At 36.0% G+C, this 464783-nt stretch overlaps 2 protein-coding genes across 3 annotated transcripts; one reads left to right on the forward strand and one right to left on the reverse strand.

The window, feature by feature from the left end:
- Nucleotides 1–1800: 1800 nt before the first annotated feature.
- Nucleotides 1801–322179, reverse strand: trbd (ubiquitin thioesterase trabid). 2 transcript variants are annotated; one of them, XM_090393330.1, is made up of 11 exons: nucleotides 321652–322179; nucleotides 302180–302388; nucleotides 258457–258825; nucleotides 228132–228356; nucleotides 175052–175244; nucleotides 147722–147793; nucleotides 104037–104235; nucleotides 88380–88624; nucleotides 70499–70728; nucleotides 45524–45764; nucleotides 1801–4713 (listed from the first exon to the last, which is right to left on the reverse strand). In XM_090393330.1, exons 2-10 carry the CDS (start codon nucleotides 302324–302326, stop codon nucleotides 45528–45530), a joined length of 1917 nt encoding a protein of 638 aa, XP_090249456.1. In that variant the 5' UTR covers nucleotides 302327–302388; nucleotides 321652–322179; the 3' UTR covers nucleotides 1801–4713; nucleotides 45524–45527. The 2 variants fall into 2 exon arrangements, with proteins under 2 accessions (XP_090249456.1, XP_090249457.1); XM_090393331.1 differs by lacking the exons at nucleotides 302180–302388; nucleotides 321652–322179 and adding an exon at nucleotides 296186–296309.
- A 36867-nt stretch (nucleotides 322180–359046) lies between these two features.
- LOC150106816 (protein D3-like) lies at nucleotides 359047–427979 on the forward strand. The gene is made up of 6 exons (XM_090392728.1): nucleotides 359047–359292; nucleotides 359478–359561; nucleotides 359670–359766; nucleotides 390455–390578; nucleotides 410217–410354; nucleotides 427482–427979. The coding sequence occupies exons 1-6, from the start codon at nucleotides 359237–359239 to the stop codon at nucleotides 427697–427699; spliced, it is 717 nt and encodes a 238-aa protein (XP_090248854.1). The 5' UTR covers nucleotides 359047–359236; the 3' UTR covers nucleotides 427700–427979.
- The last annotated feature ends 36804 nt before the right edge of the window (nucleotides 427980–464783 follow it).

The raw sequence follows: 464783 nt of genomic DNA on the forward strand, positions 1-464783 counted from the left end.
CCTATGCTAGCCACATTACTAGAGAATTCTATAGTATTTCACTTTGCTGTCCCATGCCACTCTTCTTTCTTACAACCCATACATTTAATGCTGCATAACATCTTTCTCTGCAACTCCTGCACAATTTTATGATCCATCCATATCATTCCACTTTATTTATCCTCTTCACTTTAGGAATAAAATCTGACACTGACATCAGCAATTAATTTTGAACAGTCATGGTGGGCATTAGTAATTTCTCTCCCCTTCAACAGACTATGCAAAGGCAGATCAATCATCAATCTGTTTTGTTGGTTTGTCATAGCCTCCTGTTCTATAATTCCACACACACACACACACACACACACACACCTTTCATTTAGTGTAGCTTGTGCTTGTCTAGCTAATCAGTAATCATGTCAAAATCACATGATCAATTATTAATAAATCTAAGACTTGTGCCTCACATGTTGCTTCCATCATGCATTTTGTAGGGTGTTATCCCTAAGTAGCTCAAGGAATTCCTTCTTATTGTTATATAATTTTTTCCTGCTCAAAATAATCCTGGAGGGAGAACTTGTCACTCACAAGTTTCATCTTCCTGAACATTTCAGAACCATGTCCCACCACATTCTCTGTAGCAATATCCTCAAAAAATATCTATGATTCTTGCTCACACCAAATGACCTATAAGCCATTATTACTGTTTCCTTGAAAGTCCACTTTGGAGGGAACAAAGCTCTGAGATCATCAGTAACAGTTACTCCCCACTCCCCTGCCCTGTCTTCTTCTTCTTCCCAAAAAATACTATATCTACATATTATTCTTTTCCAGTTAGTACATTATTTTGCATAACTTTGTCACTGTCACAAACATCCCCTTTTTATTCTTCATAAGACTCCTTACACTAGTGTATAAAGCATAATACCTGCTCCCCTCCCAAATCTCACCTCATTCCACAATATAGTTGATTTCACTGCTTCCATTGAGTCCATATCTCATTCCACCAATCCTAACAGCTTAGATTCACAGGCCAATCATCTGTCATTTTTCCAGCTAGAACACACACGCGTCTGAAAAGAAATTTACCCAGCTTCATGCTGGTACCCTTAATCAAATGCAAACAACCTCTAGCAAAGAACTATCTCTTACCTTCAAATTTATCTCTCACATGCACACACGCGAGTACATGCAAGCACACACACACACACACACACACACACACACATCATGTTGGATTTAATGCAAACAGAACCAGGAAAGGATTAAAAACTATTTTAATTCTTTTAACATTTCATCTCAGTCAAAGAGACATCTTCAAGGAATACAAACTAGCACTTGTAACACACTCGCAAAGACATAAACAATACTACTAAATAAAACACCTGGATATAAGACTAGAGTCTTATCTAGGTGGGGGCACCCTCCGTGAGTGTGCTTCGGTATTAAATTGATATCTTGAAGGATTATCCCAATAGTTTTTAATCCTTTCCCAGTGCTGTTTATATTCTATTAAACCTCCAATATGATATCCTCTCAGCACTTTAGTCTTAACACACACCCTATCTTTCAATACATCCTAGCTGGCATCCTATTCATGACTGCTATTCTCTTCAACACACAACTCTCCTTTTCTACTTCACTGTCTCCAACAACACTCTCGAACCTTATGCTACAACATTCACACATTTTGTAAAATGTTAAGAAATTTTTATAAGAAAGTATAATTTGTATCTTGCAAAATATATGCATGTAAATACACACAGATAAATTATATTGCATACTTATTAAGAGACAGTGATTAAGAATTAAACTTGAAAATTTCAAGATGAAACTTTTATACAGTATATGAATTTATTGTTCTTCGATTTCTTCTGTGACATATGAATATCTTTAATTTCAGAGTTTAATCAAAAATGTCATAGCATACAGGGTTAATGACTTTTCTATAGTAATTTATGAAAAACCAGAATGTTAGCTACAATCCATATGTACACAGTACTGTACAACACAGTCATCATATGAAGAAATACTGTCATGATTTGAGTTGAATTTACACAAAAATAATTTCTTAATTATAGATTGTGCTTTTTTTTTTTTTTTTTAAAAACTATATGATGGTTCTAGAATCACATAAAACTAGTATTTACAGTTCAGCAATAAATATGTTAGATTGTTTCAACATGCATAGCATAACAACATGAAATCACACTTTCATTTCAAAATGATAATCCCTTGCTCAGGTTCTTTCACAATGGATTTTAGAAACAGAAGGAGGAAATATTCACTATTTCACTAAAAATACAATATTGAGATGTGCTCAATTGTTCAACTGCCCCTGAAAAAGTTTCTAAAATGCCTATCTACAATGAATAAATTACTTTTATGAGAATCAGGATTAAGGAAATTACTAGTGATAACTACCTACCAAAAGCAGGTATGACTTCTCATCTTCCTTTCTGATGATGATTAAAAAAAATAAAAAAATAAATAAATTAAATTAAATTACTAATATTCCTCTCTCTTCTTAGGCCATACAATATACATCATTCTATGAGTGATTCTGGTAATTTTTTAATAAATTTTTGGTAATATGTGCAGGTTTAAAATGATGTAGTGAAGAAAAAAAAATCAATATTCTTCAAATCAAAAGGTAATATAGTTGAGGAGAAGAAAAAAAAAAACATTTTTCAAAGATTGGATTTTAGTTGCAATAAGATCCATTCTTTGGATAATAAAAACACAACTCCCTTTTCTGTTCAAATGACTTAGAAAGTAAAAATTTCCCCACTTCTAAATGATTTATGAAGAAGCTATATATAGAATTTAGGCAAGAATGATGTTTCTATCAATACACAGAGAAAAAAATTACTTTTACAATTATTTATCCAGCTATATTACAAATACTCCTATTATGTTTAGATTGCTCTTTTTATATATTTAAATTCTGTCTGATGCACCTTATAATTTTGTACATCTTCAAGATAATTAGTAAATTTTAAGATTTATAAATATTTATCACAGAATATTGTGTGGCCTAAGAAGCAGATGAGTCATCTTGATTATTTTTACTGCATTACTCATAAGAAAGGAAGTAGAAAACCACATAACTTAGGAAATTCATTCATGCTGGAAGATTATCTTAGAGAGTAAAACACTTTATTCTGCAATATTATATTAAAATGAGAAATTCCTGAGTAATGGCTTGATATATGATATATAATTCATATAGCAATAAGAGAGAACATTAGAAACTGCCACTAAATCCACACAGAATTTTACTCTCTACCTGAAAGGTGATATATAAAAGAGTGTTTTGAAATAAATATAATAATATTTTTAACCTTTATGTTATGTGGTTTTATTTCTACGTACTTACTTTGAGATCTGAAAATAATGAAGAATTACAAAAAATAATTAGAGAGCACAAACGGTTAATTTTCTACTGACATAATTTACAGATGAATGGTTAAAAACCTATAACTTGTGTGTGTGTGTAAAGGTGGAGAAAATGAATGTATAATTTAAGTGAAACAGAAATAAGTTAATGGAACATTTCTCATGAAACTGAAAGCCTTCTTAAAAGCAGTACCTGCAACTCTGAACAAAGAGAATATACAAACTTTCCTATAACAAGATAATGTAATTTTATACATTATGAAATATACTTCATTTGAATGAATAACAAATACAGAAAGCTCTCTAATTTTTTTGAAAAGGTGATATAAATATTTCACACAAAAAAGCATATTTCAAAAATTGTCCACGAATTTAAAACTGCTTTATCAAAACCATGATTATTCTGATTTTAATAACATAATATAATAATGCCACTGACTTTCCGCACAAAATTTTCAAATTTTTTTTTTTTTAAACCTGTACACCACAACCAACAGCATGTTTCAGTAGATCTACTTTCATTTTATACTTCAATAATGTTATAATATTATATCATGCTACATTAAGTCTAACATATATTAAATCAATAACATTATATAACGAAATAAATTATGATTTATTAATTATATTATGGAACTTATCATAATCTGTTTATGTACGATAAATTATTGTAAGGAGAATGTAAGTAGACAACAAAAGGATGTGCTTTTTATAATAATCATTCAAATTTACAGACAAGATCACACTGCTGGAATGTTACACAATTTGCATAGCTTAAGTACAGGTAGGTAATAAGAAATTTATCCCACTATATTTTCACTAGGTGGTTATGATGCTTCTGCAGTTTTTCTATACATGGAAGATCATTTATAAATACAAATTTTATTAGAGAATTATGAATGAATGTAAGTGTTTCAGGATATTATTATGATCTATTGTACCTCTGTACATTGAAATTATGTCTGTGAAGTAGTACAGGTTCGATAGATGGCTAGTATATATTAAAATAAAATTTAAAAAAAGCCTTCCAAAGAAAGAAAGTTTGAGAAGAAACTCTGAGAAAAAATGCACTGAGATATTTAAATAGAAAATGATTGCTATTTCTTCTAAATAACAGTTAATTTTTAAATCTTTGTAGAATGCACCCCATGAGCAGATTAGCTGAATTTTTATCATCTTGACAATGTTCTATACAATATACTCTGTGGGAGGCCAGCACATTTACCTTTTCAGCCACTTTTTCTTAATGCAGCTAGCGGAGTTTATGTTTGGACGGGATGGACTGCCTTTGAGCAGCCTGCCCAGGAATTTAGTCATAAATAATATAGGTATATCCTGAAATGCAAAGTAAATCTAAGTTAAAGAACAGTAAATCTATCATAATATAACACCAACTAATCCATTAATTTCTATGGCAAAATAAAAATATAGAACTTATTCATGTATTCAATTTCTGGTATACAAATTATGAAGATTGCAACTAATACTGTTTTCATTTTAGAAACACAACAAAATGTGAAAAAAGAGATTAATTTTGGTAAGGTACATCTTCAAGCTTGGTTTCTAATAATTTCAAAACACAGGACAGGAGGAGAAGAAAAGAAAGCAAGCTTCAATGAATGCAAATGAGAAGAGAAAACTGTTATGTATTTCAATATTCATTATTAATAAATTAAAAAGTGTGGGGCATAATATTTTTTTTATAGTAACTGAGCATAGTCGAGAGAAAAAAAAAAGACAAACTGATGTACCATATTTGCAAAAAAACACTAAAGACTGATAAAATGTATTAATTTTTAATGAATAGGATTTTCACTCACTATTTCTTAATATTATTATTATTACATCAACTCTCCTGGAGTCAAAAACTCATCTCAGTGGTGTAAACCTCTCTCTCGAAGGAGAAAGAGGTTTACACCACATAATACATACATACACTGTATAAGAAGTATACATTATGTTACATTACAATGTGAAATAAGTATGCATATATTACAAAAGTCCACAGACTTACGGAAATATGACTCAATAATCTGAATGCTTAAACAAATATTTAAGAAACAGAAAACTCTACATTATATTTTTATTAATCACTATATGGATGCTGTTCATCTTATAACATTTTACAGTATTCTCTCAATTATCTGACTATAATTAGCAAAGCAGTTTTTCAGGTTGGATAATTGAAGGATCAAGATAACTACACACCTTGTATAGACATACTAACCAAATTAGGAGGTCAGTTAATTGAGAGATTACTGTATATAATCTAACTTACTAAAGCTTGAAAATTAATTCATACATAAGATTAAAATAATAAATTATACAATGGAAATAACTTGATGTCCTCAGGGGCTCACTTTAGTGAGTATAGGCGGGGCAAACCCGACAGGAGCCAGTTAAGTGAACTGTGTGAAGACTGTATTTCAGATAACTGACCAATGCCCGAGTTTGTATGACTGTATTATCAGAAGAGCTAAAGCATATGTAATATCTTAATGATTTTGAACTTATGAGTATAATTTGTGATTCTAAATTAAATGTTTGTTTTTGTTAATCAAAAATTGTATTTTGCCTGAATCTCTTTTACTGCACCATTCATAAAATATTCGAACCAAAGCGGGTAAATTAAGAAAGTTAAATATACTCGGTCAGTATATCTAATAACATCATATAAGGGAAGGGTAGTTAAGAGTTGGTTTATCTTCAATTTTTGAACTAATTCAGATATAAAGTGGGGCAGTCTTTAAATATAAATTTTCTTTATATTTGAATTAGAAATCAACTTGCAACCTATCACCTAGTTAAGAACATCGTAATAGCTATATGTCGGATCCAAAGTATGTGTTAAGAAGAAGTAGGATCCAACAAAATGGTGCAGTCAACAGGATTTGAATTCACTAATAAAGATTGTAATATTAAGTATTAAATTTTGTAAGAGTATATAAAAAGAAAAAAAAAAGGTGATCCCAAGAATTTTGAAGGTAAATTGAGTGAATCAAGTGAATTGGTTGTAAACTAGAATCAGGCAAACATAGAAGTTATTTTAGAATTCTATTTTTTTTTTTAAGTTATTGTTAATAGATTAATATGGCAGTTTCATCAACTTCTAAAATGGAAGATAGTGAATTTTTTCGTACAGTGAACCCACAACAGGTTTTTCCCCAGTTTTCAAGTGAAGAATCAGATGGTGTACTGTCTTTTTTTACTTATGTTGAAAAACTTAGGGAAATAGCTAACTGGACTGATTTCCAATTACTTATATTATTAAGAAGTAAGTTAATTGGCAAGGCAAAAACTTTTTTGTACTCATCTCCAGTGCTAAAAGAAACATCAGATTATCAAAAATTTAAGGACAATCTTATTTCTCAGTTCTCAAAATTAAGAAGTATTGGCCCAAATTTATGGAAGTTACAGAGAGTCTTACAAAAAGATAAAGAAACTGTCACTGATTTTTACAATCGTTTGTTGACACTAGCCAACAGTTTAAATGTGACTAATGAGGATAAACCACACTTAGATTGGGCTGCATTCCAACAATTTAGACAAGGTGTTAGGCAAGAATTAAGAGGAACAGCCTATAAGAAGAAAATTTCCACCTTAGAAGAGTGTCTCAAAAGTGTCAAGGAAAAAGAACAAATGTTAGGAGACCTTTATCCCTCATCCAGTGTAGGTCTTGTAAATGTTGTAAATAAGACTGGTTGTTCCTTGAACCAATCTGAAGTTGAAAAGAAAAATAAGGATGAAAAAGGAAAGGGAAAGAATATTGGAGAAAGTTCAAGTAGTATTAATTGCATAACTGAAAGTAAAGAACAATTTGACAAAAGGCTGATGACAGAAGTGCAAACCTTAATTCACCAGGAAGTAAATAGATTAAATCAGCCAATAATGGATAGTCTTAATGAGGTTGTGAGACAATTATCAACTATTACTTTGAAGTCTCAAGAAAACCAAAACCCCACAACTGATAAAATTAATGAGATAATTAAACAGGAAGTGGAAAAAACAAAATCAACCCATTTTAACTGGTCTAGATAAGGTAATTCAAGGGCTAGATAATGTTAAACAACAGATGTCTATTATCCCTCAATCTAAGACAGAGACAAAACAAAGAGATCCTCCAAAATGTTATAATTGCAACAAAGTTGGACGTTATGCCAGGAATTGTTTCCATAATAAGGGGAACTACTCTAATAGCAGATGGGACTCAAAATTTGGATACATACCCCACAGAAGAAATAATAGAATTCAGAAACACCAAGCACCTAATGAAAGAATAATGAGAATTAGAGGAGATATCCTGGGCTCTAAATGTGACATCTTATTAGATACAGGATGCAATGCCTCTACCATTAGAATAGATTATTTCTTAACCTTGAAGAACAAATTATGGAAAAGCACTGCCAAGCTGAGAGAACCTGTAAGAATTAATACTCTCTCAAACTCAAGCTTCATTGCATATGAGAAATTTCATGCAAGGATATACCTACCAGAATTTGGACTATGTGTGTGGCAAGATTTACTTGTTGTCCCCACTACATCCAACTTAAGCTCCCACATTATTTTAGAAACAAACTTCTTAGCAAGGTATCAATTCTCCTGTGATTTTTCTAAGAGAGAAGTATCCCTGATGAACAAGAAGAAATGGAAATCATGATTATGATAGGACTAGACACCAGACAAAGCAGTTTAAATTGCCATATGAATTGGGACCATCTACTAAAGAAAAGTCATCTGTAAGTCAATTAACTAAAAAAGATAGTGATGTGAATTCTAATGTGCTATGTCAGACTGAAACACTACAAGATACTAATGAGCCATCACAACAACAAATATCCATGCCTAATTCAGATGTTGGCACTAATAAACAACAAATAGTTAAAGTAAATTTTGTCAAGGTAGTAAAATTAGAAATTTGGAAAATCAGTGGAGATACAAAAGAATGAGTGATCACAAAAGAAGGACTAAAAGAACAGATTACCAAGATGGCAGACAACTGAGGCTAGAAGTTAGTGACAGAGAACAGAACCTCTGCCCTAAAAGGACATTACCACTTTATAAGTGTGGCAATCAAAATTCTCCCTATGATAAAAACAACAAGAACTTAGTGGAGAAGTGCAGAAAGGTAAATACATAGACTGTAATAAAAAATTTAATCATGTTCAAACTAAGTGCTGTTTAAGACTTTGGAAGAGAGATAAGAAGTCAATTTTCTCCACTTGTGAGTCTAGTGTGAGTAAGCCTTTGTTGGATTCTGATTATGTAGAGATTAAAGTAATTATTATTTGCTTCAGAATCCAACATGATCTTCCATCACAAAGGCTAGACTTGTAAATATTATTTAATGTAAACAACTTATTTTACAATTTAATATTCATATAACTACATTTAACTTTATTTAATATTTAATTATTTAATCAAGATATATGTATTAATAATGAAAAGACTGTATTAAATATTATTAAGCTATTTTATTTATTACTATGTTAATATTATAAGAACTTGTATTTGATATTTTAACTGCGCATTAATTGAAATGTAAATATTCTCTATTTATTTCTATTTGTAGAAGTTTAGCGTTATGCAATACCTCAATTTTATTATATTTTGTTTGGTTGTCATGGAAACGTATGTAAGTGAACGAGCACGTTTTTGGAACAGAACGTGAGGAGAAAGCTGAAAGTTTACTAAAAAGGAATTAGTTAAAGAGATCACGAGAAGAATTTAGGCGGGAAAAACGGATATAAAAAGCGAGGACGGTGGAAAAGGGAGAGCATTAGAGATTTATAAGAGAGAGATTGGCATTAGGTTGGAATCGGAGCATTCGAGAATCACAGTGCGATAATAGCGAGTCGGCAAGTTACTCAAGCAGCTAAATAAAGTCTACTAGTCGAGAAGCGGTTAGCTAATAAGTTGTAGAATAACAATTATAGCTACAGAAAACAGCTGAGTGACTACTAAATAGACTAGCAATACTTGAGTTGAGATTTAATTTCAGGGGCGACCTTTCAAGGACAAAATAATTAGAGGCGACAAAGTTGAGTTTAATAATAGCGGTGTTAAGAATTACGGTACCTAGAGGATTAAACTGATGTCGAAGGAGTAGGCAACTGTGCATATTAAACTTCAAGTTAAGGAATTATTGTGTGTTACCTTAGTACAAGAGTTGTTAGTAGAACATTGAATTAGTTAAGTAGAACATTGAATTAGTTAAGATGTCAATTGTAGTGCAAGCGGTTTGATTGTGTGTATTGTGACCGTTAATTAATCCAGTTATTTCTAAGATTTTTTTTAAAATGAGTGCCGTTAATTGATTAAAGTGTTTAAAGTTACAAAAAGTGTTCGCACATAAGTATATGAAGAAGGAAAATTGTCGGTAAGAATATTCCAACCATTAATATTCCTATGCAGAGATATGAGTGTGTTTCTTCCTAGAATATCCCTATGCTAACAGTAATTGTTGCGGAGGTTAGCTGAAGCGTAGATTTAAAAGTGTAAGCTTGTGAAAAAGTATTGCCACCAATAAATTGTATTTGAAATTTAAAAAAACTATGAGATATTAATGTGAATGATCACTAAGGAATTTTATGACATTAAGCGTTATTAAGTGAACTGTGTGAAGACTGTATTTCAGATAACTGACCAATGCCTGAGTTTGTATGACTATTATCAGAAGAGCTAAAGCATATGTAATATCTTAATTAATGATTTTGAACTTATGAGTATAATTTGTGATTCTAAATTAAATGTTTTTTTTGTTAATCAAAAGTTGTATTTTGCCTGAATCTCTTTTACTACACCATTCATAAAATATTCGAACCAAAGCGGGTAAATTAAGAAAGTTAAATATACTCGGCCAGACATCATATAAGGGAAGGATAGTTAAGAGTTGGTTTATCTTCAATTTTTGAACTAATTCAGATATAAAGTGGCGCAGTCTTTAAATATAAATTTTCTTTATATTTGAATTAGAAATCAACTTGCAACCTATCAACTAGTTAAGAACATCGTAATAGCTATATGTCGGATCCAAAGTATGTGTTAAGAAGAAGTAGGATCCAACAATACATCTGCTTTTTATTATCTGTAGACTGGTCCCCTCCTCTTCCTTACTTGTTTCTTTCTTCTCTTGCTCCTTCCGAATGCTATTAGAGTATTTGAGGGCTAGGGGTGACTCTTTCCTATTTTGCTGTGTCATTTCATCTTATGCAAACAGGGCATTACCAAACACTGTAACATGGTCAGGTCATCAAACAATGGTCATACCGCATTGTCCGTAGTGTGGGTTACCAAGGGACGTATTCGGGTTTTAGGCAGAGGAACCCATTCGAAAAATATGTTACCGTCTCCCTTAGACACCACTCTGCTAGAGAAAACTCCATCAATAGGCCTGCTAGCTGTTTGGGGAGGTGTTTAGGCGCAGCACAAAGAAATGGTTCTCCAAAAGGATGGAAATGGCAATGACAACGGCACCAGACTATGGCTTTAGGTAAATGGAACATCTTCTCGCTAACAGGGAAGGAGAAGGAATTGGTCGAGGAAGCCAAGCGCTACCAACTAGATTTAGTCGAGCTTTCTTCGACCAAGAGGAGAGGCTCTGGAACTGTCGACCTGGATGAGGAGTGGAAGCTCTACTACTCTGGTGCGAGCACAACAATGTCTGCTCAGGCAGGTGTGGGGATACTCACAAGCCCCCAGCTGTCAGACTGTGTTGCTGAGTGCATCCCATTGGGGAGACGGGTATGTGTGTTAAGGCTCCAGACAAAAAACCATGACTTGGCTGTGATGCAAGCCTATGCACCTAATCTGAAGTCAGAATACTCTGCCTTTCTAGAAGAAGTGGATGCTGCTTTTGACAGGGTGGCAGACATGTAATCAGTCCTGCTAATGGGTGACTTCAATGCACATGTTGGAACAGATGACCAGATGTGGAGGGGTGTGGTTGGGAGGAACAGAGACTCTGATCTTAATGCGAATGGGTTGAAATTATTGAACTTCTGCTGTACTAACAGCTTGTCCATAATGAATACCTTCTTTCAGCACTGAGAAGTCCAGAAGTATACCTGGTACAGGGATACACTTGGACAAAGGTCTATGATTGACTTCTTTATAGTCTCAGCAGACCTATTTTCCACAGTGCTGGATGTTCGTGTGAGGAGAGGGGCAGAACTGTCAACTGACCATCACCTTGTTGTCTGCACTCTACGGTTTCAGAAACCAGATGCTACCATCAACGGTGGTAGACCCAAGCAACTGTACCGCGTAAAATGGGAGGCACTGGAAAATGAGGCTGTGAGGAAGAATTTTGCAGATGACATTTCCTCCAGGTTTAAAGAGTTTCCCAAGCATACTGCAGATGTTTAGAACTGCTGTCACTACCCATGCACTCTCATGCTGTGGCAAAAAGGGACTCGGCATGGTGACGGGCAGTGAGAAAAGGACACCTTGGTGGAACCAAGAGGTCCAAAAAGCTGTCCGGGAAAAAAAGGAGGCCTACTTAACATGGCTTAGGGTCAGGTCACCTGAGATGCGTTTCCGGTACACTGAGGCACGAAAAGCTGCTGCTGAGGCAGTAAAGATAGCAAAGCAGAAGGCTTGGGAATCCTTTGGAGAAAGATTAGACTCATCCTATGCAAATGCAAACAAAGTATTCTGGCAGACCATCCGCCACCTTTGAGGGAGGAAATTGTGCACAGCAAGGGAAATTAAGGCCTCTGATGGTGCACTTTTAACAACCGAGAAGGATAATACCAGTCTTCAAGAGACCAGAGAGATTGCAGCAACTATCATGGCATCTCTCTGCTCGGTATCCGGAGAGTTCATCGAAAAACAGTTTACCGAAAGACAATTCATCGAAGGCAATTCATCGAACAACAATTCATCGAGAAAGCAATTCACCGAATAAACAATTCATCGAAAATCAATTTATCGAACAACAATTAATCGAAAAAGCAATTCATCGAAAGACAATTCCCCGAAAGACAATTCCCCGAAAAAGCAATTCACCGATGAGCAGTTGATCGAAAAGACAATTCATCGAAGCGCAATTGATCGAAAAACAACAATTCATCGAAAAATCACAATTCATCGAAAATACAGTTCACCGAAAAATGAATTATAAGGCGTGTGGGGGCGAAGATATGTGTGCATTTATTTTATTTTATTTTTTTTTGTTTGTTTTGGATTATTTTGAGAGGTATATATCTTTTTATTATCCTACTATTTATAACTACTATTTATCCTACTTCGTTCGGAAAGCGATTTTTTGGCGGGGCATACTGGTTGCAGGGAATGATATCCACTGAGGCGGGTATAGTTGAGATGTTAAAAGAACATTTCATAAAGGGATTTCATCCTCGTGAAATTTTTTAGCTCATATTCTAACCGTTGATGAAACATGGCTTCGTCACTATGACCCAGAGAACAAACAACAGTCAATGGAGTGGAGACACAAAGGTTCTCCATGGCCAAAGAAGATTCGAACCAGACAGTAATCAGGGAAACTTCTTACCATTGTCTTTTAGGATGTGGATGGTGTAATCCTTACCTTACCTCAAGAAAGGTTCCCCCCCCCACCCCCCCCCCCCCCCACCCCCCCCCCCCCCCACCCCCCCCCCCCCCCACCCCCCCCCCCCCCCACCCCCCCCCCCCCCCACCCCCCCCCCCCCCCACCCCCCCCCCCCCCCACCCCCCCCCCCCCCCACCCCCCCCCCCCCCCACCCCCCCCCCCCCCCACCCCCCCCCCCCCCCACCCCCCCCCCCCCCCACCCCCCCCCCCCCCCACCCCCCCCCCCCCCCACCCCCCCCCCCCCCCACCCCCCCCCCCCCCCACCCCCCCCCCCCCCCACCCCCCCCCCCCCCCACCCCCCCCCCCCCCCACCCCCCCCCCCCCCCACCCCCCCCCCCCCCCACCCCCCCCCCCCCCCACCCCCCCCCCCCCCCACCCCCCCCCCCCCCCACCCCCCCCCCCCCCCACCCCCCCCCCCCCCCACCCCCCCCCCCCCCCACCCCCCCCCCCCCCCACCCCCCCCCCCCCCCACCCCCCCCCCCCCCCACCCCCCCCCAATAATTATTACGTTTCAATGACCGCTTCCATATGTTGTCTGTATCATGAGTAACGTTCCGCATTGTTACTGAACATTTTCTAAACAATAGTTTGCAAGAAAAATGACTTTTCGATGAATTATGAAAGAATTCATCGAAAAATTTTCGGTGAATTGTTTTTTCGATGAATTGCATTTTCGACGAATTGTCGTTCGATGAATTGTCATTCGAGGAATTGGTCATTCGATGAATTGCCTTTTCGACGAATTGCCATTCGTTAAATTGTCGTTCGGCGAATTGTTTATTCGGCGAATTGCTTTTTCGATGAATTGCTGTTCGATGAATTGCATTCGGTGAATTGTCTTTCGATTAACTGTTTTTCGATGAATTTGCCTGTAACCCTCTGCTCAGCCTGCCTGGGAAAGTATATGCTAGGTGCTTGGAAGGATGGTGCAGGAGCATAGTTGAGTCAAAGTTCCAGGAAGAACAATGTGGCTTTCATCCTGGTAGAAGCACAACTGACCAAATCTTCACTTTAAAGCAAGTCTTTGAGAAATCTTGGGAATATGCCAAGACTGTCTACACATGTTTTGTGGCCTTCTCCAAGTCCACAGACTTACGGAAATATGACCATAAGCTTTGGCAAATAGTACAGGAGCACAGAGTGGATGACCAACTATTAGCTGCCATCAAGTCCCTGTATGAATGCCCAGAGTTTTGTGTCAGGGTAAACAGCACAAAGTCTGAACCTTTCACAGTCTCCGTTGGCCTCCGCCAAGGGTATGTTCTGTCACCCCTCCTTTTCATAATATTCATGGACTGGATTGATAGGCACAGCCGAGGCAGTGAGTGTGTCAGAATTGGAAGATGTAGCATTGGACGTCTGCTTTTTGCAGATGACCTACTTCTGCTTAGCTCTTCCACAGATAACCTCCAGCAGACCCTGGATAGGTTTGTAGCTGTTTGTGCAGAAGCCGGAATGAAGATCAGTGTGGCCAAAACTGGAACATTTCTGGTCTCAAGACAATCATCCCAGTGTACTCTACATGTGAGTGGAGTTCAACTGAGGTAGGTGGAGAAGTTTAAATATCTTGGGTCCACATTCACGAGTGATGGAAAGCGGCACGAAGAGCTAGATACCTGGATTGGCTCAGCAAGTGCAACATTGCGGGAGCTTGGCCGTTCGGTAGTATTGAAGCGGGAGTTAAGCCAGAAGGCAAAGCTGGCTGTCTTCAATACAGTCTATGTCCCCATCCTCACCTATGATCATGAGAGTTGGGTAATGACCAAAAGAATGCGGACACGAATCAAAGCGGCTGAAATGAGGTTCCTTCGAGGAGGTTGCAGGGCTGACAAGACTCGACAGAGTCAGAAGCTCTGCAATTCGGGAAACCCTCAATACTCAACCATTGCTTCTCCATGTTGAGAGATCACAGTTACGTTGGTACGGGCACCTGGTCAGAATGATACAAGAGAGGCTCCCCAGCAGGCCCTCTTTGCCAAGCCAGAGGGTGGAAGGCCAAGGACTCACTGGATAGATTATATCCAAAACCTTGGGTGGACACATTTGCGAGTCACACCAGAACACCTGAGCTTAGTGGCAGAGGATCATGACCATTGATCATTGAAAGTTCCTCTTGCAGCTGCTGCCCCCACAACCCAGTTAGGAAAGGTGGGCCTTGAAGATGAATGAATGAATAACTTGACTTTCAACAGCATGGTTTCAGAAGAGAAAGTGCAAGTGCATAAAGAAAAAAAGAAAAGTACAAGAATAAAACTAATGCAATAGTATAACCACAACACTGAGAATCATAGATAGGCTGAAAAATTAAACCAATAAAATAAACTGAGCAATATCAAAGCCAAAGACTATTTAACCCTCTCATACATAAGGGCCTCATATGAGGATACATATTTTCCCTCATAATAATTATTCATTCATAATTTAATGCTACTGTATGCAAGTAGTCTTCATCTGGGGAGACCAAAGTGTTCTTAGAAACCATACCATATAGCAGGAGTTTCAACAGACTTACAAGAATACTAATCTCTCTGCAGTGCATGGTGGCATCAAGGAGGAAGCGAAAAGCTGCTGTTTTGTTGATTTGAATTTGGTGATTTTATGAGTCCTCTGGAAAGGTTAGTATGGTTTTATATATATTCTTATACCTTGGAGATGAAGTGTGAATATTTAACATGAGGACAATATGTTTGTAAGGTAAATGCAGCAAATAGTTTGAGGTTAGAAAGTTCTTGTACAACAATTTTACAATTTTATTTATTTTATTTTTGCAAACATAAATGAATAGTAAGTGTGCTAATTGGCATTATCATCATCTCTTTTACAGATGGATAACCAAAAGCCCAGGTCCATCAGGCATTAAAAAGGCCTATTACCACAAGAGACTTACTGAAGAGGAGATTGAAAAATTGTTGGGGGAATCTGAAGATGGTTTAGAGCTGAGTGATTCTGATGATAATCTTACATACCCGCAGCCACAAAATGATCCTACAGTTCAAGTGAAGGCAGTGATGTTCAGTGTCCTTCCCTTGTTGGTCAGACTCACAACATTCAAAGTCCAGCTAGTGTGCAAAATACAGCTGTTGCTGATCATATGCCACTGCAGAGACAACTAGTGTGGTTTCATGAGAAAGATAATCCCTTTGCTGGTACTGAACCCAGTTTAGAGGAAAACACCAAGTAAATATTACAGAGAGAGCCCTGTAGATTATTTTTCACAGCTGTTTCCAGATGAACTAATGGATGAAATTGTGTAGCAAACTAATCTGTATCCATGCCGTAAAGGCAAAGATAATTTAGCATTTACTGTGACTGAACTCAAAATTTACCTTGTACAAGCACTAAGAAATGCAAAACTCACTCTGTGCCACATGAGAAACGTTTTGATGGCAGTGGACACTTCCCAAAGAAGACAACAGGTGCTAATGCCAATCGTTGCAGGAATAAAACAAGATACATCTGTAGTAGATGTGAGGTTCCAATCTGTCCAGAACGTTTTCAGTCTTTCCATACGAAATGAGGCAAAGAGAATAAGACTGTTCTTCATTTATATAGCTCTTCTGCAAATTCAAATTGTTCTGCTTATAATTCATTTTCTTCTTCATTGGACATGACTGTTTCAGAATAAAATTTTATTTATAATGTCCTTTCTTTTTTCATCAGAATGCGCAATATTATTTTCTCATTATTTTTGCCAACTGAAGATCAAAAAAAATAAAATTTGTGTTTGAGGGAAGATTGGATTTGTATAAGAGGGTCCAGACCTGAATGCGTTTGGTATCAGGAGTCTTGATAACTAATAACTGGTATGAGACCTAACAGAGAGCCAGAGAAACTAAATTAAAATTTGAGAAATGGTGAGAATATTAGTGTAAGAGCGACAATGTTATATAATTGTTCTAATGACAGGAATGAACATTATCATGGTACTGTATCATGCCATTATAATTTTTTTATAAATGAATATAAAAATTCACGCATGAGCAGGTTAATGGTATATATTAAGAACACTATCCATTTTCAAAATAGCAAACCTCAACATATGTATAGAAAGGCAAAGGTGTTGGCTATTATTCATGTTAACTTTTTTATGGTATTAAATCACAATACATAAGCACAAAATAAATAAGATATATGAGGAGGGCACTAGAACATGAAAATAAAGTGGTCAGAAGATTTGAGGTTCTAAAAAAGTATTAGTTTTAAGAGAGAACTGTGCATATATCATTATCAATAAAAGTTTAAGCCGATGTTAGGGAGTTTCTCTTGTTTTTTTTTTGCATAACTTTTTTTTTTAAATAATTATTGTATCTGCTTTATATCTGAACTGTGCTTGTATCCATTGATGAGCTATGGAAATTTTAATAAAGGGCTCACATCGTCGAGAAAAAAGAGCCATATTTCACACCAAAACATTTATTAATATAGCTTGTGTACAAATTCCAATCAAAAAGTATGAGAGGAAAATCAACGTCTAAAAGCTATCATTTTTAAACAAATATTTCATGATCTAAACATGAAATATTTGCATACAATCAACTTATTATCTTACATAAAAAAAATATTTTTTAACTATCAAAATATAATTGAGATATATATAATGAGAAATTGAGAAAATATAATTGAAAAAAACAGAGTTTAACAAAATAGTACCAACCCGGTGCAATCGTAAAGAATGTACGCGAGTCAATTAGAATGCAAAAACAGCAGGTGAAGGAACTGATAGTGGTAGCGGGTACAAATGATTTGAAAGGAAACAAAAAGGCTATGAGTGAGGATGTGAAGAAATTGCTTGAGGTAGCAAAAGAAAAGAGAGAGAGTTAGGATTGTGAGTCTGTTGCCATGGCATGACAGTGAAGAGTATAGAAGGAGGGCCACAATTGCTAATGACTTTATGTGTGAATTATGTTTGATGAATGGTGTGGAATGAGTTCGATGGGCAAAAGGATTTATATAAAATGGATGGATTACATTTGAAGAGATTTGGTGTGCAGAGACTTGAAAAGGTGTTCTCGAATGTGGTGGAAGTGAATGTACAGAACCAGGGAAACTAGAGTTATTAAGGGGGGGGAGTAGATATGCAGATTTCAGGGAGACAGTTGAGTGTGCGAATGTGTGTAATATGCCCAAGCGAGTAGGAAAGACCACAAATCAGAATGGGATAGTTAGTATAAGGCATGGATGGGACAAATCGGCATCTTCAGTTCATGGATACAAATGCCAGAAGTATTAGGAACAAGAAGGAAGAATTTTTGGCCTTCGTTGGCACTTCCAGACCACAGGTTATTGCATTAGTGAAACATGCCTGACAGAAGATGACACAGCTAGTGGAATTGAATGTGAGGGGTATGGTGTGTTCGGGAGAGACAGGGAGAATAAAATGGGAGGAGATGTGTTATTGATGATAGTGGATGAGCTACAGCCAAGTAGAATAGAAGTGGAACCGCAGGATAGAGATAAGAGCACATTTGATGATATTTGGTGTGAGACTGAAACTAGCAGAACTAAATATACAGTTGGGTGCTGCTATAGACCAGGTGATGGAATAGATGATGGAGATAGTATGCATATGCAAATAGAAGAAATGAGTGGAAGGAGGGTAATTATTATGGGAGAATTCAACTATGGTAACATTGATTGGAAGGAGGAGAGGACACATGGGAGGAAGGAATTGGATTTTATGCCGTTATTAAGGGATAACTATCTGCAACAGCATGTAATGGAAAATACTAGGGGTCAGAGTGCGCTCGACCTAGTAATTGTATCTGTGAATTTGGCTGTAATGAATATGACCACGTTGCCACCAGTTGGTGAGAGCGATCATAGGGTCTTGACTTGGGAGGTGGCTAAAGGTGTGGAATTTACAATTAAGACAGGGTACATGTGGAATTATCGGGCTGGTAAGTATGACAAGCTTAGGAGATTGATTGGTACAGTGAAATGGCATGTAAAACTGCAAGGGCTAGAAGTTGACAGCGCATGGGAGGCGGTTAAGAAGTGTTTGCATGAAGCAATGGCTGAGTGTATACCTAGAGGCCAAATAATAAATCAAGTAGGAATTAAATGGATGAATAACACCATTAAGCTTGAGCTGCAAAAAATAAACAACTATGGAGGGAATTTTAGGAGAAAGGTGACCAGCAGGCACATGAACGGTATAAAGTGCAGGCCAGAAGGGTAACGAGTATGGTAAGAAAAGCAAAAAAAGATTACGAAAGAACATTGGCCATGCAGGCTAAAGACAATTCTAAACAGTTTTTTCGATATGTTGCAAGTAGAAGAAAAAATGTATATGGCAGAATGATTTTAAAGAATGCCGATGATAGGGAGGTAACTGAATCAGTTGATATAGTTGAATTAGTGAGCGAAAACTTTGCAAGAGTATATCATCCAGGTGGTGACATTGCAGAAATGAATGAACCAAAAGTTTATATGGGAATTGCGGTAAATGAGGTGGAGGTGACTGAGTAGTCTATTGCAAAACTTCAATGTCAATACATCTGTGGGATTGGATGGTATACCAGCTCGTGTAGTACATGAAGCGGCTAAAGAATTGTCAGTACTCTTGACCATTCTGTTTAATCTGAGTCTTGGGTCTGGGTTAGTCCCGAGGGGGGGGGAGAGGGGGAAAATAGTTCCACTGCATAAAGGAGGTTCCAAGACTGCTGATGTAAATTACCGACCGATTAGCATATCAGGAATCGTTGTCAAAGTCTTGGAGAAACTTGTCAAGAGAAGAATACAGGATTGGATAGATGAAAATGGGATACTGTATGGGGGACAACATGGTTTTGTGAAGGGTAGATTATGCCTCAGTAATTTTCTCACATTTTATAACACAGTAACGACTGAACTGGATAAAGGTAATGGGTTTTCAGTGATTCTACTGGACCTTGCTAAGGCCTTTGATAGGATACCACATGGAACTCTAATCAGTAAACTGGAGCAGATGGGGGATGGATAGGAGGGTGGTTGATGGAGAGATACCAGAGAGTGGTTTATTCAGGAGTGGAGTCCGAAAGACGGCTTGTGACTAGTGGTGTGCTGCAGGTTCTGTTCTTGGACCACTACTTTTCAATTTGTTCATTAACGATATAGGAAAGGATCTGAGAGGAAGTGTTCACTTGTTTGCTGATGATGCAAAGTTGGGTAGAGCAATTCTGAGTGCACAGGATGTCAAAATTTTGCAGGATGATTTGGATAGTTTGGAGGACTGGGCTAAGGAAAATGGATATCAATTTAATGTGGCAAAGTGTAAGGTTATGCATTTTGGAGTGAAAAGATAAGCAGCAGTATATCACGTTGGTGGAACCATACTCCAGGAGATTGATGAGGTCAGGGATTTGGGAGTGTTGGTGGATAGGGAATTGAAGTTTAGGGGGCACATTGCAAAAGTGACTAAAACAGCTCACCAAATCACTTGGCTTCTGAAAAATATTTTAACATGCAGAGACAAACAAGTTATTGTTCCTCTATATTGAGCCCTGATTAGACCCCACCTGGACTACTGTGCCCAGATATGGGCACCAGGGTTTCTTCTTGATGGAGAGGATCCAGAGACGAGGGACCAAGATGGTGGCAGGTCTGTGGAATGAACCTTATGAGAACAGATTGAAGATTTGTGGGTTGCAAAAATTGGTTGATAGGCAGAAAGGGGGTGATATGATTGAGACATTCAAATTACTGAAGGGTTTCCATAAGATTAATCCAGAAGATATTTTTGAGAATAGGGCTGGCGGTGGGAAGACTAGGGGCCATACATGGAAGCTGGGCAAAAATGTGGTTAACAGGGGTGTTAGAACTAGGTTCTTTACTTGGAGAGTAGTAAATGAGTGGAATAAGCTGCCAGAGTTTCTTCTTGATGGGGAGGAGTTGTGGGTGCTATGACCGTGAATGAGTTTAAGGCGAGGTATGATAGATACTGTGTGAAAGACGAATAGTTGTTCTTGACATGATGTTAATCATCCCTCGATGAGTCTGTCGACTCCTTGGAGTTGCCCGTAATAATAATAGTAATATTTCTAAATCACTTAGGGAATTGAAACAACGTAGATCCGAATATAAATTAAATAATACTTTAATAGATATTTCCGATATTTCGGCAATGTCACATTGCCATTTTCTAAAGGAACTTACAAAAAGGCAGGTGCACACAGGCAATAACAATACAGTAACTGAGAATGAAGATATGAAGCTATCGTTCCCCTAGAAGTCCTGATGGTGCCCTCTGGCGGGCTAAGTAGGCGTTCTTGGCCATTGGGCTGAAGGTCTGCTGATATATGCCTCCCAAATTTGGGGCAGTCGCATACAACCAAATTTGTTGAGGTTTGGAGAGTTTCTTAGGGCAGAGGCTGATTCCATAAATAATCTTTCGAATTTATATTTGCTCCGGTGTATTATTGTTGCTTTCTTCCACCGTATTCTGTGGCGAGTATCCAGAGCATGGTCTGCAAGACCAGAATGGCTATACTTGTAAAACCGGATGTAGTCCTTGTGTTCAGAAATTCTGATATTCGCTGTCTCGTGTACATTCGACATCTCGTGTACCGCCACAGACAAAGAGTTTGAAAAGATACGAGGCCGACAGATGAAGAAATTCGATAAATTAAAAAAGAATTCTACCGTTAATCCAAAACTTGCTACCAACACCGTAATCAACCTTTCTTCAGTCACCCTGAAGCCTGAAGCTCTCAACGTGCTTTCACGTGACCACAACTTCGCCATTGCTCCCAAAAAAATACTAAGTGAGGATATTATGATCCAGATTGGAAGAGGAATCCGCCACCTTCCACATCAAATCGCTGGATGGCATTGATTCCCCCACATAGAAATTAGCTAAACATTTGGCCAAAGAGCTCACACACTATACTGGCAACACACCATCACACAATAAAAACTCAGCCCACTTCAAAGCCAGCATAGAAAACCTTACACTCCAACATACTGACATAATGGTCAGCTTCGACGTCTTCTCCTTATCCACAAATGTCCCACTCAAGGAAACTTTAGAGCTAATCCAATCTAAATTTTTCCCCGATATCTCAGCCCTATTTCAGCTCGCAATGAACTCAGGCTATTTCGTATGGCAGGGAAAATTCTACAAACAAATAGAGGGGACAGCCATGGGCTCACCACTCTCCCCACCCTTGGACAATTTCTTTATGGAGACCTTTGAGGAAAAAACCTTAGCCTCTGCCCCACAAAAACCAACCATATGGCTTCGCTACGTTGATGATGTGTTCACTATTTGGCCACATGGCTCTGAAACACTCCTCTCCTTCCTTACACGCTTAAACAACCAACACATCAGAATCAAGTTCACCCTGGAAAAAGAGGAAAACAACTGCCTCCCTTTCCTAGACACACTAGTCACCCGCCAGCCTGATGGAACTTTGGTTTTCTCAGTTTACAGAAAACCCACCCATACAGGCAGATACATCCACCAACAATTCCCCCCCCCCTTCACAACAATATGGAGTGGTAAAAACACTATACAACAGGGCTAAACTAATCTGTTCTAACGACATAGCTCTTAACACTGAACTAAATCACATCTTCAACACTTTCTCAGCCAATGGCTACCCCCCACCCAAAAAAAAAATCCAAAAAATATTAAAACCTACAAACCACAGCCCCCCCTCCTCCTCCCCTCCACAAAAAAGATTACTCTAAATCCATCACCATTCCCTACATCCGAGGCACCTCAGAAAAAATTACCAAAATTCCAAAAAAACATGACCTCACCTCCTGTTACAGGCCTTACAGAAAATTGGCATCCCTTATCCGCTCTACCAAAGACCAACCACTTCCCCTAGACCTACCAGGTGTATACCAGGTCCCTTGCAGTTGTAAACTGTCGTACTTTGGCCAAACAGGCAGGACAGCGAATATCAGAATTTCTGAACACAAGGACTACATCCGGTTTAACAAGTATAGGCATTCTGGTCTTGCAGACCATGCTCTGGATACTCGCCACAGAAACGGTGGAAGAAAGCAACAATAATACACCGGAGCAAATATAAATTCGAAAGATTATTTATGGAATCAGCCTCTGCCCTAAGAAACTCTCCAAACCTCAACAAATTTGGTTGTATGCGCCTGCCCCAAATTTGGGAGGCATACATCAGCAGACTTTCAGCCCAACGGTCAAGAACGCCTACTTAGCCCGCCAGAGGGCACCATCAGGACTTCTAGGAGAACGATAGCTTCATATCTTCATTCTCAGTTACTGTATTGTTATTGCCTGTGTGCACCTGCCTTTTTGTAAGTTCCTTTAGAAAATGGCAATGTGACATTGCCAAAATATCGGAAATATCTATTAAAGGATTATTTAATTTATATTCGGATCTACGTTGTTTCAATTCCCTAAGTGATTTAGAAATGCATAACCAACGTATAAGCCTGTCTACGAGAATAATAGTAATAATAATAATGAAATCTTTTATAAAACAGTTGATTGGCTCCTGGTTTTACCATACGATTGGCTACCAGAAGGGAGAAGGGTAAAAATAGCACGTGCTTATTTTATTTTCAAACTTGGGTGCATTCGTTATAGAGGAGGTGAAATAATAATTCCAAATAATCTATACACTGTCGAATAGACTAATTTTTGTTGAGTTACCATATGAGTTTGTCACTTAATATGTTTGAAAAAAAAAAAAAAAGTAAACAAGAAGAATAAGGGGCTCGCAAATTTGAGAAAAATTTAACAAAGGGCTTGCGCGAGCCCCTTGTAGCTCACACACTGCTTGTATCCATCATGTAGACACTATATATAAATGTTGTTGCTCAGTTTGTTACCATTTAAAGACTAATTATTCATAGTTTTGTTGAAAATTTCACATGCAATGCATGAACATATCTTGTGAGTGAAAAACATAGCAGGTGAGGAACAGGAATGTATATGTATGCATTACACATATAATGTGTAATGCTTAATATTTGCAATAATATTTCTCCACAAAGCTTCTATCTTCCAGAATGTATTCTGTTCTACTCAACTGTTGTTCTCTCTATATATGAAACTTCCTATTCAAAAATGCATAATATTTGCATAAATGCACCTTCTTGGTGCTGCAAAACAACATGATGGCTAAAATAATCTTCCCTCCTTCACACTCATATCTAACATACTGCAGCAAATATTTGATGCAGCATATTAGATATGAAATTTAACAGAAATACTAATTATACTAATTTCTTTAGAAATACTAATTAAAAGGAATTACCTGTACACCCCTTGAGGGTACATAGCAGGAATTTGATGATGATGATGAGGAGTTACATTTTCAGTGAAATGTTTACATGTGAAACCTATTTTTTTTCTTTGTTTTCTTTTAAATTGGATGTCAGTAAATTAAAAGAAAATGTAAAAAAAACCTGATCTCACTAAATAGCAGATATTTTACAAAACAATGTAAATGGATCAGTTAATTGCAAGAATGTGTAAAATTTTCAATTATAACCTAAAGAATAAGACTATAATTCTATCCATATATATCTGTTAAATTTCTTATCTAATATACTGCAGCAAATATTTGCTGCAGTATGTTAGATATGAGTGTGAAAGAGGGAAGATTTAAAATTTTTCTTGTTTTGGTGCATTCTTAAACTTCTGATTATATAATTCGTGAATTAAATAAAATAATTCATAATCTGTATTGTTTGTGTATGCTGTTCTGAGGTTCAAATAATAGAAACAGCATTACTGCAGCTTCCAGTAACGACTTAATGAGGTCTGCAGAAGAAGTCCACTGCTCTAGAGCACAAAAATCTCATTTTAGAAATATTAATGTTAAAGTTATATAGCTATAAAATTTAAAATTTAATTATTAAAACAGCACAATGATAAAATGCACTATTTAAAGTTAAAAATGTATTATATTATACCCTCTCTTTCTCTCTCTCCAAAAAGAAACCGAACTTTTCAAAAATAGAAGAAACTAGTGGCGTCACCTGCTGTATCTTTTTGTTGTCAAAAGCGGTAACCTTCATGAGTGTTGTGTCAATGGTTTATGACATTTGTTTTATTAGAAGCTGAGTTATAGCACCAAGAGTGACAGCGTGTTTTGACCAACAGGCATAAAATGAGTTTCAAACTTCACCGAAATGCATCAAATACTTCCAAAAGCACATGGTGATGAATGCTTATCACGTACTCAAGTTTATGAGTGGTTTGAATGATTTCAAAGTGGTCGTGAGATGCCTTGAGGACGACAGAAAGACAGGCCATCCAAAAACTGGACTGAGCAAAGTTAACATCCAAAAAGTGTGTGATTTCATCAAAATAAACCTGAAATCGTCCATGAGATTGATTGAAAATGAATTGGAGATTCCAAAATCAATTGTGCCCAACATTTTGACCAAGAGTTTGGGCCTTCGTAAATTGAATTCGCAATTTGTTCCCTACAAATTGACCGACGACCAAAAAATGTATCGAATTAAACACTGCAAGGACCTCATTAAAACTGCTCATAAGGACTCAACCTTCCTTGAAATGATTGCTATTGGTGACGAAACATGGTGTTTTGAGTATGAGACTGAAACAAAGCCCCAGAGTGCTGAGTGGAGACCACCAGAAGAGGGACATCGAAAAAAAAGTCGCTTGGAGAAGTCAAAAGTAAAGACAATACTAATTTATTTCTATGATTCCAAGGGCATTATCCACAAAGAATTCGTTCTGCCTGGCCAAACGGTCAATGGCGAGTTTTATCTTGAAGTTTTGAAGCAACTGATAGTGAGAATTCGTCGCGTACAGCATGAATATTGTGATGCAGGCAGCTGATCACTTTTGCACAATAATGCACCATCTCATTCATTGCAAGACAGTTTTTGAGCAAAAACCAAGTTTGTGTGTTGGATCGCTTGCTGTATTCACCTGATTCAGCACCCCATGACTTCTTTCTCTTCCCCAACTTCATTTGCCGATGAATGGAAAGTGATACAATGCCATTGAAAGCATTCAAGTGGCAGTAACCACGACCCTCAACAGTATCCCAAAAACTGATATAAAAAACTCATTTAACGAATTAATTGACCGTGCCAAACGCTGTATCGAAGCTGAGGGAGAGTATACTGATTGAAATAAACGATTTGAATAATTATAATTGGCCTGTGTTTTTTTTTTCTATCAAAACTTCGGTTTCTTTTTGGACAGAGGGTGTACTTGTATTACTAAAAAGTCTTTGATTAAATGTTCCATCAATTCATTCTGTAAAAGAACTTGACAAAAGATGAAAACTTCAATAAAAAAAAACACTTCCGAGATGAATTTTAATGAAATTCATTAAAATTCACATATTTTTATATTGATTGCCATCTTTATTATCAGCAGTAGTATTCTAAAAAGTAAAACAACACTATGGGAATATACATGAAAAAAAAGCACATTCAATAACATTTTTAATACTGCATGAAGACTGGTATCCTTGAATATTTACCCATTCAAAATTCATTGGAACTGATGTAAATCCCTTCTGACAATTCAATGTATTGAGATGCCATTAAACAGCAATGTTGCAATTACCGAAATTTTCATTCATTTTTTTTTTTTTTTCTGATAGAATGCAAACACCAATTATTAGTTTCGAGCAACCAAGCAACTTCTGAACACTGAACTAGGCAATTTGGAATAATCTGTAAATATCACTAAACATATGTAATACTCTTCAAGGGACACCAAACTCAACTATTACAATACCAATTATATGTAGTATGATTTCTGTTATCTGAATAGCTTGAAAAATGGCATTTTCAGATAGCTGATTTTTTTTACACATGAAATGTGCTTGAAATGGCACTTTCTCATGAATAAATGTATGTTCAAAGTGGTGCCATGTGTAGTACAGGTAAATTTCTGAATTTCATTATTAAGATTCTTGGTAATATCATGAATTTCATTAGAAAAATAAATTTACATATTTTTATACTGATTGCCATCTTTATTATCAGCAGTAGTATTCTATAAAGTAAAACAACACTATGGGAATAAATATGAAAAAAAAAAGTGCATTTAATTTGTGCGAATATTAAATTACACAAATAAAGTGAGTTACGAGTGATAACTGTCACTTGTACTATGGGGGGGGGGGGGGACTTTCCATTTCAGAGTGCAAACTTTCATTAACTGTTAATTCACTAAATGCAAAGAAGATGAAGTGATATTTGCATTGATTTGTTGAGGCTTTACTCTCTTAATGCCCCCCCCCCCCATTTTCTTTGTATATTGCATATTTGTTTTTATATGTCAAGTATCCTATATTAAAATTAATATATTAAAATGAACAAAGAATGCTTACAATGTAAAACGAACAGGTACATACAAAAGGAACAGGCAAAAAAATCAATAGCAAATATTGCTTTCATTTTCTCGTTTAGTGAAGTAACAGCAAACCAAAGGATTTAATAGTTTGCATCCCAATCCAAACAAAAGTACAGTTCAGGCATTCCCTCCCTCCACTCCATAATTTTGTTTTTCTGTATGCATTAGTTATTCTTATTAACAGAACCATCCTCACAAAAGTCCAATGGATATTTAAAAAAAAAAAAAAAAAGCAAAAAAGAAATAACATGCATTTATCCCTGAAAATGATTACAGAATTATTCATTCTATGGAAAGTGCAGAAATGAGATATTTCCGATATTATTTGCTTCATATTAAATAATAATTGATATTTGCGATCATTTCTTGAAATAAAGTTCTAAAACCTACATTTTATTTTTCTATGGCTGGTCAAAATTTGAATTTCTACTAACTTGTCCAGTAGCAAGTTACAAAATACTGCAGTCACTATACACTATTAAAAGTATTAAAATAATTGGTCAATTTCAGAAGTATTTTCAAGAGATTACTTTCATTTATCTGCTTAATTACATTAATCATACTGGCATAACATCATCCAAATCAATTATTCCCTTAGGAAAGCAACTTTACAAAAACAGTACACATTAAAATTATATCAATTATTTTCACAATGCATTGATAGATTATTGCTATTTTCCTAATCATTTCTAATCAGTATAAGAAAAATGATAAAATCCACTTCACTTTTGTAATAAAATGTTGCATAACTCATCATTCTTAAAACATATGCACTTAATTGGCAATCAGTACACTTCTCAGCCTAAATATAGTTAATTACTTTATGACATTACACCACTGAGGTCACAATGACACAGTGTAAACTTTACTGTTGTCATATTATAAATATAAAAATCACAAATGTGGGTAAGTATAAAAGCATGTTTAGAGAATACCCAGTTCCATCTACCATGAAGAGGAAGTTAGTGTAAACCTGAATTCCACTCAGCTGGATTTGAGGGAAGAAAAAGTGAAAAGATCAGAAAACTAATAGTTTACACTTATTACAAGGTTCATTAATAAGCTTTCTTTATAGTTCATATTATCAACACAAAACTTTGCAGATTCAAAAAGCTTTGTGGTAGCAAACTAATAAAATGCTCTATTAGTATTATTTCAAAGCATTTTTATTGATTATTAATGAACAACTGCAGATATGCTTATAGGTTATACTCTAAAATGAAGAATTAATTAACAAGAAAAATAACTTTTACTGAATGTATAATTTAAAAAAAAAAGAAGAAGAAAACAGACAAGTTTTTTAAACCCAAGGAGCTATTATAAGCTCATCCAAGGCATGCTTTTACAAATATCCACCACAAGGTGGGATTCACACCCACTTGTTGGTTGAAGAGCAGGTATGCTACCCATTTGGCTAACTAGGTCTGGCTTGTATTTAATTTGTACCAATTATTTGTGCAATGCCAACTGATGCACAAATATGAGAACGTGATCAACTCTTCAATCATATGATAATACAAAGACTTGCAAGATTGCAAAACTACTGAAGAAATTCTATGAAGTCATGATACTCTTGGAAGATCTGCTTTAGCACACCAAATAGCCTATCATACAAATCTTTGAGATTCAATGTCTTCACTCCCACCAATCATCCTCTGAAGCAATACATTCCACATATGCACCACTTTTTGTGCAACTTCCAGAGATTGTCACATTCTATGCTCTGCCCTTAAAAAATTCTCCTTCTGTGTCAGTTTGGTTGTTGTAGCCAAAGCAACTAAGGTTATGAGGCCAGTGTTATGCCTGTAACTTGCATGTGTTCTTCTGGCCAGGTTGTCTGTTTTTCATAATGAAAAATGTGAGTTTCCAGAAGGGGGGGAAAACCCTGACATTCTCAATGTGAGATCATCTGATACCTAATCTCATACTGTCTGTCAAAATACCTGAACACATTATATGTCACAATCACATACCCCCCCCCCATGCTAATACACTATGTAGATTACATTTTCTCAAGTGATTCTTGATAACATTTTTTTAAATTTAATTTTGTAACCTATGAGATCTGAGCAAAGTAGTCCAAGATCTGATCTGACAAAGTCCTTATTCAATGAAACTACCACATCCTTATTTCTGCCAGCCAACATTCATCACGCTACTGCAGCAGTCCTCTAAGTTTTCACCACCTTGAATGCCTCCCCCATACTTAATTCTATCACCATACCACCAGCCTATCACCTCCATCAAAAGAATATGCCTTCCATCTGCAGATCCCACATTTAAAACTTTGCACTAACTAATAAATTGATATACCCAGTAAATACTCTCAACATTTATACATCTAGAAATTAAACCCCCATCCATACATCACATTATTTAAATCTTCCTGAAGAGTCACCATACAGAACCTTCTTGATAATCTTCTCTAACTTCATATCATCTGCCAACAATGATTATCTTGCTGAAACCCATTAACATAATTGCCATAAAAGTTAAATAGTAATATCTCAAAAATGCCCCCCCATATGCAATCCTCATATATATGTCAAACAGGGAATTGCCAATTATTTATCAACTTTTTTACTAAGTAATTTAATTTATCAACTTGTTAACCAAATTCATTTGAAAAACCACTAACAGTATACACAGGCAGTCCCTGACTTAACATAAATTTGGACTTACACAAGTTATTGTGAAAGGGCTAGAACTAATGGTGTTCCACATGGCAGACAGCCTATATGGCAAATTCATGCATTTTCCTCAGTCTTGTTTTCAACATGTATGTACTATATTATTAATGTTTTAATGCTGCATATTTTTAGTGGTGGCATGCCATGTGTTTTTAGTATTTGCATGGATTCTAATATCTGACAGTTCTTAAAACTCCAAAGAGAAATATACGTCCCTTTAGCATGATATTAAGAGATTTATGAAGAGAAGAAACAAGCCACTATTGATAATTCATAAGAAAGATTGAATGGCCAAATTAATTATTTTTTTAATTTTCTATTTTCTCATGCTACTCATATTGTATTATATTACTTTGCATTAATAATTACATACTGAAATCCAATTTGTGTGTGAATTTTATGGAAACTAAAAAATAAGCTTTAAAACCCATTTATGCATTACTGCATACTGTAAACAGAGAAGTAATAGAGTGTGATTAAAGGACAAAGGAATTAAATCTAACTTATGTAAAGTTTGTGGAACATATTTCTTACGTAAGGCAGGGATTACCTGAACTTGAGATGTAATAAAATCAGATAACTCTGTGCTAAATTAATTTACACATTTTCAATTGGTTCCTGATGAGGGGTGCAGAAAATGCATTCCTCATCAAGTAGAGCAGAAATTGAAGATAATGTACTCAAAAAAAAAAAAAAAACAATGCAGTAAGTATTTAGAAAGGATTTCTTTCTCTCTCTGTAAATGTTAAAGATGTGTCTAGTGAAAGATTAGCATCATCATTGTTATAAACATTATAACCCATGAATTCAGATAACTGCAGAGAATAGGACATATGACAAATGACTGACATGTACAGTTTATAATATTATATATTAGGTCTCACACATGAAACCTATACCACATCTATGACAGTAAGAGATGAAGAATAAAGAGAATAAAAACCAATTCATTTCTTTCTTGAACAGTTTGGAGATGCACTAACTGAAAACTGCTGCTGCAGAGGATGGAGGTAAACTGAATGAAATGGAAGAAAACAGTTGGTTAGTTGGCATTAAAGATGGAGACCATGAACAGACTGCTAACCAATAGTTGCTTTGTGTTTTTTTAAATGAAACTGAAGGAATGGTGGATGCTACTTCAATGAAGCAGCATCATGAAAATAAATACAGAAGGGGCAGAAGCAGAATGTGCACAAGAAAGGGATTGGACTAAACCTATAAATTTGCTGGCCACATCGACTAAGTGGATAGCATACCCACTCTTCATCCAACAGGCTATGGGTTTGAATCCTGCTCTTTATACAGAAGATAAATTTCTTGTTCAGTGTGGCCACCACCCTGCTTAGTGACTGTCTGAAGTAGGTTGAGAAATTCCATGTTTAGTCTTTGGAGCAAGGTTTCTAGATTATTTGAAAAAAAAATAAAGTGTGTGTGTGTATATATATATATATTATAATAATAATAATAACATTAAAACTTAGTCTACCCACATTACTAATGTACTATAGGTTTACAAATTTTTTTGTGTGGGGGGGAGGGTCATAAAAAATGATACCACTTTTTTGAATACGAACTGCAATGATGACAAAAATCCATCATTGGTTTTGTCAGAAATCAAACTTGAATGATGCCTGGAGGTTAAAAAGATCCTGTATGACTAAATAAAGGTAAATTGATCAGCTGCTCTATGCTCAGTGTTTCTTTCCCTAGAAGTTAAAACTTTGTGAAATTACACTATTATTTACTCACCATCAAATTCCTAACATGTACCCTCAAGGGGTGTACAGGAGATGATAGTACTATGTGAAAAATTTACATCATTACTGACTTCCTATCTAGAATTTTCCTCAAAATCAATCTGTTATCTGTCAAGACTCCAACATTATCAGATCTTATATTTCTATCTTCTGAGGCACTTTTTACCATATCCACCTATATTTCTCATGATAAGAAAGAACAGGAATTTATTGAATTGTTGCGAGACAACTTTCTCAAGCGGCGTGTAAAAGAAGGAACTCTAGATCAAAGAGTGTTGGATTTGTTCAGAATCAGAAGGGATCTCTGTCAAGAATATGGCTATTTTACCACCAATTGGTGACAGTGATCATGCTGTTCTTTCTTGGGAAGTATCTACTTGTATTGAAGCTCTGGTTAAAACAGGCTACATGCTGAACTACAAAGCTGGAAATTATAATCAACTTAGAAGAATACTATCTTTGGTCCCATGGTATCAGTTATTGAATGGAAAAAATGTCAGCAATGCATCGGAATGTTTGAAAAAGTGATTGAATGAGGCAGTACCTCAATGTATCCTAGTGTTAGAAGAATAAATAGGTCGGGAGTGAAATGGATGTGCAGCCTTATTAAGCAAGAGATCCACAAGAAGAAGAAGGTGATGTGGAAAGAATATCATGAGAATAAGAGTGAAAGGAGTTATGAAATATATAAAATTCAGGCCAGAAAAATAACGGGTATCGTGTGGAAAGCTACGCTGTAATATATAAAGAAATTGGCCATGCAATCTAAAGGCAATTCAAAAGAATTTTATCATTATGCTGCAAGCAAAAGAAAGAATGAATGTAGAAGAATAACTTTATTGAATGCAGATGGTATTCTAGTGTCAGAAGCTAATGAGATTGTTCAGTTAATGAGTGCTCACTTTGCTAAGATATATCAACCAGATGCATGTAGCATGGTGCACTGTGCTAATGTTACGCTGGATGAAGAGTTAGAGGTTCATGAAAATGAGGTTGAAGGACTCTTGTATAGACTGGATAAGAATTTGACAGTAGGAACAGATGGAATATCATCCTATTTCCTAAAGGAATGTTCAGCTGAATTGACTAGGCCTTTCACACATTTGTATAACCTGAGTCTCAGCTCGGGAATGATACCACAGGAATGGAAGGAATGTATGATAGTGCCATTGCACAATAGTGCAAAAACTGATGCGTCTAACTACTGACCTATTAGTATCTCTGGTGTGGTCGTGAAGATTTTAGACAAGTTGGTAAGAACTCACATACAGAAATGGGTAGACAAGGATTCTATACTCTGCAGGGAATAGCATGGGTTTACTAAAGGAAAGTCATGTTTTAGCAATTTGCTCATATTTAATAACAATGTTATGGCCGAGTTGGATAAAGGGAATGGATACTCTATGATAATATTGGATTTTTCCAAAGCATTTGATAGAAAACGACATGATAGGCTGTTGCGTAAACTGGAGAATATGGAATTGGAATATAATCTATTGACTTGGATCAGGGGATGGTTGAAAGACAGACATAAAAAAAAAGAGTGGTATACAGTGGGTGTGAATCTGCCAGATATAAGGTAATCAGTGGTGTACCTCAGGGTTCGGTCCTTGGGCTATTATTGTTCAATCTATACATTAATGACATCAAGCAGTCTATCATCAGATTTGCAATTGCTGATGATGAGAAGATAGGCAGGGCAATCAGGGATGATATTCAACAATTACAAAATTATTTGAATAGATTGGAAATCTGGGCAAACAAAAATGGCTGTCAGCTTAATGTTAGTAAGTGTCCAATTATGCACTTTGGCATGATTAGAGTTCCAGCAGCATATTATATTAGTGGGGTTATGCTACAAGAAACTGAAGAGGCAAGGGATCTTGGTGTATTGGTGGATAAGAATTTAAAGTTCAAAGGTCACAAAGCAAAAGCTGCAAATACAACTCAGAGGATAACTGCTATGTTGAAGCGAACCTTGACATGTAGGGATAAGGAAGTAATTTTGCCTCTTTATAAGGCTTTGATAAGACCACACCTGGATTACTGTGCGCAGATTTGCTCTACCGGATTCCAAGGGGATAAAGAGGTTGCGGAAAGGGTGCAAAGAAGAGTTACAAAGATTATATCCGGATTATGGGATTTAGATTATGAGGACAGATTGCGAGTATGTGGATTGCAGACTCTGGTTAACAGGAAAAAGAGGGATGATATGATAGAGGTCTATAAACTTTTAATGGGTGTTATAGCATTTCAAATGATAAAATTTTTCGTTATATGGAAGGTGAGGGGAGAGAGAACAAATGCATCCATGGAAGTTAAGATTGTTCTCAGTCAAGAAAGGGGTAAGAACTAGGTTTTTCTACCAGAGAGCAGTGAGTGAATGGAATAATTTGCCCTTAGGAGTAGGGAGTGCATCTAGTGTAAATGAATTTAAGGAAAGGTATGATAGCTGGATTGGGTAGTTTACAGCCACCCTCAATGAGTCCTTGACTCCCTTGAAGTCTCAGATAATAATAATAATAATCTTGGTCTTCCTCTGGGTCGTTTTCCTTCCAACTTGGCAGAGAGAACACTTGTTTTGCTAATCTTTCCTCTCTCATTCTGTTTAAGTGAATATACTACCTCAGATTAGCTCTGCTAACACATTCCTGGATGACAGTGGCAAGTTCTTTCCTAATATCCTCGTTTATAATATGATATTGCCATTGATGCCATGTGTTCATGTCCCTAATCTTTCTCAGGACTCTCATATCTGTGGTCTCTAGTCATTGGTCAAGTGTTTTACTTCTAACCCAGCTCTCAGACATAAGTTAAAATTGGTTTGAACACTGTCTTATATACAGCTAATTTAGTGTTTTGACTAATTTCTCTCTTATTCCATATAAATTTATTCATTTGATTTCCTACCATACCAGTTTTGTTGATTCTGTTGTCTATTTCCATATTTAATTTACCATCTTCATTAAAAATTTTGCCTAAGTAGCTGAAATGTTTTACTTGTTCTATAGGTTCTCCATTCACAATGCAGTTAATATTTTCAATGCTTCTGCCTATTTTCATAGTCTTTGTCTTGTTATTGCTGACCTTCATACCATATCTATTACAACAGTTATTCAATTTAGTCAGAGAATCTTGCAGACTTGTAGTGGATTTATTTAAAAGTATAACATGATCTGCATAAAGCAAAAAGCTGACATTAACATCTCCAATTTTGATATCAGGTTTAATACCACTTTCCTTCATAATGCGATCCATATAGATAATGAATAACAGAAGAGCTAATGTACATCCTTGTCTGACATCAGATTTAACATTAAAACATCTTCCAGTACCTCCTTCAATTCTAACTGCTCACTTACAATTCAAATAAAGACTAAGTATTGCTCGATATAATGCCCCATTGATACCTATTAACTGTAGCATCATGAATAGCTTCTCTCTCCTTGGCACCTTGTCATATGCCTTTTACAAATGGCACATGACAAGGTGCCAAAACTTAGATACAGATCTTTGTTATATTCCCATGATTTCTCATCTATTTGTCGTAAAGTGAAAATCTGATCCTGACAGCTTCTATTTAGCCTGAATTCTGCTTGTTCTTCTCCGAGCTTTTCTTCCACAGTTCTTCTCAACCGTTTCTTAAGTATCCTTACATAAATCTTACCAGGAACACTCAGTAGAGAAATATCTCTAATTCTCACATTCAGTTTTATTTCCCTTTTTATATATGGGTACTATGAGAGCTCTACTCCAATCATCTGGAATTCATCCCTCTGTCCAGGCCTTCTGAAGTACATAGGGCAGCCACTGTAATACTTTTATATCTCCATACTTGAGCATTTCTAGTTGAATATTTCGATGCATAGGCTGTGTAGAAGGAATGGATGCGAGTTTTTGGAAGTGTGGAGTGAGTTTCAGGGAAGATTGGATTTGTACAAGAGGGATGGCCTACACCTAAATGCGCTTGGTATCAGGAGTCTGAAAAAACTAATAACTGGTATGTGACCTAACACAGAGAATCAGGGAAACTAAATTATAAAGGGAGGAATGGTGTGAATGTGAGTGTAAGAGCGACAATGGTATATAACTGTGTTAATGACAGGAATGGGCTGTGTCATGGAAATGTTGACGAGGCAAGAATGATTTCGGGGTTTATGTTTGTCCGGTTCAGACACATCATATGTGTGCAAACATGTCTACACGTGTAAGGCATTAGAGAAGAATAGAGATCTGCAAGTTGTCCAACTGTGTCAGGCAGACCTGCAAACAAGAGTATACAAAAGAACATGCAGGTAGATTATTATGTCTGTATACAAATGCTAGGAGTATCAGAAACAAAGGGGTAGAGTTTGTTGTCTTAGTCAATATGTTGTGACCCCAGAGTGTAGGAATTAGTGAGCCCTTGTTATCAGAATTACACCTACTAATTGGTATCGAGTGTCATTGGTACAGTATTTTTAGGAAGGATAGAGTGGATAGTAGAGGTGGGGGCATGCTGCTAATGATATTGGATGACTTAAATCCAGTTAGCAAAACAAGTGTTCTCTGCCAGGTTGGCAGAAAAACGACCTAGAGTAAGACCAAGATATAGGTGGATTGATACGGTACAAAGCGCCTTACATGACAAAAATATAAGATCTGATAATATTGGAGTCTTGACAAGTAACAGACTGATTTGGAGGAAAATTTTAGATAGGAAGTTAGTAATGATGTAAATTTTTCATGTAGTACTATCATATCCTGTACACCCCTTTGACAGGAATTTGACGATGACAAAATCCAGTTAGAGTTGAGACTTATGAATGTAGTAATACTACTAACAATATTTCATGTGGCAATGAGTTTGAAGCCACCTGGTGTGAGGTGGAATCTAACAAGACAAATTACATAGTGAGGTGTTGTTACAGACCTAGTGGATTGATTGCTGGTGATGAAGAAATGCATCACCAAATAGAAAAGAATAATCATAATGGGAGACTTTAATTATCCAAATAAAGATTGGGTAGCAGTAGCATCTCACAAGAAGAATGAAAACCATTTACTGAGCTGTTGTAGGACAACTTCCTCAAGCAGCATGTGACAGAAGGAACTAGAGGTCAAACAGTGTTAATTTGATTATAGTGTCAGAGGGTGTTTTGGTTACAGATGTAACTATTCTGCCTCCAGATGGTGACAGTGATCATGCAGTACTCACTTGGGAAGTGACTAAGTTTATGGTTCCATTCAGAAGAGGTTACATGCTGAACTACAAAGCAGGAAATTATGATCAACTGAGGAGTATACTGAGTTCAGTGGAATGGGATCGGTTGCTGAATAGAAATATCGACAGTGCATGGGAAGCATTTAAACAATACTTAAATGATGGGATATCAGAATGTGTCCCGAGAGTTCGAAGAATAAATAGAGTAGGAGATGAATGGATGTGTAATCTCATTAAGCAAGAGATTCATAAGAAAAGTATGATGTGGAAAGAATACCGTTTGCATAAGGATGACGTCCATTATGAAAGTTATAAGCAGCAGGCTAGAATAGTCACAACTGCTGTACAGAAAGCAAAGTCTGATTATGAAAAAGAAACTAGCTTTGCATGCTAAAGACAACCCACAAGAATTCTATCGATATGCTGCAAGTAAAAGAAAGAATAAATATGAAAGAATAACTCTTTTAAATCGAGATGGCATGAGGGTTACAGATGCAGAAGTGGTTGTTCAGTTAATGAGTGCCCATTTTGTTAAAAGCTATCAACCTGGTGAACGCAACATTGAGCTCACTGTTACCTCTTCATTAGATGAAGAAACACAGGTGTGTTAGGCTGAGGTATTAGAGCTGTTGCACAAACTGAATAAGAATTCAGCAATAGGGACTGATGGAATATCCGCACATGTGCTAAAAGGGTGTTCAGCTGAACTGGCCACTCCTTTGACCAGGATGTTTAATATGAGGCTCAGCACAGCGAAGATTCTGCAGGAATGGAAGGAATCTACGGTAATTCCTTTGCACAAGGATGTGCAAAGACCGATGTATCCAACTATCGACCAATTAGTATCTCAGGAGTGGTGGTGAAGATTTTGGAAAAATTGGTTAGGGCTTGCATTCAGAAATGGGTTGACAGTGAATCTCTACTTTGCAATGAACAACATGGGTTTACTAGGGAAGGTCATGTTTTAGCAACTTGCTCACATTCTATAACAATGTTACCATTGAACTAGACAAGGGGAATGGATACACTATGAAACTTTTGGATTTTGCTAAGGCTTTGAGAGAATACAGAAATGACAGACTGCTGCATAAATTGGAGAAAATGGGTTTGGGTTATACAATATTAGCATGGATAAGAGGATGGCTGACTGACAGATATCAAAAAGTGGTATACGAGGGGTTCTGAGTATGCATGGTTTAATGGTTGATCCTACGGCTGTCAAGAATCGTGAAGTTAGAACTATCTTCTTCCCCTATCTGCAGAGGGGCTTTCTATAGCCCATTAATACAAGAAGATTTTAGGTGGGCTAAAGGCTGGTCCCATTATCACGGTACCTTAATTGAGTCAGCATCCACAGAACACAAGAAGTGGGCATCTTTATTGAACTGTTCTGTAGATGGTGCTCCTTTAAAAGTCATATCTGGTGCCTTCCCAGCATGATTGGGTAAGGGATGGCACCAGACTCCTCCTTGGGTTCAAGTATATTGACTTTATCAGGCTATATGAGACAATGTCTCACTACAGTGAGACATTGTCTCATATAGCCTAGTGTTGCTTCCACACCCATGGGGTCTGCGTGCGGAGGCATGACGCCGTGGTCTACATCCTGAACAACTGCTTTAAGAACAAAGGTTGGGAGATTGTGGTGGAACCACATTATAGGATTTGCGTAAGCCAGACCCCCATGGATTTGCGTAAGCCAGACTTAGTGATCAAAAGAGATGATGACGTTTGGGTAGTTGATGCCCATGTGGTGGGAACAGGGTGCTCACTAGCCTATAGCTATAATAATAAAGTGAACTACTATAAAAATAACCAAGATCTAGTTAGTAAGATATGGGAGGAGCATGGGGCAACTCCGAGGTTTAACAGCGCCACCATCTCTTTACATGGCATATGTAGCACAGATAGTTATAAGGACTTAAAACAGCTTGGACTTATGCAGAAGGATATAAAAGTTCTTTCCTTGATGGCCCTATAGGGCACACTGTTGGCATGGCGTTGCCACCAGAGAATGACTACAATGATAACTAGAACAGGCATAGGGTAAAACGCTTGTAAAGGCTTAGGCCTATATAAAGTCTGAATGAGATGTCTGGACATGATGTAAGGGTAATAATGCCCATAACCAGTATAAAAAAAAAAAAAAGTGGTGTACCACAAGGATCAGTGCTTGGTCCACTGTTATTCAATCAGTACATTAATGATATTGGGAAGGATTTGACAAGCGACATACAGTTATTTGCTATGATGATGCAAAGATAGGTAAGGTAATCAGGAATGCTGCTGATATGCAGTCTTTACAGAATGATTTGAATAGGCTAGAACTGTGGGCATGGGAAAATGGGTGTCAGTTCAATGTCAGTTAAATGTAAAGTCATTCACTTCGGCATGATTAGATATCCAATGTCATATTATATTGGTGGGATTAGGCTAGAAGAAACTGATGAGGCTAGGAATCTTGGAGTGTTAGTAGATAGGAAGTTGAAGTTCAGGGGCCATGTGGCAAAGATTGCAAATACAACTCAAAAGATAATTGCAATGCTGAAATGAACGTTCACATGTAAAGATAAGGATGTTATTTTGCCTCTTTACAAGGCCTTGATAAGACCTCACTTGGACTATTGTATGCAGGTCTGGTCTCCTGGTTTCCATTGTGATTCTGATATTTTGGAGAGAGTACAAAGGAGAGTGTTAAAAATGATATCAGGATTGTGGAATACTGATTATGAAGACAGATTGAGAATTTGTAGGCTGCAGACACTAGCAAACAGGAGAAAGAGGGGATGATATGACTGACACTTACAAGCTTCTGAAAGAGTCATACAGGATTTCAACTGATGGAATTTTTCAATTTATGGAGGGTGGGGAAAGGACATCCTTGGAAGCTGAGAATCAAGGCTGCCAAGAAAGGTGTGAGATGTAGATTTTTCTCTCAGAGAGTGGCACATGATTGGAATGGATTGCCATTGGATGTTGTGAGTGCAAGCAGCGTGAATGAATTCAAGAATAAGCTGGAGTGTGTAGTATGTGGCCTCCCTCGATGAGTCTCTGACTCTATGGAGGTCTCTCTTAATAATAATAATAATATCATCTATTCCAGCTGTGTTTCCACATTTCAGGCTTTTGACGGCTTTTTCTACTTCAAGGATAGATATGTATTCCTGAGTGCATGCCTGGTCAGTGTTTTTTTTACCACTGTGCTGTCATTGATTGTTTAATTTAGCAATTTTTCAGGGTAATTACTACATACTTCAAGGATATCTGTTTATCCAGTTTTCATGTCACCTTTATCATCTCTAATTCCTTTTACAGAACTCTTTCTTCCATTTCTGAGCTTTTTCAACAACCTCCAGAATATCTTGCCACCTTCTTGCTATTTATTTTCTATGTTCTTCCCATGACTTTTGTTTAGCTAGTTTTACAGTGTTTAGCTTTCTTACATTTGTCTCTGTATTCTCTAAGCGCACAAGCTGACTTATTTGCCGGGAACTTTTGATATGCTTTCCTTCACTGCCCCTTTAACTTCCGGTGTCCACCATGGACCAACTTTTTAAGCATCTATAGTGTTTACTTTCCTGTCAATTTCATAATTCATTTTATTGCTTGTTTATTTTATTAATTTATGGATATTATTTCTGGGAAAACTCCCATGATACTCCTCTTAAACTATTATATTTACGGCTATTTTGCCTGCTTCTGTTTAGGAGTGTCCCTGTTTAAATGTCAGTGGCTTTTTAACTCACGGATTCTTAGGGCATTGTAGATGTATATTTACCAATAAATATATGTAGCATAAAGGAAGAGAAATTTACACATACCTTTTTCTGGGTGTTGTGGCTTTTCTTCTTTCTGCGATGTCCGAATTACCGTGTGTGTGGGGAAGGGGGGGTGGTTAGGCAATGTGGAAGAATTAATAATATATATATACATATATGTTATATTATTGGGGATGGGCAGAGTGTTTTTTTATATTTATATAGGGTGGGAAAGGGGTGAAGGGGTTGAAAACAGCAACTGATTTTTAGAGGGGGGAGGCAGGCTTTTTCCATTTCTATTTAATTCTCTAGGGTCTTAAGACAATCATTAATCCAATATCAGGAGCATATATGAAATTTACCAGTGAACAGAAGCTGTTCACCTTGTTCACCTCAAGCCTTCCTGCTATGGAACTTTGAAACACAGACTCTACTCAAACAAGTCTTCCTCAATATAGCACAACACACACACACACACACACACACACACACACACACACACACACACACACACACACAAGCTACTGTAAACCCCCTAGAGACCAGAGAAATAGTTTGTTATAGAAATGCTGGGAAAGACAACAAAAGAAATTGTGAGAAGTCATACATCGACAACAGAATACACTAGAAGGAACCATATATATAGCACAAAATGACATGAAAGATACCTGTAAACAAAATAAAAACAATTGGGAAAGGAATTCATTTTGTGAAAGTGGAATGAATTTAAGAGAGGGAGCTGTATAACAGGGAGAGAGATAATGACTGAAGTGAATGTAAGACCTGAGGAAGAAAGTAGAGCAGAAGTTGTGAATAAAGAGGTGAGCAGCATGCGTGAATGGAATGAGAGAGAAGGAGCACAAGACAGGGAAATGGTGGTGGTGGTGGTGTGTGTGTGGGGGGGGGGGGGGAAGCAGGGTAAACAGGAAGAAGACACTGTATGAGAAGTGAAGATGATGGAGTCAGGAGTGAATGTGTGGATGTACAAGAAAGGATTGGGATGGCAAGGGATGTGGTGACAAAACTTAGATGTAGGTTCAGTGATGATAGAGAGTAACAGTCAGAGGATTAGGGAGTGTGGATGAGTCATAACAAAGAAATGGGGTCAGTGGGACTTGTTATAAAACCAGAAATGAGCTAGCATGTATGTTATGAATCCAGAGGTATTCAAAATAAGGAGAATCAACTTGCAGCATTGATAGAGTTCATTAGCACAAAAATTGTTGGAATAAGTGAGATGTTGAATCAAAATGACATTCTGATAGGAATAGAAACAGAGAGATATGATTTTTTTTTTTTTTTTTTTTTTTTTGTGAACACAGAGTAGAAATGCTGGAGATGCAAGAAGTAAACGGTGGCAGTGGTGTTGAAGCAGTATGGTGTAAGGTAGAAAGGATAAAATATTCAGTGGGGTGTTGTTATAAGCCTGATAATGTGAAGGAAGGTCAGAAGGAAATATATAGGCAAATTGTTGTTCAGGCTAATAAAAAAAAAAAGCAATCTTATGGGTTATTTTAATTCTGGTAATATAGACTGGAATGAAGAGACAGCATCTGGAGGAAAATCTGAATGCATTCCCAAGGTCAGTAGGTCAAATAATGTAGGTGTGAAATCAATGAAAGAAGAGGTTAGGCATGCAATTTGGAAGAAGACATTATGGAGTCAGCACGAGATGAGTGGAAATAGTCAGTTGCATGAGGAGTACAAATAGCAAGCAAGAAAGGTGAAGTCAATTAGCAAGGGAAACAAAAGTGCAGTATGAGCAGCAGTTAGTAATAAGGCCAAAAGAAAATCTAGGAAGTTTTTTCAATGTGACCAGTAGAAGAAAGAATGATATTGAAGGCTGCTACTGGCTAGTGAAAATAGTAGAATGATAACCATTGAGAAGGATACAGTAAAGATCCTGAATAAGTAATTCAGGAATGCATTTCATACACTTGAATGTGATATCATGCAGAACTCGAGAGTAGTATAAAGGGAGGAGGTGAGCAAGCAAGAGGTATATAGTGAATTGAGTAAACTTGATGTCAATAAGGCAACAGCAGCTTTAGATTGGTCCAACTTCCAAATTAGTAGGAAAGAGGGAAAAATTGTTCTGTTTTATAAAAGAGGTGATAAGATTAGGGTTTCAAATTATAGACCAATCTGTTTATTTGGAGTTGTGGTCGAAGTGTTATAGAGGCTAACGAGGACTTGGATTTAAAATTGGGTTGACAACAGAAGCAGCATTCTCTTTGATGGACAGCATGGGTTTGCTAAAGGAAGATAGTGTTTTAGCCATCTACTTACTTATTATAACAAGGCAACAAATGCATTGGACATGAGAGGATTTATATACAGCGTTGTCGTTTGCAAAAATCTTTGATATGCCACATGACAAGCTAATAATTAAATCGGAACAGATGGGGTTGGATAGCAGAACAGCGCACCAGACTGGAGATTGGATGTCTGATAGGAATCAGCAAGTTGTGTATGGAGGAGTGATATCATATAAGAGGAAAGTCTGGTGGTGTGTTCCAGTTGGGGCTGTTGCTGTTTAATTTGTATAAACAATATGGGAGAGGCCTGAATGGATGTTGTAGCCTTGAACAGACTGTATGAATAGGCAAATGAGTGGGGTAATGGCTCTTTGTAGCAATGTGTTAAAATTCATGCAGCAAAGATGTGATTCAGAGTACAAGATTGGTAGGGATATCTAGGCAGGGAGATGAGGGATCAGAATGTGATTGTCGTCAAGGGCCTAAATTTACAAGGACAGAGCAGCCACTTATGGTGGCAATGATGGGAATAGGACCCTGATAAGACAGTTACGATTGCATCACACAAGGCTTTGATCAGACTTCATATGGAAAGCAGGTGACCAAATCTACACACAGATTTGGTCACCTGATATTTTCGAAAAGATGAGAAGGTTGGAAAGGATTCAGAAATGATGAATACAGATTGAGGGAATGCAAACTGCAGAGCCCAGTAGACAGAAGGAGGGGAGGTGGGTGATTGAGATGCATAAGTTGTTGGAATTATTAAGAGATTAATGCAGATGAAATTTTTCATAGAATGGGTGAAGAGAGGGAATAGAACAAGAGGCCATACCTGGAAGCTGTGTAAAAGGATGTGAGCAAGAAGACGAGGAGTAGGCATGGTGTGGCAAGTAATTGGAATGCATAGCACAAAAGTGTGGCAGACCTCCTACAATGAGTCTCCATGGAGGGCTAATGATAATAATAATAATGGGAGAGATACAAGAAAGAAGGGCATGTCATAAATTATAAAAATGAAAATCCAGATTCTAATTAAATTTCAAAATGTTATGTTACCTTAAATTAATGTAACTTTCCTGAAATCTTTATAATTAACTAAAGTGCAACCTGTACTACTGAAATCAAAAATAGCCTGAAAACTTCAGCAGTCAGTCACCTTTATAATTGATCACCTCCAATTACAAACAGAAGAGGGAACACAAGAATGAAACATTAGTCTGCATTAGTCAGCCTACATTATTCAGCTTAACGGTATGAGAAAAGAGGTTTGGCACAGACTTGTGAACATGTCAGCTTTATAACTGGACAAAGGCTCAATGATGAACCTCTGGCATAACACTATTTTCTTAGAACATAGTACAATATACGGTATTTCTTTAATTCAAAAGTGTAATGAAAGTTACGAAGTTTATGTGGGTAACAGTTTATTTTGTGTGTCAAAAATTCTTTATCCATAAGGTAAAAAAATTATTCCAATTTAGAATTTTTGATTACATAAATGTTTTGACATTTACACATATTTAGTTCATTATGAAGATTTCTGCTAAGTAATATTAAGCTAATGTAATGTAAATTTTAATTCGGCATCATTTTCATTTTTATAATTTCATACTCTTCTAGTTCTTCTTAATATGTCCCATTATTGTTTGCAATTGCACTTTTTCATGATGTCATTTTGTGTTCTTTATATTTGGATCCTGCCGATGATTTGTGTCTGTCATCAATGTAGGATTTCATGTAATTTCCTTTACTGTATTTCCCACCATTTCTTTTATTTATGTATGTTTTCTGATATATACATACATAAACATTATTCTATCATCAATGTACAATTGTACTTTATAATGAACTCCCTTCATTATAACACATTATTTCATTATGGTAGTGTTCACTATAGTGTTCATCTAATTTCTTCCATAGTTCAAGCAATAGAGAGGAAAATCACAAAAGAGATTGAAAACCCTCTCTACTGGATGATCAATCAGAAAAGATAATAAAGTAATCTCAGTTAAATTGATATATCAATTAATAGCCTCTTTTCATAAGAAGCTATTAACTGATTATCTAATTCATATTGATTTAAGGACATGATGGAATGGAGGACTCTTACAGCATAAGCGACACTGTTGTCCAAGTCAATCTGTGATGAAAGCAATTCTGTTGACCACTTCAGAATACTGCAAAGAAGTACTGCATGACATATTCATAGATGAAACAAATATTTTACTATTTGTAAATTTTTATACTAATTTTGTATGCCTGTGTGAAGCTTCCTACGAAAAATACAGAGGATGCTTATCTATATGTATCTTCTCAAATTGCTGTCCTCATACAGTAAATTATCCTTCATATTAGGGGTTCATAGAAAATCAATTATCAACACTGCTACAGATACTAAATATATATCTATAGTATAAATTTAGGTGGCATAAATAAATTTACAATTTGTAACTAATTTACAATTCTTTTACTGTGGGATATTTTAATCAGTTTAAAAGTATTAATAAAAATATTTTTAACAGTAAACAAATATATAAGACAACTGACTTCCTACCATCCCATAATGCTTGACAAAATTGAGATATACTTACTTCTTTATTCTTGATCGGAATCACCATCACTGGAATAGGCTTGGGTGTGAGAATCTGATGTAGAAGTTGGAGCATGGTTAATAGGTAAGTGAGTTAAACTACGATAAAAATCTAGCCATTCTTCTACCATTTGGGCAATGAGAATAGGACGTTTTGGAATTTTTTGTTGTGCGACAAGGATTCCACTCTCTGTGACACAGCAGTCCAACCACTGCCTCATGATTTCTTCTTCTCGACCCAACTTAAGTAATAAAAATAAAAAGACTACAGTGAGCATCAGTTTCTCTTGTTATCAATTACTTTATTTATGAATGTTTCATTCCCATAACATGATTTTTTACTCTTCATTATCGCAAATTAGAAATGGCATTTTTCATCTTTCATCTAAGAAATACTTCTCCTCCTCTTTCTTTAAAAAAAAAATAATAAATAAATAAAATTCTAAAGTTTTAAGTTAATAAGCCTTCACTGATAATGGACTGAAAATCTGGGATTAAGCTAACTAAACTGTGTTTCACACTTGCTGAAAACCAAATTTTTCATTACAGTATCAACATAAATGACATAAATAAGAAATTTGTTTCAGCATTTATAAAAGACATTTGTTATTGTCTTTTGTTTGGTTCAGATTCTACCTCTGTCATTTTTCTCCCCAAATTCCATTGTTCAGTAAAAAAATAAATAAAAACCCGATGAAAAACTACCACTATGAATAAAAAAAGTTTGGTTCAGATTCTACCTCTGCCGTTTTTCCTCACCAAATTCCATTGTTCAGTAAAAAAAAATAAATAAATAAAAATCCCTATGAAAGATACCACTATGTTTGAATAAAAAAAAAATTGTACTATAATTAATCCAAATTAACTCTTGTGGGAATGACATTTCATAATAAAAACATTTCTAATAGAATGTTGTAATGAAAACCAATGTGATCCTTAACTGAGTAGTTTGTAAATAATGAATAAAATAGGTTTAAATTAGCAGTAATATGTACGTCAGAAAATTAGAAGGCCAAGGCCTCTACAAACAAACAAACAAAACAAAAAAAAACCCTCTCTTTGAAAATTTTAAGAACGAATTTCTATAAAATAATAATACAACAGTCAGCCAGTACCTTTGGTAACAAATAAGTTTGAGTAATAATACTGACTGAGAATTTGCTTACGAAAAATACATTACTCTGACATTTCAAGTTCCTTAGTACCGAACGAGAGTTTTTGCTCTCTTAAGGTTTTTACCTGATCTCTGAAGAGAACCAACAAATTTTGATAAGGTTTCACTGACCTGACAGCTGTTCAAAACAGCTGTCAGGTCAGTGAAACCTTATCAAAATGGACTAATAAAAAGCGAACATATACAGACACTTGGGCAGTGCCTATGTAGTCAAGTAGTCCACAACACTAAGTCAACTCGTGAATGCCAATGATGCTATATACATATAGCATTATTGGTGAGAGTATACCTGGCACATACAAAGTTCCATGTTCCACCTTGCTATGAACAAACAGGAAGATCTGTAAAGAAACGTATCTCTGAACAAGACCACATCTGTCTTATCAAACCTCACAAATCTGGCCTTACACAACATGGAATTGAAAATGCTAACCACAGGATCCAATGGTAAAACTCTAAGCTGCTACACAGATCCATATATAAACATGAACATTTATATAAAGAAAGTGCTGAAGCTCTACTTCACAGACCTAATCTCAATCGTAACGACTGCCTCACTATTCCAAAAGTTTGGGAAACTGTTATCCTCAATTGTATTAAATAAATTCAGCCCAATAGTTTTAATCCATTGACGTGTGCCTGCATGCCTACAGGGATTCCAATTTACACGTGCTCTACTGTTATCTAATTCGATTCCTATTGTTATTCGATAATTGTATTGATGATGTCTTATGATACATAAGATGAAATATTGCATAATAAAATTAAAAATTTATTTTATTGTGGTATATGTGTTATTCTCTAGTAATAATGAATCCTCCACAGGTGTCATTATACAAGAAAGAAAACAGAGCTGTCCATGACAGTTAAGATAGCCTGCTTTGACAGATGTTGGTGGTCCTAGTTTATTGAAGGATAATAATTCTGATGATAACCAGATGCCCATCCATACGTATCAGGATTCGTCTTATAGCTGTCACTCCTTGGTCCTTCAGTGTAGAGCATATTTCTTCGTCAGGGATATTAAGGAGGTTCCACTCTGATATTACACCTCCAGAAAAGTTTAAAAGTTTGTGTGCATGCATGTGTGTAAGGAATAACTGGTAACTGTAATTGGTATTCCCCTGATAGATGTGGAATGGAGTAGTTTTTCCAATTGTGCTAGAGTAATTGCTTCAATGAAGATATCTCCTGAATGCAGTTTATAGATTTTGGAGATCCTTCCAGTCCTTCTGAATAAAGAAGGATAACATTTTTCTAATTGGATGCTCACCTGTTGAGTGTATGATTAAGAACAGTGGTGTATTTGTTGCAGCTTCTGATGCCTTTGTGTTAGTTACTTTGAATTTCTGTTGGTGACAATATGGAATCTGGCAGGGACTTGTTGATGGCACCTAATACAGTATCCCCCTCGCCCAAGCCTTATCCACAGGTTCGATTTCCACGGTTTCAGTTACCCGCTGTCTGAAAATATTAAATGGAAAATTCCAGAAATAAACAATTCATAAGTTTTAAATTGCATGCTGTGCTGAGTAGCATGATGAAATCTAGCACTATCCCACCCAGGACATGACCCCCCCCCCCTTTTGTCCAGCGTAACTACGCTGTACTGTGTATACCATCCACACATTAGTAACTTAGTAGCTGTCTCAGTTATCAGACCAACTGTCGGAGTATCACAGTGCTTGTGTTCAAGTAACCCTTATTTTACTTATAAGAGTTACTTATAAGTAAACGAGTAGTGATGCTGGAAATTTGGATATGCCAAAGAGAAACCATAAAGTGCTTCCTTTAAGAGAAAAGGTGAAAGCTCTCGACTTCATAAAAACATATTATTATGGGCAACACCAAGGAGTCCTTAGACTCATTGAGGGAGGCCCTAAACATCATGTCAAGAACTATTCAGCATTTGCACAATATCTATCATACTTTGCTTTGAACTCATTCACAGTCATGGCACCCACAACAGAGTCTGCAGCTTATTCCACTCATTCACCAAAGTAAAAAACCTAGTTCTAACACCCGTACTCAGTTTCCATGAATGGCCCCTAGTTCTCCCCCCCACCACACCTGTTCTGAAAAATTTCCTCTGAATTAATCTTGTAAAAACACCTCAGTAATTTGTATGTCTCAATCATATTGCCCCTTTTCCATCTATCAACCAATTTCTGTAACCCACAGATCTTACCTGTTCTAACTCGATAAACCTAACCTGCAACTGTAAATTTTTCTTGAGAAAGCAGAACTGGTGATGAAGCAAAGTAAAGTGCATGATTGTTTTACACAATTTTCAATATATATATATATATATATAACATTATGAAAAATGTCAAAAAACATTTTTGATATCATGATAGCATTCAGTACAGTATATTTTGTTGAAAAAAAGTAATCTAAAAGTTTCAACACCACAGAACTAAAATTTTTTCCCACAAATTGCATTCACTTTTATGAAGTGAAATCTACTCGAACCCTTTTTGTCTTTCAGCTGAAAGGACTCCTCTCAAACTAACCATAGAGTTTTAAATCAAAGAAACCGGAATCTCCTTACTCCTACAAGTCAGTATTCTCAGCATCATTCCCATAATCCATTCTTGTCCTCACAATTTTAGCAAAATGTCCATGAAATAATTTCAAGTCCCTATCCACCATCACCCCCTGATCTTTCATGTCCTCCAACCTGCTCTAAAATATCCCTACCAATCCTATACTCTGCATACCATCTTTGCCTCTCAAATTTTAAAACTTTACACTTTGCAACATTAAATTAACATCCATACACACTTGCCCATTCAGATAGTCTATTAAGTCCTCTTGCAAAGCTACAACATCTGATCTATTTCTCATAATGCCCCCCCCCCAACTTTGCATCATCTGCAAATGTTACTTCCATATGTTTGGGATTTTTAGACCATCATGATGGTTCAGATTGGGGTGGTTGATAAGAATCTCACAGGCTTCCTTAAATTTATGTTCATACCATGTTTTGGTGTGAGGTAAACAACTGATGCTTTTCCAGTCAATTCAAGGAAGCCATGATCAGAAAAGCCAGCTTCACCATAGTTATTATATTTAATGTGTTGTTTATGTTCCTTTTGTCTGATAGGAATTGTGCATCCTGTTTCCCCTATATATGGTAGATTACAGGTACAATAAATACAGCATACTCCAGGGTGGGCCAGAGGAGGGAGTGGGATTTTGGATGAGTTGAGTAAGCTTTTTAATTTTTCAGTAGATTTAAAGGTGGCTTTGAGGTTGTATTTTTGTAATATTCTGTTTATTTTATCTGATGTCCCTTTAATGTAAGGAATGGTTATAGTTTTATTGCAGTCTGGTTTATCTTTGTTTTTTATTGAGGTCTTGTAGAAAATTTTGTTAATAGTATTTTGGCTGTAACCATTTTAAATTCGACTTTCAGCGCTTGTTCATTGGAGCAAATCTTCAAAGCCCTGTTTTTGAGAGTGTTAATGCATCTAGTTTTTGTGTTAGGTGGTGGTAGGAGTTTGAGTATATATTGGCCCGTATGTGTAGGTTTCCAGTAAACAGTGAAGGAAAGACTGCCAGAAGGAAGACGTGTGACAAGTGTATCTAGAAACGGAAGTGTGTTCTGTTTTTCAATCTCAACTGTGAACTATATGCGTTTGTGTTGTCGGTTTAGATGGCTAAGTCAATTGTCTAGTGGCCATGGGGCCAGATTGCGAAAACATTGTCAACGTATCTAAACCAGACGTTGAGTTTTAAAGGAGAGGAATCTAAAGCATGTTGCTCAAAATGTTGCATATAAAAGTTAGCAATGGGGGGGGGGGGAATAAAGCGAGCCCATGACTAGAACGTATTACTTCCTTCAAACTAAAAAAAGAAAATCTCATACCCAAATTTCATAGACTAAAAGATCAACAAAACCAACGGACATATTTGAATTTCTCTGCAGCAAACATTAACAACCACCAGAAGTAAGAAACAACAGGAGCCACCAATCGCCTGCAGGTAACAGTAAAGTAATTAGCCTATCCAACCACGTCTTAAACAAAGATGAATTCTGGCTACTACTTAGCAAAGTTCTAAACTTTGCCGTAGCCCCCAGATCGATGAACAAACTGGATTTTATTTGTAATATTGAAAGAGGCTTAAGATTCATTCCAAATACCATAGCAGATAAAATATGTTTAGAAACCGTCAACATTTTAAATATAAATTATAAGAAAACAATAGCAAGCAACTTAATGAAACACGAATTATGGGTGAAATCACTAAAATCAAATCCGAACATCGTAATAACTAGAGTCGATAAAGGAAGTACCACAGTTATTCTAAACCGAACAACATATATAGAAAAAATGAATCTGCTAGTCTCAGACAATAGTACATACCAACTTGTTAACTACGACTTAACCAATAGAATAAAAAAGAAAACACAGAAACAACTTAAATCAATTACTACATGGCCCAAAGATACAGTCAAAAAATTATTCCGAACTACGCTCGTTCCATGAGAATTTATGGTCTACCAAAAATACACATACAAAACACACTACTCTGGCTGATAGTCAAAGGTATAGACACCCGAATTATCACCTAACCAAGAAATTAGTGGCAACACTCAAGGAATTGGTAGGTCATTCTCCCCTCCTATATCAAAAACACACAACACTTCATAAACATAATCAAAGACATTACATTAGAAAAAGATGATTTATTAGTCAGTTTTGATGTCTCTGCCCTCTTTATGAATTCTAAATCAATGACACAATCCTTCTTTAACAGAACAAATTCCCTCCAGATATCACGGCGCTCTTTGAGCATGTATTACGTTCTGGTTATTTTGTACACAAAACGCTTTCTACCTAAACAATAATGATGGTCTAAAAATCCTAAGCATATTGAAGGCACATTTTCTACCCACGGAACCTTTCTCCCTAAGAGTTAACTATAAACAGGACTGTAGATAATCCAGAATCTTAAATCTAATCTAGCAATTGTCATGTTAAAAATAGGACATCATTGTTACTGTAAGAAAACTATCTATATGAAAGAATACTTCTCTTATGTTGTCTTAAATAGAATTTAGCTTTGATGTAGTTTCTAAATATTTATTTTATTTTTTTTTCACTAGAGGTCATGCCAGTAGAATAACCGTTGATCAAATCATTGTTTCTTTAACATACTGTGTGAAATGTAACTCAGCTTGTCCTTGTGATTTTATAGTTATTTATAACACAGTTGTAAAGTCCATGTTTCTAAAAGGAAGACTGATTTAGCCACTTTTGCTATGTGCCTCTAAACTTCAACTCCCTATCCACCAACATTTCCAAATCTCTGGCTTCGTCAATTTCCTGGAGTACAGTTCCACCAATGTGGTATACTGCTGCTCTTTACACCCCAAAATGCATAACCTTACACTTTGCCACATTGACTGACATCCATTCCCCTTAGTCCAGTCTGGCAATCTATCCAAATCATCCTGCAAAATTCACTATTCACTGGGTAGATTGGGTAGAGCAATAGTGAATACTATGGTTCTACCCAATTTTGCATCATCGGCAAATAAATGAACAGTTACTCTCAGATCCTTTCCTATATCATTAATGAACAATTTAAATAGCAGTGTTCCAAGAAGAGAAACGCTGCAGCACACCAGTAGTCACAGGCCTTCTTTTGGACTCTACTCCTGAATAAACTATTCTCTGATATCTCTCCATCAACCACCCTCCTATCCATCTCACCAACCTTATATCGATCCCCATGTGCTGCAGTTAACTGATTAGAATTCCACGTGGTATCCTGTAAAAGGCCTTAGCAAAGTCCAGCAGTATCACTGTAAACCCATTACCCTTATCCAGCTCAGCCGTCACTGTATTATGAAAGTGAGCAAGTGTATCACTTCTAAACTCACTCTCAATGCAATCTGGCATTACATCACAATTTTCTGTCACATTCTGAGTTTCATCCACTATGTCAATCTCGCGACCTGAGACACGCTTTAGAACCTTGCTTTCATGACTTTCCCACCATTATCGCTCTCAAACCAAAACTCCAGCTGCTCTCTTGGCAAAGCATACATTCTGCAGACCTTACACTGGATGAATTCCCTCCCTTTGGTTAAATTTTTTAAACAATGACAACGATTTGGATGCCATTGGCCTATTTCGCATTGCTACTATGTGCTATGCTACATATCAACTGTATTTTATCAAAATACTAAATTAACACTATTTAAAACAAAACAAAGCTAAACTAATTAACTCCACAATATACTCTAATTCCAGCACAATTTTTAAACTAATAATGCTGTTTTTTTAAAACTAAATATCTTTCAGAGCACTTCAAAACAGTCCTACCATCAAACACGTCACCTGATGGATCAATATGCCGAGGCTGCTAAGATTCCATTCACATTCAGATAACTTTCAGACAACATTCAGATTACAGTATATTGTTATAACTGTTCTATTTTATTATTATTTATTGTTGTTAATCTCTTACTGTGCCTAATTTATAAATTAAACTTTATCATAGGTATGTATGTATAGGAAAAAACATAGCATATATAGGATTGGGTACTATCTGCAGTTTCAAGTATTCACAGGGGATTTTGGAATGTATCCCCCACATGGATAAAGAGGGGACTACTGTATACAAGAGGATGAAGAGGTGTTCATTCTCAGGAATGGGTGCCACACATGGACACGCAATCTCCGGCAAACAGTGATTGTGCTTGGGAGTGAAACAGTAGGGCATCACCAGATGCTATACTGGCACCACAGTACGCCTTGGGTCCTGTTTATGGACCACGGGGAAGGAGTCCCACTGCAAGATCCTTGAAGGGAAACCCAATGGCCAACTGATCCTGGTTTGGCCAGGGTCATTTGGCTTTAGCAGAAGCCAAATTAGTGCAAGACTTGGATGTACATGGATCGCACTGCATGGCAAATCTGGAAGACGTTAGATTCCAGTGAAGGTGCTTTGGAAGATAGTAAAAAAATACTCAGAGGTAGAGAAAAGAATATGGGAAGAAAAGCATAGAAAAAGAATCCCAGTACCATCACTGGGATGTCCCCTCCACCACAAACAGCTGTCTCACATAGAGGGAAGATATCAAGGTTGAATTAATGCAGAAATCATATATTTCTCATATACAAGCAGTAAAAAGGTGTATGCACATCCAAAAGGAAGTGTGCTTTGTATTATGAGATACCAAGAAAACTGATGCGAAGTCATTGGCCTCCATGACAAGCAGCCTAGTCATGAAGATACTTCATACACAAACTTTGTTTGCTTACAATTAGATAAAAGATTAAACAAGAATATAATTTCTTGCAAATATAATGTTATCAACACACACACACACACACACACACACACACACACACACACACACACACACACACACACACACACACACACACACACCTATTCAATGTGAAGAGAGGAGTAATGCAAGACTGCCCACTGTCACTCCAACTTTTTTTTTAAACTTCTTCATAGATGATCTATCTAATAATAATGCAACAGAGGAAAAGAATGGAATGACGATAAATGCAGGTACAACACCTAATCTGTAGTATCATATAACTAGTTTTAAAAATTTAATTCACCGATCATATCAAATTTAAATGATACTAAAACAATCAAACACAGAATCTTAATAAGATTGACAATGATGATTAAATTACAAAAAAAAAAAGAACAAAAAGGAAAATTGATAATTTATACAACTGACTAAAACCAAAGCTCTATGATTTAGCCATTATTCACATATCCTTTATGAAGCTGAGACATGGACAGTTCATAGACCTCAACCACTATGCAAAAAAGCAAAATGAAAACTTATCACTGATCAGTCTTGAGCAGGAGAAAACCTTTGACAGAGTACAGCACGAATATCTTTTTAAATACGAGCATTTGAATATGGTTCTCTCATTATTCAAACAGTCAAACTATTACACAGAAAAGCACTTTTTTGTTTAAAAATAAATAATCAGATCACTTGCCCAGTATGATACTCCTGTGAAATTAAGAAAGGATCCCTTCCTTCCTCTCTCTCTCTCTCTCTCTCTCTCTGGACAGTCATATGCACTAGCAATTGAACCATTCTTAACAAAAATACACAGTGTCAATCTCTCCAAATGAACAAGCATAACAGAATCACACACCTGAAAATCAGTCTATCAGCAGATGCTGATAATGTTAACATTGTAATATGTAATGACAGAAATGAAAGTAATCCAGACATACTGGCTATATGTACAAGCTTCTAGTGCATAATGAACCTCTGAAAAAGCTACTGGCTTGTGGTCAGGTAAATGGAAGTCCAAAACTCTCTAAATGAATGTACCTAGTTGAATGAAGGACAAAAATAGTTAGGCATCGATCCTGATAATATCCAAATATATAACATGCAACTGGACACAAGTACACAGTCACTTTGAACAAATAGTGGAAAAATAGAACAGCATATGAGCAACTTCTTAACTCAGGAAAAGAGTAATAATCATCAACTAGCTGGCTACCAGTGAGTTATGGCAGTATTAATACTGCCTAAAGACTTCCTTCGTCAGATCCAAAGCCAATTAAACTATTACTCTGAAATAAAACAAACTTGACAACCTACTCAGCACTCTGCAAGCCATTCACAACAAAGGAGGCCAAGGCCTAGTCTCTCCCTTGAAAATAAAATCCTATCCTTGAGGATCATCTTTCTCTTCAATACATTTCAGACAAATCAAAACCTATTTAACAATTCCTGAAAATATTCTTAAAGCAACCACTAGAGGAATCAAGAACTCCACAATCCTCAGAATAGAGAGCATTGCATCATTATCTCCCAAAATGTCTTCATTCTACAGAGATGCCTTAGAATGCTGGAAAAGTATAGAACCTCATCATGCAGACATGAACAATAGTCACCTGTCACCTGTGCTTATAGAGCTGACTATTCTCAAACAGAAACATAAGAAGTTCCACAACTGGTCAATACCTTCTTATCCCTACATGGAACTGGAAAGAAATAAGATCATAGGTGACTGACTGAAAGCCTAAAGTAGAAAATATTCCAATGCCTTCTATTGAAAACTACCAAAGCAAAAAAAGCAAATATCAACAGGTGGGTGTGAAGCCATTATAAAAGCCTTTCTAAACGTCATCGCATCTCAGGGAATCCAAATCACTTCTGGAAACTCCCATGAAACTGTTGTGCCCTGAATAATCAAAAATTGGGACAAAAGATTACTTTTATTCAGGAACAACTATCTTTAATTGTAGGCAGAGAATGTTGTGCTTTGGCAAGGAAATAAAAATGTACATTATAACTTTAAGGCAAAACTGAAGAAATGTTTAGCATAAGAAATGTGAGATTTAACCTGTTTGTACAGAGTCAAATAGAGAAATTTATATAAGATTATAATTTAATTAGAGTATCCCATTTTATGTATTGTATGAATGCAAGATGAATGTAAGCCAAAGTCCAAGGGTCACACTCTAGCCGTCTAGAATAGCGTATGGCCTAAGGGAAAGAGAAATTATAAGGAAAACGAAGCGAGAACGCATTCTCAGAAGAGCGCCAGTGCACGTGGGGAAGTGCCGTGCGGTAAAAACGTAGCTAAGCACAAGAATCTCCAAGAAAAAAAGGGAAGAATATAAGGGTCAAGCTCCCCCACACGAGGCTTTTTTGGTTCCTGTTTCCTGCGCTCGTGGACACTGGCCAGCGCTCTCCACCAATGGGAAGATTCCGAGTCGGCCATAGAAGTCGTGTGAGGCCTATTGATGTTTGCGAGGAAAGGTTAGCTATCTCTTCATAACAGAGTAGCTATGCCATATCGAGTGACCGGTAATCCAGATGTGTGACCACGGTACCAGAGAAAGTCCAGAGCGGCACATCGCCTTATCAACTCGGGAAACCAGGCCGTGCTATTATCATAAGTAACCCAGAGAATCGCAGAACAAAGGTGCCTTGATGTCCAGACAAGGCTGATGATAGAACAGAAAGTCATTCCATGGGATGGTAACTTAAAAAATGTTAAAGTATCTGAATTCCTATTAAAGATTTGTGTGAACTCTATAGGCTAATTTGTGTATGGACATGCTGTAGAGAACTTTAGAGATTATCCCAATTTGGCAGTGACCTGTCCCAGTTTTGAAGAATGTCTCCCAGAAGGGATCTGTGTTTGAGATAACTGAGGCATATTGTGAGATATGAGTAGTGATCAGAGAGTGATTGAAGATAATGTAAAATTAAGCCAGAAGTTTGTATGTTTATAGAAAAATTCTGGGGATCTAGTTATTATGCATGTATTCTTGTGTTAGTAATGATATCAGAATTTTACTTGGAAAGATTTTAAGGCCATGTCCCATACTTAGACAAAGCCCTTATGATTATGTTAACCATGTACTTTAATTTTCTCATGTATATCTTTTAAACCTAAATAAATATGTTTTATAGCATTTGCCTGAATCTAGCCTGTCTTATAAATTCAAATAGCCACTCATAAAATTATTATCAAACCTAGCGGGAGAGATATATGAATATAAGTTGATTTTTTAGACCACGACTGTATGCAAAGACAAAGCGAATTGAAATTAGTTGGATTAGTGTTAGAAAGTTTATTACTGTGTATTACTCTAAGAGAGCCACCTTGGATAAAAGTCTCATTTATCCTCTATATTGGCTGGCGCAGCAAAAATATAAATTCATCAATATTCAACAGGCGGACTGTCTCAGAGGGTAGATTTTAAGGCCTTGTCCCATACTTAGACAAAGCCCTTATGAGTGAAAGAATTACACGTGACTAAACTTAAGAGCGGCCTAAATTTTAGTTTGTTTAAGGATAGAAGGGTGATAGCTGATTTGCTAGACTTATTGGAAACTTATTACAAAAGGATAGAAGGGAAATAACTGTGTATGAGTGAGTAGTGGAGCCTACAAATATATATAGATAGTAAAAGGTAATAATAAACAAGAAAAGGGTATGCAAAAAATGGCACAGCCGATAGGATAATGACAGAAGAGATTGAAATAAGAAAGGACATAACTGAATATAGAGCATCGATATAATAGCAATAAACACAACATAACAAAACCACCTTTCAACTTGTGTCATCTGAAGTCTCACTGCTACTTCTTCCTTCCAACTTTGAGAAAATAAACCACTTCCTCATATCGGTGCCTCCAACCCTCACCCTGTGCGTATTCAAACTCATCTTCATCCTTTACAAACCTACACATGCCACCTGGTTTTTGATAGGATCTTCTGTACAAAAACATGTGTACTAGACCAAATACATATATGATGGAGACTGACATAACATCTTGTCTACTCCAAATAAGCTTCACAAATTCCAACTTAGAGAATCAGATCTTTGTCTCTTCTATAATATCCCAGGTACCTTGGAACATACACATATCTGACCTGACTTGCAAATATAGTGATTATCACTTATTCCTTAGACAGCACTTCTAGTACCTGCATCACACTACCTAAATATGACTACTGGAATCTACTCCATGCAGACAAGAAGAGACAAATTTGTAACTTCCACTTTATCTGTGCCAAGGCAGTTATCTATGGCTCTTACCTTAAACACACAAGAGATAACCACTACCCATGAATCACCGAGTCAGAGCAACACCTCACATGGAATTTTTGTAGGCAACTTCAAAGTATGTTCCTTTGAATATCATTACCACTATCATTGTTAGGAAGGAAGAACTCTAGAGGAGTGGACCCCAACTGGTACCCTTTTCTGAATTGGAGATGGTGTACTTAATATAACTGAAAGAGAACCAAGAGTAATCATGAACTGTAATGTTTCCTCTGTTACAAGAAAGACTAATCTTTTCCTCCATTCTCTTATTTTTAGCCTCTGTTAGTCTTGTTTTCATTCATTCAAATGTATATTCTGCAGTTACAAGCTGAATATTATCAAACCTAAATGCAAGAGGCTGAAAAGCCTACAGTAAATAAATATATGCACTATGTGGGCAGGGATTATTCTGAGAGAGCAGAATAATCTATTGATATTCTGTTTTGAAGAGCAGGAAGTTGTAGTTTTTTGAGAATATTTCCCTGTGAAGTATTCTCTTTCGAGATACTTATCTATCTCTAATCATTCATCCATCTATCTCTAACAGAGATAAATAAGGTGAATGAGTGGTGGTCTTCACTGTTAAAATGAGCATTTTCAAAGTTAAGGGAAGAAGTCTTTGTTGTGAGGAAAAAAAGACAAAACTGTGTTTTGAAAACAATTAAGGAGCTGACTAGGTTGTCATTGTCTCACCGAGGAATGGTGTGGAGATCAGTGTTGAGGATGCTTATTGTAGATGATTTTGGAAACTTGCTATGTTTGAGTGATGTCAAGGTTTATTGTATGAGTAGGAGGAATGGAAAGTGCTTCCATCAGCTAAACTGTGGATATGGTTTGAAGTCAGTGAGAGACAGGCATGTATGAGAAGAGGATGGGTGAAATAACAGAGCTCTGAGGAACACCCTCTGCAATCCCACAGAGAGAGTGACCCGAGGTAAAAACTAGGAAAAAAATCCAGTTTAGCAGATGAAAGCACCCTCCATTTTTCCTACTCATACAACAAACTTTGACAGCACTCACACACATCAACCTTCAAGACATCTATAATAAGCATCCTAAAATTACATAGGAGGAAGCAGACCATAACATGATAATTTGCTCAGAAACCCTATCAAATAAACTGGAAATGTCAGATGCCCATAGGCAGATGATTTAGGTAAGATCTGTTGTGGATCTTGACTGGAGAAATCGAGATTTACAGACAGCTGGAAAACTGAAAACACCTTTGACACATAACTAATCAATAACTACCACATTGCTGATTAGATAACAGTTCTCCAGGTATCAAAGAAATTGACTGGTAATGACCTTCTCCATTAGTTTAGACAGTATCCATCTGAGTTCTGCTGATCAGTGCATGCAACTGCCTACAGATTTCTATTTCCTTCCATCTCTTATGAAAATTTGCCCCTGATGTGCAGAATGTTTTCTGGTCTGCATGTAGCCTATAAATCAGAAAATTATTGCAAGAGTAATTAAACTGATAATAAACCACATCCCTGTATTTACTGAATAAGTACCTAAAAGTTGCAATAAGAATTCTGACAGCATTACATTTCAGTACACCTCAATGGCAGGACAAATTCTCTTCTTCAGTCTTAGTCACACGTTCCACCCTTTTTGACATACTTAATACCAGTTTGGCATAGTATGATTTAGGTATTTTGAACCATTCTTCCTACAAAAGGATCATCACTCTATGTGTTGTTAGATGCAATCTAGCATTCCAGTTCTTCTCTCCAAAGGAGTTCAAAAATTTAATGCAGTCCACTCAATATTTTCCAAGCTAGAAAACAATAGCACCAAGAGCATAACAATGTGCAATGAGTTGAAAGAAACATGGATCAGTTAAATTGCCACTATGTAAGGAAGCAGTGCATTTACCTAGAAGTGTTGCATTATTTGTGAGCAGTCATTCTTCTAGATACCACCAAGGTCCAAATACATATCTATAGATAGTCTAATTTGCATTGATGATTTGATTTATATGCAGCACTTTAGGTAAGGTCATGCTATAAATGTGAACCTCTGCACACCCCCCCCCCTTGAACTCTTGGTTGACTGTTTCCACATCAGAATGATGTTGTAATCTTCATACCACCCTTTGGTATCATCTTTCTGGATCTATTCTTCAGCTACTATAAACTTGTACATTTCTTAAGGTAGCACTCTCACACACTTCTATCACCTGAAAATGTTGTTTGCAGACAAAAGAAAAATGTCTGCATTTGAGTGATGAAGTCAAGAATGGATATACCACTGACATTGCAACATAAATAATACCTCTTTTGAAGTCGAGGAATTCTTTTTCCATGCTAATTAGTTGTGTATAGGTAGGTGAGACTAATTTATTGAATGCGCCATTGGGGTAATAAAGCTTTTTAATTTCTATCAAACTGACTTTATAATATCTTCATATAGAGGTAGATTTGAATCTGAAAAAATTTTGTTGTACTTATTCTTTTAGCAACGAACCTGTGCAATAAATTCATGCAGATAATCGACCAGGGCTTCTGACCTAATCTCAATCATCACCTTCACGTGGTGCACCGCGTTGGGTATCTACCTGGATACTGAACTAACAAGAATGGGCTGGCAATTTGGGATTTAGCCGACCAAATTGTATTCTTATTGGCTTAAAACTAAATACAAAATGATGGTATAACACGACAAAATTTCATGCCAGCTGGGGTGTCGCCCCGGTTAAACAAAGACACCGTTTTTTTTTGCCACGGAACCAGGGCAAACAGCAAAAAGTCAGCTACTGGAACAAATCTGAAAACACACCCCCAACTCAACATCACCAGAGATCAGTATCAACATAAGACACCTGAATGGCAAAGAAATGGAGCTAGCTGAGGAATTAGATAAGTACCAGATCGACATAATAGGGGTGACTGAAACAAAAAAGAAAAAAACTGGTGAGATCTTTCTGAGCAATAAATGCAAAATGTTATATTCAGGCAATGACAATCAAGGAAAAGAAGGAGTAGCCATAGTAATCAACACAAAATACGAGACTAATCTTCTTGAATGGCAGTCAGTCTCAAGTAGAGTAATGTGGGCAAATATGAGAATGGGGAATTGGACAATGAGACTTATATGTGTCTATGGTCCCACAGAAGTTTCTACTAAGGTAGAAGTGGAGGAATTTTTTGAGGCTTTAGAAAAGGAAACTGACACAATGAAAAAGGAAAAGTTGGTCCTTGTTGGGGATCTAAATAGCAGAGTAGGAAATGAGTGAGAGACATACAAAAATATTTTGGGAAAATTTGGAGAAAAGAGCAGAGCTATTAATAATGGTAAATATCTGTTGGATTTCTGCTCAGGACATGGACTGGTTATTACCAACACCCTGTTCCAACATAAAAATGTGCACAAATTCACATGGAGAGAAGAGGCAAGGAATATGAAAAGTCTCATTGACTATGTTATTGTTGATAGTGATGTTTTATCCCTGGTGCAGGATACCAGAGCGTACAGCGGATTTGAAATTGGAAGTGATCGCTATTTATTCTTGAGCAGGATAAAACTGAATTTCATATTGAAAAGAAAAACATGTAAAAAAGTTTTAAAGTGAATAAAAGTCGAGCAGCTCTCAGATGTGAACTGTACACTAAAATACACAAAGATTATTGAAGAAAAAATGAAAACGTTTGAGAATAGGAACCAAACTTTAGAGATTCAGTGGCAAGCCTTGAAGAAAACCTTCATTGATTCAGTCAGAGAGGCATGTGGTGAGGTTGTCTGCAAGGATAGAAAAATCAGAACTCCATGGTGGACACAGGAAGTTAAAGAGGCAGTGCAGGAAAAGAAGAAAGTATATCAAAAGTTCCTAGCAAATAAGTCAGCTTGTGCTCTTAGAGAATACAGAGACAAATGTAAGAAATCTAAACACTTTGTAAAACTAGCTAAACAACAGTTATGGGAGGACTTTGGTAACAACATGGAAAATAAATATCAACAAAGTGGCAAAATATTATGGAGGTTGTTGAAGAAACTTAGAAGAAAGAGTGCTGTAAAAGGAGTTAGAGATGATAAAGGGTGACATGAAAATGGGAGAAAAAGATATCCTTGAAGTATGGAGTAATTACTTCGAAAAATTGCTAAATGAAACAAGCAGTGAGAGCACAGTGGTAAAAAACACTCAACAGGCATACAGTCAGGAATACATATCCATACTTGAAGCCATCAAAGGCAGAACCAGAAATGCCTGAAGTATGGTGGTATAAAAGTCTTACAGTGGCTGCACTGCATAGTTTAGAAGGCCTGGACAGAGGGACGAATTCTCGATGATTGGAGTAGAGCTATCATAGTACCCATATATAAAAAGAGATATAAAACTGAATGTGAGAATTACAGAGGTATTTCCCTACTGAGTGTTCCTGGTAAGATTTATGCCAATATACTTGAGAAACGGTTAAGAGGGATTGTGGAAGAAAAGTTTGGTGAAGAAGAAGCTAGATTCAGGCCAAATAGAGGCTGTCAGGATCAGATCTTCAATTTACGACAAATAGCTGAGAAATCAAGGGAACATAACGAAGATCTATATTTAAGTTTTGTCAATTTGGAAAAGGCACATGACAAGGTGTCAAGAGAGAAGCTATTCAATATGCTACAGTTATATGGTGTCAATGTGGCATTATATCAAGCAATACTTAGTATTTATTTCAATTGAAGTCAGCAGTTAGAATTGAAGGAAGTACAGGAAGATGGTGTAATTTTAAATCTGATGTGAGACAAGGATGTACGTTATCCCCTCTGTTATTCATTATGTATATGGATCATCACATTATGAAGGAAAGTGGTATTAAACATGCTAATGGAATTGGAGATGTTAATGTCAGCTCTTTGCTTTATGCGGACGATGTTATACTTCTAAATAAATCTACTACAAGTGTGCAAAATTCCCTGACTAAATTGAATAACTGTTGTAATAGATATGGTATGAAGGTAAGCAATAAAAAGACAAAGACAATGAAAATAGGCAGAATCATTGAAGATGTCAACTACATTGTGAACGGAGAACCTGTGGAACAAGTAAAACGTTTCAGCTACTTAGGCACGATTTTTAGTGAAGATGGCAATTTAAATATGGAAATACACAATAGAATCAACAAAGCTGGTATGGTGGGAAGTCAATTGAATAAATTCATATGGAATAAGAGAGAAATTAGTCGGAACACTAAATTAGCCGTTTACAAGACAGTGTTCAAACAAGTTTTAACTCATGAATCTGAGAGCTGGGTCAGAAGTAAAACACTCGACCAAAGACTAGAGACTGCAGATATGAGAGTCCTGAGAAAGATTAGAGGCACGAACAGATGGCATTAATGGAAATATCATATTAAAAACGAGGATATTAGGAAAGAACTTGACATTGGCAGCATTCAGGAATGGTTAAGTGACCATACCACCTGAGATTAGCTCTGGTAATCTCAGGTGGTATGGTCACTTAAACAGAATGGGCGAGGAAAGATTAGCAAAACAAGTGTTCTCTGCCAGGTTGGCAGAAAAAGACCAAGAGGAAGACCAAGATATAGGCGGGTCGATATGGTACAAAGTGCCTTAGACCAGGGATTCTCAACCTATGGTACACGTACCACTGGTGGTATGTGAGCCACTGCCGGGTGGTATGAAAACAGATTTGCTTACTGGTACATCTAATATCTTGAATTAAATATAGTGGTATGCCACTGGAAAAGGTTGAGAACCCCTGCCTTAGACGATAGAAATATAAGATCTGATAATGTTGGAGTCTTGACAAGTAACAGACTGATTTGGAGGAAAATTGTAGATAGGAAGTTAGTAATGATGTAAATTTTTCATGTAGTAGAACATATCCTGTACACCCCTTGAGGACATATGGCAGGAATTTGATGATGCATACTATTTAGCCATACTATTTATATGTTGGAAGCATGACTGGAAAGGGAAGAGAGGTGGCAGACATGATGAGGAAAAGGAAGTTGGACATTTTATGTGTGCAGGAGACAAGATGGAAAGGGGAAAAGGCAAAGGAACTGGGAGAAGCTGTTCAATCGAGGTGCTTAGTGAGACATCTGGAAAGATTAGAGAGCAGAAGGAGGGTTGGTTGTGGAATAATGATGTACAAGTGGCAGTGACAGCTAAGAGGAAGGCAAAGCAGAAGTGGGATGAATCAAGAGTGGAAGAGGACAGAGCGGTGTACAAAGAGAGAAAGCAAGAAGCCAAGAGAGTTGTGGCACAGGCGAAGGCCATGGCATATCAAGATCTGTATGATCAATTAGAAACAAAGGAAGGACAGAGAAAAATTTACCAACTAGCGAAATGTAGAAATAAAGCAGCTAAGGACATCTTACATGTGAGGCAGATCAAAGATGCTGAAGGAAGAGTATTATGGAGGGATGTGGACATAAGAAACAGATGGAAAATATACTTTGAGGGACTTTTGAATGAGGAAAATGCAAGGACTCACAGAGGAGATGGGCAGCCTTCTGAGGGGATGGTGCAGAACATCAGTAGAATGGAAGTGACGGAGGCCATGAAGAGGATGAGGAATGGAAAAGCGGTGGGCCCCGACAGAATTCCAGTGGAGGCATGGAAGGCACTGGGGGAAGAGGGAATTGACCTGCTGTGGGACCTGTTCATGAAAGTTTGCCAACAGGAAAATATACCCGAGGAATGGAGGGAGAGTACTCTTGTTCCCATCTACAAGGGTAAAGGGGATGCACAAGACTGTAAAAATTACAGAGGAATAAAGTTGATGTCCCACACAATGAAGATCCTGGAAAGGGTTCTTGATGGTAGATTGAGGGAGGAGGTGGAGATTGCAAAGGAACAATTTGGCTTCATGCCTGGTAGATCAACAACAGATGCTATCTTTGGGTTATGACAGATGATGGAAAAATATCGAGAGAAACAAAGGGAGCTACATCTGGTATTTATTGATCTGGAGAAAGCATACTCTATCGTATGCTTTCTCCAGATCAATTGCAAGAAGATTCTCCAGATCAATTGCAACTCCAGAGCCAAGGCAAGAAGCCTGGAGGTGTCTGAGGGAGAAGAAGGCGCCGGAGAAATATGTCAGGTTGGTGCGGGAAATGTACAGAAATGTGAAGACAAGTGTTCGGACCTGTTTGGGACAGACAGAAAGTTTTCAAGTAATAGTTGGCTTGCATCAAGGGTCAGCATTAAGTCCGTTTCTGTTTAATATTGTGATGGACGTCGTAACAGAGGAGGTGAGAGAAGATGCACCTTGGACAATGTTATATGCAGATGACATCTTGTTGTGTGTAGATTCAAGAGAAGAAACGAAAACTAAACTGGAAAGATGGAGAAAAGTACTGGAAGAGAGAGGTATGAGACTGAGCAGAAGTAAGACAGAGTATATGTGTTGCGCAGTGGGCGGTGGCCAGGAGACAGATCTGGAGCTGGAAGGAAATGTCATCAGGAAGGTGAGAGACTTTAGATACTTAGGTTCAACAGTGGAAGAAGATGGAGGAGCTGAGAAGGAAGTGGGATGCAGGATACAAGCAGGTTGGAGGAACTGGAGGGAGATGGCTGGAGTGTTATGTGATAAGAGGGTGCCGATCAATCTGAAAGGCAAAATTTATAGGACAGTAGTGAGGCCAGCTATGACATATGCTATAGAAACTGTGGCCCTAAGGAAAAATAACATCAGCAGGATGGAAGTAGCAGAGATGAGAATGCTTAGGTGGATGTGCGGTGTGACCAGAAAGGATCATCTGAGAAATGACTATGTCAGGGGAACAGTGAAAGTTACGAACTTAGGAGCGAAAATACAGGAGGCAAGGTTGAGATGGTTTGGTCATGTGATGAGGAGGGAGGACGAATATGTGGGAAGAAGGGTCATGCAGATGGATGTGCAAGGAAGGCGGAAGCGTGGGTGGCCAAAGAAGAGATGGAGGGAGCTGGTAGAAGAGGACTTGAAGATGAAGAACTTGGATGTGGTGACAGCCCAAGACAGGAAGGTGTGGAGGAGACTCATAACAAACAGTGACCCCACTTAAGTGGAAGAAGCTGTAGAACAAGAAGAAGATACTGTTTAGCCATACAGGTGAACAATATTCTCTAGCAACTGCCTACAGACTCCCATTTCCCTTCATCTGTTATGAAAATTTGCCCCTGACTTGCAGAATGTTTTCTGGGCTGCATGTAGGCTATAAATCAGAAAATTATTGCAAGAGTAATTAAACTGAAAATAAACCACATCCACACATAAAGGCTTAAAAATGCTGAAAGTCTTTTCTACTTGATTATTAAAGATACCAAGAAATTATATTCTTGGTTTAATCCATACTCCAAGTGTAAGCAAACAAAGATGGCATGTGAAGTAATTTCATGACTCGGCAACTCATATATAGAGGATAATGACTTAACATTATTTGCCTTAGTATCCCAACATGCAAAGCACATATCCTTACACATATTTAATGCTATGCATTATAGGAAGGGTCACTACCCAAACCAGTATCTACCTTTATTGAACTCTCATCTGTGGGAGCAAGACCTAGAAGTTATACCAAGGTTGAAGTAATGCATAAGTCATATTTCCATATACAAGTAGCCAAAAGGTGTCATCCCTTATTACTAAAATACTCTGGATTATAGATAGATGCTGAAAGTTTCTCCACTTGGTTGTACTATAAAAAGATACCAAGGAATTATATTCTTGGTTTAATCCTTTATCCAAGTGCAAGCACCTTAGTAATAAGTTGTGACACCTTTTGGCTATTTGGATGTGGAAATATGACTGGTTTCAATAAAGGTCGAAACTGATCTGGGTAGTGACCCCTTCCTATAATGCATAGCATTATACATGTCTATAAGGATATGTGCTTTGCATTAGGGGTACTAAGGCAAACAACATGAAGTCATTAGACTCTATATACGAGTTTCCCAGTCATTAAGTTACTTCACACACAAACTTTGTTTGCTTACACTTAGTTAAAGAATTAAAGCAAGAATATAATTTCTTGGTATCTTTAATTTATAGTATAACCAAGTGGGAAAAACTTTCAACATCTATCTCTACAGAGAATTTTAGTAAAAAGGTGTGACCCCTTTTGGCTACTTGTATATGGAAATATGACTTCTGTATTGCTTCAACCTTGGTATCACTCCTGAATCTAGCTCCCACTGATGAGATCTCAATAAATTATAAATTTCACTGCAAACTTCCCACAGCTGGGTACTGACGACACTTGGTTCCATAACTTATTGAAGTTCCAAGGATACCCAAACAGGAGGGATCTTGTTTAGAGAATTGCATATGGTCACCTTCCAGTCAATACCATCAAATGGAGGTACTTTAATGCCAGAGATCCAATCTGTGATATGTCACCAATTGAAAACAGTAGAACATGCATTCTACAGCTTCCCTCTTGTCCTGCGTATTTGCAACAGATTATGTAATGTGTTGGGCATTCCATTACTAAAACAGATTTTTTTTTGCAGTACCCACCACCTGTCAGCAATAAGAAGAGAATTTTGATTTTTATAATTAATGAATTAAAAAAATACTATTTATAGAAGGTTAGAAAGAAACATGGATTTGAAAACCAGCAATATGATATCCAGATGCTTTATAATATTGTATAGTGGAAATTTTATTGTTAGTCAGACGATTTTTGTATTTAGAAAGAAGCATTCTAAGGGATATCAAATTTTGGCTAGGTGGTGTAGACAACCCACATGCAATATTCGCAAGAGGGAGATAAAATTATGTCTATTTTTGCTATGAGAGATTTTTTAAATGGTTCTATCCTCTTAATTCAGTGTGCACTTATGGTCAATTCCAGGGATGACTGGAGAGTAATCCCAAACAGAGAAGGCCAACTCAAGGCAGTTAACTCAGATAAGGCTAACCACCTAATCAGTAATTTTTGCACTTTAGTTTCAATTGCTCTTTTGGTTGTTCATCTACATGGGATTGGTGAAAAAGGAAAACTGATAGCTTTGGCCAGATGATGATTTAATAGAACTGAAACCTTTTTTTCTCTCTCTCATACTATCTATCTCTCTTTTCTTTCTCCTAATACTATCGGGCTCTCTTGCACTCCAATACTAACTACTCTAGGCCTAATACTTTTTCACCTCAATAAAGGTGAAACCGGTCTGGGAAGTGATCCTTCCCATAATGCATAGCATTATACATGTCCATAAGGATATGTGCTTTGCATTATGGGACACTAAGGCAAGTGATGCGAAGTCATTAGCCTCTATATACGAGTTAGTAAGTCATTAAGTTACTTCACTTGCAAACTTTGTTTGCTTACACTTGAATAAAGGATTAAACCAAGAATATAATTTCTTGGTATCTTTAATTTAAAGGGTTAAAAAGCCTATGTGTACTCAAATGTTCCTCAAGTTTAAATGAACTTGTGTAATTTGCTAATAATAATCAATAATAATCTCACTACAGTGAACAGGTAGTAAGCTTACAGTTTGTCAGAAAGCATGCTAGATTGAATTTCCTTTAACACAGCACTATTTCTATGGACACTGGCCCAAACTTTTAGGTTGTGTTTTAGAACAAAAAGGCCTTAAGCCTTTGTGTATTCAGCTTGGGGAGATGTTCCCTAAGTTTCAATGAGGTTGTGTATTATAATGTTTCTTGTTGTTATCTGAAACATGGTTGAGCTGTGCCATAAACAAAAGGGATTGATCTAGTCCTAGTACTTGGACTGTAAGTTATAGTGAACTTCTAAACCAGTAAAATTGACCAAGAGTCTTGCATTTCCCATTCTAGGATTCAAGTGGAAACAAAAGACTTATCTTTTTAATAGTATTAGATCAGCAGTTCTCAACCCTATACCCATGGGTGCAAATGTGCCTGCGGTGCTATTTGTACAAGCCCACTGTCAATTATTAAATAAGGAAAAAATAAAATTAAAACTGGAAAATATGTGTTCTCCTAGTAATAGCAATTATTTAAATAATAAAAAATGTTAACATTTATGTTATATTACAAACATTTTGTAATTCCTGTCTTTGAGTGCGAGTGCTGCCAGTGCCAATTTTGTGTGTATGTTTTATGTATTTAGTCTACTGGCAACCATGTGCTTGAGGGATGTGTCACCACTGCACCGGTATTGTTGGCAAGCTTTGACCATACGTTGTTTTCTTGTGTTTAAAACGTTTGCCCAAAACTGTGTAATTCAAATAAAAAACAACAAACATATAAATTCAACAACGATTGGGAAGATTGTTTTATCCAGAGTAAAGAGAAAGGTTTTTGCTTATTGTGGTTTAATTTAGTTATATAATAAATGTTACATGTGTATTTATCCTGCTTTCATAGTTAATTAAATTGTTAATTGTTATCATTTGATATGATAAGCATAAATTTTCATAGAAAAAAAATATTGGTGACCGCCACTCTCTTCCCAATCTCAAATGCATCCATGACAGCAACAACCAAGTTGAGAACCCCTGCATTAGGTTATCATCTTCATTTTCCAAAGTACAGTCAATGTTTTAGAAAGGTGTCTCCCCACTCATGTAAGTTGGGGAGAGACACCTTTCTAAAACATCATTCAGCAAAAATTATGAAAAAAAAAAAAGAGGATAATAACTAGATTAGTAGAGATGACTCTCACTACAGTAAATAACACTAAAACTACCAGAAAAAACCAACAGGCACAATGCCATTTTGGAGAAAATTCAATACAGAAAACTATAGTATTCCTGTTATTCTTATGCATTTGCCATAGTTAGTCTGCTGTTACCATTACCATAAGCATATAAGAAGACATTCATATGCTTAATATTCTTACAAAATAAGGTGCATGTAAATCATAATAACTCAGCAATAAAAATAGTGGATCACTACTCTACTTTCTAGCTTTTTCTATAAGTGTATAATACAATCTAACTTAAAAAGGCAAAAAGAAAAAAAAGTTAATGATAAATAAAAACTGACTTCCAAAACCACACATAACAACATAGCCTATTTTTCAGAAAACAAATATTTTTCTAAGTTCGATATTTTATCTTGGAAAATCACAAGAGAAACTTAAAGTCAAAGATATAATGGTAAAATATGAATCTTACTATAGTGAACATGTAGTGAATTTACATGTTTGTTAGTAAGTCTGTATAGTGAATTTTCTTTAAAATAGTGCTGTTAGATGGACATTGGTCACAGACTTTTAGGTAGTTTGTTTTAGAATGAATTCACTGTAGCAAGAGATGACTGTAAACAACTTAACTACATACCTCACCATGCGTTAAAAAATGAAGTGGCAGCAGCTGATGATCAGCAGTCATCAGTGGTAAAAACACTACTTGTAAATCATCAGACGTTCGAGTATTTGCACCTGCACCAAGAACATCACCCGAATCTGGTTCCATTGGAACAAGAGCAGAAAAATGTCCACGAGTATAACCCAAGGCAATGGGAGATTTCCAACAAAAATTAGGTTCCCATAACAATGGAAGATATATACCTTCAAAAAAATATGAAATATACAATGACAGTTTCTAGGTGTATAAATTCATTAAAAATATATGTAATGCTTTTATATGTAATAACTATTTCTCAACATCAATGACAATCAATTAAACAGTGAGGATTCATAAAAATAGTAAGGATAATGATATATTTAAAGTATTATTTCTAGAAAATAATGATAGTCTGAGAAAATTTACATGATTAAATCAATGATATGCAATATTTTTATTATCTTTATTTTTTTAATGGAGCAAGATATTTTATGGAATGCATTATAATACTAAAAGAAGATTTCACTTTTATAATTTAGGATGTTTCAGTAGCTATTCTTGAGTGGGATCTGAGTTCACGGAATTCATTCTTGACAGGATGTTACATACATTCAGTATGTTACAATGATCATGCATGCCATCAGATAAAGTCACTAACATCCCAGGGTGAATGAGCATTACTTCTCTTTATTTGGTGAATTAAGAACTATTTGAGAATGGTTACTTAAACATATCCGAAATATTGTGCTTTGCAGCATCATGACCTAGAACAAACCAACTACATAACTGAAATCTGTTTCATATTAAATGTTGTTGCCTTATATGTAATAAAAATTTAGATAGTATTTATGTTTATTTGAAGTTCAAGAAAACATCAATTCAAAAGAATTTATGTAAGTGTTGAAATGATACTAAGCTATTATCACAACAAACTGCAGATTTAAACTTAATCAATCTGGAATAATGCATGATTTATTAAGTATCTCTTTGCTTAGGTGAAGCAAGAAAAGCACTTTAGTTTTTTTGGGAAAAAAAAGCATTTACAAGTTTTTGAGTTTATTCCAGAAAACAAAAACACTCCTTTATGTTAACTTTCTTGCGAGGCTTTTAAATGATATCCTTGGAATAGAAGAAAGATAATATAATATTGAAAAAAGTCTATCCTCATGAAAACTGAGTGCAAAATATCACTTAAACTATAGTATATAACTTAAATACAGCAAAAGATACAAAACAAACTAGCCGTTTGTTAATTTCCAGGGCAAGAAAAAAATTAAATACTATTGATAACATATAAGTAATAAAACAAATCACTGAAAGTGTCTAGCATTTGTTGATTTTGAAAATGCATTGGATTCTATCTCAATGTTAACTATTTTAGAGGCCATAAAAATCAAGAAATGGGGAAAAAAAAAAAAAAAAAAAAAAAAAAAAATATATATATATATATATATATATAAATATGATGTATAACATCTATCCCCTTTTCTGTATACACATTTTTCAGGAAAAAAAGATTTTTTAGATCCTCTTCCTGATTCAGTCAAGTTCTTATAATTTTCTCAGTTTGGAGGTGGCCTGAAATGTCTCTCTGCAGCTCTGTTTCCATGTTCTTTAGCATACGCAATCACACGTAGCTTGTATGCAATACTGTAGCAATGCCGATGTTTTTCAGCCATAATTTGCCAAGAAATTTAGAGAAAATTTAAAGGCAGAAATTTATCACCGTTCACAACAACCGCAACTTTTATTGGAAAGTTTAAAAGAACAAGAACACAACTGTGATTGTCGATGACAGTGCATGCACATCCACTGAACTCTACATAATTGGAATGCTCTCACACGCTGCAAGGAAAAAATCGCGTAACTCAGAACAGAGAAAATTTCCAGATGTGAAAGTAATAAAAAACTGAGTATTGGCATAGAAGACAGGTGCACCCTGTTTTTCAGACCTATTTTCAAAGAAAAAAGTGCATCTTATACGCCAGCAAATACGGTATATATATATACAGGCAGCCCTCGGTTTAATACGGTTCAATTTACGGCGATTCACAATAACGGCGTATGCCTGCGCGTGCTTTCTTACTGAGAAACGATGCTACCAGGCACTCTAGTGTTCGAGTGTTTACCGAGCTACTACGATGTATATGTATCAAACCTAGTTTTACTGTTGAATCTACCTAATTGTTCTATTTAATATTTTTTACATACATACGTATTTAAATTGTTCAAGTATGTAATTACATACCATGTCTGATAAAAGAAGTGTAGAAAAATTAGCCGAACTTAGTGTTAAGAAGGCGCAGAAATCAATCACATGTGAAAAGAAGATGGAGGTGATTCGAAGAATGGAAGAAGGGCAGACACATGCTAATGTCTGTAGAAGTATGAACTGTTACTACAAATATGAAAAATGCAGATAGAATAAAATAGTCTGCGCAACAATCTACAGCAGTACTAAATGCAAAATGTGTAAAGTTATAGCAGCGGTAAACTTCATGAAAAAATTATTATCATGGGTGGATTACTTGAATCAGAAAAACATTCCTCTGATGCAGGCTGTTATAACTGAGAAAGCAAAAAAAATTTTTGAGGATCTTAAAAAGACAGATGGAGGCGAAGAAACATTTTTAGGAAGCAAAGGTTGGTTCATGAGATTTAAGTCTCGAAGTAAGTGCCATAGTGTCAAATTATGTAGTGAGGTGGCAAGTGCAGATGTTGCAGCAGCAGCTACTTTTCCTAAAGAATTTCAAGACTGTGAAGAACAAGGAAGTTATCCTCCTGATCTCATTTTTAATGTTGATGAGACTGGGCTCTACTGGAAAAAATTGCCATCACGCACCTTCGTTTCCTGTGAAGATTCTGCTCTAGGTTTTAAAGCTGCAAAAGATAGACTTATGCTTTTGTTGGGTGCAAATGTCTCTGGAACTTTGAAGCTTAAACCAATGTTGGTGTACCATTCACAGACACCACACGCCTTCAAGTGTCTAAAAGCTATGCTGCCAGTCTATTGGAAATGGAACAAGAAAGCTTGGGTTACACAAGATGTTTTTATAGATTGGTACACAAATTATTTTTGTCCTACAGTGCTTTGCTTCTGTAAAGAAAATGATTTGCCAGCTAAGGCATTGCTTCTCTTGGATAATGCCCCTGGACATCCTCAAAACCTTGCTGAAGTAAGAAAACCATTGGATGTCAAGGTTGTTTAAATGTCCCCAAACACAACATCACTTTTGCAACCGATGGATCAGGGATTATATCAATCTTCAAAGCACCTCCATATAACCATTATGGAAAGGGTAAGAGTCTTGGACACTTCAGGAAAAACTATTAAAGACTATTAGCAGTCATTTGATATTCTGAAGGGCATTAACAACATCAAGGCAGTTTGGAACTAAGCATCAGCAAAGTGTTTAAAAGGAGCATGGTCAAAACTTCTTCCAGCATTTATGCAGGACTTCGAGAATTAGAGCAAGAGGAGAATGTTATTGAAGATGTTACCAAGCTTGCGCGAGAGGCGGGATTGGATGATATTACAGCTGAAGAAGTGACAGAAGTCTTAGAGAGCCATGATAAATCACTTTCCAATGAAGACTTAAAAGAATTAGCCAAACAATTAAGTCAACATCCAAAGGAGGAGAAAGAAAACGAAGAAGGTCCTCTGAGAGATATAAAAACGGCCGATTTACAGCATATCCTTGTAAGCATAGAGACAGTGGCTGATGAACTTTGCAAAATGGACCAGGATTGGGAATGGAGTATGAACGTAAAAATGAGTGTAATCGCATCTATTCGACCTTACACTGAACTCCTTAAAGAAAGAAAAAGAAAATCTAGGCAGTTAACACTGGATACTTTTTTCAAAAAAAAAATGCAGGTGATCCGAAAACAGGAACATCACAGAAATATTTAATATCTTTTTGAAGTTTCATATTTTTTGTACATAATTATGTTTTGTTTTCGTTATTAATAATTTTATTTTAACGAATATATATGTATGTTTTATCAAAGCTTTAAATATAATAATGTTACACATACTACTTCATGTGCATATTTTTTGACTGCACGGAACATAACTTTGTACCTCCCATTAAAATTGGGTTTAATTATGGAGAAGGTCATTAAGTAGTGCAGATTCGGTTTACGCCCGTTTTTTCAGGAACGGAAGTGAGGGATAAACTGAGGGCTGCCTGTGTGTGTGTGTGTGTGTGTGTGTGTGTGTGTGTGTGTGTGTGTGTGTGTGTGTGTGTGTGTGTGTGTGTGTGTGTGTGTGTGTGTGTGTGTGTGTGTGTGTGTGTGTGTGTGTGTGTGTATTGATATATTTAGCTATATATATTAAACTTCAACTGTATCTATAAAATCAGGAACAAATTTCCTAAAAAAAAAAAAAAAAAAAGGAGTTAGAGAGGGTGATGCCATTTCACCTAAACTGTTTATAGCAGTCCTAGAAGAAATTTTTAAAAATCTGGATCAGAAAAACAGGAATTATAGTTAACGGGAAAGAACTAAATTACCTGTGATTTGCTGATGACATTGTTCTCTTAGGAAACACTGCAGAAGAACATCAACAAATAATTAATAAATTGAATGCAAAAAGTAAAAAGAAAGGTTTAAATATAAACAAAGACAAAACAAAAATAACATATAATAAATACATCACCAAAAACCCAGTGCATGTGGAACACCAAGAAATTGATATAGTAATTTCCTATGTTTATCGAGAACAAATAATCACAGCAGCAGGCTGGTTGGTTGGTTGGTTATGGTTTATTAGTGCAAGAAAAAAAAAAGGTCATACTGTGCCATTGCAAAGGTTAAAGCAGTAAACAAGGTCACAGCAATACATAAATAATCAAAGACAAACTAGTAAACAATATATATGTACAAAAACCAAGCCAACCAATCTACATATAAATAAAATTACAGCAAAGGTTACAGCAGTACATATACACAAGAGAAATTAGTAAACAATATGCATACACAAAAATCAAGTTCAGCAATGTAGTATCTATATATCAACAAAACTGGGAAGAAGAAATTATATGTAGACTTCAACTTGGTAGGATTTTGACTTTGGAAAACACAGTGAATAACTCAAAGGAAACAGACATATCAAGACTGCTGATTGGTCAATTCATGTCAATTCATTGGACATGTCTCCCATAATCATCTGACAAAAAGAAATCTGAAGAATCCTTAATAACCTAAACACAAAAGAGCATTTGGTCCTGATGATATCCCACTTATTGTGTTAAAAAAAATCGTGCCCCAGAACTAACACTTATCTTGTATCACTGCTATCTATCCAAATCAACTGGCATCTACCCTACAACATGGAAACAGGTCCACATCCAGCCCATCCCAAAGAAAGGTGATAAAAGTCAACAACAAACTACTGCCCAATTTCTCTCACTTCTGTTCTCTCTAAAATTATGCAGAAGGTCATTAACAATCAACTCTTGAACCACATAGAGATATCAATTAATCAGTAACCAGCAGTATGGATTCTGTCGCTCACGATCTACAGCTGATCTTTCTTTCACCACCCATGGCCAAGGAAAAATTTAGAGAAACTCACATGGTTGCTGCCGACATTTCAAAGGCATCTAATCAGGTTTGGCACAGGGACCTACTTAACAAACTGCCATCCTATGGTCTGCCTTTCTCACTCTGCAACTGGATCACCAATTTTCTCACTGGTCGCTCACTACATGTCATGGTGGACAGTTCACTCTCCTCAGATTTCTCCACCAATGCAGGTCCTGATGGTATCCCATGACAGTGCAATCCATTCCTTCTTTTCATTCAACACACCTTGTAGTGCTTAAGTATTAGAATCCTCAAAGTCTACCGCAACAAGGAACCTAAAATGGCTATATCCCACCACCAAACCTCAGTTCTATATGATCTCTAGCAAGAAAGAACTCCCCCTCATTGTAACCTTCAGTAATACTGTGATATCCAAACAGGATCAGCTTTCTCTTCTTGAACTGACCTATATCTCCAATCTTTCCTGGCAAAACCACATTTCACCTATAGCCTCTGGAGCTGCCAAAAAACTTGGTGTACTTTTTTGCACAAGACACTAATTCACACCTTCATAGCTGCTAACTCTATAAAAACTCAAATCTGCCCTGCCATGGAATATTTCTCTCATATATGGGGTGGTGCACCAAAATCCTCTCTAAGAATGCTCAACTCTATTCAGAAGAGGACAATATGGCTAATTAATGATCCCTCTCTCTGAAAGATATTAAGTTTCTGCCTTGTGCCTCTTCTACAGATACTGTTCTATTATTATCTTAATTATGTTAATGAGCGTGAGTTTGTGAGAGTCTTATACAATAATAAGTGTGTTATTCCCCCTTAAATCATCCAAACCAATGATCATACATTCCATATAACAAAAAATTTTATCAGTTGATATCCTACAACACAAATTTAAAAGTTTACAGACCTCTATCAATCACACCTCTTTCTCCTGTTAACCAGAGGCTGCAATCCACATACAATGTGTGCTCATAATCTAAATCCCATAATCCAGATATAATCTTTATAACTCTTCTTTGCACCCTTTCCACAGCATATTTATCCCCTTGGAACCTGGGAGACCAAATCTGTGCACTATAATCCAGGTGTGGTCTCATCAAAGCCTCATAAAGAGGCAAAATGACTTCCTTATCCTTACATGTCAAGGTTCGCTTCAACATCGCAATTATCCTCTGAGTTGTATTTGCAACTTTTGCTATGTGACCTTCGAACTTTAAATAATGGCCCAAGGACTGAACCCTGAGGTACACCACTGGTAACCTTAAATCTGCCAGATTCACACCCACTGTATACCACTTTTTTGATATTTGTCTGTCAACCATCCCCTGATCCAAGTCAAGAGTTTATATTCCAATCCCATATCCACCAACATGCCAAGATCCCTTGCCTCTTCAGTTTCTTGTAGCATAACCCCACTAATATAATATGCTGCTGGAACTCTAATCATGCCACAGTTCATAACTTGACACTTACTAACATTAAACTGACAGCAATTTTCGTTTGCCTAGATTTCCAGTCTATTCAAGTCATTCTGTAATTGCTGAATATCAGTAGCACCCCTGATTGCCCTGCCTATCTTCGCATCATCGGCAAACAATTGCACATCTGATGTTAGTTCCTGCTTGATATCACTAATGTATAGATTGAACAATAATGGCCCAAGGACTGAACCCTGAGGTACACTGGTCACCTTAAATCTGGCAGATTCACACCCACTATATACCACTTTTTGATATTTGTCTGTCAACCATCCTGATCCAAGTCAAGAGTTTATATTCCAATCCCATATTCTCCAGTTTATGCAACAGCCTTTTGTGTGGTATCCTATCAAATGGCTTAGAAAAATCCAACATTATCATATTGTATACATTCCCTTTATCCAACTTGGCAGTAACATTGTTATAAAATATGAACAAATTGCTAAAACATGACTTACCTTTAGTAAACCCACACTGCTCCTTGCAGAGTATAGCATGTTTGTCTACCCATTTCTGTATGTAAGTTCTTACCAACTTTCTAAAATCTTCATTACCACACCAGAGATACTGATAGGTTGGCAGTTAGAAACATCAGTTTTTGCACCACCCTTGTACAATGGAACTATCATACATTCCTGTGGTATCATTCCTGAGCTGAGACTCAAGTTATACAAACATGTGAAAGGCGTAAATTTGGCTAAACATTCCTTTAGCAAACGGGCTGATATGCCATCTGTCCCTATGTCCAATCAACAATTAGAGATAGTCATGGAGTAAATTAACAATTTAAATTTTAACCCTTTGTTGGTTAGATTATTCCAGATCCATATCTGGAATAATCTAACCAACATCTTCATTACCACACCAGATCTTCATTACCACAATCAAAATCTTCATTACCACACCAGAGATACTGATAGGTTGGCAGTTAGACACATCAGTTTTTGCACCACCCTTGTACAATGGAACTATCAAACATTCCTGTGGTCATTCCTGAGCTGAGACTCAAGTTATACAAACATGTGAAAGGCGTAAATTTGGCTAAACATTCCTTTAGCAAACGGGCTGATATGCCATCTGTCCCTATGTCCAATCAACAATTAGAGATAGTCATGGAGTAAATTAACAATTTAAATTTTAACCCTTTGTTGGTTAGATTATTCCATATCCATATCCTGGGATAGTGCATCGACTTCAGCATCACTATGTTGTTGTACAAATTAATGAAGCTCAATAAATTTTCATAATATTTATTTTTTACCATAAATTTAGGTACAAGAGATTATTTATCACTAGAAACATTTATAATCGATTTCGATTAACATTAATGAACTCGAACAAATCTCCCTCATATCCTAATCAATGCTTAGAACATAATACAAATTAATTCTACCAATATGTTTTAACATTCAGTTCAACATGTGTAACCTCACCTACCATATCTGTCTTATCTGAAATATAGAGATATGACTTATTTGAAATAGATACTGAAAAAGTAGGTCTCAAACAATAGGAATATTACAAAACTGGAACATATTACTTGAGTTGTCTAAATGCAATTCCAATTTCCTGAGTTTTCATGATGGATTCCATATTACTTCATAGATACATTTATCACTTCAGCATACATTTGCTGTACAGTTCCTTATCCTTTGAAAGTGATTCAAGAAAATTATCTGACAAGTAATACCTTACAGAGAGCAACATATGACTTATACTCGAACTGGAGATTGATTGATCAATTATATTAGCACAGATTTGAAGGATATAGAGGATGATAGTTCAATCAGGTTTAAAACTACAGATTATATCTGATATTTTGTTTATTATAAAGATATTTTAAATATCTTTACATGATTCTGTTTATAGAAAATTTTACTGTTAGTTAAGATGAATAAAGCTGGAATCATTTATTTCATTTGGGGTTCTCCCCATCCTTTAGGATGGGTTGAGCCCTCCTAATGAGGAATTAAGTATGTCTTTTATGACTGTAAATCTGTGTTCAAGGTCCAGTTTGCCTGTTCTGAAGGACAAAAAACCAGAGTTTCCGGTTGAAAAAAATTCTCTACCACCTTTTGAGACCCGACTAACTCACCTTTAGTTGAAAGAGATCAGACACATCATGGATGGGAATTGAACCCATAACCTTCCAACCAAACCGCTTCGGCTATACCGACTGAGCTCAGGAGGCTCTAAAACTGGAATAAAATAGTGTACAATTATTGTTATGCTGATATTTTTTACAATGATATTCTGTTGTAATAAGAATATAGAAACAGTGCTTGTACTTTTGCTATTGATGACTTGTGAGGCTGTTAATAGCCTAACCAATGGAAATAGTTTTCATTTTTTAGCAGCAATTAAGTATTTTCAAGTTGTAACATACTCTTATAAATTGTTGGAATTAAAATATACCTCTAGACTTTTTTTTTTTTTTTTTTTTGTTGAGTGCATGAACTAGTCATCAATTAAGTGGAAAGGAAATCTCTACTTTATTGCATTAAGAATATACATATCCTGCCAGACATTACTGAGCTGCTGTTTGCAATTCCGCTTGTGGCATTACTCACACAGTTGCGAATTACGGAGAATACTGTATGCATTGCAATATGAAACAAACAGTGGATGGACATGAGAAAAAGAATAGCTAGAGAAAGAGAGAGAGAGCTATTGTAAAAAGGAATGGATATAGAAGAAAGGGAGAGTTGTAAATGATTCCCTTTAAGAAATAAAAAAATAAATATATGGAATAAGTGAACAGTGATTTTGCACAGATTCATTATTATTTAAGTTCGTGTTAAGAAGTTAATGTATCTTCATTGTTATGAATTTTGTTTGAAGAGTGGAAAGAAATCATTCTTTGTGTTAATGGAACTGACAAACTCACAGCTGTCAAGTAGAAACACAGGAACACTTACATGGTTGTATTCTATTCCATGGATGGATAATTGGAAGCGCATGAAATAACCTATTAATGATTTTTGTACCTGCTTTAAATAGAAACTGAATATATATATATATATATGAAAAGGCTTAAAGTATCACTGACTATTCATACTTGCACAGTTTTGAATATACTAATATTTCTCTGGTTTTCTATTCAGCATCTTCAGAAAATGAATTATAACTGACAAGCACACATCACTTAACTAAATAATTGTGGAAACAAATTCAAATTGTAAACAAAACAGAACCAATGTTGTTACCCTGCACTCTCTATGTGCTGGGCAACAAAGTTTTAGTAAAACTAAAACTGTAAAGATATAAAGTTAATCTGGGAAAGTCATGCTTACCACGTCTCAAATAATGACTCTCTTCCAGATTTAAGCAAAATTAATGCCACCATACTTATTGAGGTCGAAGGAATGCTTCAAAGCTTAAACTGATTCTAAAAAATAGTCTCTCAGATCTATAATGATCTCTATGTAATATTGATGATTTCCATCATCTGATTCTAATTGCAGCATCCAGAGAATGGTCTGCCAATCCCAACTTGATATACAGATGATCGTCAATGTAACTTTAGTGTTCTTCAAGGTGACATTAACTGATCTATTAGGCTATTTAGCCTACTTCAGTCCAAAGTAGGCTAAATTGCAGGCACAAGAGAATGAAGTTGATTTTTAGAATGGATAAAGGTAGCTAACTGAATATGAGAGGGTTGAAAGTAGCATAGAGATCATATTTGCAGAGAACTTCAGATTTTTTTTCTGATGTACCCTTAATATGTGAGATGGGAATAGTTTTGCTGTGATTCTGTGTTGATTAAAGGAAGGATTGTGGTGCATGAAATATATTATCTATTTAGACAGGATGTAGTCATTGACTATAAAAAAAAAAAAAAGTGTTGCAAAGGTCCTTGAGCTCAGTTTCGAGGGCTGTATCATTTGAACAAAAAAGAATAGGAGACATGTGGGAGGATGGCTGTTCATTTGAAGCAATCTGGTGTGAGATTAAGACCAGTAAGACAAAATATACAGTTGGTTGTTTCTATAGGCCAAAGAGATCCACACATGATCTGGAAGACATGCATTGCCAAATTAGTACAATGAGTACAGACTGAGTGATTATTATGGGGGACTTCAACCATGGAGATATACACTGGAAGAAAGAAAGATCACATGGCAGGAAGGAAATAAAATTTATACACCTGCTGATGTGATGGAGGAGACTAGAGAAATCGAATTTGTATACCTGCTGACAAATAATTATTTAAGGCTTCATATGATGGAGGGGACTAGGGATGTGAGAGTATTGGACCTGGTCAAAGGATTAGAAGAGCAATCCATAAGCAAGGTGACAACATTGCCTCCAATTGGTGAAAGTGACCATGTGGTCTTGACTTGGGAGACTGTAAAACATGAGGAATATTCTATCAAGAAGGGGTATTTCTGGAACTACAAGGCAGATGATTGATATGCTAAGGAAGAAGCTTAAATCTATATCATGGCATAAAACACTGCATGATAAGGATGTTAGTAATGCATGGGACACAGTTAAGGGGAAGAGGAAGCAGTATTAAATTGTATACCTAGAGTAAGGAGGATTAATCGAGTAGGAATTAAATGGTTACGTAATATCATTAAGCACAGGCTGCAGAAGAAGAAAATGCTGTGGAGGATATATAAAGAGAAATGTAACCAGCATGACAAGGAAGGCAAAATCAGATGAGAGTAATCTAGCCAAGCAGTCCAAAGAGTTCTTTTGTTACGTACCAAGTAAGAGAAAGAATGATCATGGAAGATTAACCTTAACAAGTGATGATGGTCACGAGCAGTCAAAAGCAGATAAAATATTAGAGTTATTGAGTGACCACTTGGCAAGGGTATATCATCCTAGTGTGGTTAATACTTTAACATATGTGACAGACACTGATGTGGGAACAGAGGTGGATGAATTGGAGGTTTTATGGTATTGCAGAACCTCAAAGTAAATACAGCTGTGGGATTAGATGGGATACAAGCTGTGAGAATGTGCAAGGGAACTGGCAATGCCTTTGACTAGTCTGTTTAAGTCTCAACTCTCTGGTAGAGTTCCAAGAGAGCGGAAAGAGGGCAAAATAATTCCCTTGCATAAGGGAGGTTCTAAGACTAGAGAAGCAAATTATAGACCAATCAGTATCTCAGGCGTGATGGTAAAAGTACTAAAGAAATTGATAAAAAAGATAATTCAAGAATGGGTAGATGAAAATATGATAATGTATGAGGGTCAGCATGGCTTTGTGAAGGGTCGGTCATGCCTTAGTAATTTACTAACTTTTTATAATAGAGTAACAGCTCAGTTGGATAGAGGAAATAGCTATAAGATGATTTTGCTGGATTTTGCAAAGTCATTTGACAGAATACCACATGGAACTGTTATGCAAATTAGAACAAATGGGAATGGATATGACACTGGTCAAGTGGATAAGAGGGTGGCTGCTGGACAGATATCAAAAGGTGGTATATGGAGGGTCAGAAATTAGGTAAAAACAGGTGACTGGTGGTGGTGTGCTGCAAGGTTCAGTGCTGGGACCATTGCTGTTTAATTTGTACATAAATGATGTCGGAAATAACCTGAAAGAAAAGATGTGAAATTAGGTAGAGTCAGGGACTTATCAAAGGAGACCACATACTACATACACACACACACACACACCAGCTGCCATACGTCTTCTTGAATTCATTCGCACTGCTTGCACACACACACACAACAACAATCCATTCCAATCATGCACCACTCTATGAGAGAAAAATTTAAATCTCACCCCTTTCTTGGCAGCATTCATTCTCAGTTTCCAAGGATGCATCCTTGCACTACACCACTGTTTACCTTAAATCTTGCAGACTCACAGCCCCTGTATGCCACTTTTTGATATCTGTAGTCAGTCATCCTCTTATCCAAACTATTATTTTATAATTCAATCCCATATTCTATAATTTATGCAACAGTCTTCAATGCTTATTCTGTCAAAAGCCTTAGCAAAATCAAAAAGTATCATGATATATCAATTCCCTTTTGTCTAGCTCAATGGTAACATTATTATAGAATGTGAGCAAGTTGCTAAAACATGACCTTCCCTTAGTAAACCCATGTTCTTCATTGAAACAAAGATTCCCTGTCAACCCTAACCAACTTTTCCAAAATCCTCACTATCACTCCTGAGATACTGACTGGTCGATAGTTGTACACATTGTTCTTTGCAGCACCCTTGTCCCATGAGATTACAATACATTCTTTCTACTCCTGTGGAATCTTCCCGGTTCCGAGACTCAAATTACATAGAGGCGAAAGGAATAGTTAGTTCAGCCGAATACTCTTTTAGCATCCATGCTGATATTCCATCACTCCCTACTGCTGAATTCTTATTCAATTTGTGCAACTACTCTAATACCTCCTCCTCATCATACACCTGAGTTCCTTCATACAGTGAAAAGTATCAGTGAACTCAATATTGTATATACCAGATTGATGGCTTTTAGTAAAATGGCCACTAATTCACTGAACAACCTCTCCTGCATCTGCATTCAGTAGAGTTCTTTCTTTTACTTGCACAGCCAGTTTCTTTTCATACTCAAACTTAGCTTTCCATACAACAGTTGTAACTCTTCTGGCCTATTGCTTATAATTTTCATAGTGGACATCATCCTTATACAGACGGTATTACTTACATATTATTAATTATATATTTAGTTTAATCTTTTATCCAAGTGTAGGCAAACAACGTTTGCACCTGAAGTATCTTCAGGACTAGGGCAACCCATGGCAAAGGTGGACTGAGTTCTCATTACTTTCCTTAGTATTCCATAATGCAAAGCACATCTCCTCACGAACATGTATAATGCTATGCATTATGGGAAGGGATGACTACCCAGACTGGTTTCGACCTTTACTGAGGTCTCTTCAGTGGGGGCCAGACCCAGGGGTTTTACCAAGGTTGAAGCAATGCAGAAGTCATATTTCCATATGCCAGTTGCCAAAAGGTGTCACACTTTACTATTAAATTACTCTGAATTAGAGAAAGATGTTTGAAGTTTTTTTTTCACTTGGTTAGACTATAAATTATATATTTAGTTTAATCCTTTATCCAAGTGTAAGCAAACAGAGTTTGCACCTAAAGTATCTTCAGGACTGGGGCAACTTGTGGCAAAGGTGGACTGAGTTTTCATCACTTTCCTTAGTATCCCACAATGCAAAGCATATCTCCTTGCGGACATGTATAATGCTATGCATTTGTTTGCTTTATTTGCTAACACTTGGATAAAGAATGAAACTAAATATATAATTTATAGTCTAACCATGGGGGGGGGGGGGGGGAACTTCCAACATCTTTCTCTAATCCAGAGTAATTTAATAATAAGGTGCGACACCTTTCGGCAACAGGCATATGGAAATATGACTTCTGCATTGCTTCAACCTTGGTATCACCTCTGAGTCTGACTCCCACTGAAGAGACCTCAATGAAGATCGAGACTGGTCTGGGTAGTGACCCCTTCCCATAATGCATAGCATTATACATGTCTGCAAGGAGATGTGCTTTGCATTATGAGATACTAGGGAAAGTGATGAGAACTCAGTCCACTTTTGCCATGAGTTGCCCCACAACCTTTGTTTGCTTACACTTGGATAAAGGATTAAATTAAATATATAATTTATAGTCTAACCAAGTGAAAAAAACAAACTTCCAACTTAATATATTATCCTTTTTTTTTTTCTTTTTTTTTTTGCAAACCTCTTGCTTGATAAGATTGCACATCCATTTGATCCCCTACACCAGTGCTTCCCAAACTTCTGGATGTCAGGGCCCCCTTTGCAAAAATTAAAATATTTCACAGCCCCCCTCGAAAAAAAATCGTAATAGAGATATATTATTATAATATTTATTGTATTTATATTCAATACAAAACAGACACAGCGAATATTGCAAAAATCAAATGCATATATTACATTTTTTGCCTGTTACCGTTTGGTTCTGAGGACGATGCAGGCTGTTCTGGTAAAATATTAAATACTGTCTTTTTTTTTTTAGTGTTTCTGCTTCTTCTGATTGTTCGTGGGATTTTTTTTCATTTTTTACCAGCCACTTATCCATCTCAGGGTTAAATTTTTTAATGTAGAATAGATCAAATAATATCACCACTTACCGATACTGGTACACCACAGACTGATAACATGAAATTAGTGAATATTACCTGAATAAGGGAATCCCCGAACCAGGAATATTTTTATTTTTTGTGATTTTTCTCCCTTTAGGGTAATTAAGCCTAATGCGAAACAGACAGCAAAGGCAGGTTATTAAAACGTGCATATGATTGGTGCTGTATTAACAAACGATTGCGCAAACGAAAAATAAAAGCATAGCTGACAATTGAGTTGAAATGCTAACTCTCTTCAACCGAATTCCATATGTGAAACTGCCATAGCATTCATTATGTATATATATATTACTTAGTTTTAACACTTTTACGAATTTTAACACGTTCAGTTGAATTTTATTGCTGCCTTGCGAAATCGAACTCACACACATCTAATTAATAACAATAGTTTTTAGTTAGATACTGTGTTTGCCCATGCAACATATGGTTTTGTTTCAGTCTATATATACAGCAGAGTTTCTGTATGAGGGGACATGTGATTCATTAATGAGTGTGTTTTTATCCCAGTTGTCTCTAATTGAACTATTTGTTGAGAAATATATTACACAGACTGCTCATACCTTATTCACTGGCATAATAAAAGTACTTGTTTTTATTGCCTCTGCAGTATAATGGCTGTTAGGGAGGGGTGTTGTTTACCACTGCAAGTGAGTTACTATCTCCCCACATGACCTTGTTTAAGCTTTTTTCATGTGCGAAGTATATGCGAAACTTTTATTGGTAACAGAAAGCTAGCTCGGATGACAGTGATAATATAAAATGAGTTTTGATATGTATATAAAGTCAATATCAATAGTGCCTGATTCCGAACGCGTGATGAAAGGGACAGTAAGATTTGGAGCTTCCCTGGAGAGCATTCGAAGTAAATACAATTAACCACTGCTTTGAAATGAAACATATGAATAAGCAATATTTACTAATATTCATTAAGCGCCGAAATACGCAGAAAGCAAAGTTTGTGAACCAACACCAATGTGTGAATTTTTCCATTAAAATATAAAAAATAACAAAATAGAAATAAATAATAAAAGTTAAATACGTTTCTTTTAAAATAAAAAAAAAATCTACTTAGTCTTAAAACATTTTAAATTTATTTTCATTATTTCACGGCCCCCCTCAACAAAACCTTCGACCCCCAAGGGGGCCGCGGCCCACAGTTTGGGAAGCGCTGCCCTACACCATTTATTCTTCAAACTCTCAAGACACATTCTGATATTGCATCATTTAAATATTTTTTAAATTATTCCCAGGCACTGTCAATATTCTTCCCATCCAGCAACCAATACCATTGCACTGAACTCAATATACTCCTCAGCTGGTCATAATTTCCTGCTTTGTAGTTCAACATGTAACCTTTTCTGAATGGACATTCATAAACTTAGTCACCAATTTTGTCTCCAACCAGAAGCAAAATAGTTACGTCTTTAAATGGAACACCCTCTGACACCATAATCAAACCTAACACTCGTTGATATCGAGTTCCTTCTGTCACATGATGCTTGAGGAAGTTGTCTCGCAACAGCTCAATAAATTCAGTTTTATTCTTCTCATGCGATTTCACAACTACCAAATCAATGTTTGGATAAGTAAAGTCTCCCATTATGATTACTCTTTTTGCCCACATTGTTGTTATTTAGTGATGTAGTTCTTCATCACTAGCAACCGATTCACCAAGTCTATAACAACACCCTGTATGTATTTGATCTTGTAAGACTCCACATCAAACCAGATGATTTCAAACTAGCTGCCGCATGAAAAACTTACTAGTATTACAATCACTGGTCTCAACTAACTGGATTAAAGTCATCTGATATCATTAGCAGCATGCCCTCTCTTCTCCTATCCTGCCTATTCTTTCTAAAAATACTGTACCCTTTGAACTTGATACCAGTTAGTATGTCTGCTTCTGATAGCGTGCTCTCAATAATGCCTACAATTTAGGGTACCAATGCACCGACCAAGGCAACAAACTCTATCCCTTTGTTTCTGATGCTCCTAGCATTCATGTACAGACATAATAAGCTACCTCAATGTTCTCTTGTATACTTTTGTCTGTAGTCTGCAGACACAGTTGGAGAACTTGCAGATCTCTGTTCTTCTCTAGTGCCTTATATATACAGACATCTTTGCACACATTTGATGGATCCAAACAAACACAAAATCTAAATAATTTCCATGATATTGCCCATTCCTGTGATTACAAAGTTATATAATATTGTCACTCTTACACACAGATTCTCATCATTCCTTCCATTATAATTCAGTTTCCCTGACTCTCTGTGTTAGGTCTCGTACCCATTATGGACTGTTGTTCCATTCTGCACATCCTCTGAGTGTAAGCAAAAGGAAAAATCATAATGATGACAAATCTTGGATAATTATTCATGCTTTGTTAATGTAAATCTTAGTTTTTGAAGGGTTTGGTTATGGCTCACTTTTCATGGCATCTGGAGAGTACTTGAATGATACAATTAAAAATGAGTAATACTAAGCAACAGATTCTGTTATACTCTTTTACAGTGATGCCTATAGATTACCTGCTGAAGGTGGAATGAATAGTTAAAGCATGCCATCATTTGTGGATTGCAACTGCCAAATGATGGCAGTTGCAATCCACACCTATGACATAGCTGGCAAAGAAACTGTTATGAGCATTAATTTCAAAATTAACTAATATAACTTACATATATATTACAACAAATATAAACATACCTTCAAAACGTGCATAGCCTAATGCTTCTCCACGGAAACTTTTCACATATTTGACACCATACACAATAATAGGTCTTCGTAATATGTGAGCCAATGTAAATATGTGCATCTGTTCTAATGCAGAACCTGGTTGTGCAGCTAGTGAGAGAAGCATTGCCCAATCTTCCTGCCACTGTGTGTCATCCAAGGAAAACTGAAGTAAATTAGCTTGAAGAGTTTCGGCTTCTTTCCAGCGAGGATATAAACTTTAAAAAATATAATAAAACAAATAAATAAAAATTACATATCAGACAACATGTGATGTTTAAGAGTTAGGCTGTGTGTGTGTATGGGAGGGGGGATTATCTCACATTACAGATATGTTTAAGATATTAAATATACAACACACTTTCAGTACAAATAACAAGATAAGTTTTAATTATCTCTAGCATCTGAATTTCACCACTATACCATGTGTTGTGCATACTGATGATCCAGGTATGGTAGTAATAATATCTACAAGAGTAAGAAAAGATTAGTAAGCAGGGGTATGATGGGTTGGTTGGAATTATTAACAAATCAACTAAGGCTATGAAAACAGTATAACAAGTCATAACTGTGTGTTTTTCTGCCTAGTTAGCCTGCTTGTAGGATGAAATATCAAAGTCCCTGACAATCACATCTTAGATGGAATGCAAACCTGGGTCTTTCTAATGAAAGGAAATAGTGAATAAGCATATCCTCAATGATACTAAAACATCTGAAAGTAATATATCATTATATGAAGAGCTAAAGGCTTCAATTTGGCGACATGAACTTATTTAAGTTAAGGGATATTACATCCCATATTGTTTCTTAGCCGAATAAGAAACTCAAAGAGTTTCATGCCAAATATAGAAACTATATAAATTTCAGCGATTCCAAGCGTAAGCAAATACCTGGATAGTGCAACACCTGACTCATTTGGCAGTGCAAGCTGAAGCAACTCATAGTAAGGGTGGAGCAAGCTTAGATCAAGGGGATATTAGATCCCACATTTTTTTAAAACCAAATTAGAAACTCAAAGATTGGAATCAGAGAGTTTCATGCCAAATATAGCATAAAAAACTATAAAAGTATCGGCGAATACTAGCGTGAGCTAAATGCAAGTAGTCCTAGAACATAGTATAAACACTGGCAACTCATTGCAAAGGTGGGTAAAGTTCTGATCGCTATTCTTGGTATTTTCCATAATGTAAAAACACATTTCCTAGGAAATGTATGCTGTTATTACATTATGGTGGGAGGTCACTACCCAGACCGGTTTCAGCCTTTATTAAGGCTTCATCAGTGAGTAGCTAGAGCAATTAATACCAAAGGGTATAGCGAAAAGAACTTATATACTCTGCTATACGAGTTCTCCAAAAGGTGCACCCATTAAGTTACTTAAATATAAAGAGCCAACAGGCTTCATTTCGGCGATATGAACATTAATTAAATTAAGGGGATATTAGATCCCACATTGTTTTAAAACTGAATAAGAAACTCAAAGATTGGAATCAGAGAGTTTTATGCCGAATATAGTATAAAAACCTATAAAAGTATTGGCGAATACTAGCGTGAGCTAAATGCAAGTAGTCTTAGAACATAGTACAAACACAGGCAATTTAAGTAACTATTCTTGGTATTTACCTATAATGTGAACTTAGCTCCTAGGAGCTGTATTACTGTTCGACATTATGAGAGAAGGTCACTACCCAAACCGGTTTCAACCCTTATTGAGGTCTCATCAGTGAGTAGGTAGACCTAGTTAATACCAAGTTTGTAGCAAACAGAACTTACATTCCTTCTATGAGAATTGCCAAGAAGGTGTCCTAATAAATTACTAAGTATATGAAGAGCCAAAGGCTTCAATTTGGCGACATCAGCTTATTTAAGTTAAGGGATATTACATCCCATATTGTTTCTTAGCTGAATAAGAAACTCAAAGAGTTTCATGACGAATATAGAAACTATATAAAGTTCAGAGATTCCAAGCGTAAGCAAAATACCTGGATAGTGCAACACCTGACCCATCTGGCAGTGCAATATTTGGCATGAAACTCTTTGAGTTTCTTATTCGACTAAGAAACAATATGGGATGTAATATCTATTAACTTAAATAAGTAATATATCATTATTAACAGCGTCTTCTATGTCCTAAACATAGAAGATTTGTCATGGTGGGATAAAAGGACTTCATAGATTCCTATCTTCATGCTTGTAAATTTTGTTCTTCTAACAGAAACAGCAAGTGAATTACAAAGAATTGAAAATACTACATTACAGAATTCTGATCTCACTGAGAACAGTGTTGAAACAGATCATTATTTCATCAGATGAATGCTTAATCCACAGAAGATGTTTTAAACATTATTTAATAAAGAAAGCTGAGGCATTAATGAATCAAGCACTAAATTAAAACAGAATGATTGTCTATCTTTAATAAATGTTTGGGAAATTTTGATTCTCAGTAACTGTACTGTTTCATGTTTCAAGTCAGATGACATATTGCTAGCTTGCTGCTTTTGCCATGAATGTGAGATCTACTGTGACCAGTTCTTTTGAATTTGCCTATTGTATAATGATGATGGACTGTAGATTTAGTTTGAAATATCTGATGTATTTTATGATAATTTCATATTATCAAACTCCTACTTATACGAGACACATGTGTGCATGTGTCTCGTATAATTTCTCGTATCTCGCGTATAATTTACCTATTATATCACAAGTACGTTTGAAGATTTGTACACTCAAATATGTAAATATTATGATGTGTGTGTGTGTGTGTGTGTGTGTGGTGGGGGAGAACAAAAGTGAGGAAAGTTGATGTGAAAAGCAACTGCTTATGACAAACATGAACATTTACATACAAGAACCCACAAGATGTAAATATTTCTTCTTATAGAAAGGCTTATATGCTAGTTAAACATGATAATTAATACTTAAGGAATAGACAGTGTACACTAAAAATATAAATTAAATTAACTTTAATATACACTTTCCAATATTTCAACAACGTCATGTTGCCATCTTCATGGGAACTTAAAGACACGTGCACGCAAGTACTACATAACAGCAAATGAGAAACGAAGCAAGGAAGCTACTGGCTTCCTAAAGTCCTGACGGTGCCCCCTGGCAAGCTATATTAGGTGTTCTTGATCTTTGGGCTGAAGTTCTTCTGATGTATGTTTCCCAAATTTGGGGCAGAACCATTCATCCAAATTTGTCGCAGTTTGGCATGTTCCTAAGGGCTGAGGCTGATTGCATGAATAGTCTTTCATATTTGAACTTGCTGCGGTGTATTACTGTGGCAAGTATCCAGAGCATGGTCTGCAAGCCCAGAGTGGCTGTACTGGTGAAATCGAATGTAGTCCTTGTGTTCTGAGATTCTGATATTGCTGTCCTGCCTGTTTGACAAAAAGTAGGACAATTTACAGCTGCAAGGGACCTAGAATACACCAGGTAGGTCTAGGGGAAGTGGTTGGTCTTTAGTGGAGCAGATAAGGGATGCCAATTTTCTACATGGTTTGTAACAAGAGGTCAGGTCATGTTTTTTAGGATTTTGTTGATTTTTTCTGAGGTGCCTTGGATGTAGGGAATGGTGATGGATTTAGAGTAATCTTTTTTGTGAAGGGGGGGGGTAACCGATTTTAGTATTTTTTTGGATTTTTTTTGTGTGTGTGTGGGGGGGGGGGGGTAGCCATTGGCTGAGAAAGTGTTAAGGATGTGATTTAGTTCAGTGGTTAGGGCTTGGTCATTTGAACAGATTAGTTTAGCCCTGTTGAATAGTGTCTTAATAACTCCATATTGTTGTGGTGGTGGTGAGGGGGGGAATTGTTGTTGAATGTATCTGCCTGTATGGGTGGATTTTCTATAAACTGAGAAAACAAAGGTACCATCAGGTTGGTGGGTGACTAGTGTGTCTAGGAAGGGAAGGCTATTGTTTTCCTCTTTTTACAAGGTGAACTTAATTCTAGGGTGTTGGTTGTTTTAGGGTGTTAAAAAGGAGAAAAGTGTATCCGGGCCATGTGGCCAAATAGCAAGCACATCATCAACGTAGTGAAGCCATATGATAGGTTTTTGTGGGGCAGAGTTTAAGGCTTTCTCTTTAAAAGTCTCCATAAAGAAGTTGGCCAAGGGTGAGGAAAGTGATGAACCCATGGTTGTCCCCTCTATCTGTTTGTAGAATTTTTCCTGCCAAACGAAATAGCCTGAATTCATTGTGAACTGAAATAGAGCTGAGATATCGGGAGGAAATTTAGCTTGGATTAGCTCTAAGATTTCTTTGAGGGGAATATTTGTGAATAAGGAGGAGACATCAAAACTGACCAATGTGTCATTATGTTGGAGTGTAAGGTTTTCTATACTGGCTTTGAAGTGGGCTGAGTTTCTTATGTGTGATGGTATGTTGCCAGTATAGTGTGAGAGTGCTTCGGCTAAATATTTGGCTAGTTTGTAAGTGGGGGAATCAATGCCATCCACTATGGGACATAATGGCACATTTTCTTTATGTATTTTTGGGAGTCCATATATACGGGGGGGGGGAGGTATGGAGTTAAACGGTTTTAATTTGTTAGTGACTTCTATAGGCCAAGAAGTGACCTTCTTAAGGAGCCTATGGAGTTTTCTAATTTGTGAGTTGTTGGGATTGTGTTCAATGGGGAGGTAAGTGGCTCGATCTAATAGTAAAGCCTTAAGCTTACCTATGTAGTCAGTATGATCGAGTACCACAGTGGCGTTGCCCTTATCCACTTTGGTGATAACTATTTCTTTGTTTTTCTTCATTTCTTGTAGAGATTGTATTCACTAATGGATATGTTGGATGTAGCTTGTGAGAACACAAGCTACATCCAATCTAATATCGTTGGCGATGGTTTGAAAGGTGGCAAATCGCGCGTTTAATCTGGATCATTAATTCCTCAGTCTATAATTTCCTAGAAGCAATGGCGAAGTTGTGACCACGTTACAGAGCGTTGAGTGCTTCAGGCTTCAAGATAACTGAAGAAAGGTTAACTACAGTGTTGGTTTGTAGTTTTGGTTTTGACGTCGAGTTCTTTTTTAATTTATCAAACTTGTTGATATCTCGACTCCGTATTCTTTCAAATTCTTTATTTGCCACAGTGCATGAGATGTCATGTAGAAATGACCAAAGTTTGTGATTTAGCGTATTTGAAAGCTCTTTCTCTAGCGCTAAAAGAGCTCTGTTTACGTCGGCTAGGGAACCGCGTGTAGCGTTAATTTGCTCCCATAGCAAAGCCTGGCTCGCCCGGTTATAGATACGGAGAGCTTTCTATGAACAGAAACGGTGCTTAAATTTTACACAATTTGGGATTACTTGACATGGACCACTCATGTGAAAGACCTGAATGGGGCATAACTTGGCAAGTTAATATGGACTCTGCTTGTAGCTATAATTTAGAGCTCTGTAAAAAACAGATGTCAGGTTTGGATGTTTGCAGATTGTGGCGCACATCATTTAAAGTGGTATTTATGACACAAACAATTGTAAAGTAAATGGGGATGAAATTTTTTCCCCTTTCTTTTTATTTATTTATTTTTATTTTTTTTTTGCATTTTTAGTTTTTATTTTATTTATTTACTTTGAAGGAATTTGTTGGACACAAAGCCCAGAGAGCATCATATACAACATTAATTATGTGCAATTTCTAGATAGATATTTATAGAGAAAATGCTCAAAGGAATTAGCCTAGGTAATTTGGCAATTCTTTCACTTATCATCATCAAATTCCTGCCATTTAGCCTAAAAGGTGGTACAGGGTATGATAGTCATCATCATCATTAAGCCTTTCCATGACTACTGGCACATAAAGCTGCAGGGTATGATAGTACTACATGAAAATTTACATCATTACTAACTTCTTATCTACAATTTTCATCCAAATCAATCTGTTACCTGTCAAGACTCCAACATTATCAGATCTTATATTTCTATACTCTAAGGCACTTTTTACAGTATCAATCCACCTACATCTTGGTCTTCCTCTGGGTTTTTTTCCTAACAATCTAGCAGAGAACACTTGTTTTGTTACTTTCCCCCCCCTCCCATTCTGTTCATACTACCCGAGATTAGCTCTGCTAATGCATTCCTGGATGCTGACAATGTCAAGTTTTTTCCTAATATCCTCTTTTTTAATATTCTATTGCCATTGATGCCATCGGTTCATGCCCCTAATCTTTCTCAGGACTCTCATATCAGCAGTCTCTAGTCTTTAGTCAACTGTTTTATTTCTAACCCAGGTCTCAAATCCATAAGTTAAAATTGGTTTGAACACTGTCTTGTATAGAGCTAATTTAGTGTTTTGATTAATTTCTCTCTTATTCCACATAAATTTATTCAGTTGACTTCCTACCATACCAGCTTTGTTGATTCTGTTCTCAATTTCCATATTTAATTTACTATCTTCACTAAAAATAGTGCCTAATTAGCTGAAATGTTTTACTTGTTCTATAGGTACTCCATGCTTAATGCAGTTGATAATTTCAATGCTTCTGCCTATTTTCATTCTCATTGTCTTGTTATTGCTGACCTTCATACCATAATCTATTACAACAATTATTCAATTTAGTCAGGGAAACATGCAGAGTTCTAGCAGATTTATTTAGAAGTATAACATCGTATGTGTAAAACAAAGAGCTGACATTAACATCTCCAATTTTGATATCAGGTTTAACACCACTTTCCTTCATAATGTGATCCATATAGATAATAAATAACAGAGGGGATAATGTACATCCTTGTCCTTATCCAGATCTACAAAACGTATATACAGATCATTGTTATATTCTCATTTCACAACTATTTGTCGTAAAGTGAAAATCTGATCCTGACAGCCCTTATTTGGCCTGAATCCAGCTTGTTCTTCACCAAGATTTTCTTCCACAATCCTTCTCAACCGTTTCTCAAGTATACTTGTGTAAGTCTCATCAGGAACACTCAGTAGAGAAATATTGCTGCAATTTTCTGCAACATTCAGTTTTATTACCCTTTTTATATATGGGTACTATGAGAGCTCTACTCCAATCATCAGGAATTTGTCCCTCTGTCCAGGCCTTCTGAACTATGCAGTGCAGCCACTCTAAGACTTTTATACCTCCATACTTGACCTTTTCTGATCTAATGTCATCTACTTCTGCTGCCTTTCTATATTTCAGGCCTTTGATGGCTTTTTCTACTTCAAGTATGGATATGTATTATTCTTGATTGCATGTCTGTTGAGTGTTTTTTACCACTGTGCTATCACTGCTTGTTTCATTTAGCAGTTTTTCGAAGTAATTACTCCATACATCAAGGATATCTTTTTCTCCAGTTTTCATGTCACCTTTATCATCTCTAATTCCTGTTACAACACTTTTTCCTCCATTTCTGGAGGTTGTTGAATATTTATTTTCAAAAAAGATATTTATTTTCTGTTCTTAGGAAAGTCTTCTTATTGGTTAAGCCAAAATAAAAAATGATGGTACAACATGACAAAATTTCATGCCGGCTGGGGCATCGCCCAGTTAAACAAGGTCCCCCGTTGTTTTCGCCAGGGAACCAGGGCAAACAGCGAAAAGTCAGCTACTGGAACAAATCTAAAAACAAACCCCAACTCAACATCACCAGAGTTAAAGATCGGTACTATCAACGTAAGACGCCTGAATGGCAAAGAAATGGAGCTAGCTGAGGAATTAGATAAGTACCAGATCGACATAATAGGGGTGACTGAAACAAAAAAAGACCAAAACTGGTGAGAGCTTACTGAGCAATAAATACAAAATGTTATATTCAGGCAATGACAATCAAGGAAAAGAAGGAGTAGCCATAGAATTCAACACAAAATACGAGGCTAATCTTCTTGAATGGCAGTCAGTCTCAAGTAGAGTAATGTGGGCAAATATGAGAATGGGGAACTGGACTATGAGACTTATTTGTGCCTATGATCCCACAGAAGGTTCTACTAAGGTAGAAGTGGAGGAATTTTTTGAGGCTTTAGAAAAAGCAACTGACACAATGAAAAAGGAAAAGTTGGTCCTTGTTGGGGATCTAAATAGCAGAGTAGGAAATGAGTGAGAGACATACAAAAATATTTTGGGAAAATTTGGAGAAAAGAGTAAAGCTAATAATAATGGCAAATATCTGTTGGATTTCTTCTCAGGACATGGACTGGTTATTACTAACACCATGTTCCAACATAAAAATGTGCACAAATTCACATGGAGAGAAGAGGCTAGGAATAAGAAAAGTCTCATTGACTATGTTATTGTTGATAGTGATGTTTTCTCCCTGGTGCAGGACACCAGAGTGTACAGAGGATTTGAAATTGGAAGTGATCACTATTTAGTCTTGAGCAGGATAAAATTGAATTTCATATTGAAAAGAATAACATGTAAGAAAGTTTTAAAGCGAATAAAAGTTGAGCAGCTCTCAGATGTGAACTGTAGACTAAAATACACAAATATTATTGAAGAAAAAACGAAAGAGTTTGAGAACAGGAATCAAACCTTGGAGATTCAGTGGCAAACTCTGAAGAAAACATTGATTGATTTTGCCAGAGAGGCATGTGGTGAGGTTGTATGCAAGGATTAAAAAAATCAGAACTGCATGGTGGACACAGGAAGTTAAAGAGGCAGTGAAGGAAAAGAAGAAAGCATATCAAAAGTTCCTGTCAAATAAGTCGGCTTGTGCTCTTAGAGAATATAGAGACAAATGCAAGAATGCTAAACACTGTGTAAAACTAGCTAAACAAAAGTCATGGGAGGACTTTGGCAAGAATATAGAAAATAAATATCAAGAAGGTGGCAAAATATTCTGGAGGTTGTTGAAGAAGCTTAGGAATGGATGAATGGAGGAAAGAGTGCTGTAAAAGGAGTTAGAGATGATAAATGAAAACGGGAAAAAGAGATATCCTTGAGGTACGGAGTAATTACTTTGAAAAACTGCTAAATGAAACAAGCTGTGATGACAGCACAGTGATAAAAAACACTGACCAGGCATGAAGTCAAGAATACATATCCATACTTGAAGTAGAAAAAGTTGTCAAAGGCTTGAAATGTGGAAAGGCAGCAGGAGTAGATGATATTCAACCAGAAATGCTGAAGCATGGTGGTACAAGAGTCTTACAGTGGCTGCACTGCATAGTTCAGAAAGCCTGGATAGAGGGATGAATTCCCGATGATTGGAGTAGAGCTCTAATAGTACCTATATATGAAAAGGGAAATAAAACTGAATGTGGGAATTACAGAGGTATTTCCCTACTGAGTGTTCCTGGCAAGATCTATGCTATGCAAGTATACTTGAGAAACGGTTGAGAAGAATTGTGGAAGGAAAGCTTGGTGAAGAACAAGCTGGATTCAGGCCAAATACAGGCTGTCGGGATCAGATCTTCACTTTATGACAAACAGTCGAGAAAGCATGGGAATATACAAAGATCTGTATTTATGTTTTGTCGATTTGGAAAAGGCATATGACAAGGTGCCAAGAGAGAAGCTATTCAATACGCTACAGTTATATGGTATCAATGGGGCATTATATCAAGCAATACTTAGTCTTTATTTGAGTTGTAAGTCAGCAGTTAGAATTGAAGGAAGTACAGGAAGATGGTTTAATGTTAAAACTGGTGTGAGGCAAGGATGTACATTATCCCCTCTGTTATTCATTATCTATATGGATCACATTATGAAGGAAAGTGGTATTAAACATGATATCAAAATTGGAGATGTTAATGTCAGCTCTTTGCTTTATGCAGATGATGTTATACTTCTAAATAAATCCGCAACAAGTCTGCAAGATTCTCTGACTAAATTGAATAGCTGTTGTAATAGATATGGTATGAAGGTCAGCAATAAAAAGACAAAGACAGTGAAAATAGGCAGAATCATTGAAAATGTCAACTGTGTTGTGAATGGAGAACCTGTGGAACAAGCAAAACATTTCAGCTACTTAGGTACGATTTTTAGTGAAGATGGTAAATTAAATATAGAAATAGACAACAGAATCAGCAAAGCTGGTTGGTATGGTGGGAAGTCAATTGAATAAATTCATATGGAATAAGAGAGAAATTAGTCAAAACACTAAATTAGCTGTATACAAGACAGTGTTCAAACCAGTTTTAACTTATGGATCTGAGGGGTCAGAAATAAAACACTTGACCAAAGACTAGAGACTGCAGATATGAGAGTCCTGAGAAAGATTATAGGTGTGAACAGATGGCATCAATGGCAATATCATATTAAAAACGAGGATATCAGGAAAGAACTTGACATTGTCAGCATCCAGGAATGCGTTAGCAGAGCTAATCTCAGGTGATATGGTCACCGAAACAGAATGGGTGAAGAGAGAGATTAGCAAAACAAGTGTTCTCTGCCAGGTTGGCAGCAAAACGACCCAGAGGTAGACCAAGATATAAGTGGATTGATACGGTACAAAGTGCCTTAGACAATAGAAATATAAGATCTGATAATGTTAGAGTCTTGACAAGTAACAGACTGATTTGGAGGAAAATTGTAGATAGGAAGTTAGTAATGATGTAATTTTTTTCATGTAGTACTATCATATCCTGTACATCCCCCTTGAGGGTACATGGCAGGAATTTGATGATGATGACGACGAAAGTCTTCCCGTTACTTTTGTTTAGCTAGTTTTACACAGTGTTTAGCTTTCTTACATTTGTCTCTGTATTCTTTAAGAGCACAAGGTGACTTATTTCCCAGGAACTTCTGATATGATTTCTTCTTTTTTTTTCACTGCCTCTTTAACTTCCTGTGTCCACCATGGAGTTTTGATTTTTCTATCTTTGCAGACAACATCACCAGATGCCTCTCTGGGTGAATGAATCAGTGTTGCCTTCAAGGCTTGCCACTGAATATCCAAGGTTTGGCTCCTGTTCTCAGTCTTTCATTTTTTCTTGAATAATGTTTGTGTATTTTATCTACACTCACATCTAAAACTGCTCAACTATTATCCACTTTAAAACTTTCTTACATGTTCTTCTTTCAATACGAAATTCAATTTTATTCTGCTCAAGACTAAATGGTGATCACTTCCAATTTCAAATCCTCTGTACACTCTGGTGTCCTTCACCAGGGAAAAAACATCACTATCGACAATAACATAGTCAAAGAGACTTTTTCTTATTTCTTGCCTATTTTCTCCATGTGAATTTGTGCACATTTTTAGTTGGAACATGGTGTTAGTAATAACCAGTCCATGTCCTGAGCAGAAATCCAACAGATGTATACTATTATTATTAGCTTTGCTCTTTTCTCCAAATTTTCCCAAAATATTTTTGTATGTCTGAGAATCATATCCTACTCTGCTATTTAGATCCCCAACAAGGACTAACTTCTCCTTTTTCATTGTGTCAGTTGCTTTCTCCAAAGCCTCAAAAAATTTCTCCACTTCTAGAATCTTCTGTGGGCCATAGGCACAAATAAGTCCCTTTTTCCAGTTACCTAATCTGATATTTGCCTATATCACTCTACTTGAAATTGCCTGCCATTCAAGAAGATTAGCCTCGTATTTTGTGTTGAATACTATAGCTACTCCTTCTTTTCCCTGATTGTTATTGCCTGAATATAACATTTTGTATTTATTGCTCAGAAAGCTCTCACCAGTTTTGGTCTTTTTTTGTTTCAGTCACCCCTATTATGTTGATCTGGTACTTATCCAATTCCTCAGCCAGGTCCATTTTTTTGCCATTCAGACTTCTTATGCTGATAGTCTTGATATTAAACTTTGGTGATGTGGAGTTGGGGTGCATTTTGGGATTTGTTTCAGTAGCTAACTTTTCACTGTTCGCCTTGGTTCTCTAACGAGAACAACAGGGCCTTGTTTAACTGGGTGACACTCCAGTTGGCATGAAATTCTGTCCTGTTGTACCATCATTTTATATTTTGGAGTTCTGCCAATAAGAATACAATTTGGTTTAAGCCAATAAGAATACAATTTAGTTGGCTAAATCCCAAATTGCCAGCCCATGCTTGTTTCATTCAGTATCCAGGTACATCATCCAGGTTCATTCAGTATTCACCTTCTCGTGGTGCACCCTGTTAGTGTGCACCACGAGAAGATTAATAGGTGCACCCTGTTAGTGTGCACCATGAGGAGGTGAGGATTGGACATTAGGTCAGAAGGCCTGGTCGGTTCTCTGCATTCCTTTAAAGGCTATGTGGAGGTCTCCTTTCAGTTATTCAGCTTTGACCTTAAGCACTTCTAAATACATTAAAAAAATGCTATGGTTAGTCGTTACCCTTAAAAGTTTAATTCCAAATTCAAAGAACAGATTTTTCTTCTTTCTCTCCATTTATTCTTTACTTTGTAATCTTTTAGAAGAACATTCTTATATATTCCTTAAAAATGCAATCAGCTAGACTTGAAATCCAATATTAATATGTTTTTTCTTTCTCTTCAACTTACATATACAAGTGTTAAAAAGCTGTTGGCTAACGAAATTTCTTCATCCATCTATTCATTGGACATCATCAGATGCGCAGTGATTGTCACACCAGTCCTCATCAGGTGGCCTGTTGTATGCTTTTCTGGAAGCTTCTACTCTCTGAGGATCGGTCACTCCAAACACACCATCCATCCATCTCATTGATAGTTTACCCCTTCTCTTTTCGCGAGAACTTTACTTTTATTACTGCTTTGAGAAGTCTTTCCTCCATCCTTTCAATGTGTCCAAAAGTATTTCAGCTTTCTTCCGTCAATATCCTTAAAGTTATACCGATCCTTTCTAGCACTCATCGATTCGTCTGCCTTTCAGTATTTAATATGCTCGACAGCCTTCTGTAATACCCCATCTGAAAAGCAGCTATCCTTTTCCTATCGGACTTCTTTAGAATCAAGTCTCATGTGAAATTTCTTATATGCCATTAATGAAATGCCCACTAGGGAAATACATTATTTTCACATCCACTTTTATTACTAAAAAGGTAGACAAGAATTTGGTAAGATGAGAGCTCAACTATGATTACATTAAAATGTAATATTCATGGTATTTAATCAACTGATTAAGTCTTTTAGTTATACAGTGTAGCATGGTGAAATCTTTATTTCTTCATATCTGAGCAATTTAGATCAAATGTGATCTATCGCAACTGCCTTGTCACACTTCGGGTTTCTTAGAGCTTTTCTACTTTCAAATTTATGCATTCCACTTGGATATTCTCTATCAAGATTTTACATTTGGCTACCTCATTTAATGAGCCTCTGTAGCTCAGTCAATATAGACAATGCCCTTTGGTCAGAAAGACCTGGGTTCGATTCCCGTCAGTGGCATGAAGAACCTTCATCTAGTCTCTTTCGATGGAAGGTGAGTTAGCCGGTCTCATACGGAGGTAAGGGGTCATTATGTTTCCCCAGAACAGACAAACCAGCCCCACGAACACACACAGATTACAGACATGAATACCATCCTTAGGGGATGCAAGCAGAGGAGTAATGAACTGGCTGCATTAATTTGTCGTAAGCTTCTCATTAGGGGAGGGATTTCAACCTGTCCGAAAGGATGGATTGGACTTCATTTAATAATTTTTCAAAGCAATTACTATAACATCCGGAATACCCTTACATATCACCATTATGATCTTTGATTTTTTTTCCCCTCTAATTCCAAGCTTTTCTCTTTTACTAGCCTCTATAATAATTTCCCACATTTATGATATTTCTCTTCTATATTCTTCTTTTCTTGGAAAAATGGGTGGAAGGAAATGCATGATGAGGACATTAAAATATAGAAATGGAAAATCACACATTAAGCAATGAACATAAAGATTTAGCAGGAAATTAAAATAGCAATACACAGTGACCATAGCTGACAACATAGAAAACAAGGAACCAATGAAAACAATAATGGAAGAAATAAAATTAAGAGCACTAGAAAGATATGAAAATATAAAACTTAAAACCCACAAGAATTTGTGTTTTAAATTTCAAGACATTACAATAATTTACATTAATGCCACTTACCGAAGTCATTCATAATGAATGACTTTATTCATAATATATATAATTTGTACCGTGAAAAATGGAAGGAAGCAACCTATACAAATTATATTATATGGGAATCATTATTCAGTTTGTGCATTGTATTTTATTTTAGTTGTACATTGTACAACTAAAATAAAAAAAAAAAATGGAAATGGTGGAAGATGCTATTCTGCATGAATCAGTTTCAGAAGATGTGTTTTGCAAACGGTGACCTCAAACATGGTGGAGAGGGACATGAGGGATAGCAGATATGAATAAGTAATTGCCTACCTGTAGCACATACTCGAGCACATTTGGGCAAAAGTGCTGGACAGCCCATGTACATTATGAAGTTTCCTAATTCGTGGCCTTGATCATATAGGGAACAGAGACAAAAAAAAAAAAATGGAGAACTGGCTGGCATAACTGCAAGATGGACAGAATAAAAAAGTGTAAATGAATGAAATAAGTTTGCATGGGTAACTGTAGACACAGAAAAAAAACAGTTGTCTGAAAAGTTAAAACAATTCTTTATCCATAAAATTAAAATTGTGGAACTTTTCTCATATGAAATTGCATAGGCTAATCTTTGCATACGACCAGTCTTTGTCCTAACTATAATGACTTTATTGACCTATTTGACTATTTATTTCTGAAAGTAAATCACATGTAGTCTAAGTACCCTAACAGTGAGATAATCCTCCTTGGTTACTTCAACACTCACAATTCAGACTGGCTTCCTTTCTTTGCAGACAAGCATGAAAGGGAAGTTAAACTGCCAGCAATCAGTAAAGATTTAACACAAATTGTTCACCAACCACCAAAAGTCCAGATAATCCTCATCGCCCCAACGCCCAGGATCTTATCTTAACTACTCCATCCAATTATATTGTTGGTATTAGTTCTCATCTTGTCAAGTGCTTTTCTACAAATTGTCCTTCTCTCACTCAATCTCGATCCAATAGCACTACAACAGTACCAGCCAGGTTGACCTTCAGAACTTATGCCTCATTACCAAGGTCAAATTATCATTTCCACTTATCTGATCCAAGCACATGCTGTGATCTCATAACATAATTATTCTTGCTCAGATGAGTCCTTTTATTCCTCACAACACTCAAAACTCTCAACTGTTATCTAAACCCTCTCCAACTATTCTGCTAAAGCAGTCTAGGCCAAAAATTCAGCATAGGACCAACAGCTGAAGTTAAAAACTCCAGGCTCTCACTTTTTACCTTGCTAAGTAGCCAGTCTGAATCAAGCAACTTGGCTTTTTATAACCTCATTAATTGTCACCATGCTAATCTTTTTGTAAGTCAGCTTTGTGATATATTTTCACACATGAAGAAGCTACATGTAGCAGTTATCTTAATAAATTACTGTTTACCAGTTTCATACGAAGATTTCCAGACACGCATGCACACACATGCACACAGACATGTGTGTCAACCTGTACTTTATTGAACATTCCATTCAAGTAAAACTCACTACATTTTACAGTTATGCTATTAGATTCAGAAACATTGCAGTCCCACTGGTTTTGATAAATGTAATGATAAATGCCTCAACATATAGTATTTTTAATTACTTTTTAAACTGTTTCAAGAAGTACAAGAATTTTTTAAGAATCAAGTATGACAATGATATAATACCGATATTAAAAATTAGCTATCACTTTTGCTTACATCGGGGCACCTTCACAAAGGCTATCACCCAGTGCTCTTCGCAACATATTTTCTCTATCAAATACACCCCAAGTAGCTTGTAAAGCTGAATCTAACAAGCAGTCACCTGCACTACGATTCCAAAGTGCATACAACCTGGAACCCAGGCGTTCTGTAAGTTCTAGACTCCAGTTGATAATTGGAGATTCTTCTTCCAATTCTACAAAAAAGAAAGAAAAAAAATCCCAATTAATAAGTTTCTAACAAATGCTCATTATAAAAGATTATCAGCTATATTGATTCAGTATGTAGATATGTTCATATTATTTACTGACTGAATTCCGAGAATTAGAAAAACAAATTAATTTAATTTAACACACAACATGTTTTGTCGAAATGCAGACTTCTTCAGGCATGAGAACATTAAAAGCAAACATAAAAACCACCGTAAAGAAACATCGTACCACTACAAAAACGGACTATGAACTGGAATTAAGTTTGAACTGAAGCTACAGTCCGGGATAAAGTTCTATTGTTAGGTATCTGCAAGCATGTGACTTCATGGCTGCGCCAATATCTGATAGCAGAGCTATGTAGTTATAGTCTGGCAAACTATAACTAAGGAAGGTTACTGTTTATGTGAGAAGAGTCTAGGATAATTTCTTTGGATTCAACTATGCGGCATACTATTTCATCGTGGCACATACATGAATGTTTGATGTTGGTATTCCAGTCTATTTTGTGTTGGCAGCCTTCATTATTTGTGTTCACTTAGAACAGGACATGGCTTGAGAGGAAGCTTGCTCTGGTTCTACTATAAGCGATGTCTCTCTGATGTTCTTCGAGATGCAGGAGGATGGACTTCTCTCAGTTTGGTCATAATATGGCTTTCCATAGTCGCATATGATTTTATATACACCTGGAAACTGAAGATGGTTGTGAGTTTGTTTTGATTGGCTTAGAATGGATCTGAGTTTAGGAAGAGTGGAAAAGCACGTTTTTATATTAAATTTTTTCAAAAGTCTTCTTAGTCTAGCTGATGTACAGTAAAGAGATATAACCCTTGGATTGCCCTGTGTCTCAGTGTTGTTTTGAGGATGGCGGTATAGTTGTTTATTGATAGTTTTTGAAGAATAGCCATTATTTATGAAGATTATTTTGAGATGTTGTAGTTCATTTTTGGACTCCTACTCATCTGACAATACAGACCTGACACGATGAGCCAAAGTAGAGATGATACCTAACTTTGCTGCTGGATAGTGATGTGAGGACGCATGCAGGTATCTATCTATGTGTGTTGATTTTCTGAAGATCGGGATTTTTAAGGAGTCAGATATCTTAGTAAATTTGAAGTCTAAAAACAGCAGAGATCCATTTTCTGTAATTTCGGTGGTAAACTTGAAATTCTGGGTGGAAGTTGTTTAAGTGATTTAAATAAATGTGAAGATTATCTATACTGTATTCCCAAATAAGGAATATGTCAACCACGTAACAGAGCCAGATTTTAGGATTAAGTGTAGCAGTAGAGATGGCCTTTTCTTCGAAATCCTCAAAAAAAAATGTTCGCTAGTACTGGAGACAGAGGCTGACCATTGCTAATCCCTTATTTTGTTTATAATTTTTTTCTTCAAACTTAAAGTAGCCTGAATTAACACAATTGTAAATTTACAATTAACATCTGTAAAGCCATTTTTTTCTAATTCTCGGAATTAAGTCAGTAAATAATATGAACATATATATATATATTATTATTATTATTAGTGGACATCTCTATAAGTTGAGAGACTCATTGTGGGAGGTCCATGCTAACCATTATTGATGATGCCTACTATACCTCTCTTTAAACTCATTCACTGCCACCTTTAACAATCCATTCCTCATTCACCACTCTCCAAGCAAAAAATGTAGTCCTTACATCATTCCCAACCACACACTTAGCTAACTTCTGGAAGAGAGACCCATTATTGTCTCTTGTTCAGTCATGTTCTGAAAATTTTCTTTAGCACCTACTCTATAAAGCCCCTTTGATAATTTATATATTTCTGTCATGTCAAATCTTTCCTGACTATCAGCTAAACTTTGTAACCCATAAGCCTTCACTGTCCTCATTAAGAGTACTCTACAAAGTACTTCTGTTCTAGCCATTGCCTTTAAATTCTTTGTTTCATAAATTTCTTGCAGACCAGTTCAATCTATGTAAGAGAGAGAGCCTGTAATTTTTTGCATTCCCAAATGCGTTAACTTTACACTCTGACACACTAAAAATGACAGCTATTATCCTTTGCTTAACCTACCAGTCCATTTAAATCATCCTGCAGAACTCTAAGCAACTTTATTAATTACTGCTCTTCTTAGTTTACAGTTCAGCATAATAACTGGCAAACAACTGAATATCATCCCCCCCCCCCGTGTAATAGCCTGTGTAATTAGGATTTAGTGGAACTGCCACATCAGTGTTGCAAAATGTGTAAGTTCTTGAAATTTAGTAGAAAAGGATGAAACAGTATCTGGGAGTGGCGACAGAGACGTGAAGCTCACAGGATCACAATGCATTATGACAATGATGAAGTGAACTATGATATGCAGATGGAAAGAGATTATGCTCTCTTGTATGAGCTTTGTTCAATCCATACATGGAATACAGTGTGTGTGCTGATCTAGTCAGTCACCTGGTTTTCAACAGTATGAGAATATCGCAGGAAGAGTTCATAAATGGTTCACAAACTCAATGTCAGAGAATTAGAAACTGGGATATGAAGATAGATTAAGGAAATGCAATTGAGAGATTATGAATGAGACATGTAAGTTGGTGATGGATTGTTTCCAGATCTTTAATGAAACAGGGATAGAACAAAAGGCCATTCCTGGAAGCTCTATAAGGAGGGTGAGAGCAAGGAAATGAGGAGCAAGTTCTTTGCATAGAGAGTAGCTAACGTTGTCGTTCTTAAGAGTGTTTAGAGTATAGAAACTGTGAATGGGTTAAGGCAGCTCTTGATCTTTTTGTGTAGGTGCTAACCTCCTGCACGAGTGTTTCAAATTTTTAGAAGTCAAACATTAATCATAATAATAATATCTCTTTATAATGTTTGTAATAGATTTCACGGTTTGATATGAACACAGATGATTAAGAAAATAACTATTTATTAACTTAAAAGCTAATATTTCACTGGTATTATATCCAGCATCTTCAGAGCACACAACACAAAGTTTGTTACAAATGCAAAACAACCACAATCCGGTGTAACAGTGGGGCTAGTAAAAGTAATTGCAGCATGCAACACAAGACTATAGTCCTAATATGGTGCCATCTGGGTTTTAAAAATAAAAAAAAAAATTAAAAAAAAAATAAATAAATAAATAAATTCAAAGTTTTGAAATAGTAGTCCAAATGATAGTTTTAGAAAGTTTGAAAAAATGAAATAAAATAAAAGTAATAAATGTTAATTTGGTCTTAAGATGACTGTCTCCTAAATCTTTGGTAGATTTATACAGACCCGATATGGCAAATCGGGTCTGGCAGACCATGCTTTGGATACCCCTGCACACAGGATCAATTGGAAAGCAACAAAAGTAATGCACAGAAGCTTCTACAAGTCAGAGAGGTTGTCCCTGGAATCAACAGAAGCCTTAAAACATACTCCAAACCTTAACAAGTATGGCTGTATAAACCTACCAAAGATTTCGGAGACAGTCATCTTAAGGCCAAATTCACATTTATTACTTTTATTTAATTTCATTTTTTCAAACTTTCTAAAACTATCATTTGGACTACTATTTCAAAACTTTGATTTTTTTTTTTTTTTTTAAACCTAGATGGCACCATATTAGGACTTTAGTCTTGTGTTGCACGCTGCAATTACTTTTACTAGCCCCAATGTTATACCAGATTGTGGTTGTTTTGCATTTGTAACAAACTTTGAATTGTGTGCTCTGTAGATGCTGGATATAATACCAGTGAAATATTAGCTTTTAAGTTAATAAATAGTTATTTTCTTAATCATCTGTTCATATCAAACCGTGAAATCTATTACAAACATGTCTGACGAACACATAAGCGTATTCCTTTATAATGCATGTCCATCAGTCATGCATTATTATGTCAAAAGTTTTATGTCTATCCCCATTAATTCCAACTTATGCAATAGTTTCATGCAGAATTTTGTCAAATGCATTTGCAAAATATATTTGGTGTAGTGTAATGGTGTAGTCATTTTCCTAATCTAGCTCAGCTATCACTTGATTGTAGAAAGTGAGTAAATTACAAAGACAAGACCTTTACAAAGCCATGCTGTCCTCCACAGAGTATCATATTCCTATCTACCTATTATTGAATTCTGTCCTTGACCAACTTTTGACCCCCGTTCCTGAAATACAAAATGGCCTAAATTTTGCTACCTCTGTCTTGGATCCTTGTTTATGTAATTGGGACTATTTTGCCCTTTTCCTATTCCTTGGGGGCTCTGTCAGTGTTGCGACTTAAATAACCTAGTCAGGTCAGTCAGAGGGCACTGTTATTTCTCAAGTGATTGTTGTAGTATTTCAACTGTATCTTCTGTTTCTGTGACCACCCTACTATCAAAATTCATTAAAATCATTCTTCCTTTCACTTATACATAGTGAGGATTTCCTTTGGTCTGCTAAGCTAATTTTCTCTCATAATCTGATTTTGACTTCCTGCACTTGCTCGTCATCTTTCTTGCCTATGTTTTGTATTGCACAGGAGCCTGTTCATCACCTTTTTTTTTTTCATAATAAAGCTTAATGGTATAAGGTTGGGAGAGCACTTTCAAGCACTCTCCTAACCTTTCCATTGGGAAATTAATTTAGAACAATCATGGTTGCATTAATTCACCAAAGATCTGGGAGACTATCATTTTAAGATCTAATAGCCAGACTTGGTGCTGAGAGGACATTGTGTTCGAGGCTTAATGAAATATTTACAGCACTAGGAAAGTATTTAAAACTAATTTCATCATCATCAAATTCCTGCCATGTACCCTGAAGGGGTGTACAGGATATGATAGTACTACATGAAAAAAATTACATCATTACTAACTTCCTATCTACAATTTTCCTCCAAATCAGTCTGTTACTTGTCAAGACTCCAACATTATCAGATCCTATATTTCTATCGTCTAAGGCACTTTGTACCGTATCAATCCACCTATATCTTGGTCTTCCTCAGGGTCTTTTTCCTGCCAACCTGGCAGAGAACACTTGTTTTGCTAATCTTTCCTCTCCCATTCTATTTAAGTGACCATACCACCTGAGATTAACTCTGCTAACACATTCCTGGAAGCTGACAATGTCAAGTTCTTTCATAATATCCTCATTTTTAATATGATATTGCCATTGATGCCATCTGTTCATGCCTCTAATTTTTCTCAGGACTCTCATATCTGTGGTCTCTAGTCTTTGGTCAAGTGTTTTATTTCTGACCCAGCTCTCAGATCCATAAGTTAAAATTGGTCTGAACACTGTCTTATATACAGCTAATTTAGTGTTTTGACTAATTTCTCTCTTATTCCATATGAATTTATTCAATTGACTTCCCACCATACCAGCTTTGCTGATTCTGTTGTCTATTTCTATATTAAATTTACCATCTTCACTAAAAATCGTGCCTAAGTAGCTGAAATGTTTTACTTGTTCCACAGGTTTTCCATTCACAACACAGTTGACATTTTCAATGATTCTGCCTATTTTCATTGTCTTCAATTATTGCTGACCTTCATACCATATCTATTACAACAGTTATTCAATTTAGTCAGAGAATCTTGCAGACTTGTAGCAGATTTATTTAGAAGTATAACATCATCTGCATAAAGCAAAGAGCTGACATTAACATCTCCAATTTTGATATCATGTTTAATACCACTTTCCTTCATAATGTGATACATATAGATAATGAATAACAAAGGGTTATTATATGTACATCCTTGTCTTACACCAGATTTAACATTAAACCATCTTCCTGTACTTCCTTCAATTCTGACTGCTGACTTACAACTCAAATAAAGACTAAGTATTGCTTGATGTAATGCCCCATTGACACCATATAACTGTAGCATATTGAATAGCTTCTCTCTTGGCACCTTGTCATATGCCTTTACGAAATCGACAAAACTTAAATACACATCTTTGTTATATTCCCATGGCTTTCTGTACTATTTGTCATAAAGTGAAGATCTGATCCTGACAGCCTCTATTTGGCCTGAATCCAGCTTGTTCTTCACCAAGCTTTTCTTTCACAATTCCTCTCAACCGTTACTCAAGTATACTTGCATAGATCTTGCCAGGAACACTCAGTAGGGAAATACTTCTGTAATTCTCACATTCAATTTTATTTCCCTTTTTATATATGGGTACTATGAGAGCTTTACTCCAATCATCAGGAATTCGTCCCTCTGTCCACGCTTTCTGAACTACGCAGTGCAGCCACTGTAAGACTCTTATACCACCATAATGCAGCACTTCTGGTCGAATATCATCTATTCCTGCTGCCTTTCCACATTTCAAGCCTTTGATGACTTTTTCTACTTCAAGTATGGATATGTATTCCTGACTGCATGCCTGATCACTGTTTTTTACCACTTTGCTGTCATCACTGCTTGTTTCATTTAGCAGTTTTTCAAAGCAATTACTTTATACTTTAAGGATATCTTTTTCTCCTGTTTTCATGTCACCTTTATCATCTCTAACTCCTTTTACAGCACTCTTTCCTCCATTCCTAAACTTCTTCAACAACCTCCAGAATATTTTGCCACCGTCTTGATATTTATTTTCTATATTCTTGCCAAAATCCTCCCATGACTTTTGTTTAGCTAGTTTTACACAGTGTTTAGCATTCTTGCATTTGTCTCTGTATTCTCTAAGAGCACAAGCTGACTTATTTGCTAGGAACTTTTGATATGCTTTCTTCTTTTCCTTCACTGCCTCTTTAACTTCCTGTGTCCACCATGGAGCTCTGATTTTTCTATCCTTGCAGACAACTTCACCACATGCCTCTCTAGCTGAATCAATCAGGGCTTTCGTGAAGGCTTGGCACTGAATCTCCAAGGTTTGATTCTTGTTCTCAAACTTTCATTTTTTCTTCAATAATCTTTGTGTATTTTAGTGTCTACAGTCCACATCTGAGAGCTGCTCAAGTTTTATTCGCTTTAAAACTTTCTTAGTTTTAAAGCGAATAAAAGTTTTGAAAAGAATGTTATTCTTTTCAATATGAAATTCAATTTTATCCTGCTCAAGACTAAACAGTGATCACTTCCAATTTCAAATCCTCTGTACACTCTGGTATCCTGCACCAGGGAGAAAACATCACTATCAACAATAACATAGTTAATGAGACTTTTCTTATTCCTAGCCTCATCTCTCCATGTGAATTTGTATACATTTTTATGTTGGAACATGGTGTTAGTAATAACCAGTCCATGTCCTGAGCAGAAATCAAACAGATAATTGCCATTATTATTAGCTTTGCTCTTTTCTCCAAATTTTCCCAAAATATTTTTGCATGTCTCACAATCATTTCCTACTCTGCTATTTAGATCCCCAACAAGGACAGACTTTTCCTTTTTGATTGTGTCAGTTGCTTTTTCTAAAGCATCAAAAAATTCCTCCACTTCTACCTTAGTAGAACCTTCTGTGGGACCATAGGCACAAATAAGTCTCATTGTCCAATTCCCCATTCTCATATTTGCCCACATTACTCTACTTGAGACTAACACTGCCATTCAAGAAGATTATCCTCGTATTTTGTGTTGATTACTATGGCTGCGCCTTCTTTTCCATGATTGTCATTTCCTGAATAGAACATTTTGCATTTATTGCTCGGAAAGATCTCACCAGTTTTTGTCTTTTTTGTTTCAGTCACCCCTATTATATCGATCTGGTACTTATCTAATTCCTCAGCCTAGCTCCATTTCTTTGCCATTCAGGCTTCTAATGTTGATAGTGCTGATCTTTAACTCTGGTGATGTTGAGTTGAGGTGTGTTTTCAGATTTGTTCCAGTAGCTGACTTTTCGCTGTTCAACCTGGTTCCCTGGCGAAAACAACGGGGGCCTTGTTTAACCGGGCGCACCCCAGCCGGCATGAAATTTTGTCATGTTGTGCCATCATTTCTTATTTTGGTTTAACCAATAAGAATACAATTTGGTTGGCTAAATCCCAAATTGCCAGCCCATCCTCGTTCGTTTACTATTCAAGTAGATACCCAACAGGGTGCACCATGAGAAGGTGAGGATTGGACATTAGGTCAGAAGCCCTGGTCGGTTCTCCACATTTCTTTAAAGGCTATGTGGAGGTCTCCTCTCAGTTATACAGCTGCTTCTAATATTTCATCTCAATAACTGAGACATCTCAGGGAATGCAAGTAACACACACACACACACACACACACACACACACACACACACACACACACACACACACACAAAGACAGCACGATACTAAATGAAACATGTGGGTGACTTCTAAGTCCTATCTAAGTGGTGTGTCCTCTTTTGGAGGTGGCCTAGGATGTAATTTGAGACCTCTGACAATTATTGTTTCCGATTCTAAAAACAGTCTTTCCTTTTTAAATTTACTAAGGATCATGGAGATTCTGTGGGTTCTCCATGTATCCAATACATGGTCTTCAAGGCCAGATTAACCACAGTTGTGATTGCCACTGATCTATCTGTCTGTCCAAAGTAAACCAACTTGTAGGAACAGGGTACTTTATATACTCCAGGCTGATCTTTGATAGAAAGAATAAGGGTAGCAAGTTTCCAGTGGGGCTTAAAAGCTGTGTAGAGGTTGTACTTTTTTTTAAAGGCCTGATTTTTTTTCTGATGTGCAACAGACATAGAGAATGGTGATGACATTTCTGAAATCCTTCTGAAGCAATTGCCAAGGAATGGGAAGAAACTGGTTATTTTTTTCAATCTGTAACCATTTGTGGAGATGCTTCTGAGATGCCTAAGAGAATAGACAAAAGTTCAGGGTTGAGGATTTGCACAAAATGAATTCCTAAAATTAAAAATAAGTACATTAAAAAGTACAACATTCTGTGTAAATCTAAATCACAACCACAAATTCAACCACTCCATACAGTAGTGAATCTATCTTTTAAAAGTCTCAACGAAGATGTCATCAGCATTCTAAGCCTCAGCCACAATTTTGCCATCACATCGAAAGAAGTGCCATTGCTAAACATAATGTACAACTTAGAATGCAGAATCTGTCGCTTAGCTCTAGAAATAACCAACAACATCAAACTTGACATAACCAATATCCTCTCCCAGTCGTCACCTCCAAAAAGTAATAAAATAATCCATCTTTTGGTCAACTCGCTGCCCTCAAGACAGTTATGGAAAGATAAAAGTATTGTCATCACCACAGCAGATAAAGGTAATGCCACAGTCGTGCTTAATGTCATGGAACATGATTGAAAAATAGATATTATTCTACGAGATCGTTCTACCTACATCCCACTAGATCATAATCCCACAAAAACGCAAATAAAAAAAAACTCACTTAAAAAAGTATCTTCCTGGATGCTGGACAGAACAACAACAAAAAACTCAACTCCTTCGGTTCTCCCCCCCCCCCCCAGGTACATGGTTTACCTAAAATTCACAAACCTAATTGACCCCTAAAGTAGATGCCAACTTATGGTCCATGCTACAAACTGTCAAAACAGCTGGCAAACTCTCTTTACCCCTTCCACCTACTGAACTTACATCCTATATAAAAAAACTGTGCCCATTTTAAAACCTTGATTGAAAATCTAACTTTAAATAATACAGATATATTAGTAAGTTTTGATCTCACTGTTTATAATATTCTCTTAAATGACACCTTAACACTCTTAAAAAACATTTTTCCTTCTGATATCTTATACCTCTTTTCTTTTGTCGATTCATCAATTCTGGTTATTTTTTTTGGAAGAACAAAATTTTACAAACAGATAGAGGGAACTGCTATGGGTTCCCTCCTCTCATCGATCTTGCCAATTTTTACATGTAAAATTCTGAAAAATGAGCCACAGACTTGGCCCCTCTCAAACCTTCTATCTGGCTAAGATACATAGATGTGTTCTCTATTTGGCCTCATGGCCCAGACACAGACTCCATCCTCAGTCACCTCAATAGCCTGCATCCAAGAATCCAGTTTATGATAGAAAAGGAAAATAACAATAGTTTACCCTTCCTAGACACCTTAGTAACGCATATTCTGAATAGTAATCTCTCCTTCACTATACATAGAAAAACCCCTCACAAAGGCTGATACATTCACGAACTTTCCCACCACCATCACTCCTAACAACAGGACATCGTTAAAACTAACCAATAGAGCCTATAATCTTTATTCCAGTGGAACCTCTCTTTCAACTGAACTCAACCACATACACAACACCATCTTCCTTTCCAATGGCTCAATGGCTAATGATTACAGAATTTAAAAAAATAATCAGTTCCTCCCCATTCCTTGCCTATCGCTTCAGAAGGATTTCAGAAATACCACCATCATCCCCTACGTCCATAGCACATCAGAAAAAATAGCCAGGTCTTTAAAAAAAGTCTCAGCTTTTAAGCCAAACCGAAAACTTGCTACCCTTATCCGTTCTACCAAAGATCAACTCCCTCCTCTCTCTCTCTCAGTGCCTGGATATATAAAGTACCTTGTTCCTGCAAGTTGGCTTACTTCAGACAGACAGGTAGATCAGTGACTATCTGTCACTGATCTACCTGTCTTAACATAAATTGTACATCTGCAATCATGACTATGGTCAATCTGGCATTGCAGACCATGTATTGGGTGCATTGGGAATCCACAGGATCTCTTGGAAGAAAACCACCATGCTCCACTATAGTAAATTTAAAAAGGAAAGACTTTTTTAGAATCTGCAGCAGCACTCTCAACCTAATATAAACAATATGGATGCATAAAACTTTCCAAAATTTGGGAAACAATAATTGTCAGAGGTCCCACTTTATATCTTAAGCTGCCTACAAACGCCCATAGAGGGTGCACCACCTAAACAGGACTTTAGGATCACCCACATGTTTCATTTAGTATTGTGTTGTCTTGGTGTGTGTGTGTGTGTTATTTGTAATCCCTGAAGATGTCTCTGTGACTGAGATGAAATATTGAAAGCATTAAAATTAGTTTTTAATCCTTTACTAGTGCTGTAAATATTCCATTAAATCTCCAACATGACATTAGATGTCAGTTTACAATTTAAATTGTTTCTACAATTATTTGGTTTAGTGCTGTGTACTTGTCACAGTGCCATTGTGCTCTGATGATGCTAGGTAGAAAACCAGTGAAGTATTAGTGAGTTTAATAAATCTATTTTTTCCACTTGGTGTTAGTTATACTGTTAAGTTTTATTATAGGATAATGAACAACACCTAAGTTTTTCTGTATGAACCTTTCTTTTTTGTATACCTTCTAACATTTTCTTCTTTTGCAGCTCTAACTTAGTGTTATGACTCATCCATTTAACTCCCATGTGATTTAACTTCCTAATCCTGTGTGTGCAATCTGATATGCTTTCCACCTTAAATAGTCTTTGACCATTTCTTATGCACTACTAACACCCTTTGCAGTTTCTTATGCCATGGCCATTGCTTCAAACTGCCTCTGCTGAGAGATTTTGTAATTATCAGCTTTGTAGATCACTTATACTCTTTCTTAATTGAAAATTCCACTTGCCATGTCAGTACTAAGTGATCACTTTTCCCAGTCAATGGCAAAATGATTATCAGATCCAATATTCTCAAATCCCTGAGAACTTTCCACTGCATGTCATTTTTGGTAATTATCTCTCAAGAGAGAGAGAGAGAGAGATAATAAATTATTTTGAAAAATATTTACTTATTTCAGTTAATTCTTTAACATGCTCTGAAAGATGGTTAAATGAAACAAGCAGTGACAGAATAATAGAATAAAATTTTCAGGAGGAATACAAATAGTATGTATCAATACTTGGAGTAGAAAAGGCCATCAAAAAAATGAAATGTGGAAAGGCAGCCGGAGTAAATGAAATTTACTCCGGCTGCCTTTCCAGAATAGTTGACCAGAAATGTTTAAATAGGTATAAAAGCTTTGAGTGGCTACACTCAAAAAATAATTCTCACTGAATTATGCAGTGGCTACACTGCATAATTCAGAGGGCCTAGTCAGAATTTTGGAGTAGAGCTCTCAGGGGAATAATGCTGAATGTGAGAGGTTCAGAGGACTTTCTCTACTAAGTTGCTAGATAACATTTATGCAATCATAAATGTGAAGAGACCAAGAAAAATGTGGAAGAGAAATTTGCAGAAGAACAAGCCAGATTTGAGCCAAGGTTGTGAAGATCAGATGTTCACTTTACAGTAAATAGTTGAGAAATAATGGAAATATAACAAGGATCTATATTTAAGTTTTGCAGATCTGGAAAAGGCATACAATAAGGTGCCAGAGAAAAGCTTTTCAAATTGCAACAATTATATGGAGTAACTGGAGCAATATACAGAGCAATACAGAACATATATTCCAGCTTCAAATCAAAGTTAGAATTCAAGGAAATACAGGAAGATGGTTTGATGTAAAATTAGGCGTAAGATGAGGATATACACTATATCCACTTTTATTCATCATCTATAATGAATCACTTTATAAAGAAAGTGGCATTAAACCTGATATTGGAGATATCAAACTTAGTTCTTTGATTTTTGATGCTGTACTCCTAAACACAATTCCTACACCAGTGCAATTTTTGCCAGGTGACTAAACTGAATAACAGCTATAATAAATTTGTGATGAAAATCAGTGAAAAAAATCAAAACTATGAAAATGAGCACAAACACAGAAAACTTCAGCTGCAATCTCAATCAAGAACCTATAGAACAAGTCATGATAGAGAGAATCCAATCTGGAATCCCCCAATTTTGACCTCGTTTGGTTAAAATCCACCAAATTCATATGCTGCCTCTACTGCTCTCCTAATGCCAACAACCACTCTGAACTCTTCAATTATCTTTCCTTAGTATTAATTTTCTTCAGCCAACTCTCCAAACAGTGAAGTCATCTTCCTTGAAGACTTCAATATCCACAACACCAGCTGACTGCCTGCTTCCAATTGCACAGATCAAGTAGGTAGAGGCTAAGACTTTTGCAATCTCAAATGATCTCACAAATTGTTCACATGCCCACCAGAATACCAGACAATCCCAACCACTCTCCCAAACACCTTGGATCTCTTCCTTGCCAATGCTGTGAATGATGTCTGCCCTCTAGGCAGCTCAGACCACAGTGTAGTAAAGATCCCCCCCACCCATGGAGCAACACACAAAATTCACCTGCATCCATGCATTGTATGGTATTACCAGAAAGCCAAGTGGATGATCTTTGCAACTTCCATGCCTCATTTCCTTGGTTAGATTACTGTATCCAGCCACCTGAGCCAAACCAATGTACAGAAAGAATCACCAAAATAATTCTCACTGGCATGGATTTATTTATTATCTGCTTCATTCTAAATTCTCATCCCCTATTCAAGCCTTGGTTCTTCCGTAAGTGTGCCAAGGCTGCACACAAAAAGAGTCAGGCATATACCACAACTAGCTTGCATCCAAAACTCCATCTTCCTATATAGCCTACATCCAAGTCCAGAATAGCTGCAAGAAAATTATCACATTGAAAACTGATTTTGAGAAAGCTAAAAGCAGGAAACTTGCATCCTGCCCAAACAGCAGCCATGCTTTCTGGGCTCTAGCAAAAGCTTTGCCCAATACTACTCCCACCAATTACACCCAGATGGTATTATTGCATCATCATTGACAGAAAAAGCCAACCTCCTGACTTCCTACTTTTCCTCCAATTCTTGTATGCTGATGATGGTAAATGTCCCCCAACCATTTCAAACATTCAATGACCCGACCTTTTGCCAGAAAGAGATCAGAAATATTTTGCTCAAGTTGGATACTAAAAAATCTCCCAGTCCTGATGACATTCCTCCAAATGTTTTATAGGTCTGTGCCCCAGAGTTGACCCTCACTTTATGCCACCTATTTACACTTTCTTATTCCACTAGTATCTATCCTGCAGTTTGGAAACTAACTCCTTGTACAACCTATGTTTAAGGGTGACAAATCTTTACCAATTTCTGTCACCTCAATTCTTTCTGAAGTAATGGAAAGAACTATCAATAGCCAATTCCTCCACTACCTTGAAGACCCTCATCTAATAAATGACCAACAGTACTGATTCTGTCACTGTCAATCAATAAGGGATCTACTAACTTACATCACCCATCTCTGGACAAACTCCAAGTAAAAGTATGGTGAATCTCAAGTGGATACTCTTGATATCTCCAAAGCTTTTAACTGAATTTAGCACAAAGATCTATCAAGAAAAGTCCCATCATTCAGTCTGCCTTCTGCAATTGGGTAGTCAGCTTTCTGGTTGGATGCTCATTCCAAGTGATGAGAGATAGCTTATCTTCTATCTATGCAACTAATGCTGGGGAGGGGGATCCAACAAGGCTCTGTTCTCTCGCCCATCCTCTTCCTTCTATATATAAATGATCTACTCTGGCTGATTGCCAATCCAAGTACACAAATTTGCTGATCACAACACCCTGCACTCCTACTTTTCATTTGACAACCATGCAAAGTACAAATCACCACAACCTCCAAAACTCTAACCTCTACTACTATCTTAAATTCTAATCTTCAAAATATTCATACGATTTTGATAACATTATCAACCTCAATGCCAGCAAAACACAGCTCTTCATTATATCCTACCAAAAAAGCCCTGTTCTTCCAATCTTACCCTTGACAATACTCAAATCACAACTCGAGATGAGATTCACATTTGTGGACTAACTCTAACCTCAAATCTCTCTCTCTTGGCACAAATATATCACAAATATCGCATCCTATGCATCCAAAAATGAGGCTCTCTCTCTTTTGCTCAAGGCATTACTTCAACTCCAAACAGCTCTTAACCCTATACAAATCTACCCACGGATTGAATCCTGCTCTCACATCTGGAGTGGTGTCCATAAGAGCTCCCTGCAAATACTGGATTCTACAGAGAAGAGAGCAGTTAGATTGACTGCTTAACCCTCTCACCAATTCACTCCACTCACTTATGCACAGGTGTTCAAAGACTCCATAGTCTGCATCTTCTATAAATACTTTTATGGCCACTGTTCATCGAACTGACAATTAATATTTTCCTCACCCTCTTGCAAACCTGTCCAAACACGTGCAGCAGTTAACCCCCCCCCCCACATACACACAGTTCAACTTCAAACCAAGAGAACAAATTTTTCTGCTTTTTCATTTATCCCTTTCACTGCAGCCCTCTGGTACAGTCTTCCGCTATGTGTTTCCCAAGGAATACAATCCATAGTTTTTGAAATCAAATGTGAATAAGATTTTTACTGTCCATCCATAGAAAGATAGCACACTATAGGTTTACCAACCTCAAATGGATGGATTCTCCATAAAAAATAAAATAAAACAAAATAAGTAAAATATTTCAGATATTTAGGCACAGTTTTTAGTGAAATCAAATTTCTGGGTTTACAGTGAAAGTTAGTGAAGATCACAAATAAAATTTGGAAATAGACAAAAGCATAAGCAAAGCTGGTATAGTGCAACCAGTTGAATAAATGTATATGGAATAAGAGATAAATTGGCCAAAACTCAATCCAGTTTTAAGTTATGGATCTGAGAGTTAGGTTAGAAATAAAGTACTAGATTAAAACAGTAGAGACTAAACATGGGAGGGATTTCTAAAAAAAAAAAATAAATAAAATAAAAAAAATAAAAAATAGATGCCTGAGCAGATGGCATCAGTAACAGAATCATATTAAAAATGAAGATAGTAAAGTAGAAAGGAATATGACATTGTTAGTAGTCAAGAAAATGTATGAGCAGGGCAAATCTGAATTGGTATGATCAATAAAATGAGAGAGAAAAGATTAATTAACAAAACAGGTATTTGATGCTGAGATAGTAGCAAAAAAAACCCAAAGGAAGACCAAAATCAAGATGGATTGATTCAGTCAGAAGTGACTCTAAAGACTGAAATGTTAGCTACAACAATGTTGCAGTGCTGACAAGTAACAAACTAATTTGGATGAAATCGTTGATAGGAAATTAGTAATAATGTAAACTTATCATGTAGTAATGTCACAAGAGCCTGTACACCCCCTTGATGGTACATATTAGGAATTTGACTCCTTACAATCTCTGCTTATAGCTGAATTTCCCCTCCTCATATTGATTGCTGATCATGTACTTACTGAGCTAATGTGGAAATGCATATCTCTTTACAACCTATCACAGTAATCAGCTATATATTTATATAGCTGATTACTGCGATAGGGCTTTTATCTTTCACCAAATTATTTCAAATGCATTGCCAATTCCTCAATCATTTAACTTAACCAACATTGAGAGTGGGGGGTATACTATATAACAAATGCCAGTTCATTTCTTGCACTAACTGTGTATTTAAGAATTGCTCTCATTACTGCATGACACCAGCAGAAGTTCAAAATACAATACTGGTTAATACAAACAATGTTAATTCAAAGTAGTTATATCCAAGTCACTACAGGCTATCAACTTGACATTGTCCATGCTACTGAAGGAGCACACATGGAAGTGTACTGATTTTTTTTTTTTTTTTTTTTTTTTTTTACAAAAACTTGGTGAGTATTCCTTCTCATTTGTACAATTTCAACACCATGGTCCATACACTTAAGTCAGTAACACGTTGAAATTAAGGAGGTCCAATGTGGACACCCTGTATTATTAGGCATGAAGTATCTTCATGACTAGTCCACTCGTAAACAGAAGCTGTCGACTTGAAATCAATTGCCTGAGTATTCCATAATACTTATAGAAAGGATCACTGCCTAAGTCAGTTTTGACCTACACTGAAGTCCCATCAGTGTGAGCCAGACTCAAGAAGAAATCAAGATTAAATCAATGCAGTAGAAAAAGTTAATAAAACATTAATATAAATTCTTGAGCTTGTCTCCAAGTGATGATTCAGAAGATTATGTCTAGAAAGAGAATCTCCCCTTAGAAATTCCTGGGTCATCCTATCTCTGGAGATTGCTAATCGTATAAATATTATTATGAAGGCTCTTCCAGGAAGTTGAGAGAGGGACTACAGGTCACAATGCCTAAATACCTATATCTTTTTTCAAAGCATTCACAAATGGTAGCCCATTCTACACACCTACCAACATGCTGATTTTTACCTCCTTAGGCTGAAAATCACTTTACCCCATTTGTCAAATTCATCTACTGTCTCTACTGCTCTCTTAATGACAACAACCATTCCAAACTTTGATTTTCTTTCCCTACAGTTGTCTTCAATCAACTTTCCTAGTTTTGAATCTGAATGGGCAGGTAATGACATTACCTGGATAACTGTAGGCCCAAAGGGATGTTGAAATGTATGTACTCGAATACCTGAAGTATTAGAAATAAAGGAGAGGAGAGAAGTCTTTAGTATTGGTCATCTCAACTTGTTCAAAAATAATTGGCTTCAGTGAGACCTGCTTGTCAGAGAATGACGTAGTAGTTACAGAGGTAAAATGTAACGGATATTGCATTTTCAGAGAAGATAGTGGAAATAGGTCAGGAGGAAGGATTTCATAACCACACCTTTACTCAGCTTCTACAGATAATCCTCAATTCACCCCCCCCAACACACACAGCTGCCTTGAGAGCTGTAAAGTCCCATTTGTACTTATACTGTAAAATCCCCATACAAACTTCTATCATATCTATACCATCTGCAACACAAACTCTGACAACCACATTCTCCTCTATGCGCAATCCACAGGTCAGATATCTTGGTTACACAGTGCTGAATCTTTTCAACTGTCTCCTCATCTTACTTTGAACAAAGACAACCATATCTAAACATAGTAATCAGGCTAAGATCTTATCAAAGTCTTTTAAAGTAGAATAACTTCCTTATTCCGACAAGTTAGTGTTCTTCTCAACATTACAGTCATGTGATGGCATAACCAAATTAGTAACACGGGCTCATTTTTGACTCACTACCTCCTATCAACTCTGGGTATCTAGCTTCATCGACTTTACAGCAAATTCCTATCCATGTAATACTCAGTCTGCAATGTTCTCAGTCCAAAATGTATAACCTTGCACTTAACACCACCAACCTGGCGTAATAAAAGAGTTACGTTCTTTAATTTTAATATGGATGTAGTTTTTCTATTATTCAAATTAAGACATTCTAACCAAACAGGATATGTATATTCCAAGCTATGAAAGTAGAACATGGTGAATTTCAAAGTGGTGTGTAACACAGTTACATTTTTTAAAGGAAGTGAAAAAAGTCCAAAGATTATATTTAATTATATCTGTAGTTTCCAGAAGTACTGTTGATAGACAGTAATGAAATTATACTAATGGAATTAATGTTTGGATAATACTTCTAAGAACTTAAATGGATAGCACTCTCTAACGAAAATGTTCTAGGTTTCAATCTTATTGGTAGTAAACAATTTTCAATGGCTTGTGTGAGCACATCCAGCTTATTGGAGGAGTACTGTCACTTCAAAAGAGTAGCATGTCTGAACCCTAGAGCAGAATTTCCAGATTATTTAACACTTAGTCTACCTTTAATATACGCGGTACTAAATGTACTACAGGTCAGCTTCATTGGAGGGATGCATATATAAAATAATAATTCCATCTCATAAATTGCTGGAAAGGTATTTTCTTTTGCATGCTATACTACTACATCAATGATACTTTCTGAAGATATCAAATATGATTATCTCTGTTAGTAAGGGCTATACTTAGCTTTTGTGGAAGATAACATGAGGAAATGAAAGTTGACATGGATTGATGTGAGTAGGCTTTTGAGTAGATGAAAAAGTGCATGCAGAAACCTGTACCACGTAGGTATGGAAAACTGATAGATTCATTTTCAACTGGTAAACTTAATTTTAGACTTATCGCATTAAGATAAGAAAGAGAAGGAATCCAAATTTTCTGAACTGAGAGACTAAACTGAAGAAAACATTTCATGCAGCAGAGTGGAGCCAACGTTTTAAATTCAAAATGGTAAAGTGTCCAAGACTATTTCTTCACAGTGCACCATATAAAAATTGGCAATGAGACCACAGAACTTATAGCAATGTGATTATTGTGCATGTATACATCTCCTTGCTAAAAGAAATAGCCAAAAAATAAGCCACGTGCAAAACAATTGTTGATATCTGGAGAAAACAGTTTCTGAATGATGGAAATTGTATCTTTGTTAAGTATACCGGTGAGCAAGGAGACTTATGTCAGAGCTTACCATCATATCACTGTCTAGCTGAATGAAATCTTGTAGTTTAATCTTAAAGTCAATGAAATTCTTGATGAAGGAAGGAGTTTTACCAGTATATTCGACCAGATTTCTCTTGTACTTGCTTCCATCATGTTGATGAGTTTACTTGTGTAATCTTGTAAAAAATACCTGTAAATAAAGGTTCTTATGTTTACGTTATGAAAACAGTTCTGGTCTGGTTTATTTAAAAAAAAAAAAAAAAAAAAATCTGTGCAACATATTTGTAAATTATGCCATATTGTGGGTACTAAGCCTAATTCCTTAACCTTGTGAAAATGATTAAAAGTCAGGATTCATAAATACCATCTTCCAATTAAGGCAACAAAAATTAATTCAGAAAGTACAACATATGGAAAACACATTAACAGTAAACTGCTAATAAATACATCCAGAGAAAAACTTTTTTTGAGCAGGTCAGTATTTTTATTTTTTTTCGGAAAAAAAAAAAAAAAAAAAAAAAGTCAAAAGAGGAATTTATGAGTTCAAAAAGATGGATTTTAGTTCATTTTCAGAACTGTTAAAGCATTTCTAATCTTAGTATGTAGTGATCATTATATTTTACTGCATACTTTTAGAGGTATGTACAGATCACTATGACAATCCAACACATTTGGATTTTGTTATTTGTTTCATATATCTATAATCATTAAAATAATCTGGTGTATACATTTCAGTCTTCTTGTCATCTCTTTCCTGGTATTTTCTGTTAATATTAAGTGAACATATTATTTTCATTAGCAATGATTACATATGCTTGAATATAATATGGTCAACTCTCACCATAGTAAATTTAAGGAACAAAGGAAAATAGCCTGGTAGATCAGCAGTGACACTATGGACTTTGGCCAGGAAGTTTTGATAGTTTCACAACAATGCTCACTATAATGGTGTTTGCTGGTATGGTAAGCTGTAAAGTCAAGTTTCTTTATATCTTCTTTTTTAACATGGTTCTACCAATGATCTATCTATTTAGTTACTCCACTAATTTTCCTCAGAGCTCCAATAGCCATGGTCACCAATATTCAATACTCTTTTGTATCTAATTCAAAATTCATGTCAATTAAAGTTGCTATGAGAATCAGTCATCTTATATATACTACTAGCTTGGCCTGGTGAGGTATTTTGGCAGATTTCAAATAAATTTATTCCAAAGGATCTCCACTATACCTTAATTTTCAATACCTACTAAACTCAGCTAGGAACAATGTTCTTGATCCTTTAAACCTTTTCTCTCAAAAACAGCACCGCACAAAAAAGTTCAAAATATCAAACATCTGCCTAGATTTTCCTTAAAGGAAATCAAAATTGTCAAAAAAGGACTAAAGCACTTATAATGAAATTAAATGTGGGCAGCAGCAGCAGACTAGGCAACAGGTCGGTTGGGAGCGGTACTAACAAGAAGTCACATCTAAGTAACGCGCGAACCCTGCATAAGAAGCGGGAATAGCACGTAGTGAAAGAAGAATGAAATTAAATGTGGTGCAAATAGACAATAAAGAATAAGTTAAGAAAAATGTTTTATAACTTGACTTGGCTGCCAACATATGTTGCTATACACAACAGTGAAGGAAGGCATATCTTTTTATTAAATATACTGACTTGCTATTTGACAGAAATAATCCAGTTCCAATTTATTTCTCATGAAATATGGTTTCAATGTAATGCTTGAAACTGTTTCAGACTTGAGATTATGCTGTTATATATATATGGCTGAAAGATGAGTTGATTTGATTTCCCTTGACATAGCCATTCTGAGCTATTGAATAATTTTCACTATGGGCAGAGGTTATTTCACCATTTCATCCACTCAGGATCATCTCACCTAATATACTGTTACAGGTGAAAAGAGAAAACTGATCTTTGACTTCAATAGACAAAGAACAACGATTCCCCCCCCCCATTTACGCTGGATTTCCAATTACATGGGTATTTGCCTTCTGAATCGGTGCAACTACTGTAAAATTTCCATACTTCCACATTCAAGCATCAAATATCATATGCTCTGGTTGCTATTCTCAATTACATATTCTTAAAGGCTTTTTTCCTATGAAATATATGACTATCTTCTGCTTTGACTTTTCTACCAGTGCTTTATTTCTTTTCTTTATGATAATCAACATACAAAAGCTATTCATCTTACAGCAATGCAATGGACTGAGTATAGCACACTGAGGAGAAAGAAGAAACTTATTAACAAGTCGAAGAATTGCAGAATATATCCTTAAGAAAATACATATCAGTGAATGCTGTTTTTAAGAACAGTAGCAGAGGAAAAGAATGAAGAGAAAGAACATTTTTGTTCAAGTTTTGCAGTGAAGAGGATTGAGGAAAAAGGACTGAGTAGCTGCTGATACATGTATTAACAAATTTAGAGAGTGAAGGAGGCTAACTCTCATGAACAGCAACCATGTAAATATATGGAGAAAATGCAACTGAGAAAAACTAAACGTGTGAAAATGAGTGATTGAGATTATGAGATTACTGGCAAAAAACAACTGCCCTTTTCTTTACTAATTCAAGAATTTTTATTATGCGGTCAAGAAGAACTACCACAAATGTGTGAACGATATTAAATGATTGGAAGGATGAGTAATTTGTACAGTTAATAACCATTCACAAGTAACAACTTTCTATAATCCTGGAGCAAAGGAGAAAACATAATTTCTTGGACTGTGAGACATTTCTTATATGTTAATACCAAGAAAGAAAGAGGCAGTTAATAGGTTTCCAATTCCAATGAAGAGAAATCTTTAGATAACATTATTCTTGAATTATTATTATTTTTTTGTTGATGTTTTATTATGTCAATTCTGACCAGGAAAAATGTAAACTTATAGTACATTAGTATCCTAGGTAGACTAAGAGTTAAATAATCATGAAGCCTGCTCTAGAGATCAAGCACCAAACTTTTCAAGCCTCAGCCTTCAATAAGCAATTTTATACTGAGCAATGAAATGCAAGTTCATATTTCATACCCTATATAATGGAGAGTAGATATGCTGTCTACCTCCCAAACAGGCCTAACAAGGCACAACCAACTTTAACCAGGTTACTTCATTTAGGAATACTTCAGATAGACTAGTATCCTTCACTTCAATTTAAGTCACCTTTATTATTATATTTGCATATTCTTTCAACCATTATTAAACTGTTTTTATGGGATACCAGAACATTTTGCTAACTTAAGGATATATATCTTTCATATTTTTTCCCCAATTCTTCACATGATATTTGTTTATTTATTCGTACAAAATAACCTACCTTTTTTTTTTGGCACTTGGCTCTGCATTCTTTAAGGACATATGCTAATTACAAGAACTTTCCACATATTTTTTTATGTGACATCCACCCATGAAAGGCTTATTTTGTATTTTTTTCTTCTTTTATGTTTATTAAATGCAGAAATGTTGTTCTAGAGACCAAATGTACATTTTCAATCTACTTCAAACCTTCAAATAAGTAGGGTAGCAATGATATTTATTATTATTATTTGAGACCTATAATGAGTCAAGGATTCATCGAGGGAGGCTATAAATCACTCAAATCAGCTGTCATACCTTCCCTTAAATTCATTCACATTACATGCACTCACTACTCCTAAAGGCAAACTATTCCACTCACTCACTACTCTCTGGGGGAAAAACCTAGCTCTTACCCCTTTCTCCACTGCAAATAAATTTAACTTCCATGGATGCCCCATGATCTCTTCCCCACCTTCCATATAACGAAAAATTTCATCAGATGATATCCTATAACACCCATTCAAAAGTTTATAGAACTCTATCATATCACCCCCCCTCCCTTGTAAATCTTCATAACTCTTCTTTGCACCCTTTCCACAGCTTCTTTCTCCCCTTGGAACCTCGGAGATCAAATCTGCCCCAGACTGAGAGCGTTCTTGGCTGCTTTGGTGAGCACGTGTGATGATAAATTTACAACCCTGTGGTCTCGTCAAAGTTGCAGTCAGAACGTAGCATGTTGGCGATGTTGTAGGATTTCATATTTTTTCAGTTGTCTGCTTTTTGTGAATTCCTTTTTTTGCTGCAAACTTTGGAGATGTGATGTAGGACAGTCCACATTTCCTGATTTACAATATTAATTAGTTCGCGTAGAGCGGTGACAGAGCTGTTTAACTTACTAAGCTCTATGCGAGTAGCAGCAATTTGTTCTCAGAGAAGCGCTAAACTCACCTGACAGTAAATACAATGTGCCTTTGCTAAATTTAACTTTTTATTTTTATAAATCTGAGGAAAGCTGGAATAATATCACTGTCAAGGCATCGTTTTAGGAAGGCTAACCTGTTCAGTTTTCTGGACAATTTCAGTTGTCCAGAAATTGTCCAAACCATCGTGCTTTGTATACAGTTAAATTAGCAACTCTGATCTGCTTCCCTAAGGATAAACTTCACCCTCTAGCACACCCTGGAGTGTATGAAGTTCCTTGTGACTGTGACTTGGCCTACTATGGGCAGACAGAAAGATCTGTTAACATCCACCTGGAAGAACATAAAAAATACATTCACTACCATTATTATGGCAAGTCAGGACTGGCAGACCATGCTTTGGACACCACTTCACACAGGATTAAATGGAAGAAATCTAATGCACTATTTAGAAGTAATTACAGATCTGAAAGATTATTTATTGAGTCAGCCATAGCTATGAAGAATTCTCCTAACCTGAACAAATATGGTTGCATTAATTTGCCAAAAATTTGGGAGACTATTATCTTAAGAGCAACTCCCACATAGCTGTAATTATATTTTACAACATTAGAGGATGCAAAAATAGTACTTTAGATCTTATGTCCATTACAATTGTATTGTTTCACTTACTCACTGCCATCTATATATATATATATATATGCTCTGATGATGCCGATTTGAAATTCAGAGAAATATACGCAAGTTAATAAAACATTATATATTTGGTTTAATCCTTTATCCAAGTGTAAGCAAACACAGTTTGCACCTGAAGTATCTTCAGGACTGGGGCAACTCGTGGTAAAGATGGACTGACTGCACATCACTTGCCTTAGTTAATAAAACATCTTTTTATAAAATAGTTCGTCTGGTGTTGTTAATGCCATTAAAAATAAGTCATGAATCTGGGTGGATTGACAGGATAAAGTTAAAGCTTTCTGATAATTTCTTTGTGCCAAGATGTTTTTTTTTTTTTTTTTTTTTTTTTTTTAAATAATTTGTACATGGTTTGGTAGGATTCCAAATTAGATTATAAAATATGCATACAGCTTAGCCTACATTAGAGAAACTGGTAAATTTGTTAACAACCGTGATCATTTACATGGAAAGTTGAGACTGGCAGATGATGCTATAGATATTCCTTCATACAGGATTAAACAGAAGTTCTGTTACACAGAAGTTGCTATAGGTCTGAGAGACTATTTTTAGAATCAGCAAGAGTTAAGAAACATTGAGAGTATGGCTGTGGCTGCATTAATTTTAAAAAATCTGGGAGAGAGAGTCATTAAGACAACAAATAATGACTTCTCCAAATTATCTGGTCCTTGGAGGATACTGTGATAGGACATGAGATCTTTTCATTTACAATTTGAACTGTTTCCATAAGGATCTAGTTGAGTGCTATATGTTTGTCACAGTTGTTATTTTTGTTCTGTAAATGCTAGGTAGAAAACCAGCAAAATAATTGTATGTTCAATAATTTTTTTCTTCTTCTTTTGGGTGCTGTTTATACCAAGAAGTATTGTTACGAATAAGGAAAAATGTCTAAGCTTTACTATATGTATTTCCACTGTTATTCATCAATTATATGGATCACATGATGAAAGAAAGTGGCATTAAACCTGATATCAATGAGATGTTAATCTTAGCTCTTTACTTTATGCAGATGATGTACTCTTAAATAAAAATCCAGTAAAAGTTTGCAGGATTCCTTGGCTAAATTGAATAGACAAAGAGGTTAAACTGACAACTCGTAGCTACGAGTTGTCCAGTGTTGTACTACCTTACCCCAGTGCTGAAGATATTTTCAGGTGCAAATTTTGTTTGCTCATACTTGGATAAAGGATTAAACTAAATTTATTATAATCTAACTAAGTGAAAAATAAACTTTCAACATCTTTCTCTAAATCCAGAGTAATTTAATAAAAGGTGGCACACCTGTTGGCAACTCCTATAGGTAAAGATGACCTCGCTATTGCTTCTGCCTGGTATCTCCACTTCTGGGCCTGATTCCCGCTGATGAGACCTCAATAAAGGTCGAAACTAGTCTGGGTAGTGGCCCTTCCCTTAATGCATAACATTACACATATCTGCAAGGAGATGCATTTTGCATTATGGGAGATACTGAGATAGCAGTGATGTTAGCTTGGTCCTGTTAGATCCTGAATGGAGAGCTTTACAACAAAATTCTTTATTCAGGATTTAACATGATAAATACTACTAATTAAGAAGATATCTGCACATCAGCTAATAATTTTGAAGTATTATTTTATGTTAAGTAATAATGTGTAGTCCATGTGTGCCATATAGTGAGAGTTATTCTTGCATAACTGAAATGAGAAGCAGAGAATTTTGTGTCAAAATAGTAAGAATTGTGTAAGGGAATTGTTAAGTTATTTGTAATTCCCATTAAGCTGTCTAGTACATTACGAAATTCTGAGAAAAATTATAAATAATAATCGCGTATAATCTGTATGAATTTTCTGACGTCATTTTCCTACGCGGAAAACGACGTCAGAACGGCTACCTGGAATAACCTAACAGATTAGGGAGAGTGTAGGATCGCCCAAGGGGCATGAACGATGGGGTTCATGGGTGAAAACCGCATCGAATAGAGGGCGCCCGAAAAGGGTGAATAAAAGATGAAGCATGCCATTTTACAGGGCTTTTTCTTCTTCGGTTCTGGGATTTGAGTTTTAGGAGGTTTGTCAGGGAGGTCGTGAGAGAGCGGTAAATCGACTGCAGTGATGATGGACAGCGGGTTCTTTTCTTGAGAATGCTTGAAGATTTCCAAGCGGAGCTGATCACGATATGACGGTATGCGGACTCTAGCCTTAGCAAAATGTCCCATTGGAGAAAGTTTCCTGCGGACGATAGACAGCACGCCACAGTCAGAAACGATTAAAAGAAAAGTGTAGCGATTGTTTATGTTAAATAATCGCAAAGACAGCCGATGAATATAGAGTAAGGTAATCCAGATCTACATGAGATGGTGGCATGAAATCTGAAAGGATCCGGTAATTTAAAGATTTTCATTCCATGTTAAAAATCGCTTAGAAGAATATGAAACTTGTGTATACTGTAAACTAAGGAACACTAGTAGAGAACTTTTAAGTGAGAATTTGATTGAATTAATTAAGATCCTGTGGAACAAACAAGAATTGTTGATAGGCAGTATTTTGATTGAGAATGGCTAGGCTTGTTTAATGAAATTTAGAATTAAGATAGTTATTGACAGAGTATTAATGAAAGTGTTCAATACGTGTTCTGTGAATAACTTGTGAAAGGAATTATATCCTAGTAGTATTGTGCTTACACTTAATGTTGTCCATTCGTAGTTGAAGAATTTAGCATACTCTGATTCATTGTGATTTAGTATGAACCTTAACTTAGAGTGAATTTTGATCCATTGAGTATTTGAATTTTCTTAACTGTAAATGTTTTATGTTTTTCCAATAAACATGTTTTGTACCTTATACCTGAGTTCATGCCTGATTACAAATTCAAACCACCATTTATGAAATAGAACCTTTGGCGGGAAGGAATTTAGATATAATTGCTTAAGCGAGATTTGAGTCACGACTGCTAACTGAATCTGCACAGTGCTAGCATGAGATTAATTATTGATTGTATCCCTTTTGAATTTAGAATTATTTCCTCCTCTGTTATAGGATGTTGGCTGGCAGCATAATATAAGTTTTGCCAATATCCGAAGAGGAGATAAATCTGAATTAATATTTTAAGGGCACGACAGTAGATTAGAAGGAGGGCTATTTAGAGGTAGAATCAGGTATAATATAGGGTAAAGCAGCGACATAACAATAGAGCAGCTGGTAGGATTTTAATTGAATAAGAAAGGATATAATCGAGTAATAAATTAAGTATAAATGACCATAAATAATATATTTAACAGTCCACCTTTGCTACGAGTTGTCTGGTGTTGTACTACCTTACCTCAGTCCTGAAGATATTTTCAGGTGTAAACTTTGTTTGCTCACACTTGTATAAAGTAGTGTTCTTTCAGCGTATTCTGAAGTGGCTTTCCAAAGCATGGTGAGCAAGTCTTGAGTGGCTGTATTGGTGGAAATGGATGTAGTAATTGTGTTTGGATATCCTGATATTGGCTGTCCTGCCTGTTTGGATATAGTAGGACAGTTTACAACTGCAAGGGACCTAGTATACTCCAGGTCGGTCTAGGAGAAGTGGCTGATCTTTGGTGGAGCAGATATTATTAGATGTCAATTTCTTATGTGGTTTGCAACTGGTTGTAAGGTCATATTTCCTTATGATTTTTGTTAATTTTTTTGGATGTATCCTCGATATTTGGAATGGTGAAAGATTTAGAGTAATCTCGGCTTTAGGGGGGGGGGGTTACTGGTTTTAATATTTTTTGGGGGTTGTAGGATCAAGTTCAGTAGCCAGGCCATTGTTATCTGAACTGATTAATTTTGCCCTGTTATATAGTGATTTTATAATCCTATATTGTTGTAGGGAGGGGGGAAGGTTACTGTTGGTAAATGCATCTACCTGTATATGTAGGTTTTCTGTAAACGGAGAAAGCCAAGGATTCTGAAGATGGCAATGTAACATTGCCAAAATATCGGTAGTTATTAAAGTTTTTATAATTAATAATCTAGTTTACGTTGTCATTTCCTAAAATATTAGGTTATGTCTAACCAATTTATAAGCTTATCTATAAGAAGTACCTCACTTTTGGGTATATGTGGAATATCCTATCAACACAAATTTACTTTATGGATAGTCTGGTTGGTTAGTATTCTGAAGTAGGAGTGAGTGCAAAGGTTATAATATTAACAAATTTTTATAAGAAAAGATTAAAGAACCAAATTCGTGATAGAATTAGCAAAAGCAAAGGATAAAAAAATCTTTAAGCACTGGATACACATTAGATCACTGCAAAATGCCCTAGTGAGTATTATCCAATGCTCTCAAAGGAAATAGCTCAGTACACTTGAATCTCTATATGCAGCCACCTATAGCAAACCAACAGATATAGTACACACTTGATTTAACAACCAAAATGGAGTGTCTGTAAAACAGAAAAGACAGCTTAAAAAAAAAAAAAATCATGTCAATAAAAAATCCAAAATTTTACACTAGTGTCCAAATCTAAGGCCAAACATTATTTCTGAAGATTACAACCACAGATTCAGACAAATCAGTTTCTGCAATTTGTATAACTGACGATTTTGAGTAAAAAGTGGGTACACAAATTTTCGAATTGCGCACAAATCATGTGGTAGCACGCAACAGGATAAAAGGCAAAAGGCTGTACTAAGTGAATTGTGTTTGAAGGAATAAAGTTGCAAAACTGAATGTCTTGTAATGTCTCAAAGACATCATCTAGATGATTTCATGTGGGGGGAGAATTATTGAAAACTTTGAAGGCCACAGAATTACTAATATTGCCAGAGAGTTTGGAATCTCACACAGCATTGAATCCAAGTTCTGTGGGCTAATGTACTATTTACAGATGAGAGTCATTTTAGTCTTTCCTCCAATTCTAGACGACACTTAATCTGGTGTAAAAGCAGTACTGCTTATCACTGCGAGAATGTTCTTGAAATGGATAGATACAGCGGTGCAAGGGTCATGATGTGGGGAGGAATTATGCTTAAATGGATGCACCGAGCTACAAGTGCTGGAAAAAGGGACTGTGACTGGTGAACAATTTGCATTGAAGTTCTTCAATGAAGTAGTGGAGATACTTCTGGAGAACAAGGATATTAATTGAATTGAGTGGACAGCACACTCCCCAGATCTCAACCCCACAGAACACATTTGGGGCACAACAGGGAGATGCATTGCTGCTCAAAATTCCCCTCTAGAAAAAAACAAGGCCTTATCCTTGCTCTGAAGAAGTGGGCCAGTTTGCTTCTAGAACTCCTGAATCACTTGATGCTAAGCATGGCACAACATTGTGAGAGCTGCATTGCAGTTTGGGATGAATGTCTTTCATACTGAAATTCTAGGGGGTGCAATTCTAGCGCCTCCTCGTGGTGAACCCTGGATAACGCTAAAGAGCTAGAGTGACTTGGCAATCAGACTATCTTCTCAATCTCCTGGTTACACATGAATTAACTCTCTTAAGGGCAAGATGACTAGAAATATTGGACCTGTTGTCTGAATTTGCCAAATTAACATTGAGGGTGTATGTAGAGCAAAATGTGAATACCTCTCAAAGATTTTATATGACAATGTTGACGTTGTTCTTGTTCAAGAGACTCACTGTAAGGATGAGGACCAACTCCACTGCAGGGGCCGAATTCCTGGTTACATTATCATTGGAGCCACTTACCATCATGTACATGGCCTTGCCACCTATGCACCTAGTACCTTAGAAGATTCCCACCTCGTTACAACTAACATTGTCGGTAGCGTGCATCTGATAACAACTATGATAGCGAACATAACCATTACCAACGTGTATAAACACCCTGCCCTCTTCTGGCCTCCACAAGTTCTACCAGTACAACCACCCTGCGATGCATATAGGCGATTTTAACAGCCACCACATGCTATGGAAATATGCTTCCAACAATGAATGGGCAGAAATTCACAACATGCACTTAATTTTAAATGCAAAAGATAGATCTTCCTTCAGGTCAGCAGCTTGGAACAGAGAATACAACCCCGACCTCTGCTTCATCACTCAAGACAACAATGGACGACCGTTACCTACATCGAGAAGAGTTCTCTCCAACTTTCCCTGAAGCCAACATAGACCAATTATATTAGCGGTAGGTCTGCAGGTACCACTTGTCAGATCCACCCAACATCCCCACTGGAACTTCCAGGAAGCCAACTGGGATACAATTGCTGCCTGTCTTGACAAATATGTCTGCTGGATCCCTCAAGCAAGCAACAATTACAAGAGATTCGTGGGAGCTGTATTAGCATAGGTAAGAAGACCATACCAAGAGGCTTTCGGAAGGAATATATCCTGAATGGGACGATGACAGTAATAAACTGTATCAAGAATACTTAGAGCGTGTCGATCCTGACATTACAGATGAACTCATTCACAGCCTTGACATCAGCAGACAGAAGAAATGAACTGAGACAGTAGAAAGATTCGATTTTCGGCACTCCAGTAGAAAAGCATAGAGCCTTCTAAGAAAACTAGGTAGGGGCACCCTGACTGCCCGGGAACAATCAGCTATTTCTCCAAACAATATGCATCACATATTGTCAACACATCAAGATATACCACCAAGGACAAACAACACACTCTTCAAATAAAAAAGAGAACTTACATATTTGAAAAATAACAGACCATCAGACCCTTTATATTCGCAACCTTTCACACTTGAAGATATTAACACCGCTCTAATGAATATGAAACCAGGCAAGGGTCCAGGTTTCGATGGAATTCATCCTGATTTCCTGTTGAAGACAGGCCAAAAAACTCTACAGTGGTTGGCTGGCTTTTTCTTTGACATCCTTCAGACTGGTAGACTTCTGAAAGAGTTTAAGAGGACAAAAATTATCCCCATCTTAAAACCAGGAAAAACCTACAACAAACCAGAAAACTACCTACCAATCACCCTGCTTAGGCACTATAAGCTCCTAGAAAGGCTCATCCTCAAAGAATTGTCCCCCAAGATAATAGAACAAGTTCCAGTGGAACAGGCCGGATTCAGACATAAATGAAGCTGCTGTGATCAGGTTTTGTCACTCACCACACATATAGAGGCAGGCCACCAACAATGACTGAAAACAGCTGTAGCTTTTGTAGATCTTACCACAGCTTATGATACAGTCTGCAAGTTGCTCCGTGCAGTCTCATGCAAAACAATAGCAAAACTAATCGATAGCATGCTAAGCAACTGCCTGTTCCAAGTGTGTATGGACGAGAACAAAAGTAAACAAAGAACACTGGATGGATTACCATAACGGTCAGTTCTGGCTCCCCCCCCCTCCTTTTTAGCTCCTACAGCGCAGATTTGCCTAATACAGCCTCCAAGAAGTTTTGCTAAGCCGATGACATTGCTCTAGACACCAGACACACCAATTTTACTACAATGGAAGATACACTAACAAACGACCTTGTAGTCCTAGATGAATACTTCAGCAAATGGAAATTATACCCAAATCCTAGCAAAACAGAAGTTTCATGTTTCTACCTGAACAATAACCAGGCTAACAAAGAACTCATGGCCTACTTCAACCATAAACTGCTATGCTACAACAGATTCCCGAAATATCTGGGCATCACTCTGGATAGAACTCTATCTTTTAAACCACATCTCATTAACACAGCATCCAAGCTAAAAACAAGAAACAATATACTGCAAAAACCATGTGGAACAACTTGGGGTGTCTCAGCAACAATGCTTTGCTGCGTGGCTCTTGGCCTCGTTTACTCTGAAGCTGAATACTGCTCACCCGTATGGCTAAACAGTGTCCATGTGTATTTGGTTGATGCTCAGCTTAACACCACTATGCACCTTATTTCTGGAACTGTAAAATCAACCCCAACCTACTGGCTCCCAGTGCTAAACAACATCCCACCTCCATACATCTGCAGATCCAACTTTCTTCTACATGAATACAGAAAAAATCATGGTAATCCAAAATCTTCCAATCCATGAAGACATCCCACCCCCTAGAAATAAATAGGCTAAAGTCAAGGCACCTTCCAATCTTAACAGCAAAAAATCTTGCAGAGACAAGTTTCAACATGAAGGAGAAGTGGAAAGAGTTCTGGTGTAACACTTCAACAGGGGTCTTCCATGAATTGGTGGCCCGAACACAGATGCCTTTGGGTTTTGACCTACCTCAGAAAACACGATCTACCTTTAACCGAATCTGCACCAATCATGGCAGATGTGCAGACCACCTTTACAAATGGGGCATGATTGCCTCACCCAGGTGCGACTGTCGATCACCTCCCGAAAGGCAATTAATCATATTATAGCAGAATGTGTCCAACGTGCATACAGTGGAAACCTGTCAGACTTCTCCATGCTACACCAAGTGCAGTTGACTGTATAATCAACATAGACATACAGTTGTAGCTTATTCTTGAGTGTCTCTTTTAAGACTGTATTATGTCTTATTATTGTACATATGTCTATTACTATATCCACATACTGAAATGTTCTCCCTGCATAGTTTTCTGTAAGCACTGTACATTAATTCTTAACTACATCCTTAGAAAATTTGTAACTTTTGTCAAAAATGTATTGCAATTTCATTTGTATGAAATTTGTAACACATTTTTTGTGTAATATAATTTATTAGTATGCTGGCAATAAATTTATATCCACATTTGGCTGCAGGCATGAACATTTTTTCACATATAGGTAAAAATGTAGTTCATCCTTAGCTTTTGAATGTGAGTGCATATGAAAGCAGATGCATTCAATAACAAATTATATAATCTGAAACAAAGCAGCACAAGCTCTGTGTATGCACAAACAATACATTTTACTATATATAATATAACACACATTGCATTTATTTATTGCATAATAGCTACTTTATTTTAATCATAACACAATCATATCACATTTAACTTTTTAACTGTCAGCTTTGCAAATATGAGATAGTTTGTTCTTTACACCACGTTCTTTACAAATGCAAGTGACAGTCATTCCAGATTTTAATTTATCAATCACTTCAAATTTTTAGTTTACAGTCAAATGTGTTCTTTTCCTATCTGTCATGGATTAATTTTTAAAAACATTTTGAAAAAATGTGATGTAAAACAAACTACACGTGGCATTTACGTATGTAGACAAATCCACTATATACACACACTATGATTGTATTATTGTACCCTGTGGTAGCCATACATTCTGACATATATGTAATGGAGAAAATACAGAAGTAGTACCAGGCCAACTTACACATTACTTCCACTCGTACTGTCCACTTCCAGTTTATCAGTTCTAACAACATTTCTCATATTTTTATGTTTCCTTTAAGGAAAAAATTATTCTTACAACTTAATTAAGTTGTGTAATAATATACAGATATCACAAAATATTTATTGACATGTTATACTTTTATATCTTGACCATGAGGCAAACAATGCAAAATGGAAAATTTTATCCATTAAATCCAAAATCTAAAACTGGAGTCCATTAACTTAAGGATAAACCTTATTTCAACTGACTCACACTCCCACCAACCCCTAAGAATATGGTACTGTAAAAATGCTGACCACAGAAAGAGAACCAAACCATAATAAGTAGTTAATTCAAAAAGAAAGACTTTTTCTGGAAGACTGCATATGCCATACAAAACATCCCAAATGTTAAGAAATTGCTGTAGAAGATTTGAGAAATCATCATCCTTCAACAAACAAACAGGACAAAAGAGGGCAATAATGTAAGTGTGGTTCTCTTACCATTTAAGTTTTCATTTTTAAGTGAATACGTTCATTGCATGAAATCTTGAAGATGCCTCAAAAATTGAGACAAAAAAGCTGATGTCGATTTTAATTACCTTTATTCATGTGGTTAATAATCATTAAGTAGTCATTAAGTATATCTGACTGACACATAAGTATTAGACTCAGCATGAACTGCTACTCTACCCTGAATCTTCTAATCTGAAAGGTAGATTACAAATAAATGAAGTAGTCCGTAGAAAAATGCTGCAGTAACTATCTTGAGAACCCTTACAAGTGTTGAAAACAAAAATTATAAGGCTGTTGTAATTTTCAGTATGAATTCTCATTCATATATTTGTAAATCTTTTGTAATTTGTGAAGTAGAAGAATTTCTTTTTTCCATATATATATATATATATATATATATGGAAAAAAGAAATATATAATAATAAATAAAAGATATATATATAATGCTAATAATTGTTCTTAATCGATGAAACAGCAGGTCACATAGAGAAGACTGCCCTCTGGTGATGAGTCCCAGGACAGGATCCTTATAGATGCCATGTAATAATAATAACACTTGCAATTTTCATTTAAAATTTAAAAACAGGGCATAATGTTCTATTTTTTTTCTTCATTTTTCTTTTTCTAACATATAAAAGCCACGACTATGGGATACTAAGGCAACTAATGTGAAGTCATTAGCCTCTTTATACAAGCAGTTCAGTCATGAAGTTACTTCACACCAAAACTTTGTTTGCTTACACTTGGATAGAGGATGAAACCAGGAATATAATTTCTTGGCATCTTTAATTTATAGTATAACCAAGTGAAAAAAAATTTTTAATACCATCACAAAACAGAAAGTCAATGTGCTTGCATAAACACACACACACACACACACACACACACACACACACACACACACACACACACACAGTTGAAATATATATTACCCCATAACTCATGTTTAGGGGATGCCCAAGAGTCAAAGCTATATAACTGAGAGGAGACCTCTACATAGCCTTCAAAGAAATGCAGAGAACCGACCAGAGCTTCTGACCTAAAGTCCAATCCACACCTTCTTGCGGTACACCCTGTTAGGTATCTATCTGGATACAGAACAGACAAGGAGGGGCAGGCAATTTGGGATTAACCGACCAAATTGTATTCTTATTGGCTTAAACCAAAATTTCAAATGATGATACAACGTGACAGAATTTCATACCAGCTGGGGGCGTGCCCGGTTAAACAAGACCCCCCCCCGTTGTTTTCGCCACAGAACCAGGGCAAACAGTGAAAAGTCAGCTACTGGAACAAATTCTAAAACTTATCTTACTCAACATTACCAGAGTTGAAGATTGGTACTATCAACATAAGAAGCCTGAATGGCAAAGAAATGAAGCTAGCTGAGGAATTAGATAAGTATCAAATCTACATAATAAGGATTTGAGTGAAACAAAAAAGACAAAAACTGGTGAATCTTTCTTAGCAATAAATACAAAATTTTATATTCAGGCAATAACAATCAAGGAAAAAAGGAGTAGCCATAATATTCAACACAAAATATGATGCTAATCTTCTTGAATGGCAGGCAGTCTCAAGTAGAGTGATGTGGGCAAATATCAGAATGGGGAAATGGACAATGAGACTTATTTGTGCCTATGGTCCCAAAGAAGATTCTACTAAGGTAGAAGTGGAGGAATTTTTTGAGACTTTAGAAAAAGCAACTGACACAATGAAAAATTAAAAGTTGGTCCTTTTTTGGGGATCTAAATAGTAGAGTAGGAAATGATTGTGAGACATACAGAAATATTTTGGGAAAATTTGGAGAAAAGAGCAAAGCTAATAATAATGGCAAATATCTGTTGATTTCTGCTCAGGACATGGACTGGTTATTACTAACACCATGTTCCAACATAAAAATGTGCACAAATTCACATGGAGAGAAGAGGCTAGGAATAAGAAAAGTCTCATTGACTATGTTATTGTTGATAGTGATGTTTTCTCCCTGGTGCAGGACACCAGAGTGTTCAGAGGATTTGAAATTGGAAGTGATCACCATTTAGTCTTGAGAAGGATAAAATTGAATTTCATATAGAAAAGAAGAACATGTAAGAAAGTTTTAAAGCGAATAAAAGTTGAGCAGCTCTCAGATGTGAACTGTAGACTAAAATACACAAAGATTATTGAAGAAAAAATGAAAGAGTTTGAGAACAGGAATCAAACCTTGGAGATTCATTGGCAAACTCTGAAGGAAATGTTGATTGATTCTGCCAGAGAGGCATGTGGTGAGGTTGTGTGCAAGGATAGTAAAATCAAAACTCCATGGTGAACACAGGAAGTTAAAGAGGTAGTGAAGAAAGCTAAACACTGTGTAAAACTAGCTAAACAAAAGTCATGGATTTGGCAAAAACATAGAAAATAAATATCAAGAGGGTGGCAAGATATTCTGGAGGTTGTTGAAGAAGCTCAGAAATGGAGGAAAGAGTGCCGTAAAAGGAATTAGAGAGGATAAAGGTGACATGAAAAACATGAGAAAAAGATATCCTTGAAGTATGGAGTAATTACTTTGAAAAACTGCTAAAAGAAACAAGCAGTGATGACAGCACAGTGGTAAAAAAACACTGACCAGGCATGCAGTCATTAATAGATATCCATATTTGAAGTAGAAAAAGCCTTCCAAATCCTAAAATGTGGAAATGCAGCAGGAGTAGATATTCGACCAGAAATGCTCAAGTATGGAGGTATAAAAGTCATACAGTGGATGCACTGCATAGTTCAGAAGGCCTGGACAGAGGGACAAATTCCAGATGATTGGAGTAGAGCACTCTCATAGTACCCATATATAAAAAGGGAAATAAAACTGAATGTAAGAATTACAGTGGCATTTCATTACTGAGTGTTCCTGGTAAGATATATGCAAGTATACTTGAGAAACGGTTGAGAAGGATTGTGGAAGAGAAGCTTGGTGAAGAACAAACTGGATTCAGGCCAAATAGAGGCTGTCAGGATCAGATTTTCACTTTACAACAGATAGTTGAGAAATCATGGGAATATAACAAAGATCTGTATTTAAGTTTTGTAGATCTGGAAAACACATATGACAAGGTGCCAAGAGAGAAGCTATTCAATACGCTACAGTCATATGGTGTCAATGGGGAATTATATCAAGCGATACTTAGTCTGTATTTGAGTTCTAGGTCAGCAGTTAGAATTGAAGGAAGTACAGGAAGATGGTTTAATGTTAAATCCGGTGTAAGACAAGGATGTACATTACCCCTCTATTATTCATTATCTATATGGATCACATTATGAAGTGGAATTAACCCTGATATCAAAATTGGAGGTGTTAATCTCAGCTCTTTGCTTTATGCAGATGATGTTATACTTCTAAATAAATCTGCTACAAGTCTGCAAGATTCCCTGACTAAACTGAAAAATTGTTGTAATAGATATGGTGTGAAGGTCAGCATTAAAAAGACAAAGACAATGAAAATAGGCAGAAACACTGAAAATATAAACTGCATTGTGAATGGAGAACTTATAGAATACTACTTTGCAGTAGAGTTTGATCTGGCAATTGTGAACTCCTTGTTCTGTAAGAGGGAAGAGCATTTGAATAAGATTTAAAAGTGGCAACAATAGTTCACAGATTGACTACATTTTGACTAGAAGAAAACATCTTAAGGCAGTAACAAATTGTCAAGTAATCCCAACAGATCAAGTGGCACAACAACACCGGCTGCTGTGTGCAGACTTTGAAATAAAGTCAAAGATAAGAACCTTTGGAAGCCATGGGAGGAAGGAAATTAAGTGGTTTCGGTTAAAAAGAGAGAGTGTGAAGTACAGTTTTAGGGAATAGGTGTTAGAGAGGATTTTGGATGGACTAGAAAGTGTACAAGACTGCTGGAGACATAATTCCAAAGTAATTCTAAGCTATGCAATTGAGGTGCTTGGTGAAACATCCGGAAAGATTACAGAGTAGGAGGGTTGGTGGTGGAATAATGATGTACAAGAAGCAGTGACGGCTAAGAGGAAGCAGAAGTGGGATGAGTCAAGAGTGGAAGAGGATAGAGAGAAAAAAGTGAGAAGCCAAGAGAGTTGTTGCACAGGCAAAGGCCATGGCATATCAAGACCTTTATGATCAATTAGAAACAAAGGAAGGACAGAGAAAGATTTATAGATTGGCAAAATGTAGAAATAAGGTATCAAAGGACATCATACAAGTGAGGCAGATCAAAGACTCTGCAGGAAGGGTATTAAGGAAGGATGTAGATATAAGAAACAGATGGAGAATATACTTTGAAGGGCTTTTGAATGAAGAAAATGCAAGGATGGGAGAAGATGGGAGTCTTACGAGGGGATGGTGCAGAACATTAGTAGAGTGGAAGTGAAGGAGGCCATAAACAGGATGAAGAATGGAAAACTAAGTGGCCCCCCCTCACAGGATCCCAGTGGAGGCATGGAAGGCACTGGGGGAAGAGGGAATTGACCTGCTGTGGGACCTGGTAATAAACGTTTGCCAACAGGAAAATATACCTGAGGAATGGAGGAAAAGTACTCTTGTCCCCATCTACAAGGGTAAAGGAGGTTGCACAAGACTAATTACAGAGGAATAAAGTTGATGTCCCACACAACGAAAATCCTAGAAAGGGTCTTGATGAAAGAGTGAGGAAGGAGGTGGAGATTGTAAAGGAGCTGGCTTCATGCCTGGTCGATCGGACAGATGATGGAAAAGTTTCGAGAGAAGCAATGGGAGCTACATCTGGTATTTATTGATCTGGAGAAAGCGAATGATAGATTGCCAAGGCAAGAAGTCTGGAGGTGTCTGAGGGAGAAGAAGATACTGGAGAAATATGTCAGGTTGGTGCAGGAGATATACAGAAATATGACGACAAGTGTTCGAACCTGACTGGGAGTGACAGAAAGTTTTCCAGTGACAGTTGGTTTGCATCAAGGGTCTGCATTAAGTCCATTCCTACTGATCCAAAATTCCTATTAATCGCTTGCTGAAAGTATGTCCTGTAGGGTTGTTACATTCGTTGCAGAATGAATTCATTGATTTATTCCAGTGTCTTATTCCAGAACACTGGAATAAGACACTATTTATTTTAATGACAACACGACGTTTCATCCTAATTGCACAGGTTTGAGTCAGGTGTAAACATACAAACTAGTAAATTAAACAATAATGACTAACAAAAGTAACAAATATTATGTAGTTATAGAAGAAAATAATGTTATTTTAAAATCTTTCTAATTGCATGTTGCACTGTTCAGAACATAATGCGTGTTCACACATTCAGGTACACATGTTTTGGCTAATGAAGGCTAGGATGTATTCAGACAAGTTGATAATTGAGTTGATATTTAGATGCTTAGGATCTAATTTCCAAAGACTCACAGATTTTTCCCTCTGTTGTATCATAGTAATGGTGTAATAGTTCTGATTTATCCCATAACACACAATGTCTCATTTGTGAAGTGTATTGTGGGTCTGAAGAGAGTACACGTGATAGCAAAAACTGAAGCTTTGCTCCAATGATGTTATGTTGTTATCACAGAAGATAAAAACCTGGATTTTCAATGGGTCTTGTGATGTTTTGTGGATCAGAGTATTGATCTCATATTGATAAAGGGGATAAATCCAACTTTGATTTTATATTCCTTAAGTATTTTTCCCATTCTACCATAATTATTTTTCCCTAGTTTTATGGAAACAGAATTAATTTATGGAAGCTTGATGAATCCTCTGTTTTCTTCTTCATAAGAAATTTCTGTGGTCTCATGTTGGTTGAGTAGTTTGGAATGATGTGGTCATTATAGTCATATTGAAGGAAAGTGTTTTTAAATGTCGAAGATTTTTGGCTAGTTCAGCCTTGTCATTGGTGGGCTTTGCTCCTAATGTGGAAATAATACCCAATTTTTAAGGTCTATAATGATGGGATGAGACATGTAGATATCTGTCGGCATGTGTAGGCTTTCAAAATACAGATTTTAATATTTCTGAATTCCTTGATTAGTCGAAGATCCTGAAATAGGAGTGAACTATTAGATTCTAATTCATAAGTCATGTCATGTTAGGATGTTAATGATTCAGGTGCTCATGAAAAAAAAGCAAAAGTGAAGGTAGGTTTCAGACTAAGAATTCGTCAACATGCCTTTTCCATAATTTATTATGATATTCATCTAGGACCTTTCTTTGAATGTTTCCATATAAAGATTTGCTAAAACTGGTGAAAGAGAATTTATTTCTGCCCATGGTTAGACCAGAATTCTGTTCGTATATTGTTTTTATATTTGAAATATCCAAATGAAGTACAGTGTTTGAGGAGTGACATAACCTTCTTAGAGAATTTATCTTGTAGAAATGCAAGTAGATCACCAGTAGGAACACTGGCAAACAGATTAACTATATTAAAGCTTACTAAAATGTCATGTTCATCAACGATAATATTGCTGATGATTGAAACAAAATGCTCAGAAATAATGCAGGATATATATGGATATAGACATCCATTGACTTATATAAAAATGCTCAGAGTTTTTATCAAAGGATAGTGATTGTCCTGTCAGTCTCTTAAGTAGTTCAGCTAAATGTTTGGTAAGAAGATATGTAGGAGAATCTATCTCCTCTACTACTGGACACAGAGGTGTGTCTACTTTATAAATTTTGGGGCTCATATAGATGTGGAGGAAGAGATCAGAGAACTAGTCTGGTTTCTCTGTCAAACTCATAGGTTGTTTTCAAAAGGTTATTGGGGTGATTTTGAAGCTCTCTAGTATAGTCATGATCCACAATATAGTAAGTGTCAGTAATAAAACATTACGATGTCTAATTTTATAGTCATAATCATCTGAGTCAAGGATAACCGTAGTATTTCCTTTGTCTGCAGGCACGATGCTCTCAAATGGACGAATGCTTTAGGATGAACTGCTCTCAATAACTATGGTTATTGAGAACAGTTTGTCCTGAAGGTCAAAGATAATATAAATAGCTCAGTGGAAGTGGTGTTTGCACTCCTCAGCACTAAACTAGTTCAAGTCTATTTGCTGACTAGAGGAACTTTTTCTAAACCTTTTTTCGACTGGTTCCTGAGTTAGTCGATCTCTGGCACAGGCAAGCAGATTTTTTCTCAGGGGTTTTTCATCCCTTAAATTCAAGAAAATTGACCGTAAAACCCAAACTATTTCAGATATTAAAAATATTGTGTTAGGGACCATGAGATGGCAGCACTTGTTGAGCCATCTCTTCACTGCCGCTTAAATTAGTGATAGCTTTGCGCCAGCTATCTCTGATTAGCTAACAGTGGAGATTGAACTGCTTACTCAGTCACCAAAAGTATAGGGTTAAAATGGCCTCACCTATTCCCTATACAGGAAAAGCATCAGCTGATTTTTTTGATATATATATATATATATATATATATATATACATACTGTATTTTTCTGTGTATAAGACGAACCCTACTTTTTCTAATCCAAAATTAAGAAATCAATATTTTAAGCATAAAACAGAACACATTTGATATTTTTTTAAATATTCAAAGTATATTTAGTAATTAGGTAATATTTTTAAGATACATAGTAAGAAATTATGCATCACTCTCAGTTCTGGGCATATCAATTTCTTCGTCACTATTAATTCCAGATATATCACTTTCTTCAACCTCTACTGCACGAAGTGCTGTCTTCTGAGTCCCTGTCTATCTATCTATATATATATATATATATATATATATATGAAATCATCCTAACTTCCATCCATGGTATTGCTGATGCCACATTTCTTGAAGGACTTCACAACCACCTCTTGCTTGACTCCATTCCATGAGTTTAGGACCAATTTGCACACTTCAGTAATGGTTGGTTTTTTTTTCATTCTCTTCCTGTTGGTGTCAAATTATTACATCCTTTTTTTGCATCCATTTATTCCATTCTTCTTTCATCAGAGCTTTGAAGGGCTCATTGACAGAAATACCTAGTGGTTGTAGCTGACCTGCAAGTCCACCAGGAATAACTGCCAGCTGTGTTCACAAATCTGCTGCAAACTTTTTTTTTTTTTCATGTTAAATGTGCTTGGAACTAATCAAACATGAGCAGAGCTGGCCTCTTCGAGAGCCCACAAAGTCTTCTGGACCAAATCTTTGCAAACCAAATAGCCATGATCTCTTCATTCATCCAGCCGTTCTCATGAACTTGGACAAGAGGAAAATGTATATCCAAATGAGAGCACACCAGGTGGTGTGCTCTCTTTCGAATATACGTTTTCCTCTTAAAAATGAGCATAGTAGGCAGTTTGATACCATCTGCACAGCATGAAAGGACAGCAGTATAGTATATCTTTTCATGACCACTTGTTTTGATTGCCAGTGTTTTGCCCCCTTTCATATCAACAGTTCTGTTGGAAGGCATGTCAAAATTGAGAGGCATCTCATCCGTGTTTGCAATCTGACTTGGTTCAAAAGCATATTGTTTCCGAAGTTTTATGACATAGGAGTAAAACTGCTGGATTTTATCCTCATAAGCTGGTGGGATTTTCTGGGCTAACTTGGTTCGTGTTCTGATGGCCAACCCTTCTCTCCTCATGAAGTTGAAGCACCATTTTGCCTTTCCTGTGAAATCAACAATGTTCATTTTCTCTTGCAAACCTTTTTGCTTCATATTGAATAAGCTTGGTTGACACACATATCCCACTCTGGCACTGCTCCATAATCCAAGTCTTAATCCTCTGCTCCAAGTTTGGACATTTTGCTGGTTTTCCTCTTAAGGCCCTCTTTTTTTTTTTGGTAGTTGTTCTTTCTGTTTTCTCCACTGTCTAATCATACGCTCAGCGGGAGGAAGTCCAAACTGTCTCTCTGAAGCTTTATTTCCATGTTCTTTTGCGTAATTGATGATTTTTAACTTGAATTTTGAAGAATATGACAATCGTTTTTTATTTTTGGACATTTTTATGGGCTAGTGCTCAAAATATTGTTAATGCATTAACTTACCAGCCAACGAGTTGCAGTCGTAAGAATGCATTCAGAGTTTAATAAATTTAGTTTAATCCTTTATTCAAGTGTAAGCAAACAAACTTGGCACCTGAAGTATCTTCAGGACTGAGGCAACTAGTGGTAAAGGTGGACCAAGCTCTCATCACTTTTTCTTAGTATCATCCATAATGCTATACTACCCAGATTGGTTTCAACTTTTACTGAGGTCTCGTCAGTGGGAACCAGATCTAGAGGTGGTGATACTAAGGTAGAAGTAAAGGAGAAGTCATATTTACCTATACGAACTGCCAAAAGGTGTCTCACCTTATTATTAGATTATTCTGGCTTTAGAGAAAGATGTTGGAAGTTTTTTCCACTAACCAAGTGGGAAAAATCTTCCAACATCTTTCTTTAAATCCACTGTTAGAATCAGCCATTAATGACGGCAATCTACAGAGTTAACAAAGGCTAGTGATTGGCAGAAGCCTGTTCATGGAGACAAGGTATCAGAAGTTTTGTCACAGCAACCGCAGGTCTTTCAACCGGTTACCCCCCCCCCCCCCCCCCGTGTATAAAACGACCCCAATTTTTGGTCTGAAAATTTTAGAAAAAAGTACTGTCTTATACACAGGAAAATATAGATAGATAGATATAAATCAGTATACAAGAAACATATTTTAGAATATTTATTTCTGCCTATTAGAATTTTTTTTTCCTGTATACAGAAACATACATGAAAATGATCAATATCATACGGATGTTAAAATTGACTGTACACACAAGTTTTACCTTTTTGAACATCTCTGTCTAGGAGTTCATCAAATAACCTTTCCTGAACTGCTGTTGAAAAATCTTCTATTTCTGCAAGCAATAAAAACATTCATAAATGAAAGTGTTACGCCCCAATCTAACATACTATATTAAGCGATGATATAATTTCTGCAAAAGATTAATGAAATAAAAATAACATCAAATAACATTTTAAAAAAAATTATTAGATAAAGGTTTTCTTATTTAAAAAGATTTAATTAGCCAAGTGACTCTGAAATTAAAAGGTCTTGCATAAGATCCACAAATTTCTTGAGATTCATTTAAAATTATGTAACTAGAATTTTCTTCATGAGATAGATAAGACATAAGCTGTGCTATGCAGAACTGTTCAATACTTCTGCATAGCATAGCTTATGTCTTATGAAGAAAGTTATGTTTTATGTGATAGTTCTGCACGATGAAATTCTTTTGCTGGATTGGTTGGCCAAGTAGGATATTCAGTCTCCAACCAACATGCCATGGATTTGAATCTCGGCATGGTATGGGTGTTAGTGTTGTATTTAAGTGGGAGATGAATTTTGTTGCCTGGTTATTCATAAAGTGCTTCCTGGTATAAACAACACCAAGAAGAGCATATATAATTAATTTATTGAACTTATTAATATTTCACTGGTTTTCTATGCAGTATCTTCAGAACACAAATTACAACTATGACAAGTATGCCAATCAAAAAGATAGTTATAGAAACAATACAAATTATAACTGAAAAAAAAACTTATGTCCTAGCATAGTACCATCTAGGAGATAGATAACCATTACGTCAATTTAAAGAAGTCAGGCTATATTATAAAAATTACAATTAATTATATTTTTCTTCTTGGTATTATTTATATTGTGCATCACTGTTATGAATAACTAAATCTACTGAAACAGAACTACTTCAGTTTTTGGATAAAATGAACTCCTTATACAGTTCACTATTGAGTGTCAATCTTACAATAGTCTTCCCATCCTGGATACCCTGATAATTCGTAACTCTACTGGTAATATTGAATTTTCCATTTACAGGAAGCCATCCTTCACTGTTAGGTATATCCATACATATAATTTTGATTAAATGTAATCAATGATAATTTAGTACTGCAGATATTTTGGCATGAGTATAACAAGTCATTATCAGTACATAAGTAATTCATGGGTTTGTGCTCCACCCTCTACACTGATTATGTCCTGTTGGATGTCCAGGCCAGAATATCTGCATTAATCAATTATTAAATATTCCTTTGTCAGTGCATTTCTGATAATCTTTGTTTGTGAATAAGTTCAAGAAGTGGCATGGCTGTGTGGATTAATTTAGGTACCATGCAACAAGTCTCTGAACTCCATGGAATATTCTTAGAATAACCTCAAAGCGGACAAGGGTACTGCTACAGTTATCTTAAACAGCACACTGAGTATGATGCCAGCATTTTGTCTATTTGGACTCTCTACTTGCTTAGAAACAGATTATGCTACTTCGTCTTCACATAATAAGATAATGATCTAATTGCATGCACGTTTCGCTGTCAATAGACAACAAAACATGTTGGAGAAACACTCTTTAATGAATAAAAAAAAATCTACCAGTCAAACTTGGTCAATTGTTAAAGTTGATATAAATCTACTCGTAGATTTATAGAATTAGTTAAAAAAAGTATTATCTTGAAGGAGAGACAAAGAAACAGTTATGTCCTTAGAAAAGCTAAAATGCAAGAAAGCCTTGCTTTCAAATAAATTATTTTTCTGAACAATTACACAGATAATTCTATAATTCCTGAATTTCTAAAGAATCTAAGAAAATGTACATTCTGCAAAAGCACAGAGGATATACAGAAATGCAAGTTTTGCTCTTCTGCAAGCCAAAATACAAAAATAGTTAGATTGGAGTTGTTCTCCATTGAACAAAAAGCATATTACCTACATAATATCCTGGAAAATTCAATCTATAGTGTTGCATATGAATATATGCAACACTATAGATTGTAGTGTATGGTCTCAAGAGTAGAAAAAGATTCTAAATACAGACTATCCAAAAAATTCAAGCATTTATACAATATAGTTCACAGAAATACCAACTCTCTGACTTCTATAAATTTGTATTAAATTGTTCTAACTATAATCTTACTGATATAGAAGCTTCAGTTCTAAGCAATAACTACAAGGCACATTCAAAAAGTTGACACAATGGTTAATGTTAAAAAAGCAACTGAGTTCCTATCATCATATGAGGAAGCATGAACCATAAGGTTACTTAGTGCTTCCATTTTATTAGTAATATCACAACATTAGAGGACACTTTTAAGAAGTTATGTGACAATGATGAAATCATCATCATACTTAAATCAGACAAAGGAAATTCAATAGTCATTTTCGATAGTGTGGATGTGAGAAAAAGATCTTTTCTGTGTTATCGGATTATTCCGCATATAAAGAAATGGATCATGATCCCACTTGGTCGTTACAAGCAAAATGGCATAAGCTCTAATACATTTGAATATTTACAGACAACTGGAGTTAAGGCACCGTTCACTCCCAGATTGTATGGAGTGCATAAAGTAGACATCCCCTCTGTACAGTAGTGGGTGGATGAGACTCTTCTACATATTTTCTTTCTAAACACCTATCAAAACTCCTCAAGCCACATATCGATCACTCAAACTTCTACTTGGAAAGCTCTATGCATTTTGTAAAGAAACTTTCAGACATACAGATTACCCCATCAGATATTAGCTAGTTTTTAGACACAGTTTCGTTGTTTCTATGTGTTTCTGTGTAGAAGAATTCATTAGTTTCGTATGGTGATTCAACGGCTGTGAGCCCCTTTTCTTATGGAGAGGTACAGCACCACCTCAACCCCCCCCTATTTTTATCCGGGCTCGGCATAGCTGACAATTCAGACCTATGGCTGGAGGGATTGTCTTAAGTACTCCTGACTGTATCCATGTGTGGTCACAGAGTCAGTGTGCCTGATTGTGGGATGAAAAACCCCAGATAAACTGGGGGTGGGGAACCCTGCTGTTCACTCCAAAGATCGGCTAACTTGGCTGAAGAAGATCCTTAAGCTCCTCACGTTGTTGACGGGAATCGAACCTAGGATACTCCTTCCCCAGGCATATGGTTGTGAAGTGCATAGCCACTAGGCTAACCGTACGGATGTAGAAGAATTGATTGATATCCTTGCACACCAATTTCCTCCTGGCATTACATTTTTCCATCATTGCCTCAAATATTCATTCTTTACTTGGAAAGGAAGATTTTACTACCAAAAATATGGTCTGGCAATCTGCTTCTCTTTCCTCTCATCAGCAAATTTACATATGAAAAACTTTGAAGAAAAAGCTATAGCACACCCCTAAACACATGTTTAGTGGAGATGTGCTGATGATATTTTTATTACATGGAAGCATACCTAGAAAGACATTGAAGATTTTGTAAATTCCTGAATAATCACTATCCGAAAATCAAATTCACATTAGAAATAAGAAAAAGGATAGTAAATTACCATTCCTAGATATCCTTGCCAAAAAAAAAAAAAAAAAAACATCACTGAGGATTAATATTAAAAGCTGACAGAAAACATACAAGATTTTCACTTTATGCCAGATAGAGAAATTTGCCAGACTGAGAAATCATGGAAATTGAAAGAAATACAGAAAGATGGTTTGAAGTAAAATCAAGGTAAGACAAGGATGCATATTATGAAAGAAAGTGACATTAGGCATTAATTAGAATTGGAGATGTCAAACTTTACTCTTTGCTTTATGCAGATGATGATATACTCATAAATACATCTATCCTTTCCTTTAGTGATTAGCATTCATTTCAGTAAAATTATGGAGACTACAACAGTGTCAGGAATAATTACTTTAATTTCCCAACATTTTGATCTTCACATTAAGGTCATCATCATCTGCAGTAAACACACACACACACACACACACACACACACACACACACACACACACACACACACACACACACACACACACACACACAAGGGTTTTTTTTTTTTTTTATGTTGAGCCCATACATGAGAGGCTGGTTTGATCAAACTATAGTATGTTAGTACCATATATGGGTAGTGAGTTAGGAAAGGAGAAACTTGTTAATATTTGATTTAAAAGTCTGTATATTGTATTCCTTGGGAAATACATCAGGGGTAAGACTGTTCCACAGTACAGCAGTAGCAGGGATGAAGGAGGAGGAAAAGAAACTTGTTCTGTGGGTTTCAAGGTGTACTGCGAAAGGATGTTGGGCAGTAGCTGTATATGTTCCAATGGGCTTAATACTGAGTTGGGGAATTATTGATGCTATTTCAAATGAACATTTGCCATGGAAATATTTATAGAATACATAAATTGCAGAGAACCAAATATCTATGTGAAAGTGAGTTGATAAGAGATGGGTCATTTATCAACCTAACTGCTCTCCTCTGTATTGAGTCCAGCATTTTGAGGTGAAGTTGAAACCTTTTAGGAGCCCCACTCCAAGTGTGAGAATAGTATTTGATAGCTGGGCAGATTTGTGATTTGTATAAGGTTAACAGCTGTTTACAGGTGAAGTAATGGTCTTGAAAGAGAAATCCTAGGTTTTTGGAAGCTGTGGATGCATGGTTGTGATGTGTTTATGCCAGGAGAGGCCTGATGTTAGGGTAATTCCAAGAAGAAAAATCTCATCTTGTCTGGAAATTTGAGTGTTATCAAAAATAATACTGGGGAAAATGGTTCTTTTTTGTGAGGAATAAGACAGAACTGGGTTTTGCTAGCATTGAAGTTGATGAGGTTATCTGAGCCCCATTGGAGGATGGCATGGAGGTCAGAATTGAGGGCAGTGGTGGTTGATGTTCTGTAGGTTGAAGTGAGTTGTGTAGAATAAGGTTTGTCAAATGAAAGGGAGGAGTACGATGTGCTGTCATCTGCAAAACTGTGTATTGAGTTGGAGGTCAACTGCAGTAGATCATCGATATACAGAAGGAAGAGGGTTGGTGAGAGAACAAAACCTTGTGGAACCCCAGCATTAGTTGGATGATGAGAGGATAGGGAACCATCTACCATCACACACACACACACACACACACAGTGTGAGTCCAGACAGAAAGCTGGCAATCCAACTGCAGAAATCCTTAGATAGTGTCCAAATAATAGAAGTTTGCTTTGTAAGCCTTTGTGCCAGATCCAGTCAAAAGCTTTGGAGATATCAAGTGCAACCACTTGAGATTTTACAAATAGCTCCATGGCATTTGTCCAGAGATGGGTGATACATGAGAGTAGATCTCCTGTTGATTGGCACAGACGGAATCCATACTGGTGGTCACTTAATAGCTGGGTGACTTCAAGATTGTGTTGGAGTTGAGAATTGATGATTTTCTCCATCATTTTAGATAGGACTGAGGTGAGTGAGATAGGGCAGGTAGTTAGATGGCAGTGATTTGTCACCCTTCTTAAGAATGGGTTGAATATAGGCCAATTTCCAGGCTTTGGGATAAATACCAGTGGAGTAAGAGAGAGTATGTACAGGCAGCATAGGATAGGAGTCAGTTCTGATGCACAGACCTTCAAGGACAATTGGAGCAATGCCATCAGGGCCAGGAGACTTTTGTTGTGTCTAATTTAGACAATAAGTTTCTGATCTCTTTCTGGCAAAAGGATATAGTGGGCATTGTATGTTGGGCAGTTGGAATGACTTGTGGGGGGGGGGGGGACATTTGCCATTGTCGGTTATGTGTGCATTGGACGCAAAGTGTGAAGCCAGGAGATTAGCATTTTCTGTGGATGACGATGAAATAGAGCCATCTGGTGGGAATAGTGTAGGACAAAAGTTATGACCAATTGCTTTGGCAAGAGACCAAAAGGCTGCCATTTGGGCAGGCTGCAAGTTTACTGCTTTCTGATTGTTCAAATTCTGTTTTGGAAGCATTGATAGTTTTCTAGCATCTATTCTGGGCTTGAGTATAAGCAATGAAGGAGTATGGAGTTGTGTGGCACACTGTTTGCGACCTTCCTCTCTGAAACTGCACCTGTGAAGTGAAAACAATTTATCCCCACTGTCCACTCCTTTCAGACTTGCCCTGATGTAAACCAGTTGTGGTATGCTTGATTTTTCATTTGCACAGCCTTGGCACATCTTTTGTAGAACTAAGGTTTAGATAAGGGATGGCAATTCAGAGAAGTGTGGGGAATGTATGTTTCCATGCCAGTGAGGTTTACTTTGGTGATATGTTCGGTGCATATGTTTGGATTGGAAGATTGGAAACAATAGTCCAAATGTGGGAATGATGCATAGTAGTCTCGGGGGCTGTCCCAGTTGGTACTGTTATAATGCCAAACTACTGTGTAAGCATTGTTGCATGGGGGAAGAGATGAGCACTAGATTGTAGTCAGAATTAGCGGGGGGGGGGGGGCCCTCACAACATTCACAGCGTATTTGGAAGGGTCATTGGTAAGGAAGAGATCTATGGTATTTTGGGAGTGGTTTGGGTTATCTGATATTCTGGTTGGCATGTGAATAATTTAAGGTTGTTAGTGATTGCAAATGTTTCAGCATTTCTGTCTGCAAGATCACTACAACGGAGGAGGAAAGCCAGTTAGTGTTTTGGACATTAAAATCTCCTAGGAGGATGATTTCACTGTTAGGAGAGTGGGATTGGAGAAAATCAATTTTTAAGGAGAGGAAATTAAAGAGCTCAGAGTGATTGGTGGCATTAGAAGAGTGATAGAGACAGCAGATGTATTTAACTGAGTAGGGAAGGGATATTTTCAACTAAAGAAGGTCAAAGTTAGGCGATTCTAGATTAGATGCTCTCTGGCAGGGTATGTCAGAGCAGATAGATGTGCAGAACATCAGTCTTGGATCGAAAGGAGCTAAACAGTGTGTAGTTGGGAAGGTTGAGATGGATAGTACTGGGAGGTGGTGAGATTTGAGTTTCTGCTAAAAAGAGTAAGTGGGGTTTGGTGGACTGCAGATGGTAGTTGACACTATTAAGGTTGGAGTTGAGGCCATGGATGTTATTGAACTGCATAATGGTCTCCTTTGTGGCTAATAGAAGCATCACTTGATTTTTGCACTAGTTTAGCTTGTTTGTAGTCTATGATCCAACTGTTGTCTCCATTTTGGCATTTTTCTTCAAGTTGTCTTCAAAGTTGGCATTTTTTCCCTCTGGGCAAATGTTAAGTCAGGTTGAGCACATACGTCCAATTAGAGGCAAGTGTTCTTTAACCTGTTGTTTATCACTCTTATTAATTAAAATGCACTTATTGGTGTGTCATGGGTCACTTTCAAGAGACGTGGAAAGTTCATTCCATCCTTTTTGTTTATAGGTCTGAAACAATTGCATTTGACGATGTTTCTGAGATTGAAGTTGCTTTCTTCTGCAAATTTGTTGACATCTCTTTTAATGATTTACCATTTTCCATTGGAAAGTTCAGATAACAGTATGCTGCTACTATATATTTGGTTTTATCCTTTATCCAAGTGTAAGCAAGCAAAGTTTGTGCCTGAAGTACTTTCAGGATCAGTCATCTCGTAGTAAAGGTGGTATAAGTTCTCATCACTTGCCTTAGTATCCTATAATGCAAAGCACATCTCCTTGTGGATATGTATAATGCTTCACTAAAAACACACGTATAACCAGTGATTAGTTTTAATACATAAATATTTCATCCCAAGTATCTTGGGACATCCTCAGTACAGTAATTCAAACAATACTAGGTACATACAGTCAGGGTGCATGATTACAATGGAATCTCAATAAGCATACAGTAACATGTTATAGAAGTAAATTAAAAAATAAAAAAAACATATATAAAGAGACTATTTTACACAATTTTGGATAACAATTTCCCATACTTTAGGAATAGTAAGAACATCGTTGAGGTTTAAATTTGGTCTGTGTAGTAGGGCTTCAGCACTTTCTTTATACAGACATTCATGTTTAAATAAAGATCTTTATTTAAACATGAATGTCTATATCAGTGGTGGCGAACCTTTTTATGTGCACGTGCCAAAAACTTACAAATCAAGTTGATGACGTGCTGGGAAGTTTTTAGTAGGGGAAAAATTAATAGAAAATCTATTGATTAATTTATAATAATATATAATATTTTATAAATAATATTTTATTTTATTTATAATATTTATTTATATATAAATTTATAATATTATCAGTGTAAAATTGATTATTATATTATTAAATTGATTTTAATGTTGGCTTGAAAAAAAAAAAAAAACGGTAGTGAGAAAAATATTTATACATTGTAACTCACTATAAGTTAGCCGAGCAGGAGAAGCTCAACTTGTCGGTGAAATGCTTACTGTATTTACTCGAATATAACTAGCCCTAACGCCCCTGATTTTACTTAACGAAAAAAGACATCAAAAAGTTTTGCATATTATCTCGCACACGAAAAATGTTCAAACATGTTCACGTCGAGGCGTCAATAACTCGCCCTCCCCAAAGCCATTATACTGCAAGAAAAACAAGTGCAGTTTTATTGTATCCCTGAACAAGGTATAGAGGCTTTTGCGTTCCGTGTAATATATTTCTCAACAAATAGTGTGATTTATTAGTTTGCACCGTTTTTATTTAAGCTGTCTCTAACTGCACTATTATTGTTTCCTCCCACAGAAACTTGAGTCTGCTGTACAGACTCAAGTCAACAACTGTGTTTCAGTGCAACCATGTGTTGCACTCAAACACAGTATCTAACTAAAAACTCTCGTCCAATTTTTCAATTACATGAAATAAGTGTTTGTTTTATTGCATTTGAAATTCTCGATGTCATTATGGCAGATCACAAAGACGAACTTCAAATAAAATTCTACCACGAATAAACATGCCATATAATTACAGTGACCATACGTCCTTTATTTAAGAGGAAGTCCTTTATTTCACTGCTCTGTCCTTTAGATTTTTTTTTCCCTAAAATGGCCATTTTGCCTTTATTTTGTAAATTGAAATGGTAAATTGAATACTAATGCCAACATATTTAAAGATGCAATTCATAAATTTTACCAAACCTGCATTGCTTATTTAAATAACTGGGACAGCTATTTCGTGGATATGGAAGTACAGTAGGACCTCTGTATCCGCGGTTCAATATCCACGGTTTCACTTATCCGTGGTCAACCTCGGTTCGAAGATATTAACATACGAAAGGTCAACTTACGAAACTTTCATAGTCTCTACAAACATTCGGCTTTGAAATAATGGATCTAATATCCACTTTGCTCATGTAATTTTACATCACCGAAATGAAGCATTACGCTCTTTCTTTTAGTAATAGACAGTTCGGCTGATCGCAAAGATTGTCCAACACCAGGGCAACTTGTTGCAAAGATGGAGAAAGCTCCACACATCTGAGGTAGATAAGATTCCGTTCACATTCAGATAACTTTATTACAGTATGTTATAATTGTTCTGTTTTATTATTAGTTATTGTTGTTAATCTCTTACTGTGAGCAATTTATAAATTAAACTTTGTCACAGGTATTTATGTCTAGGAAAAAAACATAGTATATATATATATATATATATATATATATATAGGGTTCGCTACTATCAGCAGTTTCAGGTATCCGCGGAAGACGATGGAAACAAACTCGGCAGATATGGGAGGCCTACTGTATTTGAATGGGTCCTACTATGAGTAATCCCTTTGCGGGCGAAGATCGAGGAAAGCGTTTTGTTCATTTCCAGTCACTGGAACTTAAATATAAATGACGCCGAACTATTTGATGAAGTTTCGTGTATTAAAAGTTATGTCACCAGTGAAAAGATCGAAGAATGGCGACAAATGACATAGTAGGGTTGAATATTTTAAATATTTCAGATAAATATGTATTGTTTAAAAATATTTTAAAAATTGTTGAATTTTGCTTATACCTCACTGGATCTAAATGCCTCCCCCACTGAACAAGTATTTTCATTAGAGAAAAATATGTGGACCAGTGGAAAAAAAACAATTAAAAATTGAAACATTGAAAGCATGCATTTATACCAAATGGAAATTTGACATGAATTGAATACAGTTTTATGAATTTTTAAAACACAAACCTGATTTATTAAAAAAAAAAAGTTCATTCTTGTGTAAAGTATCAAAATTAAATTTTTTAAGTAATAATATAATTATTTAAAATGCTATGTATATGCTTATATTTTACAATATACGCTTGTAAAGCTTTATAAAGCTTTTTAGTTTTAGTGAAACAAACAAACGCAACCTTTTTTTAAATTTATTATGAAACAATTTCTAATTTGTCCATTATTTTCTCCAAAAAAATATGGTCACTGTACATATAATGCGTGTATGAGTTCGCCTGATAGTTCAACCTAAACAAGCACGAATAAAATTTTACTAAGGGTTGAAACTTTGTGCAAGTTCAGCCCGCTGGTAATGAGAAGTTCCGTCGGAACGATAAATGACACTGCGTCGTGAATGTGTTAAAACTAGGAAATATATAGTGAATGTTGTTATGACAGTTTCAGATGTTATGGAATTCAGCTGAAGAGAATTAGCATTTCAACCCAACACTTGTCGGTTGCCTTTGTCGTTGGGTCGCGTGATCTTTTGTTAATACCGCACCAATCATATGCACGTCTTCATAGCTGCTCTCTCGTGTAAAACAAAATTTAACTTGTACGTATTGTAATAATTTTAAAAAAAAAGTTGAATAATTTATAAGCATATAAAAGGAAATCCTTTTATATAAACCTGTAAATTGTTGACGTGCCACCTCTGGCACGTGTGCCATAGGTTCGCCATCTATGGTCTATATAAGGAAAGTGCTGAAGCCCTACTACACAGACCAAATTTAAACTGCAATGACGTTCTTACTATTCCTAAAGTATGGGAAATTGTCATCCAAAAATGTGTAAAATAGTCTCTTTATATATGTTTTTTTTTTTTTTTTTTTTAATGCACGTGCATTGAGATTCCATTGTAATCATTCACCGTAACTGTATATTATTCCTAGTATTGTTTGAATTTCTGTACTGAGGATGTCTCAAGATACTTGGGATGAAATATTTATGTATTAAAACTAATCATTGTGGTTATACGTGTGTTTTTAGTGATGAATTCACCACAGGTTTCATTATATAAAAATGTATAATGCTATGCATTAAAGGAAGGGTCACTACCCAGACCGGTTTTGAACTTTATTGAGGTCTCATCAGCAAGAGCCAGACATGAGGTGGTGATACTAAGGTGGAATTTGGAGAAGTGATATTTACCTATGCGAGTTGCCAAAGGGCATCACACCTTATTATTAAAATTCTCTGGATTAGAGATAAGATAAAGAAAAAATTTATCTCTAATCCGGAGAATTTGAAAAATAGGGTGCGATATCTTCACACAACAGTTGGAGAAACCAACACCAATCATCTTCTTCACCAACTTGAGGCTCGCCAATTACCACCAGTATGGATTCTGCGACTACTAATACACAAGAGATCACCTTGCCATAATCATTCACATTCAGACACAAGTCATGGGAAATGGTTTGGAGAAATTTAAGTGTCTGCTCTTGACATTTCTAAAGCATCTGATATTGTTTGGCAAGACCTTTTTTCAAAATACTATCTTATGGTCCACTATCTACCCTTTGCTACAGAAGTGTCAATTTCCCTCTAGATGTCCAATACATATTATTATTATTATTAACACGACTTCCATGGAGTCGTCGGAGACTCATCATGAGAGGTAAACACTATCAACTAACACAATTTCCAGGAATGGCTTGTTCCGCCTCCCCCATTCTATGAAAAATTTCTTCCACATCAACCTGATAACAATTCCTGACTAACTTATGTCTCAATCGTAACCTCTACCTCCTATTCACGAGGCTTTGCAATTTACATTCTTTCAATATGTCTTCATACTCTGTTACAATAATGTTATATAAGTGTCTAATGAATGGTCAATATCATGGAAATGATTATGAGGAGAGAATAATTTTGACTTTGTGTTCGTCCAGTTCGGACCAATCAAACGTGTGCAAAGATATAGACACATATAACACACTAGAGAAGAACAAAGATCTGCAAGTTGTCCATCTGTGGCATGCAGACTGTAGACAAGACTACACAAAAGCATATGCAGGTAGATTATTATGTCTATACAGGAATGACATGAGTATCAGAACCAAATTAATAATAAAGAAACAATGTTGGGACCTCAAATTGTAGGCATTAGTGAGACCTGGCTATCAGAATCAGACATACTAACTAGTACTGAGTGTAAAGGGCACAGTATTTTTAGGAAGGACAGAGTAGATAGGAGAGGAGGGGGGGGGGTGCTACTAATGATATCAAATGTCTTGAATCCAGCTAGAGTTGAGACCTATGACTGCAATACCAGTAACAATTTTTCATGTGGCAGTGAGCTTGAAGCCATCTGGTGTGAGGTGGAATCTAACAAGATCAATTACATTGTTGCAGATCTGGGAGATTGATTGCTAGTGATGAAGAAATGTATCACCAAATAGAGACGATGGGTGCGAAGAGATTAATCAAACTGAGAGACTTTAATTATCCAAATATTAATTGGATAGCAGTAAAATCTAATGAGAACAATGAAAGTGAATTTATTGAGCTGTTGGAAGACAAATTCCTCAAGCAGCAAGTGACAGAAGGAACTCGAGGTCAAAGAGCATTAGATTTGATAATAGTGTCATGCAGTACTCAAGTGGGAAGTGACTAATTTTATGAATGTAATGCTCCATTCAGAAAAGGTTACATGCTAAACTACAAAGCAGTAAATTATGACCAACTGAGGAGTATACTGAACTGAGTTCAGCAGAATGGTATTGGTTGCTGGATGGGAAGAATATTCACAGTGTACAGCAAGCATTTACAAAATACTTGCATGATGCAATATCAGAATGTGTCCAGAGAGTTTGAAGAATAAATAGGGTAGGAGTCAAATGGATGTGTAATCTTATTAAGCAAGAGATTCGTAAGAAAAGGATGAAATGGAAGCAATACCGTGTGCATAAGGATGATTATGTCTGTTATGAAAAGGTCAAAAGAGTCACAACTGTTGTATGTAAAGCTAAGTCTAAAGGTAAGAAAAGAAACTGGCTTTGCAAGCTGAAGACAACTCCAAAGAATTCTATCGATATGCTACAAGTAAAAAAAAGAATGAATATGAAAGAATAACTCTACAGACTGCAGATGGTGTGATGGTGACAGATGCAGAAGAGGTTGTTCAACTAACGAGTGCCCATTTTGCTGAAAGCTATCAACCTGGTGTATGCAACATTGAGTTCAATACTACCTCTTCACTGGATGAAGAGGAGGTATTAGAGCTGTTGCACAAACTGAATATGAATTCTGCAATAGGGACTGATGGGCTATCAGCACAGGTGCTAAAAGTCTTCAGCTGAATTGGCTATTCCTTTGACCAGGCTATTAAATTGAATCTCATAACAGGGAAGATTTGGCAGGAAAGGAAAGAATGTGTGGTAATCCCATTGCATAAGGGTGGTGCAAAGACCGATGTATCCAACTATCAAACAGTCAGTATCTCAGGAGTGTTGGTGAATAATCTCTGCTTTGCAAAGGACAGCATAGGTTTACTAAGGGAAGGTCATGTTTTACAACTTGCTCACATTCTATCAGGTCATCCCAAAAGTAATGTCATTTTTAGCATTAAGTTTTGAAAGGATATAAAAGATAAATCAAGTAATTCAATCAAGTATATATTTTCCATTTGAATCAATAACACTCTTCCAACATTGTGAAAGCTTCATAATGCCATTTCTATGGAATTCGGGAGGTTTGAAGGCAAAGAAGTTGCATAAGTGCATAAGCTCAATTTCAGTGTCTCTAATGTATTATAACGTTTTCATTAATGAAATGTTGCAAACTTCGAAATAAGTGATAATCTGAAAGTGCAGGATCAGGAGAATAAAGAGGATGTGAAAGATTTTCCCAGTCAATTTCCTCAATCTTGGTACAGAAGATTCTTGCACTTATGAGGGGATGCGTTATCATGGTAAAAAACAACACCCTTTCGATTGACCAGAGAACATCTCTTTTCTTTCAGTTTTTCATTCATTTGATTCAGTTATTCACAGTATACTTCAGCTGTGATTGTTTGGTTTTGTGGCAAGAGTTCAAAGAGTATAATATCAGCCATATTCTACCAAATGAAGAGGTTCAATCTGCATTTGAACCTCTTCTTCTCGAGAGGTTCAATCTGCATTTGAACCTCTCGAGAAGAAGAGTAGCACAGATGTTGACGCGCTCTCTTAGATTGTTGTTTGTCAGTTCTTGAGTAACCCACTTGCCGAGCTTAGACACTATTCCAAGTTCTTGCAAATGGCAACGGATGGTTGATGACGATGAATTGAGATCTTTTGCTAAATATTCAATAGTTCTGCACTAAATTGTTAATAGTTGCATTGGCATTTCTTGCAATAGCAGCTTCCAGCATATCATCATCAAGAGAGAGACAGGACACACAGATCTTGGAGAGTGTTTTAAGCTAAATTCCCACTTCTCTAAATGGAACCACTGCTGGCACTTTTGCATATTCAAAACATTATTGCCATACACTTCTTGCACATTTTTTACAGTGTTAGCAGCACTGTTGCATTTTTGGACTCATACAGCATGATATGCCTAATGTGCTCTTCAGTGACCTCCACAGTAATAAAGAGTTATTTAAACCAGTGCTTCCCAAACTTCTGGATGTCAGGGCCCCCAATGGAAAAATTAAAATATTCACAGCCCCTCTTGAAAAAAAATCATAATATAGACAGGTTAATATAAATACAATAAATATTATAATATTTATTGTATTTATATTCAATACAAAACATACACACTGAATATCGCAAAAATCAAATGCAAATATTACATTTTTAGCATCTTGCATACACATTTGACATGGCATATTATCTCATATTTTTATATAGATAGATATATTGTTATTGTACATTTGCATACAAGCACATGAAATGTAAAACGATTAGTAATAAAGAAAGAATTTAAAACATAAAAGTTTAATAACAATTTAATGTGATGGATGTGTTTCAATTCTGCTGCACAAAAAGTCAATATCAGGTGAAATATTTGAAACTGCAATTCTTAGATTTCTGCTTTGAAATGAAACTTATATGAATAAGCATATATTTACTAATATTCATTAAGCGCCAAAATACGCAGGAAGCAAAATTTGTGAACCTGCACCAATGTGCGATTTTTTCCCCATTAAAATATAAAAAATTACAAAAAAGAAATAATAAGAAATATGTTTCTTTTAAGATAAAAAGATCTACTTAGTCTTAAACCATTTTCAATTTGTTTTCATCATTTCACGGCACTCCTCAACAAAACCTACAGCCCCAGTTTGGGAAGCACTGATTTAAACAATAACTTATTTATGATATTCTTGCAAGGTGGAATTCCTTAAAATGAGGCTGCCTCAACTTAGTAGTACTCATAAAGCTTTAAAAATTAATGTTTAGACAAGCTGAGACATGTTTGAACAAGCAGAGTATAAAAAATGACATTACTTTTGGGATGACCTGATATAATAATTTTACCATTGAACTAGACAAACAGAATAGACACACCATGATAATTTTAGATTTTGCAAAGGTTTTTGACAGAATACAGCATGGAAGATTGTTGTATAAATTGGGAATATGGCTTTGGATTATAAAATATTAGAGTGGTTAAGAGGATGACTGACTGACAAGATATTGAAAAAATAGTACACAGAGGATGTGAGTCTGCAAGATTTAAGATTAGTTACAAGTAACAAGTGTCACAAGTCAGCTGCAACTAATAAGTTGTACCAAGAGCCTCCATAGCTCAGTTAAGTATAGATGAAGCCATTTGGATGGAAAGACCAAAGAGCTTCGTCTGATATGCAGTAATTGCAGAATGATTTGAATAGGCTGGAACTGTGGGCATGGGAAAATGGATGTCAGTAAATGCAAAGTCGTGCACTTTGCCATGATTAGATATGCAATGTCATATTATATTGGTGGGATTATGCTAGAAGAAACTCATCAGACTAGGAATCTTAGAGTGTTAATAGAAATGCTATGCATTATACCATGTTTCTCAACGTTTTTTGGATCATGCCCCACCCTCAACGTCTCAAAGATTTTGATGCCCCCCCCCCAGCATAATAGTCAGCCAAGTTCTGAAAAAGTATAATATAAATATGTATATGTACATTTTCAAATTGCCCCCGTGAGGGGCGTACGCCCCACGTTGAGAAACACTGCATTATACATAGGGAAGGGGTCACTATCAAGACTGGTTTCAACCTTTATTGAGGTCTCATTAGTGGGAGCCAGAGCTAGAAATGATAAAGGATTAAAACAAGAATATAATTTCTTGGCACATTTAATTTATAGCATAACCAAGTGGAAAAACTTTCAACATCTATCTCTAATCCAGGGTATTTTAGTAATAATGTGTGACACATTTTGGCTACCTGCATATGGAAATATGACTTAAATATGATTTAAACAATAACATCACTTCCACCTTGGTATCACTTCTAGATCTGGCTTCCACTGATGAAATTTCAGTAAAGGTCAAAACCAGTCTTGGTAGTGACCTTTCCCATAATGCACAGCATTAAAAATGTCTGTAAGGATACATGCTTTGCATTATGGGATACTAAGCCCAAGTGATACGAAGTCATTAGCCTCTATATATATATGAACTGCCCACCCATGAAGTTACTTCATGCCCAAACTTTGTTTGCTTTCACTTGGATAAAGGTGCCTCATGCTTTTACATGAAGCACCCCCACAGCATTTATTTCAATATGTCCTTGTGTGCAGGAGTAATATATTTTTATAAAAAAATTACTTTAAAACTATTAAATAAAAGTAACAAGTTTCAAAAAATTTTAAAAAATATCCAGAAGAAACGGCACGAGTATCTATCAATATTTGAAGTAAGAAAAAAAAAAAGTCATAAAAATTCTCAAATATGGAAAGGCATCAGGAGCAGACGAAAATCAACTTGGAATGATGAAATGCCATGGTATAAAATTATTTTGCAGTAGCTGTACTGCATAATCTAGGAAGATTAGTGAAAAGATAGATTCTGAGATGAGCAGAGTAGAGTTCTCTTTATACTAATTTCTAAAATAACACTGGAAAAAAGTGAAAATGGTAGTAAATGTGAAAATGGTAGATGAATTTCTTTAATGATAGTTCAAAGAAAGTTTATGACAATATATTTGATAAATGGTGAAGATCCATTTTTGAAGTAATGAGAGAAAAACTGATGAAGAATAAGCTCAATTTAGGTAAAATAGGAATTGCTAAGATGAAATTGTTACCTTATGATAGTGCAAAATCATAAAAATATAATAAATATCATTTAAATTAAGGGGATATTAATCCCACATTGTTTTAAAACCGAATAAGAAACTCAAAGATTGGAATCAGAGAGTTTCATGCCGAATATAGTAAACTATAAAAGTATTGGCGATTACTAGCGTGAGCTAATGCAAGTAATCCCAGTACGTAGTACAATCTCGGGCAACTCGCAGCAAAGGTGGTGAAGTTCTGATCGCTATTCTTGGTATTTTCCATAATGTAAAAACACATTTCCTAGGAAATGTATGCTGTTATTACATTATGGTGGGAGGTCACTACCCAGACCGGTTTCAGCCTTTTTTGAGGCTTCATCAGTGAGTAGCTAGACCAAATAGATACCAAAGGGTATAGCGAAAAGAACTTATATACTCTGCTATATGAGTTGTCAAACAGGTGCAACCATTAAGTTACTTAAATATAAAGAGCCAATAGGCTTCATTTCGGTGATATAAACATTATTTAAATTAAGAGGATATCGCCATAATCGCCGATACTTTTATAGTTTACTATATTCAGCATGAAACTCTCTGATTCCAATCTTTGAGTTTCTTATTCAGTTTTAAAACAATGTGGGATTAATATCCCCTTAATTTAAATAATGTTTATATCACCGAAATGAAGCCTATTGGCTCTTTATATTTAAGTAACTTAATGGTTGCACCTGTTTGACAACTCGTATAGCAGAGTATATAAGTTCTTTTCGCTATACCCTTTGGTATCTATTTGGTCTAGCTACTCATTGATGACGCCTCAAAAAAGGCTGAAACCGGTCTGGGTAGTGACCTCCCACCATAATGTAATAACAGCATACCTTTCCTAGGAAATGTGTTTTTACATTTGTATAATTTGGATCAATCATATCATTAAGAAAAGTAATATAAAACCTGATATTTAAACCAAAGATGTTAAGCTTAGTTTTTAATTCTGTTCAGATGATATTAACATCTTAAATAAATCTGCTAGAAATTTCAAGCAACTTAACCTCAATTAAATAACTGCTGGTAAAAACTTATGAAAATAAGAAACAGAAATACAATCTATGAAAACAAGCAGAAAACAAAAACTTGAACCAGATACTCAATACTGATCCTATAGGACCAATTTCCCATTTCTGCTATTCAGGCCCAATTTTGGTGAAAATCACAAATTAAATATGGAAATTGAATAATGAGTAAATCAAGTGGAGGAGTCAACTTAATAAATTTCCAGGAACAAAAAAGAAACATAAGCCAAAAGCACAGTGTTGAGTGATCAAACAGTTGGTTAAAAATAAAACAGTTCAAAAACTAGAAATCACAGCAGAGAGCTCTCAAGAAAATGAAAAGAATTAGAAGATGGCATCATTAGTAGAACCATATTAAAAATGAGGATATCAGAAAATAACTTGCCTTTAATTTTAAAATTTGAAATGGATAAGCAGAGCTATTCTAAAGTGGTGTGGTCACTTAAACAGAATGAAGAATGAAGATCAGCAAAGAAACTGTTTGATGCAAGAATGGCAAGCAAAAGGATAGGTGAAGACTGAAATATAGAAAGACTGATACAGATATGAGAGTTTTAGATCAAAACACAACAGTTGGTCAAATCAAACTGCAATGATCACATAATCATTCTAATCCATGACAATATATGGATACCAATGAGTATAATTAGATTACTGACAATTACTAATGTAAAAACTCACTCAGTAAAACTAACCAGCCTCATAGGTGAAATGATATGATAAAAGAAATTTTCTACAGCAAACTACCCACTATAGAAAACTTCAATTTCTGTAGTACTCAGGTATATTTATTTATTTATTATAATTATTAATTTTTATAATTAAGAGACCTACAAGGAGTCAGGGACTCATTGAGGAAGGCCGCATACAACACGCACCAGCTATATGTTGCATATCAAATCCTTCCGAATGTCAATGTACTGATTGACATTGGGTAGAATTTCATATAATATTTTATAATCAAAACCCATATTCTCCAATTTATGCAACACTCTTCCATACTGCATTCTGCCAAAAGCCTTAGCAAAATCCAAAAGTATCATGGTGTATCAATTCCCCTTGTCTATATCAATAACATTATTACTGAATGTGAGCAAGTTGTTAAAACATGACCTTCCCTTAATTAACCCATGCTGTTCATTGCAAAGTAGAGATTCACTGTCAACCCATTTCTGAATGCGAGCCCTAACCAATTTTTCCAAAATCTTCACTACTCCTGAGATACTGATTGGTTGTTAATTGGATATAGTAGTCTTTGCACCATCCTTGTGCAATGGGAATACCATACATTCTTTCCATTCCTGCCAAATCTTCCCTGTTCTGAGACTCAATTTATATAGCCTGATCAAAGGAATAGCCAGTTCAGTTGAACACCCTTTTAGCACCTGTGCTGATATCTCATCAGTCCCCATTGCTGAATTTTTATTCAGTTTGTGCAATAGCTCTAATACCTCCTCTTCATATGCCTGAGTTTCTTCATCTAGTGAAGAGGTAGTATTGAACTCAATGTCACATACACCAGATTGATAGCTTTTAGCAAAATGGCTACTCATTAGTCGAACAACTTCTTCTGCATACGTCATGCTCACACCAACTGCATTCTGTTGAGTTATTCATTCATATTCAATTTTTTTTTTTTTTTACTTACAGCATATTGACAGAATTTTTTGGAGTTGTCTTTAGCTTGCAGAGCCAGTTTCTTTTCTTACCTTTAGACTTAGCTTTACATACAATTGTTGTGACTCTTCTGAACTTTTCATAATGGACATCATCCTTATGCATACAATATTCCTTCCACATCATCCTTTTCTTATGAATCTCTTGCTAAATAAGATTACACATTCATTTCACTGCTACCCTACTTATTTTATTCACTCCCGGGACATATTGCATTATTGAAGTATTTTTTAAATGCTTCCAGTGCACTGTTAATATTCTTCCCATCTGGCAGCCGATACCATGCCGCTGAACTCAGTATACTCCTCAAGTTGGTCATAATTTCCTGCTTTGTAGTTCACAGCATGTAACCCTTTCTGAATGGAACATTCATAAACTTTGCCACTTCCAAGAGAGTACTGCATGATCACTGTCACCAACAGGAGTTATGTCTTTAACTGAAACACCATCTCTGACAATCTTCATTTATAATCTCCATGCTTTGTTTTCTTGGTTAGATTACTGTGGTATTAAAAGTTTATTTTTCACTTGGTTAGACTATAATAAATTTAGTTTAATCCTTTATCCAAGTGTGTGCAAACAAAGTTTGCACCTGAAAGTATCTTCAGGACTGGGGTAAAGTGGTACAACACCGGGCAACTCTTTGCAAAGGTGGAGCAAGCTACCAACACTCCTATCTCAGTATCTCCCATAATGCAAAACACATCTTCTTGCAGATATGTATAATGTTATGCATTAAGGGAAGGGCCACTACCCAGACTAGTTTCGACCTGGGTAGTGGCCCTTCCCTTAATGCATAACATTATACATATCTGCAAGGAGATGTGTTTTGCATTATGGGAGATACTGAGATAGGAGTGATAGTATCTTGCTCCACCTTTGCAAGGAGTCACCCTGGTGTTGCACTACCTTACCCCAGTCCTGAAGATACTTTCAGGTGCAAACTTTGTTTGCACACACTTGGATAAAGGATTAAATTAATTTATTATACTGTTGGTATTCTGATTCAAGCATTCGCCATGAATGCAGCAATGAAATAATTCCCATTGGAATAGATGTGAATATTCCTTCCATTCTTTAAATTATTGATCCTTAACTAAACTTTGCTTTTCCAAGCAATGTGCCAAGATGTTCAAGAAAAGAAGTGTCAAGCATATTGCAAATGACTTTCATCAAAATTGTCACTTTTCTTTATAATAAATTTCAAAACAACTGGAAGCAAATTATCAACATTCAATACTGATTTCAAAAGGATCAATACATTTGGAGAAATCAGTACAGATTTCTTCAGATATTTCCATGGTCACTATTCATCAAAATCAGCATCACAATTTCTAGACATGTACAGCAATTAATTTCAAAACCTCTTTACTGTTCAACTCCAAACTCACACAGAAAATTATTCTTTCTCTTTTAAAGGTTCACGACTTTTACTGCTGTCCTCTGGGATAGCCTTCTCTCTTAGAGGTCTTTAAACTCAATGTTCACTCAACTTTCAGCTGATTTGTTGTGACACTTCACAACATGTAATTTTTGACAATAACTTGTCACATATTATTAATGTATAATTAATTATACATACCTCTGCTCTTGAAAATTTATTTATCACTAGGTTAGACTATAATAGATTTAGTTTAATCCTTTATCCCAGTGAGAGCAAACAAAGTTTGCGCCTGAAAATATCTTCAGGACTAAATATAGTGGTGTACTATCTTATCCAGTAAGTAGTGCAACACCAAGGCAACTCGTGGCAAAGGTGGAGCAAGCTACCAGGCACTTCTAACCCAGTATCTCCCATAATGCAAAACACATTTCCTATGTGGATATGTATACTGTTATGCATTAAAGGGATTGGCCATCTACCCAGACTAGTTTCGACCTTTATTGAGGTCTCTTCAGTGGGAGCCAGGCCCAGAGCTGGAGATACCAGGCAGAAGCAGTAGCAAGTCATCTGTGCCTATGGGAGTTGCCAAAAGGTTTATCACCTTTTTTAAAAATTACTCTGGATTTAGAGAAAGATGTTGAAAATTTATTTATCACTAGGTTAGACTATAATAGATTTAGTTTAATCCTTTATCCCAGTGAGAGCAAACAAAGTTTGCGCCTGAAAATATCTTCAGGACTAAATATAGTGGTGTATTATCTTATCCAGTAAGTAGTGCAACACCAAGGCAACTCGTGGCAAAGGTGGAGCAAGCTACCAGGCACTTCTAACCCAGTATCTCCCATAATGCAAAACACATTTCCTATGTGGATATGTATACTGTTATGCATTAAAGGGATTGGCCATCTACCCAGACTAGTTTCGACCTTTATTGAGGTCTCTTCAGTGGGAGCCAGGCCCAGAGCTGGAGATACCAGGCAGAAGCAGTAGCAAGTCATCTGTGCCTATGGGAGTTGCCAAAAGGTTTATCACCTTTTTTAAAAATTACTCTGGATTTAGAGAAAGATGTTGAAAATTTATTAAACTAAATCTATTATAGTCTAACCTAGTGATAAATAAATTTTCAACATCTTTCTCTAAATCCAGAGTAATTTTTAAAAAAGGTGATAAACCTTTTGGCAACTCCCATAGGCACAGATGACTTGCTACTGCTTCTGCCTGGTATCTCCAGCTCTGGGCCTGGCTCCCACTGAAGAGACCTCAATAAAGGTCGAAACTAGTCTGGGTAGATGGCCAATCCCTTTAATGCATAACAGTATACATATCCACATAGGAAATGTGTTTTGCATTATGGGAGATACTGGGTTAGAAGTGCCTGGTAGCTTGCTCCACCTTTGCCACGAGTTGCCTTGGTGTTGCACTACTTACTGGATAAGATAGTACACCACTATATTTAGTCCTGAAGATATTTTCAGGCGCAAACTTTGTTTGCTCTCACTGGGATAAAGGATTAAACTAAATCTATTATAGTCTAACCTAGTGATAAATAAATTTTCAACATCTTTCTCTAAATCCAGAGTAATTTTTAAAAAAGGTGATAAACCTTTTGGCAACTCCCATAGGCACAGATGACTTGCTACTGCTTCTGCCTGGTATCTCCAGCTCTGGGCCTGGCTCCCACTGAAGAGACCTCAATAAAGGTCGAAACTAGTCTGGGTAGATGGCCAATCCCTTTAATGCATAACAGTATACATATCCACATAGGAAATGTGTTTTGCATTATGGGAGATACTGGGTTAGAAGTGCCTGGTAGCTTGCTCCACCTTTGCCACGAGTTGCCTTGGTGTTGCACTACTTACTGGATAAGATAGTACACCACTATATTTAGTCCTGAAGATATTTTCAGGCGCAAACTTTGTTTGCTCTCACTGGGATAAAGGATTAAACTAAATCTATTATAGTCTAACCTAGTGATAAATAAATTTTCAACATCTTTCTCTAAATCCAGAGTAATTTTTAAAAAAGGTGATAAACCTTTTGGTAACTCCCATAGGCACAGATGACTTGCTACTGCTTCTGCCTGGTATCTCCAGCTCTGGGCCTGGCTCCCACTGAAGAGACCTCAATAAAGGTCGAAACTAGTCTGGGTAGATGGCCAATCCCTTTAATGCATAACAGTATACATATCCACATAGGAAATGTGTTTTGCATTATGGGAGATACTGGGTTAGAAGTGCCTGGTAGCTTGCTCCACCTTTGCCACGAGTTGCCTTGGTGTTGCACTACTTACTGGATAAGATAGTACACCACTATATTTAGTCCTGAAGATATTTTCAGGCGCAAACTTTGTTTGCTCTCACTGGGATAAAGGATTAAACTAAATCTATTATACCTCTGCTCTCTCTCCTTTTTTTTAATATATATTTTTTTTCCTTTCAGAAATGATGAAAATTATCATTAAATAATATACAATATGAACTTCTGAGAAGTGCAATCGGAAGAAATTCACATATTATTACAATATATATAATCTCATCAAACTTTAATGGTGTACAAAGACTTGAGTTCAACCATATGCTGTCACCTTCTGAATGTACTTTTAATGTTTCTTACCACTTCCTCCCCCCCCCCCCGGTCCTCCCTCTGAAAATAACCTCTTAACAATCAACAAACCCTAATGGCAAATAAATCCTAATTTTTATATGTTAAGCCAGTATTTATTTTTAAAATAAAAAAAAAATAAAAAATAAAAAAAAATCAGCTAACGCCTTTTTATTCCCGTATACGGGAGTAGGCGAGGCCATTTAGCCCTATCTAACTTTTGGAGACTGAGTGGGCAGTTCAATCTACACTGGTACCCAATCAGAGACAGATGGCCCAAGGCTATCACTAATTAAGCGGTACGCAGTGAAGAGAGACGGCTCAAATGTGCCGCCATCTCGTGGTGCCTAACACAAATATATTTAATGTCTGAAATAATGTGGGTTCTACGGTCGATTTTCTTGAGTTTACAGGACGAAAAACCCGAGTTTCCGGGAGGAAAAACCTGCTTGCCTGTGCCAGAGATCGACTAACTTGGGAACCGGTCGAAAAAAGGCTTAGAAAAATTTCCTCTAGTCGCCGAATAGACTTGAAACCAAGACTTCCTTCGTGCAGCCAAGCGCGGTTGTATGCAAACGCCACATCCACTGAGCTACACAGGCTCAATTTATTTTTAATGTATAATTAATTATATATACCTAAAGATAATGTGTTATCTTTATTTCTGATACACAGAAATAAAGATAACACATTATAGAATACCCTATCAAAATTAATGCATATTACTGGATTTAGCATAGTTAGTTAATTGAGAAACTCAAATGGTTTAAAGAAAGAACTTGGTGAGTTAACTCTGGGTCTGATATCTTCTGAAATTCATTATATTTCATATGGAATGTATAGCAGCTAAAATGGCAACTTAAATTTTCCATCTCTCTCTCTCTCTCTCTCTCTGTCATTTTAATGGGTTTCAGATTTTTCAGCATGCATCACTTTTCATCTGAAATATATGTTCATCCATCTCTTTAACCTCACTAAACTCTATCACCTGTGATGTGCTCTTAATATTGATTCCTTCAATCTATGCAAAGTCTTTTCTGCCCAATGTCTGGCTGATTTCACAATTTTTTCTACTTCAGCAGAAATAAGGATATTCTGTGAAATCAAATGCCACACAGTTTCTTACAGCATGCATTAATTTGGAGTAGAACAAATTTATCTTGCCTAAAGATTCTGAGATGTTGGCAAAAGTGCCAACAGTATTTCCAACACAACCTGGTTTTGCGAGATGCCTGTGGATGCACTGAGCTTATGTACGATAGGTCCACTAGTAATTCTTTTGAGACTGGGCCTTAAACCAAACATTGCACTACTACTCCATTTTTCTAAGAAAATTAGTTGACCAATGATAGATAATTTTTGCACTTAAAGGTGTATTAGAATTAGAACTAATGCTGTCTTCACTTTTGTTAATGAAGTGTAGTAGACTTATTAATGCTGTGATTAATAAACATTCTTATAAAAACCTTCCCACCAATGCTGAGAATAGGATATCACGTGACAAGAGCTAAAAATGGTGATGCTACAAGAAAAAAGTCTGCATGTGCTTGCTGATTCTTTAAAACAAAATAAGCATGTCAAAATTTTCACAAACATTTTTAAAATCTTTCATTATCCAAGTCATATATCAGGACAGCCCAAAATGTTTAAAGAAATTAATGATGGGGAACGATGACACGAACATTGTATCAGTGGTTTTCTTTTAACAGGAATTTGTAAAAGATAATATGTACTCTATAAAGATGATCTGCAGATGCATAGCAGGGATGCTATTACAACACCATGCTGGCTCACTCATCATAGGAAATTATGATTAGATGCAGACTTGTATAATAATAATGTTCACAGTGTGATGAACTAATTAAATGGAAAAGAGATTTCACAAATCCACCTACCTATCAGTAGGATTACTATCGCAACAACTAGTCATCAGTAGGGTAAAACTAATCTGCAATCTTAATCATCAGGTAAGACTCTCTAAGTTACCTTTATTTTCAAGTTAGATTCCCTTGGTCTACTATAATATCCGGTCCGACTCCCTTGGCAATGTGTCCCGTCTCACATTAAAGACCTAAAGGTGTTCAAGTCCTTAATGCTCCGTGGTACATGAACTTAAAGTTATTCAGTTCATGCAGTTACCACAGTATGACTATCAGCCATACTCGCCAATGCCAATCCCCCCCCCCCCCCATGCACAGTAATGTTTTTATTCTGTATTAAAAATGTATGGACTTGGAAGCTCACCTTGAAAGATAAAAATAACAAACTTTATGTTTATGATAATGAAGAAATATAAAACAAGGCTTCACTCAAAGGGCCTCATTTTTAAACACTTTTGTACCAGAAAACCAAAGCATTGCACAGCACAATAACTAATGTTTTAAGACAAGGATGTATTTAAAAATCTAAATGTATTAATAAAATGGAAATATTACGGGGGGGGGAACACTATGAAAATTAAAAATGCAAATAAGAGTATATATATATATATAGAGAGAGAGAGAGACACTGCAGTCTCTTGCTAAGAATAATTAAACAATGATGGAAAATTCTTCCATTTCTGCCAAAATAACTATCTTCCAATTACTGTCTTCTTTTGAAAGGTACTAATATCCTATTAATTTTAAAACAGTACCAATCTGAACCACATGAGTTATTACCATCTAGTGAAAGAAATGAACTAATGAAACTTTTATGTTGTCAACAATTACATCAAATTAATTACTCAGTATATGGCTCAGCTATTGTTCATGTTTTTTTTTTCCAGCACTAAGTTAATCAACTCCTCTAATCACATTCTGAGAATGTGATTAGAGGAGTTAGTTTTTCTTCCAGTTACTCTAATTTTATATTCAGAAACATAAAAAAAAGCAAACTCTTTCCCTCCTTTTGTAGTAGTGGTACATGAAAGTCAGAGATGTAAATAATAAGAATTTTGAGGAAATCCTGCTAAATGGAAATCAAGCTAGAATATATAAATCCATTTAATCTAAACAGATTTATGTATCCTAGTAGAAAGCTGATAATAATGATATAGATGTGGATAGTGCAATACTTAGAGAACTGATTTAATCTCTCATAAAAGAAATGTGCATATAAGCATTAAGAAAGAAGGAGAATTTTAATAATAAAGAAATCTTCGCTGATAAAAAAAAATAATAAACTAATGTAACACTTTTTAATAAAGGAAATAGATAAATGAAAATAAAATACAGCAGAAAAAGTCCACAAAACATTTTGTATTAAAAAATTCATTACCAAATTCTGTAAATTCAAATTAAAATATTACCTGCTGGTAGAGCAAACGTAACAAATTCTGTTACAAAATAGCATGGAAATTCTCCTTTTCTTTGTTTGAGAGATGCAGCAATATGATGCCGAATATCAGCTGCAATATCTCTACTAACATCTGATGGAACTCTTTTTGCTATTGGATGAGAAACTCCAGTATGTGATAACAAGAGACTTAGCAGATCATCACGCTGAAAGTGAAGAAATATCCACTTTATACCATGTATGTATAACTCTGAATATATTAAACAAATCAATATCAAAATTTATGTGTAACATGATGTTCATGCATGCTTGCTTAGGAAGCTTAAGCCAGCAATAACTTGAGAACATTTTCCAAGGTTGTATTTTGGTTTGCAATATTAATTTAATTTGTATTACACATTATGAGTGTAAGGTCTGCTATATGAGTCTGGTTATGTGTGTAAGAAAACCACACAACAGGAAGAAAAATCCCTTGAATGCAAGGGATACTTTAAAATATCCCAATGTTTGCTACTTGGAATAATTTATCCTTGTCTTAAACCCACAGAAAACAGTACTATGGCAACATTTAAATTTCAATACCCATTTATCCAATATGTACTGTGAAAAAATATTCTACATTTAAAAAGTCTATCTAGTCTCATATATATATATATATATATATATATATCCATTATATTAAAGTCAGAAAGCAATGGATGTAGTTGTATCCATTATGTATATGCTGTATTTGTTACACGACGTACAAATTACTGATTATCAATTTTATTATCATCATCATTGAGGGAGGATATAGATCATCCAAGCCAGTTGTCATACTTTCTCTTAAATTTATTCACATCAGATACACTCATCACTTCAAAAAGCAAACTATTCCAATCACAAACTTAATGATTGAAAAATCTAGTTCTCACCCCTTTCTTAACAGTGTGTAAACCTTGTCCTCTGTCCACCTTCCATATAACAAAAAATTTCATCAAGTGATATCATATAACATCCTTTCAGAAGTGTTTAGGCCTCCATCATAAGGTCCCACTATTTCCTGTGTCTGCAGTCCACATGTTCTCCAATATGTTCTCATAATCTACATTCTGTAATTCTGGTATAATCTTTGAAACTCCTTTTTGCATGCTCTACATAGCTTCTTTATCTGATCAAAACTTAGGGAGACCAAATCTGAGCATAATAATTCAGTTCTAATCATATCAATGCCATGTCAAGAAAAAAAAAAAAAAACTTCCTCATCATTACATGTCAGGTGGGAAATGAGTTTCATCAACTGGTGTAAAACCACCAACCCTGCTTAAAGTTCCATGTTTGGTCTCTAAAGCAGGGTTTCTGGACTAGGTAAAAAAAAATATTTAAAAATACACACACATCAGAGGTGAATATTTCGGGCATGGTGCACATCCATGGAATAGCAATATCATCGATATTGTATTTTGCATTTATTCTGGTTCAAGACTTCTCTGATTGTTTCCTGGCTTCGCATGATTCCTAAAATTAAACACAGTACACTAATGCTTCAAGAGATGGTTTTTGATGCTTAAACAGTGAATCAAATTTGCGTTAATAACCTGGGTGTGTGGTCACAAATACATACATCTTTGAGCCCTTTGAACAGACATACAGATGGCACAGAGGGTCAAATTCTTAGCGTTCAAGTGGTTTTAAATCAGCCAGAAGGTGAAGAAAGTGAGTGCTGGGACAACAGCACCTAATAGGTGCAATTGGTTATTGTATCTATCACATGCATGCAGCATAGTCTGCAGGAAAGGACTTTTTTTTTTTTCATTCATTCCAGTGACAAACAAAAGCTACTCATTTTTCTTGCTTGTACAGTATAGCATCTGTTGAGGTTGGAAAGTTTTTAACAGTACAGCTAAGAATTTGACCCTTTGTGCTATCTGTATATATAAGGGGCTCAAAGGTGTATGTATTTGTGACCACACACCAGTTATTAACGCAAATGTGATTCAATGTTTAAGAGTTAAAAACTGTCTCTTCATTTAGCATTAGTGTACTATGTTTAATTTTAGGAATCATATGAAGCCAGGTAATAATTAGGGGAGTCTTTAACCACATTTTTATTCTAGTCTTCAGAAACAAGACTAAGTAAAAATTAATCTATTCCTGAATAAAAAATGAATACTTCCGTGTATTATAAGAAGTTGTGATCTACAAAAGAATGTCTAAGATATCTGTTATAGCAAATACGAGATATATCTATGATATCTATGATGATGGAAGTTTTTCACTTGGCTATGCTACCAATTATATATTTGGTTTAATCCTTTATCCAAGGTGTAAGCAAACAAAGTTTGCGCCTGAAGTATTTTCAGGATTGGGGCAACTCGTGGCAAAGGTGGTATAACTTCTCATCGCTTGCCTTAGTATCCCATAATGCAAAGCACATCTCCTTGTGGACATGTATAATGAGATATCTATTATTCAAACACAGAAGAGTTGCTGGCACTAAAAAAAATATTGAATGTAGGATTCCCAAAAGCATGAATAATTCAGATAATGATTGGATATTATGTATCCTATTATTGAATAAAATATATACTGAGTTGCAGTAAACAAAAGAAAATTCTCAGAAAATGAAGTGAAATATACATAAACCAGAGAAATACACATAACATGTAAAGCAAATTTTACAAGATGATTTGCTGCTCCATCAAACCTCATGTATTCCTGCCATGCCTAAACGAATCACCTGATGATCATTACTAGTTCATTGGATTAGCCTCTTCCTATAGTGGCTGTTTATTATTGGTTAGTTATTTATACTTTGCAAACAAATCTCTTTCTCTCTCCTCATAAGCTTTTTTTTTTAATTATGCCATCATAAATTCACTTATGTCTAGACTTAATAGGATCACATACTACTAGCTCTACCCAGCAAATTACAGGACACACATATCACAAATGTCAAAGATTAATAATTTGTTTGCCACCGATGAAAGTATTTCTACTCACACTTATTCTTTCCTTTACATTTCCCATTCTCACATGACTTATTAATAATGGTTCACATATTTACACCTTTGATAATTCAAATATACTAACAATTATTGTCAGCCTAGTTGGCTGAGTGGATAGCATATCTGCTCTCCAGCTAAAAGGCTGCGGGTTCAAATCCCACCATGGGCATGGATGTTTGCGATTGTCTGTGGAAATACCAGTGGTAGTCAGCGGTAGATGGCGTTGGTGTAATTGAGGTCACAAGTTCTCTCCCTTGACGAGTCCTTGGACTCCCTGGAGCGTCAAATAATAATAACAACATCATTCTTCTTCATTATTGTTTTCTAATATATTTAAAATCAAATACATTGTTCCCCTACTGTACCAGATTTGGTTACAATTAATTGACAAATCAAAAGTTATCCTACAATTAATTGCATTGGACCAATTATGATGGATGCGCTATGCCTTCTAAAACTTACATACATTTGATAAAAATGCGGTCAAATTGACGTGAATTTTGTAGTGCGGGTTGTGTAAGTCACACAACAGCACACCCAACCGAAATGGGCACATGACTCCACTGATGTGTGTGTGTGTGTGTGTAATTGATAAAAAAATAAAACAAAAACATCCTTGGCCCATTCACGGTGGTAAATGTACTATACGCTTATAACCTTACAAATAACCTTTCATGGGTGGAAGCAACATAAAAAAAACCCATTTAAATGCCCATTTCAGCATCCTTAGAGCTGTACTTGCAATGTGACTTTGCCTATCCACCAAGTCCCTACTCTCAGTTTCTTGAAGCACAATCCCACCAGTATAATATGTGTTTGTTTTATTTTTTTTTATCAATTACACACACACACACATCAGTGGAGTCATGTGCCCATTTCGGTTGGGTGTGCTGTTGTGTGGCTTACACAACCCGCACTCCTTGGCCCATTCACGTTGGTAAATGTACTATACGCTTATAACCTTACAAATAACCTTTCATGGGTGGAAGCAACATAAAAAAAACCCATTTAAATGCCCATTTCAGCATCCTTAGAGCTGTACTTGCAATGTGACTTTGCCTATCCACCAAGTCCCTACTCTCAGTTTCTTGAAGCACAATCCCACCAGTATAATATATTATTGGAAATCTCATCATGCCAAAGTGCCTAACTTTGCACTTACTAACGCTGAATTGATAGCCATTATCATTAGCTCACTGTTCCAGGTTATTCGATTCATCTGTAAGTGCTGCATATCAGTAACAATCTTGATTGTGCTGCCTATCTTTGCATTATCAGCAAAAAAACATCTGTCAGGTCTTTCCCAATATCATTAAAAGGAACAATGGACCAAATGGTGTTCCTTGAGGAACACCACTGCTCACTTAAAACTGGGAGATTCACACCCTCCATATATCAATCACTACCTGACATCTATCCATCAGCCACCCATTTATCCAAGTCAAATAAATGGGAGGATGCACGATTGAAATATTTCAATCGTGCATCCTCCAGTTTATGGAACAGGTTTCCATTAGGTATCCCACCAAATGCCTTAGTAAAGTCCAACAGTATCATAGCATAACCATCTCCTTTATTAAATAAGCGAGCCTCTGTAGCTCAGTCGGTATAGACAAAGCCCTTTGGTTAGAAAAACCTCCGTGGTGTAAGGAACTTTATCTGATCTCTTTCAACAAAAGGGGAGTTAGCCAGTCTCATATGAAGGGGGGATCACCCAGAAACTTGGGTTTTTTGCCCCCAGAACAGACAAACCAGCTTCGTGAACACACACGGATTACAGTCAGGAATACTTAAGAAACGGTCCCTCCTAGCCTGATTTGTCAGCTACAATCCCAAGCCCAGATAAAATAAGAGGGTGGTGTGTGTGTAGAGGGGAATTGAGATGATGTTGTACCTCCCCATAAGGGGCTCAAGGCCATTGTATCATCATATGAACTAAAATAAATCTAAATAAGCCATAATATAATTATAAAATATGAGCATATCAGTAAGACATGACATCTCTTTAGTTAACTCATGTTTTTCAAATTCTCTAAAATCTTCACCACCACCAACTCCAGAGATACTGACAGGTCAGCAGTTAGACATCAGTTTTTTCATGAATCTCATACAACAAGAAATTCATACATTATTTCCATTACTGAGAGATCTTTCCTGGGCTGGGAAATGATACAAATTATACAACTATGTTAAGGACCTAACCAGTTTGGTTAATCATCTCTTTAGCATATATGCTGATATTCCATCTGTCCATACTATTGGATTGAGGAGTTGACAATGAAAAGGGTGTAGGTGCCAAAATTTATAAAACGTTTTCTCACTGAAAGAGATGTATGTTCCAATGCCAGTAATATAGAAAAGGAGACAAGTTCCCTAGCCCATTCGTTCTAATTGTAATTCATGTCAACAGATCAATGCAATATTTATATAGGTGATCATTCGGTTTTTTTGCTTCTCCTGTAAAATTTGGATTTTGGCACTTACACCCTTTTCATTGTCAATGCCTCAATTCTTATCCAGGTTATGCAACAGCTCTAAAACCTCCTTTATCATACACTTATATCTCTTCATCCAACACAGTAGCACTGTGTACTACCTTACATGCACCAGGTTGATACACTTTGCTAAGATCTATTAACCTTGGATCCACCCTATCTAACAATCACATCTGTTTCTGACATAAGAGTAAGTACCATCAGCAATCAGTAATTATTCTTCACATTTATTCCTTCTTTTACTTGCAGCATAATAATGAAATTCTTTTGGGTTGCCTTGAGCCTGCATAGCTAATTTCCTTCCATACTCCAACTTTCACTTTCCATACAATGTTCATATCTTTCTAGCCTGTACTTTATATTTCATAACACCTCTCATCCTTATTCTCATGACATTTCTTCACATCATCCTCTTGTTATGAATCTCTTGCTACAAATATTATATATACAAGGGTGGTCTGAAAAGTTCTCAGTCATGACCATAGATGGCAACACTATCGGCAAGATTTTATTTTTCTAAGTTGGTACATCTGTCATAAGCATCAGTGTGAAATTGCAAGTAATTTTATCAAGTAGTTTGTTTTATACAGTTATCTGAAGCAAAAGTGTTGTCTGTATCCCTTGAAATGGATAAAATTGAGTATCATATGGTTATAAAATTCTTGTAAAAGGTTTAATGCCAAGAGAAATTCATTCGAAGTTCATAAAAGTTTATGGGCACTCTTCTCCTTCGTTTTCAACAATTCAGAAATGGGCTGCCGAGTTTAAATGTGGCTGTACCAGCCTTGAAGATGATCCACGTGAAGGACGTCCAAAAAGTGTAACAAGACAAGAAATCATTGATCGAGTGCACAATATGGTATTGGATGACTGGTGAGTCAAAGTGTATGAAATTGCTGAGATTATAGGCATTTCAAAATAAAGTGTAGGATATATTTTGCATGAAGAATTGCAAATGAAAAAGCTTTCCACAAGATGGGTGCTGCGCTTGCTTTTACGCACATGAAAATCTCTGAACAGTGCTTAAGAGCGTTTTAACAAGAGAATAAAACTGATTTTGTGCGTTGATTTATTACTATGGATGAAACCTGGATTCACCATTACACACCAGAATCCAAACAGCAGTCAAAACAGTGGACTGGCAAGTAAGACAAAGTTGGTTTCATCAGCATGGCATCGGTGTTTTGGGATGATAAAGGCATTTTGTTTATTAATTATCTGGAAAAGGGTAAAACAATAACTGGGAAATATTATTTCGATCTTTTAACCAGACAAGAAAAAATTTGTGAGAAAAGACTCAGTTTGTAGAACAAAAAAAATCATCTTTCATCAGGATAATGCACCTGCCCACAAAGGCGTTTTGGCAATGGGAAAATTAAGGGATCTGCACTATGAATTGTTGGAACATCCACCCTATTCCCCAGATTTGGCTCCCTCTGACTTCTATCTCTTCCCAAAACTAAAACTCTTCCTAGCTGGTCAGCATTTTTCTTCGAATCAAGAGATGATTGCAGCTATAGAGGAGTATTTTGCAGATCTTACTGAGAACCACTACAGGGATGGGATAATGGCACTGGAGCATCGCTGGAATAAGTGTATTAGTCTTAAGGAGATTATGTTGAAAAATAAAAAATAATTTTGAAATTATAAATTTATTTTTTCACTGTTTTGCTGAGAACTTTTCAGACCACCCTCATATACAGCAGAAGATCCATAACTAAACTTAAATACATTTTTGAAATATGTTAATTCTCTCCAAAACAGATTATAAACTATAATCTGGAATCAGACTTAAGGATTAGATTATTAGAGGATAATTATCTAACTACTGTTGCAGTAGTTATCTAATTACTGCAACAGTAATAACAAACATGAACCTTTCAAGTTCCTTCATGCTACCAATAACTAGCAGTCTCACAATGACTGACGAAAATCATCTACAATCTACAGACTTTCACACATACCCATGTTATAGTGGGAAAGCATTGACATTATCCATATGATTAACTAGGCATTCAATGAATGATGTGCATCATTCAATCCAAGTTACAAATTTCATATGAAGATGTTATCAACAAAATATTTTGAAACATCTTATTTAAAATATTCAATAATAAAATTATCCTAGTGGTTTTGAGTTCTGTCAATTCCATAATAAAAATTAATGGACATTGTTTGAATTTCATGTATAAGAATGGAGTGCTTAAGGTCAAAGATGAATAACTAGGAGAAGACTTCTACATAGCCTTTAAGGAATGTGGAGAACCAACCAGGCCAATGACCTAATGTCCAATCCTCATCTGCTTGTGGTGCATACTGTTAGTAGTTATATACCAGGATATTGAACAAATGATGATGGGAGAGCAATTATGGGATTGGCCAACCAAATTGTATTCTTATTGGCTTAAACCATAATGCAAAATGATAATACAACATATGAATATCAATCTGAATGAGGCATCACACAGTTAGTTCACAAGTCCCTTGTTTTCATCAGGGAACTTTTGTTGCTATGTTGCAGCATAAGAAAAAATGAATGTGGAAGAATAACATTAGTAAATGCAGATGGTATGCTTGTGTCAGAAGCAGATATTATCCAAATAATGACTGCTCACTTCAATAAACTTATCAACTAGGTGTAATGTAACAAGGTGCAAAATGCTATCACTACATTGGATAAAGAGATAGACATGCATGAGGAGGAGGTCCTAGTGCTTTTGCATAACCTGGATATTAATTCAGCAATAGACAGTTGGGACATCAGAAAATGTGCTATGCTCATGCACATTTGCTGATATCCCATGAAAAAGGAATGTTCAGCCAAAATGGCTTGATCCCCTGACATGTTTGTATAATCTAACTTGAGTCTCAGCTCAGGAAAGATCCCACAGGAAATTAGCGGATGATTATGGGAGATGAAAAATGGGTCGTGTACGATAACGTGGTATATAAAAGATCATGGGCACAAGAGCGAACTGACGCAAACAACCTCAAAAGCAGGATTGCACCCAAAGAAGAAGATGGTCTCTGTATGGTGGGATTATAACGGTGTTATCCACTACAAGATATTACCGTCAGGCAGAATGATTGATTCAACTGTCTATCGCTCACAGTTAACGCGACTGGCCCATGCAATTAGCACAAAACGTCCTGAATTGGCAAATCAGAAAGGAGTTGTCTTTCACCACGACAACGCCAGACCCGACACATTGTTAACAACCCAGAGTAAATTGTTACATCTTGACTGGGATGTTTTGCTACATCCTCCATATTCACCGGACCTAGCACCTTCCGATTACCACTTATTCCGATCGTTGCAGAATTCTCTGAACGGGAAAACCTTCGCTAATGAGGAGGCTGTCAAAAGACACCCCTAATCAGTTTTTCGCCAGTAAACCTCAGGAATTTTATGAACGCGGAATAATGAAGTTAGTGGACAGATGGCAAGAGGTCATTGATAAAGAGGGGCAATATATAACTGACTAGTATGTATTATATATATTAAATAAAATGTGTTTCATTCCACTCTGCAAAACCGAACGAACTTATTTGCCAACCCAATATCTCTGGATTGGCGGTTAAGATTTTAGAGAAGGTGGTAAGAACTCGCATACAGAAATGGATTAACAGACAACTTATACTTTGTAAAAAAAAAAAAAAAAAGAAAGGTCGTGAGCAAGCAATTGGCTCATAATTTAGATGTATACACTATGATACTGTTAGACTCTGCTAAGGATACCACATGAAGGGCTATTGCATAAACTGAAGGATATGGGATCAGAATATAAACTACTGAACTTGGATTAGTGGAAGGCTGACAGATATCAGAAAGTGGAATATGATTAAAGAAGAACAAGATAGCATCAGGCCAAATAGAGGTTTCAAGATCATATTTACATTTTAAGACAAACAGTTGAGAAATCATGGCAATATAACAACAATCTGTATCTAAGTTTTGTAGATCTGGAAAAGGCATATGACAAGGTGCCAAGAGAAATAAGGGCAAATGCGACATTGTATTAAACAATATCTATATCTGAGTTATATCAATAATGGGATACCATGAGTTAGCATAATCATACATTAGCTACTAAGTGGCACAGGAAAATACAGGAAGATGGTATGATGTTAAACTAGGTGTGAGACAAGACTGCACATTATCTCCACAATTATTTATATCTATATGGATCACAGTATGAATGAAAGTGGTATTAAAACTGATATCAAATTTGGAGATATTAATCTCAGCTCTTTACTTTATGCAGATAATGTTATGCTCCTAAATAAATCCACGACAAGTCTACAGGATTCCCTGACCAACTTGAATAACTGCTGTAATAAATTTGGTATGAAAATCAGCACTAAAAAGACAAAGACAATGAAAATAGGTAGAAACATTGAAAACATTACCTGCAGTATGAATAGAGAACCTATAGAACAAGTAAAATATTTCAGCTATTTAACTATTTAATTTTCAGTCCAAATACAAAATTATATTTGGAAATTAGCAAAACTGATATATGGTAAGGAGCAGTCTGAATAAATTTGTATGGAATAAGAGAGAAATTAGTCAGAACACTAAAATAACTGCATATATGACAGTGTTCAAACCAATTTTAACATATGGATCTGAGAGCAGAGTCAGAAATAACATACCTGATTAAAAGAATGGAGATCACACATATGAGAGGTCTAAGAAAAATTAAGGGCATGAACAGATGGCATCAATGACAGTAACATATTAAGAAAGAACTTGACATTGTCAGCATTCAGGAATATCTCAAGTGGCATGGTCACTTAAACAGAATGAGAGAGGAAAAGTTAACACACATTTTTTGTCAGGATGGCAAGACAAAGAATCAGAGAAAAGCTAGGATCTAGATGGAGTGATCCAATAAGAAGTGAAGTGCTTTACAAAACAGAGTTATAAAATCTGATGTCTTGATGGATAACAGATTAATTCAGAGGAAAATTGTTGATAGGAAGTTAATGATATAACTTTTTCATGTTGTAGTATCATAATATCCTGCACACCCTCCCATGAGGATACACATCAGGATTTTGATGATATATAAGATCACCTCTTCAATTATTAATGCTGTTTTTTCTGTAGAAATGGAAGGCTAACTAGCCTACCCTGTGGCATAAACCTGTTACACCCTCTTCAGTCTCCAAAAAGCTTGGTATTCTTTCTCATTTTAAGCAATACTGCTCTTCTGCTCTCCATGTTAACATGTTCTCACATATGAGGTGATGCACCAAAAACTCCCTTTGAATGCTAAAACTAGAAGAGAGCTATTTGCTTAATAGATGACTCCCCCTCCAATTGTTTTTTTCATAGATGTTGTGTTTCTGCACTATAATTTTCTATAGGAATTTCCATAGGAGCTGCTTCAGTGAACTGTCCACACCCTTTCCTCTGCTTTTCTCAAATCATGTACAAACACAACATTTGCTAGTCAACATACATACATACATACATGATTTAGATATAAACTTAATAAATCAACTTGTCATTCTCTTCCTTCATTCCTTCTTCTTCTGTTCTTTGGAACAATCTTCTGAATATCTTCCCCATATGAATTTCTCTAATGAATTAATTAACAAATTCTTTCTTTCCTTCCATTTCTTACTCTCTCTAGACCATGTCTCCACACATGGCACTGTCATGCTAACATGCCTTGATACCGCTCATATGAGTGTAAGGTTCATATTAAATAAGCTAAGAAATGCAAAATTAGATAATGAGATAAAATCAGCTAAGCAGATCAAAGAAAATCCCAAAGCATTCCTTTGATGTATAGCAAATTAAAGCAATTATAATTATGGATGAATAACTTTAATTAATACAGATAGTAGAGAAGTCAAAGAAACAGAATAAATTCAATCACTAAATGATGACTCAGTGAGAATGTTATTAGTGAAGATAACACACTGCCTAATGTAATAGATGCTGATGTCAGATGAAATGAAGATGTTTAGGATATTATAAAATCTCAATGTGAATACAGCCAATAGAACTGGATGGGATATCGTGTTGTGTGTTATTGACCAAGTAAAAGAAAACTGGCAGCACCCATTTTAATTTAATTGTTTAACTCTCAGTACAGACAAGAATGAAAATGGGGCAAGATAGATGCAAAGGTCTTAAAGACTTATGTAATGGATGGTTATGGATCTCACCATTTTTCAGATAAAATGGTGGTCATCACAAGAGTGGTGGTTAACAGTGAATATTGAAAAAGTTGGTTAATACCAGAATGGAATAAGTATGATACTCCATGAGGAACAACATGGTTTTGTGAAGTGACTGATATTACTTAGTAATTTACTCACTTTCCACATTACAGCTGAGGGAGATAAATAAAATGTCTACAACAAGCTGCTTGATAAAGTTTGCAAAGGCATCTGACAGATTACTGCACAGGACTATATTAAGTAAATTAAAGTAAACAGAGGATGAGTAAAAAGTTGGTTACACAGATAAGAGGGTAATTGATTGAGAGACATCAAACAGCACTTAGATGTGGAGTAAAAAATGAAGATAGGTTATTCATTGTATGCCAATACTCTGCAATACTAATGTTTAATTGGTCTGCTAATGATAATTAGAATGATTTGAGTGGGAATCAAATTGTTTGTTAATGATGCTAAAATGAGGAAGGCAACAGATAATAAATGATATATGAATACTGCATGATGATTTAAAAAAATAGTGGTTGCTAGTTCAATGTGGCCAAGTATAAGGTGAGATGAAAGATTACACTTAAAGATTACAAAATGCATATTACACTGAAGGAAAGAGATTACAAAAAATGGATGAGACTGATGATTTGCAAGGGGGGGGGGGGAATAAGGGATGTGGAATTGAAGTTCAGAGGGCATAATTACAAAAAAGGGGCAACATAGTTAAAAGGTTTCATATAGACGTCAAAAAGCACACAACAAGTAAGGATCAAAAGATTATTATCCCTATTTATCCAGTTCACATCATTATTACTGTGCACATACTTCATCACCTGGATTTCTTGTGCTTAAGGAATGGTGGAGAGAGGAAAGTGAATGTTATCCAGGGTCTGTGGAATGCTTGCTATGAAGATAGATTAAAGGTGTGTGGATTACAAAATTTGGTGGAAGCAGAAAGAGGCAGATAAGATAAAAACATATGAGTTGCTCAAGTGGTTTTATGTCATAAATATAGAAGAAATTTTTCTATACATCACAAGAAGCTGTGTAAAAATATTGTTGGCATTGCTATGAATACTAGATTTTTTGCATGGAGAGCAGAAAATGGTTTGAGAGAGAGAGACAACAATGAGTGCTTTATCAGTGAATGAGTTTAAAGAAACGTATGAAAAGCATTAAGTTTTTAAATCAGAGACACTTGTGTAATGATAATGAATACGAATACTAATGAGAGCACAATCAAATGATCTAGATTCTAGAACATCGCCTTCTCAACTAGGCCTTCTAAAGTATATATGTATAGCCACTGTAAAATTAAATAATTCATATATGAGCATTTCTTCTTATCATCTATTCCAGCTATCTTTCCATATTTCAGGTTTCGAAGAATGTTTTCTACTTCCAATACTGCAATGTGTTCAGGGAAAAGTTGGTTAAAAGTAAAATTCAGGAATGGGTGAATAGGAATACAATACTCTATGAGGGAGAGCATGGTTTTGTAAAAGATAGGTCCTGCCTCAATAATTTATTCACATTTCATAATATGGTGCCAACAGAATTGGGTAAAAGAAATGGATACATTATGATACTGCTGAACTTTGCAAAAGCGTTTGACAAAATACCTGATGGAAAACTATTACATAAGTTGGAGCAAATATGAATGAATATGAGGCTGGTGGCATGAATGAGGGGTGGCTGATAGATATCAGAGGGTGGTGTATGATGGTGTAAAATCAAGGCTAATTAGGGTGACTAATGGAGTGCACTACAGGGCTCCATACTAGGACTACTACTCTTTAATTTGTGCATTAATGATACAGCAGATTTGAAAGGGGGAATATTCAGTTTGTTTATTTGCCAATGATGCCAAACTAGGGAGGGAAAAAGTTGATAAAGGTGATGTAGATATGATTTAAAGGATGATTTAAATAAATTGGCAGTGTGGATAAAGGACATTAGTTGTCAATTCAGTGTTGTAAAATGTAAGATGGTGCACTTCAGGATCAAAAGATTACGATGGTACTAGTTTACAGGAAATAGATGAGGCTAGGGATCTAGGGGGGGGTGATGGTGGATAGAGATCTGAAATTCAAAGGACATATTGAAGGAGTTGGCAATATAGCTAAGAGGATTACTTGGATGCTGAAGAACACATTGACAAGTAAAGATAGAGAGGTTATTGTCCCTCTTTATAAGGCTATGATTCACCCGCATGTTGATTACTGTGCACAGATTTGGTCACCTGCATTTCTTCGGAATCGGGAGGTGGTGGAGAGGATTCAGAGATAAGTGACCAAAATGGTGACAGGTCTGTAGAATGTTCCCTATGAGAACAGATTGAGGATGTGTGGATTGCAAAATTAGCTGACAGATGCAGAGGAGATATGACAGAAACTTATAGGTCACTAAAGGGATTCTATAAGTTACACAAAAGAAATTTTTCAATACATGGGGAATGGGGAGGGGAAAAACAAGGGGTCCCACTGAAAGTTGTCTAACAGTGTGGTTAATAAGGATGTATGGAGTAGATTCCTTACTTGAGAGTGAATTAGTGGAATGGATTGCCAGAGATGGTTGTGGGCACCCCAACAATGAATTGGTTTAAGATATACAAAAGCTATTGTTAATGGAAAGAGTGGATCTCCTGCAATGAGTCTTTTGATTCCATGGAGTACCCATATAAATAATAATAATCTACATCAGAATTGTCTCCATTATTCTGAATTAATCATCATCATCTATTTCCTCATATGTACCCTCTTTAAGTGGAGTTTAAGCTACTATGACAGCACTACATGATTAAGTTTGCTTTACTATTAATCTAATATCAACAATTTTCCTCCAAATTAGTTTATTACTTATCAGCACTCCAACGCTTCAGTTTTCTAAGGCACTTCAACAGAATCAATCCACTTAAATCTTGGTTTCCTCTGGGTCTTTTTTCTTTCCATCAAACACAAGTTTTGCTAAAATTTCCTCTCCTCACCTGTTCTGTTTGAAAAGTGACCATACCACCTTAGATTAGCCCTATTCATGCATTCTTGAATGCTAAGAATATCAAGTTCTTTCATAGTACCTTCCTTTTTTACCTAATTTTTCTCAGAACGATCAAGTGTGTTATTTCTAATAAAACTCTCAGATCAATAACTTAAAACTGGTTTGAACACTGTCTTATATACCGCTAGTTTAATGTTTTGGATAATTTATCTCTTATTCCATACACATTTATTCGATTGGCTCCAGTATATCAGCTTTGTTATGCTGTTTTCTATTTCCAGATTTTATTTGCCATCTTCACTAAAAACTGTGCCTAAATAACTGAAATATTTCAATTATTTAGGCACTTGTTCTATAGGTTCTCCATTGAGAATACAGCCCTTTCTATATTCTTGTATATTTTCATAATTTGCGTCTTTTTATTGCCAAGTTTCATGAGAAATTTATTATTTTAACTGTTATTCAGAGAATTCTGAAGACTTGCACTGGACGCGTTTAAGAGTACAGCATCATCTGCAAAAATCAAAGCACAGTTTGATATCTACAATTCTAATATAAGATATAGCACCACTTTCATAATTCAGTCCATTCGATAATGTACATTGATAAGTTCCTTGTTTTACACTGCATTTTCCATCAAACCATTTTCCATACTTCCTTCAATTTTACCTGGTGACTTACAACTTAAATACAGATTATGTATTATACTATATAATGTTCCTTTTACCTCATATAATTGCAGTGTTTTGAAAAGCTTTTCTCTGGGCACATTGTTGTACTTAGGCATGAAAAAAACATACAAGTCCATGTTATATTCCCAGTTTCTCAACTATTTGTTGCAGAGTGAAAATCTGATTGTGATATCCTCTATTTGGCCTGAATTCAACTTGTCCTGATCCAAGTTTTGCTTCTTCCATTTTTCTTCAAGGCTAAGAAAAATTAGAAAGATTAATTTAAAAAAAATTAGTCTTTCTTAAATCTTACCTGGAACACTTAACACAGAAATTCCTTTGTAATGGTCATATGCAGCTTTATTCCCCTTTTTTTTTTTTTTTTTTTAAATAGGGAACACGACTAGTGACCTTCTTCTTGGATATCACTCCTCCATACACAACTTGCTGATACCTATCAGACAGCCAATCTGCAATCTAATGCACTAATCTACTTACTAGCTTGTCAATCCATCAAAGGCTTTAGCAAAATCTAAATATCCCACAGTGTATGTACTTCCTTTGTTTAATGCATCTGTCACCTTGTTATAGTAAGTAAACAAGTTGCTAAACCTGCTTACTTACTATAACAAACTTAAGAAAATATAATCTTCCTTTAGTTAACCCAAACTATACATCAGAGAGAATGTTGTTATCAAACCAATTCTGAATCCTGGTCCTCATTAGACTCTCTCTCTAACACCTTGACCACAATTCCAGACAAACAGATTAGCTTGCAACTCAAAGTATTTTTAGTCTAATCACGCCTATCATGAAGCATAGTACCATTTGGAACTTAGGTAAATCTAAGACTCTTGTTAAAGAGAAAGTAACAGTTGTTAGTTCCCTGGAGCATTCTCTCAAGAAATAGCAGGACTTGATATACCATAAAGTCCTGCAGCCTTATTGACATCAAGTTTACTCATTCATCATATACCTCCTACTCACTCACCAGCAGCAGTTCTTCCTCCCTCTCCACTGCTTTCAGATTCTGCATGATGTTACTTTAACAAGGATGAAATACCTTTATGAATTGTTCACTTAATGTCTCTGCTATATTCTCAGTGGTTATCATTCTACAATTTTCCACATCGTTTTTTCTATAATCATTGTTTCTTCTATTGGCCACATATCAAAAAACTCCCTAAGATTTCTTTTGGCCTCATTAACTAACTGCGGCTCGTGCTGCTCTTTTGCTGTCCTTACCAAGCAAGTTACCTCTCTTGCTTGCCCTTTGTATTCTTCATGCAACTAACTATTGCCACCACTCATTTTATGCTGCACCATTAATGCCCTCTTCGAAACTGTACGCCTCACCTCTTCATTCATCCATTTCATACACACCATATTTGACCTCTTGACCTTTGGAATGCATTCAAACATTTCCTCTGCTAGACAGTTCCTCAAAAAGGTCCCAGGAGCACTGATCTCCTTTCCATTCAATTCTTCATTCCATGATATAGCTGCAAGCTGTCTGTCGAGCTTGTCATAATTGCCAGCCTTATAGCCCATGCATATTCCTTTCTTACAAAGTCCTGATATAGCTGGCCACCACCCAAGTAATCACTTCATGGTCACTTTCACCAACTGGAGGAAGATTTAACACCGTATTTACAATACCATCCTGTAGTGAGATAATCAAATTCAAAACCCTTGATCCCTGTATACCCACTGTCAAGAATTCAAAAATACACTCACTGACTCACCAAGTGGTGAGCGAATTTTCAGCCTCATTCTAAACGCATTCAAAATATTATTTTTTTGCATAATTATCACTTTTTTTTTTTTCACTTCAAAACATCATCTCATCTATTGTCAAGTTAGTGTTGATTACGGGGGGGGGGGGGGGGGGGGGGGGGCTGCCAACAAATTTATTGAAGTTGTTTTATTTCCAGAAAGGTTGAAATAAAACTTCTGGATCTGAAATCCTTAATTCGAACACTACAGCATTCCCTTTTTAATAATCACCAAAACATCTGCGATTTTAATTGCCAGTTTTCTCTAAACATCATAACCTATCATCTTTATTTTCCTCTGTCCTTTTTATCTCCTTTAAGGTTAAGAACTGTGTTCATTTTCTCGTACTAATTAAAAACTCAACTTGCTGTATCCTCTTTTCCCCCAAATGTTGTTTCATCCATGTCATAACATAACAATTGATAACTTTTAAAAGTTTTGCTTTGTATAAAGACTTCATAAATATCCACTTTCATGTTCCAAAATTCCCCTAATTTCTCTCACAGCAGTCTTATGTTATTTTCATTCCACACATACTTCACACCATGCATGGCATTGGAACTCAGGTCTTTCTAACTAAAGGGCTTTGTTTATACCGAATGAACTACGGAGGATCAATACACCAGTTATATGGGATAAATTTTACTCTGATTTGATATTTGAACCTTTTAGCAGTTTGTTGAACCATTCCAGTTTTCAGTTCAACTATATTTGAGGTTAACAAAGGAATAACAAGTCAACATTTTATATTACAATAACTCTCTGAATTACACATCAGAATTTGTAAAATGTGCAAGTTGTCTGTGTGGTTCAGTTTTAGTACCAATAGGATTACTTTTATTAGAAAATTTTGGTAAAGAAGTTTCAAAATGATATTAATAATTCTGCTCTACATAGATGAAATTTTATAGCTAAGACCTATATTAGAATTTGTCAGTTTTCATTTCAATTCGATAATTGTTGTGAAAAAATTAGGAAGATTGAACTTTTATATCTCGAGATAAATCACTATCTACACAGCAAAGTAGGAGGTAGGCTTACAGAATAATGTTGTAAAAAACAACAAAATAATTATAACATCTCAATGACCACCCACATATGTTGTCTATATCTTAGGTAACATTAGATATTCTTACCATATACTTTAAAACAATAGTTTTCAAAAAAATTCATCTTTCGACGAATTCTTTCATTATTCATAGAAAAATTATCAGTGAATTGTTTTTTTTTCGATCAACTGCATTTGCAACAAATTGTCATGCATTCTCGTAGACAGGCTTATACGTTGGTTATGCATTTTTAAATAACTTAGGGAATTGAAACAACGTAGATCCGAATATAAATTAAATTATATTTTAATAGATATTTCCGATATTTCAGCAATGTCACATTGCCATTTTCTAAAGGAACTTACAAAAAGGCAGGTGCACACAGGCAATAACAATACAGTAACTGAGAATGAAGATTTGAAGCTATCGTTCTCCTAGAAGTCCTGATGGTGCCCTCTGGCGGGCTAAGTAGGCGTTCTTGGCCGTTGGGGCTGAAGGTCTGCTGATGTATGCCTCCCAAATTTGGGGCAGGCGCATACAACCAAATTTGTTGAGGTTTGGAGAGTTTCTTAGGGCAGAGGCTGATTCCATAAATAATCTTTCGAATTTATATTTGCTCCGGTGTATTATTGTTGCTTTCTTCCACCGTATTCTGTGGCGACTATCCAGAGCATGGTCTGCAAGACCAGAATGGCTATACTTGTAAAACCGGATGTAGTCCTTGTGTTCAGAAATTCTGATATTCGCTGTCCCGCCTGTTTGGCCAAAGTACGACAGTTTACAACTGCAAGGGACCTGGAATACACCAGGTAGGTCTAGGGGAAGTGGTTGGTCAGGAGGTGAGGTCATGTTTTTTTTAGAATTTTGGTAATTTTTTCTGAGGTGCCTCAGATGTAGGGAATGGTGATGGATTTAGAGTAATCTTTTTTGTGGAGGGGGGAGGAGGGGGGCTGTGGTTTGTAGGTTTTAATATTTTTTGGATTTTTTTGGGGGGTAGCCATTGGCTGAGAAAGTGTTGAGGATGTGATTTAGTTCAGTGTTAAGGGCTATGTCGTTAGAACAGATTAGTTTAGCCCTGTTGTATAGTGTTTTTACCACTCCATATTGTTGTGAGGGGGGGGGGGAATTGTTGGTGGATGTATCTGCCTGTATGGGTGGGTTTTCTGTAAACCGAGAAAATCAAAGTTCCATCAGGCTGGCAGGTGACTAGTGTGTCTAGGAAAGGGAGGCAGTTGTTTTCCTCTTTTCCCAGGGTGAACTTGATTCTGGCATGTTGGTTGTTTAAGTGTGTAAGGAAGGAGAGGAGTGTTTTCGAGCCATGTGGCCAAATAGCGAACACATCATCAACGTAGCAAAGCCATATGGTTGGTTTTTGTGGGGCAGAGGCTAAGGCTTTTTCCTCAAAGTTCTCCATAAAGAAATTGGCCAAGGGTGGTGAGAGTGGTGAGCCCATGGCTGTCCCCTCTATTTGTTTGTAGAATTTTCCCTGCCAAACGAAATTGCCTGAGTTCATTGTGAACTGAAATAGGGCTGAGATATCGGGGGAAAATTTAGCTTGGATTAGCTCTAAAGTTTCCTTGAGTGGGACATTTGTGAATAAGGAGGAGACGTTGAAGCTGACCATTATGTCAGTATGTTGGAGTGTAAGGTTTTCTATGCTGGCTTTGAAGTGGGCTGAGTTTTTTTTGTGTGTGATGGTGTGTTGCCAGTATAGTGTGTGAGCTCTTTGGCCAAATATTTAGCTAATTTGTATGTGGGGGAATCAATGCCATCCACTATGGGACATAATGGCACATTTTCTTTATGCATTTTTGGGAGTCCGTAAATACGTGGGGGGGGGGGTATAGAGTTAAACGGTTTTAATCTGTTGGTAACTTCTACATGCCAAGAAGTGACTTTCTTAAGGAGCCTGTGAAGTTTTCTAATTTGTGAGTTGGTGGGATTGTAATTGATAGGGAGGTAAGTAGCCCGATCTAATAGAAGAGCATTCAGCTTACCTTTGTAGTCCTTTTGGTTAAGTACTACAGTTGCATTTCCTTTATCCGCTTTGGTGATAACTAATTCTTTATTATTTCTCAATTCCTGTAGGGCTTTAAATTCCTTGTTGGATATATTGGTTTTGGGTGGTTTTGCTATGGAAAGGACACAAGCTACATCCAGTCTTACACTGTTGGCGATTTGATGTGGAAGGTGGCGGATTCCTCTTTCAATCTGGATCATAATATCCTCACTTGGTATTTTTCTGGGAGCAATGGCGAAGTTGTGGCCACGTGAAAGCACGTTGAGAGCTTCAGGGTGACTGAAGAAAGGTTGATTATGGTGTTGGTAGCAAGTTTTGGATTGACGGTAGAATTCTTTTTTAATTTATCGAATTTCTTCATCTGTCGGCCTCGTATCTTTTCAAACTCTTTGTCTGCAGCGGTACACGAGATGTCATGTAAAACTGACCACAGTTCTTGATTCAAAGTGCACGAAAGTTCATCTTCGAGGGTACGAATAGCTTCGTTAATTTCGGCTAAGCCTAACCGAGTGGCGGTGATTTGTTCGGAAAAAAAAAAAAGAAAAAAAAATTGTCATGCAATGACCTATCGTGCTATGAATAGTTTATTCAATAAATTGCCTTTTTGATGATTGCCATTCAGTAAACTGTCTTTCGATGAATTTCATGGAATCTTGTCCTAAGCTTATTTTAACAGCTCACAATGGTGAATTAGTTTAGTGTAATTTAGTGCTTGAAAATTTTACATAACGAAAATGCTTTTTTCAATGTTGTTATTTAAAGAATACAATTATCTTGCAAAGACAAATCAAAGAATAGATCATGTGGCTGGGTGCATCATGAAAACTGAGTCTGGCTCCACACAGAATGCTATCTACTTTCTTGTTTTCATGAAGTTTATTATTTGTCTTTCCTAATTATTCCTTATGCAGAATTTAGATGAATTCACTCTTTACTCACAATAATAACCAAAAGAAAACACAAACTGAATTATATGAGTTGTGTTGCAGCATGCATTTTAAATCCACATTAAAAGAAAACATAGTTCTTTATAATTACATGTAATGAATAAGAAAATTAAGGAATAATTATGTGTAATGTACAGAAGAATTAAAGAATATCTTACATTTTGTCAACATAACATTTAACTAAAACATCACCTATAACAATATTTATATAAAGTAGACTGATACCATGGATGAGTAAAACTTTGTAGCTAGTAGATTAAGTTATATTTCTGGAGTCCTGTTGTCTACTGTCCGACCACAGATCTGAGACCCTAGTCTAGCAATTTTCCAAGAAGAGTCAATTCATGTTGAAGAGAAAAAAGAAATAAGCTAACGTACGAATTGGTCACCAACACGTAAAATCACGTGCTTTATACGTAAAGTTTTCCAACTGTTATACAAGCAAAATAGTTACCACTTTAAAAACTTCTTCTACTACGCGTTATTCCCGCTTCCCATACAGGGTCCGTGTTACTTTTAGATGCGACTTCTTGTTAGTACTACTCCCAACCGACCCGTCGCCTGGTCTGCCGCTGGGGGGGGGGGATATATTTTTGACTGTAGAGGCGTATGTTCATGGGGCCGGTTTGCCTGTTTGCGGGATGAAAAACGCCAGATAAACTGGCGGAAAAAACCCTACTGACCACTTTAAAAACTAATGTTCATAAAAGAAAAGTTAATTTTCCAACGTGTAATAATAAACAACTCATTCCACAAGACGGATTTGATTACCCTATTATTAGAATGGATTTTCCTTCTTCTGACATGCACAGAAGTGTCGAAGGGTCTTGTATGTGGGCGTACAGTACACACTACCTAAGGCAACTGTCCCTCAAAAACTCAGGAAATTCATTCCATCTCCAGGTGCTGTTTCTGCATTCCAGTCTTATTATCTTATTAGTTAGACCAATTATCATTCATAATGATCACCTTTTTCTAATTAGCTAAACCAATTAGCCTATATATTTCCTTTCTACTGCCTCCACATTACTAGGCCTATAGCAACACCCAACTAGATATTTCATTCTGCTCACCTCCACCTCATACCATACTGCTTCAAAACTGCTGCTATAGTTTGCTTGTTTTGTCTCTAATTTAGATGAGAGATAACTCTTCCACTACCATCAATAGCACTCCTTCTCCCTTTCTGCCTTATCTTCACAAAAAACATGATATCCATTTATCTCTATTGCCATCAGTATGTCATTTATCTGTCATCCTCTTCTAACCATTAACAGTTAGAAAAGGATGACATCTCTATCAATGCTACAATTACATTTCCTTTATATCAAATATATAGGCATTTGTAAACATGCCTACTAGCTTATTTCTGGTTCTCTTCTGTGATTCCCCACCCCCAAGTCACTTTTCTCTATCATCACTGATCTTACACCTCGTCTCATACCTGTTTGTTTCCCCCAGATCCCTGGTCATCACAATTCTTTCTTGTATGCACAAAAAACGCATCTGCTCATGTATCCATTGCCCACTCTTCTCACACAGTGAGAAGTGGATCCCTGTCCACTTCCCCACCTGTTTCCCTGTTTATCTTGTGTTCCTTTTCTCTCATTATCTTCACTCATGCCACTCACTTTTCATTCACTAGATCTTCTACCTACATTCATACTCTTCCATGAATGTATGGTAGAAGCTCTTCCATGCCATCTCTACCATCTCCTGCTTCCTCAGCACTGGCCATCATTTACTTCAGTTATCTCTCTCTCCAGATGAGCAACTCCAAATCCATTTAAATGTAGTCCATCTCTTTTAGACAACTTATTCCCTCCTTCAAATTCCTTTCTCTTTCATACAACTCTGCTAGCATCCAATTCATAAACCTTGCTTGCTGTCTCAACTCATCACTATCATACCTGGGCAGCACACTGAATACCTTTCCTACCACACTATTGTACTCTCCTTAGCAACCTCCTGATATCCATCCTTATAGTCTCCTTGTTACCAAAAAGATCATTTGTGCTAACTATCACTATCAATTATTTTGCTTGCTTCCTCCTCGTATACAGTATTTCAATCACTCTGCTCAATCTACCCCTGGAAAGCAAACCTTATGGATCTTCTCAATAACCATGCCACTAATAAATTAATCCCATACATGACCACTCTGAAATCATTGGACACCTCTCTCTTCCATACATACCTCCTATTCTCCTTATTTCACTTCTTAATTGTTTCATCTCGTGTATCATCTTCACCAGCTCTGCTTTCACATCCTGAATTACTCTCTCGCTGCTCTTTCCTATATCTACCAGGTCAGTAGCACTTTCATCCTCGCTACCCAACATGCTCGCTATCTTACAGTCCATTAACCTAACTTATGTATATGTCACTGTGAAAGACCGATATCTGGCAAATGTCAACATTCTCCAGTGACGGCAACATATGTTACTGTGAAAGACCCCCCCCCCCCTCCCCCCCAAAAAAGGCTAATGTTTTTTGTGCCATAAGCAAGAAGACAGTGTATGGATCTTCTTTTTTTTTAGTATACTGTTACTGGTGGTGTGTGTATCTAGACATGCTACAAGGGTATACCTAATACCACAATTAGACAATGATGACCAAGTCAGATGCTTACATTTCCAGCAAGACAGAGCAACTCCTCATTACCTGACAGACATACGGTTGTACCTCAGCACTCATTTTTCCAGGCAGATGGATTGGTAGAGGAAACCTGCAGCATGGCCACCACATTCCCCTGACCTTAACAGTTATATTTTTTCTTGTGGGGGGGGGGGTGAAAGATCACGTGTTTGTACCACTACTACCAGCCGATTTGGATGAGCTGCATTCCAGAATTACTGCTGCCATTGCTGAAGTCATGTCAGATATGCTCTGCTGCATGTAGCAGGATATTTATTACAGATGGGATGTCTGCAGAATTACTGGAGGCAGTCATATCGAACTTTAACTGCTTGTGGTGAACTTCAAGTGTTACACTACATTTGCACGGTAATAAAAACTGTTAATCTATCACTGTTTACCTTCTACTTTCACGTATTCAATTACAAGAAAATGCATTCAATCACACAGTCATACAAAGATACTACAACCATTCTTACCTATTTTAATGGTATTACAACACCAAAGCAACTAAATTATAAAAAAGGATGTTAATTATAATGTTTATTACAAGATGTTTTTATATTGCCAGCAAAGATTGTAATTTTTAGCAAAGGTTGGTCGATTAGTAGAGCCTCTGCTACTAATGGCTCACTCAAAAAGTTAAGCAAGTTTGAGTGCGGTTAGTAGTTGGAAGGAGATCAATCATTCGATGCTGTTGGCACACTCTCCCTCAATGATCTTTGAACTCCCTGGAGGTGTCACATAATAATAATAATTTAGCTGGTTTGATGTTATAATACCATTAAAATAAGTTATGAATAGCGTTCAACACCTAAGCTTATCTACTGCATTAATACTACAACAAGTAATTATCAGAAATATTGTGAATGATATATCAAAACAATTACTTATCTTAAGCTCACGTTTACTGTCACTCTAGTAGATACCACATGGTGTCATTTGGGAGACACTAAAGAAAAGCTGGTTAAACTATATTACAAATATTTGGAACAATGCTTATAGTAACTGGTACTTATGCTCCTATAGATGATTTTCCAGTAGCAATGAAGATCACCTTCTCTAAAGATCTAAATGAAATTATGATTTTTAAATGATACTTGTGACAATGATTAGAAATATACACACGTTAGCACAAGAATAATGTTTAATTTGCCAAATATTTCGGTCTGAATATTACAGATCATCTTCAGTGGCTACATAGGAATAGTTTTAAAAAACAAAGTGGAATACGAACAATTGATCATTTATACATAGAACTAGCCGCGTGATGTCATATCGCTAAGATTTAGAAGAGTAAACATTTTTTAAAAAAACATAATTAAAGATATTAATTCAGAAATTCATATAATGATCTTAAATAACATTACACTGATAACAAAAAAAATTTTTTAAAAATTAATGTGTTATCCTGATTGAACTTCCCCAAATTTTGATATAGATATGCAGTCATTACGATTCAAGTTAGGACGTTGAAGTAAGGCCTCTACACTTTCTTTAAATAAATGTTCAAATTTGTAGCGACATCTGTGTAGGAGGAGAGTCTTGGACCAAAGGATGTTGTGGTTTGTTTCTAATCCATGCTGAGCTAATCCAGATTTCTCAGGTTTGTTGTGTTGAATTGATGACTGATGCTCTTGAATTCTTTTTTCTATGGAACGTCCAGTTTGTCCAAAGTAAGAAAGATTACAATTACAAGGAACTTGATACACACCAGGTAGAGACAAGGTTGAGCGTTTATCTTTAGATGAAGGAAACTGGGTGGATAATTTGTTAATAGGTGTATAAGTGGCTGTTAGATCATATTTCTTTAGAATTCTCGAAATTGGTTCTGAAATCCCAGAAATGTAAGGAATTGGAACTCGACGTATTGAATCTTGGTTGTTCTGTGTTGGTTTGTAAGAATCAAAAAGACGTTGTGTACTCTTTTCGGAGAAGCCGTTTAGTTTCATGTGATGTTTGATAGTTGCAAGTTCCTTCTGTAATAAATGAGAAGTTGAACAGTTAGTTTTTGATCATCGGATTAAACATTTTGTGACTCCTGTTTTTTGACAAGGGTGATGAGCAGATTCTTTGAGAATATAACGATCTGTGAAAGTTGGTTTTCTGTAAACTGTTGTTGTAAAAATATCTGAAGGTGAACGGATGAGAAGGATGTCTAAAAAGGATAACTTGCTGTCTTTTTCAATTTCCATGGTAAATTTTATATGAGGATGTAAGGAATTGATGTAAGGAATAGAAGGGAATTCCCTTCTAGATGAGGTCATAAGTTTAGATGTCGACACTATTGAAATACAAAAAACTCCTTTTGCAAGGCCTCCCAGGTTTTATGGTCTACCAAAAATACATAAGACAGATATTCCTCTTCGCCCTATAGTGGATTGTATTGATTCTCCTACCTATCGCATAGCCAAATATCTATCTAAATTATTGAAGTCACACATTAGCAACTCACGCTCTTTTTTGAAAAACTCTTCTGATTTCTTAAATAAATTAAAAAACTTCTCTTTACAACTTACAGATCTTATGGTTGTCTTTGATATAGAATCTTTATATACGAATGTACCTCTCAAAGAGACTTTGGAATTACTAGCTGACATCTTCCCACAAGATATTATAAAACTATTCGATTTCGTAATGCACTCTGGATATTTCTTATGTGAAAATAAATTTTACAACCAAGTGGAAGGAACAGCCATGGGAAGTCCACTCTCTCCTGCTCTTGCCAACTTTTATTTGGAACATCTAGAAGAAGTCCTATTCTCATCTATATTCCCTCAACCATCCTTTTGGGTTAGATATATAGACAACATCTTTGCTATATGGCCTCATGGAAGAGACTCCTTACCTTCCTTTTTAAGCAGTATCAATTCCTTACATCCTCGTATAAAGTTTACCATGGAAATTGAAAAAGACAACAAGTTATCCTTTTTAGACGTCCTTCTCATCCATTCACCTTATGGTATTCTTTCAACAACAGTTTACAGAAAACCAACTTTCACAGGTCGTTATATTCTCAAAGAATCTGCTCATCACCCTTGTCAAAAAACAGGAGTCACAAAATGTTAAATCTGACGATCAAAAACTAACTGTTCAACTTCTCATTTATTACAGAAGGAACTTGCAACTATCAAACATCACATGAAACTAAATTGCTTCTCTGAAAACATCTTTTCGATTCTTACAAACCAACACAGAACAACCAAGATTCAATACGTCGAGTTCCAATTCCTTACATTTCTGGGATTTCAGAACCAATTTCAAGAATTCTAAAGAAATATGATCTAACAGCCACTTATACACCTATTAACAAATTATCCACCCAGTTTCCTTCATCTAAAGATAAATGCTCAACCTTGTCTCTACCTGGTGTGTATCAAGTTCCTTGTAATTGTAATCTTTCTTACTTTGGACAAACTGGACGTTCCATAGAAAAAAGAATTCAAGAGCATCAGTCATCAATTCAACACAACAAACCTGAGAAATCTGGATTAGCTCAGCATGGTTTGTTTTAGAAACAAACCACAACATCCTTTGGTCCAAGACTCTGCTCCTACACAGATATCGCTACAAATTTGAATGTTTATTTAAAGAATGTGTAGAGGCCTCACTTCAACGTTCTAACTTGAATCGTAATGACTGTATATCTATATCAAAATTTGGGAAAGTTTAATCAGGATAACACTTTTTTTTTGTATCAGTATAATGTTATTTAAGATCATTATATGAATTTCTGAATTAATATCTTTAATTATGTTTTTTTTTAAAAATATTTACACTTCTAATACTTAGCGATATGACATCACGCATGGCGCATTCTATGTATGAATGATCAATTGTTCGTATTCCACTTTGTTTTTTAAAACTACTCCTATGTAGCCACTGAAGATGGTCTGTAATATTCAGACCGAAATATTTGGCAAATTAAACATTATTCTTGTGCTAACGTGTATATATTTCTAAATGAAATTATGGATATGGATCATGTCAAAAGAACTTTTAGTAATGGGAAATTTTAATGATCAAGTTAAAAATAAACAGAGAGATTGTGTTGGAAAACTGTACAAAATGATAAGAAGATTAACAGAATAATATTAGGGAAAAGGCTGATCTGTTATGAACACCTATTATCATGAAGACATCCATAAGTTTATGTGGGTGCAATCTATTAAGAAGCTGAGGTCAATAACATACTATATTTTAACTAGAAGAAACAGAACATTTGGGATGTCCAAGTACACAGGGAGTAGAATGCAATACTAATCCCCACCTTTTAGTCCAGAAAGATGCTTTATCTAGAACAACATAAGTGGGAGTTTCTTCACAGGATGGAAGAAAAATTGTTCAGCCCATGTATATGCTTAGCCTGCATTAGAATGATAGCATTTCCAAATTACATCAGCAACACCTAAAGCAAAAATGGATACAAATGATATTGGAATACTTCTGAATTATATCAAATTCTGAAAGTGTGGATTCACAAAGCAGCTAGGTAGGCAGAGGGAATAGAAAGAGAAAAACAATATACAGAAAAGGTAGAATGGATGAGAGAAGCAGCAATTGCAAAAAAAGAAGCATATCAGGCTTGTTTAATATCCAAAAAAAAAAAAGAAGAAGATTTGAAATGTTTATAAGGTCCTAGAAAAAATATGCTATGGAGTTGAGCATACGGTAGGATATGGAAAAGTGAGGCTTGGAAAACAATCAGAAGAATTCATGCTACAAGTATGCGTAATTCTAAACTGAGCATAACATTCTGAGACTGGGAGATGTATTTTTTTGAAAATGAATACTGAATGAAGAAGAAAAAAAAAAAAAAAAAAGTAGTTTAAAGAAGCATCATCAGAAATACTAGTTAGGAAGTTAAGGTTGCAGGACTAGGAGGAATACAATGGAATTATGAACAAGGATAGGCATGACATACATACTTATAACACAATTATGTAATCATATCTCAGGAGGAGATGACATACCTGATGACCAATATCTTGGCCATTCAAAAAAAAGGAAATAAGATGGAATTAAATAATAACAGAATATTAAGTGTGATAGCCCTGTGTTGTAAAATCTAACTCTTATTTTATTTTTATTATTTTACTCTATATTTAGTCTATATTCTCTTATCTTTACCTCTTGATTATTCTTAATTATACTAAAACTTTATCTTCAATTTTAATTCTCTTAACTTCAATCTCTCTCTTGGCCGATCTATACTTACAAGAACGATGCTAGTGGTTTGTGGGACAAAGGAATTACTAATGGCAGATACCTATTCCTTTGTCTTACACTGGTTCTAATTCCTTTTTCGGATTCAGGGAAAATTTATTTTTCGCTGCACCACCCCAAATCCTAGATTAACAGATAGTGTAGAATCGAGGAACCAGAATACAGTTTAGCATACAATCTTATGTTACTAAGAGTTACGTTTGCAGTCGTAGCCTCTCTATAAATTAATCTCCCGCTGTGATCCGTAATTTATGAGCAAGTGCAACAGAGAAGAAAATCAGGCAAGTCATCAGTTAAACAAAAAGAACAAAACATTTAATTCAACTGAAACATTGTACATACTATGAATTCACTCTTAATATTTTATCTGCAATTGCTAATGAATGAGCACTAATTTACTTAGATTATCAATATCTACCTTAGCATGCATGACAAAGAACTTCAGTTAATGCTTACAATTTACACTTGAAAAATCACACTTATTCAATAATATTAAGGACTATTATTAGCTGAATTACTAAACTAGCTTCAGGTGCTCTTATACAATTTCTTCTCACAAAATTCTCATAACCTTTTCTATCATTTAAAAGACAATTCTTAGGCTCCACGTGCTCTCAATTAATTCACTTAACAAAATACTCAAAATTCTCATTATTACTTTATCATTCAAAGAAAACTTTCTCTAAAGTCCTTCCTAAAGTTTACATATATTCTTCTAAAACACATATACACATAATAAAACATGGATTGTACGTTACCAATTGCTGGGGAATTATCTGGCCACTTTACATATCTCGTCTGGACACTTACTTTCGACACCACGTTCCTTCTGCTTTCTCTGAAGTATTCTTCAAGGTTTCAATCTGCACTTACTTCTGCCGCCGAAAATAGGAAGACGTTGTTCCATGGTGAACTCGTTCAACATCATAACGACATCTCCATAAGCATCGATGAATACCTTCTGCTGGGCTGGTCGCTGACCAGTAAATTGTTGGAAAATCTACGGCAAAGTTCCTCTGTCATTGTCTCGAATCCGTGGGGAACGAGGGGATGCCACGAGGAGGCTACATGCACATCAGCAAGACCACCCAAAAACTCCGGAGTGCAACTCCCACACAAGAGTAAGAGTAAAAACTCCGCCTAAAGGACAAGAGCATAAGAGAGAAGAGAGCTTTCTTGGCACTGCACGACTTTTTAAATTGCGCGCCACACGTTCACTCCACGTCATCGATTACTCCTCCCATTTTTCTCCACGTCACCTCACGTCACCAGTACTGCGCACCACACACGGAAATCTTAGCCTACTCTTCTGTGCATATGAGTGGGGGGGGGCTTATTTGCTTACGAAAAGGTGCACCTGTACACTATGATGCATGTTTCGATTCTGGCCATTTCTATTTAATCAGATTATCTGTTTCACCCAGCAATTTATAAGTACTTACACTTAAGCAGTTTAGCAATTTTCAATACTTTATAATATCACATATTAAATGAAGGATTCTCAGTTTAGTAACATTTTAGTGAAATTTACAAGAGCCTAGTATATTCTGGTACATCAATAATTGATTCAAAATTGCAAGCCCATGTTAAGTCTGAAGGAAACTTAAATTAATTTAATTTTTGTATAATTCAGAACTTAACAGTGTTTTTGGTCTCTTGCTAAGACCATTATTGGACACCACTTCTAGAAGCTCATCTGTACTTGAACCTATCTTTCATCCTGATGGCAACTGTTATTTCACCCAAAAATAAAGCTGGCCTCCTAGCAATACTCTTTTCTTTGAACTCCTGCATAGATGACCGAGACAAATTCCTCCTATCATTCCAGAATCTAAGCATCGTATAGTTTTTCAGCAAAAAGACATTAGAAAAAGTTTTAAATAACTTGAACACTAAAAAAAGTCTTCCAGTCCTGATGGCATCTTTCCAGCCGTTCGCCAACAATGTGCTCCAGAACCAACACTGTCTTGTATCACCTCTCTATATATAATTATTATTATTATGGGTGACTAGGAGTCCTTAGACTCATCGAGGGAGGGCCCCTAAACATCATGTCCATACAACTATACAACATTCTGACAGTATCTATCATACCTTGCCTTGAACACACTCACCGTCATAGTACCCACAACAGACTCTGGCAGCTTATTCCACTCATTTACCACTCTAAAAGTAAAGAACCCAGCTCTAACACCCTTGCTAACCACATTCTTGCCCAGCTTTCATGTATGGCCCCTAGTCCTCCCACCACCAGTCCTGATCTCAAAAATATCCTCTGAATCAATCCTATAGAAACCCTTTAGCAATTTGTATGTCTCAATCATATCTCCCCTTTTCTGCCTATCAACTAATTTCTGCAACCCACAAATCTTCAACCTGTTCTCATAAGGTTCATTCCATAGACCTGCTATCATCTTGGTCACTCGCCTCTGGATCCTCTCCACCTCCTTCCCATCAAGAAGAAACCTAGGTGACCAAATCTGGGCACAGTAGTCTAGATAAGGTCTTATCAAGGCTCGGTACAGAGATACAATAACTTGCTTGTCTCTGCTCGTCAAAGTATTTTTCAACAACCAAGTGAGTCGATGAGCTGATTTAGCCACTTATGCAATGTGCCCCCTAAACTTCATCTCCCTATCCACCAACACTCCCAAGTCCCTAGATCATCAATCTCCTGGAGTACAGTTCCACCAATGTGGTATACTGCTGCTAATCTTTTCAAACCAAAATGCATAACCTTACATTTTGTCACATTAAATTGACATCCATTCTCCTTAGCCCAGAATTCCAATCTATCCAAGTCGTCCTGCAAGATTTTGACATCTTCTGCATTCACTATTGCCCTACCAAACTTTGCATCAACAGCGAACAATAAACTGTTCCTCTTAGATCCTTCCCTATATCGTTAATGAACAAATTAAACAGCAGTGGCCCAAGAACAGAACCCTGCAGCACACCACTAGTCACAGGCCGTCTTTTGGACTCTACTCCTGAATAAATTACTCTCTGATATCTCTCCATCAATCACCCACCTTTCCATCTCACCAATCCTATATCCATTCCCATATATGTTGTAGTTTACGGATTAGAATTCCATGTGGTATCCTGTCAAATGCCTTAGCCAGGTCTAGCAGTATCACCGGAAATCCATTACCCTTATCCAGTTCAGCCGTCATTGTGTTATAAAACGTGAAGTTTTATAACACAGCAACCCCCCCCCCTTTTTTTTTTTTTAAAAGCAAGTTACTGAGGCATGATCTACCCTTCACAAAGCCATGCTGTCCCCCGTACAGTATCTCATTTTCATCAATCCATTCCTGTATTTTTCCCTTGACTACTTTCTTCAAGACCTTGACAACGACTCCTGATATGCTGATCGGTTGGTAATTTGCAACAATAGTCTTGGATCCTCCTTTATGCAGTGGAACTATTTTCCCCTCTTTCCACACCTTCGAGACAAAACCAGACCCGAGAATCAGATTAAACAACATGGTCAAGGGCACTGATAATTCCTTAGCCGCTTCACGCAAGACCTGTGCCGGTATACCATCCAATCCCACAGATGTATTCACATTAAGGTTCTGTAATAGACTATTCATCTCCACTGCATTCATCACAATTCCCGTATAAATTAATGGTTCCTTCATTTTTTTCAATGTCACCACCTGGATGATATACTCTTGCAAAGTGCTCGCTCAGTAATTCCACTATATCGAATGATTCAGTGACCTCCTTACCATCGTTATTCCTTAAAATCATTTTGTCGTGTACAGTTTTTTTTTTGCTTGCAGCATATTGAAAGAACTGTTTGGGATTCTCTTTATCTTACATAGCTAGTTTCCTTTCATAATCCGCTTTTGCTTTTTTTTACCACACTCGTTACCTTATGGACTGCACTTTATACCGTTCATGTGCCTGCAGGTCACCTCTTTCTTTAAATTCCCTCCACAGTTGTTTCTTTTTTTGCAGCTCAAGCTTAATGGTGTTTGGTAATGGTAATAATCTTTTATACATAGCTGGTACTTATCCCAATGCCTAGAAGCAATTGTACATCTGGCCTATTCCAAAAAAAAAGGGATAAATCCAACAAGCCTCAAGATCAAGAAGAGAGCTATCGCCCAATTGCTCTCAGTTGCTGTTATAAGCTCCTCGAGAGACTCCTCCTCAACAGAATTGGGCCAAAAATATCTGAAGTTATCCCTATTTGAGCAAGCAGGCTTTAAGACTCAAGCTTAAAGTACTAAGCTTTACTACCCATATCAAAGCAGGCTTCCAGAGATGTTTGAAAAACTCTCTTGTGTTTGTTGACCTTACTGCTGCATACAACACAGTATGAAAAGAGGGGATGCTATACAAGCTGATATAAGTCATACCAGGCCAATCCATCATAAGACTTATTGGTAACATGCTTTCTGACAGGTTCTTCCATGTGGTACTGGGAAACAAATGAGCAAATTGAGAAAGGTGAACAATGGGCTCCCACAGGGCTCAGTATCAGCACCAATCTTATTCAACTTATATACATCTGATCTACCAACAACTAGGTCAAAAAAATTTGCTTATGCTGATGAAATAGCGTACGCCATCCAATACAAGAGCATGGAAGTAACTGAGACAAATGACCTTAGAACTACTGGGGAATACTTTCATAAATGGAGACTAACACCAAACCACCTCAATAAGACCGAGGTTAGCTCTTTTCACCTAAACACCAAATTGGAAAGTTAAGGTCAGCTTTAACAACACAATGATGCAGCACCGAGATTTCCCTAAATATCTGGGTGTTACCCTGGATAGAACGCTATCTTTCAAAAGACATCTGGAGAATCTCTCTTTAAAGATCAGAACCCGTAATAACATCATACAAAAACTGTGTGGTTCTACATGGGGTTCTTCAGCTATTACACTGCGATACTCCACGTTGGCCTTAGTCTACTCTGTGACAGAATATTGTTCACCAGTATGGCTGAACAGTCCACATATCAAGAAAATTGACATGCAAATAAATGCAGCGATGAGGACAATAACAGGTTGTGTCAAATCCACTCTCCTCTACTGGCTTCCAACTTTGAGCAATATTGCACCACTGAACCTGCGCAGACAAAATGCTCTAGTAAAAGAATACAAAAAAATAAACAGCAATCCCCTGTTGCCAATACACGAAGACCTCCCGGGCTTCCACTAACACCGGCTGAAGAACTAGTAAATAGCAATTTCAATGTTAATTCAAAATGGCTAGAAACTTGGAAAAAAAAATCGCCAAAAGACTTAAACAAGTATATCCTTCCCAATCAAAAATCCAAAAGGGATTGAGCTTCCACATCATCTATGGAAAAGTCTAAATAGGATATGCACAGGACATGGTATCTGTGCAAACAGCTCACACAAGTAGAGAAGATCACCTACACCCTAATGCGACTGTGGGGCCATAAACCAAACCATCCAGCACATTGTAGAGGACTGCAGCATAAGAGCCTACTCTGGTAACCTGAGAGACTTTTTTGAGGCAGATCCTTCAGCTGTTGGTTGGCTATCTGAACCAGACTTAAAATTTTGAATTTTTTTTTTACCTGATATTTGTATATGTGCATTACTTGTCTCATTTTTATTGTCTACACAAATATGTATTTATATATTCTGATGTCATGTGTCTTTATTGTGCCATACGCTAAATAAATAATATCCAAAAAAGGGAGACAGAAGTCTGCAAAACTACCAATTGCATTACCTCAGTCCTCTCCAAAATAATGAAGAATGTCATCAGTACATCAATAACCAAATTCTCCATTACTAAGATACTCAGCAATTAATCAGCAACCATCAGTATGGAATCTACCATTCAAGTTCCATAGCTGACCTCTTACCATTCATCACCCACCACTGAACATGTATGTCATGAAAAGACTTGGTGACTTGTGCTGATACCTTAACATTTCCAGAGCTTTTGACTGTGTCTGTCATCAAGGCTTTCCAAACAAATTGCCATTCTTTAGTCAACCTATCACCCTCTGTAATTTGGCAGCCAGCTTTCTCTCTGGTCATTCAATGCATGTCATGGTGAATGGCTCTTTCCCTCTTCCAAGCCACCAATGCAGGGGGGGGGGGGCCTCAGGACTCTATACTGAGTACTCCTGCATTGGTAGACCTAATCTCTTGCTTTCTACATAAACAACCTACTTTCAATCACCACTAATCATATCCAGATCGTTCTCCATTCATTCTACTCATTTAATGAATGATCCAGTGCTCACACACTCAAAGCTTCAAGTAGATAGATAGATAGCAAAACCTGTGGAGTCCATAACAATAGAATAACACGTATACCACAGTAAATAACTTTTTTATTACGTAAATATTTCATCTTATGTATCAAAAGACACCATCAGTAGAACTAACTAACAAACAGCAATAAGTACTGAATTCAAAAAACAGTAGTGCACATGCTTAAATTGGAATCCCTCTACATATACAGTTCATGGATTAGAAACTACTGGACTGAAATTAACATTACTTAAATTAAAATATAGCAGAAAAATTACTGAATACAGTTGAGGATACCAATTTCCCAAATTTTTGGAATAATGAGAGTCATTTTAAGTAAGACTTCATCACTATCTTTACATAAATGTTCATGTTTATATGTGGATCTATGTAGTAGCTTGGAGTTTTGCAAATGGATCCTGTGGTTAGCATTTTCGAATTCATGTTCTGCAAGGCCAGATTTGTGAGGTTTGATAAGGCAGATGTGGTCTTGATGTTCAGAGACGCATTTATTAATAGATTTTACTGTTGACAAACAGGAATACAAGTAACACGAATGTGGTTTCGTATAAGCCAGGTAGTATCATTGGTGAGTTTCTTTTGGAGAAGGTAGCAAGTTGTGAATTTAGTTGATGGGTTTGTAGGTAGCAATGAGCTGATATTTTTCTCATAATTTTTGCCACATGTTCAGAGATGCCTTTAATATATGGTATACGAGTCCTGTGGGCTTCGTGTCTGGGTTGATTTGTAGGAGAGTGGTTAATTATTTTTTGGGTTGTTATAGGATTATATCCATTTAGCAAGGATCTTTCTTACATAATTTTCAATTCTTGTTTTAAGGATTCTTCGGAATAAGAAATCTTGTGTGCTCTGGATACTAAAGATTTGATGCTGCCATATTTTTGGGATGGATGGTGAGCTGATGTATTATGGATATAATGACCTGAAAAAGTTGATTTTCAGTAGACAGTGGAAATGAATCCATCTTTTTTGCACTGGATATGTACATCAAGAAAGGAAATACCTTTTGATGATTCCTTTTTTTTTTGAGGGGGGGGGGGGGTGCTTAAGGGTCAAAGCTGTATAACTGAGAGGAGACCTCCACATAACCTTTAAAGGAATGCAGAGAATTGACCAGGGCTTCTGACCTAATGTCCAATCCTCACCTTCTCGTGGTGCACCCTGTTGGGTATCTACCTGGATACTGAATGAAAAAGGATGGGCTGGCAATTTGGGATTTAGCTGACCAAATTGTATTCTTATTGGCTAAAAACCAATATACAAAATGATAGTACAACATGACAAAATTTCATGCCAGCTGGGGCACCGGCTGGTTAAACAAGGCCCTCCGTTTAACCAGCCGGTGCTGGTTAAACAGAGGCCAGGGAACCAGGGTGAACAGCGAAAAGTCAGCTACTGGAACAAATCTGAAAGCACATCCCAAGTCAACACCACCAGAGTTAAAGATGAGTACTATCAACATAAGAAGCCTGAAGGGCAAAGAAATGGAGCTAGCTGAGGAGTTAGATAAGTACCAAATCAAAATAATAATAGGGATGACTGAAACAAAAAAGGCAAAAACTGGTGAGATCTTTCTGAGCAATAAATACAAAATGTTATATTCTGAAAATGACAATCAAGGAAAAGAAGGATTAGCCATAGTATTCAACACAAAATAAGAGGCTAATCTTCTTGAATGGCAGGAAGTCTCAAGTAGAGTGATGTGGGCTAATATCAGAATGAGGAATTGGACAATGAGACTTATGGTGCCTATGGTCCCACAGAAGGTTCTACTAAGGTAGAAGTGGGGGAATTTTTTGATGCTTTAGAAAAAGCAACTGACACAATGAAAAAGGAAAAGTTGGTCCTTGTTGAGGATCTAAATAGCACAGTAGGAAATGATTGAGAGACATACAGAAATATTTTGGGAAAATTTGGAGAAAAGAGCAAAGCTAATAATAATGGCAAATATCTGTTGGATTTCTGCTCAGGACATGGACTGGTTATTACTAACACCATGTTCCAACATAAAAATGTGCACAAATTCACATGGAGAGAAGAGGCTATGAATAAGAAAAGTCTCATTGACTATGTTATTGTTGATGTTTTCTCCCTGGTGCAGGACACCAGAGTATACAGAGGATTTGAAATTGGAAGTGATCACTATCTAGTCTTGAGCAAGATAAAATTGAATTTCATATTGAAAAGAATAACATGTAAGAAAGTTTTAAATCGAATAAAAGTTACGCAGCTCTCAGATGTGAACTGTAGACTAAAATACACAAAGATTATTGAAGAAAAAATGAAAGAGTTTGAGAACAGGAATCAAATCTCGAAGATTCGGTGGCAACCCCTGAAGAAAACCCTGATTGATTCAGCCAGAAAGGCATGGGGTGAAGTTGTCTGCAAGGATAGAAAAATCAGAACTCTATGGTGGGCACAAGAAGTTAAAGAGGTGGTGAAGGAAAAGAACAAAGCATATCAAAAGTTCCTGGCAAATAAATCAGCTTGTGCTCTTAGAGAATACAGAGGCAAATGTAAGAAAGCTAAACACTTTGTAAAACTAGCTAAATAAAAGTCATGGGTAGATTGCGAAATATTCTAGAGGTTGTTGAATAAGCTTAGAAATGGAGGAAAGAGTGCTGTAAAAGGAGTTAGAAATAATAAAGGTGATATGAAAACAAAAGAAAAAGATATCCTTTAAGTATGGATTAATTACTTCAAAAAATTGCTAAATGAAACAAGCAGTGATAATAGTAGAGTGGTAAAAAACGGGAATACATATCCATACTTGAAGTAGAAAAAAAAAGCCATCAAAGGCTTGAAATATGGAAAGGCAGCAGGAGTAGATGATATTTGACCAGAAATGCTGAAGTATGGTGGTATGAAAGTGTTTCAGTGACAGCACTGCATAGTTCAGAAGGCCTGGACAGAGCAGCAAATTCCCGATGATTGGAGTAGAGCTCTAATAGTACTTGTATGTAAAATGGGAAATAAAACTGAATGTGAGAATTACAGAGGTATTTCCTTACTGAGTGTTCCTGGCAAGATCTATGCAAGTATACTTGAGAAATGGTTGAGAAGAATTGTGGAAGAAAAGCTTCGTGAAGAACAAGCTGGATTCAGGCCAAATAGAGGCTGTCAGGATCAACTATTTGTCGTAAAATCTTCACTTTACGACAGATAGTGGAGAAATCATGGGAATATAACAAAGATCCGTATTTAAGTTTTGTCGATCTGGAAAAGGCATATGACAAGGTACCAAGAGAGAGAAGCTATTCAATATGCTACAGTTACATGGTGTCAATGGGGCATTATATCAAGCAATACTTAGTCTTTATTTGAGTTGTAAGTCAGCAGTCAGAATTGAAGGAAGTACAGGAAGATGGTTTAATGTTAAATCTAGTTTTAAACAAGGATGTACATTATCCTCTTTGTTATTCATTATCTATATGGATCACATTATGAAAGAAAGTGGCATTAAACATGATATCAAAATTGGAGATGTTAATGTCTGCTCTTTGCTTTATGCAGAAGGTGTTATACTTCTAAATAAATCCGCTACAAGTTTGCAAGATTCCCTGACTAAATTTAATAGCTGTTGTAATAGATATGGTATGAAGGTCAGCAATAAAAAGACAAAGACAATGAAAATAGGCAGAGTCATTGAAAATGTCAACTGTGTTGTGAACGGGGAACCTGTGAAACAAGTAAAACATTTCAGCTACTTAGGCAATATTTTTACTGAAGATGGTAAATTAAATATGGAAATAGACAACAGAATCAACAAAGCTGGTATGGTAGGAAGTCAATTGAATAAATTCATATGGAATAAGAGAGAAATTAGTCGGAACACTAAATTAGCTGTATACAAGATAGTGTTCAAACCAGTTTTAACTTATGGATCTGAGAGCTGGGTCAGAAGTAAAACACTTGACCAAAGACTAGAGACTGCAGATATGAGAGTCCTAAGAAACATTAGAGGCGTGAACAGATGATATCAATGGCAATATCATATTAAAAATGAGGATATTGGGAAAAGAACTTGACATTGTCAGCATCCAGGAATGCATTAGCAGAGCTAATCTCAGATGCTATGGTCACTTAAACAGAATGGGCGTGGAACGATTAGCAAAACAAGTATTCTCTGCCAGGTCGGAAGGAAAACGACCCAGAGGAAGACAAGATATAAGTGGATTGATATGGTACATAGTGCCTTAGACAATAGAAATATAAGATCTGATAATGTTGGAGTCTTGACAAGTAACGGACTGATTTGGAGGAAAATTGCAGATAGGAAGTTAGTAATGATGTAAAATTTTCATGTAGTACTACCATATCCTGTATACCCCTTGAGGGTACATCACAGGAATTTGATGATGATGATTCCTTTTCTCGTGTGAACTTGATATGAGGATGCAGGGTGGTGATGCTTTGTAGAAATGAATACAGTTCAGGTTCTGTGTGACTCTAAACTATAACATTGTTAGTTTTGGGTCAAGAATGAAAATTCTATCTTCTAGGTGTTCAAGAAAAAAGTTGGCTAAGTTAGGTGATAAGGGTGAGCCCACTGCTGTTCCTTCCTGTTGTTTATATATTTTATTTTTCCATGTGAAGATATAATTGCAAATTTGAATAATTCCACTATGTCCAATGGAAATTTTTCAGTTAACAATTCTATTGTTTCTTTGTGAGGGATATTAGCGAAGAGGATGACAATGTCAAAGCTTACTAGCATGTCTGTATCTTCTAGTTTAATGTCTTTTATTCTTGTATGAAATTCTACAATCTTTTATCAAAGAGGTTAAATGGCCAGTGAGGGGGATGGAGAAGGTTAGACAGGAATCTTGATATTTTATATGTGGGAACCTATAAAATCCACAATAAGTCTGAGTGGACAGTTACTTTTATGTAATTTTGGTGAACCATATATTCTAGGAGGTCTTGCATGGCATGTTTTGAGTATTTTTATGGTTTCCTTGATGTATGGATTTTATTTCAGCCAGTAACTTGTTAAGTTTTTTGAGATAACTTTTGGTAAGTTCATCATTAAGCTGAGAGTAAGTATTGCAATCATGAAGCAGCAGATTCATTTTCTACATACATTTTACATTATATATATACATATACTATTATATACATTTTCTATATATATACATTTATCTACGTATTCAATGGTGTGAGAGAAGTCTGATGACTTTCAATGCCACCAAAATGCAGTCTTTACTTTCGCAAAAGTGATCTCAATTCAACTGTTCTTACCCTCAGTAATACACAACTCACCTAACAGGATTAGAACTCTCTGCTCAGACTAACATTTATCTCTAGTCTCTTCTGGCATAAACACATCACATCAACACCTTTCTCAGCATCCAAAAAACTATGCATTCTCTTTCATTCAAGATGTTATTTGACACCTTAACTCTAGACACAAATCCACTCATCCTTAGAATACTGCTCACATGTTAGGGGTGGTGCACCTAAAATTTCCTTAAAACTTCTTGCCAATATCCAAAGAAGAGCAATATGACTCATAGATAAATCCTCTCTTACAGATTCATTTTAACCTCTATCTCATAGATGCAATGTTTTGGCACTATGTCTATTCTACACTGGTAACTATCATTCCTCCACTTCTGCACCTGTTAATAAAAGAGCAGATGCTGCCCAGCATCCCTTTTCGGTGCAGCTGCAAACATACTAAACCTGCTTCTCCTCTTCCTCTTATTCCATCTACCTCTGGGAGCTGGAAGAGCCTTCCTCTTTAGTCCGAACCCTCCAGTAATCTGAACTGCGGTTTGAAGGAAAAAAGTTTTATTTATTACGTATTTTTATATTGTGTACTATTATTTTTATTTAATAATTATTGTTTTAACTATTATTATTACAGTAGAGTATTTTTTCATGTTGCTGATTGTACGGTTATACTGTAGGTCTATTTTGATTTATTGTGTGTGCATATCTGCCTGGGAAGCCGTCGAACCTGAAGCAATTCGAGCGTCATGGAAAAAACTGTGGCCTTCTAGAATTTACCAAGATAACTATGGTGATACACAAAAAGAGGAAATTCAAAACATGCATGATTTGGTTAAAAATATAAATCCAGATGTTGAAATTTCAAAAACAGATGTTACGAAATGAATTAAAGGTAGAATCGAAAGTGAATTCGAAATCAAATCAGATGCTGAAATTATAAATATGATGCTGCAGAATGAATTAGAAGATGATGCTGATGATAAAGAACTCGAAGAAAAAAAGTAACACATGAAGAGGCAGTTGCTAGTTTTAAAGTTTAGCTTCCAAGAAGCAAAAGAAAATCAGTGACTTTTTTTACAAAGAAATAATAAAAAAAAACTTTTTTGTGTTATTTTGTGAAACTTTTTTTGTGTGTTGTGAACAAGAAAGTGATATTTTTTACACAAATTAAGTTATGTACTGATAGTTTTTATTACAATTTTATTAAATCAGAATCCTCAACAATACAGGTACATACAAACTAAATTTTTTAGTAAAATAAACTTGTGTACTGTATTATTTTTTTAAGTTTTACATTACAGTATAGTAGCTTTTTTTCTATCAGATACTTCATTTATTTACAGAATTAAATTGATGTAAAATTAAATTGTCTCTTGGGCGAAAATTTGCTAATCCAGTTGAGCACGGTTTTTATTAGTTCAGATTTGCGAGATACCACTGTATTCTAAAACTACTCTTTAAAAAAAAGTCAATAAACATTTTATCTCAATCCTACCCTGCATCCCACATATGTCACTGATGTATTTACAGATTCTTCGACATCTCATACATGGGATCAATATACATATATAGATATATTTTTTTTTTTTACATAGCATGCTACTGAACAGGGAAGCATCAACTGAAAGCCTTCGTTTATATGAACATTTTGGTTTTTATTAGTTCAGATTTGCGAGATACCACTGTATTCTAAAACTACTCTTTAAAAAAAAGTCAATAAACATTTTATCTCAATCCTACCCTGCATCCCACATATGTCACTGATGTATTTACAGATTCTTCGACATCTCATACATGGGATCAATATACATATATAGATATATTTTTTTTTTTTACATAGCATGCTACTGAACAGGGAAGCATCAACTGAAAGCCTTCGTTCATATGAACATTTTGGAACAGGAGGCAGGATTTACTGGGGGGGGGAGGGGTCTACATGGATTAACATCATAACTTACCAGATATTAGAGAAGGTAATTGTGTAAGTACAAGAACTTCATAGAGATTTTATAGACCTAGAAAAGGCACATGACATGGTGGATTATCCCACTGTAGAAGACACTAAGGAAACATGGAGTGTATGAACCTTATCTCCAGCTTAAAAAGATCTATGACACAGCTTGGACAACCAAAGTTCGATCAAAAGATTTTGAAAGAATTCAGAAAAACCAAAGAACTAAGGCAGGATGTAACAGTGTGTGCCCTCTCAAGGGATGGATGTTCTAGTCACAGCAAGCGATGCATTCTTTGCTTTTTTGAAAAAAAACAAGGTGATAATAGTTCAACACAAAGATGATATAGAATACATGACTAAAAAGTAAATAGAGGTATATGCTCTGTCCAAAAAGAAACTGAACTTTTCGAAAATAGAAGAACTAGTAGCACCGCCTTTTGTATCTTTTTGTTTTCAAAGCGGCAACCTTCATTAGTGTTGTGTCAACTGTTTATGATATTTGTTTCATTAGAAGCTGAGTTATAGTGCCAAGAGTGACAGTGTGTTTTGAACAGTCGGGAAATGAGTTTCAAACAGAGAGCTATGATTGACTTTTGTATTAAACTTGGTAAATGTTTTACCGAAACGCATCAAAAAGCATACAGTGATGAATGCTTATCCCATACTCAAGTTTATGAGTGGTTTAAGTGATTTCAAAGTGGTCGTGAGACTTGAGGATGACAAAAAGCCGGGCCGTCCAAAAACTTGACTGGGCGAAGTTAACATCCAAAAAGTGCATGATTTCATCAAAGTAAACCTGAAATCGTCCATGAGATTGATTGAAGATGAATTGGGGATTCCAAAATCAACTGTGCACAACATTTTGACTGAGAATTTGGGACTTTGTAAATTGAATTCATAATTTGTTCCCACAAGTTGACCGACGACCAAAATATGTATTGAATTAAACATTGCAAGGACCTCATTAAAACCGCTCATAAGGACTCAAACTTCCTTGAAATGATCGTTACTGGTGACGAAACATGGTGTTTTGAGTATGAGCTCGAAACAAAGAGCCAGAGTGCTGAGTGAAAACCACCAGAAGAGGGACATCCAAAAAAAAAAAAAAGTCGCTTGGAGAAGTCAAAAGTAAAGACAATGCTGATTTGTTTCTACGATTCCAAGGACATTATCCACAAAGAATTTGTTCTGCCTGGCCAAACAGTCAATGGTGAATTTTATCTCAGAGTTTTGAAGTGATTCATAGCAAGAATTCGTCGCGAACAGCATGAATATCGTGATGCAGGCAGCTGGTCACTTTTGCACAATAATGCACCATCTCATTGTTCGAACATTGTGAGACAGTTTTTGAGCAAAAACGAAGTTTATATGTTGAATCACTCACCGTATTCACCTGATTTAGCACCCTGTGACTTCTTTCTCTTTCCCCTGACTTCATTTGCTGATGAAAGGAAAGTGATATGACACCACTGAAAACGTTCAAGCGGCAGTAACCATGACCCTCAACAGTATATCAAAAACCGATATAAAAAACTATTTAACGAATTAATTGAAATAAATGATTTGAATAATTATAATTGGCCCGTGTTTTATTTTCTATCAAAAGTTCGGTTTCTTTTTGGACAGAGGGTGTATGAATAAGACTTCAGATAAATCTTCATAAAGCAGAATATCTAGTGACAGAAGGAGATAGATATGACTGATGGATATACAAGTAGGAAAAACAAAATTGGTCAAGATTTAAATTTCTACTGACAATATTGCATAAATCTAGCACTTGTGAGAAAGTTGTAGATTATCGCATAAGTTATGCAAGAGGAGCACTGTATATCATAAATGAGGTTCTATGGAGTAAAAAGGACATGAAAGAACAAAAAAGACTATGATGAGGTTCATTATTGAAAATATTTTGATATACAGAGGTGAAAGATTGTATTAAACACAGCACCAGAAACAGACTATATGCAGTAGAAATGGATAGTCTAAGAAGAAGCCATTCCATCTCTAGATTAGCCCAGTGAATTCATAATGAAATTATCAGACAATGGACGCGTCAGCTAGATTCTGTAGTTGAAAGATTGGAAAGATAAACTTTATGCTGGTATGGTCATATCAGAAGGATGAATGATACAAGATGGGGAAAACTAAGGTATGTAAATTGTCTCTACCAGATAAACATTGGAAACCAAAAGTAACTTGGAGAGGAGGAGGAATGGTATGAATCATGAGAGACATGAATTTAGATGACGATTTATGAATGGATGGGAAAAAACCTAGCTCCAGGCAACACAATTTAACTGCTGACAAGTGGACAAAAACCTGTAAAAAAAGAAAGGTAGAGAATCCATCAATATGTTTTGATTATTCTATCCTTGAATCAGTTTCCTTCAGATTTTATTACTCAAATCTCTAAGCATTGGTTCTTGTTTTCAAATACATCCTTTTACACCAGTAACATTTACATATTAAGTTCAAAGTTCATATCTGAAAGTAATTCAAATTTGATTCTTTTCAAACATTAGTAAATATTTACTTTCTTTCCACTAAAAATAATTTTTTCACTGATATGAAGACTGCTTTGCTCAATCCATTCAGAATCCTTTGCCATTAATCAAACTGGTCCTCAAACAAGTGAAGTAAAGCAATCCAAATAAAAAAATGTAGGTAGTGGTTATAAGTGCAACCAAGATGTTGCACTTTTAGCATTAGGCACTTGGACATTACCACACTTTTCTAAGAACTGAAGTGTGGATAATGTTCAAGGATTTTGAATAAAATTATTAACACACGTCTTCCTTTCAGAGAAAATTTATTTTGGTAACTCAAAAAATAACATCCATCATCATCAAATTCCTGCCAAGTATACAGGATATGATAGTACTACATGAAAAATTTACATCATTACTAACTTCTTAATTCGAATTTTCCTCCAAACCAGTCTGTTACTTGTCAAGACTCCAACATGATCAGATCTTATATTTCTATCGTCTAAGGCAGTGCTTCACAAACTGTGGGCCGTGGCTCCCTTGGGCGCCGTTAGTTTTGTTGAGGGGGGGGGGGTAAAATAATGAAAACAAATTTTAAATGTTTTAAGACTAAGTGTATGCCATATCAAATGTGCATGTAAGATGCTAAAAATGTAATATTTGGATTTGATTTTTGCAATATTCGCTGTGTATGTTTGTATTGAATATAAATACAATAAATATAATAATAATATATGTCTGTATTAGGATTTTTTTCCCGATGGGCACTGGGGGCTGTCAAATATTTTAATTTTTCCAAAGGAGGGCCTTTACATTCATGAGTTTGGGAAGCACTGGTCTAAGGCACATTGTACCGTATCCATCCACCTATATCTTGGTCTACCTCTGGGTCATTTTCCTGCCAGGTTGGCAGGAAAACGATCTAATCTTTCTTGTTTTGTTTTGCTAATCTTTCATCGCCCATTCTGTTTAAGTGACCATATCATCTGAGATTAGCTCTGCTAATGCATTCCTGCATGCTGACAATATCAAGTTCTTTCCTAATATCCTCGTTTTTAATATGATATTGCCATTGATGCCATCTGTTCACGCCTCTAATCTTTCTAAGGACTCTCATATCTGTGGTCAAGTCTTTGGTCAAGTGATTTATTTCTAACCTAGCTTTCAGATCCATAACTTAAAATTGGTTTGAACACTGTCTTGTATACAGCAAATTTAGTGTCCGATTACTTTCTCTCTTATTCCATATCAATTTATTCAATTGACTTCCTACCATACCAGCTTTGTTGATTCTGTTGTCGATTTCCATATTTAATTTACCATCTTCACTTAAAATCGTCCCTAAGTAGCTGAAAAGTTTTACTTGTCCCACAGGTTCTCCATTCACAATGCAGTTGACATTTTCAACGATTTTGCCTATTTTCATTGTCTTTGTCTTTTTATTGCTGATCTTCATACCATATCTATTACAACAGTTATTCAATTTAGTCAGGGAATCTTGCAGACTTGTAGCAGATTTATTTAGAAGTATAACACCTTCTGCATAAAGCAAAGAGCAGACATTAACATCTCCAATTTTGATATCATGTTTAATGCCACTTTCTTTCATAATGTGATCCATATAGATAATGAATAACAGAGAGGATAATGTACATCCTTGTTTAAAACTAGATTTAACATTAAACCATCTTCCTGTACTTCCTTCAATTCTAACAAAGACTAAGTATTGCTTGATATAATGCACCACTGACAGGATATATAACTCTAATATACAGAATAGCTTCTCTCTTGGTACCTTGTCATATGCCTTTTCCAGATTGACAAAACTTAAATACAGATCTTTGTTATATTCCCATGATTTCTCCACTATTTGTCGTAAAGTGAAGATCTGATCCTGACAGCCTCTATTTGGCCTGAATCCAGCTTGTTCTTCCCCAAGCTTTTCTTCCACAGTTTGTCTCAACCATTTCTCAAGTATACTGGCATAAATCTTACCAGGAACTCAGTAGGGAAATACCTCTGTACTTCTCACATTCAGTTTTATTTCCCTTTTTATATATAGGTACTATGAGAGCTCTACTCCAATCATCAGGAATTTGCCCTTCTGAACTATGCAGTGCAATCACTATAACACTTTCATACTACCATACTTCAGCATTTCTGATCAAATATCATCTACTCCTGCTGCCTTTCCATATTTCAAGCCTATGATGGCTTTTTCTACTTCAATTGTATGGATATGTCTTCCTGACTGTACGCCCGTTTTTTACCGCTGTACTAACACTGCTTGTTTCATTTAGCAATTTTTCAAAGTAATTACTCCACACTTCAAGGATATCTTTTTCTCCTGTTTTCATGTCATCTTTATTATCTCTATCTCCTTTTACAGCATTCTTTCCTCCATTTCTAAGCTTATTCAACAACCTCCAGAATATCTTACCACCTTCTTGATATTTATTTTCTATGTTCTTGCCAAAGTCCTCCCATGACTTTTATTTAGCTAGTTTTACAAAGTGTTTAGCTTTCTTACATTTTTCTCTGTATTCTCTAAGAGCACAGGCTGATTTATTTGCCAGGAACTTTTGATATGCTTTCTTCATTTCCTTCACCACCTGTTTAACTTCCTGTGCCCACCATAGAGTTTTAATTTTTCAATCCTTGCAGACAACCTCACCACATGCCTCTGGCTGAATCAATCAGGGTTTTCTTCAGGGGTTGCCACCAAATCTCCAAGGTTTGGTTCCTGTTCTCAAACTCTTTCATTTTTTCTTCAATAATCTTTGTGTATTTTAGTCTACAGTTCACATCTGAGAGCTGCTCAACTTTTATTAGCTTTAAAACTTTCTTACATGTCATGCTTTTCAATATGAAATTCAATTTTATCCTGCTTAACACTAAATAGTGATCACTTCCAATTTCAAATCATCTGTACACTGATGTCTTGCACAAGGGAGAAAACATCACTATCAACAATAACATAGTCAATGAGACTTTTCTTATTCCTTGCCTCTTCTCTCCATGTGAATTTCTGCACATTTTTATGTTGGATCATGGTATTAGCAATAACCAGTCCATGTCCTGAGCAATAATGGCAAATCCAAGAGGTATTTGCCATTATCATTAGCTTTGCTCTTTTCTCCAAATTTTCCCAAAATATTTTTGTATGTCTAACAATCATTTCCTACTCTGCTATTTAGATCCCAAACAAGGACCAACTTTTCCTTTTTTATTGTGTCAGTTGCTTTCTCTAAAGTCTCAAAAAATTCCTCCACTTCTACCTTAGTAGAACCCTCTGTGGGATTCATAGGCACAAATAAGTCTCATTGTCAAGTTCCCCTTTCTGATATTTGCCCACATCACTCTACTTGAGACTGCCTGCCATTCAAGATTAGCCTCGTGTTGAATACTCCTTCTTTTCCTTGATTGTTATTGCCTGAATATAACATTTTGTATTTATTGCTCAGAAAGATCTCACCAGTTTTTGTCTTTTTTGTTTCAGTCACCCCTATTATGTCGATCTGGTACTTATCTATTTCCTCAGCTAGCTTCTTCGTCGTTCAGGCTTCTTATGTTGATAGTATCGATCTTTAACGCTGGTGATATTGAGTAGGGGTGTGTTTTCAGATTTGTTTCCGTAGCTGACTTTTCGCTGTTCGCCCTGGTTCCCTGGCGAAAATAACGGGGGGCCTTGTTTAACTGGGTGATGCCCCAGCCTGCGTGAAATTTTGTCATGTTGTATGATCATTTTGTATTTTGGTTTAACCAATAAGAATACAATTTGGTCGGCTAAATCCGAAGTTGCCAGCCCATCCTCATTCATTCAGTATCCAGGTAGATACCCAACAGGGTGCACCATGAGAAGGTGAGGATTGGACATTAGGTCAGAAGCCCTGGTCAGTTCTCTGCATTCCTTTAAAGGCAATGTGGAGATCTCCTCTCAGTTATACAGCTTTGATCCATAAGCTCCCCCCAAAAATAACTAGTAAAATTAAATTCTGCTCTATATAAACTTTATACAGAAGAATCACTCTTGATTCAGCTCAACTGAACCAGCCATTACCAATACTGATGGCCTGTAATGCTAAAATTTATTTCATTTAAAAAAAGCAATTTACAAGTAACAATAACTGCACAATTACAAGATTAGTGATGGGTTTAATATAATCATAAAAATAAACTATATGTTTCATTGTCTACTGATGGACAGCTTCCTTGGGAGATCTGAGAACTTCTAAAAAAACTTTTTTTAAGCTAAATATTAAAAATAACGTGGATTAGCCATATAAGTCATTTGATATATCAAGCATAAGACATTTGTTGTTGTGCAAGTTGTTAAATGGTCACTGGTATAATGGAAGTGGAAAATTTAGATATCTGTTCAAGAGACTGTCTTCAGTTGTGTGTGTGTGTGTGTGTGTGTGTGTGTGTGTGTGTGTGTGTGTGTGTGTGTGTGTGAGAGAGAGAGAGATATTACCATTTCAAATGTCCTAAGGAAATGTCTGAAATGAGGTCACTTTTATTTTTCTTTTTATATTTTTAAAGGTTACTAAATAAATAAACTTTCAAAGTTTACTGAATACTACTCCTCATGGAGAAACAAACATATATAACAAAATAAAACATATTACAAGGATCACCACACATTAGCAGTTTCGAGATACATATAGCAATTTTTAAAACAAGTCCACATTAGAAATGCTTTCAAACCAGTCTACAACTTACAGAATTTCCTATGTTTACTTAAAGATGGTGTTCCTTTTGAAAAACTCCCCCGGAGTACACAATATTCCACATTCCTGTGGCAAAACATACACTGGTTTAACTGAAAGAATTATTGAAATCTGTAAAAAAAAAAAACACTTGAATGACATCAAATAAAAAAAAAAAAAAAAAAAAGATGAAAGTGTCCTCATTGAAAGCATTTCTAATGTAGACTTGTTTTAAAAATCTTGCACAACAATGAGTGGCTTACACCTGATATGCCAAATAACTTGTGTCACTAATCCAAGTTATTATTTAAGAGTTCCAAAAATTTGCTGTTCTCAGATCTTTTTTTGTTATACCTAAAAATGTTAATCTTTCTGACAATGCCATTAGTCGCAGATAGTAAAACATGTACAACTGAAGTTTATTTTTATGGTTACATTAAATTTAGAGTAATCAAACCACTGTTTAGTTATTATTATTATCCCTCATAGCAATTTACAAAATTAAAGTACTACTGTAAAAATATATATTACAGAATGTGTCACTACATTCATGCTGTTAGTGACAATATATGGCAGTAGTATGCAATGCACTATTGAAAGTTGAATTCTCATTTGACTGCACATATTCCATGTGGATTCAACATAATCATGTTTCTAATGTGCACACTTATATTTCTTGCATCCTGCCTTTATGACAATCCTACCTACAAATGTAGATTGTGGGTAGGATTGTCATAAAGGCAGGATGCAAGGCAGGACACATATCATGTATTATGAAATGTGTATGCACATTTCATAATACATGAACCGAGATTAAATAATACAGGAAGAACTCTGCTCTAGAGACAAGAAATTGTTTTTAGTCCACTACAACACTCTCCTAATCTAATAACTATGACTGTAACACATTATCAAAAATCTCAGACTATCACTTGAGATCTTCAGCACAAAAGGATGATCCATCATTGCATCATTAAATTTAGGTAGATGAATTTCACTGCCTCTCCTGTGAGACAACAATCCCTGCTAAGTGTAAAACTGACAGAACTTATGTTTATCTCTGCAGCAGGGTTTTCTTAGCCCATGAACAGAAATAGACAGCATAAGTTTTGACATTCTTTTTGAGAGTGGAATTCACATAAAAAATTAAGTGATGCATAATTAAGCAATCCAATATTTACTAGGTGGGGGAATACTGGGATGTAGGAAGAACCAACAAAAATATTATCATTCCTTAAAATTATGACAAGAGGAAGGTAACATAACTTTCATGATTGTTATTCTTGCTGTTTAGGTGAAATACTCAATTTCCCACCCCAGACAGGGGAAACATCAACCAAACTGTTATAGTATTTAAGTAACAGGAGAAAGCTGTATATCAAATCTGATGGTTAACCATATTAAAAACTCAGAGTATAGCTCAGGATCAAAATTCCTTATACAGTTCCCTCTGACCATAGCAAACATCATGATGACTTCCTCACTTAAGAAAAAAAAAAGTATCAACTAAAGTTCCAGAAGAATTCTAACAGAAATTCAGGAGGACAGCAAATTTTTCGTTGTAGCTAACTATTTCTGCAGTGAGAATCAACTATATTGCTTTCAGCAAAGACAGGAAAAAGTTATGTACAACTTCTAATACTCACAGCTCAATATTTTGATAAAATTCACCAGATTTTGACTATAAATGGGTGGTAAGGAAGGCAGAATGAAATGCTTACACTATTTTAATAATAAAATGCCTTTAGTTCGCAGAAGATTAAAAGAAGGGTAAATGAAAAGAGTGAAATGGAAGCACCCATGACTAGCTCTTCTGTCTGTTCATAATAGAGGACTTAAAATGTAAAGAAAATGTTTTCTAAACAATGTCTGAACAGTTTGACGATGTCTAGTGGAAAAATTTCTTCCAAGATTAGATCATTGGTAAATAGCCTTGTAACATTCAAACTCGCCACACAATGTCAGTAGAATCAAGTTTAATGTCCTTTATTTTGTTTATGAAGTCTATGGAATTTTTTTACATATGATGATGTTTTTCCTGCATGTGGAGACAGAGGAGCAGATAAATATTTACAAAGGTAATATGTGAGTAAATGCTTGGCATCCACAACAGGTCTTAATGGAACATCTTCCTTATGAATTTTAGGTATACCATAGATATCTGGAATAACTGGATTGGATTTTTTACTAAATAATTTAAGGAAATTACAACGTCAACTAGGATATACATTAAAATAAATTTTAATATACTTCAACATTTCGGCAATGTCACGTTGCCATTTTCAAGAAACTTAAGAACAAGACACATGCACACAGGCACAACAAACAGTAAGTGCGGAAGAAGCAGGAAGCTATTATTTCTCCTAAAGTCCTCATGGTGCCCCCTGGCGGACAATGTTGGTATTCTTGGACGATTGGGCTGAAGGTTTTCTGATGTAGGTTTCCCAAATTTGAGGAAGTCTCATGTAGCCGAATTTGTTGAGGTTTTTGGATTGTTTCTTAGGGCTGAAGCTGATTCCATGAAAAGCCTTTCATATTTGTATTTACTACGGTGTATTATCATGGCTTTCTTCCACCGTATTCTATGGCAGGTATCCAGCGCATGGTCAGCAAGACCAGAGTGGCTGTATTGGTGAAACCGGATGTAGTCCTTGTGTTCTGAAATTCTCCATACATATAGATCTATAAATATCCATACTTTCATTTCATTAAAGTTTAATTACTGCGGTTATCATGTAATTCTTTATTCATAATCATGCCACAGGTACCTTTAAAGATTAATAATATTTCTGCAATCATGTTATAAAATGCTGTAGTATAATAATTACACTAAAAACTACAATAATATACTAAAAACACACAATTAAATCCAAGAAAACACTTAATAAATTAACAAAATCGCAGATCTTTCAGGAGCTTTCTAACAGCACATCTTTTCACCTGATAGCCAACACCATCCACTGATATATTAAATAGTAAAATACAAGACTCAAAGTTAAAAAAAATAGACAAAATGCAAGAAACTAAGCCCTGAATTGCACAGGAAATCAGATACTACATTAAAAAAAAATTATAAAGTGTATAAAATGTTTAAAAATACCAACAGAATCAATATTATGAAAACAGTTTCAAGTACTACAGAAATCTAATACACTATAAATTAAAAGAAAGTAAAAAGATATACTACAGAAATGAACTAAAAATGTTAAGGAAATTTAAAACAATTCAAGTCTGTGAATACATTAATCAGCAAAGATATACTTAAACAAACCCTTTCCACACTTAAAGATATCAATGAGAATCAATATCAATCAATACTAGATCACTATTTCCAAATATTTTAATTCAGATCATAATTAACTTTCTGAAACTATTTAACCAATAAGAATTGAAGGAAACTTTTTTTTTTAGTCCGTCAAACGAATAAAACAGTTACCTGTATTTCTGCACATCTGTTATTATTTTGTTGTCGACCCCTACTACTAGTGGTCACAGTTGTAGTGGTATTGTTACTGCCAACACAGTGTGCCCCTGGAGGGGAAAGCCTTTGTCCAATCTCTCCATGAGAAGTCTGTGGTCTCCTTCTGTTTTCTTCAAAATCTGCTGAAATATGATTGGTGGAGCCTTCAGTTCTAGGACGTGGTGCAAAACACAGCACACACTATAACAAAGCAAATGATAAGATTATTTCTATGTTAACAAATAAAATTTAACATTTACATTAAACTGATCATTATCCCCATTATCTATAGTAATTTTCAGACTGGCTTACAGCTTTCAAATCTGTCCAAAAAAAAAAAAAGTGTCTTATTCAAAACAAGTTAAATCAGCTGACAGATTGTCTAGCCTGTCACTGTTTTTATAATATAAATCACACCCATAAAGTTGTAAACTGTACAAAGTACTGTAAATGGACTAAGAGTTAGACAATCTAGAAATTCTATAGAACAAGCACGGAAATTTTTCTAGCCACTTCAGACCTCCAATAAGCAGGATTGTGATCTCACACTGGATGATGAAATTCATCTACTGCCTAAAAACAATTCATCTATAGTGAGATTTGAACTGACAGTTTGCTGGTTATGGAGCAAAAGAGCACTATCCATTTGGTCAACCAGACCAACATTGGAAAGGATGTGAAAAAAATTAAAAAGTGTTCATATTAGGTTCATGAAATGCAATTAATCTGAAACTTACATGCAGAACAAAGTAGTTCATATAGACAGATGCTGAAAATTTCAAGATGACTGTGACATATTGTTTAGGAGAGTCAGAGAGCTACTGGAATTGCTGAAATTTTGGAAATGGAACATCATCAATTTCCTGATATGTACCATAAAAAGGGGATGTTCATTCAGGCTACTATGAGAGCACTGAGTGATTAAGTTTATATTATTATTAATCTTCCATCAACAATTTTCCTCCAAATTAGTCTGTTACTTGTCAGCACTCCAATACTGCCATATCTAACATTTCATTCTTTCAAGGCACTTCTCACTAAATCAATTCACCTAAACCTTGATTTCACTCTGGGTCTTTTTCCTCTTATCTTGGCATCAAACACCTGTTTTGCAAACCTTTCTTCTTCCATTCTGTTCAAGTGACCATACCAACTTAGATTGGCTCTGTCACACTCTGTTCAGGGCCCTAATTTTTCTTACAACTCTCATATATGTGGTCTCTGTCTTGTATACTGCTAATTTAGTGTTTTGAGGAATGTTTTTTTAAACAAAATTTACCAATTTGCCACTTAACTAAAAACTGTCTAAATTATCTGAATATTTCACCTGTTCTATAGGTTCAACATTAAGAATACAGCTATAGTTTTCTATGTTTTGCCCTATTTACATAGTACTGATCATTTTCATGCAAATTTGTTACAGCTGTTACTCAATTTACTTAGAAAATCCTGGGGACTTGCACTAGGTATGTTTAGGAGTATAAAATCATCTGCATAAAGCAAAGAGCTAAGTTTGACATGTCCAATTATAATATCAGGCCTAATGTCACTTTATTTTATAACGTGATCCATATAGATGATGAATAAGAATGGAGATAATGTGCATCCTTCTTTTACACCAGATTTTACATTGACCCATTCTCCTGTATTTCCTTCAATTGCAACTACTGACTTACAACTTAAATATAGACTATTTATTGCTCTGTACAATGTTCAATTTAACCTATATAATTGTAGTGTTTTGAAAAGCTTTTCTCTGGGCACATTCTCATATTTCTTTTACAGGTCCACAAAACTCAAATACAGATCCTTGTTAAATTCCACGATTTCTCAATTATTTGCTGTAAAGTGACAATTTAATCTTGACAACCTGTATTTAGATTGAAAACTTGACTGTATTTAGCCTGACTCCAGCTTGTTCTTTTCTAAGTATCTATTCATCGATTTTTCTTAGCCTCATCTCAAGCATGCTCTCATAACGAATGATTTGAAAGAAGATAAATTTGATATGAGAGAGGGCTTGAAAGAATTATTAGAGGTAGCAAAAGAAAAGAGTGACAGAGTTAGGATGGTGAGTCTGTTGCAGCGGTATGACAAAGAAGAGTTTAGGAGGGCCATAATCGCAAATGCCTTTATGTGCAGGTTATGCAGATGGTGTGATGTGGAGTTTGTAGACGTGTGAAGTGAGTTTGATGGACAAAAGGATTTGTACAAGATGAATGGCTTACATTTGAATGGATTTGGTGCACAAAGACTAGAAAAAGTGTTGCTGAGTGAAGTGAGGGTGGATGTGCAAAATCAGGGAAACTAGAACTATTAAGGAGGGGAGGAAGCGGATATGCAGACATCATGAGGTAGCTAAGTGTAAGAATGTATATAATGTGCCCGAGACAGTACGAAGGACAAGAAATCAGAATGGGATAGTTAGTATAACGCATCAAGATAGGGGTGGGACAAATCGACCTCTGCATTTCATGTATACTAATGCCAGGAGTACTAGGAACAAGAAGGAAGAATTTTTGGCCTTGGTTGGCTCTTCCTGGCCACAGGTTATTGGCATTAGTGAAACATGGCTGACAGAAGATTATTATTATTATTTCGGGCAACTCCAAGGAGTCGACAGACTCATCGAGGGAGGCCCTAACATCATGTCAAAAACAACTATTCGAACTCATTCATGGTCATAGCACCCACAACAGACTCTGGCAGCTTATTCCACTCATTCACCATTCTCCAAGTAAAAAACCTAGCTCTAACACCCCTGCTAACCACATTCTTGCCCAGCTTTCATGTATGGCCCCTAGTCCTCCCACCACCAGTCCTATTCTCAAAAATATCTTCTGGATTAATCTTATAGAAGCCCTTCAGTAATTTGAATGTCTCAATCATATCCCCTTTTCCGCCTATCAACCAATTTTTGCAACCACAAATCTTCAACCTGTTCTCATAAGGTTCATTCCACAGACCTGCTATCATCTTGGTCACTCGTCTCTGGATCCTCTCCACCTCCTCCCCATCAAGAAGAAAACCTGGCGCCCATATCTGGACACATGTTGAAAGTTTATTTTTCACTTGGTTAGAGTATAATAAATTTAGTTTAATCCTTTATCCAAGTGTGAGCCATTGGTGTGCCACCCTTTTTTAAATTATTAAAAAAGGGTGGCACACCAATTGGCAATTCTTATAGGTAGAGATGACCTGCTAATGCTTCTGCTTGATATCTCCACTGAAGAGACCTCAATAAAGGTCGAAACTAGTCTGGGTAGTGGCCCTTCCCTTAATGCATAACATTAGACATATCCGCAAGGAGATGTGTTTTGCATTATAGGAGATACTAGATAGGAGTGTTGGTAGCTTGCTCCACCTTTGCAACGAGTTGCCCTGGTGTGTACCACCTTAACCCAGTCCTGAAGATACTTTCAGGCGCAAACTTTGTTTGCTCACACTTGGATAAAGGATTAAACTAAATTTATTATATCTGGACACAGTAGTCTAGATGGGGTCTTATCAAGGCTCGATACAGAGGAACAATAACTTGTTCGTCTCTGCTTGTTAAAGTATTTTGCAGAAGCCAAGTGATTTGATGAGCTGATTTAGCCACTTTTGCGATGTGCCCCCTAAACTTTAACTCCCTATCCACCAACACTCCCAAATCCCTGGCCTGGTCAATCTCCTGGAGTATGGTTCCAAAAATGTGATATACTGCTGCTAATCTTTTCACCCCAAAATGCATAACCTTACACTTTGCCACATTAAATTGACATCCATTTTCCTTAGCCCAGTCTTTCAAACTATCCAAATCATCTTGTAAAATTTTTGACATCCTGTGCACTCACAATTGCTCTACCCAACTTTGCATCATCAGCAAACAAGTGAACACTTCCTCTCAGATCCTTTCCTATATCATTAGTGAACAAACTGAAAAGTAGTGGTCCAAGAACAGAACCCTACGGCACACCACTAGTCACAAGCCATCTTTTGGACTCAACTCCTGAATAAACCACTCTCTGGTATCTCTCCATCAACCACCCTCCTATCCATCTCACCAACCCTATATCCATCCCCATCTGCTCCAGTTTACTGATTAGAGTTCCATGTGGTATCCTGTCAAAGGCCTTGGCAAAGTCCAGTAGAATCACTGTAAACCCATTACCCTTATCCAGTTTAGCCATCACTGTTATAAAACGTGAGCAAGTTACTAAGGCATGATCTACCATTCACAAAACCATGTTGTCCCTCATACAGTATCCCATTTTCATCTATCCAATCCTGTATTCTTCTCTTGACTAATTTCTCCAAGACCTTGACAACGATTCCTGATATGCTAATCGGTCGGTAATTTACAACAGCAGTCTTGGAACCTCCTTTATGCAGTGGAATTATTTTCCCCTCTTTCCATGCTCTCGGGACTAACCCAGACCCGAGACTCAAATTAAACAAAATGGTCAAGGTTACTGTCAATTCTTTAGATGCTTCACATACGACACGAGCTGGTATTCCATCCAATCCCACAGATGTATTGACATATGAACAATAAAAAAAGCAAATGAAAGAAGAATTGAATCATCCGAAATGAAATTTCTGCACAGAACTGAAGGAGTCACAATAATGGACAAAATGAAAAGCAGCAAAATCAGAAAAAAAACTTGGAATTACAACCTCCCTAAATGAAACAGTGATTTGCTATAGAGAAAAATGGAAAGAACACATACTAAGAATGAATAGCAGCAGAATACCTAAACAAATTCTAAATTACCATCCAAAAGGTACTCGATGCAGAGGAAGACCCTTAAAAAGATGGAATTGAGTCCAGAACAGGCCATTTGGACTATAAGCCTGGAAAGGAAGAAGAAATTTTAAAATAAATATTTCTTTCGTTAATTCGTATTGTATTTTGATATTTTGTTTTAAAATAATTATTTCTTTCGTTAATTCGTATTGTTTTATTTATAATGTTAAAGAACAAGATTAACAGATCGCATTATTATACATGGCATTTTAGGGCTATTTTTCAAACAAAATTTCTAGTTTCGCATTATACGCGAAAATATATGGTATATAATTTCTTGGTATCTTTAATTTATTGTATAAAACTTCCAAAAATAGAAATGTGTTAACTTTTAATTTATTAATTTTATTAAAATTTAATAAGATAAACACGTGCATGTACACAAACACACTTTTTACTGGTATTACAAATCTATCTAATGCAGCAAACTAAATTTACACATGAATATATGTGATGGGCTGGGAAAAAAATTACACTGAAAAACTAGTTCCTCCCCTCCCCCTTAGCTATGTAAAGTTTGGAAAACAGTGCTCTAGAAATGTTTTTCCAGATTCTTGTGACAAAGACCATTTATATTCATATTGCAAAACACCTCATCAGCCAAAGCTATGCCTGAAGAATTACGGAAATGAAAATTAAGGCAATCAGCAACGGGGATAATAATGGTGCAATGACATACATACTAGAGTAAATAACTTGATTAATCAAATACACTTACAGATGTTGAAAGTTTTTTTCACTTGGTTATACTAGAAATTAAAGATGCAAAGAAATTATATTCTTGATTTCATCCTTTATCCACGTGTTTAATTTAAGTGGATAAAGAAAATGTAAAGGTGGATATCAGGAGGTTATTCAGGAGAGTAAAATATAACAATATAGTGTAAGGTTGTCAGTGTGTTGCCAAGGCATGACAGTGATGAGCTGACATGGAGAGACAGAATCATGAATGGTATGCTGGCAGAGCTGTGTGAGGAGAAAAGAGTGGTTTGCAGATGTATAGCATGCACTTGAAGGAAGAATGGAATTATACAGATGTGATGAATTGCATTTGAATGGCTTTGGAGTGAGGGAACTGGAGAAACTTGATAGATGGAAGGGCAGTGTATGATGCAAGCAAGAGATCAAAATTAAGAGGTGAAGTGAAATATCAGGAGAATGGCAGAGAATATAAAAACAGCAGTTCACTTTTAGGTCTATAACCAGTCTTACCAATCACAGGCCACTTGTTGGTTGTGATTTCCCCACCACACTTTTCATTTCTATGCTTGGCAATGGAAACAGTAGTAGTGTGAGAGATGAGAGAACAGAAATGAAACAGGAGGACACCAGGTAGATAGGGAGACATGGTATACGGAAAATGGATGTTGGAAGTAGTAGTAGTGAATGTATGTCCGGGGGAATGATCAGCATAGAAATGAAGTGTGGTGGGGAAATCACAACCAACAAGTCGCCTGTGATTGGTAAGACTGGTTATAGACCTAATCTCTATATAAATTATACATGTGGCAATTCAGAGCTAATCATCATCAAAGCTGATCATTTCAAAAATGTTTGAAACATACTCCGAATCTCAACAAATATGGTTGTATAAATTTGCCTAAGATTTTGGAGACAGTCAACATAAGACATACTAGTGCCTGCTTTCTCTCTGTTTTTTAGGACTTTAGTCTTTGTATTGTTGTTACAGGTTTATTTTATTTTTATTTATTTTTTTTTTTAGATAGAGGATGCCTAATTAGGACTTTAGTCTTTGTGTTGTTGCTACAATTTTGTTAAACTAGTCCCTTTGTTACACCATGTTGTTGTAGTCTCGCATACTGTGACAAACATCTTCAGAGCACAAAAACTGTGTTTTTGTGCTCTGAAGATGTTGGTTATAGATATCAGCAATAAGTCAATAAATAATTATTTACTTATAATTCTGTGTTCTGATATATACCGTCAAAATTAAACAACACCACTTTCTTTCAGTTGGCAAGAGTGATCATGAAGTGATCAACTGAGTTGTGGCTAGCTATATGCAGACTTCTGTGAGGAAAGGATATGTGACGAAGTACAAGGCTGGTGATTATGACAAGCTTAAGAGACAACTTGGAGCTATAGCATGAAATAAAGAGTTGAATGGTAAGAAAATAAATGCTGCTTGGGAACATAACAGCATAAATATGTGAATATATTCCAAAAGTCAAAAGGCTGAATATGGCAGATGTAAAATGAATGAGGGGATTAAGCATGAAATCTAAAAGAAGAAGGCACTTTGGAGGCAGCACAAGAGGAATAATGGTAATAATCAGTTGCACGAAGAGACGGCCAGGAGAGTGATGCAGTAAGGACAATAAAAGTGCAGTGAGAGCAGAAATTAGCAAATCAGGAGAAGAAAAACCCTCATGAGTTTTTTAGATATGTAGCAAATAGAAAGAAGAATGATTATAAGAAGATGACATTTATGAATGAAAGTGGGAGATTGGTGACTGCTGCAGAGAACATAGTAGAGATATTCAGTGGGCAGTTCATTAGGGTGCTTCATTCTCAATGTGAAATCAGAAGCTTAAGTATAGAGAATGCAATGAGAGAAGACTTAATGGTGAGTGAGCAAGAGATATATGAGGAGTTAAGTAAGCTAAATGTCAATACAGAAATAGGACTTGATGACATATCACAATGTGTCTTAAGTGAATGTTCCAAGAAGTTAGCATCAGCCTTGGCCTACCTGTTTAACCAAGAGTGGTGCAACAGTACAAATCCCAAAGGAGTAGAAGTGAGGCAAAATTGTTCCACTTCACAAAGGTGGTGATAACGCTAAGGCAACAAATTATAGGCTGATCTGTATATCTAGAGTTGTAGTTAAGGTACTGGAGAGGTTGATAATAGTGGTATTTTTTGTGCTTATCAGCAAGGGCTGTTTGTTAAAGGAGGGTCATCTTTTACCAACTTGCTTATGTACTGTAACAAGGTAACGAATGTATTGGACAAGGGAGATGTGTATACAGTAGTATACTTAGATTACTAAAAAAAAAAAAAAAAAAAAAAAAAAAAAAAAAAAAAAAAAAAAAAAAAAAAGAGCCATATGGCTTGATTTTGGTAATGTAAAAATTACATAGGCAAAATGGATATTAGATCCAACATTATTTCAAAGCTAAATGTTTGTAAAAACTATGAAAGTTTCATAAATTGATCAGAGAGCTTACGAGAATACAATTCTTGGTACTGGAGTAGTGTTAGCTTACACTACTTAGAAGATATGAGCTGCCCATGCTTCCACATATTTATTAGTGCATTTTTTTAAGGTTTCACTGACCTGTTTCGAACTGGTCGGTTCTCTTCAAAGACCAGGCAGAAACCTTAAGAGAACAAAAACTCTCCTTCAGTAATAAGAAAATCAAATGTCAGAGAATGTTGGGTTTAATATCCACTTTGCCTACGTAGTTTTACATCGCTGAAATGAAGCCATGCGGTTCTTTTTTTAGTAATTACTTTTATGCACTGACTCAGAGTTCACTTGTGAAAAATACATTTCTCTGACATGTGACTTCCTTGATACTGAGTGAGTTTTTTTTTGCTTTCTTAAGGTTTCTGCCTGGTCTCTGATGAAATCAACCAGTTCAAAATAGCTGCCAGACCAGTGAAACCGTAAAAAAAATGCACTAAAAAAGGCGAACATATGGTTGCTTGGGTAGTGGTCGTGTTCTTTTAAGTAGTGCAAGCTAAGGTAACTCTGATGATGAGGATTGTATTCTTGCAAGCTCTCTGGTCAATTTACAAAACTATCAGTTTCTACAAACATTTGGCTTTGAAATAATGTTGGATCTAATATCCACTTTGCCTATGTAAGTATACTTAGATTTTGCAAAGGTTTTTGATAGATTGCCACACCACAAGTTGGTCACTAACTGAAGATGGAATTGGATAACAGGCTAATGAGTTGGATAGGTGACTGTCAGATAGGTATCAACAAATTGTGAATGGGTGGGGGGGGGGCACTATCTCAAAAGAGGAAAGTCACTAGTGGTGTGCCAGAGGAGTCTGTTTTGGGACTATTGTTATTTAATTCGTATATTAATGATACTGGGATAAATTTAACTGGTGATATACAACTGTTTGCAGATGATGCAAAACTGCAGAGAGTGGTGAGGATTCAAGCAGATGTGGCCTTACAAGAGGAATTGAACAGATGATATGAGTTTGCAACAGTATGGAACTGTCAATTCAATGTTGCAAAGTGTAGGGGTTCTGAAATTTGGTCGGCAACAATGGGATGTAAAGTATACACTTGGCAGGGAAATTTTGGAGGAAGCTGAGGCGATATGCAGTCTTGAAGTGAGGGTAGACAAGGATTTGAAGTTCAGAGGTCACACTGCACATGTTGTGAAGACATGACATAAGATTATGGCAGTGATGTGGAGGACCTTAATAAAGATGCTCTGTTCTGTTGTATAAGGCCTTGATCAGGAGGAGGTGCACAAATCTGTGCACAATAATATTATGGATTATTGCACAGATTTGGTCCCCTGGTTTTCATGGTGATGAGGATATATTGGCAAGGGTTACACAGAAGACTAAGGTTGTAACTGGTCTTTTGGATGTGGAATATGAGAACAGATTGAGGCAATACATTTTGCTAAGCTTTGTGAATAGGAGGAAGAGAGGATATATGATTGAGACATTTAAGTTGGTAAAGAGTTGTCACCAGGTTTACAATTCCAGGTTGTATTTCTGGTTTTCACCAGGAATACAACCTGGAAGCTGTATAAGGAGGGTTTAGCAAGGACATTAAAGAGCAGTTTCTTGGAATGGAGAGTGGTTGGTAAGTGGAATGTACTGACATTATGGTGAATGCAGATACATTGAATGAGTTTAAGGCAGGATTTGATGGGCTTTGTATGTAATATTGTTTGCCTCCCACAGTGTAATATTCCATAATGCAGTGCACAATGTAAGGATATGTGCATTGCATTATGAGATACTAAGGCAATTGATGTGTAGTCATTAGCCTCTATATACAAATAGCCCAGGCATAAAATTACTCCACGTGCAAACTTTGCTTGCTTATACTTGGATAAAGGATGAAACCAAGAATATAATTTCTTGGCATCTTTAATCGTCTAAAAATACTTCTCTGACTACTGTTCATCAGAATTGGGATCAGTAATTATTCCACTCTCTAATACAGTCAAATGCATTCATATTACAACTTATCAACATTCCAGTTCAACTACAAACCCACAGAACAAATTTCACCTTTTCTTTGTTCATTCCTACTACTGAACTCTGGAACAGTCTCCAAGGAATACAATTTGCAGCTCTTCAAGTCAAATGTGAACAATTTCTTCTTGACCATCCATGGTACTAGTATGTTAATGGTTGACCAACCTTCTGACAATAGGTTCTCCATAAAAAATAAAAAAAATCAATTTTTTTCTCTGTTCACTACAACTCTCAACTTATACAGAATGTAATAAATAATTAGTGTTCATTCCCAATACCTTCAAGAACACATTCATAAGATCAGCTCTCTATTTCGTTTTCTGGATAATCTGGAAACCCTGCTCTAGGGATCAAATGTAGAACTTTCTCAAGACACTTCAGGTCTCAAATAAGCTATGTTCTGGTAAAAATTATTCTGATAAGTGAAACAGCTCAACTGAATAACAGTCAAGCAACCCAACTTGATTGATTGCACAACTCTGTATCTGAAAACTCTAAGACTTTCTTGATACAATTAATGCCATTCATCCTGCATTACAGTTTATTAGAAAAGGATGGTAATCATTCAACACATTAATGGGAGACTTCAATTCTTGGGATTTTAAAAGGAAATCTCATACTGGTTATTATATTTAGGCCTTGGTCTTATCATTCTTATCAAAAGTCTGCCACCATAAGAACTCATCTATCCACAGATATTACTTCCTATGCTAAACTGACACCTTGTTTGAAGAGGAAATACAATATGCCAAATCCACTTTGTCAAATGGTTACAAAAGACTTGCTGCAACCATTAATCTTTCAGCAATAAAGCCATAAACAATCTATAGGGTTTATTTTGTCATTTTTGTCATTATCACAAGAAAGGGGGGGGGGGGGGATCTATCATGTAGCCATTCTCTATGTTAAAAGCATTTTTGAATGAATTTCTAAGATAGTAAGTCTTCAAGTGACATTCCATTCTGCCCACAAGATTTCCTCGTTTTTGGATTTTGAGAACAGACTATCCCCAGTGGCCTTTTGTGGTGCATATCACATCCCTTGCAGATGTAGTTTATCTATATATATATTTATATATTTATTTATTATGGCCAATCCATGTCTGCAGCTGTTCATCTTGAAGTACATTAAGTACATTAAAATTACACTGAATTTCATCATGAGCTGCACTGGTCTTGCAGAAAACACACTATCACTTAAAAATGCAAAACTCTCAGAAAAAGACTAAACTTCTACATAAAAGTAATTTCTTATAACAATTCTTACAATTTCTATAAGATCTGATGGCTTATGGTTATCCCATTGTGGAAAATTGCGATTTCCGGACTGTCGCAATTATTATTTTTTAATATAACAAGACTTTAATACAACATTGACCATGTCGCTTTATGTTCACATTATTTAACTTTTCTGTTATGTTTTCTTGTACCTATATTCCAATTTATTCATACCCATGATACCTGAGCAAAAATTTTATAAGAAATTTGTCATGTAAGCTATTTGCTGCTTATTAAGAGTATCTTGTTAATTGCTAGTTTAGTGTTTTGTATTAATTTCTCTCTTACACATAAAGTTTAACTGAATTCTTACTATACAAGCCTTGTTTATTTATTCTATTATCCATTTCATTTTCAAATGTGCCTAAATAGTTGAAGGTATTTCATGTTAGAGATTCTCCACTGAGAATGCAGCTGATGATATCTATATTCTTACCAGTTTCTATAGTTTGTATTTTAAATGCCAATTTTCACACCATATTTATCACATAAATTATTCACTTTTTTTTTTCCTGAAGAAGTGTAGCACTTTTATTTAAGAAGACATCCTTTTGATTCTGATATCTGGTTTAATGCCACCTTCCTTCTTAATGTGCACACAGATAATGAATAACAATAGAGTTAACATGCATCCTCTTACCTGATTTTACATAAAGCCTTCCTCCTTCAATACTGTTGACCCACAACTTAAGTATAAGCTAAATATTGCACTCCACTAGTGGCCAAAATTGTGGAAACTTTTTGAAAAAAGTGTATTTCTGAGGTTTGATGGCTCATAACACCACTTTTTTTTGCAGTAATACCATAAAATTATATATCAATGGAAAGATAATTTAATCAAGAATGTAATGCAATAACTTTTATGAATGATTTTTTTATTAGAACAGCAGTTATAAAGAAGAAAAGTGAAACACAGAAAAAATGAGATATACAAAAATTCTCACGACGTGAGTTAATACTTAGTTGGGTAACCTTTAGCGTTAATTATGGCCTTACAACGCCTTCCCATGGAGTGAACCAAGTTTTTTAGTTCTGCAGCTGTTATAATGTAACCAAGATTGAATTATTGCTTCTATTAATTGGGTTTTATTGCTGGGTTGCCTCTGACTAACAAGTTTCTTTAGTCGGCTCCATAGATTTTCGATTGGGTTAAGGTCTGGGCTATTCCCAGGCCGTTCCAGCAGTGGAATATGATTATCTTGAAACCACTTTTTGTACACAGCAGCAACATGACATGGAGCTGAATCCTGTTGAAATAGAAATGCTTCATTGTCTTGGAAAAGTTCAAGTGCAGAAGGCTTCAGTTTGGGCTCAAGTATTTCATTTATGTATTTTGGGGCATTTATATTCCCATTAATCATGCAAATTCTGCCCACACCTTTTGATGTCATACAACCCCAGATCATAACACTAAGTGGGTGTTTAATGGTAGGTGTAATGCAATCAGGATGCAAATCTTCTCCGATTCTTCTCCTTACATATTTTATGCCATCACTACCAAACAGGGAGATTTTGGTCTCATCACTCCAAATAACACTGTCCCATTGTTCCGCTGTCCAGTTAACATGGGTTTTAGCCCAGTTTAATCTTTTCAGCCTTTGTTTGAGAGATAAAAATGGCTTTTTTTGTGGAATTCTAGCATTTAGACCAAATTCCTGTAGTCTGTGCCAAAGAATCCTTGCACTCAACTTCACATTGCATTGTGCCATTTCATCTTGTATATACCCAGATGATTTTCTTCTGTCACGTAGGCATAGTCTCTCAATTCTTCTATCATCACTTGCTGTTGTGCACCTTTTCCTGCCTTTACCAGTCTGGTTTTGTAGTGACTGAGTCTCCTAATACTCTTCAAAAATTTAGAAATGCCACCTTTGGTTAACTTTCCACCAATGTTTCTTCTAATTTCTTCATAACTGTAGCCTTGTTCACTTAATAGTACTATTTTACATCGCTTTGTGGGTGACCAGTCAACTATTTGCACCATTTCTTCAATTTTATTACGTTTTACAAGCTCACTAAATGAAAGAACACACACAAAAAAAAACAACTTGATAGCAATCACATAACACACTGACAAATGTCCTCCTCTCAGCTCCAACACATGACATCAATAGCTGAATCCTACTGTGACCTTATAGGCTCATTGTTGCCAAAACAAGATGACACCTGATTGGCTCTCTAAGCACTCATGCTCATTGGCTACATTCAAATGAAGGAAAGCAAGTTTTATATCAACCTAAGCAAGTTGTGCTTCTTTTTTCTGGTTATTTGGCTATAACTTTTCATAGAATACAGATAATTAAACAAATTTTGTTGCATTACATTCTTGATTAAATTATCTTTCCATTGATATATAATTTTATGGTATTACGCCAAAAATAAGTGATGTTATGAGCCATCAAACCTCAAAAATACACTTTTTCCAAAAGGTTTCCACAATTTTAGCCACTAGTGTAGCCTAGTCATGAAGATACTTCACATGTAATCCTTTACACTCAGGTAAAGGATTAATAAGGAATATAATTTCTTGTCATGTATAGCATACGTTGTAAATTATACTTGACAAAAAACTTTCTACAATGTTCTAAGTAGAGAAAGAGTTGATCATCTGTACAGGTGCTGGAAGAAGAGAATGATGCCAAACAATCGATCAGCTTTATCTTTAGAAAATTTTGCAATACTACCATCTGGGTACAGAAAGGTGGAAGCACAGATGGACAGAAGTTGTACCCAACAGCTTTTGCATGCAACCAGAAGGCATGAATGACACAGGCATATTTTTTCTACATTTCAGCCCTGTTAAAGTCGGACTTAGTACTGTTAATAATGATTTTTGCAAGTGCTAAAGGCTTCAGTGTGTGAATGAAGAAGTTTTTATTTCAAGCAACTTACAATAAGCTGGTTTTTCTCCCTAAGGGAAAAGGAGCTTATTGCAGACCATCTTGGTACACTTTTTTTTGGAAAACTATGGTTTAGATATATGGAATGTAATTCTGAAGAGAGTAGAGAATAAAAGTCCTCATTCCAACAAGGATAATTTCTGTAACAGGATCACAACAAATATCTGGATATGAAGAATGGAAACAGTATTCTGATAATGGAAAGGTTGAAGGGGAAGTTACCTCAACAGGTCACTTAGAAAATGCTTATAGCCAATATCTTTTTCTCCTGCAGCATGGTCAGTGAAATAAAAAAAAAAAAAAAAAAAAGGAGCCTGATGAAGCTGAGAATAGTAAAGTTGCCACAAATAATAATGAAGTAAATATTCAAGTTTTCAAATTTTTTTGTAAGCTTTTCAAGATGCTGAAAATGTTTGGAGGATTTTAGGCAGGGGGGGGGGGGGGATTATTTAGTTTATTCTCATGTTAGTATTTCAATGGAGAAGCAAAAGGAGCAGGGAAAACACGGTGAAAGGAGACAGACTCTTAGACATGTTGCCTATTGGTCCCCATGTTATAATGTGGCCTCGACATAGTCCTTCAAACATAACTACACGCAGCCTCTGTCTAGGTACTATCTGTCAATGTAGATAGCAGCAGGATTATGCATTGCTGATAAGGAAACTTCCAAAACAAGTTACCATCAGGTTTGGACCTACACCTTATATGGTGACTAGTAGAACTGCTTTACTACCAGGAGGCTGTGGATCTCTACAGTATGTTTAGTGTGAACTTGAAGAGTACCATCTACTGCTTGTTAGAAGATTGGAAGGGGGGGGGGAAGAAAGACTGAAACTCCTGCTCTGGGGACCAAACATGACAATGCCACTTTAGACCCCTGGTAACCTAAGTGGTAGAGTGTGTTTCACTGGGCACTGAAGGTGATCCTAAAACCCAACTAGACCACTGAGCAAACACTGGAACAAATTCATTGCTTCGGTGTTTTTTTGCTCCAGTGCTTTCCTACAAATTCTGAGTTAAAGAAATCCTCACAAACTCTTAAAACTAAAAGGCAAAACCAACTTTCGTGTAGACAGTCTTTAAAGGTCCCACTCCACTTTTTCAATTTTTGTAGGTTTGAAACAGAATCTTAGTAACCAAGACTATCATCATCTCAATGGAAATGGATGACACAAATTACTGAAGAATTAATAAAGAAATGCAATGACATTTAACAGCAATACAGGAATCAAAAGATGCATGATCTACATAAATGCATTGGTCCACCTCTCTGTGCAATCATGGCTTGCAGATGCCTAAGAACAGATTCCACAAGGTGTCGAACATCTTCCATTCGTAACTCGACCCATGTCTGCTGCAGCAACTTTGTCAGTTCACATTCATTCTGTGGAGGAGGATCAGCAGTTCTCACACCTCATGTTCCTGTATATCCCACACATGTTCAATTGGGTTATTACAGTTAGGAGAGTTTGGGGGACAAGGCAATGTGGTCAATTCGTTGTCATGTTCCTCCAACCACTCAGTAGTTGTACGAGCCTGATGACAAGGTGCGTTGTTCTGTTGAAAGATGGCGCTGTGGTCATGGTAGACCTCCTGCAGATATGGATGGAGACAGTCACCAATCAGGTCCCTGTAGCTTTCACCATTCAGCATTTGTGAGATGAAAACCAATGGACCTAAGGCATGCCAGGAGAAAGCTCCCCAGACCATTTCCACTGGCCTGTTGAACCCCAACTGTGCAACAAGGGAACAAAGCTTCGTGCTGTTTATGCCAAATGAGAACCAGACCATCAGCATAGTGCATCAGGAAATGGGACCATCACTCCAGGTGACCTTCTTCCATATTGCTGACATTCCTTGGTCCATATAAGGCATTGTTTGCTATGCCTGGTTGTCATCATCATGAGTGCCCTTTTTGTCCATTGGTCTCACATGCACTGTACATTGCTTTGCCTGTGGGACCACAGGCAAAGCAATGTACAGTGCATGTGGAAATGAGTTGAAATGCTGTTGTACTAGTGCATGAGCTGTATGACTGTTACATGTTGTTGCTGAAATACCAGTTGTGACACCCCTGTTATATTTTATTATTTATGTGAATGAGTGCGAGTTTGTGGGATTCTTATACTATAATAAGTATGTGTGTTATTCCCCCTTTACGTCCAACCAATAATCAGAGATTGTGGTGGAGTAAATTAACAATAATTTAAATTTTAACCCTTTGTTGGTTAGATTATTCCAGATTCGTATCCTGGGATAGCATATTGACTTCATATCACTATGTTGTTGCTCAAATTAATGAAGCTCAATAAAATTTCATAATATTTACTTTTTCCATGAATTCATGTACAAGAGATTATTAATCACAAGAAATATTTTATAACCAATTTTAAATTAACATTAATGAACTCACACAAACTGATCTCATATCCTATTCAATGCTCAGAACAAATACAAATTAATTGTACCAATGAATTTTAACATTCAGTTCAACATGTATAACCTCACTTAACATATCTGCCTTTCAACTTATCCAAAACAGACATTGAAAAAGAAGGTCTCATAAAGCAAATATATTTTTTTAAAAAAAGGGAACATATTACTTGAGTAGTCCAAATGCAATTCCAATTTCCTAAGCTTTCACGAGATTACATATTACTTCATAGATACATTTATCACTTCAACATACATTTGCTGTACCAGTTCCTTATCCTTGGAAAGTGATTCAAGAAAGTAAAGTCCTCCAAAATTCTTTTACTCTCCTGCTGATTCTCTACGTTTTGCCAACAGCTCTTATACTTTTGCAGTGACTTCTTTACTTTGCCTCTGACTCGTGTCTTTTCGACAACACTGATGATCCTTTTACTTTCCTGCTGTCTCTCCTTTTTCTTACCGACAACTACTCTCTTTCTATCCTGCTGTCTCTTCTTTTTCGTATCTATGACGAAGACTCTGTCTTACAAAATGACAGCTTTGTTTGATCCGAAGATTCACAGTGAAACTCCATGCCTCACACAACTCTGCTGTTATTACAATTCTTACATCATAACAGAGACGTAACTCATACAAACAATAAATTCTCACCAAACAAAACTTGTAAAAATCAACATATTAAACAAGACATACGTGAGATTTTACACCCCAATGCTTACCTCTAAGATCAACCACACATGGATAACTAATATGAGCCCATCTACTGGATGTCTCTTCGTGGTTAATCTAGTCCTGGTACACCCTTGATACAGTAGTATGGGAGCAACCAACAAGTGCAGTTGTTTCCAAAATACTGGCACCTACCCTCCAAGCTCCAACTATCTGCCCACAGTCAATGTTGCTACGTTTCCCCATTACTGCAAATGTTTACTGATTATGTACAGAGGATAGGTGCGCCCATTTATTTCCACATGGTATTTCGTTATCACACCGAACATGCAAATCAAAGGGTGTTCCTAATGCAAAGCTCAGTGTATGCAACACCTCTTCTGATCAAAAATCAAGCAAGTTTCTTGAAAAATGTAAGCACTGCTGAACATATCTGTTGCTTCAGAAGGCTGCTAGAATGAGCAAAAGATAAAATCCTTCCTTTAAATCATAAACTCCATAAATTTCTTGAAAGCCTTTGATTCAATCAACAGACAAAGGGATTTTCAAAAATTCTCAGTTATTATGGTATACTACTAAAATAATCAAAGCAAAGCAGAACCATTCCAAAATTACCATGCAAGAATAATGATTAATGGAGAGATGAGTGAGAGCTTTCCCATTTAAACTGGAGTTCTTCATTCAAGGAGACTCTCTGGCACCATAATCTTTTTATTATTGTTCTTGACTATGTTTCAGATTCAGGAAATAGTAAGTGTGGAATAACTCTTGAAAATTCAACAGGACAAACCCACATAAGTAGGTCTATGCTTTTCAGATGATGTGCTGATCAATTACCATTCAGACTGCCTAGATAATTTATGTAAAAAAAATACAGCATTGCTGGGGTTGGCAAGCAACAGCAGTAAAATTGAAGTCCTAAAAAGCAGAACAGAAGGAAATATTAAGCTAAATAACCATGCCTTGAAATAGTAAGATTTTCATTATCTTGGTTTCTACATTGATACTCTGATATTAGTAAAAAGAAAGTATAAAACTTTTCATTTCAATAAAAACCTAACTAATATTTGGAAATCTAAATTCATCACCACACTTAACAAAATATGTCTGTATAATATCACTCAAGCTATATTTACATATAGTTTCTAGAAGTGAAACATCACTCCTCAACAAAGTTAATATCAATAGCTTTGAGACAATATGACTTTGATCAATACTAGGATATACATGGCAAAATTGCATTCTTAATACTGTCATTCTTAAGAAAGCCAGCAAATACTCCTAATAAACACAATTCAAGAATGGACTGCAAGAATGACCAATAAGAAGGATTTAGAGAAGGATAAAGACATAATGCTCCTTGGAGGCAATGATCGCTAAACAGAAGTTGTTGTACTTTGGACATATTATGTGAGCTGATGAATCACTGGAAAAGGCAGTTATGTAGGAGAAGATCGAAGAAATCAGAAGAGGAAGAGCACAAACGAATCTCATAAGGCAAGGATATATGCCTTGCACATTATGAGATACTAAAGCAACTGATGTGAGGTCCATAGTAGCCCAGTCATGAAGATACTTCACATGCAAGACTTTGTTTGCTTACACTTGGATAAAGGATGAAACCAAGAATATAATTTTTATCATCATCATCAAATTCCTGACATTTACCCTCAAGGGGGTGTACAGGATATGATAGTACTACATGAAAAATTTACATTACTAACTTTCTACCTACAATTTTCCACCAACTCAATCTGTTACCTGTCAAAGCTACAACATTGTCAGATCATATATTTCTATCTTCTAAGTCACTTTTTACCGTATCAATTCACCTACATCTTGGTATTCCTCTAGGTCTTTTTCCTACCAACCTGGCAGAGAACACTTGTTTTGCTAATCTTTCCTCGCATTCTGTTTAAGTTCCCATACCACCTGAGATTAGCTCTTCTAATGCATTCCTGGATGCCGACATGTCAAGTCCTAATATCCTCGTTTTTAATATGATATTGCCATTGATGCCATCTGTTCAAGCCCCTAATCTTTCTCAAGACTCTCTATCTGCGGTTTCTTGTCTTTGGTTAAGTGTATTACTTCTGACCCAGTTCTCAGATCCATAAGTTAAATTGAACGCTGTTTTGTATACAACTAATTTAGTGTTTTGACTAATTTCTCTCTTATTCCATATAAATTTATTCAGTTGACTTCCTACCATACCAGCTTTGTTGATTCTGTTTTCTATTTCCATATTTAATTTACCATCTTCACTAAAAATTGTGCCTAAGTAGCTGAAATGTTTTATTTTTTCTAAAGGTTCTCCTTCACAATGCAGCTGATATTTTAAATACTTGTGCCTATTTTCATTATCTTTGTCTTGTTATTGCTGACCTTCATACCATACCTATCACAACAGTTATTCAATTTAGTCAGGGAATCTTGCAGACTTGTAGCGGATTTATTTAGAAATATAACATCATCCGCATAAAGCAAGAAGCTGACATTAACATTCCAATTTTGATAACAGGTTTAATACCACTTTCCTTCATAATGTAATCCATATAGATAATGAATAACAGAGGTGATAATGTACATCCTTGTCTAACACCAGATTTAACATTAAACCATCTCCCTTCTTACTAAATAGCTTAAAGATATTAAAACATACAATAGAATATACATTAAAATAAATTTTAACACACTTCCAATATTTCAAATTGGAATATTAAAATTTATTTTAATGTATATTCTATCGTACGTTGTAATTTCCTTAAGCTATTTAGTAAGAATGTATACACAACATCTAAGCCTTTCCACGAGAAAAACCATCTCCCTGTACTTCCTTCAATTCTAACCGCTGACTTACAACTCAAATAAAGACTAAGTATTGCTTGATATAATGATCCACTGACAACATACAACTGTAGCGTTTTGAATAGCTTCTCTCTTGGCACTTTGTCATATGCTTTTTCAAAATCTACAAAACTTAAATACATATCTTTGTTATATTCCCATTACTTTTCAACTACTTGTTGTAATGTGAATATCTGTTCCTGACAGCCTCTATTTGGCCTGAATCCAGCTTGTTGATCACCAAGCTTCTCTTCCACAATCATTCTCAACCGTTTCTCAAGTATACTGGCATAAATCTTATGCCAGGAACACTCAGTAGAGAAATAGCTCTGTAATTCTTACAATCAGTTTTATTTCCCTTTTTATATATGGGTACTATGAGAGCTCTACTCCAATCATCTGGAATTCATCCTTCTGTACAGGATCTCTGAACTATGCAATATAGCCGCTGTAAAACTTTCATACCTCCATACTTGAGCATTTCTGGTCTAATATCATCTACTCCTGCTGCCTTTCCACATTTCAGACTTTTGATGACTTTTTCTACTCAAGTATGGATATGTATTCCTGATTGCATGCCTGGTCATTGTTTTTTTTTTTTATCACTGTGCTGTCATCACTGCTTGTTTCATTTAGCAATTTTTCGAAGTAATTACTCGATACTTCAAGAATATCTTTTTCTCCAGTTTTCACATCACCTTTATCATCTCTAATTTCTTTTACAGCATTCTTTCCTCCATTTCTGAACTTCTTCAACAACCTCCAGAATATCTTGGCACCTTCTTGATATTTATTTTCTATGTTCTTACCAAAGTCTTCCCATGACTTTTGTTTAGACTTATTTGCCAGAAACTTTTGATATGCTTTCTTCTTTTCCTTCACTGCCTCTTTAACTTCCTGTGTCCACCAGGAAGCTCTGATTTGCTTATCCTTGCAGACAACCTCAGCACATGCCTCTCTGGCAGAATCAACCAATGTTTTCTTCAAAGCTTGCAACTAAATCTCCAAGATTTGATTCCTGTTCTCAAACTCTTTCATTTTTTCTTGAATAATGTTTGTATATTTTAGTCTAGAGTTCACATCTGAGAGCTGCTCAACTTGTATTCGTTTTAAAACTTTCTTACATTTTCTTCATTTCAATATGAAATTCAATTTCATTCTGCTCAAGACTAAATGGTGATCAGTCCAATTTCAAATCCTTTGTACACTCTTAGTGTCCTGCAATATTGAGAGTACATAACTATCAAGAATAACATAGTCAATGAGACTTTTCTTATTCCTTTCCTCTTCTCTCCATGTGAATTTGTGCACTTTATGTTGGAACATGGTGTTAGTAATAACCAGTCCATGTCCTCGGCAGAAATCCAACAAGAATTTACCATTATTATTGGCTTTCCTCTTTCCTCCAAATTTTCCCAAAATATTTTTGTGTCTGGCAATCATTTCCTACTCTGCTATTTAGATTCTCAACAAAGACCAACTTTTCATTTTTCATTGTATCAGTTGCTTTCTCTAAACCCTTAAAAAATTCCTCCACTTCTACCTTAGTAGAACCTTCTGCAGGACCATAGGCACAAATAAGTCTCACTGTCCAGTTCCCCACTCTCATATTTTGCCACATCACTCTACTTGAGATTGACTGCCATTCAAGAAGATTAGCCTCGTATTTAGTGCTGAATACTATGGCTACTCCTTCTTTTCCTTCATTGTCATTGCATGTATATAACATTTTGTATTTATTGCTCAGAAAGATCTCACCAGTTTTTGTCTTTTTTGTTTCAGTCACCCCTATTATGTCAATCTGGTACTTATCTAATTCCTCAGCTAGCTCCATTTCTTTGCCATTCAGGCTTCTTATTTTGATAGTACCGATCTTCAATTCTGGTGATATTGAGTTAGGGTGTGTTTTAGGATTTTTTCCAGTAGCTGACTTTTCGCGGTTCGCCCTGGTTCCCTGGCGAAACAACGGGGGCCTTGTTTAACTGGGCGATGCCCTAGCCGGCATGAAATTCTATCATGTTGTCCCATCATTTAATATTGTGATTTAAGCCAATAAGAATACAATTTGGTCGGCTAAATCCCAAATTGCCAGCCCATCCTCGTTTGTTCAGTATCCAGGTAGATACCTAACAGGGCGCACCACGAGAAGGTGAGGATTGGATATTAGGTAAGAAGCTCTGGCCGGTTCTCCACATTCCTTTAAAGGCTATGTGGAGGTCTGCTTTCAATTATACAGCTTTGATCCTTAAGCATCCTGAATATAATTTCTTGACATCTTTAATTAATAAAGAGTTGAAATGTTTTGCTTGTTCTTTATCTGTATCCTGATTAGGTTTCCCAATCAGGATACAAATGATTTGTCTCTCTACTGTTAATTTTCACACAAAATTTGTTATTACAGCAGTTGTTCAATTTAGCTATGGAATCCTGCAGACTTGTACTGAATTTATTTTAAAGTATAGCAACAAATACATAAAGTTAAGAACCGAGTTAAATATCTCCAATTTCAGTATCTTATCTAATGCCACTTTCTTTCATAATGTAATCCATGCAGATGATGAACAGTTATTCATCTTGGACATTTGATGAATAGCTGTGGAGATAATATGCACCCTAGTCTCACACCTGATTTGACATCAAGCCATCTATCTTCCTTTCCTCCTTCAATTCCAACTGCTAACTTACAACTTAAATATAGCTTAAAATATCTAACTACTGACATACAATTTAAATACTGCTCAATATAATGTCCTATTTACATATTTAATTTGTAGTTTTGGACAGCTTCTCTTTCTCTCTCAGCACCTTGTCATATGACTTTTCCAGATATACAAAACTTAAAAACAAATCCTAGATTCCTATGATTTCTCAACAATCTGTCATAAAATGGAAATTTAATCCTAACAATGTCTATCAGGTAACTCAGAATGTTCTTCTGCAAGTTTCTTTTCAACCATTTTCTAAACTCTTCTCAAATATGCTTGCATAAATATGACATAGAACATTCAGGGGAGAAATTCCTCTGTAATTCTCACAATTGCTTTTATTTCCTTTTTTCGTAGTCTATGAGCTCTACTCCAATCATCTGGAATTCGACCTTCCAATTAGGCCTCCCAATTATGTAGCACAACTACTGTAAAGCATATATACCTCATGTGACATTCATGTCATCTACACCAGTTGCATTTCCCACATTTCAAGTTTCTGATAGCTTTTTCTACCTAAAGTAGAAATGTGTATTCCTGATTGCATTCTTCTTGAATATTTTCTTCCAGAGTTCTGTCAATGTTTCATTGATTTAACAACCTCTGAATGTTATTACTCACAGTATCTAGAATATCTTCAGTTTTAATGTTACATTTTTTATTTCTTGTACAGTACTCTGTCATCCATTTTTAACATTTTTTCAAGCCTCAAGAAGATTTAGCTACTCTTCCTGATATCTATTTTCTATTCTACCAAAGTCTTTGCAAAACTTTTGTTGCCACTTTTATACATAAACTCTCTTACATTTTTTTTATTTTATCTGCACTCTCTCAGGGTTAAATGTGAGTTATGAAGAACTTTCTCTTTTCTAGGAATGTCCCTTCTTACATTCCTCATTGAAGTTCAGATTTTTCTATCAGTGCAAGCAACTTCACCATATGCCTCCTTGTCCAAATCAATCAAGGTTTTCTTCACTTTGGCAATGAATTACCAAGGTTTGTTTTCAAAATCATTCATTTTTTTCATGAAATATCTGTATATTTCAGTCTAGTCTACAGTTCGCCATTGAACCCCTTGACTGATCCCTTTTAAAACTTTATTTTCCTTCTCAATATGATCTATAATATCACTCTGCCAAAAACTAAAAGATGATCACATCCACTCCAAATCCCTTGCATACTCTGGTATTTTCAGAACCAGCAAGAAGATATGACTATTGGTGATAACAGAGTTAATACTTTGTGTTTCTTCTCCATATGAATTTGAGCACATGTTTATGTTGAGAGCAAGGTGTTAGTAATGACTAGTTCATATCCTGAACAAACAATCCATTTGACTGATTATAGCAAACTTGTAAGAAGACCACAGGAATGGTTTGTTACACTGGAGAATTTATTATAGTGATTTTTTTTTTTTTAGCACAGCATTCTATTTATGAGCTTTGGCTGGAACATTTTGGTAGTCTTTTATAATGAACAAATTTATAGTGATGTAATATATACATAACATGCTATATATAACATAATATATAACCGGTCTAGTTGGCCGAGTGGTTAGCTTATCTGCTCTCCAGCCAAAAGGCTGCGGGTTCGATTCCTGCAATGGACATGGATGTTTATGATTGTCTGCGAAAATACTAGTGGTGGAGGTCGGTGGTAGATGGCATTAGTGTAGATGATAGAGGTAGTTGCAGTTGATGGTGACGGAGTTGTAGAGTCAGTGCCCTCCTTAAATGAGTCTTTGGACTCCCTGAAGGTCAAAGCTGTATAACTGAGAGGAGACCTCTACATAGCCTTTAAAGGAATGCAGAGAACCAACCAGAGCTTCTGATCTAATGTCCAATCCTCACCTTCTTGTAGTGCACCCTGTTGGGTATCTACTTGGATACTGAACGAACGAGGATGGACTGGCAATTTGGGATTTAGCCAAACAAATTGTATTCTTATTGGTTAAACCAAAATAAAAAATGATGGTACAACATGACAAAATTTCATGCCGGCTGGGGCGTCGCCCGGTTAAACAAGGCCACCACTGTTTTCGCCAGGGAACCAGGGCGAACAGCGAAAAGTCAGCTACTGTAACAAATCTGAAAACAAACCCCAACTCAACATCACCAGAGTTAAAGATCGGTACTATCAACATAAGAAGCCTGAATGGCAAAGAAATGGAGCTAGCTGAGGAATTAGATAAGTACCAGATCGACATAATACGGGTGACTGAAACAAAAAAATAACAAAAACTGGTGAGATCTTTTTGATCAATAAATACAAAATGTTATATTCAGGCAATGACAATCAAAGAAAAGAAGGAGTAGCCATAGTATTCAACACAAAATACGAAGCTAATCTTCTTGGATGGCAGTCAGTCTCAAGTAGAGTAATGTGAGCAAATATGAGAATGGAGAACTGGACAATGAGACTTATTTGTGCCTATGGCCCCGCAGAAGGTTCTACTAAGGTAGAAGTGGAGGAATTTTTTGAGACTTTAGAAAAAGCAACTGACACAATGAAAAAGGAAAAGTTGGTCCTTGTTGGGGATCTAAATAGTAGAGTAAGAAATGATTGTAAGACACACAGAAATATTTTGGGAAAATTTGGAGAAAAGAGCAAAGCTAATAATAATGGCAAATATCTGTTGGATTTCTGCTCAGGACATGGACTGGTTATTACTAACATCATATTCCAACATAAAAATGTGCATAAATTCACACAGAGAGAAGAGGCAAAGAATAAGAAAAGTCTCATTGACTATAATATTGTTGATAGTGATGTTTTCTCTCTGGTGCAAGACACTAGAGTGTACAGAGGATTTGAAATTGGAAGTGATCACCATTTAGTCTTGTGCAGGATAAAATTGAATTTCATATTGAAAAGAAGAGCATGTAAGAAAGTTTTAAAACGAATAAAAGTTGAGTAGCTCTCAGATGTGAACTGTAGACTAAAATATACAAATATTATTCAAGAAAAAATGAAAGAGTTTAAGAACAGGAATCAAACCTTGGAGACTCAGTGGCAAGCCTTGAAGAAAGCCCTGATTGATTCAGCTAGAGAGGCATGTGGTGAAGTTGTCTGCAAGGATAGAAAAATTAGAACTCCATGGTGGACACAAGAAGTTAAAGAGGCAGTGAAGGAAAAGAAGAAAGCATATCAAAAGTTTTTGTCAAATAAGTCAGCTTGTGCTCTTAGAGAATACAGAGAAAAATGTAAGAAAGCTAAACACTGTAAAACTAGCTAAACAAAAGGCATTTTGTTTAGCAACTTTGGCAAGAATATACAAAATAAATATCAAGGTGGCAAAATATTCTGGAGGTTGTTGAAGAAGCTTAGGAATGGAGGAAAGAGTGCTGTAAAAGGAGTTAGAGATGATAGAGGTGACATGAAAACGGGAGAAAAAGATACCCTTGAAGTATGGAGTAATTAATTTGAAAAACTGCTAAATGAAACAAGCAGTGATGACAGCACAGTGATAAAAAACTGAACAGGCATGCAGTCAGGAATACATGTTCCATACTTGAAGTAGAAAAAGCCATCAAAGGCTTGAAATGTGGAAAGGCAGCAGGAGTAGATGATATTCGACCAGAAATGCTGAAGTATGGTGGTATAAGAGTCTTACAGTGGCTGCACTGCATAGTTCAGAAAGCCTGGACAGAGGGATGAATTCCTGATGATTGGAGCAGAGCTCTCATAGCACCCATATATAAAAAGGGAAATAAAACTGAATGCGAGAATTACAGAGACATTTCATTACTGAGTGTTCCTGGTAAGATATATGCAAATATACTTGAGAAAAAGTTGAGAAGAATTGTGTAAGAAAAGCTTGGTGAAGAATAAGATGGATTCAGGCCAAATAGAGGCTGTCAGGATCAGATCTTCACTTTACGAAAAATAGTCGAGAAAGCATGAGAACATAACAAAGATCTGTATTTAAGTTTTGTCGATTTGGAAAAGGCATATGACAAGGTGCCAAGAGAGAAGCTATTCAATATGCTACAGTTATTATATGGTGTCAATGGAGCATTATATCAAGCAATACTTAGTCTTTACTTGACTTGTAAGTCAGCAGTTAGAATTGAAGGAAGTACAGGAAGATGGTTTAATGTTAAATCTGGTGTGAGACATGGATGTACATTATCCCCTCTGTTATTCATTATCTATGGATCACATTATGAAAGAAAGTGGTATTAAATATGATATCAAAATTGGAGATGTTAATGTCAGCTCTTTGCTTTATGCAGACGATGTTATACTTCTAAATAAATCCGCTACAAGTCTGCAAGATTCTCTGACTAAATTGAATAACTGTTGTAATAGATATGGTATGAAGGTCGGCATTAAAAAGACAAAGACAATGAAAATAGGCAGAATCATTGAAAATGTCAACTGTGTTGTGAATGGAGAACCTGTGGAACAAGTAAAACATTTCAGTTACTTAGGCACGATTTTTAGTGAAGATGGCAAATTAAATATAGAAATAGACAACAGAATCAGCAAAGCTGGTATGGTGGAAAGTCAACTGAATAAATTCATATGGAATAAGAGAGAAATTAGTCAGAACACTAAATTAGCTGTATACAAGATAGTGTTCAAACCAGTTTTAACTTATGGATCTGAGAGCTAGGTCAGAAGTAAAACACTTGACCAAAGTCTAGATACTGCAGATAAGATTATAGGCATGAACAGATGGCATCAATGGCAATATCATATTAAAAACGAGGATATTAGGAAAGAACTTGACATTGTCAGCATCCAGGAATGCGTTAGCAGAGCTAATCTCAGGTGGTACGGTCACTTAAACAGAATGGGCGAAGAAAGATTAGCAAAACAAGTGTTCTCTGCCAGGTTGGCAGCAAAACGACCCAGAGGAAGACCAAGATATAGATGGATTGATACAAAGTGCCTTAGACGATAGAAATATAAGATCTGATAATGTTGGAGTCTTGACAAGTAACGGACTGATTTGGAGGAAAATTGTAGACAGGAAGTTAGTAATGATGTAATTTTTTTCATGTAGTACTACATGAAAAAAATTAGGGATATGATAGTACTATCATATCCTGTACACCCCTTGAGGGTACATGGCAGGAATTTAATGATGATGATAATAATATAAACATCTCTTATAGTGATGCTTGACATATATTGAGTCAATTCCACTTACCATTATTATTATTAGCATTGCTCTTTCCTCCAAATTTCCCAAAACATTTTAAATGCATCTTATATTCATTTCCCACTCTGCTGTTTAGATCTCCAACAAAAACCAGCTTTTCCTTTACATCAACTGCCTTCCTTAATGACTCAAAACACTGGTCCACTTCTTCCTTAGTAGAACCTTCTGTAGGGCCATAAGCACAAATAAGTCTAATTATCCAATTTCTTATTTTGATGTTTGTCCACATTATCAATCTACTTGAAACAGCCTGCCATTCAAGATTATCATTGTGTTTCATGTTAAACACTCACTGTATATGACTAGGTGTCTAGAGAAAAACATTTCAAAAAACTACAATTATATAGGGTAAATGGAACATTATACAAAGCAATACATAGTCTATATGTAAGCTGTCTGTCAGCAGTTAGAATTGAAGGAAATACAGGAAGATGGTTTGATGTAAATTCAGGGGTAAGACAAGGATGAACATCATCTCCACTCTTATTCATCATCTATATGGATCATATTATTAAAGAAAGTAGCATTAGGCCTGATATTAGAATTGGATATGTCAAACTTAGTTCTTTGTTTTGTGCAGATGATGTTGTACTCCTAAACACATCTAGTGCAGGACTCCAAGATTCTCTAACTGAATTGAATAACAGCTGTAACAAATTTTGCATGAAAATCAGCAATAAAAAGATCAAAACTATGAAAATAAGAATAAACAGAAAAATTCAGCTGCATTCTGTATGGAGATCCTACAGAATAAGTGAAATATTTCAGAATATTTAGGCACAGTTTTTAGTGAAGATAGCAGGTTAAATCTGGAAATAAACAACAAAATAAGCAAAGCTGGTATGGTAGGTAGTCAGCTGAATAAATTTATATGGAATAAGAAAGAAATCAGCCAAAACACCAAAAACTAGCAGTATATAAGACAGTGAGTGTATACTGGTAGTTTTAAGTTATGGATCTAAGAGATGGGTTAGAAATAAAGAACATGATCAAAGACTAGAGATCTTCTTTTCTTCTTCTTGAATTAACTGGTACCTGGATGTGGGTTGGTCCCTTAACCAATATGCTGTTGTGGGTGCTGCTGGACTATGGATACTACATATAATTGTTCGCCTGATGTCAAGGGTTTTCTGCTTCACTCCTGTGAGACAGAGCTGCTGGTGTTCTTTAGTCCATGTTCAATTTGCTTGATTCAAGTTTTCTTAGGGGTAGCTGGTTGTGTTTTCCAGTATGCAGATCGTTGCTGCCATTGATGAGGTAGGCACTGTTGATCCATTCTGCACACATGCCGAAACCAGTAAAGTCTACATTTTTGAAGTTCTTTAATTGAAAGTTGGTTGTCACACCAAGTCCTGATGGTAGTGTTTTGGATATGGTGGAGTAGTGATATCTGTAGTATGTGATGGAGGCATTGCATTTGAAATGTCTCTAGTTTGTTTAGGTCAGTTTGAAGTAGCTTCTGAGTTTCTGATCCATACAGGAGGACAGGCATGATCAGTGAGCAAAAGAGGAGCATCCTTGTTTTGAGCGAGATCTTATGTTTCTTCCATAGGCACCAATTTAGTGAACCAAAGGCAGTGGCAGCCACAATTCTGCTGTTGATGCAATTTTCCTTGCCTGTATGAGTGAACAGAGGTATCTAAATTCGTTCACCTGCTCAATTTGGATGCCATGAAGGTAAGCAATGTATGGTGAGCCATCAGTTGTCATGGCCTTGGTTTTGTCAATATTGACTTGTAGTCCACTGGTTGGATTAGAGATCATAGATATGAGGGTTCTGAACCAATGACATCAATGGCAGAATCATAATAAAAATGAAGATATCAGAAAGGAAACTGACATTACTGACATTTGAGAATGTGTAAGCAGAGCTAATCTAAGGTTGTATGGCCACTTAAACAGAATGGGTGAGGAAAGGTTAGCAAAACTATTGTTGATGCCAAGACAGCAGGAAAGAGATTCAGAGGAAAACAGGGTCTAAGTAGACTGATTCCGTCAGAAGTGCCTGAGAGCACAAAATGTTAGATATGACAACAGTGCTTGCAAGTAACAGACTAATTTGGAAGAAAATTGTTGATAGGAGATTAATAATAATATAAACCTAATCATGTGTAGTGCTCTTATAGTAACGTAAACACCCCTTGAGGATACATAATAGGAAATTGATGATGATATATTTGGGTTTGTCAAGATTCCTCTGACTACTTTACTGGCAATAAATCAAAGGGAGAAATAAATATCATGTTTCACACTTAAAATATCAATAAATATACAATCATATTAAAGCAGTTGATAATTTTTACCTTTGAAGACTTTGGCCAGTTTTCATATGTACATGATGGACACACCCATTTAACTGAACGAGTCCATGCTTTATTCCTATCATTATGATAATTATCTGAAATATTACTTGATTCAGGCTCAGCAAGAAGTTTTCCCCTCCCAGGACTACCAGTTTCTGGTTTAGGACTTGTAGGAGTTGAGCATGATGGTAAGCTTTTTTTGCGTACAGTTAAGCACTGTGTGCATTTTGTAGCTCGAGGCCAATTCATATATGTACACATATGACATGCCCATTTGTTGTAAGGATTAGATGAACTGTTACTGTTAGTTGTAGTACTGTTAATGCCACGTAATGTATCAACACTTGATTCTGTAATCAGCGGTGCCATCTGAAATAAAATAATTAGAAAATATTATTTTGCTGTTTCAAATAGCTCAGAGAATACGTAGGTGACAAGTTTCAAAGAATATTATAATGTTTCAAAGAATACTATAATGGTGTTGTTACATAATGGAAAGAAACAACTGTATAGGATTATTATCCAATATTTTGTCCCAGTGTCCAAGTTAACTGAGGATAAAGTAATATTATCTTCAGTTATTAACCGCGATATACTTGAAGAATATTGATTCTACTCAGACTGATTTGTCATTTAACCTGAAACAGATCCTTATTTCCAAATTTATGGGATGCCAAAACACAAAGAAAACATCCCATAGAGACCCATAAACTTGTAAAATACTAACCAAAGTGCTCTCTCTCTCTCACATCAGGGACCATATCCCGTCCCAGATAAAAAAAATTAGTGCAATTTTAAGCCTCCCCCTCAGCCATCCTCAAAAATATTAAAGGAATGGTAGTTTTAACATATCTTTCTTTTTGCTAATCTCTCTCTCTCTCTATAAAAATAACTTCCAAATTAATCAGTCTCCTTCTTCTTCCTACAGCCAATATTTCTATTTTATTCAATTTTACCAAAAACTCTGGTTATTCAACTTGCTATAATAAAAAAAACCTGTAAAGAAAAGAAGGTACTGTTTTGTGTGCTCCATAGGGTGAAACGTTTTCCATAGGGTGTTCTCTCTTTCTCATCAGGGTCCATATCCCTTCCTAGATAAAAAAATTAGTGCAATTTTAAGCATCCCCTCAGCCATCCTCAAAAATATTAAAGGAATGGTAGTTTTAACATAGCTTTCTTACTGCTAATCTCTCTCTCTCTCTCTCTAAAAATAACTTCCAAATTAATCAGCCTTCTTCTTCCTACAGCCAATATTTCTATTTTATTCAATTTTAACAAAAACTCTGGTTATTCAATTTGCTATAATAAAACCTATAAAGAAAATGAAGGTATTGTGTGCTCCATAGGGTGAAACTTTTTTTTTTCAGTGTGGAAACTGGAAAACATGCCTCACTGTTGTCCACTCCTATCCTGTTCTACTATACAGCCACACTACAATAATGATATCTGACTGCAACACAGATAGGTTAGAAAAGTTTTCAGTAACCAGACCAGCCAAATTCCACAATGCAATTGTTCATACTATGGCCAAATATTGGCCATAGCAAGTATCTACAATCCTTCCATAGTTCATACTATAGCAGGAGAGCAGATACTTGCAGGATAGTGGATAGCGAGGATCAGAATATCAGAACACCAAGACTACCTCCATTTCAATCACTATTGCTGCTCAAGATTGGTAGACCATGCCCTAGAAACCTGTCACAGGATGGATCTTATGAAAACAAGTGTCCACTCGGTTAGCCTAGTGGCTATATGCTTTGCAACTATATGCCTGGGGAAGGAGTGTCCTAGGTTCGATTCCTGTTGGTGATGTGAGGAGTTTAAGGATCTTCCTCAGCAATAGCCAAGTTAGCCGGTCTTGGGCATGGACAACAGGTTTTTCCCCAGTTTAACTGGGGATTTTCATCCTGCAAGCAGGCAAACTGGCCCTGTTTTGTATAATACATAGCATTATACGGACATGTATAATACATAGCATTATACACGTGTAAAGATATATGCATTGCATATACACACACGGGCATAGGATTCAACTGAAATTTTATTGGTGTAATGATACAGGTGAGTGATGCACATGATGGCAAAAAGAGAGCTGAAGGACAATTACAAAGGGATCTGTGGTAGGCAATCTGGTCATCATCAATAGCGCGTTGCACTGCCTGCAATACGGTCTGGTATGGTGGCGAACAGATGCCTGATGTTGTCCTGTGGCAGACTGGCCTAGATGTGTTGGACGCTGTGCTCCAAATTCTAGATATTGCGGCATGGTGGGAGCTGGCATTTCAGCTGCTCAATAAGGGACAAGTCTGGGGTGCGGGCTGGCCATGGAAGTGTCTGTACATGACGTAGGCAGGCCTGGGCAACCCGAGCCGTGTCCGGACAGGCATTATCCTGCTGGTATAGCGCTCCTGGTATCCTGGCCAGGAATGGGAGAACGTGGGGCCGTAGGATGTCGTCCACATGCCGCTGCCTCGTCAATGCGTCACGTACCACAAGGGGGGGGGGGTGATCGGCTATTGCAGGCTATGGTTCCCCGGGAGGTGTGGTGCTCAATAGCGAGGTTGGGATTGTGTCGTTGACAGGGGGTCCTCCACACCCGGACACGATGATCATCAGTCCCCAAGAAGAAGCGGCACTCATCGCTGAAGACCACACGTCGCCAGTCTGTGGCGTTCCATGTTGCTCTCGCCTGGCACCACTGCAGGAGTCGGCGATGTTGCGGTGTTAATGGAAGCACACGTAAGGGGTTGCTGGGATCGTAGATTTGCCTCTGCGAGTTGTCAGGAAATGGTTCATGGGCACACAGGAGCCCCTACATCTGCCGGGTCACTGTGGGATCCCTCCGTGCTTGCCGCACGATCCGTCGATCCTCTCTAGCATTGGTCCTCCTGATCCGACTGGTGCCACTGTACCGTGTGACAGTGCCGGAACTTGTCCACAGCTCCCAACACTATAGGACGGTATGGTCAGAACAGTTCATGTGCACGCCTATCACCCTCCGATTTTCAGGCCAATGATCATGCCTCTGTCAAAGTCCGTAAGTTGCTTAAATCGATGTCTCTGGCATCTACCCGGCATTATTGTCACTCTGTACTCCAGCTTGCATCAGTAGGTGCTTTTCGCTTTAATCGACTATCGACTACACGCCAGCTTTATAAGGCTGCCGGTTCGTGTTTGCAGCGACACCGCAGGGTGTGTGGGCATGTGCAATCGCACACCAAACTTGGATCATTTGCATACCATCCCGAACTCTAGCTATTTGCTTAGTTTTGCCGTTGTACCATGTTTTCTTCCAGGTGCGCTAATTTCTTTGTCCATGTGTGTATAATGCATTATGCATGTGTGTAAGGATGTGCATAATACATTATGGGATATATATAATGCATAATATGTGTGCAAGAATATGTGCATTGCATTATGGGATACTAAGGCAACTGATGTGAAGTCATTAGCATCTATATACAAGCAGCCCAGTCATGAAGTTACTTCACACAAACTTTATTTGCTTACACTTGGATAAAAGATTAAACTAAGAATATCATTTCTTCGCATCGTTAATTTATAGTACCATATTTACTTGAATATAACTCACTTTTTTTCCCAAAATTAAAGTTAAAAAATTGTGGTGCAAGATATATGCAGGGAATTTCAGAAACTTAAAAAAAAAATACAAAAAAAAAAACTAAATTGGCATTTATAATTAAATCCTCAGTATTCATTATAATGTATAATTGCTCACATTTATTCATAAAATGAATGCATTTAAATGAAATTTAAATTTACGTGATTGGCTACCCACCTTCATCACACTATATATCTGAATCTTTAGCGACAATGTTTCTGTAATTAAATTAAAAGCCACAGATCCAGAACATTAGGGATGCCTGTTTGTAAAAAAACTATTGGCAATTATTTCTGGCGAAATCATGTCCTAAGCTCTCAAAATCCAGTTGCACAATAGATCCCTACTGGAGTCAGGATGAAGCCACTGGTTGCCATCCACTCTGTGTAGAACCTAAACCTCATCTCATTCACCACTCCACCCCTGTGCACTCCAAGATCAAGTAGAAGTCAATGCTCTCACTGCCACATTTCCTCTATGGCTGTTTCCATTTCTATGTATATGATTGGTGAGGTATTAACAAAAGATCACGCGACTCAATGACAAAGGCAAGCTGACTATTGTTGAGTTGAAATGCTGATTCTCTTAAACAAAATTCCAAATATCTGAAACTGCCATAACTATCTATTTCTTAAAGTTTTAAACGTTTTTCATGTGCGAGGTATATGCAAAACTTTTTAATTTCTTTTTACATACAGTAAAATCAGAGGTGCAAGATATACATGAGGGCGAGTTACATTCAAGTAAATACGATATACCCAAGTGAAAAAACTTTAAACAAATTATCCTACTATGGACAAAGAGAAAAATCTATTGACCAACACACTGAAGAACACATTCAAGATGTTGAATGCCAAAGAAGTGATGCCTCAGCTTCATCATCGCATGTATTCTCTTCAGCTGACCCACAGAACGCTTTGGCAATGAGACATCACGTGTCATGAAGTAGTCTGAACTATCACAACATTGCTATGACATAACTGAGAGAATTTCAAAATCATTAGAAATGGCATGGATACAAAACATCTAAATATAAATCCAAGTATCATCCTAGTCATTGTTAGCCAAATGCATATGGTGAATGTGTAAACATATATAACATGCTCAACAATGCAATGCACAATTATAAATATTTTTAAAATCATCACTCTTGTATAACTATATAGTGGTTATCATCTTTTGTTAATTTCTATGGTTTGTCTTCTTTTTTGCTCTTGCACTCAAAGGATCCTATGTAATTAGAATGAATAATGCGTTTTTTAATTAAAGTAACTGTTACTATCTTATTTCACCTCTCCTTACAGACATGTATCATGCATTGCATCATACATGTCTGTAATACATTTATACAATGAATAACATTACACGCGTGTAAGGATATGTGCGTTCCATTATAGGATACTAACACAATTGATGTGAAGTCATTAGCTGAGTCATAACAATAACAAAGAGTCATATACTGTATATATATTTTGTAAATTAAAGATGTTTTCCTTTTAGTTATAAAGGTGTCTCTTTAGAGACACCTTTATAACTCTAAAGGTGTCTCTCTGGTTATTCTCAGTTGAATAACCAGAAATTATAAACTGAATTTCTGAATGAATAGTGCTTAAGGGTCAAAGTTGTATAACTGAGATGAAACCATCACATAGCCTATAAAGGAATGCAGGGAACCTAATGTCCAATCCTCACATTCTCATGGTGCATCCTGTTAGATATCTACCTGGATACTGAATGAATGAGAATGGGCTAGCAATTTGGGATTTAGCCGACCAAATTGTATTCTTATTGGTTTAAACCACAATGTAAAATCATGGTACAACATGGCACAAATTTATGCTGGCTGGGGCATCGCCCGGTTAAACAAGCCTCCCCCTCATCGTCGTTTTTGCCAGAGAACCAGGGCAAACAGCGAAAAGTCAACTACTGGAATAAATCCTGAAACACGTCTAATTCAACATCATCACAGTATAAGATCGGTACTATCAATATAAGAAGCTTAAATAGCAAAGAAATGAAACTAGCAGAAAAATTGGATAAGTACTGAATCAGTATAATAGGAGTTAGTGAAACACAAAAGACAAAAACTGGTGAGATCTTTTTGAGCAATAACTACAAAATGTTATATTCAGGAAACGACAATCAAGGAAAAGAAGGAGTAGCTATAGTAATCAACACTAAACACAAGGCTAATTTTCTTGAATGGCAGGTAATATCAAGTAGAATGAGGTGGGAAATTATCAGAAGGGGAAACAGAACTGAGACTTATTTGTGCCTATGGTCCCACAGAAGGTTCTACTAAGGTAGAAGTGGAGGAATTTTTTGAGAGTTTATAGAAAGCAACAGACACAATGAAAAATAGCAGAATAGGAAATGATCATCAGAATACAGAAATATTTTGGGAAAATTTGGTGGCTTTTTGCCATTATTATTAGTTTCTTATAACAATTGCAAATACCTGTTGGATTTCTACTCAGGACATGGATATAGTTATTACTAATACCATGCTCACATTAAAATATGCACAAATTCACATGGAGAGAAGCAAGGAATAAGAAAAGTCTCATCAACTATGTTATTCTTGATAGTGATGTACTCTTCATATTACAGGACACTAAGAATGTACAAAGGATTTGAAATTGGAACTGATCACCATTTAGTCTTCAGCAGGATAAAATTGAATTTCATACTGAAAAGAAGAACATGTAAGAAAGTTTTAAAGCAAATAAACGTTAAGCAGCTTTCAGATGTTAACTGTAGACCAAAACACACAAACATTATTCAAGAAAAAATGAAAGAGTTTGAGAATAGGAACCAAACTTTAGAGATTCAGTGGCAAGCCCTGAAGAACACATTGACTGATTCATGTGGTGAGAGCCATGTGGTGAGGCTGTCTGCAAGGATAGAAAAATCAGAACGCCATGGTGGACACAAGATGATAAAGAGGCAGTGAAGGAAAAGAAGAAAGCATATTGAAAGTACCTGGCTAATAATCAGCTTGTGCTCTTAGAGAATACAAAGACAAATGTAAGAAAGTTAAACACTGTGGAAGTCATGGGAAGACTTTGGTAAGAACATAGAAAATATCATGAAGGTAGCAAAATATTCTGAAGGTTGTTAAAAAAAGCTCACAAATGATGGAAAGAGTGCTGTAAAAGGAATTAGAGACAACAAAGGTGACATGAAAACTAGAGAAAACGATATCCTTGATGTATAGAGTAATTACTTTGAAAAATAGCTAAATGAAACAATCAGTTACAGCAGTGGTAAAAAAAAAAATCAACAGACATACAATCAGCACTACATATCGCAACTTGAAGTAGGAAAAGCAATCAAAAACCTGAAATGTGAAAAGGCAGCTTGAGTAGATGATGGTCAACCAGAAATGCTCAAGTATGGAGGTATAAAAGTCTTACAGTGGCTGCACTGCACAGTTCAAAAGGCCTGGACAGAGGATGAATTCCAGATGATTGGAGTACAGCTCTCATAGTACCCATATACGAAAAGGGAAATAAAACTGAATGTGAGAATTACAGAGGTATTTCTCTACTGAGTGTTCCTGGCAAGATTTATGTCAATGTACTTGAGAAACAGTTGAGAAGAATTGTGGAAGAAAAGCTTGGTGAAGAACAAGCTGGATTCAGGCCAAATAGAGGGTGTCAGGATCAGATCTTCACTTTACGACAAATAGTCGAGAAAGCATGGGAATATAACAGAGATTTGTATTTAAGTTTTGTTGATTTGGAAAAGGCATATGACAAGTTGCCAAGAGAGAAGCTATTCAATACAATACAGTTATATGGTATCAGTGGAGCATTATATCAAGCAATACGTAGTCTTTATTTCAGTTGTAAGTCAGCAGTTAGAATTGAAGGAAGTACAGGAAGATGGTTTAATATTAAATCTGGTGTGAGACAAGGATGTACATTATCCCCTCTGTTATTCATTATCTATATGGATCACATTATGAAGGAAAGTGGTATTAAACATGATTTCAAAATTGGAGATGTTAATGTCAGCTCTTTGCTTTATGCGGATGATGTTATACTTCTAAATAAATCCGCTAAAAGTCTGCAAGATTCTCTGACTAAATTGAATAGCTGTTGTAATAGATATGATATGAAGCAATAAAAAGACAAAGACAATGAAAAAAAACAGAATCATTGAAAATGTCAACTGGGTTGTGAATGGAGAACCTGTGGAACAAGTGAAACACATAAGCTACTTAGGCATGATTTTTACTGAAGATGGTAAATTAAATATAGAAATAGACAACAGAATCAGCAAAGCTGGTATGGCAGGAAGTCAATTGAATAAATTTATATGGAATAAGAGAGAAATTAGTCGGAACACTAAATTAGCTGTATACAAGATGGTGTTCAAACCAGTTTTAACTTATTGATCTGAGAGCTGGGTCAGAAGTAAAACACTTGACCAAAGACTAGAGACCACAGATATGAGAGTCCTGAGAAAGATTATAGGCGTGAACAGATGGCATCAATGGCAATATCATATTAAAAACGAGGATATTGGGAAAGAACTTGACATTGTCAACATCCAGGAATGCGTTAGCAGAGCTAATCTCAGGTGGTATGGTCACTTAAACAGAATGGGCGAAGAAAGATTAGCAAAACAAGTGTTCTCTGCCAGGTTGGCAGCAAAACGACCCAGAGGAAGACCAAGGTATAGGTGGACTGATACGGTACAAAGGTGCCTTAGACGATAGAAATATAAGATCTGATAATGTTGAAGCCTTCACAAGTAACAGACTGATTTGGAGGAAAATTGTAGATAGGAAGTTGGTAATGATGTAATTTTTTTCATGCAGTACTACATGAAAAAAATTAGGGATATTTTTTGAACAAGGTTCTAGGAGATTTAAGTTTATCATTGTTTTTTGGTAGAACAGTGGAAAGGAATGGCTCTTTGCTTATTTCAATGGACAGGTATTCTAAGTCAATCTAAGTGTTTCCTAATTTCATGATTATATTGTAAAGTGGATGATCTCTTTAGTCTAGATTTTCTTGTTCAGGCATCGAAAGTCTTGAGTTTGCTGCTCTTGATTGTACTCTGTCAAGTTTTACTTTTGAGCTAGTAGAAGCTGGAGCCCAAATTGATGAGGCATATTCCATAGTGGGTCCTATGAGTGCAGTATATGTAGTTTTGAGTGTCTTCGCTTTTGCACCCCACTTTGTTCCACAAAGCCTTCTGATGATATTAAGCTTTTTAAGAGCTTTATTAGATATATTTGTAATATGAATTATAAATCTCAGTTCACTACCTAGGGTTAGGCCTAAGTATTTTGGAGACTGTTTTTTCTATTTTGGTATTATATATTTTGATTTGGGGGTTGAAATTGTGTCAATTTTTTTATCACTGGAGAAGATGCTCAGTTTTGTTTTTTCGGACTAAAGAGCTTGCATTAATAATTACATCAATGTTGAGTAGTTTTGTAACTAAAGTATAACATGGTCTACCAATGTTTGATAGAATACACTAGATCATGTGTGTCAAACTCCTGGCCTGAGACGAATATTTTTGTGGCCCAGCCAAACATTTGCAATGAAAGTGATTACTACATATAGCCGTGTTGCATGCATTTCCTTTACATGCAAGTGAACCATTTCCCCCACTATTTCTACCAGCCGATTATATACCTACTATCATGTGCCAGTGCCACGCCCAGTTGTCAGTCTTGTTTGAACTGACTTGTTTGGTGTGCGTAACAGGAAATATTTCGCTTTCGGTGAACAAGAAAAATAAGTTTATTTACATTACTTATTAATTTGTGCAGTTATTTAGTGTCTGGTAAGTTGATGTTCAAGAAAAAATATCAGTTTTTATTAAAATATTCAGCATGTCTCTATCGAAAACAAGTGATAGTAATAAGCGAAAAATTGCTGACGAATATTGAAATTTCCAAGTAAAGTGGAAATTGGAGTATTTTTGCTGTGAAGTAAAAAATAAAATAATCTGCTTAATATGTAATAATGTTATCAGTATACCAAAGTTATACAACACTAATCGTCACTATGAACAACATAAATCAAAATATGATAATTACGAGGGATTAATGAGACAAGAAAAGGTGAAAGAACTCAAGTCAGGACTGAAAAAACAACAGTTCGTGTTTACTAAAGTATCACCAAAAGTGAAGCGGCAGTGCATGCAAGCTCATCTTGTCGGAGTTGATAGCTAAACACTCGAAACCTTTTACTGAAGGTAATTTCATTAAGGAATGTATAATTAAAGCTGCAAAAATTATTTGTCCTGAAAATATAAAGGCTTTTCAAACAATCTCTTTGTCTTGAAATACAGTTGCGGAAAGAATTACTGATTTGGCCGACAATTTAAGTGTTCAGATCAAAGCAAAATCATCTAGTTTCGAAGCTTTTTCCATTGCCTGTACGAGAGTACGGACATTGGGGGCGTAGCTCAATTAGCTGTGCTTCTTTGTGCTTGCGACACGGATTTCAATTTTTGAGGAATTATTGGAATTAGTACCAATGCATAACACTAGTACAGGACAAGATATATTTAATTGTGTTTTTGAACTTCTGCAAAAATACAATCTACCTCTGTCAAAATTAACTTCTGTAGCTACAGATGGAGCTCCTTCTATAACCGGAAAAAACAATGGTTTCGTGGCATTACTGCAAAAAAACAAAGTGAAATTTATGACGGATCCAAGATTCATCATACACATTGCATTATACATCAAGAAGTATTATGCGCGAAAGTAATAAACATGGAAAATGTGTTGCCATCTATCAAAAAAATCATTAATTTCATAAAATCTCGAGGCTTAAAGCAGCGACAGTTCTCTGCTTTCTTAAGTGAATTAGCGAATATTCCGGTTTGTCCTACTATACCGAGGTACATTGGCTATCCTGCTCCAAGATTCTTAAACAATTCTGGGACTTGGAAGAAGAAACATGTCAGTTCTTAATAACTAAAAATCAAGACAAGGCTGTTTTTTTGACACAGTGCGGTTGCAAGATTAATCCTTCATGGTTGATATAACAAAACACTTATATGATTTAAATTTAAAACTGCAAGGAAAAGATCAGATCATTACGAACATGTGTGACCAAGTTAAGGCATTCAAATATAAACTAGTTCTTTGGGAAAAGCAGTTTAAAAATGAAGATTTAACGCACTTTCCGACATGCAACATGAACAAATAAAGTTTAAGTGGAACTGCATCGTATCAAAAATACAGAGAAAAAATTGTAAGCCTTAGAACTGAATTTGAAACAAAGTTTGCAGATTTTAATTTTTGGAAGACAAGTTTTCTTTGTAAGTTTTTCATAAATATTGAATCAGTACCTAATCAAATGCAAATGGAGGTAATTGAGATCCAGTGCGATTCAGATTTGAAGGCAAAATTCAGTGAAGTTGCCATGCCTGGATTTTACAAATATTTACTTGCCACGTTTAAAAATGCTCGAAAATTCGCATATGAAATTATATCCATGCTTGGAAGTATTTATCGGTGTGAGCAGTTATTTACAATTATGAAGGGAAATAAGTCTCCTGTCAGATCCAGAATTACTGACATTCACCTTGGATCAGTTTTGAAAGTAATCATTGCGAACAAGATTTCCCCCAAAGTAGGAAAGATAGTAGCAGAGAAGAGATGCCAAGTGTCAGGGAGAAAACATTAATTTTATTGTTGTTCTTGTTCTTTTTTTATACTGTACTTTTCAAAATAAATCTGCGTTTTTATGAAAATTGAAGCTTTTGTTTTTTGCGGCCCATAAACTTAAACCTTGTTTATTTGGCCCGTGTTAGCCTTTGAGTTTGATATGCTTGCACTAGATGGAAGAGAACAAGGAAACAATAAGGGATCAACAAAATTTTGTTTCACAAGTTAGCTGAAATTGGTATACATGAGGTTCTTCATATAAGTGTTTCCCCCTACAAAACTTTGATATGACCACATCTGAATTACTGTGCACAGTGTAAATTTTATTTAGTTATTTTAAAATCTTATTTAATCTTTATTCTTATTAAATCATTAAATCTTTGTCTGCTGTGCCTTTGTAAAATCTTTACTTTTCTATATTTTCCTTTTATCTATCTACTTCCTTACTTATATTTATTCTTGCCCCCCCCCCTTTGTCTGCAGTTAGATAGACCTCGCGTAGTAAGTCTATCCAACATAACAGTCCCTGAGCAATCGCACAATATCAATTAAGAAATTTATTTAATCGTAATGACTGCAACACTTGATTGACCTTTTTATGTTTGAAAGTCAGGGCAAGGAGATAACAAAATTAATTTAATACTTCTATACAATTTCTTTATATGCAAGTCGTGGCTCGTAACTTTATTCTATTCCCGCATGTTCGTTAATATTTTCGGGATAGTGCATTGGCTAAGGAATGAGAACCAGGTAATTACAAAACAAAAACATATTTATTATCAAACTAAAGGATATGATACAAAGCACATAAAAATTAATAAAAGAATTACTTAATCTAAAGCACTTTAACACACAAAGACAACTTGTTATCTTAAGCAACAGAAACTATAGTGCATTCACTATCAGAAAACTTATTGTACTTTGAAATAACGGAGTCTTCTATGACACCACTTGGCCTGCAAGCATGCATAAATATTCCAAGAAGGATCGCATTAACTTTCTTCCAACATATTCAATACCTAACTGATACAATTTCAGATACTATCACACGCAACTTATGAATTAGACATACTTAACAATACATGTTTTTCCCTTATTTCAAATTTAATTAACCACCAGTTAACAAGTACCTCTCTCAATCCTTTACGATTTCGAGTTACATTCATATAACATATTACAACAAAGTAATGGCTTACTTGCTAACACTCTCGAGAGGGAAGTCCGATTTACATTCCGTAACACATAGAGACTGGAGCGTCTTCAGTCCGGTCAATCCTCGAGGGTTTTCCTTCGTTGGACGTGATGGGGTTCTGCCGTAGCTATCCGAAGCCTAGAGAGCGAGCTGGCGGCGGCAGCAGGAAGAACTATCCTCCTGGATTCAGGGAAGGAACCCCAATAGAAGTTATAAGTCAAGCAAGAGACCAAGGACCAAAAAGCCCAGAACGTGCAGCATTGCCTTTTATTCTATTTTCAGTCCTTTGTTCTTAATTCAGAGTATTCCAGGATTAGCCAGAAGCAATGAAAGAAATGACGTCATTGCTGGTCACTTGACCTTACGATTTTGGTGGTATTCAGCGCTAATCCGGCATAACTCCTATTAAGCTTTTACAAACAAGTCTAAAGTGCAGGTGCATTCTAACAGTAATTTATTCTTTAATATTTTTACATCTTACTAAGCACATTTTTTCTTATAATTTCAGACAAAAAATTGGAAATTCTTTAGTGAAAATTCCCTAAAAAATTATTTCTCGTGAGATTTTACACACAGATCTGGTCACCTAGATTTTACTGGGAATGAAGAAGTGTTAGAATGGGTCCAGAGGCAAATGACAAAGACAGTGAGTAGTCTGTGGAATACTTCCTACAAGGAAAGATATATCGACTTTGTGGGTTTCAGAAGATGGAAATGTATATCATGCTCAGTTAAAAATCTGTAAGAGAAAGAAGCGCACCAAAAGAAGTGTTTTTTTTTTTTTTTTTGAAAATATTCATAAAATCCATCTGGGCAGAACAAGCATTCAAAATATATACTTATGTCAAGAACAATGAACAGTACTTTTGACAATATTAGTAATATTACTTTAGTTTCTTCCACTAGTTGTATTTCTTTTTAAATGCACCGCACTATTAACAAGTGGAAATGAGTAATGAATCATACTGTAATGATTGTATCTTCTATGATCTACAGTGATTGTTGTAAACCAGAAGGATTGATTAACCCCCCCCCCAACAACCAGCCATGATGTTTATAGACGTCCAGGTAAATCTGGATACGATTTTGTAACACCTATTGAATAACGTGGATTAAAAGTGCAATTTGGTCTCACTATTTCATCCACATCGGCCAGTAGGGAGGTTAATGTGCATACATGACTGCATGATTGTTTCATCATATACCTACCTACACACACCCACACTAATTAATATATCATGTATATGCAGATAGTATGCTTTATTACAAGCTTAATTTTTGAAAAATTAGCATACTTTGTGAACATGCTAACAAATTTAGATCCTATATTCAGTTCATAATTAAAAGACTTTAAATTCAAACAGACCTGACTTTAAACAAAGGATTTATATAGTTAGCTCTCATGATGGCAAACACAGGTATAACAAACTTGCTCCCTATAACAAACTTGAAAGGTCCCATCCAATGCCTCATAGGCTTTGGGTAGAACTTTCAACCAAAAAGAAATTCACTACAGCAAATTATCCAACTATAACAAACTGTTCTCGTGGTCTCTATGAGCTTGCTATAGTGAGGGTCAATTGCAATTCATTTATTTCAAAAGTCAGTTGTGCACTGATTAAATATATAATCCTCATCTTCAACTCAAAATGGAAACTTTTATATATCTTGCCTTCCCCTTAATGCATTGGGCTCAAAAAAGTAACTTGACAGACATCAGGCTAAACAGCCTGTTGTGGGCAAGTAGTTTGACATCATGTGAACTTAATCAATGCTTTGATAGTTCATTCCTTTCATAGTTAAGCATTCATTATTAAATAATTATGGAAACAACTACCGTGTTATAATATACACCAAAATAATCACCCAACATTTTTAGCGTCATATGAAGGTCATCTGGAACATAAACAGAGACAAGCTATGCTACAATCTACATAGTGCTAAAGTCATACTGATTTGATCAACCGTTAACACTACTTGCTTGATCACTGATGAAAAAAAAAAAAAAAAACACCTTACTACATCAAAGTTAGACCCCTGTTATTTGATTATAATCACTAAGAAATATATTAAGCTAGAGAGCAATGAACTCTTACACAATTACTTACATGATGGCCAATAAGGGCTGAAATTATTTCTTAGTCCTAAAGAAAGGGTTTGCTTGAAAGAACTTATGCTGTGGGTTGAATGTGTGCCATAGAAATTCTTGGAATTTTTTGCTGCCATTATTGTTTAAATTAGGATGGTTGATCAAAATTTAATAGGCTTCCATGAATTTACGTTCATACCAGGTTTTTGTATGATGTAAAGAACATGTATCTTTCCAATCGATTTGGTGTAAGGTGTTAAGAGTGTGATCTGAGAGGCCTACCTTTGTTAAATTTAATGTGTTGTTAAAGTTCTTTTTTTTTTTTTTTTTTTTTTTTTACGGATTGGAATTGCGCATCCGGTTTCACCAATATAAGGTAAGTTACAGATGCAATGGATTTAGTATACTCCAGGTTGGGTGGGGATAGGAGGCAGTTTACTATGTCTGTCAATCAGCTCCCATAGTTTCAGTTGGTAATGATGATGATGCCCTCTGGTTAGAAACCACCTGGATATATGTCCCCTCCCAATGTGAGACTATCTAACTCATCTTCAGGTGAATTAGCCAGTCTCATATGAGGTATTCTATCCCTTAATAAACCATGTGTGGGACAAAGGATGGATAATACTTCAGAAACTCTATCTGGAAAACAACCATGAACTTTTTAACAAGGACTTTGGGTAGAGCAGTATGAAGTTTTGAAAAGAACAAAGCAATAATCAGCTTCGTGAAAACATTACGTTTTCTAATAGCAGGCAGAGATACGATTACACAAAATGTACTTATGTCTAACAGAATGGCAGACAATCCTAACCACTCTCAGGCAACCATTGATCTCTTTCTCAACAAATATGATTCTTCCAATAATTATTCATTACTGTTCTTAATTTTTCTTGGTTGGATTACTATTTCCAGTCTTTTGATAAAACTGTGTCACTGAATAATTTTCATATATATAGAAATATTTACCCTCTAATTCATTTTCAATTCTAATCCTTTATCTAAAAAACAAGATTGTTTAAGAAATATGCCAACATTGTTCAAGATGAGAATCAAACATACCATAACTAGCTTTCATCAATATCTTCAGGCTTCTTTTCTACCTATAATGAAATTCACATTGCAGGTAAATTAACGGGCACATTCATCATATTCAACTGATCAACATACATTTTGATCTGTTATCAAAACTACTTGGCAGTAAATGCTATTCAGACTTGCTTCCACTTCATTTATCTTCGGTTGATTCCACTGTATCATTATCCACAGAAAAAGCCAATGATACAGTGGCTTTTTCTGTGGATTATGATACAGTGGAATGCAACTTACAGAGCCTTGTAAATAGCAATAGAAGAGATATGGTTGAGACATACAAGTTGGTGAGGGATTGTTACCAGATTAATGTGGAGAAGATATTTCATGATATTAAATGCTGTTCAGACTTGCTTCCACTTCATTTATCCTCAGTTGATTTCATCATCATCATCATCAAATTCCTGCCATATACCCTCAAGGGGTGTACAGGATATGACAGTACTACATGAAAAAATTACATCATTACTAACTTCCTTTCACTGTATCATTATCCACAGAAAAAAAGCCAATCTGCTAGTTTCTTTCTTTTCCTACAATTTTTGCATTGATGATTTAATTAATGTTTCTGCCATTCCAATGTTCCAACATTCGCCGCTTTCCTCTTTGATTTTTTACCAGACAGCAGAGGAATCTTGTGTGATAATCAGATATTTCTGGATGTCAAAAAGTTTCTTGTCTTAATGGCATTTCCCCAATGTTCTGAAGCTATGTTCCGGAGTTGATTCCTGTTTTGTGTTATCTTGAAAAGACAAGCCATGCCACTCATATGCTGCTCTACGAGAGAAAAATCTAGCTCTCACCCCTTTCTTGACTACATTCATTCTCAATTACCAAGGATGCCCTTTCATCCTCTTCCCACCCTACATAAAATGAAAAATTCCATCTACTGGTAACCTGAATGACTCAAAAGTCTGAAGGTCTCTATCATATCACTCCTCTTGCTCATGTCTGCAGCCCACAAATTCTCTCGTAATCTACATTCCATGGTCCCAATATAATCTTTAAGACTCTTCTTTGCACACTCTCCACTGTATCTTCATCACCACCAAGAAACCAGACCTGTACACAATAATCCAGATGAAGTCATATCAAAGCCTCGTAAAAAGGCAAAATCAATTCCCTATTCTTACATGTCAGTGTTCGTTTCAGCATTGCAATCATCCCTGAGTTGTATTCACAAGCTTTGCTATATGGCCCCTGAACTCAACTTCCTATCTACTAAAACTCCAAGATCCCTAGCCTCATCAGTTTTTTCTGGCATCATCTCAGCAATATAATACAACACTGGATATCTCATTACTACAAAGTGCACAACTTCATTTTTACTAACACTGAATTGACAGCCATTTTCACATGTCTACAATTCCAGTTACTCAAATCATTCTGCAGGTTGTGTTATCCCTACTTATTTTGCATCAACAACAAACACAGGTATGTCACCTGTTAAATCCATCCCAATATCATTAATGTAAAGAATGAATAACAATGACCCAATGACTGATCCCTAGAGCATGCAGCTGGTCACCTTAAATCTTGTAGACATACATACTGCATCAAAACTAGTAATTAATAATCTAATCCCTTATCCTGCAAGTTATGAAACAGCTTTCCATGCTGCATCTCATCAAAAGCTTTAGCAAAGTCCAAAAGTATCATGGTGCACCCATTCTCCTTGTCTAATTCAGTGGGACATTATTATAATGTAAGAAAATTACTCAAACATGACCTTCCCTTAGTAATTCAATGCTGCTCATTGCACAGAATAGATTCTCAGTCAACCCAATTCTGTATGCAATCTCTGACCAACTTTTTCAAACTCTTCATCACCACTCCAGAGATACTGATAGGTTGATATTTAAACACATAAGTCTTTACACCACCCTTATGCAATGGAATTACCATAGATTCCTTCCACTCTTGCAGAATCTTCCCTGTGTTGAGACTCAAATTATACAACCAGTTCAACTGAACCCTCTTAGCATCCATGCTGATATCCCATGAGTCCCTATTGATGAATTCATCTTCAGTTTATGCAGCAACTCTAGAATCTCCTCTTCATACACATAAGTTTATTCCTCTAGTATGTAGGCAGTAATGAGTTCAACGTTGCATACACCAGGTTGATAGCTTTTTAGTAATTATTACAAAGCTTGGACATGAACACAGATTTAATCTATCAGCTAAGAAAAGAACAAATCTTTATCATAAAACTGTTTTATTATTCTTACTTCAATTCTTTTTGAAGTTGTGAAGAAATTATTAACAATCAACTTCCATCCATAGAGTGGGAGAATGCAGATGGATTGTTTCAATATCAATCAAAGGATTTTTTTTGTGACTCCCACCCAAAGTGTAAACCTACAGAAAATTAGTACTGTGAATGGGCTAAAGATTTTTGTTATTAATTTATATATTGTTATTAATTTTTTTCAAGAATCTGGAAAACCAGCTCTAGAGACCAAAAATTGAACTTTTTTAAGCCCCTTCAGGTTTCCAATAATTAGCAGGGTAGAGGTTTCATGTGGGGCAATGAAATTTAAAAATAAGCAAAAACATTTATGCCTGCAGTGGAATTCAAACCTCAACAAGAATGGCACAAAGACCAATTAAGTTAGATTCATCCACTGATATGTAATGTGTGACCAGAGATAAAGTTGCAAACCTCATAAGAGAGGCCATAAGGTGGATGCTAATCTCTTTTTTCTGAATATTAATGTTTTCTTCAGTTGGACGAAAATTCATTTCGTACTTCGGCTTATGAGAGTACACTGCACTTCGCTTTCTTATTTGACAAATGAAAAAAATTTCAAGAATATCATTTCTTAAATACTGATTTCTAAACTATTCTTCGGAGTTCTAATTACCTCAATTTCAATGTTGGCAAAATTCAAAACTATTCTTTTTCCAGGTATTCTACTGGCAATATTCAAATTTGTAGATAAACAATCTGTACCTAATTGAGATCCATTCTTTCCTATAACAAGCATATTAAAAGTATTGTCATCCTATTATTCAGCAAATTAATTTTGGTCTTTCACTTTAGTCAGCTATTGCAAATCTATCCAAACAGTGAATACTGATTACCCTTTCAAAAAGATCTCCCTAAGAAATCCCTAAAAATCACTGAATAAGAATGATAAAAAGAAGCAAGCAATCAAGCCTGATCAATGACTCATTTCTTACAAATTCTCTCTCTCTCTCTCTCTCTCTCTCATCTCTCATTTTCACAAAGACATTCGGTTTCTGGGATCTAACTTGTTCAGACATGATAAAGGAAACCAGTTTTGAAGTTACATTGTGATTGGTTGGTGAATTTAGCACTCTTGTAACACTGGTGATTTTTATCTGTTTTTCCCTTAGAAAATTAGCATTTTATGGTATTAGTGTAGATTTTCATGTTTTTTGTCTATTTAGTGTTTTATAACATTTTTGTTAGTATATTTAATTAAATAATATATAATCATTATATAATGATATAATAAAATATTCAATCTTAAAATTTGCGCTTGCCAAGGGAGTCACCACTTCTAGTTTCCCAGGTACAAAAATTAAAGATATGACAAATGTAATTGAAAATCAAAAAAAAAAAAGAAAAGTTAAACAGACGGTAGTTCCGGAAGGTACAAATAATTTAAGTAGTGAAAAATATAGTATGAGAGAGGATATGAAAGGTCTGTTGGAAGAAGTGAGAAAGTAAATACTGCAGGTTTGCTACCCAGATACAAATGTACCGAGTTAAGGAGAGCGATGATAACAAATTATTTCACGCATAGGCTGTGTAGAAGAAATGGATGCAAGTTTTTAGATGTGCAGAGTGAGTTTGATGGCAGAAAAGGCTTGTACAAGAGGAATGGCCTGCACTTGAATTCATTTGGCAACAGGAGCCTAGAAAAATTACTTCTTGGTATTTTGCAGTCAGGAAAACTAATTCATCAAGGGAGGAATGGGAAAAGAAAATGTGTGTGGAAGTTCAGCTATGGTATGCAAACGTGATAAAGATACCAATGTCTTCGAACACGGTTAAGTATGTGGCAGAAAGGGTGTAAAAATATGCTATGGGTTTCGACCTTTTATGTCTGGAGAGGGAAAAGAGAAAGTTCTAAAACAAAGTCAAATAGATTGCATATCTAATTATAAGAATAGGCCATTTGGTAATTTATTATGTCTATACACAAATGCCAGGAGCATCAGAAACAAAGGGGTTGAGTTTGTTGCTTTATTGAATATGATGTGGCCTAAGATTGTTAGCATTAGTGAAATCTAGCTATCAGAATCAGATATTGTAACTAGGATCGAGTGTAATGGGTATACTCAATCTTTTTTTTAGGAATGACAGAAGAGGAAGAGGAATACTACTAATGATATCAGATAACTTAAGTCTAGGTAGGACAGAAATGCAAGAAAACAATGATGCTAACAATGTCCCATGTAGTGGTGAGTTTGAGTCTGATGTGAAGTGGGGGCTAATAAAGTAAAATATATGGTGGGGTGTTGATACAGACCTAACGACTCAGTTGCAGGAAATGAAGAAATGCATTGCCAATTTAGCCTTATCGAATGAGTGAGAAGGAAGGTGAGGTCAAAGAGTGTTGGATTTGCTCATAGCATCAGCAAGGGGTCTCTCTTAAGAATATAGCTATTTTACCACCAGTTGGTGACAGTGATCATGCTGTGCTTTCTTGGGAAGTATCTAATTGTATTGATGCTCCTATTAGAACAGGTTACATGTTGAACTACAAAACTGGAAATTATGATCGACTTAGAATACTATCTTTGATCCCATGGTATCAGTTACTGAATGCAAAAAATGTCAGCAATGCATGGGGAATCTTTGAAAAAGTGCTTAAATAAGGCGGTATCTCAATGTCTCCCTAGTGTTCAAAGAATAAATAGGTTGGGAGTGAAATGGATGTGCAACCTTATTAAAGCAAGAGATACACAAGAAGATGATGTGGAAAGAATATCATGAGAATAAGAGAGGAGTTATGAAATATATAAAGCTCAGGCCAGAAAAGTAATGAGTATTGTGCCAAAAGCTAAATTGGAGTATGAAAAGAAATTGGCTACGCAATCTAAAGGCAATCCAAAAGAATTTTATCATTATGCTGCAAGCAAAAGGAAGAATGAATGTAGAAGAATAACTTTATTGAATGCAGATGGAATTCTAGTGTCAGAAGCTAATGAGATTGTTCAATTATTGAGTGCTCACACTGCTAAGATATATCAACCAGGTGTATGTAACATGGTGCACAAAGCTACTGCTGCATTAGATAAGGAATTAGAGGTTCATGAAAATGAGAATGAAGAGCTGTTTTGCACAACCTGAATAAGAATTTGTCAATAGGGACAGATGGAATATCAGCCCATGATATTCCATGGGCTCATATTTTATATCAATGTTATGGCTGAGTTGGATAAAGGGAATGGATACACTATGATAATGTTGGATTTTTCTAAGGCATTTGATTAGATACCACACGAAAGGCTGTTGAATAAACTGGAGAACATGGGATTGGAATACAAACTCTCGACTTAGATCATGGGATGATTGACAGACAGCTATCAAAAAAGGAGATACAGTGGGTGTGAATCTGCAAGATGTAAGGTGACAAGTAGTATGCCCCAGGGCTCAATCCTTAGACCATTTGTCAATCTATGCATTAATGACATTAGGAGGATCTAACATCAGATGTACAATTGTTTACCAATGATGCAAAGATAGTCAGGGCAATTAGGATGCTAATGATATTCAGCACTTACGAAATGATTTGAATAGGCTGGAAATTTGGACAAACGAAAATGGCTATCAGTTTAATGTAACTAAGTGTAAAGTCACGCACTTTGGCGTGATGAGATTTGCAGTGATATATTATATGCTACAAGAAACTGAGGAGGCAAGGGATCTTGGCATATTGGTGGAGAGGAATTTAAGTTCAAAGGTCACATAGCAAAAGTTGCAATTACAACTCAAAGGATAATTGTGATGTTGAAGCAAACCTTGACATCTGAGAATAAGGAAGTCATTTTGCCTCTTTATAAGGCAGGCCTGCACAACATAAGGCCCGCGGGCTCCATGGCTATTTATTTTGGCCCATCTGCCTGATTGAAATTATTTAATCATACGGGGGAATATGAAATTAGATGATTTTTTCCTGAGTTGAATTAAATTTTTACTAAGACTCTGTATGTTTACGTTCATGCAATTAATGTCACAATATCATGTTTCTTTCAACTCGACAATAAATTGCATTTGGAGTTATTCCCACTGTCGTATTTAAGAAAAAATTATTACAATCGCTCCGAGGTTTTGTTAGTGCTAGTGTCGCTGCAGGGAAATTCAAAGTTACATCTCTATGATGACGACGATGTCTACAAACGAGAACAAATCGTATTACACAAAGTTGGCCATGCCTTGACTGACTTTGGCAGTGTAGTGGTTGGTTGTAGCTGTTATCATAACCTGCATTATTGTGAGTTTTTCATCATTAGTTTTTGTAATTAATATTGTCAATCTTGACACAATGAGCTTAAGTAAAAAGCATAAAATAGATTCGGAACATCAAGCATTTAACCCTGAGTGGACAAACAAATATTTTTTTTACGTTGTTTAAGGACAAAATAGTGTGCATTGTTTGCCGGAAATCTATCGCTGTGCCAAATAAGTACAATATAAGACGTCATTTTGAATCGAAACATCCTAACCTTGGCAAGTTTGATGCAAGTGAAAAGCAAATAAAAGCAGCAAAGTTACTGAAAGTCCTTAGCGGTGAGCAAAAAGCCTTTAAAAAATTGACATCTGCAAATGAAGTTGCCACAAAGGTAAGCTTAAAAATATCACAAGAAATAGTTTGTGCCGGTAAATCATTTGCTGAGGGAGAGTTGATAAAAAAAGTGTCTGATGATTGCCGTTTCTGAAATGTGTCCTGATAAGAAAAATAATTTTGAAAATATCAGATTGTCCCATATGACTGTTCAGCACAGGGTGGCTGATATTGCAGAGGATCTTAAAGATAACCTGCAAAAATCAGCTAGTGAATTTGTCTATTATTTGCTTGCTATGGATGAAAGTACTGATGTGAAAGATACTGTACAGCTTTTAATATATGTAAGAGGCATTAATAAGAATTTTTTAGGTGACAGAGGAGCTTGTTGGTTTGTGTTCAATGAAAGGAAGAACAACAGGAAAGGAGATCGCAGAAAATGTATAAAGATATGTGTAACCGAAAAACTATCCCTAAATTTCAAGAATTTAGTAGCAGTTCGCAATGATGGTGCCCCATCTATGTGTGGAAAAAATGTTGGTGCTGTAACATTTATTGAACAGAATGCAGGTAAACCATTGACAAAATTTCACCCTAATTCATCAGCAGGTGTTATGTTCAAAGGTTTTGCAGTTTGATGATGTGATTAAAGTAGTATTTGCTCTGGTCAACTATATTCGAGCACGGGGTTTGAAACACGAATGTTTCATGTATTTCTAGAAGAAAATGATGCCGAGTACGGGGATCTACCATACCATACTGATGTACTTTGGTTGAGCCATGGTAAAGTTTTGTCATGCTTTGTAGTTCTAAAAAATGAACTATTTGAATTTTTGGAATCTCAAGAAGATATGGAAAACTTCCCAGAAATAACGGATGAAGAATGGAATCAAGATTTATTTTTCTTGCATGACATTTTGGGTCACTTGAATGGCCTTAACTTACTACTTCAAGGAAAAAATAAGTTTGTTTTTCAGTTAATGTCTCTTATAAAGGCATTCAAAATGAAATTAAGTTTGTTTGAAAATCAACTTGCTAAAGGGGATATGTCACATTTCTTAACTTGTCAACAGAATATTCAATCAGAATATCATTCAATGGTGGGTGGAAAATATAAGAAGCACATATCACTTCTAAGTGAGGAGTTTCAGAAAAGAATGCCATTGAGTAATGAAGATGAAGCCCGCATAAAAGTGATCGAGGATCCATTTTCTGTCGAAGCAGGAAATCTACCTGTTGAACTCCAGATGGAAGTTATTGATCTCCAGTGTTCTGAAAACTATCGGGCCAAGCATACGAAGAGTACTTTACAAGAGTTTTATTCTATTCTGGATCAGGATAAATTTAAAAGTTTGCTGGATACTGCCTACCAGGTATTTTGCATGTTTGGGGCCACATATACTTGCAAACAAACATTTTTGGTCATGAACTTGAACAAAACCAAACATCTTTAAGTGATATCAATTTAGAAGCCGTAGTAAGAACAGACACTTCAAACATGACACCAAACTTTGATAAAATAGTAGTAACAAAGAAATGCAATGTGTCACATTGTGAGTCACTAATGTTTCACTGAGAATCAGTGTGATATTCTCAGTGAAATTATTAGTAAACTTTGTGTTTATGTTTAAGTGGTTTTTATTGAGAAATTTTGCAACTATATCTGTTTGTAATGTAAATAATTTTGATTATAATTTTAATTGTAACTTTCTAGAAAAATTAAATATGCATATTAATTAGTATTTACTGTAGACCTACTGACAAATTTACTTAAGTTTTGCTGCAGTGGACTAGTCTAAGATTCAAGGTCCGAAGTGATCTAGCCCTTGGTCAGGTTGTGCAAGTTGGGTTTGGCCCTTAAAGACAATCAAGTTGTGCAGGTCTGTTATAAGGCTTTGATAAGACCACATCTGGATTACTGTGCACAGATCAGATTTGGTCTCCCAGATTATAAAGGGAAAAAGAAGCTGAGGAAAGGGTGCAATGTTAAATTGTGAATGAAGACTTTTATGATTATTAATACTTCATTCATGATTTAACATGAATTGCATTTCCTGAGCTAAGTTTGCTCCTAAGTAAATTGTGATTTAAACATCATCATCATCAAATTCCTGCCATGTACCCTCAAGGGGTGTACAGGATATGATAGTACTACATGAAAAACAGTACATCATTATTAATTTCCTATCTACAATTTTCCTCCAAATCAGTCTGTTACTTGTCAAGACTCCAACATTATCAGATCTTATATTTCTATCGTCTAAAGCATTTTGTACCGTATCAATCCACCTATATCTTGGTCTTCCTCTGGGTCGTTTTGCTGCCAACCTGGCAAAGAACACTTGTTTTGCTAATCTTTCCTCGCCCATTCTGTTTAAGTGACCATACCACCTAAGATTAGCTCTGCTAATGCATTCCTGATTTAAACACTTACTGTTATTTGTTCATTGAAAAATAATTGTAATTTTTTTAAATTATTTATCTTATAAATTCTTTATATTAACTTGTAAACGAACAGTAATGTATGCATTTTATTTGTTGTTATGGAAAGTGAAAGTATTTCTAACGGACTCTGCTAATGTGATTTGATTGGTTGCTGTCAGAAAACTAAGTTATTTGTAGATAGCACGTGCCTTGGCATAAGGAACTGTACAATGATCACGTGAGAATTTCATTGTTTGGGCGTGAAAAAGTGAGAGGATTTATGAGATAGAGGAAGAAGGAACCAGAGGGAAAATGGAGAGAGTGTAGGAAGGTCGTGAGATGTGATCTAACCTGGGATCGTTCAAAAAATAATAAAGATTTGGAAACTTGTTCCGATTTTAACGGATCTTACTTCGAACTCATATTTATTTATAGTTTCCTGTCATCTTGTAAAGGAATTTACTCGAGTGAAAGGATAATAATATGATCGAAATTTATCGTAAGATAAGTTATTACGAGCAAGAAAATACATTTTCCAGTCTTAACAAATAAGTTATTGAACTCAGGAATACCATAAGTTTTGTGTTGCCTATAGTGGAAGATTATCGAGTGCCTAGAAGTGTTGTAAGAGTTTTCCATAATGTGCAAGCTATGATGATCATACCGGTAAGAATATCTATTCTATAACTAATGTGTGATAGTGTTACTTGTGTCTGGAGAACTTGGTCAAATTTCGTGCTGCTGGAGCCAGCTAGTCAAGTTTGAATGAGTGATATTATAAAACATTTCCTTGTGAAATTAATGTGAGAAACTTCATTGAAGAATTAGTTCATGTTTGAATGTGTTATCTCACTACGTATATGTAAAATCAAGACTGAGCCTTTTAAGAACTATTTTAATCCTCTGATAAATATTGATGATGATTGTTAAGTGTTTGATAAATTGAAGTTTATGAATATTTCACTGAGACTAAAAAGAACTAACTTTTGAATGTTTTGCTGAATATTGAAATTGTTTAAATTGAAACTAAGTTGAAATCCTAACGGATGTGAATTGTGAAAGTCATATATATAAGTTCTAGCAGTAAATGATGCACTCAGCTAAGTAGAATCTTAATACTTTATTGAATGTATAAATTATTTTCTAATTGTATTGATCTTAATAGAGTTCTTGTTTCTTATGCAAGAATAATTCTGTGAGAGAATTAAATATCTTGTTTAACTTGATTCTTGTGCTTGCCTAATTTCAGTTTCATTGCACCGCTCATTAAAATATGAATCTTGCGAGAAACCCTAAATAATTTCTAGTTAAGAAATTATTGACCTGTAGTGCTATTTGATGCTTGATTCCTTCACTATAATTGTGTAATTTCAAACATAGAGTGGCACAGTATAATAAAAATTTTCTTTATGTTTGAATGTGGGAAAAAATAGCCAAGATACTAAAGATACTTTCGGAAAAAATAGCCAAGATACTAAAAAAGTATAACCCACACACAGCATATAAGCCCTACCGCAAACTGGCTACCCTTATCCGTTCTACGAAAGATCAGCTCCCTCCTCTCTCTCTGCCTGGAGTTTACAAAGTACCCTGTTCCTGTAAGCTTGCGTACTTTGGACAGACAGGCAGATCAGCATCCATCTGCCTGGAGGAACACAAGTCGTACATCGTTAAACACAACTATGGCCATTCAGGCTTGGCTGACCATGTTTTGGACACCACCCACAGAGTATCATGGAAGAAAACCACCATGCTCCACCACAGCAAATTCAAGAAAGAGAGACTTTTCTTAGAAGCAGCAGCAGATCTCAGAAACCAACCAAATCTTAACAAATACGGTTGCATTAAGCTTCCGAAGATTTGGGAAACAGTCATCACCAGAGGTCCCACCTTACATTCCAGGCCGCCTACTACTGCCCTTAGAGGGCGCTCCACCTAGATAGGACTTTAGTGTCACCCACGTGGTTGGGCTTAGTATTGTAAGTTTTTGTGTGCATGTTACATTAATTGTCTTTGTAATCCCCGTAGATGTCCTAGTGACTAGGACGAAATATAGGAAGTATTAAATTCTATTTTAATTCTTTTTGAGTGTTGTAAAAAATCCATTAAACCTCCAACATAATGTCTTCACAGCACTTAAGCCTCTACACAAGAATTAGCTTATAATGTCTATACAACAATGCTAGGAGTATCAGAAACAAAGAAATAGAGTTTGAGAACAAAGAAATAGAGAAATAGAAGCAGGGGTGCTTAAGGGTCAAAGCTGTATAACTGAGAGGAGACCTCCACATAGCCTTTAAAGGAATGCGGAGAACCGACCAGGGCTTCTGACCTAATGTCCAATCCTCACCTTCTCGTGGTGACACCCTGTTGGGTATCTACTTGGATACTGAACGAACGAGGATGGGTTGGCAATTTGGGATTTAGCCGACCAAATTGTATTCTTATTGGTTAAACCAAAATAAAAAATGATGGTACAACATGACAAAATTTTATGCCGGCTGAAGCATCGCCCAGTTAAACAAGGCCCAGTTGTTTTCAACAGGGAACCAGGGCGAACAGCGAAAAGTCAGCTACTGGAACAAATCTGAAAACAAACCTCAACTCAACATCACCAGACTTAAAGATCGGTACTATCAATATCGATCGGTACTAGCTGAGGAATTAGATAAGTACCAGATCGACATAATAGAGGTGACTGAAACAAAAAAGACCAAAACTGGTGAGATCTTTCTGAGCAATAAATACAAAATGTTATATTCAGGCAATGACAATCAAGAAAAAGAAGGAGCATAGGCCATAGTATTAAACACAAAAAATGAGGCTAATCTTCTTGAATGGCAGTCAGTCTCAAGTAGAGTAATGTGGGCAAATATGAGAATGGGGAACTGGACAATGAGACTTATTTATGACTATGGTCCCACAGAAGGTTCTACAAAGGTAGAAGTGGAGGAATTTTTTGAAGCTTTAGAAAAAGCAACTGACACAATGAAAAAGGAAAAGTTGGTCCTTGTTGGGGATCTAAATAGCAGAGTAGGAAATGATTGTTAGACATACAAAAATATTTTGGGAAAATTTGGAGCAAAGAGCAAAGTTAATAATAATGGCAAATACCTGTTGGATTTCTGCTCAGGACATGGACTGGTTATTACTAACACCATGTTCCAACATAAAAATGTGCAAAAATTCACATGGAGAGAAGAGGCTATGAATAAGAAAAGTCTCATTGACTATGTTATTGTTGATAGTGATGTTTTCTCCTTGGTGCAGGACACCAGAATGTACAGAGGATTTAAAATTGGAAGTGATCACTATTTAGTCTTGAGCAGGATAAAATTGAATTTCATATTGAAAAGAATAAAATGTAAGAAAGTTTTAAAGCGAATAAAAGTTGAGCAGCTCTCAGATGTGAACTGTAGACTAAAATACACAAAGATTATTGAAGAAAAAATGAAAGAGTTTGAGAACAGGAATCAAACATTGGAGATTCAGTGGCAAACTCTGAAGAAAACATTGATTGATTCTGCCAGACAGGTATGTGGTGAGGTTGTCTGCAAGAATAAAAAAATCAGAACTCCCTGGTGGACACAGGAAGTTAAAGAGGCAGTGAAGGAAAAGAAGAAAGCATATAAAAAGTCCCTGTCAAATAAGTCAGCTTGTGCTCTTAGAGAATATAGAGACAAATGCAAGAATGCTAAACACTGTGTAAAACTAGCTAAACAAAAGTCATGGGAGGACTTTGGCAAGAATATAGAAAATAAATATCAAGAAGGTGGCAAAATATTGTGGAGGCTGTTGAAGAAGCTTAGAATGGAGGAAAGAGTGCTGTAAAAGGAATTAGAGATGATAAAGGCGACAGGAAAACTGGAGAAAAAGATATCCTTGAAGTATGGAGTAATTACTTTGAAAAACTGCTAAACGAAACAAGCAGTGATGACAGCACAGTGGTAAAAAACACTCACCAGGCATGCAATCAGGAATACATATCCGTACTTGAAGTAGAAAAAGCCATCAAAGGCTTGACATGTGGAAAGGCATCTGGAGTAGATGATATTCAACCAGAAATGTTGAAATATGGTGGTATAAGAGTCTTACAGTGGCTGTGTTAATATTTAATGAATTACCCTTATACTGTAGGCGACTGCGCCATTGTTAATATTTAATGAATTTATCCTATAGGCTGCGCCATTGTTATTTATAATGTGTATTATAAATAATATTTCATTTACTAATAATTATTTTTATTTTTGACTCCGAGTGTCCCTATATGTTATTATATTTGCACAAAGAGTTCACTCCAATTGGTGCAATGACTTTAACTAACTCTTTCAGAATCCAATTAATCATTGACTCAATACCAAGTACAAAATAAACACATTTAATAAAACTTAAAACAACATATATACACTTCTAGTAAAAATACATAACTACAATTACAGATTATATGGATCCAAGGCCTTATTAAAAAAATATAAACTTACTCTTAAGACAAAACACTTTTTCTTTTACAATCACAAAAAAAATGTTCATAGTCTTATTCTCTTCCTGTTAAGGCTCTTTCCAGAAGTTACAAGGTTCTGTACTTCATTTTTTTAGGATCCCTTTAAAATTCCTTTTTACTGCCTCACACAAAACAAAATCAAGTTCCTTCCTACTTGAATATATCTTGGCCAGTTTATAAAAACTTAGTTTCAAGATTTCCTTTTTCTTCTGTACTTATTCCTTCTTGAAACATATTATTTCCACTATTCTTTTTTCGGAATACAATATGAAATTTCCTTTTGACTGCCGTACACAAAAAATCAAGTTCCTCCCAACTTGAATATTCCTCGGCCAGTTTATAAAAACTTAGTTTCAAGATTTCCTTTTTCTTTACTTATTCCTTCTTGAAACATATTATTTCCACTATTCCTTTTTCGGAATACAATATGAAATTTCCCTTTAACTGCCGCACACAAAAAAATCAAGTTCCTTCCAACTTGAATATTCCTCGGCCAGTGTTCTAAAAAGAAACTTTCCGAACGCTCTCTTGTTTACCACTGTAACTTGGATACGCAACGCTTTTCTTGTCAGCTGTCAATCAAACATCAAGTTCACTCCGGGAGCATGCGCACTTCAACAACGTCAGAAACTACGCATTGTAATAATACGGCTGACTCGCTGTATCCACCAGCGCTGAAGAAAAAGTCTTTCACAAACACAAAATTCAACATTTAAAAATACAACAAACTTTCTTATAAATAATCAATTAAGTAAGTACTTCAATATTTTTACTTCTTTACATATTACTTCTAACATAATATTTTCATAACGAGCACATCACAAGTGCAGACACTGCGTGTATGAAAACAAAAACTAACAAGCAAAATTAATACGTAAAAATATTCAGAATTTTTAATATGATTATTTTTACATCAGTTTCATTTTTCTGTGAAAAAAAAATTTTTTTTTTTTTTTAAAAAAAAATTTTTTATTTTTAACCTACGTCTAAACAAAATTTTAATATTTATTTTTAGATCGTTATATTTTAAGTTCTAATCTAATTATCTAATCATTTTGTATATCTTCTGAATCACTAGTTTCAGAATCATCTGACACTAGAGATAATTCTGAACTTTCTTCTTCCAAATTAGTATACTTAAAAATTTCATTTTTATACCTTTCAAACACTTCATTTAAACTACTTGAATGATGTCCTAAATCTATAGAATCATCACTATCAGAATCAGTTTCTACAGGTTTTTGAGATTCTAAAAGTTTCTGGGATTTCTTATCCTTACTAACTAAATTTGAGGTATCTTTAACTTCCCTTTTCTTATTTAATCCTATATTTATCAACCTATGAAATTCCGCTATACTTTCATCAATATTAGAATCAATTTGATTATCATTATTCCTACATTGTACATCATCTGAAACATGTGTCTTAGGATTTCTAAAATTTCTTGTATTTTGGTTCACTTTACCAAAGTTTAATTTTTTCTTTCGCTGCATATTTGAATTATGAATATTAGATCTATTCCCTTTTCTATCATTTAACTTTGAATAAGATTCACAATTAGTATTAGGAAAACTACATTCATCCTTCAATATTTTATTCATATTATCACCTAAAGTAACTAAATTTTTATTTCCCAAAAAGTACCTTTTTAATCTATCAGAATGTACATTTAAAATTTTACTAGGATTATTGACATCTTGAATTCTAAAATTCACAGGAGAAAAATTGTCTAAAATTCTAAATGGACCTAAGGCTTTCTTTCCTAATTTCCCAACTCTTTTAATACTAGATTTATCATCTAACAATACTAAATCACCTGGTACAAAAGATTTATACTTTCTAAAGCGATTTATATATTGTCTAGTTTTCTGAGCACTTAATTTACTTATCTCACCTACTAGTCTATGAGTAGTGGAAAACTTATCTATTACTAATTCTAAATATTCATTTATATCACTGTATCCTGTATTTGGAATAACTGAAACAAGTTCATTAGGAAAAACTGGGTCAAAACCATATAATGCAAAAGATGGTTTTTCCTTGATAGCAGAATGAAAAGCAGACCTACATGCAAATAATGTTTGAGAGATATGTGTATCCCAATCATTCATTTTGGTGTTTGCCAACTTTGAAAGTATTTGCTTTATGTTTCTATTTAGTCTTTCACACATACCATTACATTGCGGATGATAAGGTGTTGTAAAAATCTTCTTAACATTAAGCAATTTACATAACTGTAATAATAGTTCAGATGTGAAATTTGCTCCTTGATCTGAAAGTAAGGTCTGAGGAGTTCCATATCTACAAACTATCATATTCAAAAACTTTCTTGCAATAGTTTTTGCAGATTGGTCTTTCATTGATACTGCTTCAGGAAATCTAGTTAGCATGTCTATGACTACTAGAATATACCTATTTCCTTTTTTAGTAATTGGTAGAGGACCTACTACATCAATAGCAACAGCTTGAAATGGTCTAGTTGGAATTGGAAATGGTTGTAAAGGAGCTTTTCCTCTAAAAGGGGATCTTATTTGGCACTTATGGCATGACTTGACATACGTGAGTATATCACTCTTCATACCTTTCCAGATGTAACGATCCTTTATTCTTTCCAAAGTTCTAGAAAACCCTTGGTGTCCTGCTAAGTCAGAATCATGGAAAGTATACATAATCCAAGGAATCATTTCAGTTGGTGCCAATATTTTCACCTTCAACTTTCCATCTTCCATTTGTCTAGATAAGAGTAACCCATCTTTATCTAAATACAAGTTATCCAGATTCAAAAATGTATCTAGTAGAGTTTCCTCTTTCAATACTGCTTCATAAATAGTTTTTAGTATGAGATCATCCTTCTGAGCTTGGATAATCTTATCCTTTTCCCAAATTTGTATACTAGGATCCTTATTCTTTAGAGTTTCAATATTAAATACTTGATCATTTTCACTAGTATCTAGAAAAACTTCAGGAGACTGCTCTAATTTTCCACTGTCACCTGATTTCCTATCCAAACAGCATTCTATTCCACACAATGATACTGTATTATCAACAAAATTACACACAAACCCATGACGTTTCAGAAAATCAATTCCAAATATTATTTGTACATTTGGATTTGAAGATTCTGGAAGAACAATTAATGAATGAGAAACTTTCAATGGAAAACAAGGAATTGAAATAAAGACATTGATTTGCTTATAAGCTGAAATTTCAGATTCAAATATTCCTTTTAACTTAATTGGATTGCTTAAAACTGAAATATCATTTGGAATTAGAGATTTAATTTTGTTAAATAAGCTATAAGAAATGAGTGAAATGTGTGCACCTGTGTCAAGTAAGATTTCACAAGGTACATCTTCAATAAATCCTTGTAATACTGTTAAAGGATTACTTTCATTAGCATAAGGAGCTAATGCTACATCAAACTTTCTTTTATAGTTAGAGCTGTCTTTGGCTTTACCCATGTTTAGTGAATAGTTTGACATTTCTGTCCTTGCCAGTATAATATTGGAATAATAACTAATTCCAGATTTACTTTTATTCTCCGATTTCTTATTTTGAAAACAAGATCTATCTCTAACATAACAATCTTTAGCAAAATGACCCTGTTTATTGCATCTAAAACATTTTGGAATGTATCTCCTATGAGATGCTTTATTCCTGTTAATGCCATCAGATTTACAAGAAAAAGATTGATTATCTGTAAGATTTTTTGATATTGTTAAATCGGACATCATCTTAAACAGAAGTTCCTGTCCTTGTACTATGGGTCTCTGTTGTCTTTCTATTTCTTCACTCAGAAATGTTTTCAGTTCCTCATATTTTTCCAAATCATGTAATTTTACCCTGGAATCAGATTCTGGAATATCTTTAGTAAAATTCACAGAAGTTTCCTTAGACTTTTTCTTTTTATTTTCAGCTTTACCCTTTTGAAGCTTTTCTTCTCTCATTTTATCTGTACCCACAATGCTAGAAGAATGAGTTTGATTATGCTGAAAAGAATTTACTTGCTTATTGCTTGAGGAATGAAATATATCTCTTAATCTTTCTTCCTTTTCTTTAACAAGCTCAAAACATTGTTCAAGGTTTCTAACTTTTTTCTTATACGCTGTTTCTTTTAAATTATCCTTGAGGCCAAGCCTAAATTGATTAAAGAGCAACCATTCTAAAGAGGATTTCTCTTCAGATGAAATATTGAATCCATGAGCAATGGTCCACAATCTATGATAATATTCAGAAACAGATTCCTTATTACCTTGGATACACTGTTGAATCTTCCAAATGTTAGGCCCTAATTCTCTTACATTTGAAAATTCTGATATTAGCAAACTTTTAAAGGTTGCATAATTGTCAGTATCTCGTAGTAAAGGAGATGTGTTTAAGAATGTTTTGGCTTTTCCCAACAATTTATTACGAAGTATAATTAACAAGTGAAAATCTGACCAATTTCCTAAATCTTTAATTTTTTCTGCATACCTAAAAAATGTTTCTATGCTTTCACTACTATCACCTGAGAAAGCAGGTATTACTAAGGTTGGATTTATTAACCTAAAAAATTCTTCATCATTAACTGAAGGAACTTTACTACTAATATTACTATTTTCTGTAGCCATTTTTTTTTTTTTTTTGATTTGAGTCAAGATTTGCATTTTGGATTCTAAAATAGTTTAGTCATAACCAATTATCCTGTCGTCGACTGTGCCATTGTTATTATTTAATGTATTTATCCTATAGGCTGCGCCACTGTTATTTATAATGTGTATTATAAATAATATTTCATTTACTAACAATTATTTTTATTTTTGACTCCGAGTGTCCCTATATGTTATTATATTTGCACAAAGAGTTCACTCCAATTGGTGCAATGACTTTAACTAACTCTTTCAGAATCCAATTAATCATTGACTCAATACCAAGTACAAAATAAACACATTTAATAAAACTTAAAACAACATATATACACTTCTAGTAAAAATACATAACTACAATTACAGATTATATGGATCCAAGGCCTTATTAAAAAAATATAAACTTACTCTTAAGACAAAACACTTTTTCTTTTACAATCACAAAAAAAATGTTCATAGTCTTATTCTCTTCCTGTTAAGGCTCTTTCCAGAAGTTACAAGGTTCTGTACTTCATTTTTTTAGGATCCCTTTAAAATTCCTTTTTACTGCCTCACACAAAACAAAATCAAGTTCCTTCCTACTTGAATATATCTTGGCCAGTTTATAAAAACTTAGTTTCAAGATTTCCTTTTTCTTCTGTACTTATTCCTTCTTGAAACATTATTTCCACTATTCCTTTTTCGGAATACAATATGAAATTTCCTTTTGACTGCCGTACACAAAAAATCAAGTTCCTCCCAACTTGAATATTCCTCGGCCAGTTTATAAAAACTTAGTTTCAAGATTTCCTTTTTCTTTACTTATTCCTTCTTGAAACATATTATTTCCACTATTCCTTTTTCGGAATACAATATGAAATTTCCCTTTAACTGCCGCACACAAAAAAATCAAGTTCCTTCCAACTTGAATATTCCTCGGCCAGTGTTCTAAAAAGAAACTTTCCGAACGCTCTCTTGTTTACCACTGTAACTTGGATACGCAACGCTTTTCTTGTCAGCTGTCAATCAAACATCAAGTTCACTCCGGGAGCATGCGCACTTCAACAACGTCAGAAACTACGCATTGTAATAATACGGCTGACTCGCTGTATCCACCAGCGCTGAAGAAAGTCTTTCACAAACACAAAATTCAACATTTAAAAATACAACAAACTTTCTTATAAATAATACAAATAATCAATTAAGTACTTCAATATTTTTACTTCTTTACATATTACTTCTAACATAATATTTTCATAATGAGCACATCACAAGTGCAGACACTGCGTGTATGAAAACAAAAACTAACAAGCAAAATTAATACGTAAAAATATTCAGAATTTTTAATATGATTATTTTTACATCTGCACTGCATAGTTCAGAAAGCCTGGACAGAGGGATGAATTTCCAATGATTGGAGTAGAGCTCTCATAGTGCCCATATATAAAAAGGGAAATAAAACTGAATGTGAGAATTACAGAGGTATTTCCCTACTGAGTGTTCCTGGCAAGATCTATGCACGTATACTTGAGAAACGACTGAGAAGAATTGTGGAAGATAAGCTTGGTGAAGAACAAGCTGGATTCAGGCCAAACAGAGGCTGTCAGGATTAGATATTCACTTTACGACAAATAGTCGAGAAAGCATGGGAATATAACAAAGATCTGTATTTAAGTTTTGTCGATTTGGAAAAGGCTTATGATAAGGTGCCAAGAGAGAAGCTATTCAATACGCTACAGTTATATGGTGTCAATGGGGCATTATATCAAGCAATACTTAGTCTTTATTTGAGTTGTAAGTCAGCAGTTAGAATTGAAGGAAGTACAGGAAGATGGTTTAATGTTAAATCTGGTGTGAGACAAGGATGTACATTATCCCCTCTGTTATTCATTATCTATATGGATCACATTATGAAGGAAAGTGGTATTAAACATGATATCAAAATTGGAGATGTTAATGTCAGCTCTTTGCTTTATGCGGATGATGTTATACTTCTAAATAAATCTGCTACAAGTCTGCAAGATTCTCTGACTAAATTGAATAGCTGTTGTAATAGATATGGTATGAAGGCCGGCATTAAAAAGACAAAGACAATGAAAATAGGCAGAATCATTGAAAATGTCAACTGTGTTATGAATGGAGAACCTGTGGAACAAGTAAAACATTTCAGTTACTTAGGCACGATTTTTAGTGAAGATGGTAAATTAAATATAGAAATAGACAACAGAATCAACAAAGCTGGTATGGTGGGAAGTCAATTGAATAAATTCATATGGAATAAGAGAGAAATTAGTCGGAACACTAAATTAGCTGTATACAAGACAGTGTTCAAACCAGTTTTAACTTATGGATCTGAGAGCTGGGTCAGAAGTAAAACACTTGACCAAAGACTAGAGACCGTAGATATGAGAGTCATGAAAAAGATTATAGGCATGAACAGATGGCATCAATGGCAATATCATATTAAAAACGAGGATATTAGGAAAGAACTTGACATTGTCAGTATTCAGGAAGGCATTAGCAGAGCTAATCTCAGGTGGTATGGTCACCTAAACAGAATGGGCAAGGAAAAATTAGCAAAACAAGTGTTCTCTGCCAGGTTGGCAGCAAAACGACCCAGAGGAAGACCAAGATATAGGTGGATTGATACGGTACAAAATGCCTTAGACGATAGAAATATAAGATCTGATAATGTTGAAGTCTTGACAAGTAACAGACTGATTTGGAGGAAAATTGTAGATAGGAAGTTAGTAATGATATAATTTTTTCATGTAGTACTATCATATCCTGTACACCCCTTGTGGGTACATGGCAGGAATTTGTTGATGATGATGATGATGGAGAAATAGAGTTTCTTGCTTTGGTCAATATGTTGGAACCTTGTATTATAGGCATTAGTGAGAGACCTGGCTATCAGAATCAGACATACTAACTGGTATTGAGTATAAAAGGTACAGTATTTTTTTAGGAAGAATAGACAGGATAGGAGAGAAGGGGGGTGTGCTGCTAATGATAGTGCATGACTTGAATCCAGTTAGTGTTGAGACCTATGATTTTAATATTAGTAACAGTGAGTTTGAAGCCATCTGGTGTGAAGCAGAATCTAACAAGATCAAATACATAGTGGGATGTTGTTACAGAAGTGGTGGATCGGTTGCTAGTGATGAAGAAATGTATCACCAAATAAAGACGAAGAGTAATTATAATGGGGGACCTGAATAAATAAATAAATAGGGTGGTGATATCAATGATAATGAAATTCATCTACCACTTAAGGACATTTGCAAGACATTCATTCCTATAAGAATTCACAACCTCTTGGATGCAGAGAGAATACACCAACCACAGCCAACAAAACCAGCAACAAATGATCCCTTTCTCATAAAGACATCCTTTCGTACCATATGCATTTTCAATTGACATTTTCCTGGAAACTAGCATCCAACATTTCTCTACTTTCCTTTAAGTTTGCTGAAAATGAAGCTGCTACTAATCAGTGTGTTATGGATGATCAACAGTATTTTATTTAATTAAAAGTGTTTTTTAATTAATTTAACTTTTTCTTTATGTTAGCCATTATACTGTAAGAAAAGCAAAATTTTTTTTTTAAAACAATATATTCATGCACTGTTTACACTGCACATTTACATATAGCATTAATGTTGAATGGAATCATTGCAGTAAGAGATTTGCTGATTAGAATTTCATGTATCTGAAAATAAGAATTATAATTTAATGTTTTTGTTGTATTCATAAATAAGATATTAATTAAAAAAAAAAAAAAACTTACTTCTTTTACTCAAATATGAGATTTTTCTCATTTTCAAGTAAAGAGCACCATCATGAAAACATGTGATGGCAGCTTCTTCTCTAATTTCATGATTGAAACTGAAAAAAACTGGAGTATCATGCATGCTGGAACATGGGCAAACGAGAAGAATATGGTAACTTGGAAAACAGCTGCGAGAGAAATATAGGGAATTTTGAAACTGATAATAAAGAATACTGTTTGAAATCATTCATATGGAAAGAAAAATAGTTAAATATTTTTAAGTGTTATGTAACTAGGTTATGTAACTTTTTTTTTACTCAAAACGTATGATTTTACTGTTTAAGTAAAGTTCCAGGATGAAAACGCATAATAGTGGCTCATCTTCCTTCATGACTGAAATGGAAACCTGAAGTATCACGCATACTGGAGCATACATGAATGAGAACATGGTAACTGTAGCTGAAAAAAAAAAATCAGCTACAGTAGACACTGCTTATTGTGATCACTTTGGAACAGTCGCTTTTTGATAACAATAACTGGCTGATAACATTAAGCCAAGGATATAAATATTATTATTATTATTTGACACCTCCAGGGAGTCCATAGACTCATTGAGGGAGGGCACCTACTCTACAGCTGTCTCCACCAACTGACTGCAACTACACCAGCACCATCTACCGCTGTCCACCGCAACCACTGGTATTTAAACAGACAATCGCAAATATCCATGCCCAAAACGTATGATTTTACTGTTTAAGTAAAGTTCCAGGATGAAAACGCATAATAGTGGCTCATCTTCCTTCATGACTGAAATGGAAACCTGAAGTATCACGCATACTGGAGCATACATGAATGAGAACATGGTAACTGTAGCTGAAAAAAAAAAATCAGCTACAGTAGACACTGCTTATTGTGATCACTTTGGAACAGTCGCTTTTTGATAACAATAACTGGCTGATAACATTAAGCCAAGGATATAAATATTATTATTATTATTTGACACCTCCAGGGAGTCCATAGACTCATTGAGGGAGGGCACCTACTCTACAGCTGTCTCCACCAACTGACTGCAACTACACCAGCACCATCTACCGCTGTCCACCGCAACCACTGGTATTTAAACAGACAATCGCAAATATCCATGCCCAAGGCGGGATTCGAACCCGCAGCCTTTTGGCTGAAGAGCAGATACGCTAACCACTCAGCCAGCCAGGCTGGCATCATTTATTTCAATTTATTGTTATGAACATTATTTAATTTAAATTATTGTTATAAACAACTTTTTAATAAGCAACAACAAAATTTATTTTAAAGCTTATCTAGTATTGTCTGTCGTGTATTTGAATGTAGTAGTTCATGAATAAATTGCTCATACTCATAATGCCTTTCTAAGTTTGTTGCTCTATGTTGCACACCATGATGAAGTATTCGTAATGCTTCTTGCATCTGGGCATTGGTTGGTTTTCTTTAACACTTGTATTAGGTTCACTTTCTTCTACTAGTTTCAAGATAACTAATATTTAAGGAATTGACAGCGTATACTAGAAATATAGATTAAATAAACTTTAATATATACCTTCCGATATTTCGGCGAACGTCACGTTGCCATCTTCTTGGGAACTTACTACACAGACACGTGCACACAAGTACTAATAACAGCAAATGAGACTGAAGCTAGGAAGCTAGCGTTTCCTAAAGTCCTGATGGTGCCCTCTGGCGGGCTATATTGGTAGTTCTTGGCCTTTGGGCTGAAGTTCTTCTGATAACAGTTTCCCAAATTCCAAATTTTCCATGCATCCAAATTTGTTGAGGTTTGGCATGTTCCTAAGGGCCGAGGCTGATTCCATGAATAGTCTTTCATACTTGAACTTGCTGCGGTGTATTACTGTGGCTTTCTTCCATCTTATTCTGTGGCGAGTATCCAGAGCGTGGTCTGCAAGCCCAGAGTGGTTGTACTGGTAAAATCGGATGTAATCCTTGTGTTCTGAGATTCTGATATTTGCTGTCCTGCCTGTTTGGCCAAAGTAGGACAGTTTACAGCTGCAAGGGACCTGGTATACACCAGGTAGGTCTAGGGGAAGTGGTTGGTCTTTGGTGGAGTGGATAAGGGTTGCCAGTTTTTTATGTGGTCTGTAACAGGTGGTCAAGTTGTGTATTTTTAGGATTTTATTGATTTTTTCCGAGGTGCCTCTGATGTAGGGGATAGTGATAGATTTAGAGTAATCTTTTTTGTGAAGGGGAGGGGGTGGTGGGTTGTGGATAACTGGGTTAAGTATTTTTTGGATTTTTTGGAGGGGGTAGCCGTTGGCTGAGAAAGTGTCACGGATGCGATTTAGTTCAGTGGTTAGGGCTTGATCATTAGAACAGATTATTTTTGCCATGTTGAAACTGCCCCAAATTTGGGAAACTGTTATCAGAAGAACTTCAGCCCAAAGGCCAAGAACTACCAATATAGCCCGCCAGGGGGCACCATCAGGACTTTAGGAAACGCTAGCTTCCTAGCTTCAGTCTCATTTGCTGTTATTAGTACTTGTGTGCACGTGTCTGTGTAGTAAGTTCCCAAGAAGATGGCAACGTGACGTTCGCCGAAATATCGGAAGGTATATATTAAAGTTTATTTAATCTATATTTCTAGTATACGCTGTCAATTCCTTAAATATTAGTTATCATGTTTAACCAGCGTATAAGCCTCTCAACAAGAATACTAGTTTCGAGTTCTCATCGGAAGCAGCTTGCCATATTTCTGATATTGTCATTGTAGCCACCACTTCAACACTGTTATCAATATCCAACCAATTTTCAAATTCTTTTTTTGACATACCATCTGGGGTTTTATCAAAAATTTCATTGTAAGATATTCAAATTCTTTGGAAGGAGTTTCAGAATTTGGTTTAAAAAATCCACCTATTTGGAAGCAGTTTTCAATAGCCTTCTCTAAGACTTGCTTTGATGACATTGCTACCATATGCAATGCATCAAGAAGAGAAATATTTTTTTTGCCATTGCAACTTGCATTTTGATTGGCCTTTTATATAATTAAATTCAGCTATAATTCTCACATGAACTTCCATTTGATAATAAGCTTTAAAAGCTTGTATGATGCCTTGGTCACATGGTTGAATTAAAGATGTAGTGTTCAAAGAAGATTACTTGATGTTCTTTAACAATAAATCGTTTGCAGTGCAGTTGTCTACTAACAAGACAATTTTTCACTTTAAGATCTACTTAATTAACCAATTATTGAAAATGGCTTTAGTTATCTAAGAATTTACACAAGAACAGTAGCCAACAGGCAAACTTTTAACACTTTAAAACACCGAGGATTTTTTACTTTTTCCAATCACTACGAGCTCTCATTTCTCACCTTTCATATTACCCCAACAAGTCATTTGCTCTTTTGAAGATTTAAATCCTTTAGTACTTTCATTTTTAAACAAATAAGTATGCTCAGGCATTGCACAAAAATAGAGTTGTGTTTCATCTGCATTGTAAATATCCTTGGGAGAATATTCAGCAATAATTTTTGGCCACTCAGTTCTTAATCCACGCATCAGCTGACAAAAAATCAGCATTTTTTCTTCACCATGAATATGCTTGTACACAATATTCTCTCTCTTTTTTCCACCTGTTAAATCATCTATCAGCTGCAGCGCAATTTTCTTTGTGTGTTGTTTTTGCAAGTTCTGCTTTTTGACACATCAAGGGTACATTAATCAAAGCATTCTTTTCACGAACATTACTAAACCAAATTTTTAATGCTGATTCAACTTGAGTATCCTTACCGATCGGGCTCTCTTCCAATCATGTTCTTATTAGTAAGAGCTAAAGTTTCAATGTTTAATCTGGTTTTTTTTAAGATCTTAAACAAGAGTAGTTGTGAAATTTTTAAATGTACAGGCACACTATGCTGACTCATTTTGGGCAACTAATCATAGCATTCCAAAATTCTTTGCTTTTCTTGAAAAGATAAATCTTTATGTTTTTTACTTGCTTCTGCAATAATGCCAAGTGCTGTTTTAACGAGCACTTAAAGTCAAATTCACTCTGAAAGAGAGCACAAAAATAAACTCGAAAAAAATCACAATCCAACAGTATTTATACACACCTGCATTTGTCTGGAAGATTTAAGATTTACAGAAGATGAAGATTAAAAAAAAAAAAAATTAAGATTATAAGAAGATAACCAACCTACAAGATTTACAGAAGAAAAAGATTAAAAGATTAACACAAAAGTCAGATTTCGACAAATGTTCTTTGTCAAATTTTCTTCTGATTAACCCTTAAAGTTCTTAATTCTGAGATGCAAAAGGCTAAACATACTAAACATACAAGGATTTTGATAACAATAACTGGAACTTTGATTATAATAGACAGATTACTTTTAATTCATTTTAAATGGTGTGTTTTGGGATTGACTGATTTTGATTACAATAGCCGAATGATAATATTATCTGCAATCACAATATGTGGATTCTACTGTATTAGGAAATTATGGAACTTGATAATGAATAATTTTGCATGAAGTCTTTCATATAGAAATGTTTATAAGTTATCAAATGTTCAGGTGCATAGTCACCTGAAGAGGTGACTATACACCTCTTCAGGAGAGAACATATACAGCAAGTTGAGTTTCACTGGTTGTTCATTTTTCCTGGTAGTCCTTCCTACAGAAAGATGAATAAAAAGTTGTGAATGTTGAAGGAGATAACAGGAAGAGAGTAAGTGAGGATATATCTTGTCTTGACTTTTAGAGAAAATTGACAAGTAAAATTGCAACTGTTATCTGTGACATTTTAAAAGGAATGCAGGAAAGTTCGAAGTTAAGGATTTACAAATGCAAAGATGAACTTTTCTTATTTTTAATTTAAAAAAAAAATGGAATCTGCAGTTGTTTTCAAGAATTTCATAAGAGAAAAGCTTTCAGTAACAAAAGAATACAAAAACAACTAGCATTTATTTTTCTTCTTAGCCAGGATAAAAATGTTTTTTTTTTTACTTCTAAACAAACCTCTTTAAACTTTTATCAGAAACACTGATACAGTCAAATGAACTAGATGTGCTTTGAGATAAGAAAATTATAGTAGCTTAAATTATCTTTTGTTTAAATAGTTGGTGTAATTTGGGTCTAGATAAAATTGTATTTATTTATTCCTTTGAAGTCTTACGACATACCTGTTGTTTATATCAATCCTTGCATGATATATATTTTTTCTTTTAAGTAATGTAATTGACATTATTAAATAATTTTATTTTCAGCAGTCAGAAATAAAAAAAGACTCAATTCTCTTAACTAATTACTGGGGATGTAGGATTGTTTTTAAGAATAGGGAAAAAGTATCATTAGCAATATATACATCTCAGATCAAGCTTCTATGCTTAGATTTCAGCAAAGAAATGTAGTAAAGCAGCTAACAGAAAAACTATTGCAGCCAAGAGGGAGAGAGCACCCCCTAATATATGTATAAATTTTTACATCTTTAAACTATGAAATCTTTACATGCTGCATTTTTGTGTGTACCTTTTAGCAAAAAGGACACAAGTGTGTTCTTGTATGTGCATGTGTGTGTGTGTGTGTGTGTGTGAGAGAGAGAGAGAGAGAGAGAGAGAGAGAAAAAAATGTACACTTTTCTAACTAATGAGATCTGATATAACTTTTGCATTTTCCAAAATGATAAATCTAAGGCAAACTGTTTTCATCCTCATGTGGAGCTTTCATCCATCCTAAGAAAATTCAGCAATTCACTTTTTCATCTTTTTGTACATGAGAAGGTGAATTACTTTTAAAATAATACATACAATATATATTATTTTTAGCATCATTTTGAATTAACATTTTTAATGGTTATCAATGCAGCAGTTTCTACTGTTCTGTCATTACACTGCTAAAACATTGCCACTAATAATTTGGACACTATTTGGGAATAAAAGATTACGAATCATTTCATAACAGACTGCATGTTGGCATTGTAAACATTATTTTAAATAAATAAAACCATTATAAAATTAGAATACCTTATAAATATCCCTTTCTTGATTAGAAGCTTCTTGAGAAATGAGAGCTGATGGTCGAGGTGATAAGCAAATGGTACACTTTTGAGATTTTGGCCAATTTTCATATGTACAGTACTGGCAAACCCACTTTCCTCCGTTTTGGCTCATGGTATTTTTGAACCAAGGCCTTAGAGATTAGTTAACTTAAAAGAGACTTATCAATTAGCCATCTGAAATGAAGAAACAGAAAATTTAGCTTATCACCTAACAATAAAGCACAAAACCAAAAAGAAAAAAATTACAAAAACTTATTTCTGAAACCCACAGAAAATAATCTACTTATAATGATCAGCCCAGCAGGCAAAAAAGTTCATCTTCCCAATACAATTTTTAAATATTAATGAAGTGTTTTGTTGCCGCCGTGGTTGGCTGAGTGGTTAGCATATCAGCTTTCCAGCCAAAAGGCTGTGGATTCAAATCCCACTGTGGGCATGGATGTTTGCGATTGTCTTTGAAAAAGTACTAGTGGTGGTAGAGGACAGTAGATGGCATTGGTGTGGATGATGAGGATGTGGTACTTGGTGGATTGAGTGGTAAAGACAGAGTTGTACAGTAGGTGCCCTCACTCGATAAGTCTTTGGACTCCCTGGAGTTGTCACGTAATAATAATCATAAAAAAAGTGTCAACATTAATAAACTTTTAATAATAATTAGCAATTATAATTAAAATTCATGTCTATCTTCAATAGTTCTATGCATTTCTGCAAAAATAAAAAATAAAAAATATATATATATATATATATATATCAAAATCGGTTGTATTTACTCGGTATGAAAATATGCTCACTTTTTTTTTTTTGTTCAGTTTAAATTTTCATTTAAATAATAGAGATGAGTAGAGATGGGTTTTTTTTTCTAGTCACAATATATATATATACAGGGTGTTCGGGATAAATTTGACAGTTTCGTAAGGAAAAAGAAAATCTTCTTTGTATCTATTAAATTTAATGAATTGACAAAAAAACATTACAGGCAGAGTTAATTACAATACTATCAACAAGATTTACTCAAAATAACCACCATTAGCATCGATCACAGCTTCAATTCTGCTTCGGAACCTCGAACAAGCTGATGCTACAGTCTCCCTGGGAAGGGCCGCAAAAACTGTTTTAATTTTATCCATTAACTGGGCTTTTGTATTACTGGAAGTGCGATTGGTGTCTTTTGCAACTGCGCCCCATACAAAATAATCCATGGGGTTAAGGTCTGGGGAGTTTGGAGGCCAAACATTTGGACTGGTGAAGTCGTAGAAATTTTCAGACAACCATTTTTGACTTTTCCCAGAGGTGTGGCAAGGGGCCGAATCCTGCTGCCATACATACGGCCTACCATTGGCTACCCTTGTTATCCAGGGCTTGACTACAGTTAGCAACTCCACGAACAAAGCCCGAATTCCAATGCCAGGGTTCTTCAACACCTGTTCCTGCAGATTTGCGAGGAATTCTGCTGTACGAACGCAATCAGATCGTCTGCTAGGGATCTTTCTTCTTGCTACATCCTCGTAGTCACCATTGCAAGTCTCTAGTTCATGCCTGATTGTTTTTACTGTATTCAGGGAGCATTGGGCAGCAGTCGTAATATCCTTATTTTGATGGCGGGCACGAATCATCATGATACAAGTTATTCTCTTCCATGATTCAGGTGGGTTCCAGCTATCCATCCTTTCTGACATCTTGTATATGAATGAAGAAGGGTCCAAACTTTTAAATGAAGAGAAGTGTGTGTTAATACATGTAACTTACGGAAAAATATAATTAATTATAAATATGTCAAATTTATCCCGAACACCCTGTATGTATATATATATATATATATATATATATATATATATAGTGACTAGTATTGACTCGGGTTGTAAGCATTTTAAAAATTAATAATTATACTGACTAAGAACACTGAGAAAGGTAAGAAAACTTTAATAAAACACGACTTGTTTCATCGGAAACACCGACTTCTTCAGGTGTGTAAATAATAACAAAAAACTGGAAAAATAACAAGGTAAAAAACATGGACTTCTCAAATTAACAAAATAGGAATAGCAAAAGTCATATTTGAACTAGTGTCCGTGTGCAGGAGTAGCGCGAGTTGTGAGTGGCAACTGATTCGAGAGCACCAGAACTCAATCACTGCACTGTGGGCATCAGGCAAACCGTAGCTTAAATTGTTGTTTATGTGTGATGGATCCAGAACTATTTCTTTTGATTCTATGATACGTCTCTCAAGTTCGTCACCGCATTTATGGATATTGGTCGTAAGATTCCAGTCAATCTGGTGTTGAAGCTCTTCTAGATTAGAGTTAGCGGAGAAAAGAACATGATTGGAGAGTGTGCTTGCACAGGTTCTTTTGTAAGAGATGTCAAGTTGGTGTTCCTCAAGACCTAGTGAAACAGACATTATCAGTCTGTCCATAATAAGGTTAACCGCAGTTGTAGGCGACTTTATAAACTCCTGGAAACTGAAGTTAGTTGTGTTTTGGTTTGGGGTGACTCAGAAAATAACGAAGCTTTGGTAGGTTAATGAAGCAGGTTTTAATGTTGAATTTCTTCATCATTTTTGCCAATCTTCTTTTCAAGGTTGGATACGTGGGTGTAGATGTTTAGTGATGCATCGAGAAGAATAGCCATTGTTTAAGAATGTGCTTTTCAGATGTTGAGTACTGTTTGAAGGTCTTCTTCTACTGAAATAAGAGATCTTACTCGATGGGCCAGAGTGGAAATAATACCAAGTTCCTGTGGAGAAGAGGCATGCAAGTAACTATCTGGGCGAGTAATTTATTGAAAATTTAAGACAATCAGGCATTCTAGTATCTTTAAGTCCAAAAAAGCAAGGATGCCATTCATCTCTTGTTCTGACATGAATTTGATGTTCTGGTGTTGATTATTTAAATGATCTCGGAAGGTTTGTAGCTCCTCTAGACCATATTTTGAGATAAGGAAGATGTTGTCTATGTATCGCATCCACAGTTTAGGTTTTGATGTTGCGTTTGAAATAGCTCTCTCCTCAAAGTCTTCTAGAAAAATATTGGCTAAGACTGGAGATAATGGGCTGCCCATAGCTAAGCTGCTGGTTTGTTTATATATTTTTCCTTCAAAAGAGAAATAGCCAGAGTTTATGCAGTGCGTTAATAGAGCAAATATTTTCTTGGAAACTTTGTTTTTACATAGATTGAGTACTTCTTCTGTCAAAACTAACCATTCCGTCAGAATCCTCGAGTTTTAAATTTTTCGTCTTCGAAATGAAATCTTCAGAGTTTTTGATATAAGAGGAGGAATTACCAATGAGATGTTTTAAGGGAACGGCAAGATATTTGGACAGGCTGTAAGTAGGTGAGTCAATACCTTCAACTATTGTTCTTAAAGGTGTGTCTGCCTTGTGGATCTTTGGAAGGCCGTACAAGCGGGGAATGAGGGAATGGAGAGATAGTCTAGGGTGTCTAAGAATTTCTGAAGTAGATCTGAAAGGTTGTTGGTACGATTATGAAGCTCCCTTTATAAGAGAGAGTAGGTATCAGATATTAATAAATCGTTGATCTTGGAACAGTAATCAGATCTGTCTAAGACTACAATTGCATTCCCTTTGTCTGCAGGTAGGATAATGATTTCATTGTTATTACGAAAATGGTGGATAGCTCTTCATTCAGCCAAAGATAAATTATCTGCAGGATGACGACTGTTGTCTATGGTAAAAATAGCTTCAATTCTGAGTAGGTTCGCTGTTTATTTTGATAAATGTGAGGCAGCCTTTTCTACTTTGGTTAGAAAGAGTTCCTTAGGAATGGATACTAAATTTACTAGTCACAATATCTATCTACTTTCTGACGAGATTACTCTAGAATGCATCAAGGAATATCAAAAGATTCTGGAAAAGATTGGACTTTTCATAAATAGGTTAGTCTTTTTAAAAAGATCACGTCCCACTCTGTCATCCCTAAGTTCTTAGATTGTAAAGAATCTATTCACACAAAACGTGCACACATAATATCTACCGTAAAGCAAAACTAGATCTGTTAAATGAAAGGATTGCAGACACTAAATTTACTTTAGCTTCAGCCTTCTGTAAAAGAGATGCTTTAGAAAATAACCTGAGTTCATCCTTAGACAATAGTGCTTGGAACGAGGTTAAAAACATCAGCTCACACCGTGCTTCTAGATCCCAACACATCAATAAATTAACTCTCATCGGGAAATTCAGTTGACTCAGCCACAAACAAACTCATCAATCTCCTATTGGTTTACAAAATCTGAAAAATGTTGTGATTAACAAATTCTCACATACCCTTTCTTCAGCAGAAATTAGCATTCTTTCTAAAGGGCTGAACTTCGACCTGTCTCCCACATTCATTCCTAAGGAACTCTTTCTAACCAAAGTAGAAAAGGCTGTCTCGCATTTACCAAAACAAACAGCGAACCTACTCAGAATTGAAGCCATTTTTACCATAAACAACAGTCATCGTCCTACAGATAATTTATCTTTGGCTGAAAGAAGAGCTATCCACCATCTTCAAAATAACAACGAAATCATTATCATACCTGCAGAAAAAGGGAATGCAACTGTAGTATTAGAAAGATCTGATTACCATTCCAAGATCAATGGTTTATTAATATCTGATACCTACTCTCTCTTACAAAGTGATCCTACAAGGGAGCTTCATAACCATACCAACAACCTTCTCAGATCTACTTCAGAAATTCCTAGACACACCAGACTATCTCTCCATCCCCTCATTCCCCGTTTGTATGGTCTTCCAAAGATCCACAAGGCCGACACACCTTTAAGACCAATAGTTGAAGGTACTGACTCACCTACTTATAGCCTGTCCAAATACCTTGCCATTCCCTTAAAACATCTCATTGGTAATTCCTCCTCTTATATCAAAAACTCTGAAGATTTCATTTCGAAAACGAAAAATTTAAAACTCGAGGATTCTGACGGAACGGTTAGTTTTGACATTGTCTGTCTTTTTACAAATGTGCCAACAGAAGAAGTACTCATGTTGTTTATTATTTTAACGGTATAATAGTATAATATCCTATTATACCGTTAAAATAATAAACAACATGTTCGACGAACACATAAGTCTGTCCACACGTAGAAGAAGTACTCAATCTACATAACAACAAAGTTTCCAAGAAAATATTTGCTCTATTAATGCACTGCATAAACTCTGGCTATTTCTCTTTTGAAGGAAAAATATATAAACAAACCAGCAGCTTAGCTATGGGCAGCCCATTATCTCCAGTCTTAGCCAATATTTTTCTAGAAGACTTTGAGGAGAGAGCTATTTCAAATGCAACATCAAAACCTAAACTGTGGATGCGATACATAGACGACATCTTCCTTATCTCAGAATATGGTCTAGAGGAGCTACAAACCTTCCGAGATCATTTAAATAATCAAACCAGAACATCAAATTCACGTCAGAACAAGAGAGGAATGGCATCCTCGCTTTTTTGGACTTAAAGTTGACTAGAATGCCTGATTCTTTTAAATTTTCAAAAAACTATTCGTACAGATAGACTGGAATCTTACGACCAATATCCATAAATGCAGTGATGAACTTGAGAGACGTATCGTAGAATCAAAAGAAATAGTTCTGGACCCATCACACATAAACAACAATTTAAGCTACAGTTTGCCTGATGCCCAGAGTGCAGTGATTGAGTTCTGGCGCTCTCGAATCAGTTGCCACTCAACTGACGCTACTCCTGCCACACGGACACCAGTTCAAATATGACTGTTGCTATTCTGACAATAGTTGAAGGTACTGACCTTCAAGACCTTTGAGTACTGACCTTTGAGAAGTCCATGTTTTTTACCTTGTTATTTTTCCAGTTTTTTTGTTATTATTTACACACCGGAAGAAGTCGGTGTTTCCGATGAAACAAGTCGTGTTTTATTAAAGTTTTCTTACCTTTCTCAGTGTTCTTAGGCAGTATAATTATTAATTTTTAAAAAATATATATATCAACAGGGATCTGGATATTTTGATCTAAATGGCGATATCAATAATTATATTATCTTTAATTAAATTATGAAAGTGGCATTTGTAAATGATCTGTTCTTTAAATAAACTGGACAGGTCTGAGGTTTTAATTTTGATTCAAAAATATACAGTATATATATAAAAAAATAATAATAAAACTAGGCATTGAAAATAATATGACTAAGCTCTGAAAGTTGAAATGTTTCTAAAAATAAACAAGTGCTCTCTGAGAAGTTATATTTTCTCAGATATCACCATGGATTTAAAGACCCATCACAGCAGGCCCAACTACCGTTATTCATACAATACATGATAACGTTATTCATACAATACTTAACTTCTCTTAAAACTCATTCACCAATAGAGCCCTTTCAAATGCCTATGGCAACCCATTCATCACTCTAAATGTAGTTTTATAAGGAAATTACAATGTAGATTAATATTAACAATAATAAATTTAATTTCCAACCCTTCCCAACAGTATGGGATTATGAAAACTCAATAACAGGCCTAAATTAATTAGTTCAAATAACAGTGTTCTCTCCATGAAACTTGACCAGATTCACAGAATCTTAGCTACAATTTCTACCAGATCCAAAATTATTAAAACCCCAAAACCACATCCACCTTCCACCTCTCCAGAATTGAGACTGCAACAAAGCTACCACCATTCCATATATCTAAAGGCATATCGAAAAAACTATCTAAAATCCTTAAAAAAAAATTGTAAAAAATGTAATATTAACAACCACTTACAGACCATATATAAAATTGCATTCCTTAAATGTGCCACCAGCCTCCATAGCTCAGCCAGTAAGAGGTAGAGAGGTTTTTTCACCTGGTAACTGAGGTATTTTGTCCTTCAGAACAGGCAAACTGGCCCTGTGAGCATGCATGAATTTACAGCCAGAAGGGTCCATTCAATACTTTTGTTTGTGGATCACAATGAAAACACCAGATCTCATCACCTATAATAATAACTGAATTCATGAACTTTGATTACTTTCAGTACATTCTCTTCATTAATGCATGAAGAACAAACTATACAAAAACCTTTTCTTTTAGTGTAGCACGGTGATCAGCATTCATTTTAGAAATTATGGACTTTACAACTGTGTTATAAATAACTCTTTTAATTTCCCTATATTTTGACCTTCATATTAAGGTCATCATCTGGAGTATATACAAATATACAAGGACAAGTTGGTTACATTTCACACAGTAAGCTAAAGAAACAATGATTTGATCACCGGTTATTCTATTGGCATGACCTCTAGTGAAAAAAAAAATTACAGATAAAATTACAAATTAATTATTTAGAAACTACAATACATCAAAGCTAAATTCTATTTAAGATAACATGATTAAAACATTCTTTCTTATAGATAGTTTTCTTACAGTAACAATGATGTCCTATTTTTAACATTACAACTGTTATTTTAGATTTAGGATTCTGGATTATCTACAGTCCTGTTTATAGTTAACTCTTAGAGAGAGACAGGTTCCGTGGGTAGAATATGTGCCTTCCATATGCTTGGGATTTTTAGACCATCATTATTGTTCAGATTGGGATAGTTGATAAGAATCTCGCAGGCTTCCTTAAATTTGCATTCATACCATGTTTTGGTGTAATGTAAACAACTGCTGCTTTTCCAGTCAATTCTTATGTAAAGTGTTCAGGGCATGATCAGAAAGGCCAGCTTCATTATAGTTATTATATTTAATGTGTCGTTTATGTTCCTTTTGTCTGATAGGAATTGTGCGTCCTGTTTCCCCTATATATGGTATATTACAGGTGCAATAAATACGGTATACTCCAATGTGGGCCAGCAGAGGGAGTGGGTATTTGGATGAGTAAGCTTTTTAATTTTGCAGGAGGTTTAAAGATGGCTTTCAGGTAGTATTCTGTTTATTTTATCTGATGTCCCTTTAATGTAAGGAATGGTTATAGTTTTATTGTAGTCTGGTTTCCTTTGTTTTTTATTGAGATCTTGTAGAGAATTTTGTTGAGAGTATTTTAGCCTGTAACCATTTTTTAGAAAAGTATTGCTGATAACTTAAATTCGTCTTTCAGTGCATGTTCATTGGAGCAGATCTTCAAAGCCCTGTTTTTTAGAGTATTAATGACACCTAGTTTTTGTGTTAAGTGGTAGTAGGAGTTAATGTGTATATATTGGCCAGTATGTGTCGGTTTCCGGTAAACAGTGAAGGAAAGATGCCAGAAGGAAGACGTGTGACAGGTGTATCTAGAAACGGAAGTGTGTTCTGTTTTTCAATCTCAATTGTGAACTGTATGCGTTTGTGTTGTTTGTTTAGGTGGCTAAGGAAAGTGTCTAGCAGCCATGGGGCCAGATTATGAAAACATCGTCAACGTATCTAAGCCAGATTTGGGGTTTTAAAGGAGAGGAATCTAGAGCATGTTACTCAAAATGTTCCATATAAAAGTTAGCAATAGGTGGGGATAATAGCGAGCCCATGGCTGTGCCTGCACTTCAACACTGTACACCACCCAATTTCAAATACCCTGACAAAATACACAGTGAACATTTGCAATATAACTTCAGCAGATGCGATCCATGTGCCATTTCCACCCTTTCTTCTACTTGTGACATAATTACCACAAAATAGTAGAATTCTCTAGTATTTTGTTTTACTGCTTACTCTTCTTTCATGTGCCAATTTCTCCTTCCTCTACATTTCTCAGCTTACTAGCTTAAACCTTATACTCATGCCATTGAGAAGTTTCTGTACTTTCTACCTGCTCATAATCCCTGCTGCATAATCCCATATTCAGCCTTTTCACCATCATTCTATTTATCCTCCTAATCTTAGGAATGCAATTAGATGGTAAAAGTAATAACTGATCTCAAACAAACTCCTATGCATTAGTAATTTCTTTTCCCTTCAATTCATCTTACCATGGCTTGGCTCCTACTCTGTACTTCCACACATCACTTTTGTTTATTGAAGCAAGCCATTTCACATATCAAAAGTGCATAATTATTATTCTCACCAAATGATAGAATCATAATGACTTCATCTATTATAACTATATAAGATGCTATTATTAAATCTATCACTTGTGTTCCACATGTTGTGTAAGGTAGTTGTCCCTAAGCAGCTCAAGGAATTCAATATCCTCATTCACATGTTACTTTGATATTTCCAATTAATGCTTCTGTAAAATTCGCTCCTAAAAGTCAAAATTGCTTCTGTAAAAGATACTGAAGACAGTTCAGTCAGGGGTCCCTCTTGGTTATAATCCCATTAATGACATGATACTTTGTATTAGACTTAATGCTCATCATACCAATGTGTCAATTGTGGTAGTTGATGCACCCCACACAAATAGGCCTCTGAAGAGAGTAAGGAATTCTATCAAAACATACCGACTGTTTTGGACTGCCTACCAAGGAGAGATATACTTTTTCATCTCAGGGGAATTCAATGCAAAAGTAGGAAAGAGTATGAGGTTAGGCCTGATGTGTCATGTTTGGTCTGGGTGAACGTAACACCATAGTGAAAGACTTGAAATATGCCCATATTAACAGATTAGTCATTACCAACACCCACTCCAGGAACACCTGAGATAGATCTATACTTCTAACACTTCTGACATCTAACACTGATAGGTCAAGGCACCAGAGTAATTACATCCTAACTCTCCACTGATGGAAGAAAAGCATCTGTGATGTGCAAACTTGTCCTGGAGAAGATTATGGTGCAGACCAACAGCTAGTAAGAGCCAAAGTGCCAAAGCCAAAGACTCTGAAACTTTCCAAGTCAGGCCCACCCCACTAGACTGGATGTCAGAGTAATCCCTGGTGGGTTCAAGGAAGAAACATCAACTTGGTTGGATGATTTTTTGGCGAGATGCGAGAACTCACTTGAAATGAGTCAAGGTTATGCATAATACAGGATACAGTCAAGAAGTATTTAGGCCAATAGAAAAACTAGGAGATCAATGAATATCTGATTCAACATGGGATCTAATCGAAAGAAGGTGGTTGGAAAAACAAAGAGACACGAGGACTAAAGAATATAAGAGATAACATAGAGAAGTCAGAAGAGCCATCATACAGAACAAGGAAAATTATTATGCAAATAAATGTGAAGAGACAGAGTTCCAGATGTGGAGGCAGAATTATAAAAATGTTTCATTTAGTTTGTGACCTAAAGCACAAGTTTAAGCCCAAACTGAATGTCATCAAAAACAGAAATGGAGCAGTACTAACAGAAAATCTGGGGAAAGAAGAAGAAAAAAAAAAAAAAACAGATGGAAAGAATACTGCAAAGGAACTTTACAACAGAGAGGATAAGGAAAATTAGGAGAAGCTTGGAACCTCCTCCTTAAGCAAGAGCAGTTAAACAAATTAATAACAATAAGTCCCCAGGTGCAGATAGAATTCCAAAAGAGTTAATTAAGGTCACAGGAGATGAGGGCTAAGAGTGTTTCATAGATTGATTACAAGGATATGGGATCATGGACTAGAGACTGGAAGAAGTCAGTTTTCATACCACTACATAAGAAGAGAGATATGAAGGATTGCAAGAACTACAGAACTATTAGTTTAATCTCTCATTCAAGCAAGATTTTATTAAAGATCATTCTAAACAGGATTGAGATTAAAGTTGAGGCAGAGATTCCTGAGGAACAAGCAGGTTTTACAAGTAGGTTGTGGTAATGAAAATAAATGGGTTTTCCTCAACACAATATCAGTTTGCTGAGGACATCATTGGAATTACAGGAATTAGGATAGATGTTATGCTGATCATACAGAACTCCTATGTAAGGAGTTCTGTGTGATCAAGGACAAGGAAAAACTGGGACAAATCCTGACAAAGTTAATGAGATCAGCAGGACTAAGCTCAATCCTAGCAAAAAAAAAAAAAAAAAAAAAAGATGATGGTTCTTAAAGGAAATACAGACAGGGAAGCTCCTGAGAAACAAGTGTATCTTACCCATGCTACCAGCCAAGATGTCTATAGATGTCAAAGTTATCATGGATGCAAAGTGCATATTAAAATTGTAATACCATTGACACTGATATTACATTGAAATATATTACGGATACGAAGTGTATGAGGATGCATATTTGATCCATAATGGCCGATAAGGTGGTTAATGCAAAAAAGAATTTGCATTAAGTTCAAGTACCTGGGATCCATTATTAATGTAAAGAATTGCTGTTCAGAAGATCAGGAATGGCTAAAACAATGATCAGTGACTTGTCTAAAACCTAGAAGGATAGATCTATCCCCACAGGTAGAAACTTGAGGATTCTGAATGGAGCTGTTTTTCCAACAGCAACTTATGGATGTGAGACGTGGAACCTAAAGAAGTCTGGTAGGAAAAGGCTTGCTACTTTTGAGATGTAGTGTTACAGAAGGCTGTTGTGGATATCAGACAAACACAGAAAGGACAGAAAGGATCAGTAGAACTTTAAGGCTCTTTAAGGATATTTAAAGAAGAAAGTTAAAATATTTTTGACACATTGAAAGGATGGAAAGAGGGCTTCTGAAAATAGTAACAGAAGGGGCAGACTGTCAATGGAATAGGTGAATGATCTTCAGAGTGTTGAAGTCTCCAGAAAAGCATACAACAGGAACACCTAGTGAGAATTGCTGTGGCACATCAGTGAGCAACATATGGTATTTGAATGTCCAATGAGTAGATAGAATAAGTCACTGATTATTTGACATTTCAGAATCATTTCCTTCTAAATTCTCAGACCAATAGCAACATTCCAATAAAATATCTAAAATTCCAGCTCATCTTAACTTCATATCAAATGGCTTCTAAAGTTATTATCAATACTTCAGTTTGAGGATGCACAACTCTTCTCGGATTATCAATAATGTTCCTATTCCCATCAATATATAACCTCTGATATCCACATCTCACTGACACCAATGAATAGCAGATCAACTAATTTTTATCAAGACCACAAACTCTGTCCTTTGCATTTTATGAGAAATCCTACTTCTATGGAAGAAAAAAAAATGTACTCAGCTGTAACACATCCCCATTTTTTAATATGTCACAATAAGTTAATAGGAGTTTCATAATATGATTAATGATGCTGTATTATAGATTGGAGATTTTCACTATATTATTTAAGGAAATTATAACGTACTAGGATATACATTAAAATAAATTTTAATATATTTCTATATTTCGGCAACGTCACATTGCTATTTTCAAGAACTTAAGTACATGACACGTGCACACAGGCACAACAAAACAATAAGTGAAGAAGAAGTATGAAGTTATTATTTCTCGTAAAGTCCTGATGGTGCCCTCTAGTGGGCAATGTTGGTATTCTTGGGCGATTGGGCTGGAGGTCTTCTGATGTAGGTTTCCCAAATTTGAGGAAGTCTCATGCAGCCAAATTTGTTGAGGTTTGGATCGTTTCTTAGGGCTGAAGCTGATTCTATGAAAAGCCTTTCATATCTGTATTTGCTACGGTGTATTATCCTGGCTTTCTTCCACCATATTCTATGGCAGGTATCCAGTGCATGGTCAGCAAGACCAGAGTGGCTGTATTAGTGAAAAGGGATGTAGTCCTTGTGTTCTGAAATTCTGATATTTGCTGTCCTGCTTGTTTGGCCAAAGTAGGACAGCTTACAGCTGCAAGGAACCTGGTATACATCAGGTAGGTCAAGGGGGGTGGGACTTTAGTTGAGCGGATAAGGATGCCAATTTTTTATATAGTTTGTAACAAGAAGTTAAGCTATGTTTTTTTAGGATTTTTGTGATTTTTTCCGAGATGCCTTGGATATAGGGTATGGTGATGGACTTAGAGTAATCCTTGTTGTGAGAGGGGGGTTACTGGTTTCAATATTTTTTTTGGGGGGGTAGCCATTGGCTGAGAAAGTGTTGAGAATGTGGTTTAGTTCTGTGGTTAGGGCATTGTCATTTGAACAGATAAGTTTAGCCCTGTTGTGTAGTGTCTTAATGACTCCATATTGTTGCGAGGAGGGGTGGTGGGATTGTTGGTGAATGTATCTGCCTGTATGGGTAGGTTTTCTATACACCGAGAAAACCAAGGTTCCATCAGGCTGGCAGGTGACTAGTGTGTGTCTGAGAAAGGAAGGCAGTTGTTTTTCTTCTTCCAGGGTGAATTTGATTCTGGGGTGTTGGTTGTTTATATGTGTTAGGAAGGAGATGAGTGCATTGGAGCCATGTGGCCAAATAGCGAACACATCATCAACATAGCGAAGCCAAATGGTTGGTTTTTGTGGGGCAGAGTTTAAGGCTTTCTCTTCAAAAGTCTCCATATAAAAGTTGGCCAAGGATGGGGAGAGTGGAGAACCCATGGCTGTCCCCTCTATTTGTTTGTAGAATCTTCCTTGCCAAACAAAATAGCCTGAGTTCATTGTGAACTGAAATAAGGCTGTGATATCGGAAGGAAATTTAGCTTGGATTAGCTCTAAGGATTCTTTGAGTGGGACATTTGTGAATAAGGAGGAGACATCAAACTGACCATTATGTCAGTGTGTTTGAGTGTAAGGTTTTCTATGCTGGCTTTGAAGTGGGCTGAGTTTTTTTTATGTATGAAGGTGTGTTGCCAGTATAGTGCGAGAGAGCTTTGGCCAAATGTTTCGCTAGTTTGTATGTGGGGGAATCAATGCCATTCAATATGGGACGTAATGGCACATTTTCCGTGTGAATTTTTGGGAGACCATAAATATGGGGGGGGGGGGTATGGAGTTATATGGTTGGTGATTTCCACAGGCCAAGAAGTGACCTTCTTAAGGAGCCTGTGGAGTTTTCTAATTTGTGAGTTGGTGGGATTGTACTCGACAGGGAGGTAAGTGGCCCGATCTAACAATAGAGATTTCAGCTTACCTGTGTAATCTTTTTGGTTCAGCAATACTGTGGCATTCCCTTTGTCAGCTTTGGTGATTATTATTTTCTTGTTTTTCTTTAATTCTAGTAGAGATTTAATTTCTTTACTGGGCAAGTTGGTTTTAGGTGGTTTAGCTTTGGTCAGAACACAAGCTACATCCAGTCTAATATCGTTGCCAACGTGGCTTGGAAGATGTCGAATCCCACGTTCAATCCATATCATGATATCCAAACTCTCCAAATTCTCCAAACAGCAATTCCACAAGAATTGCTGTTTGGAGAATATTTCCACATGTGAGAACCAGTGCTTATTTTGTAAAACAATAGGTGCCAGTACTCTTTGTTTGGTATACACCTCTGAATCGAAAAATTAGAATAATCAAAGAAACTGTGTTGAATGATTTGCAATTCTAATTTATTGCATACAAAATAATTATTACCAAATACGAATTAGGATCATCATCTTAATCTCCATACTTTGTAGATTATACAACCATGTAAACACATAAAAATGTAATAGAAATTATAAGAAAACTGTTATTTGAAAACATTCAGAAAATTAGAATAATTTTTAATGTGGTTCAAAATATTAGAATATTTGAAATTTTTCCCAATTGGTTTTGAGGAGAGCATAAAAATAGCATATATTTCAGTAGCTACAGGACTGACTCATGTGTGAGGAATTGTTTGCACGTGAATTTCAGCTAATCATTTGCTAAACATGGGTCAAATGAGTGACATATCGGAAGCTAAGAACCATCATTATTGTTCAGATTGGGGTGGTTGATAATAATCTCACAGGCTTCCTTGAATTTCCATTCATACCATGTTTTCTACATCACACTAAAACATGGTACGAACAGAATTTTCAAGGAAGCCTGTGAGATTATTATCAACCATCCCAATCTGAACAATAATGAGTCTAAAAATCCCAAACATATGGAAGGTATATATTCGACCCACGGAACCTTCCTCACTAAGAACAACTATAAACAGGACTGTATAAAAATCCAGTATTGTAAATCAAAAATAAGAATTGTATACTAAAAATAGAACACCAATTGTTTCTGAAAGAAAACCATCTGAAAGAATGTTTATATATATATATATATATATATATATATATATATATATATATTTTATATATTTTTTTTTCACCAGAGGTCACGCCAATAGAATAACATGTGATCAAATCGTTGTTTCTCTAGCTTACAGTTAATGATGTAACTCAGCTTGTCCTGTATATTTATGTATGCTCCAGATGATGATCTTGATGTGAAGATCAAAATGTTGGGATAATAAAAAAGTTTTTTTAACACGGTTGCAAATTCCATAAAATTTTTAAAATGAATGCTGATCACCGTGTAACCCTAAAAGAAAGGACACTTCATACTCTAATGGAGAAGTTGTACCAGAGGAAGTAGGGGAAACAAGAGATCTGGGGTTGATGATTGATAGAAACTTGAAATTCAGGGGACATATTGCAAAGGTGGTGAAGGTAGCACGGAGGACTGCTGCAATACTGAGAAGGATGCTGACCTGCAGAGATAAAAGAGTTATCATTCCACTGTATAAGACACTGATCAGACCACACTTAGGCTACTGTTCTCAGATTTGGTCCCCAGGATTTGAAGGGGATAAATTAACTGTGGAAAGGGTACAGAGGCAGATAACAAAGATGGTTTCAGGAATGTATAATGTTAGTTATGAGGATCGGCTGAAGGAATGTGGACTGCAGAGTTTGGTAGATAGAAGAAGAGGTGATATGATTGAGACTTTTAAACTGTTGAGAGGTGGTTACAGAGTTGACACTGGGGAGGTCTTTTGCTTGGTTGAACAGCAGGAAGGAGTGATGACAAATGGCTATCCCTGGAAGTTATGAAAGGAAGCTGTGAGCATGAGGGTGAGGAGTGGTTTCTTTGCATGGAGGGTGGTTGAACCATGGAATGCATCGCCTGAATAGTGGTCAGAGCAAGAACGGTCAATGAGTTTAAGGAGTGGTATGATAGACTTTGTGTTTCCTAGGAGGGACCTCCCGCGATGAGTCCTGATAGACTTTGTGTTTCCTAGGAAGGACCTCCCTCGGTGAGTCTTTTGACTCTATGGAGGTCTGAATAATAATAATATATCTTGCAAGGTAGAGTGGTAGTGTGAAGGACACCTTACTATGACTTCTCAGTTCCTTAGGTCTCGAGTTGGAGCTAGATTTGGAACACAGGATACTGTTGCAGCTTAGGCCTCTTTTGGTCCTACATCTGGAACTATAGTATGTAGCACTATTTTCAATGTAAAATTAGAAAAATAAAAAAATCTCCAAGTGGCAATCTCCCAATATACTCAACAAAAATTATCTACCACCTAAAATACTGCTAAGTATTACAGAATATATTCCTAATAACTTAGAAAATATGAATTATATTATTTCTATTATAAAAAAATTATACATTATTACTAACTAGATATACCTTTCACAATGGGTTTTCTCCATGTAACCACAACGGAATATGACAAACAATGACCTGGACAATAACTAAATGACTGAGAACTTGGTCCTGACTGAAGAAATTAGGATAGTCGGCAATATTTCTTGCAGATGAAATGAGAATGAGAAATCAGTTTCTGTATAAACTGAAACATTAATCCACAGGAAAAACAAACCAATCCAATGAAAAAAAACAAAAAAAACTCTGCAATGCAGTGGAGTGGGAGAAGAAAAAGGTTGAAGTGGATTTGAGGAAAGTTTTCAGAGACCAAGAAGATGAAGAATTTTGTTATATTACTATTGTTGTTGTTATTATTTTACACTTTTATTCATAGAATGTGACAAAAGCTTCGTACACATAGCCGACAAACAATTCGATGTTGTAGAATACTAATATTGACAAAACAGAAAATAGTAGCAACCATAAAATACAAAGTTGCAGATTATCATTATTTCATGGCCCTAAAGCTGCATAGTAATCACAATCCTTACAATGTTCAGAACCTGAAAAGAAGTTTGAAAAAATAATTAACGAGGAACTGCTAACCAAGATATAAGGGGAAAAAACTCCAAAAGAAATTATATAATAAAAAAATTGGAATGTGACTTATCGTGACCTGCAGGAAATGGATGAGATTCAAGATTTGGGAGTGATGGTTGACAGTAGACTGAAGTAAAGAGGGCATAGGGATATCGTGTTCTCTTTTTAAAGATTGCTAATAGGATCCAGGCAAACCTGAACAATTTTAATACAGAAATTAGTTTTATCCTCTATAACATTCAGGTCACATGTATTGTATCTGACAATAAAGAAATAATAGTTAATTTGATCAGTATTGTTTCAAATGTGAACAAATAAATATTTAGCAATATTTTCAATGTAACACTAAATTTGCTGATCAAGATTTTGAGGAAACGATACCAATGGGGTCAGGAGAAAATGCCAGCAAATTTAGTAATACAGAAAACAACACAAACTGCTTTTATATACAGCAATCACAATATGGACTCATGAAATTATGAATTATGCATTTTTTGGGGGGGAGGGGGTATAAGATTTGAGAAACTCAAATATATTAATTAATTTTCTATGTAAATATATTTGTTATAAGTTTTTTTCTGTGATAAATGTTTTCTGTCTTACTGTCTTTTATTCATGACAGATAAAATTTTCCTACAAATTATGATATTGTAGAAAAATATTATACTTCAGTGCTATTATTTCTCTCTCCAAACATATTTTAGAAAGATGATGAAAACCCCAGTGACCAACATTATTTTATTATTATTATTTTCATTATTATTTGACATGTCCAGGGAGTCCTAAGACTCATCAAGGGAGGGTACCTAATCTACAACTCTCCGTCTCCACCACTCAAACCGCCTCATCTACACCAACGCCATCTACTGTCCACTATCACCATGATTATTTTCACATACAATCACAAACATCCATGCCCACGGTAGGAATCAAACCGGCAGCCTTATGGCTGGAGAGTGGATACGCTAACCACTAGGCCAACCAGGCCGGCGGAGAATACAAATTGGAGAATGCAAATTATGGAGAATACAAATTATTATTATCTGTGGCCTCCAGGAAGTCAAGGGCTCATCGAGGGAAGTTATAAATCACCCAAACCAACTATCATACCTTCCCTTAAATTCATTCACATTAGTTCCACTCACTCACTGCTCTCTGAGAGAAAAACCTAGCTCATACCCCCCTTTCTTGACTGTGAATACTCTTAACTTCCATGAGTGTCCCCGTGTTCTGTCCCCCACCTTCCGTATAATGAAAAATTTCATCAGTCGATATCCTTTAACACCCATTCAAAAGTTTATAGTCCTCTATCATATCACCACCTCTTTCTCCTGTTAATCTGCAATCCACATACTCGCAATCTCGCCTCCTAATCTAAATCCCATAATCTGGATATAATCTTTGCATCCTTTCCACAGCTTCTTTATCCCCTTGGAACCCGGGAGATCAAATCTGTGCACAACAATCTAGGTATGGTCTTATCAAAGCCTAAAGAAGCAAAATGACTTCCTTATCATTACATGTCAAGGTTCGCTTCAACATCGCAATTATCCTCTAAGCTGTAATAGCAATTTTTGCTGACCTTTAAATTCCTATCCACCAATACGCCAAAATCTCTTGCCTCTTCAAGTTTCTTGTAGCATAACCATGCTAATACAATATGCCGCTGGAACTCCACACACATATATACACATCATGTTAAAATTAACATAGTTAGAAAGGAATAAGAATAAAGTCAAAGAGGAAAAGAGATGGTAGTTGGGGGCATGGTAGTAGCTTGAGGTGGAGAGGAATGAGTAATATCACGACAAACTAAAAACTATATGGAGAAAACAAATAACATCAGCTTCTCTGAGTTTACCTGAACTGCCATCATCACATATTAACGTACTTTCCTCCACTTGATTGAAAATCAGTATTCCACAAACTAAAAATGCATTTCCATGATCCAATGAGTTTGGCAGATTTGCCTTCTCTAATGTGTGCTGTGACTCAATTGGAAATGTCACCTGATTATGTTATGTATGTTTATTAGCTACCTTTCCACAATTTGATCTAGACTGGCAACTCATGACTTATTTGATCAATGATATATGACTGCATAATATTAAAAACGTGATATTAAAGTTTTACAAACACAACGGTTATTAAAAAGTAGTAAAAGAAATCGGGTTCATAATTCTGCCTTATAACAAATACACTAATTCCTTACAAATAGCTTAACCTGTCATTATCGAATTTCAGTTTAATAAATAATCATTACGGAGTATCCGGTCTACAAATAATAATTAAAAGATGCTAAATTGGTAACACACATAGGGAAAAAAAAAAACCGGAAAGCTACCAACAGTTAACAAAGCAAAAGAAACGAGTGCAGCTTTAATATACCAGTGCACACAGTTAATATATTTTATAATATTGTTAGTTATGATCGCGCATACACATGCTTTTGGTCGGAATTAATTTTGTCACTTAATGTAACGAACTGTGTAATAAAATGGGTCTTCAAAATGAATTCTAGAAGTCGATGAAGTACCATTATATAACAACTTTTAAATTACCATTTCTAACTTACTTTAGTCTGTTCCTTTTTCTTTAAATGCTGCCAACATGAAAGAATAACAAGTGACAAAATGGCAGTAAACAAAAAAAAATTATATTTTGTACCTTACAATCATTCCCCTAAACGATAATTTAAACATACAGTTACAAAACGTAAACACACAAGAACATTATAAAATTTAATTGCTAAAACGCAAACATCATCTCACTAAGAAAGACTGAAAAAATAATAATAATAATAAGCAGCCTCAAAGGATGAAAATCAGTTTTCTGTTTCCGTTTTTTCGTACTGAAGGTCAGTGAAGACTGAATTTTGCAATGCTATGTACAAAAATATATGGAATTCTAAGAGACTGTAATAGCAACACACTTATTGCGACAACGAATATTTAAATAGATGCCCTTTTTGATTAACATGATGGAATTATATTTAAATGATATGATTTAAAAAATAAATTGCCACAGAAGATAAAGCATTTAATTTTATTGTTACTGCCATTTTGCTAAAGAATTTTGAATGAAGATCTCTTTTCACCGATCATCTGCCATTATGAACACAAGTGACGTAACAACCATATAATAATCTCTAACCAGAGGCTCCTATTTAGTTTGCTTGTAAGTAGCACATGTAACCTATATTTAAGTATATATATATATAGCCTACATGTGTGTATATATATAAATTCAACATAAAATTTGGAAACGTTATGTGGATGACGTTTTCCTCATTTGGAGCCATGGATTTCCTGGAACATCTCAATAGTCGACATCCAAGTATAAAGATCACAGCAGAGCTTGAAAGTGATAGTTCCCTACCCTTCCTAGATGTGAAACTGACCTGGTCTTCTGGTAAACTTAAAATTTCGATGTATGGAAAGCCTACACATACCAACAGACTTCTTCATAATCAGTTCCATCACTTCCCTCCCCAAAAACTTGGAACAATTTCTACCTTGGGAAATAGAGCTCACTCTCTTCTTCATCATCATCATCATCATCATACGTATCAAGGATTTAGGCCTAGTATGGCCTGTTCCGGCCTTAGAAGTCATCGTTGAATCGTTTAAGAGGACGTCCTGGTTTTCTTTTTCCTAATGGCCTGTACTTTAAGGCTTGTTTTGATAATCTTTCTGTTTTCATTCTTTGAACGTGTTCCATCCATTTATGTTTATATTTTTTTCAATTACTGGTTCTTGGTTTAATTCTTTCATAATATCTTCGTTTCTTTTGTGATCAAATAGGGTATACTTTGCCGTTTTTCTCATAAACTTCATTTCTGCTGTTGTTAATCTTTATTTGTCATTTTGTTTATTGTCCAGATTTCGCTTCCATACATTAAGACCGGTAGGGCTAAAGTATTGTATACTTTCAGCCTGGTTTGTTTTTGAACTAGGTTTGGTTTAAATATAGAGTTAATTACAGCTAACGCCTTTTTTATTCCCGTATACGGGAGTAGGCGAGGCCATTTAGCCCTATCTAACTTTTGGAGACTGAGTGGGCAATTAATCCTGTTATTTTTAAATATTTTGCAATTTTTATGTTTATACCTTTTTCATTTTCATAAGTGATCATACATCCTAGGTAGTTAAATGAATTCACCTGTTCTAAGATCTTGTTATATATTACTATTTTAGTTCTTGCTGGATCTTGTCCTTTAAAGGCCATAGTTTTTTTGATTTTTCCGTTGATATTATCATACCATAATCTTTGGATATCTCATTTAGATTTAAAATAGCTTTCTGTAAGTTATCTTCAGAATTGATAATTATTATTTGGTCGTCTGCAAAGAGGAGAGTGTTTAAGTTAACTGTAGGTGAAAGTTTAATTCCTTGATGTAAATTTTTACTCCATTTTATTATTATTTCATTTAAGTAGATATTAAAAAGAGTTGCTGAGAGGGGACATCCCTGTCGGACCCCTTGGTTTATCTCTCTTGTATATGATAGCTCATGATTTAATCTTATTTGTATTTGATTATTTTCATATAAGCCCTGTGTAGCTCAGTGGATGTGGCGTTTGCACACCACCGCGCTAGGTCGCACGAAGGAAGTCTTGGTTTCGAGTCTAGTCGGCGACTAGAGGAAATTTTTCTAAGCCTTTTTTCGACCGGTTCCCGAGTTAGTCGATCTCTGGCACGGGCAAGCAGGTTTTTCCTCCCGGAAACTCGGGTTTTTCGTCCTGTAAACTCAAGAAAATCGACCGTAGAACCCACATTATTTCAGACATTAAATATATTGTGTTAGGGTTCGAGACCACGAGATGGCGGCACATTTGAGCCGTCTCTCTTCACTGCGTACCGCTTAATTAGTGATAGCCTTGGGCCATCTGTCTCTGATTGGGTACCAGTGGAGATTGAACTGCCCACTCAGTCTCCAAAAGTTAGATAGGGCTAAATGGCCTCGCCTACTCGCGTATATACGGGAATAAAAAGGCGTTAGCTGATTTATTTTCATATATACTTGTGACAGCTTTTAAGATATTATTTGGTATTTGTCTTTCTTTTAATATGTTAAATAATATGTTTCTTTTAACTTTCTCAAATGCTTTTTCAAAGTCAATAAATGCAATATGTGTTTCTAAATTATATTCTCTTCTTTTCTCTATTATTAATTTTAGGCAGAAGGCTGGGTCTATACATGATCGTCCTTTTCTAAATCCATTTTGTACCTGTAGAATAAAGTTTTCGGAATATTTCATTAGTTTGTTATTGAAGATTCTGCTGTATATTTTGTAACATGAATTTAGTATACTGATACCTCTATAGTTTTTAGGGTCATCTCTATTACCTTGCTTAAAGATAGGAATCACAATTGCTTTTTTCCATTCTGTTGGCGGGATACCAGTTGAGTAAATTTTATTTAAAAATAATAAGAGTCTTCCTTTGAATCTTGTTCCTGCGTATTCATATAGTTCTGAACCTAGCTTATCTTCTCCAGGTGATTTTCCGTTTCTTGTTTCTTTCAGGCTGATTTCTAATTCTTCTTCAGTTATTTCCTTTTTATTTTCGTTAATTGTTTGCCAGTTGTCTTTTATAAAATATTTGTCGGTCCACAGTTCTGTGTAGTAATTTAGAAATTCTTCTAATTTCAATTCAGTGTTTAATTTTATGTTTTCTTTGGTATCTGCATTTAGGTGTTTCAAAATCTTATATACATTGGGTCTTATTTTATATAAATCATGTTCTAAATTAGAAACAAATTTATTCCATGATTTTCTATGTCTTTTTCTGACTTCTCTTTTAGCTATGGCTCTTATTCTTTTATATTCTATTTCATCTTCTAATCATTTACTGCTTAACCATTTCTGATAGGCTTCTTTTTTCTTTTTGATTATTTTTTTGATTGTATCATCCCACATTTTCATCAGGTATCTTTTATTGAATTTTTTGGTCTTTTCTAAGCTTTCATTTGCTGCTGCATTTAGTATCGTTTTTATATTAAGCCATTCTATTTCTTCATTTTGTTTTATTTTATCTAGATACTGGTTAATTCTTTGTTCATATAGCCATTGTACATTTGTGTCATTCAATAGTCTAGTTTTATAAACAAATGTTTCAATTTTTCTTTCTGTTCTTGTTACTTGTAGCCATTTAGGTGGTAATCTTAATTTTGTTTTAACAAGGAAGTAGTCACTGCTTATTTCATATCCTCTGTGAACTCTAACATCTAGTGAAAATTTTGATGTCTTTTCATTTAATATGAAGGAATCTAATATTGATTTCCATCCTCTTGCTGCCCAAGTATATTTATGTATGTCTTTATGTTTATAGAAAGAATTCATTATTTTTAGGTTATTATAAACTACAAAGTCAATCAATTTTTTACCATTTCTGTTTAGCGTGTGTTCTCCATGTATTCCTATATTATTATTAATTTTCGTGTTTCCAATTCTTGCATTTAAGTCTCCTGTTAAAATTATGTAATCATTTTTATTTATTTTATTATATATGTTTTGTAGCTGATTATAAAAATCAATATTATCCTGTTCTCTTCCTTCTTCTGGGGCATATAAACCAATTATTGTTAAATAGCCTCTATCTATTTTTATTCTAGCTTCTGTTATTCTTTCATTCCATAATTTATAATGTTTTAACTGTTTTGAAAGGGAGTTATGAATCAAAATCATGACTCCTGCTTGTTCTCTTTGGTCTCTGTCGACTCCACTGTATATCACATTAAAATTTTCAGTTCCCATAGTTCCTTTTAATTTCTTTTTTGTTTCAGTGATTACTGCTATTTTAAAATTTCTTTCATTTAATAACTGGTCTAATTCTATTTCTTTATATGCTATTCCTCTTACATTCCAGTTTGCTATGTGTATTATATTTTGTCGTTTCCATTTTCGTTTTCCCTTTTCCATTCCATGGTCATTTCCCATAGATTCAATCCGATTATGTTTTTCTGTCAACTTACAAGTATGGTTATGTTCTCTCTCTTCTTGATGACCCAAATGAACTTCAAAAAGAAATCAACTATCTCAAAACTACTTTCGAACTTAATGGATATTCAAAAAAGAATTATTGAAAAATTCCTTCTTAATCCTCCTTTTCATCATACAGAAGAAATAAATACATTTAAGGGCAATATATCTATTCCTTACATAAGTTCAATTTCATAAAAATTAGCCAAGGTTCTAAGAAAATAAAATATCAGAACTTTGTTCACTCCACTTCCAAAAATCCGCTCCTTAATAAGCCACCCAAAACCTTGTCGTCATCATCTTAAATTTCCTGGTGTGTACAAAATTTGGTGTGATTGTGATATTCCTTATTTTTTACCAGACAGACAAATCTATTGAATTACGCATGGAGGAACACATGAGGGATATTGCTTACAAGAGAGAGCGAGCCAGTGCCTTAGCAAGCCATATCCTTTTCTCGGCTTTCTTTGTTCTACCCTGAACATCTAAATTATAATTTGAGCTACAACCTCCCAGATAGTCATTCAGTTGTAATCATGTACTGGCGTTCACGTGATGCTACAAGCACCCACTCTCTTAACAATGCAGCAAACGAAATAATACAACTACAACGTTTTCATACTAATTATGTATAGAGACTCACTATGTTGTTCATAGTTTTTTTAACCTTTAGTGTTTAGTGTATTTTCTTTTATAATGTCACCTGATGAAGGCTGTTAAAAGCCAAAACTTTTCATGTTTTATTATTAAACCCCCTTTTACCTAACTCTCGATTTAAGTCATTCAACTCATTTATATATATATAGAAAAAAAACACAACTAGTTTCGTATTTTTACAGCCTTCATCAGGTATCTTTTTAGGAAGAGAAAACAATAATAAAAACAGAAGATTTTAAAAATCTGAGAAGCACAGATAAATTGCAGTACAAAATTGAAATATAAAACCTTGTATTAACATTCAAGTTGTTCTATTTTACGTGCCATTGTTTGTTGTATGCGTGGTAGCAGACTCTCGAGAACGCCAGTACTGAATAACAGCAGTATGGCTATCAGGGATGTTATATCTTAAATTGTTATTTAAATGTTCAGGATTAAGGACGATCTCTGTGGATTCCACTATCTTTCTTTCAAATTCATCATGACAGCGGAAAATATTTTCAGATCTATCCCAGGAAATTGAGTGACCTTGAAAATCATCATGATGATTGGTAGAGAAGAGAATATAGCTGGACAAGGCACTGACATGTGATCTTTTATAGGAGATGTCTCTTTTATGCTCCTCCATACGAAGTTCAATAGACTTATTAGTCTGACCATAACAAGGAACATTACAGACACATCATAGTTTATATACGCCAGGATATTTCAGATTGTGATGCTTACGCTTAGGATGACTTATAAGATACCGGATTTTTCGAAGTGTAGTGAACGACGTCCTGATGATGTACTTCTTAAGTACTTTAGCCAATTTTTGGGAGACAGCACTGATGTATGGGATTGAGATGCTACCTTTAAAATTAGTAGTTTCTGTATTGCGGTGCTTAGGAGGATTTACAAGAAATTTAATAATGTTTTTTTTATAATATCCATTCTGTTCAAAGACATGTGAGAGGTGATTATTTTCTTTTTGAAGTTCATCTGGACCGTTTAAAAGAGAGTGTGCTCTGTTTCCCAAGGTTGAAATAGTTCCGAGGTTTTGGTGGAAAATGATGAGAAATATTGTGCAAATACCTATTAGTATGCGTTGGTTTTCTGTACATGGAGATTCTAAATTTTCCAGAGAAACGTGATAATTTTATATCCAGGAATGGTACGCAGTTTTCATGTTCTAGTTATGCTGTGAATTTTATATTTGGATGTTGCTTATTGAGATGATGAAGAAACTCCATGAGAGAATTTTTCCCGTGACTCCATATAATAAAAATGTCATCTCCATAACGCTTCCAAACTTTTGGTTTGGAAGCGTTAAGATGGACAGTGGTTGAGAATTTGAAATGGAATAAGGGATGAAAGTCTTCATTCCTCTGAATATGATTTCTGTTATTCGATTTTAGTAGGTGTTTGAATTAGAAAAACTGAAGCAGTACTCTGAACATGAGAAGGAGAAATAGAAGTCACGACGGACCTCCCAATTAGCATTCTTTTAATCCTTAAGGACACGAGACTGTGAACTAGTGGGAAAAGGTTGTTTAGTGACAAAAGAGACTTGTTTGATGTTGTGGGCCTAGTTACCAAGAGGAGAAACGACAATCACAGTATACCTAAAAGTGGAGCTTGTTAGGAAGAGGCCAGGTGTGTTGGCAAATTGGAGGGGTTATAGGGTATTCTTGTAGAAAGACTGATGATCTGAGGAAATTTAATCAGATAAAAAAATCAGCTAACCCCTTTTTATTCCCATATACAGGGAGCAGGCGAGGACGTTTAGCCCTATCTAACTTTTGGAGACTGAGTGGGCAGTTCAATCCCCACTGGTACCCAATCAGAGATAGCTGGCCCAAGGCTATCACTAATTAAGCGGCATGCAGTGAAGAGAGACGGCTCAACAAATGCCGCCATCAAGTGGTCCCTAACCCTAACACTCGTATTTAACGTTTGAAATAATGTGGGTTCTACGGTCGATTTTCTTGAGTTTACGGGACGAAAACTCCGAGCTTCCGGGAGAAAAAATCCGCTTACCCGTGTCAGAGATCGACTAACTCGGGAACGGGTCGAAAAAAGGCTTAAAAAATTTCTTCTACTCAGTGACTAGATACGAAACCGAGAAGTCTTCGTTTGTGAGGTCAAGCCCCGTGGCGTGTAAAGCCACATCCACTGACCTACACAGGCTCTTTAATAAAGTAAGCTAGAGAAAAGGAGATCATATTAATACAATCATAAGGAAAATACAGTATATGTAGAGTACTGTATTATATTTATCTGTAAGTGGTTGTGTGCATAAATTTTGAAAACTTTTAATTTTTATAATAGAAATTGGGGCCTGTGTAGCTCAGTGACAGTGGCGCTTGGTCGCTCGAAATTAGACTTAATTTCGAATCTAGTCGCCGACTACAGGAACTTTTTCTAAGCCTTTCTTCGACCGGTTCCCGAGTTAGTCGATCACTGGCACGGGAAAGCCGGTTTTTCTTCCAGGAAACTCGGGTTTTCACCCCGTAAACTCAAGAAAATCGACCGTAGTACCTACATTACTTCAGACAGTAAAATATCTTGTTAGGGTTAGCTATCAAAAGATGGCAGCACTTGTTTGCCAGCCTCTTCATCGGTGGCAGCTATAATTAGTGATATAGACATGGGTCAGCTATCTGTAACTGAATATCGGTGTTGATTGAACTGCCCACTCATTCTCCAAAAACTAGATAGGGTATAAACGCCTCGTCTACTCCCTATAAGGAAATAAAAGGCGTTAGCTATTTTATTTATTTTATATTTTAATAATTATAAATTAATAATAATAAAAATTGAATGGAATATTTTCTATTAAATTAAATGTAAATTGCCAAATGAAAATGAAATCAGCCTTAATGAATGATTAATATAAATAAATTACTTTCCTCATGCTTTAAACAGTTTGATTTTATATATATTGAACAGTAGTTACGAATATATAAAATAGCACAAGAACTTTAGATATTCTGTATACCAAGGCGGATGTTCTAGGTGTGCAGTGCTCATCAACCAAGTAGAAATATCACCATTATATTTTTGGATTTATTCCTGTTCAGGACTCCCCTAATGATTTCCAGATTCCTAAAAGTAAACACAATATACTAACGCTTTCATCATATTCGCGATAATAGTCCGGGTGTACGTTTAAAATACATAAACCTGTGAGCTATTTAAAAAGATGTTCAGATGTTCGGAAATTCTTAGTGTTCCAGTACTTTTAAACCGTTCAGAAGGCGAGGCAAGGGTGAGCTCTGAGATAATCGTACCTAGAGGATGTGATTGGTTATTGTGTCAACCAATACAATTCAACGTTGTCATTAGCCATGAGTTGATGTTTTTTGTTTTCTGAGCTTCACCTGTTTTGCGTGCGTGAAGTGTGAGTTAGGTAGTATGCAATTTTTTATATATAATACAGACAAGTTTTTAAAATATAATTTTCGACAAATTTATAACTTTTTTGCCCATATTTACAATGGGAAATAGTATTGTTTTTGAAGTAGATAAGCCTCTTCTTCGAATTGGTAGAGCCTCTGCTACTAATGGGTCACGAAAAAAGTTGAAATATTGGGCGCAGTTAGTATTTGGAAGGGATTTAATCGTTCGATGCTGTTGACACACTCAAACTCGATGAGTCTTTTGACTTCCTGCAGGGGTTACATAAATATTAATAATAATAATAATGATAATCAAATAAACCAACCAAGTAGAACATTCGCTTTCATTATTGTTTTCTAATATACGATATCTTAAACCATATATATTGTCCACCACTCAGCACAGATTTGGTTACAATCAGTTGATAAAATAAAGTATAATAATAAAGTACAATTAATTTCATTAGACCAATTAATATGATCACTGATGTGCTATACCTTCTTAAAACTTTTATAAATTATAAAAATGCAATCATACGGTCAAATAATCAGAGATAGCTGATTTGGGCAAGCGGTTAGTAGATTTTTTTGATTTTTGATATACAGAATATACATATATATGATAAGCTAACGCCTTTTATTCCCTTATAGCATCGGTTCCCAACCAGTGGTACATATACTCCCGGGGGTTCATGTTGGGGCCGTTCAGGGGTACACGAAAAATAATCAGTAATGGCATAAAAACAAGTAAAGTAAACAAAATGAAAAACCTTAGTTACGGAAGAATAAATGTTAACTTTGAATCACCGATATTTTAAAAACAAGGAATATACAATTTATAGAAATGGGTTTAAACGGGGTAGACAAGTGCAAAGAGGTTGGGAACCACTGCCTTATAGGAATAAGGCAAGGTCTTAAACCCATGTGTAGCTTTTGGACACTGAGTGGGCTGTTCAATCTCCACCAGTAATCAATCAGTGATAGCTGGTCCACATCTATCACTTATTATTATTATTACTAAAAAAAACCAACTAACGCCTTTTATTCCCTAATAGGGAGTAGGCGAGGCCTTTATACCCTATCTAGCTTTTGGAGACTGAGTGGGCAGTTCAATCTCCACCGGTAGCCAATCAGAGATAGCTGGCCCATGTCTATCATTAATTATAGCAGCCGCCGATGAAGAGGCTGGCAAACAAGTGCAGCCATCTCTTGAAACCTAACCCTAACAAGATATGTCACTGTCTGAAATAATGTGTCGAATACGGTCGATTTTCTTGAGTTTACGGGACGAAAAACCCGAGTTTCCGGGAGGAAAAAACCCGCTTGCCTGTGCCAGAGATTGACTAACTCAGGAACCGGTCAAAAATAGGTCTAGAAAAAGTTACTCCAGTCAGAAACTAGACTAGAACCTAGGTCTAAATTCAAGCGGCCAAGTGCAGAGGACACAAGCGCCACTTCCACTGAGCTGCACAGGCATCATCATCATCATCATCATCATCATCAGTATTATTATTATTATTATTATAAATACAATTTTATAAATACAGGTCAGTTTACAATAAAAACATTTATTCAAACCTACCAGTTTCGCCAGCAAACTGTCTGGCTTTTTCAAGGCATTACGGAGATATGGAAGTTAGTAAATGCAAATTAAAAGGAATATAAAAAACATTGTAAACCAAACTAGTAGCTATGGTTACACGTTTTGCGTGACAGAAATGACTTATTGTTCTTATTCATTATCACACATGCGTGTTTGTTGTAGACTTGTAATGTGATCACTGGCTAGCTGTAGTTCAGATTGATTGAGAGAGTGGATCGAGTTTTTCCACGAACTGTCTAGAATTACACCCTGATTTCTGTTGAGGTTTCCGCCGGTTATTAGTTCTTTTTGTCTAATTTCTAAACTTCGTGAAGTTTGTCCGATGTAGGCAGGACCACAGGAGCAGGGAATGTAATATATTGGATATATGTAGAACAGAACTTTATCTTTTGGAGATCCTAAAACTTGTCTGTTGTTGGTGGTTGGTTTGAAGACCATTCTGATGTTGTATGCTCTTAGTATTCTTGCTATTTGAAAAGAAACTGACTTGATGAAAGGTATCACTACAGTAGAAAAGAGTTGATGGTGGGATTCTTCTTGTCTGGGGTTGTCATTGTATAGATCTTGCCTACATCGGACCAACTTCGCGAAGTTTAGAAATTAGACAAAAAGAACATGTTGGTGATGTAAACCACAACAGAAGCATCTCTTCCGGCTTAGCATATCATTTCTGCACATCTAACCGCACGATAGATTGGCAAAACAGCTCCATGCCATATCTCGATGACGACTACAGACATCGTGTATTTAAGGAAGATACAATAGTACTAATAACCGGCGGAAACCTCAACAGAAATCAGGGTGTAATTCTAAACAGTTCGTGGAAAAACTTAATCCTCTCTCTCAATCAATCTGAACTACAGCTAGCCAGTAATCACATTATAAGTCAACAACAAACACGCATGCGTGATAATGAATAAGAACAATAAGTCATCTCTGTCACGCGAAACGTGCAACCATAGCTACTAGTTTGGTTCACAACGTTTATGTTCCTTTTAATTTGCATTTACTAACTTTCATATCTCCGTAATGCCTTGAAAAAGCCAGACACTTTGCTGGCGAAACTGCTAGGTTTCAATAAATGATTTATTGTAAACTGGTCTGTATTAATAAAATTGTATTTCTATTATAAATCGACCAAAAATGTATAATTTAAATATTATTATTTTTTTTTATTATCTCGGGCAACTCCAAGGAGTCGACAGACTCATCGAGGGACGCCATAAAATCATATCAAGAGCAACTATTCGACATTCACACAGTATCTATCATACCTCGCCTTGAATTCATTCACGGTCATAGCACCCACAACAGACTATGGCAGCTTATTCCGCTCATTCACCACTCTACAAATAAAAAAACATAGTTCTAACACCCATTGTAACTACACTCTTGCCCAGCTTCCATGTATGGCCCCTAGTCCTCCCACCACCAATCCTATTCTCAAAAATATCTTCTGGATTAATCCTATAGAAACCCTTCAGTAATTTGAATGTCTCAATCATATCACCCCTTTCCCGCCTATCAACCAATTTTTGCAACCCACAAATCTTCAACCTGTTCTCATTAAGTTCATTCCACAGACCTGCTATCATCTTAGTCTCTCTTCTCTGGATCCTCTCCACCTTCTCCACATCAAGAAGAAACCCTGGCGCCCATATCTGGGAAATATAGGCGGGCAGTTGAAGAGACCTACAATCAAGTACTACCATCTCTTGGTACCTAATCTGAACAGGTTATGTTACAGTAGACTGGGAGAAAACCAGAGTTTCCGGGAAAACTATTTCTGGTACCTAATCTGAACAGCTTAGGTACCAAGAGATGGTAGTACTTGATTGCCGGTCTCTTCAACTGCCCGCCTATATTGCCCAGATATGGGCAATATAGGCGGGTAGTTGAAGCTTGACCAGACAAGTCAGTCAAGTTTAAAACTTGACTGACTTGTCTGTTTGCTTATTTGGGAAATGGAGTAAAAAACCAGGTTTATATTTAAAATAACTTGGTATATTTAACATATTTTATACGCAAGGTAAAAATCTTTCTATATATATATATATATATATATATATATATATATATATATATATATATATATATATATATATATATATATATATATATATATATATATATATATAAGGTCACTACCCAGACCGGTCGAAACCGGTCTGGGTAGTGACCCCACCCATAATGCATTGCAGTATACATCTTCTAGTGAGATGTGCTTTACATTATGGGAAAATACTAAGAATAGTGATCAAAGCTTTAACCACCTTTACAATGAGTTGCCCTGGTGTTGTACCATCTTTAGACTTGAACTTTGTTTCAGGCGCAAACTTAATTGTTTGCATACTTGGGATTAGGAGCTAAAATAACCAAGCATATAAAATTGCTTGGTTATCCTAATATATATATATATATATATATATATATTCAGGCCAGTTTCAGATTTCAGGCCAGTGAAACCTTATAGAAATGAGCCAATATTGGGCAACTGCGCACATGTCTTACATGTGGTATGCAGTACGGCAATTAATGAATGTCGGTGAATGTATTTTTTTTCCCGTAAGCTGTATGATCAACTTTTTTACGTAAGTTCAATGGTTTCTACATTCGGATTTGAAATAATGATGGATTTAATATCCATATGATTTATATAATTTTGCATTGCCGAACTGAAGCCTTTTGGCTCTTTATTTTAGTAAAAGCTTTTTAGTTACATTTCTGGTACTGATTGGGACCACCTGTGAACTGAATGACAGCAGTTACCCTTAGAGGCACTCTATGAACCGATTTCTGATACATCGCAACAGAAATATTCTTCCATTCCTCACACGCAGTTCGACTCCACCCATTGCCGATGACGGCCCACATTCTAATTCGTCCCAAAACATGTTCGATATGGCTGTCGTCTGGACTTTATCTAATGCTTCAAATTTGTTTTGTGGAAACCAGTTTAGGACACAGAGTACAGCATGGCATGAAGCGTTGACACACCTCATTCCATTACCGAGCCTGCACAGATCTTCGCAGATGAAATGATGCAGTCTACTGAAACTGTTCCCCAGGAAATCTCCAGATACTAACACAATCATCAGAGTAGAACATTTGGAAGCTTGATTCCTCGCTCCACACAAACCCTTTCCGATCACCAATGGTACGATAAGAAAGACAGTAGTCCAAAGCTCGTTTGGTATTGAGGGAGCGATGTTTTAATTGCAGCTGCCCTGGTGTTAACGACACATGCAATTATCTGTGGACAGTTGTAGTGCTGACAAATATCCATGCAGTATTTTCCAGGTTGATTGTAAGGTTCGCCGCTGATTATTTGCTGGATGCACGTAATCAACATTTCTAGTCAGAGCTAGTCGATCTCGGTTATGAAATTGCTGTAGTCTCCCTAGTCGTTTTCCTGTTGTCATAGAACCATCAACAATCAAGTAAGCAACAGTGAATTTTAGTATCCTGTGACGAATAACAGACAGCCATTGAAATGACTCCCAACTACGATTGCACTTGGGAAGTTTGTTACAGCTGAATGTGACATCGAGTTAAGTGTCAAACGAGTAGCACATCTCAGCTTTAATTATTAGACTTCTGGAGACCCTCCCTGAACATTTCCATGTGGTAATATCCGAATTTTTTCATGACACATAAGGTGTACAAATACTTTTTCAACACAACACAACTTTCACCCTCTCTCTCTCTCTCTATCTCTCTCTCAAGAATGAGCTCACATTCTTTTCTCTAACTTTCAGTAATAACCTCATAAACAAACACAACCAAATTTTCCATCTTGGACGACCTTACACCTCCATCCTATCGTGAAACAAGCACGTTTCAACCATAACTGCTGCCGTAACCAAATAACTCTGTGTCCTATTTGATTCAAGACATTTCTTTACCACTCTACACCATTGAAAGGTAGTATATCCGAAATCTTTGGCGTTTGTACTTTATAATGCTTTGATTCCCTTATATTATTATTATTATTATTATTATTATTATTATTATTATTATTATTATTATTATTATTATTATTATTATTATTATTCACATAATTGATGCACAGTCAAAACAAGATATTTTATTTATATGATATATGATGACTGGTGATTAAGAACAATTCAGATTCTACCCAAGAATCTAAGAATAGTCCGTCAGGTAGCGTCGTAAAATATGGACTGTTCCAAGTAATGCTGTTTTTTGTAGGTCATATGGGGTCATTTCATTGATTTTTAATTGTAAATAGTTGGACAGCTTCTTTGAACTTGCACCAAGTGCACCTATAACTATTGGGATGACTTTAATGTGTTTAAGCCACAGTCGGCCAACTTCGATTGCCAGATCTCGATATTTAGTAAATTTTTCCAGTTCTTTGTTGTTAACGTTGTTATCACTGGGTACTGCAATATCGATAATCCAAACCTGTCGATGTTCGATAATTGTGATGTCAGGTCTGTTGTGTCCCAAATGTCGATCAGTTTGTATTCTAAAATCCCAGAGAATTTTTGCTGTTTCGTTTTCCAATACAGTCTATTTTATGCTGCCACCAGTTATGAGAAGTAGGAAAGCCATATTTTTTGAATACATGCCAATGAACTATGTTGGCAACTTGATCATTGCAGTATTTATAGTAAGTTTGAGCTATTTTGCTGCAGGCACTGATTAGATGTTTTACAGTCTCATCTTTCTTATCGCATAATCTGCATTTGTTGTTATTATTGATGTTGAAAATTTTTGCTTTGACTGCATTTGTTTGTAATGCCTGTTCTTGAGCTACTAGAATAAATCCTTCTGTTTCTTTTTTAATGTATCCATGTTGTAGCCATTGCCATGTCTTGTTCACGTCAATTGTGTCCTCAGTATCTCGAAGAAATTGGCCATGCAAGGGTTTCTTTTTCCAGTGCACATATCGGATATTTTGTTGTTCCTTTTTGTAATCGGATTTGTTTCCTGTTGCTTTTAGAAGGCCCTCTTGTCTAATTGCTTGAAGCATTGGCTCAGAGCTATTGTCAATGTAATTTCCTAAACCAATTTCTTCTTCTTCTTCCACAGCCTATCTCACTTGCAGCAGACTCCGTCCACCTATTCTCCTCGGTAGTTATAACCGGTCAACATCACTTCGTGGATGTAATGCATGATGCATAGTCATTAGTTTTCTAGTTTTGCAGTCAAGTTTGTCTAGATCTTCTTTTTTCCAATTTATTATGCCAGCTGTGTATCGGATCATTGGTATAGCCCAAGAATTAATTGCTCTAATTGTGTTTAATGCATTTAGTTTTGTTTTCAGAATATTTCTAAAACTCTTTTAATGTATTTTGATGTTGCCTGTCGTTTAACTTCGAGTGGAGAAAACCATTGGCTTCTGTTATTCCTAGGTATTTATAGTGTTCGTCAGCTGAAATTGCTTTTATATATTTCTCTTGATCAAAATTAAAATTGCTTGTGTCATTAATTTTTCCTCGTTTAATAGATAAAATTGCGCTTTTAACTAAACCAAATTCCATTTTGATGTCCTGACTGAAAATACGAACTGTGTTCCATAAAGAATCTATTTGCTGGGCCGATTTTCCATATAGCTTCAAGTCATCCATATACAACAGATGGGACATTTTAATATTACATTTGGGAATTTCATATCCAAAGTATCAAAGAAATGTTGAAGAGCAATGTTGACAAGGAATCACAAGGAAAATTCCACGTTTAATGCTGATATCTCCAAATCGTTTATTATTCATTATTAATGTTGTTTTCCATGATTTCATAGCAGCAGACAGAAATGAATATATGTTTTTGCTAATTCCAAATATTTTTAGTGATTTTAGGATCCAGGAGTGTGGGAGGGAATCCGATGCTTTTTTGTAGTCTAAGCATGCCATGTTTAAATTAGTTTTTCGTCTTTTCGAGTTTCTGAGAATTATTTTATTAATAAGGGTCTGGTCTTTTCTTCCTCTAGATTTTTGAAAATTGCCTTTTTGTTCAATCGGATAAATCTAATTATCTGATAAGTAGTGGTATATGGAATTTGCTATGATTGCAGTGAACAGCTTAAGCATGGTCGGTGGGCATGTTATTGGACGATAGTTACTTGGGTCAGCCCCCTTATGCTTATCTTTCATGAAGAGAAAATTGCGCCCAGATATCATCCAATCTTCCATTGAGCCTGACTGCAACAAATAATTGAATTGTTCTGCCATTCGATCATGTAGACTGGTTAGATGTTTTAACCAAAATCCATGTAGTTCGTCTTTTCCAGGTGTACTCCAGTTTTTTAATTTTCTAGCTTAAGCCCTTACCATTTCTTTGGTGATAATAACATTTTGCATTTGTTTTTGTTTCATTTCTGATTCTATTTCCTTAATCCATGAAGCATCTTTATTGTGTTCAATAGGATTATCTCCGATTGACTTCCAAAATTTGAGTGTTTCTTCTTTTTCTGGTGAATGATGGTTTGCATTCGTATTTCTCTGGAGAGACTGAAAGAACTGACGTTGGTTCTGTCGAAATTGTATATTTTGTATATATTGGTTCATTCTTGCTTCATATCTTTTAATTTTCTGTGCAGTCGCTGTAATTCTTTGTTATAGCTCTTCGGTAACTTCAACAATTGTTTTGTTGGCCATATTATATGTGTTAATCAGTTTGTTTTTGATGTTATTATTTTTAAACCGTCCTTCTTTAAAACTCTTTAAGTTGCTTAGATCAGCTCGAAGCCTGTTGACTTTCCGTTCTAACCGAATTTTCCATGGTGCAGATTCTTTCATCCTTGGCTTTTGCTCTTTCGGTTTGCAACCAAGCGTCACTGAAATAATATAGGATGTGCTGTATAGGAGCTGATTTGTTTCCTTTGTACTGTTTGTTGTGATGGTTTCAATTACAGCATGTGCGTCTGAGAGGAGCTGTTTTAGCTTAGATTGTTGTAAAGCTTTTAATGGTGGTAGTCTTATACGGTCATTTATGGTGTTCATGTGTTCCAATATCCCTGACTTAATTTTACACTGCCCTTCTGTCAAAACATTCTGAGGTATGTCGTCAGCTTGATGTTTACTGAGTTGAATTCCAAAGTTTGATTTTGCTACCTCCTGATGATTTTCTGTTACTGGAGTTGTTGGTTTATTACATAACTCTTGCAGCTCAAGTTCAGTAAATATTTCTTTACGGAAAATGAAATTCTTTTGGCCCATAAGTCTTTGTTCTGTTATTGCAGATTCTAGGAATTTTTGTTTCCAAATTAAATGCATACACTTTCTGATACCTCGTTTTTCTGGTGTTGATCTGTAAAAACATTTCGTAATTTCTCTGTTTTCTTCTACAGTCCATTTTTTACGTTCAGTCGCTTTTCAGCTTCCTGCCCTGATTGACCAGCAAGGAGAGCTGGGTCCTGTAGCCCACTTGTCACCTGAAGAGAATCCCCAACATCTGATGCAGTCCTTGATGACCCGGGCGTCGACTGATCCGGTATGGATCTCTTTTTCCTTTTCACCATTAAGATGGGGGACGGAACACTGTTAGTCTGGCTCCTCAGTTGAGACCTGTCTGACAAGTGTGGCCATTCTGGCAGCTATGCAACTGCCAGAATAACTCTCAACATCACTGAAGCACGCAAGCCCCACCGCCACGACAAGGCTGTGTCCCTTCGTGGGATTATTATTATTATTATTATTATTATTATTATTATTACGTGACACCTCCACGGAATCAAAGGACTCTTCGTAAGAGGGAACACTACTATACTTCTCTAAATAAATGTCATCCTCTCCACCACCACTTAATTCTCCAACTATTAAGCTACTACCATCAACGCCATCTATCTCCCATTATCACCACCAACAATAGTATTTTTTGTCTCTAAATTGCGTGTGTCGTGAAGGCGATATGTCTGTATGCAGGATGAAAAACGCGAGTTTCGGGGAGGAAAAATCCTGCTGCCACCGTATGAGATCGGCTAACTCGTGAGTAGCAAGGAATTTTAACCCTGTCTAACATTTGGAGACTGAGTAGGCAGTTCAACCTCCACCGGCACCCAGTCAGAGATAGCTAGCCCATGATTATCACTGATTATAGTGGTGGTGCCACTGGTCGGTTTCCACTCATAATATGAATGGAACAAATTTTCAAGAGCATGAATATCATAAAACTGAAACGAGGAAATAACATTCAGACAATAAACGCTTACATTAAGGATCACATTCTGGCGACACTGGAAAGCACGCAATGTTCACCGGATCCTGGGTGAAATTAGTGATATGGCGAAATTTATCAGTCATTCAACTGCCTTAATAGAGACGTTCAGGAGTTTCGATTGAATGTCAGCGAAGGTTCGTGAGTTAGATTAATATGTAATGTGAGTCATTGTGTGAACTGATGTTCCGCAGCTGCCAGATGAAGTCGAAATGGCGAAAGCATGCTGTGCTCCCTCTTTGCCCGCTACGAAGAAGGTTAAGTCATCTCAAGGAATGACAAAATGAGATCAAAGCTAGATGGTTAAATAGCTGGTTCCTTTCCAATTTCTTTGTGGAACAGTGTCTCCATATTGTCTTTATTTTCTTTCCAGCAAATGAAATATTAAATGCCTCGATCGATTTGCTGTTCTGCAGATTCAAGTGGGGGATGACAAGATAAAGGTTTGCCACGTCCTCCCACTGCCAAATCAGTCTGGTTTGCGACATGTGGATGTTCATCATTTGTGTATATTCTCTTTGAAGAAACTGCTTCTTGCGTAGATCACTTGTTAGTATATCTTCTTTCGCTCTTCATTAATTGTTGATCTTGCTATTGCCAGTTTATTGGCATAAGCAAACTTTCTAGAGACTATAGTGGTGCATCGTTAATATGAACATTGAAAAGCAGCGGAACCAAAACAGAGCCTTCGCTTACTGTCTTTATTGCCGGCTTACAGAGTTCTTTGTATTAATAGAGAGTGAATTCGTTGTAAACGTTTCTTATGACGGTGCAATAAAGGCGAGTCGTGTAGTATGCATAAAAATGAATTGACGAATGTTTACAATGTAAGGAAGAAAGTGAAAGTGGTCTGGTAAATACGCTAGGAATGAGATCGTGAAAAAAGTGGCTCACAAGATGATGGTAAGGAGTAACACAGAATCACTACGTTACGTCATTCACAGGACAAAACGGACTATTGTATGGACTAGTATGGAGAAGTGAAAGAGATTATTTTTATGGCAGCAACAAATTATTTGAAAAGGTAGAAATAAGCAATGAAAGAGCTATAGCTATATTCAAAATTGAAAAGTAAGGAAGTAAAAATTGTGAGAATATTACCTGAGTAAAATAGAACTGACTTGAGAATGCCTTGATTACTATTCTGTCTATGAAAGGATTGTCCAGGAAGATGATGTGCATTTTATTGATATATGGAGTAAGTTTGAATGACAAAAGTACATACATTATATATGTCTGAGGGACTAGATTTAAATGGTTTTAGAATTAGATGTTTGGACAAAGTGTTTTAGTATGAGATTTGAAGTGCAAAACTAGGGAAGCTAGAGATATTATGGAAGATTTAATCGATGTCCACCGCTGTTATAAAAGAACCTATGTACAGAAATCATTATGCAATGTTCAATGCGATTTCATAAGTTTCCGATTTTTAGGGTTTAGGAATGATATTATAGATCAATTGTGGGCACAGCGGGATGTTAAAATGAATCTATACGGATGCAGGAAGTATCAGAAATAAGAGAGAGAAGTTTTTGTCAGTGTTCAGCTCGACTTATCCAAACATTATAGACATCAGTGTGACCTTATCGAAATACATTAATGATATAGTTACAAGGACACAATGTAAAGGGTATTTATATTCAGTGAAGATAGAGAAAAACGACAAGACGTAATGCTGATGATAGCTGAAGAATGAAAACCAGCAAAATTAAAATTTAAAATTTAGGTCTGGAAAGTATAGTGCCATGTATGGGCAAATTAGCACAATCAGTGCATGCCGAATAATCATTATGGTAGACTATGGGGACATAGAATTAGAGGGAGGAAAAGATGAAAATCAAGAAGGAAGTGGAATTTATACAGTTGCTAAAGGTTAATTACTTGACAGAACATGTTATATAAGAGACTTACAGTTTGAGTGTACTGGATCTGATAATCACATCACAATATATATCCACAGCCAAGTACACCCTTTGTCTGTAATTGGAGGAGTTACAGTAGTCTTGTTCTGAGACATTGCTAAACAACTCAAATTTGCTTTCGAGAAAGAGCTTTTGTTGAAATATAAAACTGGTAATAATGGACGACTTAGAAGTCATCTTGCATGCAGTGCCATGGATTGAGAAGTTACAACGAAAGAATGTCTGTAGTAGATTGGAAGCGGACCGAGATTGTTTGAGAGAAGAAGTAACAAACTGCATACCCAAGGTCAGGAGGATAAAGCAAGTGGGAATCAAATGGATGAGTAGAGATATGAAAACTGTAAAAAAAGAAAACGCTGTGGAGGATATGAAAGAAAAAAGTGATCAACAAACCTTTCATTAGTGCAAAATGCAAGCAGCATGGGTGACTACTTTGGTAAGAAAGGTCAAATCAGATTATGAGAGAAAATTAGCTACACAAGCCAACATAAATAAACCAAAAACTCTTTTTCGTTATGTAGAAAATATGAGAAAAATGACTATGATTGGTTGATTTGAAACAGTGCTCAAGGTAAGAAGGTGACATAGGTAAAAGAAAGAGCTAAGTTCCAGAGTGACCATAATAAATTTAGTTTAATGCTTTACCCAAGTGTAGGCAAACAACGTTTGCGGCTGAAGTAGTTCAGGCGAGTAGTCCCAGTATCTCCCATAATGCAATACCCAGACCGATTCCGACTTTTATTGAGGTCTCGTCAGTGAGAGGCAGATCCAGAAGTAGCGATGCTAAGGCAGAAACAATGGAGAGGTCATATTTAATTATACGAGTTGCCAAAAGGTGTTCCACCTTATTATGTCTGAATTTAGAGAAAGATGTTGGAAGCTTATTTTCCACTAGGTTCGACTATAATAAATTTAGTTTAATCCTTTACTTACTGAGACAAGGAGTGATGGGACCTTTGTCCACCTTTGCTACGAGTTGACTCAGTTCTGAACTACTTCAGGCGCAAACTTTGTTTGCCTACACTTGGGTAAACGATTAAACTAAATTTATTATAGTCTAACCAAGTGCAAAATAAATTCCAATATCTTTCTCTATATCCAGAGTAAATTAATAATAAGGTGGTACACCTTTTGCCAACTCATATAAGTAAATATGACCTCTCCATTGCTTATGCCTTAGTATCACAACTTCTGGGTCTGCCTCCCACTGACGAGACCTCAATAAAGGTCGAAACCGGTCTGGGTAGTGACTATTTCTTTAATGCACAGCATTATACATGTGTGCAACGAGATGTGCTTTGTATTATGGCAGATACTGAGACAAGGAGTGATGACAACTTAGTCCACCTTTGCTACGAGTTGCTTCAGTTCTGAACTACATCAGGCGCAAACTATGTTTGCCTACACTTGGTTAAAGAATTAAACTAAATTTATTATAGTCTAACCAAGTGGAAAATGAACTTCCAATATTTTCCTGAGTAACCATTTTGCAAAGGTGCATTTGAGGTGGACATTCTGCAGTTGCTGAATGAGACAGACGATCATGTCAAAATTCAGCTAAATACATAGCTGTTTAATATATTGAAAAATATGATCCGAACACTGCAGTGGTATGGATGGCATGCTGGCCTGAGTACTACGTGAGTCTACAAGAGAATCGACATTTCATCTATTCAAGTTTTTCAATCCAAGTGTCATCTGAATTGTATAAAGATGGTTCCAAGACGGAAGTTTCAATCTACAGACTAATTAATATCTCAGTAGTAGATGTTACAGTATTGAAAACAATGATTAAAGGTAAAATCCAAGATTGGGTGGATAGGGAAGCGATACTATGGACAGCCCACCTTTCTAATGGGTAGGTCCTGTCTTAGTAATTTATTGACATTTTGTAATAATGTCACAGCAGAAGTGGAAACCACGTGAAAATCTCTTCAAAAATTTGGAGCAAAGAGGAAAGGATATGATGCTAGTGTAATGGATATGGGGAGGATAACAGACAGACACTAATGAATAGTATATAGTGAAGTGAAATCTAGGAAAATGATGATGAGTACTGGAATAACTCAGGGTTCTGTTAACGGGACACTACCCTTGATTTGTATATCAATCATATAGGGAGAGATTTAAGAGAGGCTATTCAGTTGTTTGCTCATGATGCGAAATTAAGGACACCAATAGTTGCTAAATGTTAACCCTCAGAATGATTTTAAAAAATCGATATTGTGGGCAACGCATAACGATTGTCAATGTAATGTTGCAAAATGTTAGAATATTCACTTTGTGTTGCAAACAATGCATTATATTGATTGTTCTGGATTGAAGAACATTCATGAGGCTAGTGACTTGCAGATAATGATGTGTAGAGAATTGAAGTGGTCATAATGCAAAATTTGGTAAAATGGCTCAAGTGATTACTTGGATGTTCAAAAGCACATAAATAAATTGTATCTTATTAAGCGTCGTTATAAGGAATTCAAATGTACACATGTTTGGTCACCTCGGTTTCTTTGGGACCAGGAGGTGATGAGTGGATTCAAAGACAACTGGTTAATCTGATGACAGATCTGCAGAATGCTCCCGATGAGGATATGTTGAATATTTGTGGGTGCAGGGTTTCGTCAAGAAGGGAACAGAGGGGGGGGGGGAGATGATAGAAACTTATAAGATATTAAACAGGATTTATAAAATTGATGCAAAGTAAATTTTACAATATGTGACAAATAATCAGAGAACTAGGGGACATCGGTAGAAGTTGTATAAGGGTGTGATTATTATGGATATGCTGACGAGGCTTTTTTGCATGTAGAGTTATGAAAGAAAGGAATGGATTGAATTAATTGTGAGTTCCCTGGTAGTGAATGATTTTAAGGAGAGATATGGTAGGTTTTTTGGGTTGGGTAAGATAGTATGAGTCTCCTACGATGACTTTCCTGACTCCGTACCGTATAATAATAAAAATATGGAAATTTTGAGTGGTGTGTGTGTGTCAGTTATTAAGGAGACAATATAACTTTCTTGCATTCTCTACCTGCACAAAGAAGTAAGAGGTCATTACGTTACGTTTCTAAATTCTTTCGATATTTTGAAGCATTTTTGATAGTCCACTTTTATATATCTTGTAAGAGCTTGCACTTTGTCCATACAGGGATACAGGTTTTGATTATTGGACTTTTACGATTATAACTTAGTCTTTCTAAGATCTTATATGACACACTATGCAACGTTAACCAGCGATAATTTTCATACCTGCCTTAATCCTTGCTAGGTTTTAATAAAGTTGTTTTCTTAGCGCGGCTCAAAGGCATTTGGTAGTTTACTACTAGCAAGGATGCTTGAATGGAAGGGGAGCCATTCTCTGTGCACTCTCCCTGCAATTCTAGCAAACTCCTGAAGCATGCCATCTGAAGGAGAAAACTTTCCTAATCTTAATGGCTTGAATAGGTTTAACAATACCAGAAGGGGAATAAATATTTTAGAATTCAGACCGAATAATGGCTTCAGAGTCACCCAATCCATTTCCAGTGATTCTTGACTACATCTGTTCTGGAGAAATTAATTATATGGTCTGCTACATTATTCAGGGGTAAATAGGTTTGCTTGGTGTTCAGAGTGAAACGCGTTTTAGTTTTTGATGTGTCGAGGCTTTACTGTTAGAATGTCTGAAGTCTTTGTCCCGTATCGCTGACTGCATTTTTCTTTTCTTGCCGAGTTCAGGATTTCAAGGAATTTCCTAGCAATGTCTTGTGAGTGGGTGGTTGTTGTATCTATATACTGTTTTAAGACCACAACGGAGAAGGACGGTTATTGTTCATATACGATGGGTTTTGTTCTATTTCTTCTGAGAGGAGTGATATCCCTGTAATAGTGTAACTTACGTAAGTGACACATCCATGCATTTAGTAGGATATTGCACCAATCATTGTGTATTCTGGAATAATATATCTGCTGTCGTCTGCGAAGTGTTCAAAGCATTGATATTTTCATATCAGTGCTTTGTTTCCTAAACAGTTTTTCCAAGATCTAGCACTAGCTATAGCTTACACCTTCCATGTTAAGTTGTAGTATTCGGATTGATAAGCTTGTGTCAACTGTAATAGATATTGATCCTAAGATCTCATGGTGGGGAACATGGAATTGCAGACCAAAAGCAGCCACTTTTGGTGCTTTTGACACATGTCTTGCTCTCGAATGTCAGGATCATTGTCCCATACGTCAAGATATCCTCGTTCATTTAAAGATAATACGTAGATTTAAAGCACCACCAGATGACGTAATCATCATGAAGCTTGGGATGTCTAAGAATTAAAAATCAGTTAACGCCTTTTTATTCCCGTATGTATAGGGAGTAGGCAAGACCGTTTTTTTAGCCCTATCTAACTTTTGGAGACTGAGTGGGCAGTTCAATCTCCACTGGTACCCAATCAGAGATAGCTGGTCCAAGGCTATCACTAATTAAGCAGCATGCAGTGAAGAGTGACGGCTCTACAAGTGCCGCCATCTCGTATATTTATTGTCTGAAATAATGTGGGTTCTACGGTCGATTTTCTTGAGTTTACGGGACGAAAAACCCGAGTTTCCAGGAGGAAAAACCCAGTTGCCCGTGCCAGAGATCGACTAACTCGGGAACCGGTCGAAAAAAGGCTCAGAAAAATTTCCTCTAGTCGGCGACTAACTCGAAACCAAGTCTACCTTCGAGTCTAGTCGGCAACTAGATTCGAAATCAAGTCTACCTTCGTGCGGCTAAGCGCTGTGGTATGCAAACGCCACATCCACTGAGCTACAATACATCCATTAAATATTTTTAATTTTGTACCTGTGTGAATATTTATCCTTTTCCGTTATTAAATTTAACATAGGCACTTCTTGCCATTTTAATCCTTATATCAACATCTCTAGTTGGTTCTCCATCTGCAGATAAAACACAGCGAGATATGTACAATATGAAATAGCTTTGATTTTCTGGTACTTGGTGCTTTGATTTTCATATTGATTCTCATTTATATTTTTTACTTTACTTTTTTTTATATATTTATTTTCCAACCAACTCTCGCCTATTCTTCTTGTAACGTGGTTAGTTTATTTTGATTATCTGCAAGTGAGCAATTAGACGTACGTCATCTGCATAGTCTAGATCACCTAGTTTTATTTATTTTCCATGATTCCTTTGGCAATTTCTTTGTTCTCTGTTCTCTGTTCTACTTGATCTAACAATAGTTTAAATAATAAGGGACATAGCAGACATCCTTGTCGCACTCCAGATATACCTTGAAAGGGCGGTGAGAAATGCCCCTTTTGCAGGACCTGGCATTAGAATTTGTTATAACCTTCCTGTATGAGGTTTATTATCTTTTGTGGAATTCTTTGTTTTGAAGTGAATTGCACACACGATCTCTACGAATGGAATCGAAGGCTTTCTCAGATTTCAAAATCCTATAGGGAATGAAGAAAAAATGAAATAACTGAACTCTCGGTTCGCGTTATCTACGAGGCACCAAACACAGATTCACTTGAAATGCAAATGTACTCCCGACATTCCTAGGGACTTGTAGTCTTGCAGCTTATATTATTATGACATGTTGGTCATTCTGCATAAATTCGTCTTGAAGAACATCAAGAATATCTTTCACTTAAAGACCTTAATAAATCTGGTTTTTAGCAAACTATGCATTATCTATAAAACACAGGATTCTGTGAATCAAAACCGAAGTGTTGCATAAAAGTTTTCTTCTGCCTTCACACACCTTCATAATCTAATGCTTAGCAAAAACGATTGTTTTAGTTTCTCAATTTTGGGTAGTCCTTCTCCCTACTTATTGGAGATTTGCATTGCAATCTCCAATAATTAGCCATAAATCTCGCTTTGGTGCTGCATCTATCGTTTCTTGTAACTTCCATAAAATTCTTCAATGTCTTCTTCTGATGCTTCTGTATTAAATGCATAAACCTGAATGATGGTCATATTCATTGGATGTCTACTCATTCTGAGAGAAATGATTCTGTCACTCACTGGATTATAACCCAATGCATAACTAGCCATCTTTTTCCTGAGTAAGAAAGATACTCCATTTTTTCTATTTGTCTCATGTCCTGAGTAATACATCATATAGTCCCCTGACTGAAAATGGCCCATTCTTGTCCATCTACGTTCACTTATTCCCAATATATCCAGCCTCTTGAGCTCCATTTCCATCTTTATTATTTTCAGGTTACCTTGGTTAATTCTTCTAGCATTTCAAGTTCCGATCCTGTGTTTTTTTTTTTTTTTTGTGACACAGGGAGCCTCCCTTTTCCAACCAGCAACATCCGTGTCTAAGCTTGCTTCCGGGTTTGACCTGGACACATTATAATATCTAGTTCTACTTGTGGAAGCCCTCTGTTTTTCCTCAGTTGCAAATTGGATGCCTTCAGGCCATGAGGTCTTACCATCCAACACCATATCGTACTTTCATATTTTTGGCATGTTCATGGAATGTTCCTGGCAAGGTACAGAGGTGGTTTGCTATTGCCTTCCTCTGGAATATTTTTCAACTTTCCGGTCTAGATCCCCACTGTTCTGTAAAAATGGGGGCACCTCTGGAAGGATGTGACTCAGCCACGCAGTGTGGTCTGGGTAAAGAAGGGGTTAGGTCTCTGTAATAGAGATGTATTACGCATATCTTTACCCTGAAATAATTCCCTGTAAAGAAAATTATCCCTTGCCTCGAAATTGCAGTTTTGGGGGTAAGGGATACCCTTACCCCCCACATAAAAATTGAATTTTATTTCCTTTAAATTTGCGTCTGCTCGTATCGCGCATGTAGTTATAAGTAGAGAATTTATATTAGGGGAAATACCCTTTAGCACACATATATTGTGTGCGAAAGGGTATTTCAATTGTTTTCTGTATAAAGGTACGTCAATTGTTTACCGTATAAAGTGTTTATTTTAAAAATTGTCTTCGTTTTCTGCCAGGAGAACGCTTTAAAAACCATAAGTGTGTTAATCTCAAGCTGAGCACTTTATTTTCTGGTGAGTTACATACAATATGTAATGCTTTTTTTATGTAAAAAATTAATTTTTATAGTAATGGCCACTTAGGGGACTTTTGCGATATGGTTGAAAAGGGAATTAGTGAATTTATTGATAAAGAAATAGATTTAAATGAGGAGAAACTCGTACAATTAATAGATGACGTGGAACCAAATGGTGGGGCACGTTCTGCTGAAGATTCTGATTTTGATAAATCCTTTAAAGAATTCAGTTTACAGAAAATAGCAGAAGGATTCGATTTGGCAAGAAAGTTAGTAAGTTATTTTACGAATAATGATCCCTGAATGGAGCACTCCGGAAAATTCACGAGATAACAGGATATTTGTTTAGCTCCATATGATGAACTTAATAAAAAATTGCAGCATATTGGTAAACAAGGTCTTATTATTGACTTCTTGATAACTAAACCATCCGAAGTATGCAATGAGAATTATTGATGTTTAAGAAATTTCAAATGATGACGTCGTATGAACCTTCGTAAGTAAAGAACATCGACAAAATTGTAGTGTTGAAGAAAATGATGACGATTAAAATGTGCAACTTATTTTATTTTGCCTAAAACATTTATACTTTATGTGCAATGAAGTTTCCTCTGTGAAAATCGGGTTTTTCGTCCCGTCAACTCAAGAAAATCGACCTTAGCACCCACATCATTATTTCAGACGGTAACATATCCTGTTAGGATTAGTTGCCAAGAGATGGCAGCACTTGTGTGCCAGCCTCTTGATCGCTAGCTGCCTATAATGAGTGATAGACATAGGCCAGCTATCTCTGATTGGTTACTGGTGGAGATTAAACTGTCCACTCAGTCTCCAAAAGCTAGATAAGGTATACAGGCCTCACTTATTCCCTATAAGGGAATAAAAGGAGTTAGCTGATTTATTTATTTATTTTTATTATGTTTATACTATGTATTTGTTTCATAGTTTATATCTTTTCTTAACTTAAATGAATTACCTGAATTAAATAAAAATATTTTTTGTTGGATATGTCATTGTTATTTATATAATTAAAAAAAAGATTTTGGAACATAACACTACTTTTTCTATGTGATCCGAGTCTTGCGTAACGGGATTTATGTAACGCGGCATTGCTATGGAACCCAACATCCGCGTTATACGAGGGTTTCCTGTACTTCAATATATACATAGTCAGAGTTGAAGAAATGAAAAACGTTTGTGACTTTGCAGGAAACAATTACGTTAAATTGTTAGAGCATGCAAATACAAGATTTTTGTCCTTGGGTCCATCAACTGAAAGAATTTCAAGCATGTTTGATGCACTTCGTTAATATTTTCTTTCTCAAGAAAAATGTCCTCTCACATTGCGAAAATTGTTTGAAGATCCCTGTTTGAAATTGTGGTGTCATTTGAAAGACATCAAGTCTACATTCCAAACATGAATTAGCTTAATTGAAAAATATAATATTTCAGCTACAGAAGTACCCATGAACATTGAAAATCTTGTAAACAATTTAGAGTCCAGAAAAAGTGACGTTTTTGTAACTACGCATGCCAAATAACAACTGAAAATGTTAGTAGATTAAGGGGAAATTAATGACGCTAAGTTGTTTGAGGTAGTTGAGAATTTCTATGAAACTATCTTAGAATATGTCGACAAGGGGAAGTGCAGTTTAGGAAACACTGAGAAGTTCAAGTGGGTGCTATACCCAGTTTAAGTGGGTTATTCAAGTGAGTAGTGTACTAAAGAAGACACCTGAATGGAGAGAAATACAGGACAGCCTGAACGAGGAACTCATCTGACACACAGAAACAGAAGAAACCCGTGTATTCAATCAGTGGACCCCTTATAAAATCTATAATTGTGAGACAGTTGGATATATGGGATAAAGAAAACATCCCTGTATCTGATAGACAAGTACAGATTTTTTCTGAAATGAGCGAAAAACGCCTAGACTTTCAAGACTTTTGTAATATTGCAGAGTTTATTCTTTATGTTCCAGAAAGTACAGCCCTCATTGTCTGTACTGAAAGAACAGACAGTGAGGGCTATTTCAGTTGTAAGACAAAATTGTGTCATGGATTGTGAGAAATGTTAGAGTAAGGTGTTGAAAGACCAAAATTTCCAGCGTAAGATCGCTTAATCGGAAAAATATTCATGGTACGATTCTAATGAAATACCCCCCCCCCCCTTTATGTCTAGTTGAAATTTTGTATGTGTTCTGTCACTGAAGAAAAATGGTAAGCTCAATATATTTATGTAATAAAACTTTTTCTATCGTCTTACTTTTTCATGAATACAGAATATTATTTGTCTCTAGGAAATATGGTCAGCGTACTTATAATAATAATAAAGCTAAGGAGAAGATCAATGATCCCAAATAGCATTACTAGAATATGCAAGAAGCGATTATGTATATGGTGTGTGTGTGTGTGTGTGTGTGTGTGTGTGTGTGTGTGTGTGTGTGTGTGTGTGTGTGTGTGTGTGTGTGTGTGTGTGTGTGTGTGTGTGTGTGTGTGTGTGTGTGTGTGTGTGTGTGTGTGTGTGTGTGTGTGTGTGTGTGTGTGTCAGGGAATCGCAAACTAGATGGTGCGATGGCAAGTGTAAGATACCAGAATCAGTGAGAGATATGAGACATAGGAGATACAAGGATAGACTCAGTGCACTTAACAGAGTCAAATTTACTAGAAATATCGAGTAAGGAATAATGGGAAAAAAGGGGACTAGGGTGAAACTATGATGTCCATAGACCAATGCACGGAGTATTAGGATAAAGAGTGAGAGCTTATAGCCTTAATAGAGTTAGTCAGTCTACACATTATTCGCTTTAGTAAGATGTAATTAACGAAGAATGATTCACTGGAATAGAATGTGAGGTCAGAGCATTTTTCAGAAAGATAAAAAATGATATAGGATATTACTGATGATTTCATACGAGTTGTGTTCTCTATCAATATGGAACTTGAAGAAAGTATTAATGATAACGGATTTGAAACCATTTGGTGTGAGGTTAAGTTAACCTCAAATGGTAGATATTTAGTAGAGCCTGTATAGCTCAGTGGGTTTATGACTTCATTTAAGTACTGATGATTTACTGAGTCAAAGGCCTTTTCAATGTCGAGACCGACCAGTAGGCATGGCTTTTGCGATGTATATACGAACACCTGGTGGTGTTCGTATGTACATCGAATTTATAGGAAAGTATCCTCTATTTTTCGGTCTTTTATTCCGCAGGTTTGTGATTTGGATATGATCTTGTGTATGTGTCTCTGCACTCTTTCAGAAATAATTTTAGTTAACATTTTTTGGTCTGTATTGAGGAGTATGATTCCTCTCTATTGTATCTCTTCATTGTTTGTTGTTTTTTCTTTTTTGGCACTAATGCTATGTAGCCGAGGTTGAAATATATCCTGGGATGCTCTCCGAATTGTGTATTTCGGACAGCATTTTTACAAACAGTGTCTCAAACAGTAGGTAGTAGGCTTTGTAAAATTCTGCAGTGAGGCCGTCGGGTCCCGGGGATTTGTGTAATGATAGGGATTTTAGGGATTTTATAATTTCCTTGCAATCAGATGGCGTGATCGGTGAGTCTATCTTTTCCGCTTCTTGGTCTGTGAGTCTTGGTAGTTGTTTCAAGAAGTGTTGTGTTTCTGTTTCGTCATATTCTTTTTCAGAGAATGTATTTGCGTACTGTGAGTGGAAGAATCGAAGGAGGTTTGCATCTCCTTCGATTTCTTTCCCCTCGTGTGTTATTTTATGTTATTTTATTAAATATCGCTTTTTGTTTTTTTTTTGTTCTTCAAAGAGCCAAGCAACTTTGGTTCTTCCTTCATCTTGTTCCATTGTTTTGATTCTAGCGCGAAACCAGGCCCCATCAGCCTCTCTTGTTTCAATTTGTATTAGTTTCGCTTTATATGCTTTAATTGCTATTTTATTTTCTGGGAGTGTTGTGTCTGTGTTGTACATCTGTATTAGTTCTTTGATTATGTTTAGTTTTTCTTTGTTTGTGTTATATTTTTGTGTTTCCCTATTTTTATGGCGGCTTTTTAACTTGCATTTTGAAGTTGTTCCATGTGTCCATTGAATTTGTTACTTTGTCTATATCATCTAGTATTTGTTTAATTTCCAATGTAAATTGTTCTGTGTTAATAATGCTGTTATTTAGTTTCCATAGCGGGTAATTTCTGTTTGTGTATGTGTTGCTGTCTAAGGTCTCACGGTACAATTTGGCCTTGACCAAATGGTGGTCACTAAAAGTTAGTGGTGCTTGTCAAACTTCCTTTACAGCGGACTTTAGATGCTGGCTTATGTATATTCCGTCTAGCCGCGAGGCATTGGTGGGGGAAAAGTATGTATATTCCCTCCGTGTAGGATATAGTATGCGAAATGTGTCCTTTATAAGACATCGCTGGATTATGTGTGTGAAGTTATTTTTTTTTTAAATGTTTTTAATTTTCCTGTCTAATTTGTCATTTTCTACGAAGTTCATAACCCCGGCGGCTATGATATTTTTTTATGTTTATCATTTTATTTTCAAGTGTATCCCAGAAGGGTTTTTTGTAGTTGTATTCAGTTGGGCCGTATATGTTGATTAACGATACTATTTGGTCTCACCAAGCTATTTCAACCTCGAGCGCTCTGTGTTCTATTATGGTGCTGTGTGATATTATTTGTATGTTGCTTCTTTTTCTGATGAGTGGTGATAAACCTGCAATCCCATTACCTTGTGCTGGCTCACCAACGATGTAGTAATGAAACTGCAGACTTCTGTGAAGTTTTCTTTCTATTTCTGACTGTATGTAGTCCTGTGTCTTGTAGCATTACAATGTCTGTGCGGTTCTGATGTATCGTGTTTCTTAATAATTTCTGTGACTGCTTGCTGTTTAGCCCATTGCAATTAATGCTCACTATATTGATTGGTTTCTTCATAATTTTTTTGACATTAGCAGATCTCTCCTGTCTGAGGTTTTACTTTATCTTTATCTCTTTTTCCTTTTACGTTAGGCGTAAATTTCATTTTAATCCTTCTCACCGGGGTGAATGCATTTGGGCTTTTTTTGTTTCCCCCCAGATTTTCTGGACTTGTAGGCTGCTTTTCATCATTTTTCTTGACATGTTCTTTTTTTTTTCCTGCAATGTCATCTCTACAGTTTTGTTTCTGCGAGGATATGCAAGGTGGTTCCTCTTCTTGCAGTTTATCGTCATCCTTTTCGGCATTTTCCTTATCTTCTGCTGTATCCTCGCTATCTTCTTCCGAGGTTGCACAGGGTGTTCCCACTTCTTGCAGCTTGCTTGATTTTGGTGGTATTTTTTTGCTATTTTCAGAGTTATTTTCCTCGTTTACTTCTAAGTAGGCGCCATTTTCTTGAACATCGTCTGCTTTTTCCAGCTCATTTTGTGTGTTTGGCTGGTCCAGGGCCATTCGTTTTGCTAACATGGAAGCGTATGTCTGCCCCGGACATTCTTTCATGTTATGGCCAATTCGATTACACTGCTGTATTCAGTGTAATCTTAAATTCAGTCTTTTCTTAAATGGCCTCTTAAATCTGCTAGTCAAAGTATTCTTCAGTAACCAAGTGATTTGATGAGCTGGTTTATCCACTTTGCAATGTTCCCCCTAAACGTCAACTCCCTATCCACCAACATTCTCAAATCCCTGGCCTTGTGATTCTCCTGGAGTACAGTTCCACCGGTGTGGTATACTTCTGCTAATCTTTTCACCCCAACATGCATAACTTTACACTTTGCCACATTAAATTGACATCCATTCTCCTTAGCCCAGTACTCCAGTCTATCCAAATCATCCTGCAAAATTTTGACATCATGTGCATTCACTATTGCTCTACCCAAATTTGCATCATCAGTAAACAAGTGAACAGTTCCTCTCAGATTCTTTCCGATATCGTTAATGAACAAATTAAATAGTAGTGATCCGAGAACAGAACCCTGTGGCACACCACTAGTCACAGGCCGTCTTTTGGACTCTACCCCTGAATAAAGTACTCTCTGATATCTCTCCATCATCCACCCACCTATCCATCTCACCAACCCTATATCGATCACCATTTGCTACAGTTTACTGATTAGAATTCCATGTGGTATCCCTCACAAAGGCCATCAAGTTGTACAAGTTATTCAGTTTGCTAGAGAGGAATGTGGTTCACAATATTGGAGGAGCTCTGCTTCAGGAGGTCCCAAGGTAAGGTATCTGGGCACCATGTTAAATAAGGAACTGAAGTTCATGGTATACTTTGCAAAATTTGTAAGACTTACTCAGAAAATTGACATATGGATAAAGCAGTGGTAGTTCACTTTATAAAGCACTAATTAGACCTAATTTTGATTTATTTGCACAGATCCTGTCATAGATTGGTAATATTGTGGTATTAGATCACGTCATAGCTATTTTGGTAATAAGGAAACGTTATAGAAAGTTCACAGTGAAATAATTAAGACTGTCTCAGGAATTTGGAATATTGATTATGAGGATCGATCGAGGGAATGTCATCTTCTGAGCTTGGCATACACGAGGAGGAGGGGGTTATATGATCGAAATGTATAAATTTTTGATAGGAATATATACAAGGGAATTATTACATAGGATAATGGATGAACGGAGATATTTTCTTGGGAGATGGTTATTGAGTGGGATGCCTTGCAAGAATGGCTGATGATTGCCCTAACAGTAAATGTCTTCAAGTCATGATAGTTATTGTTGTCTGTGAGTGTTCAACCACCCACTTCAATCAGTATTTGTTCTCTCTGGAGACTTGAAAGTAATACTAATACGAATAATAAAACGAAGCAAATTATTATAAAAAGACGTATCTTTAAGTGCTATCAATCACCTCCTTTCAATGCATATCCTAATTGTAGATGTATTCCCATGTTCGAGTCAAGCTCTTGCAATAGCTTTAACTTTATACAAGCGCCTCCGTAGCGCAATTGGAAGAACGACTGTACATTGCGCCCTTCGATTGGAATAGGTCTAAGTTCGATTCTCGTCGCGACGGGAGGAATCGTTACCTGGACGATTCCAATTGAAGGTGAGTTAGCCGATCTCATACAGAGGTAGCAGAGTTTTTTCTCCCGGAAACTCGGGTTTTTCATCTCGCATACAGACAAATCGGCCCTTTAGAACACACGCAATTTACAGACAAAAAATACCAGTTGTGGTGGTAGAGGTGGGCAGTAGATGGCGTTGATGGAGATGATTCGTAGTAGAGAGGTTTGGTATAGTGGTTGAGACAGTTATTTTTTTTTTCATTCACATTTAACATTGCTTATTATGTATTAATCATGATTTGTATAAAAATGATTTATTATTCCTTAATTTAGGATTACTATTTAAATATTTATTCTAAACTTAACCTACTATTAATTTATTAAGCAATAATATGTGCAGAATTTATGATAACTAAAATATATATGATGTAACGAAAAGTATTATTATAATTAATTCTATACGTAATCAAAAAGCTGATTAAGTAGCTCAAATATTCTGTTTATTCTTATTTGTGAAAATTTAACGTTATGTAATCACTCATGTAGTAGTAGAGCATTGTATTACATTAGCGAAATGTTTGCGTTCATTTGTTGTCATGGAGACGCATGAAATAAACAAGCACGAGTCGAAGAGAGCGTGTCCTTCGGACTGAAAGGAGAAGAAAAATAATAGAAGATTTTAATTAGAGAGAAGAGAGGAAGTTTTTGCGGAGTGGAAAGGAAGGTAGGATACAAGCAAAGGAAGTGGAAGAAAATTATAAGTTCTCTAGGGCAGAAATTCATGAGAATAGTGTTCAGAAGTGAGCCAGAACATAGTGAATCATATACTTAGCTGCAAGTGAAGTCAGCTGTGTTGTAAAGGAAAATTAATGCCGTAACCAGATAAATAAAGAACTGGACATTCAATGGAAAGTTCTGATTAGTTCCAGTTAGTCTAGGATTACGTCTTAATTCTATGTTACCCTGCGAAGAATTATATTGAAATTAACTAGTTTGAGAAAAGTAAACAAGGAAAATTATCAGTGTGCTTATTGATGTGCTTTTTTTTTAGAGTAGTGAAGCGCGATTAACAGTAGTTCAGTTAAATCGTTGGAGAATTTTGATTAATGTGTTCCGCTAACGTAAATAAGTTAATTCATAAGTGTGCTCACAATTAATTGATGTATTGAGGATTGTATCTGGTAAGAGTAGTCATACTTGTTTGTTTATTCTAACATTAACATATCTTTGAAGTTCAAGGTCCGAAATAAGATTGGTTGGAATATTGTCTACCATGATTAGTGCTTCCTGTGAATTTAAACTTTAAGTACAGCTGATAGATATGTGAAGACTGTTTAAATAAGAAGTTTCGTTTTATTAACTTGAGTTAAGAAAGCTTGTGATTTTGAAACTGTGAATTGTATGTGAAAGTTTAGAACATTGAATTGGCATGAGTTACTTAGCAAGATGTATTAAGTTGATTGTATTGTTTCATTTTAAAGCAGAATTCTTGTATTTGTTATATATATCATATATTAAATGTTTTATTTTGTTAATCTAAGTATTGTGTTTGCCTGAATTCCTTTTTATTGCACCGTTCATAAATATTCGAATCTTGCAGGAACCCCAAGTGGAATAGTATATAATTCGGCCTAATAAATGAGGAGTCTGCTAACTTAATTAAAAATTGATCCTACTATTTTATATAGACTAATCTAAAAATAGGGTGGCGCAGTATAATTATAAATTTCCCTACTTTTGGATCGGTTATCAATTTGCAATTAGTTGTTATATTGATAAGAGTAACTTGAACCAAGATGGCGGATTTGAACATAACATGAAAATAGAACGTCACGACAATTCGTAGTAGAGAGGTTTGATATAGTGGTTGAGACAGTTGTAAGTGTCCTCCAGCAATGAGTCTTCGGACTCCTTGGAGGTATCAGGAATAATAATAATAATAATAATACCTCCAATTCACTTAACCTTATCATTTAATGTGGTATCACTCCAGATCAGTATCCATACAGTTATTGGTCTGCTGGATGAATATTTTTCTAAAGTAATCGAAATCGACCTTGCAATTTCAGTGTCCGATTCTTTCTACCTTCTTCATCTACTAATATAATTCTTAAAAGAAACTCTGCAAACAAATTCTCTCGAAATTATCACGCCTGTAATACTAACTGATTTTCATATTCCGATTTTTTCTTCTTCACCATAGCTCTCTCTCTCTCTCTCTCTCTCTCTCTCTCTCTCTCTCACACACACACACACACACACACACACAGAGAAAGAGAGAGAGAGAGAGAAAGAGAGAGAGACTGATTTTTCAAATTTTTTTTTATAGTGTTTTAGTGTCCAACGTTTTTATTTTCTTGCGGCTTGCAAAATGTTATTCATCTATTTAACTCTCATATCATTATTCTCCTAGGCTAGACATGGAGTCGTAAAATGTTTCTTCTTTCAGACCATTTCGAAAGCACTGCTTATTTTAAGGTGACAGTTTCGATAATAGGTAAATTATCCTGTCACAGACGCCTTTTGACACTGTCATGCGAAGCTACGGTATTCGACCTGTTGCTAAGAATGACAGTGTCAAAAGGCGTCTGTGACAGGATAATTTACCTATTATCGAAACTGTCACCTTAAAAAAAGGCGAGTGGCTACGAATTTCCCAAGGATAACAAAAATCTATTTACTCAACTGTTTGTCCATAACGCATACATACGCCTTTTTTTAAAAAAAATTTATATTAATATTACCGATCGAGCTCCACTTATGTTTGTAATGGCACAAATGATAACATTCGCAGCGCATGCAGTAGTCTGGCTTACACAGTTAATAACCAGGAAAAAACTTACATCAATTTTTGTTCCTTGTCAGCTACTTGAACATAAAAGCTATAAACCATTTAAAGCAATATTTGCGATTTTGATAAACTCGTTATCAAAAATAAAAAAGATAAATTCAAAAGCATTTCTTGGACTTCGTGTCTTTTTTTGAATTTCCCCGCAGAAGCAACACGTGTAAATCTTTCAACTCTTTTTTTAAGTTTGCAGTAATCTAAAATTTGTAACGTTTGAAATTAGAAACATCGCTTGTTTACTTGGTATGAAATAATAATATTTGATATCATTTTTTCATTTAATAAAACAATCATTTGCCGTTTATTTATGTTGTAGAATGTATTCCAGTGTTGTCTTAATCTACAGTTTCTCGCCGCATATCCACCATTTTTATTTTATTTTTTACAGTCAATATTCGCGAGGGTAGAGGGACCTCTACCCTCTCGAATATTCGCAGTTTAAGTAACTACATAATTATAAACTTCGATGTAGTAAATATAATATAATAGGCTGTTTCTTCTTAATAAACGTTCGGCTCTGAACATGATTATGGCTGGGATGATGTAAATATAAAGGAAGTACGCATTACGATTATTAGTTTATTAATATGGCTATTAGGATAATTTCCTCAGTAGCCAAATCTTATGGCAGACTTTCTAGCAGGTGATTTGATTTCTTGAACATCTCAAAATAATAATAATAAAAAAAAAATATAAGAGATCTAAATTATTCAATATTCTTTCACTAAATATTGTTAGGTGATTAAAGACTTTGGTGTACGATGTATTGTATAAAGTGTATTTTTAGAAGTTTTAAAAGGTAATAATTTTCTGTTTACTTTTATGTAGAAAATTCAATTGGGAACGAGAGTCATCGTCCACATTCTTGAATTCCTGGTCACAAAAATTCATTGGATTTTATCTGCGAGCGTGGTAAGTAGTTTGTTTATCTTATTTTGATAAATTTATGGATTTGCTTATTGTGTGATGTTTTTTAGATGTATATTTATATATTTTTTTCTGATTATGGTTATTATCAAGGAATATCAAAGGTGTGAGTTCAAGCTTAACTAATCGCATGGAGGAGCACGAAGTTGTACCTGATGTAATTGATGAGGTCCCACCGCATGTTTTAGAGGTATGATAACTGTATTGAATAACATGTAATTTAATATGTAGATGCGTGTAGCAGAGTGGAGTAGAATGCCCTCCTGTGACGATTCCTTGGAAGTTTTTTGTTATTTTTGTTTGTTTCATTTTTTTTTTTTTCATGTCAAGCTTATTCAGTGACAGAATGCAAGTCCGCATAGTCATTGTGCTATCTTAATTCATTGATCAGTGACCCAAGTATGATTCTTTGCTGAACCTAAGCTCTTCACCATTATGTTGTAGAATTTCATATTTGTGTAGCTGTTGGCTAAGATGTAATAATGATGGCGTTCAGTTATGAGGATAACTGGTCAACAAAGATTGTCTGTTAACCAGAGTATTAATGTACTAAATTATTTTGAGGATGTATGTAAGTTTCTTAAAATAGCAAGTGCATTTGGAGAGACATGTATTAAAGTGACAAAGGGCAGACTCTGATATTGTTTTTATTTTTCAAAATTAATTTATTTCATCAATGTTTTCTACCTAATGAATTTAATTTTGTGATGTTGGTAAGCAAAGTTGTTGAGGAATGTATCTGGACCATGAGACCAAACAGAAAACATGTCTTAATTATGTCCATGCTGAACAGCAATATAGAGAGAATTTTTCTGATACAAATATATGACAGCTGATGTTCTCCGTAATCAAGAAATCAACAAGATTATGTTACATATGAGTTTGAAGGTTCTCACAACAGAAATTATAGTAATTACAATGCTTCACTAAGGACATAAAACATCATGCAGATAACAAAACACAGATAAGATAACAATATCAAGCTAAGAAAAAATAAACAACAAGAAAACCACACATCATCCGACAAAAACACACAAAATAATGAAGAGATAATAAAATTAGCAAAAATAATGTAATAATCAAACAAATCACATGAACACTAACTCCACACTCTCACATGAAATTAATAACTAATGCAGCAAGCAGCTCTTCAAGATATTTGCTTTCTGTCAGAAGAATTCATAGCATGTGCAAACACACATAAAAGAGGGAGAAACCTCTTATTTGGTCATCCAAATATCAAAGTATGATAAAGATAAGATTTTTTGAGTTTTTATTTGCACATGATTTATTATAATAAATGAACAACAATAATAAAATTACACACATAAAACAAAACAGATATAAAATTATAAATTTATATAAGAATGACAACAAACACTAGTACTTCTTCGTTTTGTTCCTTATCCCGTCTATTCGAGGTCAGCCTTCTTTTACATGATATAACCTTCATGCGTGATCCTACCAAACATCTCTAACCTGCATCTCTGACCTTTTAAAGTGAGCGAAACCAACATACCCCCATCACAAACAGAAATATTTATGCTGTTACCAAAAAAAAACAAACACATCAGGAACATGGTACTAAACACCTATGACTGTCAAAAGCTGACCTGACTTTTTAAAGTCTGAAACCAACATACTACACCATCACACACACACACACACACACACACACACACACACACACACACACACGTGCACATACACATCATTAACAAAGCGGCAGCACCAAAACTATGGATAGTACCAAGAACCAGATGCTTCTGGATTGCAGTCCTTGAGAGGTAACCTGATTTTTTTTAAAGCCAGTGAAATCAGCAGACACAAACAGACACCATCATCATTAACAAAACTCCATCACCTAAAAAATACAGGTAGTGAGAACCAAACACTTACCAGAAATGGAACACCTTTAGCATTAAAATGCATAGTTAAAACCTAACCCCCCCCCCCAACCTCACAGGTATTTGCAGTTTTGTTGTTGAAGGTAGCTACTTAACTTGAAAGTCCAGAATACACAAGAAAATAGAAAGCACTATTATGGGCTTCCTGCCTCCCCGTGCAGTAATTTTTACACTTGTACTTTACTTGTAGTTGAGATATATTGATGGTGGTCTCATGGCCCAGGTATATATTAGATACGCTAATTAGATACACTCCTCATTGACCTCTACAGTTATTATTCAAAAATCCAGTTTAGTTCACTGTAGAAAATGAAACAGTAATTGCCCTTTTTTGGGGGGGACAGGTCTATTTATTTGTCATGATATACAGACAACCTTCACAAACAGAAACATTGATAAACAATCTGGTAATATGGTTTCATTAAAATACTGCCTAATAGTCATTAATCTCTGTTTATGCTAGTCACCCTCACTGAATACAATAATATTCACCAAATCTTTCTAGTCAGTGGATACGGTTCACAACAAAATAAAATTCTGAATCTCCAGTACATTTACTGTAAATATTATTACCATTTCCTGTACCACGCTGCCTCAGAAAAAAATTCCTGGACCATAAAGAAATGCCATATCCATATACCAGATTGGGGTGCTTAAGGGTCAAAACTATATACCTGAGAGGAGACCTCCACATAGCCTTTAAAGGAATGCGGAGAACTGACCAGGGCTTCTGACCTAATGTCCAATCCTCACCTTCTTCTGGTGTACCCTGTTGGGTATCTACCTGGATACTGAACGAACGAGGATGGGCTGGCAATTTGGGATTTAGCTGACCAAATTGTATTCTTATTGGCTTAAACCAAAATTCAAAATGATGGTACAACATGGCAAAATTTCATGCCGTCTGGGGGCGTCGCCCAGTTAAACAAGGCCCCCCCCCATTGTTTTTGCCAGGAAACCAGGGCGAACAGCGAAAAGTCAGCTATTTGAACATCTTGAATTATCTGAAAACACACCCCAACTCAACATCACCAGAGTTAAAGATCAGCACTATCAACATAAGAAGCCTGAATGGCAAAGAAATGGAGCTAGCTGAGGAATTAGATAAGTACCAGATTGACATAATAGGGGTGACTGAAACAAAAAAGACAAAAACTTGGTAGATCTTTCTGAGGAATAAATACAAAATGTTATATTCAGGCAATGACAATCAAGGAAAAGAAGGAATAGCCATAGTATTCAACACTAAATATGAGGCTAATCTTTTTGAATGGCAAGCAGTCTCAAGTAGAGTGATGTGGGCAAATATGAGAAAGGGGAACTGGACAATGAGACTTATTTGTGCCTATGGTCCCACAGAAGATTCTACTAAGATAGAAGTGGAGGAATTTTTTGATTCTGAACTGACACAATGAAAAAGGAAAAGTTGGCCTTGTTGGAAATCTAAATAGCTGAGTAGGAAATAATTGTCAGACATACAAAAATATATTTTGGGAAAATTTGGAGAAAAGAGCAAAGCTAATAATAACGGCAAATACCTGTTGGATTTCTGCTCAGGACATGGAATGGTTATTACTAACACCATGTTCCAATATAAAGATGTGCACAAATTCACATGGAGAGAAGAGGCAAGGAATAAGAAAAGTCTCATTGACTATGTTATTGTTGATAGTGATGTTTTCTCTCTGGTGCAGGACACCAGAGTGTACAGAGGATTTGAAATTGGAAGTGATCACTATTTAGTCTTGTGCAGGATAAAATTGAATTTCATATTGAAAAGAAGAACATGTTGGAAAGTTTTAAAGCGAATAAAAGTTGAGCAGCTCTCAGGTGTGAACTGTAGACTAAAATACACAAAGATTATTGAAAAAAAAATGAAAGAGTTTGAGAACAGGAACCAAACCTTGGAGATTCAGTGGCAAGCCATGAAGAAAACGCTGATTGATTCAGCCAAAGAGACATGTGGTGAGGTTGTCTGCAAGGAGATAGAAAAATCAGAACTCCGTGGTGGACACCATCATCATCATCAAATTCCTGCCATGTACCCTTAAGGGGTGTACAGGATATGATAGTACTACATGAAAAAAATTACATCATTATTAATTTCTTATCTACAATTTTCCTCCAAATCAGTCTGTTACTTGTCAACACTCCAATATTATCAGCTCTTATATTTCTATCGTCTAAAGCACTTTGTACCGTATCAATCCACCTATATCTTGGTCTTCCTCTCGGTCGTTTTCCTGCCAATCTGGCAGAGAACACTTGTTTTGCTAATCTTTCCTCGCCCATTCTGTTTAAGTGACCATACCACCTGAGATTAGCTCTGCTAACGCATTCTTGGATGCTGACAATGTCAAGTTCTTTCCTAATATCCTCGTTTTTAATATGATACTGCCATTGATGCCATCTGTTCACGCCTATAATCTTTCTCAGGACTCATATCTGAAGTCTCTAGTCTTTGGTCAAGTGTTTTACTTCTGACCCAGCTCTCAGATCCATAAGTTAAAATTGGTTTGAACAGTGTCTTGAATACAGCTAATTTAGTGTTGCGACTAATTTCTCTCTTATTCCATATGAATTTCTTCAATTGACTTCCCACCATACCAGCTTTGCTGATTCTGTTGTCTATTGCTATATTTAATTCACAATCTTCAGTAAAAATCGTGCCTAATTAGCTGAAATGTTTTACTTGTTCCACAGGTTCTCCATTCACAACACAGTTGACATTTTCAGTGATTCTGCCTATTTTCATTGTCTTTGTCTTTTTATTGCTGACCTTCATACCATATCTATTACAAGAGCTATTCAATTTAGTCAGAGAATCTTGCAGACTTGTAGCGGATTTATTTAGAAGTATAACATCATCCGCATAAAGCAAAGAGCTGACATCAACATCTCCAATTTCGATATCATGTTTAATACCACTTTCCTTCATAATGCGATCCATATAGATAATGAATAACAGAGAGGATAATGTACATCCTTGTCTCACACTAGATTTAACATTAAACCATCTTCCTGTACTTCCTTCAATTCTAACTGCTGACTTACAACTCAAATAAAGACCAAGTATTGCTTGATATAATATCCCATTGACACCATATAACTGCAGCGTATTGAAAGCTTCTCTTGGCTCCTTGTCATGCCTTTTCCAAATCGACAAAACTTAAATACAGATCTTTGTTATATTCCCATGCTTTCTCGACTATTTGTCGTAAAATGAAGATCTGATCCTGACAGCCTCTATTTGGCCTGAATCCAGCTTGTTCTTCACCAAGCTTTTCTTCCACAATTCTTCTCAACTGTTTCTCAAGTATACTTGCATAGATCTTGCCAGGAACACTCAGTAGGGAAATACCTCTGTAATTCTCACATGCAGTTTTATTTCCCTTATTATATATGGGTACTATGAGAGCTCTACTTCAATCATCGGGAATTCGTCCCTCTGTCCAATCTTTCTGAACTATGCAGTGCAGCCACTGTAAGACTCTTATACCACCATACTTCAGCATTTCTGGTCAAATATCATCTACTCCTGCTGCCTTTCCACATTTCAAGCCTTTGATGGCTTTTTCTACTTCAAGTATGTATATGTATTGCTGACTGCATGCCTGTTCAGTGTTTTTTATCACTGTGCTGTCATCACTGTTTGTTTCATTTAGCAGTTTTTCAAAGTAATTACACCATACTTCAAGAATATCTTTTTCTCCCATTTTCATGTCACCTTTATCATCTCTAATTCCTTTTATAGCACTCTTTCCTCCATTCTTAAGCTTCTTCAACAACCTCCAGAATATTTTGCCACCTTCTTGATATTTATTTTCTATATTCTTGCCAAAGTCGTCCTCCCATGACTTTTGTTTAGCTAGTTTTACACAGTGTTTAGCATTCTTGCATTTGTCTCTATATTCTCTAAGAGCACATGCTGACTTATTTGACAGGAACTTTTGGTATGCTTTCTTCTTTTCCTTCACTGCCTCTTTAACCTCCTGTGTCCACCAGGGAGTTCTGATTTTTTTATCCTTACAGACAACCTCACCACATGCCTCTCTGGCAGAATCAATCAATGTTTTCTTCAGAGTTTGCCACTGAATCTCCAAGGTTTGATTCCTGTTCTCAAACTCTTTCATTTTTTCTTCAATAATCTTTGTGTATTTTAGTCTACAGCTCACATCTGAGAGCTGCTCAACTTTTATTCACTTTAAAACTTTCTTACATGTTATTCTTTTCAATATGAAATTCAATTTTATCCTGCTCAAGACTAGATAGTGATCACTTCCAATTTCAAATCCTCTGTGCACTCTGGTGTCCTGCACCAGAGAGAAAACATCACTATCAACAATAACATAGTCAATGAGACTTTTCTTATTCCTAGCCTCTTCTCTCCATGTGAATTTGTGCACATTTTTATGTTGGAACATGGTGTTAGTAATAACCAGTCCATGTCCTGAGCAGAAATCCAACAGATATTTGCCATTATTATTAGCTTTGCTCTTTTCTCCAAATTTTCCCAAAATATTTTTGTATGTCTCACAATCATTTCCTACTCTGCTATTTAGATCCCCAACAAGGACCAACTTTTCATTTTTCATTGTGTCAGTTGCTTTTTCTAAAGCCTCAAAAAATTCCTCCACTTCTACCTTAGTAGAACCTTCTGTGGGACCATAGGCACAAATAAGTCTCATTGTCCAGTTCCCCGTGGTGGACACAGGAAGTTAAATTGGCAGTGAAGGAAAAGAAGAAAGCATATCAAAAGTTCCTGGCAAATAAGTGAGCTTGTGCTCTTAGAGAATACAGAGACAAATGTCAGAAAGCTAAACATGATGTAAAACTAGCTAAAGAAAAGTCATGGGAGGACTTTGGCAAGAACATAGAAAATAAATATCAAGAAGGTGGTAAGATATTCTGGAGGTTGTTGAAGAAGCTTAGAAATGGAGGAAAGAATGCTGTAAAAGGAGATCGAGATAATAAAGATGACATGAAAACAGGAGAAAAAGATATCCTTGAAGTGTGGACTAATTACTTTGAAAAATTGCTAAATGAAACAAGCAGTGATAGCACAGTGGTAAAAAACACTCAACAGGCATACAGTCAGGAATACATATCCATACTTGAAGTAGAAAAAACCATCAAAGGCTTGAAATGTGGAAAGGCAGCAGGAGTAGATGATATTCAACCAGAAATGCAAACTATTATGGTATAAAAGCCTTACAGTGGCTGCACTGCATAGTTCAGAAGGCGTGGACAGAGGGACGAATCCTCATTGATTGGAGTAGAGCTCTCATAGTACCCATATATAAAAAGGGAAATAAAACTGAATGTGAGAATTGCAGAGGTATTTCTAAACTGAGTGTTCCTGGCAAGATTTTTGCCAGTATACTTCAGAAACAGTTGAGAGGAATTGTGGAAGAAAAGCTTTTTGAAGAACAAGCTGGATTCAGTCCAAATAGAGGCTGTCAGGATCAGATTTTCACTTTACGACAAATAGTTGAGAAAGCATGGGAATATAACAGAGATCTGTATTTAAGTTTTGTAGATCTGGAAAAGGCATATGATAAGGTGCCAAGAGAGAAGCTATTCAACATCTATCTATCCCAGTAGCTTTAGCAGGCCTTTAAGGCCCACAACCTTCCAAGCATGTTTGGATTTCATAACCCAAATACGAGGATACAATGGTCACTCCTATGCCTCGAAGTATTCTTTGCTGTATCCCTGTGTGTTCACGGCTATTGAACATGTTACTCAAACTATTCTAAGCTATTCAAAATGCTACAGTTATATGGTGTCAATGGGACATTAAATCAAGCAATGCTTAGTCTTTATTTGAGTTGCAAGTCAACAGTTATAATTGAAGGAAGTATAGGAAGATGGTTTAATGTTAAATCTGGTGTGAGACAAGGATGTACATTATCCCCTCTGTTATTCATTATCTATATGTATCACATTATGTAGGAAAGTAGTATTAAACATGATATCAGAATTGGAGATGTTAATGTATGCTCTTTGCTTATACGGACGATGTTATACTTCTAAAAAAAAGTCTGCTTCAAGTTTTCAAGATTCCCTGACTAAATTGAATAACTGTTGTAATAGATATGGTATGAAGGTCAGCAATAGAAAGACAAAGACAATGAAAATAGGTAGAGTCGTTGAAAATATCAACTGTGTTGTGAATGGAGAACCTGTGGAACAAGTAAAACATTTCATCTATTTAGGCACAATTTTTAGTGAAGATGGTTAATTAAATATGGAAATAGACAACAGAATCAACAAAGCTGGTATGGTAGGAAGTCAATTGAATAAATGCATATGGAATAAGAGAGAAATTAGTGAGAACACTAAATTTGCTGTATATAAGACAGTGTTCAAACCAGTTTTAACTTATGTATCTGAGATCTGGGTCAGAAGTAAAACACTTGACCAAAAAGTAGAGACCGCAGATATGAGAGTCCTGAGAAAGATTAGCAGCGTGAACAGATGGCATCAATGGCAATATCATATTAAAAACAAGGATATTAGGAAAGAACTTTATATTGTCAGCATCCAGGAATGCATTAGCAGCGCTAATCTCAGGTGGTATGGTCACTTAAGCAGAATGAGAGAGGAAAGATTAGCAAAACAAGTGTTTTCTGCCAGGTTGGCAGGAAAAAGACCCAGAGGAAGACCAAGATATAGGTGGATTTATACAGTAGAAAGTGCCTTAGACAATAGAAATGAGATCTGATAATGTTGTAGTCTTGACAAGTAACAGACTGAGTTGGAGGAAAATTGTGGATAGGAAGTTAGTAATGATGTAAATTTTTCATGTAGCATTATCATATCCTGTACACCCCTTGTGAGTGTATATGTCAGGAATTTGATGATGATATACCAGATCATGCAACAAGCCAGTTATTATTACTAATCTCTCTCTCTCTCTCAGGATCAACCTTCTGCCTCATCTGTGTCATTGGTTTAGAATGTTCTAGCTCTTGTAAGCTTGCTTTTTTATGGACAAACTTGAAAAAACAAGATGTATACTGGATATAAACATAATTCATTCAAATGGTTTTCCATTGTGTGGCAAATCTTTGAAAAAACACTATGCATCTGGCTTACTGGATATAAACATAATTCATTGAAATAGTTTTCCATTGTGTGGCAAATCTATGCCCTTTTAAAAAATATATGAATTTTGGTTATGTCCACATGCTATTCTGGGGTTCGATCTATAATTATATTTAAAAGCTTCTTGTGAGAAAGAATTACATCATCATTGGATTCCATCTTATTCCAAAAGGCAATATAACATTCTCTAAAAGGTGAATGTTTCACTGTCCTTCACAAAAGGGAAAGATGACCAACCACCTTTGCATTAATATTTAAATAATTTCATACAATTTAAATCATATAGACATGATGTAAAAATGTATGGAATGGGGGGAAAGTAATTTATTTATAAACAGTTTTGAATGTTATTATATTTCCTTATTACTTTAAGCTCAATATGTTACAAATAACTTGATTAAAATATAAGTATAATGAATTCTTTGTTTTTTAAGTAGTAATTTATGTAGGCCTGTTTAGCTCAGTGAAAGTTTTCCTCAGCACTAGGCTGCCCAAATAGAGGAACTTTTTCTAAGCATTTCTTCAATTGGTTCCTGAGTTATCCAATTTCTGGCATGGACAAGCAGGTTTGTTTTCTCTCAGAAACTCTGGTTTTTCGTACTGTAAACATAAGAAAACAACTGTAGAATCCACACTATTTCAGACAATAACATCATGTCACAGTAACGGATCACAAGATGGCAGGACTTGCTTGGCAGTCTCTTCACTGGATGCCACTTAAAATTAGTGACAGTTCTGGGCTAGCTATCTCTGGCTACTAGTAGAGATTGAACTGCCCTCTGTCTCCAAAAGCTTGATAGGGCTAAAATGGCCTCACCTACTCCCTATAAGGAAATAAAAGGCATTAGCTGATTTTTTAATATAAATTTATTTACTTGTATTTAAATAAATTTAAATATAATTTAAGATTTATATTTAAATTTTTAAAAAAATATAACTTCATTTTGACAGGCTTGTTAATGTGATAACAGTCTATTGGAGATGTAGCATTTCCCTCTCCACATCTGTATTATACTGGAAAGTTGAGTTTTTGTTATATAAAACAGGCAGAGTAGCTGCAGGATACATGAAATTAAGACATAATAATATTAAATCTTAGTTGTTTCAGCTATAATTTCAACCAAACAGCTTATTAGTATTTCAGACATCTCAGCAAACCCACGAGAATGATTCAGCATTTGTCTTTTGAGTGAACTTGGGTTCGAATGCAGAGAGTCTTAATTGGGCCTTTTCATCTGAATGTTAATTAGCTATTGTCATGGAGGTAACATGGTTTGTTTCCCTATGAAACAGACAAACGAATTGGAGAGCATTTGCAATAAGACATAACATACTGCCCTCATAGCTTTATAATTTTATTAAAATTATGGAGACTACAACAGTGTTAGGAATAATTATTTTAATTTACCAACATTTTGACCTTCATATTAAGGTCGTCATCTGGAGTATGCACACACACACACACACATGTTAAAGATACCAAGCTATTTTAAACCTGGTTTTACTCCATTTCCCAAGTAAGCAAACAGACAAATAAGTCAAGTTTGCGCCTGCACGTAATGCAAGTCTAGCTGACCCTGCAGGTAGTGCAAGAGCAAGGTAACTAATGGTAAAAGTTGAATAAGCTCTGATCACTAATCTTAATATTTACCCATAATGCAAAGCACATCTCCTGAGGAGATGTGTGATGCTTTGTATTAAAGGCAAGGGGCCACTACCCAGACCGGTTTCGACCTTTATTGAGGTCTCATCAGTGGGAGCCAGGCTAGAAATACCAAGGTAAAATACTTCCTACATTTATATCTCCTCCTGAGATTTTTATTTAATAAGGTTAAAACACCTTATGGTAACTTGTTCTGGTATAATACTTATAAACTCTATATTACTAAAATCTTGGTATTTCTAGCCTAGCTCCCACTGATGAGACCTCAATAAAGGTCGAAACTGGTCTGGGTAGTGGCCCCTTGCCTTTAATACAAAGCGTCATACATCTCCTCCAGGAGATGTGCTTTGCATTATGGGTAAATATTAAGATTAGTGATCAGAGCTTATTCTACTTTTACCATGAGTTACCTTGGTCTTGCACTACCTGCAGGGTCAGCTAGACTTGCATTACATGCAGGCGCAAACTTGACTTATTTGTCTGTTTGCTTACTTGGAAAATGGAGTAAAACCGGGTTTAAAATAGCTTGGTATCTTTAACATTTATTATACCCAAGGTAAAATACTTTCTATATATATATATATATATACACACACACAGAGACAAGCTACATTACATTTCTAACAGTAAGCCAAAGTGACACTGATTTGATCAATCTTTATTCTATTGGCCTGACCTCTAGTGAAGGGGGGGAAAAAACTACATAAACACTATATTCTATTTATAACATTACCAGAGAACAAATTCATATAGATAGTTTTAATACAACAAAGTAGTGGCCTAATCCATAATTTAACAGGCGTGTTTATAATTATCCCTTAGACCAAAAGTTTAAGTGGGTAAAATATATGCCATCCATATTCTTGGGATTTTTAGACCACCGTTATTGTTAAGATTAGGGTGGTTGATTAGAATTTCACAGGCCTCCTTAAATTTACACTCACATCATGATTTGGTGTGATGTAAACAACAGGTGCCTTTCCAATCAATTCTATGTAGAGTATTCAGGGCATGATTAGAAAGGCCACATTTACCATAGTTATTAAATTTAATATGCCATTGTATTACGACTCCTTTTTTCCTATAGGAATTGTGCATCCTGTTTTACCTATATAGGGCAAATTACAGGTGCAATGGTATAATCCTAGGTGGATAAGTGGAGGAAGTGGATCCTTGGATGAGTTTAATAAGTTTTTTAATTTTGCAGGAGGTTTAAAGGTGGCATTAAGGTTGTATTTCTGTAGTATTCTGTTTATTTTATCTGACATACATTTAATGTATGGAATGGATACAGTTTTATTGTAATCTAGTTTATTTTTTTAAGTGGAGTCTTGTGAAGAATTTTTTGATAGGAATTTGGCTGTAGCCATTTTTCAGGAAGGTATTGCTGATAATTTTTAATTCATGTTTAAGTTCACTGGAGCAAATCTCCAAACCCCTGTTTTTTCGTGTGTTAATGACACCTAGTTTTTGGGTTGGATGATGGTGGTAGGAGTTTATGTGTATGTACTGGCCATTTTGCATAGGCATGTACTACGTCCTGGCTATTTTTTGTGGCAGAAGACTTTTTACTTACAAAAAGAGGGCTCACCGCTCCCCCCCTCACCTCAATTGCTAACTTTTATATTTAAGCTCTACAACATACTCTAGATTCCTCTACTTTAAAACCCAAAGTCTGGCTTAGATACATTGACAATATTTTTGTTATCTGGTCCCATGGCTACAAGATATTAGACACTTTTCTCAGCCACCTAAACAAACAACACAAATGCATATAATTGAAATTGAAAGTCAGAATCTACATACACTTGTCACATATCTTCTTTCCGGCAGTCTTTTCTTCACTGTTTACCTTAAGCCTACACATACTGGCCAATATATACACATAAACTCCTGCCACCACTCAAAACAAAAACTAGGTGTCATTAACACACTAAAAAACAGGGCTTTGAAGATTTGCTCCAGTGAACAAGCACTTAAACATGAATTAAAAGTTATTAGCAGTACTTTCCTGAAAAATGGCTACAGCCACAATACTATCAACCAAATTATTCACAAGACTCCACTTAAAAACAAAAATAAACTACATTAGAATAAAACTGTAGCCATTCCATACATTCTGTTCCAGATAAAATAAACAGAATACTATAGAAATACAACCTTAATTCCACCTTTAAATCTCTTGCAAAATTAAAAAACTTATTCAACTTATCCAAGGATTCACTTGCCCACCACAGAGTATACTATATTCATTGCACCTGTAATTTGCCCTATATAGGTCAAACAGGATGCACAATTTCTGTCGGGGAAAAAAGGAACAAAAACAGCATATTAAATTTGATAACTATGGTAAATCTGGCCTTTCTGATCATGCTCTGAATGCTCTACATGGAATTGACTGGAAAGGCACCTGTTGTTTACATCACACAAAAATGTAGTATGAGCATAAATTTAAGGAGGTGTGTGAAATTCTTATCAACCACTCTAATCTTAACAATAATAGTGATCTAAAAATTCCAAGAATATTTACGTTTTGTCTAGGAGTTAATTATAATTAGTACTGTAAGAAATCCAGGATCATAACTCTAATATAATAAATAATAAATCAGAATGGGATAGTTAGTATAAGGCATCAAAGTAGGGATGGGACAAATAGGCTTCTGCGATTCATGTACACTAATGCCAGGAGTATTAGGAACAAGAAGGAAGAGTTTTTGGCCATGGTTGGCACTTCCAGGCCACAGGTTGTCGGTATTAGTGAAACATGGCTGACAGAAGATGATAAAGCTAGTGGGATTGAATGCGACGGGTATAGCGTGTTCAGGAGTGACAGGGTGAATAAATTGGGGGGAGGAGTGTTATTGATGATAGCTGATGAGCTTCAGCCAAGGAGTATAGAAGTTGAACTGTATGATGGGGAAAAAAGCACATTTGAGGCTGTTTGGTGTGAGATAGAATCTAGCAGAAAATATACAATTGGGTGCTGCTATAGACCGGGTGATGGAGTGGATGGTGGGGATAGTATGCATAAGCAAATAGAAGAAATGAGTGGAAGGAGGGTAATTATTATGGGTGATTTCAATTATGGTAACATTGACTGGAAAGAGGAGAGGGCACATGGGAGGAAGGAATTGGATTTTATGCGGTTATTAAGGGACACCTATCTACGGCAACATGTATTGGAAAATACCAGGGCGCAGAGAGTGCTGGACCTAGTAATTGCAACCGAGAATGTGGCTGTAACGAACATGACCATGTTGCCACCAATTGGTGAGAGTGACCATAAGGTCATGACTTGGGAGGTGGCTAAAGGAGTCGAATTTACAATTAAGACAGGGTACATGTGGAATTACCGGGCTGGTAAGTATGACAAGCTTAGGTGTGTGCTTGGCTCAATGCCATGGCATGTAAAACTGAAAGGGCTGAAAGTTGATAGTGCATGGGAGGTGGTTAAGAACTGTTTGCGGGAGGCAATGGTTGACTGTATACCAAGAGTCCGAATAATAAATCAAGTAGGGGTTAAATGGATGAATAACACTATTAAGCTTGAGCTGCAAAAAAAGAAACAATTGTGGAGGGAATTTAAGGAGAAGGGTGACCATCAGGCACAGGAACAGTATAAAGCTCAGGCCAGGATGGTAACAAGGGTGGTAAGAAAAGCAAAAGCAGATTACAAAAGGAAATTGGCCACGCAGGCTAAAGAGAATCCCAAACAGTTTTTTCAATATGTTGCAAGTAAAAGGAAAAATGCTCATGGTAGAATGATCTTAAAAAATGCTGAGGGTAGGGAGGTAACCGAATCAGTCGATATTGTGGAATTACTGAGTGAGCACTTTGCAAGAGTATATCATCCAGGTGGCGACTTTGCAGGAATGGAAGAACCAACAGCTTATACTGGAATTGTGATGAATGAAGTAGAGGTAACTAGTCTATTACAGAACCTCAATGTCAATACATTGTGGGATTGGATGGTATACCAGCTCGTGTTGTAAGTGAAGCGGCCAAAGAATTGTCAGTGCCCTTGACCATTTTGTTTAATTTGAGCCTCAGGACTGGGTCAGTCCCAAGGGGGTGGAAAGAGGGGAAAATAATGCCACTGCACAAAGGTGGTTCCAAGGCTGCTGTTGAAAATTACCGGCCAATCAGCATAACAGGAATCATTATCAAGGTCTTGGAGAAAATAGTCAAGAGGAAAATACAAGATTGGATAGAAGAAAATGGGATACTGTATCAGGGACAGCATGGTTTTGTGAAGGGTAGGTCATGCCTCAGTAACTTGCTCACGTATTATAACACAGTAACGTCTGAACTGGATAAGGGTAATGGGTTTACAGTGATTCTACTGGACCTTGCTAAGGCCTTTGACAGGATACCACATGGAATTCTAATCAGTAAATTGCAGCATATGGGAATGGACATAGGGTTGGTGAGATGGATAGGAGGGTGGTTGACGGAGAGATATCAGAGAGTGGTTTACTCAGGAGTAGAGTCCACAAGATGGCCTGTGACTAGTGGTGTGCCACAAGGATCTGTTCTTGGACCACTGCTGTTTAATTTGTTCATAAATGATATAGGAAAGGATCTGAGAGGAACAGTTCATTTGTTTGCGGATGATGCGAAGTTGGGTAGGGCAATAGTGAATGCAGATGACGTCAAAATTTTGCAGGATGATTTGGATAGATTGGAGGTCTGGGCTAAGGAGAATGGATGTCAATTTAATGTGGCAAAATGTAAGGTTATGCATTTTGGGGTGAAAAGATTGGCGGCAGTTTACTGCATTGGTGGAACCGTGCTCCAGGAAATTGATGAGGCACGAGATTTAGTAGTGTTGGTGGATAAGGAATTGAAATTTAGGGGACACATTGCAAAAGTGGCCAAATCAGCTCATCAAATCACTTGGTTGCTGAAGAATACGTTGACAAGCAGAGACAAGCAGGTTATTGTTCCTCTGTATCGAGCCTTGATAAGACCCCATCTAGACTACTGTGCTCAGATTTGGTCACCTTGGTTTCTTCTTGATGGGGAGGAGGTGGAGAGGATCCAGAGGCGAGTGACCAAGATGATAGCAGGTCTGTGGAATGAACAGGTTGAGGATTTGTGGGTTGCAAAAATTGGTTGATAGGCGGAGGAGGGGAGATATGATTGAGACATTCAAATTACTGAAGGGTTTCTATAAAATTAATTCAGGAGTTTTGAGAACAGGGCTGGTTGTGAGAGGACTAGGGGACATCCATGGAAACTGGGCAAAAGTGTGGTTAGTAAAGGTGTTAGAGCTGGGTTCTTTACTTTTAGAGTAGTGAATGAGTGGAATGTGCTCCCTGAGTCTGTGGTGGATGCTGTGACAGTGAATGAGTTTAAGGCAAGGTATGATAGATACTGTATGAATGTCAAATAGCTGTGATGAATATGATTTGGGGCCTCCCTCGATGAGTCTAATGACTCCCTGGAGTTGCCCATAATAATAGTAATATAACGCTTGTTAAATTATGGATTAGGCCACAACTTCATTGTATTAAAACTGTTTATATTAATTTTTTCTCTGATAATGTTATTAATAGAATATAGCTTTGTAGTGGTTTTTTTGTTTTTTTCTCACTAGAGGTCAGGTCATTATAATAAAGATTGATAGAAGTGTAATGTCGCTTGTCTTTGTATATATGTGTGTATACTCCAGATGATGACCCAAATATGAAGGTCGAAACATCGGGAAATTAAAATAATTATTCCTAACATGGTTCTTGTCTCCATAATTTTACTAAAATGAATGCTATCACCATGTAACACTAAAAGAAAGGATTCCCATAGTCCATCCAGCTAGGATTCCTACCAGTGCTTTAGATATCTAAATACATACTGAAATGTTTATTTTTCAAGTGCTGAAAAAACGTAACCAAATATGTGTTAAACATATGTACTGGTCTAGAAGATATTAAGAATTTTAAATTTTGCATTATCTTTTTCTTTTACTACATCAAGTACAATTCTGTTGATGTGCAGAAAAAAAGAGTAATTTTATGTTTGCAATTCGAAAAAGGAGGGGGAATGAATAACACTTTTATTGCATAAATGTAAGTTTAAATTTAAATGATTTAAATTTAGAGCATCACTTACATTTAAATAATCCCCTTTGAAGATAGAATTCATCACCATATGAAGTATCAATGGAATGGAAATTAAACTTCAAGAAAAACTGGAAAACAACTACATAATTAGTATTACTAAGACAAAGAAGATTAAATCAGGTCAGATATGGGATGTTATATTCAGGCAATAATGATCAAGGAAAGGAAGGAGTAGCAATAGCATTCAACACCACACTTGAAGGCAGTTTCAAGTAGAGTATGTGGGCAGACTTCAAAATGGGCAATAAAGCTTATTTGTGCATATGGCCCCACAGAAGGTTCATCTAAGGAAGAAGCGAAAGAATTCTTCATGTCATTAAAGAAGATAGCTGATGTAAAGAAAATCGAAAAGCTGGTCCTTGTTGGATATCTAAACAGCAGAGTGGGAAATGAATCCCGTCAAGCATATAGAAAAGTTTTGGGAAAATTCGGAGAAAAGGCCAATAATAATGGTAAATATTTGCTGGATTTCTGTTCAGGATATGGAGTAATCATTACTAACACCATGTTGCTGTGTAGAGATGTGCACAAGTTCATGTGGAGTGCAGATACAAGAAATAAGAAAAGTTTCATTGACTGTGTTATTGTTGATAATGATATCTTCATGCCGATTCAGAATATAAGAGTATACAGAAAATCTGCTAATGCCTTTTATTCTCTTATAGGGAGTAGGCAAGTCCATTTTAGTCCTATATAACTTTTGGTGATTGGATAGTTTAGTCACCACTGGTAACTAATCAGATAACTGGCATAAGACTGTCACTAATTTTAAGCAGCATCCAGCGAAGAGATGGCAAACGTGCTGCCATCTCATGGTATCTAACACAATGTTAGATACCACGAGATGTCTCTCTAGTCACTGATTATAGGGAATGTTTTCTAAACCTTTCTCTTTAAAAGAATTCAAGTTGAGCAGCTTTCATAGGTCAACTGTGGGCTCAGCTATATGAACATTATTCAAGAAAAAATGAACCAAAAACAAGCAAACTCTGAAGAAAACATTGATTTAGCTAGGAAGACATATGGTTAAGATGTCTGTGGGAATAGAAAAAACGAAACTATGGTATCCACAAGAAGTTAATGAGGCTGACCTGGAAAAGAAGAAAACATACATAAAGTTTCTAACAAATAAATCAGCTGGTGCAGATTGAGTATTTTTTTATCACTATGCTGTCACTGTTTGTTTCATTTAGCAATTTTTTGAAGTAATTACTCCATACATCAAGGATATCTTTTTCTCAAGTTTTCATGTCACCTTTATTGTCTCTAATTCCTTTTACAGCACTCTTTCGTCCATTTCTGAGCTTTTCTAACAGCCTCGAATATTTTGCTACCTTTCTAATATTTATTTTCTATGTTCTTATCAAACTCTTTCCATGACTTTTGTTTAGCTAGTTTTACACAGTGTTTAGCTTTCTTACATTTGTCTCTGTATTCTCTAAGAGCACAAGCTTACTTATTTGCCAGTAACTTTTGATATGCTTTCTTCTTTTCCTTCACTGTCTCTCTAATTTCCTGTGTCCACCATGAAGTTCTGATTTTTCTAAACTTGCAAACAACTGCACCACATGCTTCTCTGGCCAAAGCAGTCAGTGATTTCTTCAGGACTTGCCACTGAATCTCCAAGGTTTGGTTTCTATTCTCAAACTCTTTTTTTCTTGAATAATGTTCAAGTCAATGTACAATTACATGTTATTCTTTTCAATATAAAATTCAATTTTATCCTACTCAAGACTAAATGGGGATCACTTCGAATTTCAAATCCTTTGTACACTCTCAGTGTTCTGCACCATTGAGAAAACATCACTATCAAGAATAACGTAGTCAAGGAAACTTTTCTTATTCCTTTCTCTTCTCTCCATATGAATTTGTGCACATTTTTATGTTGGAACATGGTGTTAGTAATAACCAGTCTATATCCTCAGCAGAAATCCAACAGGTATTTGCCATTATTATTAGCTTTGCTCTTTGGACATGTATTGGGATGGGTTTAACTATTGATATGTAGCTGTTTGCAGATGATGCAAAATTATAGAGGACATAGGAGAGGATAGCTTAATGTGAGTAAGCAGGAGGTATTTGAGGAAATAAATAGCCTTGGCATCAATAAGGCGATACGATTGATGACATATCACCATACGTCTTAAGGAAATGTTCCAGGGAATTGGTAGTAGCATTGGCATGCCTGTTTAATAATAGTCTTACAACAGCACAGGTTCCAAGAGAGTGGAGTGGAAAGAAGGTAAAATTGTTCCACTTCGTAAAGGTAGTGAAAAGGCTGTGGCTACAAATTATAGGCCAATCTTTATATCTGGAGTTGTGGTGACGGTACTAGAGAGATTCGTGAGAAGTAGGATATAGAAATGGATTGATAACAGCAGTATTCTCTGTGGTTATCAGCATGGGTTTGTTAAAGGGAGATAATGCATCTCCCCTGTCTGACAAATACCTTAGATAGGGGAGATGCATATATAGTGGTATATTTGGACTTTGAAAAAGCTTTTGATAAACTGCCACATGACAACCTGTTAAATAAATTAAAACAGATGAGACTGAATAACAGATTTCTTCTTTGGATCAGTGACTGGCTGTCAGATAAATTTGTATGTAGCGGTGCAGTATCCTGAAAGAGGAAGGTCACTAATGGTGTGCTGCAGAGGTCCGTTTTGGGACCGTTGTTGTTCACTTTGTATATTAACGATATTGGGATCCGTTTAACTAGTGATATGCAGCTATTTGCAGATGATGCAAAATTGTAAAGCTGTTATGGCCTTACAGGAGACTTGTATAGATGACATGAATGGGCAGGTAAGTGGAACTGCCAGTTCAATGTTGCAAAGTGTAAGGTTTTGAAATTTGGTAAGCAGCGATGGAATGCAAAGCATACACTTGGTGGGGAAAATTTAAAGGAGGTAGAAGAGATGTGAGTCTGAGAGTGGTGGTGGTGGACGAGGACCTGAAATTCAGGTGCCACATTGCACAAGTTGTGAAGAAGATGTCACATCAGATAATGGCAATGATGTGGAGGACTCTGACATGCAGAAACAAAGAGGTTATAATTCCGTTGTATAAGGCCTTGATCAGGCCTCATGGATTATTGTGCACAGATATGGTCGCCAGGTTTTCATGGCAACGAGGATATGTTAGAAAGGGTCCAGAGAAGATTCACAAAGTTGATAGTGGTCTTTGGAATGTGGAGTATGAGAACAGATTGAGAGAATGTAAATAGCAAAGCTTGGTTAATTGGAGGAGGAAGAGGAAGTGGGGGGGATATTATTGAGACATATAAGCTGGTGAGGGGTTGTTATTTGATGAGATTTTTCATAGAACGGGAGAGGGGAGTAGAACAAGAGGCCATTGCTAGAAATTGTATAAGAAGGGTGTGAGCAGAGGAGTGAGGAGCAGGTTCTTCTTTGCTTGGAGAGTGGTTGGCGAGTGCAGTGCATTGCCTAAGTGTGTTATGAATATAGAGGCATTAAATCAATTTGACCATGGTTGGATGAGCATTGTGCGCAATAGTGTATACCTCCTATGATGAGTCTGACTCCATGGAGTTCAAATGTTAAAAATAATAATAAAGTTCTTTGTTCCTGTAAGTTGGCATATTTTGGACAGATTGGATACCACAAATAAAATTTTCTTGGAAAAAAAAACCACCATGCTCCATCACTGAGTTTTGCAATATCGTTTGGTATTTTAAATATCATGCTGCTTTTGAAATTATGAAATTGAGAAATGAAAGACTATTTTTGATATCTGCAGCTGCCCTTAGAAATCAACTAAATTTAAATAAATATGGATGCAAGAAACTTCCCAAAATTTGGGAAACAACCCTCAGAGATCGCAAATTACAACCTAGGCCAGGGGTCACCAAACTTCTTTGACCGTCGACCCTTCAAGAGTTTCTTGATGTTTTACTTAATTATAATAGGACAAGCGAAAAACATGCTTATGTGAATTTTTAGATTGTTTATTTTATAATTATAGTGTTTATTGTATGTATAATATAGTATATATTATATTACTATTACTACTACTATCACTAGTAATATCACTGGTATTACTAGTGATATTAATATATTGTATTACTACCAGCCCTCCCTCAATTCTTTAACATAGTGAAGTTTAGTTTGTGAATGAATAACGATTGAATTATAATATGTGTGGTGATGAATTTTAGACCATTAACGCTCACTTTTATGTCGATGTCAAAAATGTGACTGGGATCGAATACATGTAAGTATAAGTAAATAAGCAACCATGCACGTGTTGCCATCTCGCTCCTGCCGCGCTGGCCGGGTGGGAACCACAGACATCCATTTATTGGTAAATACGTCATTTTGGCCTACTTCATTGGCCTCTGTAATTATTTTCATGACCTTGCTCCATCTTACAGGTCTTATTCATGTCACTGTTCCTACGATTCACTCTTAATTGCATTGTCATTCAGGATGGAGGTAATCCAAGTTAACTGAATTAAATATTACCCATACAATGATGTCTTATATTTTTCTATCGACCCTTCAGCCCGAATCGACCCTAACAATGTTATATCGACCACTTTGGCGACCACTGACCTAGTCCTTCTACAGATGCCCGTAGAGGGTGTCCCATAGATAGGTGCCCCATGTATTTCATTTAGTATTGTGTGTGTGTGTGTGTGTGTGTGTGTTATCAAGTGTTAGTTTGTACTCCCTTAAGATATCTCAGTGACTGAGGTGATATATTGGAAGAATTCAAATAGTTTTCTAATCCTTTTCCAGTGCTGTAAATACTCCATTAAACTACCAGCATGATTTTGCCACAGGTATTAAGAGAATGTGTGAAAGAAATAACAGATTGCTTGAGTTGGATTGGGCTAGAGAGGTTGTTTAAGGTTAGAATGCAAGACTGAATTTATGAAAGAAGAAATAGCTACAGACTGGTAGCATGAATGTGTTAAAGGGCAGTCTTGTTTCAGCAGCACAGTTCTATTTCATGCTAAGGAAGTCAATTGCACTAGACCCAGCAGGTGTATATAATGATTTTCTCAGTTTTGCAACAGCGTTTGGTAAAATAAATATTATTATTATTAGAGACCTCCAGGGAGTTAGGGACTTATTGAGGGAGGCCACATACTCCACACACCAGCTATCATACTTATTCTTGAATTCATTCACACTGCTTGCACACACAAATCCAGTGGCAATCCACTGCAATCATACACCATCTTCTGAAAGAAAAATCTAGTCCTCATCCTCTTCTTAGCAGCATTCATTCTCAGCTTCTAAGGATGCCCTCTTTTCCCACTCTATAAAATTAAAAATGCCATCAACTAAAATCCTGTGACCCTTTTCAAAGTTTGTAATTTTTAATTATATCACCCCTTTTTCTCCTGTTTGGTAGTGACTGCAGTCTACAAATTCTCAATCTGTCTTCATAATCAGTATTCCACAATCCTGATATCATTTTTAATACTCTCCTTTGCATTCTTTTTGCTGTATCAGAATCACAATGGAAATCAGTAGACAAGACCTCAGCACCGATAATCCAAATGTGGTCTTATCAAGGCCTTTTAAACAGGCAAAATGACATCCTTATCTTTACATGTGAAAGTACATTTCAGCATTGCAATTATCTTTGGAATTGTATTTGCAATCTCTGCAACGTGGCCCCTGAACTTCAACATGCTATCGATACTCCAAGATCCCTAGCCTGATCAGTTTCTTTTAGCATAATCCCACCAATATAACATGACATTGTATATCTAGTCATGCCAAAGTGCACGACGTTGCATTTACTGACATTGAACTGGCATCTATTTTCCCATGCCCACAATTCCAGCCTATTCAAATCATTCTGCAAATACTGCATATCAGCAGCATTCCAGATTACTTTTTTTTTTTTTTTATATAATCATCAGCAAATAGCTATATGTCCCCTGTCAAATCCTTTCCAATGTCATTAGTGTACAGATTGAATAATAGTAGATCAAGGACTGATCCTTGTGTTATGCCATTAGTTACCTTAATCCATATTCTCCAATTTATGCAAGTCTTCCATGCTGTATTATTTCAAAATCCTTAGAAAAATCCAAAAGTATCATGGTGTATCTATTCATCTTGTTCAGTGGCAACATTATTACAGAATGTGAACAAGTTGCTAAAGCATGACCTTCTCTTAGTAAACCCATGTTGTTCAATGCAAAGTAGAGATTCACTGTCAACCCATTTCTGAATGTGAGCCCTAACCAATTTTTCCAGTCTTCACCACCACTCCTGAGATACTGATTGTTCACTAGTTTGAATACCTTGGTCTTTGCAATATCCTTTTGCAATGGTATTACCATACATTCTTTCCATTCCTGCATAATCTTTCCTGTTTTGAGACTTTTATTAAACAGCCTGTTCAAAGGAATAGCCAGTTCAGCTGAACACTCTTTCAGAACACGTGCTGATATCCCACCAGTCCCTATTGCTGAATTCTTATTCAGTTTGGTAATGGTATCATGTAAAGGTATGTTTGTAAATATCACAGCTCATGATCAAATCATTTTGAGTTATTGTTGGTGTATCTCATTTTTTAAATAAAATTGGAGGTATTTTTATGCACTAAACAGAATAAAAATGGATATTACATTGAAAAGAAGGGTATGTAAGAAAGTTTTAAACAGAACGAAAGTTGAGCATCTCTTACAAGTAAACTGCACACTCGACTATGCAAACATTATTGAAGAAAATTTGAAACACTTTGAAAACAAGAACCAAACCTTTGAGTCTCAAGGTAAACTCTGAAGAAGACATTGATTGATTCAGCTAGGAGATATGTGGTGAAATTATCTGTAAGAATAGAAAAATAAGAACCACATGGTGGATGCAAAAAGTTAAAGAAGCAGTTTTGGAAAAGAAGAAAGCATACCAAAAGTTCCTTGCCACTAAGTCAGATGTCCTAAAAGAATTATTATTACCCCAAGACCTCAAAGACCCATCTGGGAGGTCCTTTTATCACACACAGCTCATCATACCGTGCCTTGAACACATTCAAACTCCTTGCAGACACCACACTCTCAGGCAAGGCATTCCAATCATTTACAATCTGCACAAAAAAACCTGCCTCTCATTCCCCTACTCACACCCTTTTTATACAGTTTTCAGGGATGACCTCTGGTTCTCTCCTGATCTCCCACTATTTTCTGTAGAACTTCTCCAGCATTGATTCTATAACAATCCCTTACCAACTTGTAGGTCTCTATCATATCTTCCCTCTTCCTCCTGTCCACCAAACTCTGCAAATTACATCTTCTCAATCTTTCCTCATACTCGACATTCCAGAGGTCAAAAAATACCTTAGTCAGTCGCCTTTGGACCCTTTCCAACATCTCTTCATCCTTCTGAAAACCTGGCGACCAAATCTGGGCACAATAGTCCGTGCGTGACCTAATCAAAGCCTTAACAATGGAACAAGAATCTCCCTACTTCTACACATCAGTGTCATCCGCATCATTCCCAGAAGCCTTTGTGTTGTCTTCACAATTTTGGCTATGTCTCTCCTAAATTTCAGATCCTTATCCACCATCACTCCCAGATCTCTTATTTCTTCCACCTCCAACAATATATCCTCACCAAGCATAAATTCTGCATCCCATCTTTGTTTTCCAAATTTTAGAACCTTACATTTTGCAACTTTGAATTCACATCCCTATTTCCCTGCCCAATCACTCAATTTATTTAAGTCTTCTTGTAAGGCAACAACATCTTCACTACTCTTCATGGTTTGTCCCAACTTTGCATCATCTGCAAACAATTGAAAATCCCCATCCAAATCTTCACCAATATTATTAATATACAAGTTAAACAGTAATGGCCCTATAACAGATCCCTGAGGCACTCCACTAGTGCCTTTCCTTTTCCTGGATATTGCTCACCCATACACAACTTGTTGATACCTATCAGATAGCCAGTTTCCAATCCAATATACTAATCTAATATCCAACCCCATCTGCTCTAGTTTGACTATCAATTTATCATGAGGTACTCTATCAAAAGCCTTTGCGAAATCTAAGTATATTACTGTGTATCCCTCTCAAGGAAGCAGTCACTTTATTGTAATAAGTAAGTAGATTACTAAATCATGACCTCCCTTCAGCAAATTCATGCTGTCCATCAACGATGATACCATTGTTGTCAACCCAACTCCGGATCCTAGTTCTCACAAGCTTCTCCAACAACTTAACCACAACACCTGACACACAGATTAGGCCTATAGTTTGATGCTTGAGTTCGATTGCCTCCTTTATGAAGTGGCACAATCTTGCCCTCCTTCCACTCCTTAAGAACTTGACCGAGTGCAAGACTCTCATTAAAAAAATATGTCAAGGCAGATGTCAACTCCCTGGCACATTCCTTCAGAATATGTGGTGATATATTATCAAGTCCCACGGCCTTATTAACATATTAGTTTACTCAACTCTCCATACACCTCTTGCTCACTTACAGTCAGTCTCTCCTCCCCATCATCATCATCAACTGTCCTCAATTTCTCCATGAAGTCACATTCAAAGATTGCAAGACCTTTATCAACTGCTCATTAAGTATCTCCACCACACTTCTGCAACAGCTGTCTTTATACCATTTTTCTCCTGTCAGTGTCACCCTTCCATAATCATTCTTTCTTTTGCTGGCTACATATTGAAAGAACTCCTTAGGATTCTTTTATGTGATGCGAAATACAGAGAAGAGGAATACAGAGAAAAATGTAAGAGCTTGGAACCCAAAGAAGTCAGAGACTTCTTTGGATTCCAAGCTCAAGAAGTCTCTGACTTCTTTGGTTTCCAAGTCTCACCTCCATAAGTCGCTGTTGGAAAAACAGCTGCATCCAAAATCTCCAATTTCATTCCCATGAAGATAGGATTTTACATGAGTCTCTGACTGGCTGTTTTAGGCCATTTGTAATCGTCTGATGTCTTCTGAACTGCAATTCTTCACATTAATCCCAGGTGTAAAATCCAAGGAGTGTAAAAGTAGCTAAACAAAATTCATGGGTAAGACTTTGGTAAGTATAGAAAATAAATATCATGAAGATGGCAAAATATTCTGATGGCTATTGAAAAAAAAGCTTAGAAATGGAGGAAAGAGTACAGTACTGGAAAAGGAATCAAAGATTATAAAGATGATATGAGCAGATAAGGATATCCTAGATGTCTAGAAACATTTAACTGTTTCAATTAAATGAAAAAACTGTTAAATGAGCCAAGCAGCGACACAACCATACTAGAACATTTTCATCCACCTGTTCACTGGTCATCCACAGATGCCTAATGGTCATTCTGATGCTCAGTGATGTGCCACACCAAGCCTCACCATGTAGTCCTGTTGTATGCTTTTCTGGAGGCTTCGACTCTCTGAAGATCAGTCACTCTGCACACCATCCATTTCATTGACAGTTTACTCCTTATTCTTTATTCCAGGAATTTTACCTTCTATTACTGTTCTGAGAAGTCCTCCTTCCATCCTTTCAATGTGTCCAAAATATTAACTTTCTTCTGTCAATATCCTTAGGGGTCTTAAATTTCTACTGATCTTTTCTAACACCCATTCATTTGTTTGCCTTTCAGTATATAATATCTCAGCAGCTTTCCGTAACACAACATCTCAAAAGCAGCTATCCTTTTCTTATCTGACTTCTTTGGGTTCCAAGTCTCACCTCCATAAGTCGCTGTTGGAAAAACAACTGCATCCAAAATCCTCAACTTCATTCCCATGAAGATAGATCCATCCTTCCAGATTTTACATGAGTCTCTGACTTGTTTTAGCCATTTGTAATCTTCTGATGTCTTCTGAACTACAATTCTTCATATTAATCCCAGGTACTTGAACTTGCTGACTTCCTCAATTCTTTCTCCATTAAAGTACACTTGTTTCTCAAGAGCTTCCCTGTTTGTGTTTCCTTTGAGAACCATAATCTTTGTCTTGCTAGGAGTGAGTTGAAGTTCTCTGTTATTTCTGATCTTGTTAACTTTATCAAGAATTTGTCCTAGTTCTTTGTCATTACGGAGTAGTATGGTGTCATCAGCACACCTCAGATTACTGATCAATCTATCACTGTCACGCACATGCATGCGTGTGATGCTTCAACTAGAACTCAGTGTCTCTTATTTAAACTTTAATTACAGTTAATTGTCATGTTCCGTTGTTTCAAAAATGCAATGCTTTTATGGTCTTCCCTTTTTTATATATTTTTATGCCGTTACACCTGATGAAGCCAGCTTTCCAACGAAACTAGTCATGTGATCTATTAAAGTTTTCATGTTAAAATCATTTGTTCAGTCATTAAATATTTAACATTATGATAACAAGCCGAGTAAACCAGCATTCTAACATTATATAACAGTGGCATTGCGTGCCCATTTCGGTTTGGTGTGCTGCCATGGGGGTTATGCAACCTCCCCCTTACTACAAATTTCAAGTCAATTTTACCATATGCATGGGCATGCATCCGCAGAAAATTTTCCACAGGGGGGAAAAGCTTGGAGACAAATAATTGCATCAATAAATTTTTATAATTGATTTAATTAAATAATTACATCAATAAATGTTATTAGAATTTTTTGATGTAATTATTTGTCAATGTAAACTATAAATACATTATTTTCATTTTACATTGATTTTAATGATCTTTAATTCTTGGAAAAAAAGTATTCGGAATTAATACAGTTTTTAGCGCTTCATATATAAAAAATTGACTATCATATTTTATTAAAAATCAACTAATTAATTAATCCCAAAATCCTAAATTAAATTATTTCAGTTTAAAAGCAAAAAAATCATCAAACTAACAAGTAAAATAATATTAAATTATATACACTTACCTTTTAAAAATGTATTTTTCTGTTTAAATTTGTTTCACTATAAATTTACAATTCACACTTCACTCAGTGACTCACTAGACACAGAGGGCAAACAAACTGGTCTCTGTTCACAACAGTAATGAACATTTTTTTCACAAATCAGAAAAAGATGAACCAAAAACAGGAACGCATGTTTTATATAATAAAATTTTAAGACAGACAAAGCATCCCAAGGTCAAGGATGTAAGATTACATATCTCAATCAATTTTACAATTATAATTTGTGGAATTTTTTAATCGATCCTAGGGGAAGTGCCCTGTCCCCCCCCCCACCTTGTAGATGCCTATGACTGTGTGATTGCATTTTTATCGATGTATGAAAGTTTTGAGAGGGCATAGCGCATCAACGCTCATCTTAATTGGTCCAATGCAATCAATTACAGGATAACTTTGAATACTTCTGCATAGAGTGGGGGAACAATCTGTTTGTTTTGTGATTTATTAGAAAACAACAATGAAAGTGAATACTATATTTAGTTGGTATATTTGAAATACTCGAAGATGAAAATATGTGAACATCATTTATAAGACATTAAGAATAAGAAAGAATAAGTGAGAGTAGAAACACTTTCATTAATGGTAAGCGAATTATTAATAATTATTATTTGTGATATTTGTGTCCTATAAGTTGCTGGGTAGAGCGAATAGCATGGTCCCATAAAGTCTAAACATGAATAAGTGAATTTATGATGGCATAATTAAAAAAAAAAGAAGCTGGGTGAGCTCAAAATGTTAGCTCACCCAGCTTCACCTTCTCAGCGGTTTAAAAATACTGAAACGCTAAGAATTTGACCAGCTGCGCCCTCTTTACATCTTTTCAAAGGGCTCAAAGGTATGCATTTTGTAAGCACACCGGCTATTAATGTGAATGTGACGCAATGTTCACGTGTGGAAAAGTGCCCTCTTCATGAAGTACTAATGCTTTATTATCCTCACAATTTACTAATGCCTCGATGAAGCATTAGTAAATTGTGTTCAATTTTAGGAATCAGGCGAAGTCTGCAAACAATTGGGGGAGAGTCTTTAACGGGGATAAATGCAGAAATATAATATCGGTGACAGATATTTCGTGGCACCGCACACCTAGCACACCCAGAATATTCACCCTGATATATATATATATATATATAGGACTAGTGCAATTTCATATTTTAATGCTTTACATGTTTCAATTGAAAGTCAACAGCATCTCTCTAGTGTTTATCATGGAATTTGTTTGGAAATGACAGAATAGTTAATACATATCCTTTAATGAGAATTTTGAGTTCAACAGTAAATGGTACAATTTGAAAGATCTATTACTTGAAGGGCTATAAGGTGGGGTTGATGATCTTCTCTGTACAAAATATAAAACCTTCTAAGAAGATGTTTTTTTAATTTTTAATGCATTTGTTTTAGCTGGCTGATTGGAAACAGTATAAACAATCTTAGAAAGTTCATTTTAAACATTACATTGGTAACACTGAAGGAATATAAATTTAATCAATCAAGCTAAATCTCATTTAGTAATATGTAATTGGTCATGTAGCAGCTTAGTAGCCTTTTATATATATATATATATATATATATATATATACACACACACACACACACAGTAAAACCCCTTTTTTACACTTTTCAGGGGACTGATGGAAAAAAAAAGTGTAAATAGCAGGAAATGTTAAAAAAAAAAAACATTTAAAAAAAGGCTAAAAGATGACTTGCTGCTAGTATGTGAGTCTACATATTTGATTACAAAATTTAATAACTGAAAATAAATGAATTTAGAATTACTTTTATCTATTTTAAAAAATCTTTAATTGTCGATTGTTTTTTGACATAGTGCCAGATTGCTTTGCATTGAGTTCAATGCTTGACCTGTTTTCTACTATCGTGTTCAAAGTGGACACGGAGAGTACAAGATCTTTTGCTAAACGCACACTTATTCCGGCATGCCAATCTGCACGTCGCAGAATTGCCATCTTTTCTTCTACCGAAATACATTTTCTTTTTTTTTTTTCTCCATGTTACTAACATGGATAATCCACCACCGCAACTTGAAAGCAACTTTCAGATGCTGAATTACGTAACAGAAATTCTTCAATATCAATTCGTACTGTGATTGAAAAATCACGGTATTGCTCATCACTACATTACTGCTTTAAGTGTGCAAGTTACCGTGATGGCGGAAGCGAAACTTACAGCCGAAAGCAACGCCATCTGGGAACATAAATGCGCATATTTCTGCAGAAATCGATTCGAAAATCAGTATTGCCACCCAAGAAAAAAATGCAAATCATGGGGAAATAGCGTCCACATCAAGTTGTTAATGGCAGGAAAACAATATATCGTAAGAATAGGCCTTACGACGGGACCAATGGAAAATGACGTATTAATGTTTGGCAGGAAAACGTAAATTGCGGGAATGTAAAACGGGGTTTTACTGTATATATAAATTTAATCAGCCCTAGTCAGTTTGAAGGTTTCTTTGCTCTTCATGCAGGTAAGCAAAACTCTAAATCTTGGCACATAAATGGTTAAGTTTTAATAAGGTCATCATGGTCTGGTTAGTTTTTAGATAGAAAGATCAAATTTTTGATTGTAACTTTGTAACATTATTACAAAAAAGTTACATTAAAGTGTATTACAAAACTTGACAGCACATATTTCTCTAGAGTAACACTAGTCCTCAGAGCAACAGGGATAAAAATAAATAAATACTGGATATAACAATTTGAATCATTAAAATTGTTTCTAAAGTGATAGTAATGTCTCTGTTTGTTTGCTGTTTCACAAAATTATCCAAAAATTATATATGATTGAGTTGTTGCAGTGATTGTTTAGTCTTTAGTCCCTATTACTCTAATTTCTAGTGTTTTACTGGAGAAGTATTAAGCTATCAAGTTATGTAATAATCTTTTTTCTTTCTCGACTTGTTTTCATCCATTAAAACTTTTATTGTAATATTATAAGGACATATAATCTTAAAATGAAGAACTGGATAAAAACTTTCACAAACTTCTAAAAAATAAAGAAAATGAAATCGCAGTTTACTTCCACTTGTTTTATACCATTTCTTTCTGATACAGTGAGGGTAAAGTTTTAAATTTTGTTTAATATTTTTAGTAAGCAGATTTAAAGTATCTATTAAATTTTTTTAGTAATATATTTTTATTTGTATATTTTAAGTTTATTTTATTATTTATGTTCAGATTATGTATGGTGATGCAACAGTAAGTCTTGGAAATGAATTAACTCCTACTGAAGTTAAAGATCCACCTACTCATTTTAGCTATCCTATCGAAGAAAATTCTTTGTATACATTATGTATGACAGGTATGAAATATTTACATTAAGAATCAGTAGAATGAAAAGCTTATTTTCATTCAGATTGTCACTTGTTTTATTAAGTACACAAACTCAGATCTCATTATCTTCAGATGGTTCTAATAGTTAATTTCACATGTAAGCTACAATGGAACATGAACGTTGTTATTAGTGTAGCCCTGTGTTATGTTACATAGAATTATTTTGAATAACAAACTTGCACACTGACAATATCCAAAACACATGGCTGCTTAGCATTTTATAAAAAAGTGTTGACATTATTAAATTCTATGAAATCTTTCATTCATACAGAGGTGTTGCCTGTTTAATGAAAGATTTGTAATAGAATTCCAAATGAATCTAAGGGAAAATAGTTGCATACAAGAGTGCTAAGAAAGACTTCCAGATATAGACTAATTTGTGTATCTGCATTAAAAAGAGGTTGTTTCTGACCAGAATGCAACAATTAGCTTATAGATACCTTCTCTATGAAAAACGACATGGGAAGATTTTACTTCAGCAATTTAAGTTCATTGGATGCATCATTTTTTTAAATGTATAAGAATTTCTGTCCATACATAAGATATTCATAACATATTCATATATGTAAGAATAGGAGGCTAGTCTTCTTGAATGGCAGGCAATATCAATTAGATTGACTAGGCATATATCAGAATGGGGAACTGGACAATGAGACTTTGTGCCCATGATAACCTTCTTTCCTCCACTTCTTCTAAGGTAGAAGTGGAGGAAATTTTTGAGGCTTTAGAGAAAGCAACTGACACAATGAAAAAGAAAAACTTGGTCCTTGTTGGGGATCTAAGTAGCAGAGTAGGAAATTATTGTCAGACATACAAAAATATTTTGGGAAAATTTGAGAAAAGAGTAAAGCTAATAATAATGGCATCATTATTATTAAATCTCAGCTCTTTACTTTATACAGATGATGTTATACTTCTAAATAAATCCATAACAAGTATGTAAAATTCCCTCACAAAATTGAATAACTGTTGTAACTGATCTGGTATGAAAATTAGCAATAGCAAGACATTGAAAATAGACAGAAGCATTGAAAATATCAACTGGATTGTGAATGGAGAATCTGTAGCACAAGTAAAACATTTTAGCTACTTAAGCACAATTTTTAGTGAAGATGTAAATTAAATATGAAAATAGACAACAGAATCAACAAAGCTGGTTTGGTAGGAAGACAACTGGATAAATTTATATGGAATAAGAGAAAAATTAGTTCAAAACACTAAATTAGCTGTATACAAGACAGTGTTCAAACCAATTTTAACCTATGAATCTAAGAGCTAGGTTAGAAATAAAACACTTGACCAAAGACTAAAGACCACAAATATCAGTCCTGAGAAAGATTAGGGATGTGAACAGATGGTATCAATGGCAATATCATATTAAAAACAAAGATATTAGGAAAGAGCTTGACATTGTCAGCATCCAAGAATGTGTTAGCAGAACTAATCTCAGGTAGTATGGTTGCCTTAAATAGAATGGGAGAGGAAAGATTAGCAAAACAAGTTTTCTCTGCCAGGTTGCAGGAAAAAGATCCTGAGGAAGATCAAGCCATAGATGGATTGATACAGTAAAAATTGCCTTAGAGGATAGAATTATAAGATCTGAAGATGTTGAAGTCTTGACAAGTAACAGATTGATTTGGAGGTAGTTCTTTGGAGGTGTACAGGATATGATGTATACTATCATATCCTGTACACCTCTTGAGGATACATATCAGGGATTTGATAATTCTAAGATCAAGAGGAGTTATGAAATATATAAAGCTTAGGCCAGAAAAGTTATGAGTATTGTACATAAAGCTAAGTTGGAGTTTGAAAAAAATTGGATGCATAGGCTAAAGGCAATGCAAAAGAATTTTATTGTTATGCTGCAAGTAAAAGTAAGAATGACTATGAAAGAATAGCTTATCGAATTCTGACGGTACCCCAGTACCAGAGGAAGATGAGGTAGTTCAAATAATGAGTACTCGCTTCACCACGATCTATCAACCTGATGTATGTAACCCAGAACACAGTGCTACCATTACTGTGGATAAAGAGATAGAGATGCATGAGGAGATTCTAGAGCTGTTGCATAACCTGGATAAGAATTTGACAATTGGGTCAGATGGGACATTAGAACGTGTGCTATAAGAATGCTCAGCCAAAATGACAAAGCCCTAGACATGTTTGTATAATTTGAGTTTTAGCTAAATATGAGGATGATCTTCCTGAATGGTAGGCACAATCAAGTAGAGTGATGTGAGTGAATATCAAATTCGTGAACTGGACAATGAGACTTATATATGTGCCTATCATCTCACAGAAGGTTTTACTAAATGAAGAAAACAGAGGAATTTTTTGAGGCATTAGGCAAGGCAGCTGATACAATGAAAAAAGGAAAAGTTGGTCCTTGCTGGAGATCTAAACAGGAGTAGGAAATTATTACCAGATATATAGAAATGATTTGGGAGCGTTTGGAGAAAAGAGCAAAGCTAATAATAATGGTAAGTACCTGTTGGATTTCTGTTCAGGACATGCACTGGTTATTCCTAACACCACGTTCCAACATAAAAACGTGCAAAAATGCACATGGAGAGAAGATGCAAGAAATAAGAAAAGTCTCATTCACTATATTTTAGTTGATAGTGACATTTTCCCACTGGTTCAGGACATAAGAGTATACACAGGATTTGAAATAGGAAGTGATCGCTATTTAGTTTTGAGCAGGATAAAATTTGACTTTCATATTGAAAAGAAGAGTAAGAAAGTTTAAAGTGAATCAAAGTTGAGCATCTTTCAGAGGTGAATTGCAGTCTCAAATATACCAACATTATTCAAGAAAAGCAAAAATCAAACCTTGGAGATTCATTTCCCACCTGAAGAAAATGTTGATTAATTCAGCCTGAGAGGCATGATATGGTAAGGTAATCTGCAAGGATAGGAAAATAAGAACTCAGGAAGTTAAAGAGACAGTCAAAGAAAAGAAGAAAGCATATAGAAAGTTCCTTGCAATTAACTCTGTTTGTGCTGCTAGAGAATACAGACAAAAATTGTGTACAATTAACTAAACAAAAGTCATGGGAAGATTTTGGTAAGAACATAGAAAATAAATATCAGGAAAGTGGCAAAATATTCTGGAGGCTATTGAAAAAAAAAAAAAAAGAAAAGAAAGAAAGCTTAGAAATGGAGGGAAGAGTACTTTAAAAGGAATCATAGATGATAAAGGTAGCATGAAAGCTGAAGATAAAGATGTTCTATTTATCTGGAATAATTACTTTGAAAGATTGCTATATGAAACACCCAGTATCAGCATGGTGGTAGAAAACACTGAACAAGAATGTAGTCAGGAATATATATTCATACTTGAAGTAAGAAAAGCCGTCAAAGCCTGAAATGTGGAAAGGTAGCTGGAGTATATCATATTTCACCAGAAAGGCTGACATATGGAGGAATAAAAGTTTTACGTGACTGCACTACACATTTCAGAAGACCTTGTCAAAGAATCAAATTCCATGTGATTGGAGTAGAGCTCTCATAGGGCATGTCTATAAAAATGGGAATAAAAACAAATAGTTGAGAAATCTTAGGAATATAACAGGTATCTCTATTTAAGTTTCGTAGATCAGAAAAAGAAAAGGCATATCTCAAGATGCCAAGAGAAAAGCTTTTAAAAATGCTAGTATTTTTAAAAGCTGTATTGCTCAATAAAGTATAATGTCCCATTTACAGCATATAACTGTCAGCAGTTAGAATTGAAGACATGTAGGAAGATAGTTTGTTGTTAAATTAGTTGTGCTTCAAGGGTGCACATTATCCCCACTGTTATTCATTATCTGTATGGATTGGATTATGAAGGAAGTGATATTAAACCTGATATCAAAATTGGTGATGTAACCTGATATCAAAATTGGTGATGTTAAAATTATAGCTGTTTACTTTATGCAGGTGATGTTATACTTCTAAATAAATTCACTACAAGTTTATAATATTCCCTGACTAAAATTGAATAACTGCTGTAATGAATTTAGTACAAAAATCAGCAATAAAAAGACAAATACAGTGAAAATATGCAGAAAGATTGAAAACATCAACCATATCCTGAATAGACAACCTATAGAACAAGTAAAATATTTCAGCTATTTAGGCACAATTTTTAGTGTAGATGTCCAATAAGTATGAAAATAAAAACAGCAGAATTAGTAAAGCTGGTATGGTAGGAAGTCAACTGAATAAATTTATTTGGAATAAGAAATTAGTTAAAACATTAAATTAGCTGTATACAAGACTGTGTTCAAGCTGATTTGAACTTATGGATCTGAGAGCTGGGTTAGAAATGAAATACTTGGTCAAAGACTGGAACTCACAGGTGTGAGAGTTCTGAGAAAGATTAGAGGAGTGAACAGATGGCATCAATGGCAGCCTTATATTAAAAATGAGGATATTAGGAAAGAACTTGGTATTGTTAGTATTCAGGAATGTGTTATCAGAGCTGATCTCAGTTGGTATGGTCAATTAAACAATGAAAAAATAGGAAAACAAATGTTCTAAATTGGCAGGAAAAAGACTCAGAGATACAGTAAAAGTGAGCCTTAGAAGTCAGAAATATAAAATATGATAATGTTGGAGTCTTGACAGATAATAGATTAATTTAGAGGAAAATTGTCAATCAGAAGTTAGTGATGATGTTACTTTTTCATGTACTACTATTATGATATTGGACTTAATGATATTGGAAAGGGACTGATAGGAGGTCATCAGTTTGCTGCTGAATGCTGTTGATATATGTCATTTACACAGTGATTTGAATCGGCTGAAGATATGGGCGAATGATAATGGCTGTCAATTTATTGTCAGCCATTATCATATGCGCTTTGGCATAATGTAGTATCCAACAACTTATTATGTTGGTGGGATTATGCTTAGAGTAACTAATGAGGCAAGAGATCTTGAATTTATGGTGGATAGAAAGTGGGAGTTCAAAGCTCCAATAGCAAAAATTGCAAATACAAATCAGAGGGTAATTACGATGTTGAAACCAACATTGACATGTATGGATACCACTACAAGGCCATGATGCAACCTGCACCTGGACTACTGCATGCAGATTTGGTCTCTTAGGTTCAAAAGGGTAAAGAAGCTGTGGAAAGGCTGTGCAAAGAATTACAAAGATATTGGGATTATGGAATGTAGATTACAAGAATAGAGTGAGTATATGTAGACCGCAGACACTTGTAGATAGAAGAAGGAGAGATGATGTGATAGAGGCCTATAAACTAGTGTCTGCAGTCTACATATACTCAATCCGCCCTCATAGAGCTAGATTTTTTCTCACAGAGCAATGTGTGGGCAGAACAGTTTGCCTGTTGAAGTAATGAGTACATCTAGTGTGATCGAGTTTAAGAAAAGGTATGACATGTGGTGTGGTTGATATATGGCCTCACTTGATAAGTCCTTGATTCCCTTGTTGAAGTCTAACAATAATAATAATCATTATTTTTATTCAAGAAAAAAAGTGAAAGAGTTTGAAATTAAGAACAAAAACTTGGGGTTCACTGGTAAACCATGAAGAAAACATTATTTGATCAGGCAGAGAGAGGCATTGAAGGAAGTGAAGAAAGCATATCAAAAGTTCCTGGCAAGTAAGTCTGCTTGTACTCTTAGAGAATACAGAGAAAAATATAAGAAAGCATTGAAAAGCAATTTATTAATAATAATAATAAAAAACTATTCTTATTGCATACTTTAATGAAAATTGCATTGATTAAATAATTCATAGAGCATCAAGTCAGCGATAATATTGCAAACGTTGATTTTCACTTGACAATAAATTTCTTTCAAACACTATGCAAATGCACCATTCCATTACTCTTCCAATGGCGTCGATCTACGAGTAGTTACATCTGACGGATCTGATTGAATTTCGTGAAAATGACAATCCTTTGTTTACAGATCACTAATTTAAATACAGCTGGTGAGATGATTATAGAAGAGAATTGGGTAACACTAGCTAAATAAACATGATGAGAAGACATTGGTAATTACTTATAAGATGAATGAGTAGGAAGGCTTATGTGTTGGCAGTACATGCTAAAAATAAGGAAGATAGCAAAATATTCTGAAGACTATTGAAATAAATCTTAAAAATGAAAGAAGAGTCATGTAAATGGAATGAAAGATGATAAAGGTGACATGAAAATTGAGATATTCTAGATGTGTGGAATAATTTATTTGAAAGATTGTTAAACAAAGCAAGCAGTGACAAAACAGTAGTTGAAAATTTTTGAGAGGAATGCAAACAGGAATACATATCAGTATTTATGTAGAAAAAGCCATCAAAATCTTGAGATGTATGTGGAAAGGCAGCTAGACTACATGATATTTGACCATAAATGCTCGAATATGGAGGTGTAAAAGTTTTGCAGTAGTTACACTGCATAATTCAGAGGGCCTCATCAGAAGGTTGAATTCCAGATGTTTGAAGTAAACTCTTATAGTTCCCACTTAGAAAAAAACGATATAAAGCTGAATATAAGAATTACAGAGAAATTTATCTACTTAGTGTTCCAGGAAAGATTTATGCAAGCATACTCGAAAAGAGGCTGAGAAAAATTGTGGGAGTGAAACTTGGAGAAGAACAATCTGGGTTCAGGCCAAATAGAGGTTGTCTAGATCAGATATTCATTTTACAACGAATAGTTGAGAAAGCATAGAAATATAAGAAGGATTTCTGTATGTTTTATAAATCTGAAAAAGATATATGACAAGGTATCAAGAGAAAAGCTGTTGAAAATGGTATGTAATGTAACTCAGCTTATTCTGTATATTTGTTGGAAGTTTATTTTTCACTTGATTAGACTATGATAAATTTAGTTTAATCCTTCAGTTTTGCACTTCCTGAAGATATTTTCAGGCACAAACTTTGTTTGCTTACACTTGGATAAAGGATTAAACTAAATTTATTATAGTCTAACCAAGAGAAAAATAAACTTCCAACATCTTTCTCTAAATCCAGTGGTACACCTGTTGGCAACTTCTATAGGTAAATATGACCTCTCCTATTGCTTCTGCCTTAGTATCTCCACGTTTGAGTCAGCCTCCCACTGACGAGACCTCAATAAAGGTTGAAACCGGACTGGGTAGTGGCCCTTCCCTTAATGCATAGTAGTAGTAGTATACATGTCCACAAGGAGATCTGCTTTGCATTATGGGAGATACTGAGACAAGTAGTGATGAGTGCTTGGTCCACCTTTGCTTGGGGTTGCCTGGTGTTGCACTACCTTACTTTAGTCCTGAAGATATTTTCAAGCACAAACTTTGTTTGCTTACACTCGGATAAAGGATTAAACTAAATTTATTATACCTGTATATTTGTATATGCTCCAGATGATGATCTTAATATGAAGATCGAAATGTCGGGAAATTAAAAGAGTTATTTATAACACGGTTGTGAAGTCTATAATTTCTGATATATATATATTATGTTGAGCCCATACATGAGAGGTTGGTAGATCATCCTATAGTACATTAGCACCATATAATGGTTGGGAAAGAAGGTATTTGTTAACATTATATTTGAATGACTGTAGATTGTATTCCTTAGGGAACACATCAAGGGGAAGACTGTTCCATAGTGTAGCGGTTGCAGGGGAGGAGGAGGAGAAGAAACTTGTTCTGTGGGTTTCAAGGTGCACTGTGTAGGGATGTTGAGCAGCAGCTGCACGTGTTTCAATGAGCTTAGTACTAAGTGGGGGGAATTATTGATGCTATTTCGGATGAACATTTTCCATTGAAATATTTGTAGAAGACACATAGTGCGGAGACCAGTCATCTGTGTGAAAGTGGGGGGAGTGAGTTGGTAAGAGATAAGTCATTAATAAGTCTGATTGCTCTCCTCTGTATGGAGTCGAGCAATTTGAGGGAGCTTTTGGGGCCCACCCCATATGTGGGATCAGTATTCGATGGTTGGTCGGATTTGTGATTTGTATAAGCTTAATAGCTGTTCAGGGGTGAAGTAACATCTCGAGCTAAAGAGAAATCCTACTTTTTTAGAAACTGAGGATGCAATGGTTATTATGTATTTATGCCAGGAGAGGCTTGATGTCAGAGTAATTCCAAGAAGAGAAATCTCAGATTTTCTGGAAATTTTTGGGTATTGTCAAAAATAATACTGGGAGAAACTGGTTCTTTTTTATGGCAAATGAGACAGTACTTGGTTTTATTTGCATTGAAATTGACTAGGTTATCCAAACCTCATTGGAGGTCTGAATTAAGGGCAGTGGTGGTTGCTGATCTGTAAGTTGAGGTAAGTTATGTGGAGTAAGGTTTATCAAAAGAAAGGGAGGAGTGCAATCTGCTGTCATCTGCAAAACTGTGTAATGGGTTGGAGGTAAGCTGAAGTAGGTTATTGATATATAGTAGGAAGAGGGTTGGTGAGAGGACAGAACTTTGAGGAACCCCAGCATTAGTTGAATGGTGAGAGGATAAGGAGCCATCCACCACCACACACATAGTGAGCATCCAGACAGAAAGCTGGCAATCCAATTACAGAGGTCTTGAGATAGACCAAACTATGACAGCTTGCTTAGTAAGCCCTTGTGCCAAGACCCGATCAAGCACTTTGGAAATATCAAGTCCAACCGCTTGAGATTCGCCAAACTTCTCCATGGCATTTGACCAGAGATGGGTGACATATGTGAGCAGATCTCCTGTTGATCAGCAGCGATGGATTCCATACATGGTATGGTCAAGAACCAGTTGAATAAATTTATATGAAATAAGAGAGAAATTAACCAAAACACCAAACTAACAGTATACAAGACAGTGTTCAAACCAGCTTTAAGTGATGGATCTGAGAGTTGGGTTGGAAATAAAGCACTTGATCAAAGACTAGAGACCACAGATATTTCTGTCTTCTAAGGCACTTTTTACTATATCACTACACCTATATCTTGGTCTTCCTCTGGGTCTTTTTCCTGCCAACCTGGCAGAAAACACTTGTTTTGCTAATCATTCCTCTCTCATTCTGCTTAAGTGACCATACCACCTGAGATTAGCCCTGCTAATGCATTCCTGGATGCAGACAATATAAAGTTCTTTCCTAATATCCTCGTTTTTAATATGATATTGCCATTGATGCCATCTGTTCATGCCCCGAATCTTTCTCAGGACTCTCATATCTGCGGTCTCTAGTCTTTGATCAAGTGTTTTACTTCTAACCCAGCTCTCAGATCCATAAGTTAAAATTGGTTTGAACACTGTGTTGTATACAGCTAATTTAGTGTTTTGGCTAATTTTTCTCTTATTCCTTATAAATTTATTCATTTGACTTCCTACCATACCAGCTTTGTTGATTCTGTTGTCTATTCCCATATTTAATTTACCATCTTTGCTAAAAATCATGCCTAAGTAGCTGAAGTGTTTTACTTGTTCTATAGGTTCTCCTTCAAAATGCAGTTGATATTTTTAATGTTTCTGCCTATTTTCATTGTCTTATTATTGCTGATTTTCATACCAGATCAGTTACAACAGTTATTCAATTTAGTCAGGGAATCTTGCAGACTTGTAGCAGATTTATTTAGAAGCATAACATCATCCACATAAAGCAAAAAGCTGAGATTAACACCTCTAATTTTGATATCAGGTTTAATACAACTTTCCTTCAAAGTGTGATCCATATAGATAACGAATAACAGAGAGGATAATGTACATCCTTGTCTGACACCAGATTTAACGTGAAACCACCTTCTTGTACTTCCTTCAATTCTAACTGCTGACTTACAACTCAAATAAAAACTAAGTATTGCTTGATATAATGCCCCACTGACACCATATAACTGTAGCATATTGAATAGCTTCTCTCTTGGCACTTTGTCATATGCCTTTTCCAGATCTATGAAACTTAAATACAGATCTTTGCTATATTTCCATGATTTCTCAACTCTATGTCGTAAAGTGAAAATCTGATCCTGACAGCCTCTATTTGTCCTGAATCCAGTTTGTTCTTTACTAGGCTTCCGTTCCACAATCCTTCTCAACCGTTTCTCAAGTATACTTGCATATATCTAACCAGGAACACTCAGTAATAAAATACCTCTGTAATTATCACATTCAGTTTTATTTCCCTTTTTATATATGAGTACTACGAGAGCTCTACTCCAATTATCTGGAATTCGTCCCTCTGTCCAGGCTTTCTGAACTATGCAGTGCTGCCACTGTAAGACTTTTATACCTCCATACTTGAGCATTTCTGTTCAAATATCATCTACTCCTGCTGCCTTTCCACATTTCAGGCTTTTGATGGCTTTTTCTACTTCATGTATGGATATGTATTCCTGACTGCATGCCTGGTTGGTGTTTTTTACCACTGTGCTGTCATCACTGCTTGTTTCATTTAGCAGTTTTTTCAAAGTAATTACTCCATACTTCAAAGATATCTTTTTCTCCTGTTTTCATGTCAACTTTATCAACTCTAATTCCTTTTAACAGCACTCTTTCCTCCATTTCTGAGCTTCAGCAACCTCCAGAATATCTTGCCATATTCTTTGTATTTATTTTCTAAGTTCTTGCCAAAGTCCTCCCATGACTTTGGTTTAGCCAGTTTTACATAGTGTTTAGATTTCTTACATTTGTCTCTGTATTCTCTAAGAGCACAAGTTGACTTATTAGCCAGGAGCTTTTGATGTGCTTTCTTCTTTTCCTTCACTGCCTCTTTAACTTCCTGTGTCCACCATGGAGTTCTAATTTTTCTATCCTTGCAGACAACCTCACCACATGCCTCTCTGACTGAATCAATCAGTGTTTTCTTCAAGGCTTGCACTGAATCTTCAAGATTTGGTTCCTGTTCTCAAAATCTTTCATTTTTTCTTGAATAATCTTTGTGTATTTTAGTCTACAGTTCACATCTGAGAGCTGCTCAACTTTTATTCGCTTTAAAACTGTCTTACATGCTCTTCTTTTCAATATGAAATTCAATTTTATCCTGCTCAAGACTAAATAGTGATCACTTCCAATTTTAAATCCTCTGTACACTGGTGTCCTGCACCAAGGAGAAAACATCACTATCCAATAACATAGTGAATGAGACTTTTCTTATTCCTTGCCTTTTCTCTCCATGTGAATTTGTGCACATTTTTATGTTGGAACGTGGTGTTAGTAATAACTAGTCCATGTCCTGAGCAGAAATCCAACAGATAATTGCCATTATTATTAGCTTTGCTCTTTTCTCCAAATTTTCCCAAACTATTTTTGTATGTCTAACAATCATTTCCTACTCTGCTATTTAGATCCCCAACAAGGACCAACTTTTCCTTTTTCATTGTGTCAGTTGCTTTCTCTAAAGCATCAAAAAATTTCTCCACTTCTATCTTAGTAGAACTTTCTGTGGGACCATAGGCACAAATAAGTCTCATTGTTGAGTTCCCCATTCTCATTTGTCCACATCACTCTACTTGAGACTGCCTGCCATTCAAGAAGATTATGTTCATATTTAGTGTTGAATACTATGGCTACTTCTTCTTTTCCTTGATTGTCATGCTTGAATAGAACATTTCGTATTTATTGCTCAGAAAGATCTGACCAGTTTTTGCCTTTTTTGTTTCAGTCACCCCTATTGTGTCGATCTGGTACTTATCCAATTCCTTAGCTAGCTCCATTTGTTTGCCATTCAGGCTTCTTATGTTGATAGTACCAATCTTGAACTCTGGTGATGTTGAGTTGGGGTGGTTTTTTGGATTTGTTCCAGTAGTTGACAATTTGGTTTGCTAAATCTCAAATTGCCAGCCCAGCCTTGTCCATTCAGTATCCTGGTAGATTCCTAACACGGTGCACCACGAGAAGGTGAGGATTGGACATTAGGTCAGAAGCCCTGGTCGGTTCTCTGCATTCCTTTGAAGGCTATGTCGAGGTCTCCTCTCAGTTATATAGCTATGACCCTTAAGCATCCCTACTTCAAAACTACTATTACTATTTGATTCCTGCATCTCCACCCCTAGATGGGCACAACTCCTGTGCCATCATCAATAGCATTCTTCCTCCCTTTTTGCCTTGTCTCTCTCTCTTCACAAAAGACTACATATCCCCTCTACCTCCATTAGCATCATGTCATTCTCATCATGCCTCACATATTCCAACAATTTTGAGACAAATGATTTGCTACAATTTCATTCCTCTTATTTCGAATACGTCTGGCATTCGTAAACATACGAAACTAGCTCATTTGTGTTGATTCTATAATAAGTCCCACTGACTCTCCTTGTTTATGACTCCTCTACACTCTAACGCAGTGTCTCTCTATCCACCCTGACCTTCCCCATTTCTCTGTGCGCTCTGTGTTCCTTCTCTCTCATTCTTTTCAGTTGTACCATTCGTGAACTCGCACACCCTATTCTCATGCTCTTCCAGAATACCTTGCTTCCTCATAGCTTACATTCAATCATTATTTTCTCTTGAAGCAGCATTTCTCCAACTGACTCGCACCAGATCCATTTAAATGTATGCCATCTCTTTTATAAAGCTTGGCAGATAAAGGTTTATCAAAGAGATGGGCTACATTTAAATGGATCTGGTGTGAGTCATTTGGAGAAATGTTGTTTCAAATTCATTTCACACATTATCAATATCACAATATCTCTAACAATTTCAAACAACTCTGCTAGCATACCATTAATAATCTTTGCTTGCCTTCTCAACTCATCATCGTCATCATACCTGTTTGACTTGCTTGATTATTTTACCTACCATATTGTTATCTTTCATCTTCTTAACAGCCTCACGACATCCCTCCTTACATTCTTCTTGTTACTACTCAAATCATTTGTGCTAACTACCACTACCAACTCTTTTGCTTGCATATTCCTCTTATCCAATGTTTCAATCACCCTGCTCATTCTACCACCTAGAAAACAAACCTTGTGCATTTTTTCACTCATCACACCTCTGATCACCGAATCCCCATATATTGCTGCTCTCAAATCATTCAATATTTCTTTCAAATCTTTTTTCCCCCTTCCATGCAAATCTGTTATTCTTTTTAGTTTATTCTTCATATGTTTAATTTCTTAGCTCATCTTTACCACTCTGCTTTCAACTCTTCAATTACTTTCTCACTGACATTTATGCCAGTTGCTATTAATATATCTAATATCAAATTTGCAGATATTAATCTTGGCTATTTACCTTATGAAGATGATGTTATACATCTAAATAAATATATATCAAAAGATTTGCAATCTCTTGCTCCATCTTTAGATAGAATACATCCTTTTTGTATAACCTTCTCCAATGCAGTGTTTTCTTGCAAAAATTACTTATTCTAAAACTTCTACCTCTGCTTCTAGGAAAATAGGAAGCTGAAATTTGACTTTTACTACAAATCAGTATTCATAATATAAATGAGAAGCAGCAGAACTTAGAGAATGAAATTTCATACATGGATTTTGTCCAGTTTTTCTCTCTCTCAAATAAACTCCAAAATGACTGTATTCTGAAAGCTGATTGCAGACTCTGTTGGACAAAAACACATGCCTTTTTTAAGTATGCATAAGGAGTAGAAATTATCTAATTATGAATCCCGTTAAGATCACCAAGCAAGGAGTAACTTATCTTTGATGGAAGGTAGAAAGGAAGACTGTTTCTTGAAATGGTTTGAAAGTAGTGTGTAAATTAAACTTGCAGAGAACCTGTGCTGTTTCGTTATTCCTTTAAAGAATGGTATAGTGACTCTAACATCTGATTGTGGTCTAGTTGATGGATATATAACAAGAAATGAATGGATTGTGGCATGATCATGCCTATTGGCAGTTGGTAATTTTTATTTTGTTTAGCTCTTCAAACAGAAAGGAATCAGTGGATGAGATGGACTGAACTCAGTGCAGTAAAAATTTCTGATAGCACTTATGTTCTGTGATTGGTGATGATGTGAGTAAGGATAGATATATCTGCCAATAAACGAAGGTTTTCAATAAATGGAAAATTGAATATTGACTGTAGAATGGAATGTTAGCTCATCAAGTATCTAGAAAAGGATCTTATTAGTCACATTCAATAGTGATCTCGATATGGAAGCACATTTTCTTTTTTCTAAAAATTTAGTAATCCAATCTGAATGTAACAAAACTGCAACAATATCATCTATGAAGCAAAGCTAAATATTTGGTTGTGGGAATATCGTACTGAAAATTTGGCTTTTCAGCTGTTCCATAAAATAGTCTGCCACTGATAAAGAGTGAGAAGACTGCCTCTATTTCCTTTAATTTGTGTTACTTTTTGCTGTAAAATAGTCTATACTGATAGTAAACTTAAATTAACTAATATTATCCTTGAAAGTTATGTGGTAAGAATTCAAAAGTTTCTTGAAGTGGTATGTTGTGAATAGGAAAATTGCCTCAAAAGAGGTCATTAATTTTTCCCTTAAATTTTTTTTTTCCTCAAGACTATATGAAAATTCTTGGAATCTAATAAGTATGGGCTTACTTGCAATGCCATTGACACTAACCAAAGAATTCGCTGAAATCAAACAAAGATTCTGCATTCAAGTATATTTAAATGCTATTTTTTTTTTTCTTCCTTGAAATGTGAAACTGATGTTTTCAAAATCTGAGTTGCTCCAGTTGTATGACTGTTCCAAAGTTCTGGGAAGTAATCACATCTGTTCATAGTTTTGAATAATTTTTGTAATCTGGTATCAAATTACCATAGCTAACTACTGTTTCCTTTGAATTGTAATATGTGTTCACTTTTATTGAGAATCAAGTGTATGCTACATGACATCAATTCTATTGTTCAGTTCAAGGTTCAGAATCTTCTAAATCTAGAAGTTTTGCATGAGATTCATTTCATAACTGTGAGAATAAAATCACCAACTGTTAAATTGTAGGATATTTAATTACCGTATTTGCCGGTGTATAAGACGCACCCCCTTTTTTGTACACGTTTTTTAGGGGAAAAAACTTTATCACTGAATATTCTAATGAATTTAGAGTATTTCAAATATAAAGTAATAAGTAGGTCTACTTTCAACAAATACCTAATCTAACTAGGAAAGAGTACCCACTTTTTAATCTTTTTCATCAAAAACCAGAAATTCATCTCCAGAGCTAAATAAGAGACACTTGAAACCTCTTCTAGATCAGAATTTGCACCCTCATACAACAAATTGTCCTCTGTACCATCCAGTGGATTACTAATGCCACACTTCTTAAATGATTTAACTACTGTCTCAGTTTTCACAGCATCCCATGAAGCTTTGACCCACTCACAAACTTGTGAAATGTTTAGCTTCTTCCTGATGGCGTAACCTCAAAATCTGAAGATTGCATCCAGCAGTCTTCTGGATGCAGTGTTCCACTTCTCCTTCATAAATCCCTTAAATGGTTTGTGGTCTCACACACCGCAAGGAGCAAGAAAGAAATCGCGTAACTTGGAACAGAGAAAATTTCCAGAAATGAAAGTAATAAAAAAACTGAGTATCGGCATATAAGATGCACCCTGTTTTTCAGACCTATTTTCAAAGAAAAAAAGGGTGTCTTATACGCCAGCAAATACGGTAATCCTAAACTGAAATTAAATGTTGTTGTTGGAAATTTTTCCACTTGGTTATACTATAAATTAAAGATACCAAGAAATAATATACTTGGTTTAATCCTTTATCCAAGTGTAAGCAAACAAAGTTTGCACCTGAAATATAATCAGGACTCTGGATCCCACTGATGAGACCTCAATATAGGTCAAAACTGGTCTGGGTAGTGACCCTTCCCATAAAGCATAGCATTATACATACCCGTAAAGATATGCGCTTTGCATTATAGGATACTAAGGCAAGTGATGTGAAGTCATTAGCTTCTATCTATATACGAGTTGCCCTGTCCTGATTATATTTCAGGTGCAATTTCAGGTTTAATCCTTTATCCAATTACGCTTGGATAAAGGATTAAACCAAGTATATAATTTCTTGGTATCTTTAATTTATGAAATTAAATGGTTGATAGGACTGTATTTTGCATTTAAATTAGAAATCAAAATAAATGAACTAAAAAAAAACATATAACGTTTGTATTTGCTCATGCAGCCACGTGATGATATCTGCACTCTTAACATAAGGAATATACAATCATCCCTCGATTTACATCGGGGTTCCATTCCATCCAGCAGGACATAAGTCGATATGTTAAATCGACAGAGTTATAAGGATTAGGAACTTAACACTAATAAGTATACTGTTATTTTAATTTTTAAACCTTATTATAAAACTGTACTGTAAATTTTATTAAAATTAAGGGGATATTAATCCCATATTGTTTTAAAACCGAATAAGAAACTCAAAGATTGGAATCAGAGCATTTCATGCCGAATATAGTAAACTATAAAGTATTGGCGATTACTAACGTGAGCTAATGCAAGTAGTCCTAGTACGTAGTACAATCTCGGGCAACTCGTTGCAAAGGTGGGTAAAGTTCTGATCGCTATTCTTGGTATTTTCCATAATTTAAAAACACATTTCCTAGGAAATGTATGCTGTTATTACATTATGGTGGGAGGTCACTACCCAGACCGTGGTATCTATTTGGTCTAGCTACTCACTGATGAAGCCTCAAAAAAGGCTGAAACCGGTCTGGGTAGTAATCTCCCACCATAATGTAATAACAGCATACATTTCTTAGGAAATGTGTTTTTACATTATGGAAAATACCAAGAATAGCAATCAGAACTTTACCCACCTTTGCAACGAGTTGCCCGAGATTGTACTATGTACTAGGACTACTTGCATTAGCTCATGCTAGTAATCGCCGATACTTTGTAGTCTACTATATTCGGCATGAAACTCTCTGATTCCAATCTTTGAGTTTCTTATTCGGTTTTAAAACAATGTGGGATTAATATCCCCTTAATTTTAATAATGTTTATATCGCCGAAATGAAGCCTATTGGCTCTTTATATTTAAGTACTGTAAGTTATTGCCACTGTAAAACAGGAGAATAATTACCCAAATCTTCCTCCACAATCACATCTTCATTACCTTCCCAATGTGAAGGACCAGGCTGCAGCTCTTCTGGTGTAACCTTTGTTTTTCTGATGAAAATGTCTAATATGCTTTGCTTATTCCTCTTCTTCTTTTCATCATAAATTTGTTTATAGCAAGCAAACTCATCATTTGCTTTCCTTTCTACTAATAAGTAGCATTCGATATTGGGGTCCATGTCTTCAACCATTTTGAGAACCTCGCTAACTGCAGAGAACATTTCTGCAAGACCCTTCACTGTGAATTGTTTAACTACCTCTCCTTGTTTCTCTTTCTTCCTCTTCTGCAACAAGTTGTTCCTCCGGTTCGACCAATTCTTCATTGGTCAACTCTTCAGGGGCACTTTCTATGAGTTGAACTATTTCGTCATCACTCACTTCGAGATTCTGATTGTTTGCTAGGCCCACTATTTCTTCACTCAATTTACAAAGGTCTTCATTTTTTTCAAGACTTCCAAAATTGTGCACAAACCTTTTTAATGTCTTTTTCCATATACCACTCATACATTGAGAGGTCATTTTGTCCCAAGCCACAGCAATGTTTTTAATAGCATGATAAATATTGAGTGCTTTCCAGAATTTCATGAGAGTTTGGTTGTTTCCTTCGGTAGCAGAAGTGGCTGGTGAAGAAGTTCTCCATAGATAATAAGCCTTAAACACTACAAGAACTCCCTGATCCATCGGTTGGATCAATGAAGTAGTTTTTGGAGGGAGAAACATGACCTTGAACTTGGTGAAGATCATCAATATAAGACGGATGACCTGGAGCATTATCTAGAATTAATAAAATTTTAAATTCTACATTTTCTTTCACACAATAGACAATTTTTGAGTCATCCACGACTTCTTATATCTCCGCTAATGAACTGAAAGAGCATGCTTCCTAATGTTTTTGATGGCTTGTGGATTCTCACTGTGCCATATCACAAATGGTTCCAGTTTATATCGAGCCACGTTACCCCTAACAGAATTGTAAGGCAGTCTTTAAGAGCTTTGAAACCAGGCATAGATTTTAGCTTTTTTGTGAATGAATTGTCTGCTCGGGCATTTTTTTCTGAAACAAGGAGATCTCATCCATATTAAATATTTGCTGTGGCAAATAGTTTTCCTCCGTAATAATTTTATCCAATTTCTCCACAAACTCCTTGGCAACCTTCTCATTGGCGCTTGCAGATTCACCATATGTTTTCACATTATTCAGTTCAAAACACTGCTTGAATGTCATGAACCAACCGGAAAAAGCTTCAAATTCATAGTCATAATTGGGTCCTGCTTTCTCCTTCAACATGTTGAAGAGACTTATTGCCTTAGCGGTTATGGTCATAGTGCTAAGAAATATGCGCTTTTAGTTCAGGTCCTATATGCAAGATGGAGGTAACTTTTCCAATCCTTGTCGTTGCTTCGCCACTATCGTTGAATTTGCAACTTCGTTTCAAGATCAACTGCTCTCCTCTTGGGCATGCAGGGGCCATCATGTTGCACAAAATATCGCGAAATATTTAATGATAAATACACAAATAACCTATTTTTCAAACACAAAATCAACGTAGGAACTGTTGAAGCCATGTGCTTACTGCCGAGGGAGGTTGCTGCTGAATGTGCTGTTGCTAAATAAAAACATTTTTACTTTGCACTCACTTGTGTCTTGTTCGAAAGTATAGTCGAAAATCTTATTTATTCCAGTATGGGATCACAGATGTAAGTCAAGGGATGACTGTACTGCCATTAAAATTTAATGTCTCACTTATTCTGTTGAAAGTTAGTGGGATAATTATATTTAAAGACTAAAAGGAAAATCCAAATAGTCATGATGTAAACTTTGAATTAACAGACTCTAAATGGTCAACAGAGATCATGTTCAAATTAAAAATGGAGGATATTTGAAAATAAATGAAATGAAAAGTATGCATATGAAACATCTCCTTTTTTCTTATATCCTTTGCCAACCTGGTTTACCAGCCAACTGGTCAGTGCATCCACTCTCCAGTCCTCAAGCTGCAGGTTTGAATCCCATTGTGGGCATGAACGTTTGTGATTGTCTTTAGGTGGGAGATGAATTTCATCGCCCAGTATGAGACGATCGTCCTGCTTATCGGAATATTTGATATTTGATAATAAATGAAATGAAAAGTGTGCATTTTCATTTGGTAGGCAGGGGAGAAACATCTTTTTTTTTATATCCTTTGCCAGCCAAGTGGCTAGCACACCCACTCTCCAACCAACAGGCTGCGGGTTCAAATCCCACTATGGGCATGGACGTTAGTGATTGTCTTTAGGTGGAAGATGAATTTCATTGCTCGGTGTGTGACCATCATCCCACATATTGGAGGCCTGAAGTTGCTTGAAAAAGATCCATGTTTGGTCTCAGAGAGCAGAGTTTCTGTACTATGTAAAAAAAAATTTTGATCGAGTTAATTTATTTTTTTAATGAGGTTTGTAATAAGTTAATCTCATATCAGCAGTAGGCTAAATACAATGTATCTCTATGCATGGCTTGCTGGTAATAATTATAATGATGGTGTGCAATTGACATATTATTCATTGGATTTTTATTATATTTATATGATATTCAGTTGATATATATACAGTATTAATCCCTTGATTTCCTTATTAGATCCAGATGCTCCAAGTCGGCAGAATCCTAAATATGGAGAATGGCATCACTGGCTAGTCATTAACATTCCAGGAACAAGTGTAGAGGATGGAGAAGTTTTATCAGAATATGTAGGTGCTGGACCACCCAAAGGCACAGGTAATATTTTGCTTTGAAGAGATTAAATCTGTCAAAATTATCTCATATATAGTGCCGTGGTAAATAACTTGTAAAGACTTTTTTTTTTACATTTGGAAAGTCCATATTTAAATTTCTAAATATATGCAAGATTAAGCAGAAAAAAACTCATTTCAAGTTACAAAACTACATAATACTTCTGTGAACTACAAACTGATTGCAGCACATAAGCATTTATTTATGACCTTGATATTAAAACATACTGAATGCATTGTTTTAATATTGAGGTCCGTGCAAAAAGAAACAACTCAAGACCACTATATACCCATGAGTTAAAATATTATAGCTCATAGGCATACAGTGATCTTGAGTTGTTTCTTTTGGTATGAATGAAACGAGAAATGGAGATGAGATAGTCTTGGCAGAAGGGCTTCATTTCTTAAAATATTGCGGACCTTCTCTCTCTCCCCCTCCTTCCATCCCTCCTGCTCAGTGAATGGGGACAAAGGGTCCACAATAATTTAAGAAATTAAGCCCTTCTGCCAAGACTATCTCAGTTATTTGCAGATGAGGAGGGGGGTTGCTCTCTTCTACATCCCAAGGAAGTGGGGTGACAGATGACAAACACTAATTCCCAAAGGAAGTAAATCTCAAATTTCTTGCAACACATGGACATTTATGCCCTTGATATTAAAACATTCTGAATGCAATGTTTTAATATCAAAGTCTATTCCAAAAGAAACAACTCATGACTTCTATATGCCCATGAACTAAAACATTATGATTCGTGGGCATACAGTTAGCTAAGACATTATAGCCAACTAGACTGCATGGCTAGCCAGAAACAGGCTGGTGGTGGTGGTGGCAATATTCTGGCATGAGGATTATTTTCATGGACATCACTTGGTCCTCTTATCTCCATTGATGAACTGTTAATTTTTACATGGTGACAGTTTGGCCTAATGGATCTAGACTATTCCAACATAACAGCACCCTGTGCCACAAGGCTCGCATTGTGTAAGCATGTTTCAGGGATCATAGCCAAGCATTCCATGTGCTCCCCAACTGCCTTATTCTCTTGATTTGAGTTTCATCGAACATTTATAAGATCATATGGAAGCACCACCAGTTGATGCCAGTGCCTTGCTCAGTCACTGACCTCTGTGAGATTATTCTGTCTAGTTGGTTCAGAATATCTCAGACACCTTCCATGGTCTAGTGCGGTCAATTCCAAGACAGGTGTAAGTAGTTTTTTGGCCAAAGGGAACCCAGCATGCTCCTTAATAGGTGGTCATAAAGTATTCCTGAAGTATAGTAAAATGCACAGAAGCTCACAAATGTATTTGAACAGATAATGTTCAGAGCGGTGAACTCTGTACTCTATTTCAAAGTTTCTTTATACATTTATATAGAGAAAGGAATAGCTGTAGCATGTAACAGGAAGAATGAAGATAAATGTTGAATGGGAAGCAGTTATAATTGGGAAATTTCACAACTTACTTTTGCCTGTGTGTCACTGAAGGTTATAGCAGCAAAATGGTATGGGAATTTCTTCGTTATTAGAGAGGACAACTAATAATATTATTATTATTAAGAGAGACCTCCAGGGAGTCAAAGACTCATTGAGGGAGGCCAAATACTACACACACACACACACACACACCAGCTATCATGCTTATTCTTGGGTTATCTTTAGCAGGCAGAGCTAGTTTCTTTTCATACTCAGTCTTTGCTCTCTGTACAACAGTTGTGACTATTCTAGCCTGCTGCTTATAACATTCGTAATGGGCATCATCCTTATGCATACCGTATTCCTTCCCTTTTCTTACAAATCTCTTGCTTAATAAGCTAACACATCTATTTGATTCCTACCCTATTTATTCTTCCAACTCTCGGGACACATTCTGATATTGCTTCATTTCATCATCATCAAATTCCTGCCATGTACCCTCAAGGGGATGTACAGGATATGATAGTACTACATGAAAAAAATTACATCATTACTAACTTCCTATGTACAGTTTTCCTCCAAATCAGTCTGTTACTTGTCAAGACTCCAACATTATTAGATCTTATATTTCTATTGTCTAAGGCACTTTGTACCGTATCAATCCACCTATATCTTGGTCTTCCTGTGGGTCGTTTTGCTGCCAACCTGGCAGAGAACACTTGTGTTGCTAATCTTTCTTCGCCCATTCTGTTTAAGTGATCATACCACCTGTGATTAGCTCTGCCAATGCATTCCTGGATGCTGACAATGTCAAGTTCTTTCCTAATATCCTCGTTTTTAATATGATATTGTCATTGATGCCATCTGTTCACGCCTCTAATCTTTCTCAAGAATCTCATATCTGTGGTCAAGTGTTTTACCTCTAACCCAGCTCTCAGATCCATAAGTTAAAACTGGTTCGAACACTGTCTTCTATACAGCTAATTTAGTGTTTTTACTAATTTCTCTCTTATTCCATATGAATTTATTCAATTGACTTCCCACCATACCAGCTTTGCTGATTCTGTTGTCTATTCCTATATTTAATTTACCATCTTCACTAAAAATCGTGCCTAAGTAACTGAAATGTTTTACTTGTTCAAGATTCTCCATTCACAACACAGTTGACATTTTTAATGATTCTAACTATTTTCATTGTCTTTGTCTTTTTAATGCTGACCTTCATACCATATCTATTACAACAGTTATTCAATTTAGTCAGAGAATCTTGCAGACTTGTAGTGGATTTATTTAGAAGTATAACATCGTCCGCATAAAGCAAAGAGCTGACATTAACATCTCAAATTTTATTATCATGTTTAATACCAGGCAATTTGGGACTTAGCTGACCAAATTGTGTTCTTATTGGTTAAACCAAAATAAAAAATGATGGTACAACATGACAAAATTTCATGCCGGCTGGGGCGTCGCCCGGTTAAACAAGGCCCCCGTTGTTTTCGCCAGGGAACCAGGGTGAACAGCGAAAAGTCAGCTACTGGAACAAATCTGAAAACAAACCCCAACTCAACATCACCAGAGTTAAAGATCGGTACTATCAACGTAAGAAGCCTGAATGGCAAAGAAATGGAGCTAGCTGAAGAATTAGATAAGTACCAGATCGACATAATAGGGGTGACTGAAACAAAAAAGACCAAAACTAGTGAGATCTTTCTGAGCAATAAATACAAAATGTTATATTCAGGCAATGACAATCAAGGAAAAGAAGGAGTAGCCATAGTATTCAACACAAAATACGAGGCTAATCTTCTTGAATGGCAGTCAGTCTCAAGTAGAGTAATGTGGGCAAATATGAGAATGGGGAACTGGACAATGAGACTTATTTGTGCCTATGGTCCCACAGAAGGTTCTACTAAGGTAGAAGTGGAGGAATTTTTTGAGGCTTTAGAAAAAGCAACTGACACAATGAAAAAGGAAAAGTTGGTCCTTGTTAGGGATCTAAATAGTAGAGTAGGAAATGATTGTGAGACATACAAAAATATTTTGGGAAATTTGGAGAAAAGAGCAAAGCTAATAATAATGGCAAATATCTGTTGGATTTCTGTTCAGGACATGGACTGGTTATTACTAACACCATGTTCCAACATAAAAATGTGCACAAATTCACATGGAGAGAAGAGGCTAGGAATAAGAAAAGTCTCATCGACTATGTTATTGTTGATAGTGATGTTTTCTCCCTGGTGCAGGACACCAGAGTGTACAGAGGATTTGAAATTGGAAGTGATCACTATTTAGTCTTGAGCAGGATAAAATTGAATTTCATATTGATAAGAATAACATGTAAGAAAGTTTTAAAGCGAATAAAAGTTGAACAGCTTTCAGATGTGAACTGTAGACTAAAATACAGAAATATTATTGAAAAGAAAATGAAAGAGTTTGAGAACAGGAATAAAACCTTGGAGATTCAGTGGCAAACTCTGAAGGAAACATTGATTGATTCTGCCAGAGAGGCATGTGGTGAGGTTGTGTGCAAGGATAAAAAAATCAGAACTCCCTGGTGGACACAGGAAGTTAAAGAGGCAGTGAAGGAAAAGAAGAAAGCATATCAAAAGTTCCTGGCAAATAAGTCAGCTTTTACTCTTACAGAATACAGAGACAAATGTAAGAAAGCTAAACAGTGTGTAAAACTAGCTAAACAAAAGTCATGGGAGGACTTTGGCAGGAATATAGAAAATAAATATCAAGAAGGTGGCAAAATATTCTGGAGGTTGTTGAAGAAGCTTAGGAATGGAGGAAAGAGTGCTGTAAAAGGAATTAGAGATGATAAAGGTGAAATGAAAACAGGAGAAAAAGATATCCTTGAAGTATGGAGTAATTTCTTTGAAAAACTGCTAAATGAAACAAGCAGTGATGACAGCACAGTGATAAAAAACACTGACCAGGCATGCAGTCAGGAATACATATCCATACTTGAAGTAGAAAAAGCCATCAAAGGCTTGAAATGTGGAAAGGCAGCAGGAGTAGATGATATTCGACCAGAAATGCTGAAGTATGGTGGTATAAAAGTCTTACAGTGGCTGCACTGCATAGTTCAGAAAGCCTGGACAGAGGGACGAATTCCCGATGATTGGAGTAGAGCTCTCATAGTACCCATATATAAAAAGGGAAATAAAACTGAATGTGAGAATTACAGAGGTATTTCCCTACTGAGTGTTCCTGGCAAGATCTATGCAAGTATACTTGAGAAACGGTTGAGAAGAATTGTGGAAGAAAAGCTTGGTGAAGAACAAGCTGGATTCAGGCTAAATAGAGGCTGTCAGAATCAGATCTTCACTTTACGACAAATAGTTGAGAAAGCATGGGAATATAACAAAGATCTGTATTTAAGTTTTGTCGATTTGGAAAAGGCATATGACAAGGTGCCAAGAGAGAAGCTATTCAATACACTGCAGTTATATGGTGTCAATGGGGCATTATATCAAGCAATACTTAGTCTTTATTTGAGTTGTGAGTCAGCAGTTAGAATTGAAGGAAGTACAGGAAGATGGTTTAATGTTAAATCTGGTGTGAGACAAGGATGTACATTATCCCCTCTGTTATTCATTATCTATATGGATCACATTATGAAGGAATGTGGTATTAAACCTGATATCAAAATTGGAGATGTTAATGTCAACTCTTTGCTTTAAGCGGATGATGTTATACTTCTAAATAAATCCGCTACAAGTCTGCAAGATTCTCTGACTAAATTGAATAGCTGTTGTAATAGATATGGTATGAAGGTCAGCAATAAAAAGACAAAGACAATGAAAATAGGCAGAATCATTGAAAATGTCAACTGTGTTGTGAATGGAGAACCTGTGGAACAAGTAAAACATTTCAGCTACTTAGGCACAATTTTTACTGAAGATGGTAAACTAAATATAGAAATAGACAACAGAATCAGCAAAGCTGGTATCGTGGGAAGTCAATTGAATAAATTCATATGGAATAAGAAAGAAATTAGTCGGAACACTAAATTAGCTGTATACAAGACTGTGTTCAAACCAATTTTAACTTATGGATCTGAGAGCTGGGTCAGAAGTAAAACACTTGACCAAAGACTAGAGACCGCAGATATGAGAGTCCTGAGAAAGATTAGAGGCGTGAACAGATGGCATCAATGGCAGTATCATATTAAATATGAGGATATTAGGAAAGAACTTGACATTGTCAGCATCCAGGAATGCGTTAGCAGAGCTAATCTCAGATGGTATGGTCACTTAAATAGAATGGGTGAGGAAAGATTAGCAAAACAAGTGTTCGTGTTCTCTGCCAGGTTGGCAGGAAAACGACCCAGAGGAAGACCAAGATATAGGTGGATTGATACGGTACAAAGTGCCTTAGAGGATAGAAATATGAGATCTGATAATGTTGGAGTCTTGACACGTAACAGACTGATTTGGAGGAAAATTGTAGACAGGAAGTTAGTAATGATGTAATTTTTCATATAGTACTGTCATATCCTGTACACCCCTTGAGGGTACATGGCAGGAATTTGATGATGATGATGTTTAATACCACTTTCCTTCATAAATTGATCCATATAGATAATGAATAACAGAGGGGGATAATGTACTTCCTTCAATTCTAACTGCTGTCTTACAACTCAAATAAAGACTAAGTATTGCTTGATATAATGCCCCATTGACACCATATAACTGCAGCGTATTGAATAGCTTCTCTCTTGGCACCTTGTCATATGCCTTTTCCAAATTGACAAAACTTAAATACAGATCTCTGTTATATTCCCATGCTTTCTCGACTATTTGTCGTAAAGTGAAGATCTGATCCCGACAGCCTCTATTTGGCCTGAATCCAGCTTGTTCTTCACCAATCAAGTTCTTCCACAATTCATCTCAACCGTTTCTCAAGTATACTTGCATAGGTCTTGCCAGGAACACTCAGTAGAGAAATACCTCTGTAATTCTCACATTCAGTTTTATTTCCCTTTTTTATATATGGGTACTATTAGAGCTCAGGGAGATGTGTATTGTATTTTTCACACATGGGAGGGTCATTAGCTCTCAGTAAATAAGAATGTGTAAGATGACTGTGACCTATTCAGAGCCTAGTGAGAACAACTTCCTGTGTTATTCGTTGACTGGAATGCCAATGCTTTATTTCAGGTTTAATGGCATATAATTTGTTTGTTAATGCTTCCTGCCATGATGACTGGCATTTAGCAATTAGCTTTGATCGTATAAACTGTCTGTAGTCTGTATATGGTACTGTCAAACAGTACCATATACAGAGAGTACGTGGAGATAGTTTGAGCTGATTTAGCAGCTGCATCTGCAGCCTCATTTCCCTTAATTCCAATGTGGCTGGAAATCCAGCACAACTGAACATCAAATTAAGGATTTTCATTTTGTGTGACAGGTGCAACACCTCATGAAGTACTGGATGTGGATTATACATAGGAGCGGAGATAGGCTATAAAGAGCTCAATGAGTCTGTATAAATTATACACTTTTGGTAGCAGTTTTCTTTTATATGAACAAGTGCAAGCTGAATGGTATGTAACTCTGCTGTATAATTACTCCAATCAGGTGGGATCTGGTTGGAGATAATAATGTCAGGAAACACAGCAGTATAGCCAACAGATGTATTAGTTCTTGAACCATCAGTATAGATAGGCAAGAAATCAGAGTGTGCTGCTCCGTGTGCATTAAACCAGGGAGTCAACAACTGGCGGCCCGCATGCAGCCCAAACATGCATTTTTTGGCAGTCGTCCATAAAAGGTTGACCATATTTACATGGTATGTAGCCCATATGTTGAATTATTTCAATATGAATAATAAATTAAAAATAATTTTATACCCATACTTCGTGATATCATCTGTGTAACTCGGAAATACAAACAAAAGTATTGTAATTATTGAAGATTTACAAACGGAAGTTTCAACAAGATTTGTTGATTTTCATAAAAATAGCATCGAAATGCGATTATTTTTGAACACTTTTAATGTCGACATTGATGATGTACCAAACCAACTACAGGTGGAAGTTTTGGAATTACAGCACAATGAAACATTAAAGAATGCATTTTCATTGAATACATTAAACATTAAGGAATACATTTTCATTCAAAAATTTTATCGATGCTTACCAAAAAAATTTGAAGTATTAATCAGTTTATCAAAGAAGATAATAGTTGCATTTGGAAGCACATACATTTGTGAATAAGCATTTTCTGCCATGAGTTTTAGAAAAAATAAATTTCTCTTGACCTGACTGATGAACTTTGTAAGCTTTGATTCGAATTTGCACCTCAGGCTGTAAAGTGGATATAGATAATTTGGCTAAGGGAAAACAATCACAAAAGTCACATTAAGCAAGGAGACACAGACATATTGTGATGCATAAACTATATTACTTTGTTTTTATGTGATAATAATTTTTCATTGAGTTTCATTTTCATGTTTGTTTCATATCTGGTACTTCAAATATTTCTGTATTTTTTTAAGATTGATATAATTAAAATGGATAACTTAAGTATTTTTTCACTCACTATTTTCTCTTAATTAAACGCTTGCGGCCTGATTATTAAAAGAGTTGAATGTGGCCCGTGAGTCTAAAAAGGTTGCCGATCCCTGCATTAAACAATTGGAGGTAAACAGATGATGGAGTATGAGATTTCTGTAGCTGACAAAAGTGAGAGTGAGATTGCAGGATGGTGTGCAAACCTGCCATGGAGGGATGCTGTTATGTTTAGTGTAGGCAGTGTTGTCAACATTTCTACCAAGAGCTTGCATAGTCTCTTTAACACGCATACCAAACGGATGTATAGCAGTTTGAAGTGTGCGGTATTGAGCTACCCAGTACAGAGAAAAACTCAGAACAGGGAAGATCCCAGTTAGTATCTCAGGAGTGGTAGTGAAGATGTTGGAAAAATTGGTTAGGGTTTGCATTTAAAAATAGGTTGATAGTGAATCTGTTTTGCAATGAACAGCATGGGTGTACTGAGGAAAGGTCATGTTTTTAGCAACTTGCTCACATTCTATAACAGTTGGATTTTGTTAAGGCTTTTGACAGAATACAGAATGCATAAATTGGAGAATATGGGTTTGAATTATAGAATATTAGCTTGGATAAGAGGATGGCTGACAGATATCAAAGAGTGGTATACAGGGATGTGAATTTGCAAGATTTAAGTTAACCAGTGGTGTACCACAAGGATCAGTGCTTGTGGTACACCACTGTTATCAATCTGTATATTAATGATATTGGGAACGATTTGACAAGCAACATACAGATATTTGCTGATGATGCAAAGGTAACTAGGGGTAATCAGGAAACCAAAATATAAAATGATGGTACAACATGACAAAATTTCATGCTGGCTGGGGCGTTGCCCAGTTAAACAAAGCCCCCGTTGTTTTCACGAAGGAATTAGGGCAAACAGCGAAAAGTCAGCTACTGGAACAAATCTGAAAACACACCCCAACTCAACATCACCAGAGTTAAAGATCGGTACTATCAACATAAGAAGCCCGAATTGCAAAGAAATAGAGCTAGCTGAGGAATTAGATAAGTACCAGATCGACATAATTGGGGTGACTGAAACAAAAAAAACAAAACCTGGTGAGATCTTTCTGAGCAATAAATACAAAATGTTATATTCAGGCAATGACAATCAATGAAAAGGAGGAGTAGCCATAGTATTCAACACTAAATATGAAGCTAATCTTCTTGAATTGCAGGCAATCTCAAGTAGAGTGATGTGTGGGCAAATATGAGAATAGAGAACTTGACAATGAGACTTATTTGTGCCTATGGTCCCAAAGAAGGTTCTACTTAGGTAGAAGTGGAGGAATTTTTTCATGCTTTAGAGAAAGCAACTGACACAATGAAAAAGGAAAAGTTGTTCCTTGTTGGGGATCTAAATAGCAGAGTAGGAAATGATTGTCAGACATACAAAAATATTTTGGGAAAATTTGAAGAAAAGAGCAAAGCTAATAATAATGGCAAATACCTGTTGGATTTCTGCTCAGGACATGGAATGGTTATTACTAACACAATATTATAACATAAAAATGTGCACAAATTTACATGGAGAGAAGAGGAGGAATGAAAAAAGTCTCGTTGACTATGTTATTGTCGATAGTGATGTTTTCTCCCTGGTGCAGGACACCAGAGTGTACAGAAAATTTGAAATTGAAAGCGATGACCATTTAATCTTGAGCAGGATAAAATTGAATTCCATATTAAAAAGAATAACATGTAAGAAAGTTTTAAAGCGAATAAAAGTTGAGCAGCTCTCAGATGTGAACTGTAGACTAAAATACACAAAAATTATTGAACAAAAAATGAGAGTTTGAGAACAGTAACCAAACCTTGGAGATTCAGTGGCAAGCCATGAAGAAAACACCGATTGATTCAGCCAGAGAAGCATGTTGTCAGGTTGTCTGCAACGATAGAAAAATCAGAACTTCATGGTGAATACAGGAAGATAAAGAGGCAGTGAAAGAAAAGAAGAAAGCATATCAAAAGTTCCTGGCAAATAAGTGAGCTTGTGCTCTTAGAGAATACAGAGACTAATGAAAGAAAGCTAAACACTGTATAAAACTAGCTAAAGAAAAGTCATGGGAGGACTTTGGCAAGAACATAGAAAATAAATATCAAGAAGGTTGTAAGATATTCTTGAGGTTGTTGAAGAAACTTTGAAATGGAGGAAAGAGTGCTGTAAAAGGAGTTAGAGATGATAAAGGTGACATGAAAATGGGAGAAAAAGATATCCTTGAAGTATAGAGTAATTACTTGGAAAAATTGCTAAATGAAACAAGCAGTGATAGTACAGTGGTAAAAAAACACTTAACAGGCATACAGTTAGGAATACATATCCATAGTTGAAGTAGAAAAAGCCATCAAAAGCCTGAAATGTGGAAAGGCAGCAGGAGTAGATGATATTCGTCCAGAAATGCCAAAGTATGGTGGTATAAAAGTCTTACAGTAGCTGCACTGCATTGTTTAGAAAGCCTGGACAGAGGGACGAATTCCCGATGATTAGAGTAGAGCTCTTATAGTACCCATATATAAAAAGGGAAATAAAACTGAATGTGAGAATTACAGAGGTATTTCATTACTGAATGTTCCTGGTAAGATATATGCAAGTATACTTGAGAAACAGTTGAGAAGAATTGTGGAAGAAAAGCTTGATGAAGAACAAAGCTGGATTCAAGCCAAATAGAGGCTGTCAGCATCAGATCTTCACTTTATGACAAATAGTTGAGAAAGTATGGGAATATAACAAAGATCTGTATTTCATCATCATCATCATCATCAAATTCCTGCCATGTACCCTCAAGGGGTGTACAGGATATGACAGTACTTCATGAAAAAATTACATCATTACTAACTTTCTATCTACAATTTTCCTCCAAATCAGTCTGTTACTTGTCAAGACTCCAACATTATCAGATCTTATATTTCTATCATCTAAGGCACTTTGTACCGTATCAATCCACCTATATCTTGGTCTTCCTCTGGGTCGTTTTCCTGCCAACCTGGCAGAGAACACTTGTTTTGCTAATCTTTCCTCTCCCATTCTATTTAAGTGACCATACCATCTGAGATTAGCTGTGCTAATGCATTCCTGATGCTGACAATGTCAAGTTCTTTCCTAATATCCTCATATTTAATATGATACTGCCATTGATGCCATCTGTTCACGCCTCTAATCTTTCTCAGGACTCTCATATCTGCGGTCTCTAGTCTTTGGTCGATTGTTTTACTTCTGACCCAGCTCTCAGATCCATAAGTTAAAATTGGTTTGAACACAGTCTTGTATACAGCTAATTTAGTGTTCCGACTAATTTCTTTCTTATTCCATATGAATTTATTCAATTGACTTCCCACGATACCAGCTTTGCTGATTCTGTTGTCTATTTCTATATTTAGTTTACCATCTTCAGTAAAAATTGTGCCTAAGTAGCTGAAATGTTTTACTTGTTCCACAGGTTCTCCATTCACAACACAGTTGACATTTTCAATGATTCTGCCTATTTTCATTGTCTTTGTCTTTTTATTGCTGACCTTCATACTATATCTATTACAACAGCTATTCAATTTAGTCAGAGAATCTTGCAGACTTGTAGCGGATTTATTTAGAAGTATAACATCATCCGCATAAAGCAAAGAGCTGACATTAACATCTCCAATTTTGATATCAGGTTTAATACCACATTCCTTCATAATGTGATCCATATAGATAATGAATAACAGAGGGGATAATGTACATCCTTGTCTCACACCAGATTTAACATTAAACCATCTTCCTGTACTTCCTTCAATTCTAACTGCTGACTCACAACTCAAATAAAGACTAAGTATTGCTTGATATAATGCCCCATTGACACCATATAACTGCAGTGTATTGAATAGCTTCTCTCTTGGCACCTTGTCATATGCCTTTTCCAAATCGACAAAACTTAAATACAGATCTTTGTTATATTCCCATGCTTTCTCGACTATTTGTCGTAAAGTGAAGATCTGATCCTGACAGCCTCTATTTGGCCTGAATCCAGCTTGTTCTTCACCAAGCTTTTCTTCCACAATTCTTCTCAACCGTTTCTCAAGTATACTTGCATAGATCTTGCCAGGAACACTCAGTAGGGAAATACCTCTGTAATTCTCACATTCAGTTTTATTTCCCTTTTTATATATGGGTACTATGAGAGCTCTACTCCAATCATCAGGAATTCGTCCCTCTGTCCAGGCTTTCTGAACTATGCAGTGCAGCCACTGTAAGACTCTTATACCACCATACTTCAGCATTTCTGGTCGAATATCATCTACTCCTGCTGCCTTTCCACATTTCAAGCCTTTGATGGCTTTTTCTACTTCAAGTATGGATATGTATTCCTGACTGCATGCCTGGTCAGTGTTTTTTATCACTGTGCTGTCATCACTGCTTGTTTCATTTAGCAGTTTTTCAAAGAAATTACTCCATACTTCAAGGATATCTTTTTCTCCTGTTTTCATTTCACCTTTATCATCTCTAATTCCTTTTACAGCACTCTTTCCTCCATTCCTAAGCTTCTTCAACAACCTCCAGAATATTTTGCCACCTTCTTGATATTTATTTTCTATATTCTTGCCAGAGTCCTCCCATGACTTTTGTTTAGCTAGTTTTACACACTGTTTAGCTTTCTTACATTTGTCTCTGTATTCTGTAAGAGTAAAAGCTGACTTATTTGCCAGGAACTTTTGATATGCTTTCTTCTTTTCCTTCACTGCCTCTTTAACTTCCTGTGTCCACCAGGGAGTTCTGATTTTTTTATCCTTGCACACAACCTCACCACATGCCTCTCTGGCAGAATCAATCAATGTTTCCTTCAGAGTTTGCCACTGAATCTCCAAGGTTTGATTCCTGTTCTCAAACTCTTTCATTTTCTTTTCAATAATATTTCTGTATTTTAGTCTACAGATCACATCTGAGAGCTGCTCAACTTTTATTCGCTTTAAAACTTTCTTACATTTTATTCTTTTCAATATGAAATTCAATTTTATCCTGCTCAAGACTAAGTAGTGATCACTTCCAATTTCAAATCCTCTGTACACTCTGGTGTCCTGCACCAGGGAGAAAACATCACTATCGACAATAACATAGTCAACGAGACTTTTTTCATTCCTCCTCTTCTCTCCATGTAAATTTGTGCACATTTTTATGTTGGAACATGGTGTTAGTAATAACCAGTCCATGTCCTGAGCAGAAATCCAATAGATATTTCCCATTATTATTAGGTTTGCGCTTTTCTCCAAATTTTCCCAAAATATTTTTGTATGTCTCACAATCATTTCCTACTCTACTATTTAGATCCCCAACAAGGACCAACTTTTCCTTTTTCATCGTGTCAGTTGCTTTTTCTAAAGCCTCAAAAAATTCCTCCACTTCTACCTTAGTAGAACCTTCTGTGGGACCATAGGCACAAATAAGTCTCATTGTCCAGTTCCCCATTCTCATATTTGCCCACATTGCTCTACTTGAGACTGACTGCCATTCAAGAAGATTAGCCTCGTGTTTTGTGTTGAATACTATGGCTACTCCTTCTTTTCCTTGATTGTCATTGCCTGAATATAACATTTTGTATTTATTGCTCAGAAAGATCTCACCAGTTTTGGTCTTTTTTGTTTCAGTCACCCCTATTATGTCGATCTGGTACTTATCTAATTCCTCAGCTAGCTCCATTTCTTTGCCATTCAGGCTTCTTACGTTGATAGTACCGATCTTTAACTCTGGTGATGTTGAGTTGGGGTTTGTTTTCAGATTTGTTCCAGTAGCTGACTTTTTGCTGTTCGCCCTGGTTCCCTGGCGAAAACAACGGGGGCCTTGTTTAACCGGGCGACAGCCCAGCCGGCATGAAATTTCGTCATGTTGTACCATCATTTTTTATTTTGGTTTAACCAATAAGAATACAATTTGGTCGGCTAAATCCCAAATTGCCAGCCCATCCTCGTTCGTTCAGTATCAAAGTAGATACCCAACAGGGTGCACCACGAGAAGGTGAGGATTGGACATTAGGTCAGAAGCCCTGGTCGGTTCTCCGCATTCCTTTAAAGGCTATGTGGAGGTCTCCTCTCAGTTATACAGCTTTGACCCTTAAGCACCCCCAGATCTGTATTTAAGTTTCGTAAATCTGGAAAAGGCATATGACAAGGTGCCAAGAGAGAAGCTATTCAATACTCTACACTTTTATGGTGTCAATGGGGCATTATATCAAGCAATACTTAGTCTTTATTTGAGTTGTAAGTCAGTAGTTAGAACTGAAGGAAGTGCAGGAAGATGGTGTAATTTTAAATCTGATGTGAGACAAGGATGTACGTTATCCCCTCTGTTATTCATTATCTATATGGATCACATTATGAAGGAAAGTGATATTAAACATGATATCAAAATTGCAGATGTTAATGTCAGCTCTTTGCTTTATGCAGACGATGTTATACTTCTAAATAAATCCGCTCCAAGTCTGCATGATTCTCTGACTAAATTGAATCACTGTTGTAATAGATGTAGTATGAAGGTCAGGAATAAAAAGACAAAGACGATGAAAATAGCTGCTTTGTGTACGGAGAACCTGTGTAACAAGTAAAACATTTCAGCTACTTAGGCATGATTTTTAGTGAAGATGGTAAATTAAATATGGAAATAGACAACAGAATCAACAGAGCTGGTATGGTGGGAAGTCAATTGAATAAATTCATATGGAATAAGAGAGAAATTAGTCAAAACACTAAATTAGCTGTATACAAGACAGTGTTCAAACTAGTCTTAACTTATGGATCTGAGAGCTGGGTCAGAAGTAAAACACTTGACCAAAGACTAGAGACCGCAGATATGAGAGTCCTGAGAAAGATTAGAGGCATGAACAGATGACATCAATGGCAATATCATATTAAAAAAAGAGGATATTAGGAAAGAACTAGACATTGTCAGCATCCAGGAATGCATTATCAGAGCTCATCTCAGGTGGTATCATCACTTAAATATAATGGGCTAGGAAAGATTAGCAAAACAAGTGTTCTCTGCAAGATTGGCAGGAAAACGACCCAGAGAATATAGGTGGATTGATACTGTACAAAGTGCCTTAGACAATAGAAATATAAGATCTGATAATTATAACATAGATTGAAAGCCAAACGGCTGTTTTTCTGGCAACCTTAATAATAATGAAGGAGATATGAATCTTTTGATGTTTAATTGCCAGCAAGCGAAACTCTAAGAACTCTGACTAAGATCTATGAGTTTCATACCGAAAAACTTTCGGCAAATCCAAGTGTAAGTAACGACTTGGTAGTGCAACACCAAGGCAACTAATCAAAGGTGGAGCAAGCTCCCTCACTATCCTTGATATTTTCTCATAATGTAAAAACACAGCCCCTAAGGGATGTAATACTGTAATTATATTATGAGGAGAGGTCACTACCCAGACCGGTTTCAACCTTTTTTGAGGTCTCATCAGTGAGTAGGCAGACCTGGAAGATAACAAGGTTTAAGTGAAAAGAACTTGCATACATTCACTATACAAATGCCATAAAGGTGTGCTTATATATTAGATTGAAAGCGAAACGGCTATTTTTCTGGCAATTAAACTAATTTATTTAACTTAATTAATTAATCAAGTTAATTTATTAATTAAATTAAAGGGCAGTTATATTAATTAATTTAACTGCCAGTAAATTAATTTACTGGCAGTTAAACATCAAAAGATTCATATATCCTTCATTATTATTAAGGTTGCCAGAAAAATAGCCTTTGGCTTTCAATCAATGTTATAATATACAAGCACACCTTTATGGCATTCGTATAGTGAAGGTATGTAAGTTCTTTTCACTTAAAATTTGTTATCCTCCAGGTCTGCCTACTCACTGATGAGACTTCAAAAAAGTTGAAACCGGTCTGGGTAGTGACCTCTCCTCATAATGTAATTACAGTGTTACATCCCCTAAGGGCTGTATTTTTACATTATGAGAAAATATCAAGGATAGTGAGGGAGCTTGCTCCACCTTTGATTCGAGTTGCCTTGGTGTTGCACTACCAAGTGGTTACTTACACTTGGATTTGCCGAAAGTTTTTCGGTATGAAACTCATAGATCTTAGTCAGAGTTCTTAGAGTTTCGCTTACTGGCAGTTAAACATCAAAAGATTCATATCTCCTTCATTAAGATCTGATAATGTTGGAGTCTTGACAAGTAACAGACTGATTTAGAGGAAAATTGTAGATAGGAAGTTAGTAATGATGTAAATTTTTCATGCAAAACTATCATATCCTATACACCCCTTGAGGGTATATGGCAGGAATTTGATGATGGAAAATGGAAGTTAGTAAATGTTGAAGTCATTCACTTCGGCATGATTAAATATCCAATGTCGTAGTATATTGGTGAGATTATGTTAGAAGACACTGATGAGGCTAGGAATCTTGGAGTGTTAGTAGATAAGAAGTTGAAGTTCATGGGCCATGTAGCAAAGATAACTCGATAGATAATTGTAATGCTGAAATGTAAAGATAAGGATGTGATTTTGCCTCTTTATAAGGCGTTGATAGATCTCATTTGGATTATTGTACTGAGGCCCTGTCTCCTGATTTCTATTGTGATTCTGATATAGCAAAAAAAAGAGTATAAAGAAGAGTGTTAAAAATGATATCAGGATTGCGGAATACTGATTATGAAGACAGATTGCGAATTTGTATACTGCAGACACTAGCAAACAGGAGAAAGAGGGGTGATATGATTGAGACTTACAAACTTCTGAAAAGGTCACACAGGATTTAATTTTTCAATTTATGAAGGGTGGGAAAGGACAAGAGGGCATCTTTGGATGCTGAGAATGAATGACACTAAGAAGGGGGGAGGGTGAGGGCTAGATTTTTCTCTTATAGGGTGTTGGTGATTGCAATGGATTGCTATTGGATGTTGAGTGCAAGCAGTGTGAATGAATTCAAGAATAAGTTTCATATCTGGTGCGTGTAGTCTGTGGCATTCATCGATGAGTCCCTGATTCCCGGCAGGTCTCTCTTAATAATAATAATACTAGTAGTAGTAAAATATGATAGGCTGAAAACTTTTTTGTGTGTTGGATTATTATTAAAAATATGATTAGAAAATCCAGATTCCTGTCTTTTAATTTAATATAATTTCTGTTTTATTGTTACAGGGTTACACCGTTATGTGTTTCTGATTTATAAACAGCCTGGGCAGCTTGATTGTGATGAGAAACGTCTCACAAATACTTCGGGAGATCATCGTGGGAATTTCAGAATTCGCAATTTTGCAGAGAAATATGAACTTGGAATGCCAATTGCTGGAAATTTTTTTCAGGCACAGTGGGATGATTATGTTCCCACGTTATATGAGCAACTAAGTGGCAATTGAATGGAATTTGTAACACATTTTGGTATTGTTGCTATTTTGACACCAGAAAATTATACAACTGAATTACTTGCTTGACACTGGAAGTATACACAGCCTTTACTTAACACTTCATTTTTCCACTTATTGTGTGGCAGTTTTAATCACTGTTGCTTTCATTGTCAAGCGGTCCATGATTTTATATGCAGATAATATATGCAGTGTGTTTGTGTGTGGGAGGGAGTGATGGTGGAAGCACTGTTTTGCTTTACAGCTAATAAAGATTACATTTGTGTAAACTGCAGTTTTTGAGATTGTCCTTTTTTTTTTTCTTTCCAGAGAAATTACTGATTAGTTTCATCAAAACTCGTCAAACATACTTGTGAGTTATTACTAAATTAAACAAGTTATTCTGTTTGTGATAACATTACCCATATATGCTGTAATCTCAGTCATACCATCCTTGGTATATAGGGCACAATTTGTTTGGGAGTAATCTAATACTGCGGCCCAAGTAGAGATTTGTAAGTATCTATTCAGAGAAATATTTTCAGAAATGTCTAGTATGACACTCAGTAGAAGATACTCTTTGACATTCCATCAGCTTTAAAACACTTCTAACCTTGACAGGTATAGTGGCATTTAATTGCCATCATAATTTCAGTTACAAATACTCAAGAAATACACAAGATATTTAGTAACATTCCGGTTACTACTACTAGATTCTTATGAACAATTTCGCTTGATTGATGGAAACAATTGTAATGTTTCTTAAAGATAAGGCAGATATCTTGATATCAGCCTTCCTCTAACTCTTTTAGTCAAGGTACATTTCCTCCTACTAGTCCACAAACTACCCATATTATGTCCCCTGAACTTTCAACAGAAAAATTCTTAAAGAATCATGATAGTAGTAAATCTTCAACCCAGATGGTATGAATCCAGTTGTATCAAGACTTATGCACCAAAACTAACAACCATCCAGTATCACTTTCTTCAAGCTGTCACACACTTACCTATCATTTATCTAACAGAATGGATGACACTAGCCTACTCCTTAAAAAAAAAAAAAAATGGAGGGGGGGAGATAAAAGCCGGCCATCAAACTATTGTATCATTTCCTTCACCTCTACTCTCAAAAGTGAAAGAGGACATCGACAACCAATTTCTTTACTATCTAGAGATTCATGTGTTATTTGGTGATCAGCAATATGGATGCTGCCATTCTTGTTCTGCACAATTCTTCACTAACTTTACCCACCTTTGAATACAGGCCATGGATTGATTTGGAAGACGTCATGGCCATTCTTGATATTTTCAAAGCATTTGATCAAGTTTGGCATCATGGCTTTCTTTAAGGATTAAGGCTGATTATTGAGCACTTGGTGGGGTATTGACTAATAAGTTTTTTTTTGCTTGCGTGGGGGATATTAATCTTGAGATTTGTTTGTTGTAGTCTACTGCTAAGTGATAGAACATAACAGACTTGAGATATTATTGAGCCTTTGGCTTATCCATTTTGCATTTCTGGTGGTGAATTAAAAAAATATTATTGACTGGATAATGGAGACTTTTGACTGATAAGTATAACTAAACTGGCTTTTATTTGGTCAAAAATATAGACTATGAAATCTACTAGTTTTGCCACTAATACTTGTGCCTTTTACTGGGTTAAAAATACATAAAAATAAAGGTAAATTAACTATAGTGTTACAAAAAACAAATCCTTACAATATAAGCTGAACAAAACCACATGGAATGTGGCACAAATTAATTGTTGTTCAGTATTGTATGCAGATAGCTGAAGTCTAATATATGGAAAGATCTGATAAGTAATTTCTGAATATCACAGAGGATTAATCCTTGGTTCTTATTAAGTGTCAACAAAAAAAGACCATAATAGTTTCTTTTATGTTGTGAGCAGCAAAGTTGTCTTCTATGTAAGGCATATTTCACTCAACGTTGTGTGTGCAGGGGGGAAATGAAAAGCCAGGCCTGAGTTGTCGACATCTCCAGTGTGTTCTGTCTTATTTCAACATCTGTTCAATTTCTATGTCTGAACTATGTCAGAAGACCACTCTTGCATGGAATATTATAGGTGCTAGGATGTTTGTAGAAAGGGGGGGGGGGTTGTGGTCTTTAAGCAAACATAGTAAACCTCTGTAATCAAAATAGGCCACCCTGATATGAGTTTTGAGGAGACTAGCAATCTTGATAGAAAGTCTACCAATGTGAGGGATGGAAATTGAAGTCCTAGTAAATGTCAGGATTTTGTGGAGCAGGATAATAGAATAGCAATTTGTGTACAGGTGTTCCTGTGAATATCAACTGCAAACAAGTTAGTGGAGTAGAGTTTGTAATTCATTTATGATAGAGATACCCTTTTTTAGTATGCATAATACCTACCAGTAGTTTTTTTTTTTTTTTTTTTTTTTTTTTATATATATATGTTGTGACACATTGCAAAGAGATGAGTGCAGGTATGAGTAGGCTTGCAATACACACCAAGTGAAAAGCTTTTTTGGTAATTAAAATATCTACAAAGGGTGCTTTCCCTCACTTTATAGTTGCAGAGTAAATTTTATTTTTTCGGTGGAAAGAGTTATTAATAGATGAAAAGAAATAGTATAAATCAGCATCACTATATTGCCAGATTGAATAGGTCAACTATGTATGTTCACCATATTAAAGGTGAATATAGGCTAAATATCAAATGAATATATCAAACTAAAGCTTTATATTTAAGTTTAGGGATATTACATCCCATATTGTTTCTTAGCCGAATAAGAAACTCAGAGTTTCATGCTGAATATAGAAACTATATAAAGTTCGGTGATTCCAAGCGTAAGCAAATACCTGAATAGTGCAACATCTGACACATTTGGTAGTGCAAACTGAGGCAACTCATAGTAAGGGTGGTGCAAGCTCTGATCACTATTCTTGGTATTTACCCATAATGTGAACTTAGCTATAATATTTGATGTCATGATGGAAATTTCAGATAGTTTCTGAGGATAAAGAAATGTGCACAAATTCACATGGAGAGAAGAGGCTAGGAATAAGAAAAGACTCATTGACTATGTTATTGTTGATAGTGATGTTTTCTCCCTGGTGCAGGACACCAGAGTGTACAGAGGATTTGAAATTGGAAGTGATCACTATTTAGTCTTGAGCAGGATAAAATTGAATTTCATATTGAAAAGAACATGTAAGAAAGTTTTAAAGCGAATAAAAGTTGAGCAGATCTCAGATGTGAACTGTAGACTAAAATACAGAAAGATTATTGAAAAGAAAATGAGAGAGTTTGAGAACAGGAATCAAACCTTGGAGATTCAGTGGCAAACTGAAGAAAACATTGATTGATTCTGCCAGAGAGGCATGTGGTGAGGTTGTGTGCAAGGATAAAAAAAAATCAGAACTCACTGGTGGACACAGGAAGTTAGAGGCAGTGAAGGAAAAGAAGAAAACATATCAAAAGTTCCTGGCAAATAAGTCAGCTTTTACTCGTACAGAATACAGAGACAAATGTAAGAAAGCTAAACAGTGTGTAAAACTAGCTAAACAAAAGTCATTGGAGCACTTTGGCAAGAATATAGAAAATAAATATCAAGAAGGTGGCAAAATATTCTGGAGGTTGTTGAAGAAGCTTAGGAATGGAGGAAAGAGTGCTGTAAAAAGAGTTAGAGATGATAAAGGTGACATGAAAATGGTAGAAAAAGATATCCTTGAAGTATGGAGTAATTAATTTGAAAAACTGCTAAATGAAACAAGCAGTGATGACAGCACAGTGATAAAAAACTGACCAGGCATGCAGTCAGGAATACATTTTCCATACTTGAAGTAGAAAAAGCCATCAAAGGCTTGAAATGTGGAAAGGCAGCAGGAGTAGATGATATTCGACCAGAAATGCTGAAGTATGGTGGTATAAAAGTCTTACAGTGGCTGCACTGCATAGTTCAGAAAGCCTGGACGAAGGGGCGAATTCCCGATGATTGGAGTAGAGCTCTCATAGTACCCATATATAAAAAGGGAAATAAAACTGAATGTGAGAATTACAGAGGTATTTCCCTACTGAGTGTTCCTGGCAAGATCTATGCAAGTATACTTGAGAAACAGTTGAGAAGAATTGTGGAAGAAAAGCTTGGTGAAGAACAAGCTGGATTCAGGCCAAATAGAGGCTGTCGGGATCAGATCTTCACTTTACGACAAATAGTCGAGAAAGCACGGGAATATAACAAAGATCTGTATTTAGGTTTTGTCTATTTGGAAAAGGCATATGACAAGGTGCCAAGAGAGAAGCTATTCAGTACGCTGCAGTTATATGGTGTCAATGGGGCATTATGTCAAGCAATACTTAGTCTTTATTTGAGTTGTAAGTCAGCAGTTAGAATTGAAGGAAGTACAGGAAGATGGTTTAATGTTAAATCTGGTGTGAGACAAGGATGTACATTATCCCCTCTGTTATTCATCTATATGGATCACATTATAAAGGAATGTGGTATTAAACCTGATATCAAAATTGGAGATGTTAATGTCAGCTCTTTGCTTTATGTGGATGATGTTATACTTCTAAATAAATCCGCTACAAGTCTGCAAGATTCTCTGACTAAATTCAATTGCTGTTGTAATAGATATGGTATGAAGGTCAGCAATAAAAAGACAAAGACAATGAAAATAGGCAGAATCATTGAAAATGTCAACTGTGTTGTGAATGGAGAACTTGTGGAACAAGTAAAAGATTTCAGCTACTTTGCACGATTTTTACTGAAGATGGTAAATTAAATATAGAAATAGACAACAGAATCAGCAAAGCTGGTATCGTGGGAAGTCAATTGAATAAATTCATGTGGAATAAGAGAGAAATTAGTCGGAACACTAAATTAGCTTTATACAAGACAGTGTTCAAACCAGTTTTAACTTATGGATCTGAGAGCTGGGACAGAAGTAAAACACTTGACCAAAGACTAGAGACCGCAGATATGAGAGTCCTGAGAAAGATTAGGGGCGTGAACAGATGGCATCAATGGCAATATCATATTAAAAATGAGGATATTAGGAAAGAACTTGACATTGTCAGCTTCCAGGAATGCGTTAGCAGAGCTAATCTCAGGTGGTGTGGTCACCTAAATAGAATGGGAGAGGAAAGATTAGCAAAACAAGTGTTCTCTGCCAGGTTGGCAGGAAAACGACCCAGAGGAAGACCAAGTTATAGGTCGATTGATACGATACAAAGTGCCTTAGACGATAGAAATATAAGATCTGATAATGTTGGAGTCATGACAAGTAACAGACTGATTTGGAGGAAAATTGTAGATATGAAGTTAGTAATGATGTAATTTTTTCATGTAGTACTGTCATATCCTCTACACCCCTTGAGGGTACATGGCAAGAATTTGATGATGATGATGAAGAAATTGGTTAAATTCTTTATCCAAGTGTGAGCAAACAAAGTTTGTGCCTGAAGTATTTTCAGGACTGGCAACTTGTGTATAGAGGCTAATGACTTCACATAATGCAAAGCACATATCTTTGCAGACATTCATATTGCTATGCATTATGGGAAGGGTCACTACCCAGACTGGTTTCGACCTTTATTGAGGTCTCATCGATGGGAGCCAGACCTGGGTGATACTCAGGTCGAGGTAATGCAGAGAAGTCATACTTTCATATACAAGTAGCCAAAAGGTGTCACACCTTATTATTAAAATACTCTGGATTAGAGATTGTTGTTGGAACACTTGGATAAAGGATTAAACCAAGTACCATATATTATCGGTATAATGCGAACTAGAAATTTTGTTTGAAAACTAGCCCTAAAATGCCATGTCCACGTATAATTCAATCTGTTAATCTTGTTCCATAACATTATAAATAATACAATATGAATTAACGAATGAAATATTTATTTTAAAACAAAATCTAAAAATTCTTCATTTTTTGAGTCGTCAAAAATTTCATTTATAAATTCATCTATAGGGATTGCTTCATCAGTGTAGCAGTTGTCATCATCGTCTTCATGCTCTCCAACTTGTGCATCATCCTCGCTTTCGTATATGACATGATCTTCGGATCCATCCATTGAATTACTTATTCCACATTTAAGAAATGAGCGTTGAAATGCTTTTTTAACCCAGCTGGTGACTAGGGTGATCTCAGGCTTCTGAAAATTCCCACCCTTTGTCATCTTCACCAAACCAGATGACATCCATTCTCTCCATTTTTCACATAAGTGATCTTTAAATGACTTATTCAAGCTGATATCAAGCAGCTGCAAAACGGAAGTTAGACCACCTGGTATGACTGTTAGGTCTGCACGTAGCTCACGTGCTTTCTCTTTGCTTGCTTCTGTTAAATGCGCCCGGAACATATCCCAGACTAGCATGCTTAGTTGACGTAACAAGTTACCTGGACGTATGTTCCATACTTGATCCAGCGACAATTGTACACCTTCCTCATCCATCCACTCTTTCTGATTGGCACGAACAATTACACCTGGTGGAAATTTCATATGCTTCGGAATTTTCTTCCTTTTAAATATCACTATGGGCTTTAATTTGGTTCCGTCTGCCATGCATGCTAAAACGATAAAATGCGTTTTTAAATGTCCCGTTGTTTTTATGAAGACACCCTTTTCACCAACTGAGTTTACTGTTCGATTCCCAGGCATATCAAAGTACATGGGCTTCTCATCCATATTGCCAATTTGGGAAAGTTCATATTCGTGACACTTCCGTAATTTTATGATAAATTTATGGAAGGACTGCACTTTTTCTTCAAGCTGCTTTGGTAACTTCTGCGCAATTTTTGTTCAGTGTCGTAATGTTAATACTTTGCGTTCCATAAATCTGTTGCACCACCCAGGCGAAGCAAGAAACGATGAAATACCTGGTGGGTCCTTGAATTTACCATTCTTCAGTTGTAGAGCTCGAAAACGAATTGCATTTCTTGTTACTATAATGCCATCTTGTCGTTGAGTCAAAATCCATTCATTTAGCTCTTCGAGTTCTGGAAAGGATGCTACATCTCCACGATGGGTACGTTTTGGGAATTTTTTCAAGACTGTCTTTTTGCTTAGCCAAAGTCTAATATTACTCTCTGCTATACCAAATTCTCTCATAGCAACACCGTTATTATGTTCTTCTGCAAACTGCATGACACACAATTTAAATCCTGCTTCAAAAGATGAACGTTTACGTTTCTGTTGGCTCATTTCAGGCTAAGTTTGTTTAACTAATAATAATTAAAATGAACTGTGGTTAAACCGATATACCTAACTGTGCTCTATCATTCGGCGATGGAGAGCGCATTGTATCTGCGCATGCCAGTAATGTAAGTAGCTTTATGCGCAGATACGATGCGCGCTCGGTCGCCGAATGCGAGTGGGTCAAGTAGATTTGGTTGCATAGGCATTAAGTAGTATATTATGTGTGCAAGTCTAATAAGATGTTATATTTTTTAGGATCCGCATATAATGCGAATCCCTAACTTTAAGTAGTATTTTTACCATAAATTTTTCGCATTATACACGATAATATACGGTATATGATTTCTTGGTATCTTTAATTTATGCTATAATCAAGTGGAAAAACTTCCAACAACAGTCTCTAATCCACAATATATTTTAATAATAAGGTGTGACACCTTTTGGCTTCTCGTATATGAAAATATGATTTCTATTACTTCAACCTTAGTATCACCTCTGGATCTGGCTCCCACTGATGAGAGCTCAACAAAGGTCGAAACCGGTCTGGGTAGTGGTGATGAATGGCAGTGTTGTAGCCCATGAAGTTTTTACTAAGGCTTGGCTGTTGCTATCACCCAGGTCCAGGTTGGGAGTTAATGAATGGCATGCTGTAGCCTGTGAAGTTAACTGAGGCACAGCTGTTGCTGTTACCCCTCGAGATATGAGCGGCTCTGCTCGGTCGTGGGGTGAAGCTGCCATGGTGTAGAGCCAACTGGTTCCGAGAGTTCTCAGTGGCAGGGTGAGTCTGTTACTGAGGAGAACAACGCTGAGTTTTTGGAGTTTGACCTGTACTTGAACATTAACAAAGGTCAAAACCAGTCTGGGTAGTGACTCGTCCCATAATGTATAGCATTACACGTCTGAAAGGATATGTGTTTTGCATTATGTAATACTAAGGCAAGTGATGTGAAGTCATTAGCTTCTATATACGAGTTGTCCCAGTCCTGAAAATACTTTAGGTGCAAACTTTGTTTGCTTACACTTGGATAAAGGCCCCCATCTAACAAGCTGTTAATTTGAATCCTATTGTGAGCAAGATTGTGATTGTTTGTTGTTTTGGAATTACAGCTGAAGCAGCTGAGGTTATGAAGCCAGTGTATTATGTCTGTAAATTGTGTGTTCTTCGAGAGTCCATATGTCTGATGTGGTTCTTTAGTAGATTAGCAAAATGCTTAGATAAAAGGGTTTTTTATGTTATTCCCATCCACAAAAAGCTATTAATAAATCTATAGTACATTTGTACAATAGGAGGGCTAAGGATATTTTCCTCTCATATTTATCATTGTTTCATAGGTATATTTTTGGAATTTTTACATAGTCCAGAAACCTTGCTTTAGAGACCAAACATGGGATATTTTCAAGCCTCCAATAAGCAGGGAGGTGGTCTCACTCTCACACCAGGTGATGAAATTCGTCTTCTACCTGAAGACATTCACAAACATCCATGCCCATGGTGGGATTTGAATCAGCAGCCTGTTAGTTGGAGAGTGGGTGCGCTAACCACTCGGCATGCAATGTACCCTGCCTCATGTACTATAGTAAGAGTTAAAGGATCCATTAATTTCAACTTTTTCTTCACATCTGTAGGCTAAGTAAGCATGTTGCATAAAATATTAATCAGTCTATCCATGATTTGGAGGGTCATAGTCTAATGGAGAGGTGTTAAATGGTCAAACTGTATAACAGAGTAAACCTCCACATAGTCTTTAAAGAAACGCAGAGTTCTGACCTAATGTCCAATCATCACATTCTCGTGGAGCACTCTATTAGGTGTCGACCTGAATACTGAATGAATGAGGATGGACTGGCAATTTGGGATTTAGCCGACCAAATTATATTCTTATTGGGCTAAACGACAATGCAAAATGATGGTGCAACATGACAGAATCTCATGCCGGCTGGGGCATTACCCAATTAAACAAAGGCCAGGTTGTTTTCACCAGGGAACCAGGGCAAACAGAGAAAAGTCAGCTACTGGAACAAATCCTGAAATACACCCCAACTCATTCAAGATCGGTACTATCAACATAAGAAGCCTGAATGGCAAGGAAATGAAGCTAGCTGAGGAATTGGATAAGTACCAGATTGACATAATAGGGTTGACTGCAAAAACTGTTGAGATCTTTCTGAGCAATAAATATAAAATGTTATATTCAGGCAATGACAATCAAAGAAAATGAGTAGCCATAGTATTCAACACTAAATACGAGGCTAATCTTCTTGAATGGCAGGCATTATCAAGTAGAGTGATGTGGGGAACTGGATAATGACACTTTTTTGTGCCAACGGTCCCACAGAAGGTTCTACTAAGGTAGAAATGGAGCAATTTTTTGAGGCAAAAAAAAGAGCAAAGCTAAAATAATGGCAAAAAAATACCTGTTGGATTTCTGCTCAAGTCATGGACTGGTTACTGTTAACACAATGTTCCAACATAAAAATGTGCACAAATTCACATGGAAAGAAGAGGCAAGGAATAAGAAAAGTCTCACTGAGTATGTTATTGTTAAAAGAGATGTTTTCTCCCTGGTGCAAACACCGGAGTGTACAGAAGATTTGAAATTGGAAGTGATCACTATTTAGTCTTAAGCGGGATAAAATTGAATTTCATATTGAAAAGAAAAACATATAAGAAAGTTCTAAAGCGAACAAAAAGTTATGCAGCTCTCAGATATGAAATGTGGAATAAAATACACAAACATTATTGTTTATGTATTTTATTAAGGAAAAATGAAAGAGTTTGATAACAGGAACCGAACCTGGAGATTCAGTGGCAAGCCCTGAAAGAAAACGCTGATCGATTAAGCCAGAGAGGCTATATATATATAAAATATAAAAAAAGGGAAATAAAACAATGTGAGAAAGCTTGTCTGTAAGGATAGAAAAATCAGAACTCCATGGTGAACACAGGAAGTTAGAGGCAGTGGAAGAAAAGAAGAAAGTATATCAAAAGCTCCTGGCAAATAAGTCAGCTTGTGCTCTTAGAGAATACAGAGACAAATGTAACAAAGCTAAAGACTGTGTAAAACTAGCTAAATAAAAGTCATGGGAAGACTTTGGTAAGAACATGGAAAATAAATATCAAGAAGGTGGCAATATATTCTGGAAGTTGTTGAAGAAGCTCAGAAATGGAGGAAAGAGTGCTGTGAAAGGAACTATAGATGATAAAGGTGACATGAAAACTTAGAAAAAGATATCCTTGAAGTATGGAACAATTACTTCGAAAAATTGCTAAATGAAACAAGTAGTGATAGCACCATGTAAAAAACATCCAACAGGCATGCAGTAAGGAATACATATCCATACTTCAAGTAGAAAAAGCCATGAAAGGCCTGAAATGCATTATTTGGAAATGCAGTAGGAATAGATAATATTTGACCAGAAATGCTCAAGTATGGAGTTATAAAAGTCTTACAGTGGCTGCACTGCATAGTTCAGAAGGTCCTAGAAGAGCGAAGAATTCCAGATGATTGGAGTAGAGCTCTCATACATGCTGCTCTGGACCTCAGTTGGTGCTCCAATTCATTCCACAAGTGTTTGATGGGGGTTGAGGTCAGGAATTTGTGCAAGCCAGAGCAGGCATTAAACAACCATCTCTTCATACCATTCCATAAAAGCAGCAACTTTGTGGGAAATAAAACCAAATGTGATAATTACAGAGGTATTTCTCTACTAAGTGTTCCTGTTAAGATTTATGCAAGTATACATGAGAAGGATTGTGGAAGAAATGCTTCGAGGATTCAGGCCAAATAGAGGCTGTCAAGATCAGATCTTCAGTTTACGACAAATAGTTGAGAAATCATGATAATATAACAAAGATCTGTATTTAAGTTTTGTAGATCTGGAAAAGGAATATGACACAGTGCCAAGAGAGAAGCTATTCAATACGCTACAGTTATATGGTGTCAAATGACATTTTATCAAGCAATACGTAGTCTTTATTTGAGTTGTAAGTCAGCAGTTAGAATTGAAGGAAATACAGGAAGATGGCTTAATGTTAAATCTGGTGTGAGACAAGGATGTACATTATCTCCTCTGTTATTCATTATCTATTTGGATCACATTATGAAGGAAAATGGTATTAAACTTGATATCAAAATTGGAGATGTTAATGTCAGCTCTTTGCTTTATGCAGACAATGTTATACTTCTAAATAAATCCCCTGCAAGATTCTCTGACTAAATTGAATAACTGTTGTAATAGATATGGTATGAAGATCACAAATAACAAGACAAAGACAATGAAAATATTAACTGCATTGTGAATAAAGAACCTATAGAGCAAGTGAAACATTGCAGCTATTTAGGCATCATTTTTAGTTAAGATGGTAAATTACGTGTGCTGTTTAATAAGTAATAAGACTAATTTTATTGTGGCGAAATCACTCATCACAATATTAATTTCTGTGGAATTTCTGTCTGTATTAACAAAAGAAGTTGATAGATGGCGTATACGGGCTGATGTGTGCCAGAATGTCACGTGACTAAACGCAAGTGCTCATCAGCTCATCAACGCGACTAATCTTCGAAATGGAAGCGTCCTTGGAACAGCGTTATGCGATTAAATTTTGTGTGCATTTGCCAAAATCTGCATCGGACACTTTTATCATGATACGTGAAGCTTTCCACAATGAAGCAATGTCAAGGGCAAGTGTTTTTCGCTGGCATAAAACTTTTAAGGAAGGCAAAATGTGGAAGATCTTGAACGTGAGGGAAGACCTTCAACGTCCATCACAGAGACAATGATCAACACAGCAGCGATTATCATCAAGCACGTCAAACGGAAGCACCAATTGCTGAAGAATGGCTTCTTATTGCACTACGATAATGCAAGGCCATATATTGCCGGTTGTGTAGTGGACGTTTTGCAGAAGAACAACACAGATATCCTACCACATAGTCCTGATCTTGTACCGTGCGATTTCTGGCTATTACCTCAGCTCAAGAAACCACTAAGAGGCCGCCATTTCGAAAGCAACAAAGCATGTGTAAAAGCTGCGGAGACGGTTTTGAAAGAACTCTCAAAAAACGGCCTCTCATGTGTGTTTAAGAAGTGGACGCAACGTTGGGACAAATGCATTGAGTCTCACGGTAGTTACTTCGAAAAGACCATGTAAATGATGACGATTAAAGGTAATCTGTTTTCTGTACAAATATAGTCTTATTACTTATTGAACAGCCTACGTAAATATGGAATTAGACAACAGAATCAGTCGAGCTGGTACAGTAGAAAGTCAACTGAATAAATTTATATGGAATAAGAGAGAAATTAGTCAAAACACTAAATTAGCTGTACACAAGACAGTGTTCAAACCAATTTTAATTTATGGATCTGAGAGCTGGTCAGAAGTAAAAAACTTGACCAAAGACAAGAGATATGAGTGTCCTGAGAAAGATTAGGGCATGAACAGATGGCATCAATGGCAATATCATATTAAAAACGAAGATATTAGGAAAGAACTTGATATTGTCTGCATTCAAGAATGTGTTAGCAGAGCTAATCTCAGGTGGTATGGTCACGTAAACAGAATGGGAGAGGAAAGATTAGCAAAACAAGTGTTTTCTGCTAGGTTGGCAGGAAAAAGAACCAGAGGAAGATCAAGATATATAAGTCGATTGATATGGTAAAAGTGCCTTAGAAGATAGAAATATAAGATCTGATAATGTTGGAGTCTTGACAGGTAATAGACTGATTTGGAGGAAAATTGTAGATATGAAGTTAGTAATGATGTAAATTTTTCATGTAGTACTATCATATCCTGTACATCCCTTGAGGGTACATGGCAGGAATTTGATGATGGTCTAATGGAGAGTGGAAGAATCTGAGCAAGAGTGAAATATTTGACATGTAGGCACCGGTCAAAGATTTCATTAAAGCTGGGAAAGGCAATGCAACAGTTATCATGAATAATGAAAATTTCCTTGTTTTTCCTTTAATTATACAAAGTTCATTTTAGCAAGGTATATTGTTGCTTTTTGTAGGATGAGATGAAGAACTTTCTGTCTGATGCTGTTTGCAACAGGTTGCAGGAGAAAGTAAAAGGCATTTTCTATGTTACGTATGAAATCAATTTTAGGGATATACGTATTTGGGCATGATTGCAAAGTTAAAACCCTTAATATACTAACCTAAGTTTTTGTTAAGTTATACTTGGAGATGTTTACTAACTTTTTTTTCAAGGTAAGGTGACAGTTGAAACAAACTTTATGTTGGAACATTAATCACTGTGTCTGAAAAAGACCATATGGCAGCATCTATAGTGTTTACTAAGATGTAGGCTAAATGATGATAAAAAATATACTTGGTTGAGATTGAATCTTGTGGATTGTATCCTGTGATGCAACAGATGTGTTCTGATAAAGATGTTTAGTTCCTTAAATATAAAGAGCCAATAGGCTTCATTTGGGCGATATAAACATTATTTGAATTAAGGGAATATTAAATCCCACATTGTTTTAAAACCGAATAAGAAACTCAAAGTTTGGAATCGGAGAGTTTCATGCCGAATATTGTACTACGTACTTGGATTACTTGCATTAGCTCACGCTAGCAGTCGCCGATACTTTTATAGTTTTTTATACTATATTCGGCATGAAACTCTCCGATTCAAATCTCTGAGTTTCTTATTCGGTTTTAAAGCAATGTGGGATTTAATATATCCTTAATTTAAATAATGTTTAGTTCTTCTGGAATTGAATGTTGTTTGAAATATAAAAACTTGTCATTAGATCTCTTTAGGAATGCAAGTTGATTCAATAATATTTAGCCTTTTTGCATTTGAAATGTTCCAGATGACTTACCTTTTTCTTGACTTTTCCATTAAGGCTGTTCATATTGGATACAGAGACTTTCGATTGTAAAGTAGAATTATAAATAAACTGGATTTTATTTGGTCATAAATACAAAGATAATGAAACCTACTAGTTTTGCCACTAATACATATGGCTTCTTCTAAAAAATAATGCAATAAAGGCAAACCTAACTATAATATTACTAAAAACAAACTGTGTAGGAACCATATTGCATTATATGTTAAAGGTTCCTTTAGTTTGTTTTTAGTGATGTTATAGTTTATGTTTGCCTTTATTTTTATGCATTTTCTTTTTTTTTTATCTAGAAGACACCACGAGTATTACTGGCAAAACTAATACTCTTTTTTTTTAAAAAAAACTGAACTGTTCAGTATGGTTTTAGGATATTTGTGTTTAGCAGAGTTATGCTCATTGCAGTCTACCTCTTGGCAGATTAATGGGTTAGGGTGGATGGAGGCACTTGCAAAGAAAGAATTCTTTGCAAATGCCCTTATCCACCATGTGTATGACTGCTCACCTTGCTTTTTTTTTTTAGCAGACATGAGTTGTGAAGCAAAGCCCTTTATCTAGTTGTACCCCTAAGTGGCTAACCAGTTGCCATGAAATGGTGGTGTCGAACATAACTACTTCATCTTCTCTGCAGAAACTCTACTTGTTGAGAATAGAACTGCAATGTTCTTGTCTGCATTGACATCAATTCACCATTTTTTTGTACCATTTTCTAGTTCTGAGATTGCATTTAGCAGTTTTTTGGTTATTAATTTAATCTCTCATGAATAGATTAGAGAGTCGTGAACAGTGTGATATTCGTGTATAAGCGTACGCAGGTGCGTCGTGTCAACCATAGCCTATTGTGGTTTTATATTGCCAGACTTTTTTCATTAGTGTGAGACACATTCAGTGGATAATAACCGTTACACGGATTTTAGATCATTTTTTGGGTTCACTTTCTATCACTATGGCATCTATGAGTAAAAAGCGTAAACAAGTGATTCTTGTTGGGTTTTTAATGAAAAGTGGGCCAATTTATACTTTTTGTGCCGATTGACAATAAGCCAGTGTGTTTAATTTGTCGCGAGTCAATATAAAACGATACTAATGAGACAAAGCATGTGTCCAATTTCTATCACCTTCAAGGGCGGCTTCGTGTGGACAAAGTGAACCGTCTCCAGATTGATTTAAAATGCCAGCAGGTACATTTAAAAGGCAGAGGGAAGAGAGCGAAGCATGCGTCAAAGTAAGTTATGTAATAGCTGAAAATATTGCTAAAAATCAAAAGCCTTCTTGGACGGCGAATTTGTGAAAGAATGTCTCATCGCTGCAGGGATATTCTGTGCCGAAATAATGTTTAAAAAATCGAGTTTGCCTGGGGGTAACTGTAGCACGACGTGTCGAAGAACTTGCCAATGACATTGAAGGAACTTTTAAAAAAAAAAAACGGTTGTCCGAATTTAGGTCATATTCACTTGCTTTAGATGAGAGCACAGATGTCAAGGATACAGCATAACTGGTTGTCTTTGTCCGTGGCATTGATCAACAATTCAATGTGACAGAACTGCTAGCGCTCGTACCTATGAAGGGAATGACGAAAGGCACTGATATTCTTCTAGCCACCAAGAAAACGCTCCAGCGTTTCAACTTCAGCTTAACCAACCTCAAGGGTGTGGTAACTGATGGTGCCCCTGTTATGGTGGGAAAGAACAAAGGGTTTGTTGTGCTGCTACGGAAAGAACTAGAAGGGAAAGATTTCGTCCATTACCACTGTTTAATCCACCAGGAGAATTTGTGCACGAAAATTATTGGATTTGAGAATGAATGTCCTGAAAGTTATTGTGACTGTCTTCAACATTATTAGGGCAAGAGGATTGAATCATCTATTCCATGAGTTTTTTACCAAAGTGTGCGAAGCGGATGACGGCGATGTGGTTTATTATAGTGATGTACATTGGATTGAGCAGAGGGAAGGTTCTTAAGTCTTTGACTTAAGAAACAAAATACAGCAGTTTGTGCAAACTTAGGGGAATCCGATTGCGAAATTTAACGATCCGAAGTGGATGACAGACTTTTTGCCTTTGTGACCAACATCTCGTTGCATGTGAATGACCTAAATATGCAGCTACAATCCAAAGATCAACTGGTGCACACTCTGTTTGATCACATCAAAGCTTTTGTGTCCAAGATCAAACTTTGGGAGGCACAACTCGCAAAAAAAGACAACTCATTTTCAGCTTTCGTGTCGTGATGAATATGCTACAAAATTAGCTATGTTGTGAAGCGAGTTCAAAGAGAGATTTAGTGATTTTCGTAACCAAGTCTTCTTTAGATTTATTTTCAATGGCATTTGGTGTCAATGCTGCCGAAATGCCAGGCTCAGTACAAATGGAGCTGTTTAAACTCCAATACAACTCTTCTTTGAGAGAAAAATTATTCAATGCGCTCTTGCTTACATTTTACAAAGACTATTTCTGAGGACACATTCCCTAATCTTCGCCGGCATGCTTTGAAGATGTGCAATTTATTAGGAAGCCCATACTTATGTGAGCAGTTCTTCTCCAGAATGAAGCATGTGAAGTCCAATACAAGAACTCTGATTATGGACCAACATCTCAAGAATACTCTGCGCATAACGACTTTCAACATTGATGCCCGACAAGCTGGTCACGGAAAAACATTGCCAAGTTTTCCATTGACATTGTAAAAAAAAATGTTTTCTTCATTAAATTATCTTTTTTTTAAGTATTGATTGTATTTACTTATTATGAACCTGATAATAAGTAAATACCTACCTATGCTCTTAAAGCTGAGTTTATTATTATAGGATTTTATGTAAAGTATCAAATGCACAGCGTTCCTTGTGAATCTGAAAAGCATCTCCCAATTCTAAATACCGCAGTAGCTTAGTGGCCCATGGGCTTCAATGTAATTTTTAATGCCTTCTGCACTGTCTGAAAGGTTGAAGACCCCTGCTTTAAAGCAAACAATTCTAACCATATGGTTGGAATGCAATCATGCTGTCAATCAATACATTTTAAAACTTCCTTTAGATTTTTCAATTATAAAATAGACCTGCACTTATCTGTGACAATATGGCAAAAATATAAATGTAAAAAAAGTGGCCTGTATCCCCCTAAACATCTTTTGCTTAACCCTTGGGATGTACAACAGTCTGGGAAACATTGATCAACAGGAACACTGAACATATAACAGAGGCACTATTAAAATAATTTCTTATTTTCCAATCACTAAATATATGCATACTTCTTAAATGTTTTTCCATAAAAATTAAGGGAAAACAAAATTGTTAATAAAAAATGTAATAATTCTAGTGAAGTTATTTACCTCTATCTGCTCTCAGTTGTTTTTAGTTATTCCTGCTATGTGACATATGGATTGTGTCAGTTACAAGTTCACTCCTTTGTCTAGAGGTAAATAACTTCACTTGAATTATTTGCCCCTTTCTTTAGCATTTTCTTGCACTTTGCATCTAAAGATACCTCATCGAAAATAACCCTAAGTGAACACAAAAAATGCTACCCAGCTGACTTACGGAAGAATACACAAAACACACACCTCAACTTCTCTTTTTTTTATCGTACCATGTGTTGTCCTGTGAGTGAGAGAGTGTGTGTGTGCGCGCGCGCACACGGGCTCATCTTCCAAGTTTGTGTTCTTATGTAATCTTCCTTATTACATAAGGATCCAAGTAATGAAGAAAAAAGGAAAGCCATAAGGTTGAAATAATAAAACGTTTTGAAAGAAACCAGTCCAACAGGCCTAAAAGAATACAGTATTTACTGTAGTATTGTTCTTACTCATTAGGAATTAAAGATGTTTAAAATGATTTAGCATTTTTTTAATGTACAGTATAACTCATGAGACTACAGGTTGTGAGTGTTCTGTCTCTATCCCTGTTTTCCCCCATGCCCTTATTTTTATTGTGCAAAATTCTATAATATACATATTGCATTACAAGAGAAACGATGATATATCATAATGTTTTTAATTACTTTCTTCTGCTTTATTTAAGCATTTAATTTTTCCCCCATTATAGCCAATCCATATTTGTATCATTTAATCTAGTTTTTATAATGGATGTTTCACACTTTCTTTGCTTTATTAATTGTAGTTGTTCTTTCATCTCAAATAATCTGTAACTGATTACTATCCTCTTGCTAAAAAATAATGATATGTATCTTTGTTTATGACAGATTCATTATGTTTTTATATACAACAAAATCTGTTAATTTTTTTAAAATTATTTTTGTTTAAAGTATATGCTCAGTATATTCCAATATTATTTTTCCATCTTGCACATAAATCTGCTCGTATCACGTGATCATTGTTGTTATGTGTATTTTGGTTCATAGAATAAATACCATTCACTTGCTTCTTATGTGCATTGCAGAATGGATTGCAGAATGTAATCCAGTTAGATTAAAAATAGAGGATACTTATTACTAACTTCTAACATTTGTAGTAATTTATGTTTTGAACATATGCAACCAAATCATAATGCCTGCCTATGTTCTTCTGTCTCTACTGACCTGGTACATGTTAAATCTGTCTACATGGTTCCTTTTAATTTCTTCTTTTAAACTCTCCATACCCTAATTCTATTTCTAGGTAATCTATTCCTCTTACATTCTAGGTTGTAGTATTCATTGCTTTCCTGTTTCTATTTTTATTCCAGGGTCATTTTCCAAAGAATTCATCTGAATGTCTGTCAGCGATTTAACAGTGAAGTAAAAGTACCCATGCCAGGTTGCCCCCTGATGGGTAGTTCAGTGGTAGGGCTGCTAATCTAGGGTCTTGTAACTTGCCTTCCTCCAAATTTAAGCCGACAGGGAGAAATAGGTTATATAGTTAGGAGCTCCTCCAATCAAAGCTGTTTATACTGGTGATAATGAAGTGCTCTAGTCTGTTTTGTAACAATAGGTGGTACAACAAGAAAGTAAAATTGGCAGGTGATTGAATGAAAGAAGCACTGTTTTGCACTTCTTTGATCTGTGTTATCCTATTTAAAGATACTGATCTAAAATGACTCAGTTTTAGTGTATACTAACCATTAACCTTATCATTATGATCCACTGTATTTTAAGTTTTTAAAACATTTCAGTTTTTATTTATGAATAGTATAATGTTTTACATAACGGCTTCACACATGCAAGAAAAAACTAAATACATTACATGAAGACAAGCTTAAAATGAAGATCAATGTAAATTCTCCATCCAGGATGCCCTGGATGTTCTCAATGTTTCTGCCTACTTTCATTGTCTTTTTATTGCTGATTTTCATACCAAATTTATCACAATAGTTATTCAGTTTAGTCAGGTAATCTTGCAGACTTGTACTGGACTTATTTTGAGTATGAAATCATTTGCATAAAGTAAAGAGCTATGATTAATATCTCCAATTCTGATCTGAGGTTTAATACCACTTTCCTTCATAATGTGATGAATAACAGTGGATATAATGTACATCCTTGTCACTCACTCACTCACTCACTCACTCACTCACTCACTCACACACACACACACACACACACACACACACACACACACACACACACACACACACACACACACACACACCTGATTTAACATCAGACCATTTTTCCTTGTTACAATGTCCCATTTCTACCATATAACTCTAGTGTTTTTAAAGCTTTCTTCTTGGTTCCTTTTCCATACCTACGAAACTCACATAGTTACTAGATATTTCTTGACTTCTATTTATCTCAAAGTAAAACTCTGGTCCAGACAACTCCTGTTTGTCCTGAAATGGACTTGCTTTTCCCCAGTTATCTCAACTTTTCTTAGCATCTTAGGTACTTGCATAAACCTTACCTGGAATGCCCAGAGAAATTGTTATCATTCTCACATTGTAGATGGCTATTATGAGAATTCTGCTCCAATCATTTGTAATTCAATCTTCTGAATTATGTAACATATTCACTCAAACTTTTATATAGCAGTAAGGGTCAAAGCTGTATAACTGGGAGGAGACCTCCACATAGCCTTTAAAGGAATGCGGAGAACCAACCAGGGCTTCTGAGCTAATGTACAATCCTCATCTTCTCGTGGTGCAACCTGTTGGGTATCTACCTGGATACTGAACAAACAAGGATGAGCTGGCAATTTGGGATTTAGGCAGACCAAATTGTATTCTTATTGGTTAAACCAAAATACAAAACGATGGTACAACATGACAAAATTTCATGGCGGCTGGGGCATTGCTCGGTTAAACAAGTTGTTTTTTCCAGGAAACCAGGGCAAACAGCGAAAAGTCAGTTACTGGAACAAATCTGAAAACAAACCCCAACTTAACATCATCACCAGAGTTAAGATCGGTACTATCAACATAAGAAGCCTGAATGGCAAACAAATGGAGCTAGCTGAGGAATTAGATAAGTACCAGATCGACATAATAGGGGTGACTGAAACAAAAAAGACAAAAACTGGTGAGATCTTTCTGAGCAATAAATACAGAATGTTATATTCAGGCAATGACAACCAAGGAAAAGAAGGAATAGCCATTGTATTCAACACTAAATACGAGGCTAATCTTCTTGAATGGCAGGCAGTCTCAAGTAGAGTAATGTGGGCAAATATGAGAATGGGGAACTGGACAATGAGACTTATTTGTGCCCACAGAAGGTTCTACTAAGGTAGAAGTGGAGAAATTTGTTCATGCTTTAGAGAGAGCAACTGACACAATGAAAAAGGAAAAGTTGTTCCTTGTTGGGGATCTAAATAGCAGAGTAGGAAATGATTGTCAAACATACAAAAATATATTGGGAAAATTTATTCTGCACAGGACATGGACTGGTTATTACTAACACAATGTTCCAACATAAAAATGTGCACAAATTCACATGGAGAGAAGAGGCAAGAAATCAGAAAAGTCTCATTGACTATGTTATTGTTGATAGTGATGTTTTCTCCCTGGTGCAGGACACCAGAGTGCACAGAGAATTTCAAATTGGAAATGATCACTATTTAGTCTTGAGAAGGATAAAATTGAATTTCATTTTGAAAAGAAGAACATGATGTAAGATGATGTAAGAAAGATTTAAAGTGAATAAAAGTTGAGCAGCTCTCAGATGTGAACTGTAGACTAAAATACAAAGATTATTGAATAAAAAATGAAAGATTTTAAGAACAGTAACCTATCCTTGGATATTCAGTGGCAAGACTTGAAGAAAACCCTGATTGATTCAGCCAGAGAGGCATGTGGTGAGGTTGTCTGCAAGGATAGAAAAATCAGAACTTCATTGTGGACACAGAAAGTTAAAGAGGCAGTGAAGGAAAAGAAGAAAGCATATTAAAAGTTTTTGGCAAATAAGTCAGCTTGTGCTCTTAGAGAATACAGAGACAAATGTAAGAAAGAAAAACACTGTGTAAAACTAGCTCAATAAAAGTCATGAGAAGACTTTGGTAAGAACATAGAAAATAAATATCAAGAAGGTGGCAAAATATTCTGGAGGTTGTTGAAGAAGCTTAGAAATGGAGGAAACAGTGCTGTAAAAGGAGTTAGAGATGATAAAGGTGACATGAAAACTGGAGAAAAAGATCTCCTTGAAGTATAGGGTAATTACTTTGAGAAATTGCTAAATGAAACAAGCAGTGATAGCACAGTGGTAAAAAACACTCAACAGGCATACAGTCAGGAATACATATCCATACTTGGAGTAGAAAAAGCCATCAAAGGCTTGAAATTTAGAAAGGCAGCAGGAGTAAATGGTGTTCAACCTGAAATGATGAAGTATGGTGGTATAAAAGTCTTGCAGTGGCTACACTGCATAGTTCTGAAGGCCTGGAGAGAGGGACGAATTCCCGATGATTGGAGTAGAGCTCTAATAGTACCCATATATAAAAAGGGAAATACAACTGAACGTGAAAATTATAGAGGTATATCCGTACTGAGTGTTCCTGGTAAGATATATGGAAATATACTTGAGAAACGGTTGAGTAGAATTGTGGAAGAAAAGCTTGGTGAAGAACAATCTGGATTCAAGCCAAATAGAGGCTGTCAGGATGAGATCTTCACTTTACGACAAACAGTTGAGAAATCATGGGAATACAACAAAGATCTCTCTCTCTTTAAGTTTTGTAGATCTGGAAAAGGCATATGACAAGGTGCCAAGAGAGAAGCTATTCAATATGCTACAGTTATATGGTGTCAGTGGGGTATTATATCAAGCAATACTTAGTCTTTATTTGAGTTGTAAGTCAGTAGTTAGAATTGAAGGAAGTACAGGAAGATGGTTTAATGTTAAATCTGGTGTCAGACAAGGATATACATTATTCCCTCTTTTATTCATTATCTATATGTATCACATTATGAAGGAAATGTGGAATTAGACATGATATCAAAATTGGAGATGTTAATGTCAGCTCTTTGCTTTATGCGAACGATGTTATACTTATCAATAAATCCGCTACAAGTCTGCAAGATTCCCTGACTAAATTGAATAACTGTTGTAATAGATATGGTATGAAGGTCATCAATAAATAGACCAAGACAATGAAAATCGATAGAATTGTTGAAAATGTCAACTGCATTGTGAACAGAGAACCTGTGGAACAAGTAAAACATTTCACCTACTTAGGCACGATTTTTAGTGAAGGTGATAAATTAAATATGAAAATAGACAACAGAATTAACAAAGTTGGTATGGTAGGAAGTCAATTGAATAAATTCATATAGTATAAGAGAGAAATTAGTCGAAACACTAAATTAGCTGTATATATATGACAGTGTTCAAACCAGTTTTAACTTATGGATCTGAGAGCTGGGTCAGAAGTAAAACACTTGACCAAAGACTAGAGACTGCAGATATGAGAATCCTGAGAAAGATTAGGTGTGTGAACAGATGGCAGCAATGTCAATATTATATTAAAAACGAGGATATTAGGAAAGAACTTGACATTGTCAACATCCAGGAATGCATTAGCAGAGCTAATCTCAGGTGGTATGATCATTTAAAAAGAATGGACGAGGAACGATTAGCGAAACAAGTGTTCTCTGCCAGGTTGGCAGGAAAAAGACCCAGAGGAAGACCAAGATATAGGTGGATTGATACGGTACAAAGTGCCTTAGACGACAGAAATATAAGATCTGATAATATCGGAGTCTTGACAAGTAACAGACTGATCTGGAGAAAAATATTAGATAGGAAGTTAGTAATGATGTATATTTTTCATGTAGTACTATCATATGCTGTACATGGCAGGAATTTGAGGGTACAAGGCAGGAATTTGATGATGATGATTCTACAACTTTGAAGGGATCATAAATATAATTCATTAAGGGTGAATTAAAAGTTTGCTATAGTGAATTTTCTTTGGAATAACAAGGTACATTAGTCAGGGCTTTTTTCTTGTAATTTGCTAATGAGCAAGTTTTATTATTTTTTGGAACGTAATCTCTATGGAATCACAAAATTCATTGCCAGAGGTCCATCTTAGACAATGCAAAGTGTCATACCATTCCTTAAACCCATTCACCAACTTAACAGGCATTGCATTTCAAATGATCTACTATATCAAAAATCTCTCTCTCTCCAGTCTCAATTGTGTAAATATTATTATTATTATTACATGACACCTCCAGGGAGGCCTAGGACTCATTGTGGGAGGGCACACTGCTCTTTGCTAACACATCTCATCCTCTTCACTACTAATTAATTCTCCAACTACGACACTACTACCATCAATGCCATCTATCGCCCATCATCACCAACAACAGTGCTTTTTGTCTGTAAATTGCGTATACTGGAGGCCGATTTGTCTGTACTTTGGATGAAAAACCCGAGTTTCAGTAGATAAAAACCCTGCTACCACCGTATGAGATCGGCTAACTCACCTTCAACTGAAAAAGCCCATATTAGGATTCCCCCTCGTCACGACGAGAATCGAACCCAGGTCTTTTCCTATCGAAGGGTGCAATGTACAGCTATTCTTCCAATTGCGCTACGGTGGCTTGTTGTCATTCTATCTCTCAGTAGTTTCTCAATTATGTCACTCCCTTTATCTTTTATCCATCAAACTTTGCAATTTGTATGACTTCAGTCTATCCTCATAACCAACAATGTACAATCCTGATATCGTTTGTTATTTCCCTCTTTACCCTTCTCAAGATTATTTGGAATCTATCTCCTTTAAATGCTGGTGACCAGATTTAAGTAAATTATGCAGATATGATCTGATCAGGGCTTTATACAATGCATACAATTTGTCCCTCTCTTATCTCGCTGGACATTTTCAATATTACAGCAATCTTCTGGATTTTCTTCACAACTTTTGCAATGTTTCTGCTTTTCTGGGATGAAACACCCCAGTAAATGATTATTACATTTCATATTTCTGTCTACAATCATTCCAAGATCCCTTGCCTACTTCACTAAGTGAGCACAAAGCATTCCATATGTGCATCCCAGATTTCAAAAACCTTACTTTTAGCTGTATTTTAACTTTTCCCTGTCTTTCCAGCTTATTCAAATCCTCTTGAAGATCAACACTATTACTAATATACCAATATGTTCCAATTTGTATATCTACTTATTATGTAGTACCCTGTCAAATGTCTTTGCAAAATCCAAAAACACAGTAGTAATGTTACTTTATTGTACATGACAAGCAGATTACTGAAACAAGAGCACCCCTTTACAAATCCATGCTGACCTTCACATTTATTAACTCTCATCTGCCCAATTTTGTATACAATCTCCCTAATTTCTCTAAAATCTTAACTGGCCTATAGTTTGATGCCTTTGTTCTGTAACCATCCTTAGGCAATGGCGCCATCATACCCTTCTGTCATCCTTGGGAACATTGCCAATAGCTCGCTTTTCAGTGAACAGTCAGGTCGATGGAGCTGACATTTTCTTAGCATAACTGCCTAAACATTTCCTGCCCACCATCATCATCATTCACCATGTTCCCTGGCCTTAAGTGTGCTGGTTTACACTCATAATAAAATATAATGGAATAAATACAGCACAAAGAGAAATAATAGTAGGTTTAATCACTCCAGTATTTCATCTCTATCACATGGACATCTTCAGGAATACAATATGAAAAATTGTAATAATGCACAAAACAATAAGCAGAAAAAATTAGACTATTTTAAGCCTAAAGTCCTATGAGGGAGTGCTCTCATTGGGTGCTACTGGCCAGCCTTAGATTTGGGCAGGCCTAAAAATTAGTATCCCAAATCTTGGGAAGTTTAACACAACCATATTTATTTAGATTATTTTTATTTTTTAACTTTGCTGTGATGAAGCACAGTAGTTTTATTCCATCCGATCCTGTGTAAGGTATTCAAGGCATGGTCAGCTAGACCTGACTAATCATAGTTATGACAGCAGATGTATTTCCCCCTTGAAATGACACTTTAAATTTACTGAAAAATGTTTTTCCTTACATTACTGATCTTTCTTTATAATTTTTCCATCCATACTAGATACTTCTCTGGAAGGATACCATATTTAAACAGAAAGTATTTCCATGGGTTCTCTTGTCCTCTGGCCAATTCCTATATGTAGCATTTCGAAAAAACAGATCGTTAAACTACCATTCTCAAATCTTCTATTTGGCTAAGATATACTGATGTGTTTTCTATTTGGCTATATAGCTCAGACACACTGACTTTCTTTCTCCACCTCAAAAGCCAGTACCCCAGAATCCAGTTTGCTATTGAAAAAGAACTTGCCTTTTTTAAAAACTCTAATCACACATCTGCCCAAGGGGATACCCTTTTTTTGTAGTTTACAGAAAACTCACCCACACAGGTAGATACATACATAACCCCCCCCCACACACACACTAATATAATGCCATTAAAGCCCTCGTCAACAGATTCTCCAACCTCTGTTCTACCCAGGTTTCCCTTATAGTGGAACTTGTCTTTATTCACCAGACCTTCCTGTCCAATGATTACAATGCAAAAAGATCTACATTATCTGTTCTTCAAATCCCTCTCAATGTACAGACACAGTAACCATTACTATTTCATACATCTGGGCCACTTTGGAAAAAATACCTAGAAAGAAAGGATTAAAAACTAATTTTTAAGTTTCCAATATTTTGTCTCAGTCGCTGAGACATCTTCAGGGAGTACAAATAACACTTGTAACATGCAGTTATGTTCATAATTGAACATAACTGTTCAACTTTGAACACAAATCTTATATCTGAAATCATGACTATAGTTAATCTGGCCTTACAGACCATGTATTGGATACAATTCATAGGATATTTTGGAAGAAAACCACCATGCTCCACCACAGGAAATTTTAAACGGAAAGACTGTTTTTGGAATCTGCAGCGGCACTCGGAAATCCACTTAATTTAAACAAATACAGATGCATAAAACTTCCCAAAATTTGAAAAACAATAATTGTCAGAGGTCCCAGTTAACAGGAGGCAGCCTACAAATGTCCACAGAGGGTGCACCACATAGATAGTACTTTAAAGTCACCCATGTGTTTCATTAAGTATTGTGTTGTCTTTGTGTGTGTGTTACAAGTGTTATTTGTATTCCCTGAAGATGTCTCAGTGACAGACGAAATATTGGAAGCATCAAAAATTAGTTTATAATCTTTTCCTAGTACTGTCAATACTCTATTAAACCTCCAACATGAAGAAAGAATGTTAATCATATGCCACCTAGCAGGTGATTACAATACAATAAGATTAGAATTCAGGCCCAAATTTAAAATTAAGTGATTTGAAATAAAATTTAATAATGAAATGACACAGCATTATATTAAATTAAATTAAGGAGAATGGTGGTAAGGATGCGACTCTCCCAAATCTTGGCAATAGTCATTATGATTTAAATTTGGGAAGTGTAGAAGTGCTTCAGCACTTTAAATAACCATTCACACCTAAACCTGCACTGATGTAAAAGGCGAGCATTGGACCATAGGATACTTTGGTCAGTTTCTACTCCAGAGCAAGGCCAGATTTTGCAGGCTTATTGTTATTAATAATAATATTATTATTAAGAGCTCCAGGGAGCCAGAGACTCATCGAGGGAGGCCACATACTATACACACCAGCCATTATACTTATTCTTGAATTCATTCACACTGCTTGCACTCACAACATCCAAAGGCAATCCATTCTAATCACACACCATCCTCTGAGAGAAAAATCTAGACCTCATACCTTTCTTGGCAGCCTTCATTCTCAGCTTCCAAGGATATCCTCTCATCTTTTCCCCACCCTCCATAAATCGAAAAATTCCATCAATTGAAACCCTGTATGATCTTTCAAAGTTTGTAAGTCTCGATCATATCACCTTTGTATTTGCAATGATTGCAAATACAAAGATAATTGCAATGCTGAAACGAACGTTCACATGTAAAGATAAGGATGTTATTTTGCCTCTTTACAAGGCCTCGATAAGACCACACTTGGACTATTGTGCGCAGGTCTGGTCTCCTGGTTTCTGATATATTGGAGAGAGTACAAAGGAGAGTGTTAAAAATGATATCAGGATTATGAAAAATACTGATTACGAAGACAGGTTGAGAATTTGTAGACTGCAGAATTCCACAATCCTGATATCATTTTTAACACTCTCCTTTGTACTCTCTCCAATATATCAGAAACCAGGAGACCAGACCTGCACACAATAGTCCAAGTGCGGTCTTATCAAGGCCTTGTATAGAGGCAAAATAACATCCTTATCTTTACATGTGAACGTTTGTTTCAGCATTGCAATTATCTTTGTATTTGCAATCTTTGCCACATGGCCCCTGAACTTCAACTTCCTATCTATTAGATCCCTAGCATCATCAGTTTCTTTTAGCCTAATCCCATCAATATAATATGACACTGGATATCTAATCATGCCGAAGTGAATGACTTTACATTTACTCACATTGAACTGACACCCATTTTCCCATGCCCATAATTTCAGCCTATTCAAATAATTCTGCAAGTACTGCATATCAGTAGCATTCTTGATTACCCTACCTATCTTTGCATCATCAACAAATAGCTGAATGTTGCTTGCCAAATCCTTCCCAATATCATTAATGTACAGATTGAATAACAGTGGACCAAGCACTGATCATCCTTGTGGTACACCACTTGTTTTTTTTATATATTTTTTTTATTAATCTTTGTACTGGTTATGGGCAGTACTACCCTTACATCACATCCAGACTTGATATAGGCCTAAGCCTTTACAAGTGTTTTACCCTATGCATGTTCTAGTTATCATTCTAGCGATTCTCTGGTGGTCATTCACCTGTAGGACCCTCAAGGAAAGAACTTTTATATCCTTCTGAGTAAGCCCAAGCTGTTTTAAGTCCTTATAGCTATCTGTGCTCCATATGCCATGTAAAGAGATGGTGGCGCTAGTAAACCTCGGAGTTGCCCTATGCTCCTCCTGTATCTTACTAATTAGATCTTGGTTATTCTTGTAATAGTTTATCTCATTATTATGGCTATAGGCTAGTGGGCACCCTGTTCCCACTACCTGGGTATCAACTACTCAAACGTCACCATCTCTTTTAATCACTAAGTCTGGCTTATGCAAACCCGCAGAAGTCCTATAATGTGGTTCCATCGCAGTCTCCCAACTTTTGTTCTTAAAGCAGTTGTTCAGAATGGAGACTACAGCGTCATGCCTCCGCACATGGACCCCCCATGGGTGCAGAAGCAACACTGGGCTATATGAGACAATGTTTCACTGTAGTGGCAGCCAGCCCTACAGTTTGACCCCTGCCTACTCGATCTGTGCGGGCTCGAGTAGGCAGGGCATTGATCCTTGTCCTGATAAGGTCAATATACTTGAACCCAGGGAGGAGTCTAGTGTCATCCCTTACCCAATCATGCTGGGGAGGCACCAAATATGACTCTTTTAAAGGAGCACCATCTACAGAACAGTGCAACAGAGATGCCCACTTCTTGTGTTCTGTGGGTGCTGACTCAATTAAGGTACCTTGTTAATGGGACCAGCCTTTATCCAACCTAAAGTCTTCTTGTATTAATGGGCTATAGAAAGCCTCTCTGCAGATAGGGGAAGAAGACAGTTCTAACTTCGCAATTCTTGACAGCTGCAGGCGTGGGATCAGCCATCTAAGTGATGGAACCCCGAGCCTACCATCCTTCACCCTTGCGTGGAAATATGCAGTAGGGGTGTCAGTTGGAGCCATGATCTCACGGTTGAATGGATAGCCCTGTCCATTCGGAACAGTACCGAGATATATGTCCTACCAAGCACCAATTTGTAGTAAAAGCGAGGTAGGAGATAGTAGGAAAGGAGAAACAGTCTTTGCTGGAGCTTGAGAGGAGCTTTCCTCAAAGAAGCGATCCCAACTTCTAGGATAGAAGGGACAGAAGACCTTCCCTTTGGGTTGAACATAATACCAAGGTATCTCCATTCTTCCAGGATGGTCAAAGCATGCAATGGCCTCCTGTGCAGGGAAAACTCTATAGTCTAGACCTTAAGCTTCTTGTCTGACCAGAGGGGACAAAAGCTAAAGAGCAGAACTTCTCTACATCAATAGAAAGGCCTTGAATAGAGAAGAAGTCAACTGCCCGGTCAAGGAGTTCCTACAAGCCTATCTTAGTAGAGGCTATGAGAATAAGATTGTCCGCAAAGGCCATAGCATTAAAGGAAATAGCTCCTAGAGAGTAGCCTATATGGCTAGGAAGAGAGTGAAGAAACTCATCTATGACGCAGTTAAAGAAAAGGGGAGATAGAGGATCACCTTGGTGAACACCCCGCACTGCAGGAATAGAAGTTGCACGGGACCCTGTAGTGATGGAGCTACCCAAGTATAGCTCCATAACATAGGAAAGAAAGGATTCTGGACTTCCAGCAATAGACAGTGCTCAAAGGAGAGCAGGAAGGGAGATTCTATCAAAGGCCTTTTGGAGTTCCAGTGACGCCATATATAGAGGCTTAAGGTGGCATCGGGAATCAGAGAGAAGAGAAGAAAAAAGATATATATTCTTGACACAAAAACTCTCAGTCTATAATCATGCTGTATATGTTGCTGAAGTTGTTTAACTAAGATTTTATGATAGAGTCTAAGTATCACAGGGGAGATGGTAATAGGTCTAAACTCTGATGCACAGCTTGAAGTTTCTTTTTTTTGGAATGAAGATAGTTCATGAAGCACGTAGGTGTGGTGGTATTGCTTGACTGGAAAGGAGAATGTCCACTAAGTCTTGAAGAATCTTCAAAAGGCAGCTTCTGAAGCCTAGACGCAGGAAAGCCATCAAGTTCAGAGGCCGAGAAATTGGATGGTGAAGGGCAGGAATGGACCTTAATATCGTAGGTTGGTCATCATAATCAGGGAAGTGTGGAGGTGGAGCAGAAAAGACTGTACTCCAGAATTTAACAAAATCATCATGTAAGTCTGCTAGAGATGGAGGGGAAGCACCATCAAGGATGGTTTTGGCATATTGCCCTCTATTCTTTTTATAGAGGGCCTGCATAGCTGCATAGGCCCTCTTCCTCTGCTTCCTATTTGACAAAGTCATTGTAGAATGAGACGTAGACTGATGTTGACAAGGCATGAAGTGTTTGGAGAATTCAGCATGGAGGCAGTCATTCAAACTGATCTGTGATATCCATTCCCAGAAGGTGAGTCTGGATGAGAGATTTAAGAATTTGATGGTTATATTCTGGAAGAGGTGGATCATCTAGAGATGATGTCAGTCTGAGAATCAAAGCCTCTTCTTCAACAGGATGGTGGCTAAAAGGTGGAGAGGCAGGGACAGGAGATACGGAGATATTACCTGCTGCCCATTCTTGAACTAAGGCTTTGTAACTGGCTTTCTGTCTATGACACTTGATGGCATCAAGGATCTTAATGGGAACACCTTAAATAAAGCTTCGTTGATTTTCTTTATCCCTTGAGCCATCAACTCGATCTCATGAGCGGCAAAGATCTTTTCTTCTTTGGCAGTCCTACATGCTTTGACGCGTTCCGTTCTTATTGTAGTGTTGGCTTCTGCTGGATGTTTCGAGGTGCAATACATGCCAAGGCCGAATGCAGTGGAGAATGAACAAATGCAGGCCTGACATACGAAGTGTCTGAGATTGGGAAATCCTTGTCTGCCAGAATAAGCATGATGAGAACTTGAATAAATGGGTTGATGACAGTCCTTGCAGAGCTTTCTTTTGACTTTCTTCTTGAGAACGCTGCTGGGATGGGTGGCAGGATCACCTCCAAACAAGAAACAGACATCTGGATTCACACTCAACAAGTTTCCTGGCTCCGACCTATAAGTGTCGGAGCCTTCATTCGATGAGTTATTGCAAGTGAGGAAACGTAACTCTACCAGGGCTACTAACCCTGGAAGAGTGGAATAGCATAGCAGGCCAGTCAGTCACCCGAAGGTGTCCGGGAATCGCCCCTAGGGGTCCGCCTACTGCCGCACTTGCGAAGCGTCTCAGGGGATGTGCAAGACAACAATGCTTTGGATTCCCAAAAACCTTGCAGACTCAGATCCCCTGTATACCACTTTTTGATCTCTGTCAGCCAGCCATGCTAATATTGTATAACCCAATATAATATAAGACTGGTGTTCTTGTAGTCTTACTAGTGTACCTCTTGCTGACTCTCCAAATGTTATCAGATGAAGTTCCCTCCAGACATAGTTCAGATGTTCTCGGAAGAATCTCTACTTAACTTTGTCATGCACTCAGACTGTTTCATCTGCAAGAACCAATTCTACAAACAGATTCAAGGAACTGCTATGGGAAGCCCCTTGTCACCTGCACTTGCCAATTTCTACTTAGAGCATCTTGAGGAATCCCTATTCTCTTCAATACAAATCCAACTTTCCTTTTGGGTTCAATGTGTAGATGTGTTTGTGTTTGCCACCAGACTCGGAAGAATCTCTACTTACCTTTTTAACCAAAATCAACAGCCTATGCCCATGCATCAACCTCACTATGGAAAAAGAAAAGAATTGAAAATTAGCCTTCTTGGACATCCTCCTTTCCAATACTTCTTCTGGAACACTAGCTACTTCTATTCAATGAAACCTACCTTCAGAGGCTGTTACATACAGCAAGATTCAGCACATCATCATCTCAAAAAATAGACATATGAAACCTTTGCTCAACAGAGCACATATTATCTGCTCCAATTCCCAAGCTCTCCAATAGGAATTGAGCAGCACCATGTAATGCATCTTACTACAGAATGGTTTCATATCAAAGAAGTTTAAGTACATCTTGGACTCTTACAAGTCCAAAAACCTGAACCTGGGCAGCAAATCCCCATCCCATATATTACAGGTCTTTAAGATAACTGCCAAGATCCTGAAAAGATACAATTAACTTCCTACATTTTTCCCTATCAACAAAATATTTACCATCCATGCAAGATAAACAGCCTTGCTCTACCCCCCCCCCCCACTTTCCCTGGTGTTTACCAAGTTCGGTGTGAGTACCTCCACTCGTACTTTGGACAAACAACATGTTTTGTTGAAAAATGACTACAAAAACATCAGTCTTATGTTAGCAACAATAAACCTGAAAAATCTGGCATTGATCAGCATGAAGTGGACCCTGACCATGATATCCTATGGTCCAATATTCGTCTTTTACATCAGTGCAGGTTTAGGGTTTGAGGAGTTATTTAAAGTGTTAAAGTACTTCTACACTGCCCAAATTTAAACTGCAATGACTCTCTCCCTATTGCAAGATTTGGGAGAGATTGATTCTCATAAATGGCAAGCAATAGCACATCCTTACCATCATTTCTACTTAATTTTTTTAAAATTTAATTTCAAATCACTTAATTTCAAATTTGGTAAGGTTCAGAATTATATAAATATGCAGGAATAAGGTTCAAAGAAAGACTCCTATTATTTTTAAATAAAATCTATCCGAAATGTAACCCACTAATAGAATGGAAAAAAGCAATTGTGACCCCTATCTTTAAAAAAGATAGAAGAGATGACCCTAAAAATTATAGAGGTATAAGTATTCTAAATTTCTATTACAAAATATATATATAGCAGAATTTTAAATAACAAACTAATAAAATAAATTAAAGATACCAAGAAATTATATACTTGATTTAATCCTTTATCCAAGTGTAAGCAAACAAAGTTTGTGCCTGAAGTATTTTCAGGACTGGGCAACTTGTGGTAAAGGTGGTACCGACTTCATATCACTTGCCTTAGTATCCCATATGAAGTATTTTCAGGACTGGGGAACTTGTGGTAAAGATGGTATGACTTCAAATCACTTGCCTTAGTATCCCATTATGGGATACTAAGGTAAGTAATGTGAAGTCATACCACCTTTACCACGAGTTGCTCCAGTCCTGAAAATACTTCAGGCACAAACTTTGTTGTTTGCTTACACTTGGATAAAGGATTTAACCAAGTATATAATTTCTTGGTATCTTTAATTTATAGTATAACCAAGTGAAAAAACTTCCAACAAACTAATAAAATATTCTGAAAACTCTATTTTAGAAGTACAGAATTGATTTAGAAAAGGACGATCATGTATAGACTTTTGTCAAAAGTATTTTGTATAGACCTTTTGCCAAAAATTAAAAATAGAGAAAAGAAGAACACATATTACATTTATTGACTTTGAAAAAACATCTGACAAAATTAAAAGAAGCATTTTATTTAATATATTAAAAGAAAGACAAATACCAAATAATATTCTAAAAGCTATCATAAGTATATATAAAAATAATGGAATACAAATAAGATTAAATTATGAACTATCATGTATGAGAGAGATAAACCAAGGAGTGCGCAACAGGGATGTCCCTTTTCAGCAACTCTTTTTAATATTTATCTAAATGAAATAATAATAAAATGGAATGAAAATTTCCATCAAAGTATTAAACTTTCTCCTACTGTGAACACTCCTTTTTACTGATGACCAAATAATAATTACAAATTCTGAAGATAACTTACAGAAAGATATTTTAAATTTAAATGAGATAGTCAAAGATTATGGAATGATGCTATCAACAGAAAAATTAAAAACGATGCTCTTTAAAGAACAAGATCCAGTAAGAACTAAAATTGTAATAGATAACAAGATTTTAGAACAGGTGAATTCATTTAACTACCTAGGATGTATGTATGATTACATGTGAAAATGAAAAAGATAAACTTAAAAATTGCAAAATACTTAAAAATAACAGGTGTAATTAACTCATTTAAACCTAATCTAGTTCAAAAACAAACCAAACTAAAAGTATACAATACATTAGCCCTACCAGTCCTATTGTATGAAAGTGAAATCCATACAACAGGACTGGTAGACAATAAAACAAATAGACAAACAAAGATTAATAACAGCTGAAATTAAGTTTATGAGAAAAACTGCAAAGTATACTCTATTCGATCACAAAAGAAATGAAGAAATTATGAAAGAATTAAAGGAATCAGCAACAGAAAAAATTAAAAAATATAAACATAAATGGATGGAACACGTTGAAAAAATGAAAACAGAAAGATTACCAAAACTAGCCTTAAATTACAAACACTAGATAAAAGAAAACCAGGACGTCCTCTTAAGAGATTCAACAATCTCTTAAGAGGACGTCCTAATGGTCTTCCAGATCACGGGCAAGATTAGTCCTTGGTTCCTGTTAAGGTTTTGTGTACAGCGGGCAACTGTTGTGGCCTCCTTCACACCACATTTCTCAGAAACTTCTAAATGACTTCTAAAGAAACTTCGAAATGACTTCTAAAGCCAGAACAGGCCATTCTAGGCCTAAATCCTTGACAAAGCATGATGATGATGAATTATAATTTTACTATAACAAACATCATTATAACCAACTACTTCTGACATCAGTGCATACACTGATGTCAGATTGCTATTCTAAAGAAAATTCAACATAGCACATTATCCACTCTAAAACTATTTTCAAATAGACCATACAGTGAGAATTGACTGCATTTTATATTAACAGCACTTATATTAGATGTGTTTTGCATTATAGGAGATACTGAGATAGGAGTGTTGGTAGCTTGCTCCACCTTTGCAACGAGTTGCCCTGGTGTGTACCACCTTAACCCAGTCCTGAAGATACTTTCAGGCGCAAACTTTGTTTGCTCACACTTGGATAAAGGATTAAACTAAATTTATTATACTCTAACCAAGTGAAAAATAAACTTTCAACATCTTTCTCTAAATCCAGAGTAAATTATTAAAAAAGGGTGGCACACCAATTGGCAATTCCTATAGGTAGAGATGACCTGCTAATGCTTCTGCCTGATATCTCCACTTGGGCCTGGCTCCCACTGAAGAGACCTCAATAAAGGTCGAAACTAGTCTGGGTAGTGGCCCTTCCCTTAATGCATAACATTAGACATATCTGCAAGGAGATGTGTTTTGCATTATAGGAGATACTAGGATAGGAGTGTTGGTAGCTTGCTCCACCTTTGCAACGAGTTGCCCTGGTGTGTACCACCTTAACCCAGTCCTGAAGATACTTTCAGGTGCAAACTTTGTTTGCTCACACTTGGATAAAGGATTAAACTAAATTTATTATAGAATGTTTCTTTTGTTTATTCACTAGTATTTAAGAATATTTGATGCCCTTAGTAATTATCTTTCTTTTCTTTTTTTTTTTTTTTTTTTTGTAAAGCTGATATTCAAATTACATTGATGCTAGTTTTACATTCTGATTCACTGACATCCATGCTATATTGTGCTAGCCAAGAAATACTAGTCACTTCTCCTTAAACTAAACTACTGAAAGTTCTGGCTAAAGTTACATAGCATCAGTGATGTTTAAGGGAAATTTACTACAGTAAAAGGTTTGCAATAGTGGACTATACCTTTAATCTCAATTTTTCAGCCATATTTCCACCTTTGAGATTTTTTAAGTAAAATGTGAGACTTGTGAGATAACTGCATGACCAAGGTTTATTTATATATACCAAAAAAAAAGTGTTTCTTCATGTCTTCAGTATATTTTAAATATTGGGTTGAATAGCATATTATATTTGAACTAACATTTTTTAAAATCAACATTTTACTTGAAAAAAGCAGACAAGAATGTTTGGCATAAAGTAACTTTTGATTTCTTTGGTCTGCTTTTCCTATGTAGTATACTGGAACAAAAACAAGAATACATTGGAAAAACTTTTATTGGGATTATATTGATCAAGTGTATATAATAAACAACTAAGTTATACCAACTAGTTTCACCAACTAAGTCTGTTGGCATCTTCAGGGTACATAACTGATGTGAGGCAGTAAAAAGTAAAAAACTGTTACAAACTAAAATCAACCGATTCCAATTATATTAATAAAGAACAGAGCACGTACAATACATTCATAGAGCATGGATGATCTCACTTGTTGTTATTTAGGAATGTTCTACAGTCGGCACTATAATTCAGTTCTGGCGAGTTGAAGGATCTGATAAGGGTCTTCCAGATCACGGGCAAGATTAGTCCTTGGTTCCTGTTAAGGTTTTGTGTACAGCGGGCAACTGTTGTGGCCTCCTTAAAAATTCGGGAGCGGAAGTCCTCCTCCATGTAAGGAATTGTGCTTCTATCCCACTGTATGGTATAGCTCATTCTTGAGAAATGAAAAGCTAAAACCCGATTTTTCTTCTCTGTTATTATTGACATCACCTATATGTTCTTTTTGCCTAATTTCAAGGCTCCTTGAAGTTTGGCCGATGTAATTCAACCCGCATGAGCATGGTATGTTATAAACTCCAGCATATTTGGAGAAAGGATCGCTATCTTTTGGAGATCTTAAGAATTGTCTAATCGTTTCTGTGGGTTTAAAGGCCACTCTTATTTTATGTGGTCTAAGGAGTCTAGCAATCTTATTTGAAACTGTCCCTAAGTATGGAATGACGATGGTAGAAATATAACGTACATCATCTTGTTGTCTTTGTTGGGGTTCAGAGAAAAGTATCTTGTGGACGAGTCTTCGAGGAAATCCATTCATGATAAGGTTGGTGGATATCAGGGATAGTTCTTCCTGGAGGTCTTGTTGATCTGTTGTAAGGAGAGAGGCACGGTTCTTCAACATGTGTACAATACTAAGTTTCTGAGAAATGTGGTG

The sequence above is a fragment of the Typopeltis vanoorti genome, chromosome 5 (assembly GCF_054136105.1).
Source record: "Typopeltis vanoorti isolate ZY-2024b chromosome 5, IOZ_Tvanoo_1.0, whole genome shotgun sequence".
NCBI classification, from domain to species: Eukaryota; Metazoa; Arthropoda; class Arachnida; order Uropygi; family Thelyphonidae; genus Typopeltis; species Typopeltis vanoorti.

Bases quoted from the DNA above. Each gene is read 5' to 3' on its own strand.
- trbd (XM_090393330.1), bottom strand. From the start codon at position 302,326: ATGAGCCAAAACGGAGGAAAGTGGGTTTGCCAGTACTGTACATATGAA. The intron at 258,826-302,179 runs GTATTCTAATTT...ATTTTATTTCAG, and splicing joins AAGAAAGGGATATTTATAAG to ATGGCACCGCTGATTACAGA. The intron at 45,765-70,498 runs GTATGTAGTTAA...TTATTACTTAAG, and splicing joins ATTTTTTAACGCATGGTGAG to TTGGGTCGAGAAGAAGAAAT.
- LOC150106816 (XM_090392728.1), top strand. From the start codon at position 359,237: ATGGCTATTAGGATAATTTCCTCAGTAGCCAAATCTTATGGCAGACTT. The intron at 359,767-390,454 runs GTATGATAACTG...ATTTATGTTCAG, and splicing joins TCCCACCGCATGTTTTAGAG to ATTATGTATGGTGATGCAAC. The intron at 410,355-427,481 runs GTAATATTTTGC...TTATTGTTACAG, and splicing joins TGGACCACCCAAAGGCACAG to GGTTACACCGTTATGTGTTT.